Source organism: Lissotriton helveticus, chromosome 7, assembly GCF_964261635.1.
Source record: "Lissotriton helveticus chromosome 7, aLisHel1.1, whole genome shotgun sequence".
Lineage (NCBI taxonomy): Eukaryota > Metazoa > Chordata > Amphibia > Caudata > Salamandridae > Lissotriton > Lissotriton helveticus.
In genome coordinates, this window is record NC_136068.1 from 823,421,442 (window position 1) to 823,923,527 (window position 502,086).

At 46.4% G+C, this 502,086-nt stretch overlaps 1 protein-coding gene and 1 long non-coding RNA gene across 2 annotated transcripts; both read left to right on the forward strand.

Annotated features, from left to right (window-relative positions):
• Positions 1-153,797: 153,797 nt before the first annotated feature.
• On the forward strand, positions 153,798-437,617 carry LOC144767071 (uncharacterized). The gene is made up of 3 exons (XM_078650697.1): positions 153,798-153,873; positions 431,755-432,219; positions 436,846-437,617. The coding sequence occupies exons 2-3, from the start codon at positions 431,803-431,805 to the stop codon at positions 437,362-437,364; spliced, it is 936 nt and encodes a 311-aa protein (XP_078506823.1). The 5' UTR covers positions 153,798-153,873; positions 431,755-431,802; the 3' UTR covers positions 437,365-437,617.
• Positions 437,618-465,975: 28,358 nt separating this feature from the next.
• On the forward strand, positions 465,976-484,426 carry LOC144767072 (uncharacterized). Its single transcript, XR_013598050.1, has 2 exons — positions 465,976-466,294; positions 482,422-484,426. It is a non-coding gene; the product is annotated as an uncharacterized LOC144767072 (long non-coding RNA).
• Positions 484,427-502,086: the final 17,660 nt, after the last annotated feature.

Genomic DNA, 502,086 nt, shown 5'->3' on the forward strand with positions numbered 1-502,086 from the left:
CACGACGATGAGAGAGGTAAGTGAGTTTGGGTTAATTTTATAGGGGTGGGGGTCGTGCTGGGGTAGTGATTGTGTAGTGTAGTGTTGTGTTAGTGTAGTGTAGAGTTGTGGTGGTTGTTTAGTGTAGGGTCGTGCTGGGGGAAGTGTTATAGGGGTTAGGGTAGTGTTGTAGTGTTTGTGTAGTGTAGGGTCATTCTGGGGTGTAGTGTTTAGGGTTTTGGGTAGTGTTGTAGTGTAGGGTCATGCAGGGGTAGTGTTTTAGTGTTTAGGGTAGTGTTGTAGTGTTTGTGTAGTGTAGGGTCAAGCTGGGGTGTAGTGTTTTAGGGTTTAGGGTAGTGTTGTAGTGTTTGCGTAGTGTAGGGTCATGCTGGGTGTAGTGTTTTAGGGTTTAGGGTAGTGTTGTAGTGTTTGCGTAGTGTAGGGTCACGCTGGGGTGTAGTGTTTTAGGGTTTAGGGTAGTGTTGTAGTGTTTGTGTAGTGTAGGCTCATGCTGGGGTGTAGTGTTTTAGGGTGTAGGGGCATCTGCTTGTTGGGGGCATTTCCTGCAGACCGCAGGAGGTCTCACGGCCCGATAATCTTCACGGCTCTCCTCCGCCGCCGCTGCTCCTGACACCGCGGCCGCAGAGCGGGGAGAGTGGGGGCAAACTACATTACCCAGCGTCCCTTGGTGTTCCCAGAGACGCGAATTGACGCGTCAGGATCCCGCGCCCGGAGGCACTTATCAGACGGCTGCTGCTGCGGCCGAGCGGGGGCATCTGCTTGTTGGGGGCATTTCCTGAAGACCGCAGGAGGTCTCACGGCCCGATAATCTTCACGGCTCTCCTCCGCCGCCGCCGCTCCTGACACCGCGGCCGCAGAGCGGGGAGAGTGGGGGCAAACGACATTACCCAGCGTCCCTTGGTGTTCCCAGAGACGCGAATTGACGCGTCAGGATCCCGCGCCCGGAGGCGCTTATCAGACGGCTGCTGCTGCGGCCGAGCTGGGGCATCTGCTTGTTGGGGGCATTTCCTGAAGACCGCAGGAGGTCTCACAGCCCGATAATCTTCACGGCTCTCCTCCGCCGCCGCCACTCCTGACACCGCGGCCGCAGAGCGGGGAGAGTGGGGGCAAACTACATTACCCAGCGTCCCTTGGTGTTCCCAGAGACGCGAATTGACGCGTCAGGATCCCGCGCCCGGAGGCGCTTATCAGACGGCTGCTGCTCCCGCCTCGCGGGCTGCGCGCGGGCAACGCCGGGCCAAGCCCGGGCAAAGGGCGGGCCCTCTGTGGCCCTCAGAGGCCTGAGGAGGACGGGTCGGGCTACCCCACTTGGTTTCATCAAAAGAGGAGGTACAGAGACGTTTTATCCTTTGTCACCTTTACCGCTTGAACTGTCTGAACCTGTTACTGTTGTTTTTCGGGGTTTTGCTTCCAAACTAATATGTCCATCTGGGAAGAGCTGAATGCCCTGTGTGGCACAAATTATGTCCCGGATGCACCAACCCCCCCCATAGCGGGCAGAGACACTGATCAAACAATCTGTACGCCCCTGGATGTACCTTCATCTCCCGAAACAATCCTTCCTCAAGTGATTACTGATCAAATGTGCTGTAGCCCCTTATTATCCCCCCCAACCCAACCTCATTAGCGTCGGATAAGGCTGGGACTCGAGTAAATGATTCTGCATCCCCCCTCCAATCGACTCTACTAGCCCAAATCGAGCGATTGCTAAACGTTGCTTTATCACCGCTGGTTGCAAAAATCAATGAGCTGAGGGACAGGTTGATCAGGATTGGAAAAATTGTAATAAGGACCTATCCACCATCTGAAAATACTATTACATCCACACGCTCTATCGTTACTAACATCCACGAAAAGTCGATGAACAATGCTCCCAGGAAAGTTCAAGCTTCTGACTCCCCCTTTACAACACGCATTCCAAGTGGCCGTAATGCTACTTTTAATCCCGGACATACCCCTCACAGAGTTCCTAGGACTTCTCGAGAAAGAAGGCATCGAATTGATCTACCCCCCGAAGCCGCCCCATATGTCACCGTTCTCTCTGGGGTCCCTGCACTCAGTCCAGGCAAACGTGAATTTCACCAGGACCTGCTGAATAAAGCCATCTTCTGGCTCAAAAACAACAGACCGCTACCACCTGCCCTAGATGGCGGGATCCTGAGTGTAAGGAGGGTGGGGTGGCTAGGTTTGCTGCCCAAGGATATTCCGGGGGACTTGATACTAATTAAATTTAAACATAGGAACATTGCCACTTACTTACGATCTACCCAGCCCACAGTTGGAGACGGTCCCATCTGTATCTGGGACCTGTATGACTTTTATCCTGGCCCCCGAGCACCGAATCATAATTTAAAAAAGTGTTTTTTATAAATAGGAAAAGCTTAATATGTTCTTAATAATTGTATTTATGTATCTTGTCGTACATGTTATGTTATTTCTGTGTATTTTACGCATGATTTTATTCTTGTTGTAGCTTTTATGATTTTTTAACTCACAAATGTGGCGAAATTCCTCGGATGGGCGTGGGTGATTAGAACTAATTATATAAAAAATAACCAGTGCTAGGATTGCCTTTGTACTTTTAAATAGCAACTTTTTAATGCTGATTTTGATCTTCCTGGTTTCATATTGTTTTTAATCTATCGTTATGTACCCATTATAAGAATGTCTATATTAATTGATTTAATACTTATTAATGCAATAATTAATTATTGTTTTGTACCCATTATATGTATGTCGGTTACATTTGTTTTATATGTACTTGTTATTTTATTGTGTATTTTATTGTGTATGTTTGTCTTTTAAGATGAAATAATCGAATAAAGACTTCTTAAAATGGAAATGGAATGGTTCTAGTGTTTGTGTAGTGTAGGGTCATGCTGGGGTGTAGTGTTTTAGGGTGTAGGGTCGTGTTGTAGTGTTTGTGTAGTGTAGGGTCATGCTGGGGTGTAGTGGTTTAGGGTTTTGGGTAGTGTTGTAGTGTAGGGTCATGCTGGGGGTAGTGTTTTAGGGTTTTGGGTAGTGTTGTAGTGTAGGGTCATGCTGGGGGTAGTGTTTTAGGGTTTTGGGTAGTGTTGTAGTGTAGGGTCATGCTAGGGGAAGTGTTATAGGGTTTAGGGTAGTGTTGTAGTGTAGGGTCATGCAGGGGGTAGTGTTTTAAGGTTTAGGGTAGTGTTGTAGTGTTTGTGTAGTGTAGGGTCATGCTGAGGTGTAGTGTTTTAGGGTTTAGGGTAGTGTTGTAGTGTTTGCGTAGTGTAGGGTCATGCTGGGTGTAGTGTTTTAGGGTTTAGGGTAGTGTTGTAGTGTTTGCGTAGTGTAGGGTCATGCTGGGGTGTAATGTTTTAGGGTTTAGGGTAGTGTTGTAGTGTTTGTGTAGTGTAGGGTTATGCTGGGGGTAGTGTTTTAGGGTAGGTTTGTAGTGTTTGTGTAGTGTAGGGTCATGCTGGGGTGTAGTGTTTTAGGGTGTAGGGTAGTGTTGTAGTGTTTGTGTAGTGTAGGGTCATGCTGGGTGTAGTGGTTTAGGGTAGTATTGTAGTGTTTGTGTAGGGTCATGCTGGTTGTAGTGTATTAAGGTAGTGTTGTAGTGTTTGTGTAGGGAAGTAAAGTGCTTTATGGTAGTGTTGGTGGGTCGTGCTGGGTAGTGTAAATGTAGGTAATGGACTGTTTGTCAAGGGTGGGTGGTGCAGGGGTACTACATTAGAGTGTAGTGTAAGGTAGGGTAGGGTACTGTTACTTACTTTTACTACTTTTACAACAAGTATACCTTTAACATGCATGCCTTTTCGTTTTAAAGGCATGCGTGCTAAAGGTATATTCGTTTTAAAAGTTAGCGATCTCTTAGTTTTCGGACTAATAGTACTTGCGGGATTATTTTTGCGGGATGATGGTATGTGGGATGTTTTTATGCGGGCTAACGTCATATATTCGTTTTTAACACATGTTTTATATTTGCATGATTTTATCTTTTATGATCTGCTTTCGTGAGATCGAATAAAGACGATGAATTGAATTGACATATCACATACACAAAATGTTGTAACAGGCACACATGGTATTGTAGTTTCTATTTGGGATTCTGGAGCTAGCGCAGTACTTTTCCCTAATCTGTTTTGTTTGGTTCCATATTTTTCTGAAATTGCTTCACCTCTTTGTCTTTACAGTACTGCTTGACGCTCTTACACTCATATAAGACAAAACTGCTGATGTCATACACATCCCCCAGTACTCTTCCAGTCCACATCAATAAACAGCCCATCACCAATTGAACAGGCACAGGAAAACTGACTAGATCTGCCACATACCTCTGGCCAATAGACGACTCAACCAGTACAACAAAGCAGGTATCTGACTAGCAGCTTACTAAGGCCACTTCTTGGTATCTTGCAATGACAATCAGTTTTGGCATGACATTAATAAAGTCTATCTTAGTAGATCTCTCCACCACTTCCCCACTTCACCTATGCCTGCTCATGGCCATAAACTTAAACAAAATATCTCAGAATGGACAACTCAGTGCAGTAACCTGCTAAGTGGACTATAAACATTAGAAATACCCAAAAGGGACCTGCAATTGATAGTGTGAAATGGGAGTACTTATGTGCAGTCTTAGACGGGCTCGGTTTTGGACCTAACTTTGTGAGCTGGGTGAAGCTCCTTTACTACAAACCATTAGCAAGGGTGAGGGTTAACTCCGCGATGTCTCGAATATTCCACCTACAGAAAGGTGCGCGGCAGGGCTGCATACTGTCCCCGCTCCTGTTTGCTTAGGCTCTGGAGCCACTGGTTGCGTGGATACTGCAGAATCCCCTGATTTGAGGTATCCCAATTGGGGATGAATGGAAGGAACGCATTTCCCTTTACGCAGATGATGTTCTCCTATATGTTGAAAGACCCAGGCAATCAATAGATAGAATCCTACCACATCAACTGGGACAAGTTGGTGTTGTTTCCATTGGTGGGGGGTGTGCCTGCTCTCACTTCCAGATGTAAACTACCGGTGGAGACGTCCTGCTTTAAATACCTAGTGATATATATAACTAGGTACCCATGTGAGTTTTATCAGAAAAACACAGAGACCCAGTTAGCAAGATTCGTCATGGACGCCAAACGCTGGCACTCGCTTCCTCTTACATTAATGGGCTGTGCGGCGCTATTTAAGATCATGACACTCCCTTGGCTGTTATATACAATCCAGAACTCACCCTATGAGATTTCTAGGGTATTTTTTCAGAAAATAGACACAGAATTGAGGACGTGCATATGGAACGGAAGTGTGCCACGCTTAGCTCTACGTAAACTAAACAGAGGAGCATATGAGGAAGGACTGGCTATACCAGATATCAAGGCCTACTACTGCACCTCTCAAATGGTGTGTATCAACGACTGGGTCTTCACTGAAAAATCAGGTCCAGCATTCCGGGTAGATAGGGTAATGATGGGAACCAGGAGCTCTCCCTTCCTCATTTACAATAAATCAAAATTGAGAGATCTACCCCTGCACATGCTAACAGTGTTGAAAGCATGGCAAGCTTCTACTAGGTTCTTGGGATGGGACAGTAGGTTGACTGGGATGACCCCACTTTGGTAAAGTGACCAACTGGCAGAAGTGGGCTGCCTCAGGGATTTCGAAAAGTGGAAACTTTTGGGTCTAGACAGTTTGGGGGATGTTTGGAGAGGCTAGGCCTATATTACATCTAAATACTACAAAACGAATTTGAAAGGGGGCAAGGGGAGTGGTTCAGATACATTCAACAGGGACATGCCCTAAAGCACTATATTAGTGAAGGTGAGGTACTAGTGGACACCCCGCCGTTAGAAGATTGGCTACCCACTGATCCCTTGAATGATAAGGCCATTTCACTAATATACAAAAAATCCTTAACAATTCCCCTGACCCCTACGTGACCCTAATGACCGCCTGGGAAGGAGACATAGTGCAGCTTGACGGTGAAGAATGGACAGAAGCCCTTCAGAGCCCACTGGAAGTAGCAATCCGTGCCAGAGTTTGCCTAATCCAACCAAAAGTACTGCACCGAGTCTATTACCCCAGACCACTACTCCATAAGCTTGGCCGAGCAGACAATAGTCTCTGTCAGATGGGCTGAAGACACAAGGGGACTTTTATACATACAATGTGGGCATGCCCGTAGATACAAAACTACTGGGTAAAGATAGGAGATACCATGGCTGGGGTGATGGGAGAAGAGGTCCCACTGGAACCTAAGTGGTTCATGCTGACGATTTCTGGAGATGAGGAATGGCCCAGATATACGAGAATATGGTTGACCCTGGCATCTGTGGTTGCCAAGTGTAACATAGCAAAATATTGGAGAGCAATACAATCTCCCAAATTGTCAGAGTTGAAATCCGACTTGGATTGGTGCCAACAAGCAGAACAGACTATATATAAAGCTGGAGGTTGTCTGTGGAAATGGGAGAAAATATGGGGTCCTTGGAGGGTTTTCCAAGGACTGTAGGCGTGGGAGAGGGAGGGGGGGGGTTCCATCTGAATCACTGTTTTTGTGTATCTATTCAGATATTCTCCAGGTTTATTCATCCTCTTGTAACCAAAGGACTCAAACATTTTTTGAGCACAAAATAATAAAAATAATTTATTTGAAATAAGGGACCTGCCAGCTTACTGAAAACCATGAACTGCGCGCCTCTCTCTCACACTTCCTCAGCCACCACACTCCTAACACAATAACTGCACTTCGGTGGTTCTCACACACAACATGAAACATTTCCCACACATGATCAAAACACAGACAACACATATTCAACTAAACACTGCATGGTGCAGTGTACTACCCATGTAGACAAGCGCTTCCACCGCATATAGGGATAGTAAGCGCTATATAAATGGTGCAACACAATACAATTACGTCTGCAAGAATAAATAGGTTTCAGTGAGTCTTTTACTAAAATCATGATTTCTTGTAGGTATGAAAAATAGGCAACTCTACAGTGGTCGAAAACTCTACTACATGTGTACATGTGAAACCTGCATCATTTGCAAAATATAATTGTAGGAATATTACAGTTAAACTAAAATCATTATTTGAAGCATTATTTTGAATGATGAACGCTCAATTCGGGAAATGGCAATGTTTAGGTTAATCGGCTGATGGGGATTTTTGTGGTACCAATGCTGAACAACTCAAGAAACTGTGACGCTAAAAAGGAGGTGAGAGACAAAATGGCGTCAGTGTGACCAAACGTGTCAGCAAACGCTCCGTGAGTCCTGGTCGGTGCTATGGAAATCCTCCTGATTTGATGTAGTACCGGGTCAAGATTGCTAGCTACTGGCTATATGTCATACAGTCGATGGAGTACCGATGTACTTTTCCTGGGGGAAAAAACACCAAAGGGCCAGGAATTCTGAGACTTTTGAGATAGGAGTCGCGGCAGCTGAAGGACTCGCATGGTGCTAACGGGAGCGGCAGCAGTCAGCCTGGGACCACAGGGAAATGCACTGAGGTGATAGCGGAAGAACTGAGGTTTTCTTACTGGGAGCTATGTGCTGATGAGAGATAACTCCACGACTTTTGCCGTGTGCACTATCGACCTGGACACGGGCTCTGATCTGGGAGGCTTGGAGCAATGGATCAACGGAGAGTAACTGTGAGTACAGCATCCCGCATCACGCATTCCGCTGCATCCCGCTCTTCATCCCGCCTTACAGCCCAGCCCAGCCCAGCCCGAATCCCAGCTTGTCTCTCAGGCATCCCCGTGCACCAGCAACCATTCCCCGCTCCCTCCACCCTGGCCCGGACACCGCTCCTCACCTCCGATACACCAACCGGTCAAAATAAAACTCTCAAAAGCGCAATAGGTAAACGGCAGCGGCTACAGCCGGCGCTCAGCCGACGTTCAGCAGATGCTTAGTTGATCTACGGCTCGTTTTCCTCCGATCCACGCTGCCCTGCGCTGCCGGGGCTCAAATAAAGCACTGGGCCGGCTCCTCTCCAGGCTTACAAGCGTCATCTGCATACTCAAGACCCTGGCGAATAAAAGGGGCCCATAATGTCGGATATTTTCGAGGAGTTACAACTTAATCGCTGAAAGACCGCTGGAGAGCGGACCTAGTTCAGATTGTACAGACCGTCCAGAGCAACGGCAAGGTCGGATGGTTTGGTGGTGGTGGTGGCCTGACGGCGGAGAATAATAATCCGAGCTCAGCTAATACACGCTAATACAAGCTGAGAGTAGCCGAGATACTCTGAGCAATTAAACAACACGGGCATATAATCGCTGGGGGAAAAAAAGTCAGTGTGAGAGCTGGGGGGGTCAGCAAGGGCACCAACAACGGGCACTCGGGTGTCTGTCTCCGTGACGATCAAACCCCGGGCAGCCTGGACTAAAGCCTATGCTAAAGCTAAAGCCCAACCAGTCTCTAGCTACTGCTGCTGCTGGCGAGAACCGAACAAAAGAACTGCCATAAGAGCGCAGGCTGCTCAAGACTCGCAAACATACATGAAAACTACCGGATCTGCATCAGTGGCATCAGGGGCATCAGTGGCATTAAGGGCCCCAAGACTCTTTAAAATCTTTAAACTCCCCCTCATAGCTGCAACTACAACAGTAACGTCCTCAGCTACAGCACAAAGACGGACTCAGACACAGCTGAGTGGGCAAGCACAAGTCCAAGTTTTGGTTCAGATACAGATTCAGACATACAACATGGCTGACCTCGCGGGGGTGGGGGCAATCATCTGAGCAATTAAATGAACAGATAACCGAACCAACTAAACATCTAATGGACCCGGAAGCGCCTGAACAGTTTCCAAAAGTAGCCTTAGAGAAACAAAACTCTAACAATGTCCAGAAAGCAAAGGACTTACAGAGACGACCAGAAACTAGAGGGCCCAAGGCCAAAGAAAACAATGAAGAGAAAAACAGCGGCAACAGTTTTGACAAACCTAAAGGCAAGGACAAAAATAAAAACACTAAGAAAAACACAGATAAGACCTCGGACAAGAAGCTGGAAAAGGACGCGGATAAGGATAAAGACAAGGACAAAATAAAAGGCAAAGAGAAGGCAAATGAAAATGATTAAGTAGTGGGTACCGAAGAATACTATAATGACAACGATAACTTGGAGCTATTGGCCAAAAAAGCGAAGAGAATACAGACCATTAAAAACCTGAAAGCGGCTGCAAAAATCACGGGACAACAAGCAGATTCCCAGGCCCGGAAATTGAACATATTCACCCCAATACCCAAGGAAGGGCAGAGCAAACCAGCAAAAAATGTAAAAGAGAAAGAAAACGAAAACGCTACCTCAACTACAATCACACCCGGGGAAAACTAATTCTTGCCTACGCTCCCAATTAAACCCCTGAGAATCGAACACTCTCCTTCAATGGCACAAACATCCTTCCCGGGCAGAAACCACTTCCAGAGCCCAAAGTTTCCTCCGAGGAGTCTTACTCTGACATATATGAGACAGGAGTATCTATCTCTAGCGTGACAAGTGAGTCAAGTGAGGCAGGCGAGGAAGGTGAGCTAAGTGAAAGAAGCTCAAGCCATAAACTAGCAGTAACAACCTTGTAGGTCTCAGACATCATAGTTCCAGGGAAATCAGGGGCACCCTGTCAAAATACCACCCCAAAGAAAAGGCTGGAAAAAAAGACACAGAAGGCACCGCAAAACGTCATACGATGAAACCACAGATTCCGGGAGCAATGCCCACAAGCTAAAGAAATATATAACCACATACGGAACGGTTCAGCCTCAAAAAGTACTAGAGAATCGGAATTATACAGGCGCAGTATGGGGGATCCAGAAGAAAATACCCCACAGCAAAATGAAGATTGCGGCGGATTGGGAAATTTAATGGAGCCATCACTGAGCGAAGTAATAAACTCTGTCAAACTTTTTCACAAAGATGTTAAAATGGACAGCAACAGGAACCATGCTGCCATATAAAAACTTCAAGGCGCTGTTCAAAAAGTAGGCCAAACATGTTCTGAAATCTCTAATCGAATGGCTTCTGTGGAAACTCGCACAGAAAATCTCGAGTCCGACGTCACCAAGCTCCAAACTCAAGAAAAAGAATACGAAGGAATCCTTAAAGACCTGATGCAAAAAGTAGAAGATCTAGAAAAAGGCAGGAGAAACAACCTGCGTTTTCTCGGCATCCCCGAAGGCGTGGAGGGAACCGATCCAAGGGGATTTCATGGCCAATCTACTAAAAACAGCTTTTCCCGACCTTCAAACCTGGGACATGAACAGCGAAATCCAACGTGCGCATCGCTTCCCCTTGGTACTTCCTAATCGCTCTCATAAGACACCTCAATACCCAAGAGCCATCTTGGTCAACTTCGGGAATTTCATCTTAAGAGAGACAATCTACGACATTGCCAGACCCACAAATAAGAAAGAATTCAAAGGTTTGACCTTCTTCGCGCGTCCAGACTTCGCCCACGCCACAGTAGAACAGAGGTGGAAAATGAGGCAATTGTTCACCCCATTTGAGCAAATCAGTGCAACCGTGTTCTTACAAAATCCGGCACGTCTCAAAGTCATCTACAAGGGAACAACTAAAAGCTTTATAAGCGAAATCCAGGCTGAGTCCTTCCTGAAAGAAATCACAGAGATCGCCAAGCAAAACGCCGTAAAATAACAAAAAGGCTGTAAATAACAGAAAAATGATTAAGGGACAAAAACATAAAAAATTAACAATCCCGCCAGTGGACTTGATCTCGGGGGTACAAAAAGAAGGGATTAAACAGAGGGGGAAAGTACATCTTAATAACTGGGATGGTCTGATAGCAAAGAGGAATAGATTAGGTGAGGTGTGGCTCACTGGTTAGAGGCGGCAGACCTGTAAGCAGAGAACGGCCCGGGACCAGGGTTCAATTCCCGACGCGGCAGGGTCTTGAACCAGGGTCAACGAACTCGATAATTCTCGCCTCAGTGCCTACTCTAACCAGGGAACACACTCGGTAACTCTGGGCATTAAGCTTGCCTCATCTCTACAACGGCCCCCCACAGACGCCGGGGATGCCTGGTTTCACCCTGGAGATACCCAGAAAGGGGCTATCTCACAGGGAAAACCAGGACGGGTTCCCCAGCGGTCTACAGCGCCAGGACACTCGGGTAGAGTAACAGTGCGCTTTACAAGTATCCCACAAGTATCCCACATTATCTTTATCCTATCTACCCAAGATGTACCTACTGATGATCAGGCCACGGGGCAAACTGTAACGCACTGTCTTCACTGACGCCTACACCTGGGTGCCCTATGACCCAGGACGTCTCAATGGGAGGTGGGGGGTGGGGGGGCATCAGGGGAGGGCTGGGGTGGGTTGGCAAGGGAGGGGGGGGAGGGAGAGGGAGAAGGAGGGGTGGGCAATCCGGTCTACAAGAATCCTAGGAAAAAGGATAAGAAGTAGTTACACTATAGGCACATCACAACAGGCACATCACCTAAATCGGAAAAACGTCAAAGAAGGTAAAATAAGAAAAAAAAAAAAAAAACGATATGGCTAAGATAAAAATAGTTTCTATAAATATCTGTGGGATAAACGACTCACGGAAAAGACAGAATGTCGCAATAGGATTGAGATCGATGGGGGCTAACATCGTGTGTCTTCAAGAGACTCATATTGAAGGATCGCAACGCCACCTCCTACAAACGCTGGGATATAAACTCATCACAGCTACAACACAGGCAAATAAGACACGGGGGTAGCAATCCTGGCAAAAGGAGGGGGACTCCAATTTACTCGCTCCGCAGCAGATAAACACGGGAGATGGCCATTTACTGAATGCCAATAAAGCACGGGTAAGAGGTTAACCATTTGTTCAATCTACGGTTGTATCATGGATGATCCCGACCTACTGGAAATCGTATCTAGTGAACTATCACACTGGCCACTCCCAGTAGTAATCTCCAGCGATTTTAATATTAACCTACCCTCAGACTGGTCCTCCAGGCCAAATTTCAAATACCAGGGGAGGAAGCCCAAGGTCTTTAGGCCCTTTCAAGCATTATGTAATTCACATGGGCTCTCAGACTGTTGGCAATCTAAATACCCCCATAAATCAGGGTTTACGTTTTTCTCCCATCCTCATTTCAAATTTGCCAGACTAGATTAAATGCTCGTTTCCCACTCCCTTATTACCAAATGCCACATCGATAAATTACCTAGGGTCCTATCAGACCATTAATCTTAAGTATTGGCACCAACAAAATTGAAACAAATCAAAATAATTGGACATTTGAAAGGGCTCTATTAATGAACGAGCAAAACTGCCAACTTATTGAGAAATGGATACCTGAATTTCTGGCAGATAATTTGGGTAGCGCATCACTAGATGTAGTCTGGGACACATTAAAGGCTGGAATCAGGGGTGAAACGCTGCGTTTCCCAATACAGAATAACAAAGCTGCAAAACAAAAGATAACCGAATTACAGGGGAAACTGATAGACACTGAGGAAGATCTTGTAAGAGCAATCGAAGGACGTATAAATGTAGAAGCGGCATCACAAAAAGTTGCCATAGCAAAAAATAGATTAACAGGAATGTTTGCGGAAAAAGCAATATGTTAAGCCACAATTCAAAAAGAGAAAGTATATGAACTAAGCGAACAAATAGGGCTTCACCTAGCCATCCGCCCGAGACAAGAAAACACTGCAAATACAATCAAAGAGATTAAAGACCCCAACAATATCCTCAAGCAAGATACAGAAGAGATTAGGCTAGAATTCCAAAAATATTACCAAGAATTGTACAAAGAGACAAATAAGGACTAAGAGCTTATTAACGATTATTTAGAGCAGGTCACTACACCTCACCTGTCGCAAACTGACCAAGATAATTTAGCAACCAAACCGCAGTGGATGGAAATGTTGTTGTCCATCAACAGCTTAGCCCCGGGAAGGCAGCCGGACTGGATGGGATATCTGTTGAATTCTATGCCAGATTTCATAAGTCACTAAAAAATGTCTTAACCGATTTAATGACCCAAATCTTCCAAGGGGGAACCTACCAAAATCATGGGCACGGGCCAAAATCGTGGTCTTTCCAAAAAAAAACAAAGATCCAACAGAACTGGGATCCTATCGCCCGATCACGTTAATCAATTGCGATTCTAAAATCTACGCCAAATTATTAGCCAGCCGACTTGCTCCAATTATCCACAAGATCATATCGGCCCGACCACACGGATTCGTCCCCGGCAGATCCACGACGGATCATGTAGAAGGGGTCATTACACTCTTTGACATAGCGGAAGTCGCAGGAGACCCTGTGGCACTTATACTTTTGGACGCCGAAAAGGCTTTCGATAGGGTCTTGTGGCAATATTTATGGACGGCTATGTCAAAGAGTGGGATCAGGGAACGATTCATTAATGCTACACGCAGCTTGTATCATAACCCAGAAGCAGTCGGTATGATAAATGGGGGACTGTCAAATAGGATCGAATCGAGGTGACCAGAGGAACCAGGCAGGGGTGCCCTTGCTCCCCGTTATTGTTCACGATATTTATCGATCCATATATCCGCAAACTAGAGACTAATCAAGCTATATTGCCCATTAAGACTCACGTCAAAATGATGTAAAAAGAGGCTCGTTTTTTCGTCGAAATATCCGGGTATTAACTAAACCAGGGCAAGACGCAGATAATTATCAATAAAAAAACAAATTATAGACACGAAATGATTGTTGGAAACGCTGTATATCTAGGTGTTAAAATTACATCTAATCTAGATCAATTAGTCAAAATTAATATAAACCCACTACTGAAAGAAACAACAAGGAATCTTAGCAAACTACACAACTTACATCTAACCCTAATAGGCAGATGCAATATCATTAAAATTATTTATTTCCCAAAAGTTTTGTATTTTTTTCGCACTATCTGCCTAAATTTTGATCATCAAATATTCAAAGCAATAGACAATATATTCTCTCGGTTTATATGGGGCTATACAAGATCGCGTAGAGCTTATAGATATATATCGCCCCCGAGAGAAAAAGGGGGTCTCGCTGTCCCTAACTTCAAGGTATACTGGTGGGCCACACTCCTGAAATATAGTACGATCTTACTAACCCCAAATCAAAACCCTACACAAGCAGGGGAGGTTCCAACCCCGCAAGAACTCATCCTTGGAACCGAAGCGGGTGAACACCTGTAGCAACTTACCTTTGATTGCCACTACAAAAAGGTCTGTTTCAAAACATTAGCGGGCATATATAACGCGTGGAGAGGTATACACAAGCTTCTCGGAGTCGGCAGATATTCCTATTATACGAGCCTCTATCAGAACTACAATCTACTAAATATTTTTTCTGATAATTACATGAAAAGATGGGTGAACATCGGGATCACTCGATGTGGATGTTTTTTCACATCAACACGTTTTAAGTCATTCGAAGAATTAAAGAATCAGTTCGGCTTAGAACACAGAGATTTTTTTAAATTCCTTCAAATAAGAGACTTTTTAATAAAAAAAGGTGGTGGAAGTGCGGAGTTCCACAAAATTCAGACAATTGAAATCCTCAAAAGAAACACCGCAGCTAAAATAGGAGAAATATATAATAACTTAGTTTTGTCAGAGTCGGACAGGTGCCTACCTAGATTCAGCACGATGGAACTACATCTCCCAGAAGGCCATCCTTCTGGAAGGTATTTCGGTAATGTTATTTAATCCCGCGAGACGCAGGGTGCCTCGCACGTAATTCTGAGGAGCTGATGGCAAGTGGTTCTGCGGACGCCCTGTTCCCGCGGAGCCTTCGGAGTTCTTTGTATCTGTTAGTTTTCCTTGGGTAACACCGTGGCTGCCATGTTACGTCCTGTGCCTACTGTTGCGTGCTGCTCGGCCGAGCAGAACGCCTTCTGTGTACTTTTTCAAGTGTTTCCCGGAGATGGCAGGGAGACGCTGGATTGCCCCCTCCTAACCGTTGCGGGAAGGTCCTTGTGGTGTCGTTAGTTGGAGACGGCAGGGAGACGCTGGATTGCCCCCTCCTAACCGTTCCGGGAAGGTCCTTGTGGTGCCATTTGTTAGACACGGCTGGGAGACGCTGGATTTCCCCCTCCTGTGCCTTAGCGAGTTGGTTTGCTGACATCTACTCGACGGAGTAGAATTTTTGATCTTTCCCAGACATCTGTCAAGATTGCCAGCTCCGATGTTCCATTCAAGATGGCTGCCCCACACCGCGCATGCGCGAGGAGGTCAGGCAGCCATGTAGGCCTGACTTCCCTTAGGCGAGGCGCTTCGCGTTCTAGTGTCCGCGTCTACCGCGTCACTGCCGCTTCGCCGCGTCACCCTTTTCTATTTGCTTCCGGGAGAACTCGCGTCCCAAATCCTTGCTCCTCGAACCTGTCGGGGTTCTGATTTCCCCGTGACCCTTCTGGCCGCTCACGAGCTCCCTCCAACCTTGTGGAGCCTTGCTCGTACTTGGCGGCATTTCCCCGTTGTGGATTCGTTTTTGGTTTATTTCCCGCTCTATCCCTTACCTAAGACCCGCTATCCCTCTGGGTGTGCCTGTGGGCTGGCCGGGCTGTCCTCACTCGGTTCCGCTTGCCGGCCGGACTTGTTGTTCCGCTGGCCAGCCCGGCCTGGGCTGGGGCGGTTCCGTTGGCCTACTTGAGGCATTGTGGGAATTGTGGTCTTCACCCCTTACTTGACCCTATTCCCTTGTTTGGTTGCTTGTTTATCCCATCTTTGGACTCATTGGACACTTTGGTTTACTGGCAGTCGTTGCAGCTGTGTACATTAAGAAGAGCAGGTACAGGCGCTCAGTGCTATTTTTCTGTATTTGTAAGTGCAATATATAAGTATAGGAATAACATCCCTCATATATTACAGCTCTTGCAGGCTATTTGATATTACAGCTCTTGCAGGCTATTTGAAGGATATCAGGACTCCACCTACACCTGCTCGTTTATTAGGGTAAGCCACATGAAAATACTTGTCATAATCACTGCTAATTAGAGTAATTATTGATAGCCCTTTACATTCACAGGCGGCACAGTTATGCTCACTCAGATGTAGGGAGAACTACAGAAGAAGAAGGTTACATCTACATGCTGAGAGACCACAAGTATCCTCCTAGGTACAACATAGTAGAACAGTGTGTGTGTTGACTCATTTTATGCTTAATCTGTTTTTGACTGTAATATTCCTCTTTTCAGTAACAGTGTCCTGCCAGCCAGAAAACATCCTTCCAGTCCAAGGAGTCTCTCCCCTCCTTTCCTTGCTTTGTTCCCTCCTTTCCCTCCATCTCACCCTTGTGTTCTAGAGTTTGATAGACACAAGAGGTGTAGGGGGTACGGGCTTGGGCTTGTCATCAGTTCCGGGCACTCCTGCAGAAACACCACCTGGATGCTTACAGAACGCGAAGCCCACGTTGTTTTTCTGCCTGAGTGTCATGGAGCTGAATCAGGTCACACTGGCTGATTTAGCCAACATGTTAGGAAATTTACTATTAGAAACACAGTCTTTGGCAAGCCGAGTGGACGCCATACAAAGAGACAGAAGATCAGACCAGGATGTAGGAAGGGCTAGTTCAAGTGCTTCTCCCGTGATACATGTGTCAACTCCCCAGACCATTCCATTGGCCCCACCTGAACGTTTTTTAGGTGATACTTCTAGGTTCGCTGCCTTCATTAGCCAATGCCAACTGCACTTTATGTGCAAAGCCAGTTGTTTTCCCACGGACCAGGCAAAGGTTGCTTTTGTTATCTCATATTTGGGAGGGCCTGCAGCCAATTGGACGATCCCACTGATAGAGAGAAACAATCCCTTATTACAAGACTATTCCGCTTTTCGTAGAGAGTTGAAAAAGTTATTTGACAGACACACATTTACCCATTCAGCTGATACAGAATTGTTATCCTTGAAACAGGGCACTAAAGAACTTGCTACCTATATTACCACCTTCCACAGATTAGTAGTTGAGGCAAATTGGCCCGAAGAAAAGCGTAGCGCCTTGTTTTACAAGGGTTAAGGGATGACCTTAAAGACACTATCAGAAGTGGTTGATCCCCAGAAAGGTGTCCAGAACTCATTGATTTAGTGGTAAAATTAGATCACAGAATCCAGGAAAGAAAAAGAGAAAGAGGAAAAACTGATACCAAGGGATATGTCTTCCGGGAGAAAAAAATGGAGACAGAAAAACCAATTGACGCAGTAGAACCTATGCAAATAGGTAGTATTAGAGGCCCCTTGAGTTCCGAAGAGAGACAACGCAGAAGAGACAATACACCGTGTCTTTACTGTGGCAAATCCGGTCATTTTTTAAGAACTTGACCTACTAAACCCACACTAAGTAAGAAGGCGGAAAACTAGAGAGCCCGAGGCCCTGTGAGGCTGGGACCTCGGGTAATTCAGGTTTGAGTGTCTCATCCATAGAAACAAGTGGGGATCAATCTGGTCATTTTTCTGTATCTGCTCGTCTAGCCTGGGAAGACCAAGAATTGCCAATTTTCATCATGGTGGATTCAGGGGCCACCGGGAATTTTATGGACCAAGACTGGGCTCAAAGACGCACCATTACTTATAGACCTAAAGACACCTGGGAGAAGGTTACCACCATAGATGGCAGTATATTAAAATCAGGGCCTATAACACATCAGACTATTACCTTGCAATTAGATTTAAAACAAGGACACCGTGAATATCTACAGTTTGACCTCATTCAGTCACCTCAATTCCCTGTTTTATTAGGGCTACCTTGGCTCCGCACGCATAACCCTATGATAGACTGGGTGCATTCCACTTTAGAATTCAAGAAGGAGTGCTGCAGGGAGCATCTTGTGGGTACCCTTCAACCTATGAAACCCATAATGGAACCGCTTCTTTCTGATGACCAGGTGTTACCCACTCAATATCAAGAGTTCAAGAGCATCTTTGATGTAGAGCAGGCTACAAGTTTACCACCACACAGACGATATGATTGCCGTATAGACCTTCAAGCTGGTGCAAAGATACCCTGTAGTAGGGTTTATTCCCTTACTGAAAAAGAGAACCTCTATCTAAGAGAATATTTGGACAACATGCTTAACATCGGGTTTATCCGGCCCTCTAGATCTCCTGCCTCTTCTTCTCTTTTTTTTTATTCCTAAGAGAGAAGGAGGATTGAGGTGTTGTATCATTTATAGATCAGTGAACGACATCACGATAAAGAATCGATATCCTCTTCCATTGATTTCCTCCCTCCTTGACAGAGTAAAGAATGCCACCATATTTACGAAACTAGATCTACGCGGAGCATACCATCTTGTGCGTGTCAAGGAGGGGGACGAATGGAAGACGGCTTTTTGTACCAAATATGGTTTATTCGAGTGCCTCATTATGCCCTTTGGGCTTTGTAATGCCCCTGCGGCTTTTCAGTTTTTTATTAACGAGTACTGAAGGAATTACTGGATGAGTGCGTCATTGCATATATTGATGATCTGCTCATTTTCTCCTCTTCAGTGCAGGAGCATGAGGTTCATGTAAAGAAAGTCCTAGAACGGTTGCAGAGAAACACATTGTATTGTAAACTAGTAAAATGCTTGTTTCACGTACGGGAAGTAGCCTTTTTGGGGTTTATTGTGTCCCCTCGGGGATTAAGCATGGATCCACAAAAGATGGAGGCCATTCATAAGTGGCCTGCTCCAAGGAATGTCAAGGAAATCCAGAGCTTTCTGGGTTTCGCTAATTTTTATCGCCGATTCATTGGAGGATTTTCTAGACTGGCGAGCCCTATTACTGCATTATTGAAAAAAGGGGTGCGGTTCCAATGGTCAGCAGAGGCAGATATAGCTTTTCAAGCCCTGAAAGCAGCCTTCATACAAGCTCCTATATTACTTCACCCTAATCCTGCATATGCATTTTTGGTTGAAGCCGACGCCTCTCAAGTGGCAGTTGGGGGGGTTCTCTCACAAGCAGATCCTGATACAGGTATTTTCCATCCAGTGGCGTTCTTTTCACACAAATTGTCCCCTGCAGAAATAAACTACAGCATAGGAGATAAAGAACTTCTTGCGATAAAACAAGCGTTTGAGGAGTGGAGGCAATACTTAATGGGGGCTAATCATACGGTGACAGTGCTTACTGATCACCGTAATCTCCAGTTCTTAAAATCAGCCAGAGCCCTTTCTATGAGACAGTTACGGTGGACTCAATTCTTTAGTGAGTACAATTTCACAATCATGTATAGGGCAGGAAAAAAGAATGGGAAGGCAGATGCCTTATCTCGCTTGGGATAAGATCCAGTTGAAGAACAGAGTGATCCGCCCCATATAATAGAGCCCAACAGAGTCATAGGAAGGGTCCCTCCGAAAAAGAATTCCTGGATAAAGTCAAGATAGAGCAAAGCCAGTCAGATATGGAACACTTATTGCAGACTCAAGAGTCAGCTACTATGGATGGTTATGTCTATATCCAAGGTGGCCTTGTTCTTCCTACCCTCGATTTACAGACACAGGCTTTGGAATGGTGCCATTCATATACATTGGCTGGGCATCAAGGCTACATGACAACAATAGATACCTTGAAAAGACATTTCTGGTGGCCAAGCATGGGGAAGGACGCCAAACGGTTTATACAGACTTGTCACATTTGTGCTCAAAGCAAGTCATCCCATCAGAACCCTGCAGGGTTATTACAGCCACTGCCCACACCTTCCAGACTCTGGCATACTATCTCCCTAGACTTCATAGTAGAACTGCCACGCACCACCAAAGGACATAACACCTTACTCGTAGTAGTGGACACATTCACGAAGACAGCCCTTTTCATCCTTCTGACAGGTTTACCCACAGCAAAAACACTGGCAGCTGTCTTTCTGCAGCAAGTGGTTCATATACATGGTCTCCCTTCTGTCTTGATCTCAGATAGGGGAATTTGTGTCTAAGTTTTGGAAGGATTTATGTGCTCTATTATCTATGGACATCAGATTATCATCTAGCCATCACCCACAGACTGACGGGCAGACCGAAAGGGTTAATCAATGCTTTGAACAGTACATTTGAAGACAGGCCTTACATTCACTTACAGATTGGGACGACTTAGTCTGGTTGGCAGAAATTGCGTATAACAATAGCCTACATGCTTCAACTAAATACACTCCTTTCTACTGTTCATTTGGGTACCATCCTAGAACCATACCTAGCCCCTCTTTTTCCTCTTGTTCTACGCCTGCTGCAGCTGAGTTGATTCAAGAATTACAAAGAATACACAATATCACACAACACAACATAGAACAGGCTAAGATGCAGAATAAGAAGAGAGCAGATCAACATAGACGCCAAGAACCACCCTACAAGCAGGGAGACGAGGGATGGTTATCCTCCAAGAACTTGAATCTGAAGGGTGCCTGTAAATTCAGACCTAGATACATTGGTCCCTATAAGATTCTCAAGGTTGTGAATCCCGTAGCCATGAAACTCGAACTACCGGCTCCCCTCAAGATTCATCCTGTTTTCCATGTTTTCCTTTTGAAGCCTGTTGAGCCGGGTACGAGACTGCCGGTGTCCCCTCCTTCTGTTGTGATTGAGGACGAATCAGAATACGAAGTTGAAGCCATCATAGATTCATGCAGAGTTAGACGTCGTCTCCAATACCTCATTCATTGGAAGGGGTAGGCGATTGAAGAGCGTACTTGGGAACCGGCAAGTTAGGTACATGCTCCACGATTAGTACGGCTTTTCCATAGGAGACATCCCAACAAACCTAAACCTGTGGGGGGTACTGTAGGGGGGGTGTACTGTCAAGATTGCCAGCTCCGATGTTCCATCCAAGATGGCTGCCCAGCACCACGCATGCGCTAGGAGGTCAGGCAGCCATATAGGCCTGACTTCCCTTAGGCGAGGCGCTACGCGTTCTAGTGTCTGCGTCTACCGCGTCACTGCCGCTTCGCCGCGTCACCCTTTTCTATTTGCTTCCGGGAGAACTCACGTCCCGAATCCTTGCTCCTCGAACCTGTTGGGGTTCTGATTTCCCCGTGACCCTTCTGGCCGCTCACGAGCTCCCTCCAACCTTGTGAAGCCTTGCTCGTACTTAGCGGCATTTCCCCGCTGTGGATTCGTTTTTGGTTTATTTCCGCTCTATCCCTTACCTAAGACCCGCTATCCCTCTGGGTGTGCCTGTGGGCTGGCCGGGCTGTACTCACTCGGTTCCGCTTGCCGGCTGGACTTGTTGTTCCGCTGGCCAGCCCGACCTGGGCTGGGGCGGTTCCGTTGGCCCGCTTGAGGAATTGTGGGAATTGTGGTCTTCACCCCTAACTTGACACTATTCCCTTGTTTGGTTGCTTGTTTATCCCATCTTTGGACTCATTGGACACTTTGGTTTACTGGCAGTCATTGCAGCTGTGTACATTAAGAAGAGCAGGTACAGGCGCTCAGTGCTATTTTTCTGTATTTGTAAGTGCTATATATAAGTATAGGAATAACATCCCTCATATATTACAGCTCTTGCAGGCTATTTGAAGGATATCAGGACTCCACCTACACCTGCTCGTTTATTAGGGGAAGCCCCATGAAAATACTTGTCATAGCCACTGCTAATTAGAGTAATTATTGATAGCCCTTTACATTCACAGGCGGCACAGTTATGCTCACTCAGATGTAGGGAGAACTACAGAAGAAGAAGGTTACATCTACATGCTGAGAGACCACAAGTATCCTCCTAGGTACAACATAGTAGAACAGTGTGTGTGTTGACTCATTTCATGCTTAATGTGTTTTTGACTGTAATATTCCTCTTTTCAGTAACAGTGTCCTGTCAGCCAGAAAACGTCCTTCCAGTCCAAGGAGTCTCTCCCCTCCTTGCCTTGTTTTGTTCCCTCCTTTCCCTCCATCTCACCCTTGTGTTCTAGAGTTTGATAGACACAAGAGGTGTAGGGGGGCCGGGCTTGGGCTTGTCATCAGTTCCGGGCACTCCTGCAGAAACACCACCTGGATCCTTACAACATCAAGGCCAGTGGGGTAAGAGTATTCTCCTGCGAGGAGTGGATTACCTCAGTCTTGTTTATTCTTTTGGTTTTGCCCTTTTCCAGAGCGGAATAATATTTACAGCATCTGCAGTCAATCTTATGAGTTGTCAGAGGAAGCGTTCTTTCCGTACTTTTACGGACTAATTACCTCTATGACCATTCGGATGACTTAATCCATCGTGGCTGGTACTGGAGAAGTTACTTTTTGGATTTAAGGGTGGAGAATGGCTGGTATGTACGTTTTTGGTTTAAGAGAGATTTATGTGTGTGGAGAAAACGAACAAGGTCATTACTAGTGTATTCTGTAACCCATAGGAAGGACATACCTGCTGGTGATAGAAGATATCTCATCAAGGGGTACAATAGCCTACATGCTTCAACTAAATACACTCCTTTCTACTGTTCATTTGGGTACCATCCTAGAACCATACCTAGCCCCTCTTTTTCCTCTTGTTCTACGCCTGCTGCAGCTGAGTTGATTCAAGAATTACAAAGAATACACAATATCACACAACACAACATAGAACAGGCTAAGATGCAGAATAAGAAGAGAGCAGATCAACATAGACGCCAAGAACCACCCTACAAGCAGGGAGACGAGGTATGGTTATCCTCCAAGAACTTGAATCTGAAGGGTGCCTGTAAATTCAGACCTAGATACATTGGTCCCTATAAGATTCTCAAGGTTGTGAATCCCGTAGCCATGAAACTAGAACTACCGGCTCCCCTCAAGATTCATCCTGTTTTCCATGTTTTCCTTTTGAAGCCTGTTGAGCCGGGTACGAGACTGCCGGTGTCCCCTCCTTCTGTTGTGATTGAGGACGAATCAGAATACGAAGTTGAAGCCATCATAGATTCACGCAGAGTTAGACGTCGTCTCTAATACCTCATTCATTGGAAGGGGTAGGCGATTGAAGAGCGTACTTGGGAACCGGCAAGTCAGGTACATGCTCCACGATTAGTACGGCTTTTCCATAGGAGACATCCCAACAAACCTAAACCTGTGGGGGGTACTGTAGGGGGGGTGTACTGTCAAGATTGCCAGCTCCGATGTTCCATCCAAGATGGCTGCCCCGCACCGCGCATGCGCGAGGAGGTCAGGCAGCCATATAGGCCTGACTTCCCTTAGGCGAGGCGCTTCGCATTCTAGTGTCTGCGTCTACCGCGTCACTGCCGCTTCGCCGCGTCACCCTTTTCTATTTGCTTCCGGGAGAACTCACGTCCCGAATCCTTGCTCCTCGAACCTGTCGGGGTTCTGATTTCCCCGTGACCCTTCTGGCCGCTCACGAGCTCCCTCCAACCTTGTGGAGCCTTGCTCGTACTTGGCGGCATTTCCCCGCTGTGGATTCGTTTTTGGTTTATTTCCGCTCTATCCCCTACCTAAGACCCGCTATCCCTCTGGGTGTGCCTGTGGGCTGGCCGGGCTGTACTCACTCGGTTCCGCTTGCCGGCCGGACTTGTTGTTCCGCTGGCCAGCCCGACCTGGGCTGGGGCGGTTCCGTTGGCCCGCTTGAGGCGCTGTGGGAATTGTGGTCTTCACCCCTTACTTGACCCTATTCCCTTGTTTGGTTGCTTGTTTATCCCATCTTTGGACTCATTGGACACTTTGGTTTACTGGCAGTCATTGCAGCTGTGTACATTAAGAAGAGCAGGTACAGGCGCTCAGCGCTATTTTTCTGTATTTGTAAGTGCTATATATAAGTATAGGAATAACATCCCTCATATATTACAGCTCTTGCAGGCTATTTGAAGGATATGAGGACTCCACCTACACCTGCTCGTTTATTAGGGGAAGCCCCATGAAAATACTTGTCATAACCACTGCTAATTAGAGTAATTATTGATAGCCCTTTACATTCACAGGCGGCACAGTTATGCTCACTCAGATGTAGGGAGAACTACAGAAGAAGAAGGTTACATCTACATGCTGAGAGACCACAAGTATCCTCCTAGGTACAACATAGTAGAACAGTGTGTGTGTTGACTCATTTCATGCTTAATGTGTTTTTGACTGTAATATTCCTCTTTTCAGTAACAGTGTCCTGTCAGCCAGAAAACGTCCTTCCAGTCCAAGGAGTCTCTCCCCTCCTTTCCTTGTTTTGTTCCCTCCTTTCCCTCCATCTCACCCTTGTGTTCTAGAGTTTGATAGACACAAGAGGTGTAGGGGGGCCGGGCTTGGGCTTGTCATCAGTTCCGGGCACTCCTGCAGAAACACCACCTGGATCCTTACAACATCAAGGCCAGTGGGGTAAGAGTATTCTCCTGCGAGGAGTGGATTACCTCAGTCTTGTTTATTCTTTTGGTTTTGCCCTTTTCCAGAGCGGAATAATATTTACAGCATCTGCAGTCAATCTTATGAGTTGTCAGAGGAAGCGTTCTTTCCGTACTTTTACGGACTAATTACCTCTATGACCATTCGGATGACTTAATCCATCGTGGCTGGTACTGGAGAAGTTACTTTTTGGATTTAAGGGTGGAGAATGGCTGGTATGTACGTTTTTGGTTTAAGAGAGATTTATGTGTGTGGAGAAAACGAACAAGGTCATTACTAGTGTATTCTGTAACCCATAGGAAGGACATACCTGCTGGTGATAGAAGATATCTCATCAAGGGGAAAGGAAGGAAAGGGTCAACTCCTGAGAGATTATCAGGTATTGCTAAGCATCAAGCGAGCTTATATATTAGTGTAGCTAGGAGAGTACATGTACTAATGTGTGGTCTTTCATTACAGGTATCCTTCTTCCACTGCTGTTCACTCCCTTTTTATCCCTCACCTGCTTACTTCTGTGCTCCGTATACCTATTGTTAGTCGGAGTGCGGGGAAAGCTGGAGGTGGAATCCTATGAGCATCATCCTGATCCTGAGGAGCCGGCGGATCGTGACAACTTTCCCTGTTGCCAGACGATATGGATAAACATATCATCAAATGGAAAAATAAGCTAGATATGAATGAGGACTCAGTACAGCGTGTGTTTCAACTCTCCCAATCACTCCTAATGTCATACAAACTGCAAGTGCAATACTACAAAACTTTTTTCCAATTATATCATACACCATACAAAATAGCCAAATGGAGCACAGGTAAAGGCACCCAATGCCCTAGATGCTCGACACCAGAGGCCGACATAATTCATATATTTGCCACATGTGATACATTAGGACTCCTTCAACACAAAATATCAACATTCTTATCCAAAATCTGGAACTTAAACATAGAAATAACAACAGCTGAAATTATGCTAGGAATGGACGGGGATATGGGATGTATGACGTTACAACGCATACTTTTACATCGCATGCCTTTACAACGCGGTTTTTACATCGCATACCATTACAACGCATAGTGCTTTTAGGCGCTGGATAGTGATTTATTTAATTTACTATTCCAACTCCAGTCCCCGTGGATAGTAGAGAAGGTGTTGGATAGTATATTAAATACATTCCCTATCCTAGAGCGCCCCCCAGCGCTATGCGTTGTAATGGTTTGCGTAGTAAAAGTTGCGTCGTAAAGGCACTGCGTGGTAAAAGTTGCGTTGTAAAGGATGTTTCCCGGCCAAAAACAATGCAGGGGCTCATATTTGTCTCCATGGCTGTCTATAGAATTTGCTTAGCATCCAGTTGGCTGGATCCAAATCCACCGACTTTCTCACAATGGCGGGCAAGACTCCTAGCCTCATACGCTCTAGAGACAGCGATATATCAGAGGAAGGGAGCTAAAAGGAAAAAAAAGGGCTTAGAAATCTGGGACCCCCTTATACAGTGGATACGACGCCAAGAATTATGAAATAGAATGTCAGCTTATGAAATGTAGTTAATGTCACTACAACCCAATGTTCAACGTTGAGGTCAATGATAGATGTACATGTCTGTATGAGATATTTTTGGCCTCCTTTTTGATTTGATTTAATCTCCGTTTCTTTCTTTTATTTTTTTCTCTATCTTTCTTCTTTTTCTTTTTCTTTTTCTCAATTATCTATTAATCTGTGAAATGTAAACAGACGAGGGGGGGGGGCTTCGGGGCGGGCGGTACTTGTTGTTAAAAAAATAAAATCATAATAAAGAAATGTTTTTTTTTATTTTAAAAAGGGGCCCAGCTTGCCAGCAAACCACCGTTGTCGAACCCTGATTTGGATCCAGCATGCAACTTACACGGCTGACAACTTGTCGACAACCATTTTTTATCCAGAAACATTTCTAAGTCCGAAGACAGCTTTTTGACCAGGACCTTCCTGGGCCTCGTATTCGACCCCCACTCCATCGTGGTCAACCTTAAATCTTACTCATGTCCTGATTTAGTTGGTGCAGTGTTCTTTTAGGAGCTCAGGTTTAATTCAAATCTTAAAAATTCATAGATCTGGTTCCCCTTATTGGATTTTTGTTATTTTGTTCATTAAAACATTTTCTATTTAAAAAAAAAAAAGAAAAGAAACTGTGACGCTTTAATTCGAATGACTAAAATCGCCAAACTCACGTAGAAGCATGAGCCTCATTGAAATGTTATTTTGCCCAAAAGCAGACGTCAGAATAAATTGCTATGCGAATTCTAGCTAATTATCGAGGATGAACATGGTCATTCTGCCATAATGTAAAACGGGTACTTGGTAGAAAAATAAAACAGTAATAAATACAGGAAAACACGTTATGCAAAGTGCAGAGCACAGTAGATAGAACATGCCTCACTGCACCAAACTTGCTGTTTGAAATTGCTGTTCCCTACCTCTGTGCTATGTGTTCACTGTAGGTTTTTTCCGCAAAGCTCGCTGAAAGCTCCAGTCGTTTTAAAACGGTGCCAATTTTGTTTCTATTGCCGGAGAACGCAGAGGAGGAAATAAATGAATTCAATAAAGCAATGAAAAACGCCCGTCCTATAACCCCTCCGGCACCGTCTTCAAATGGTTCGAGATGATTAAGAATAGCTTTTAAGCTGGCCTTGTGTCAATGCAATGTTGTTTCTTTTTATTAGACATGTTTCTGCCAATGACGTTCATTGTTAGAGTGGTGAAGGCGCCCAGGTGGGACCCGCTATTTGATATATAGTTTCCTTAGAAAAGGCGCTTCATCATGCGTGAGTTACCGTTCAGGTCTTTTCCGTTCTTGTGTTACATTCAGGCCCTTTATAAACGTTTTTTTTTATTATTACTGTCAGCACGGTTTATTTAAAAACAGCAGTGCGGGTTGGTTCGGGAGTTTTCCCATCTTCCATCCACAGTGTCAATTTTCCAAACTGTATTCTTTTCAGGCTACTGTCAACCACCGATTATTAATTAATCAATCAGGTGCTGCTTTGAAGTGTCAGGAACCATTTCCCTGGAGGTTGTCTTTTACTCTCTCCTTCCCACTACCTCATATACATCCATCTATCAATGTCCCTGTCTGTTCAAGGATGACACACCTCTAATGCCTCTTATTTGGGAGAATCCTTGTGTACAGTGCAGTTCGATAGTTTATCCTTGTGGCAAAATGTGTAGGGCGATGGTTACTTCAGCAGGGTGGCTGGACAGGATGCCTGACTGTATAGTCCCAGCATGAAGTTCAACATGCATTTACAATACAATAGGACTCGCATTTGCGAGACTTTCAAGTATGGTGGGGCAGATTTATGTCGGACTTGCGCCACGTTTACACCGCCGTTGCGTCACGCAACAGCGCGGAAACGTGGCGCATCCCTGCGACCTATTTACAACGTGACGCATCTAGGCAGATGCGTCACGTTGTAAAGCCTTGCACCACATGAAACCTGCGCCAGGTTTCATGTGGGCGTTCTGTCGCAGGGTGGGCGTTCCCTTGTAGGAAAGCCCCGTAAAACTGACGCAGTGAAATCTACAAGATTTCACTGAGTCAGTTTTACGACGTTGCTGGGTCAAATCCTTACGCCTGCTTGAAGCAGGCGTAAGGAGTGACGCACCACGTTATGTATGGGTGGCCTCTGTACATTGCAGGAGTTGCGTCGCACTTGCGACGCTACTCCAGCAATGCGCCGCCCGTGCACCACAAGATGCGTCACGCATCTGCCCTTCCTTGCACCATGGTGCGCCGCATTGTAAATGCGGCGCATCTGTGGTGCCGCAAGGAGGAAATTGTGTGACGCATCAGTTCTGGCACATCCTTGCTGATTTGCAGAGATGCGCCAGAACTCATAAATCTGCCCCTTTATTTGTAAATATAAAAGCGCGCGCCGTGCAGCAACATAAAGTGTGCACCCATGTTGTTAATATAAAGGTGGGCGCCATGGTGAAACTTAAAGCGCAGCACCCATGCATATTTAAGTTAGTGCGGGGGCTGGGACAGGGATGGGGGCTGTGATGGGGGAGGAGGAACAAGATCGAGGAGTGCGGTTGCCATTGTTCAAGCTGAAGCGTGGTGAGCTGCCCTGTGTGAAGTGTGGAGATTTATATTGGGCGAGACACGCAAAAGAAAAGAAAGGTGCGGCCATCATTGTTGAACCTGAAGCGTGCTGAGGGAAAAAAACATAACAGAGCGCGGCTTAAAAAATAATAAAGCCCACTGTGCCGTGCTGCTTTAAAAAATATATACATGGTCAGTGACTGGCTGCCGCCCCCTCCCTATGACCACACCAACCCACGGACACATGAACATGAAACATGGTTATCTTTGGAAGGCGGGGGTCGCAAGACCCCCCGGCCGTATTTATTAAGATATAAAACAATAAATTTTTTAATTACATGATAATCAGTTTATACAAAAATTAGCAGGACATTAGATACATGATTGTCAACAGGTGTGAGAGACTATCCTTAACAAAACTCTAATACAGATTGTTTCCTAACCGAATCTAACATCCTCAACTGAATTTTTGTATACTAAGATTTCTGGCCATATGGCAAGGTCGCTAACCGGTGTCAGGTCCTACTAGCTGCGCCTCACCACAAGATGTGCGCATGCGCAGCCGGGCCCGGTAATTACCCGGTCCACGCCGTGAACTCCATTTACCCAATTAAGGAGGGCCCTTACTCAGCGCCATCTGTCGACGTCATAAGTATGCGCGCGCGGGGTGGCTACCAGCCTAAGGAAAGCGTGACTCCTCCAACCCGCGCCCCATTGAAGCACCAGTTACCTTGCCCCTGAAGTTCTAAGAGGGGCCAATGGCCCCTCCCCCTGGGCGGGAACCTCCATAGGATCATGCCCGCCCCCTCAGACCTTAAAATAGCTGCTCACCGGTCATGACCTTACCGCCACAGGCCAGCATTGTTAACCGACAATCTGGCCTCCCCCATCCTAGACCTAAACCAGAAGCGTGCTTACTTTGCAAATCCCTCTAACCAGGCCCAGAGATTATTAGACCACAGGACGTTCCCTGCCTCAGTCAAGTGTACCCCATCCCCAAGATAGAACTGCTTGCCCCAGATACACCCATGTGGAATCGTCTGCAACCGGGGGGCTCGAAATAGTTTGTCCAACTGTGTGTTGTTCCTCTTTACCGAGTGATTCAACGCCCTGACCGAGTCCCCCCCTCGCCACTGCCACCGAGGGATAAGTTGCGACCATACTACCGTGCAACCCGGGCAAGTCCTGGCCACCCACCCCACAGTGGAGATAATCTCCTCAATAAGGATGCGCCTCCCCCGTTTGGCCAAATCCTTCTCCCCAAGGTGAAGTATCACCACTGACGGGGGGGCGGGCTGCTGGGCTAAGAGTCCCTGGAAGAAGTTCCTAAACTGGCTGAGGCATAAACCCCCTTTCCCCTTTTTTCGCCGCCCTTTTCTTACGGTCTCCTGAAAGAAAAACATGTTCAGCACGCCTCACATAAGAGTGGCCCACAATCCAAGTCACCAATGTCCTGTGTTCTTCATGTCGCTTGTTAAGGAGGGCCCTGCTGCAATGGTGTAGATCGTTGACACCCAGTGGCGAGTTCCTCCCCTGCGTCACAGGTTTGAGAAACTGCAAAAACCAAAAACATACCAGGCGTGAGCACCATCCTGTCACAACATGTCAATTCGTACATATCGTTTGTAACATTTAGACGACCATCTCCCAATTCTCTTCACGTTCTCCATTGGGAGACCCCTTGACGCTGCTTCAGTTGCTGCCCCAATCCTAAAGGAGTGAGTGCCAAATTCCTTGGGATCAAAACCTGCCTGTCTGACCGTCAGCTCCAAGACTCGCCTAAACTGGTCCCTGGTCAATGGTGTACCATCGGCATGACACAACAGTGCACCCCCCGCCGTGCCCCCTCGCTGCCTGTGGAAGATCTCCACGTGAGAAACCGGGCAGCAATGGTTGGCCCGGGCCCGGTGGAGCACTATGGTGTGACCCCGAGATTCCTGGTCAGTTTTCGATCTCTGAATTGTCACCCACATAGTATCCTCTCTGATCTTTACACAGGTCCACTGTGATAAACACAAACCATTAGTGTTTCTGGCTTTCTGACGATAACCGCAGTACACGCGCTTGTCTTACATTGCCATCACATGCTACGTTTTAGATAAGATTAGCGCCAGATGTATCCCCATTAACACTTCCAACTGTAAGTGTTTAGCATAGCCCCAGTTTGTGTTCCATGTGGCGTGATTGGATGGTGTTACGGAGAGAGTGCCCTGTAGCACGACCTTCTTTAAAGAACAGTACCCAGTGTGAAGTGCAGTGCCACGGCACATTCATTGTTACTAAAATTCTGCTGTAGGCCAGGACATCACCTCCTATTCCTGGTTTTCTACCCATGTCTTTAGGCAATAGGATCCAAGTATGAAAAGGTACAGTCTGTTTGCCAGTGCAGCATCAAAGTCTTTATAGCACAGCCCAACTATGCCAGGCTGTAGAAATGGCCCAATCGCCTATTTTTGCTCCCCCTACCCCAGCCCCACTTTGGCTTCTGGTAAATACCATCCCAGCCAACCTGACATGAACACAAGCATCCCCTGACATGTGTTTCCCTCTTCTCAGGGAGGTATATCCTTGTCCACACCCGAGTGCCCACCGGGTTGAAGTCTAAACAAGACCCGATCAGAAAGATAATGCTGCATAACTATACGAGAAAACCAAAGCAGAAGACTCTGGATATTTCTTAAGTTTAAGTGGAACGCAGCTCCCGTATAAGGCACTGTATCACCCTGTGTTTTGGGCTCCCCTAATACTACATGAGACACGAGTCTTTTACATATCACTGCTTTTCCAAATTGAATACATTACTAGGCCCTCCACGGAATTATTTGTCTTCAGATTGAAATATTCCAGTCCCTTGTTTGATTTTCCGCTTTGAGTCACACGGAACGTGGACTTTTGGCAGTTGTAAACAGGTGGTACCAAAAAAGGGGGGGGGGGGTGGTGATGAACGGAGCATCTGAATCAATCAAACACTCACACCCAGTCTAAAGATCTGGGTTTATACCATCACCGTTCTTTAGCCCCACTCCGCCGCCCCAGTTCAGACATGGTCCTATGCAAATCCGTCTGACCCTGTATCCAGTTGCCAGTGCTGGCTACTTTCATGAAGTGTCATCAAAGAAGAGAAAGCATATTTCAGCTGCAAAAAGGGGGTGTGTGAGTACAAAACTCTGTCTGATATTGCGACTGCGCTGGGCTTCAGATTCGGATTCATGAGACCACCGCACATCCGTTAAATTTCATCAAAATAACAGTGCTTACACCCCAGCCTCATACTAACAATATTTCGGACTGGTACCTTACGAATTGTCTGTGTAATACCCGACATTACAGAGCAGAACGGAGCATCTGCCAGCAAGTGCCAGCACAGTAGACGGTGCTGTATTTAAAAACGCAACTTCTAAATAGCGGGAAGTGGATTAGCTACCACACTCAGGCAATACATACCCGATTTGTCCGCCTTTGTCAAAGAGCCACTTACCGACTGGTTATTTGCTAGTCTGGCGTGCCCCAACATGGTGGCCAAACGTAGACTTCCACCTTGTCCCTTTACAGGAACGAATACCATGGTGGAATGACTTTAAAAAATGTTAAAGTGGCTCCCACAATGTCTCGAGATATACCATATCAGACCCACTTAAGCTAGAGTCAAAGTAGTTGGCCATGCCTTAATAGCTTCTGAGATTATAAGCTGTCCGCTCTTGCAATACTGAGCATTGCACTGAAGACATGTAATTAGGTGTGGGCAAAAACTGTAATGACATCAGCGAAATCCCTGCTGTAACTAATGCACTCTGTGAGTGTGTCTCACAAAGGAGCGTGGCCAATGTAATTAAGGGCGTTATGGTGCGGCACACAAGTAGCATAATACAGCGACAACATATGCCTCAAATGGCCTTCTTGCCAGAGTAAAGAAAGCACCGAAACGGCAAAATGTAATTCTTCTGTGAGCCCTAAAATTCCTTGTACCAGAGCAAGGTCCACAGACTAGATTAGGACTCTCCCACAAAGGCGAAGACATGTATTTCATCTTGAATGGAGGAATGAGACTGTGACAATCTTTGTAAGCCTCGACGTCCAGGTCACAGAGTTCAGAGGCGAGAATCTGCCCGTGTCGAGCTCTGATCACAGAATCCTGCATCGTCTGAGCCAGCTGAGCCTTTACCGGGATGACGAAGAAATCAAACACCGATACCCCTCATTTTGAGTATGGGTGTTACGACTCCAGACATTGGACACATGCCTCATGCAAACTAGTTAAGCAGGTTACAGGGCAGGTGTGGGCTGTTGGAAGGGGTCATTGGCTATAGCAGAAAGAAAGCATCGTACTCCGCCGCCGTAAGAAACCAAACACCTTAACTCCCAGAGTAACCAACACGACCACTTTTAACGTGTGGCCCATACGTAGGCACTTCAGGTTTGTTCAACCGAAGAGACTGAGGCACAGAGAAATACAGAAAATTAGGTGTTCGAGACTGGAAGCTGAGAATAAAACCGGTGTAAGTTGTACAGTGGACAATTAAACCGCCTGGCTGCCTTTTACTAACGCCCAATCCATATATCCCTTCTGGGTGTGGGAGCTTTGGTGTCGCGTGCACACTAATCCAATAAGAACTACCTGCGATACTGTGACGCTTCCCTTTATGCAGCTAGAACCACATTTAATGTTACGAGCACCTCAGAACTTTTTGTCAACACACCACTTTCGCACTTTTTCAGTACTTCTGCCCATCAGAACTACCACCCGGACTTAACACCTGCACTTAGCCTTCCACCATCTGCTGAAGAACAAGGGCAGCTGCATCCTGAATGAACAGTCTGAGTGTGACCTGTGACCCTGATATAAATTGTGCCCATTAAGACCGTGAGCCCATCATTGGCAGATGAGTGACTTGCGTAACTTATATAGAGTAGTCGCCAGCATCTCTACCTGGACCGGAATGAATGTGGAAACTGGAATCAAATATGTCTGAGAAATAAACTCCTGTGCCGACCTAGACGAGGTTCTTGCCTTCGAGACACGCCTTCATAAACTCATGGTTCGTAAAAAAAGAATCAGCGCCAAAGGTGCATACCAACGTTTTAGTTAACTAATAAGAAACATTAAATAGACTCTGAAATACATTCCAGGCAAGACCATGTCAGCATCCGGAATGTTCTTTTTCGTTTGACTAATGCATTTAGGGCTTCGGACTGGAGTGCTTTATGTGTATTCTTATTTCCTAGAGAATTGTCCCCGAAGATTGTACATTGCAAGGTTAACTTCATGTCGCAAGGAAGGTCATACAGACGATCATGGTGAAGTTAATGTACTAAGACATCGAACTGCAGTCCCTTTCTAATTTGGTGTAAATAGATGCCACACCTACTTTCGTTTGCTTGTCACCAGCAGCTGATTTTCTGCAATACCATATTAAGATTTCACGAAATTATGCTTCTCTTTACCTTTTGTATTAAAAAAATGATAACACCGTCTTCGGGTTTATATATTACCACTCTGCCTCCCTGTGCGAGTTCAATTACTATCTTTGGCTCCTCAGACTATGCAGGCAGGCCTATGCAGGCATTTTAATGCCTGCAATAAACACATCTTAACTTAATTTCAGCGGAGCGATATCCGAGCGAAGCCAAGCGCTTACCAAGCAGTATGAGTGACAGGGCACACTATTTCGCCTCTCCATTTACAGTGGCTGCCTACTTAGCAATTACGCAGAAGTGAGACCATACTGGTCCGATGATTATGCAAGCACGTCAAACCCAATGCTCCACTCGTGACAACATCGCTTCATTCTCCACCAGATGAGCTACAACAAAGCGCTCCCCACGCCAAACATCGTATTTGCTTCCCCCACTTAACTTTTGTCCCAGTGCCGCTGTGTGCAGGGATGCCCTCGTGAGCCGTGATCCGTCCCGTGATACGGAGCTCTGCTTGACTCGAACAGGTTCTCACTCGCCGCCTTGCTCGCCCCGCCGGTCATGGCTGTTCCCAGGCCCGGACTGGCCGTTGTGGGCACCGGGCAATCCCCCGGTCGGCTGCAAGGGTGGGGGCCGGTTTTGGGCCCTGAGGGCCGTTTTTGTTGCAGAGCCGGTTTTGCAGCATAGCTGCAAAATCGGCCCTGTAACAAAATCGGCTGAAAAGCGGCCCTGGCAAAGCGCTCGCCCCCCCTCCCGCCCGGGGGGCGGGGGGGCCGGCCGAGCACTTTGCCAGGGCCGGTTTTGGTTCCCAGTCCGGCCCTGGCTGTTCCGTCTGCCGATTGCAAGTCTTCGACCACCGGAATGCTCCCTTTGCCGATTGCGAGTCTTTTTCCCCCCACAACACCGCTGGCTCGGTCCTCTCTGCTCATTTCTTCAGCCTGGAAAAACAAGAACAGAGTTAAGGAGCCTCCTCACGAGGCTGGCTGTGCCTGACTCCTTGGACTGCTCCTTCTACGACCGGACCCGCTGTCGCTTGCTCTTTGTGCCTCCGCTCGGCCAAGAAGCGCGCCCGTCGTGAGGACCGCCCGTGAACTCCTACAAGGACGAAAAACAACACAATTCGTTACAGCCTCCCTGGAGGGTTGAAGGGAAAAAATGATTCCGCCCCTTGCCGGGGGGCACGGAGGAAAATTAGAGGAAAAACAAGAAGCCCCGAGCGCGGGGCTCCACCGGTGTGGGGGAGCGTCCAGGCAACAAGGAGTCCCCTGGGCGCTCCCCGCTTCTTTATCCTCGAGGGGCCCGGGGGGGAAGCGGCACGCCCCCCCATCCCAGCCCCTCCTGCAGCCCGCCCCCCTGACCCGGATGTCGCTTAATGCCATCCGGGTCAGGGAGAGCGCCAACCAATCGGTGGTAGGGCGCGCCCCAGAGGACATGCCCCACCACCGAGAGGTACCGAGGGAGGGGAGCGGTCGCCGCACCGCCATGCGGGGGGGGGGGGCTAAGAGCCCCCCCTTTTCATAAGAGCGTGTTCAGCGTTAATAGAGCAGCCGTCATTCTTGAAGCAAAAACATAAGATAAGATAAAGTGGGGCGTGCCGCGCGGCTTAAAAAAAGACAATCCGTTGCAGGAGAGCATGCAGGGGCGGCTGGTGACATTTGAAAGTGGAGGGTGTAAACTAATTTGCATATTGCACCGCAGCGATCGAGCGCAGCGAGCGAGCCCTAACCACCTTGCATCCAGCCATGCATCATTAATGCATCCACCCACCTGTGGTAAATAAATAATTAATTACCGGTACTATTTTTGACTACAATAAATAAACGGTTTAGCTCAATAAATAAGAGTCAAGATACGAGGTAGCTAGAGTATACAGGCTTTAATCAAGCATAACGGGACAGGAACAGGACAGCCTGCATGGGAATGGGATGGCAGCTGCCGGGGGCAGGGACAAAGGAATGGTAACTTTTAATAACAGTGCACAAGTATATATAGTTAAACAAAATACATGGTATTCAATACAGTAGGCGTAGCAGTAGGCGGAGCTTTTAGCAGTCGCGAAAGATAAGGACTGAATGAGGTAACAAGAAGGCGTGAACAGGGCGTATACATAGACATGTGATGCAGACGTAACAGAATATGTCATAAACGGGGCGGAAACATGGAGGGGGCTACCTGAGGAGCTGGGACCTCTGACCTAGTGGTGCGCGCAAACTGGCAATGACGTGTTACCAGGAGGACTGGGGGCTATGACTTCTGCGCTAGAAGAAGAGACGAAAGTCTGGAGTGTCAGAGCGACATGTACCTAAAGCCTATCTAGTATCTAGTGTTTAGAGAACATGTTGATAGAATCCAGAAGTTATCAGGGCAAAGGCTAACAGACACTAAGACTGGTGCATACATTATTCTACATGTAGTGCGTGTTGAGGAATATTCTATGAATATTAATACAGTATTTCTCTTACATGGAGACATAAAGGCTAGACCATGACGGAAACTATTGATGTGATTCAGTAGCTTAGGAATGCAGAGAAGGAGGGCTGGACTGATAACTAGAATCATAACATACTCTTGGCAGACTGGCAGGCAGAGCCAGGCCGAGCCGGGCACTGCGAGGCAGGAAGTAAGTGAAGGGTCAGGGATGAGGGTGGGGGCTGTATCGCTCCTCGGAGAGGGTTCAGGAGACAGGAGCTGAATCTGAGTCCGGGCCCTTTTTGAGGCCTAGAAACGGGGACAATTCAATGAATTAATGTGCACACTGTAAAACGTGGCAACGTAGGTTCACATAGGCCTAATACTCGTAGCTTTCACGAGAACTGGAAACTGGCATACTAGAGATGGACACAACTGTAATTGCGTCTTTAATCGGTCATAGAGAATACATATGCATATTAATCATGCACATATAGCATAAGATGGGGAACACGTAGGGACACAGAACATGGCAAAATTTACTTTTCCACATTCCCTCCTTGACCCTACGTTTCCATCAGGAAACATCTATATTCATGATACCATCTATCATTTCATACAGTATCATTTGCTCGTCTCGAATTGTCTTGGAACGGGATTTAGAACGGGACTTAGGACTAGGAATACATGAGGTAGCACAAATGCCGCAAATCGCAGGGCCACATTGTATACAAAGGCAGCAACTGAATATGATCATTACTGCAATACCTAGGAATGACAATACTTTCCATCCCCAGGCAGATATGATACTCCAGAGCCAACCGGACCATGTCCAGGTGCCTGGATTCTGGTGTAACTGATGGGCAATTTTATGAAGTCTGGTTATAGCTGAATAAACAGACGGCGCGTTATTAGGAATGAAAATGCAGCAACTAGATCCGATGACTCTACATGCTCCTCCTCTATCGGCCAGTATGACGTCAAGAACGAGACGATTTTGGAGCACGACAAATCTCATAGCAGACTGCTCTTCGGTTAAGTTACCTAGAGCAGAAGTAATCTCATTCACTACTGCTTCAAGGGTTCTGGTTTTTTTTTTTTTTTTTTTTTTTTTTTTTTTTGAAAACCTTTATTGAACAATGGAAGCTCACAAATACTGGCCTACAACCCCACGGGCTGGCCAGAAACAGAATGGTCAAATAACCAGCATACAAAAGAAGATCTGCACAGGATTTAACATCAGGAGCACTGGTGAAGCAATAAAACAATCGAGCGTTCAGCAAGAGCAGGATAAGAAAGGTTAAGTTTTCTAGCACGGGGAGGGGACCAAAGGAATAACGGGCCGTATATGAGAATACAAGGGAGGGACCGCGGCAAGCCGCCATTTTATGAAGGGTTCTGGTTAACCTACGGATTAGCTTACTATTCTGGATAGGGCCTATAAAGAAGAAGAAACCTTTATTGAAATCTGTATACTGTTCTAGAGCAGTTTCAGTTTGATCGACAATTGGGGACTCGATCTCCCTTCTATGTCTAACGTGTACTAGATGTGTGTCTCTGTGATAATCTGATGGGGCTAGAAAAACTGGTGGCAGTAGGAAGGCAATGTAACATGTTCCATCCCAATCGAGGGGCAGACGAACATATGCGGTCTGACCACAAACAAAATAAGAATGACGTGAAGCTTTGAAAATAGATTTCCCACTGTCACTATACTCGACAGTAGTAGTACAATCACTATGTCCTACATGTATGGAACCATTATTTTTCGGACACATAATTCGCCTTTGACTGGTAGTACTGAAATAGCAGGTAAGTCTGGAGTAGTATCAGACTGAACATTCAGGACCATGAAATTCGAAGAATAGTTACCTAAATTATAAACTTCATTTTCTAGATCTAACCCTGTTCTATGGGGGAGACCTTGCTTGTCTGGAAAACATGTTCTATTCAGAAGGGACATATCATTTGAGGATGACGTTAACGTGGACCATGCTCCACACGAACCATTATGTGAAAAAGGATAAGGAAAGAGTGGCAGAACTCCCTTCGGTGTCTGGAAAGGGGGGAGTCGACCACACACCCAACAATTAGTAGCATTGCTGGTCTGGTGTGAATAGTGTAACATTCTGATGAATGTGTTATTACGCATAGCAAGACGATAGGATAACTCGTGAGGAGGCAGATCACTAAACGTGTGCTCTACTGTAACATTAGAAAACTTATTTACATGCGGAATTGGAAAACATAAATGAAATGCATAACTTGTGCAAGTAACCATCAAACTTAGAAACAATATAAAACTTAGAAAAACGATACATCTGATAGAGTTTTGACTAACTCTCTCACTATGGGGGTCTATCTCATACATGTCAGATACCTGTCTAACCGTTTCACCCGAGGGGGACTTAGACAATTAAACTGGCTGACTTATTTTACTAGACCGGAGTTTCAATCGATATTCCTGCTGCGGAGTTTTCTCCAACAGAGGAACTTTCAGTTCTGGAATTGAATGAATGTTTGATTTAGAGTCTGGTTTCAGGCAGTCTTTAGAATTGGAAATGTCTGTAGAAATGTCATTAAAAGTCTTGTTTCTGAGTCCGTGAAATTTCTTGACATGAGACAGATGGACCCAACCCTTACGGCCCTCCAACTTCACGGCCGTACGGGTGGTCAGAAGGACGAGTTTCGGTTCCTTCCAGCGAGGCTCCAGCGGACTTGAACGATCAAAATTCCTGATTAAAACCAGATCTCCGGGAAGGACCTCATGCGGTTTGACTTCAGTATTGTCTGGAAATGCAGCGGCAACCTGTGAACGACAAGAGTGTAGGGCAGACATCAAGGAAGCTAGGTAATCTGTCAACATATTACTGGAAACATCTGTAATACTGCGGGGTCTAGGTGTACCCCACATATTTGGGGGGCGGCCGAATACGACCTCATAAGGGGACAGACCTGATCTGGAGTGTGCAACCATCCGCATGAAGAATAGAGCAACTGGCAGGGCAACTAGCCAGTCTACACCTTTCTCTTTACAAACTTTGGCAATGCGGATTTTTAATGTCTGGTTATGTCTCTCTACGAGACCTGCTGCTTCAGGATGGCGCACACAATGGAACTTCCACTGGTACCCTAACAAAAGGGAAACATGCTTCATTAGCTCAGATGAGAATGGCTGGCCGTTATCAGAATACACGACCCTAGGGAGTCCATAACGGGGGAAGAATTCACGAACCAACTGCTTGGCAGTGGTCGCTGCTGTGTAATCTGGAACTGGATATGCTTCTGTCCACCTGGACAAAGCGCATACAACTACGAGGACATACTTGAAACCTCGACATCGCTCCATCTGAATATAATCCATCTGGAGGACTTCAAAAGGGTGGTCAGGGGGCTGGAATCCACCTTGTTCCACCGGGACACTTTTACCTGGATTGAATTGACAACATATCATACAAGTACGGACTTTCTGCTTGGCTGCAGCTCGTAAGTGCTTGTTGAACCAAAGGTTCTGGATACTGTCTAACATAGCTTTCTCTCCTAGATGTGCTGGACTATGTGCGGTATTAATAATGACTTGAACCATAGAGTCGGGGAGAAACCATGTGGCTTTTCCCTTCGTCAACCATCCCTGATCTGTCTGGACCCCTCCTTGTTCGGACCATTTCTTGATTTCTTCAGGAGTAGCATGTAACTGTATGTCTATGACATCTTGTGTAGGGTCCTTAACTGTCATACAAGTAGTCTGTTCTGGAGTGGATGTCTGTGTCTTGTTAACTGGAATGTCTGGAGTCTGAGCTGTAAGCTTGGCTGTTCGATCTGCTAGATCATTACCTTGGGAAATGATGTCAGTAACTTTAGTATGTGCCTTGCACTTCATGATAGCGATAGCTGTCGGTAAATGTATTGCATCTAACAGAGCTTGAATGAGGAGACCATGCTGAATCTTGGTTCCATGAGAAGTCATGAAACCTCTCTCCTGCCAGAGCACTCCAAAGTCGTGTACGACTCCGAATGCGTAACGTGAATCTGTATATACATTTACTTTCAGGTTCTTGGCACGTATGCAGGCTTGGGTCAGAGCGATAAGCTCTGCTGCTTGGGCAGACAGGGTGTCAATACGGTGTGTTTCAATAACTTCAGTTTCAGTAGTCACTGCATACGCGGCTACTAGTTCTCCTGTACTTGTTCTCATACATGAACCATCCACATAAAGTGTCAGGTCGGGATTAGGTAATGGAATGTCTGTCAGGTCTTGTCTTGGCTTAGTCATAGTGTTAACAACTTCCACACAGTCATGTGTGGCCGGATTTGAAGTAACTGACGGTAACAGTGTAGCAGGATTTAAAACGTTGCAGCGTCTGATTTCTATGTGTGGCTGGAACAGTGTCAGTTCATAACCTGTTAAACGTGCAATTGTCAAGTGCTGAGTCTGTGTTCGGTTTAAAAGAACTTCCACGGAGTGCGGAACTTGTACTGTCAGGGAGTGTCCTAATACTATGGAATCACTTTGTCTGATGGCTAGAGCTGTGGCTGCAACTGACTTGAGGCACGCAGGCAGAGCCTGGGCTACTGGATCTAACGTGCTTGAAAAATAAGCACAGGGCTTGTACTGTCCTGCTTGATCTTGTGTAAGAACAGATAATGCAGTACCATTACGTTCTGTGACAAAAAGTGTAAAAGGCTTACTGTAGTTCGGTGTAGCTAGAACAGGTGCTTGGCATAAGGCTTTCTTTAATTCATTAAAAGCAAGTGTATGTTCGGATGTCCAAGGGAGGACAGTCGATACGGCTGCCTCCTGTGTCGTTAACTGTATCAGTGGCTTGGCTAGAAATGCATACTGAGGAATCCATTGTCTGCAATAAGAAGTGAGGCCGATAAAAGCACGTACCTCCTTCTGTGTCTTGGGCTGTGGAAGACTCGCTATTAACTGGATACGGTCTGGTGTCAACTGCCTACCCCACTTGGACAGTAAGTGGCCTAAGTAGATCACTTGCTGGACACAGAACTGGAGCTTCGAAGGGGACACCTTGTGCCCCATCTCGGCTAGGAAATACAGAACTGTAAGTGACGCTCGCTCGCAAGCACGCTCAGAACGGGCTGTGATCAGTAGATCATCGACATACTGGAGCAGGGCAGTGTCAGTTGGCATGTGAATATTGTCTAGTTGTCTTTTAAGTGCTTGACTGTAAATGCTAGGACTTTCTGTGAAACCTTGAGGAGCCCGTGTGAATTTATAGCTCCTTCCATTTAAACAAAAACCGAAAAGGTACTGGCTATCTGGATGAATCGGGACACTGAAAAATGCATTCTTGAGGTCTATTACTGTACAAAATATAGCTTCAGAATCAATAGCTGTCAATAGAGATGAAATATCTGGGACTACTGGATACTGGGGTATGATACATTTATTAAGTTCTCGAAGGTCAATCACTAATCGATATACTGGAGGTGCATTTGGATCAGTACGTTTCATAACTGGAATGATAGGAGAATTACATACATTGGAGTCAGTTTCTACAACCACTCCTTGAGCAATGAGTTCGTCAATAATTTTGGATAAGGCTGCTACAGCCTCAGGTGGCAATCTGTACTGTCTGATCCGTGGCAGGACTACACCTTGCTTGAGGGTCACACGATGGGGTGTGATTCGCATAAAACCTACATCAGTTGGACCTTGCGCCCATAAATGCTGCGGTACATTAGACAATCTTGGATCAAAATCACGTAATACATAGTGACCTTTGAAGTCACGCAAAAACAAACGAACACCCTCTGGGGAACAGCAAATAACTGCACCTAATTCCTTCAATGTTTTAATGCCTAACAAATTTTCTGGACATGACTTCGTAAGTAACAAATCAGTAGTTCGGGACAATGGACCAACTTCTAGAGTAACTGGCTTTGATATCTCGTTTACAATAGGCTTTCCTGAAAATCCAAGGGAAACATTTCTAGAGCCTGAGAGCGGAGCCCCTGGAACCTCGTCATGACTGATAGTAGTCCTACTTGCCCCTGTATCAATCAGAAACTTTCTGTCTTTCCCTAATACTTGACTATGTACATAGGGACCCTCTTGATCTACAGGTATCTCGATGAGAGGCAAGCCTACCTCCCTCTCTAGGCTGTTTCATGAATATGGCTGATACTCTGGATACTCAGACTGGGCATACTGGTACATTTGCTGTGTAACATGCTGTGTTGCAGCGATAGGCTGCGGTGCTGGAATTGTCTGTTGTGCATTCTGTGGTGACTGAGAAGTCTGTGAGACTTGCTCTGGTCTAGGCGGACGTGGTCTTTCTTTAGTTTTACCAGTGGCTATGTTGTGTTTCAGAACTGCACACTCGTTTATAAAATGACCTGGCTGTTTACAATAATTGCATGTCCCTTTAACGGGAGCTGCAGGATGACTGGCTTGATTCGGACCCCTCTTCTGACTGTCTTGTGGAACAGATTGAGCAACTAGTACTTTCATTTTCGTGTCTTTCATACGTCTTTTCTCGTGTTCTTGTTCTTCTCTGATTCTATTCTGGTGATACTGGAGCATCTGGAGCATCTGTGACGGGATACTAGCTTGCCAAGTACTTTCGACTTTCAGAACTCGATTCTTAACTTGTGGGCTTGAATTCTCGACTAGTTTAGTAACAAAAAGATGAGGGTATGACTCGCTACCTGTCTTCAAACCACTGTTGATGATAAAGCATTTCTCGAATCTAGAATAAAAATCACTAGTATCTTCATCCTGTTTCTGTTTGCATGCTGAGATTGCATCCCAGTCTTCCTTTTTCGTGGCTAATAACCTAGGCAAAACCTGAATCAATAACTCTGGTAATTCTTTACATTTATCTCCAAGACCGGTACCTGGTACTCGTATCTTATCTTCAGCTTCTAGAACTGCCCAATCGATCTTTTTCTCTCCCACCTCCCATTCTTTTTCCTTGAGTTTCTCATATACCCCTGCGGGCAACAGGACCTTTAACATTTTAATAATATCTGGATACGTGTATTCTCCCATACGGAGCATGTCTTTTAATTCTCGATGGAACCCTGCTGGATCTTTGTCGTGACAGGGAATTAATTTCTTCATCTCTAAGAGTTCCATCTTTGTGATAGGGGTGTAAACAAATACTCGTTGCATTTCACCATCTGGTGTCCTAACTGGGTGTACTTCTCGTAACGGATGCTGTCTATCTATGTAGAACGGTTTACTTTCCGGAGGTGAGACGTGAACAAAATGCGGGTTCAGAAACGTTCTATACTTGTGGCGCTGTTCTAGAATGACACTAATTAAATCGGTACCTAAACCTTTCCATTTATACTGGAGTAACTCGTTCAGGACATCATGTAACGGACCTGGATCAGAATGTTGTCCCTCATACAATGTAATGAGGTGCTGGATCATATACATACCCACCAGTCGCTGCTTGGCTGGGGGTAGTTTCAGAAACATTTGTGCCACTATTTCGTCTGGAAAAGTGGTAGAATCAGTAATCCATCGGACTGCTGATCGGGCTAATTCTTGTTCATGCATGGTACTAAGTTCACTATAACCGATTCGTGATTTCAGAATATGATCGGTAGCTTGAAATACTTGTTCTAGAGAACCTTGTTCTGGTGCTGGATGGTGAAAGACTTTCTTGTGTTCTGGACATAAATGTCGGTCTGGATATCTAGATTTTCCTACATACGCTATTCTGGCGGTATTCTCGTCTTCTACTTCTTCAGTGTCTGAATTACTTTCTTTCTCGTTTACTAGTGCCTCTTTGCGTTGTTCGTGTAACCTTATTATTTCTTTGCGTATTTTCTTGTACATACTTTCTATGCTACTGATTGTCCTGTGTTTACCCTCGGCTATATTATCACTCCACCTTGTTAGAATTTTCATTTCGTTCGGATCTTTAGTCGGGGAATCTTGTTCCCTTATTAAACAATTGATTAGAAACTTTAATAACATAAGCTGGGTCTCAGCTTTCCTGAGAGACATGACTTCACCAATACTTTCTGGATCTTCTCCTGTACGGATGAAACGATACATTCTGTCTAGATCTTCTTTCATATTCGGTAGGGTGTCCAAATACCCGGTCACCCGTCTTACACGCAAGGAATATATAACCATATTATCCTCACCTGGGACTGGATCATAACAACATTCAGTAAGAGCTCGTCTGATATCTGCAACGGACTGGTATTTGGGCGTACGCTGTAACGCACGTTCATGTAACTCGACTAACCCTAGACGTTTATTTGGCGGCGGGGTACCTGGAGGACCTCCTCCCGCGGCCCCTAAACTGGAATCGTCGACTGATACTCTTCGTGCTGGCAGAGTGACCGAAGTAGCGGGAACTTGTACTGTGGGCTGGACCGGGGGTACCGTAACAGGTACTGCAACAGGTGCCCCGGTGTCTGGAGGAACAGGAATTACATTATTTACAGGAGCTGGCGGAGCAGGATTCGCATATTCTGGGACTGTGTCGTCCAAATAGGACGAGAGAAAAATATCAGCTGCGGTCGGTTTGTGACGTAGCTTAATCGGAACTAATGGCGGCGGGAAATTACATGGTGCTTCCGGGGTTGCTTTTGGCAAGCCCTCGGCAAGAAGAGGATACATACCCTTAATGAGGGCATTTCTCTGTCGGTCTGACTGTTCGGCTTTAACTCGTTCACCTACTTCGATTAATTCCCTTTCTTGGGCTCTTTCTAAGGATTCTCTACTTAATTCTGACTTTCTGATTTCTTTTTCTGTTCTCCTGTGAGATTCTTTGCGCCATAACTCGATGGCGTCTTTCTGGGACTGTCTGGCTTTCTTTTTCCATAATGCTTCTTCTACTCGCATGATGCACTCTGCATCCCACGTACCTGATACGGGCCATCTATACTTTTCCTCTAACTGTTTGGTGTACTCCACCCATAAATCTAAATACAATATGGCACTTATGCCATGCTTCTGATACATAAAATGACCTGGACTGTCCCTAGGCGGGACAGGAACTGCTTCTTCTAACAGACCTTTCCTAGTTTTTAACTGACGTAACTTGGAGAACAGAGGCATGGCTGAACTGGAGTCTAGACACAATACAATACACAATGAACACGATGATTACTGAAAAACAACACATTCATACCACGACATTGAAAACACATTGAAGAACATTTAAAATAACAGTTCGGACAAAATACTACCTGGAGTACTGAAAACAGAATACATGAATTTCTCGAGAACAGAACTTGACTTAGAACAGAAACTAGAAGGACTAGATGCACTGCTAAAACAGTACGAAACTTACCGGTCCCATAAAGAGACACGTCAGGACCCGCATCCACCTAAGTGGACACTTCGTGTTGGATCTGCGTACCCAAACCCGCGGACCAGAGACAAAATAATTGACCCTGTCTAGATACTACCCCAGCAACGGTACTCACCGGGTCAGCAAGAACGGAAGGCCTCGGACTGGACTAGACTGCTACGACGACGGACGGACGAACTTCGGACTTCTGTTACGGGTGGGCCTCCGGATACCTCGGACCTTGGACTCTCGGCTTGGGCTCTGGTCGGGACTCGCCGCGTTCCTCCACCGCCTCGTCTGGACGCTGGACCGCAACCTCCGTCTCCTCCGTGGGCCTGAGGGATACTTGAAGCAGAAATATCTGCACGTGCACGGTATGGTTCCGTCACGGCTGCAGAGGATCAGGGGGCCTGCGTGGCTTCTCCGGCGCGTGGGGAAAGGGCAAGTCCCTATTCGGGCGCCATTATGTGGTAAATAAATAATTAATTACCGGTACTATTTTTGACTACAATAAATAAACGGTTTAGCTCAATAAATAAGAGTCAAGATACGAGGTAGCTAGAGTATACAGGCTTTAATCAAGCATAACGGGACAGGAACAGGACAGCCTGCATGGGAATGGGATGGCAGCTGCCGGGGGCAGGGACAAAGGAATGGTAACTTTTAATAACAGTGCACAAGTATATATAGTTAAACAAAATACATGGTATTCAATACAGTAGGCGTAGCAGTAGGCGGAGCTTTTAGCAGTCGCGAAAGATAAGGACTGAATGAGGTAACAAGAAGGCGTGAACAGGGCGTATACATAGACATGTGATGCAAACGTAACAGAATATGTCATAAACGGGGCGGAAACATGGAGGGGGCTACCTGAGGAGCTGGGACCTCTGACCTAGTGGTGCGCGCAAACTGGCAATGACGTGTTACCAGGAGGACTGGGGGCTATGACTTCTGCGCTAGAAGAAGAGACGAAAGTCTGGAGTGTCAGAGCGACATGTACCTAAAGCCTATCTAGTATCTAGTGTTTAGAGAACATGTTGATAGACTCCAGAAGTTATCAGGGCAAAGGCTAACAGACACTAAGACTGGTGCATACATTATTCTACATGTAGTGCGTGTTGAGGAATATTCTATGAATATTAATACAGTATTTCTCTTACATGGAGACATAAAGGCTAGACCATGACGGAAACTATTGATGTGATTCAGTAGCTTAGGAATGCAGAGAAGGAGGGCTGGACTGATAACTAGAATCATAACATACTCTTGGCAGACTGGCAGGCAGAGCCAGGCCGAGCCGGGCACTGCGAGGCAGGAAGTAAGTGAAGGGTCAGGGATGCAGGTGGGGGCTGTATCGCTCCTCGGAGAGGGTTCAGGAGACAGGAGCTGAATCTGAGTCCGGGCCCTTTTTGAGGCCTAGAAACGGGGACAATTCAATGAATTAACGTGCACACTGTAAAACGTGGCAACGTAGGTTCACATAGGCCTAATACTCGTAGCTTTCACGAGAACTGGAAACTGGCATACTAGAGATGGACACAACTGTAATTGCGTCTTTAATCGGTCATAGAGAATACATATGCATATTAATCATGCACATATAGCATAAGATGGGGAACACGTAGGGACACAGAACATGGCAAAATTTACTTTTCCACACACCCACCCTGCATCCATACATTATTCATTCATGCATCCACCCATCCATCCATCATGCATCCACCCATCATGCATGCATCCATCCATACATCATTCATACATCCACCCATCCATCCACCCACCCATCCTGCATCCATACATCATTCATTCATGCACCCACCAATCCATCCATCCACCCATCGATCCATCATGCATCCACCCATCATGCATGCATCCATGCATGCATCCATCCATACATCATTCATGCATCCATCCATCCATCCACCCATCCATCCATCATGCATCCACCCATCATGCATGCATCCATGCATCCATCCATACATCCATACATCATCCATGCATCCACCCATCCATCCACCCATCCTGCATCCATACATCATTTATTCATGCATCCACCCATCCACCCACCCATCCATCCATCCTGCATCCATCATTCATGCATCCATCCACCCATCATGCATGCATCCATCCATGCACCCATCCACCCACCCATCCACCGAACAATCATTAATGCACCCACCCTGCATCAATCCATCATTCATGTATTTTTATGACCATATAAAAATAAATTATGGACTCTAACAAGCCTTTAGGATCAATGTTGAAGTATGTGCCACTTTACATAGTACATCACCCCTACCTTTTTATGCTGGAAACCTTCTACCGCCCATGTATTTGCCATCCTGTAAGCCCTAGGTATGTACTATACAAATTCACATAGAAACATACACCAACATGCATGCAATAATAAATGCATATATCATGCTATTCCGCCTCTACCGTTTGTTAACATTTTGAAATTTTATAACCTTAGTTCAAAGAGTACATTATATTTGTGGTGACAAAGTTGTTAACTCATTTTCTGGAAAATGTTTATAAAATGAAATCTGTTGAAGGTTGTTGTTGCAACTATCAAAATAGAAATTCTGAGAATTTTTACATTTCCAAAACCCCATGCCGTGAAATAAACGGGTGACCTGGAATAGACGCACACATTTCTGCAGCAGATGCTTTAACACACTGAACTATCTCAAGTCATTTGTGCAAGCTAGTTTACTGGAACACTGAAAAACACACACTCTTACCTTGCTGCCGGTCCCGGTCCGCACCACCTCTGGGCTCTGCTCCCCACACGTCACTGGCTCACAGCGCCCCTGGCCAATCCTGGTGCCAGGGGCACAGGTACCCTCTCGCCCGCAGCACGCCCATTAGGGCTCCTGATGGGCATGCGCAACGCCGCCAAAACACAAGTGCGCATGCGTGGGCACGGGTAAAAATTCACCCTCCGTCCCCACGCATGCGTACTTGTGTTGCCGCCTGTACAATCATATCAATGAATCAACATGACGCCCGCCCGGCGGTCTGACGTCATGTTGATTGAATCAACATGACGCCCGCCCGGCGGTCTGACGTCATGTTGATTCATTGACATGATTGTCATGAGGGAGCTGCGGGCGGCGTCGGCCAGGGGGGGCTACGCCCCCACGCCCCAATGGACGAACCGCGCCTGAGAGCATGTCATGCGAGCAATAGTCATTTAAGAAAATAGTGCTCACAGACTGTAAATAAAATATACAGAGTAACAACATGTTACAGGAGCAGTTCTCATAAGAGGTTACAAAAGGATAAAAGGAGGGACTAAGGAGGGACTACTAAGCCTATTCACAAATAAAAAGTCACCATTTACAAAGGACTGTGCAAGGAGTAAATTGAAAAGTTGGGAGGAGAATGTGTGGAGCTTCAACTCCATACCTGAAGATAGCATGTCGCGAAGAGCCAGCGCAAGCCCTGCCTAGGCGAGACCCAAAAAGGGTGCTCCTAGAAGGGGACTGGGTTTTACCCCTCGCTCCCCAACCTGTCACTGCAAAGGTAGTGGCTGCCATTTTTGGCGTCTCAATCAACTTGCCAGAGGGAATGGTCTTCTGCTCTTTCACTGACTTTTGTGGGGTGCAATGTTGTTGCCTACCCAAATTTTCTTCTGGAGTGTTTTTTTCCTGGGCTTTGTTCTGACAAAGGTTTGAAATGCAAAGTCTGTGCCCCTGGTCTTTTTTTTATTAAACCAAATCTGCCTTCTTATTAACTCTGCATCCTGTCTTGCTATTGAGGAACTGGTGCCAAGCTGCTTCCATTTCCCATTGCCTCAAGTCGAATGTCACTGTGTAGTGCTTACCCCATTTTTACTGTGTTGTCAGTACTCTTCCTGAGAGAGCTAAAAGGCCAGACTCTTTCTGGCCCATAGTCATAACAGATATATTCACATGCACAGTTCAGCACGAGTGAAAAGATAAAACCCTGTTTGAGGGCTCCATGTTCCCACAGGTGAAAAACCTCTCTGGCAAGCACACACAGCTGATCTGGTAGAATGGTAGAGATACTATGAAATTTGGAAATCTTGTTTGACCTTCAGCATTTTTTACTGTGGAAAAGTGAGTCAGATTAAATAAAAAAAAGCAAAACCTTTTTTAGGATATTTAATAAGGTCTATTGTACAACACTGAGCAGAACATTTTTAGGTCTCGCGCCTAGCATTGCAATGTGCAGCGGTGCTTCGCGCAGCGCGAGGCATTTAGTAATCGAAAAACGGGGTTTCAGCAGTCACCTAGGAATGGCACACGCTCGTGCCTGTGCGTTTCCTTTTCAGCTCCCCCATTGGCCTTTGCGTGCGTCTTATTGTAAAAGACTGCACGCAATTGGCCCGAAGCACGCGCATAGCTCCTCCCATGGCCTATTGGTGTCTATTACGCACACCAAGCGCGTAATCGAAACCAATAGGCTGTGGTAGGAGCTATGATTGTGCCCACAAAGGCGTGACGTGCGCGTCACTTGTGTGTGCAAAGCGTAGATCCGTATTTGTATGTGCGCTTCCGCAGCAGAAGTTTGCTGGAGGCTGCACTCACCCATTGTTTTAAAATGTATTTCCATTACAATTATTGGGAGAGATTTTGTGTACAGCTCCCATGTTTTCGCACCGGGTACGTTCTGTGTCAGGCTGCAGCCGGGGCGCGCGCCGCTGCCACTGCACCCCCTTCAGACAGGCAGGGGCTCGCGCTGCCGCGTCTCCCATACTCCCTCCGCCACGGCGTCCTCCGCAGCCTCCGGATCATGGCAGCGCTGCCTGGGATTAGCGGGAGTGTCCCCGCCGCCACCGCCAGGAGCACCATTAGCAGGAGGAGCTCGCGCCCGCTGCCGACACCGGCAGCCGGAGAGGGAAGATGGCGGAGAGGTGAGTGCGGTGCATCCGCCGAGGGTTGACTGCTGCAAAGCATGCATGTGCCATCCCCCCGTTTCCACCCGCTGTTGCTGCAGATGTGCGCGCCGCCTCCCCCGGACCCCCCCCCCCGGACCCTCTCCCCTCCGCTGCCACCAATGAGCGCGCTCGCGCTGCCCGGGGAGCCGCGCCTGACCCCGGGCACCGCTACCAGCCTCACCTGCAGGAGGGCGGTGCGAATGCCCCCCTCTCCCGGGGACCACAGCTGGTGCAGACCCCTCGAGCACTTGAACCCGAAACCCACCCCAGCGACCGAAATAGTGAAAATAGTGTCCCAGCAGCGAGCACCCGAATGCCACCTGCTGAGTTCGAGCAGCGATCAACAGCTGTCAACATTGCATGCTCTGGGGGACCAAAAAAAACACGTCACTGTCAACATCAGGACATGTCACCTCACAGGCCAATACCGGGCCGAGGACGCGGCAGTGTCCAGCCACTCAATATTACACCTCACTGTTACCATACATACTCAGGGGGCGGAGGGTACCTCACTTTCTACATTGCTCACAACAAGAGCGCCTCACAGCCAAAAACCACCCGCTAAACGGCAATATAATATAGGAGTGTGTTGGGGATCAGGAGTGAGAATGCAAAAGCACCTTATTGCTGCATATAGCACCTGCGGGGGTAGAGCAGCGATCAACAACTGTCACTATTACATGCTTGGAAAAACACCTGTCAGTCAGCATCACTCACTCAGACAAGAGCCCCACACGGCCGTATGCCCCCTGCCTGGAGGAGATCAGCCTCAACCACTGCTAATACCACATTATTTTGGGATGGGAGAGCACCTCACAGCTGAACAATACCTCATGAGGGGAGAATATCACAGCTGAATAACACCTGCTGAGAGCATCTTTCAGTCACTGTTAGTGTTACATGCAGAGGATGTAGGAGAGCACCTCACAGCGGATACCACATGCTTCAGCCACTATCAGTGCTACATGGGTGACCACCTAACAGCTGACCAGCCACATGCCCAGGGGAGAGCAGCTTTCACCCACTGACAACACCACATGCTCCGGTGGTGGTAGAGCACGCCCCAGCTGTGTTCCACCTGCTGAGGGGATAGTAGCTACAACCACTGTCAATATTCCTGCTCGGGGAATGGGAGAGTACCACACCTCTTAACACCACTTGCTGAGAGGAGAGCAGGTTGAGTCACTGCCAAGACCAAGTGCTCAGGGGGTTGGAGGGCACGTCACTGCTGTGCTCCACCTCCTGAGAGCAGAGCCGCTCAATCACTGCCAATACCACCTGTGCGCAGTGCTTGAAATGGAAAAATAGAAGTGCTAGTACTCTGTACCAGAGTACCTTGTTACTTCTGTTGTTATACCGCATGTCATATGTAGTCTGTAAGCATTATTTTCTTTAGTGAGTGTCTCCTACTGCAGGCACAACATGCTTTCCTGCACCATTCAGCGCGTCATGCACGCTTTCACTTTCAAAGCAGCCCGGGACAATGGCGGCTGCTTCTTTGAAGTGAAATAGGTCTTGCCTTTACAAGACTTTGAGCTATTGGCATTGTAAATTTCAATGCCTTTTATTTATGTGTTAATTATCAAAAGATTTAAAAGGCACTGTCATTTACAATACCATATCGCTTAAACTCTCGCAAATGAGAGACCTATTGCATTGCAAATGCTTGGTCTCAAGAATGTCTCCAATATCAAAACAGTGCGATAAACCGTTCAAAACAAACTACTCTTGTGGAAATTCCACTAGAGCAGTTTCAGAATTACTTTATAAGTATCTGGTTGTTGTCTTTGAGTTTTTGGTTAAAATGGGCTTACAAAAATTCTAAAGAAAAACAAAATCCATTGGGCATAATAAGACACAAGATCAAAGACAATCTTTCTCCAATTCCGCACCCACAATTTGGAACACCCACCCAATCCGTTTAAGAAGTGCCCGATATTGGAGGCGTGGCCAAGCAATATGGCCGACAGGACATTAGCTCTGGAGCTCCCGGGCCGGCCTGCCCAGTAATTATGCCTGATTATACAGTAAAGCGACTGCAACCAACGCTGAAATCTAACTTGCGGTGCGTGCGCACTTCGGGGCTTCATTGGAAGTTTAGTTGAGCCATGGCGGCCATTTGATAGCAACGATTTGCCTTAATGAGACCTGGGCCGCCCGGCGGTGGAGCAGCTGCTCGTTTCGTGGGTGGGAGTGGTTAGCTGGTGGTGTGAACAGATGCACTGGAGAGCTCGCCCCGATCCCACCCTGAATGCGGACCGGGCAGCGTGAACAGGAGTGTGGCCTGGAGAGCTGGGGGCAGCGTACTGCAGTGGCGTAGGTTGTGCCGGCGGCCCAGAGAGAGCTGAGCCCTGAGCCCTGTGATCCTGGCAGTCATGCTCCTCCCCCATCTTGTGGTGGCTGGGGCTGTTCACGTTGGGTTGTCGCGGAAGCCACAATTGAAGTCCAAGAGCCTTTGCAGGTGCACTGCGGCCCCGTCGCTGTATGCACCTGGGGACACAGAGGACCATCACAGCACGCAGGCATGGACTGGAGCCCTTGGCGGTGCAACAACGACGTGGGTGGCAGGTGATGAGCTGGGAGGGGAGAGCCACGGGTGCTGTCGGTTTCATCTTCCCTCCTTCATCCTTCCTCTGAGCAGACAGGTAGTGGCTGAGGAGGACGGCCCATAAAGTGGAGGACGGCAGTGGCGGGGGCTCTTGGGCTTTATTAGGGCTTTATTAGGTCCAAGCAAATACAGATAGAATAATGCATTAAAGTTAATACAGAGTTTGTAAATGAAGTGGAGGAAGGGAGGAGAGGGAAGGAATACACAATGTATGCACCTGGGGACACAGAGGACCATCACAGCACGCAGGCATGGACTGGAGCCCTTGGCGGTGCAACAACGACGTGGGTGGCAGGTGATGAGCTGGGAGGGGAGAGCCACGGGTGCTGTCTCTTTCCCCCTCCCTCCTTCACCATCCTCTGAGCAGACAGGTAGTGGCTGAGGAGGACGGCCCATAAAGTGGGGGACGGCAGTGGCGGGGGCTCTTGGGCTTTATCAGGGCTTTATTAGGTCCAAGCAAATACAGATAGAATAATGCATTAAAGTTAATACAGAGTTTGTAAATGAAGTGGAGGAGGGGAGGAGAGGGAAGGAATACACAATGTCATGATAAAAAATATACAAGATCTAATTTGAGTAGAGATATAGCTCTAGTAAAATACATGATCATAAATAAGTGAACCATTGTCAGATTACAATAATTAATACATTAGCTGTGAACACAATAAGTGAACATCAAAGGGGCTTAGAAATCTCATCCCTAATGGGGTAACAATAGAACGAAGACTTAGGATGACTATCTATAAAATTTGTGATGGAAGTCCATAAAATGAAACGCGTAAAGGCTCGCGAAATAGACTGAATATATGCTGTATCAAGTCTGTGGTTGTCATAAACCACATACCACCAGGGTTGGAAAGACAGTTTAGAAAAATCTTCCTAGTTTTTGGTGAATTTTTTAAATGCGTCTGATAATAGAAGGTCAATGATTTTTATTTGAGATGATACATGTTCCCAATCGGTAGATAAACTACCTAGGAAAATGTTAGTGAATCACAAGGATACAGAATTGTCAAAAATTGCATTGATTTTATTTCAAAGTTGTGTCCAGAAAGGATGGACAAGTGTACAAATGAAAAGCATGTGTTTGAGGTCTGCATGTAGTGATTGACATGCCCATCAAGTATCGAGGTGATCTGGGTAGATGTGATGCAAAGAAAGTGGAGAAAAGTGAAGTCTTCTGTAAATATAGAACAGAGTTTGAGTGGTATTGGCAACTCGGGAGGACTTGATTTTGTCCAAATTCGTATCCAAAAAGAAATAGTCCAAAACGTTCCCAAATCATTCTCCCACGCCAGCTCAGTATTTGATTTAGATCTATTAGTAGAAGGTTGGCTTAAGGCACAATATATGACAGAAGCTTTAGAGTTATTGTGTAAAAGATTGACTAACATAAAAGAAGGTGTGGAAGGTTCTACCGGGAAGGAGGTAAACTTAGCAAGAGCATCTAATATGGTGGTTTGCAAAAGGAGAAATGTAAGCTGAGAAGATGAGGTAAAATTAAAAAGTGATCGGGCCTGCCCAAGTTGTTTGAACCAGATTAGTCTATTATTCCTCCAAGTTTTCCGGTAAATGGAGCGATTCTTGTGCAATATGGAGGAATTGTACTGAATGGGGGAGTTAAGGAAAGAGGGAACATCAATTGGGTCAAAGAGCTTCACAGGTTGTAATAGATAGCAAAGGTGTTTAAAAATAGGAGAGTATAGATTCTGAGTTTTCTTTAGAGGCGGACAAATATTCACGAAAAGAGGGAGAAAAAAAGACTCCTCCAATTGTACACATACATGAGAGTTTTGTTTGGGATACTTGGATCCTGTGGACAGATTGTCTCCATAAGGAGGCTGAGTGATAGTTTTGAAAGTCAGGGAAGTTAACACCATCATCTCATTTAAGGCATTTTAGTTATGTTAGGGAGAGATGAGTTTTCTTCCTATTCCAAACAAAAGATGACAGTATGGAATTGTTTTGCTTAAAAAAAGTGTGGACTAGATAAGAGGATATTAGAAATGGTATAGAAAACAATAGGTACTATCATCATTTTAACTGTGTTTAAACGACCCCACCAGAATAGATTCAATGGATTCCAACGGTTGACCAGGGTATCTATTTTAAGTTTACACTCCTCTAGACTCCGATTAACAGAGGTTTTGAGCAAATGTGAGATCCATAAACCTAAGCATTTGAGTTTTGGAAGTATTCCAAGCAAAAGTCAGTTGCTGAACAATTATGCCTGAAAGTGTATTTATTTAAGGATAAGATTTCGCATTTGTCATGTTTAAGTTTATAACCAGCAATTAGAAAATTAGAGGAAACTTCTTGAAGGAAGGTAGGAAGTGAAGTATAAGGTTCAGATATGAACGAAAGAATATTGTGTAGCATATACTGCTGTCTTAATTTGTTGAGTATTCCATGAGAACCCTTGTAATATAGGATTATTTCTAATTCTAGAGAGTAAAGGTTCTAGAGCCATATTAAAGAGGAATGGGGAAAGAGGACAGCCTTGGGGAACACCCCTGCCCAAAGGGAAATAGGAAGAAGTATGCCATTTGCATAAATGGCCGCTTGGGGGGAGGAATAAACAAGAGAAATAGGAGAAATTATTTTAGGTCCAAAACCAATCCATTTTAAAGTATGGAAAATGAAAGACCAGTTATGCCTTCACTGCATCAAGGGTAATGGCTTCTAAAGGGTGAAGTGATTGCTAAGATTTTGCGAAAACATCAAAAAATAAACAAGTTTTGTCAGTTATATAACATCCCTTGACAAATCCAGATTGTTCTATTTCGAGCAAATTAGGTAAAAGGGATTCCATACAAAGAGCTAAAGTTTTAGAACATATTTTATAATCAATGTCGACAAGAGAAATTGGGTGGTCATTTTTACATTGATTAAATCTTTGCCTTCCTTTGGGATGATATATACCTCTAACAAATGGTTCAAGAGGCAAATTGCTTCAAATATACAATATAACACAAAAATATACAAATCTCAAACCAACAGTTATGCAAAAATAAGAAAAGTAGAAAAGAAAGAAGGAGCCCCTAATACAAGAAAATTATATATAAAAAAATATTATTTATTACATATAATAAAAACAGCTAGGACAATTACGCTCAAGACAAAATGCTGGTGTACAAACAACACATACCACAAACCAGACAAGTGGAAAACAAAGAAATACACGTTACAATAAAGGAACAACATATACAAAAATAATGTGTCCTTCTATAGTTTTTGGCCACATAAGCGTCGTCGACGGCGTTTCGACCACTGTACAATTACACGGTCATCATCAGGACTCTGATTTCCCTTGAGCGTCACAAGCAATTCTGTTTAAAGCCAATCCAACCGACTTCATTTAGGTTGGTCCACGAGAAATTTAAGGATTAAAATAGCGGCAAGTGTTGCTTCAAATCATTCAACTTCCCGGACTTTGCTAGCGGTATTACGTATAGATACGCCGACTGCTGGGCGGAAACATTTTGGTGATTTGTTCACCGTACTACTGAAATCTAGCCTCTGATGCAATGGATAGATGTAACTAATTGTAAACACTACATTGAGATGATTTTGAACAATACTTGCAGCTATTTAAATCCTACATTTTTTGTGGACCAACCTAAATGAAAGTCGGTTGGATTGGTTTTAAACAGAATTGCTTGTGACGATTGAAGATGTGGGACTGTATGAACTGAATTGGTGAGGTCCGAAATGTGTTGTTCTGCTTACGTCATCCTCTCTTCCAATCTTAACCGCTTGTCATCTAGACTTTGGAGTTTTGTATTGGTCTCCTCTATGCATGGGCATAGTAACCTAATCTCCTCCAAAAGACAATCTAAGAAAACTGAAGACGTAGATTTTGTAGGAGAAGGAGGGACTTTTTTAAAATCTTTAAGTCAAATCTTTTCCTGTTGCATGTGACAGAGTAACGCCTCCTGAAAATGTAGATGTGGAGGAACTTCAAGAGGTCAAGGCATTTGCTTCCTCTATCTCACTGTAGGTTGACCAAGAGGCTGATGAAGTAACAGGTGATTTAGAGAAGCCAGGTAATGCTTTAGAGCACTGGTTGAGGAAAAAGCAGTAGCACTTGCAACGACTGATAAACGATGAGTAGATACCCCTGTTATGGCCAGAGATCAAGACCAAACCCTCCCTGACAGGCACCGCATTACAGGCTTAATTTGAGCTGAATCAGTCAATCAATCAATCATTGTACTTATAAAGCACGCTACTTACCCGTGAGGGTCTCAAGGTGCTGAAGGGGGGAGGGTGCCGCTACTGCTCGAAGAGCCAGGTCTTGAGGAATCTTCTGAAGGTGAGCAGGTCTTGGGTCTGTCGTAGGTGGGTAGGGAGGGTGTTCCAAGTTTTGGCGGCGAGGAAGGAGAAGGATCTGCCGCCGGGGGTCGTTCGTTGGATGCGGGGGACGGCGGCAAGGGCGGAGCTGGCGGGTGGGGGTGTAGAAGCTAAGTCTGCTGTTGAGGTAGGCTGGTCCGGTGTTGTGGAGTGCTTTGTGAGCGTGGGTGAGCATCTTGAAGGTGATCCTCTTGTCGACGGGGAGCCAGTGTAGGTCTCTCAGGTGGGGGGGGTGATGTGGCTGCGGCGGGGGACGTTGAGGATCAGTCAGGCGGAGGCGTTTTCGATGCGTTGCAGTCGTCGCAGGTGTTTGGCCGGGGTTCCTGCGTAGAGTGCGTTGCCGTGGTCCAACCTGCTGCTGACGAGGGCCTGTGCCACTGTTCTTCTTGTCTTGGTGGGGATCCACTTGTAGATCCTGCGGAGCATGCGGAGGGTGTTGTAGCAGGACTAAGAGACGGCGTTGACCTGTCTCGACATGGAGAGGGTGGAGTCGAGGATGATTCCATGGTTGCGTGCATAGTCGGTGGGTGACGGTGCTGTTCCCAGTGTGGTCGGCTACCAGGAGTCGTCCCAGGCTACGGGGGTGGATCCGAGGATAAGGGCCTCTGTCTTGTCCGAGTTCAGCTTCAGTCGGCTACCTCTCATCCATTCGGCGACGGCCTTCATTCCCTTGTGGCGGTTAGTTTTGGCGGTGTGCGGGTCCTTGGTGAGGGAGAGGATGAGCTGGGTGTCGTCGGCGTAGGAGATGATGTTGAGGTCATGCTGGCGGGCGACGTGAGCGAGGGGGGCCATGTAGACGTTGAACAGCGTCGGGCTGAGGAATGAGCCCTGGGGTACGCCGCAGATGATGTTGGTGGCTTCAGAGCGGAAGGAGGGGAGGCGGACGCTCTGGGTTCTGCCGGAGAAGAAGGATGTGGTCCAGTCCAGGGCCTTCTCTTGGATTCCGGCTTCTTGGAGGCGTGATTTTAGTGTGCGCTGGCAGACCGTGTCGAAGGCGGCTGACAGGTCCAGGAGGATGAGGGCTGATGTTTCGCCGTTATCTAGTTGGATCCTGATGTCATCTGTGGCGGCGATGAGGGCTGTCTCGGTGCTGTGGTTTTTTCGGAATTCGGACTGGGATGGGTCTAGGATGTTCCTGTCCTCGAGGTAGCGGGTCAGTTGCGTGTTGACAATTTTCTCCATGACCTTCGCCGGAAACGGGAGCAGGGAGATGGGCCGGAAATTCTTGAGGTCCGCCTTGGGCTTCTTGAGAAGGGCGTTGATTTCGGCGTGCTTCCAGCTTTCCGGAAAAGTAGATGTCTCGAAGGAGATGTTGATTACTTTCCGTAGTTGGGGTGCGATGGCTGCATCTGCTTTGTTGAATATGTGGTGTGGGCAGGGGTCGGAAGGTGATCCTGAGTGGATGGATTTCATGATCTACCGTGTTTCGTCATTGTTGATGTTGGTCCAGGAGGTCAGGCGGTTGATGCGGGTGGTGTTCGCAGGGGGGGTGGAGTCTGACAATGTCGGTGGGTCATGGTGGTGTTGAAACTGTCGTGGATGTCAGCGATCTTGCGTGGAAGAAGGTGGCCATTGAGTCGCACAGTTCTTGTGAGGGCGGGATGTAGGTGGTGTTGGCGCTGGGGTTGGAGAGTTCTTTCACGATGCTGAAGAGCTCTGTGCTGTCGTGTGCATTGTTGTCCAGGCGGGCTTTGAAGGAGGATCTCTTGGCTAATCTGATGAGATGGTGATGTCTGCGGGTGGTGTCCTTGTGGGCTGCGTGGCTGTCCGGTGTTCGTTCGTGGAGCCATTTCTTCTCAAATTTCCAGCATATCCATTTGGAAGTCTGGAGTTCTTCGGTGAACCAGGTGGCTTTCTTGCTGGTTCGGCTGTTGGAGGGGTTCTTGAGCAGGGCGAGGGTGTTGGCGCAGTCCTTGATCCACTGTCTGAGGTTACGGACGGCGGCGTCTGGGTTGGTGAGGTCGGTGGGTGGGTTCTGGGCAAGGGTGGTAGTCAGCTGGTCTTCGGTGATTTTGTTCCAGCAACGGCGGGGCAGTTGTTGGGTGTGGTGCATGGTGGGTTTCTTCTAGGTGAAATGAATGCAGCGGTGATCCGTCCAGTGGAGTTCGGTGGTGCGGTCGAAGGAGACGTGGGTGCTTGTGGAGAAGATGGGGTCAAGCATGTGGCCGGCGGCGTGGGTGGGAGTGGTGATGAGTTGTCTGAGGCCGAGGTTGGCGAAGTTGTGGATCAGGGTGGCGGAGTTGGCATTGTTGTTGTTCTCGAGGTGGAAGTTCAGGTGCCCGAGGAGGATGTAGTCCGTGGAGGCGAGGGTGTCGTCTGAGTCGGTGGAGACCTTGAGGCTGGACTTGTGGACAATGGTTATTCCTCCTCCAGTTCCGTTGGTGCGGTCTCTGCGGGCGTACTTGTAGCCGTCCAGGACGGCTATGGCGATGTCGGGAGTCGTTCCACCAGGTCTCGGTCAGGAAGGCAACGTCTGGGGTGGAGGTGTTGAGTGGGTCCCAGAGCTCGACGGCGTGTTTGCGTGCAGAGCGTGTGTTTAGGAGTATGCAGCGGAGGTGGTTGAGTCCGGTCCTTGGTAGTTTGGTGGCTCTGTCGCAGGTGAAGCTGCAGGTGCGGCAGGAGAAGGTCCGGGGGCGCGTTTCGGGGTGGCCTGGAAGCAGCTGTGGTCTCGGCCGGTGTTGAGTGCGTGGAGGGTGTTGGCGTCGTATCGGAGTCTGGCGTCGTGGCATTCGCGGGGCCAGGGATTCTGGCACTGGGCGTGGTCCAGGCGCGGACGGGCGCGGACGGGCGCAGACGGGCTTGCCTTAGGCATGCCTTCGGCGCGCCAACGGCACGGTCGCGCAGCGTCCGGCATATATGGGGAGGTGGAAGGGAGGAGCATCTGGGAGGCGGGAGGCAGGAGCAGCGAGTGGGCAGGGGGCGGGGCCGCAGGGGGCACAGCGGCAGGGAGAACGAGTAGTACAGAAAGCAAAATGGGGCACAGAAGAGGGGAAAACAGAGGCACAGAGCAAAATAACGGGGCACTAAGCAGGGGGAAGAACGAGTGGCACAGGAAGCAGAGAAAAACGGGTCACAATGGAGAGGGAAAAATGAGTGACATGGAAGCAAAGAAAACAATGGATGGGCACACTTACCAATGCGTCTTAGCAGCGGCAGCAGGGCACACAGGCGGAGCTGCGTGGAGGGGGAGCGACTTACCAGGAGGGTCAGGGGTCGCCCTTAATGACAAGTTAATTCCTTATTATAAAGTTAATTCTGCCTTAATAATAGCATAGAAGAAGACAAAGAGGAGATAATAGTGAGAAGCACTGTATTACATCAGGATGAAACCTCCCCAAAAATTATATCAGAGGCCAAAGTCATCCCTACAATCATCCCTTTGCATTCAATTAAATGACATTCTTCATGTTATTAAAGTTAACGTGTCTCAAAATGGTGAGAGAGGAGGTGTTGTGGGGAGAAGACCTACTTGGAAATTCTTGAAAACATCGAGTGGAAGACTTTGTTAGCCGAAGTTGCAAGCAGGAACGGGCCCCTCACAAATATTCCATTGCTGCCTCTTCCAATCAGAAACGGGCACTGCAGCAGAGGAAATCGCGTTATGTAGAAGAATAAACAAGCGCAACCGAGAGAGGTCACGAAAGTCAGCCCAGGAATGCCTGCATGTCGCACATTATCTCCACAGCAAGAAACGGCTGGCGGTATGCAGGAAAACCACCTCCGTAGTGTAAATAGCACCCATCGCTCTGTTGAGAGCTAGCTGGAAGCCACCATCTTTGTGGGGCTCCAAGCCACGCCCCGTAAAACAACAGTTCTTAACCTGTTCTCCCCGACCACTGAGGGTAAGCAGTTGCTATTTAAGGGATATTCTGACCCATATGACCTCTAACCATTATTTTCATCCAAGATTCATAAGCATTTTGAGCAAAATAACTATTAGGTGGTTCCTCCTACAGTGATAATAGCTTTATCAAGTAACACTAATACTTACGGTCTACTTCAGTTTGTAAAATATTCATTAATACAATCAAAGATATGTTTAAAAAATCATATTAACCATTTTAAAAAGTTTTTTTAATCAGAAGCTCATTGCTAGTTTAAGACAGAGCATGTGTGAATGCACACATTCACTGTTGGTATTTAAACACTGTAAGAAAGTGAATTATTATTCGGGGAAAGTGGTCACCCACCTCAAGGAATAATGACACTAACTTGTCAGGGTGAACTCAAAAGTTACTAAATGAACCTGAGCTCAAGCCCCTGGTAGCTATGGCATAAAGCAGACAGGTTTAACTAAGGGCAACAGGTAAAGTATATGTGCAATATCAAAACAGTTATAAATTCAAAACACCAAACAATAAAATTCCCAAATCTCAAAATGTTTATGGAACTCAAAATTCTCCAGCGAGGCAAGACTGAAGATGTATCGGAAGAACGTGCATCAAATTAGACACCTTTGCTGCAACGTACCCCTGACGAAGTGCTTGGATGTCCAAAACATTTTAAGTACCAGTTTTTCAGGGTTTCGGCAGCAGCAACACTGGGCCACTTTTAAAGCTTCCTGGATCTCAGGGTCAACTGTTAAGGGCCAGGACTCACTCTAGCAGAGGCCACCAGCATGGTCTAGTACTGGTCAACTCATCACTTCAGTAAAAAGGCCTCTTACAGCTTGTTGTTTCCCTGTAGCCACATAGGAGGTCAGCCTACTGTCCCTTGTAGTCCATTTCTTTGTCCTTGGTACAAAAAGTAGCAGGTCCAATCTTTCGGGGTTCCTCTCAAGTTACAGCAAGCAGGGTGAAATTCTCTTACGATCTTCTCAGATCCAGAAAGTATTCTGCGTAGGATGCCTTAGGGTGCCAAATTTATGGTTGGCACCAGCCTGTCAGTGGGTGTGGCTCTTGGCTACTCACCAACCAATGGTGTAAATGTTCTCAGGTACAAACATACCTCTTTCTATTGAAGCAGGTCCTATTTGCCCTACTGCAAGCAATACCACAGTGCACATTACTTCTAAAATTCAAGATGGAGAAGTCCTTCCTCTCTTGTGCAGAGCCTGTTCTCCCACTCAGAGGTGTGGCCAAGGGAATGAACAGGCCCCTACTCTGTGATCAATCAAAACAAGTTCTGGTGGTAGCTCCCCATGTCTCACCTTATATTTTCCTGTGAAAGGGCAGGCCTCTTTACAACTTAATGAAATTCCTGTCTCCACCCTTTCTGGTCTTCCTGTAAGGGGAAGAAAACACCTCCACATACTCAGGCCATCTTTCCTGCCCTGCAGGCAGTTTTCATTACTGCCAAGTGCTGGCTGTGCAGATGTTGAAGGCATAATGCAAATTGGCCTCCAGGAGTTTTATGCAGTCACAAGGTAGTTTTTTTTACAGTTACTTTTCCTAAATGTTTAATAAAAATCTGACTTCATCAATAAATAGGACTTTTAATAAATATAAAAAATGGTCTATCGATGACTTTCGTTGCAGTTTTCTGTCAAACGTTTCAGATTAAAGTTTATAATCTCTATTTTTAAATTTTCTAGGATTCAGCCACAGCCCTATCACTGAAAATATATTTTAGGGGCTACTCACTGGAGGAACATGCCTATTTTACTTTTGCACATGTTCCTCTTTAAAATATCAGGCACATTATCCTCTGGGCAATAAGGTTTCTTAGGGGTGACTTAGTAATACTTAAAAACAGGGTTTCCAGTCTGTCAAAAAGGGTTATTTTTACAGGTTTTACAGCAGGCTTGTTAGCTACTGAAATCAGGCTACACATGGTATGCCTAAGGCCATGTTTTCTAGGCCTACTCTGTGGATGGCACAGTAGGTCCTGCGGTCCACAGGTAGCATTTAACTTCCGGGCCTTGGGCACATTTTCCGTACCATACACTAGTGACTTATAGGCAGGGCCACAGAATTTTTGCAATTTTGCAGTGACCACATTTTCAGCATAATTATGGAGCTGTCATATTTTCCATCATCGGCAGTATTATCTGCAGGTTTCAACAAAAAAAATTTTTTGTAGTAGTTCAATGCGTACAAAAAGGGATTAAAAATGTGATGGCATGTGTTAGCCCCTGCTCAAACTTCCTGTTGTTTATTATATTTTTTGTGTTTAACAAGTATGCCGAGTGCTAAGAAGCATAAAAATGACAAAATAATGAAATAATACTATCACAAAATGTACCTCATTGTGCCACATAATTAGCCTATTCTTGCAGGATATTTTAGTCAACCTGGCGCATAATTTGGTCCTCCACTGCAGCATAATTCCAGTAGCTGTACTTATAGGCATGTTAAATAAGTCAATTAGGGATAGGACAATTTAACCATGTTTAAAAAGAAAACACAGGCACTTTACTACTGTTTAGCAGGAGTAACATGCGCAGAGATCTAAGTCCACCAAAAATTGGGCCCTGAAAAGGTAAAAAAATCTGATGTGAACCATGCACAAAAAGGAGTGCTTTGATCTGCACTAGCACAGCTTCCGACTAACATCCTTTTGAAATGTGAATTTCTTACAATTTACTAGAAAATAATATGCTTCCACAAACTTAGAACCAGTGTTCTAACCTCTCCATTATCTGTGCAGTTATACACAGGTAGACTGCCCAAAAGACTGAGTTGCAGATTCTCCTACCCACTGCTTCACATTGACAGGGATTTACAGAGACTACATGCCCTCTTTTCACTTCCTGAATTGAATATGGGGCATGACTGCACATTTCAGCAGAGTTTACTTACTTCCAATGATATAGTACCATTCTCCTGCACTCAGTACTATGGTATAATGAGCACATGGTCATCTAGTTACTATGCAATCGTTGTCTTTTTTAACTTTCAATGACACAAAGACCCTGCGTGGGCTCCATTTTTTTCCATACCTGGATTGATTGCTGCTGTGTGACTGTCTGAAGCCAATGTCAATCGAGATACTACTTCTGCCCCATTACTACTGCTGAGAGCTGTGATTTTATATGATTATCCCTTTATTTGTGAACACAGCCTGGGTCTTATTCTCCTGGAAGTCTCTTTCATATTTAGACATTCAGTTGCCAAGGATGTGTTGAAATCATATGGTGTGTACCTGTTTTAGTATTTTTCGTGTATTATTGTTAAGGTATAAATTGTACGAATGATTTGGGGGTCCCTGGCTTCCAGTTGTGATTTAGTGTGGTCTGCAGAAATGAAAAAGTTAACAACCACTGTTGTAAAGGAGATGCCTTCTATGATTTGCCCTACGCTCCAGTGGAAGTACCTACCTCGCTAAGGGAGAAGCATCTTTGTGTTCCATGTGCTGCACTCTACCGAGCTAATTTAGGCCCGTATGTATCACTATTTTGGGCCGTTAAGAAATGCTAAATAGCCTTTCTATATGTAGAAAGCCAAAACCACAGTCGCAAAATGTGATTTCTACCCAGTAGAAATTGCATTGTGCGATTCACAAACTTGGAAATTGCAAATAGGTATTTCCTATTTGCGATTTCCTAACCCCATGTACATAGCATTTCCTAAACACGAAATGGGCATTTAGCAGATGCATTTAGCAGATGCATCGAATCCAATCCGATGATAACCATGTGCAATTTTAAAAAATTAAACTAAAATGCTTTTTTTCCAGTGCCACACTGCACTTGCCCCGAGGGGATTGGAGCGCTTTAAAGGAGCACCATTATTTTTTTCCTTACATTCAAGGGGGGGCCTTAGGCCCATTGGTAATAAAGCTTTTGCAGTTCTAAATTTGTGATTTCCCACCAAGAAATCGCTAATTTGGAAATACAAAACTATTAGTACCTATGGGCCTAAGGCATTTCTTACGATTGCGACTCCATAGAAATCACTACTAGGAAATCGAAAATTTAGTGCATTCCAATTTGCATTTCCTAAATAGCCATTTCTTAGGTTTCGCTATTTTTGAAATGCAAAATGGAAATTTCTTGCATATGGGCCTAACAGGTACATGCATCAATGTAGGATTTTGCGATTTCTTAATTGCGATTATTAAGGAATCGCAATTAAGGAATTGCAAAAGCCTATGCATGTAGGAATCGCTATAAAATTAGCGATTCTCAAACATTCTTTAATTGCGACTCGCAAATTGCGACTCGCAATTAAGGAATACCTGCCCATCCATTCCTATGGGCCTACAGGCCCATAGGAATGAATGGGAGATTTCATGAGCAATTTGCGAGTACCAATAGGTACTCGCAAATTGCGCATGCAATTTCAAGGGTGCAAGGGTGTCAAAAGGACACCCTGTTGCACCACTAAAATTTCTGTGCACACATGTTGCGCACACACATGCCCCAAGGGCATGTGTGTGTGTTACCTACAACTTTAGTGCATTTTTCAAAGTTTTTGCAAATTACCATCAAGTTTAACTTGATGGTAATTTGCGTCCCCTAGTAGCGAAATAGCTATTCCTAAGTGGTTCTTGCATTGCATTTAAGGAATCGCAAATTGCGATTCCTTAAATGCAACCACAATTTGAGAAATCACAATTAATTGCGATTTCTCAATTTGCGAGTGCCGTGAACATTGATGCATCGCAAATGCCCTTTTGCGAGCGCAAACGGCCGTTTTTTGCGAATCGCACCGTTTGCGCTCGCAAAAATGGTTGATGCATGTGCCTGTAAATTCTGTAAATGGTTTTCAATAAAACTAGTAACCTTAGCTGCAGGTTGTCCAAGTGGCCCATGTAACACAATGTTTTAGAAAGCTTAGCACCATTGCAGATGTGGAAGTTGACCATCAATGGGTGTTTTAGTCCGCATTGCGGAGAGATGGACTTTTTTGAATGAAAATGTGTAAAATTACCCTCAGCTTGCTGGCATTCGATAGCCATTGATGGAGCAAGGCGGAAACAAACATTTTTGCATACCCCTTGTGAAGTTACTTCTCCATAACAGTAATATGCATTAATCGTATGGTTTTGAAATTAGCCAACATAGCATAGAATGCACCTACACAAATACACGTGGGATACTAAATTGCATGTAATTGCAATTCGTAATCTACTAATTTGTAATGTTTTTTGTCCTAAAAAGTACGCATTTGTCATAATCTAATTGAAAATTGCTTGAATGTGCTTTCTGTCTGTTTATTTGTGGCCTAAATCATGAAGATTGGTAAGTAAACCACGCATATATGTTGCTTAAAGCTAGGTAACTACTAACTGGAATACTATTAGTCGGGGGAAGGTAAACAGAAGGGCTATTTCTCAAATTTATGTTTATTTGTGTTTGTTTCTATAATAGTTCCTAAAATGTGGCCTAAGTGGCCCATACAAAATGGAGGCTGATTGCGACTCCGAGTTTGCAAGGAAGTACGCGTACGCAAGTTTGTAAAGGGAGAGGAGCACGCAGCCTGTGCCTGTACAGAATGGGTCAAGGACAGTGTGGCCTGCATCATGGAATGGATGCCAACTTTTTCGAATGTCAGCATCTTGAACGTGGGAATGGGGCATCGAATAACAAATTAAAGACACAAGCGGAAGAGGCATGACATGAACAATGGGCTTACTATTTTTTTCAATTATAACGATGACTCTGGGGAAATTGAACAATAATGTGATGAGGTAATGCTCATCCACCCCTCAAGTGACCAATCACGGACAGTCAAAGACCCCAAAGTTAAGAATTTTAGAAAGATAAGTTAGTGAAAAAGGGTATAAAAGAGGACATTTGGAAAGATGAAGGGAGCTTGCTTTTCCGATTTTATCTTTGCACCCCGACATGCTGCCGGTCTGCGCAACGTTTCCTATGGCGCAGGGACTTTGAAATTTTTCTAAACTTTAACTTTTGAATGGGAGTGGAGTCCTATGAGAAGGGAACATCGAGAGAGATAGAGAGGTGTTCATTGGGAACTATTCTGTCCTTATGCTGATGTCTGCGTTTCCAAACTTTGGTAATATCAAAACTTTTCTTATTTCCTAAACTGTCATGCTAATAAATGACTTGTTTTGAATCTTAAACTTTTCTTATAGGTTATTGATGTTTAAAATACATTTTCTTTGAGAATAAAAGATAGAGGTCATGCTAGGAGATCTAGTCTCTGAATAAAAATTAATTAAATGGAGAATTAAGCTGGTCTTGTTGTCCTTTAGTTAACTTTTACTAGCTGATCCATTGACAAATAATGGTGGAGTGTTTTAAATGTTTTCCTGAAATTAAAACCATGGTACTAGAAGTTAAACTGCAGATGTAAATAATGTATAAAGTTTAATTTTAGACACTCCACTATAGTCCAGCAGCTCTCCTTTGGTTGTCACCGAATCCTCGGGCAGGGTAAATGTGTGTATGAATGATTTGCAGTGTTATGGGCCCACTGATGTGTAATTTGTGATTAGCTCCTTGGGTTAAGGTGATGGTTTTACAGAGAATTTCTGGAGCCGCGCTGCATCAGTTAATTATGTGGTAGCAGAGCATAGGTTGCTATAGGTTGACTAGGATATATTATGTATAGAATAGAGTATATAGAATTTTGATGTACAGAATTTATGACTAACATCTGTTAAGTCTGTATTGAGTTATATGTAGTCTGGAAAAGGCTTAAGGAAAGTGTGGGAAGCTGGTCACTCTGTCTGCAGGCAGAGGAAGTGTGGCAAGTGAAGTCGCACATCACATAGTCTGTTTCAAAGTGGTGACATCGTCGTATGTTACAAGTTTAGGGACCTTTACGTGTGAAAGTGGTGAATGCATAGCGAGGGCAACCTGTGAATTCTTAGGTTTGAGCATAGGGATCAATGCGTATTCTGTCTTAAAACTCTACCCGGAGAGAGTAATAAAGTTTGACCTAAGCTTGAGAGAAGGGTAAGGTAGAGGGAAGTGCTACTTTATCGGCGAAAGTAAAATTCTGTGGTAGAGAAGAGGTAAGCGCTATCTACTGGAAATACATAATACTTGTGTAATCGAGAAAACTATCACTTTGGTTTTAGCCAAACAGAAGAATGGAGTTGTTTTCTGTAGTTACTAACTGATTTTGCTGTATAAAAGTGTAAATACAGAGTACCGATAAATTTAGTAAAGGAGGGGTCAGTCGAAGCTGCAGAAGCTGGAACAGAGCTGACGTCAAAAGTGTCGCGCTGGGATTGGTCCCCGTGACCAAGACAGAGTAAGGGCTGATTGGTGCATCAGTGAAAGCAGCAAAATAATTGGTTGAGCACTAATGAAACGTATCATGTTCTAATTGGTGCGTTATTGTGAACCGCGCTGTGATTGGCTGGTGTTATGGAACAGTTTACGGAAGAGTGCGCAATCTTCTTAAAGACAGAACATTAATAGAATTACTATGGAGCAGAGAGAGAAACATCTTCATGGTTTCAAAAGTTGAAAAATGTGTTTAAAAAGGATAAAGTAATTGAGACAAGAGAGGTAAAATTGCTTCCTCTGCCTAAAACGCCTGCATCATACATGATGACAAAATATGACTACCATACAAGATATACCAAAAATGATGGTGCATTAACCTTTCCAGAAGTAGGATCTTTCAATCCTGCAGTATTAAGAAATGTGAGAGAAAAGATGAAGAAGCTTGAACCAAGACCTAGACCGACTCAGTTTGAAGCTTTAGCTGAATGGGAAGATGAAATGCATGATCAAAGAATAGATTTTGTGGATTTTGGAGAGAAACTCATGAGAATAGAATGCGGAGATGGAGAAATGCTAACATGTGTGATGGGATGTATCCGGTTAGAATGGTTGATGAAGGAGTAGGACGAAAATGTACTGAAAAAAGAAATAATGTAGAATCAGGAAGGAAAGGTTATTAGGATTGTGAATCAGAGGATACAGTGCTGGAGGAGATCTTAAATAGGAGACCACCACCATATCAACCAAGTTCTATAGGTACAACCCCAAATGCTCCACCAATGGAGGAAAGGTTTGCAGAAACTCCAAGACAATTTTCAAATTTTAGAGATCTTACGGAAAGAGTAGAAATGAGATACGATTCTGATGTTCCATTATTGGGAAATAGACTAACTGGTACACCTAAACGAAGTGATGAAACAAGGAAAAATGAGAACAGAATGGAGAAGCAAATTGAAGAACAACCAAGTACTTCTGAATATATACGTTCAACAAATGAGTTAACTGGAAAGATACAAGAACTTACTAAAAATAAAGAAGCTGTAACTGTTCCAGTAACAATAGGTCCTGTAATTCCCGTGTTTGAAAATCAGAAAATAAAAGAACCATCTTTAACTATTCCTTTGAATCAGAGTCTACAAAAATTGAAGGAAAAGGTTTACCCAGACTTGTCAGAAATTAAACGTACTAATCAAATGACACTGCCTGATTTAACTTGTAATCAAAGTCTTCCATATAAATTCCCAACAGGTGCGGAGTCTGGTTCTATGACTCCTGAGAAAAGTGTAGAGAAAATTGATTTAACACAAACTCCAGTAGGACCATCAGAGCAGAAACTAAGTGATTGGATTAAAACTTTGAAATTGAAAGAAAATGAACGGAAAACGTTAGATGTGGCTAGATTAAAAATTGATATGGAGGAACTAATAATTGGAACGATTGGGACAGATCGATTGAAAAGTTATCAAGATGATGAATTGATGTTTATGTGTAAAACTATTACATGGAAAACCAAAAATATGCATGATCGATTTGAAGGGTTGGGGAGTGAAATGGATGTAGATTTTACAAAATATAAAGCGCTGCAGAAACCTTATAGAGTGGGTTTTACAGAAAAGGATATAGAAAATATGAATACCGCAGAAAGAATAACTCAAATAAAAGAATTGATTGTGTTGTTGAGAAAATGGGGAGACATTGATTAGTGGAAAATAATATGGGCAAAGAAAAGAGAGGAAAACAATGACAAATCAACATTAGCTTTCCCAGTAAGAGAAAAAGAAGAAGTGGTAAATGAATTTCCTATGAGATAAATACCAGGAGGAGGATATGTACATGTGCCCTGGAGTAGACAGGAAATTATATCGTTTACGAATGACTTTCCTAGATTAAGATAGAAACCAGTAGAATGGTATAGACAAGTAGATTGATTTGTAAAAGTTTCAAAGGTTTTATTGGAAGATTTAGATGGACTGTTTGACATAGTGGTACCAGTAGATCTATGGTCAGAGTGTAAGATCACCGTGGAGTGGCCTAAAACTGAATATCCACGAGATAAAGTAGCAGGTGCTCCTGGACCTGAAGTAATGCGAAAATATGAGCAAGTAATAGTGTTTCTGTAAAATAAAATCCCACCAAAAGAGACAGATTGGGTAAAGATTGACAGAAAAATACAAGAAGCAAAAGAATCAGTTCCTGCATTTTATGAGAGACTGTTATTAGTGTTTAAACAATACAGTGGATATGAGGAGTTGAATGAAAAAGAGTCATTTTGTATATAGTTTTGTGTTTGGATTAAGATCAGAAATAGGGGACCTGATTAAGCATAATTTGATGGGGTGGTAGTCATGCTCAGTTGATGAGGTTTTGAGGCATGCAAAATACTGTAGTGATGAAATCGAAGTAAAACAAAGAAAGCTTAAAGAGAAAGCGATGTGGGCACAAGTGAAAGTTGCAGAACATCAAGAAGCACAAGTAGAGAATAAAAATGCAGAAGGAAATCAGAATAGAATAAAGGGACATTTTTGTAAACCAAAACTAACAGGAAATATAGAAGAACTAAAGAAGAAATATCCATGTCATAATTGTGGCAGGATAGGGTATTGGAGAAAAGAGTGTAAGTATCCACCGAAAGTTAACCCAGAAAATACATAATTGAATCCGCAGGTGCAGAATGAGGTAATTCAACAGCCATCGACACAGCAACAGGTAGTTAATCAACAGAGTCAGGTGCCACAATCTCCACTTCCTCACAGTATAAACCTACAGAGATACATTGCAGAGACAGGATTCTGCGCAGGAGATCAGGTAATAAGAAATCCAAGAGTGAATGTGAGTCCGCAGTATTGGCTGAAGGAAGACGGGAGTGAGTCGGATGGCAATTTCTGACGGTGCCTGAGAGAGGAAGAAGAGTGCGTACTTGGCGCTACTCTAGAGGTAGATCAATCTGGTCCTTATGTGAATGGAAAGGTGAATGATGTAGATGTGACTTTCCTAGTGGACACAGGTGCTACCCGTTCTACTGTTAGATCAGTAGAAGTTCAAAACCTTCCTTTCTCGGGAGAACATATACAAGTTGTAAGTGTAGCTAATAAACAGATTAAAACGTATTTTACAAAACCAGTTGAAATAGAAATTGGAAACATCAAAGACATGCATCGATTTGTGGTGTGTGACAGTAGTCCTGTTAATCTTCTTGGCAGGGACATACTGTGCAAAATGAACTGTGCCATTTACTGTTCGCCACATGGCATTGAGCTTCAAACCCCAGATGAGGATAGCTTGTATAAAATGACTATGTCACTGATAGAATCGGAGAAAAATAGTATGTTTCCTGTGTTTGATTGAGGGAAATACCTGATGAATTGAAGAAGGTAGTCAAAGAACAAGTGTGGGACTTTACAGGAGAAGATATTGGCTTGATGAGAAATGTAGATCCTGTGAAAGTTTCTGTGAAAAAAGGAGTAAATTACCCAAACATCCTTCAATACAAAATGACAGCTGAAATAATTGAAGGAATAACCCCAGTGATAAATAAAATGATTGAACAAGGAATCTTGAGAGAAATAGGAAGTAGTCCTTGTAATTCGCCTATAATGGGATTGAAAAAGCCTAATGGAACATTTAGAATAGTACAGGATTTGAGAAAGGTTAATACAATTGTTGTTCCATGTTGTCCAATTGTGCCAAACCCAGCAGTAATTCTATACCAAATTCCACATGATGCAGAATGGTATACAGTCATTGATTTATGTAATGCGTTCTTCACTGTTCCATTACTTTCTGAAATCCAGACAATTGTTGCGTTCCGGTTCGGAGACCGTATTTTGGCATGGTGCCGAATTCCTCAGGGGTATACCGAGAGTCCATCCATCTTTAATCAATTGCTAAAGAAATCATTAGAAAGTTTGAGTATGCCTGGAGAATCAGTTTTGGTGCAATACATTGATGATTTGCTAGTGGCATCAAAAACAAAAGATGAATGTGTTTCAGACACAGTTGCACTGCTATATCATTTAGCAGAAGAGGGACATAAAGTGCCTCCGTCAAAACTACAGTTTTGTCAGAAAGAAGTACAATATTTAGGCCTTAAGATTGCTAAAGGAATAAGGCAAGTTACCATAGAGAGTATCAATATGATACAAGGAATGAAACCTCCAAAAACTCAGAGACAGGTGAGAATGTTTCTTGGAATGGTAGGATATTGTCGACAATTGATTAGTGGATTCTCACTAATAGCTAAACCTTTACAAAGTTTGACAAAGGCAGATGTAAATAACACTGAACAAAGCAGAAATGGAAGCTTTTGAGCAGCTAAAAACAAGTCTATGCGAAGCACCCGCTTTAGGAATGCCAGATTATGAAAAAGAATTTGAGCTGTATTGCAGTAAGAGAGAAAGATGTGCATTGTCAAAGACATGGAAAACTGAGAAAGCCAATTGCATATTTTTCTGCTGTTTTGGATCCGATTGCAAGGGCATTACCGGGATGTTTAAACGCAGTAGCTGTTACAAGTATGAGTCTGGAACAAAGTGAAGGCATAGTGATGGGGTTTTCTTTAAGAGTATATGTACCTCATTCAGTGGAGATTCTCCTCACTAGAACAAAAACACAGTACCTTACTAATAACAGAATGACAACATATGAGAAAACAATTCTAGGTGCAGATAATGTGACAATTTCAAGATGTGTAAATGTAAATCCATCTGTTACCTGATGTTATGGATGTGGAAGTAAGAAATGAAGTTGATCACAAATGTTTGGATGTTCTTGAATACTGTACAAAACCAAGACCTGACATCAAAGATGAACCATTGCCTGAACCTGATTATGTGATGTTTGTTGATGGCTCATGCTTAAGAACAGATAAAGGAGCTCTGAGTGCTTCATATGCTGTATGTACAGTGGCAGATGTCCTAGAAGCATCTTGTCTGAAAGGAATTTGTTCTGCTCAAATTGCAGAATTGATTGCTTTGATTCGAGCATATGAACTGGGAAAAGAGATAAGGGTGACCATAGTGACTGACAGTCAGTATGGTTTTGGGGTTGTCCATGATTATGTTCAACTGTGGTCCCAAAGAGGTTATATGACATCGGCAGGATTCCCCATTAGAAATGCTGAATTTGTGAGAATGGTGATTGATGCAATTCAATTACCTGACAAGATTGCTGTCGTGAAATGTGCATCTCATAAGAAAGGAGATGACTACATTACCAGAAGTAATAGGTATGTCGATTCAATTGCGAAATATTGTGCCAAAAACATTGCATCTATAAATCGAGATAGACAAACTGAACATGTTTCAAGTCCTTTGATGCTAACCACAGTAGTTGAGACATGGCAGGAAGTGAGATAAATGCAAGAAGAAGCCAGTGAAGAGGAAAAAGATAACTGGTTAAAAGCAGGATGTAGACAGAGAGAAGCGGATGAAATTTGGGTTTACAAAGATGAAAGACCAGTAATGCCTGATAACATGATTTCAAATATGGCCCGAATGTATCATGGTCAAGCCCATATTGGGAGGGACGCTATGATCAGAATGTTTAGACAGACATGGTACAACCCCAAGTTTAGGATGATTGTTGAACGCTTGTGCCAAAGATGTCTTGTATGTCAGCAATTAAATCCAAGAAGAAAAACAGTTGTGAGTTTGGGAACCATAGGACGGGAGGGCGGTCAATTTACAAGAATGCAATTGGATTTCATTTAGCTTTCACCCTGTAACAGACTTCAGTATGTACTTGTGATCATTTGTCTGTTTTCACGGTGGGTTGAAGCCTTTCCAACCCGGAGAAATGATGGAGTGACTGTTGCAAAACTCCTGTGGCGTGAGATAATACCACGCTACGGTTTTCCAGTAACCATTGAAACAGACCGTGGAACACATTTTCATAATGAATTAATGCAAATGATTTGTGAAGCACTGGACATTCGTCAGAAGTTACACTGTGCTTACAGACCAGAAGCTTCTGGGGTAGTTGAACAATTAAATGGAACAATAAAAAACTGAATTGCAAAATTGTGTTTGGCCACAGGACTAAAATGGCCCGATACACTGCCACTTGTTCTAATGACCTTGAGGAGCATCCATACTAATATTATAAAGAGAGAGCCCAAACCTTGGAGGCGGGTAATCTCAGTAGGCACAGCACCAATCACAACACCCAATACAGTGTTGGAAAGGGCAGTTGCAGCAGAAGGACATAGGCTATGCAGACGGCCACCATATATTTTTTTTGCAGTTTTATATAGCGCAAACTTAACCCAAACTGAATCAGGTATCAGAGCACTTTACATAGCACCAGTTACGTTACATGAGGACACACATTCATTTTTGTTAGGCACGGGGAGATTAAGTTATTTGCCCAGAATCACAGGATGTTTGGCGTCGTTACCAAGACTCGAACCCAGATCCCCAGGTCCGAGGTCGAGCGCCTTAGCCATTAGGCCAACTCCTCTATACATTTAAAAGGTAAAAGAACCGTGCCAGCAAAGTAGTCCCTGTGCTGTGGGCGTGGGCTGGGGGCGTGACTAACGCTGGTGGCGTGTGGTTCGGCCATCACATCGTGGGCTGTGGGCGTGTGCTGGAGGCGTGACAAACGCTGGGGGCGTGTGTCCGCCCTTCATGCCATATGAGTCGTACATACAAGCGCCAATTATGTTGCTACGCAGCATCAAGGGGCATGCTGGGGGCGTGACACGCTGGGGGCGTGAGAAACGCTGGGGGCGTGTGTCCGGCCTTCATGCCACGTGAACGCAATTGCCCCGCATCAAGGGGCACGCTGGGGGCGTGTGCTACGTTCCGCCCTTCATGCCATGTGGGTCGTACATTAATCAGAAGATCGTCTGCTGTGGCCGTGTGCTGGGGGCGTGACAAACGCGTTCACCTGGAAGCCTGGTAAGTAACGTTACTGCAGCCTCTCCTGCGCGCTGTTACTGAACTCTCCCATTCAACGAAATTACACGCGCCTGCTACCATCAACCAGGGCTCTAGCCGGGCTCAGGCGGCGGATGAGTACACTAATTACACGCGCCTGATAACATCAACCAGGGCTGCAGCTGGGCCTCAAGCGGGGGAACACGCGCCTGCTAACATCAAACAGGCCTGCATCTGGGCCTCAAGCGGGGGAACACGCAAATGAGCGTGTCTGCAGGGACAATTACTGCAGCCTCTCCTACTCGCTGTCACTCAACTCTCATTAAACAGATTTACCTGCGGCTGATAACTCTCTCATTCAACGACATTACACGCGCCTGCTAACATCAACCAGGGCTGTAGCCGGGCTCAGGCGGCGTATCACTACACCAATTACACGCGCCTGCTAACATCAACCAGGGCTGCAGCTGGGCCTTCTCTGTCCCTATTCTAATGAAACAAAAAATGTTGTCTACCGCGATATTTTAAAATAAATTGCCCTTGCCAAATACACACATTACACACATTCTATTTCATACCCGGACAACGTCGGGATGGGCTGCTAGTATCTGATAAAAGGACAGGATTAAGTCCTCATGAGATTTTGATGGGAAGAGTAATGAGACAAGCATTTGTGCCAGTTGATAAACTGTTGACTATAAATGATGATATCATACTGGATTACTGCAAAAATCTGTCTGATGTGGTAACTTCTGTGTTCCATCAGGTGGGAACTGAGGCACAAACAAAAGAAAAACATCCAGCTCATGATCTAGTCCCTGGAGATTGGGTTCGGATAAAAGTTCACAGGAGAAGAAACTGTCTAGTACCTCGCTGGCAAAAGCCCAGACAAGTCATTCTGGTTAGCACCACTGCAGTTAAATGTGCTGGAGTCAAGAGATGGGTGCACGCTAGTCACACCATCCGTGTGCCTGAGCCTGAAAATCCACAGGAAGAGAGTGAAAGCACCACTGACTCGGACTCTGAGGGTGAACCAGAAACAGATCCAGATACTGAAGCTCGACCTGTTTGTCGACATCTGGAGATATCCGATACTATCTCTGCATCTGAAGGAGAAAGTGAAATTGTTGAAATACCAAATTTTGAAGATCGACCTGTAAGTCGAGATTTGGTAGAGACTGATACCAGTAAGGACACTGAGCTAAGTGAAAATAAGACTGGTAATCAAGGAAACACTGAAGGACAGTCTGAAAGCTCTGAAAGCTGGAACCGAAATCTCAAAACTGGTGAAAAGGAAATAACTCACGATGAGGATGAGCTTCCAAGTACTAGTTATGGAGAAATTCCTAACTGAGTGAAAGAACTGACCAAAGAGAAAATAAGCTCAGAAAAGGAATCAGATCCTATAAAGTTCATTATAAATAACACTGTAGAAAGATCTGAAACAGAGACTGATGACAGTGATGATGATACTCAATTAAGGAGAAGTCCAAGAAAAAGAGCTTGGAGAGTGGAACGAAACACTGTTGAACCTGAAATAAAAAGAGTTCGAAAAGGAGATAATTGGCCTAAAGAATCTGATGGACTGAAATTTAAACTGGTTAATAAATCAAAAGTACCAGAGGATCTAGTAAAATAAAGAACCAGTCAAAAAGAGTTGTTGGGAAAGAAAATAGAGATTGTGCAAAGGCCAAAAAAGGTGAGGACACCAAATCAAAAATATAAATCATCTGAGTGGACATATATACTATTGCCTCCAATAAGTGAAGTAAATAGCAGCCAAGAAAATTTGATTTGCCAAAGTGAAGAAAAAGAAAGTGAGTAAACTGTGACTCAAAGAAAGAAAAGAGATATTTAAAAGGTTTTGGGAAACTGTGAAAAGAAAAATATGAAACAAAATCTGGAATCTTGATTGAAAAAGAACATTGAAAGTGTAAAACAAAGGTAAAGAGAGACAATTTAAAGTTGAAAAGATTTTAGAAATCACTGTGTAAAGAAAAAAAAATGGCTACTAATGAAGTAACCCAATCTAAGTGTTCTATTTTTAGAAAATGGTGTAGAATGTGGTTAATATGCACTGGGTTATTAATGTTAGTATGGTTGATTCTTGCTATTATTATCCCTTTTAGACCAGATTTTGAAAAATTGAGAGCAAATGAGAGTATGAAAGAAAAGAATAGTAATCTGAAAAATGAAAAATTACATGTGTATAGACATGGAATACAGCAAGATAACTCCATTAGTGATTTCTCACATAATACCCTTTCAAGATTATTATCTGAGTATGTAAGGAAGACGGATGCCAGCAATTGTTATGTCTGAGTGAAATTGCCAGCATCTGTGTCCGAGGGTGTGACTTACCACCATTTACCATTAACATATGGAGTTACAAGTATTGTATTAACAAGTTTATTTTATAAGACAGGAAAATTAGAATATTATTATTCAGATTCTGATGATGTATTTGCCAAATTGAACATTGTTGCTGAACTAAATCAAATTAAGCCTGCTAAAGTTTTTGGAGCATATTTCTTAGGAACACAAGAATTGACACATGATTACGCCTTCAAACATAACTTGACTTGTAAAATGAGAAATGAAGAGAAAGTCTTTTTAAATATGGTTGAGGAAAGAAGGCAACAATATAAAAGGAGGGAAAAAGTGAAACAAACTAAATCTACAATGTGGACGTTTGCAGATGACAATATTGAGGGACATAATGTAAATGTGGCTATAAGCATAGATACACCGTTATTGGGAAAATTATGTATTCGAAGAGATAACACTGTGTATGACAATAATTTTGTGGGAGCAAGTCAATGTGAAGATAGCTATATCATAAAAGGGGGTTGGGGATTTAAAGGTGGTAATGACCCAGTTTTTCCAGATATTTATTTTTTATGTAGGAACAAAGCTTATTACAAACTACCAGACCATTGGTACGGTTCATGTTATATTGGCTTGGTCTTTCCTAAAATATTTCATGTGGATAGAGGTACTAATGGAATTCATGAAACAGGTAAACCTTTAAGTCGTAGAAGAAGAGAAAGTGTGTGTGATTGAAATAATGGGTGATGTTTTTGGAGCACTGATACCAGCAGTGGGTATATCCTTTAATGCAAACAGAATCAGAAAATTGTCAACAATAGTAGACCGACTGTCAACAGACACAGCTGGCAGATTTTTAATGGTAAACACTGAAATGTTCACTGTGAGAAGTATGGTGATGCAAAATCGACTTGCTTAGTGGATTGTGTATTGCAAGGATTGCTCCCTAGTCTTATGGGTTCCCAGTTAGAACCATGAACCCCCTTTTTGCCCCACATTAAGCCCGAAAGCCAGGATACCAAGGGTGCGGCTTAACGGCTAAGGCGGCCGACCTTGAAGCTGGGAAACCAGGTTCGAGTCTGGCGGAGGCTCAAACAACCTGTGATTATGGGCAAATCACTTAATCTCCCAGTGCCTAAAAGTTAATGTGTCCATCTGTATTGCAACTGGGGCTCATGTAAAGCACTCTGATACCTTCGGTACTAGTTCACGCTTTATCAAACTGCAAAAACAGAACAAACAAAAAAAACATTCCTTCACCTATATCGATCTCCAGAGTATGGCTCAATGCACAAACCCCCCTGGAAGCCCCCCTTTTAGCGTTACCTTCACCAGTTCTGGTCCCACTCTAGCTCTTTGAAAGGCGGGCACAGACTCGGGGACGCTGCGAGTATGGCAGTCGCACCGGTCCCCCACATCCGGGGGAGGCTGGGCGCGTCGCGCACAATAGTGACTTGGCGCCCCGGCCTCCCCTAGCTCACTGGTGATTGGCTGTTGCCCACGTGAACTGGAAGCACTTACTAGTGCTTCCAGCTCATGCAATCGGGCAACGTTGGCAAGCCAGTCGGAACCGGAAGCGTATAAAAGGCTGGGGAGCAGACCGGACGGTTTCTCTTTTCGCTGCTCCCTAGCCTGCAGTTGTGAACGACGGGTCAGGGCCTCAGTCGGAGGCCCCAACGATTCTTTTTCCTTTTTTCTGCTTCTCCCCCCTACAGATTTTGGCGCCGGGGGAATTTGAAGTGCTTTCTTTGCTTTTGGTGCCGTGGCAACGCGAGGAGCATTGGAACGCTCCGGTCGACCAGCGGCATTGCACAGAAGTGATCGGAGCTTTCGGGGGCGGTGAGCGAAGGGCCCCGATCTTCCCTACAATTCTCTGGTTTTGTTTCCAATTGCAGGGGCAGCCAACAGAGAAACAGAGCATCACTGGAGTGCTTCGGTAGCACCTTGTGCATATTTTGCTGCAGGGGCATCGCGGGAGCATCGGCAGAAATCAGAGCCTTCAGGAAGTGCTCCAGTGTTTTTCCCCGCACTTTTCCTTTTGTGTTACTTCCACTGCAGGGGCGGCACAGAAGGCCTCGCTGTATCAGAATGAGCAGATGATTACCGGGCAACAGTAATTGGAAGGGATCAACGCAATCCGGGCTCATTTCACGAAGTAAATTTTACTGTGAGCATTTGGAGGGCAGTACTTGCAGGCCTGCATTTCTTTTGCTGCCGGAGCCACCGGGTTCGAGAGTACTCACCCGACCCACTAGAGTAGCAGGTGGGCATGGCTCTGATTGTGTGGGTGCTGTGGCTGGCCGGTGGCTGCTACTACTACAAGGTAAGGGTCTGAGCAGTGTTCACGCATGGATACCTTTATGGAGACCATGATGAGAAAAATGGGGGCAGTGGACTCCATGATGAAGAAGATTGAAGACGGGCTAAGTTTTAGCTGAATTGATGGATAAGGATGTATGGACCAGAAGGGTCAGAGAGTAGGCCCAGGTGACCTGGGGTAGCCCCTAAGGCAGCTTTTTTCCCAGTGCCCAAGAGAAATAGACCTATGAAAGGTGGGGCACCTACACCTCATGGAGGTTGACGGGCATGACGGGACCACATCGCAAGCCCCGAGGGGGTGGTGTCTCAGGCGGTGGATCCTTTACTGGTCCCACATGCTACCGATGGGGTAGTCAACCTATTACAGGTGGGGGGAAATCAGCCAAGAGCAAATGAGGGGGCTGGGGGGCAGCCAGGTACACCGGGTCACATCCTCCCAGTGACTGGCAGCCAGGAGTGGGGGGGGACACCACAGGCCCCTCCTGTCCCTTTGACAGGGGACCCAACAGGGATCACACCAGGCCAACCTGACTTCGTCTCTAGTCTGGCAGCAGTACTCCCCTGGTTACAGAAAGTAGGAAACAGCAGGAGTGTTGGGTACCATGGAAGACGCATTGGAGAAGGCCAGACAGATAGTGACGAAACTGGATGGGGTTAAGACTAAAGAAGGGCCGGCAGCTCCGGCATGGGGGGCAGTGCCTGGGAGCACTGTGCCAACTGGGAGTCGAGGGCTCCCACCACCAGTACCACCACCTTTGGATGCAGGAACAACAAAACTGGCAAAGTCAGCAGCCACAGGTAAGTCACAGACCTTGCCACTCTTGGGTTTAGGTGAAATATGCTCACCCAGGGAACAATTAGGGTGGCATTTGTCTCAAGGAACACATTTGGAGGCACTTACGTGAATATGTTTTCCCTGTTACTAGATGAGGCAGAGAGGGAGGAGGCCAAAAAGAACAAGGAATGGACTCATCCAAGAGAGTGGGCTAATATGCTGTTGAAGTATAGGGTAGAGGTGACGTTGGTGAATTGGATCAAAGGCTTTACTATTTTCATGTCAAATATGTGTGAGCGTTACCCAGGTCTTACTCAGAGATGGCCCGTTATCAAAGGGCTAAGGCATCTGATCCGGCCCTTGGCTGAATCGGGTCGAGATGAGCATGCACCTGACACATCTAAGAGAAGGCCCCCTAGACACTTCCCAGGGTCAGGCTCAAGACACCTCTCGGGTCAGTCCTTTTGTTCAGACCCCCAGGTAATTTGGGGGCGGAGGAAAAAGTAAGGGGGTGTGCTGGGATTTCAATAGGCGCTCTTGTAATAGAGCGGCTGGCACATGTAAATTCAAACATGCATGTTCATTCTGAGGCAATTCCTCACACCCAGAGTCCAAATGCTTTAAGAAAACAGAGGATAGGGGAGGCAAGAAGCAGGAGCGAGAGTGTGTCCCTCAGTAAGGCTAGGTCTCCCATTATAACAAGCGCTTTGATACCATGGTTAAACAGTTACAATTGCCCTAAGTCTGCTAGAGTTTTACTAGAAAGTTTCAGGGACGGCTTCAGGGTCCCCGCACCTGGTTACATGGGGGTGTCTCATTGCCAGAATCAGCTATCGTTCAGGGCCAATGAGGGGGTTGCGGCCCATTTGATGATCTCCCAATGCAAGATTTTGTCTGCTCACCATTGGGAGTGGATCCCAAAAAAGAGCAAGGGGAATTTCGACTAATTCATAATCTTTCGGCCCCCAGAGGCCAATCACTGAAGGATGCCATTGATGACGACTTATGCAGTGTCAAGTACGCATCCTTTGATCAAGCAGTTGAGATGCTCAGGGGGTTGGGGGCAGGGCGCATTGTTGGCCAAATCAGATATTGAGTCCGCTTTCCGCTTACTGCCGGTGCACCCACTGGATTTTCATCTGTTGGGTTTCCAATTCAAGGGGAAGTATCACATGGACTAGTGTATGCCTATGGGATGTTCAGTTTCTTGTGCCTATTTTGAGAAATTTAGCTCTTTCTTGGAATGGATTTTTAGGCGAGTGACAGGGCACCAGTGGGTTTACACTATCTAGATGACTTCCTTTTCTTGGGAACACCAGGGTCCCAGGATTGCGAGTGGGCATTGCAGAAGTTTTGTACACTCTTGCGAGAGTTTCGGGTGCCAGTGGCACAAGGCAAGACAATTGGGCGAAGCGCTGAGTCTGAATTCCTGGGAATAGAGGTGGATTCTGTGCAGGGAGTATCACGGCTGCCTCTAGAAAAAATCACGGCTTTTGGGACTGCCGTACAACATTGCCTGATGAGGGAGAAAGCATGTGCCAAAGTCGGACAGAAACCACCACCCTACTCAGGATAAGGGAGTTACACTCCTGAAAAAAGCCTGCTCACCCACTTGGTAGCTTGGCACGAGCAGTCAGGATTAACTTACAGGCAGTGTGTAAAGCATTTGCACATAACCAATAGGAATACAGTGTACGCACTACAAAAGGACACCACACCAGTTTAGAAAAATATCCAATATTTTTATATACTTAAGACAAGACCAAAAACGATAAAAATCCACAATACAGTACTTTAAAATCTTCAGTTATCAAAATATGCTTGAAAAACAGTTCCTTGATGTCAATACCTCCGTCCAGGGCTATCGCAGCGGCATGAACAAATAAAATCCAAACAGTTCTGGCTGCCCGCAGCGTTGCGGGCCAGCTGCGGTGTCGGGAAGACCCGCACACATTACCTTTTAGAAATGCAGGGCGTCGGGCACCCTTGAAGTCACACGCATTGCAGATTGAACTCCACTCTGATGAAGTCAGGAGCGCTGGAGTCGGGAGGCATCGAGTGCTGCAGTGCGAAGTGCAGAGGTGCGGCGTGCAGTGCTTCCAGGTCGCGGTGCAAGCAGCAGTTCGGTGACGGGGTCCGATGGCGGCGCCGGTGAGACCAAGGTCGCAGTGTGAAGTGAATGCAGTGTTTGTCGTGGTGATGGCAGGTCGCAGTGCAAGCAGCTGCGTGGTCATTGCTGAAGCACTGTCGTCGGTTGACGAACTGGAGTCGATGGTGCCGGTGTCGGTAGGCCAACGCTGCTGTGCGGGATGAGGGCGTTGCGCCATGTAACTTCACTAGCAGTGCCCTTGAACCGCAGTGCATGCAGCGGCGTGGATTTCGGCGTGGAGCGGCATCGTCTGGGATACCAAGGCGTCGTCGTGAAGCGAGGCGTTGTAGAGTGCGGTGCCCACAGGTCGCGGTGCGAGCAGCGGCTCGGTTGCGGCGTCAGCAGGCATCGTCGGTGAGACCACGGTGCGGCGGCGTCTTCAGGACACGAAGCCGGCAGTGTAATCGTTGACGTCATCTAGGTGCTTTTCTTCTGTTGCAGCACAAAACCCACCTTCTCTGGTGTGACCTGGCAGGAGGTAGAGACAGCATTGTCAGAGGCAGACCAGGCCCTTTGAGGTGCGATGAAATCTCCTGCCCATTCCCCAATTGCATCCCAGGTCTATTCAGCCCTTCCCTGACCCACTTAGACTATCTGGAGTCACTCCTGCTCCCCAGCCTACTGTCATACAAAACCCAGACAGGCAATCCAGATTCCAGAAAAGGCAAACGGGATGACTGAGCAAGAAAATACCTACTTTCTAAAAGTGGTATTTTTAAACATAGAATGTGAAAATCACCTTAACTAAAAGATGCATCTTTAGATTCTGAGTTCGGGCATACTAAACTTTATTTTCCTACCTAGTTCCCAGGGCCAGTTATGTTTTTAGGATGTTATAAACAAATTCCCATTCAGTCCTATGGGGAACAGGTAGCCTTGCAATAGTAAAAAACTAAATTGGCAGTAATTCACTATCAGGACATGCCACACACACCAGGGCATGTCCTACCTTTCACATACACTGCACACCGCCCCCAGGGGTACCTTGGGCCTTCCTTAGGTGTGGCTGACGTGTATGAAAAGGGAAGGTTAGGGCCTGGCAAGTGGGTGCACTTGCCAAGTCAACATGGCTGTATCAGAGTGCGCACAGGCTCTGCAATGGCAGGCCAGAGTCACATTTACGGGCTGTTTGGGTAGGTGGCACAATCCAGCGCTGCAGCCCACCAACAGCATTTGATCTACAGGCCCTGGTACACGCAGTGCACTTTACTAGGGACTGACACATAAAACAAATATCCAATCATAGGAACACCAATCCATAACACAATTTACTACAGAAGCACCTGCACTTTACCACTGATCAGCAGTGCGAAAAGTGCGCAGAAACTCTATGCCAGTAAAAACAGAGTAAAAAACCGGGAGGTCCGAAAGCAAAAACTCTGGGGAAACACGCCAAAAGATGCCAAGTCTAACACATGTCCCCTCCAGCTGAAAGTAGGGAGAACTACCACCCTCTTGGGAGTTCTCTTCACTAAGGTGGAAGAACCTGGACAGACCATCTGCATTGGCGTATTCTGTGCCAGGACGGTGTTCCACAGTAAAGTCCATTCCCTGTAGGGAGATGGACCACCTCAGCACATTTGGGTTCTCCCCCCTCATTTGCATCAACCATCTGAGGGCCCTGTGGTCTGTCTGAAACCTAGCAGACAATCTACAGGCATGGAAGGACTCACAACCACCCTCAAGAGACCTGAGACCCCCCACTCAAAGGTAACCTGCGCCACCAGACACTGGCGCTCTGAATAGTCTACAGCAGTTACTTGGTGGAATGCCCCTGGGACTACCTGCTTCTCAGAGACCAGGTGACACCGGACTGGGGTCACACTGGCTCCAGTATCTCTGAGAGCCTCTACCCTTTTCCCATTGATGGTCACCCAGGTGCTGTATTTCTTTGTGTTAGGGGGCACCTGGTTTCCTGGGACCATCTCACTGTCCCCTAGTGAGACGAGGGTCATTTCTGAAGGAAACTCACCCTCCTGTGGGTACTCTTCCTCACCAAGTGCTACACTAGCCAACACCTTGAACTGCTCACCTGGGGTCCCCCTTCATGTGGCCCACCTGGTCACATGAAAAACACTTGCATGGGCCGGTCTCAGCAGGCTTTCCTGAAGAGACCCTTTGCTTCTTATCTCCGGGGGGTTGGGAACCTTTACCCTGGGTGTTATTTTGGGGCCATGTAGAGAACTCCCGTGCTTTACCCTTGTCCCCCCCACTTTTCTGCTGGGAACCCTGCCCACCTTTGGGTGAGTCTCCCTCAAACGCATTCTTGTGGACCCGGGTACTCACCCAGTGGTCCGCCTCCATAGCAAGCTTCCTGGGGTCAGTCAGCTTACTTTCGACTAGGCGCTGATGCAGATCTGCAAAACATAGACGAGACAAGTGCGCCCATGCAATTAAATTGTAAAGCCCCATATAATCCGTGTTAGAACTGGGGGTCTCTAGTTGGCATGGCTTGCACCGTTACATTTGTTCTTTGGTGTTATTATCACCTCTTGTGAGTCGATAATCTTAATTCCTGTTCAGTTCTTTACTAGGGAAGAAATGTTTTGCCGTTTCATCCACCAAGTCAAATTCCTAGTTCGGAGATAAAAAACGATGATGGCTTCTATGGAAAAAACGAGGCTCTAGATATTTACTTCTTTTTCATTTTCTTCAAGCTATCGTGATTATTTTGAAACACTAGTAAAGAACTGAACAGTAATTAAGATTATCGACTCACAAGAGGTGATAATAACACCAAAGAACAAATGTAACAAGCTGTCATAGGCAACCGAAAAGCCCGTTCCTATTAAGAACCCATCTAAAATAAGCGGAATACATTTTTGAAAAGAAACAAAATAACTGCCAAAAACGAAGGACAAGACAAATAAATATGCTAAATACAGGAGAAGTAGAGCTGAAGTATTTAGAATCAATACCTACAGAATCTGTGACTGAGGAAGGCGCAAGCCGAACCGCGCGTAGCCAGAACATAAACCGCCAGTTCCATCATTTCAAAAAGAGAAAAAAATGTATGTTTATAGATAAGAAGAGAGATGTTGTAGTATAAATATCATCAGACCAACATATGTATTAAGAAATGTGAGAAGAACAATTGGTATTAAAAGAATATGTACTAGGACAACCTGTTTTACACATAAAGGAAATGTTTATAATCAGAACAGATACTGGTCTGTATGGAAAGTGATTCTTGTTTTTTTATCATAATGTTATTATATTGAATATAAAAAGAGTTTGAAAAAAGAGAATAAGAAAAGAAACTTTTGATACAAGGTTGTCATGTGCTGAAAATGTATAACATATGGTCGTTTTAAGTAAATTGCTTGATGTATAAAATGTGTTGTTAAAAGTTTTCACTTCAAGTAATTGCTTCTTATGAGATGTGCCTGTGATATGCTTTTATCCACTTTGCCAAAGTGATTCTTTTGAGAAAAATATTCTCTGGTTCTTTTCCTTGGCAAAAGGTCTGTCTTCATGTCCAGAAGTGATCAAATGTTCTGGGGTCTGGGTCATCCTTTTTAAACACACAAATCATTTGTCTCTGAAGGCGGAGAGTGTCTCTACCTAGTCCAAACCAGTTCTGGGTGCATTCTGCCAGTGCACAACTTCTTCCTTTGTCAGTGTGGGCCAGGGTCATCAGACACACCACAGGAGGTGGAGCCAGCATTGTGGAAGGCAGGCACAGCCCTAATCAGGCCCAGGTGCTGCTCCTCCCACCCCACCCAATGCAGATCGGTCTATTCAACCTAGTGCTGACTCACCCTGCCTCCTGGAGCCCCTTCAGCCCCTGTCACTCACAAACCAGGCATGCAATACACAACCTAGCAGAGGCAGGCTGGATGGTTTAGGCCAGAAAATACCTTGTTTCTAAAAGTGGTATTTTCAAACACAGAATGTTAAAACCAACTTTACTAAAATATGTATTTTATCATTCTGAGTTCAGGCGTACTAAACTCATTTTTTTACCATGTTCCCTGGGTCAGTTAGGATTATAAGATGTTATAATCAAACTGCCCATTCTGGCCTATGGAGACAGGTAGCCTTGCAATAGTGAAAAAACGAAATTGGCTGTAATTCACTATCAGGACATGCTACATACAGCAGGGCATGTCCTACCTTTCACATGCAATGCACCCTGACCTAGGGTCCACCTTAGGGGTGGCTAACATGTAGAAAATGAAGGTTTAGGGACTGGTAAGTGGGTGCACTTACCAAGTCGATTAGGCTGTACTAGACTGCACACAGGCTCCGCATTGGCAGGCCTGAGATACACTTTACAAGCTGTTTCTGTGGGTGGTACAACCAGTGCTCCAAGCCCACTAGCAGCATTTGATCTACAGGCCCTGGGCACACATGGAGCACTGTACTAGTAACTCAAATAAGCCAATCATGGAGTCACTAATCCATTACAATAATTTACAATAGAGAGCACTTGCACTGTGGCACACATGTGTCCCACTAATAATGCCTCAGAAGGTCTGTCAAGTGGAAAGCACATTGGAGGTCTGAAGGAGTTAAAGCCCAAAGTGAAGCAAAAGGAGATTCAGGGAAAAAGTCTGAATTCAAAGACCTCGTTGTTGGAAGCCTAAGATAGTTGACAAGTGGATGATATGTTTCATTTTAAATCATTCAAGAAGGGTGCAATAACATTTGGAGGTTCTTCTGGACTACCAAGTATAGAGGTTGGGCTATATGGCCAGAACTGCAAAGATCAAGGGGTCTTATTTATGAAAACTGTCGCAACACTGAGTGAAAACAGCGATGCAACAGTTCTCACTGTGCCCTCCTTGCGACATGATTGATGCGTCATATTTACTGTATGACGCATCATGTCGCAAGAAATGACAGATACGTCAGTATTACTGTCGTATCTGTTGGAGCAAAACTGATGCATTGCTGAAGTTGTGTCAGAAGCGTGATTCAACTCCAGCAATGCAGGGGGGCTATGAATATAGCACTGTCTCAGTCTTATGCCTGCTGTGAGGAAGGCCTAAGATATTGACGCAATAGCGTCCTAGATGTTGCGCACTGGAATCTTATAGATTTCAATGGGCCACTTCTACGAGGCTTTGATGCGGGGGAACACCCACCCTGCATCCATTCTACCTGACGCAGGTATAATGTAGTGCAGGGGTTTACAAAGTGATGCATCTGCCTAGATGCATCACTTTGTAAATAGGGCACAACGTGGTGCATTTTTTCCGCCGCCGTTGCGTCAAAAAAAGTGACGCAACGGCAGCAGAAAAGAGTTGCAAGGCCTCATAAATAAGCCCCAGGATTTCTGGGGGTAACTTGACAGAGGTAGATGATGTAAAGTCCCGACCGCCATGCTTCATAAGGGAGGATGTCTTAAATGGTGACCCCAGAGATGAATCATTAAATAAAAAGGAAAATTAAAAGGAATAGTGTAAACGCACTTTTATTTAAAAGCCGAAGAGCCTGCAGAAGTTGCTGCCTGGCCCTTGAAAAAAACATAAAGCTAAAATAAAAATAATAAAAAAACTGGACTGAGCAGGAGTGAAAGGGGTAACGAAAGTGCAGGTGTGGGTTTTGAGGGAGAGAAAAGAAACACAAAGAAGGAAGCAGCAAGGAGGGAGGCAGAGACGCACTATGGAGAGAACAACATGGGGATGAAGAGAGAAGCACAAAGGCAAGCAAACAGTGCGCAGGGGAAGAGAAATCCACAAATAAGAGAGTAACAGAGCGTGGAAGGGGGAGAAGCAGACTGACAACAAAGGGCAAGACGGAGCATGGGGTGAGAGATTCAAACTAGGGAGAACGCTGGAAATGGAATGCTTAAGCAGAAAGAAAAAAGTAGTTCCTTAAAAGTGAACAATGGAAGGACACAGGTAAAGAGAATATGATCCAGGGGAGGGGCAAACACAAGATAGGCAGGTCATCAAATAAGAAGCAAGAAAATTAGACTGTTAATAAAGCCAACCAATGGCAATCGATGGGCGGGATGGAAGCCAACTTTAAATTCTTTGTAAACTGACAATTGTTCTTCTGCAACAATACCACTTGCGCGGAGTAGGCTCGATCTAAAAAGCAGATGCTGGCTGCAGGATCGGGAGGGTGTTTTGGTGGTTTGCTACACTCCATGTGACTTCGGAAGGGAAAATTCATGTGTTCTCCCAACCAACTCCTGAACAAAACTTTAGATGAGAAATCAAAGCGGGAGTGTGGTGGCATGGTCTCGCCTCCTAGTTGATAGTTTCAATTCTAAGGACAGATTTTTGGTAGGCACATAACTGTGGTAGGCAGAGAGTTGGATTTGGGCTACGATAGTTTTTTTACTAGTGTTTATTTTATTTTCTCTACTCCCCAGTGTTTCTCTTACGCCACTTTCGTTAGGTGCGACAGACAGTATTATATTTCTTTTAGATGCTTGTCACCACTGAATGATCTGCCTCCATTCAGCACAAGTGGTCTTTGGCTTGTACTGTGTTCTAGTGTGCCCTGATGTAGGGTGGCCACCTGTCCATATTTTTCATGGACTGTCCAATATTTTTGTGTCTTGTCTGTAAAGATCTGATTTATCTGTTACGACAACTATTAGACCGTAATTATAGCCTTTTTGTAAGAATAGTCGTCCTCCTCCCCAAAGGTTGACGTTAATGTCTGTAGGTCAAAAAACAGAACTGCAATAATGAAGATGTCCTTATCGAGATCACTGATCGAGCGCACACTATATTCATGCGGCTGCATCTTGCAGTGTGTTGCGTGGGCCTCCATTCTTGGATAAACCATCTTCCTAGTACAGTCTCTGAGTCCCTGTAGTGCATGTTGTTGAAAAGTTTACTTCCATTGCCCATTGGCTGTATGTAAAGTTCCTCATGATTTTGCTGTTGTCACTCATTTTTTTAATGTTCTGGCTTCACAGTGCACCTGTTGCCAGACAGTTATGTGAAAACCACCCGTTGAGGGGTCTTGGCTCTGCCCACATGTAAAAAGCCAGGAGTACATGTTTTGATTGGGCAGAAGTTGCATGCTTTCACAAAGAAAGTGCTAGCCTTTCACACAGGTGTGCACATTTTATTCATCCAGCTGCCTGAGCTTGAAGTTTCAGGGGCACACACCGGACAGTGTAATGATATTGAAGTGCCTTATATAACTAGATAATGTATGCTGTTTTTCTCTGACAGCAGCACAAATGGGAGAGGGGCAGACATTAATCTATATGGATATCAGATATAGACTTGATTGGTGTGTAGGGAAATGTTATCCCTGATGCATGTTTATTATGAAAAGTTATTATGAAACCAGTAGGCCTGGCTTATTTATTGTGAAAACCATGCAGTACTGTCAGTAGGCCTCTAACAGTGGATTTTTGCTACATTATGTTACAGGCCATAGAAAGGTATTTGGTTACATGTAGTCTCACAGACTGCCTAGGTAGGCAAGGATTATGGTGTTGGTCGGAGAAACATGGAGGCAGCAGGCTGACTGCCGTAGTGCTCCGCTCTGACCCGCTATGAGTGCCACAGCTTTCCTTTCGTGCTTGTTTGTTTCCTACTCATTCGCAAAGCAACGCTAAAGGAGAAATGGATCGCAACTTCGGCTAAAGGACCAAAGGACTAAAAACAACTTTCACCCGTCACCTGCACACTCGGTCGACGAGGCTTTTTGCTTCTTTACCGTCCTGCTCCGGCCCCGCCTCGATGTGTGTGAATCCCGGCGTAGAGGCGGAGAACTCCGAGGCTGATTGCGGGGAACGCCCAGTGAGAGAGCAGCGGGCGCCAGAGCTGCTGCACTGGAGTCAGGCCGCCCTGGAGCTCCGGAGGACCAGACACTTACGGAGTCTCCGCAGAGACTCCCACACGAGCCAAATTAGCGAGAGTGCATTAGTTTCTAGTGCTTGTGCTGGCTCCAGCGTTAGTCTCTTCAACACGGGGACAGACGCCAGACTACCAGCAAGTGGACGGCTGGCAGAGGTCGAGGCTGACAGCGTATCTGAGGTAAAGGGGAAGGAAGGTGGGAGTGAGACGATAGCTTTTGAATCTACCCCTTGGCATATGAAAGCGGCTGAGAACAGAAAAGCAAGCCAAAGCCAGAGCAAGGGTTCAGCTAAAGGTCTGGGAAAGGTAAAGTGCCCCCGTAAAAGGAGGGGCAAAGGTGGGGTGTTGTCTTTAGCGGAGAGATCTGTAAGGGAATCTGTAAGGGAAGAGTCAGAAACTTTAGTAGCTCCAGTTGGCACCGGGTCTGGGGTGCCCTTCCAAGTCTTCACTCAATTACCCTCTGACTTAAACTTAGAAAAAACATCATCGTATCTCTCGGTAGAGGTGAAGGCCAAGAGGGGTAGAAAGTGTAGCAAGGCCGCCAAAACTCCTACAGCTTCAACCTCAAAGATTACTCCCTCGCTGCGCTCCTACTTTAAAGCGCTCCCGCAGGTACTAGAAATAGGTCAAGACCGTCTGTCGAAGGACAATAATTCAATTGTGCCAATTACTGAGCACGGTGAAATGGCATCACTGGTGCAAAATCTGGAGCCAGACCTCCCCAGCAGATCTATGGGACAGTCTCTAGATGCAGACTCCGATGCTCTACTGCACCTCGGTGAGGGGGAAGGTCTACTAACTCCAACTGTCCCAGACATATTTAGCAGTCAAGAGGAAGCCCCAGGATCAGTTCATGAGGTTGATATACCAGGGGCTATGTCAACCAACGTTGTTGCCCAGACTCCCTTACTCACCCTAGTTGATAACAGGGGCAAAGGCCATCTAACAGCAACAGACATGGGGAATATCGAGTACAGTGTGGAAACTAACGTGTTACCACTCCCGGAGTCTCTTTCGGCCTCTAGTTCTGCTGTTGGTGGGGACTATCTTAGTTCTGGGGAAAGTGGGGGCTTGGATCCTAGCTCTACGTCCATTTCTGTAGCCTCATTGCAGCAGATGTTTGCAGCACTATCAGCTGAGATAAAGTGAGGCTTTGAGGAGTCTGCCTCCAATCAAAGAGATATAAGAAGTTTTTGCGAGTCCCTGGATGAAAAAATTGTTGGCCTCTCGACAAGAACTCAAGCCTTAGAAGAGACTGTGGGGCAAATCTCTATGCGTGCAGAGAGCGTCCAGGACGATATACTGAAACTGAAAAGAAAAGACTTGGCCTTATCGGAGAGAATGGAGGTGGTGGAGAACAATGCCAGACGATGCAATATCCGCATCCTAAATGTCCCGGAAGGTAGCAGATATTAAGGGTTTCATAATCTTGCTGTTAAAAGAGTCACTCAACCTGCATCATTCCAACGAAGATCTTGCAATGGATATACAACGCATCCACAGGGATCCATTCAGGCGAAATCTGCAGAGAACCAAGCCGAGAAAAATCCTCGTGAACTTTCACACGTACACTCTGAAAGAACAAATCTTGAACCTCGCCTTAAAACAAAAATCCTTAGTAGGCAAGGGATTCAACTTTCAGGTTCGCTCAGACTTGTCTAGATTCACCCTTGATAAACAGTGGGAGCTGGGCAGAAGAATGGAAGCTTTTCGAAGGTTGAGTGCTACGGTACAGATGGGTTTCCCAGCATCCCTTAAAATAATGCATGACAACAAAATGCATAATATACGATCAGTTCAGGCTGCAGACGAGCTATTACTGTCTTTAGGTAATAGGAAGGAGAAAGGGCCAGCTGACTAGGGCAATAGGATGAATCGTCCCAATAGGATTAATAAGTCCTCTCTTTAGTATCTTCAATTTCAATAGGCTTAGGCCTAGGAGGCTATGGAAAAAGTAACAAATAAATAACCATAAAAAAAAAAAAAAAAAGGAAAAAAAATGTGTAAACTTCTAGCTTAGGTTTGGAATGGAAATAAATCAAGAAACCATACCAAATGTTCTAGGATGCAACAGCAAAACAACAAACATGAAAAAAAAAGAGAAAGGGAGGAAAGGGTGGCGAACAAGTACACAATAACATAAAATTAGAGGCACTTATGGGGGGGCTTGGGAAGAGCTGGGGCACTTACTTCCGGATTTCCGGATAGTGAGTACAAGGGTTTCTCATGGGAGGGGGGGTGGTTTGGGAGGTCACTGGGGAGTGAAGGGACGGGACAAAAAGGGAAAAAAATATTTATTCTCGATAAGCTCCAATCAATGTACACCATGGAATTTATTTTTATTTTTTGGCAGATAAACAGGACATTATATAATCAGGCAGCATTTTCTACTAACATCTACTCCCAGAGCCATGAGTAAGCTTAAGATATTCTCTTGGAATGTCAATGGTCTCCGCACCAAACCTCGAGCAAATAAAATTTTGCAGTACTTGCGTGATGTTGATGCGGGAATCATTGTACTCCAGGAGACATACTTAATTGAGAGTGAAATGTTGGAGCTAGTCAAGAAGAATAGGTGGCTAGATACATCTGTCTCTACCTCTCAATCGCTGAACATAAGGGGTGTGTCTATCCTGTTCAAAAAATCACAGAACATGAAAATCGTACAGCGAAAGGCGGACACTGGAGGGAGATGGGCCATTGCAGTGGTCCAGATAGGAGGCACAGCCTTTACATTAGTCGGCTATTATGGGCCGAATCGTGACGACCCTACAGCATTAGAATCTTTATTTTTTCACCTCTTACAGTTTCCAGAACCAGTTATAATTACTGGTGACTTCAACATCGTGTTGAATCCTTCACTGGACAAGTCACCAACAAGTAGACAGCAGACTCTTTCAAAATCCAGAAATTGCTTACTTGGGTGTATGAACCAATATGGCTATGTTGATATATGGAGGGTTAGAGAAGGGCAGAGGCAAGGATTTTCGTTTAGAAATCTTAAGTATCGACATCAGTCGAGGATAGATTTTATCCTAATCAGCCGGGCCCTGGTCGATTCGGTTAAGAGTGTAGGCTATATCCCTTCACACCTCTCTGACCACTCTGCCATGAAGCTGGAACTCGAGTGGGGGGATAAGCCCGCTACTCGGTCGTGGTCTTTCAATAGATCTCTCTTTACCTCTTTGGAGGATATAGAGTTTATACAATCAGAAGCACGGGAGTTTTTCATAATCAACATTGGTTCAGCACCACTTGGTGTAGTCTGGGATGCCTTTAAGTGTTCATTAAGAGGGATAATAAAGAATAGGACCGTATACAGAAGAAGGCAGTATATGGAGGAGGTGTCCTCTATCGAAGCGAGTATGACAGCAGCTCAGATAGACATCGATAACTGTAGAGTAGACGATAGTCATGATTTAACCTTGAAACTTACAAAATTGGCAGAATTGAAAAATAAATTGTCATCTGTTCTAGACAAGCGCATTTTGCAGAGATGGGAGGCGAGCAAATTATCTCATTTTCAATACGGGGAGGGGCCTAGCAGGTTGTTAGCAAGGAAAATAAAATCCGACCGGGTACGAAATCACATTGACTCGGTTACAACAGATAGAGGCACTTTCACAAAATATGTAGACATTAGGGAAACCTTTAAGGATTTCTTCCAGGCAATATATCAGGAAGACCTCTGTGTCACATCTGAAAACATTACCAGCTGGCTAGAGGACATCTCTCTACCATCTCTGTCGGCTGCACAGAGCAATTTCTTAGAAAATGAAATAACTCAGACTGAGGTAGAGCAGGCCATAAGGGGAGCTAAGGGAGGTAAGGCTGCAGGAATTGACGGTTTACCGTCTGAAATGTATAAAAACTTGATATCAGAGGTGTCTCCCGTCCTGGTGACCTTGTTTAATCAGATATTGAGGGAAGGAGAGGCCCCTCCTGTCTCCTGGGATAGCGCCTCAATAACACTCATCTTGAAGCCAGGAAAGCCCCCATCTGACTGTGGTTCGTATCGACCAATATCAATTTTAAATGCCAATTACAAGATTCTGCCGACTATATTGGCCAAAAGGCTCAGTCAGGTAGCCCCGGAAATATTGCATCCCAACCAAAAAGGTTTTGCAAAGGGGAGGCAGCTATATGAGCTCATTTATGATCTTGTGGGCGCTATAGATGTGGCTACGAAGGAAGCTTTGCCCCTCTCGGTGCTCACGTTGGAAGCCACCAAGTCCTTCGACAGGGTAAATTGGCTGTACCTGTCGGAGGCCTTGCGAAAATTCAACGTGGGGGACAAATTTCGTAGAGTAATAAATCTGCTTTACGGAAGACCGTGAGCTTCAATTTTGATCAATGGGGGCCTATCCGAGCAATTCAGGGTAACGAGGGGTACGAGACAGGGTTGCCCCCTGTCTCCCCTGTTATTCGACTTATATGTTGAGCCATTCGCACAAAAACTGAGAGAAAACACACTAATAAAACCTTTTGTGTATTGCGATTGGGTCAAAAAAGTGGCACTCTACGCAGACGATATCATGATTTTTTCACCAGACGTCAATACTGCGTTCCCAGAGGTCATAGACTCAGCCCTGGAATTTGGAAGGGTTTCTGGATATGAGGTGAATGCCTCCAAAACCGAGTCAATGTCATGAAATGTCAACTTAAATAGCCATAAAGAAACATCAAGAGCTAACTTGCGGTACCTGCGGATCAATATAGTCAAAGACATAAATTTGATAGCCTCCTCAAACTTTGCTAAAGTAGCAGCGCAGTGCCCTAAATTGATGAGAACATGGGTACACCTCCCTCTTACCATCTTGGGGAAGGTGAATCTTGTAAAAATGTCTATTTTGCCAAAGGTTTCTTTCTTATTTAATTCAATTCCGCTGTTTTTTGACCCTAAATTAATTTCAAAGCTACAGAGTGAGATATCTTCTTTCATCTGGAATAATAAGAATCCAAGAATTGCTTGGAAAAAGATAAGGCGACGCAGGGAGAAAGGCGGGTTGGCGGGCCCTGATCTCCAGGCTTACGCATGGGCATTTCAGCTATCACATGCACGCATGCTTTTAAAAATTCCTACCGAGACTGGCGTGGGCCTTATGTTTTCCACCTTGCTGAACTGTGAGGGAGTTGGACAGGGCAGTTTCTTGTTTAAATTCGGAGACCCTAAATTTTTTTTAAAAGTAAAGCTGAAGGTGCTACAGGGGATGGCCAACACATGGTATAAAGTGAGGCAGCTGATCAAACTAGGCTATCACTCAAGCAGAGCTCCTATATGGGATCTACCCGCCCCCCCCCCCGGCCTGGGCTGAAGATCTATTAGCACTACCTTTGAAAGAGGCCGGAATTGTATCTTGGGGCGACTTGTTTATGGATGGATCTCTACTTCCATGGAACTACTTGGTTAATAAAGCTGGGCCTAGACTCTCAAGATTTAAATATCTACAAATCGCAAGTTGGGCTCAGGCATCCCGTACACAGTCTTCGCGGAACAGCAGCTTACCTATAGGGGGAGGAAGCGAGTTAGAGGCGTGTCTAATGGATAAACCCCCTGCAAAGAAGGAGATCTCGCTTTGGTACAATATGATTTTGGAGGAAGTAGATGGCAAATTTTGTCTCCCAACGCTACTGTGGGCTGAGTCATTCCCAGGAAAAGATGTGGAAGAACTTTGGACAACTTCATGTAGGATGTTGTGGGATTTGGTCAAACCAGCTTGGCTCCGAAGGAGCCACTTATTTACAATTCATAGGGCTTACTATTCCCCGCAGAGGCTGTCAAAATTTTCCCTGACAGGCCCGGTCTCTTGCCCAAGATGCGGATTGCGGGCGGCGTCCGACATTCATATGTTCTTTGAATGTCCGCAAATTACCCCCTTCTGGGATGCCATAAGTAGTAAACTATCTTCAATACTGGACTCTCGCATCTCTATAGATTTAGGCCTAGTCATCTTTGGTCTGAGCAGGAAGTCCCGCAGCGCTGCCTCCAACCTCGTGTTTTATTCCATACTGGCGGCGCGTAGGGAAATTTGCAGACATTGGAAAGACGCCTTGCCACCTACTTGCCAATCCTCCAGATTTCGAAACTCGATCTGGCAAGGGGAGGGAATCAGGGAAAGAGAGCCTTTTGGAGCCTACTGGTGTGCTAATGTTGGGCCTGGGTTTTTTTTTTTTTGGTTTTTTCCCCCAGGTCCAATGATTAATGCAGACATGGCTCACCTTCTGGTTCCGCGGCAGTACGCTGCGGTGCTTTTGGGGCCCTGGTATCTCGGGCACTATTGACCAACAAAAAATAGCCCTCAAGCCAGAGATTCATGGCTTGCCAGCATTCACTGTTGGGATTTGGTCGCCATCCTTCCTACGTTATCCCTGCCAGCTAACGCTGAGACAGTATTGAGGCATTGCCTGATCTTCTGCTCTGTGGCAGTTTTTGTTTTGATAGATTGGAGCCAAGAATGCAAATGAGGATAAAAAAAGAAAAAAAAAAGGATTATGGTGTTGGTCACCATCTCTGCCAAACCTTGGGAGTAGAATTACTCTGTGATTATTTTTGTGAGGTCCTGTTGAGACGGCCCATGCATCTTTTGGCAACTGTAAGTGTTTACATATTTGTAATTCTTTAAAGGTATTCCTGATGGTTGCCAGCTTCTCTGCATTTCTTTTACAGCTTCTGCTTGTTTCTGGAGTACTGGATTGTATACAATGTCAAGCTATTGGTGAAGGATAGAGGCCTTCACTGGAACTAGTTATGTCAGATTCCTTAGGTCTGATCTGTTTATATTGAAAAGTTACGATAAAGCAAGTAGGCTTTACTTACATATTGTGAAAAGTATGTGTTAAAGGTAAACAACTTTTAAGGGTGGATTGTTATTACAATGTCCTCAAGCCTGTAAGCAAGCATTTCGTTACATGGAATCTCCCAGATTACTGTAGTAAGCCAGGACTTTGGTGCTGGTGTAACACCTGAACAAACCATGGGGAGAGACGATTTGCACTATGGTAATCCTTATCAGGATCTTTTAGTAGGAATGTTATGTTGTTTTGACAACTGTATTTTGTACATATTTGTAATTTTATTACAACATACCTGAGGGTTGCCTTGTGAGAAGGCGTATGAACCAACACAGTAGGTCTGAGTTGCTTATGGTGACAAGCCACTATAAAGGTTATAGGCTTGATTGTTTCTAATAAAAATGTACGATAAAGGCAGTATGCCTAACATATTGATTGGTAAAAGGATGTGTTAAAGCCAGGTATGCCTGATGATTCCCTTATGGGAATGCTTCTTAGTACAGAAGGCTTCAGTTGATTATGGTGATAAGCCATTGATAAGGGCTACAGGCTGTTGGTCGACTCTGTTCAGCTATCGGTCTGAATATGTCATTTACACTCTGTTTCCATCCGTGAAAAGTTAACTGCCTGGGGCAAGGGTTCAGTCTGCATCAGTTATTGGCTCTTTTGACCTGTAAATGATGGAATTTTCTGATAAAGTGTGCATATCCACCTGAAAAAGAGTGTGCTTCAGTTTCAGACTGGTTGGCCATGCCTTCATTTTTAAAAGTTCTCCTTTTAAAGCTCCTCCTTTAATTTCCTTGCTTCTCCTCTTTTTATTTTAGTATTTCTTAAGAGAATACTACAGCTCTCCAGGCATTGCTGATGAGTTGCCTGCTTGCCGATGATTCTATTTGCAGTGTGCTGTATTCCACAGTGGCAGTTCCTCTAAACCAAGACATCATTTATGGAATGCTGTTGAAAAGTGTATCATTGCAATTGCTGGTCTTCCCCCACTACCAGGCCTGCAGATTGGTTATTGGAGGCCTCTCTTTTATTGGAGCACCTTCATTGCCAGTTCAGGATTCCTAAGAAACAAATTAAAAGTTAAAAAAGGCCAGGACATGAACAGTTGTGTCGTGATGATATAGTTCCCTCTAGTAACTATATCCAGAATGCCGAATGTGTGCATTCCACCTGCTGCTGATGACGTCTGCTGCTGATGACGTCTGCTGCTGATGATGTCTATCTCTGCATGTCTGTTAGCGTGCCCTTGTTGTAGAGAGGTGGCTGCTGTCCCCTGTAGTAGAGACAGTCAGGAGAGAACAGGAAACTGGCCAAGCGATTTGCAATGTTGTGGACATTACTGTATATAAACCTGCTGTTTGAGGTTGAAAGTATGAAGTGAGGGGTTTGTGGGTGGCTGACTATTCCATTGACAGCAATGGAAGAAGCATTATGTTTCTCAGGACACAGATAATAAATCTAATGCAGGTGATACAAAATAAGTAATGATGAGTTGATAGGTATATGTAACGAGGCTACAGCTACCTGCTCCACCAATATGTTAGTCTAACTTCACGAGTGATAATGGCATATAAACATGTACCTAACTGTGGCATTAATGTGTAGGCAATTGTGGCAAATAGGAATTAGGCACTATGTCCTCACCCACGTCGCCACTGTTTTAGTACCAAGAAACAATTTTTGGGGAGTTAAAATCTGCAGATAATTCAGCAGATGATGGATTATGTGGCAAATCCATAAGTGTGCAAAAAAAAGCTGCAGCCGCCGACTCGCATATTTCCAGTGTCCTGGTCTAGAACCTTTCCCTCTTTATTCCTCGTGCTCTCCTTCCATCCCTCATGTTCTATTCATGTTCTATTCACAAACTGCATTTTGCAGCACATAAAAAGTAAGTATTACTACTACTCGTACTACAAAATGCTATCCCTAAACCTATGTGTGGAGGTCTGTCTGCCTCTCCTCCTCAGATATTAACCTAACCCTTTGGTCTTAATTTTTGTCCTGAATTTTGATCCTTCCTCCTCATTTTTTACAGTTAATTACTGCCCAGAATTTGGCTCTGCGACAGGTGATCAGCCTACTGTGATTGTATGAATGTACGGCTTTATTATGGATTTACTACCATTTAGTACGATTGTTTTAGGTCCAGGTAATAAGCGGAATGGTCACTAGGTGGCAGCAAAGCACTGTGCTACTGTTACTACGAATTTATTGCCATGAAAAGCATGTACCGCGCTAACAAAGCAGGGTGGCTTTCGCAGATCTCCTGGGCCGCCAATCCAAGCCTGAAGGCCTGATCACGCCTGCCCGGTGACTAATGGCGCGACTGTTTTTGTAACTTTATAAAGCATACAGGAAACGAGGAGGGACCTTTACATTTGCTTACAGGGGTGTTTGGTGCGCCACGAAAAGCTAAACTTGCTGTAGCCACACCTATATCAAAAAAGTGATGTTACTTTTAAAGGTCTCTCTCTGACATAAATAACTTGGACTCAATTTCCCAAAAAATAAGTGAAACTTCAGTCTGAATTCCCAGTTCTGCCAATCAGTCACTATGAAGCCATTTTTCTGTTTCATGGAGCAGTTGGTTTCAACTGGGTACTGCCCATGGTGGTGTATCATGCATGGCTAAGGTGCTATTCCAGTGCAATCAAACAGCCAACACCACCACTGTGTATTTAATTCACTTACATTAGTCTGTGGAGCGGTATAGGCTTGAGCCCAGGTGCAGTATATTAAATTATATTTCGTTTAAAGTAATATGGCAATATTTGTATCCTGGTGATTATATAGAGCAGCTAAGCAGAAGATGACCGCATCAAACTGGACGGTCATAGTTTCTCTGGCATTTAAGTTAGGACTCCAAATATGTTTGTAGTGCTCAGAGTTAAATAACAGGTGAGTTAAGTATTTAAGTTTTCATTTATTTCTCTGCAGGCCGCTCTTCAAGGGTAATTTCCACAAATAGTGTTATTTTGTGAGAATGACGTGCATTACGCTACGTCATGAAGTACTCCACTTGCTCCTTCTTTGCAATTGCTTTCATTTAGCAGTAGGATGTCATGCACACCCAAATTGAAATACTTTAGTAGATCAGGGCTTTGTGTTAAATGTTATGGGTGTTTGTGATATTGCCACTTCCATACACCCCCACTGCAAAAATAGGGGGGTTGTTGTTCTACCCCAAAAAGTTATTTTGTGCTGTGCACTTGTCAGGTTTTTAGTGCAAATTATAATTTAATGAATTATGCCATCGCGTGGACTCCGGGCCCGATTCACAGAACTAACTTAAAAAAATATCCTAAACTTGCTACCATTTGGTAGAGAGAGAAAAAAAAACAAAGGTTACAAGGACGTTATAGTTAGGTTTAGATTTAACTCATACAAAACCAGAGAAATGTAGCTGTTATAGTTATCTAAGTTAACTATAACTTGTGCGCCCGCAATGCACTGCTTTGTTCGTTCTACGTTGGCAGGGTATGCCCAGACGTGGGTCCCTTGCTAACTTTGCCACTGGATTCAAGCTAGCACGGCTGATGAGGGGTGTTACCCTAAAACCGGTCACAGGATGCTTGTTTCTGGTTCAGGGAAGGCTTGGCATGGCAGTTCGGGCTGGACTGTTCCCATGAGGCACATGGTCAAGACATATTTGCATATAGCTGGGTCTGAACGAGGTAGCAAAGTGAGCTAAAGAACAATGATAGATTCAACCCAGATCTGTGACTGGGGGTGATTGTCTGAAAAGTGTCAGCACTCCGTCCATCATCTCCTTGTGTTTGCTTTGCTTTATGACCTCACATATGACATCACTGATGACATGGTCAATGACATCTCAAATGACATCACTCATGACATCAGTGAGGACATCATCCAGTAACTGAGTATTTATTAAAAGATTATGAGTGTTAAATATATATATCAAGGTGAAATGGTGAATCTGTGGGTGTATGAGTGACTGTATGGATGACTGAGTGAGTGTGTGAATGACTATATAAGTGAGTGATTTGGTGGCTCAGTGAATGTATGGGTGAGTGACTGGTTGTGTGAATGTGTGTATCTGTCTGTCAGTTGATGTCCAAGTGGGTATATGAGTGTGTTAGTGGGTGTGCGAATGGCTATATGGGTGATTGATTGGTTGTTTGCCTATCTCTATGGTTGTCTGGATGTTTGTGTGTGTGGAAGAGGAGGTGTGTGATAGCCTGTATGGATCAGTGAGTGGGTGAGTCGGTGGCTGTAGGGAGTAGTGAGTGCGTGTGTGAGAAGCTGTATGGGTGAGTGAGTGTCTGTATGGCTGTGTCGGTGATTCAGTGCTTGTGTCAGTATGGGCGAGTAACTGAGTATGTGAAAGGCAGTATAGGTGAGTGACTGGGTATATGAGCGAGTTAATGTGAGAGTGGCTATATGGATGAGTGCATGCTTCTGTCAGTGACTGTATAAATGAATGACTACATGTTCTATTTGTATGAGTAAGTAAGAGGGTGTGAATGTAACTGTTCGGGTGAGTAAGTGGTTGTGTGATTGACTGTATGGGTGAGTGTCTCGATGTGTGAATAGTTCTCTAGGTGATTCACTCAGTGTGTGAGTATTTGTATGGGTGTATGAGTGGATATGTCAATGACTGTATTAGTAAGAGTGTATAAGTGGCTGTATAGATGAGCGAATGGATGTGTGTTTAGATCTATGAATCAGTGAATGGGTGTGTAAGTACTGGTATGGCTCTGTGAATGGTTGTGTGGGAGTGGCAGTGGGTGTATAAAAGATTCTGTAGGGGTGTGAGAGGATCAGTGATGTCACTGACCATGTCATGAGTGATGTAATATGTGAGGTCATAAGAAGAGTATTGCTGGGGCGCGAGCTATAGCTCAGCTAACTATAATGGCTGAATTTCTCTGGTTTTGTATGAGTAAATCGGACCCTATCTATAATGTCCCTGTAATGTTTTTTTTGTGTGAATTTCTACGTTTTATTTTATTCAATTAGACTAACTATAACGTCTTTGTAACCTTTGGCTTTTTCAGTGAATTTCTAAGGTTTTTAAATGCTTATTCCTAACTGTAACGTCCCTGTAACCTTTGTTTGTTTTAGTGAATTTCTAAGGTTTTTTTAACTAGCAGTCACGTTTGCAGATGGATTGCTGAGTTCTGATAGCAGGCCATGCCACCTTTCTCCACCACTCTGCAAATGCTCCTCCTGGCGCACTCTTGGTTGGAGGATGAAGTCCCCATCACTGCTGAGGGTTCTTAGGGGCCAACTAGCACACCTGTTACCTCTAGTAAGCCCCACACACTGGGATTGCTGAGAGGTGGTAGCAGGCCACGCCCCTTTCTCCACCACTCTGCAAACGCGCCTCCTGGTGCACTACTATTTGGGAGATGAAGTCCCCCTGGGTCTTGAGGGTCCCCAGGGGCACACTAGCCCTCCTGTTACCTCCAGTAAGCCCCACACAGCTGGATTGCTGAGAAAGGGTCAGAGGCCACGCCCCCTTTCTCCACCAGTCTGCAAACACCCCTCTGGGCGCACTGCTGTTTGGGGGATGAAGTCCACTTTAGTCCTGAGGCCCACAGTCTTTACTTAATTTGGGCCCCGGGGAGGTGGTGGTAGCCTGGGGCTGCATGGGAGGGATTGAACCCCCCCACGCATGTTTTAATCTAGACCTAGGGAGATGTTGTTCCCTGGGTCAGCAGGGGACGCGGGGCCCCAAATAAATTTAATTAATTAGCCCCAGGGAGGTGGCAGTCCCTGGGGCAGCGTGGGGGTGCCAGGAGACCCCCACATATATTATAATACAATTAACCCTGGGGAGGTGGTGGTATCCAGGGCTGCAGAGACCCGCATGGCCCCCACATTATTATTTAAGATTGCCCCCGGGACCTAGCCCACCCGGGGGCCTAATTAAATGAAGCACAGGAGCCTGCAATTTGTTATTGTTTTGTTTTTTGGCTGGATTCGTGGATCCACTGCGAACCTACCTGAGCATGCCTAGGGGGGCCAGGGTGTTTCTACCCTGACCCCTTTTCTTGTTTTGTAACCTATTTTCTTGTGACTCAGTACAACCAAGTCACAAGATGGCTGCCAACACTTCCAGGTTTGAAGTGTTGGCAGCCAATCAGATCACAGGCTCAAGAGCGGAAGGGTTCACGGGTCTTCTGCTACTGCAGTTGAAATATTTACATTTCTTAGGATCTACTGAACAAACTTACACCCTTTAACAAAAAGAGTGCTTTATGGACCAAGAGCTACCTTTTTGCCAAATTTGGTGTAAATCCGTTCGCAGTTCGGGCTGTAGCCGTGTCTAAAGTTTTCTTTAGAAATGAACATGGAGAAAACGCGTTTTGGGACCCCCCCCCATTTTTCTCGGCCTGTGCTTGACGGATCACCACAAAACTTTCAACACAACAGGTGGAGTTAGTGGCCCATTAGATTAGAAAAATCCGCAAAAAATTCGTCAAACAGCAACAAAGTTATTGGTAAATCCAAAACGCTTTTCCTATGGAAACTAAAGTCCAGATGTACGATCATTCTAAATTGCGACTCGCAATTTGCGCTCGATTGCGAGTCGCAAATTGGGAGTTGCAATTTAGAATGTACAAGTGTCAGAGTCACTGATTGCGATTACCAATTGGGTTGCAAAATGCCAGGCTCATAAATATTAATGAGCCACTCGCAATTTACGACCCCATTTGGAATGGCTAGCCCTCCCATTAATGGTGGCCTGCTGGGCTCAGCAGACGTCCATGTCTGTGACTGTTTTTCAATAAAGCAGGTTTTTTTTTTAATGCAGCCCGTTTTCCTTAAAGGAAAACAGGATGCATTTAAAAAAGAAAAATGAAACGTATTCGTTTTAGTTTTTAAGGGCAGGCAGTGGTCCCTGGGTCACTGCCTACCCCTAAAAATATTTTCCCTTTCATTTACAAAGGGAAAGGAGTCCCTTGGAGACCCCTTCCCTTTTGCAAGTGCATTACCACCCTCTTGAAGAGGGTGGTCATTTGCAAGTGTTTTGCGACCGCAATTGTGGTCGCAAAACATTCATACATGGCTTTGGGGTAGCTATTAGGAAGTGAACACCCCTTCCTAATTGCGACTCGCAAAGCACTATTTTGCGAGTCCCAATTTATTTGCAACTCGCAAAATAGTATATATTTCATATATTTCCCTAACAATAATCCACCAATCACTTATAGAGGGGGGTTTCGAAGAGACCTATACCCGAGCAATTGCGAGCCGGGCAGCAACTAATAAAATTGAAGAGAGTCGCAAAAGTCCCTGATTCCCCTTCTTAAAGCCCAACATAATTTCTGTGCCTGCAGGAGCAGGATCGATCCCCAATTTCTGGTGAAAAACGTGGCCAATCTTTTGCCAGAAAGTACCCAATTCCAGACAAGTTACGAACATATGCAGTATGTTGGCTGCATACATACCACATTTAGGACATTTCATCCGATCTCCTTCCAAGCCCCACCTGAGCCCACTTTGAACATACTTCTATATGTCTCCCTCTTCTGACAATATGGTTTGTGCATACAGCTTTTGGTAATATATGGAGAACTGCTCTAAAATGATTTGTGGATATGTGTGCAAGGTTCCATTTGTCCCTTTTATGGCCCTTATCTGAGTTTTAGCCCTTTCATCTGCAGCCTTAAAAGCCAAGACCCTTCCTATTTGCTCTCCATATTCATATTGCGAGAGCCGATGCTTGTTGTATCTAACCGCAATTCTGTCCCTAATTGACTTCGCACCTTCCCCTGTCTGCTGCTGCTGCGCCGGGAGGGATTCTGCCATCATTTGCCGGTCCGTCACGGAAGGGACATTGTCAGTGGGATCAAGCCGCACGGGACTCCAGGGACCAGGAGCCCGTGCGTGCTTGCACCTGTGGGGAGGCCCACCCCCAGCTCACTGGGCGTAGAAAACTGCTAGCCGGGTCCCGCGTCCTGCATCGCACCTTCCCCTGTCTGCTGCTGCTGCGCCGGGAGGGATTCTGCCATCATTTGCCGGTCCGTCACGGAAGGGACATTGTCAGTGGGATCACGCCGCACGGGACTCCAGGGACCAGGAGCCCGTGCGTGCTTGCACCTGTGGGGAGGCCCGCCCCCAGCTCACTGGGCGTAGAAAACTGCTAGCCGGGTCCAACGTCGTGCATCGCACCTTCCCCTGTCTGCTGCTGCTGCGCCGCGCGGGATTCTGCCATCATTTGCCGGTCCGTCACGGAAGGGACATTGTCAGTGGGATCACGCCGCACGGGACTCCAGGGACCAGGAGCCCGTGCGTGCTTGCACCTGTGGGGAGGCCCGCCCCCAGCTCACTGGGCTACATCACAACATCCGGTTCCCGCAGCGCGGGACGCGCGCGGGACTAGCCGGACGAAGCCCGGGCAAAGGGCGGGCCCTCTGTGGCCCTCAGAGGCCTGAGGAGGACGGGACGGGCCACTTCCCTTGGCATCGGAATATTAGGAGGTAATGACTCGGACTATTTTATTCACAGACTTCCTAAACGGGTACTTTGACTTTGTGACCTCTGTTCATACCAGATCCTGCTGCTGTTTCCGGTACTCACTGTTGTTCAATTGACCTACATTATGATTCGCAAGGGGGCAACCAAAAATGCCATCCCCCAGAGGGATTCGGTGAACGGGACACTTGACCATTTTCTAAGCAGGACTATATCACCCATACCCCATGAAACAGAGAGATTAGAACTATTCCCGTTCATAGACAGTACACCCAACAAGCAATCTCCCTTACAGGTAGTAGACTCAGCACAAAATCTATCTTTACTGGGGGAACTAAATAATATATGTAAAACAAACTATGCTTCGCTGGAACCAAGAATAAAGCAAATTGGTGCATTTAACTACCACACAGCAAGCTCTAATCCCCAGACTAATACATCTGTTCACCAAAATGATAATCTGTCATGCACCCCCCACTTGCTATCTGTAAAAGATATTACCCCAAATATAGCACCCCCTCAGGATCCCCCGGCTGAAAGAAAGCAAAGTGGAATTCCAAATCAGGGAATCCAGGTGAAACAACTGAGATTGTGCTCAAGCCCCCCCTTGGCCATTACCACTTTTCCGCCAGCCCCAGTGGTCACCTCTAACTCAAACTTAAATTTGAACCTAAACAATTCAAATTTTTTGGCACCTTCCATCAATGACAAACTACTGGCCCAGATTGAGCATCTGGTTAAATCTATAATATCCCCAGTGATCGAAAAAATGAATATTCTAGGGGATAGGCTCACGGGATTAGAGGAAACAATCAAGGCCAGTTCGACACTCATAAAAAGCTTTACAAAATCTAACCCTCCCCTGTCTCTCGCTACCACAGAAGTGTCTAAACAATCTGCACAAATTACTAAAGTCCAAATACAACCAGTAGCCTCACCCACACCAGCGCCATATACCTCTGGAGTATCCATTAACCCTACACCAGTACAGTGCACTTCCGACAGAGTAGGACGGAGTAAAGATCCAACATTCCATAAGGGGTCAGTCTCTAACCACGGCAATATGTTAAGATCACTTAATCACATTCACGTACCACCGGAGGCCGCTCCATTTGTCTGCGTTCTCTCGGGTGTGCCAGCACTCACAAGTGGAAAAACCGAAAGGTATCAGGACCTATTAAATAAGGTTACTTTTTGGTTGACAAAAAATAGACCCCTGCCTCCCACCATAGATGGGAGAATCATGAGAGTTAGAAGGGTGGGCTGGCTAGGATCCCTCCCAAAAGATATTCCTGGTGATCTGGTTTTAGTAAAATTCAGGAACAAAAACGTTGTTCCATTTCTTCAGACTTGGCAGCCCCAAAAAGGAGATGGCCCTATATCCACCTGGGATCTATATGACTTTTATCCTACCATGCCATGTTTTCGCTTAACAAGATCAACTGCTAATCATAACCACCGGATGGACGGAAGCGTCCGGGCATTGAGTGGCTCTAATATCTCCACTTTTAACTGTTTTGAACCATTGTATAACAGCTACCCTTGATTTACATATGGAAAAGTCTCAACAGATCCACCCTGTCTGTGATTAATTGCTTTAATTTAAGGGACAATCCAGCTGTAACGGTATAGTTCCCAATGATGAATCTAATGAAATGACCATAATTAGACAGGAATTTGCATCTAAAGGATGAGGATCATATTTTAAACTTAATTTGTAGATATTTTGTGTTTTTGCATTGTATGTTTTATGAATGTTATGCTTTTATGATTTGAATCTTAAATCGAATAAAGCTGTTACTGACTGACTAACTTCTTCGTGTCTATTCTTGCATCTATTAGAGAAAGAAGCAGCTGATTCTGATCGCTAGTACCCTGCAGAACTGCCTCATCATGTTGTTTTTCAGTATCGTGTGATGCTTGAATGACAGCCTTGCCTGCAACTTTCCATTCTTTATTCTGCAGCCATATGTATTGTTGAGTTACCCCTTTTACAAATGCCTTCATTGTATCCCAGACAGTAAGCGGGGAGGCTGAACCCATATTCTCTTTAAAGAAAACCTCAAGCTGTTTGCTAATATTAACCAGATATCCACTATCCATAAGTAAATATCTGGGAAAAGAAAAAGATCTAATTGTCTTGCATTCAGCTGTGGTCCAAACAGATTATAAAAATAGGGTTATGATCAGAAGTAACCCAAGGGCACAATTTCATATCTGATGACAGTATTATGTTATCCGACACCCATACCATATCTATTCTGGAGTAAAGCCTATGTGGGGCAGAATAGTACGTGTAGCCAGAGACAGTTGGATTTAACACTCTTCATGCATCTCTTGTAGCCTGCAGCCACCCCATTTCTAATATTGCTGCACGCGTTCTCCGCATTCTAGGAATAGCTCCCAGCCTTGTTGAATCTTTGCTGTAGTACGTAATAAAGTTAAAATCACCCATAATCAATCGCTTCCCCTCCCAATTAAGCATCTCCATGTTCAATATGTCATAGATTACAGGGTCATCTATATTAGGTCCATATACTGAATTTCTTGCCTCTAATTTCTAATTGTGCAAGAGCCCATCTCCCCCTCTGATCAGCCAATGTCTTATGTATACCGCATGCAAACCTTTTATGCTTTAATATAGCAGTGCCCCTTATCAAAGTACTTTGTGTTGTACAAACTATTGTTTCATACCCCTAGTGCTTAAGGAGGCTACGGTCTTTGTACAAGAGATGCGTCCCTGTTAATAGAACTATCTGGGGCCTGTACATTTTTTAACTCCTCGCGTACTAGTTGCCGTTTATTTCCACTGTTGAGGCCTGCGAAATTCCATGCCACACACTTAAACCAATCCATAAGAAAGATTGTTTTCTTCAATCATATTACTGTTCCTCCTAGCACCTCTCTTTATTCTTATACATATATCCAAATTATACATTCTAGTTGCCATCCCACTTCCTACTCTCCTATGTGCCCCCTCGATCTTCCCACTAATGACCCACCCCACTCCCCCTACGGCCTTGTCGTCACCCCCCTCCCTGTATCGTAAAGGAGGAATCCTACCCTTTTACCAGCTGCTGTTGACTGGGCAGCTACTCGGAGACAGTACCACCACTGTAGCCCCCGCACCAAACCCCACATATATAATCAAACTGTGAATTCGCCAATCAAGAAAAGCCGAAAAGAAAATGAAGAGAAAGAAAAGAAAGAGAAGACTCAAGTGCCATAAAATGAAAAGTCAGAAAGATCGAAGACTATCTTCCCCCTTCCTTTTTACTTTGTGGCAACTAAAAGTCCAATATACAGCTCTCTTAAGTCTTATTCGCCGCCTCTGTTTGCCACTTGCAAATAGCTTTTTTGGTCTCTTGCTCAGTTGAAAAAAATAGGAGTGTCCTCCCTTCATAACCTTTAGCTGTGCATGCTCCTGTAGGAATACTTGTGCTCCTGCAGCTTTTAACGGGTCAATTAGTTGGCGTAACTTCCAGCGTCTATCCATTGTTGCCATACAGAGATCAGAATGCACAAAGTAAGAGAGTCAACTGTAACAGGGGAACTAGACGAGCCTTCAGAGATACAGCTTGTCTAAGTAAGAAATTTCCGAAAAAGATCAGGAAAGACCGCAGATATTGAGATCCTTGTTTATGTTGCACAAACGGGAGTCTATGAACTCTTTGTAACTGACAGTCCCAATCACCAAGTCAGGAAAAACCTTTTGGAATAGCTGGACCACATATGTTCTGGGGTCTGACCCCTCCTTTCCCTCCGGGACCCCGAATAGCCTTAAATTATGCCATTGCTGCTGGTTCTCTAAATCTTCTATCTTAACCTGCATAGCTAAGGGGGGTGTGGCTAGCCGCCTAAAATGGTGGACTTGTCCTGGTGAGGCTCCGGATCCCTGGGGGGAAAAATTTGATTAAACCACCAAAAACTAACTCTCACTCGTTATAATTAGCGGCATGTACCTGTGAGTACCTCCGACGCAGACTGCAGCGGTAGCGGATCCAGAGGTCTGCAGCGACGTGGAGGCATGGGCATCTGACGGCGGGTGCGGCCTGTCTTGGATGCGCTGCAGAGACCGGGAGGTCGATTTATATCCATCCGCATGGGACTGGGAGCCACGAGGCGGACCGAGTGCCTGGAGGATTGATGATCGCTTGTTGCTTCTGGAGCGCGGCCACGCAGTGAGCAGCCCCCGCAATACCCGAGGGGACCCCAGGCTGGACCGGAGCTGCATCGTACCAGGATTGGGTGGTGAGTGCGGCAAATCGGGTCGGGGCCTGGCGGGACTGTGGGCCCATCCCTTCGCCGCTGCGCTGCACTGCACCACTAACACGCAAAGGTCAGCACTGGACAATAATCCTGTGGGGGGCTGGGGCACACACTTAAAGACTTCCACGTTATACCAGCGCTCGGGACCTGATATGGGCCCCCCTTTGTTGCTGGACCCCCCCCCCCCCTCCCTGCGGAAACAGCGCCACTACACTCACGGGCCAAGTGGGGACCTGATTGATCCCGATTTTTGTAGGTACTAAATCTGCTAAGGGTACCAACACCGTAGCCCTAGACCACCCGCTGACACCTGGCTTGGCCGAGCTTGAAGGGTAAATCAACTGCGCACCACGTTGCAGATCGGAGGCCCAGATAGTACAAGCTTAATGCCCAGCTTCCCAGTGCCACACAACGACCGTGGGGGCCTGTTGATATGCGGAGAACAGTGCTGAGTCCTGCGGCGGGGTACTGCAGATCTGATCGCGTGGGGCGCCCATACACCAGGGGAAACAATGCACGCTCCAATTAGTTGTCAGCCCTCTGTCACAACACACCAGCCCAGCTATGGCCCTTGGCAACTGATTGTACCTGTGACATCCGGGAATCTACTCACCTCTCAAGGCTCAGCTTGGGAGTGCGGTGCTGGGGAGCTGGTCGTGTTGCGCTCGACGTGCATCCTGAAGTTGAGACCCTTCCCCCTCTTCCTTCATGCGTATTTGTGAGTGAGCACCATCATCAATCACAACCAGTGTACAACATGGGTAGACCTAAAGGGAAAATACTGGACGGCCACTCCAGTGTGAGTGGCCACTCTAACACACCTGGGACCTCCAGTAGGCCGCCATCACCAGGGGCCCCATCTTTGGAAACCGTGGAGAGCACCCCCTGCCAAACTGGACTTGATCCTAAAAGAAATATGTGAATCTCGGTCGGCACTCAAGCAACAAATCGGGACATTCCCTTCTGGCCTTACGCTGCTCAAAGCTGATCATGGAAAGCTGGCTGGGACGGTCAAGGAACATGACCGAGCTCTGAAAGACTTGGAAACCCAAATCACAGCAAACACAACGCAAATACATCACCTACGACAACCGATCACTAGCCTCCAGGATCGGGTGGAGGACGCCGAAGGCAGAAATAGACGCAATAATATACGCGTAATTGGCCTCCCAGAGCGTAGTGAAGGTTCCAGAGTGGCGAACTTCATGGAAACCTGGTCAAAGAACATGTGGCTCAGGACGGACTCTCACCATACTTTTGTGTAGAAAGAGCCCATTGGATACCAACAGGAGCACCAAAGGCGGGTGCGCCCCCAAGACCGCTAATCGTAAAAATTTTAAACTACAGAGCGCAACGTCCTCCTACAAAAAGCAAGGGAAAAAACACAGATCCAGTACGAAAATCACTGTATCCCATTGTAGTCAGACTACATTATACTAGTATAACGGCAAAGATCCTCTTATCGAGCTGTCAAGAAAAAATTTCAGGCGGCTCAACTGAAATATGCATTACTGTTCCCAGCCAGGTTAAAGGTCATCTATGACAAAAAAAAATACTTCTTTGATAGCCCGAATGATGCCGAGGAATGGCTGGAGATAATGAACCTTGAATCGAGCTAGAGTGGCCAATCAGATTTGCTGCCCCAGAGCCGCAACAGATCACAGAGACTGGAATATCGCCGACCACAGTTGAACAATCGGAGTAAAGACAGCACCGGCTCGACCCAAAAACAGCAGCAAATAGACAGGGAGGAGGCTCTAACTGTGGCAGGGTCATTCAGGGATGGCAGTTACAAGATCTCCACAGACTCTGAGGACAGCACACTACACTCGGACTCAAAACACAGTATCATTTTGTTCCCCTCTGTTACACCTGAGAATATAGATGATTTAGTAGATAGCTGAAGCTATAAAACCCCTGTATAATGGTCACACTTACATGAAAGGTCCGGTGTGTAAAATGATCCCTTCATGTAGGAAATACCACTGACCTATCAGTTGCAACTGTACCCTCTTTTATCGCAATAAGTCAACAGAGGTTAAGATGCCCGGAATTGTATGCATATGTTACTTGTTATTTTTTCCAGGTATACCTACACCCAGTCTGACTATCTGATTCTGTCCGTCTACCAGAGGGCATGCACAATTTATTCTGTTTGAATTTCACATGCAAACAATTGGTGATAGCCAAATAATAATTATATTATGTTCATAATCCAACCCGGGCTCCATCGAGCCGCCAGGACCCCGCGTTCACAAACTGTGCAGTATGAACGGTGATAGCGAACCCTCGCTGAGTGTATGCACCGTTATGTGTAAATTGTATGATGGAATTAGCGGTTGGGCCCAGCGCAGTTTGGGAGCTGAGCCACGTATTATTAGTTTTAAGGTAATGGGGAACTCCTGGTCTGCAATAGTTCACAGGCTCCGCAACATAAGGAGCTTCATCTATCATAGATTCTTATGCCTAGAGACTGCACCACCGTAGGCTCCTACAATCTACTAACCTGGAATGTGCGGGATCTAGGAACAGTACAAAAAAGGCACCGTGTCCCCACATATCTCCTTAGACACAAAGCCCACATAGTCTTCCTCCAAGAGTCAGACCTTACTGATAACAAGACCCAGAAGACCCGCAAGAAATGGCGGGCCATATTTATTCCACTAACTACTCAGCATTCGCTAGAGGAGCAACCATCTGGATCCGACATGGGGTCCCGTTCATGGAACTGGATCATCGCATAGACGCACAAGGGAGGTACATCCTATTGAAGGGCACCCTGGATGGCATAACCGTGGTCCTGGGGATATATATGCCCTGAAATTCGATCAGGACAAATTGTTTCAGCGGTTGGGCACAGTATTAGTTGGGTGGGATACAATTCCATGGATCTTAGGCGGGGACTGCAATGCGCTGTTAGATATGGCTCTGGATAGGTCGCACCCCCATTACACAGCGCTAGTGCCCGCAAATTAGCAGAGATGCTGAACACCTGGCTAGAGGGTTGGGCTCTATCGGATGAGTGGCGCCGTTTGCACCCCACACATAAGGAATACTCATTTTACTCACCAGTCCACCAGCTCCACACAAGGATAGATAGATTCCTCTGTTTCAATACCATAGCCACACAGATCCGTCAATCCACTTATTTAGCAAAAACCCTTCCAGATCACAACCCCCTCGAGCTTACAATCGCCTGGGATAGAGTTCCGACGCGAGTGCCCACCTGGAGATTGGGACCACAGTTACTGGAAGATGCCCCGTTCCGCACTACTCTATCCAATACCATCACTAATTATTTATCTTAAAACTGGAACACAGCTTCCTCCAACCTAATTGAATGGGCCCCACTCAAGGTGGTAGTGAGAGGGGCTGCAATCGGATAGATGGTGGGGGCCATACAGGAAATACATCAGAATTTGATGAGAGTGGAGACTTTAATGACCACCTTAGAGCAAGAAGCAGTGACAGACCCAGATAAAAGGGATTCATTACAGAGTGTTCGCATTAGTCACGCTGAAACACTCAAAACATTGCTGGTTATAGACCCCAGAGCCTTCATGCAACGGAAACACTCGGAAGCAGATGGAGCTGGGACATTATTAGCCCAAATAGTACTGGACAGACCTGAACCACCCATTATTACTCATATTCATACTCCGTCGGCAGATCAGCCCACACGCAACAAGAGATAAACGAAGCCTTTTGCACTTATCTCAGTAATGTTTATGCAGCCCCAGCACACGACACCTCTATAGATTACTTTTTACGAGATTTAACAATCCCTTCCTTACCGACAGATATACAGAAAGAAATAGCGGGCCCTATAACCCAACAAGAAATACGTATCGCGATTAAAGGACTAAATCGTAATAAGGCGCCTGGCCTAGACGGGCTGCCCATAGAATTTTATCAAACCTATTCAGACGCCCTGGTCCCCAAACTTGAATAAGTATATAAGGCAGCTCTAGATGCCGGCCACTTACCACAATCCACCATGCAAGCCTTGGTCACCTTCATACTTAAGCGGGGCCGTGATAGCACAGATATTACTTACTATAGGCCCCTATCTCTACTAGCAGTCGAATATAAAATTTAGAGCAAAGCACTCGAGAACTGTAAACAGCCCTATCTCAACACACTCATACACAGTGACCAATGTGGATTTCTACAGAATCGCAGCACGCCCCTTAATACTAGACGATTACACTATGTTATGAAGGCTACCCCGGCTGCTTATCCGGCTGCGGGTTGCCTGGCATTAGACCTACGCCAGGCCTTCAATTCCATAACCTGGGACTACATGTTCGCTACCCTACAACGCTTTGGTTTCCCTGATGACTATCTCAAATGGGTGCGCCTACTCTACACCTCCCCCACGGCGAGAGCTCACACCAGACAGCATATCTCTCGCGAGTACACGATCCACAGGGGTACACGGCAGGGATGCCCTCTGTGCCCCCTGTTGTTTGTACTCGCATTGGAACCCTTAACAACAGCCCTGAGACAATCAGCAGAACAGCTAGAAATACCCAACGATGGCACTGCCCACCTCACCTCCAAATACGCAGACGATATTCTTCTCTATCTTCGTGATTTGTCTGCCGAAGCCACACCCCTCCCCTCTATATTTGCGACTTGGGATAGATTTCAGGCCTCGTTATTAATTCAAGGAAATCACATGCCTTTTTATTCGGGACGGGCCCCGCCCAGATGAGGTACAATTCGGTACCTGTACTCTACCCGTAGCCCACACCACATTCAAATACTTAGGAATACAGGTATACAGATCACAGGCGGATCTGCTGGAAGGTAACCTCTTGAAGGCCATCACGGCACTACACTTGAGTGTGTCCTTTTGGACATCCTTGCACCTTTTCGGTGATGGAACGAATTGCCAACTCTAAGATGGTAGTACTCCCTCGGTTATTATATTTTTTCGTGAACCTGCCCATAGTGGTTCCTCAACCCATATTCCGCACTTTGAATACTATCTTGGTGGAGCTTATCTGGGGTGCGGGTCGCCTAAGAGTGAGCCTTCAGAAACTACAACTGGACTCTCGCAAGGGAGGTTTAGGGGTCCCCGGATTCAGGGCATACTACTATGCTTGTCAAGTCCAATGGCTGAGCTATTGGACAGCGGGGAGGAATTTACAAGAAATCGGCTTTACGTCGAGGGATATAGACCGGGGTATGCTACATTCCCTGATCCTGCCTAAAGCTAAAATTCACCTAGAGGGACCCCCTTTGCTGAAGACAGCACTACAATGCTGGAAGAAAGCGCTGCTGTATACATCAGACGTAACCCCTTACTCTGCCAATATCCTATTACTGGGTATTCCACCCCGGGGGTAGGCTCACGAAGGCTAGAATATGCGCCTGTTTAGAGGCGGGGTTGGAGGAGCTTGGTGCTTTCTTTGGCGATAGTAACCTTCTTGACCACAACACATTCGTTCAGATTACTGGGGCATCGGAACGCCAGTATCTACTACACGCAATCGTATCACATTACATCAGGAACACATGGGCACCACAACGCAGAGAGCCTCCCCAACATGATCTGGACCATTTAATATACTATATGGGGTCCGGAGGACACCTTATCGAATGGTTGTACACTGGTATCAGGGTGCATGCTGGCATCACACTCACAAATCTCAGGACAAAATGGACAGAGGAAGCTGGCTTAGAAATAACTGACAAGGCCTGGGCGAGCATGTGAGAACATCCCATAAGGGTATCTCGCAACGTTAAACTGAAATTAATCCAAACAATGGTCCTCATAGATTCTACCTCACCCCAAGGAGAATACATCGGATGTTCCAGGCGGCCCAACACTGCTGCCCCTGCTGCAAAGGCGACGAGGCATACTTTATCCATATGCTATGGAACTGCCCGCGTATACTAGATATTTGGAATGGCGTTCGGCGTTACCTAGGAGAAGTCACAAATATGACAGTTCAGGACAATGCCCTAGAGTGTCTTATGGGGCTCCGTAGACACAATAAAGCACAGAAAGTTCAACAACGTTTTCTGGACCTTGCCCTTTTACTAGCCATTAGGGCCCTCACTATGAAATGGAAATCCCCTAGATGCCCAACATTTTCTAGTTGGCAAGATGATATGATACAATGGGGTGGTGCTGAGAGCACGGCGCTTCGTAGAGAGGAGGCAAGGGAGCTGCAGAAACTGGCTATCTCCATGGAATGGGGCATTATGTTAGAGGACTTCAAACAGTTAGATCTAATTCCTGCACAACACACTCCCACCCAATGATCTACTTTTACTCTTTATGGAAACATAGCTAACCCCACACGGACCCCAGTCCACATACCACGGATCACAGACAGAGTAGGATACATGGTACCACATTAATACCCCTGCCAGGCGACCATATGTCTCGGGAACGGCAGACCAGGAGGGAGGGAGGGTCGGGAGGTGGGTGGGGACAGTTAGTAAGTTAACTTAGTCTAAACATAAACGTGCTTGGTATTATTGATCTTGATGTAATTGGCCGTTTATATGAAAGTACCTCTCATGCCGCTACAGTGGATAAATGACGAACTACATTTGTAACCAGAAGTTTTCTCATGGTCAAATATGTATTATGTATAAGATGGAAAGAACAAAAACAAAATACCTTATGTATCACAAATGATCCTACTTTTATGCTCACGAGGTGTTTCAATAAAGTATGTTTAAAAAAATAAACCTGCATAGCTAAGATCTGAGCATCATGTTTCTGCAGCGAGCTAGTTGTTAGAGTGGTGGCCTCTTCAGTGTCCGCAACCCTCTGCTGTAATTCCAAGATATCTTTTGTGAGTGTCTCGACTTAAAGTGTCACCTCTTTTAATGACTGCTGGATACTATGATTATCCACTCTAGCCTGCGCATAGTGCCCCTGAGCATCAAGACTTCGATTATTTAGGGCCTGAAAGATCAGGGAGAGTGATGGCTCATTTTAATCCTGAACCTTCTCACGTTGATGTATCTCCTTTGTCTGCCCCCCACATTAGTAGGGACCGATGTTGATGGCAAGCCTTTAGACCGCGGGCTAAGTGACTGCCCGATGGCTATCACTGACTCTAACTCTGGGTTGATGCCCGCTATTCCTCCTCCTTCCATACTACCGCCGTTGCCTCTCGAACTTGTGCTTCATAGTCGAGATACTATTGTCTTAACCCCTCCCCTTGCTTGGACCTATCCGGGGAGGGCTACTGCCAGAAGTATCTTTGGGATGCGAAGGCACAGTGTAATGTTGCTGGCTATCATAGCCATTGGGTGTTTTCTTCCCAGCTTTCATTACTTTGGCCTTTTCTTTTTTTCTTTTTGCCCTAGGATATGTTAGGTGAGTTACTCTCAGCCCTCGTACTCTCCGCTGCACTCTTGAGGGCTGCCGGTATGTCTCTATTTTTAATTAGCGGCTTGGGGCTCCAAGATTCCTGACGAGCACCTTGTGGCTCCCCTCTCCAACCCTCTGTCACCATCCCCAAACAATCCCTGAGTCGCCAGTTACGTGATTGTGTCCGTATCTGGGCTCGCTCTGGAAGAAGTTGTTGCTGTATCTGCATTACTCAAGACCTTAGATACTAAGTACGACCCTTCCAGTTTCTATGGGAGTTCCTGCTTGCTCGCTACTAACTTCCGTACCTCCTATAACATTGGCCCTGATCTCTAGTAACTCAATTGGGGATCAGAACACTTTGGGTGGGTACATTGTAGCGTTGTCCGAACTTGAAACATTCTCAAGCTGGTCCAGTGAGTTGGTTTTCTCTAGCCTGGAACCACCTGGACTGCTACTGCAGGCCTCATTATTATAATTGTAACACGCCGGAATTGCCTCTAATATAACTTCTGCAATTTTATTGCCAGCCATTTGCTCGTGAGGCACGCCTGCTGTAAAGAGGTCCGCTGCCTTTGATGGCAAAAGTCACAATAGCGGCTTATCTACTTTCGAGAGGCCTTTGGAGTTGTTCATTTCCTGCGTCGCGGGTCCCACCTCGGCAGTATCAGCCCCAAAGCTCCTGCTGCATTCGCTGGTGTTCACTGGTGTTCGTGCTGCCTGTGTATTTCTGGAAAAAATCCTAACTTTAAGACTTTCGGTATTCACAGAAAGCATTTAGGAGTCCTAAAGTTAGGACTCCTAACGTCTGTGAATACCAAAATGAGTAAGTGCCTTCTGTGAATTCCAAAATGAGTAAGTGCCTTCTGTGAATACCAAAATGGTAGTAAGTTTAGGATTTTGTCTTAAGTTAGTTCTGTGAATCGGCCCCATAGAAACTGAACAACACTAAATAAAACAAGTAACATAGCAAGTGAGGTTAAAAAATGTTTTGAAGCTCATATAGTTATGCAAACAAGGAACTAGTGGATTGGTTGTCAGAAGGCGTCTAAGTGTTATAAATGGACATATAACTCTTCATCGTTGTTCATGCCTGTGGGGAACATGCTACCGGCCAGCAAAATCAGTCTCGACTCAAGTCAGCATAAGGTCTGAACTCTGTTACCTCCTCTAGGATGTCTGGGGATAGTTGCTAGACCGAAGTATTTTCCCTTGGTCCAGTCACCCTCATGTACCTCATTAAAGTGTCTCGATGTGCTGTAACTGAAGTCGCGGTTGGTGACCGCCCTCCAGTGTTCCAGGATTATTTTTTTGACTGGAAATGTAGTCGATCCTACATACCACTTGCCACATGGACAGGTGATGGCAAAGTCAGTCCCACAAGTAATGGGTTTTGTAATCATCCATTTTCTTTTTGACCTCTGCAGGGTTACTTCTTTTACATTTTCACTATGGCTGCAGGTTTTGCATTTGCTGCATTTATAGAAGCCTCCCCTTTGTTCCAGCCAGGTTTTCTTGTTTGTCTGTAGGTGACTATTCACTAGAATATCCTTAAGGGATGAGGTTTTTCTGTATGTGACTGCTGGTGACTGCCCTAGTTTTACCACTAGTAGCGGATCCTGTGTGAGGATATGCCATCTTTTTTTTTGGATATTTCTCAGCTCATCTGCCTGTGTGCTGTAGGTAGTAATAAATCTGACTGGTGTGTCTGTATTGTCTGATTCGTTGTGAGTCTCGGGGGGTGCAAATAGGGCATCATTGTGGCTGATAGAGTCAGCTTTCGTGATGCCTCTATGTAGCATCTTGGTTGGGTATCCCCTATTCCTAAATCTCATGACCATGTCTTGTTTGTTACTCCCGTATGAGACTTCTGTGCTGCAGTTTCTTTTTGCTCTCAAGAACTCACTACACAGACCACTCCATCTGAAATTGGGCGGGTGGCAGCTAGATGAATGGAGGATGGAATTCCCTGCGGTCTTTTCCCTGTAAAGGTCTGTAGTCAGTTTACCTTCTTGTACAGTCAGCCTAATGTCAAGGAAGTCAATGCTTTGTTTGCTATGTTGCATTGTGAATTTCAAATTCACAGTATTACAATTCAGCAGGGAAGAGACGGCGGGCCTCCGTATGTACCCAATTGCCCGAGGGTGGGACACTACCCTGACTGCATACTATCAGGCTTGTACCCAGGCTGGTATTGCATGACCGCTTCGTTGCTGAGCGGTGATAGACCAGTCGCCCCCCACCCCGGCGTGCCGCTCCCCCCCCTACCCCCCCACCAGCCGTTGGGGTAACGCCCAACAAAGTCTACTTGCTATCATTCCCTCTTACCGCCATATGGCCACAGCAATCCTCAATCCACGGCCACCCCCACCCCCGCACAGTCCATATTTGGCGTCACACACGCCGTTAGGGTCACTGATACACTACTATACACGCTAACACTAGTCCGATTGTTGTTGAAGTGTTTTCCCTCCTATCTTCGTTATTTCCCCATTGTTTCTCTTGATTGGCAGTTAGCTTGTTTCTGCTGTACTCACGATGATGTTAACCTTCCCCGCCCCGTTTACCCTTTCTACAATGTTTCTTGAACACTGCCACGATCACAAGACTGTAGCCCTGTGGCTCATATGGCAATGTGGGATGTGATTCCTGTCTTTAACATCATCCGTGCCAACTAGGGAACACAGCCTAGAATAATCGCTGTTGGCTAACATAACCACCTTGGTCCTTCTGCAGTGCTGAACGCTGCAGGCACTGCAACCCAAGATTTCTCCTGGAACTGACAATTGCGGACTAATGCATCTTCCCTGGCTACTGTTTATTTTCACCTATATGTGACCAACATGTCGAAAATGTTACTGACTGGGTAATGATTGTCGTTTATATGACATTGTATGATCTACTGGCTTATTACTTGTGAAATTAAATAAAATCTGGGACCGTTGGTCTCAAAAAAAAAAAAAGAAATAGTATTACAATTCAGATGTTTCACAAATTCAAGGAGATCACATTCATTGCCTTCCCATACATCGTCTATAAATCTGAACCAAAGTCCGATGTTATTGTACCATGGCTCCAACTCCTCACTCCAGAGTACCTGCTTCTCCCACCAGCCCACCAGAAGATTGGCGTAGCTGGGGGCGAAGCAGGTACCCATAGAGGTGCCCTGTAATTGTTTGTACCACCTCCCATTAAACATGAATACATTTTCCGTTAGACATATTTCAATCATTTGCAGGAGCATGCGTGTGTGTTCTAAAAAGTAAATGTTCCTAGCTCTAAGGATGTGTTGGCATGCTTTGAGGCCATCTACGTGTCTAATGCTTATATAGAGACTTTCGACGTCTAGGCAGACCAACCAGTGTTTGTTTTCCCAGTGTAGATTTTGGATTTTCTGTAGAAAATCTTTGGTATCTCTTAAATAGGAGTTGAGATCTTTAACATATGGAAAGAGGAAACGGTCAACGTATTCAGATGTCTTTTCTAACAGGCTATTCTTGGAGGATACAATAGGTCGCCCAGGAGGATTTACCGGGTCATTATGTACCTTGGGTAACAGGTAGAAGGAGGGTGTGGTAGGGGTCTCGTTTATTAAAAACTTTCTTTCATCCCAGCTCAGAAGTTTCTGGTCAAACAATTCTTTGAGATAACCATGGTATCTGGTCTGTAATGTGTCTAGATATATTTTGTCCACCCTCTCATAGCACAAGGGGTTGCTCAGCTGTCTAAGGGTCCTTTGTATGTACTTCTCCCTGTCCATCACCACAATTTTTCCCCTCTTGTCTGATGACTTTAGGATTATTTTGTCATCTTTTTGTAAATTAGAGACTGCCTCCCAGTGTTCTTTACTCATGTTCTTGGGTCTGGGGCTGGGGTCAATGAGTTTCAGCAGGTCATGGCTGACTGTCTCGTGGAACAGATCAATGTTGTCCTTTGGTGTCTGGGGCACATATTTGGAAGGTGCTCTAAATGTAGTCAATATAAGTTTTATATATATATATATATATATATATATATATATATATATATATCTATATGTCCAACCAAATCCATGCACACAATTAATCTTCAAACTGCAACAGAGGAACGTACCACTCGTCGATTCAAGTTTCAAAGTGCTTTATTCAGGTTCCATTGAATTCCAAAATGTACCAGGCTACTTCCTTACGTCCACAACACGTTTCGACCGTTTCACCACGGTCTTGATCATATATATTATTCATTTGAGATGTCATCAGTGATGTCATCAGTGATGTCACTGACCATGTCATGAGTGATGTAATATGTGACGTCATCAGCAGTGCATTGCGGGTGCGCGAGTGATAGTTAGCTCAACTAACAATAACAGGAGAATTTCTCTGGTTTTATATGAGTCAAATGTCCAACTAACTATAACGTCCCTGAAACCTATGGTTTTATTAGTGAATTTCAAAGGTTTTTTAAATGCTAATTCCTAACTACAACGTCTGTAAAACCTATGATTTTTTCAGTGAATTTCGAATTTTTTTTAAATGTTAACTTCATATTTTAATATTTATAAAAGATATATTTTTTTGTGTAATATTTTGCTTTTTTTAACTTTAAAAATGATGTAATGTTTTATATCTTCAAAAAAAAATATGTATATCTTTTTTTTTCGGGTGGAGAAAACTGGAGTCCCGTACCGGTAGTGTACCAAGCTCCATCAGCACGCAAATCCTATCCGCCATATTGCTAAACTCGAAAATGATGTGCATTTCGTATCCAACGGGTTCGTGGCACCGCTTCCCGCGATACATCATATACATATGAGGTCGCGCCAGCTGCTACTTTGGAATGAGACGGGGACACAGTACCAAACCGCGCGTTACGTCATGTACGTATGGGGTCGCGCATGCGACGAGTGCACTCTACCAGGCCCTGTGTTACATCATAGACGTATGGTGTTGCCATGCCATGCCCACATTTTTTTTGATGTCTCAAAACTATTTCTAAATAAGTTTAAAGTGTATATGAGAGAAAGCGATAATCTAAAATATTTTAAACATTTATACATTTCTAACTGTAATAAACTTATATTATGGTAAATATATTTTCTCTAAATCGCGTCCGGTGCAGCCTCCTTCCGCGCTCGGTGAGCGATTGCCATGTGACCTTACAAAAAAGCATTTGATTGGTTCATAACATTTCCCATTGTAACAGTTGGAGGACCCCACTCATTTTAGTCATTCTCTCTACGGCGTTTGATAAGAGACACCTCTTCTGCTTAGAGAGCTTGTTTGAAAAGCTTTTTGCTGTGTACTCATATCTTACACTACACACAACATGCAACAATTATCTTGATCAATATTCACGGTCTGTACAGTAGCCATCCACGTGTGATGGCCATGCATCTGAAACGTTGCATCAAAAAACAAATGTGTGTTACACGATGCCCCTGATGTGTGTGTGTGTGCGCATTATTGTGCTGCCTTTCGGCCTGGGTATTGGTGGCTTGAAGGGCAGAGTGCACATCCTAGATCACATGTGACAAACAGTAAAGAGTAATGTGTAGATTTGTGTTGCAGTATGCTCTGTTGTCAGGCTTTACCAGTAAAGTAGTGTCATATGTGAGACTTTCAGATTCACATTTGACATGCATTGCTTGACTGTAATGAGCGTTATCACTGTGTATGACATAGCCTCCCTGCTGATCTTTCCCCCATCCGAGCACATTCACATGTGTATGCTTCGCGATAGCAACACTTTCAATAATACCGCACACCATTGACATGCATGTCTGCGCATATCCACAAGCTTGACAACGACATGTTAAGTTGGCCATTCAATGTTTTCGGACAGCATCTCATTAGTTATAGTTGCCGTCCTCTCGGTACATGCTACGTTAATGTAAATTGTGGATTGTGCGACGTCAAAACTGCAACAGGAACACACACATAAGTACACTTCCTTGCCAGGCAGGAACTGAACAAAGCCCAGATCCCCGGAATAATTATTCACACCCCTACACTGGCCTGGCGTACGCAAGCCCAGCCAACTTTCCGTACGTATAAATAGGATAATAATGACGCCACATGTCCCAGTTATTCCACACTGCCTCAGGTGATATGGCCGCATCCACCTCGCATATCACAATGCGCAATAAAAAAAAGGAATCCATGAGGTGTACATCATCCTGGCAATCACAACTCCATCTGAATTGTGAACACTGCTAGCCGTAGTGTTTGGACACACAACAATGACAGAAGGTGAACAGTGCGGCCTGGGTGAACAGGGGCTGCAATTGAAAGCAGTGCGGCAGGAAGGGTGGGGTGCATCAGCCTGGGTGAGAAGGTGCGAACAAGCAATGTCGCTGTGCGTAATGATGTGATCTCTGACCTCATTCAGTTACATCTCTGCCTCATTTTAAGGACCTGCTGGACCGTACTGTAGGCCTGAGCCAGCGGGCAGGGCTGCCCTACAGACACGTGGCATTGGCTTTTGGGGCACTGTAGTGAGCTGATTACTAAGTGTTCATGCACACAGGCTTCCGCCACTGCATTACACGCGCACATTACGCTTCTAGCATGTGCTCTGTTCCTTTGTATGTAAACGTTGGCATAACATATTATTATTTAACCTTCTATATTCTCGTGCACTCCAACTCCTCTTTGAACGACGATTACCACTAACAGTTGGTAGACCGTACTTCGAAAAGGAAGGATGCACACAACCAGTGTTCTCTATTAAGATTGAAATAAACCTTCATTTACCTCAAGACGTTTCCAGTATTATATTATTTCACCCTTTTCAGACACTGAGTTGGTTACACCAAAATGGGCAGAGCGGGTCCTCAGCCCGTGATCATGCCGTGGGCATTCTGACACCTTCCATCGTTGTATCAAGACACCGTCCCCAACCGGAGACCTTCTGTGCCACCCTGAGAGAGGCACCCCGGAGTCGGAGCTCGCACCGGCACGTCGTTGGAGACACCGGTGGTGGCAGGTGAGCAGTGAAGCCTCGGTACAAAGGAGGTGCAAGTGAGCACAGTGCGGGGGAAAGGGCTGGGGTGCAGCAGCCTGGGTGCACAGGTGCAGGCAAGCGATGTTGCCGTAGATAATAATGTAATCTCTGGCCTCATTCATATCTCTGTTTCATTTTAAGGACTTGCTGGACCACACTCTTTCTCACGGACCCCAGCGTCCTAGACACACAGGTGACAGGAGGTGAACAGTGAGGGCTGGGTGCAGTAGGCCAATGCTCTGTCTCCTCCTCCCTCTGTTCTTTTGACTCTCCCTCCCCTTCTCCCTTCCACCAACTCGCTCTCTATCCCACTCTCACTTTCTTCCTTTCATTCTGACTACCTTTTTTTTCCCTTGGACATGGCACACATACTTATGTTTCTTTTTTGTCTTGCAGGTTTTGTACGCTGCTTCTAGAGGAGTCCCACCCACTTATTTCATGTTATACTGTTGTTTGTTCGAATAAAGTTGCGTTTCCATTTATTTGTGTTGTTTTAATAAAGGTTATTGTTTTACCAATAAATAAGTGAGTGTATCGGTCTTCATTTTCTGACAACACTTGTCTGTAGTTTATTGTGAAAATTTGCAGTTGAAAGGAGATTATGAGGGAAAACATTTGTATTTTGCGGTGCACCTACCAAATATAAACCAACAGACTATCACATAAATGAAGCCTGGGTAATTCTACAACTGCAAAGGTTCTATGAGTGTATCACTTTATTACACCATGAGTACTGCCCGTGTGATTACAGAACCAACAAGGCACTGCCTAGGGCCACCAAGGCTTCAGGGACTGGCGAGGCTCATGCTACAAATTTAAGTAAAGTCCCGGAGGGTGGCGATCCCAGGACTTGAGTTGGCCTCGAAGCCCCCTGAACAATTAGTAAACACTACCCAGGGACGAGGCGTTCCCCTAGGCTGCAAAATGTCTCTGTGCCCTCCTGCGCCTAATTTACATGTGAGATTAAGTTCCCCAGTACTGCAGAGACCCTGCAATATAATAATAGGAATGGCCCAGAACATTACCCACCAGAGGATTCATTTAAATGAACGGGTGAGACCCTGCTTCCTTTTTTTTTTCTCATTTGTACCATCCAGATCCCTTTGACTAAAGCGATACGAGGTTTTCCTCCTCTTGCTTCAACGAGGCAAACATGCTATCGCAGGGTGGAAACCATGCTCCCGCCCTGTAACAGCAAACATAAATGTCCCGCGGATGGACACCTCAGGATATTGTATGAGCTGCGCGTGGGAGGTGGTGCTCCATAGGGCCATGATGCATTGGTTACTGCATAACTACAGAATTAGTTTAAACGCATACTATCACTACTCGCACACGTGTAGTACAGCGACCAAAGTGTAGTGAAGAGGCAGAGGAAGCCTAAAATCAAAAAATATAAATCCTACCAGAGGTCGGATGACATAGTTCGATGAGCCGACGACCCTGAGATGAATAGAAACAGTTTCACGAAGAAAATGGGTCTTCAGCAGAACGCAAGGAAGCTCAATATATTGTTGAGTGCTGCCTTTTTACCTTCTCCCGCTTGTCGACAAATTTATATAGTGAAGAGGCAGACAGCAGTGGATCCGATAAGTAGATTTATTGCAGGAAAACAAGACAGCTTAAACAGCCACCAACAGGACCAGACAGCAAGGCAACCTTCTCCTCCAGCACCCTATACAAACTCCCCAAGATTCCCCTCATGACAGCCCTACATTCTAACATTACATACTTACATTCTAGTAGCATTACATACTAACATTCTACTATGACTTACATTCGAATACTACACAGAGCACATGACTTTACAGAAATGACCTCATGGTTTCATCCACGAGTCTTGAGACCGGTAGAGGTGAATAGTTCGCTTCCCACTCCCTGTATTGTATAAACGCAAACTAACACTACTTCCACAGTTATGCTACAGCACCCAGATCACATCACTTTACAGCAATGAGCTCACGGCTTAGGCTCATGGTTTAATCCCCTGGTCTTCAGACCATTATGGGTGAGTAGTTCGCTTACCACTCCATGCATAAACGCATACTAACACTACTTACACAGTTATTTAACAGCGGCCAGTATGCTACAGTGCACAGAGCCCATCATTTTACAGCAATCAGCTCAGTTTGATCCCCAAGTCTTCACACCGGTAGGCGTGAGTACTTCGTTTCCCACTTCCACTTCCAGTATAGTATAAACGCACAGTAGGGGTCAGTAGTTCGCTTCCCACTCCCTGTATGGTATAAACGCCTACTAACACTACTTGTACACGTATACTACAAAGACCAGAACACATCACATTACAGCAATGAGCTCATGGTTTAGGCTCTCGGTTTCATACCCGAGTGTAGCAGCATCTCAGCACCATGTCACTCTGAGCAACACCGCACTTTCAGACCGATACAGGTGACTACTTCGCTTCGCACTCCCCAGAGAGGTTACAGTGCCCCTATCCTCCTGTTTCCTACTCTTTTCGCCATTTTTTCCCCTTACTCGTTTCAACAGAATCACAACATTGCTGCCAACACTTCCTAGTTGCAACAGCTCGCAGCCAATAAACAGCAATATCGTGCTTGTAACGCCTCAGTCACTCAGATGGCAGAATTCCCAAATATCAATATCTGTCAATTTTGATATTTCTCCAAAACTACTGAACGGATTTACACCAAATAAACAAAAGCGTGTTTTTTAGATCAAGACCCTTCTCCCTGCCAAATTTAGGGTAATTCCGTTCACCCGTTTGACCTGTAGCCTTGTCTAAAGCTTTCCATGGAAATTATATGGAGAAAACAAGTTTTTTTCCGCCCCCTTTGACAAATCACCCCCAAACTTTCAACATAGGAGCTGATATGAACAAGGAATTAGTTTGGAAAATGTCATGAAGATTCATCAAACGACGCCAAAGTTATAAGCAAAACAAAAAATGTTCTTCCTATGGAAACTTGGTCCTAACTATACCTGCGACTGCCAGTAGGTAATAAATATATATATATATATATATATCACATAATGTTCACGTATAAAAAGCCATGCTTGCCATTTCTGGTGTTTGACCATTACAATACGGATGTGAGTCAGGCAGCATGATGTCAAGCGAGACGGCATACATAAAATGAAGCCTCCCTTTAATGCGTGACTTTTTATACTTCAACATTATGTCTACTTGCAATATGCTACTAATCAAAACAAAAATTGATAGTGTACTTACACAGAATGTATTTACCTTTCAGGTGCAATATGGGAGTTGTATTTTCCGAACAGAAGGTCATGTGTTTAATGGGATTGAAGGCCTACATCACTCTGAACTATTACTCGGCTCACCTGTGAACAAGGCTGATCGTACAGCTAAAACGCGCCAGAGAAAGAAATGCTGCGAGTCTGATAGAATAAAATACAGTTAATCCTCAGATTAGGGCTTCGAGAAGTAATCTTCGTTGTGTGGTGATTTGAATGACAGGACACTCCTTACCGGTATTGATGAAGCCGCCCTGTAGGGATGGGGGCTCCCAGCAAAAGGAGATGTTTGTTTGGATATATATATAAATATATATATATATACACATATTCTGTGCACCTGAGCAATAAAAGCGTTACCAAAGGATTCCCCCTCAGGCCTCTGCTTTCTCTTTGGAGGGAGACGTGCAGCATATTATCAGCGCCAGCCCACGGCGCTGTACAGATAGCCCTGCCGCAACAAGTGACCCGGACTCAGCTGGCAACCGCACTGCTTGCAGTGCTTTTTTGTTTTCGAGGGATCGAATGGCCCAGTGTCCGCCATCACTCAAGGAACTGTACCAAACGCTATGAGGCATTCTGCTTCGAACAGGGCGTTGTGTGGCTACTCAGCTGCCCCAGTTTACTTACTCACCGTGTTGGATGGCTGCGGCGGAACGAGGGGACCCGAGTTGATGTTTGGAAACTCCGATGCCAGCGGGGGGGTCCTTTCGCCATACCTGCACCAAGCCAATACCATCAACAAACATTTTGAAAATCATCCTCCACATCGCCAACCCGGATGCATGACCATGTTGCATGCTGGGAGTTGGAGTTCGGCATTTACCCTAAACTACCAACAGGTGAGCTGCATTGACCAGTGGGAGGAGTGTATTGGCCTCAGTAACATTTAAACAGAGGGGCAGGACTATTGGATTAATTTGACTGGCTCCACACAGTGAAGGGCGCTGATGAAGGCACGAAGACCGCCGAAATGCCTTTGTCGCCACTGTTATTCTGTGCACCTGAGCAATAAAAGCGTTACCAAAGGATTCCCCCTCAGGCGTCTGCTTTCTCTTTGGAGGGAGACGTGCAGCATATATATATATATATATATATATATATATGCACTACTTTGTTTACACCTTGCAATATTTATATGCTTTTATGCTTTGGTACTGCTCAGTGTACCATGTAGGGTTAAACATATTGCACCTAGAGCACTATTTAAGTTAAACATGCATAATTTGGTGCACTCCATGTGTTAACTACACTGCATTTGGAGCACCCATGTATTTTTGTAATGTTTAGATTTTTAGAAACATTGGAATGTTTAAATGCTGTTAGTCCATGTTATGGTTCCAAGTACTGTTAAGCACATAGTGCTAAGAGCACTTTTTGTATTAAATATGTTGTGCTAGGTGCACGTGGTTTGCTAAATACGTTGCGTTCACTACATTCATGCATTTTCCGGGGGGGAGGAAGCATTGCAATGTTTACATAGTTAGGTATTGCGTACAGTCCCAAGTAGTGTTAAACATATTGCACCTAGGGCACTATTTGCATTAAACATGTAGGGCTTGATGCACTCTGTGTGTTAACCACACCTTGTTTAGTGCCCCTGTGTTTTTTCGTAATGTTTTGTTTTTTAGAAACATTGCAGTGTTTATATACCTTTGGTTCTGGTATCCGACCAAAGTAGTGTTAGAAATATAGCACTAAAAGCACTTTTGTGTCAAATATGTAGTGCTAGGTGCATATGGGGTATGAAGTACACCGCATTTTCTGCATCCGTTTTTTAAAATTAAATATTGTATAGCACTTGGTGCATTACATGTATTAACCATGCCGCTTTTTGCAATTTTGATCCCCAACAAAGGTTATGGGATCATCATCAGGACTGAACGATCAAGAGACACCTCGGTAGTTGACTTCCTGGAGTGTGGACGTCTGGATCCGTTTGCCCCTACTCAAAGAGAAAGTGTAGATACCAGCCGCTTCCATTCCCAAAACTCCCCGGTTTCTCCCAGGAGAATATTGCGCATTGCCGCAGGCACACCAAGACCAATCAGATGTTGCCCCATCTGTACCTCCGCTTATTCATGTGAGGTTTCTGATCCAGAGGCCAATCTAAATGTTTCTGGTTCCACTGCGGATTGCTTGGTTCATGCCCGGGCGCTCCCGCCGGAACCTCCAGCAAACTTCTCATCTCTTGATCGTTCAGTTCTGCTGATGATCCCATAACCTTTGTTGGGGATCGAAACATCGTCGACACCCACATCTTGACTCTTATATGTATTATTAATTCATGCGGAGCATAAGATGTCCTTGTGATTGTGACTATTTGATTGTTTATTCTTACCACTAAGTCATTTTTTACTTTATTTAATGCCTAAGGTAAGGAAATCTGCTGATTTCCGGTTACCCCGTCACATTCAGCTAACTTCATGTTCTTTGTATCATTTGTGTGTTTATCCTTGTTAATATATTTTTTAATATTTTCTGCATTGTACATATCTAGACCTAATCCTGATTTCAGCATTGTAGCTACACATTCCTATTCATTTCTGAAAGGGACCATTGTCTTTGATAACGTAATACTACCCTTGGTCCCATTCGACTATAAGGGTTCCCTTATTTGTTGTTGTTTGATAAGAACACTGGGCATCTCTGGATCTTGTACAGAATATGAAGCGGGATTAGTGTCTTTTCTCGCCTGTTCCATAACATACCCATAGCTCCGACAATCCTTGACTTATGAACATTGCAACAAATCGACGTAACACAATAATCTGTGTTATTAACAGTACAATGACTCAATTAGAACCATTTCAAATAGCCCAGTCAACATGTTGCACAAGCCGGAGGTGAACTCCCTCCAATTTGCTGTTACATTCTTGAACTATATCGTATGTAGCTTATGAATATATCGCTGCAGGCACCAACTCCTCAATGACAATCATTCCACTTGCAATAATTGGAAATTCAGTGTTCACTAATGCATCAGCAATATTTTGCTGAGTTAACATCTCCAAGTTCATCTTGTTCGATGTTGATGACCAGGATTTATCAAGTTGCATATGTATAAGTGTCACATTCTTTGACAGATTATTCAAAATAACTGTCAAAGACAATGTGCAGTTCTTGCTAGGTGCACACTAACTTTGATATCTGTAGAACTGTCTGAATGACCTCTCTGAAATTTTGTATGATTGAAATCTAGACCATTCACAATTGTGATATTGTCCCCAACACCAGCAGTTTTCAACGAGGATACCTTTTCGTATTGAAATTCTACAGGAGAAAAGATTTTTTGGAGCTCTTGTATGAATTTGTGCTTCACTGGTTTGGTTGCAGCATCTCCGTAAAATAATGTGTTTGTTGGAATCATGCGACAGTATTTTAAAAATAAATTCACCCCTTTATTTTGCTACTTCTATCTCTCTGTGTGCTTGCAAAAGTAGTTTTTTGTAACCAGTATTGTAGTGGCTGGTTGGATGAAATTCTTACTATGGCAATTAAAGCATGTAAGTTTAGCTTTAGTGATTAGGTCAAACAGATGTTTCTTCTGCAATATAACCCTCTCCTGCTTCAGTTCTATGTATAGTTTAAATCCATGCTCCAGTACATCTAGTAGACGTGTCTTTATATCGTTATCCACATTTTATTTGGTCATGAAGATGTGTAGTCACATAGGCTCAGTAATTTCAAAGGGGTTTCCTTTCTGCTGCATGAAATGAAGAAGGCTGTCACCATGTTTATTAAAACGTTCCCCTCTCTTTCCCACAAGTTCGTGGTGAGGAACAGTTTCACAACGGTCCATTCATTTTGAATTTGTCATCACTCTGAAAACATTGCAAGTAGAAAGGACTTCATGGTAAACTAGCTGCCATTGAGCAACATATTCACTTTTTTACGAGTCTGACCAACAATTCCCTTGGAGCTTTTCTGTGACCTCTGGATCGTCTGTTCCGGTTCCATATCTGGAGCCACAGCATTGAACCTTCCCACTCTGTCTTTCACCACAAAATGTCTTTGATTGATTTTTCTGTAGAGGCATGATTTTTCCACCTATAGCTGCTTCACTCTTTCCATATACCAGGACCCATATCTCAGGTAGTTTATGCAATCCAATTCACGAAACACAGTAATCAGTGACTCCATAGTCATCACGTGCAGCACCCAATCAGCTTCGCGATCAGCATGTATCAGGTTTTTCACTAGAGCTATCATGTGTAAAACATTTCCCTAGTACTTAAAAAATTCACATTTTTCTTCACATTCTTTGACAAACACTACGAACTTCGTTTTCTGATTTTGAAATGAGTGTATTAAACACTGCCTAGCTTTGAACTATGTCTTTTGAATGAAGTACACCCTGTGCCTTGTTCACTTCTGAGATAAGATATGCAACACCGAATTTGTCATTCTTGTTCCAGAAAGCATTCCAACGCAATGTTTCTATAGCCTCAGATATGACAAGCATACCTTGTAACAAACAAACATAATGTGTTCCGCTCAATACTGACTAGACAGTTTTCTTCTAAAGATTTCAGCCTCAATAAGTGCATTGTCTATGCCACATCTACTGAGATAACTTCCAGCACACTGTACTGCAACTTTTGAAAAATGCCCATCATTGGATAAAGATCATCAAATTCTTCTTGATTGCTCATAAAAAGGTCAGCTACAATACAGAAAAGACGTTTATCGCAGAAAATTGCCAGGAAAGGCTGGTCTTCAGGCTGAGTATCCACATTTTGGAAATTTCTTAGAGTTGTGTATACAGTTGCGTAGTTTGTGACTGGAGATGGTATTGCTGGTAAAAACCCAACCTTCTTCAGTGGGACGGTATTCTGGGAGATCAAAGCATGAATTCCAGCCCATGCAGGAACTGGCTTTTCTTCATCCTTCAGTCCGCACCAAATAAGCAATATGATAAATTCAGTGAAAATCAGTTTTGTGGACTACAACATCAGGTAGGAAAAGCTCCATGTCCTCGGCCACTTTGAAACTTTCTGGTAGACTAGTACGTGTTAATGGCTTGTACTGATTTTGCACATGTTGGCAAGGCAGTTGGTTTATAAGTTTGCAGCTTCATTTGTTTATGCTTACAGCTGACACAGCTTGTTTTCCAGCAGCTACTTCACTGGTACAGTCTTGAAAAAGCAGCATTGCAGTATCATGTGTGTTGGATGTTTCAGACAAAGAGGAGCTGCAATGTAAATCCTTTCCTGGTAAAGTGGCTTGGAAGTGGTGTGCTGTGGGATTCACAAGATTTTACAGCATGAGATGCTAACAAGTTCCTGCTCCGTACTATGTCATTATAACTAGTTGATTACCCAATCCTATTAATTGAAGTGATTAGCTCTCTACATTTGCACTTGTCATAGATTGCGTGGGCAGTCATGTGTAGCAGAGTTTTCTGTTTTGCTGTGATGTAATTCATAAAACATGATTTGGAAAAGATAGTACATTTGCACAGCATAGGCCTGTCGGTTCAGGGATTGTTTTCACTTCTTCAATTATATCTTCAAAGCCATCATCAAAGTTGTCGGCTTCTGTTCCGAACACAAGAACTTTAGTTTGTAACAGTTTTGCGTTGCTGATATTAAACAAGGATGTAAAAAATGTTAGGATACAATCAGGCATTCTTGTTGACTCCCATGATTTGCGGAGTTCTGGGGCATCACAAAATGTGTAATTAAGTCCAAAATCTAAATCTTTCAGGAGTTTTCTTAAAATGCTTCCTGCTGATTTTACTGCATCTAGTGATCTTATTTTGACAGCAAGAACTTCAGAAGTCTAATCAGCTGAGAACACTGTTTGTTAGACTGGCAAAAAGAAAATCTCTCATTGTATATTCTTACCAGAAAAATCTTAATTTCATTATTATAGATCAATACAGTTTCATCAATGTTGACCATTATTTCTCTGATCTCACGAAGTGTGAACCCGCAGCCAGCACTCAAGAGTGGCTTTAAAACTTCATTTGCTTTTTCAAAGAGTGCAACCCTAACTGAAGGCTGGCGATTACATTGCTGCTGGGAGCTCATTGTACATTCATATTTTTGAATATATGCAAGCATGCAGTTTGGGTGGGCATACAAATCTGCTGCAAATACATTCACCTCACTGTTTAGATCAGCTACTTGGCTGAAAACTTCATCTGTATTTTGTTCTTTCATCAGTCCCTTAGGCCCTTGTTCTGGCTAAACCGCAGATAACACATTGATCCTCTGCTTTTTGATGAGTTGTTCGAGGTAGACAAGCGATAGCCACCTATCTTCTAAGTGGATAGGCAGTGGGTTGGGTTGTCGTCTCTTTCTCAGAAGCAGCGGATTGTTGTTGTGATTCACTGCTTTTTGCTATTTTTTTACTAATTTTTTCGAAGCTTTTTTCCATTGTATACGACGTGTAGCACTTGTTGTTACAATGATAAAATATTTGATAATTTTCACCCATCAGTTTCAATCTTTTGTGAACTTCGTCTTGAAGTATTTATGCAGATTCTTGAACTCTCTTCTGTCCAGCCGCAATTGATGTACGCTTTTCTTTCAGAGTAGTTTGGCATATGAAACATTTTTCTTTGTTGAAGGAGTCCTCAGGTTTTGTAGTAAACAACACTCTGTCAGGAGGTAAAGATCGTCTGATACCACATGCTTCGCTCATGTTTATGAATTTGAATCAACGGAAAACCTGAAACAAAAACAGTATTAAAATAAATTACCAATATGATGGCTAAAACACATCATTATAGAGTCGCCATTTTGGAAAATGGCAGAAGGGTTTCTCAGAGGAGTAATTTTCTGTCTCTTTAAGACTACTTGACCTCCAAAACTTATGTTTTGAAACCAACATGAAGTATATAGGTCTCATGGTTCCTAAAATATTACATCATCACTGCAACAACACATCTGCTCTTTTTAAAAATCTCATCTAGAAACATTTGGCCCGGATTAGCAATGTCTACCGAAGCTAAATTACTTCTCTAATAATGCAAAAACACAAATCAAAAATGAAAATCTCTGGAAACCATTTTTTACAGAGGTATATCAAGGTGCCAGGACTATTGTATGGGTCATCTATTGCATCCTTTACCACGTAACCATTACAACGTGGTATGGTTACATTGTGGTTTTAACAACGCAAGTCGTTACCACGACTTCACTGGAGGGCACTCTAGACTGAGAAATAGTGTGAATTACTATTCCAACATTTTCCCTACTGTACGTAGACTGGAGTTGGAATAGTAATTCACACTATTCCTAAGTCCAGCGCCCTACAGCGCAAGTCGATGTAATGGCTTGCGTTGTTAAAACCGTGATGTAACATACCGCATTGTGATGGTATGCATTGTATCATCATACATCCATTATGTTCAGAATGGCTGTTTCCATGCTGCATCCGTTTCTGAAGCTCGATTGGTGAAGGTACCGGAGGTTGTTGTTTTTGATGTGTTGATCAAGTTGTGCGAGAACACATCTCTCTAGAATTTTGTCTAGGAAGGGGAGATTGGAAACTGGTCTGAAGTAAATTGAGGTAGTTCGGGTCTGCTATCGGTTTTTTAATTATTGGCGTGACTTGACTGAGTTTGAGACAGTCTGGCATCACTCGTTTTCAGGAAGCTGTTTATTATCTTGGTCCTGAGGGGTGTTAGAACATGATTTTGTTTCTTTGCCAGGGAGGCTGGGAGGGGGTCCTCAAGGTGTGAGCAGGGTTTGGACGTGGCCAGCAGAGAAGATATGTTCGCCTCCATGAGTGGGTTGAAAACCTTCCAGCTTCTTGGGCTTATATGGGATCCTGGAGTTTGAATGTACTCGATGTTGTCCTGTGGGGTGATCATTGCTAAGGAAATCATAGAATGAGGAAGGGGTTGTTATCTTCATTTTTGGGAGGGGCTTCCCCGTTGGAAGGCTAGTTGTGATTGAGGGAGAGCTCGAGCTTCGTGATCTTATCATTAAAGAAGGTGACACATTTTTTACATTGATCTTTGGATATCTGAAGGTTTTTTAGGGCTGGCTTAGAGGTTTGTTGATTGCTGATGTTGAAGAGCTCTTTTGGGTGGTGTTCTGCCCATAGCTAGAGTTTTGTACAAGAAGGAGGCCTTTTCATTCATGATGTATTTTTTATATTTTCTGTGTTCCCTCCTGAGCTGGTCCAGGTGGGCTGTGGATGGATTTGTTTGCCAGAGTCTGTTGGCTGCTCTAAGCTGTCTTCTTTCAGTGTTGAGGTCTTTATTGAACCAGGATCTCGAGGGAGTGTTTCTCATCTTTTTCAGTTCCCGCTGAGCTACTTGGTCCAGGATGGAGATCATTGTTGAGTTGTAGTGGGTGATGTGTTCAGTTGTTGAGAGGTTCTCTGATGAGGGGGTAGTAGAGATGCCATTGTTTCTTCAAGGTCCTGTTGAGGAACTTGTCTAAAGTTTCTCTATCATTGGAGGGATTTTTGCGTACGAGTTGGGAGGGGAGATACTTTGTTGATGTGAAATAAGATGATGTGTTGGTCCGACCAGTCAACAGGGAGGATGCTGTCAATGGTTAGTGTTTCTTCCTGATCTATAATAGCGTCCAGGGTTGAGTCTTTATTGTGGGTTTGATCTTTACAATGCTGGGATAGGTTGTTGCTGAGTAATAGGTTGTTTAGAGATTTGCTTAACGTGTTCACTTTAATATTCCAGGGAAGGTTGAGGTCACCTAGGTTGATGTTGTTGGTGTGAGACTGAGCAGTGTGCTCTCATATCTGCTAGGTGTTCGCCAAAAGATTGTGCATTACCCGGTGGGTGGTAGAGAAGTTGACAGTTCATCATTATGTTGTCTTTCATCCTTATGATGGTGCTGATATGTTCAAATGTATTGTAGGAGAAGGTGTCAGTTTCACCCATGTTGATGTTGTTCTTATTGATAATGGCGATGTCTCCACAATGGCGGTCCTTCCTGTCTTTCTAATGATTGAGAACCTTGTGGGACTAGAGTGTCCATGATCGGTTAGGAGGAATCACTTAGCCATGTTTCTGTAATGTACACAATATCAATGTTGTGATTCAAGATTTTCTCTGCTAGTTCTGTTGGATGCTTGGTTGTCAATCTGCAGTTTATGAGCATGCATTTGGTCCCTCTGCAGTTAATAAGATCTTGGGAGCAGAAAGCCAGGGGGATATTTATGAGGTGAGCGTCTGGTCTGGTTGTTAACGTTGGTGTGGGTCTCCCCCTAGTCCAGTAATAACCTGGAATTTTGAGGAGGGAATGGTGCCTATTATATGCCAGGCTGTAGGTATTGGCTAGCTTCGCCGCCTTCCTCAGAGACATCGTGGGGTGTTCTATTAGGCCTCTGAGCTTTGTTTTTAAAAGGTGTTGTGGTCTAGCTGCATGGTTGTGTCTCCGCTCGTCTTGGAGTTGTGTGCTGTTGCATGTGGGGAGGGTGAGGTTGATGGGTAGGATTTGAACATATGGTTTGGTTCTTTATGATATTGTTGAGACCCTGTAGTAGTTTTTCTAGTTGATTCTCTAAGCACATTAGTTGCTCCTTTAGCTTGGCGCAGTGTGCCGTATGTGTTAAACTCTCCGTGTTCAGTGAACACCGCTTCTTAACTATGTTTTGCTAACTGCCCCTGTGTTGTAAATACGCCATGCTCAGTGCACCTTGTATGTTCAACAATTTGCACCCACAACTGCCCCAGTGTCAAAAACACTGTGCTTGATGTACTCTATTTGTCAAACATGCAGCACTACCTACACCCTGTCTATTAACTTATAGCGCTCAGTGCACCTTGTGTGTTACATTCTTAGCGCTTAGACCACACAGTGAATTAAACCTGCTGAACTTAATGCACCCGTGGACTACATACTCAGTTTAGTGAACTCCATGTATAAGATGGCCTCACTTAATGCACCATTGTGCCCTTTCTCATGCGCACAATGTGACTGGATTCTCTCCAAATTGTAATCGGCTGCTCTATATCTACGAGCAAAAAATACCCTTTACACAACTGCGATGGTGTTGCCTTTTGAGGGGGTAATGTTTTTGCACTTTTCTTCCTTTTCTCCCCTCTAGCTACGCTATTGGTGTGCGCCACCTCTACCCCACCATCATCCCCCGCGCGTGTTTAACTTTTACAGACAAATGTCTATGTTGCAAATAAAAAGCTAGGGATGGGAGGAGCTTGCGGAATTCCGCAGAGTTATGTAAAAACTCAGTGAAATTCCACAGAGTTCTGCTGCCCCTAAAGCTGTGTATTTATCATGAAAGCCCTGCTAAAACATTCCATTGAGCCATTGCACAAAGAAAATTGTCGCATTCTTCCTGTCAATATTTTTAAACATGTGTTTTTCTCACTGAAAAGGTAACACAAGGCACTTTTCCTCATCACGAGAGCGACATTACCATCAATTGGAAATAAATTATTTCACTTCTTTAAATACAGCAATCCATGGGTAAAAGTAGGCAGGGAAGTGTGCCAAGCACAAGGAAGCATGTCAAATGTTGAACGCACTAAGTTCATTGCCGTAATTAAATAGCACTTATGTTATCGACTTTGGCAGCAATTGCATTAATCCTCGGAGCTCTCTTCCCCAGAAACCTGTATGCCAAGAACGTAGAAAGGAATAAACAAACACTCGGCAAATGTTTTAACGAGAGGAGTTTGACCATGCCCTCGCGGGGTGGGAAAGAGGGCACATACGTGCTGTCGTGAGGCGGGGGTCGAGTCCCTTCAGAATTTTTGTATTTATGCAGTTTTTTTTATACAATAACAGCGAGAGTTGCAACACTCACAACTGGAAGCTCATGACGGCAGTCAGTTCTCCTTTCTTTGTTGCTTGAGCAATGAGCTGCCTCATCCTACTAGACCTTTAAGCAGCATTTGACACAGTCTCCCACTGCACACTAATCGCCAGACTCCACAACGCCGGCATACAGGGAACTGCCCTAGTCTGGAATCACTCCTTCCTCACTGGCTGAACCCAAAGAATCTGACTCCCGCCTTTCCTCTACAAACCCACCGAGATCAGCTGCGGAGCACCCAAAGGATCCCCACTCAGCCCCACACTCTTCGACATCGAAATGGCCCCCCTCGCTACCATCATCAGAAAACACGGACTCAGCAATGTATTCTATGCCGACGACACCCAACTCATCCTCTCCCTCACCAAGGAACCCGACATCACCAGACACAGCTTCCAGGAAGGAATGAAAGACGTTGCATCCTGGATGAGCAGCAGCTGCCTTAAGCTCAACTCGGAGAAAACGGAAGTCCTCGTCCTTGGACCTACCCCCTCCGCATAGGATAACACCTAGTGACCCACTGCTCTCAGCAACCCTCCCATACCCATGGACCATGCCCGCAACCTCTGCATCATAGTCGACTCCTCCCTCACCATGAACTGACAGGTCAACGCTGTATCCTCCACATACTTCAACGCCCTCAGCAACACCTCCAAATGGATCCCTCAAATCCTGAAATATCGTCACCCACGCACTCATAACAAGCAGACTGGACTATGGGAATGTCCTCTACGCCGGAATCAACAAATCTCTACGCCTCAAACTCCAGACCATCCAGAACACCACAGCCAGACTCGTCATCGGCATCCCACAACAAGCCCACATCACCCAGCACCTACGAGACCTCCACTGACTTCTCGTCGAAAAGGGAGTGACCTTCCAGCTTCTCACTCATGCCTACAATTCCCACGACAACACCGGACCCCAATACCGCAACAAAAGTATCTCCTTCTACACACCGAAGAGATACCTCCACTTCGCCGACCTTGCCAAAATCCCACGCATTCGCAGAGCCGAGCTGGAGGAAAAGCGTTCTCCTACATCGCAGCCAAGACCTGGAACAAACTCCCCCATGCATCAGACGAACCCCCACACTGCAGCTTTCAGGAAGAGCCTCAAGACCTGGCTCTTCGGGTGCGATTGACCTGCGCAAACTCCCCTCCCCCCAGTGCCTTGAGACCCTCACGGTGAGTAGTGCACTTCACAAATTCCTGATTGATTGATTTATTAAATGAGCACACACCGAACGGTACAAAGCAGCAAACACAGATAGGCAAAAGGAGCGTGGACACAGCAATAACTTCCGAGAAACTAAGAAAGAAAACGTTTGGCAGAACCCACCCGATCTGTGCAAGTCAACCAACGAGGGTCAGTGCCTCGTCCGATGCCATATTGAGATTAGGCACTATTTGATCAAGATTATTTTAAAATAATTTATAGGTGGGTGCCGGAGAACTCCTTTATGCAACGGTGGAGGAGTTGGTGCCAAAAATGTACACTCCAAGCGGAGCGTGGAGTGACAAAACTCTGTGAACTCCGAAGGCGGAGCGGAGTTTCCCACCCAGCCCTATGCTGGTTAGAAGGACGATAACAATCTTTACAGCTTGGCAGAACTTGAAAGGATTCTGCCATCTCCCACCACTCCAGATTTCTTCATTTGCTAATTTACTGTTTTTGTGATCAAAACTTTTTAAAAGATGCTTACAAGGTTAATGTTGTATTTACAAGCCTTTAGGATATGTTTAACACGTCATGTTAGGACTCGACTTCTGTCAGGGGAAACCGCTTCCGGATCTCCCAATAGAAAAGGAATGTGGTTCTTAAGGATGGACCTTTTCAAAACAGGGAAGTTTACAACGTAAGGTTAATTGTCTGAAATAACAAAATGAGACGCGCACACATCAGGTCAGTAAAATCAAACAGGTGCAGTTCATGGCTTAAATAGCCTTTTTTGGTTTCTACTATTGTATAGGATTATGGATCATGGAGGATTACAGTCTATCGTTCACACCTACATTACATCCAGTCTTTTGGCTCAGTAGTTGATGGCAATGCATCATGGTAACAGTAGTACAAACAAATAGATAATGAGTGCAATTCCTGGTATGTATTTCTCTCTTTTCAGAGCTCCTCAGAGGAATGTCTCCCTGGGGTGGCTGCAGAACATTTCTACACCACAGGGAAATTGTGTAACTTAGCCTGAGAGCTTCAGTGGATGGTAGATAAGCTTTGAAGTTACTGTAAGCATGTGAGAGGAAAATGTAGGCTTTAGGCCTTGTCTCTGTTTGGACAAGTAGGGTGACATTAGTAAGGTTTCTCCTTCCCCGCCTCCAAAACTGACCACTCAGCTCCATCATGGACTTATCCTGGATGACAAAGCTTGTTATTGGGAGTAGTGGTGCTCCCAGTATTGCAAGAACTTTCTGGGCTTTTCTTAATTCCTACTATGTCTGATCTGTGCTGTTGGGATAAATGCCCTTGCATTATGCACACAGCTCTGCCATTGTGCCTTTGTTTCAACTTTCCTGCTGATCTTTTGCCCCCTGAGGAACTGACATGTACAGGTGCACTGAGGGTGCACCACCATGTTTTGCCATGTCATCAAATCAACAGAAGGTTCTCTGAAATGAAAGTGCAGGCAAAGTGTATCCTAACTCTTAGAAAGTGGCTACTGTCCTTGCACCAAGCTACAGAGAGACGGCGTTATCCCTTACAACCTGTTTTCTTCAATTAACCCTTTGGGTGTGGATTAACCCTATCAGTGCTGCCGTCGACCGCTGAACGTTCGGAGCACTACCTGGCTGGTGCTGTGGACTTTCAACGACTGACGCGGCCCCGCCCACTCTCTAGAACGCCCGCACTGCGCCAAAATAACGGCGCAGTAAATGGGTTAAGGTAGTGAATATATGTAAAATAGATGGATAATGTATAGGGTTTGTGTGGTGTTCTTGTCAAGGACCAATTATAATGAGCTACATTTTGTGGTTTTCTGCATCAAAGATAATGCCATTTTGGAGCATCTCCTTGGGCCTGCACTGTGGAGGTCGACCAGTATTTTCATAAATATCTGCTTTCTAGGCTACAGTCCACATGGAGTCCAGAAAGCCTCCATGCAGCAACACCACAATACAGCCAGTATTACTGTCGAAGCAGTTAAGGCTTACTTTCTCTTTTCTTTTCTTCACTTCACTCTCTTCACTGTGGGATGTCTCTTGGAGAAAGCCTGTGGAAATGCTCCTGGGCATACTTGTGACTGAGCACACGCTTCCCACCAGTACCCCGAATTTCCCTTAAGCCATGGATCTTGTAGCTATAACTTGTGATCAGTTTGGCTTCAGGAGGAGCATAGCGTGTCCCTCTCACCTGAGATCCTCACACCTCAGGAGAGGAATTCATTGGCGAGAATATGGCCATTGCAGTGCATTCATCTTTGTGACTACACCCAACAGCAAACTGAATACCCATTTAGACTGATTTGGTGAGGAGATAACTGCGATATATGGTAGCCTTCTTGGCTCTTGATTATTTGTGTGGACACCGTTGTTCAGTACAAATAAGGATGTCAGGATAACTTTTAAGATGTGGGTACGTATACTAGGTTTATCATCCAATTTGGTCACCTCACCACACCACAGTAATTGACCATATTCTCTTATTACACAAATACACAAACACTCTGACAAAACCCTCATGAGCTGAAGGGTGAGCAGATAACTTCATATCACTGGGACACATTTATATGTGCGTGGTAATGGTGCAGCCGACAAAGATTATCAGTGAATTATTCAAAATTCAATGCCTGAATTAATCTCAGCCACTGGTAATTACTCGGGCCGTATCCCAGTCCATCATTATTTTGCACACCATATCACATCAGTTTGTACCCAGCTAAATGCAAATCAGTCTCATCCCTGCTCCAATAGGAACAGTACACCAAAACTGTCAGGGGTTCTTCAACTGGGTGTAGCTTGGATCCAGTGGCACAGTGAGCCCAGGACCAATGATTTGAAATGCTACCCTGAGCCACTGCCTGTGGCCAGAAAAATTACAAGCATTCCTCCAGTCACCTACTGTCTGTATGATGTAATGTCCTTAGTGGACAAGGGTATGCCAAGACGTGGGCCTGTCTGCCCCTCTTTGCTCATTGGCGGATTGCTAAGACTTGAGTATTTTTTTAATCTACCAACTCGGATGTGTAAACAAAAAGAAATAAAGGTGCCTGCGTTGTTTTGTAGGTGTGAGCATTTGTGATGCGTGTGTCTACAAAATGATGCTGCACCATCATTCTGCCTTTTTTCCCCTCTCTAGCCATGCTGCACAGCAATACTAAACACCACTAGCAAAGACAACAAGTAAGTCTCAAAGGCAAGACTTATTCACTTTGCCAATGCTTGTTTCACTTTTCCTTGTACCGGATTCAAAAAGAAAAGTTCCAATTCTACACCTGTAGTGGTCCTGCTGTGACAAGGACCAACTTTACTACCTTTGGGAATTCACAAACATTCCCAGTAGCACACCTGGAAGCTGCATCAGGTGCTGGTTTCAAGGCATACTACTGGGTTTGTCATGTGATATATTACCCAACCTTCCATTCCCTCAAGGTGGAAATGTACACAAGATACAATTTCTCACTGGGAAACTGGGGAAATGCAGCATAATGTGCAAATGCACGTTTTTTTCCTTTTCCTTTTTTCTCCGTTAGGAATTTTTTTTCACAATGGAGAAAGCCCTTGCCATTTGCCCCCACCAAGTTTGTGAGTGGCTGGTAACCTACTGTGGAGGGGAGTTAAACCTTTGCCGGAGTAAAACTCTGACCATTTCCTGGGTAGAAAAGGGTTTGCAGGTGTTCACAAGTTTTCAAGGCAAACTACATATGACTGGCTCCCCACACTCCCTGCCGCTTGCATGGGGGTTACCTCCGTGAATTTCTACACATCTGAAAAAACCTGGGGGCATATTTACAAGCCCCTTGCACTGCCCGTGCGTCACTTTTTCCCATATGTACAAAAAATTAGCAGAGTGTGGACTTAGCCGACATGGCTTAACACCTCACTGTGCCACTTCAGAAACTCAAGGCTGCACCATATTTGCAAGAATATGGTGCAGCCTTGCATTTCCTCCTGCGCTGGTGCTACGCTTAGCAGCCTAGCGCCAACGCAGGCATCCTTGCACCATAGTGCAGGGGAAGATTGTTTATGTTCAGGAAGGTGTCCCTTCCTGCACATAAACAATCTTTAAATGCTGTTTTTGTCACGTCTATGTGTGCTGCTTAAAGCAGCACACATAGAAGTTACAAAATGTCATTGTTTTTAACCCCTTCCATGCTGATGACGAGCTCAGCTCGTCATCAGCCACGGTGCTCGTGTGCTGATGACGAGCTGAGCTCGTCATGGCCGTTAGAACGCTCACACGCGGGGATAATTCCCCCGCTGTGCTGAGCGTTCTAAGGAAACGGGTGTGGTCGTGACGATCTGAGCTCGTCATCAGCACCGGGGTGCTGTGCGTGCCCCGCAGCCAAGGGGTTAAAGAATGTTTATGTGCAGGAAGGGTCACCAATCCAAGGCGTTTCGCTTTTTCCATGTGTGCTGTGGTTTTCCCAGGTCTTAATTTTGGCACTGTCTCCTAATACGCCACCCTTGTAAATAGGGAGCAGGGTCAAAATCAATGGGTGTTGTGGTGGAGAGCCCACCACAACACCTATTTGCCCAACCCTTTCATGCTAAGCATAGAGTGAAAGAGGGCCTTATTTACAAGGCAGAGTTAAGCCACGTTAAGTGTCTTAACACTTACTCGTAAATAAGGCGAGGACCCATCGCCACAGGAACATCGGAAAAAGTGGCGTTCTCGTAGGGGCTTGTACATATGCCCATTTGTTTTATATTTCAGCTACCCATGAGCTCTAAATGCAGACAGTGAATAATATAAATGCCCTATCAAAAGCTACTTTCAATTTAAAATCATAAAGTAACAAAATAAGTTCCACAAAACAGTGAAATGTTAATACTGAAATGCAGGTCGAGAATAAAATCACTTGGAGTGGGTCATGGGTGACAGTTTGGGGCCTGGAGCAGGACTTACTTAACTTTATAACAGCTCTTTTAACACTGATCTCGTTATTAGAATGAATGCCTCTTCCAGCTCCCTCACCCACCGATCGGATTCACGCCCTTCTCATAGGGTGACCAACTGGCATTGGGGCAAATTCAGGACGGTGAGTGTAAAAATTCAGGACAAAGGGTCAACATTCAGGACACAAATTCAGGACAGGAGGTCAAAATTCAGTACAAAACCTCAGGACAATAGGTACATTTTACAGACACATCAGAGGTCGCGCAATAGTATATAAGTAAGCCCAGCCATTTCCAAACATATTCAACCATTTGCAAACCTATCCATCGTGTATCCTTCCATCTATCATTTCACTCATCCATCCCCTCATCCATCCTTTCACTCATCCTCCATTATTCATCCATCCATCCACCCTTTCACCCTATCCATCTGTACACTTATCCATCCTCTCTTCATCCCATCCATCCATTCACTCATCCATTCAGCCATTTACCCTTTCACCAATCCAGCCATCCTTTCACTTACTAATCCTTCCACCCATCCACTCTTTTAATCACCCATCCATCCTCCCTTTCTCTCTCCATTGACCCTTTCACTTAGCCATCCTTCCTTCCATCCATCCATCCACCCACCCATCCATCCATCTACTCATCCACTCATGAATCCATCCATTGACCCTATCATTCATCCATTTATCATTTCACTCCTTCACTCATCTATTCATCCTTTTGTCATCTACCCTCCCTTTCACTCACTCATCCATCCTTACATCCACCCTTTCACTCATATGTCCAGTCATTCACCCTTGCACTTATCAATCCATCCATCATTTCACTCATCCACCTACCCACCCATCATCCACTCAACCATCCACCCACCCACCATCCACCCACCCACTCATCCATCCTTTCACCCACCCACCATCCAATTCACTGATCCATCCTTTCACCCACCCACTCATCATCCATCCATCCTTTCACCCACCCACTCATCATCCATCCATCCTTCCTTTCACCCACCCACTCTCCATCCATCCATCCTTTCACCCACTCATCATCCATCCATCTATCCATCCATCCATCCGTCCTTCCCCTCATCATCCATCCATCCTTCCCCTCCTCATCCATCCATCCTTTTCCCTCATCATTCATCCATCCTTCTACCCACCCACTCATCATCCATCCATCCTTCCCCTCATCATCCATCCATCCTCTCTCATTATCCATTTATTCAATCTTTCATTCATCCATTCACCCTTTCACTAATTCATCCAGCCATTCACCCATCCCTTCACTTACTTACTCGCCCACCTTTCCATATTAATTTTGAGCTGAGCCCTTTTGAGAAGAGGCCCATCAAGAACTTCACCCTCGCTGCAGGGGCCGTCCCAGGACTGGGACAGAAGCCACCCAGGGCGTAGACAGGATCCACCACAGGGGGGGACAAGAGCCATCACAGTCGGGGGTGGACTTGAGCCACAACATGGGGGGACAGGAGCCATCACAGGCGGGGGGTGGACTGGAGCCATCACTGAGGGGAGGGCAGGAGCCATCACAGGAGAGGGAACAGGATCCACCAGGGTGGGCACAGGGGTGGGCATGCAGTATTATAGTATCATCTTGGGCTCCTCGCCCCCTCCTGCAGAAGACAACGAGAAGACAGGCTCTCTGTCCAAAATGCCATCCCCCACTGTGATGTACAGTACTTACAGGAGATACTCTAAGAGAACTGGGTAAGATGGCCGCTGGAGAAGGAGCACCTCCAGAGGCGCTCCTGGGGTAAGGGATCGCAATCTGCGTAAATCCCTGGCAACCTCCCCCATCGAGCCTAACAATCCATCGGGGCTATCTTTAAAGACTATTTGGAGAGATTGTCTTTTTTTTGTTTTTCTTACCTGAAGACTTGTGCGGCGAGTATTGCCCCCTCTCGAACTCCTAACTCGAGCCGTGGGGATCGCCCGCTGCTTGCCGGGGGCTCCGCTGCTGCCTCGCCTGATCTTCACCTCCTGGAGCCTGCCGCCGGCCTGAAACGGAGTGACCGCCAGCGCTTTCTGCGCCCGTCGAGTCCTGCCTGCGGAAGCCACCACCCCCCCGCTGAGGTTCCCGAAGTCTCTTCATGTGGACGTCTCGGCAAAAGCATTACAACGGAGTGACCACCAGTGCTTCCTTGCGCGACCAGTCCGCCTGCCGAAGTCCAGAGGCGTCCCGCCGGAGATCTCGACACGAGGATCAAGGTAAGGGTGGCCCCCTGCCCCCCCTCCCGCTCCCGAAAGACTGCCGTTTCTACAGACTTCCACTGCGACGGCCCGCATGACCCTCCCACCTCTCCCGTGGCCACCACCAGGAATAAGGGATCGAGGTGCAACTCACTCGTACCAGCCCGCCACCCTCTCTCCTTCACTGCACCACCACCGAGCCTAAGAGTGCTCTCAGATCCGTTGGCATCTCCGCTCAGCGCTCACTCCTGGGAGCAGCCGACAAACATATCTTGGTTTGTTTTCACCCTGACACTTCGTGTACGTTTTTTCTACTGGCTCAAAAGACCAATGGCTTAAACAAAGAAGTCAATCTTATTGGGTTGTCGACTTCACACTATCTTCAGCCAAGTGTAAATTGCCCGTTTTTCACCATGTTGCTGGCTTTCTTCTTGTAAGCACAACTTTAAGTCAATATGGCTTCCCCCTAATCAGTGCCCATAGAAAGAGGACGGCACCGATTAGGCAACCCCCCTCCTCAGAAAGAAACCTGCACAAATTCTGACTGCAGCTACAGCAACCGAAACTAAAAGAGGACTGTCTTGTCACTGCAACTGAAAGAGGACTACTCCTTTCTCTACCTCTGTGGTGGCCATTTTGCAGTGGCACTAACCCAACTTCCAGCCTCATACGACGACAGTCATTCTCACCTCTCCCTACCCACCACAACAGGAAAAAAAAAAAAAAATTACCGCTATCTACCTCTCCCTAATCTGAAAGTGGTCTCATCACTCTTATCTAATCATTAAGACTATTCTTAACACATAAATATTGTTTAACGATGACCCCTATGTCGGATGCCCACTGATCCAGTTTTCGCTTGTGCATACCCATCTCTGGCCATCATGGTTGGCCCTGCTTTAAACGCCTTCACACTGGTCTACCCTCCAAACATCCCCAAAAATGCCTTAAAAGCCTTAAAACACCGCACCCTGAAAAACCATCCAGAGACACTGATTGCGGACCTACGTCTCTGTGCGGACTTAGGCACTGTCACCAATGACTTGGTTTTTTACTCCAGAAGAATCCCTGCTTGGCTTAACACCTTCTCACTTTTCCTTAATGTCCACTCTTCCAGGTCCATTCCTTATGGCACTAAGCTCACAATAGCGCCTTCAACGACTTTTCGTGCTGACCTCACCATCACCCTCTACAAAAGCGGCATTGTACTGGCCCAAGCCTCACCTAAAAACCTTGACAAATTCTCATAGCTTTTCACTACTCTCCGAAACCATGTGCAAGACACAAGGTCGCCGACCAACACCCGGCCAAACCGTACACCTTCCCCCTTGCCCTATCCAGATCACCCGAAACCCATCATTACGCCTACAATCTTCCCTAACGCCATGGACCTGAGCCTTCCCCTCTACTCGAGTCCACCCCCAGACGCTTCCCACCCTGAATACACGGCCCCCATCACACTGCACCTTAACCCCATCAGACCGCCTTCTTCTACACCGAGCGAACCTAACACTGTACCTTTGACCCCCTCCCCCCGTCCTCCCCCTTCGATATCCAAGACTACTACCTCTACATCACCAATGACCTGGGCTACAGCAGGTCAAACCCGCCCCGCTAACACTCAAGCCACTCCCTCTATGAACCAACACACCATCCATCCTAGCCACCAAGCCCCGCACCCCTCAATGACTCCCACGGCACCACACACAATCCATCCTAGCCACACAGCCCCACACCCCTCAACGACTCCTACGGTACCAACTCAGGGCAACACCTCCAACACTCAAGCCACCTCTCCTACGACTCCCAGTTCAGTCCACCCGGGCCCTCCTACACCCCACTCCGCAGACATTTCTTCCATACACTCCAGAGCGTCCATAATAATCCAGAACATTCATTCCTCCTTCCTAGATCTTACAAAACTCCTCCACCTCGCTGAACTCTCCTTCGCAAAGCTCATGCCCCAGACTGCCTCCCTTCTTATTCCAGAGCTCCCAAAACGACCACTACCGACAACCTCCAGACATCGGCACCCTCACATGCTCACTAGCTACTTGTCCGAGGAGGAAACTCTTGACCTTGCCCTCTCTTACAACCCCTCCCCCACCACAACTAATCCACTAGATCTCACCGAAAAAGAAATCCAGGACCTCCTTTTGGACCTTAACACAGCCCCTACTTCCACCTGTCTACCTGTTGTGAGTGACGTGAGTGTCGCACACCCCATCCACACGGTAGCCATCGACCCACACAGACCAGCCCCCCCTAGCAACAGAAGAATGCTCAGAAGTAACCTCACACCAGTGCCCTTGGCCGTTCCGACCCTCGCCACCACCCGTCTCCCTGCCCTGACAGGCCTCTTAATCAACTGTCGCTCGGCAGTGAAGCATGCGGCTGATGTCGCCGCACTCATCCTGAACAACAACACCGACATAGCCATTCTTACAGAATCATGGCTTAATGATTCCTCATCCCCATGCCTCGACCTCTTAATCCCCCCTAACTTCAACATTGTCAGGCTCGACAGACCACCCAACAAAAAAGGAGGCGGAATTGCCTGCATCCATCGCGCTAACCTCCTTGTCACTGAGCTTGCAACGAATACTACTGACTCCTGCGAATATCTAGCCCTCTCAGTCTTCAGTAGCACCATCCACACATGTAACCTACACATCTTTTATCACCCCCCAGGCACAAACGAACTTTTTACCGACTACCTCATGGAAGTTATTACGGCTAAGAACTCCCCTAACTCCAAGGACATCTTCCTCGGCGACTTCAACTTGCACTGGAATGATCTTAAAGATCCCCATGTCAACGCCATTAAAGACCTCCTGGCCGATCTAGCCTTGACCCAAGCTTGCCCTCTCCCAACCCACTCGAAAGGAGCCACTCTTGACTGGATCATCTCCAAGGATACCACCGTCAAGCTCACCTCGATAGAGCCCTGCGACTGGTCTGACCACCATACCATCACCTTTCTGTTACCCAGCACACGCAAGACAAAGACACCACAACAGGTACTCCCAAAGCGCTGGGTCAGAGACACCAAAAACCTAGACATCAACATGCTTGAGATCCGCTGCAAAACAGACCTACCACCCCCCTCCCACATCACCTCGGTCAGTGACCTTAATGATCACTATTCGACTACCATGTCAAGCATCCTGGATGACCTAGCCCCTCTTAAACTAGAAAGAACTCAAGTCAAAGATAAAAACCCATGGTTCACTGGTTCCCTCAACAACGAGAGAAGAACCCTCCGACAGCATGAAAGAACCTGGAGACAGCACCCCTCAACAGACCACCTAAAACTCCTTCGCCAGGCCAGAAATATCTACAACAAGAACATCGCCAACTCTAAAAAAGAATTCTTCAGAGCGGAACCAGGAAACGCCCAGAATAGACCGCGCAAACTCTTTGAGATGGTTAAACTTCAATCGAACAAACTATCCAAAACAGTGAAAGAAAACCCCAAGTCTCTCATCTCCTCTGAGGCTTTCTCCACTTTTTTCACAAACAAAATCAAAACCTTAGATACTGAACTTAAGGCTGCCTCCTTCCCCCCCCCTGAACTTTGACCCTTTGCCTCTTCCCTCCTTGCCACCACGACTCTTACCAAAGAATTTAGCTCACTGGTCTGAGTTTGCATCCTATGACGAAATCTCTGTCGCGAAAATCCTGGCCTCCCTGAACCCTAACAACCACTTTAATGACCCGCTCCCTTCAAACTGTCTCGCGACCGTTACCAAATCCATCATCCGTAGCTGGACTGCAATCATTAATGCCTCCCTACGACAGGGCTCAATACCGACCTCGCTGAAAACAGGCCAAGTCATACCCATTCTGAAAAAACCGTCGCTGGACCCAGCCTCCCCAGACAACTTCAGACCAATTTCAAACATCCCGCTCCTGGCGAAAGTGCTGGAAAAGTGTGTTCAACTACAGCTTAGTCACCACATCAACAAATACCATCTACTGGACGACTGTCAATCAGGTTTCCGACCCGGTCACAGCACCGAAACCACCAAGCTCCACATCGTTGATGACGCTCTTCAAGCCCTTGACCAAGACAAAACCTGTCTCCTGATCCTCCTTGATCTTTCATCGGCCTTCGACACGGTCAACCATGCGATGCTACTCGAACGCCTCAAACTCAGGATGGGACTAGATGGCATAGTCCTCGACTGGTTCAAATCCTACCTCCAAAACCGATCTCAGAGTTTTTTAGTCAATGGCGAACTGTCCGCTCCTTCCGATGTCTCGGTGGGAGTCCCTCAGGGATCAACATTGTCCCCTACCCTCTTCAATCTCTATCTGGAACCCCTGGCCGAAGTCCTGCGCAATGCAAATATCTCCTTTCATATGTACGCTGATGACACTCAGATCTATATAAAAATCTCATCTCTGGCAGAGATCCTCACCCTGAATGAAACCCTGAAGCTGACTGTCAGATGGCTCTCCTCCAATCAACTAAAACTTAATGCCAAGAAAACTGAGTTCCTTCTAATCTCCCCACCCAAGAACAACCCTGACATCCAGACATGGATTAAAGCCATCACAGCCTTAAACTGTTCCCCGACCATTGTGAAATCTGCCAAATCTCTGGGAATCACCTTGGATTATAACCTAAACATGCGAGACCACATCAACACAATGCAAAATCTGCCAGATTCCACCTGAGCTACCTATGGAAATTGAAACCCTTTCTAGACGCTCCGGACCTCAAACTTGCTGTTCAATCATTAGTCATCTCTCGACTGGAATACGGTTGCTCCACCCTCTCTGGCTTACCTAAGATCTCGCTGGCTCCCTTAAAAGCCTGCCTCAACGCAGCCGCCAGACTACTTACAGGCTCAAAAAAATTCGATCACATCACTCCTCACTTGAAAGCGTTAAACTGGCTCCCCTTCGAGGCGAGGATCCACTTCAAACTGGCATGCATCACGCACAAGGCCCTTCACTCTAAATCCCCTGCGTATCTTGCTCAGAAGCTTGTGCTATCTGGTGGAAACAGACACTCAAGATCGACCAAGGCCCTCCTACTCCGGCCTGCACGCTTTAGGAAAAGAACAACCTACAATAGGGCTTTCACTGGAGCTGCACCAAGAATATGGAACTCCCTCCCTCCTGACATTAGAAAAATCCCTTCCTTTGCTCGCTTCAAAAAGGCGGCCAAGTCCTTTCTCATGGGTAAATTCCTTGGCTAAACTCATTCCGTCAGCCACCTGAGAGAATGTTGCCCTATCCTGCGCCATTGCACACCACTGTATTTGACTTTTTGTATTATTTGTATTATATTCATTGTACTTTACTTATCCTTGTTGTATAGCTTCTCACATCCCCCAGGTACAGTACCCTCTGCTACCCTGTCCCACCTTCATCCCTTGACTCTCTGTAAGCCCTCCTTTGTACCTTTTTCATCGTTTATCGTGTGATATGTCCCTGTATTATTCTACTGTATCTGTAAAGCGCTCTGATACCCTCACGGGTCATGTTCGCGCTCTATAAAACCTTAAAATAAATAATAAATAAATAAACTGATTGTCCTCCATACTTTGTTAATCAGTGTGGGTGCGATTGTGCCATTTCTTTATTGTATTACATTATAGACTGCATGTTTGAAGAACCGAGGTTTGCTTACAATTTAGTGACAGTAATTAAGCTCGGTGAAGAGAAGCACATGCTGCCTCGGTGTAATCAGGGGTGTAACCTGGCCGAGTCTAGGATGTTTGGGGCCCTGGGCAGAAATGGAATGTGTGAGCCCCCCTCTAAATAGCAGAGACGTGATGCATTCAGGGCTGTTTGCATGTGAATAGATGTCGCTGCTCCTGAACCTGCAGCCCCTCCCTCTCAGTCACCTTCGAAGCACCTCTTAACAGGTCATCAAGGGCTGGAGGTGTGAGGGTTGCCATCCCGCTGTGCCTCTCCAATGCTGCAGCATCGGAGTGAAGAAGGGAGGTGGGTGCAAGCTGTGCCGGCTTTAGGGTGAAGCAACCGGTGCCCTGTTAAAATGACGGACAAATGGCGTCCGTTAAAGAATCCTTCACGGATAACGGACAGACGGGCGAAATTACGGACTGTCCGTGAAATTTACGGACGGTTGGTCACCCTACCTTCTCACAATATGCCTTATATTAGAGCACAGCCTGCAGACTTACCAAAGGTGAATTAATTAGGTCCTCAATTTGCATTCTTTCCTCCGAGGTTCCGGGACCAGATGTAGTAATAAATTAGTATTGTTGCCAGAGTAGAACTGGGCAGCGGTGCTTACCGCTAGCAAGCCTTTGACTGATTTTATGCTAAAAGCAGAAATCTGAAATATCGCCTAAATGTTTGCAGCTCTCTATTCTGAAGGAAGAAAGAGCTTTGTGTACTCTTACATTTATTTATTGAGTGCTTTGTTTAAACAGCTGCCTATCCCTGTGCTCAGGTTAACTTTGACCCGGAACAAGACAGTCACGGCGAAAACCAACTTTTCACTTAACAAATTGCCTGTGGTTTATACACCAACGCTGTGTTGCCTTAAGAAGAAAGGATGCCTTTAATTGAACAATTTTTGAAAATGACTATCAAAGTAATAATGCTTCAAAAACTCTTCAACACTAATTGTTTTCCCGATAACTTAAGCCGCATGTCCGGTTGTTTGAACCTGCCTTATAAAAACGGCAAATCAAAGGCAAACAGATTTAACTGGTGATAAAACACGATGAAGAGGCAGGTATACTGTCAACTAATGGATCCCTGAGATTTTAAAGCAACGATTATGCTCCGAGGGGGCAGAAAACTTGGCAATGCTTTTGACTGGGCAAATAAAGCAGCGGAACGTCTCCTGCGAAGGTTGTAGATTAGTTTCAACATAATGTCTGGGGAGGAGTGTACTCGATATTTTGGGGCTGCCCGAGGCCTCCGTAGGGGGCCACTCAGGAGGGAGGCCCTCTAGAGCCATTGGCCTCCCCCCCACCCCCTTTTCTCCACCAAAGGGGGGTTGGCGAAGGGAGAAGTCTCCTCAAGGGTCGTGGGCGTGTTACGTCACGTCCGGTGCACCAGGCAGGGCGAGGGGTACATAAGTCCCCCTCGCCATTTTTTCTGCCCTTTGAAGCACAGGACGCACCGTGGACGCCTGGGGGGGTGGACACGCTGTCTCGTGGACCCGCTTCCTGTGCGTGGGATACCTCCGTTTTGGACTCGAGGTTAGTGTGTGCCCATGCCCACCCCAGCCAGGGGTCATTGTCGGGCCTAATTCAATTTTGGGCTTGGAGGCTGGGCGAGGGACGGTGGTTCGGTCGGGTGTTTGCCCTCTTTGGGCATCGCTTAAACCCTATGGTATCCATGTGCATTCCCTCCACTCCCCCGCGCAAGGCGATGCCTGATATCTGCCTGGGTCGGCGCGGGGGGGTGGATGCAGGCGTCGGGGCCTCCCAATTAGGGTCACAGTGTGGGTAGGTGCTGGCAGCTGCGGGGGATTGGGCCCAGTGGCCGTACGCCATCTTGTCTAGTGCCAGCCTTGCCCGGGCCTGCGGGAGGCGGGCTCGCCCGGGTGCATGCAGTGTTGTGCTCCCTCACCCCTTACTCAAACCCCCCGCAGCGCTACAACTGCCCAGATGTGTTTACGATTAGAGATGGCGGTCGCTTTCAAGCAAAGTGGCGCCCATACCTGCTCGGCTGTGGTGTAACCTGGGCTCGGGGTCCCTCTGTGGAGTCCGCGAAATGTGTGCGAGCTTCTTCGAGCCAGGCTGCTCCGCTGGGTCCCGGTGGACAGGGTTCCCTCCGGGCCCCTTCCTTGGTCCGGGGGTCCTCGAGGCCATGTCCCCCCCCCCGGCGCCCTGCTGCCCCATGCCGCTGTCCCCAGGCAGTTTTCATATAACATTCCTAGGCAATAATAACAATAAAATAGAAAAAATAGAAAAAAGGTTGCAATGAAGGAGGACATACAGATACACACTATTAAAAACTTGTATTTTAATGTACATTTAGGTCACAATTATGATTCATGAAAACAGAATACATACTAATAATTACACAATAAAGGTAAAAATCATTATAGTATAAAACAAAAATTAGACAAAAGAACAACTTAAAAGCATATGTGTCAGGAGGTGATCCCGGCGCCTACCTAGTAGTGGACTACATCTCCCAGCATAGAACTTAACTTATATAGGTCATCCTGGGCGCACCTCCTGTGCGCGTAATCCTGTCTTGTTTGGAAGTCTTGCTGGTTTGTTTCACCTCCTTCCACGTCGCCTTGGATTTGTTCCTGATTTCGTTTTTGGATTCTGTTTGGTTCTGTCCCTGTGTGCAGCCTTGCTGAGAGACGGTGTTGTTTGTTGCTGGAAGCGGCGTCTCGCTCATGCAGGCTGAATGGTAAAAGGCGCTAGGACTCTCGTTCCAGAGCCGCGCTGTTTGTATCTTCCTAGGACCCCTCCTGGTTCCTCTCACGCTGAAGGAAGCGTTTTGAGAGCGGAACCGACTCCCTGGGGTACTTGTTCTGGAAAGGAAACAAACATTGGTTTCCTGATCTTCTTTCCCGCATTCTGCTGCGTGGAGCCGAGAACGTCTGAGCAGTTACAAGCGCAGGTAGGCGCTATCTTCTTTTTCTAATGACTTTGACTATCGGATATGAGACAAGGGCTGTTTCATATCTTGGATTTATTTGAGGGATTAAATACTTGGATAACTCGCGCTATTGTCGGGCGCTGGGAGTATTTGCTCGTCTGAAGTCTAATGGACATTGAGTTTATTATTTTGTGACTTACGCTGGGTGAATCCTGGAATACTGCTATCCTATTTCTTCTGGGTTTCGTTCATACATATTCATGAAGATTCCTTAGTTTGTTTGGATTGATATCTTTGGTAGCAGTGAATGGTTGTTTATGGTATGTATGATATTCACTGAGGGTTGGTTGGTTGACCGGTATGCTCATGAGAGTAATGTGGTTTGTTCTCTTGTGTTATAGATTATCGTCTATTGATCTTGGAGAGAAGTATCTCCGGGAAGAATAGTCTTGGTTCTGGTCGGTTGCAGTACAGCCCCAGGTATTAGTATAGTACTAGCGAGACAATTTGAGTGTAGACTGTTTTACCTGTGTATTTACCCTGTGTTCTTCTTTTTAGGTATCCCTCCTCCCAACGGTTCCGGCTCATTCTCTTCTCTTTTTTCCCTCACCTGATTGCCTCCTTACTCTGTATATTCAGAGTGGGGGACGTCGGGAGGTGGACCCCTTTGTGCATCGCATCGAACCCAGGAAGCAAACGAGGATCTGACAGAATTACGCGCCCACGATACACCGCTTTGTGGGTTTAGTATGTGATGCACAAATGGCGTCTTTAGATGACGTTCTGCAGGCCTTAGTGTTAGTTCAACAGGCAGACCCCCCAGGATATCGCGGCATGAATTAGCAAATTTATCGGCACAAAAATGGAAATTTAGCGGCACAAATATGGAAATTTAGCGGCAATTTTGCGGCATTTTATGTGGCCATTTTTCCTACAACAAACACAAATATCTTACTTTTTTTGTTATTTAACAACATGAAGCACACGCACACACCCCCACACACATCTTCTACCATCTCTCTCCTTTCTACCCGCTCTCGTGCCCTCTTCTCTCTTCCCCTTCTGTTTCCTCACTCACTCATCTTCGACCGGTCTCTTCCTCTCTTTCTCCCTGAACTCTCTCTCCATTCTCTCTCCCACATTTCTGTCTGTCTCCCTCTTTCGCTTTTCTCTATCTCTTTCTTATCACCCTATTTCTCCCCTCCCTCCACACTCTCCTCCTCTCTCGCCCGCCTCTCTTTCCTTCATGTCCCCTTCCTATCACCCACACCTTCTCTTTGCTTCTTCGCTCTCCCCATTTTCCAACTCCTCTCTCCTCCTTATCCTCTTTCCTTCCCCTGCCTTACCTTCACCTCGGTTGTGCTTATCTCCTGCTTCTCTCTCACTGCTCTCCCACCTCTCTTTCCCAATTATCTCTCTCGCTTTCTCTCCCACTCCTTTTTTCTCTCTCTCCTTACCCTGTCCCTCACTGACCTCTCTCCTTCTCACTCTCACTGATCTTTCTCACTGCCCTTTCTTTCCCTCTCTCTCCCTCATTCACCTCTATCCCTCCCTCTCTTTCTCACATCACTCTCTCGCTCTCTGATTCTCTTTCCTCTCTTCCCTTCTTTCTCCTCACCCCGTCCTCCATATGTCGCACCCCATCTCCTTCTGTTTCTTTTTCCTTTCTCTCTCTCCCTCTCTCTGATTCCGTTTCCTCTTTCTCTCCCTCCACTCTCCCTTTCCTCACTACCCCCTAGCTCTGTATCTCTTACCCTCTCTCTCTCTTTCTCCTCGATTCCCCTTGTTCCCCTCACCCATCCTCTCCCTCCTCTCATTCTCACCCCCTCTCCCGCTCTCTCTGTTTCCCTTTCCTCTCTCCCTCCACTCTTTCCCCTCACTTCGCCCTCTCCCATTTTGTAGCTCATACCCTCTCTCTTTATCCTCGCTTCCTTCTCTTCCCCTCTCCCCTCCACACCCCGCTCTGTAACTCACCCCCTCTTCTTGTTTCTCTTTCCTGTGTCTCTCCCTCCATTCTCACTCCTCACCTCTCCCTGTTTTGTATCTCGTAACCACCCCCCCCCTTTCCATATGACAACTACTGCCTATCCCTCCCCCGGGTGCTACAAACTGCTTGCCAATGCTTAATGTTTCCCGCCTCATTTGCCACCCCTTACAAATGAGCTCCCAATATCACTCCTCCGATTGCCTCGCTTCTGAAATGGAAAAAAACCCAAAAGCAGATGTTCTGCCGTTCGAAGCCATCCTGGGTTTATTTAGGCGCTTCCATTACAACCTGGACGTAGACGCGCTGCTCGGAGCCGGAAGCTCGCCTGTTGGGCCAACAAAGGCTTTGTCTGCTCCCAGCAGGCGAGACGAGCAGCCGCGTTCATTATCACCCGCAGCATTATTAAGAATCCTCCATCAGGCCCCCTAATATCCGGCTGCAGAAGAGGGTGCAGTTAAAACCCTTGCTCACAGTTAAATCACTACCGTACCTCATGCCTGCCTGAGAGCCTGCCGTGGTGCACCACGCGATCATGTGATGCATCTTTGCGACCTAGTCAGACCCCCCTCGACCTCCTCGCTCCTTCTCGCTGCGAAATCTAAGGCGGAAACGGCAAATTTCGCAGGCTTTTGCCCAAATATCGCGGTACTTCCACAGATCGGCCGATTTCGCGATTTTTTTGCAAATCGCGAAATCGCGATAAGCTGGAGGGTCTGAACAGGAACTGGCTGCCTCTAAGGCAGAGACAGCAGCTCTTAGAGAAAGAGTAGATAGACAGTCACGTAACCCTTTCGATGCCTCACCTGCAACGTCTCAAATTCAAGTGAATGTACCACCTCCAATTCCTCTGGCTAGTCCGGAGCGGTTTTCAGGGGATCCTTTGAAGGTCCAAACTTTTCTAACGCAAATCCTGCTGCACTTTTCGTGTAAGCCAGCCTCTTTCCCCACTAATCATTCCAGGGTCGCTTTTGCGATATCATATATGATTGGCGATGCTGCCAATTGGGCGGTCCCGCTAGTCAAATATGACGACTCTCTTCTCACGGATTGGGACTCCTTTCGACGTGAGTTCGAAAGGGTTTTTGACAGGAGAGCCACAACGTTATCTGCTGATCGGGAATTGTTACAACTTAGACAGGGGAAACAGGATTTGGTGGCTTATCTAACCAAATTCAATCGCTTGATAGCTGAGACAGCATGGCCTGAAGACAAGAGGATGTCTTTATACTATCAACTCAACTCAAATAATCTTTATTTCGATCATAAAAGATCATAAAAGATGTACAAATTGATTTTCATCATTAAGCTGTTAAAAACATTATAGAATGTGCTATACTTTTTAAAAACAATTCCCCAAACTCATAGTTGGAGTCTGCTTACTAAAATAACACTTTACTTAAAAAGAGGACGAAACGATATCAAAACTAATGTGCAGGACAATTAGAAAAAGGTATTCACGCAGCTATGGTGTCCTTAATTATTTTTGTGCGTAATCGCCACATTGCCGTAAAAAATTTTGCCATTACAAACACTGTTGGTGCCGATAGGTCTGTCTTAAGCACTCTGTAAGCCGGAGCATATGTTCGGAAGCCCAAGTTCTTTAAATGAGGGACCAACCAATAACCCCTAATTCTGCTATAGGCTCTACAGAACAGGACCACGTGAAGATCACTTTCCAGTTTGTAGTTGCAGGCTGGACACACCCCTGAATCCAGATGACCGGCCCAGGATTTAGTAAGGGACCTCAAGGGGAGAGATCCATACCTCCATTGCATGTAGATCTTCCGTGCGAACACAGGTGTCATGCCATCTAGTACGTGTTCATGACTATATGAGTCTTTTACCTTGATGAATGTGTCGGTTAGGGATCCTTCCCGGGTGGAATTCAAAGATTTCTGGAGCATAACGCTATAGAATAAATTTGAAAGTGCTTTTCTAGAAAGCCTTGCAGACACAATTTCCGGCTCAGACCATAGCTCTGGGACTCCAAGGGTCGTGCACATGTCCCTGATGTACTTTATCCAGGGGATTTTGGTGGCGTAGGTTGATCTTAGAAGTTCCTGCAGTTCATTTCTGTAGTTTACCAGATCCTGACTACTCCACAAGTGCCTCCAGTAGGTCAGGGGTTTAAGGCCCAATTCCTCAGTAATTGGTCGTAATGCCAGGTCCATTCTTAGGGGGAGAAGCGGAGTACTCGGGGGAAGTGCAGCTAATTGTCTTATGAAGTTATTTTCTGCAACCTGTATGGTATATAACGGAATGTGTCCCCAGAGCTCACCCCCATACATAATGCCCCCCCGGGCTTGAACTTTGTAGATATGGATGGCAGGTACCAATGGACGAAGAGGAGATTTTTTAGCAATTCTTGTAATGGCGCCTGCCCTCTGAACTAATTTTGTGGTTGCTTTTGTTTTGTGTAGCAGCCATGTCAGGTTCTGGTTAAGGGTTATGCCAAGGTATTCTATTGCATAAACCCTTTCCAGGGTTGTAGTTCCTAAGCGAGCATTTGGGCAGTTTTTGGGTTTGGGGTTGAGAATCATGAATTTTGTTTTTGAGGGGTTTATTTCCAGACCCCTTTCGTTACAGAACCCCAAAAACCCATTCAGGACCCTCTGAAGCCCCATTGGCGTTTTTGACAGCAGCAGGGTGTCGTCCGCGAACATGATCGCTGGCACCCTGCTGCTGTTCAATTGTGGCGCATCGATATTAGGGATCCTGTTCAAGTACTCTGTCACCCCGTTCACAAATAGGCAAAACAGGGTCGGCGCCAATACGCAACCCTGCCTTACCCCTCTGCGAACGGGGAACCTGTCCGTCAGCCTGCCCCCCTTTCCATATCTAACTCTGGCATAGTTGTCAGTATGCAATCTGATTAAGATATGGAGAATATCTCCTGGGACACCCAACTCAGCCAGCACCTCCCACAGTTTGGCCCGCGGGACCAAATCGAAGGCGGCACGAAGGTCCACAAAGACCGCGTACAGTGTCCCGCCTTCGATAAGTACCGTCTTCCAGTAAATAATATTCAGTCTGAGTATTTGGTCGACTGTGGAGACTCCTTTTCTAAATCCCGCCTGGAGAGGGCTTAAGATATCAGTCTCCTCTATCCAACATTGCAGCCTGTTAAGTATTAATCTGCCAAATAACTTCTGGGAGACATCAATGAGGCTGATTGGGCGGTAATTGACTGGGAGCAGGGGCGACCCCTTTTTAAAAATCGGGACCACCTCCGCCCCCAGCCAAGTATCTGGTATTTTCATTCCCCCCAGCACCGCATTAAATAACACTAGGAGGTAGGGTGCCCAGATTCCTGGTTCCTGCTTGAATAGGTCGCCCGGCACCCCATCCAGGCCTGGTGCCTTTCCCGAGGACAGCCCTGCTATCGCCATCCTAATCTCTTTTACAGTAAAGGGATCAGAGGCCTGTTTATCAGAAATGATGGGTGGAGATGGTTCTGTCCCACCATCCTCTAACAAATATAACAGCTGGAAGTGTTTTTGCCAAACACTTGCGGCAATGTTTGGTTCAATTGCCGGGGGAAGATCTCCACAGCCGTGGTTAATTATTCTCCAGAATTTACGGGAGTCTCTTATTGCTAAGGACTCCGAAAGATTCTCCCAGTGCTGCACATCCCACTCTATCTTGGCGTTGGCTATAAGTATTTTATAAGCCCTCCTTCTGGTGCGGATCTCTTCCCTCGGGCCTCTGCTTTTATAATAGATAACTTGTCGCGTTTTGCATCTCGACATGAGGTGTTAAACCAAGTGCCTTTATGCGATCCCTGAGTTCTAGGAGGTCTGGTGCAGAAGAGGTCAGCCTCAAGCTTTTTAATTAGGTGCTCGTGTACCTGTGCAAGATCCTCGCTAATTTCCTTCGTGGAATCTGGGTTCCATGAGTCAAAAGCCTCCTCTAGGATTGGGATAATCCCAGCGTAGAGGGTAGCTATCTTATCTACGCTGGAAGCAAGGTTTTCCCATCTTATCCTCCTCCTATTGTTATCTAGGAGGTGTCCCTCTCTGGGCTTATGTTCGTTTGACACCCTCTCCTCCATACAGGGGATGTCATAGTCTAGTTCTAGAGCATTGTGATCACTGTCCTCTCTAGGTGTTACTCTGAAATCCACCACCCTTTTCCAGGCATGCAACTGTACCAGAAAGTAATCTAATCTAGATTCCCTCCTGATTTTATTGTACGTACATTTGCTCGGGATGTCAGACCCGATGCGACCGTTACAGGCTCTCAAACCGTAAGTGAGAGTTAGCGTGTTTATCTGTACGGCTAGTGGTGTCCATGCTCTGGGAGGGGGAGCCTCTGTTGGAGGAACCTGCCAACTTGCATCCTCCTCTAGGGAGGGTCCATCACGTAAGCCAGGTAGCGGTTCAAAATGCGAGTTAAAGTCTCCCCCTACTAGGTATGGTATGCCTTCTGGGATGGTTTCTAAGAGGCAAGACAGTGCCTCAATGGTTTTGGAGGTGGCAGCCATGGAAACTGGCCTGGAATAGACATTTATTACAAGTAATTTATGAGATCCCGGCCATTCGAGAAGAACAGCCAGTATGTCTTCCGAATCCACGGTATATTGTGAAGCTATACAGCCTGGATCCGAGGCCACCCAGATTGCCAAAACTATCAGGTTTTGAGCGATGAGATGAAAGATGTCCTTGCTCAGATTGATCCACAACCTACGACTTGTACGGATTTAATGAATCTCACGCTCCGCTTGGATCACAGGTTAGCAGAAAGGCGGGGGGAAAGGTCGTACGCTCCTACCGAAAGAACAGAGAAGGGAAACAAAGGTAGAGTTTCTTCATCGGAATCCCATTCAGAACCCATGGAGGTGGGTGCTATCAGGGCTCCTTTGTCTAGAACAGAGAGAGAAAATCGTAGAACCCTGGTTTTATGCATGTACTGTGGGAAGAAAGGCCACTACGTGAAGGACTGCCCCACGAAGCCCAAAAGAACTGGCAAGTTTGGTTTTATCAAGAAGGTAGCGGGTGCTACCGTGCCTATTTCGTTTCAAGACCCTAAGGAGTCGTTGGAACAACAGAGAAGACCCCCCTCTATTGGAATCTCTTCTCCAGGGTTGCAATTGCCGTCTTTGGCGGGAAGCACGGAAGCCACTGCGGTAACACATATAGTTCTTCCCATGCTTCTCCAGGACAGGTTCCAGACACATCAAGTGGGGGTTATGGTGGATTCTGGGGCCACGGGGAATTTCATCGACAGTGGGTTGGTTCAGAGATTGGAATTAAAGCGTATCCCCAGAGAAACACCAGAAATGGTACTGGCTGTGGATGGGAAACCCTTGAAATCAGGCCCTATCACGGAGATGACAGAGGAATTGGAGTTGATCAGACAGGGGGAACAGTCGAACCATGTTGAAAGACTCACATTGAATATCATAGAGACACCACAGTATGAAATTATCTTGGGTATGCCGTGGTTGTGGTATCATAATCCCACAGTTGATTGGAAGGAGAAGAGCGTATGTTTTGATTCTGAGACATGTAAGAACACATGCAATCAGTCGTCTGTTACACGTGCTTTGGCGTTGTCCCATAGTTATCAGATAGCGACTGCGGCTGAAAAAGACATAAAGTTTCCATCAGAGTATGTCCAGTTCAGTTAGGTGTTCAGTGAGAGTAAGGCGGAGTCTCTTCCACCACACCGCAGGTATGATTGTCAAATAGACCTCATACCTGGGGCGGTGTTGCCTTCCTGTCGGGTATATGCTCTCTCCGAACCTGAAACACAACATCTACAAGAATATTTAGAGCATTATGTTAGAATAGGGTTCATTCGACCATCCCGTTCTCCGGCGGCTTCCCCTTTATTTTTTATAAAGAAAGCCAATGGGGACTTGAGGACCTGTATTGACTTCAGAGTACTGAACAAGAACACTGTCAGAAACAGATACCCTCTTCCACTCATCCCTGTTTTGCTAGATCAGGTGCGGGAGGCAGTCATTTACACCTGACTTGACTTGAGAGGGGCCTACCACCTTGTAAGGATGAGAGAGGGGGATGAGTGGAAGACGGCTTTTAAAACACGCTACGGACTGTTTGAGTATCTTGTAATGCTGTTTAGGCTATGTAACGCCCCTGCGGCGTTTCAGTTTTTCGTGAATGACGTCCTGAAGGATTTTGTAGACAAATTCGTGGTTGTGTACATAGACGACATTCTGATTTACTCAAACAGTCCGGAAGTGCATGTTCGACATGTGTAACTCATATTACAAAGATTGCTGGAAAATGGTTTGTTTTGCAAACTGACCAAGTGTGAGTTTCATGTGCATGAGGTTGAATTTTTGGGTGTGATTCTAAGTCCATCAGGGTTGAGCATGTCTGACAGGAAGGTGTTGGCTGTACAGGAATGGCCGACCCCCAAGAATGTGAGGGATGTGCAGTGTTTCCTGGGGTTCTCTAATTACTACAGAAGATTCATTGCTCCCAGCTGGAATCTCCCTTAACACGGTTGTTGAGGAAAGGGAACCCTTTTTGTTGGACCGGGGAGGCCATGAACGCCTTCCTGTATCTCAAACGAGCCTTTACCACAGCACCCATACTGCATCATCCCCAAAGTGATGTGCCTTACATTGTAGAGGCGGATGCCTCTGACATAGCATTGGGGGCAGTTCTCTCTCAACGTGATCGTCACACAGGACAACTGCATCCCATAGCCTTTTTATCGAGGAAATTGAGTTCTGCTGAGCTCAATTACACGGTGGCGGAGAAAGAATTGTTGGCCATAAAAAAGGCGTTTCAGGAGTGGAGACATTATCTCTGGGGAGCAAGACACCCGATCACTGTGTACACCGATCATCGGAACCTGCTATATATGAAAACAGCCAGGCACCTCTCCCAACGTCAAATGAGATGGATGATGTTTTTTGCTGAGTTCGATTTTGTAGTCACGTTTAGACCAGGGTCTGATAATCGGAAAGCCGATTCTTTGTCAAGACAAGAAGACCTCCACGATGTCAAACAAAGCAATCCTGAAACCATCATTTCTCCTGAGAAAGTGTTATGTGGCATCACTATTGAGAACTTCTTGGACAAGGTTCAGAAGCATCAGGATGAGGACAGCTGGAAGACCTGGGCAAGCCAGGATCCTCACAGAACACTGAAGCATGGAATCCCTTTCTATCAAAACAGACTGTATTTGCCATCTTTGGCACTTCGTCTTCAGGCTTTCAATTGGTGTCATGACTCTGTTCTGGCCGGTCATTCGGGCTGTACCAAAACGCTCAGCCTGATACGAAGACAGTTCTGGTGGGAACATATGGATAAGGACGTTGGTCTCTGGATCAAACAATGTGAGGTATGTGCAAGAGCAAAGAATGAGCACATCAAAGCTAAAGGCAAATTGGTAACCATGCCAACTCCAGCACAGCCGTGGCACACCATAAGCATGGACTTTGTTGTGGGTCTACCCCAGGATCAGGGTTGTGATGCCATCATGGTTGTGGTAGACAGCCTCACCAAAATGGGCCATTTCGTCCCTTGCAAGAACCTTCCCACCGCTGGTCAGACCACACAACTATTGTTGACCCATGTGATCAGACTGCATGGACTCCCCAGGGTTATCATCTCGGACAGGGGACCGCAGTTCATCGCTCGTTTTTGGAAGTCCTGGTGCAGGCACTCAAGATCGAAGCAGCAACATCGACTAGCTTTCATCCGCAGACGGATGGTCAGACGGAGAGGCTGAATCAAACGCTAAAGTCCTATCTGAGGTGTTATGCGAAAGAGGCCAGTGAGTCCTGGGTTTCACTGTTATGGTTGGCTGAACTGTCGTATAACAACGCCTGGCACAGTTCTATCAAGGAGTCACCTTTCAGAGCCAATCATGGATACCATGCTCAGGTTCTGCCCTTGTCTATACCTGGTGATGTTATGGATCAACCTGCCGTAGCGTCCCGACTGAAAACTCTGTTGGAGGTGCATCGAAAGATTCGAGGGAATCTTGTCCGAGCTAAGATCCAGTATAAGACCTGGGCTGATCGCCGTCGTCAGGAGGGTCCCACTTATGCTGTGGGAGATCGAGTGTGGATGTCCACCAGGAACATTCGTTTTCGTTTTCGCAGCATGTTTCATCCCAGGTTCATTGGTCCTTATGAGGTGAGTCGTCCTGTGGGGTCTGTCGCCTACAAGCTGAAGTTGCCTGCTTCCCTGCGGATTCATCCGGTTTTCCACTGTAGCTTGTTGAAGCCGGCTGGGCGAACCAAGAGGGCGGCTGTGCCTCCGGTGGTTCGTGATGGTCAATTGGAGTTCGAGGTGAGGAGAATTCTGGACTCCAAATACCGGTGGGGAAAGTTGTGGTACCTCATTGCCTGGAAGGGCTATTCGGCGGAGGACGATTCCTGGGAGCTATCCGCAAATGTCCATGCTCCTCGGGCTGTGCGGGTGTTCCACGCTGCCCATCCGGATAAGCCTGGATCTAGGAGGCGCTTGGGAGGGGGACATACTGTCAGGAGGTGATCCCGGCGCCTACCTAGTAGTGGACTACATCTCCCAGCATGCTCAACATCATGGTAGGAGCTTAACTTATATAGGTCATCCTGGGCGCACCTCCTGTGCACGTAATCCTATCTTGTTTGGAAGTCTTGCTGGTTTGTTTCACCTACCTTCCACGTCGCCTTGGATTTGTTCCTGATTTTGTTTTTGGATTCTGTTTGGTTCTGTCCCTGTGTGCAGCCTTGCTGAGAGACTGTGTTGTTTGTTGCTGGAAGCGGCGTCTCGCTCATGCAGGCTGAATGGTAAACAGCGCTAGGACTCTCGTTCCAGAGCCGCGCTGTTTGTATCTTCCTAGGACCCCTCCTGGTGCCTCTCACGCTGAAGGAAGCGTTTTGAGAGCGGAACCGACTCCCTGGGGTACTTGTTCTGGAAAGGAAACAAACATTGGTTTCCTGATCTTCTTTCCTGCATTCTGCTGCGTGGAGCCGAGAACGTCTGAGCACTTACAAGCACAGGTAGGTGCTATCTTCTTTTTCTAATGACTTTGACTATCGGATATGAGACAAGGGCTGTTTCATATCTTGGATTTATTTGAGGGATTAAATACTTGGATAACTCGCGCTATTGTCGGGCGCTGGGAGTATTTGCTCGTCTGAAGTCTAATGGACATTGAGTTTATTATTTTGTGACTTACGCTGGGTGAAACCTGGAATACTGCTATCCTATTTCTTCTGGGTTTCGTTCATACATATTCATGAAGATTCCTTAGTTTGTTTGGATTGATATCTTTGGTAGCAGTGAATGGTTGTTTATGGTATGTATGATATTCACTGAGGGTTGGTTGGTTGACCGATATGCTCATGAGAGTAATGTGGTTTGTTCTCTTGTGTTATAGATTATCGTTTATTGATCTTGGAGAGAAGTATCTCCGGGAAGAATAGTCTTGGTTCTGGTCGGTTGCAGTACAGCCCCAGGTATTAGTATAGTACTAGCGAGATAATTTGAGTGTAGACTGTTTTACCTGTGTATTTACCCTGTGTTCTTCTTTTTAGGAATCCCTCCTCCCAACGGTTCCGGCTCATTCTCTTCCCTTTTTTCCCTCACCTGATTGACTCCTTACTCTGTATATTCCAGAGTGGGGGACGTCGGGAGGTGGACCCCTTTGTGCATCGCATCGAACCCAGGAAGCAAACGAGGATCTGACAATATAATTAATTTTTCAAAAAGTGGCAGTTAATAACTCGACCGCGTTTCGGTGTTAGAAAAACGCCTTCTTCAGGAGCCACAAACAGTTCTGAAATATAGAAAAAAATATAGAAAAACAAATAAAGCTTCATTCTCACAAATTATATTTAGCCAATTAAAAACAAATTACATTTCATAAATGTACATGTCCTTTAACTAAGAAACCACCTTAGTAGGCAACCTTTCCGTACATTTTTCTAATGCAGGTATATTATACATATGATCCAACAAAGGATATAACACCATATTGGAGCAGCCACATTACCAATTAATATAGTAGAAGGAGAAATATTAGTCCAAATACAAGTGGTCAGGGACTTACTTAAACAGAGTAACATTCTACATTTCCATTATACAGTCTGACAGTGTGAACAGAAAACCAATGGAAAACCTCAAAGATTAGAAAAAATACTATCAAGGTCCCTCAAGCAATTAACTACTCAAAAATGATGAACATTGGAAAAAACCATGTTTAAAATCGCCCTATAAACTTCTTGATTTTTTTATATATATAATTACAGGCCAACTGGAAATCTAACGATAATTATAAATCATGTGGTCTAATCTTGCTCAACAACAACACAAAGGTAAAGTAGGACCCGGGGTAATGTTTGAAGACCAAGCTCTGGGAACAGCCCCAAAGATACAGAACAACAAAAGAGTACCAGAGGGTCTGAAAAACAAAAGAGGGTTTGTGGTGTGCAAAACTCAAACAGACAACAAAAGGCCCCTGTACTAACCTATGACAACGGTATTCAGTGACATCCTGTTGGATAGGCCAGAGATACCCATCAGTCACCACTCGGAACCGCCCTTCATCATTTGGGAGTCTTCCAAAACCATCCACATAGATGTATTCTTTATCAAGCGGAAAGAGACCAAGATGTGGGATAGATCTCTTCTACTGAAAGAGCAGTAGTATGGTATACCACTTCTCAAAACCAATAAGTGGTGGAGTGCGGTGTGACTGGAGGAGTGCAGTGCAAAACAAGTGATGTGCAAAAAAACATATAAGCAAAGTGTATAAAATTGGATGAGGGAGTATAGAACAGTATTTATTCAAGTGATACTCACTCCGCCAATATTAAAAATCTTTTGTTCAGACAGTTTAAGAAATGCGCTGTCTAGAGGTGGAACCAGGTCAACATGTTTCAGCAATATATGGACAAAGGCGTCCTTGCTTTCTTCAGGACCTTACAACAAAGACATGCTACTGCATGTATAAAAGAAATAATAATAAGTGAAAGCTAAGAAACACAGTTCACAGACAAGTACTAAGGTCACCTGCAGTTCCTAGGTGAAGCTTCTTGTCTTGTTTCTTACAGCTATGTCGTTCACATGGCTTGTAAGAAGTGAAGACCTCACCCCACCTGGCAGCAGTTCAGGAGAAGAGTGAAGCGCCGCTCTATCCATCGGTGCTTCAAAGCCGGCACCCTGGCAGTCGAACCGTTGGCAATCAGGTTACGCCAGGAGGTTCTACACTGGGGCATCCCACTAGCGGGAGTCACGCATTGCGTCTCAATGTACGCAGATGATCTCCTCATCTATGTCCGGGATATCACAGCCGATCTCACCCCCATATGGACGGCACTCACCGAATTTGCGGATGCCTCGGGCCTCCGAGTGAATTGGGACAAGTCCACGATATACCCCTTCCACCCGGACCTACCACCCCGTGACACATGGCTGGGGACACAAAGGATCTCATGGTCCACAGTAGCTCCCCGATAGCTAGGGGTCCGCCTTTACCATTCTCCTGCTGACATCTTCGGGGGCAATCACTGCAGGGCACTTGCGAGCCTTCGACCGACGGTTGCTTTCTGGACCAAGCTTCCACTGGCCCCGATAGGGTGTATTGCGCTGGCTAAAATGATAATGCTCCCCCGGCTCCTATATCATATCATTTTACCAACCTGCCAGTGGTTCCACCTCGGTCTTTCTTTCAGGACCTCAACCCCCCTCTCGGCACCCTGATCTGGGGTTCGGGTCGGCACAGAGTGGCCCTGAAAACCCTCCAGCTCCCCACCACTCAGGGAGGCCTCGGAGTCCCTTCCTTTGAGTCCTACTTTCTGGCGGCGCAGCTCCAATGGTTGTCGTACTGGACCGCGGACCGATATACCCAAGAGGCATGCACCTCAACGGGTAAGACCACAACACCGGAGCTCACCCGACTCCTTCTCCCGGGCACTAAGCCACGGCGCACATATCCCCTACAAGTCACGGTAGCGCGTCAATGTATGCTCCGGGTTCACCGGCTTTCCCCCGGGACGACCCCATATTCCCCATTGCTCCCGCTGGTCGGCTGGCCCAGGTAGGATTCATACTTCCCAGCCTCCATGCTTGTTGAGTGGACGCAGTGCGGTATTACAGATATGGAGTCGCTCTTCGAGGAGGGTCAGATGAAATCATTCGACCGACTAATCGCCGAATTCGAACTCCCCTCGGGTCAATTCCTCCGATATCGCCAGCTCATCGAAGGTTTCCGTCCTTACCACAATCTCCAGACCGGCGAACCAGACACGCACCCGGTAATACACGAGAACCTACGCATGGGTGTAGGACGCCACTTGGTCACCTGGCTATACAAGGCGATACGAGAACTCTCGTATACTCCCCTGGTGTCCCTGCATGCCACATGGGAAGAAGACATCGGTCGCCCACTGCATGACTCGGAATGGGTCAAAGCGCTTGAAGCCCCAAAACGTACGTCTAGAAACGCCCGTTTAAAAAATATCCAATATTACATATTACACAGGGCGTATCTGACGCCAGCGCGGCTGCAGAAATTTTACCCCACTACACAATTCCTCTGCCCCAGATGCCACTCCCCAGATGCAGATTTCCGTCACATGTTCTGGAGCTGCCCGGACCTCCACCCCTGTGGCAGACGGTACACAACACACTGAAAGACCTCACGAGTTTCACAACCCTGGCCACCTGGGAATCCAGCGCATTGGGCTTTTTCCATATTCCGAAACAGTTCATGGCGCACAGGCGTTTCGTATCCCTAGTGTTATTGCTAGCAAAAAGGTGTATAGCTATGCACTGGCGATCATCAGAGGGCCCTCCCATAGCAGCATGGACAGGGGCAGTTTGCAAATGGGCGGCGGCGGAAGAAGACGCCCTGCGTAAAGAGGAGGCTAAAGGTGCCCGTAAACACCCCATTTCCATGGAATGGGCCATGCTACTACATCAATTCCAACAGTTAACGCGCAAAGATGACCCATCCACACCCACACCTCCATCTGCCCCCGCCCCTGCGAACCCATGATCCCTGACCAACGGCTAGCGCCGTACTTTGGCGCTCTACAGGCCCACACTACTACCTAGCTTCCGTGGCTCCCACCCTCTAGCAGCTTTGCCTCACTGTAAGCATGAGTCATGAACCCCTCTAACACGACCCCCCATCTCTCCTTGTTGTGCCCGTGCTTGCGCCCAGATGCTCCCTCCCTATGTTTTATCCCCCCAGTTACTTGGCAACACTGCTGTACGGACTCTGCAGATACCCATGATGGTGACTCACATGCTTGTGTTTGTATCCTTTCCCCGTGAACATTATCTCATGCACTCTTGCTTGTGTGTTTAATTACATGGTCTGTACTGTTCAGATAACGAAATGCCAATAAAAATAAGTTTTAAAAAAAATAAACGTGCAAGTTTACAGCCAGGACAATACCGTTCAGTTAACTATATTAAAAAGTGCATCTAAGTATTGGAAATAGCCACCGGACTAGTGGCTACTTTGCTCATAAAGAGCGATATTCAACATCAAGACATATGAATCAAATACGACAAGGTTCTAGATAACAACGCACCCTTCTATCGGTTACATATAGAAGTGCGTTCTAAATGTTAGAAACACTCACGAGGCTGGTGGCCGCTTGTCTCGTATAAAGGCGTCTAAACAGAGGATAACTGTTGACGGCTAACTGCTTACACGATGACCCATCTGATTAAAACTAAAATTAAAAAAGATACTTTTAAAAAAATGAAAGTGATTCGTAGACCACTCAAATAACGCCGTTAACTAAATAGAAACTCCAATAATAACTAAACCGGGTCGGTCCAGCCGAAGGAAACTCACCTTATTTACGGCGGATTGCAGCAGAAACCGGCATCCAAACAAAAGATAGTTGTTGGCGCCAAACGGCTAAGATGCGGATGTAACAAACGAGCACACATACGGTAAGATGTTTAAATAGCTGGTGCATACAAGTCACGTGAAAAGACACCTGAGTATTCTTAAAGGTGTAGCAACACGTAAGTAAGGTTGTTGCTGGATCATTCTCTGCTAACCTATAAAGCCTAACCGTCGGTTAGTATGAATAATGCGGACATATGAAAGGTATCAAGGCTAACACTATCATAGAAGAATGGACAAATTAAAAAGATAAAAAAGAATAATCGAATAAGCATGTCTATATGTTAGAGACATACTAGATACAAAACCAATACGTTGTCATTTAGGTTATGGACAAATAAACCATAATTGAAAACCATTGTAGATCATTAAGATAAACATAAAGTAAATTAATGGGTGATGCTATTGCCATAGCAAATGTCACAAAATCAACATGTAGGATAAAATAATTCCTATAATTTAAAAGTCAAACTTTTGAGGACCAATAAGTTCAACGACCTATAGAGAGTTCAAAAGAACGGCAAACGGGAGACCCAAAATTTCAGAGGCGATTAAAATATCGCATTCTCCCAAGGAATTTCGCTGTTCAGTCCTTGTTTAAAAGTGTTAAAAGCAAAAATCCAGTAAACTTCTCTTTTCGTGCGAATGGCGCAACCACCCTTACTATCAGGTGTCCTGATCTTTTCTAAAACGCGCCATTGGAAATCATCCGGTTTATGGTTCTTTTCCACAAAATGTTTCACCAACGGGGCTGTGAGCTTCCCTGTTCTCACGGCCGATCTGTGTTCTGTCAGGCGGACCTGAATGGATCTACAAGTCTCACCAACATAGCCAAGGCCACACGGGCATAAGATGAAATATACTACGTTGGCTGTCTTGCAATTCCAAATTTCACATGCTCTGGTGGAAAAGCCATTGTGTGAAAAGTGCTCACCTTCTAAAATGTTCACACAAGATTTACATGATGAGCATTTGACTGTTCCTCGAACTGGAAGGTTGCTCAAAAGGGATCTCTGACTGCATCCTAACAAAGCAGTTTTCTTTTCAAATCTAGAATGCACAATAAGATCCTTAATATTTTTGTTTCTTTTGTGTGCGAACAAAGGTTTTGCAAGATTGTTTTTAGAAGTGGGGTTGCAGTTAAGAATATGCCAATTGGCATTGATGATCTGTTTGACCCAATCATTGAGAGTCGAATGCCTAGTTATGCAAACCAGTTGTTCTTTCGTATTCGGTTCTTTTGATCTCAATAAAGCATCGCGGTCGTAAAAGCGTGCTCTTTTGTAAGAATCTCTGACTAATCTATGAGGGTAACCTCTATCCATAAATTTTTTCCTCATAATAGCAGCTTGTTTGTCATAATCACTGAGACTTGTGCAGTTCCTACGGACCCTTAGGAACTGCGAAAAGGGGATGCTTTGTCGTTGACTCCTAGGGTGAAAACTGCTAAAATGAAGCAATGTATTACGTGCCGTGGGTTTCACGTAAAGATCCACCTGCAATTTATTATTCTGATTTTTTTATCAAGAGATCCAAAAATTCAACATGATCTGTGCTATATTGTGCAGTAAACTTTAAATTTACATCAGTCAGGTTGATCCATTCAAGGAACTCAAGTAGAGAATCTTTCCCATTGGTCCAGATAAAAAAGATGTCATCAATGTATCTGGACCAATGGGAAATAGACTCAAAAAATGGGGCAATCTCATTGTCAATAAACTTACTTTCAAAAGCAGACATGTAAATATTCGCTATTGATGGTGCAACTGAGGCACCCATACTTACTCCTCTGATTTGACGATAAAGTAAATCTCCAAATTCAAAAATGTTTTCTGTTAAAACAATAAATAAACAATCTAAAAGGAATTTTTTTGGACAGCCAATGTTATGTTGGTCAATGAACCAATCGGTCGCTACAATTGCTTCATTTAAAGGGATATTACTATATAAGGATTCAATATCCATAGTAACTAGGATATCCCTGTTAGACACAAAATCCAGATTCTCAACTATATTGATCATATGACCAGTATCTTTAATATAAGATTTAATCTTAGGTATATGAGGTCTTAGGTGAAAATCAACAAATTTAGATAGAGGTTCCGTTATAGTCCCTATAGTTGACACAATTGGTCTATAAGGAGGATTAATACAATTTTTGTGTATCTTGGGTAAACCATAGATACAACCTGTCTTACCTTTATTTGAATTTAAAAAGTCATGTTCCTTTGAACTAATCAATCCATTTGACAAAGGTTCATTAGTCAAACATTGAATCCTTTTAAAAATGGTGGCGGAGGGATTGGAATTGATTCTAAGGTAGGTAGAATTGTCGTCTAACATAGCCATCATGTTCTGTTCATACTTATTAGAATCGACTACAACAATACCTCCACCTTTGTCACATACCTTGAATACAAGGCTTTTGTTATTGGAAAATGCTTTAAGAGCCAGTGATTCATCCTTACTAAGATTGTAGAGAGGTTTTGGAATAAATTTCAGTGTCTTTTCAAGTTTTTGAAGTACTGTTAGTTCAAAAGCAGCCACCTCGGGACCCAATTGGTCCAGAGATGGACTAAAAGTGGAAGGCAATGAAAGCTCACTTTGTCCATGGGAATCCCTATTCAGATTCTCATACATCTGAAAAAACTTTTTTAACCTGATCTTTCTGAAAAAGGAAATAATATCTTGGTGCAGTTCAAAAGTATCCACATGTGCATGAGGCACATATGAAAGACCCTTAGATAACAGGGTCTCACTATGGCAATCAAGAACAGTGGTTGACAAATTAAAAATAGGGATCACATCCCTCGACCCCAATATTGCCGATTGCGGGTCTCCCTGATAAACTGAGGTTCTGGTTGTTGATGTTGTTGATGCTGCTGATGTTGTTGATGTTGTTGATAATTCTTCTGAAAGTTCCCCCTGCCTGGACCCTGGAATCTTACTCTGGGGCGTCCTCGGCGAGGCCCTCGGTTGGATAAAAAAGGTTGTTGAGGTCGGGTACCCGAACAGGAATTAAAGGCTCCTTCTGATTCATAATAATTATTGGGGCCCTCTCCTTCAGAGTCTGATGTGTCAGAAAAAGTATTCACCCTCTGGGGGGCAGTCCTAGTCTCATCAACATAATGATTTTGCTGGTAAAAATCTTTATTTAAATAAGGATAGGCCATTTCTTCAGTATAAAACCTTTTTTCTTTAGCCAGTTTATCTGTTTTACGTTTGTTAAGGTAATTACTAAAGGATTCCAGTTCTTTATTAGACTCCTCTATTTTTTTCAGTGCTTCCTCAACCCCATTGATCTGTTTTAATCTTTCTTCTAGTTCGTCAACTTCGCTGTCCCCAGGCAGGCCGTGCAGTTGCGGGAAGAGAGGTTTGAGGGCGTGGAGGTTGGGGCAGGCCCGCCTCTGCCTCGATTGGCCCAGCCGGTCCGGCCCTACCCCCTTCTCGACCGCGGCAGGGTTGCTCCACCCGTGGTGCCCCCTTGGAATTTACCAGTTGCTAGGGCATAACCCCCCCTCCGCCTTTTTCTCTTGCTCCGAGAGAAATGGCCTAACGGCTAAGCCTGTCAACCTTGATGGTGTGGAACCGTATGCAAGCCTCCTAGGGAACGGTATTTATGCCTCTCTGGGACGCGCTCTGCATTCTGTGATTCTGGGCAAAATTCTTATCTTCTCGTGTTTCCGAGTTACCTTACGTGCATAGGGGGCGGGGGGATTCCCCTCCAGGGAGTTGGTGCTGGCTGTCGCCGGGCTGCAGGAGCTTGCCCGTGTTGCCCCCCCAGTTTTGCTTCCTTGAGGGCGGGGGCTCCTTTGCATGCTGCATTCCTCTGGCTTATTTTGGGATGCACGTGGTGTCTTCGCAGCAGGGGCTGCTGATGCACTCCGTCGTTCATTAGCAGAATGTTTCGTGTGGGGGCCCTGTTCACCCGGGTTATAGCGCTGCTGCGTTAGTGATGCTAGGCAGGTCAGAAAAATTGTGTGCTGCTGCTGGTCCCGGTGTACAGCCAGGTCACGTAGAGTCTTAAATCGGGAGATTTCCCAGCTCGAGCTCGTCCACGCTGCCCCAGGCGCGGGCACTTTATCATCCCTGGCACTTATACAGGTGCATGAGAAGTCACTGGTACTGTTAATGCCTACTTTGTGCCCAGTGCACCAGTTACCTACTGCAGGAGCGGGGGGTGACCCTAGGGCCATCGTCATGTGAGTACCTGCGCGGGGTAGGCAGGGAGGGTGGTTGGTTTCAACGGGGGTGCTGTAAGGAGTTGTCCGCAGGCGGTCTTCCGTCTTCCTAAGGTCAAGGGGGGGGCCCTGGATCCTAGGGTTCTCCTTGGGCCACCCTAAGCCTCTACCGTCTGCGGTCTTGCGAGGTGTCCTGGGTCCATGGCCTGCACATTGTTACTCTTAAGGTGCCGTTATCTCCCCCCCCATATGGTTGTCTGGTCGTTGGGTTGGGGCACCAGACTGCGGTTAGGAGGTTTAAGGGAGCTGGTCAGGCTGGGTCACGACCATCGTGCAGGGTCACCTGTTCAACATGTCTCGCCCTACCGATGCCGTGCGGCCTACCCTATGGCAAGCGGTGCGCATGCACGTTCCTGTACAAGTGGCGCGGCCCTCCCTGACGTTCACTATCACGTGGGCAGGAAGCCAGCCCCCCCCTCCTTCTCTAGGCGACTTAACCAAGCGGCCAGGCAGCCGTATTGGTTGCCGCCGGCGCTGGCAGTGCGTGACTACTGGTGCAGCATTACGCTTGTTTGGGAGACAAGATGGGGGCCTAGCATCCACCCAGGCAAGTTTGGAATTGCGAATCCTTTATTGAAGCCCGTCTCGACGTCTAGTGATTCGGGGTAAACCACTTATTTCCCCTACCAAATTCGATTCTTCCCTGGCAGTGCGTCCGATTTGCACCGCAATCGGGACTTAGTATTAACTTTCTCCAATCGGCATGACCGCGTTGGCGCTTGAAACATGCCAACAGTAAGCCCTCTGGGGGAACAGACCTGAGGCCTCTTTATGTACCTTGCCAGGTTTTCCCCTTTCCATGACGCCATCAGTCAGACTGTTACCCCATGTGGTTCTGAGATGGCACAGTGCTCTTAAACCAGAGGCACCCAGCTCAGAAGGAGGTATGTGTGGTGCCTGTCCCCACTTTGTCGCGCCTAATAGGTGTAACTCGAAGGTATATTCGCAAAGGTGGCATCATGGGACAGCGGGCGCGCACTGGAGCGGGGGTGCTCTGGGTAGTGAATTTGCGGAGGGCACAGACCATTGAGTTGGGTGCCTCCCCCCTGAGATTTTACATGTGGTTCTCTCCTCCCAGTAATTCAGCAAGTTTTCAGTCACATCAGACCTGTCAGGACCAACTAGTGCTGCTGGGAACGCGAACGGTAAAAGCAGTAGGTAGGGCGGCGCTGTCCATGCCTAAGGGGCAGAGTGTCGAGTTGGGACGGCACACCAGGGGTGGGTCTCCTTGTTACAGTCAGCTTGGTACGCCTACAGGGGGGCTATAGGGGTTGGATGACTGGACGAGTACCAACCTTGGTCCATGCCCGAATATTTAGGCATTATGTGGCGGTACTAAGTACCACCAAGCGGTCTGGTGGCACATTAAGATAGCTGCGCTGAATATGCAAGGTAACTGGAGCTCATGCTAGCGTTTCAATACCTTTGCATTCACATACATGTTACATCGGTATAATTAATATGTAATCCCCAATGCGTCAACGTCGGTACCAGAAATTGCCTAAATAAGGTAGAAGCTAAAGTGTAGTTATATTAAAACTGGGGGGTCGGGATTTCTATGTAATTTATTAGAGGGTTATACTTGTGGAAGCGGTAATACGAACCCCACATAAGGATTGCCTGTCACATATATAAAGCTTGATTCCGGCATATCTCGAGAAATGAAAGGTGGGCCAAGGTTGAGCCCCGAGTCAGTGGGAGGGGAGATGGTTCGTCTGCTAGAACGCCGACGTTGGTGCTGGAGACCAGGGTTCGAGCCTCGGGGTTGTTCCACCTCCTGTAACTCTAGAAAAATCATTTAGTCTCCTCGTGCCTGAATGTGTTTGTTAATACGGTTCGCATGCGAGGCGCTCCGTTACCTGCGTGTCGAGTTCGCACTATATAAATATGTTCCCGCTGCTGCTCTCCATTCTGAGTGTAATTATAATAGGGAATTTTAGCAGAGTCTCATGGGATTAATAACATTTCTTGAATGCATGTCAGAGAAATAAAAGCCCCATTGACTGATTGCAGGAATTATTGCATGTGCTCGGTGACATTGGTTTACTTCCAGGGTGTGTCTTGTTATAGCATTCACACATTTAAGGATTGGGCGGTGCACGCACTGGAACGTGACCAGGGTCCAACGACTACTACACAGCAGTGGTCAATGGGTCATTAATGTAGGGCTCGGCCCGGAGCGCATTAAAGAATTTGTCTATCTATTTGCAGGACGAAGAGTCAATCGCTATTGAGGCAAGGACGCAGGCGGAAATGCAAATAAAGGGATGAACAGCGGGGATTAGCAGCAGGTATGGGTCAGGGGTTGGCAGGCGGGGGGAGCAAGGAAGATAGCATCTGGCCCACAGTCAGGGTACCAGAAGCATAATGAGGAAGTATACTGATGGTTCAAGAACCACACACCATGGTTTCAGCAAAATATTTGTTTTCTCATCCTAGCCCCCTATCCATCCTCGCACGCAGAGGACTAACCACACTGATTTTCCCGCACTTGCACCCTACGTCCACTTATCCGACCACACGTTAAGTAAGTATAAGGGAAGGGGGGGTCGCGACTCGCGGAGCCTCTGCAACAACAGGAGACTTAGCGGTCCTCCCTAGGTGAACAACTCAGTGAATCCATTATGCTGATTCAAACATTTTCTCCTCAGATTGGTGTTCCCTGTGACGGCAGAGGTCAGCATGGACGGCCAGTGCCACCCTCCCTTTTTCCGGAGACGTCCCAGGTGGAGGACTCGATGCCGAGCACTTCACAAGAGGCGCAATGGGCGAATTTTCTTGCGATGGCCAAGGTTAAAGGCCTGGCATGGGCTAGCAGCATTATGGACGCCCCTGAACAGGAAGACTCTGGGATCGTCGGCGATTCATTCCCTCCAGAACAGCAGCCCAGCGCAGAGGCGGGCCCCTCTAGACCCAAGCGGGTCTGCAAGCCCACGATCAGGGATTTCACGCATGACCCGCTGCCTAGAAGCAGAACAGTTTTAACCCCCAAGGAGGTCACGGCACCGTCTGTTGTTCCCCCGCTCCTGGGGCCGCCCGCCCCGACAGACGGTCTCGCTGCCCAAGGCAACCACGCCACTAGAGACTATCTGGCTAAACTCTTGGACGCTATGAACAATTTCATGTCACAGTTACAAGCGGGCACTGTTGGCCCCAGCCCGGCGCATTTGGGCAACAGCATAAGGGTAAAGGTAGGGGCCACCTTAGCAGCAGCAAAGGTAGGGGCAGCAGGTGAGCCATTGGGACAGATGGGTTTCACTGCGGCTGTGGGTATTCCAGCATCTACTACTTCCCGGGGGCAAACCACTGTGACCGCACCTGTCTCGCTCCCCCCCAATCATCCAGCCAAGTTCACCCCCTATGAACATCAGTGCGGGGGTCACTTTAGTAATGTCCACCATTGTACCTGCTCCTTCACCCTCCATGGTCCTACAAGTTACCACCGGCCTGCTGCTGTCTGGGCGATGCTCACTGGCCTGGCAGGTGCCCCAGGTAGCCAAAGAGGGGATTTGGAGGAGGGATTTTATAGACATTTTTAGCCTGCTCATGTTGGGCCAAGAGGGCCTGGATGCCAGGAAGATAGGGGCGAACGAGGACGATAGAGAAGTAAAAGACCAGCCTTGACCAGTTAAGAACATTGCGAACTGGCTTGAGGCTTTTTCCATCCTAGCTTCAGTAACAATGGAGAAATTTCCAGAACAGGGCCCTGGGCTAATGCAGTATTCTATGTCAATACTCAATGAGGCTACGAAGTGGGGGGGATATGGCTGGCTGAACTATGATATGGAGTTCAGGAGGATGATGTCCCAGTGTCCGGGGATGGGTCGGGACCAAAAAGAGGTCCAGCTATGGAGGGACCACATGGGGGCCCGGGCACAGCAGAGTATGGGACCCCAGGTAAACACACAGGCAGGACAGGCTCTACCCAGGAGATCCTTTCATGCGGGTGCAAGGGGTATGTGGAAAAGTAAATTTTGCCATGTTCTGTGTCCCTACGCCTCATCCATCATATGTTATGTGTGCATGACCAATATGCATATGTTATTCCCCATGTCCGATTGATGACGCAATTACAGTTGTGTCCACCTCTGGTATGTCATTTTCCAGTCCTCGTGAATACTACGAATATCAGGCCTATGTAAAGTAATGTTGCCACGTTTCTCAGTGTGCACGTTATTCCATTATAAAGTCCCCGTTTCCAGGCCTCAAAAGGGCCCGGACATCAGATTCAGCTCCTGTCTCCTGAAAGCCTCGCTGAGGAGCGATACAGCCCCCACCTGTATCCTCGACCCTTCACTTACTTCCTGCCTCGCAGTGCCCGGTGCAGCCCGGCTCTGCCTCTGAGTCTGCCAAAAGTATGTTATAGTTCCAGTTATCAGTTCAGTCCTCCTTCTTTGCATTCCTAAGCTACTGAACTGCATCAATAGTTTCCGTCATTGTCTAGCCTATTCGGCTCCACGTAGAGAAATACTGTATTAATGGTCATTTAATATTCTTCATCACGCACTACATGTAGAATAATGCATGGTCCAGTCTTAGAGTCAAGTTAGCTTCTCCCCTCATGACTCCTAGTTTATATCAACATGTTCCCTAAACATCAGATACTAGATAGGGTTTAGGTACATGTCGCTCCGACCCTCCAGACTCTAGTCTCTGCTCCTAGCACAGAGTTCGTAGCCCCCAGCTTCTCCTAGTGATACGTCATTGCCAGTTTACGCGCACCATTAGGTTAGAGGTCCCGGCTCCTTAGGTAGCCCCCTCCAATGTTTCCGCCCATTCATGACATATTCTGTTACGTTTTCATCACATGCCTATGTATACTCCCAGTTACACCTACTTTTACTGTTATCTCTCGCGACTGCTACGCGTCACGCCTTCTGCTCCACCCACTGTTACGCCTACTGCAATGTAATGCTATGTGTTTGCGCTATGTATATAAGTCCATGTATTGTTATTAAAAGTTAGCGCGCTCATCCCAGATCAAGCCCCGGCAGCTGCTGGGCCCCAGTTGTCCTGCTGGGCCTTATTGTCCTATTCCTATGCAGGTTGTCCTGATCCTGTCCTTATGCTGTAATAAACCTGCAGAAACTCCTACTACCTCGAATCTTGACTCTTATTTTATTGAGCTATCTGTTATTCATTCATTCATTCAAAAATAGATCCGGTATTATTTATTTATATACCACATAATGGCGCCCGAATAGGGACTTGCCCTTTCCCCACGCGTCGGTGAAGCCACGCCGACCCCCTGACCCTCTGCAGTCGTGACGGAACCATACCGTGCACTGGCAGATATTTCTGCTCCAAGTATCCCTCAGGCCCACGGAGGAGACGGAGGAGGCGGTCCAGCATCCAAACGAGACGGTGGAGGAACGCGGCGAGTCCCGACCAGAGCCCAAGCCGAGAGTCCAAGGTCCGAGGTATCCGGAGGCCCACCTGTAACTGAAGTCCGAAGTTCGTCGTCCGTCGTCCAGTCCAGTCCGAGGCCTTCCGTTCCGTGCTGCCCGGTGAGTACCATTGCTGGGGTAGTATCTAGACAGGACCAATCTAAATTGACTCCTGGTCCGTGGGTTGGTGGTGCCCAGACTCACAAACGAAGTGTTCACCTAGGTGGATACGGGTCTTGATGCGTTCCTTTATGGGACCGGTATGTTCCGTACTGTTACAGCAGTGCATCCAGTAACTCTAGTCTGTTCCGTTCTCGAGAAATTCTGTTCTGTTTCTGTTCTCAGTATTTCAGGTAATATTCTGTTCGAACTGTTATTTATAATGTTCTTTATGTATTTTAATGTTGTGGTATGAGTGTGATGTGATTTCGTGTTTTTATTGTGTATTGTATTGTGTCCAGATTACAGTTCAGTCATGCCTATATTTTCCAAGTTACGTCAGTTAAAAACTAGAAAGGGTTTATTAGAAGAAGCAGTTCCTGTCCCACCTAGGGACAGTCCAGGTCACTTTATGTATCAGAAACATGGCATAAGCGCCATAATGTATCTAGATTTATGGGTAGAGTATACCAAACAGTTAGAAGAAAAGTATAGATGGCCCGTATCGGGTACATGGGATGCCGAATGTATCATGCGAGTAGAAGAAGCATTATGGAAAAAGAAAGCTAGACAGTCACAGAAAGATGCCATCGAGTTATGGCGTAAGGAAGCTCATAGAAGGACCGAGAAAGAAGTCAGAAAGTCAGAGTTAAGTAGAGAATCCCAGGAACGAGCCCAAGAAAGAGAATTAATCGAGATAGGTGAACGAGTCAAAACCGAACAGTCAGACAGACAGAGGCATGCCCTTATTAAGGGTATGTATCCTCTCCTTGCCGAAGGTTTGCCAAAAGCGACCCCAGAGGCATCCAGTAATTTCCCGCCACCATTAGTTCCGACCAAGCTACGTCATAAACCGACCGCAGCTGATATTTTTATTTCGTCCTACTTGGACGACACAGTCCCAGAATATGCAAATTCTGTTCGCGCTCCGCCAGTCCCTGTAAATCAGGCACTTCCCGCTCCTCCAGACACCGGGGTGCCCTTAACAGCTCCCCCGGTCCAGTCCGCCATACAAGTCCAGCCCACGTTACAACTACCGACCCTGTCAGCACGAAGAATGTCAATCGACGATTCCAGTTTAGGGGCCGCAGGAGGAGGTCTTCCTCAAACCCCGCCGCCACACAAGCGTTTAACATTACTCGAATTACATGCTCAAGCGTTACAGCGCACGCCCAAACATCAGTCTGTTACAGAAATCAGACAAACCCTTAACGAATGTGTCTATGATCCAGTTCCAGGCGAATATAATATGGTTTTATATTCCTTACGTGTAAGGAGAGTGACCGAGTATCTAGTCACCTTACCGAATATGAAAGAAGATCTAGACAGAATATATCGTTTCATCCGTACAGGGGATGATCCAGAAAGTATTGGCGAGATTATGTCTCAAAGGAAAGCCGAGATCCAGCTCATGATATTAAAGTTCCTGATCAATTGTCTAATAAGAGAACAAGATTACCCGTCTAAAGATCCCGCCGAAATGAGAATCCTGACAAGGTGGAGTGATAATATAGCCGAGGGTAAGCACAAGACCGTCGGTGCCATGGAGAGTATGTACAAGAAAATCCGTAAAGAAATAATAAAGATACACGAACAGCGTAAAGCAGCACAAGTAAGCGAGAAAGAAAGTATCTCTGATCCTGAAGAGGAAGAGAACGAGAATTCCGCCAGAATAGCGTATGTAGGAAAATCTAGATTTCCGGATCGCCATTTACGCCTAGAACCCAAGTCTATTTTTCATCATCCAGCACCAGAACAAGGTTCTCTAGAACAAGTATTTCAAGCTACCGATCACATTCTGAAATCACGAATCGGTTATAGTGAGTTAAGTACCATGCATGAACAAGAACTAGCCCGATCAGCAGTCCGATGGATTACTGATTCTACCACTTTTCCAGACGAAATAGTGGCACAAATGTTTCTGAAACTGCCCCCAGCCGAGCAACGACTGGTGGGTATGTATATGATCCAGCACCTCATTACTCTGTATGAGGGTCAACATTCTGATCCAGGCCCGTTACACGATGTCCTGAACGAGTTACTCCAGTATAGATGGAAAGGTCTAGGTACCGATTTAATTAGTGTCATTCTAGAACAGCGTCACAAATATAGAACGTTTTTGAACCCGCATTTTGTTCATGTCTCACCCCCAGAAAGTAAATCATTTTACATAGACAGACAGAATCCGTTACGAGAAGTCCACCCAGTCCAAGGGACGGGTGGCGAAATGCAACGAGTGTTTGTATACACTCCGATTTCAAAGATGGAACTTCTTGAAATGAAGAAATTAATTCCCTGTCATGACAAAGATCCAGCAGGGTTCCATAGAGAATTAAAAGACATGCTCCGTATGGGAGAATACACTTACCCAGATATCATTAAAATGTTAAAGGTCCTGTTACCCGCAGGGGTGTATGAAAAGTTAAAGGAAAAAGAATGGGAGGTGGGAGAGAAAAAGATCGATTGGGCAGCTCTAGAAGCTGAAGACAAGACACGAGTACCAGGTACCGGTCTTGGAGATAAATGTAAAGAATTACCAGAATTATTGATTCAAGTTTTACCCAGATTATTGACAACTAGGAAAGAAGACTGGGATGCAATCTCAGCCTGTAAACAGAAACAAGATGAAGATATTAGTGATTTTTATTCTAGATTTGAGAAATGTTTCAGTATCAATAGTGGTCTCAAGACAAGTAGTGAGTCATACCCTCACCTTTTCGTTACCAAATTAGTCGAGAATTCAAGTCCACAAATTAAAAACCGAGTTTTGAAAGTCGAAAGCACCTGGCAAGCTAATACCCCGTCCCAGATGCTCCAGATGCTCCAGTATCACCAGAATAGAATCAGGGAAGAGCAAGAACACGAAAGAAAACGTATGAAAGACACGAAAATGAAAGTGCTAGTTGCACAATCTGTTCCTCAAGACAGTCAGAAGAGGGGTCCGAATCAAGCCAGTCATCCTGCAGCTCCCGTTAAAGGGAACTGCAATTATTGTAAACAGCCAGGTCATTTTATAAACGAGTGTGCAGTTCTGAAACATAACATAGCTACTGGTAAGACTAAAGAAAGACCACGTCCGCCTAGACAAGAACAAGTTTCACAGATTCCTCAGTCACAGAATGCACAACAGACAGTTTCCGCACCGCAGCCTATTGCTGCAACACAGCACGTTACATCGCAGATGTACCAGTATGCACAGACAGAGTATCCAGAGTACCAGCCATATTCATGAAACAGCCTAGAGAGGGAGGTAGGCTTGCCTCTCATCGAGATACCTGTAGATCAAGAAGGTCCCTATGTTCATAGTCAAGTATTAGGGAAAGACAGAAAGTTTTTGATCGATACAGGGGCAAGTAGGACCACAATTAGTCATGCCGAAGTTCCAGGGGCTCCGCTCTCAGGCTCAAGAAATGTTTCCCTTGGATTTTCAGGAAAGCCAATAGTTAATGAGATTTCCAAGCCAGTTACTCTAGAAGTAGGTCCATTGTCCCGTACTACTGATCTGTTACTTACTAAGTCATGTCCAGAAAACCTATTAGGCATTAAGACACTGAAAGAGTTAGGTGCAGTTATTTGCTGTTCCCCAGAGGGAATACGTCTGTTCCTACGTGACTTTAAGGGTCACTATGTATTACGAGATTTTGATTCGAGATTGTCTAATGTCCCGCAGCATTTATGGGCGCAAGGTCCAACTGATGTAGGTTACATGCAAATCACACCCCATCGTGTGACTCTCAAACCAGGTGTAGTGTTACCCCGAATCAGACAGTACAGATTGCCACCTGAGGCTGTAGCAGCCTTATCCAAAATTATTGACGAGCTCATGGCTCAAGGAGTAGTTGTAGAAACTGACTCCAATGTATGCAATTCTCCGATCATTCCAGTCATGAAACGTACTGATCCAAATGCACCCCCAGTATATCGATTAGTGATTGATTTACGAGAGCTTAATAAATGTATTATTCCTCAGTACCCAGTTGTTCCAGACATTTCTTCCCTGTTAACAGCCATTGATTCCGAAGCCATGTTCTTCACTGTCATAGACCTTAAGAATGCATTTTTTAGTGTTCCAATTCATCCAGACAGCCAGTTTCTTTTCGGATTCTGTTTAAATGGAAGGAGCTATATGTTTACACGCGCTCCTCAAGGTTTCACAGAAAGTCCTAGTATTTACAGTCAAGCACTTAAGAGACAACTAGACAACATTCACATGCCAACTGACACTGCCCATCTCTAGTATGTCGGTGATCTATTGATCACAGCCCGTTCTGAACGTGACTGCGAGCGAGCGTCACTGACAGTTTTGTATTTCCTAGCCGAGATGGGGCACAAGGTGTCACCTTCGAAGCTTCAATTCTGTGTTCAGCAAGTGGTATACTTAGGACACTTGCTGTCCAAGAGGGGTAGGCAGTTGACACCAGACCGTATCCAGTTAATAGCGAGTCTTCCCCAGCCCAGAACCCAGAAGGAGGTACGTGCTTTTATCGGCCTTACTTCTTATTGTAGACAATGGATTCCCCAGTATGCATTTCTAGCCAAGCCACTGATACAGTTAACGACACAGGAGGCAGCTGTATCGACTGTCCTCCCTTGGACATCTGACCATACACTTAGTTTCAACGAGTTAAAGAAAGCCCTATGTCAAGCTCCAGTTCTAGCTACACCGAACTACAGTAAGCCTTTCACACTTTTCGTTACTGAACGCGAAGGTACAGCATTATCTGTTCTCACACAAGATCAAGCAGGACAGTACAAGCCCTGTGCTTATTTTTCGAGCACATTAGATCCAGTCGCCCAGGCGTTGCCTGCGTGCCTCAAGTCAGTTGCAGCCACAGCACTAGCAATCAGACAAAGTGATTCCATAGTTTTAGGACATTCCCTGACAGTACAAGTTCCACATTCAGTAGAAGTTCTTTTAAACCGAACACAAACTCAGCACTTGACAATTGCACGTTTAACAGGTTATGAATTGACACTGTTCCAGCCACACATAGAAATTAGACGCTGCAACGTCCTGAATCCTGCTACACTGTTACCATCAGTTAGTTTAAACCCTGACCCACATGACTGTGTGGAAGTTGTTAACATTACGACAAAGCCAAGACAAGACCTGACAGACATTCTGTTACCAGATCCCGACCTGACACTTTATGTGGATGGTTCATGTATGAGAACTAGTACAGGAGAACTAGTCGCCGCGTATGCAGTGACTACTGACACCGAAGTTATTGAAACCCACCGTATTGATACTCTGTCCGCTCAAGCAGCAGAGCTAGTTGCTCTGACACAAGCCTGTATACATGCCAAGAACCTGAAAGTTAATGTTTACACAGATTCACGTTACGCATTCGGAGTTGTACACGACTTCGGAGTGCTCTGGCAGGAGAGAGGTTTCATGACTTCTCATGGAACCAAGATTCAGCATGGTCTCCTTATTCAAGCCCTGTTAGATGCCATACATTTACCGACATCTATTGCCATCATGAAATGCAAAGCACATACGAAAGTTACTGACATTATTTCCCAAGGTAATGATCTAGCAGACCGTACAGCCAAGCTTACAGCACAGACTCTAGACACGCCAGTTAATCAGACACATACTCCAGATCCGACTACATGTATGACAGTTAAGGACCCTACTCAAGATGTCATAGATATCCAGTTACATGCTACTCCCGATGAAATCAAGAAATGGTCCGAACAAGGAGGGGTCCAGACAGATCAAGGATGGTTAACGAAGGGTAGAGCCACATGGTTTCTCCCCGATTCTATGGTTCAAGTCATTATCAATACCGCACATAGTCCAGCACATTTAGGAGAAAAAGCTATGTTAGACAGTATCCAGAACATTTGGTTCAACAAACATTTACGAGCTGCAGCCAAGCAGAAAGTCCGTACCTGTATGATATGTTGTCAGTTTAATCCAGGTAAAAGTGTCCCGGTGGAACAAGGTGGTTTCCAGCCCCCTGACCACCCTTTTGAGGTCCTCCAGATGGATTATATTCAGATGGAGCGATGTCGAGGTTTCAAGTATGTCCTTGTAGTTGTATGCGCTTTGTCCAGGTGGACAGAAGCATATCCAGTCCCAGATTACACAGCCGCGACCACTGCCAAGCAGTTGGTTCGTGAATTTTTCCCTAGATATGGACTCCCTAGAGTCGTATATTCTGATAACGGTCAGCCATTCTCCTCAGAGTTAATGAAGCACGTTTCCCTTTTGTTAGGGTACCAGTGGAAGTTCCATTGTGTACGCCATCCTGAAGCAGCCGGTCTAGTCGAGAGACATAATCAGACCCTGAAAATCCGCATAGCCAAAGTATGTAAAGACAAGGGTGTGGACTGGCTAGTAGCTCTGCCAGTCGCTTTGTTTTATATGCGCATGGTCGCACATTCCAGATCAGGTCTGTCCCCGTATGAGGTCGTATTCGGCCGCCCCCCTAACATGTGGGGTACTCCTAGACCCCGAAGTATTACCGATGTTTCATGTAATATGCTGACAGATTACCTAGCTTCCTTGATGTCTGCCCTCAACTCATGTCGTTCACAGGTTGCTGCCGCATTTCCAGACAATACCGAGGTGGCACCGCATGAAATCGTTCCAGGTTCCCTAGTGATGGTCCGAAATTTTGACAGATCAAGTCCGCTGGAACCTCGTTGGAAAGAGCCACGTCAGGTCCTCTTGACCACCCGTACCGCCGTCAAGTTGGAAGGCAGAAAAGGATGGGTCCATCTTTCTCATGTAAAACTTTTCAATGGATTGAAACCAGTTTCTAAAAACATTTCCCAGGATTCCCAGGATTTTAAAAACTGTCAAAACATTGTTTTAAAGGACTGTCCCGCAAAAGACATTATTACAACCCCTCCCTGGTTAGAGAAAACTCCGCAGCAGGAGTATAAGTTAAAGCTCAGGTCTAGTAAAATAAGTCAGTCAGTTTGATTGTATAAGTCCTCCCCTAGGTGAAACGGTTAGACTGTTTCTGACATGTATAAAATAGACCCCCATAGTGAGAGAGTCAGTCGAAGTTCAATTCAATGTATCGTTTTTCTGAGTTTCGTATTATTCATCAGCATTTTGATTTCCTGCACCAGCTATGCGTTCTATCTGTATTTTCCAGTTCCTCATGTAAATAAGTCTGCTAATGCTACAGTAGAGCACACGTTTAGTGATCTGCCTCCTCACGAATATTCATACCGCCTCGCTATGCGCAACAACTCATTTATCCGTATGTTACATTACTCACACCAGACCAGCAATGCCACTAATTGTTGGGTGTGTGGTCGACTCCCCCCTTTCCAGACACCGAAGGGAGTTCTGCCACTCTTTCCTTATCCATTCTCACACAATGGTTCGTGTGGAGCATGGTCCACGTTAACGTCATCCTCAACAGATATGTCTTTTCTTAACAGTACATGTTTCCCAGACAAGCAAGGTCTCCCCCACAGAACAGGTTTAGATCTAGAAAATGAAGTATATAATTTAGGTAATTATTCGTCGAATTTCATGGTCCTGAATGTTCAGTCTGATACTACTCCAGACTTACCTGCTATTTCAGTACTACCTGTAAAAGGCGAATTATGTGTCCGTAGTTATGGTTCCATACATGTAGGTCATAGTGAATGTACTACTGTTATCCAGTATAGTGACAGTGGGAAATCTGTTTTCAAAGCTTCACGTCATTCTTATTTTATTTGTGGTCAAACCGCATATGTTCGTCTGCCCCTCGATTGGGAGGGAACCTGTTACATCGCTTTCCTACTGCCACCTGTTTTCCTAGCCCCATCTGATTATCACAGAAACACACATCTAGTACACATTAGACATAGAAGGGAGTCCCCAATTGTCGATTATACTGAAACTACTCTAGAACAGTATACAGATTTCAATAAAGGTTTCTTCTTCTTTGTAGGACCTGTCCAGAATAGTAAACTGATCCGTAGGTTAACAAGAACCCTTGAAGCTGTAGTAAATGAGACTGCCTCTGCTCTAGGTAACTTAACCGAAGAACAATCTGCTATGAGATTTGTCGTTTTGCAAAATCGTCTCGTCCTTGACGTCATACTGGCCGATAGGGGCGGGGCCTGTAGAGTCATCGGATCTAGTTGCTGTATTTTCATTCCAAATAACGCGCCGTCTGTTTATTCAGCTATAACCAGACTCCATAAAATTGCCCATCTGTTACACCAAGATCCAGGCACCTGGACATGGTCCGGTTGGTTCTGGAATATAATTTCCACATGGGGATGGAAAGTCCTGTCCTTTTTAGGTATTGCAGTAGCGATCATATTTAGCTGCTGCCTCTGTATACAATGTGGCCCTGCGATTTGCAGCATGTGTGCTACCTCTTGTATTCCTAGTCCTAAGCCCCGTTCTAAATCCCGTTCCAAGACAATTCGAGACGAGCAAATGGTACTGTATGAAATGATAGATGGTATCATGAAAATTGATGTTTCCTGATGGAAACGTAGTGACAAGGAGGGAATGTGGAAAAGTAAATTTTGCCATGTTCTGTGTCCCTACGCCTCATCCATCATATGTTATGTGTGCATGACCAATATGCATATGTTATTCCCCATGTCCGATTGATGACGCAATTACAGTTGTGTCCACCTCTGGTATGTCATTTTCCAGTCCTCGTGAATACTACGAATATCAGGCCTATGTAAAGTAATGTTGCCACGTTTCTCAGTGTGCACGTTATTCCATTATAAAGTCCCCGTTTCCAGGCCTCAAAAGGGCCCGGACATCAGATTCAGCTCCTGTCTCCTGAAAGCCTCGCTGAGGAGCGATACAGCCCCCACCTGTATCCTCGACCCTTCACTTACTTCCTGCCTCGCAGTGCCCGGTGCAGCCCGGCTCTGCCTCTGAGTCTGCCAAAAGTATGTTATAGTTCCAGTTATCAGTTCAGTCCTCCTTCTTTGCATTCCTAAGCTACTGAACTGCATCAATAGTTTCCGTCATTGTCTAGCCTATTCGGCTCCACGTAGAGAAATACTGTATTATTGGTCATTTAATATTCTTCATCACGCACTACATGTAGAATAATGCATGGTCCAGTCTTAGAGTCAAGTTAGCTTCTCCCCTCATGACTCCTAGTTTATATCAACATGTTCCCTAAACATCAGATACTAGATAGGGTTTAGGTACATGTCGCTCCGACCCTCCAGACTCTAGTCTCTGCTCCTAGCACAGAGTTCGTAGCCCCCAGCTTCTCCTAGTGATACGTCATTGCCAGTTTACGCGCACCATTAGGTTAGAGGTCCCGGCTCCTTAGGTAGCCCCCTCCAATGTTTCCGCCCATTCATGACATATTCTGTTACGTTTTCATCACATGCCTATGTATACTCCCAGTTACACCTACTTTTACTGTTATCTCTCGCGACTGCTACGCGTCACGCCTTCTGCTCCACCCACTGTTACGCCTACTGCAATGTAATGCTATGTGTTTGCGCTATGTATATAAGTCCATGTATTGTTATTAAAAGTTAGCGCGCTCATCCCAGATCAAGCCCCGGCAGCTGCTGGGCCCCAGTTGTCCTGCTGGGCCTTATTGTCCTATTCCTATGCAGGTTGTCCTGATCCTGTCCTTATGCTGTAATAAACCTGCAGAAACTCCTACTACCTCGAATCTTGACTCTTATTTTATTGAGCTATCTGTTATTCATTCATTCATTCAAAAATAGATCCGGTATTATTTATTTATATACCACAGGTAAACAGGCATTTTGCGGCGCACGCAGGGGGGGGAGACAAAGAGTAGGTTTCAGGAGGTCCCGCCCAGGTACATGCTGCAGTTTCAACAATGGATCATGCCCCTGGGGTAGGACGTGCAAGTTCCAGCACGCATGTTACACATGTGGTGGGCCTCACCCTGCGATTTCCTGCCACACTAAGCAGGGCACTCAGCCAGCCGGAAAAGGCGGGCAACATAGTTAAGGCTGCATGATTACCAGTACCTCTAGTCCCCCCCCCCCCACCAATCGCCCGCTCTTGCCCAACATTTTGCCCTGGCGAGCGCCTCAGTCCTAGCAGGGTGCACAGGAGTGGCCCAACGCCTGGCGTAAGTGCGGCATCACTGCCTAGCTTACCGTCCCGGAGCTGCTCCCTGTTAGTGCACTCCACCTGTGGCCAGAGATCCTGTTAGACAGAAAGGTCCTGTTAGAACTGGGATTTCTGGTTGGCTAAGGCTTACGCCAAAGCCAGGCAGAAACCACCATCCTAGTCAGGGCAAGGGAGTCACACGCCAAGATAACCTCTGCTCACCCCCTTGGTAGCTTGGCACGAGCAGACAGGCTTATCCCGGAGGCAATGTGTAAAGCATTTGTGCATGCACACAACAGCACCAACATCCAAGGCACACCACAAAAGGAACTCCACACAAGGTTATATAAAAATAACTTTTGTATTGTCAAAACACATCAGATAGTAATCACACAAAAGACATTGTGCCAACTGGCACGGGCAATATTCCCAAGGGATTATTTACACCAGGACAGGGCCACGTGGGCCACTGTCAGAATCAGCACTTAGTAGAACTAGCACTTAGAATAACTGTCACACCAAATCACAATTATAGATCACAACCAGTAACTACTGGTAACAGGTAGGTACACACTACGCAATACTAATAACCATAGGCCTAGATCACGCATGGACACATAACCTCTCTAGTATAAACTATACTAGGCAAAGCAAACTTCTAAGCATGAGCACATTTAGAGGTATAACACAAGCATAAAGGCAAAGCACATTACGCATAATCACATTTAGGCCTAACCAGTAAATATACAGTAGGCAATCTCCTCACTAGTCTAAACACATTAGACACTGCCTCCTAAGAATAAATCACATTTAGGGGCGTAACTCACAGTGAAGTAAACTCTCACTGACATAAACCCACATCGGTAAAATAACTTCATAATCATAGTAACATCACATTGCGCAAGAATCAAATTAGGCAATTACCATTCTAAACATAGTAAAATCACATTGCGCAGAAATCACATTAGAGCCTTGCGCCATACCCACATACCAGCCCCCTGGCCAACTGGCCATCCAACAAGGGGACTCAAAAGCCCTGTGTCCAGCTGAGAACAATCCCAAGGGCCTAAACGCTGCAGCTGGCACTAAGTGCTGCGCAGCTGTGGATGGCCTGGCACCACTGTGCCGTCTCTGTACTTCCCAGGGACTCTCAAATTGCACCTAAACAGTGCAGCTGCCCACTAATTGCTGGGCAGCTGGAAGGAAAACTGCGGCATGGGCTCTCACTGGCCCTTAGACAAACTGCGCCGCAGGGGTTGGAGCCACACAGGCTCTAGAAATAAAACATGGGGGACGTTGGAGCCCTCTGGCTCTAAAGCTACACATGTCCCCTGGGGGACCACGGGCCTCTCAACAACTTTCCCCCTCGTTGGAGGCATCAACCAAATACTCACGGGCCCCTCGGGACCCCCCTGGGTCCTTTACACACATAGGGCCCAGTCAGAGCCCCACAGGCTCTCTAAACCACTGACAGTGCCCCCATAGGTGGGAGCAGCCCTCTGCCAACGGGGCTGCTCGGAACACTGGCACAGAAAACGGTGGGGCGGCCATCCGGGGCCGCCCTAAATGCCCCCGGATGCTGTGCCTACACAGGCACCGACCTGCATCCCCATGGAGCCCTGTAGGCTCTAAACCGAATGTACCAGTCCTGTTGGAGCGGCCCGCTGCCAAGTGGGGCCGCTCGAGAAACGACCAGTAACATGGAGCCCCCCCCCCCCAGCCCTCTCGGACACTCACCGGCTGGGGGGCGGCGGCAGGCCTCTGCTCCTTGGGCGGCGGTCATCTCTTGGCGACCCCGGGGCTCTCCACAGCTCACGGGAGCCCTGGGCAGCCATCACTCGGCCTGCTTCTCTCTTTACCCGGTCCCGCTCCCAGGGACCGGGTCTCGTTTACAAGCGGTGGGCGGGGCTCTCACGATCGCGGGGAACTGGCGGTAACTTCTCTGGTCTCGGGGGGCGCTAGGTGGCGCCGGACCAAGATGGCTGCACCGTAGCGAAGCTCTCGTCTAGCTGAGCCTTCATACATCCTTCAAGTCATCCTGACCAGCATAAACTCCTCGCTTGCAGCGTGCCCTGAACCGCCCTGCTGAGAAGCACACGCCGGTACCTGCATCTTTCCTGTGGCACATCGGAGGCCGGAAAAATCTGCCCCGTTTCCCGCGAGCGGCTCCTCGCGCTACCCTGCGGTCCCGTCCTGCCGGCTAAACCTGCTGAGTGAGTCCGGGGATCAGAGGCCTAGGCGGCGTCTCCCGCGTCCCGGAGGGCGGTGAAGCCTGAGTCCCCCTGTGGCTGCTGGACATACCGGGGCGGCCTGACGTGGAGGTAAGAGGCCCCCGGCAACACCGGACCTGTTAATCGGACCCCCCCCCCTCTGCTTGGGCGGCCTGTGTTGCTTGGAGACACCGGCTCCGAACCGGCGCTGCGCCGCCCTCGCGGCCGCCACTGCTGTCCTCCTCTGCATCGCCCGGCCCGCGCTGCTGCCACAGGGCCCTCGCGACGACGCCGAATCTGGGGCCCCGGGGAAGAACGGCAGAGAGATCACTTCCGCATGGCCGCCACAGCACGCATTGTGGCATAACACCCGGATTGCCCCTTTGTATGCCGAGTCCCATAGCCCGCTGCTTGACCACAGCACACTGACACAGGCTACTGCTGAAGGCGGGACCTCCATTCCACCCCCCCCCGGCGTGAGCGGGTCCGCCCTGGGTGTACCCCGTGCCGCCATCGCGGCCATCTTGTGGAGGGGCCTGATCTACTTTGCACTGCCGCAGCAAGGTCTGAGGTGGTAGGAGGCGCGGACTGGACGCCACGAACCTCCAACGAGATACACCCACCTCACCCCCGCTTCATCTATTGAGTGACGGCCCCCCTGCCGCTCCTTACATTTCTGCCTGCACTGTGGGTGCGTATTTGAGCCCGCTTTCCTTTACAACAACCAAGGTTGCTTGCAGTGCTGCCCTCGGACTCCTTCAGTTACAGCCTTCTCCAGCTCACGGGAGGTCGTCTGCGCACTACCCTTACCAACGCCACACTTCTGGATCCCCGAGGCCCTACTCAGCTAACCTAGTGTGGCCTTATATGTTGACCCGCTGCGGCCCGGCCAGAACGAGCATATTCACCAGCAGCATTGTAGACACTTCAGGGGCGCGATAATTCACTCTTACGTCCTACGCTGTACTGAGGGGGTCCGAATATTCACCTGCTAGATACTTTAGACGACGGGTGGACCACGCACGACCTCCTTCTACTTGCTGGGCCTGCGGCCTCCCCCCCCCACGCCCCCCCCCACGATCTTGACTGCCACAGATCTGGCAGAACCTACAGCCGTGGCACCGCGGACGCCGAGGCGTGTCATGGGCCGCGGAGACGCCAGGCAGTCCAAAATTCCGTTTGAGGCCAGAAAATCTTCCAAAACGACGCCGGGCCCAGAAGGGAGCCCTACTACATCGACCCCGCCGGAGGAGGACTGGAAATCCCTGCTTTTAGACATGAAACAAAGCCTCTCGACAATCGATGCCAAGATCGACACCATAAATGTCCGCATGGATGGAGTTGTGGGTAAACTGGATCAACATGATACCCGCATAAAGGAAGCAGAGGACAGGATCTCCGGACTGGAAGATGGAGCCACCTCTGCCAGCCGTCAGGTCACGCAAATGGACAGACTCATCAAGATCATTGCAGACAAAAACGAGGATTTGGAAGCTAGACCCCGCCGAAATAATGTCCGCATTTTAGGCCTGGCGGAATCTACAAATACAGGGAAAATGGAGCTCTTCGTGGAGACCCTGGTGATCGAGCTGTTTGGGAAAGAATCCTTCTCCCCACACCTCATAGTCAAGAGAGCTCATAGTTCCTCGCTGCCCGCCCTCCTCCGGGGGCTACACCTCGACCCATCGTGGCACATTTTTCGAACTATAGAGACCGCAACGCGGTACTGCGTCGTGCACGTGAGATTGGCACAGTGAGCTACGGCAACGCGACTTTGTCCTTTTTAGGTTTTGCCTCGCCAAAAAGATGCGCTCTGCGCATCTTTTTCGCGCAGGCGAAAACCTGATGAGAACTGTAGTGTGCTTTGGGTCGGCCCTCCTCATTCATTGGCTGGCTCCGTAAATGGAGCCTTGCCATTGGACGAGGGGCCTGTCCGTCAATGCCGGACCAGACACGGGGGCGTTCCCGATATTCTTTGGCTTTTGCCGACGTCACGCGACGCCGGGAACGCCCCCGATTCTGTTCCGGCATTGCCGGCACCTCCCTTGCTCCCCCTCCCTAATTCTGTGGCGGAGATTGCCAGAGTACCGTGCACGTATAGGCAGTCCGTGACGGAGATCGCCAGAGCCCCATGTACTACTAGACACACCAGCTCTAATGCACAGTGGCATAGATCGCCGGAGCACCGTGTACTCCTGGGAACTCTGTGACGGAACTCCTGGGAACTCTGTGACGGAGATTGCCAGAGCCCCGTGTACTGAGTGGGCCGCGGCTGACGGAGAGCGCAGAGCGCTCAGGCCCCCACCCCTCCCGTCCCCAGCCCCCCATCCTGAGCTCTAGAGACGGGTCCCCGGCCGCCCAAGAGCCACCGGTGACAGGTCTGAATGTTCTCTTGTCCGGCCCAGGATTGCATGAGCGGACGAGAGAAACAAACCACGTCCAAGGTCACCGTCAGACTAGAACAGCCACCGCGAGACGATTGTCATGAACCAACTCTGTCACGACACGATCGACACCGCTTTCTGTTACATACACATGTATGCACGCACACATGCACCCCCACATGTGTATCACGGATCCCTGCGTTTCTTGGTCACACACTGACACCGAAGGGTAGTGGTGCGTCATGGTGTCCCAGAACTGTCCTTTCAGGAGCACAGTGCAGAGTGGAGCTTCAGAGTGCAGAGTGGAGCTTCAGAGTGCAGAGTGGAGCTTCAGAGTGGAGCTTCAGAGTGCAGAGTGGAGCTTCAGAGTGGAGCTTCAGAGTGCAGAGTGGAGCTTCAGAGTGGAGCTTCAGAGTGCAGAGTGGAGCTTCAGAGTGGAGCTTCAGAGTGCAGAGTGGAGCTTCAGAGTGGAGCTTCAGAGTGCAGCTTCAGAGTGCAGAGTGGAGCTTCAGAGTGCAGAGTGGAGCTTCAGAGTGCAGAGTGGAGCTTCAGAGTGCAGAGTGGAGCTTCAGAGTGCAGAGTGGAGCTTCAGAGTGCAGAGTGGAGCTTCAGAGTGGAGCTTCAGAGTGGAGCTTCAGAGTGGAGCTTCAGAGTGGAGCTTCAGAGTGGAGCTTCAGAGTGGAGCTTCAGAGTGCAGCTTCAGAGTGGAGCTTCAGAGTGGAGCTTCAGAGTGGAGCTTCAGAGTGGAGCTTCAGAGTGGAGCTTCAGAGTGGAGCTTCAGAGTGCAGCTTCAGAGTGCAGCTTCAGAGTGGAGCTTCAGAGTGCAGAGTGGAGCTTCAGAGTGGAGCTTCAGAGTGGAGCTTCAGAGTGCAGAGTGGAGCTTCAGAGTGGAGCTTCAGAGTGCAGAGTGGAGCTTCAGAGTGGAGCTTCAGAGTGCAGAGTGGAGCTTCAGAGTGGAGCTTCAGAGTGCAGAGTGGAGCTTCAGAGTGGAGCTTCAGAGTGCAGAGTGGAGCTTCAGAGTGGAGCTTCAGAGTGGAGCTTCAGAGTGCAGAGTGGAGCTTCAGAGTGGAGCTTCAGAGTGCAGAGTGGAGCTTCAGAGTGGAGCTTCAGAGTGCAGAGTGGAGCTTCAGAGTGCAGAGTGGAGCTTCAGAGTGCAGAGTGGAGCTTCAGAGTGCAGAGTGGAGCTTCAGAGTGCAGAGTGGAGCTTCAGAGTGCAGCTTCAGAGTGCAGAGTGGAGCTTCAGAGTGCAGCTTCAGAGTGCAGAGTGGAGCTTCAGAGTGGAGCTTCAGAGTGCAGAGTGGAGCTTCAGAGTGCAGAGTGGAGCTTCAGAGTGGAGCTTCAGAGTGCAGAGTGGAGCTTCAGAGTGGAGCTTCAGAGTGCAGAGTGGAGCTTCAGAGTGGAGCTTCAGAGTGCAGAGTGGAGCTTCAGAGTGCAGAGTGGAGCTTCAGAGTGCAGAGTGGAGCTTCAGAGTGGAGCTTCAGAGTGGAGCTTCAGAGTGGAGCTTCAGAGTGGAGCTTCAGAGTGGAGCTTCAGAGTGGAGCTTCAGAGTGGAGCTTCAGAGTGCAGAGTGGAGCTTCAGAGTGCAGCTTCAGAGTGCAGAGTGGAGCTTCAGAGTGCAGCTTCAGAGTGCAGAGTGGAGCTTCAGAGTGGAGCTTCAGAGTGCAGAGTGGAGCTTCAGAGTGGAGCTTCAGAGTGCAGAGTGGAGCTTCAGAGTGCAGAGTGGAGCTTCAGAGTGCAGCTTCAGAGTGCAGAGTGGAGCTTCAGAGTGCAGCTTCAGAGTGCAGAGTGGAGCTTCAGAGTGGAGCTTCAGAGTGCAGAGTGGAGCTTCAGAGTGGAGCTTCAGAGTGCAGAGTGGAGCTTCAGAGTGGAGCTTCAGAGTGCAGAGTGGAGCTTCAGAGTGCAGAGTGGAGCTTCAGAGTGCAGAGTGGAGCTTCAGAGTGCAGAGTGGAGCTTCAGAGTGGAGCTTCAGAGTGGAGCTTCAGAGTGGAGCTTCAGAGTGGAGCTTCAGAGTGGAGCTTCAGAGTGGAGCTTCAGAGTGGAGCTTCAGAGTGGAGCTTCAGAGTGCAGAGTGGAGCTTCAGAGTGCAGAGTGGAGCTTCAGAGTGCAGAGTGGAGCTTCAGAGTGCAGCTTCAGAGTGCAGAGTGGAGCTTCAGAGTGGAGCTTCAGAGTGCAGAGTGGAGCTTCAGAGTGGAGCTTCAGAGTGCAGAGTGGAGCTTCAGAGTGGAGCTTCAGAGTGCAGAGTGGAGCTTCAGAGTGGAGCTTCAGAGTGGAGCTTCAGAGTGGAGCTTCAGAGTGGAGCTTCAGAGTGGAGCTTCAGATTCAGAGTGGAGCTTCAGATTCAGAGTGGAGCTGCAGATTCAGAGTGGAGCTTCAGAGTGGCGCTTCAGAGTGGCGCTTCAGAGTGGCGCTTCAGAGTGGCGCTTCAGAGTGGCGCTTCAGAGTGGCGCTTCAGAGTGGCGCTTCAGAGTGGCGCTTCAGAGTGGCGCTTCAGAGTGGCGCTTCAGAGTGGCGCTTCAGAGTGGCGCTTCAGAGTGGCGCTTCAGAGTGGAGCTTCAGAGTGGAGCTTCAGAGTGGAGCTTCAGAGTGGAGCTTCAGAGTGGAGCTTCAGAGTGGAGCTTCAGAGTGTCAAGAGCAATGCCAATAGCTCTAACTTTAACAAAGGCAAAACCATTGCATTGTAAATGCTTGTTCCCGGATTTTACCGCCTCGGTGCAGGAGGCACGGCGTAAATTCGTGGCAGTCAAAAAGAAGTTACAGGCTCAGGAGCTCCCCTATGCCATGCTCTACCCTGCGAAACTAAAGGTCTCCTACCAGGGCAAACACCACATCTTTGCAAATCCTCAACAGGTGGAAGACTTCCTCAGGCAACACAGGAAGGACCGTACTGGGGGAGATGCAGATGAACGCCGCTCCGGATCGCGCTCGCCAATGGAACAACAGGACTGATACTAGCTGGGCTCTCGCTTGGCCTACAGGACCCGTATGCCGAGTCATTGCTGATCACGAGGTGCTGTGTCTCGGGGGAGGTACTTTTACTGACTTACTATTCACTGGTCTGAGTGACACTGTGTGCTCGGCAACCCACCTCCGTCCCATAACGGACGTCTAGGTCACTGCCTGGTGTCCCGTCGGTGCGAGTGAGGAGGTGGGAGACAGGTCGGGTACCCCTAGATCCGATTCCCCAATGGGCGAACCCCTTTGCAACCTCTCCCTCCATAGGGTAGGGGCAAATGTAGACTGTTGTTTTATTTTTCTTTGGTTTTGGGTGGGGGGGTGGGTGTTCTATGTCCGGCGGGTTGGGGTTGCCGGTGTGGGAGGGTGGAAGTTTAGACACGCCACTGACATGGTTTTTACAATTTTAGTGCTGATGGGTGTTGGGATTGTCAGAATGAGATACGAGGTTTCTAGATGCACTGATGATGTTGGTTATTGTGTGAACTTTCATGTCATGCTTATATGTTGCACACTTCTATATTCGTTGGGATGGGAGACGTAACAGGCGCGCAACCTGCCCAACAACTACAACTGACCTCATGGAATGTACGGGGACTTAACAACCCGAGGAAAAAAAAGCAGATTTTGAGTTATCTAGATAGACAGGGAGTGTCCATTGCCATGCTTCAGGAAACACACTTGATGTCAGATAACCCCCCTTTATTTGCATCCCGATGGGCCTCCTGTAGAGTATTCTCGTCTTATTCGAATTACGCAAGGGGGGTCACGATCTTGGTCAGACGAGGGGTACACTTCACTCCGGCAGGGACTGATGCTGATGCGAGTGGCAGATATTGCATGGTATGGGGCAGACTCTACTCACACACAGTCCTATTTGCATGTTACTATGGGCCTAATACGGATGACCCGGCTGCACTCCTCACGCTTTGGGGTAAGATTCAATCGATGGGTATTGCTCATGTCATTCTGGGAGGGGATTTCAACACCGCACTCCGGCCAAATATGGACAGATCCCACCCACAGACCACACACTACACGCACACTCAGCGCACCCTATCGGACATTGTGGAAGACCACCGCCTGATTGATGCTTGGAGGCACACTCACCCCTCGCTCAAGCAAGGCACACACTTCTCTGCTATACACTCCACCTGGGCACGTCTGGACTACGTATTTTTAACGGCGGGCCTTTCTCCTTGGTTGGTCAGGGCCTCATACCTTGCCCGTACCTTCTCCGATCACTCACCAGTACTCGTGACACTACGCGCCCCTCTCGATGTCTCCCCCTACTTAAACTGGCGTCTTAACCCCGCACACCTAACCGATTCAGCCTTCAAGGCGGAACTAGAACAGGACATAAAATACTTTTTTGACCGCAACATATCATCAGTTTCCAGTCTCACAACAGTTTGGGAGGCCTTTAAGGTCACCGTTAGGGGGTGGTGTATTGCTAAGGAGGGTGGGGTCCTCAGGTCACTACGAGACGAGCTACATAAACTTGAATTAGAACTGCGACAATTAGAACATGATGTTGACCACAACGTGCGCGGTCACGCGGCCAAAGCTCAACTACGGGAGAAACTCAATGAATATGCAGAGCTATCAGAGAAAGAAAGCAAGTTCATAGGGAAGCCACACACCGCACGTAGGTATGGCGAGGGAGACAGGCCAGGCAGAGCGCTAGCGTCTACTGTTAACCCCCCTCGATATCACAACTATATCACATCCCTGCTAGACAAACATAATGTACCCCAGCTGAGCTTACCAGACCAACTCAGGGTCCTTACTGATCACTACTCTACACTTTATACTTCCCAGAGATCCACTCCAATTAATTTAAACACTTACTTAGACGATACTGCACTAGCGTGGCTGGGCCCGTCCCAAAAGAAATTCCTGCATCACAAGCTCGAATTATAGGAAATAACTGATGCCATAATGTCCATGAAATCAGGCAAGTCGCCAGGTTCGGATGGCCTACCGATTGATTTTTACAAGGCATACATACATGTTCCGGCCCCGATTTTAAAGCAAGTGTACTACGTGGCTCTCGAGGACGGTACTCTGCCGACCACACTGCGTGAAGCCCTTATAGCATCGCTGCTGAAGCCGGGCAAGCTGCCGGAGTCTTGTGACTCCTATAGACCTCTGTCCCTATTAAACTCGGACATCAAAATACTGGCAAAAGTACTTGCAATGCGCCTCAACCTGCTGATGGAACGGCTTGCACTACCAGACCAGGCTGGCTTTGTCCCAAACCGCGCGACTTCCCATAATCTGCGTACGCTTCAAGCAGTGATACAGGATATAAACCCCACTTGCGAAGCGGCCGCCATTTTCCTTGATGCCTCGAAGGCATTCGATTCACTGGAATGGGACTACCTACTGGCGTTATTGGAGAGGATGGGCTTTCCGTTTAGCTTCCTGGACTGGATTAGATTACTGTATTGCCAGCCCCAGGCCTCTGTACTGTTAAACGGTTCCCGCTCGGCCCCCTTTGCGATTCACCGTGGTACACGGCAGGGATGTCCATTATCCCCGGTTCTATTCGCCATAGCAATCGAACCCTTAGCGGCCAAACTACGTCAACACCACAACCACCGCTCTCTCATATACCCAGAGAGGCAATTGCTTATTGCATTGTATGCCGACGACATGATTTGATTTGATTTGATTTTATGTTTTCTAGAGCGCGCAGCTACCCTAAGGCATCCCGGCGCTAAAAAAGACCACGGTGCTGAGGGAAGGAAAGGTCAGAAGGTAAGCTCAGGGGAAAAGTAAGGTTTTTAGGCGTTTCCTAAACCTGAGGTGGTTGTGTTCTTGCCTCAGGGAAAGGGGAAGGGCGTTCCACAGTCTAGGAGCATTATAGGAGAACATGCGGCCGCCTGTTCTGGCCTTCCTAATTCTGGGGACATTGGCGAGGGAAAGAGAGTTGAATCTTAGTTGGCGACTTGACTGATGTTGAGTCACCAGTGTCCTGAGAATGGGAGGGCCTTCATTGTGCAAAATTCTGTGAGTAATGCATAGGGTCTTAAAATTGACCCTCTCCTTTACTGGCAGCCAGTGCAGACTTCTGAGAGCTGGTTTAGCCGAATTCCTCGTTGAAGTTCCTGTGAGGATTCTTGCAGCCGCGTTCTGTGCGCATTGAAGCCTATGGATCACCGAGGCTGGGGCTCCCAGGTACAGGACATTTCCGTAGTCCAGTCTGGAGTTCACAAGCCCCTGCAACAAGAGTTTCCTGGACTGGAGCGGAAGTAGATGTAAAATCTTTCGAGCCATTTTTATCAGGCCGAAGCAGGTTCCCGCCGTTTTTCTCGGCTGAGTTTTGAAACTTAGACCCTGGTCAAGCCATATCCCTAAGCTCTTAACTTCGGACTTGGGAAGGGGTGGTGTTCCCATGCACGGTGGCCAAGGAAGGGAAGTGGGAATTTTGTTGGAGGTTCCTACGAGGAGAATTTCCGATTTTTCCCCGTTTAGTTTTAGCCTTGATTCGCACATCCATTGATGCACCTCCTCTAGACATCTGCTCAGGTTGGACAGGGCGTTGTCGGCCTGGTTAAGGGAGACGATGAGCTGGGTGTCATCAGCATACATTATTGATTTAATGCCAAACGGCTTTACAACATCCTCAAGGGGAGCCATGACCCTTTATGTGCACAAACCTCAAGAGAATCTAAACCCCCTGTTGCGTGAGATCACCAAGTTTGGGGGTATCGCGGGAATACACATAAACTGGTCGAAATCAGCACTGTTTCCATTAACTGACAAAACTACGCAATTCCCCTTAGATTATCCCTTGATCTGGGAGGCAGATGAGATCAAATATCTAGGCATCAAAGTGACTAGAAACCGTGATACCCTCATCAGGGCCAACTACGGAACAGTTCTCGACAAACTGACTGATAACGTCACAAAGTGGATTCATCTTCCACTGTCAATGGCGGGACGTATCTCCCTGATTAAAATGGTAGTATTACCTAAGTTGCTGTATCTTTTCACTAATATCCCGTATAATCCGGGTGCCCACTTTTTCAGGGCCCTTAACTCGCAGATGTCACGACTCATTTGGGGTGGTAAACAAGCTCGGATTGGCATGGGGACACTAATGCTACCCTGTCACCAGGGTGGATTCGATGTACCCAACTTTCGGCGTTACTATGATTGTGCACAGGGCCACTTCGCCGCATATTGGCTTCATTCCCCCCCCATTCAAGGCGCATCTGGCGGTCGAAGACGGCTATATGAGGCCAATGCAACCGTCGGGATATCTCTACTCTAGCGCCATGATTGTGGACCGTGATCCCACCATGGTTGACTGTACAGTGCTCGCCTGGAGGTGCTTGGCCGAGGCCATGGGTACGCCGTTTCTCTACTCGCCACGCATGACCCTGGCGCATGACCCAAGACTCAGGGTAGCTTGTGAAGAAATTGGCCCTAGAATGCTCACGAGACTAGCACTACACACATGGGGCGACTTGTACCTTCAGGGTAACTTCCGCACACCGGCGCAATTCTTTGGAGATGGCACCCCCTCGGCCATGGATACGTTTCTATATGTCAAAGCGGTCACCCCCCACTTCCCGGATGAACCGGACACGGTTGCGCCCCTTCATGCCCGGCTCCAGTCAGATGCCCCGAAACATGTTGTCTCCATGCTTTACAAACATGCACAGGCCACCCCATCTCCCCCCTCTCTTCGAGCGAGACGGGACTGGGACAGTGATCTCGACGCCCCTATGTCGGATGAACAATGGGAAGAGAGTTGCGCGCATACTACTGCAGTGACAGGTAACACACGTCTCAGACTGGTACATTATAAATTTCTACACCGGCTCTATTATACCCCGGCCAAACTGCACCGATTTCAACTCCGGGATGATGACCGATGTTTGCGTTGCAGAGCTGAGGGAGCGGACTTTCTACACCTCGCATGGACATGTCGGGCCGTGACTGATTTCTAGGAGGAAGTGTTTGCGGCCCTGTCGGACATGGTTGGTACGACCGTATCACCCTGCCCAAAGATTGCTTTGTTGGGGCAAGCATGTCCTACGTTGAAGGCTCATCGTAAATTTTTCGCGCTGGGTCTCCTGCTGGCGAAACGACATGTGGCGTGCCGATGGGGACGCGGACGGGCGCCCAAATTTAAGACCTGGCTGACTACGATGTCCACATGGCAGGACCAACTGCATACTTATGCTGAGCTCTTGCCGCATAAATCACGGCCCAAGGACATATGGGGACCACTTACAGCGTACCTTCTCCGTCTTCAGGCTGAAGACGATGCAGCGCAACAGGGAGACACTCCTGCGTCACCAGGTCCTGCACTACCCTCCTAAACTCCGTCACCTGTGGAGCCCGCCTCCTTTCACGTGCCTTGCTCATCATATGTAACACTGCATTTGATACCACATATCGAAACTCCTGCACTATAATAAGTAGCATCCACTGTACACCTGTGATGTCGGAGATACACATCTTATGTCTACCACACTGGTCGTGTTAGCGACGAAATAGTCACACTCCTTGTTCCCTAGCTCTCTAGTTGCGGCCCCCTAACCCAAGGGATATACACTTAGCATGACTGTTGGACCCGGTCCTTTGGGCAGGGTTACCCCGAGACTTTTTGCTTTTTCCCAGCCTGTTTTTGGAACCTGGGTTGGTGATTTTTAGGCCTCTGCGCACTTTTTCACTGTGGTACAGTGTAAAGTGCGTGTGCTCTCTGTGTATGTGTGGTGAGTGACCTGCCCTCCCATAGGAATGAATGGGGAATATGTATGCCCATGGTAGATTCCTGATGCGTGGGGAGTGCAGGGTCGAGTTTGATATGTGTGAACTCGTGAGAAGGAATGCTGCAGAATGGTATATGCGGCATGGCTGTGTCTAGTCTAGAAGCGCCACTTTTAGAAGTTGGCATAATTGTGTAGTGAGTCTGCTGGCACGTGATTGGCTGATGAGCCTGGCCCAGGAGTGCCTGGGCCTGCTGGTGGATGGACTGTCTGTTTTGAGTAGGACGGGGTCTGCAGGGCCCCGGAGGAGGGGGTCTGAGTCAGCCGTAGATGAAAGGCCCCCATCTGCTGTCAGGGATGGGAGGAAAGAGCGTCTGGTGGAGCCAGGCTGTGCCTGTCAGCCCACCATGCTGGCTCTCCCTCCTGATGGCCCACTGTCACCTCTGGCCTGAGGCTGACAGGAGAGGGAAACCAGATACACTCAGGGCTTAGGGCTCGCTTACACAAAGACTTCAAAAGACTTCAAAGCCTTTTCTGTGTATAAGAAGGGGCTGTGTCCCCTTCCAAAATGTTCTTGTTCTTGCTCTTGAGGCTGACTTGAATCTACCAGGGGTGGGCGCTGCCCAGCCCCTGGATGCCTGGATTCCTGGACTCCTGGGGGACCCCTCTGCCCTGCCTGGGCTGATGGGGGGGACTTGGCTTTGCCCCCTGGGGAGCTCTGGGACCGTGGCAGCATGGAGGAGCTGCATTTTCCTGGGGAGAGCGCTGGAGCTGTATTCCTAGTGCCTGGAGGCGCTGAGCTTCCCCCTGAGCGCCTGGGAGCGCTCTGCCTGTGTTCTAGCGCTTAGGAGCTCTTCATTTCACCCAAGCGTGTGAGAGCGCTTTTTCTGGACTCTCTAGCGCTTAGGAGCGCTTTGTGCTCGGTGATAGCGCTGGACGCGCTGAGGTGTCTGGCCCGTATTTATTTAATTCACGAGAGCCCACCTCGCTTTATCATTCACTTTGATCGCCGCCCGCCTGCCTGTCTGGATCAGGCCGCCGCGCTGCCCGCGGCGACCCGGAAGTGATTGACCGGCCGGCCAATCCTGTCGCAGCCGGCCGGAAGTCCCGCCCCCGCAGTCCGCGGGAGGAGGAAAAAAAGGAGAAGGTGCGGGAGAGGGCGGCCGTTCGCGGGGCTCCTCTCGGCTGAGGGAGCCCCGAGGAGAAGATGGCGGCCGTTGCGGGGCTCCCGTGACCGAGAGGGAGCCCCGAGAGAAGGGGAAAAGCCTGGCTGCCTCGTCGCCGGTCTCCCGTGTGGAGAGGGAGACCGGACTTGCTAGGAGACGAGAGAGAGGTGCCGGCAGCCGGGAGGACGCCGCAGAGAGCGGCGCGACGATGGAGCCTCCCCGCAGCAGAGCCGGTGAGTGAAGGGCTGCGGGGGAGGAAGCTCCGTGCGGTGCCGGTCGAGGCACCGACTAAGGGCGGCCCCGAATGGCAGTGGGTCGCCCCACCGGGGTTACAGAGCCCGCGAGGGGCTCTTGAGGGCCCGCATTGCTGGATGTTGGTGCCGCTTCGGGGCACAGAGTCAGGGCGGCCCCGGTTGGCAGCGGGTCGCCCCAACGTAGTCTAGAGCCCAGAGAGGCTCCACCGAGGGCCCGTAGTTGTCTCAGAAGTCCCTGTGAGGGGCTTGGGGGCCATGCTTGTGTAGAGCCCTGAGAAGGTTCGGGCCATTCGTTTTAGGTAGGGGGGGCACCATTGTTTTCAAGAGCCTGTGTGGCTCCAACGTTGGGCACGTATAATGCCAGAGCCTGGGTGGCTCCAACGTGGACCTAGGTGTTTGTAGAGCCTGTTTGGCTCCAGCGTGGCGCCTGAGGGCCAGTGAGGGCCCCGGTGCAGTTTTTCTCCAGCTGCCCAGCAATTAGTGGGCAGCTGCACCGTTTAGGCGCAAGATGGAGAGTGAGTCCCTGAGAGGGATAGAGATGGCACAGAGGTGCCCGGCCAGTCACAGCTGCGCAGCACTTAGTGCCAGCTACAGCGTTTAGGCCCTTGTGAGTGTTCCCAGGTGCCCAGCAAGTAGTGGGCACCTGCATCGTTTAGGCCCCTGACATTGAGACTCAGGGCGTTCTAGCCCCAACAAGGCCAGTTGGCCTAGGGACTGCCACAGGTGGTGGCTTATGTGAGTTTTTGCGCAATTGTATGGTTATTGCACCTCTGAATGTATTTCCTTGCATCATGTTTTATTCCTGCACCTCTGAATGTTTTTAGACATCATGTGACTTTTGCGCTACTGTATTGTTATGGTACCTCTGAAGGTATTTTTATTGCATCATGTGCTTTATTCTTAACACCGCTGAATGTGTAGGTTTATACATTATGTGTTTCTCTTTACTACTCCTCTGAATGTATATTTATGCATCATGGGTAATGTGTTCTTTCTTAGACCCCTAAACGCTGTGTGATACTTAGGTGGTTCTTTTTAGTACAGGTGGTCCTAGCGAGGTCCTGGTCCCCTGCGTGACAGTCTCCTAGGGGGTTAGGGTTACGTAGGTGGTACTTACCTGTCCCCAGTAGTTACTGGATGTGATCTATAACTGTTACTTTGTGTTACAGTGATTTTATACATTTTTTTTTTTGTTTATTTCAAATCATTTTTATTGAAGTGATAAACAAAGAAAAGACATAACAATAATTCTTCCTTACAGACATTATCAGGTCAATTGTTGATGGACAATACAGAAGAAAAGCACGATGAAAGTAATAAAAATAAAACAACTCAGCTTGCACCTTCGTGTTACAGATACATACATACATAACACTCAGTAGGTAGAGGTATCAGCATGGGCTCTAGTGGGTTACAGCAGATGTGTTTCTCAGTACCACAGGACAAGTAACAGAATTACTTGTGACTCATTAAGGTGGTTCATAGTGAAATGATGATGCATCTAGTGAAGTCCATAGTTTCCTATTAGATGGTTTCCATGTAGCTGCCTGCAGCGCTGGGTTATTGGCACCTCTCAGGAATGACAGCCATTCCTGCCAAATTTTGAAGTTTACCTCCTTCGCACTTTTCCACTTGCATAGTACCACCTTACATGCCAGTGTCAACATTAAGTCCAAAAGCAGGCGGCCCTGGTCATTTGGCAGCTGTGGGTCCAATGCCCCCTAAATAACATAAGCAAAGTCCTGTACAGGTCTTATTTTGAATACGTGGTGAATGCATTCAAATATTTTCCCCCAGTATATGCTTAAAGAAGGACAGTTGAATAGCATGTGTGCGAGATCTCCCGTCCCTGAGTGGCAGATCCAGCATGTAGGCAAATCACTTAATTTACACTTGAAGAGCCTATCCGGAGTCCAAAATGCCCTATTTAGCAGCATGTACTTTGTTTGGAATAGAATGGGTGAGACTTTTTGGGTAAGAGCCGTCTTATGAATCAAGGCCCAGTCAAAGTGTATGCCTGTTAAATTCGGTTCAGCTTCCCACTTCAGTTCCACCTTCCTATGAGTTTTCCTGGGTAAGGGCAATAATAGTTTGTACACCCTAGAGACAAAGTGACCCGCACATATGAGACGCGGGATATGAGTCATTAGCCATGGCGTATAGGGAGAGAAATTGCGTGCAGTTAGTATTGCTTTAATTTTTAGGAAATCATAGAAGTCCATCGGAGTAAGGTCATGCTTCTGCTGCAAGCCTTGGGCTTGGCTGGGTTCCCCAGGGAGGGCCAGGTACAGCTCGACTTTACAATACCACAGGCCATGCTGGATGTCCTACGAGTTGTTGCCCACTCGCCCTTTAGGGCTTTCCTTTTTGGCAGTGGCATTCTGCTTTGCGCCTTCGGACCTCTCTGAGTAGTGAGCTAGTCGCAGGTCATAGGATGGAAAGTTCAGGGGACGCCTTGGGCATATCGGATATTGGTTTGGATGACAGGCGACCATCCACCTCAGGAAGTCTAAAACACACCAGGCAGGGAAGGGTTTGGAGTTGGTGTTAATGCCGTGGGGAGACCCCTGTTACTGCCCGGTCTGCGCGCTCAGTGGTACCGGGCCATTTATTGGTCCATTCAGGCAAGGGGCCTCTAACCAAGTATAAGATGGAACGTATAATGAGGGCGCGCGTACAGGGCTGGCCTTCACGTTATTTTCGCCCTTGAAGGCATCTGTGTTGTAGACTGTAGTTTTGCAGTGTGGTGTGCTAATAGGGTTTGCTGTGTTTTGCAGTGTTTGAGTGCTTGGATACAATGGCTTTGATTAATAAAAACACTGAGTTGAAAACGTGTCCGTTGTTTTAACGGGGTCCGAAGTGGGGATCATTGGGCATCCAGCTATCCCCAGGTTAGCCCGTTGGGCACCGATCAGGAACTGGGTGCGTGGATTCTCACAGACAAAATTTGAGTGGTTGGGTTACCCTGGAATGAGATGGAGCACTCGCTAGCTACACTGGGGGCAACTGTTTGGTATTACATTTGGGGGCAACGACCTCACTACCTCTGGGAGGACTTTACTATTGCAAGGGATGAAACATGACCTGGGGGACGTCAGCAAGCGCACAGGGCATTTTGAGCTCTGGTGACCAGAGATTGTACCACGGAGGGTTTAGTGGCATGGGGCGAAATCTTGCGAGGCGGTCGAGCTCTCCCAAGAGACGCGTGAACAGCTCCATGCGCAAATTCACTGAACAGAGGGGCCTGGGATTCATTAGAAACTAAATGAGCCAAGAGTGGGTCAAATGATATTTTGTAGCAGATGGGGTATACCTATCACCAGTAGGGATGGTTTAGTGGGGGGCCCTGGCAGCGACGGTGGCCGCCTCCAGGGCTGTGGATGAGTTACAGGGCGATCTGGAAGCATGTGGGTACAGAAGGGTACCTCAGCGCGGCACATAGGGGTGCCAGAGCCTAACCCCAGGGGCCTCATGGGAGGTTCTTGGAACCTGTATCGGCGACCCGTTAGTCCTTCGGGCGGTTGTGGGCCTGAGCAACCGGGGGCTTGCCTAGCTACGCTCTGCCCCGAAAAGGGCATGGGTATAAGGGACCAATGGTCATGTGATCCTGGAAGGGGATTACCAGAAGGTGCAGTACATTGGTGGTTCGCAATGGTGCTGCTTGGCTCATCAGGCGGGCAGGTGGCGAGAATGCTGCCTGCCCTTGGATCGCCTGTAAGCTAACCCACAAGATTACATAACGTTGTATGTAATAAACCTGCAGCAGTTTTTCCCAAGTTAATACTTGTGTCGCGTGCATTTATTTGCGGGATGCATGCTAAGATGGGAGGGGGTCCTGTTGCCATGATGGTACTATGCAAATGCACTAAATTTCCCAATGGGAGGGAGGGGTGCAGGCAAACACTACCACTTTTGTGTATGAAAGAGGCAGCTTTATTGAAACAGATGCACATCACAACATTTCCTGGCCAACCGCCTTGCAAAACTAAAACCTCGCTATACATCCAGAGAACTAGCCCCTATCCTACCCCTACCCATATGATCCCCACCAAACAACCCACCCTGCAGCTAACTCATTAACTGTATTGCATTTCAACATTTCCAAATATAATTCCCCAACAGCCTATGAGTATCTATATGAACCTATAAGTATCCAAATATCCTAGAATGAACCTTTAACTACCTGCCTACCCTCCCTTGCACATGGATCCCCAACTGGTAAAGCCAGGCAATGCCTGTAAACTCCTGTCAAACTTTTCATGCTCCCAACAGGCACCTGTTGCAAGAGACAGCGTACACAAAACCGGCCCCTGCAAACCTGTCTCAACTCATGGCCCCAAAATACCTAACCAAAATGTTCTTTGCCAGCACCCCCCCCCCCCAATCCCGATAGCCCTATTTAAAGGGACAGGAGTGAGGGACAAAGAAAACCACTGCCAAGGGATACCAACCAACATATCACCTGTACCTAAAATGGTGCTTGGTAGCCCAAATGCACCCCTAAAAAAATGTTGGGCTAGTCTATAGCTCAACACAAAATATCAGTCGTTAGACTGCACAACCCTCCCAATCTGCCCGGGGGGGCAGACTTCACTCTGGTCAGCTGCCTCCCATACCCCTCTTGGGAGGGAGGGGTGCATGCAAACACTGATCACTTTTGTGTGTGAAAAGGGCAGCTTTATTGAAACAGATGCACATCACAAAATTTCTTGGCCAACCACCTTACAAAACTAAAACCTCGCTATACATCCAACTAGCCCCTAGCCCACCACCAACCCTAAGATCCCCCACAAATATGCCCACCCTGCAGCTAACTCATTAACTGTACTGCATTTCAACTTTTCCAAATTGAATTACCCCAGCATCCTATCCTATTTGAACCTGACTGGTGAGATTTAGGGCTGTAGATCTCAGTAATGCAGCAAGTGCAGTGGGACCAGGGCCCAGGAGTGCAATAGGTCCTCTGGACCACAATTACAGTTGTATGTCCTTACTAAACTGTGGCTAGGGAGCAGCATTTGCCTTGTGTGCATGAGAGCCCAGGGCTCTCTTGCTACACCACTGGCTGTATGGCTGCTGTAGGATATAAATACACTGGCCTACATGAACACACAGTCGCATCAACACATACTAAGGCACACACAATTGGATTATTTCACTAGTTTTCTAGTATGAAGTTCCTACTGTTCCCACAGATGCTGGGACAGAGGAAACCCCCCAAAAAACACTCATGCCTTCGTATATGCATCCAAACATTTGACAGCACTTCACACAAAAAAAGCAGGTAGTGATGCTGTTATAATTTTCAGAGTGTGGATGCTGCCTTCAATGTTACATCATTGAAGTCATAGGGATTGTGAAAAATCCAAGAATGGCATAAAGAACATGAGAAGCAAACAAGCTATACCCTTTCAACAGCACAGTGGTAAGGATGTGGCATGTGGCCAGTGGATCATTTTGGGGCACACGTCACAAATGTATTACTAATGCATGGTGTGGTAGCGCATTGCCATTTACAAACAGCACGTTTCCAATTTAAATGACCACTATATTTTCACAGACATGGCCTGGCAAGCCAAGATGTTGGACGTGCCTTCTTGATCTCGCGGATGCCGATCCTGACTGCTCTGGATCCTGGGTGCTGAAACACGGCATCCACCCAATGGTCACCCTCCCGAGTCCCTGCACCCTGTGGAATATATCAGGAGCATCACCTTACACCTTTGGTGCCACAGTCCTGGTCCCACCGATGTAGTCTACCTCCCTCGTGGCATGCTATGGAGGGTGGGAGGCAGGGACTTTGGCTCACGCTCCTGGCGACTTGCTGGAAGCCTTATCCTGGACCTCTGCCTGAGGAGTGTGGGGGCAAGTGAACGCTGCCCCGTTTGTCCCGGAGAGGTGCCACACTCCCAAAGAACAAGGGGCGGCACTCCAGGTGGGTTACCTATGTCACTGGGCATGGAAGGCAGGGTGTGGCCTGCCGCTGTGGTGCCCGTGTGGCCTTCTCTCCCTTGCCGCAGTAGACCGTGAGAGTGGCCGTGTGAGGTCTCAGTGCCCCTTACACCAGTGAGGCACAAATTACCCTCCTGAAACCATGGGAGCAGCCTGTCGCCATCTCTGGTGGGTGGCCTGGGGGCAAAGTGCCTTCCTCGCATCAGACTGCCCTGTTGGACTGAGCCTTGGGAGAGGGAGCCCCTCCCCCTTTCGCACTTGCCTGTGTCGGAGCTCCCCCTTCTTTGGACCCTCCCCCCTTTCCAGTGTCTTAGCCGCTATTGAGGCTGATACATGGACCCCTCTGTCTGTCCACCCCTGGGGGCACTGACTGCTTGTACTGCCCTGGGAAGCTTTGCCGCTGGTTCAGCAGACCAGGGGGGGAGTTCTGTATTTTTAGAAGAGGGCACAATTGCGACCGCAGGCTCAAGCTCGCAGTCCTTAGAGGAGGATACGCTGACACCATCATGGGTCGAGACAAACCCACAGCATCACATACTCAGGCCAGGACCAACAAGTATACGCACCGACGACTGCACCCCAGGGGTCCTTGGAGGCAATGGCCAATCCAGTAATGCCAGTGAACCCCGACAACACAGACACTATCCTGCAAGCCATTCAAACCTCTCATATGGCCCTTGAGTCCAAAATCAGGAAAGTGGGTATTGGTCACTTTTTTACAACAGTACTTGCGCGGAGTGGCAGACAGGGTAACTGAGACAGACGGCTGAGTCTCCGAATCTGAAGAAATTATAAAGGAACTTAAATCAACAGTCTTGCGCCTCTTCCACACATCTAAGCTATTGAAAGCTTGCATTGAGGACACTTTGGGTAGAGCCAGCCGGTGCAAACTATGCTTCGTAGGGTTGCCTGAGGGAGCGTAGGGGAGTGCACCCGAACAATTTGGGTTGCCATCTGGATGCCACCTCGCTGCTCTTAACCTGTTTCCTGGTGAAAAGGGCCCATCGCTCCCTGATGCAGAGGCCCCTTCTGGGGCCCTCCTCGCTTGATGATTGCAAAGTTCCTGAACTATAGGGACAGAGACACAATAGTTAGAGAAGTTCGTAAGGCAGTGGTCCTCCGCCTCCAAGCCACTCGTATCTCGATTTTCCAGGACTACACACACTGAGTCCAGCATCTGCATCAGGCCTTTGAGTAGGTCAAACAACTCCCCAGGCCCAGGGCATCTAAAATATATGCTACTGTTACCTGTAAAACTAAAAGTAATGAACAAACTTTAAGGTGATTTCTTTGAGACCCCTGAGGAGGCCTGAACCTGAGCAACTGAACAGCGGCTCCTTGTCAGCAACCCACCGCCACCCTTTGAGTCGCCTGTCCCTCATAATAGCCAGGGACAACATCCATGGGGCTGCCATCGATCAATGAGGCAGAAACAATGGGGCTCCCCGACACAGCGGCCACCGCACTCTGAGGAGGACCACCCCGGGAACCCCTCCTCTGCCTCCTTGGACCTGCCACTGTAGTGTAGTTCCTATTATCCCAATAGGCTCTGCGCATTGGAATAATACCTTCAATAGTATAGGCCTAGAGCAGACGTTAACTAGGTCTTCTATTGTCGATATTAGACTTAAAGTTTTGGGTTTGCCAGCTAGCTCAGAGTTCACTAGAAACTTTCTCGAATAGGCAAGGAGGAGTTGAACCTCCCTGGATAGACAAGAAGGGATTTAGTTTCTGACAACCATAGAACATGACAACTTTGCTCTCCCCTAATCAAGAGTGTATCTCTAGAGTCGTGTGAAAACAAAAGACAACTTATTTTACTCAGTCAGTACGTGCATTCTTAGTCTCACCAGATTGTAGAGAAAAGGAAGAGACGGGCGTGTTCAATAAAAGATGTTATTTATTGATCAGTCTCTTTTCTCATACAAGAGAAATGGATCGATATTATCGCAATACTTATGGTTAAGTAAAGTGCATACAATAAAAGCAGAAGTATAAAATAATACTGTAAAAACATTTATATGGTTTCTAAGCCATATGAAGGTTTAAAATGGATAAAATAGATACATACATATATACATTTGACTAATCGTACTCAACTGGTGTTTCTAACTACGCCTACCCCAATGTACCTGACCTAAGCCTAATACGTGGGCGGGAATAGAAAGTAGCAGTTTAAGTTAAGTTTGTTTTGCCAAGTGACTGACTCAAGAATTCTCTGCAAGGGGTTATTCAGTTCTGTACCTGGAATCTAGGATGAATGAGGGATGGTATCTCTCGTCTCTGGTCTCGATATTCCAGGCTGCCTGCGAGGGCTGCTTGGAAGCGCCGGAGCTGGATTTCTCGGCAGGAGAAAGCAGCGTCTCGTTCTCAGCGCGTCAGGAAGGCGGGGCTGCGCCAGCGGGTTCTCCTCTGGGCTTCGGCAAGTCTGGCTGCTCCGATCTCGTCACCACCGCGTGTGTTTGCTTAAGGCAATACCGGTAATATTTATACCTGTAAGGTGCCGAGATTGACGTAAGGATGGACATAGATACGTCAATAAGGATGTCATACGAGCTGGTCGTTAGCACATTCTTTTGCTGAAGTTCTCGGTGAAATCAAAACAATGGCCGCAGGGTTTTTCCCAGGTTGTCATAGGTTTGATTTGTTTTGAGAACTCCGTATGCCTTATCAGGGGCTGGAGGAATATCGCTTGTCTAATTAGATGGCAAGCGTTATGACCTAATCAGATAACACGTTCCTGTGCCGTAGTGTGGCTTAATCAGATAACGGTTTCTGCATCATGGGATGGCTGCTAGTTAACTTGTTAACCAGAACAGGGTCAGGAATAGGGGGATCGATACAGAACCTATAGGAATACATCACACCCACTCCACGCTAACTATGGCCATATTTACGAATCTAGGCATAGTAAAATATACTGTAGAGTATCGTGTATACCTTACCACCCCAAAATACATAAAATGCATTTTGAAATTATCTAATATACGGACAAAACAGTAAAATGTATTATATGCACTCAAGCTGTAGAATAATGCTAAAGTAATCATGCATATCTATACATTATCACTAATTTGTATATGAGAATTTACTCATGAAATGGCTCTTAATACAGAAAAAAGGTTCGAGACCATTCCATCACAGAATAAAATAATTATGAACATACCAGCGGGCAGCTAATGTCTATAAAGTATCTAAAAATAGAAATTTTAGTTCTCTAAGAATAGTTCTTACTTTAAGCAGAAGATAAGTATCCGAAAAATCGTAAAAATATTTTGGGGCTGCTGAAAAAATTCGCTGTCCGTGACTGGAGGGGAAATTGTTCATGCTACTTTATTATTAAAGTTGAAGGCCAAATTCAGGGTGTTGGGAACGCCGTGTGCTAGCTAGCTCAAAAGACTCTATTTCTGCTCTGGTGAGAACATCATATCATTTAGACTGTCGAAAAAGCTGTCAACAGCTTCCTGGGAGAGTTCCACTAACTCGGAAAAAGGTGTAACCATGCATTCGTGCACATGATTGTCTCCATTGACGTTTTGATTAGTATTGCTGACAGAAGGTCGTACCTGATCGATGCTGCTTTCATCTTTAACTTCACTACCCCTCAATCGTAGTGGTGAAGTTTCCACGAATGCCGTCATCAGGATTGGTAGCCGTTGAGGGCAGCACAAAGCATGAGCCGTTATTGGACTCAACAATGTTTCTGCATCCATTGGCGCATCCGATTGCAGCGTCAGACAGGTGTCCAACACGCATTCTTCTCCGCACAGCAAGCACCTTAATACAGGTAAAACACATCGATGCCACATTGGTCGAAATGAAAGAAACCAAGTCATGTTCAGGTCTCTAAGCCGGGATAGTCCCAGGATTTTTGATATCCGGTCCCGGTATCCAATGGCTCGGATTGTTTCTTCCCTTGTCGCAGGTGTTTTGTCTGTGACACGGTTTGCCATAACGAAATATTAGGACCAAGAATAGGATTCCTGCAATTAGTCCCAAAATGAGGGGAAGTCCGCCAAAAATCGAATGGACGAAATCTGGAAAAATACCCAGTATGGCTTTGAATGGTGTTAATGCCATCGAAAATGCTGTCTTAAATACCTTTGAGACTCCACTGGTATCAGAAATATTTAAGATTTCATTCAGGATTTCTGCGAAATGTATGGGGGAATTAGTTGATAATAATGAGTGAATCTCTGCAGTCGTCCTTGCGACTAGGAGATCATACGTTTCTTTTGATGACGTGAGTCTGGTCGGCGTCTGAAGAAGCACTGTTTTCATTCTGCTTAAAGTATCTATTCGAATAGAAGTAATTTTCAAGTTAGGCCATGCCCTTGCCTCCCTGTCTGGAAAGGAGCTGGGGAACATTAAGCGTCCACAGCATTTGACCTTCGCAGTCGTAGTTACGAGATAAGGAGTCCCGGGCATAAGACTACAACATCTGCAGTCCACAATTAGAACGTAACTCCCATTATAGAGTCTTTGAAACTCAGCAACTCGCTGCAACCTTCTGGACGGAGCCTTTTAAAAACCCTTCACAACCTGCCTACCTCTCGCGGAACCCGCTCCGCGGGTCCCGCTTCGTGTGGGGTGCTTCCAGGATCTCCAAGGATTTTTTACCGGTGTCCCTGTGAAGGCGAGTGACAGGCGGGGCTGCGAGCGAGCGCAGGCGCTGGGCTGGGACTACTGTTCCCAGGAGCGCTTGCCAGCCCCAAGCCAGAACACCTGGGCCGCTCTCCCTGTCTGCTCCTCCCCTTCCCCTGCGCCTTAAGACTCCTGCACTCGTGGATTACTCTGGGACGCTAACTCAGCAACTCACTGCAACCTTCTGGACGGAGCCTTTTAAAAACCCTTCACAACCTGCCTACCTCCCCCGGAACCCGCTCCGCGGGTCCCGCTTCGTGTGGGGTGCTTCCAGGATCTCCAAGGATTTTTTACCGGTGTCCCTGTGAAGGCGAGTGACAGGCGGGGCTGCGAGCGAGCGCAGGCGCTGGGCTGGGACTAATGTTCCCAGGAGCGCTTGCCAGCCCCAAGCCAGAACACCTGGGCCGCTCTCCCTGTCTGCTCCTCCCCTTCCCCTGCTCCTTAAGACTCCTGCACTCGTGGATTACTCTGGGACGCTAACTCAGCAACTCGCTGCAACCTTCTGGACGGAGCCTTTTGAAAAACCTTCACAACCTGCCTACCTCTCGCGGAACCCGCTCCGAGGGTCCCGCTTCGTGTGGGGTGCTTCCAGGATCTCCAAGGATTTTTTACCGGTGTCCCTGTGAAGGCGAGTGACAGGCGGGGCTGCGAGCGAGCGCAGGCGCTGGGCTGGGACTACTGTTCCCAGGAGCGCTTGCCAGCCCCAAGCCAGAACACCTGGGCCGCTCTCCCTGTCTGCTCCTCCCCTTCCCCTGTGCCTTAAGACTCCTGCACTCGTGGATTACTCTGGGACGCTAACTCAGCAACTCGCTGCAACCTTCTGGACGGAGCCTTTTAAAAAACCTTCACAACCTGCCTACCTCTCGCGGAACCCGCTCCGCGGGTCCCGCTTCGTGTGGGGTGCTTCCAGGATCTCCAAGGATTTTTTACCGGTGTCCCTGTGAAGGCGAGTGACAGGCGGGGCTGCGAGCGAGCGCAGGCGCTGGGCTGGGACTACTGTTCCCAGGAGCGCTTGCCAGCCCCAAGCCAGAACACCTGGGCCGCTCTCCCTGTCTGCTCCTCCCCTTCCCCTGCGCCTTAAGACTCCTGCACTCGTGGATTACTCTGGGACGCTAACTCAGCAACTCGCTGCAACCTTCTGGACGGAGCCTTTTAAAAACCCTTCACAACCTGCCTACCTCTCGCGGAACCCGCTCCGCGGGTCCCGCTTCGTGTGGGGTGCTTCCAGGATCTCCAAGGATTTTTTACCGGTGTCCCTGTGAAGGCGAGTGACAGGCGGGGCTGCGAGCGAGCGCAGGCGCTGGGCTGGGACTACTGTTCCCAGGAGCGCTTGCCAGCCCCAAGCCAGAACACCTGGGCCGCTCTCCCTGTCTGCTCCTCCCCTTCCTCTACTAATAGATAAATAGAAACTGCCACCACCGCTGCGCGGAAGCGCGCGGGAGCGCCGGGAGAAGCCCGGGACAAGGGCGGGACCGTCCGTGGCCGTCAGGGGCCGGCAGAGGCTGGGCTGGGCCCCCCCTCTGATAAGTTTTGTTATATGGTGTGGCTCTTTATAGACTAAATTGAGAACCCTGTATTATATAAATTGCTTTCAGGGGTACACTGTGAAGTTTTATTATATTTGTCATATCTATTGGGTATTTTTAAAATATTGCTTTTATTTGTTTGATTCATATTTATTATTCATTTTAGGTGATACCCTATTAATTATTTTAGTAATGTCTAGCTCTGGTCCTAACCCTCCCCCTAATTGTGTAAATACATCTATCCTTGGTCCCATGGATACATTTTTTGCTAAGGCAACTAAAGACATTGATCGAGAGTTAGCTTTAGCTGAAAGGAGGGCGGAACGTCGTCTCTCAATTGAGTCCTTAAAGAAACAAGCTCCTCCTCCTAGTAAATTGACATCACCCAATATGATCACAGAACAATTGGAGTTGGATGCGGAGTTATTTAATACAGATAGTATACCTTTAATTTTCCAAGAAACCCCGCTATCACCAAAGGTTTTGGATGTAGCCGCGGATGGTGTCATTGACCTGTCCCAGGTAACATCCGATAACCTTATTGATCTCAATACACCTCTCCCGCATGAGATAGATTCCCATACTATTAGTAACATTTTACCTCCACCACTAAAGATACAAACTGAGGTTGTGACGTTGCGTGCTTCTCAGTCTAGTATCAAAAAAAGTAGAGCATGTGATAACTTAAACCCTAAAAGTGTGGTATCCTCGCCAGTTAGGAAAAGAAGGAGAAAGGGAGGGAAAAGTAATAATGGGTCTACAAATCCGTGGTTGCCCCAATGTGTAACAGCACCTAAAGAACTTGTACCACAGCAAGCTGGGAATAAAGGTATAGTTGAGGGAGAATTAAAACAAAGGGATGTAGATATTGGAAATAAAACTACACCTAACGATGAAATCTTGGAGGCTATTGAAAGTCTCTTAAAGGCTTTTGTTCTTCCCCTTGTTGAAAGACTTAAGAGGTTAGATGAAAAATTGGATCGCCTCTTACCAGATGTTATCTCCCCAACAAGTGAAAATATAAATAAAAGCCAAAACCAACCTGAAAATAATCTAAGAAGTCAACAAAATTCCTCCAAAAAAACGATCATTGATCCTGTTAATAAAGAACGTAGTGCTCCAGTGGGCCCAACTGTTGGGACAGTTTTGACAACACTAAATAAGGAAAAGGTCCCTTTGGTGTTGACAAAGACAGTCCCAAATAGGATTCCTGTCACTCAATCAAAATACCCTAATAGAAGTAGGCCCAATTATAAAAATACCGTAGATCTGCCGCCGGACTCCTTCAACTTTGTCATTGCCTTAACGGGCGTCCCTCCTGTTTCTGAGGGAGTAATCGAATCGAATACCAGCTTAAAAAATAAAGTGATTCACTGGTTAAGCATGAATAGACCACTACCACCACATTTGAATGGAGACATAGTCTCAGTTAGAAGATGTCACTGGGTGGGCATACGCCCTAAGGATATAGAAGGTGACCTGGTTATAGTCAATTTCCGGGATCACAGGGTAGTACCTTATATAAGTGACTGGTTTGTGAATAGCAGTAATGGGGGAGTGTCAACCCGGAATTTAACATATTTTTACCCACAAAATATGTTAGCCCCCCCGAAAGGACTCCGGAATTGCCCTGGGTTGGATATTGTCTCCCAATTGAAACACTTAAGGAAACAACCTATACTCAACAGAAACACTGACTTTTTTCCTCATACGGGCTATTGCGAGGCCTACCCCGGGCTAAATAACTATCCTCCTACAAACCCAAAGGAATTTTGGAATATTCCTTTATCAAATATGTTCCATCCACTGACCCCCATGAGCCTTAATGACTGACTGAATCCAATTTTACATCCAATAACATCAGATGGTGATAATAAATCCATCGTTATCCCCTTGGATCACGCGAAATGTATCTTTCAGCCGGATGGGGGTAGTGTGGAGGGTACATGTATATTTAAAGAGATAAATAAAGTCATAAATAATGATCAGGTAAAAGATGTAGGAGATGATGTTATACGAAATAAGCTAGCGGGGTGTGAACAAACCCATTCTATAACGGTAATAGAACAGGACAAAGCAGATAAACAAGAGGAGACTAGAGGTTTCTGTTTAATATCCTGGAATATAGCCGGCTATTCCCGTAGACTGGAGGACCCAGTGTGGTTGAATTATATTGACTCCTTTGATATAGTCTGCTTACAGGAGACATGGAGTATTGTAGATCAGAGTCTGGATGGGTTTCAAACATTCAATACTCCTGCTATACCATCACAATCAGGGAGAGCAAAGGGTGGGTTAATAACAGTGACGTCTGTAAAGCACAAATCAATGCGAGTGAGTAGAGTGTTGGAATCACCCTGGTACCAGCTAATTATGATTAAGGACTTCTTTCTGGTAAATGTTCTTCTAATTAATTGGTACTATAACATTTTTGACCCTAATGAAACTGGAATTATTGATAATCTACAAAAGGAAATAGCAAAATTGACAAACAGTGTTTTTCCTCTCGCAATTATATGGCTAGGTGACTTCAACTGTGAGTTATGTAAGTTTAGTGGGTCTAGGGTATGCGGCCTGTTGGATTTAGAGGACCAACCTATGGCCCATTTTAAACATTCTAAACAAGGGGAAGCTCTTAATAGTATTACTTTGAATAATGACCTATGCATCTTGGACATGTCCAATTTTTCATGTTTAGCTAGTATTCCCACCTTTCAAGGCACAGGCGGTAGAATGAGCACAATTGATTTTGTCATGGTCTCTAGGGAGTTTTCACGTTGTGTGAAAGATTTTAAAATTGAGGTGAACCCAGCTAGTGACCATAATCCCCTAATTTTGAGCTTTGATTTGGCTCCTGGGGAAAAACTGTGCCAAGAACAGCCAATAGAATATAACCAAAATAAGGGTGTTACTGTAAGGTGGGATAAAGTAAATGTAAAGCAGCTAGATATGGACATCTTTAAGGATAATATAGATCAAATAGAAGCTTGCCTGACACCTATAGCCGACCCAATTTACATAATAAAAAGTTTTGAGACACTGTTGAGAAAGGTTGCTTTATGTCTTGTGAAGACAGGGGGTAGTAACCGACATCAAGGCCCCAAATGGTTTGATGCCGAGTGTTCATCTGCTCAAACTTACTTAACAAAGGCCCTTCACCAAGATCCGCGTGACAAAGATATGGTTAGGTTGGCCAGAAAGAGATACAGTGATGCAATTAGAAAGAGGAAAAAACATCTGAGGACTAAGGCATGGGATGACCTAGATAAAGCTGCGGAACTAAAGGATAACAGGCTTTTTTGGGAAACAATTAATAGGCCTTTTCTAAAGACAGGGGATGAGAATACAATTCGAGTACATATCCCTGAAAATTCCTGGGTAGAGCATTATAACAAAATCTTTAACCCCAAAGAAATAACTCTGATTGCTACATTAGGAGATGGTGAACATGACGATTCTAATATAGAATCAGCAAAAATACTTAGTGATTCATTAACTCTTATGGAATTGGAGTCGGCTCTGACTAAGGGGGTGGCGTTAAAAGCCCCTGGGCCCGATGCAATCCCCCTAGATTTGTTTAAACATAACCCTAAGGTTTGGTGCCCATTACTCCTGAATGTTTTTAAGGCGGTAGTGCTCGGGCAGATACCGACCTCATGGACAGAGGCGGTTGTGGTGCCTATTTTTAAAAAAGGAGATAAGTCGAATCCATGCTGTTATAGGCCAATATCTCTAATAGATGCCTCCTGTAAATTAATGGGCAGAGTGATATTGGCCCGTTTGGAAACCTGGGCGGAATCATCGGGGATTATTGTAGAGTCCCAGTATGGGTTTAGAAGAGGGAAGGGCACTACTGAGCAGTGCTTGAACTTAGCACTGATTATGGGCAAATACATGGGTGCCAAAAAAAATCCTATTTGCTTGGCATTTATGGACTTGTCAAGCGCATTTGACACTGTATGCAGGGAGAAATTGTGGTGTATGATGGAGGCAATGGGGTTTGAGGAACCTCTGGTAACTTTGCTCCGCAGGTTGCATGCTGCTACAACAGTTAGGATTAGATATGGTCCTGGAGGTGAAAAAACTAGACACATTTGTTCCACCGAAGGTGTACGACAGGGATGTATATTAGCTCCCTTTTTATTTTTGGTTTATACAAATGGTTTAGAAAGCTTCTTGATCGAAACTGGTGCTGATTTCCCTAAGATTAATGGCAAAAAGATCCCAATGCTGTCATATGCAGATGATACTGTCCTAATGACCCTTACCCCCAATAGCATGCAGACTTGTCTGAATGCCTTTGATACTTTCATGGGAGATTTAGATCTTGGGGTCAATTTTACTAAATCCTTTGCCATGATGTGTGGTTTAAAGAATGTAAAAACCCGCAATTTTAAGGTAAGGGATTTTAGCATTGAGAAAGTTGATAACTTCAATTATCTGGGTAACCTATTTAACAAAAAACTGAATTGGGAACCGTTGTTGTTAAACCGAGTCCTAAAGGTTTCACAGTTAAATGAGGCTCTCTTTCGCTTTGCCAGTAAGTTAGGACAACGACGCATTTCTGAAATGATATCTTTGTACCAAGCCAAATGCGTTTCTGCTATAACATATGGTGCTGGTGTCTGGGGGTCACAGAATTGTGACAAAATACAGATTATGGAGAACAAATTTTTAAAACGTTTATTATGCGTTCCTTCGGGTACTTCACACTCTTTCTGTCATGGTGAGGTTGGAATTGAGTTTGTCCGTGATACTATTCATGTTGCACCCTTAGTACTATGGTCTAAAGTTTGGCAATCTGATGACTTGAAATTGACGAAAGATATTCTTACAGATTGTCTTAAACTTGAGCATTTTGGGGAAATCCCTTGGCTCCGATATGTCAGAGATACCTTTGATAAAATCGGGTTAGACATTATGTTTAAAGATCCTGATATTTTGAATAAGGATTCTAAGAGAATCATAAAAAAAGCATATAGCCAAAAAATGGGATCCTTGAAAACGAATGAACAGGTACTACGTGTTCAGGGAAGATTAGTGCGCCCATTTTACTTAACATACATCCTGAATACGCAAGGGCGTTTCTATCTCACTAGGTTTCGTCTTGGAACCTTACACTTCCTTTTTGCTTTCCCAAAGCAGGGGGGATGGAAAGTGACATTACCTTGTTGTCCCTGTAATAATAAGGTGTCACAGAATACCTTGCACCTTATTTTATTTTGTACCTTGTACAAGGATCCAAGAAATTCCTTCATTAGACCATTATTATTATCCTTTGGAACGCCTTATTATAAAGAAGCTTATGAATATTTGTTATCATTGTCAACCGAAAAAATCTGTAATGCTGTATTAAGTTTTATTAGATCGGCTCTTGCAATCAGAAACCGGTATTGATCTATCTTGTGTAAATCAGAATTATGTAATAATCTATGATGATTTTTTAGACTACTTAGTAATGTATTGTGATTTACTGTTGGTTTTTTCTCAAATATGTTGCATACTTTTATGATTTCCTTTGAGAAATCGAAATAAAGTTATTTGAACCGAACCGAACCGAGTCTTTGAAAGAATGGTTCTATCTCTGTTGCAGGTGTGCCTAGCTGGTGACATGAAAGGTTATTTGAGTTTCCTTCACAGGCTCCATGCAAACTAATTCCATTACACAGAAGTGTACCGCTTAGTGACATCGCACAATTATTGCCACTAAGAAACACTTTCTGTCCTTTATTACTGACACATGCATGTGAATAGGGCAAGTTCCATGTTGTCTTAATGTACCCTTTTCCCAATTTTTCGTACATGCCAGCCTGTATATATTTTTGGCAGTATTGAAACCTGAAGGTAGATATTGGAATATTAATTATCCCATGTATTATCCATTCACTGACAGGTCGTTCTGACATTGTCACTGGTAATCTCTCGAGTTTCTCAATGCTCAGGATTGTATAATCAGCACCCTTCTGTGCCATACTGATTTGTTTATCAGTAAGGTTAAAGATATTGAATAGTGACGTTGTGTTGATTAAACGCCAAGGCACATAGCCTGAACGCAGATTTTGTAACGTCCAGCCAAGCTGTACAATAGAACGCAATTGAGACTGACCGTGTTGTAACAACAGTAAGTCTTGCGATAATATGTCGATTGCTGAAGACACAATGCTGTCCAAAGAAAAAATTCTGGAGGACAGAGTCATTAACCCATTGTCCACTACAGAAAGTGATTTTTCCAAATTAATACGGTCAATTTCCCGTATACTTTCTGCTGTCTCAATTTGAGTCACCTTCCAGGCCTCGTTGTAAGCTGCATATACAGAGGCTGCTATGAAACGTTTTTGACGCTGTTTGCGCGGTCCCATAATGAAATCACGCAAGTCAGCACCATCAGTAAGTAAAGTTAGGTGTTGCTTAATTTCTGTCAGTGTGGAAGTTTGTAGCCATTGAAGGCATAATTTGCCCACACTGTAGGTGGTTATTATCCCTGGGTGTTGTCTTTGGGAATATCTAGGGTCTGGCCTGGTCAATGTGAACCCCTGTGTTTTGTTCAGGTATCTATCTTGACAGTTATTAGTATCTGTGGGCCAGATCAACCACTGTTTCCAATCAGGATGTGTTCTGTTTTGGTTTAATACATAGTTTACGTCTATCTCTTCATCTGTAGAGCTATTGCTGTTCATTGTTGGCTTTGGAATAGACGGTTTATTTAAGTCTTTGATTTTGGCTAGGCCAAGACAGGTAGTTTGTTGAACAGTGTCATTTAAAAATATAATTTGTTCTGGGATCATGCAGGCTCTAAACAATGATTCTATACCTTGTACTTGCCATTCTTTTGTACCCCAAAAACTTTTTACTTCAACATTTTTGTCCCAATAATCGAAACCAAAAGTATTCATTTGTTCAAAGAATGAGTCTGAATATATCAATTTCGTGTTTGTTATCATGGTCTTTGTCCCTGTCTTATTTGACAATTTGAAATAAAATGTTTCAGCATTACTTGTGTTGAAACCTGAAAAGTATGAATATTTGTCATAAAAGGTTCTTGAGCTTCCCTTTGGAGGGGTTGCACAATGTTCCCATTGATTATAATTTAAAACATTTCTAGGTTGTGCCGATTTATGTAGAAAATGGTTACCATAGTGGTTGTAACAGTACATACTATCATAATTAGTCGAACCCTGCAAATAATCATGTTTGGTAAATTTAGCAGACATCACTAAGTCAGACATCATATTATTAACGCTTTCAAAGTCCCAATCATCAGCAAATGAGCTTGTTTTTACAAAGTCACTCAACGAGATCTTGATTTGGTGTGGATATTTCAGGATTTCAACTGGACCATAAATTTCGTAGTCAGTGTTGTCCCATGCTACCCCACCCGGTATAGGATTGGCTGTGAAGTTGACTGATGTGTGTGGCTTGAGGATCAAGTTGATTTTCTGACTTGCTGTGTCCATTTTAGCATATTTTCCCTCAATGAAGCGTCCCAAAGTTAGTACCATGATGAGCCAAAGTATGAGGATAAATGCACCAAAGCCCACCCAAAATTCAATCCATGGAGAAATCAGATATGTTTCTTTCAGTTGTTTCAAAAGTTCTTTAGCTTTATCTTTAAAGGTTTTTTTTGATGGCTGTGTTTTTGATTCACTGAGGTCTTCAGAGGAATCATCGAAGTTTATGAAGTAGCCGGATGCAGTTCTGTCAATTGTTCCAATTGCTTCACGATTACTGTTTCTTGCATATTCGTTTGTTACTTCATTGTAGATTGGTGTCTCTCTGCTAAATGTTTTTATTTGGGTTTTCAGAGGTTTAAGTTCCATTGCATTGTTGCATAGTCCTTGTTGTTCTTCTGTAGGCGTTTCGAATGTGATTAGCCTCTTAGTTAGGACCTCTGTATTGGTAGCAAACCTTGGTGTTCTACTACTTATCGGGAGTCCACTTGGCCTACTGTTTGTTATCGGCCACATGATTGTGGTTTTACCAGGTCGATGGATACAACTCGGTTCTCCTTTTTACCAGCAAGCGGCGGTAGTACAACTGATCTTGTCCCGTTGATAGACAAGACAGGAACTGCTTTTCTGTAAGAAGGCCCAAATTCCTTCTTTACCGCGATCTTTTCTCTGACTAGATCCCCGACTTTTGGAATCCAGACAGGTCTTGCTGGGACAGGTGGTGGTTCTTCAGTGGTTGTTGGCTGCTGTTTCAACTTTATGTTGCTCAGGTCTTTTCTTGTTTTGTTTAAGTCCTGCAAAATAGCCAAACGATCTTTGATATCAAAGCTTTTTTCCTTCACCACTGAAGTCTGACTGTCAAGATCTAAGACTAACATCCTAGTTCCAAACAATAATTCGTACGGACTGAATCCCTTCAGAGAATTTCTTGGCAGGTTATTTAGACTACGTTGGACACTTATTAGATGTTTGACCCACCCAGCTCCCGAACCTAATACCTTTGCTGTTATAGATTGCTTTATGTCACGGTTTTTTCTTTCAACAATTCCGTTCCCCTCAGGGTGAAATGGACAAGAATACCGCAATGCAATGCCCATGCTGGTCATGGCCTCCTTATAAGCTCGAGAGCTAAAAGCAGGACCCTGGTCAGAATGCAGCATGCCAATTGCGTATGTGCCGATAAAGACTCGCAAATCTTTTATAACAGTTCTGGCGTCAGCCGATCGCTGGGGCCACATCCATATGAATCTCGTGCATGAGTCCACTGCGACCAGGATATATTTATAGTTACCATCCCTTTGTAAGGGACCACAGTGGTCCAGATAAACACAGGCTAATGGTTTATCTGAGATTAGAAGGGGCGCCTGTGCTGGTCGTCTCACCGTTGATACTTTCATTCTTTGACATATTTCACATTCTAAAACATAGTTCCTTGTTTGTCTTCTCATTTGTGGCCACCAGTATCTCTGTTTTAATAATGATACTGTGGCTGAGACGCCAGCATGTACAGAAGCAAGCCCTTCGTGTGCCGCTATTATCAGTCCTAACCTATGTTCCATGTTTGGAATTACCCTATCCCCCACTCCAGGGATTCGGGCAAAAGGAACATTGTTTGCATCAGTTATGTATGAGTATTTTACTGGAAAGCCTTTCGGGAGTGTTTCTATCGAATCCTTTTCTGTAGCGCTGACAGCCTGTAATATTTTGCTGTCTATTTTTGTTTTTGACCGTGTGATGGCAGCTACGGAAGCCGTTTGCACAGCTGCCTTCGCGGCCTCATCAGCCAATGAATTCCCTGCAACGTGAACGCCATCACGTTGATGACTCAGCGTATGTATCACGTGAGTCTTTGGTAGTTCTTTTTGTAATAGAACTACTTGTTCCCAGAGCATTTTATGCTTGATTGTGCCTCCTTTTGCATCCTTAAAACCATTCTGAAGCCAGATCTGCAAGTATTCATTGTAAGACTGAACGCAATAATACAAATCGCACACTATGAGTGTGGGGAATTCTCGATCGGTATTTTCAAGCGCCATCTTGAACGCCAGTAGTTCAGCTCGCTGAGCTGTACAATCTCCTAGAGATTGTGTTTTAGTGATAGCTGGTTTAAATTTCCCTTTGTGCCAGCGACCTTTAACAATCGCGCACGCAGCACTGTAAGCTTGTTTACCCCCTACTGCGGGTTGTGCTGATCCATCTGTATATATTATACAGCCGTAATGTTCTAGAGGCAGAATTTCGGTCGGCGGAGGACATTCGAATTCATATTGGAGAAATTCTTGTGTTTTTAAGTTAGGATCAAATTCGTGCGCCACGTCTGTTGCAGCAAGAGAATTAGCCCACTGTATCCACCTTGGATGTAGTGCTTTAGCATTCGGAATGCTTGCCTTTGTTACCGCCTCTAGGGCTGGTATCGGTGTCACGATTATTATTCGTTTACCTTGTGCCAGGGCTCGTTCTTTTGCTATAGCTGTCTGTGTTGCAGTTAGAATTTTTTCCGTTGGGCTAAATTTCATTTCAGCTTTAGTGTACAAGTGTGATTTGAATGCAATTGGTACCTTTTCTCCCTCATTAGAGGTCAGGTATGTGAATCCGCATCTTCCTGGGATGACTCAAATCACAATATTGCGTGTGTTATCACGTGTTTCTAATTTTGTTTTAATTAACATGTCAGTTTGTAAGGATCTCAGAATTTCTGTGTGTATTTGAGTCCAATTGGTTCTTTTAAAATCTGGTTTTAATAGATCATAAAGGGGTTTGACCCTTTTTTGCGTAATTTGCAATGTATGTTCTTCCGAAGTTTAGGAAGCCTAGAATTGACTGTAGGTTTTTTAGTGTTCTAGGTGCTTGGAGTACGGCACATTTCTCTAGGAAATTGTCGGCCAGGCTTTTGCCTTCACTTGATAATTCATATCCTAAGAACAGGACTGTTAGATGGGCAATTCTAGATTTTATAAAGTTGAATTTGTAACCCTCTGCTGCGAACCCAAGTATTATGGTGTTCACTCTCTTCAAGTGAGTATCCAAGTCATCATCTGTTAGGTATATGTCGTCGACATACGATAATGCTTCGTCATCATATGTTTGTAGTAATTCTGTTACTCTCGCTGAGAATACTCCTGGGCTGTTCTTGTACCCCTGGGCTAACCGACAGAATTGTTTTTGAGTGCCATTTATTGAGAACGCGGACAAATATCTGCTCTCTGGTGCTATATTTTGACAAAAGAATCCATTAGAGATGTCTAATGTTGTTTTGTATTTTTTGCGCACGATGTTATTCATTAGTGCAGCACTATGCGAGTTTTGCACTGCAAAAGTTTTGCAACATGAGTTAAGGTGTCTGTAATCCAAAACTAGACGATATGAATTGTCTGGTTTGGAGACCGGAAACAAAGGGTTGTTCATTTGTGAGGTGCAAGTTTCAATCACCCCCTGGTATTCTAGTTGATCTAGGATTTCTTTTACCTGTTTTTTAGCTTCTTGCTTAATTGGGTACTGTCTTTGTGCAGTAGGTTGTGATTTTAATTGGATTTTGTGAGGAGGAGAGTCCTCATCCCATCCTACATGATTTTTATATAAAGCAGGAGCTTGAGCTACTGCCCACTTTCTAGCAAGTGTGTATTTTTTATGAATTGGGATATGATTTGAGAAGGCAGGCATAATTATTTCTTCGCCATGAGGGCAGTCCCTGACAAACTCTGGTGGCCAGTCTTTTTCAGCTAGAAGGATGTCATAGCCCTTGGAGAGATTATCCCAAAATAGTCCCCTTATTTTTCTAGTCTTATCCCCTTCTATACGTAAAGTTATTTCATATATTTTGTGAGGTTTGCTAACTCTGGTGTCTACAGTTTCCACTTAAAGGTATTCATTCGTGTCCACTGTCTCCAGATGATTCATAAGGACTTTGCGAGCTATGCTCACTTCTGCTGCGCTGTCTAGCATTGTCTGAGCCCATTCTCAATTTTTCAGTTGTGTCCTCAGTATTCTCGGCATTGTTAACTACTTTAATACTGGCTACCTTCTTTTTTGGAAATTGTAATTTCTTTTTTAGATGAGCAGGTTCCTTGTCTTTGGACTTGACGTGCTCTTCTCTTTGTTCTGATCGTCCTCTTCTTTCCGATTTCTGCGAGGAAGTCTGAAAAGATTGAGAGGGGCGTGTATCAATTTCTTGATATCTATCAGGCTTCTTTATATTATCCCTATTTCTAAGGTTGTATTTTTTCCCAGAGGGCTCACTTTGGGGAGACCTGTGTCCTTGGTTTGGAGATCTTTCTCCCCGCCGAGAAGACCTTCCTCTGGACTGGAATTTCTTTTCTTTAGGATTGGATTGTTTGTTTCCATCCCAGCTCTTTTTTTGTGATGTTAAATTATTATTAAAAAATACTTTTTCAGGACTTTCAATCAGTTGTGGTTTTACTGGTATTCCACCTAAACTATCTCTACCTAGTTCCTCATAGGATTTTTCTATAATTCTGGCAATTTCAGCTGGTTGTTCGGCTATATCTATTTCTTTTAACCTCTGGCGGATCGCCACGTTTGCTGCTTCTCCCTTTATGTTGGCTAATAGTATTGCCGAGACCTGCTTAAAGTCTTTTAGTAATTTCATACCAAGAGTTAAAGCGGGTTCTGGACCGTACTCATCTTGAATTTGTTTTAGCACATCTGGTATTACCGAGATGGATGGAACGCCATGCGTTTTTGTGTAAATGGAAGCAAAGACTGTACCCCAAGTGTCACAGTCCTCCACGTGTGGCGCGATTCCCATTGGAAGACAGATAGTCAGAATCCTGTGTTTTTCTAACGGGGTGGTGTCTGGAAACACCGCCTCTATTTGGGTGATTTTTTGTGCTAACCAGAATGGTATTTGTTCCCGTTTAGCTGGTACTTTACCTAGGCAGGACTGTATGTTCTGTGGTGTAATTTTATTTGTGTTCCCCTGATGAGGGGTCAGCTGTGGAATTTTAATTGCTGGTTGGATTGTTGAAGTCCGCATTACATATTGGACTAATTGTCTATGTAATCTTATTAATTGTTTTAGTTGTATTAAAAGAGCTGCTGCAGACATCCCGTCGATGTCTGGATGTGGTGTGTATCCGGCTAGGACCGGCCACGTTGCTCCTGGTCTACCTAACGGACCGAGCCTGGTGATGTGATTATTATGTTTTAGGGCGCCATTAAACAAGAGCAGGTGCTCTTGGAATTTAAGTGGTACTTCCACCTCCTCGAAAGGAGTGTACTCTTCAGGAGGTTCCTCTGTTTTGTAATAGTGGAAGACCTTTGTTACAGTATTAGCTGCTGGAAAGTTTATCCATGAATAGAATACCTCTGTCTGCCGATATTCGTGTGCCTCTATTACGAATATGACTGTGCCACCTCTAGGTGTCAGTCCATTTTCTATAAGTTTTAAAGTTATAGATTTTCTTATGTTGACCGGGATGAGTATTATATCCGGGTCTGCTTCTTGTATAGCATTATCAGCTGCTACGAGTTCAGCTGCTATTCTAGCTGCCTCTCTTTCTCCTTCGCTTTCTGACATTGTACTGTCCAGAAGGTTATTCCGTTTGTTTGCAGATCAGGTTTCTTATGGAAACAAAGATTAGATGCACAATATTTTGGAACAGTGTATCCTTCAACGTTGACTAAACCAAGAACCATACATAGGAGTTTCCTCCTGCGAGGTTTGGCGGATATTACCTTTCACCCACTCCAGACGTCTTTGGAGTATTATGGGAAAAAGGGGTCTGAGTGAAAAAGCATGACTGAGTTACTCTAATGTCTTGCGTTAGTTTTATCGCCTTTCTGAACGTTTGGGCGCCATGTAGTGTAGTTCCTATTATCCCAATAGGCTCTGCGCTTGGAATAATACCTTCAATAGTATAGGCCTAGAGCAGACGTTAACTAGGTCTTCTATTGTCGATATTAGACTTAAAGTTTTGGGTTTGCCAGCTAGCTCAGAGTTCACTAGAAACTTTCTCGAATAGGCAAGGAGGAGTTGAACCTCCCTGGATAGACAAGAAGGGATTTAGTTTCTGACAACCATAGAACATGACAACTTTGCTCTCCCCTAATCAAGAGTGTATCTCTAGAGTCGTGTGAAAACAAAAGACAACTTATTTTACTCAGTCAGTACGTGCATTCTTAGTCTCACCAGATTGTAGAGAAAAGGAAGAGACGGGCGTGTTCAATAAAAGATGTTATTTATTGATCGGTCTCTTTTCTCATACAAGAGAAATGGATCGATATTATCGCAATACTTATGGTTAAGTAAAGTGCATACAATAAAAGCAGAAGTATAAAATAATACTGTAAAAACATTTATATGGTTTCTAAGCCATATGAAGGTTTAAAATGGATAAAATAGATACATACATATATACATTTGACTAATCGTACTCAACTGGTGTTTCTAACTACGCCTACCCCAATGTACCTGACCTAAGCCTAATACGTGGGCGGGAATAGAAAGTAGCAGTTTAAGTTAAGTTTGTTTTGCCAAGTGACTGACTCAAGAATTCTCTGCAAGGGGTTATTCAGTTCTGTACCTGGAATCTAGGATGAATGAGGGATGGTATCTCTCGTCTCTGGTCTCGATATTCCAGGCTGCCTGCGAGGGCTGCTTGGAAGCGCCGGAGCTGGATTTCTCGGCAGGAGAAAGCCGCGTCTCGTTCTCAGCGCTTCAGGAAGGCGGGGCTGCGCCAGCGGGGTCTGCTCTGCTCTGGGCTTCGGCAAGTCTGGCTGCTCCGATCTCGTCACCACCGCGTGTGTTCGCTTAAGGCAATACCGGTAATATTTATACCTGTAAGGTGCCGAGATTGACGTAAGGATGGACATAGATACGTCAATAAGGATGTCATACGAGCTGGTCGTTAGCACATTCTTTTGCTGAAGTTCTCGGTGAAATCAAAACAATGGCCGCAGGGTTTTTCCCAGGTTGTCATAGGTTTGATTTGTTTTGAGAACTCCGTATGCCTTATCAGGGGCTGGAGGAATATCGCTTGTCTAATTTGATGGCAAGCGTTATGACCTAATCAGATAACACGTTCCTGTGCCGTAGTGTGGCTTAATCAGATAACGGTTTCTGCATCATGGGATGGCTGCTAGTTAACTTGTTAACCAGAACAGGGTCAGGAATAGGGGGATCGATACAGAACCTATAGGAATACATCACACCACGGCCGGCGCCGCCTTCCTCATTGCCATGACTTCAGCTACACTGGTCCCCTTATACTATAATCTGAGCCTACCATTTGCTTCTCACTCATATGTCAGCACCACTATTTCCTTTTTCTTACTAGTTCAGGTCAGAATGGATGGGACCCTGGTTACTGTAGAACCACCTAGTTTTGGTTGAGAGAGGGCGACAGATGCTTTTAGGGTGGAAGTGTAGGATGGGGTGGGGTTATTGTTGGGGCTTTGAGATGTTGCAGTGGTTAGATTGTTGTTCTTGTTTAGTTGATGTTAGTCCTTTTGTGTTACTTATGCTACACTGCTCCTGCTCCCCTGCACATGTCGGCTACATGCTCCATACAAAGCCCCATGACAGATGCACCAGAACAGGTCACTTCCCTTTTATGGAATGTCAACAGTCTCAATAATAAAATTAAGAGGGGTGCGGTGTTCCAGTACCTTAAGCATTATTCCCTACCGTTGATGTTACTGCAGGAGTCAAGCCTCATTGGTATTAATTGTCCTTTCCTACAACGGGCAGGTACACCAGGATATACCATGCAGGATTTACTAACACATCTTGCTGGATGGCCATGCTCCTTCATAAGCGCCTTCCCCTTCAGGTCACTAAAACTCACTGCAATGCCCTAGGCTGCTATGTCATCCTTGAGGGGACATGGAGGGTGCGCACTGGACAATCAAATCCATATATGCTCCCCCCCACACTCATAATGAACACGCTACAGGCACTCACAACGGCTGTTTTGCAATTCCCCCAAAGGCCCAATGTTACTAGGTGTCGACTTTAACTCAGTCATGGACAACAGCTTGGACTCTAGTAACTCCTTGTCACATAAGATGATTGATCTGGCTGCCTGGGCCAGGTCCCTGGCCCTGTGCACCTGGCAGACCATGGAATCCACCTTCTACTCGTACTCCCACAGACCCTCCTCTCGCATAGATTACTTCATCCCACTTGTGGCACATGCCGTTGTTCTGGAGGATGCCCTAATCCTACTGCGCGTTCTGACTGGTCATGCCAGATTGCCTTTAAACTCAGATCATCCAAACAGAGACAACTGGAGTATTGGCGCCTGGTGACTCCTTGACACCACATTGAATGACTTCCTCTGACAAGAGATTATGAATTATTTTCCCACCAAGGGCATGATGGACTCGCCCACCACACTTTGGGAGGCCTTAAAGGCATCCCTGAGGGGATAAACCATATCCTATCAGGCTGCAGCTAAAGCCCATAGGCATAGAAACATCATTGAGCTGGAATAGGAAATAGGGGCTGCAGAGAAGGCCAACCCAACCGACCACTAGAATTAAAAAGGCTAGCGCTCAGACAGATACTACATGATAGGGCGACTCTGGCGCACCTCACTACACATTACAAGCTATACGAGATAAGACATGCAATCTCCTACTCCGACAAGCACATAGGAAAAACAAACACTGACTTGTTCCCAGTGTGTCTATGGACACAGGCTTGACATTTACGACAACCCACTGCATAGCCAGTGAATTTGCCAACTATTAATCTTGCCTCTATGTGGAACACCCCACACCTGTGGCTGAGCAAAACAACCCGATCATAGAGGACTTTATTTTCCGCAAGCTCAACGAAGAGGTTCTGCATTCCCTCGATGAAACATTTACTTCCATGGAAATTCTGGAGGCTATCCAGTCCAAACGACTTTCCATTGGAAATATATGAGAGGAACGCTTCACAGTTGGTTCCCTCTTTGTTAGACAAGTACAACAATGCTTTGCCATACAATCTAAGGGAGGGCCATGATTTCCGTGAATAAGAAACCTCACAGATTTGCAGTTTTACTGACAAAACTTTATAGCGAACAAATGATAATGTGGGGCAATCTGGTTTTGGCACATACTTTTCATTTGAGGATCACCAAGCAGTGTCTTGATTTGTTTTGATCCTATTCAAATCTTTGTTTCCGTCACACTTAATAACTACAAAAAATGCTTTTTTCGTGCTTTCTAACTGCTAATATATTTGAAAATACTTATATAGTTGTATTACTGATTTGTAGGTATTTAAGATCAGTTGTGCTTTAAGAAATTAATGAATGTCCTACAGCCTTTCCTTTCACACTCCATGTGCCCCAGAGAGATGGTTGCATAATTTACTTTACAGCATTCTCTCTCTTTGCAGTCAAAAAAAAGTTACAAGCACTCTCAGTGCTTGAGAGATCAGCCTTATGAATGCACTGTCAAACCAGACGTAAAAATCCATGTACGTAATGACTGCCCTTCTCTCATCTGTGCTGCTACCAGAGAACTCTTGTCAGCGCGGGGGACAGACCCGTGCGGTGTGGATGTGGAGATCCCCTGGTTTTCATTGGCAAGGATCATGTTATCGTGCTATCTTTATCCGACCCCGGCGGCCTCTTCTATATTGGGGGTTTAGAGCTGTCAGGCTCCTAAGCGATTCTAACACACGCCCATCGCCGGATTTAAGTATCTATTTTGCACATTCTGTCTTTTGGGTCGCCGAACATCCATCCCTACACTTCCTGGTCTAATTAATTAAAAATCCTCTGGCTGTCTGATTGTTCTTTGACTATTCAGACTTTTTTGAAAGTCCCTCGTGTATTCGATTCTGAACACTTCATCTGGCTAGGCGGTCCGTCTATTATTCCTTCGTTCCAGCCTACTGGGGACCTTTCTGACTGATATGCTTTTGCCTGCCCAGAAATTTTGAACGGGAACTTACCTGACTGACCTGGATACTTGGAACTCTGTGCCCTTCCTAAATTACTGAGATGAATTGCGCCCTGATGAAGGAATTCCCTATTGTGGCACTATTCCGAAACGCGCGTCGGCGCTTCTTCTGTCTGGTTGATGAGCGGGTTTAGTTGCTTGAGTTTATATGATTGGTCTGTGAGTGAGTATGTGTTTGGCAGTATGAGTGAGTGATGTATGTGCCTTATTTTATTGTTCTTCTCGTTCCTGGGCTGATGGTATATGAATTATATGCAGTCCTCATTCAATGAATTATGTATTTCTGTACTTTACACCTTTGACAGATTTTTCTATAAACATAAATGACAATAAAATAATTTAAATTCTATTAGCTGTTCTGTTGGCATTTTATATTTTTGGAACTATTTAGTTCTTTACATTATTGGGAACTGCCCTTTCATGTTGTTCTAATTAACTACTTCCCTGGTGGGTTGTTCCCCTTTATCCTTTTTAGGTTCAGGGTCCCTCTTATGTTCTTTACACTGCTACCAGAGAACAACACCATACATTATCTAAATATTTAAGACAATTTAATAGTATTACAATTGTCTAATTATTTAAGGCACTTTAATAGCATTACAACGGCATGTGTGTTGTGTTCCCTTGAATGTTCAAGCACAGGTACATTGATAAACAAACAAAATAATCACAGTTGTCAGGCAAGCACTTTTTTGTAGAAGCACACAACTTCTGCCCAACAAAGCATGTACTCCTGTCACCCAAAACGAGTGTGGAGCCAAAGTCCCTCACCTGGCGATTTTCACATAATTGTCTGGTGACAACTGTGCAATAAAGCCAGACCATAAAAACAATCTCCATGTTGAAAGAACAAACAGTAATTTGTCAGTAGACACAGCCATACATGTGACACAACATTTTATTGCTGAACTCCAGCATGGTTATTTTGGGGTTGCTGACCCCCCATCGTATCCATACTTCCAGCACCTATGAAAGCAAGCATCACCAACAACGCCCGACCCTTTCGCGGCATTTCAAAGCTGAAAAAATAACCAGCTGAGTGATCCAGCGTTAGTACAAACGTGCATGACAGACAGAGAGCAACACGGGGAGAGAACAATGAGAGGATAGAAAGAAAAGGATAGGGATAGACTGACAAAGTAGAGAAAGGCAGGCAGATATTGGAAGAGAGAGACAGAGGCAGAGAAAGGTAGGAGAAAGCGAGAGAGAAAGGCAATGATTTAAAGACAGCGAAAGACAGAAAAATCCAGAGATAGGTAAAATAAGAAATTGAAAGAGAGAAAAAAAAGAAATGGACAGACAGAATTGAAAAACAGAGATAACCATGCAGACAGAGATAGAGCGAGAGGTAGGAAAAAATTAGGGAGGAAGGAAACTAATGACAGGGAGGTACTGAGAAAGATGGAAGGATAGGAAGAGATGAGAAAAAAAAACAGGAACAGAGGAGTCAAAGTTAATGGGCGACACAGAAAGGGAGAGAAATAGGGTTAGAGAGAGAAATATGGATAAACAGAGCATGCCATAGATAGAGGAGGAAAAAGACAGAGAGAGACACGGAGGGGCAGCGGAATTATGAATACCAAAATAGAAAGAAAAAGATAGGAGAGAGACAGGAATGAAGGCAAGGAGAAAGAGGAACACAGGCAGATAAATAGAGGGAGAGCAAAAGAGATAGGGTGAAACAGAGACCAAAACAGACAGAGCGAGTGAGAGAAAGACAGATTAGGACAGGAAGATAGAAAGAGAAAGCCAGAAGACATGGAGAGATAGAGACTGGGAGAGGCAGGGATTAGGAGACAAAGAGATAGATGAGAGAGAAAAAGACAAGCGGAAATATAGTGACATGGAGTAACAGAAACACACAGAAAAGATAGGAGAAGAGAGAGGCACAGCACTCTGTGCTTTATCTATCTACCCACCTATCAACTTGCTTTGTCTATGCCTACTTATCTCTGTCGCTCTGTCATTATCGATCCATTATCTACCTATCTTTGCCTAGCCATTTCTCTCCTCTGTTGCTATTTTTGTCTGTCAGTTTATCACTGTGTCTCTTTCTTTTTTTCTCTGTATGTCTCTCTCTTCCTTTTTCTTAGTACACTCTTCATCCTCCTTCTGTCCCCTCATTTTGTCTCTCTACGGCTTCAATTACTTACGGAGTCCCAATTTTCCCTGATTTTCCTTGGTGTTAGGTGAGCTCAAGGGCAGCAGCTCTATTGCTCCTGATGTACTGCCTATTCCCAGGATATACTTTTTGCTTGGAAGGACAACTTGTTCTCTGATCAGAATGGTTTCCCCATCGTATCTCACTCATTTAGTCAATCAGACCATTTAATCTGCACACCGGGATAGATGCACACCCAAGCGCCCTTTTAGAAGTCTTAGCACTGCTGGAGAGAATGTTATGTCTCCCCACCGCAAAAAGACCTGTTCAGAGCTCTGCAGTAAGCAGGGCTAGTAGGGTCTCGCAGGGCTCTGGGCAACCCATTGTATATTCTGTGATCTGATGTAACATGAAGAATGCATTCAGTTCACTTATACTCATGCTTCGAAGAGGAAATGGGCCAACAGACACAAACCACCTCTGCGCCCTGCCTTCACTTACCCAATGCGAGAGTGTTATACCATCAGCATTCTGGACAAGAGAGAAGCCACTGGCTCTTACCATGTACCACAACTGGCAGAGAGGAAGAGTAGTGACAGATGACAACCGTGGGACACAAAGAAGACAAGTGCAGGTTGCTGAGCGAAGAGCCGGGCTAAGGCCTTGATGGTGCGTTGGCACACGGTTGCAATTTCAATGCAACAGACCTTTGTGGTTGGCAGAGGAAAAAGAGAGTTAGCATTTAACAAAACAGTTAAAATTAAGGTAACCTATTTAGCTACACAATAAGGACTAGGAATCAATAACTAAGGTCAAAGGGGTTTTACACATTAGTGATCAATTCAAATCAATGCAAATAAGCATTGTCCAGATACAGAATTTAAAAAAAGGCATTAGTCAACAAAGGAAATCAGTTTAATAGCATCGCAATATAACAAAACTACAGAAGGCAAAAGTTTAAAGTCACCTAACCAGAGCTCTAAGTTTGTTTTGAGGATAGTTGAGAATGGGAAATCTCTAGGAATTCAAGGAATAAGACGGTGAACTAGGAAGGTGTCAGCATAACCAGGAATTCAGCAGAAAACTTCTAAAAGTGTTTAGCATATAGCCATACACTTACAATAGGGCAAGCAGAGAGCTATGTACCTCTCAAAGTATAAAAAAGATCTCTCTCAAGCCTGACAAAATAAACATTAAAGTATACAGACACAGTCTCATAATCCAATAGTCAAGTCACCTTTCCGAGGACCAGTGGTGGTGACCCTTTTGTTACTTTAGCTACATTGGAGTTTTCTCCCATCTCACGAAGCCTAGGTGTTCCCACATCCTTGAGCACCTCAATTGTTGTAGATATATAATTAATAAACAGGTTCTACACAACTTTAGCTTCGCCACACTTTCTGCCTAGATTTTCTTCTCAGGCCCCCCTATCTTTAATACATAGTACTCCTTTATCTAACTAATGAAGCCTTGGGACTGCACCCGCAGAGAAGAGAACATGCAATGCCAGCAGAGAAATACATTTTGAAATTCACGCCTACTATGGTGAAGTTAAACAAGCTTCAGAGTACACTTCAGTTACATGAATATAGAGGCACATGCTATTTTAAAATGAATGTTAAACGAATATTAAAATCATTATTACACGTGTGATGCACTTTTCATTTGCGTGCAATGTAACTTGAAACATAAGAGTAAAATGTATAAAACTACATTCATTCACGATTAGACTAAATATTAATTGCACACATTTACGAATCTCTAGTTTCTACAGTGTATGCACAGTTTTATATTCGAGTGCACCACTTTCCCTTAATGACATTACAACACACAAAATAATTGATGCTAAGAACACGTATATATTGTGTAGTTATGGTGCGTAAAGGGGGAGCTAAAATTACGCTGCTCCAATCCCCCCTCTAATGGCAAATCAAGTCATCACCTATCAAGATCTATTATCAGATGGACAAGTGAGAACCTCATGGGTTTCATAAAGGCTCGTCTGGACTCCTCCCGATGTTTCATGTCATCAGAGTATCTACTCTGTCTCTCCTCTAGTTCGCACTCTACTCTAATTTCACCAAAAATGTCCTCTACTACTTTTCCAGAACTCGTTCCTCTTTGCGGTCCTGATGGTTGTTCTCACACAGGATCATCAAAATATTCCACATATTAAGTCTTTGGAAAGACTCTGCCTGCATAACATATACCATACCATCCTTTGGCAATCTAAAATATGCATGTGCTCCACAAACATAATAAACTAAAGGAATAGCAGGATATTTCCCTTCTAATAATGACTCCCAATGTCCTTTAGTTTCAAATGCATGTTCACACTCACTCTATCCCACAACGTTTGTGTCAATTGTGGACTTTCCTTTGGATATGTATAATTTCCATGTGTGTCTCCAATCTAAACTTAATGCTACTTGATACTCAATTTCTTCTCTAGTCCACTGGTATTGGCTTGATTCTGTCCCTTTATTTTTCTCCTCAACTGAATTTATAAAGCTCTTCTCTACATTGGTTAAGATAGAGGTCAAATCAAATCAATTACATTATTACGAGCTTTATTCGATTTTAAACATTAAAATCATAAAAGCAGACATGTAAAAGAGAATATATTGTCATGGTTTACATATAAAATTCATCAGTACACGTATCGCAAATACAAGTTGCTAAAAGTTCATGATATACATGTAAACAATTTGTAGATCCTGAGACAATCCATCTCACACTAAATGGTTCCAACCTATTGCATATCTTGCGGTTTAAATATTTAGACATTTTCTGGTCCTCAGTACACTCTTTAAAAAACCCACCATATGGCCAAGACAGTAACAATTTCCCAACATCTGTAGATGCACAAGGGCAGGGCGACATTGCCTCCATCCTCACTGTTTTAATAGGGGTATTATCCATCTTTGCCTTTCGTAGCTATAGAACTTACAAAATAGAATTACGTGTATTGTAGTTTGTGATGAGATATTGTCGCAAGGGCATCGACAAAGTTCCCTTGACCAATCATTAATAGCTGGGAGGGTGATCAGATGATGAAAAGTCCCAAATCTAAATCTTGTTAATAGATATCTATCAAATCCAGCCGTGACACATGACAGATGTGGTTGAATGTCACATGTAATGTTAATTATTTGATGTTTAACCACCATAGGTTTATTCATCTCAAGAGATAACCTGTTTTCTTCTAGGTGGGTCAAACAAACTTTTTTTAAATCCTTCCGATTAATAGAATTCATATTGTCAGGTGAGGTGAAATACTCCGGGTGTCCAATGTCCTGCATAACATTTTTAACATATTTAAGCCATAACATTGTGCGGCCATTATCTAGTCTCATAGCATCCATTAGTTTCCCCCTGTTAAGGCCAGTACTAACAGAAGTCCAAATTCTGTGCCACAGCAATACCGGTTGAGCCTTAATTAAATCAGAGATGTGTACAACACCTAACTCAGAATGACAGTTAAAAACTGGGGCGTTAGCTGGGACTGCTAAAATAAACCTTAAAAAGGCGTTTTCAATACGTTGAATTGATGTACATTCTTGAAAACCCCAAATGCTATTTTGCTAATTGCTAAATTGCTAATTTGCTATTTTGCTCTCCCCTGAGGCGGAAAGCCGGGGGAATCTTCCTATACCTGTAACTACTGCTAATTTCACATCTAGTCGCTGACTCACAAACGACGATTTTAAAAAGTGTAAAATATTTTTAAAAGTGCTTTTTTAACCTGACATTACCTCGTGGGTGAGATTACTTCACCAGACGTCTCCGTGCAGTTGCCAGGCAAAGCGCGCTGCTAGAAGGCGCCGTGACCTCATCTGACCCTCCCGAGGCGCCATCTTGGTGAGGGAAGGTCAGCGCTGCAGTGGATAGAACCCTCCCGCCCTCCCAGGTACTTAAGGCAGGGACAGGGTTGGTGAAGGTAATTTGCTATTTTGCTCTCCCCTGAGGCGGAAAGCCGGGGGAATCTTCCTATACCTGTAATTACTGCTAATTTCACATCTAGTCGCTGACTCACAAACGACGATTTTAAAAAGTGTAAAATATTTTAAAAAGTGCTTTTTTAACCTGACATTACCTCGTGGGTGAGATTACTTCACCAGAGGTCTCCGTGCAGTTGCCAGGCAAAGCGCGCTGCTAGAAGGCGCCCTGACCTCATCTGACCCTCCCGAGGCGCCATCTTGGTGAGGGATGGTCAGCGCTGCAGTGGATAGAACCCTCCCGCCCTCCCAGGTACTTAAGGCAGGGACAGGGTTGGTGAAGGTAATTTGCTATTTTGCTCTCCCCTGAGGCGGAAAGCCGGGGGAATCTTCCTATACCTGTAACTACTGCTAATTTCACATCTAGTCGCTGACTCACAAACGACGATTTTAAAAAGTGTAAAATATTTTAAAAAGTGCTTTTTTAACCTGACATTACCTCGTGGGTGAGATTACTTCACCAGAGGTCTCCGTGCAGTTGCCAGGCAAAGCGCGCTGCTAGAAGGCGCCCTGACCTCATCTGACCCTCCCGAGGCGCCATCTTGGTGAGGGAAGGTCAGCGCTGCAGTGGATAGAACCCTCCCGCCCTCCCAGGTACTTAAGGCAGGGACAGGGTTGGTGAAGGTAATTTGCTATTTTGCTCTCCCCTGAGGCGGAAAGCCGGGGGAATCTTCCTATACCTGTAATTACTGCTAATTTCACATCTAGTCGCTGACTCACAAACGACGATTTTAAAAAGTGTAAGTGGATAGAACCCTCCTCTGCATACCCAGCCCACTCGGGGTGAAAATTGCAAAAAACACAGTCCATCAACTGCTTGATTCCGGTCTGGGAAAGACATGGCTTGGTAGTTCGGACTGGACTGTTCCCATGAGGCACAGGGTCAGAGCTGATTTGCATATAGCCAGTATCTAACCCAGGGTGGTGTGGAGTGCAAAAAAACTATGGATTTAGGCCCAGATCCTTGTACTGGGGTGAATGTATGACATTGTTCTACATTCTGTCCATCAACTGTGTTTTTTGCAATTTTCACCCCGAGTGGGCTGGGTATGCTCAGACGTGAGTCCCAGGCTCTCCACACCACTGGAGTCAAGCTATCCAGGCTGATGAAGGCTGATAGCCAGAAACCGGTCCTTGGATGCTTGATTCCGGTCAGGGAAAGACATGGCTTGGTAGTTCGGACTGGACTGTTCCCATGAGGCACAGGGTCAGAGCTGATTTGCATATAGCCAGTGTCTAACCCAGGGTGGTGTGGAGTGCAAAGAAACGATGGATTTAGGCCCAGATCCTTGTACTGGGGTGAATGTATGACATTGTTCTACATTCTGTCCATCAACTGTGTTTTTTGCAATTTTCACCCCGAGTGGGCTGGTTATGCTCAGACGTGAGTCACAGGCTCTCCACACCACTGGAGTCAAGCTATCCAGGCTGATGAAGGCTGATAGCCAGACACCGGTCCTTGGATGCTTGATTCCGGTCTGGGAAAGACATGGCTTGGTAGGTCCGACTGGACTGTTCCCATGAGGCACAGGGTCAGAGCTGATTTGCATATAGCCAGTGTCTAACCCAGGGTGGTGTGGAGTGCAAAAAAATTATGGATTTAGGCCCAGATCCTTGTACTGGGGTGAATGTATGACATTGTTCTACATTCTGTCCATCAAGAGTGTTTTTTGCAATTTTCACCCCGAGTGGGCTGGGTATGCTCAGACGTGAGTCCCAGGCTCTCCACACCACTGGAGTCAAGCTATCCAGGCTGATGAAGGCTGATAGCCAGAAACCGGTCCTTGGATGCTTGATTCCGGTCTGGGAAAGACATGGCTTGGTAGTTCGGACTGGACTGTTCCCATGAGGCACAGGGTCAGAGCTGATTTGCATATAGCCAGTGTCTAACCCAGGGTGGTGTGGAGTGCAAAAAAACGATGGATTTAGGCCCAGATCCTTGTACTGGGGTGAATGTATGACATTGTTCTACATTCTGTCCATCAACTGTGTTTTTTGGAAAGAGAAATAGAGCAGAGGAAGAGGAAGAGGAAGAAGAGAAAGGACGACAGAGGAAGTGCGAAAGGGAGAGAAATGAATATATAGGAAAGGTGAAATTTGAGGAAAATACATGGAAACAAGGGTGAAAAAGCAAAGGAGTGAAGGGGAGAAAGTGAAAAGTGATTTTAAATTGGTGGTATTAGAATTAGTGTAATGTTTACTGTGTTGTTATGCTTTTATGGTTTTGTACATCCAAAATCGAAAACCGAATAAAGCTACATTTTGATTTGACTGTGAATCAAAATGTGAACTGATGTTTGTCAAAGAAAAAAAGAGATTCCTTGAGAACTAAAAGGTTAGGTAATGTTAGAAATAAAAATAAGAAAAATAAGAGAAGGAAGATGGAAGATGTGAATGAGGGAACTTTAAGCGGGGGACACAGATATTAGCAAAATGAAAGAATTCTATAGAAAGAGAGAGAAGATGAGGGCAAGAAAGAGAGGGAGAAAACCAAGAGCGTTAAAGAGAGGCAGAAACAGAGAGAAACAAAGGAATAAGAGGGCAGAGAAAGAAGACAGGAAAAGAATAAAAAGAAGAGAGTGGTGTTTTATGCAAACAAATTCAAAATAGTAGTGTCTTTAAAATATATGTAATTTGTTCCTCTGAGCGCAACTCCAACTCTGTACTGGTTTTCTGTCACTGAAGCTCCAAAATGCGTAAACCAAAAAAATATATACATGCCGCATTAATAATTATAGGTGAAAACTTCCACTTCCATTTTTTTATTCTGTTGAAAATGTGTGTCTTAATCTGAGAATGCTTTCTTTATTTCACATACACGTGTGTGGGCGCTTATTGTTGCCAATAGGCAACAATAAAAAAACAAGGTAAAAGTACCAACAACAGTCACAGAAATTGGAAATCCGGCCGCACAGGTATGAATAGTTTTATTAGCCAATTAGGTAAATGGTGTTTAGGGATCAAGAATACAGATATGAAATGTGATGTGGAAGGTGCCAGGTTTTTGTTATTCCAGTGAAGCACAGGGTAAACCCGACTCTCCTGTTATGATTTATTGTGCATGCTTAGTGCTGGCAATGTTTGAGAATAAAAACCGGAGAAGCGCTATTCATTTCTGTCATTTCAAGTTACCTCATACTGTTCTGGTGCGCTGAAGGCCCACTATATGCACATTTCATCCATGGCCACCAGTAATTCTCTTGGTCTTGGAGTGAAGGGTACAGCACACGTAGAAACGGTGGGTAGGAGGGGAAAGCAGTAACAAGGGCATACCAGTGAGGAGAGAGCAAAAACAAAGGGGCATATTCTCAAGGCGTTATCGCCGAGTTAATGGCACTTTATCGCAGCCAAAGTGGTGATAAATATATTGCCCTATTCACAAGCTGGTGCAAACAGCCCATATCATGTGGTTCTCCCACGAGACCGACGAGAAGCAGATCTTGCATACGCTGCGAAAACAACGGACAGAGGGTTCTCCGTACATGGGGACCGTTATCCTGACTAACTAATTAATCCTATGTGGATATTTGGACCGTATTGTATGTCATCATGATCCATGAGGCGTGATTCACAATAGGACGCTGAGTATTAACTGCGACCTTTGGAATAACTTTCAGACCATTGTAGATTCACGATCAGTGGAATTTGGAAGTATAACAGAGGAAGGGGAGCGATCAAACATATGAAGCTTTTTATCATAAACACAGAGGATGTCATATGAGGAGTCCTACCAGTGGACTTGTGCCTTGTAGTATTAATACAGAAGGCCCTCATCCCTTTAGGAAGCATCTAACACTGGGGAACAGTGGCCTCCAATTGGGACGTATCTAGTTTACCAATTTTAGATACATATGAATACAACTGTTGTTTTTGAAAGAGACAAGTTTCAGTTTTAGTCTTGACAAAGGTGGTGCATACTGAGCAAACACACCGAAACGCGTCAACGCCATTATTTGAGTTAAATTCGAAGAACAACTTTGCCAGGATTTATCGATGTGACTCTGACAGAGTTATAACAGATTCCAACGAATTAACGTTATTGATGATTTAATATAATATCACTGGTTTCAGTCTCTTGTCGTGTTTATTGTATATGTTCCTTAGTGCAAAGAATTTTGTGTTCGTTTTTTATGAAATGTTCAGATGTATAAAATGTACTGATGACATTTTTAATGTTTTTATAACATAATTGATAATAAATGTATATCTTTGGAAATATTTGGGTCTTTTCAGGATTATATTTGGGCTTGTATTGACAACTATGGGATTCCCTTTTTCGTGGCACTGAGTATGGATATGGTGTGAAGTGTGAGTGTGGATTAATTCAACTGCAAGGGAATTACGATTTTTTGGCATATCACCAGTTAACCTGCGATAGCAGCCTCATAAAACATCACCACAGATGACCCACGCAACTATCGCTAATGAGATGCAGAGTAGGCGTTCCCATGGCAAAAGCCACGACAACACTACTCCGCAACATTCTCTACGACCAGCCAGATCGACGATATCAAGACAGGCAATACGGCGTGTTAGCAGCAGGAAATTAACACCTGCTCTGACCTGGTGTAAAGTCGGACAACAGCCTGCACCAGAAAAGGGAGCCCAGCCCATAGCCACACCTGAAGGGCAACAGATGCCATGGAGCCAACGATCATGCAGCCGGGAGCCAGAACAGAGCCTCAACACGCACTGCCACCAACCCCAGGACCCACCCTCCCAGGGCAAAGGGCAAAGACATGCCACATCAACTGCACAAAACATGTATCCAATAGTCCGCCTGATGTGGCACAATCATATTTGGTGACATGCATGTGTCGTCACAAAAACGAGCATCACACATTCATCTTCGAATTAACAAACCAAAATGTTTTCAAATAAACACAGAATAGAAATATAGACACATGGCGGCTCTCCTCGGGACAATCTGTAGGTCACAGCCTGCAAGACAAAAATCCAGATGAGAAGGTGTGACTTGCGCTCATCAAAGGACAGAGAGAGATCAAAGGATAGAGAGAGATACAGAGAGAGCGAAAGATGGACAGAGGGGGGTAGAGAGAGAAAGACGGAGAGGGGGAGAGATAAAGACAGACAGAGAGGGGGAGAGAGAGAAAGACGGACAGAGAGGGGGAGAGAGAGAAAGACGGACAGAGAGGGAGAGAGAAAGATGGACAGAGAGGAGGAGAGAGAGAAAGACGGAAAGGGAGGGGCGAGAGAGACACCGATAACAGAAGAGATGGACAGGGAGAGAGAGTGCCGACACTGCACACCCAGGCCTCACTGCTCACCTGTCTCCAACCACGTGCCGGTATGTAGTGCAGTTCACCAGGTCCCACATAGGAAACAGATCCGTTACCTGAAAGAGATTCCAGATACATGAATGGCAAAGTACATACAATTGCACATGACATCATCGCCTCTCCGCCTCTGCGCACCCAGGCAGCAGCCCCCAGCCACTCCAGCCACTCCCGCCACCCACTGGTGCATGCCCACTCCTGCGCACCCAGGCAGCTGCACCCCTGCCCCTCCCGCCACCCAGCGGTGCATGCCTGCCCTTGCGCACCAAGGCCTCACCGCTCACCACCGGCGTGTCGCAATGAGGGCCCACCACGTGCCGGTGCAAGCCCCAAGCCCAGGGCCCACGAACATGGCACCCTCCACATCATGCAGCCCGCTCCGCAGGCCACCAGGTCTCACATTTGATTCTGGGCCTTTATTTTGCCATGGCAGAGGACATACCAGTGCACCCGGCATCATCGCAGGTGGCACACCCGCCCAGCCCTTGAGGCGCTACTAACTCTGTGATCGGGAGGCGATGGCCCTGGCCTACACTGCGGTTTATCTGGGCACACAAATCCTGAGTAGTCAGGACCATCGAGACGGGGCATCATCACAGGCTGCACACCCGCTCAGCACTTAAGGTGCCCCTACCTCAGTGCACCGAAAGTCACCGTCCCGTGGTGGTGTGCCTGGGCCGGCCGCAGTGTATCCGGTGCCATCAAGTCTGTGCCCCAAAAGTCAAGGACACTGTATGATTGGGTATTGTGGTGCGGACGCCATCATGTCACCTCCGGGCCGGGGGAAAGTGATGTTGCAGGGCCCTAGACCCTCATGCCTACATGAACACCACCCAGATAGAGAGAGGAAATGGCGTAGGCATGTGCGCCCGGCCCTTTTTAGTGGCAGGGTCACATGTCCTGTGAGGCGTGTGCTGAATAGGTGTAGTGTGAGTGTACACCAGCCGTGAGGGAGTGGCTGTGGCATGCTGACAACTAGACCCTGTGAGTGTAAGCGGAGTGGGCTGCCCTGGCGTATGCCACTCCAGCGTAAGGGTGTGAACAATGACCCCAGGGCTCTGGACGTGGTTCCGTACTGGGCTGGACAAGGAAGTAGCTAATGCGTGTGTTACCGTTGCTGTGTCTGCGCCACTCGGACCGCATTCGACAATGTGTCACCCTATGACCCAAGTTCTACGACATGAGCTACATGGACATAAGAGGAATTCACTGAGCCAACATTCATCCATACTTCCACACTTGAAAGACCATAGACATGACACATATGTGTGATTAGGAATGTTTAATGCACATTCAGTGGAGTGTTGCATCTGAAGCAGTACAGGGCCATGCAAAGCCCACACCACGATGGTGACCCGAGGAGGGCCAGCCAGACTCCTCCAGGAAGAGACAAGTCCAAAGGAAGAGTTCAGTCCGCAGTCTGATTGCTGTGTCATTGGCGATCAAACGGCACATGGCAATCCATGTCGAGGTCCAAGGTGAGGGTCGCAGAGTGCATCGGGGGACAGTGGAAGGTGATGATGCAGAGGTCAGGACCAAGCAGAAACCGGCCATATGGCGGAGAAAAATGCTACTGCGTCCTTCGTACCACAAAGGCAGGTTCATCCACATCTTCGTCCACTGCTGTTCCATGTGCCTCACGTGTGGGTGGTGGTGTTCTGTCTCCTGCACTGTGTGCAAGTGACACCTCAGGGGCTGGAGGTGGAATGTCTGCCGCACTGTGTGCCACTGACACTTCAGGGGGCAGATATGTGAAGGGAGTGGTAGCAGCAGCATGCCTCAGTGCTAGGCCTTGTGGCAGCAATGCCATGAGGATGGTCTTGAGGTCATTGAGGATCCCAGCTAAGACATGCTGGTGTGCAGCCGTGGCAGCTGCTCTTTCCACATTCGCCCGCTCCATGGTCTCCATTAAACTCCACATGTTTCCCAACTCCCGTGTGACATCGCTAGAGCCACTCTGACTGGACAGTTGTTTTATCCTCTGAGTCAGGGCTACAGCGATGTCAGCCATGATCCATTGGAGAGCATAGAGCGGACTGTGGGTGTCTGTTAGGGACAGTGAGGGGTCCCTGATGGGACTTAGACACCCACATATGGCATCTAGTTTGTCTGCCATGCGGTCGAAGCCCACCCGCACCTGTTCAGTCAGATTCTCCTGGCACCCCAACACATGGCTTTGGAAGGCCATGTGTTCTTCGTGGGGGTCCTGGGAGGCAGCCGTGGTGGTGGGTGCTGCCTGCTGTGTGGTCTGTGCAGGGGGTAGGGTCTCCTCGTAGCAGCTGGGCTGTTGTGCTCCTGGAGTGGGCTACGGAGGATGTCCACGAGCTGTTGGAGGGTGTCGGAGTCGAAGCTGTGGTGGTCCTCTTCATCATCAGAAAAGAGAGGTTCAGGCTGCTCTGCAGGAGGTGTTGATTCTCCCTCTGCAATGTGAAGGGGAGATGCAGTTTAACAATGTGTCCACATTTATGTTGTCGCATTGTACATGTTTTCATACAGACTGCATGACTGTGTTCATTGTGGCTGTTTCTGAGGTGCTGCCTATTTGATGGGGGACAGTGGACATTTCGACAAGATGACGTGTGTGTGTTTGTACTTGTACATTATCAACTCACATTTCCCTGCACTGCCAAATGTGATTGGCCAGTGTCTACACCGAGTCGGCACCAGTTGTGCCCTGTGTTCTGTTGTGGACGTGTTGCGGTTTGTACTACATTGTTGACAGTGTTGGTGTTCTCTGCATGTTATGTGTGTGTGCTGCTTTTCGGGGGAGTCGCTCCTACAGCTCTGATTTTGCAGCCCCTTCCCTACAGACGATTTTTCGATTCATAAACTTTATTCGATTCAAAATGATAGAATCACAAAAGTATACAGACCTTAGTTTAAAAAAAGAACATATTAACATCAATAAATCAGAATGATTCGTTTTACAGTTTACACATTTTAAAAACTAAGAATAAAAATTTCCAAAAGGAAGTTTATACAAATATTACAAATCATTTTTCAATTAATCACACCCTATACCAAAGGATAAAGTTGTAATTCATTTTATGCGGATAGCAGAGAAAGAAAGGTATTAACCAGACAAACTAACAGTACCGTTTCCTAAGTTGCAATGACAATCGTATGAAACTTAGCATGGCGGAACATACTCCAGGTGAGGATAATGACAACAAATAATCATAACCCTCTTTATAATTACATGGTTGCCGGTTTTTTAGAATAGGCTTAATAAACCTGAGTCTTGGTTCCTTATAAAGAGGACAAAAAAGAACAAAATGAATGGTATTTTGACTGGTTTTGTCGTCACAAGGACAAGGGGGTAGCCTCTCACACCATCCCCCTTGTTTTGGGATGGCAAAAAGAAAATGGAGTGTATTTAATCTAAATCTTGTCAAATAAAAGCACCATTGCACATGGGTAGTAAACGTTAAATAAAATTGGACTTTCGGTTTACCCAAGCAATCTGTAGGCAGGGCTAAATGTGACATATTTAAGCTTTTACGGTAACTCGATTTAATCAAACTTTTCATATCCCCCTGCATATTTTCGGGATTATCATACAAATGGCCCAGACCATTTTATGCAGAGTATCACTAACATATGAAAGCCATGGAATCTGCATTGCATGTTCAAGATTTTTACAATCCCGAAGGACAAAAGAGGTGGTTCTGCTTTAAATTTGCGGGCCGTACTGTGGAATATAAAGTGTTGCAAGATACTTGCCATATGTCTTCGGTCTGCTCCCCTGGCAAGCTCTTCTCCAACAGCTCTTTCGGCAGGTTAAAATCACCGTCCCTCAATTCCACTAACAGCCAGTATCCTTGTGCCACCTCTTTTTTCTGGTTTACTCCGGCTACCAAACACGATTCCAATTTGTTAGGCTGTCCTGCTCCTAGGCCCTCAGTGCGGCTCCAACTCAACATTTGAAGATACTTAAATCTTGATAATCGTCCATAAGTTAATATTTGGACCGCTTCCCATGATATTAAAACACCATTTTGCATCACCAGGCTCCAGGTAAGTATTCCAGCTTCTTTTAGTGGCTGCACCAGACTGTCCTTAGCCCATTCCTGGGATCCTGGTGAGTTAAAGATTGGTGCCAAACCGCTATAATAATTGATTTTTAATTCCCTTCTAACTTTGTACCAAGTTATAGCTAATCCCTGCAGACTTTTTAATCAAATTTTTTTAAAGCAGCGAGGGTCCCCGTATTTATGTATAAAGTCACAATCTCCTCCTTCTACGTCTTTTAACATTGCTTATACATTTTTCCAGTTTCCGACTCCTCTGGTGCTTTGAACAAACTTTTCCCTCCTTTTAGCAGGAACACCCAAGCATAGTAAAATAGATCCGGCAGCTTTAATCCTCCTTTCTCATATTGTCTTCTAAATTTCTTCCAGGAGATGCGCACTCCTTTAGAGGCCCATATGAAGCTGGTAATTTTGGACTGGGTCTTTTTCAGCCACTCTTCCTTAAAAGCCATCGGAATATGTTGGAATAGAAAAGTAATTTTTGGAAGGATGGTCATTTTGATAATATTGACTCTCCCATAAATAGATAATGGCAGATGTGACCATCCCAGCAGCAGTTTCCCGATTTCCATGTTGATCTTATGAAAATTGGTTTCAGGAATTTGTTCTATATTCTGCACTATTCTAATGCCCAAATATCTCCTTTCCTTTTTAACACATGCTACCTGTGTGTTGATGTTCCAAACCATTATAACCGTTTTACTCTGGTTTATTTCATATCCTGAAATCTTCCCAAAACCGGCCGCTAACTCATACAGTTGAGGATGCGGAGAGATTTTTAGAATCAATCTCAGGAGCAGGTTCAAGGTAGACACTGGAAAGGGGAAACAAACTTCAGCTCTGATATCTCCGAGAGCATAAATCGTTGAAAATGATAATCTTTTAGAAATACATTATAGGTAGAAGGGGCACAGCACTTAGTAAGAGTAAATCTCCTGAACGGGGGCCTCCTAAGGCTTATAGCCATTAAGGAAGAAGAGGAGGGTTTCCCAAGGGGAGGGGGGTGGGGCTCACGGGTTGTGTTCACTGCACGGGTGTGGGAGTATGAGGAAAAAAATTTTTTTCAAAGTTTGTCCTCTATATATATCGTAACCCAGGATGTAATAGAGTTAGTGAGAATAAAAGAGAAATGACAGGCAGCCAGAAGCCTCGTATAGAATTTCTGTCATGGAATGTAAATAGCCTTAGAGGATCTCATAGGCGGGAGAGGGCCCTGCAGTATTTAAAGGATGCGCCAGCTCAAATTTCTTGCTCCAAGAGACGCACTTAACTTGTAATGAGTTGAGAGAGCTGGTTGAGAAAAGGAAATGGGTGCAAAGTTTGATATGCACCGAACAGCAACTCACTATAAGAGGGGTGGGGATATTGATAAAAGCTAATGCTCAAGGTGAGGTAATGGAAAGTAGAGGGGATAAGACAGGTAGGTGGGCAATCGTGAAGATAAAAAGCCATAATCAGCTATACACAGTGGTTGGGTATTATGGGCCCAACATTGACGACCCTCTGCCGTTTGGTCAGTTGATCTCAGAACTATTAAATTTTCCCGACCAAGTCATAATGGCAGGAGATTTTAACGTGGTCTTAGATGGAAGTTTAGATCGATCTACTAAAAGTAGAAGCATGACGCATAATAAGTCGAGATGAGAAACAACCTTTACTACGCGCTCAAAACACAGCAGTGCCAACACAACGCAGATTTTACAACGCAAGTCGTTACCACGACTTGCACTGGAGGGCGCTCTAGACTAAGGAATAGTGTGATTTACTATTCCAACACCTTTACTACTGTATGTAGGCTGGAGTTGTAATAGTAAATCAAACTATTCCTAAGTCCAGCACCCTACAGCGCAAGTCGTGGTAACGACTTGCGTTGTAAAAGCTGCGTTGTGATGTACCGCGTTGTGATGTACCGCGTGGTAATGTCATACATCCGTCGAGATCATTCATAATAAATTCAATTAAAAGCCTAGGGTGGTGCGATATCTGGAGAGAAAAGAAGGGCTAGAGCGACTCCCTTGCTGTGCTGGACAGCAATAAAAACGGGTGTGGTCATGACGAGCTCAGCTCGTCATGAGCACAGGAGCACTGTGCTGCATGACGAGCTGAGCTTGTCATGCGCATGGAAGGGGTTAATAACAAAAAATATGGTCATCAGCCTAGAATAGACTTTTTTCTAGTGAATCAAAGTATAAAGTATCAAGTTGGAGATGTAAATCATGTTGGCGCGCATATGTCAGACCACTCTGCTATAACTTTGACTTTGTTCCCACCAAATACGGGACTACAACAGAGGTGGACTATGGATCGCATTATATTATTAGATGATGCCATAATGGAAAGACTAGGTCTGGAATCCCAGGAATTTTTTAATAACAACTTGGGAAGTGCCCCTATTGGAATAGTCTGGGACACATATAAACCCTTTTTAAGAGGTAAAATTACATCAGTACAGGCGTATAAAAACAGACAGGGGAAGGCGGAAATTCAAGATCTAGAAAAAAAGATGCAACGCTTGGAGCATAGGATACAAAACAACGAAATAGGTTGTGAGGAGGGACAATCTTGCATTCAGATCCATAAAACTTATCTGTTAGCAGTTGTAGAAAGGAGGTTACAAGAAAGATGGCATGCTGGTAAACTGGCACACTTCAACTATGGGGAGGGATGCGGCAAGTCACTTGCATGGAAGACAAAAAGTGATCAGGCTAAACTATGAGATAGCAGGTGGATAGAGGATACTATCCTAAAATATTTTGAGAACGTGTACACAGAAGATCTAAGTACAACAGGGGCCGTGATATCTGAATGGCTAGATCTGGAGCTCCCCCATAAAATAACAGAGTCTCAGAAGGAGCATATCAATGATGAGTTAACGGAGGAAAAAATAAAGAAGGCTATTAAATTAGGGAAATCGAGTAAGGCAGCAGGCCCGGATGGTCTCCCTATGGAAATATATAAATAATTAGAGATATATTAAAACCGGATAAACCATCAGACTGTTGTGATTCTTACAGGCCCATTTCGCTTTTAAATTCGGATTATAAGATCTACTCGAAAATATTAGCGGATAGGTTAAATGGGGTGGTGGGAGCACTCCTCCATGAGGACCAGAAAGGGTTTGTGAGAGGAAGGAGTATCAAAGATCTAACACATAGTCTTATAGGTGCTATCGACTTTGCCTCGGTAGATAAAGAGCCACTAGCAGTTATTACTGTTGATGCAACCAAGTCTTTTGATCGCGTTAATTGGCGTTATCTTCAGGAAGTCTTGATGTTATCTCATTTAGGGGGGAAATTCTGTAGGGCCATAACGCAATTATATAAAGCCCCTTCTGCAAAAATATTAATAAATGGAAGGCTATCTAAGAAATGTAATATCTGTATAGGGACCAGACAGGGGTGCCCATTATCCCGACTACTATGGAATCTCTATATTGAGCCTCTTGCGGAGAAGATCAGGAAACACAATAAAATAATTCCCTTTCAAGCAAAAGGCTGGGAAAAGAAAGTGGGATTATATGCCGATGATCTGGTGGTGTACACATCAAATCTGGACTCAGCATTACTAGTGGTGTATCAGTGGTGTATCAGTTGCTAAATATTGTTACAAAAAGCGTTCTGACTCTAACTACCATATTTCCCTTGCAGTACTTAATGACATTCTGAGTGAATTTGCATCTTTGTGCAAACTGTTCCAAAAGAGTTCCTTGACTACTGTTGAAGCTGTACAGTATGCAAGAGCAAAGAGTGGCCAAATTAAGGAACAGTATTTAGGGGACTGTTAGACCCGTCTGCTTCTGAGAGTCCCCTCACCACTATGATTTCTTTTGTTCCCCTGTACCTCCCAAAATTTGTCGCTTTTTATTTGTCTACCAGGACTTTTTATGTGTTGTCTCATGGGGTTAGATGTTCCTTGATGCCCAGTTGCTCACAAGGTTTGTGGCACCTATTTACAAGGCGCCTGGCCCAAACCTGTGGCATTACAAACTGGGGTTGTCAACCTGTATAAATGAACCTAAAATGGTGGACACCCTTTTTCCTCATGTGAAGTGACTCCCATTGGAGCCTTCATGAACCCTGGCCTTTTGAGGTTTTGGCGCCCTTTGTTTGGCGCGCATTTCTGACAGGAATTCCTTTGTTTTCCTCAGGTACACAAAATGGCTGCTCTAGAACCCCAGTACGGTGGCTGTGAGTGTCCTAAATACCCCTCAAGAGTGCCTTGTCATTGTCACAGCCAGAGAAGGTTCTAGAACCTTCTGGCTCGTGCCAGTACCCCCGGGCACTGGCTATATAAGGCCCAGTCCCTGGCGGCCATTTTAGATGAGAAGATGATGATGAAGATTGTTCAGACTAGAGAAGGAGATTAAGAGATTCCAGACTTGACACCAGATTGACACCTGCCCTGTTGACCCCTGAGGTGGCTGGTAGCGCAGGCAGTAGAGCAGCAAAGGGTTGCTGGCGTTGTGTCTGACTGGCGTTCCAGTCAGCTACGTGAGAAGTGATCTAGCGCCTACAGCGCCTGCCCAGCGAGTACCTCATTGCCCCCAAAAGACTGTGGCCAGATTCGTGTGCCTCCCCGCCCCCCCGGTGGTGAACTGTAATCGATTTATCGAGTCGCGAGGCGAGAGCAAGTTCGCCGCGACCGCGATTGTCAGCTGTGCCCCCTTCGCGACAGGTGCCTCTAGAAGGGAGCTCGGACGTCTCCGAGCCCCACCAGCGTAGAGCGCTTCCTGCGCAGATTGAAGGTGAGGTGGTGCGCCGGGGCGGGGAAAGGCCGGCCTTCGTTGGGCGGGACTAGCGTCTCTGCCACTCCCCAGTGACCCGGGAGCTGTAGCTGTGGGCGGGAACCACCCTGTATGCGGAAGTCGGAGGGAGGCCCGTGGAGCCCCTGAGAGCCCCGTCGCTGACGAGAGAAGTGCTGTGCCCGACTGAATCGTATTTTGATTGCAGCCGATGTGAGGTGGGCCCGTTTCTCCATAGTGAATGCAGCGTTGTGAAGGAACTGTGAACCGGCATTCATTTGACTGTGCGCGAAGGTTGTGTGACCTCTCCGGCAGCCCGTTCGTCAGTCTAAAGACTTTGAACTGGTGCCGCCTGTGCTCAAGTGGTGCTAAAGCCCGTAGGCGCGCATAGACTTCACCGGCAAAGCAGAGATCCTATCCCGGTGACCGCCGAGTGCAAATGATGTATTTACTGTGTTTCCTTGCCTTCTAGATATACGCGCATACGCCCTGAGTGATTATTAAAGAGTCCCAAACCTGATTTTGTGCTCAGAGAAGCCGTATACCCCGTCATTGAAAACAGCATAAACTGTAAGAGTTATCTTTCCCATTTGAAGCGTATTGCACATGTAATGATTCTAAAGTATTTAATTGGTGGCAGCGATACCAGAAGAAACATGTGGTTGTTTATTTAAATGAACCAATATTTATTCTGATATTTATTCTGATATTTATTCTGATATTTATTGTGATACTCATCCCTGAAGTTATTCTATTTATTTATACTATTTATTACCAGACCTGTATGACCAAAAGAAATGTATATGTGCTTTCCCAGTCAACCCTATTTACAACAAAGAACTTTTATATAAAGGAATCGTATTTTTCTACAGCAGTGGTGTGGTGTCCTTCTTTTTGGTGTGGATGTACAAGGAGTTATTATTGGGTCAGAGCCGGCTTAACACTACAGCCTTCACTTGCCTTGTCACTTGAGCCAAGCTACCCCCTTTGTGCTGGGCTTGCCCATCGCAGGTCCAACATAAAATTGGTGCTCAGCGGGTGGGATTGCGAGCCGTGCTTGTTTTGAACCCCATAATAATTCAGTGTGCACCACAGGTACACACCCGGAGTTTTCTACTAGCGGCCCTCCAATTCAACGTTTTGTTTTTTTCAAATTCTTTCCTGGAGGTGGGTGGAAGTGACCCTCAAAGTTCTTATCCTGGTCACCTACTTCGGGGTGGTTGTCCACACTTTTCACTGACAAGATGGAATTCGAAATGTCAGAGCTGGAGACCTATACTGTGGCACAGCTCAAGGATTTCTGTCAGGAGAGGGGAGTGTTTGTCAGGTGAGGGGCCAAAAGAGAGGAGCTCCGTACTAGTCTGCGAGCATGGGTGGAAGCACACACGGAGGGAACAGTGGAGGAGGAGGAATCGGACAGAGGTACTGTCATTGATAGGACTGCGGAATGTCCCCCGGGGGTGGGTGAGATGTCAATCAGCCCCAAGGCAACCTCACGGGAGGGCAGCAGTGTATCATCGAGAGGGTTGTCAGAAACCGAGTTAGCTGACAGGAGAGAGGAAAGACTGTTAACCCCTTCGACGCTCATGACGAGCTGGGCTCGTCATGAGGTAGCCTCCTCGCACGCTCATGACGAGCCCAGCTCGTCATGAAACATGGGAATGAGAAAATTTCAGCGTACGGGCGGAATTCCGCCCGCACGCATGCGGTTAAGGTGGGAAATAGCAAAAATGGAGTTGGAAGAAAGGAGGGAGGGGGAGGAGGTTGGAACATGAGTCCAAGCTGGAGATGGAAAGGAAAAGGATGGAACACGAGTTCAAGCTACGAGAACTCGAATTCCAGGCCCCTAACATCACTCCGAAGGGTGTCGAGTCAAAGGAATTTGCCAGGGAGCCCAGGCCCCATTTACCCAAGGACGTAGTCGCCAGTTATACCGCTGGAGATGACATAGCCAAGTGGCTGGCAGCCTATGAGGTCTCCTTAAGAGCCCATGGGATCCATGAGAAGCATTGGGGTGGTGGATTATACCGGTACATGCCTCCGACAGGTAGGGATGCCCTATTGGCCCTAGACCGGGAGGAACAGGTTAATTACCCCGCCATGAAGGTGGCGCTCATCAGGAAGTTTGGGTTGACCCCCGAGAAATACCGGCAAAGGTTCAGGGGCAGCCACAAGCTGAGCTCACAGAATTGGGTTAACTTCCTGGATTTTGCTAAGAAAGCCCTGGATGGGTGGGTACAAGGTAATGAGGTGGAGGACTATCGAGGGTTGTACGACCTGATACTCAAGGAACATCTCCTCGAGAAATGTCTTCCCGAGCTGAGGCAACACCTGGTAGACAGCAAACTTACTTGCCCCCGTAAGCTTGCTGAGGAGGCGGACATTTGGGCAAGTACCCGAGTGTCCACGAAGGGGACGGGAGGAGATTCTCAGAAGTCCGGACAGGGCGCTCCCCAGAAGAAAGAGGGGGGAGATAACAAGAAGCAGGAGTTCTCCAAAGGCCCCCAAAATACCTTTAAGGGGAAAAGTTTCTTCTCCACTTCTAAGGCTAACCCGCAGAAGAACCCTAATCCTGGCCAGAGTCAGCAGCCAAGGGTTATCCCTTGCTTTGAGTGCGGTGGTATTGGACATTATAAGGGAGACGTGAAATGCCCAAAGAGACCACCCCCTCCCACTGGAGGAAAGGCCCCGGGAGTCGCTAGTGTAGCGCTCGGGGAGGAGATGCCCTTAGTTAAGGGGGGGAGTGGGCGGGTGTCACCTTAGTGTCCCTGGGTGATCGGGAGGTGGTTCCAAAGATCCAGGTGCCCTCAAATACTACCAAGTATGGGCAATGGGTCACCATCAATGGCCATAGAAGGGAAGCTCTGAGAGATACAGGAGCCAGTATGACTATGGTAAGGAGTCATCTGGTGTCCTCAGAGCAGGTGATTCCAGGCGTACTTCATCCAGCCGCGATGGCTGACGGCAGAATGGGCCACTATCCTGTGGCCGAGGTTCCCTTTGAGTGGGGAGGGGTTGCAGGTTCACTTCGAGTTGCCGTAAGCCCCGCCGTGCCAGTCGATTGTCTGCTGGGCAATGATATGGAGCACAATGCTTGGAAGGAGGTGGAATACCGGACTCATACTGAGATGCTGGGTACACCTGATTGGGCCTGTGTGAGTACCAGGTCTGCGGCTGCTCGGGAGGAGAAGTCGCGTGGGTTGGAGCCTGGAACAATGGCCCACCCAGCTGCTGATGAGGGAACATTTCGAGGACAGGAGGAGCCTGCCTCGATGTCCATGCCCCGTGAGACGGATAGGCCACCTGTGGAGGTGGACCCGGAGTCCGCGGAGGAGGACATGGTTCCGTTGGAGGACTTGCCTATCCCCGCTGAGTGGCGAGTGGAAGGAGGACCATCCAGGGAGGAACTGAGCAAGGGACAAAGGGAATGTCCCACCCTCGAGGGTCTGAGGCAACAGGCTGAAGCCCAGGCAGCAGGTAACGAGTCTGGGAACTATCGTGTTTACTGGGAGGATGGTCTCCTCTACAGTGAACCCAGGGCGCCAGTGCACGGATTGTCACGGGCCCTGGTAGTCCCACAGTGTTACCGAGCCTTCCTATTAGAGTTGGCTCATGAGATTCCCTTGGCAGGACACTTGGGTCAGGACAAGACCTTTGCCCGGCTTGTCCCCCACTTTTATTGGCCTCGAATGAGGGTGGCGTCCGACACATACTGTCAGTCGTGCGTGTCATGCCAAGCCAGTGGGAAAACAGGGACGAAGCTGAAGGCTCCCCTGGAACCACTTCCTGCCGTTGGCACCCCCTTTGAAAGGGTGGGCATTGACATTGCTGGGCCCCTAGATCTACCTACATCATCCGGTCACAGGTTTATCCTGGTCTTGGTGGATCACGCCACAAGGTATCCAGAGGCAATTCCTCTGAGAACCATTACTGCACCAGTAGTGGCCAAGGCCCTGATGGGGATCTTTACCCGAGTGGGATTCCCCAAGGAAGTTGTGTCTGACAGGGGGACCAACTTCCTGTCAGCATATATGCGGGCCATGTGGAAGGAGTGTGGAGTGACTTACAGGTTCACCACTCCTTATCACCCACAGACCAATGGTCTTGTGGAAAGGTTCAACCAAACCTTGAAGGGTATGATCAGAAGTCTACCCGAAAGCCTGCGGAGGAAATGGGACGTCCTCCTACCCTGTTTGCTCTTTTCCTACAGGGAAGTGCCGCAAAAGGGAGTGGGCTTCAGCCCCTTCGAGCTTTTGTACGGGCACCCTGTACGTGGACCTCTCAGCCTGGTGAGGGACTCCTGGGAAAAGTCTCCCCGGAAAGTTCCCCAGGATGTGGTGAGCTACATGCTGGCCTTCCGAAGCCAAATGGCTAAGTTGTGGAAGCAAGCTTCTGACAACTTGGAAGCCAGTCAGGCAGTCATGAAAGCGTGGTATGACCACAACGCTCACCCAGTGGAGTTGGAGCCTGGCCAGAAGGTGTGGGTGATGGAGCCTGGAGAGCTGAGTGCCCTCCAGGACCGTTGGACAGGCCCCTATGAGGTATTGGAGAAGAAGGGCAAGTCTACCTATCTGGTGGACGTAAAGACCCCTCGGCATCCGCATCGGGTGTTACATGCCAATCGCCTCAAGCCCCACTACGAGAGGCCCGAAGTCATGTTGGTTATGGTGACTGACGGATCGGAGGAAGAGGACACGGAGCCTCTCCCCAACAATTTTGCGTCTCAAGAAAAGGATGGGTCAGTGGAGGGAGTGAAACTCTCGCCAACCCTGACTCCTGAGCAGCAGGAGGAATGTCGCCAGGTCTTGGGGTCTCCCTTGTCCCGGGTAAGACCCACCTGTGTACCCATGACGTGGACACAGGGGACAGCCCACCTGTAAAGTCAAAGTCTTACCGGCTGTCTGACAAGGTGAAGGCCAGTATCCAAAGCGAAGTAGCTAAGATGCTGGAGCTAGGAGTCATCGAACCTTCAAGTAGCCCTTGGTCTAGCCCGGTGGTGTTAGTTCCTAAAGCTGCCCCACCTGGCACCACACCAGAATTGAGATTCTGTGTGGACTACCGAGGACTAAATTCGGTAACCAAAACGGATGCTCATCCGATCCCTCGGGCGGATGAATTGATTGACCGGTTGGGAGCTGCCCAATATCTCAGTACCATTGACCTCACTGCAGGGTACTGGCAGATTCCCATGTCTAATGGAGCCAAGGAAAGGTCAGCCTTCTCCACACCTGATGGACTACCGAGGACTAAATTCGGTAACCAAAACGGATGCTCATCCGATCCCTCGGGCGGATGAATTGATTGACCGGTTGGGAGCTGCCCAATATATCAGTACCATTGACCTCACTGCAGGGTACTGGCAGATTCCCATGTCTAATGGAGCCAAGGAAAGGTCAGCCTTCTCCACACCTGATGGACACTACCAGTTTTGCGTCATGCCCTTTGGGCTCAAGAACGCTCCTGCCACTTTTCAGCGGCTGGTGAACACGATCCTCACCGGGATGGAGTCATTCTCTGCTGCTTACTTGGATGACATAGCTGTCTTCAGTAGCAGCTGGGAGGATCACTTGCAGCACTTGCAAGCCGTTCTCCAGGCCCTGGAACGGGCTGGTTTGACGATCAAGGCCAGCAAATGTCAGATTGGACAGGGGTCGGTAGTGTACTTAGGACACTTGGTGGGCCGGGGAACGGTGCAGCCCCTTCAGGCGAAGATTGAGGCAATCGTGGCCTGGAAACCCCCCAAGACCCAGACTGAGGTCCGAGCCTTCCTGGGCCTCACAGGTTACTACAGACGATTCGTGAAGGGGTATGGCACTATCGTGGCACCCCTTACAGAACTCACGGCCAAAAAGCAACCCAGGAGAGTCATTTGGACGGAGGCTTGCCAGCGAGCCTTCAACACTCTGAAACAAGCATTGTGTAAAGCTCCAGTCCTGAAGGCTCCAGATTTTTCAAAAGAGTTCATTGTCCAGACAGATGCATCCGACATTGGCATTGGGGCGGTGCTATCGCAACTCAATGAAGAGGGTCTGGATCAACCCGTGGTCTTTCTGTCACGGAGACTGCTTCCCCGGGAACAGAAGTGGAGTACCATCGAGCGGGAAGCCTTTGCGGTGGTCTGGGCACTGAAGAAGCTGCGACCATATTTGTTTGGTTCACACTTCCTTGTTCAGACAGACCACCGACCCCTTCGTTGGCTCATGCAAATGAAGGGGGAAAATCCCAAACTGTTGAGGTGGTCTATCTCCCTACAGGGAATGGACTTTCGGGTGGAACACCGGCCCGGAGTTGACCACGCCAATGCAGACGGTCTCTCCAGGTATTTCTGCCTTAGTGTTGAGGACTCCCAAGGGGTTGGGTAGCTCTCCCCACTTTCAGCTGGGGGGGACGCGTGTTAGACCCGTCTGCTTCTGAGAGTCCCCTCACCACTATGATTTCTTTTGTTCCCCTGAACCTCCCAAAATTTGTCGCTTTTTATTTGTCTACCAGGACTTTTTATGTGTTGTCTCATGGGATTAGATGTTCCTTGATGCCCAGTTGCTCACAAGGTTTGTGGCACCTATTTACAAGGTGCCTGGCCCAAACCTGTGGCATTACAAACTGGGGTTGTCAACCTGTATAAATAAACCTAAAATGGTGGACACCTTTTTTCCTCATGTGAAGTGACTCCCATTGGAGCCTTCATGAACCCTGGCCTTTTGAGGTTTTGGCGCCCTTTGTTTGGCGCGCATTTCTGACAGGAATTCCTTTGTTTTCCTCAGGTACACAAAATGGCTGCTCTAGAACCCCAGTACGGTGGCTGTGAGTGTCCTAAATACCCCTCAAGAGTGCCTTGTCATTGGGCGTGGCTTAGCAAGCGGCAATGGCGGTCGCAGCCTTCTAGAGCTCCCGCTCGCCCGCGACATACTTGTTCTTTTATCCTGATCCCCGAGCCTACTTCCATACCCAGAGTGCGGCGACAATTGCTGTAGGTGTTGGTATCCCCCCGGTGTGGTCGGCGGAGCCCTGTACGCCTTGAGCGCTGCGGGGTGACAGCGGAGGAGGAGCGGCCCAGCGCGCGGCTGGGAAGCCGGGGACTTGATTCGGCGCACCCGCAGTGGGACCTCCGGCGCGGTGTGACCGCCCTGTCGCTTGTCGGGCACCGGGGCGGCCCTGCGGGTCACCCGATTAATGAATATGCTGGCCCTGAGTGCGGAGCGGCGGGCGACTGAGATCCAGAGGGGCGTGAATCCGTCCTGCTGGCCGCTGCGGCCTGGTGACTCCTGCGAAGCCGGGGGCCTCGAGTTTCGCGACGCCCGCCTGGGGCTCGCGCTGGACCGCGGCCGCCTCCGGGGCCGGACGAGGCCTCGGCGCTGCATTTTTGGGAAGATCCCCTCCTGCTCCTGCACAGAGGACGGCCTGGGGCGTGGCGGGACGGCTGTCGGTGGGCCCGGTGGCGTAAGAAGAATCGTGAGTACCCGTGTTGGGGCCCCAATACGTCCGTGGTGGTGGCCGCTAAATTATCTATACCCGAGGGGTGCAACAAAGCTGGCAGCGTGGGAGTGGATCCTGAGGTCTGCTTTCGGCTTACTTGAGCCGTGCCACGAGTTCAGTGCCACGAGGGATAACACCAGGCAGAGGGAGAAGTCGACTGAGTGGGCCCTGGCTGGGCTGCATAGACGACATAGGAGACCCCTCATTGTTCTACCAGTGCTGATTCTAGGCGGCCAGTTGCTGTGGAGCCCGTGGATTGTGTGAAAGAGACGCTGCCTGGCCCACGGGGGGACTAGGGGCCTTAGACTGTTGGCAGGTGGAGGGCTGGTTTCGGGGCCTGCCTGGACCTTGCCTCGACACAGAACTTTACCACGGATGAGACTATCCGGGGCCCACTGAAGGAACAGTTGCTTTCACGCGGCCCTCCCCTGTTACACTTGGTGGAAGGGGATTGGGGTCCCTGAACGGCCATTTCGGTATACATTGTGGGCAATTTGCGAGGGACTTGCAGCCATGACCAGGGGAGGTGGCGGCCCCACCAAACAAGTGACGATCGACAAGTTCACCGGGCCCGGTGGGGGCCCTGGACCGTCAGGAGGTGGCCAGCAAGGAGGGGGGCCGGATAACGCGGCACTGATGGCGGCCATCACCCAATCAAGGGATATGCTAGATGCCAAGATAGGGGCAGTGGGCGCAGATGTCACCCTCTTGCGCCAAGACTTGCGGAATGCCGTGGCACGGATCACGGAGGCTGAATCCAGAGTGTCGGTGGTGGAGGACGATGTGGGCACACTCAAGAAGAAGATGGCGGCAATGGAAACTGCGCAACGGGGCCTGGCGCTTCGAGTGGAGGATGCTGAAGGGCGCGCACGCCGCAACAATCTCCGATTTATTGGCTTTCCGGAACGGTGTGAGAAGGGTAATATGGAACAATTCCTCACGCAGTGGCTGGGAACCTGGCTGCCCCCGGAGGCTCTATCTAATTGCTTCGTTATTGAACGCGCACACCGCGCCTTGTCACAAATGCCACCGGAGGGTGAACGGCCTAGGGCTGTAATTGCTAGACTTCTGAATTACCACGACCGGGATGTCATTCTGAGGGAAGCGAGAACCAAGGACGCCCTTCTTTATGAAAATCGTAAGATAATGATTTTCCCTGACTACACGAAGCTAGTACAGCAACAGCGCCAATCCTTCTTGGACGCCAAGGCGAAGCTGCGGGGTCTCAAACTCCAGTACTCCCTGTTGTACCCAGCGCGCCTGAGGGTGATATTCCAATCGCGGACACTGTTTTTCAATACTCCGGAGGGCCTCTTTAAATGGACCGACGAGACAGTTAGGGTCCGGCCAAATTCTCAGCCGGGGCTGAATCCGGGCCCTTCGAGGGGGGCATCACAAGAGCAGAGTGGTCAGACGACCAAGACCAAGAGGAACCGGAGATCTCGGTCACGCAAGCGGTCGGCCTCCTTCAGCGGCGCCCAGGCTAGTGGTAGGACCAAAGAATCTGACCAGTCTGAAATGGAGAATGGCCAAATCTGAAGATTCTGCGCCCCTCTATGCTCTTGTTACTACAGGCCCTGGCCTACGTGGTGCGGGCTCTTGAGGCCCGATGGACTGGTAGCATCATGACTGCCTCAGGATGGGTTTGTGGCTGACCGCTGACCATGGGGGGGATTGTGGGTGGGGGCTCGGGGACTACACATAAGGGGCTACTGCTCTCCTACGAATGTGGGAGGTTCTGGGAGAGGAGTGATGAGGTTGCTGTTTCCTGGGGAGTTGGGATCCATTGGCATGGCTGGCTCAGGGTCCTCTGTTCTGGACTCGGGGGCACCCATGCCGCGACAGGTACTTCATGGTTTTTTGAGGTATAGGGTGGGGGGAGGTGGGGTGCGAGTGGCCGGGGACAGGGTTACTGAGTTGGGACTGAAACATATTCAAGACTGTGATGACATTCAATTGATGGTTGGTTCTGGGGTTTGGGGTGGGACGAGAGTTGCTCGTCATGTTATCTTGGGGTTCTGGGGCGGGAGGGTGGGACTACACGTGTGTTTTGCTATAGTATTCATTACAGTGTGCGATGAGTGGCAATGGCGAGGACGTTCTGTTAGGTGGGTCCCACTTGATTATGGCTGACAAGACTCATAGACTTCCTGATGCGTCTCTGCGGGTGATCACGTGGAATGTCAGGGGGATGCTCGACAAAATCAAGCGTGGGGCAGTGTTGAGATGGGGGAAGAATGAGAGTGCTGACGTTTTCTTACTCCAGGAAACCCACATGATGGGCTCGAAAGTGCTGGGTCTACAGAGGTTTGGCTATCACCAGGTGTTTCATGCCGGATTTTCCCGGGGATCCAGGGGGGTGGCCATTTTAATACATCGCAGGGTGGCCTATGTCCATGAGAAACAGTGGGTTGACCCACAGGGTCGCTATATCTTTGTTAAAGGCATGGTGGGCACTGAATCTGTGGTCTTTGGGAGTGTCTATGCCCCCCCCCCTGCAATGGGCCCTAGCTGAGAAACTGTTCACAGTGTGGGAGGACATCCCCGAATCCCTGGCGGTGGTGGGCGGTGATTGGAATGATGTGATGGATGCGAGTGTGGATCGCTGGCGGCGCCGAGAAGTGGCTGAGACTACCCCTCCCCCCGCACACACCCGATTGCATGCTATGACTGAGGGACTGAGCTGGTCGGATGCCTGGAGACATATGCACCCTACCACACGCGAGTATACGTATGTCTCTGCTGTGCATGGCTCCTATTCAAGATTGGACTGCGTATTTGTGCCTGGCGACTGCTTGTGTAGAGTGAAGAGTGCTGACATCTTGCCTAGGGGTCTGTCCGATCACTCCCCGGTATCGATTAGGGTGGAACTCTGTCGACGACGCCAACCGTTTCGATGGAGGATGTCCTCGTGGCATCTCCAGCAGCCTGCCTATGTGACGCACTTGCGGGAAGCGTTAGACCTGTATTGGCGGGAAAATCTCGTGGGGGACATTGACGCCGGGGTGGTATGGGAGGCCATGAAGCCCACTATCCGGGGAGTAGACATAGCGTGGTGTGCCGCGGCCCGGCGCAAGCGGCGAGAAACGATCGTAGAAGCGGCAGCGCAGGTGGAAACCTTGGAAGAGCAGCACCGCATGGGGGGGGATGAAGCCGGGTTACGACTCCTTCTCCAGGCTCAGCAAACCTACGCATCTGCCCTACTCGATGATGCGAAACAGGCATGGCTAGCCACACGTAGCAGAATATACCAATGGGGGGATAAGTCATGTACGATGCTTCATAGACTCTGCCAGCGCCACCTCCAGCCGCTTACGCTGCCAGGACTCACGTCCGTTGACGGTGGGGTCCTCACTGACCCGGTTGAGCTAGCAGCGAGTTTTGCCGCATACTTTGCTACTCAGTACGCCCCATGCGATCGCCTATCGACTGATGAGGTAACCAAATTTATCGAGGACTTGCCCCCCAAGATGGTGTCGGATGAAACCAGGAAGGCACTCGATGCGCCCCTTACGGCTGAGGAGCTGGGCGATGCCCTGGGACAGCTTAATACCGGAAAGGTCCCTGGCCCAAGTGGCTACCCGAGTGAGTTTTATAAGAAGTTTCACGTACAGCTGGGGTCCCATTATCACCGGGCGCTTGAGACGGCGCGTGAGCGGGGCACTCTGCCCCGAGACTGGCGACATGCCGAAATTGTAGTCTTTCAGAAACCGGGTAGGCCTCCGGAGCGACATGACTCATATCGCCCCATCTCGTTACCCAATATTGAGGCTAAGGTCCTGGCTAGGGCTCTAGCGAATCGTCTGTCCCCGTATATAACAGACCTGATACATCCGGACCAGGCCGGGTTCATGCCTCATAGAGCGACGCGGCATAACATCCGGCGCGCGCAGGCGGCGATTGATGCCATGGGTGCCACAGGGGGGAGGGCGGCTCTGTTGCTAGCTGACATTAACAAAGCCTTTGATTCCGTCAGCTGGACTTACCTTTTTGCTCTTTTGCCCCGTCTCAATCTGGGCCCGGTCTTCCTGTCCTATATCAAACTACTGTACACGGATAATACGGCCTCGGTGCGGGTTGCGGGGGCGGTGTCGGAGACATTTCAAATTGGACGAGGGACCCGGCAGGGATGCCCGCTCTCCCCCTATCTGTTCGCTCTACTAATGGAACCGTTGGCTGCATGGGTGCCTATAGATGCGCAAATGCGGGGCTTTGTATGGAACGACAGCTTATCGGATAGGATCGCACTTTACGCGGACGATGTCCTTTTCTTTCTTACCGATCTGCAGCGCTCGGGACCGCGTGTACTGGAAATTATGCGAATCTTTGGGGAAGTCTCGGGCCTATATTTGAACCTGCGTAAATCTACCCTCTGGGTGCTGAATGGAGACACCGTGACAGATCCCTGGACGGTGGAACTACAGGTGGCTACGCATGGCATGAAATATCTGGGGGTGTTTCTGTCGAACTCAACCAACGTTGCCTGGGAGCGCAACATAGTGCCCGTTTGGGACCGAGTTCAGACGGATATCAAGACTTGGTCTCGAATGCCCCTCTCTATCTTTGGCAGATCCGCAATTTTTAAGATGGTTGCGCTCCCACGTCTCCTCTATCAATTGCAGAATCATCCCTATCCAATTGCACCCCGGTGGTTCCGACAGGTCAATTCGATCTTGGGCCGCTTTCTATGGGCTGGGGGGGCGGCCAGAGTAGCACTGCGTACGTGCTTCTTGTCCACCTATTGCGGAGGCCTGGCCACCTCGGATCTGCTGTCCTATTACCAGGCCGCTCATCTGCTTATCCTGAACGATTGGTGGTACGGTGACAGCGGGGATCCAGCATATGCCCTGGAACGCACATTGATGGGCGACAATACGCTCCACACAGTCCTCTACTCGGCCCGCTTGCGCCGGGGACTGCCGAGGGTCACGAGTCTCGTGTTTGCTGTCTGGCGGCAGGCCTTGCGCCGCATGGGCTGGTGGGGCCGACTGACTGCGGAGACGCCGCTGTGGCATAATGGCCTGTTACCCGAGTTGTCGGCCTTATCTGGTTTTGAGGGCTGGGATGCGATTGGGATTTCGCAGCTGGGTCATGTGATGTCCGGAACGGCGCTCAAGTCCTTTCAAGCACTAAGCACCGAATTTAATATGCCCCAGTCTCAATTTTTTCGATATTTACAACTCCGACACGCACTCATGCCCAGCATTGCCAACATGGTCTCGCTTCCCGACTTTAGTCCCGTTGAGGCAAAAGTCTTTATGGGTGATCTGGGGGATAAGAAAGTCTCTCGCATCTATCAGACATTGGTCACTCATTGTTCCTCCACCCTTCTTCTGTTAAAGACGACTTGGGAAGCTGATGTTGGCCCCCTCGATGAAGATGACTGGAGGGAGGCTCTGGAGTCCCCTAAGGGAGCAGCCATTGCCATACGATTTAGACTAATCCAATTCAAAATTCTCCATAGGGCTTATTTCACCCGTGAACGTCTGTGGAAGGCAGGCTTGATTGGATCCCCGGAATGTTTGCGCTGAGGAGCTGCAGTGGGCACTTTGCTCCACACGGTATGGTCGTGCCCTAGGCTGGTGGGCTTCTGGAAGGGTGTGTGGGGCTGCCTGTCTGAGGTACTGCATTGGACTCTTCCTCGCACTCATCGTCTGGGCTTACTCCACATCCTAGAGGGGGTTGGTGGAAACATTTATAAACGTCACCTGCTGCTCCTGGGACAGGTGGTGGCCAAAAGAGAGCTGGCCCGGGCTTGGAAGGATGTGAGAGCCCCCCCCCCTGTGTGCCTGGAGAGCCGGAGTGGACTTTTGTATGGGCCTGGAACGACCTATTTTTGAAGCACGTGGCTGCCCCCGCAAGCATTTCAAGATATGGAAGAGATGGGCTGAGTATAGGGGGTTGACACTAGACCCGCCAGCGGAACTGGAGGAAGATCTTTAGTCGCATGTTATTTGCAAGTCCTTGCATTACGCCACGAGTATCGTATCATGATTAGACATCGAAGCTATTTGTAAGCACGTGCACGGGGGTAGGGTGGGACACAGGGGTGGAGGTGGGAGGGTTGGGTAGTTGGGGTTCATAGGGGTAGGGGAGGGCATAGTTGTATTCCTTTTATGATTGCTTTTTCTTGACTACTTAGTCGGACGTTTAGTCCTATGCTGTACCTGTAACACAATGCTTGGTGGTGTTCTCCTGAATGTGGGGAGCCACACGTATTTCTTGCCCGATCCTACAAATAAAATTGTTGTGAAAAAAAAAAGAGTGCCTTGTCATTGTCACAGCCAGAGAAGGTTCTAGAACCTTCTGGCTCGTGCCAGTACCCCAGGGCACTGGCTATATAAGGCCCAGTCCCTGGCGGCCATTTTAGATGAGAAGATGATGATGAAGATTGTTCAGACTAGAGAAGGAGATTAAGAGATTCCAGACTTGACACCAGATTGACACCTGCCCTGTTGACTCCTGAGGTGGCTGGTAGCGCAGGCAGTAGAGCAGCAAAGGGTTGCTGGCGTTGTGTCTGACTGGCGTTCCAGTCAGCTACGTGAGAAGTGATCTAGCGCCTACAGCGCCTGCCCAGCGAGCACCTCATTGCCCCCAAAAGACTGTGGCCAGATTCGTGTGCCTCCCCGCCCCCCCGGTGGTGAACTGTGATCGATTTATCGAGTCGCGAGGCGAGAGCAAGTTCGCCGCGACCGCGATTGTCAGCTGTGCCCCCTTCGCGACAGGTGCCTCTAGAAGGGAGCTCGGACGTCTCCGAGCCCCACCAGCGTAGAGCGCTTCCTGCGCAGATTGAAGGTGAGGTGGTGCGCCGGGGCGGGGAAAGGCCGGCCTTCGTTGGGCGGGACTAGCGTCTCTGCCACTCCCCAGTGACCCGGGAGCTGTAGCTGTGGGCGGGAACCACCCTGTATGCGGAAGTCGGAGGGAGGTCCGTGGAGCCCCTGAGAGCCCCGTCGCTGACGAGAGAAGTGCTGTGCCCGACTGAATCGTATTTTGATTGCAGCCGATGTGAGGTGGGCCCGTTTCTTCATAGTGAATGCAGCGTTGTGAAGGAACTGTGAACCGGCATTCATTTGACTGTGCGCGAAGGTTGTGTGACCTCTCCGGCAGCCCGTTCGTCAGTCTAAAGACTTTGAACTGGTGCCGCCTGTGCTCAAGTGGTGCTAAAGCCCGTAGGCGCGCATAGACTTTACCGGCAAAGCAGAGATCCTATCCCGGTGACCGCCGAGTGCAAATGATGTATTTACTGTGTTTCCTTGCCTTCTAGATATACGCGCATACGCCCTGAGTGATTATTAAAGAGTCCCAAACCTGATTTTGTGCTCAGAGAAGCCGTATACCCGGTCATTGAAAACAGCATAAACTGTAAGAGTTATCTTTCCCATTTGAAGCGTATTGCACATGTAATGATTCTAAAGTATTTAATTGGTGGCAGCGATACCAGAAGAAACATGTGGTTGTTTATTTAAATGAACCAATATTTATTCTGATATTTATTCTGATATTTATTGTGATACTCATCCCCGAAGTTATTCTATTTATTTATACTATTTATTACCAGACCTGTATGACCAAAAGAAATGTATATGTGCTTTCCCAGTCAACCCTATTTACAACAAAGAACTTTTATATAAAGGAATCGTATTTTTCTACAGCAGTGGTGTGGTGTCCTTCTTTTTGGTGTGGATGTACAAGGAGTTATTATTGGGTCAGAGCCGGCTTAACACTACAGCCTTCACTTGCCTTGTCACTTGAGCCAAGCTACCCCCTTTGTGCTGGGCTTGCCCATCACAGGTACAACAGGGACACTGTCTTTTGGAGCAGCAATGTAAGAGATATGATGATATTGTACAAGGAAAGGCAAGAGTTTGACAGTGGGCCTATTTTGTCTTTTGTTTCCCTTCTTTGTGAGCACATGCAAAAAAGGTTCCCTGAAGATGAACTGAAAGAATGGGCACGTTTTGAAATCCAGGCAATAGCAACACAATCACATTTTGATTTTGGGACTGAGAATATACAAAGACTTGTTGAAAAGTATAAAAATGTCTTGGTCCTGGGTGATTGTGAAACACCAGAAGATGTTGTCCGACAATACAGAAACTATAAATATGTGGTGGCAGAACATGTAAAGGGTGGGTTATTTACCACCTTTCAAGACATGGTGAATTTCACTGTGCGCAATGCTGCTCATTATAGTGTGGTGTCTCAGCTTGTTGATGTCTATGCAACATTTCAAGCATCTAGTGCAGATTGTGAACGAGGACTCAGCCTTATGAATACTATCAAAAGTAAATTGAGGAATAGACTAGAGCAGAAGCATTTGGATGTGCTGATGAGGACAAAGGCCTACCTCCTGAATGGGAAAGTTGACCTTGATAGAGTTTATCAGCACTGGAAAAATGGCAAGGATCGCCGTGAGAAGCAACCCTGTCACCCATCTAGTGATGCCACTTGACGTGTCTGAACGGCCCTCTCCTACAATCCATGTTTGCCTGAATGTCAGAGTTTCACAAACTATCTCTAGTGGGATAGCCCAACATTACTCAGTAGCTTTCAGATCAAATTGTAAATATGTTATGTAATTGTGTAACTTATTGTGCATATGTGATATTGTATAGGCTCTCAACATTTCCCCACCCAATGAACAGTGCTCCAGTTAAGAATATTTAGTAAAAATCTTATGATTGTACCACCGTTGGAGTCTTGTGCGTTTCTAAACTTGAAGTGTACTTGCCTGTCTAACCAATTCATGGTTACACAGGCGTGTTTTATCCAATTTGCAAACCGGCCTTAAGACCCTTAACGTGGCTCTGTATGTGTGAAAATGCACCATCTTTTCACTTTTTTAAGTAAACGTTTAGAGTGACATTTGGCGTTGCACATGCGCGTGGTCTGGTTCCTGGCGCACATAGCCATGGTTGGAGCGCACAGAGATCCTCCACTGCCGCACATAGAGGAAAAAAAATAGAGGGAACATTGACTGTCATAGCCCATTTTTGGTTGCCAATGACACAGTGGAGGTGACGAACAGTTGTTGATGTTGTTCGACCACCTCAGTTATCAGGATCCTGTTTTCCTGCAGACTGAACCGCTTCTTCCTACTCTTCTTCTCCTTGGCCTTCCCTGGCCCCGAGGTCCCAGGCAGATCCTCCAGGGGGGCTTGTGGGGTTCTGGTTCTCCTCCGTACTTGCTCCGGCAACATCCATTGTGCTTCACTGTTGTTTGGCATTTGTCTGTTTTTTCTACTTTTATAGTGATTTTTCCCACCTGACGCGTGTGAATAGCATGCCTGTCGCTGGTTTTTGCTGATTTTTGTATCGCGATTGGCCTCATCGCAGCTTTTTTTGCGTTACTGTTTCGCATTTTTGTGGCGTCGTGTTGGTTTTAGCGCGGTCATTTGACACGTTATCGTGAGCCAATCGCATGATACCGCCGTGTTGTGAATACTTAGTGAACACGGCGTAATTTTCCCGCGATAGACTGTGATGTTGAAAGTTGCGTTAAGCTAATTTTGCGATAGTTATCACACGTTCTTGAGAACATCCCCCAAAGAGTAGTGCATTGAAACTAAAACATATGGCCAATAGTGAAATGATCGTTGTAGCAGGGGAGTCTGCAGGGCGGAACAAAGCAGCCAAAAGGCGGGATGAATGTATACTACTCACCAATGAAAACAAAGGAATTTGTAAAGGCAGACGAAAGAACCAATGGAAAGTGCTGGGTGTGTCCAAACTCCATAGAAGTGAATACTACATGTCATGAAAACAGCGCATGCCCTGCCTAGGCGAGACCTAATAAACGACTTCTTCACAACGCCAGCTTCTCCACACTTTCTGCCAAGATTTTCTTCTCAGGTCCCCTTATTTCTAATACATAGTACTCCTTTCTCTAACTAATGAAGCCAAGGGACTACACCTGCAGAGGAGAAAACATGCAATGCAAGCAGAAAAATACATTTCGAAATTCAGGCCTACTATGATCAAGTTGAACAGGCTTCAGAATGCACTTCAGTTACATGAATATTGGTGCACATACTATTTCCAAATAAATCTTAGATAAATATTAAAATCCTTATTACACATGCAATGCAAATTTTATTTGCATGAAATATAACTTGAAAGATAAGTGTAAAATGTATCAATCTACATTCATTCATTATTAAACTAAATATTAATATGCACACACTTATGAATCGCTAGTTTTTACAGTGTATGCACTTCAGTTTTATATTCGAGTGCACCACTTTACAATAATGGCATTAGAAGACACAAAATAATTGATGCTAAGAGCACATATATACATAGTTGTGACATGTAAAGGTGGAGTTAAAATTACGCTGCTCCAGCCTGTTCTTAGAATAGCTTTGTGAGAAGGACAGGTGCAGTTACACTTCATACCTCGGCCGATATTTCCTTGTCACTGTGGAATGTGGAATGGTGAGTAATGTCAACTGCATCCAAGTGGCCCAACCGGATTAGCTGCCACTTTCACAAAAGGACAGCAAATTAACTAGAATGTTTCAATACACTGCCTCAGCGCTGTTTGCTGGAGAATTATCAGAAGCACCTATTGTACAACGCTACTCTCTTCTTTGCCCCTCAATGGTGTCTAGTACTGCCACTATCGCTGCCAACCCTTGCCTGTGTCCCATGTCTCCCCTAATGTCATGTTCTGCCTCTGACTGTGAAGCCCCTTGCTCAAAGCTTCCTGCTCTTGTCTCTCACTCTCTGCCTGTCTCCTGTTCTGACCCTGCATGTCCCCACCTTGCTGTTCATTCCTGTTGCCTTCTCTCACACCTCCTGCATGTGTCCTGTTCAGCCCACAATTTCCCCTTTGCACCTCCCTGTGTCAACTCCCACTATGGTGCTCTGGTTCATTGCCTTTCCACCTTTTGCTGATCAGTTTGGCCCCCAGTGTCAAATTTTACAACTGCTTGCCCCAACCCCCAAAATGGGACTCAGTGTCATTGCTCTTCTGCACCTGCTGCCTAAGCCCTGTTGGACCCGGCTGCCAATAGCTTCCATGTTACTGCCCCCTACTGGTGTTCCATTCAGCAGCCCGCTCCCTCTGAGCCTGTGTCCTGTTTGACAACTTACCTGTGCCTCTCCCCTGCCATCCTGCTAAAGCCATATATTAGCCCACAATGGATAAGTATTAGCCTCAGGCACTTTGCTGGAAGTGCTTTCGGTACTCTTCTGTGCTGGCAGTCAAAGCCCTCACCGGTGTCACAGTCCAGACTTCCTCTGATGGAGCTCCATTTTGTTTGTTCTACCTAATTTTTCCTTGCAAATGGCTACAGTTGTGGAGTTGTATGACCTACACATGATCAAACATTATCACAATGTGGGAAAGCAGTTTTTAATCGCCCCCACCCTCGGAGGTTCCTGTTCAAGCATCCCCAGAACCCTTCACTGAAAAGTGCCAGCAAAACTGCATCAGGAGCAATGCATGGGGGCACTAGTATCTTTAATCTACACATACTGTTCAAGAAACTGGCACTCACGATCACCTAAGAGAATACCTACGCCCACTGCTGTTAGGAAACAGGCACCCTCTGAACCTCCAAAAATTTGAGTGTCACAAGCAACTACAAGAATTTATGGTGGTCCATCTCCTTCTGGAACCTGCAGACCTAACTCTCAAATTGTCCTTGACGCAGCGTAGAACATCGTCATTACCAAGAGCGACACCAGTTAAGTTACATGATCAGGCTCTTAAAGGGCCACCACGTGTACAGGAAAGAAGAGTTCTCTTTACCCAGTCCTGCATGTCTAAAAATAACCAGAAATAGGCATTTCAGAATGTACTATTGTTTGATGATGTCTGTTTGAGTATTTAGATATATTGTGTCATCATTCACAGGATGGCCTCTTAAACATTCTGCCTCTTCAACCACATTCTACTACCACACTTCAAGGACTGGGACACTCAAACTACTGCACCAACTCTCCAATATATAAGATAGTTTAGAAGTGATTTAGAACAGCTAGTAAATCATGCCTAGATAAAGGCATAATTTTACAAACTTTTACTGAAACGTTTGCTTGGACAATTAAGTTGTCCTTGAATCCTGACAGTCACAACATCTGAAACTTGAAAGTGAGAAAGGGTCAGCAATTTCATTTTTGCAACCATTAACACTTTTTTTCAGAAAACCACATATTGTGCCATAAGCACTGTAAAACAAATACCATCAATAACTATGGGGTGTATAGACATTGCGCTCACAATGTACTTAATACTTGGATTAAGACCAGCTGACTGACTAAAAGTGAAATGTAAGTGAAATGTAAAAGTAGTCCTATTCTTGCAGTTTGCGAAGTCCATGGATCAGAATTGGCGGAGGTTTCACCTACATTGCAGCTGTGAAGATGACTACTTGTGATTTCTTGGGGTGACTGGTCCACGTGGACATGAAGATGGCACCTCTATATTATTTTTTCGCATGCACTTAGAGCAGAGGTGTTCAAACTGTGGGGCGCGCCCCCCTGGGGGTCCATGGATGGATTCCAAGTGGGGCGCGAATGCCTCTGCAATTACATGTAAATGAAGGTGGCCTGGAACTGCAGCCTTATTTATCTGCTGCATTTCCTGGCTGTCTTCATTTACACACATCCTGAAGTGCTGTGAAGGAGGTCACCGAGTGTCAATAAGTTGCATAAAGGAAAAGACCTAACTAATCTGAGTATTTAGTTTCTTCGCAGTCAGCGAACTATATATGAAATAATGAGCAAACCGATTCCCTGAAAAATATAATCAAGTTGCATTACACACAGTCTATCATAGGCTGCTGCAAAATGACGCAGTGTTTGAAATAAAAACACTTTCCTACAAAATATAGCCTTAAGTCATTAGTGATCAGACTGTCCTAATGTAAGAATTTTCTGAAGTATAACACCCTTACAATACCTCTAAAAAAATAATTGTCACTTTGACGCATTAAGCAGGGCCATTGGAATTATGTGGCAAGAGAGGACCAACGTATGCAACACGGTTGATTAATTATGCAGGAAGAAAAGGTTAATTATGCAGCATAATCACATTTTTTCGTTAAAATCTGCAGATTATGCAGCAGATGATGGGTTATGTAGCAAATGTGGTAAATCCATAGCAATGCAGAAAACGCTTCTGCCTCAGAAAATGTATAATTCCAGGTGCCCTGGAATTAAGCGACTAATCAATTAACGGTTGGTAAGAGGATGTAGTGTAACTGCCATTCTGGCCAACCGTGAAGCTGGGGAACAGGGTGCGATGCTTGACGTAGTCTCAAGCAGCCTGTGACTCTGCAATGAAACTGGTGCTCATGTAAAGTGCTCTGATACCTTCGGGTCAGGTGCGCACTATATAAGTACAAAAAAAACCTTGTTTCTTCTTTAACTGTTTGCACTTCCACCCCACCCTTGCTTTCGAGCAGAGGTCCCTCAAAGTCAGCACTACCCATTCAGTGGCAGTTGTTTTTGTAAAAAATTAATCCAGGCGGTAGCAGGGAGGAAGTCAGCAGGGTCCTATTCAGATGCAAAGCTCTGGTCAACTTGACCCCTGGGACCTCAGAGTAATGGTCCAGGAAAAAGAGGAAAAGAGTGAGATTCATAAATATAGTCAACGAGATGGCCCAGAAGAGAAAGCACTGTGTGGGAGCTTCATTTTTATGGTTAAAAATGGCCAGAGACCGCTTCTTCAGAGAGATACCCCAAGGAAGAGGACAACCTAAGGGAGCCTTTTTTATATATAAAAAGGGCCATCCATTAGTGCAGCAGGTAATGCTGTCAGGTGTGTAAGTGACCACTGCTGCTCAATTATGGCCATCTTACATGAAGTGGAGTGGGTTCCCATTTTCCTTGATAGTATCAGAGCCCAGGTTACCCTTGCTGCTTTTTAACACAAAGGTGCAGAAAGAATCACTGGTACTGCAGGTGCAGTGGCACCAGGAGCCAGAGGTATGAGGAGCCAGCTAAACCTTAATTAGGGTTGTATACTATCCTTCCTTCTTTGCGTTGGGGCCCACTATACATGTGTCAGTGTTGATTTGGGCCTCAACGCAATAGCCCATAGGAGGGGAAAAATGTATGCGGTGGAGACACCTTTGTTTGGCCTCAGAGAGATGGCAGAGAAGGGTGTGTTGCTAGAGGGGAGTCCATGTTTTTAACAAACGGCTGAGGAGACTGCCCTCTTTGCCAGGCAGTAGCTAACATTAGTGAAGCAGGTTCAGCCGCACTGGGGCCCAGGGGTCAGAGGGGCTCACTTAAACACAATTATGACTGTTTCACTTTAAAAAAGGTGCATGGGAGTTTATTTTCTAACATTAGGACCAAGGGCACCATTGCAGATAAAGGAAGACTACATGTGGGAGCTCTTTTTTTCTGAAAGGCCTGTTTTAAGAATAGAGTGATGGTCCGTCATAGTGGTGAAGGGGTATAAGAGTCAGAGGAGATAGCCTGCTACTCAGGACTGAAGTCATCATTTGTGCAGCAAGTGTAGTTGCTTTGAGGTCCTGTAGTGCGAGGGGCTCACAACACCTCAATTATAGGGGGCAATATTTTGGGGTCAATAACTGTTTTTGTTTGATTCATTTGCTGTTTTTGAAGTTTCATAATTAGTGTGGTTCATGAGCTATCGAAAAAGTACTCCTGAAGTGATTTCATAATCCATGGCCCCTATTCTCAGCCCTTTCCCTCCCACTCATCCAATCTTTGCCGTAAGTTTTGGAGGGGGGCTTGACATTAAAACACTATGCTTAGGGGGGCTCAGAGCAAAAAGGTTTGAAGACCTCTGACTTAGATGGTCTGAAGGTGTAGGGCTGACCCTACAGCACAGAATGACATCAAAAAATAGGTGTAGTGGTGTCTCCTCTTGGATCTGAGGGCACTAAGCAAGTTCTAAAGAAGGAAGGCTCTGGGATGAGCTCTTGTCTGGACATTCTTCTGTCAATCGATTGTCTGGAATATTTAGCATCAACAGATCTAGAGGATGCTTACTTCACCTGGCCAAACACGGACGGCATCAAAAGTAGCTGCGATTTATGGTGGATGGTCGACACTACTAATTCAAAGTAGTTCCATTTGGCTATGGACAGGAGCTAAATGGACTGCACGGTAAAGTTCTCCTAACAAGTTGTGAACATTTAACTAGCCGTATACGAAGTCTGTGAGTCAAGTATATAGAGACAGACACATGAAGGTGCTGAGCAGCCTGTAGAGAAGAGACCTTTGAGGACCGGTGTGACAAGAAGCACACTACTACAAAACATTCATGAACGGGATTTAGGAGAGGGTTTTTCATGCACCAATCATGGATTGTTAGTTTCATATTACACCGGGTCAAATTTTCAGATCAAAATGGGTCTGCCTGTGAATATAATAATAATAATATATTTGACAGTTTATTGGGGGGAGTTTTGGGCTGATGCAGGCAAAAGCAGGAGAAGAGGGTGCAGTGGTCCTTGTGGTCCTGCACACCCTACATTTAGGGAAACAAGCTATGGTCAGTGTTTTGAATGGGCCGGTACTCACTGGTACTGGGTATTGGCACTTTTACATGTTCTTCCTTAGAGTACAGGAACCTCTCCTTGGCCAAAGAGAGTACCGGTACCTATGATGTTTGAGCAAGGGCCGGGACAGGTTCAAGGGACGGTGTGATGTAATTCTGATGATGAGGCTGAGGCAGCCTGAGTGTCAGTGAGCTAGGCCCCGGCTGAATTATTTAGCAGTGGCTCATTTCATTTGGTGACATGATGGGCCTTGCATCGCACTATGGTTAACAGCCCAGGGACCAATCAAATCCCCCGGTGTCAATCGCCCTGTACAAGTGATGTAGGGTGTGCCATCTTCTTTGCCACTCAGCACACAGGATATACTCCAAAGCAGTGTTCTTCAATCTGTGGGGCGCGCCCCCCAGGGGGGAGCGCCACCATCCCAGGGGGGGGGGGGCGCGCACTCCACCCGAAAGTCTCACCTTTGCTGTTTTGTTTTTCCTCCGTCTTGCAAGTTATCACCCATTTCAAATGGGGATTTTTGATTGGCTGCTGCTCCCGCTTTTTCAATCAGCATGCAGGAAAGGCACAAGTGATGTTTCACCAATGAGGGGGGCAACAGCTGTGATTCAAGGAAGTGCCGCGAAATTTGCAATAATAAAGCTCCTGCATTTCACTTTTGCTGCCTTTTCTCACTGGCTTACTATGAACGCTTTCCCACATTTTCCTATCATCTCGCTGTGAAGGTCTGTTGAAATCTAAACAGGTAACAGGGCTTTCTCGAAGGTGAGGGGGGTTGGTGGGCTGATATTCGGCCGTAACTGAGGTTTTGATTACATTGGCCGCCCAAAAGCATCCTCGCGCACAGCTCTTTATCTGCGCATTGCTGCACTGCCCGTAAGCAATCTAGCCTCAAAATGTAAGTTCCTCAAGACGTGGTTCCGCAGGGCAGGTGGGTGGGGGCACTTATTTCCTGGATGTTACAGGGTCGTCCTGCAACGTGGTGATTATTCACCGACCCAGGAACACTTCTGTGCTGTAATGTTTCAGTGCTGGCCTGCACTTTTTCAGTCGTATATAAATCACCTCGATAGCTACCATTTATGCGCCGAGTTCACTATGTTCCTGCTACCTTAACACTTCCCCCACTGCTGCAGATGATTCCCCCTTACGCTCACCACAGCCTTGAATTAGCATGTTGTGGTGTTGTGGATCATGTTACCATCAAGGGCAGAGTCTGAGCATTCGTCCTGCTGATTGGCTGCACTGGTTTATACTGGACCCAGGAAGATGTTCAGTCAGGGAGGAGACGGTCGACATGACAGAGAAATTCGACAATCTTGGGGAGCTGTAGCGGAATTGTATGGAGAAGTGTTTGAGGCTTGTTTTAAAATGTGAGCATGTTGTTGCTTGTAGTTAGATTTTGTAAGTGTGTAAATATCTTAACCGATATATTTCCTGAAAGGCTTACCATTAGTTTGGATTATCTCGTCGATAAAGTGCTCAACCACATTCTCACTCAAACCATTTACTTTAAATGTGTATTCTGTGCCTACAAGTGGGCCTAATTAGCTCCAATGGCATTTAATATTGACTCATGGCGCTCCACAGTTTTCATTTGCAGTGGGTCAGATTCCTCTCGCAGCTCGCACAAGTTTCTTGCCTACTCATTATATCAGCGTCTGAGGCGGAGACCACATGAATGTTACAGAAGGGAAGCTTTCTAGCCAGAACGTGGTCCCTGCAATGGTACCCCATACATTGCTTATTTCTAAACTTACATATGTCATCATCTCACAGTGCAGCCTTTGCAAACCAAAGCATGTATTTTTACTGTCAGCCATACAGCGCGCGTCTGGCATGTGATAGAAGCCTATTGTAGCACTTACAAGTCTCCTAGTCTTATTCCAGGTAAAAAGTAAGAGGGCTGAAGAACTTTTGAGATCAGTCCCATGTCCAGAGTGAGTACAGTGCTTGTGTGTTTCTCACAATCTGGTTTGTCTTTTCCAATTAAGTAGGAGGGACTACACATATCACTATGTAAACGATCACTATGTTTTACCTGAGTGTTCAACATGTCACAGATTTTTTTTTGTTTTTGAAAAATGTCCAATTCTGCATTCTTGGACTCTTAATTTCAATTTTAGCGTGGCAAGTATGGGCTAAAACTTAAAACTATATCCCCTAACTCCAATGCTTGCTGAAAAATCTGAGCTGGTTGAGAGTTTCGTTTTAATAGTAAATTAATGTCAGTCTCACAGTGGAAATGCTAACTGGAGACAGAATAACCATGAGAATTAGTGAAAGTGGGAATCCTCATTCGTGCAGAGTAGCCTTCATATTCAGTGTAATACAGCAGTAATATTTAGTGAAGGGTGACGGTAATAATTCTAAAGGAAAATCAGAGCAAACTGGGCTTCTTGATCAGTGGCTATTGAAATCAGTGCAGAGTGGGCAGCATGTGCAGTCTTATTAGGGGTACGGTCACAGTTCTCTGCCTCTCCCAGACTCAAAACAAAAAGTTGTTGTCCTTGTTGAAAGTCAATGCTGTGGGTTTCAACCCTGAATGTTCAAGATTTTGGTTCTTCATGAAGCCAGGTACCCAAACGGGTCTATGGGAAAAATAAAGTACTTTTTGCAGATTATGCTTCACAAAGGGGCTTGTAAACATATATGGTGGGAAAGCGCACATATCTGTGAAACTCATTAGGTGCAGGCTGTTCAAGAATCAAATACAAATTTGAAGTGCTTTTATTGTTTGATTTGGTAAGATTTTAGGACCACATCTAAGTCTCAATGAAACATGTGCTAAGTGCTTTACCTATTCATGAAGTATTGAGTCTTGTCGCACACTTTAGTTCAGTGACTTCTTAAGGGTTTCGCCTTGCTCAACTGGGTGTGATTTCTGATATTTATGTTTCTCTCATATTCTTTGCTTGATTTTGCTTGCAAGAAAGTGTCATAGTCGTTGAAATGTTACTCATAAGACACTAACATTATGAAAATGTTACACATAGCAATCTGAAACCTTGGCATCTCTGCACTTCTCAGGAGACCCGTTGACTTTAATAGTCCTACACGTAGAAATACCAAAAGATTTGAGGGCAATGTTGTGACATGTACAATGTGGAATGAGATGTTAGGGTACACTTAAGTCAGAGTTCTTCAATCTAGGGGGGAGCGCCACCATTCCAGGGGGATGTCTTCAGAGGACACTTTAGGGCAGCAGCCTCTGGGTCTGCACAGAGAAGCTATATTACACTATTTTAAACCTGTTTGTAAGCCTCTTTCATTAACCACACCCACTCACATACCTACAGTTCACTAAACTCCTATTGCGTTGATCATTATTTGCTGGATATGCCCCGGGATATGCAGGTGGCGGTTAATTATGTAGTGTGCCAGATTCCAGAAATTTCTGTAAGGTGGTGGGGGGGCTCGACGTTTTAAAAAATTCAGTTTGGGGGCTCAACCTACAAAAGTTTGAAGACCTCTGCTCCAAAGGAATGTTAGTTGGCTGAGAGCTTTTGTGCCAGTGTGCTGAATGCTGTGAGCGAGTGGGAGTGCGTGTCTGCCTGTGTGCATGTGGGAGTGCCAGTGTTGGTGTGCAAGTGTGCAAGAGTGTTGTGCTTGCTTTCCAACCCTGGTAATATTCTGAGAAAGGTCGAGAACATCGCAGCACTCAGTACCTGCCTCAAAATACAGAAGCACAGCATGCGAGAGTGCACACACTCACGGAGGTCTGCAGTTAGCATAAGGCCTTCATCTACGGGATCTTGCCATTAACAGCCATCCATAGTGTTAAGGAGCAGGTTAAATATTCCAGGGCCTCCACTCATTAAACCACCATATCAAGGGGGCAGGGGAAAGGAGGGAGAAGGGATGAACGTAGAGAATGAAAATGCAGGGGTTTGAGAGTAGAAGCAGAACAATCATTCCAAACCATCGGGCAGTGCACTCAGTGGGCAGATCGAAAAAAACTGCTCAGAGGGCCTGTCAGCATCCAAGCAGGCTTCATACACTAGACACATCAGCAGGAGCATCGAGCCAAGGGAGGGTGAGATCAGAGCCCACACACCCTGTATGTCCCACCCCTTAGTCTACCACTGACTCTGAGTGACCTGACAAAGGCTTCACAACCTCATGTATACACATCATGCCAATGGAGCTCTTACTCCACATGAGTGCCTGACTCAACCACTGACTCTGGGGGATACCTGAGCAGTGCTCATTCACTGCTGTGATTTAACTCCTACCTGAGTCACTTACCCTGGGTGACCTCAGGAAAGATCACTCACCATCCGGAGTATCCAACTCCCAACTCAAACATTGACTCCCTGGTTGACCCTAGGATTATATACTCACCACCAAAGTGCGCCTTACTCAGCCACTGACTCCTAATGGGTATTACACCCTACTGCTTTCAAAGATCACCAGACGCTGTGGATGCACACCTAGAAAATCTAAATCCCACTCAATGCCATTATCTTGTCCATGCTCTAAGCCCTGCCCTCAAACCTTACCCATAAGCTTCTCCCACGCCCTCCTCTGTGATGTCCTTGTGTGCTCACCCAACCTTGCCTTTTCATCCGTGACCTTCTCCTATCACCTCCCCGCTGTCTTCGCTCTCATCCATTTGCTCCCCTTTCTTTTCATTTGCTTCCCCCATTGGTGCTCCTTCCCCACGCACTCTTTGATGCTTTGCACCACCAAGTTGCTTCCACACCTCCTTCCTGTTGCTCCACCCATGTCCCTCCACGCACCCTGTTAATTCCCTTGTCCCTTTGTTGCTTCCCTACCTGTGCTTCTGTGTTTGTTTACAGATACAACTCGGACCGACAAACAAAAATAAAAAAGCTCAATCAACATTTTGTAGGTGTGTGCCTACAAAATGACGAGCCTGGCTGTGTGTTGCTGTTTTTCTCTTTTTAAAAAGACATGCTGCATAGTTTCAGGGATTATGTACTGCATGGCTAGACCCATTGATAAAGGTTCTCACAGGCAATACCTACTGGTTTTGCCAATGTTTGTTTAGATATTGCCTTTACTGTGCTTCTTGCTGATCACTCACCAATTTCTGATCTAGGCAGACAAGTCCTCAATGGTCCATTGTGGCAAGGTAGCCCTGGCAAGCTGGATGAAGGCGAGGTTGGAGTAATGACCAGGGAAAAGTGACAATGATGGCAGGAGAGTGGTTCGGCTCTCCTGAGGCAACTTTCATTGTAGTATACCTGAACCCCAGTGTGAGACCCACTCATCTACATTCATCTGCATATCTGGTTGGGAACCTCTATCCAGTGATACTCAAAGTACGGCCCGGGACCGCATGCGACCCTCCTGACCTTTACATGCGGCCCCCTGGGCAGCAGCAGCACTGGGCTGCTGTCTACTCAACTCAGCATTAACATGAAGAAAAATGTTAAATATACAGCAAGGACTTATTTAAAGGTTAATTGTAGTAGGGGAAAGGCAGCAACTAGGCCCTTAACTTTAGAAACACCTTCAATTTTAAAGACAGCAAATGTGTAAAAAACTCTTTCATCTTAGTAAATCAAATTATAGCAGTGCATTCATAAGTATTTTTCTTAAAGTGATGTTTTTCAAAGATGAATTTGGAAATGTTCATGCTGCCCCTCCCACCCTGACAACAATGCCATTAGTGATTACATCCAAGCACAGGAGAAGGTTTTGAACAGCACGAATCCTTAAGTCATGTATTTTAAGTTCGTCTTATATGATAATGAAGAAAAAGGTGGGAAATTAAAATAAAATAAATGCCCAGGATCACTCAATCTGGTCAAGTGGAGAAGCCGGGATTCATCCCAGGTTTTCTGGTTTCACATTGCGCAATTTCATTAAGCCACTAAATATACATGCTTTGCTTCCCCTACACTGACTATACAACCCCCGCTGCCATCAGTGCGGCCCTTGGTCACACCAACGACCAAACTTTGTGGCCCCCAGGAAAATGTTTGTGAGTACCCATGCTCTATACCTATGCTTGGTCAGTACCATAAACTTTAAACAAAATATCTCAGAATGGACAATCAAGTAAAGTAACCAGCTAAGCGGAGTATGATCATAAAAAATACCATAAAACTACCTACAGAGCTGCTCAAAGCTGGCAGCTTACTGAAATCATTTTTTTTTCTTTAGAGGTTTATATAGGGCGAACTAGACCCGAAGATACCGGGTAACAGAGCGCTTTACATGAGCACCAGTTTCATTACACAAGGACACATTCATTTTTGTTAGGCACGGAGAGATTAAGTGATTTGCCCAGATTCAAGGTTGACCACTCTAGCTGTAAGGCTACATCCTCTCCCCATCATTAAACTGTGCGCCTCCGTCTCACAATTCTTCATCCATCACACTGCTATGGGCTGCGACCATGACACGATAACCGTACCTCAGTGGTCATCACGCATGACACGGAAACACTTACTACATGGGATCAAAACAAAGACAACATACTTCCAGCCACACACCCCACATGGTGAATCGTGCTATCCTTCTAGGCAAGTGCATTAGCACCTCACATAAAGGCAGTAAGCGCTATATAATCATTACAGTACAATACTAAACTCTCTGGGTGCGCTAATGCAAGTTTCTTCCCTTATAGACTGGATTCAGGTTGCCTGCTGTAATTGGGCCACGCAGGAACCACCAACCACCTACACCATAAGCACACATGGACATAAGAAAATTCTGCTCTCATGGAACAAGGTTTCTTTTTCTCCAAGGCTGAAGACAAATCACTAAAAGATGAGGTAAGATCAGAGAGGCGAAGAGACTGTGGCTAAGACATACCAAGCCTAGTCAACTAGCCACCGGTAAATCTGCCGGGGGACACAGCAATACCGCGCAATATTATCCAGGGTGGGTTTATCGGCTGCCTCCGTTTCCTTTGTAAGAATGGGAAATGACATTTAAACATCACAAGAAGGCGGATTTGCTTTATCCGATCTGCACATCAAAACAAGTCTCCTTCCTTTGAGAAAAAAGATTCACCTATATACAAACTTCAAGCATTGGATATTGAGTGCCACCTTGGTGTAAAATGCTTATCCACCTCAATCATTAAAGACTGACCATCTGCCCACCAACAGTGTTGCAGAGCGTCACATCAACAAAGAACAAACCAAGCTCAAACCAAGGTGAGACTATGCTCTAAGCCCTATGCTACTATATTTCATTAAGCTATAAAAGAATATGCCATTTAAGGTTTTAAAAGATTGCTTCTAAAAAAATTTCTTTAAAAAAAATTCCCTTCACAGGATTGCTTAAAGTGACAAGATCGTACTCTAACCATCATAGCGTCAGATACATTGAAAATTTGGATGAGCTTGTTAAACATTTGCTTCGAATTGACAGCTATTGTTTTCTTTCTACACTTATGGTGTCTTTATTCTGCACAAGTGCAGGTGTGGCTTGTTTGAAAATAAGGTTATACTTGGGCCCGTATGGCTTAAGTGTTCACTTCTTAATTTCTTTATAGAGTTTGGCAGAATCACATGGTGGCTGTCCTTTCTTCAATGACATGCTTTACAACTGCAACCCAAAAAACAAAAAGAGTTGTTGTAAATAAAGCATTGGTAACAGCTTGGTTTCTGCTTACAGGTGTTTTGGTGGTCGGTTCGTAGTTTTTTACTATCATAGGATTGATAGTTGTGATTTTTAATTAATAATAATATTTAATGGAAAAAGTCCAGTCAAGAAGGTTACAATATGTCTTTTATGTACAATTTACAGCCTTGAGGAAGCCCGCAAAGGGCGAAACGCGCGCCGGCTGTGAGGCACTGTGTTTTGAAAGAAATAAAAACTACATTTTTTTCTACCCAACGCGACTCCCTTGGATTGAAAAGGAGTGGGCTTGCAAGAATATGAATTGGAGAGAAGTGCGGATTGCACAAGGATAAAAGTGACTGCTTGTGATGTGCACTGATGTATTTGTTCAATGGGAAATAACATGGCGCTTCTGCCTTCCTGACTGACAGAAGCAGGCAGTATGCCACTTTATGCTCTGTTTCTCTCAAATAAATTCCTCCGAGTGTTACCTGAAGGGAATTTTCGCAGGAACGCAAGCACAATCTCTCATAAACTCAACAAGCATTTACAATGCAATGGTTTTGCCTTTGTTAAAGTTAGAGCTATTGGCATTGCTCTTGACACTCTGAAGCTCCACTCTGAAGCTCCACTCTGAAGCTCCACTCTGAAGCTCCACTCTGCACTCTGAAGCTGCACTCTGAAGCTCCACTCTGCACTCTGAAGCTCCACTCTGAAGCTCCACTCTGAAGCTCCACTCTGCACTCTGAAGCTCCACTCTGCACTCTGAATCTGCACTCTGAAGCTCCACTCTGCACTCTGAAGCTCCACTCTGCACTCTGAAGCTCCACTCTGCACTCTGAAGCTCCACTCTGAAGCTCCACTCTGCACTCTGAAGCTCCACTCTGAAGCTCCACTCTGCACTCTGAAGCTCCACTCTGAAGCTCCACTCTGCACTCTGAAGCTCCACTCTGAAGCTCCACTCTGCACTCTGAAGCTCCACTCTGAAGCTCCACTCTGCACTCTGAAGCTCCACTCTGAAGCTCCACTCTGAAGCTCCACTCTGAAGCTCCACTCTGAAGCGCCACTCTGAAGCGCCACTCTGAAGCGCCACTCTGAAGCTCCACTCTGAAGCTCCACTCTGCAGCTCCACTCTGCAGCTCCACTCTGAATCTGCAGCTCCACTCTGAATCTGCAGCTCCACTCTGAATCTGCAGCTCCACTCTGCACTCTGAAGCTCCACTCTGCACTCTGAAGCTGCACTCTGAAGCTCCACTCTGCACTCTGAAGCTCCACTCTGCACTCTGAAGCTCCACTCTGCACTCTGAAGCTCCACTCTGAAGCTCCACTCTGAAGCTCCACTCTGAAGCTCCACTCTGCACTCTGAAGCTCCACTCTGAAGCTCCACTCTGCACTCTGAAGCTCCACTCTGAAGCTCCACTCTGCACTCTGAAGCTCCACTCTGAAGCTCCACTCTGCACTCTGAAGCTCCACTCTGCACTCTGAAGCTCCACTCTGCACTCTGAAGCTCCACTCTGCACTCTGAAGCTCCACTCTGAAGCTCCACTCTGCACTCTGAAGCTCCACTCTGAAGCTCCACTCTGCACTCTGAAGCTCCACTCTGAAGCTCCACTCTGCACTCTGAAGCTCCACTCTGAAGCTCCACTCTGCACTCTGAAGCTCCACTCTGCACTCTGAAGCTCCACTCTGAAGCTCCACTCTGAAGCTCCACTCTGAAGCGCCACTCTGCAGCTCCACTCTGCAGCTCCACTCTGCAGCTCCACTCTGCAGCTCCACTCTGCAGCTCCACTCTGCAGCTCCACTCTGAATCTGCAGCTCCACTCTGAATCTGCAGCTCCACTCTGCACTCTGAAGCTCCACTCTGAAGCTCCACTCTGAAGCTCCACTCTGCACTCTGAAGCTCCACTCTGCACTCTGAAGCTCCACTCTGCACTCTGAAGCTCCACTCTGAAGCTCCACTCTGCACTCTGAAGCTCCACTCTGAAGCTCCACTCTGCACTCTGAAGCTCCACTCTGAAGCTCCACTCTGCACTCTGAAGCTCCACTCTGAAGCTCCACTCTGCACTCTGAAGCTCCACTCTGAAGCTCCACTCTGAAGCTCCACTCTGAAGCGCCACTCTGAAGCTCCACTCTGAAGCTCCACTCTGCAGCTCCACTCTGAATCTGCAGCTCCACTCTGAATCTGCAGCTCCACTCTGAATCTGCAGCTCCACTCTGAATCTGCAGCTCCACTCTGCACTCTGAAGCTCCACTCTGAAGCTCCACTCTGAAGCTCCACTCTGCACTCTGAAGCTCCACTCTGCACTCTGAAGCTCCACTCTGCACTCTGAAGCTCCACTCTGCACTCTGAAGCTCCACTCTGAAGCTCCACTCTGCACTCTGAAGCTCCACTCTGAAGCTCCACTCTGCACTCTGAAGCTGCACTCTGAAGCTCCACTCTGCACTCTGAAGCTCCACTCTGCACTCTGAAGCTCCACTCTGCACTCTGAAGCTCCACTCTGCACTCTGAAGCTCCACTCTGAAGCTCCACTCTGAAGCTCCACTCTGAAGCTCCACTCTGAAGCTCCACTCTGAAGCTTCACTCTGAAGCTTCACTCTGAAGCTCCACTCTGAAGCTCCACTCTGAAGCTCCACTCTGAAGCTCCACTCTGAAGCTCCACTCTGCACTCTGAAGCTCCACTCTGAAGCTCCACTCTGCACTCTGAAGCTCCACTCTGAAGCTCCACTCTGCACTCTGAAGCTCCACTCTGAAGCTCCACTCTGAAGCTCCACTCTGAAGCTCCACTCTGAAGCTCCACTCTGAAGCGCCACTCTGAAGCTCCACTCTGCAGCTCCACTCAATCTGCAGCTCCACTCTGAATCTGCAGCTCCACTCTGCACTCTGAAGCTGCACTCTGAAGCTCCACTCTGAAGCTCCACTCTAAAGCTCCACTCTGAAGCTCCACTCTGCACTCTGAAGCTCCACTCTGCACTCTGAAGCTCCACTCTGCACTCTGAAGCTCCACTCTGCACTCTGAAGCTCCACTCTGAAGCTCCACTCTGCACTCTGAAGCTCCACTCTGAAGCTCCACTCTGCACTCTGAAGCTCCACTCTGAAGCTCCACTCTGAAGCTCCACTCTGCACTCTGAAGCTCCACTCTGAAGCTCCACTCTGAAGCTCCACTCTGAAGCTCCACTCTGAAGCGCCACTCTGAAGCTCCACTCTGCAGCTCCACTCTGCAGCTCCACTCTGAATCTGCAGCTCCACTCTGAATCTGAAGCTCCACTCTGAAGCTCCACTCTGAAGCTCCACTCTGAAGCTCCACTCTGAAGCTCCACTCTGCACTCTAAAGCTCCACTCTGCACTCTGAAGCTCCACTCTGAAGCTCCACTCTGCACTCTGAAGCTCCACTCTGAAGCTCCACTCTGCACTCTGAAGCTCCACTCTGAAGCTCCACTCTGCACTCTGAAGCTCCACTCTGAAGCTCCACTCTGCACTCTGAAGCTCCACTCTGAAGCTCCACTCTGCACTCTGAAGCTCCACTCTGAAGCTCCACTCTGCACTCTGAAGCTGCACTCTGAAGCTCCACTCTGCACTCTGAAGCTCCACTCTGCACTCTGAAGCTCCACTCTGCACTCTGAAGCTCCACTCTGCACTCTGAAGCTCCACTCTGCACTCTGAAGCTCCACTCTGAAGCTCCACTCTGAAGCTCCACTCTGAAGCTCCACTCTGAAGCTCCACTCTGAAGCTCCACTCTGAAGCTCCACTCTGCACTCTGAAGCTCCACTCTGCACTCTGAAGCTCCACTCTGCACTCTGAAGCTCCACTCTGAAGCTCCACTCTGCACTCTGAAGCTCCACTCTGAAGCTCCACTCTGCACTCTGAAGCTCCACTCTGAAGCTCCACTCTGCACTCTGAAGCTCCACTCTGAAGCTCCACTCTGCACTCTGAAGCTCCACTCTGAAGCTCCACTCTGCACTCTGAAGCTCCACTCTGAAGCTCCACTCTGAAGCTCCACTCTGAAGCTCCACTCTGAAGCTCCACTCTGAAGCGCCACTCTGCAGCTCCACTCTGAATCTGCAGCTCCACTCTGAATCTGCAGCTCCACTCTGAATCTGCAGCTCCACTCTGCACTCTGAAGCTCCACTCTGAAGCTCCACTCTGAAGCTCCACTCTGAAGCTCCACTCTGAAGCTCCACTCTGCACTCTGAAGCTCCACTCTGCACTCTGAAGCTCCACTCTGCACTCTGAAGCTCCACTCTGAAGCTCCACTCTGCACTCTGAAGCTCCACTCTGAAGCTCCACTCTGCACTCTGAAGCTCCACTCTGAAGCTCCACTCTGCACTCTGAAGCTCCACTCTGAAGCTCCACTCTGCACTCTGAAGCTGCACTCTGAAGCTCCACTCTGCACTCTGAAGCTCCACTCTGCACTCTGAAGCTCCACTCTGCACTCTGAAGCTCCACTCTGAAGCTCCACTCTGAAGCTCCACTCTGAAGCTCCACTCTGCACTCTGAAGCTCCACTCTGCACTCTGAAGCTCCACTCTGCACTCTGAAGCTCCACTCTGAAGCTCCACTCTGCACTCTGAAGCTCCACTCTGAAGCTCCACTCTGCACTCTGAAGCTCCACTCTGAAGCTCCACTCTGAAGCTCCACTCTGAAGCGCCACTCTGAAGCTCCACTCTGAAGCTCCACTCTGCAGCTCCACTCTGCAGCTCCACTCTGCAGCTCCACTCTGAATCTGCAGCTCCACTCTGAATCTGCAGCTCCACTCTGAATCTGAAGCTCCACTCTGAAGCTCCACTCTGAAGCTCCACTCTGAAGCTCCACTCTGCACTCTGAAGCTCCACTCTGCACTCTGAAGCTCCACTCTGAAGCTCCACTCTGCACTCTGAAGCTCCACTCTGAAGCTCCACTCTGCACTCTGAAGCTCCACTCTGAAGCTCCACTCTGCACTCTGAAGCTCCACTCTGAAGCTCCACTCTGCACTCTGAAGCTCCACTCTGAAGCTCCACTCTGCACTCTGAAGCTGCACTCTGAAGCTCCACTCTGCACTCTGAAGCTCCACTCTGCACTCTGAAGCTCCACTCTGCACTCTGAAGCTCCACTCTCCACTCTGAAGCTCCACTCTGAAGCTCCTCTCTGAAGCTCCTCTCTGAAGCTCCACTCTGAAGCTCCACTCTGAAGCTCCACTCTGAAGCTCCACTCTGAAGCTCCACTCTGAAGCTCCACTCTGAAGCTCCACTCTGCACTCTGAAGCTCCACTCTGCACTCTGAAGCTCCACTCTGAAGCTCCACTCTGCACTCTGAAGCTCCACTCTGCACTCTGAAGCTCCACTCTGAAGCTCCACTCTGCACTCTGAAGCTCCACTCTGAAGCTCCACTCTGCACTCTGAAGCTCCACTCTGAAGCTCCACTCTGAAGCTCCACTCTGCACTCTGAAGCTCCACTCTGAAGCTCCACTCTGAAGCTCCACTCTGAAGCTCCACTCTGAAGCTCCACTCTGAAGCGCCACTCTGCAGCTCCACTCTGAATCTGCAGCTCCACTCTGAATCTGCAGCTCCACTCTGAATCTGCAGCTCCACTCTGCACTCTGAAGCTCCACTCTGAAGCTCCACTCTGAAGCTCCACTCTGAAGCTCCACTCTGCACTCTGAAGCTCCACTCTGCACTCTGAAGCTCCACTCTGCACTCTGAAGCTCCACTCTGAAGCTCCACTCTGCACTCTGAAGCTCCACTCTGAAGCTCCACTCTGCACTCTGAAGCTCCACTCTGAAGCTCCACTCTGAAGCTCCACTCTGAAGCGCCACTCTGAAGCGCCACTCTGAAGCTCCACTCTGAAGCTCCACTCTGCAGCTCCACTCTGAATCTGCAGCTCCACTCTGAATCTGAAGCTCCACTCTGAAGCTCCACTCTGAAGCTCCACTCTGAAGCTCCACTCTGCACTCTGAAGCTCCACTCTGCACTCTGAAGCTCCACTCTGAAGCTCCACTCTGCACTCTGAAGCTCCACTCTGCACTCTGAAGCTCCACTCTGAAGCTCCACTCTGCACTCTGAAGCTCCACTCTGAAGCTCCACTCTGCACTCTGAAGCTGCACTCTGAAGCTCCACTCTGCACTCTGAAGCTCCACTCTGCACTCTGAAGCTCCACTCTCCACTCTGAAGCTCCACTCTGAAGCTCCTCTCTGAAGCTCCTCTGAAGCTCCTCTCTGAAGCTCCACTCTGAAGCTCCACTCTGAAGCTCCACTCTGAAGCTCCACTCTGAAGCTCCACTCTGCACTCTGAAGCTCCACTCTGCACTCTGAAGCTCCACTCTGCACTCTGAAGCTCCACTCTGCACTCTGAAGCTCCACTCTGGCTGAACATAACAGTCTGCAGTTTCACACGTTACATTTGTGTTAGCTGCATTACGTCATAATTTATTGTCAAAGGCTGGTTCAAATATGTTCTTTCAATGTTTCAAGCGGTTTTCAAGCGTTCACGCTTTAGTCAGCCCACTACCGAGCAGACTGACCCGGACCCAGCCCAGTCCATCCAGGGCTTTCAGTGGCATTCATCACAGTGTCTCACCGGAAGGCGGGCATCAGAGAGAAGCGGGAGGGGGCGGGAAAGGGGGAGGAGAGAGCTGACGACGGCCGGCCGGAGCAGAAGACGGGCACCAAAACAAGCGGGAGGGGGCGGGAAAGGGGGAGGAGAGACGCTGACGACGGCCGGCCGGAGCACGAAGGCGGGCACCAGGAAACAAGCGGGAGGGGGAGCAAGGGAGGTGCCGGCAATGCCGGAACAGAATCGGGGGCGTTCCCGGCGTCGCGTGACGTCGGCAAAAGCCAAAGAAACGCGGGAACGCCCCCGAATCTGGTCCGGCATTGACGGACAGGCCCCTCGTCCAATGGCTAGGCTCCATTTATGGAGCCAGCCAATGAATGACGAGGGCCGACCCAAAGCCACACTACAGAACTCATCAGGATTTCGCCTGCGCGAAAAAGATGCGCAGAGCGCATCTTTTCGCCAGGCAAAACCTAACAAGCATTTTCAATGCAATGGTTTCGCCTTTGGAAAAGTTTGAGCTATTGGCATTGTTAATGACAACATTTTTATTTATGTGTTGGTTTTGAAAACAGATAAATAAATGGCATTGTCACTTACATTGCTATTAGCTTAATCTCTGCAGTCTCTAGAACTCCATAGCACTCCCTAGTTACTCTACACTCCCTAGCACTCCCTAGCTTTCCTAGTCACTCCGCACCTCTTAGCATTGTGCACTCCCTAGCACTCTCTAGTCTTTTCCTAGCACTCCTTAGTCACTCCCTAGCACTCTGCACTCCCTAGTACTCAGCACTCTCTAGTCACTCTGCACTCCCTAGTCACTCTGCACTCCCTAGTCACTCTGCACTCCCTAGTCACTCTGCACTCCCTAGTCACTCTGCACTCCCTAGTCACTCTGCACTCCCTAGTCACTCTGCACTCCCTAGTCACACATGCACACTTAGAGCCACACCCCCCCCCAGAGCCACACACTCCTCCCAGAGCTACAAACACCTCCCCCCAGAGCCAAACACACACCATCCCAGAGCCACACACACATACACACTTTGAGCTACACATATATATCCAGAGCCACACACATACACAGATAGAATTAAAAACTGGACCCTGTTACATAAACTGAGCTGCGAGGAGCAATGTACTAAGTTCATAAGACACAGGGGTGTGCCCTATGCATTCGCTGCAATCATTTTATAAACATAGACCGCAACTTTATATATCCCAGGCACCAGCTTTGTGACAGTAGCTCAGTGCATCTGTATGCCGTAACACAACTGCACCCAGTTCAATGCTCTATTGCTACATGGAGATCACGTTCTATTTGTATAGCCTTTGAATAGGGTTTTTACAAATACCAGGTGTCACCTGTGAGACAGCTTCAAGGCGCGTTCATATGCAGTAACACGACAAAGCACCAGTGGCGCACTGACTTTGCACAGGATCATAAGTTGGAACCGATGAGGCAGTAATCATTATCTAAAATTAGATCTGTTCTTAATCATTTTAAAAATAAACTTGTACGCCCTGAACCTTTCGGGGTGTCTCAGAAGGACAGTCTGGACTCAGGCAAGAGCCAGCGGACGCATTTCATATGTGCCCATCCACCAACCTCATCATTTCATTGGTTGAGACAGTGCAAATTAAATAACACCATAGAAATGCGCCTCCTAGCTCAAGGACTACTACTTTAGTTCAATTACGGACTCGTCTCTCAATATTAGACTACACAGGCCAACGCTTCACTCAACAGCTTATAACTTCACATCGTCATTACCCGCTCCCTACATCATTAACGCAACACAAAAAAGTAACGTATGTCCTCAAACGTTGGCATCGCGAATCAGAGGCAAGACAGTGGCGTGAGACGTTGCAAGGATTCAGAGGTGCGTTTGCTGTCGAGTGATAAAATCAGCCGGAGTGAGACACGGAAGGAGAAGCGAGCTTTCAGTTTCGTAACATGACAGTGCAAAGCCGCTGCCCATGCCTAGGCCTGGGGCCTCAGCACACCTCCAGGCCCAAGGGCGCCCCCAATAACACCCACCCGCAACAGCACAACCTGGACAGCGGAGGAAACACGCAACCGTTACGACTAAAAAGCTTCAGAGTAACAAGTGCGCTGCACACACAGAACAGAGCCCTGAGCCGGATATGGGAGGGGTTATTGTCACACAGATCGGGCACCTTCATAAAAATAAATCCAATCTACAAAACACGGGCTTTAGCCAGATCAGATCGCACACTGTCAGCGGCTCCGTGGACAGGAGCCGGGAAGGGCTCGCACTCACCCAGCTCGTCCTGCGCTGTGGCGGCTGCTGCAGGGGCGGCCATGTTTGCCGGGTGGAGAACAGCAGCAGGCGGGGTTTCTGTTCGTTATTTTGATGGTTCTCCTCTGAAAGGCTGTCTGTTGTCTCCGCCGACTTCGGTCGAACAAGCGCGGATTTTTGTCCACCGTGAGTCTGCGTAATGCGGAAAGATGAGAGGAAAACGTCCCCCTTAGCCTCGGAGAGAGCCGGACTGCCAGGCGGCTGTAGCTGGTAAGAGAAACAGCCTTGACTCTGGCTGTGACTCCCTCTGCCTGCAGCCGGCCCTCCTTCCCCTACACTGGTATATTTAGAAAGAGCTGAGCCATCGCACGGGAACGGCACTGGGTTCTCCGGATTTTATACACAAATCTCACGTGAACTTCGCTGTAAATATTTTATTTCCATGTTACTTTCGTTTTTTAAATAAAACTGGAATTTGCCGTTCTTGTTTACACGCGGCTTGCCACGGGGAGTTTACACGTGCGTTTCTTTGACTGCACATTGTCCTGTGATTTTAGTTAGACGATGCGAAATAAATCGAAAACAAAAGTAAAGGTTTGGGGTTGCTTTCCATTGTGTCATTGGTGCTGCAGTTTAAATCAGTGGTGTATGCGGAAATTCATTCTGAAATATAAAGACACTGACCTGCGTCTATGTTGGTGTCCATGGCACACACCTTCCTCACTCACGTTGATGTCACAGATCTAAATTTCTCCCTCTATCTGCTCAGTTGTGTTGTAGCAGTCCAAAACAAGCCCAAGTCGTCAAAAAGCGAACAACAAGCACCTACGAGGACACAGGGGGCGGGAGAGGACACGGACGGCGGGAGGGGGGCGGGAGAGGACACGGACGGCGGGAGGGGGGCGGGAGAGGACACGGACGGCGGGAGGGGGGCGGGAGAGGACACGGACGGCGGGAGGGGGGCGGGAGAGGACACGGACGGCGGAAGAGGACACGGACGGGGAGGGGACACGGACGGCGGGAGGGAGGCGGGAAACGTGCACAGGACAGCGAGGGGGAGGCACAAGGAGGGGGCGAGAATGGACAGCGCATCTGAAATCACTTTCAGTGAAAGGGGAGGGAACGGGAAAAAACGTAACTCCGCCCAGGGAAAAAATCTCGGGAACGCCCCCGAATCTGGTCCGGCCTTGACGGACAGATCCGGCACCCAATGGCTAGCCTCCATTTATGGAGCTAGCCAATGAGAGCCGGGGGACGTTCCCGAAGTCCTTATTGTCAACAAAGGATTTCACCTGCGCCGAAAAGCTGCGCGGAGCGCAGCCTTCGGCAGGCGAAACCCAAAAAGGCATGCTTTGTAATGGCATGCTAAATAACATCACACAACGGCTCACCGCACTTTGTGCTTGCGCATTTGCACAAAAGTACTGGTGTTGACTTTTAAAACTCTTCTAATTGAAATATTTAATCACCAATACATTAATTACAGTAGTTTGCCAATCTGTTTTAAATCCCGGGCCTTAACACGAAACTAGACATAAGGCATGAAAAGCACCTTAAAAACACAATAGAAAGAATTACTAACGTTCAGCCAGCCGTCAAAACACTAACAAAAACAATCATACTTAACAATAGATGAATCCCTGGTCTGCCTTTGTTGTATTACCGCATATTGGCTGCAGCTCATTGGATGGACCCCAACCTCTCCTTCTTTGAAACTAGTCACCTACAACTCAATAATATCGAATCTCCTTGGGGCTGTCTGTTCTGTCGTCAGACTCTGGCATGAGCTCACACACCTTACACTAATGACCACACCTTAATGCTCTTGATTTAACACACCACATCAATCATTCATCCATTCACTCATCAGCCTGTCGGTCTTCCTCCAGCCGCGCATCCTTCCATCCCCGCACCCTCCCGGCCTCCGATTTCATCCCAGACCCGGAGCCTTGGACCCCTGGGCCCGTGTATCCGTCCGATGCTTGTATTTAGAAGAAAACGTGGCTTTATAGCGCTTGACGGGGATTGGTGTGCATATATTACTGAATATTTACAATATAATTTCATTTCAGAACCGTAGTGTTGGACCCCTGGGCTCGTGTATCCGTCCGATGCTTGTATTTACAAGAGCCTAGAAGAAAACGTGGCTTTATAGCGCTTGACAGGGAGTGGTGTGCATATATTACTGAATATATACAATATAATTTCATTTCAGACGCGAAGTGTTGGACCCCTGGCCTGAGCCCGTGTATCCGTCCGATGCTTGAGTCTACAAGAGCCTAGAAAACGTGGCTTTACAGCGCTTGACGGGGATCGGTGTGCTTTATATTACTGGATATTTAAAATTTAATTTCATTTCAGAACCGGAGTGTTGGACTCCTGAGCCCGTGTATCCGTCTAATGCTTGTATTTACAAGGGCCTAGAAAACGTGGCTTTATAGCGCTTTTCGGAGATCGGTGTGGTTATATTACTGGATATTTAAAATATAATTTCATTTCAGAACCGTAGTGTTGGACCCCTGAGCCCGTGTATCCGTCTAATGCTTGTATTTACAAGAGCCTAGAAAACATGGTTTTATAGCGCTTTACGGAGATCGGTGTGCTTATATTACTGAATATTTAAAATATAATTTCATCCCAGATCCAGAGTGTTGGATCCCTGAGCCCGTGTCCCCGTCTACAGGAGCCTAGAAAACGTGGCTTTACAGCGCTTTACGGAGATCGGTGTGCTTATATTACTGGATATTTAAAATATAATTTCATTTCAGAACCGTAGTGTTGGACCCCTGAGCCCTTGTATCCTTCTAATGCGTGTATTTACAAGAGCCTAGAAAACGTGGCTTTACAGCGCTTGACGGGGATCGGTGTGCTTATATTACTGAATATTTAAAATATAATTTCATTTCAGAACCGGAGTGTTGGACCCCTGAGCCCGTGTCCCCGTCTAATGCTTGTGTCTACAAGAGCCCAGAAAACGTGGCTTTATAGCGCTTTACGGAGATCGGTGTGCTTATATTACTGAATATTTAAAATATAATTATTTCAGAACCGGAGGAGGACCCCTGAGCCCGTGTATCTAATGGTTGTGTTTGCAAGAGCCCTGAAAACATGGTCTTATAGCGCTTTACAAAGATCTGTGTGCCTCGATTACTGAATATTTAAATCATAATTTTATATCAGAATCGGACGTAGGACTTCTAGGCTCGTGTGCTTGTGACTACAAGAGTGCAGAAAACATTATAGCGCTTTAGAAAGATCGGTGTGCTTATGTGGATGATTTTTTACATTATAGTTTCACACTAGAGCGTGTGCACATCTGAGGATTGTGTTTGCAAGAGCCCGGAGAACATGTCTTAAAAGCGCCTTATGGCTATGTGTGTGCTTATATTACTGAATACTTCAATTCTAATTATGCTGAAGAATCGGGTCTCTGAGCCCGTAATTATGGTTCATAATTCTGTTTACAAGTTCTCAGAAACAGGTTTTTGTAGCGCCTCGTGGGGGTTGGAGTGTTTATATTCCTGAATAATTAAATTACATTTACTTCCAGGATTGGAGCGCTGGACCCCCACCTCAGCTGTATGTTTGAGACTGTTTTTAAAGGAGTCTAAAAACACGTTATTAATAGCGCCTGGCGGAGGGTGGTGCGCTTTAATCATTGAATATTTACTGTCATTTCATAACAGGACCCAACCCTGCGTTTATGTCTAACCCTAGGGTTTACAAGAGCCCCGGGACATGTATTTTAACTATTTAAATGTAAATTGTATACCAGAATGGAAGAGATCGGACCCGGCCTTTTGAGTATGTATTCTTAGACGTATTTACGTTTTTTATTTTTTTTTACCTAGCGCCTAATGGCGATTGCTGTGGGTCTATATTACTGAATATCTACATCATTTCATACCAACACCGCAGCGTGGGATGCCAGATCCGTATGTGGGTCCGAAGCCTGCGATAACAAGGCACAAAGAAACGTTAATAGCGGCTGGTCAAAGCAGGCTGTTCATGTTATTGAATATTTACATTATAATTACATTCTAGAACCGGAGCTCTGGACATATCTCCCGTTTCCGTTTCTGAGTTTTGTGTTACACGAGCCGAACATTTTTTATAGCGCCTCAAGGACGTTGGTGCGCTTCCATTGTGGAATATTTAAATTATAGTTCGACCCCAGTGTCTATGTCCTAACATTTTTATAGCGCCTTGGCAGGCGATCGTGCTTATAATATGTAATTTATACATTATACTTCGACCCCAGCCCCGGAGAGCCGCCCCTTCGCCCCGTGTGAATGAGCGAGGCTTGTTGTGTATACAGGAGCCGGGCATATATGTACACCGCCTCTGGATGTTTCCATGGTTATATTGTGATATATTTAAATTCTAGCGGACCCCAGCACTGAAGCCTTGGACTCCAGGCTCCTATGTATGTCCGAGTCGTATGTACACAAGAACCACAACATCATGTTTTTTTTCAGCTGCGCTGTTGATGTTCTGATGTTATTCAATTTATAAAATATACAAGAACTGCAGCTTTTGTTCTCTGCCCCGTATGTACGCCAAAGGTTTGTTTCTAAAAGGAGACAAACATCATGGTTTTAATAGCGCCTAGAGGAGGGCGGTGCACGTTTATTTTTGAATATTTTATCTTATAACTAAATCCCCGATTCGGAGCCTTAGAGCTCAGCCCCTTTGTAACTGTCCAATGCTTGTGTACACAGGAGCCAAAATATACTTTCAAAGCGCCTTAGGAGATTGGTGTGCTTATATTTTACCGAAAAGTGACATTACTGAATATTTTAAATTATAATTTCACAGCAGAGCCGGAGCGTCTCGCCTGAACCCAAAAACACAGGGGGGGCGGGAGAGGACACGGACGGCGGGAGGGGGGCGGGAGAGGACACGGACGGCGGGAGGGGGGTGGGAGAGGACACGGACGGCGGGAGGGGGGCGGGAGAGGACACGGACGGCGGAAGAGGACACGGACGGCGGGAGGGAGGCGGGAAACGTGCACAGGACAGCGAGGGGGAGGCACAAGGAGGGGGCGGGAATGGACAGCGCATCTGAAATCACTTTCAGTGAAAGGGGAGGGAACGGGAAAAAACGTAACTCCGCCCTGGGAAAAAATCTCGGGAACGCCCCCGAATCTGGTCCGGCCTTGACGGACAGATCCGGCACTCAATGGCTAGCCTCCATTTATGGAGCTAGCCAATGAGAGCCGGGGGACGTTCCCGAAGTGCTTATTGGGGACATAGGATTTCACCTGCGCTGAAAGGCTGCGCAGCAGCCTTCGGCAGGCGAAACCCAAAAAGTAGAATAAATCCCAAACACGGTTTCTGCTCGTCTTGCTCGAGCGGGATGATTTTTAATGGAAGACTTTAGAACTAGCTGTCATGATGTCATGTCAAGATGTCATGTTGGAGTGAGTAAAAAAAAGGTAAAATGAGTATTTTTTTTAAATAAAAAAGGGTTGTGAATAAACGTCCCACGTGTCGATGACAAATCGGGAACTGAGCTGGAAAAGACCAAGACAGACCGGTGCAGTTGTGGAAATAAACTTGTGAAATTTTAAACAAGAATGTTAAGGCTTTTACGCCTCCGAATCGGTGCAAGTGTGTACTATCAGGCGTGACATCACTTCACCCCTCTGCCACCTTTGATACGTTTGCCTCATTCTATTAATCTCTCTACTCTTTAAATTTGGGAGTCTGCAATTGTGTGGCAAATGTCCCCGCCCCGGTCTGACACATCTAGAACGTAATCGGTCTCTTTGCCCTCCTTTGCACCTGGCCTCTTCTACAATTACTTACGAGGTCAAGCGGGGCTCCTTCCTGAGCCCCCAGTTATTCAAAGTCTGTCTTCACTCTAAATGCTGCAGCTACCCACAATATATAATTGCATCACAGTCAAACAGATATTGCAGATTTAAAAAGGCCGCCACGTTTATTATCCGCAGTGATCCCACGGAGCCGAGTCCCCACTTTATTGTAACAGTCCTGAACAGTGCTTCAATAATGAACTCTGAACTGACTTAATAATGTCTATGGATAAACCTTCAACAAACTACGCTGTTCGACAATAAACGCGTCCGCGCGCACACCCTGATAAATTCGTCATATTGCCTGTAACTTTCCCCTTCCGGGAGATTAGTTTTTCCTACCGGTTAAGGCGAGCCCCTCCCGCCTTCCTATTGTTTCTGCGGGATCGCTGCTGATGGCCCCGGAGCGTCAGCTAAAGGGCCTTCTTTTTCCACAAAGACCCAAAGTCACAGGTCAAAGGTGATAAAAGCCCGGCGCTTGCATAACTGGAAGGTGAAGGGGGGTAAACCGTCACGAAGTCAAAGGTGATAAAAGCCCGCTTGCATAACAGAGCGGTGAAGGCGGTAATCCCGTCTGCGAGTGAGCGACCCCCACCTGTGCTCATCAACAGAAGGTTCGCGGCCCCCTGACTGGAGACCCTCGGGCGGAGCACCCCCACCCCTCGCGAAATCTGCACCCTTTCTTTACAGACAATACACTCCCAGACTGACCCAGCCCGGCTGCTGCTGGCACGCGGCATTGCTCATTTCTCACTTCGCATTTTTAAACCAATTTATCTGCGCAGTGTGTGATGAATCACCTGGCGGTTTTGCTTACGCGCTAAAACGGCGCGACAGACTAACTGTAGGCCGAGCACTGTGACCCCAAACTACTATGTCGCAAGACACAAAAAACGCCCCTTCTGTTATTGTAACTATTTATATAGCAAAGATTCCGGTGAGTGTACACTTCCAGACGCCTACGTGTGGCGCTATTCAGAGGTTACTTAGCATCATTAAATCGATCGACCTTATTGTAGGTTTTACGCTGTGTGTATAATACTGGGGGTGGCTTTCCTCGTTATAGGGACTGAAGCACCAAGAAATATGACTAAGGGCCCGAGACGACAAGGGGAAGCTGAAACAAGATTTCAGGCCCATTACCCCGTTATAAAGTCTGCTACCTTCAAATCAATGTGACATTTAAAATCAACAATTTTACTACATTTAAAATCAACAATTTTACTGCAGAAAATACCATAGGCACAATGTGGGTGGTGAAGACAGTGTAAGCTGAAAGAAATAAAAGTAATGTGACCAATAAGTCGCACACAGAAGATGCTCATTGAATGTTTGAAAAGTTGTTCCTTTCCCTTATATGCTATATCATTAATTGTGCCTTCCTAGCACGCTATTTTAATTATATATGATCTGGCTGTATTCACTGGTTTTGTTGCAGCTTGTCTGCAGTGCTGGGAAGCAATGTGTTGGAAAGCCATGTGCTCTACACCCCAAAATCAAATCAGAGGGTGTCAGAAAACTGCTTCCACCCTTCCCCTGCCACTGTCAACAACAATTAGGGGGTCGTTTAAAGTATGTCTAAAGTTGTATGGAGAAAGCAGTAATATCGCAGTTCGAAAATTGAGCTATTCTAATGGGTAATCATGATAGTACACCAAATGTAGAATCAAATCTGGAATGCTTGCAGGTTTTTCTTCATTAGATAGTGCAATGTTTTGGTGGTGCTCGCAGGCGCAGACTTCCTGTGCAGTTAAACTGTATTATGTTATATAATCATATAGAGTGCAACTGTTACGCCTAAGGACCATCGTGGCACTGAGGATTACAAAATGCGTCGACTAGAAGACATTAACAAAAAAGCCAGGTTTTAATCTTCCTTAACTGGAAGACCGTTCCAGTGCATCGCCTCAATGTAGGAAAAGGTTCTGGACCACTTGATGGGAGGAATGTCAACCAAAGAGGAGGAGGCAGGCAGGAGAACACATTTAGGGTAATATGATTTAAATGTATGCCTTAAGTAGACAGGACATAAACTGAATAGGGATCTTTGCACACCGATGTCAAGATAGGAGATTATTCGATAGGCAGGCAGTCAGCTCTTGAAGATGTAATAACATCGAAGCTCAAAGAGGAAGTTTTGAAATGAGGCGTGCAGCTGTATTTTGAACAGTCTGCAGGTGGAGGTGAAGATCTTCAGGATGAACAGATTTAAGGAGTTATTGTAGCCCAGCCTCCAAGTGCTGAGTGCCTGGACAACGGTTTTGTGGAAAGCCAACCGAAGCAACCGTAGGTCTCGGGCAACGTTGGCAGGGGTAGGAATCGTAGCACGTGCAGGCGGCCACCGCGCAGGAGACCAAGGCATCAATAGCATTCTAAAGATAAAGACTTGAGCTTTGTCTGCACTTAGTTTAAGACCATTGTCTTTCAACAAAGTTGGATTGATAGTTATCAGAGATGGAACGAAGGATCTGGGTGTTGAACACATGCTGCACAATATCGAAGTCAAGGAAGCAAAATAAAGTGTTTAGGGCAAAACAGACATTGAATGACTTTGGGCTTAAGAAGGAGCCCTGTGTGACCCCATAAGTGTGGACAAGTTTGAGTGAAAAGGGGTTAAAGAGAGACCCACTGAGTTCTAATGTCAGAAAGGAAAGCAGATGTTAGCGCACACAGTTCCAGTCTCCAAGCTTAAAAAGTCTAGAGATAATAGAGTGAAGCATTTTGTCAAAGGTGGCAGATAGATCAAGCATGTCAAGGCCGTAGAGATGTCCTGACACAACACCATTCTGAGGTCATGAGTAAGATTTATAAGAGCTGTTTCAATACTACTCAAGAGGCAAATGCCGGATTGGGCTTAGTCAAGTAGCGAGTTTCATTCCAGAAATTCCAGAGTTGGAACCCTTCACAGAGTGCCTCAGTGATATCCTGGCCAACCAAAGGGGTGCTGAGAAGTTGGATTGGTTAATCATCCGCTTTTCTGCAAAGGCAGTGAAGACCCTCTTTTGGGAGCATGAGGTGAGGAAATTGTTTCATACATCAAGCCCAGGTTCACTGGCAGAACCATTTCTAGAAATCAAACCAAACTCCCTACTTGAGCAATATATGGACAGCATTGATCCACCCTTTACTAAAGCCCTATACGTAAGATTTAGGCTTGGCTTCTTTCCGCTATCCACATTAACGGCTAAGTGGTAAGGCCTAAAGTATGGGAACCAGCTATCCCCAGTGTGCAGCGAAGTAGACAAAACTGTAGAGCATCTTCTATTCTTCTGTGTGAGGTATTCTTGACAGTGCAAATGCTGGATTGCCCCCTCTCTACCACACCCTGGGTGCTTGTCAACACCAGTTTGCACTCAGAATCTGTAGGTCAGATACCACACCTTATATAGTATTCTCTATAGCCAAATACTATGGGCCAGATTTACCAAGGCAATCTGAGAAAAAAGTCTAACTTTATGACTTTTGGTATTCACAGAAGTAATTTATGCATCGTAGCTTTACATCCACAGTCGGGCCGGAATATCCAGCTTGGGCCGTACTCTACACACCCGAGCCATACTCTTCGGCTCAGGCCGGGTGACGTGTAATCAATGGGCCGGAAAGCAACTTTTACAAAAAGGAACTTTAGGAACGTGTGATAAATGGTAGAGGAGGTCATTGATATGAGTTTGGGCAGGGAATAGGGTGTGGCCGGACACATCATATTCCAGAAAAGTTTGCTCCTTTGCATCATGGTGCATGCAGTCCACAATTTGCGCTCCTCCTAGTGTTGACTGTAGTGTACAGTCAACACCAAGGGGACCGCAAATTGTAGACTGCATCTACCATGATGCAAAGGATGAAGTGTAATCAATGGGCCGCAATGCAATTTTTACAAAAAGGAATATTAGGAACTGTTCTGGAATAAGATGTAGTGCCCGGCCACACCCTTTTCCCTGCCCAAACTGATTTTGATGACCTCCTCTACCATTTATCACACGTTCCTAATGTTCCTTTTTTAAAAAATTGCTTTCCAACCCATTGATTACAATTCATCCTGCCCAATTCGGAAAGTATGGCCAGAGCCAGAGAGTGTAGCCCGGTGCGGAGAGTATGGCCCAAGACGGAGAATCTGGCCCGACTGTGGACGTAAAGATACAACTCGTAAATTACCTCTGTGAATACCAAAAGTCGTAAAGTTAGACTTTTGTCTCGGATTGCCCCCCACCCCAGACCCAATGTGATAGATGCTTTAAAACAACTTAATCAAAACAACCTAACCATGGATAGTGGTAGTGGAATCACATTAATATTGTAACAGTCATATTAATGTGCGCACTTTCTAAGCACTCCTGTTTTGAGATCATACTATGACCCTACAGGGAAAAACGGACTGGAATCAGTCCTTTCCCATTACCTTCTTTTAAAGGCGTTCCTAGATTTATCTTCTTAGTATGGTTAGCATGTTTGTACATATCAAAGTTTCAGCAAGCACAGTTTGTGCATATTATTGGTTAAATGAAATATCTATTTATACATATAATGTGACAAGTTACTCAACATGAATTTTGTACCTTTGACTTTTGGCATATTGTGCTAAGGTTTTTTGGGGAAGAGGGATTGATTAATACTTTTTTACATCACTTTCTTTCATGGGCATTGTCAGATTTATGCTTTTAATATTGTTAGCATTACTGCACATATCCATTTTTTAATCCACTTTATATGTTACATGAAAGTTTTATTTAGTTATGCACATAAACTGGCAAATCATTCGGCGTGAACTATGAGTTTCTGACGCTTTGCATATTGTGTTTATGTACAGGTTGAAATTACATTTCCCTGTTTAAAACTGTCAATTGTTTATTCTGTGCTTTTAAGGTCTTTGGCCGAAATAAAGTGTTTTGAATGAATTAATGATTCCAGAAATACAGATAACTGTTTGTTAATCACCCTTTTCAGTGTTTGGTTGAAAAGGGAAGCCGTTAGATGGGGCAATAATCACTCAAGAAGTTAGGATCAGCCATAGGATTTCTGTTCTCATTGGGAGAGCACCCTCTACATCAGGCTGTGAAAAGGTCCTTTCAGAATCAGTAACTTTCTATATAGAACACCCTTTAAAGCAACACCCTCCAACTATCAGAAGCTTTATATCCCTTCTACCATATTGTTGTCTCTGTAAGTGTACTAGTTCATAAAGTGCCCTCTGAGTCATAGTGCCAAATGCCCCTTCAGTACCAACAACTTTCTGTGCAGTGTCCTCTTGATTACAGTGCATGCCACTGTAGAAGCACCCTCATTGGCAATGTTTAGTCAGTACGAGAGACCTAGCAGGTGCTGCCTCCTCGGTCACAATGTGCCCTCAGCATCAGTACACCTCGAAAGGGGGCACCCTCATTAGCAATGTTTAGTCCGTTGACCCGGTTGTCATCTGGAATATCGAGTAGGGAATATCGTTATACCTTAATACCCAAGCCAAAATATAGAGTGCATAAATAGTGAAAGGCAAGTACTCATAGGGGAGTATAGATTTACTGTTATTAATTAACTCCATATCGCTGTGCATTTAAAATATATATAAAATATAGATATATGAAAAAGATCGTAGGATCGAAACGCATCTGTTTCTTTGCTAAATAAATACACCTGTTAACTAAAGACTGCATTGGTGTGGCTGTTTCCTCAACTAAACCGTCAAGCAGGATTACGTTTGGAACATATATATGACAAAGGCGGTAACATTGTTATTTGGCCTAAATCTGACTATACGAAAGAGGCTTCAAAACACTTGAATGATACGCTGTTACAAGAAAAGCAAGATACAGTCAGCCCAGTATACAATGATTTTTATTCAAAACGTGCAACATGGAAAAATTGCTCAGCATTGATAAATTAAAATTCTTAAGAAATGACCATCTAGTAATGCCGGTCATTTACTTTATTCCCAAGATTCATAAAAACCCTACAACACCATCAGGAAGGCCCATTATTTCGGCCAGAAACAGTCTCTTAAAGAATACCTGTCGCTACATCGATTTCTTTTTACAAAAGTATGTTCACAGTTTATTATTTTTTATCTAGGATACAGGGGACTTTTTAAAGCAACTTTACGATATTCCTTGGAACCAATATGACCTACTCATGACTCTAGACCAGCTTTACATTTATATATCTTTTTATTTTTCCATAGTGTCCATTCTTTCTGTTCATTAGGCACTTTATAGTACTTTGAGTACTTTATCAGTCTATTTAAGTGGGTACAGATCATGACACTGCCCACAAGGGCATCGTTTCTAGCTGTACTTTCAATTCATAGTTATATTAACGAGAGAGAACATTGGATATAGTTTGGTTATAACAGTAAGTGAGATAAAGCTCAATTGGTATTCTATGCCACTTAATTTTAGGCAACAAAAGGTAATGTTTGCCTAGAATCAAGGCAAAAATGTTTTTTGCACAATTTGTGATTTACTGTACCTGGTTGCGTATTTTGCACATTGGCATATTTTACACTCTATAATGTTATTCATTTGCATAGTTTGCACATTAGCATTTCTTGCACATTATAATGTTGTTGTGGAGCTATCCAACCATAAGGAGCTTTACATCCATCCAAACAGGGTATGTAACGTTTACAACAAAATTTTTACAACGCACTACCATCCCAACGCAGGCATTACCACGCATACCATTACAACGCATTGCGCTGGGGGGCGCTCTAGGATAGGGAATACGTTTAATTTTCTATCCAACACCTTCCCTAGTGTCCACGGGGACTGGAGTTGGAATAGAAAATTATACTTACCACTATCCAGCACCTCTAAGCGCTATGCGTTGTAATGGTATGCGTGGTAAAAACCACGTTGTAAAGGTATGCGTGGTAAAAGCATGCGTTGTAACGTCATACATCCATTCAAACAGACATTTTACTGTAAAGTTTGAATCAATTTGACTTAAACAAGTATTCATGATTTATCCCTCTCTACAACTCAGATGCATTAAGATATATGTGCGGGGCGTGGCTTGGTGCGTCAAGATGGCGGTCGCACTCTAAAAGTGCTCCGGACCACTACGTCATCCGCACCAAGTTCCACAAGCACCGGCAGCCATCCATTGCTCAACTCTGTAACCAAAGCCTTTCTGCCACTCATCCATAGCGTAAAATCCTCCTATTATCCCTGTATTGCGGTGTCACCCTCATCACTGCGGAGTACCGGCACCTCTGCTCAAAATAGCGACTCCCAATGTCTGTGCTGCAGCGCCCTAACCTACATCACCCCTGCGGGTCCGAAGCCAATATTCGCTCCATCAGAGGCCTTGGGCCAGTGCATAGATCTGTGCCCGGCCCGACAACACGGAGAGACAGCCGAGCACCGCAGGGCAGCCCTGTGACCCGTAGCAGATCAGCCAACCACGCGACCCGCAGAGAGTCCTCCTCCTTTGGCCTGGTGCATGGTGGGCCTCATTCAACGGCTGCCTGGTGTCTCCGCTGCTCACCGCGGAGCCGTCTGGGGTAGCCTGGCGTGGATGTATGTCTTTACAACGCATGCTTTTTCCACGCATGCCTTTACAATGCAGGTTTTAAAACGCAAGTCGTTACAACGACTTGCGTTGGGGGGCGCTGGATAGTGAATAGTTTAATTTACTATTCCAACTCCAGTCCCCAGTCCCCGTGGATAGTAGGGAAGGTGTTGGATAGTAAATTAAACTATTATCTATCCTACAGCGCCCCCAGCGCAATTCGTTGTAACAAATAGCGTTGTAAAAGTTGCGTGGTAAAGGTAGTGCGTGGTAAAAGTTGCGTTGTAAACGCTGTTTATCCCTGGCGTGGTGCCGGACGGGTCCGTCGACTCATTGGCCATTGCATTGGAGGAGGCTGTGGGTCTCTGGACCGCCCCTTGTCCCCTGAACACCTGAGGGGTAGCGTGTGGCCTGGAGAGTGGTGCCCCTGTGCTCGTGGTGAGGCCTGGTGCTGAATAGCTGCGGCTTCTGCCGCACAGTGACGTGACTACCTTTTTCAGCCGCCGTTTTGGGCGGCGGACGGAAGGAGAGTGGCAACCCTTCGGATCACCATTGGCTCCCCCCTCCCACTGACAGCGGCCTCCCAACAGCCCTGCTGGTCCCAAATCGAGATAGCCCACCTACAGTGCCCACGGTCTGGGGGCGTGACTCCAGCAGCCCGGACGGGGCCTGACAGCTCTTTACAACACCCAGTGAGTGGGGCACCCGCCTCGCCACTGACTTTGGCACTGGCTGGATAAGCCTGGCGTAGTACCTGAAGGGCCCCATGGCCCACTGACCATTGGAGGGGAAGAGGCTGTGGCCCGGGACCACCCCTGGTCCCCCTGAGGAACCGAGGAGTGGCGTTCGGCCGGTGCGCCCAGGAAGTGGCTCCCCTGCCCTCAACAGAGTCCCGTGATTGTTTTGGGGCCTGGCGCCGAGCAGGCTACACTGGGTCGCGACTGTTCTTCGACCGTCATTTCGGGCGGTGGAGGGTGGGTGAAAACCTTCTAAGACATCATCAGCTCCACCCATCCTGCTGGGGGCGGCCTTCTGACAGCCCTTCCAAACCCAGAACGAGACGGCCCATCTGTATTGCCCCCGATTCCAGCGGCCCGGACGGGGCCTGACAGCTTCTTGCAGCATGCAGTGAGTTTATTTATTTTATTTTATTTTAAAAGTTTTATATAGCGCTGGCTAGACCCAGAGGTATCAGAGCGCTTTACATTATCAGGATAGTATAAGGCAAACATGGTATAATAGCATAAAAACAAGGGTAAGGAAAAAGCTGTGTGAAATATCAAAGTAAAAAACAACATAATTACAAATCAAGAAGGAATAAAACAGGAGCTGGAGTAATACATTATAAGTAATTTAGGTAAAGTGCAGTACAGGAAGAGGGCCTTGGGGATTCCGTTGAGGATGGCGTTGCCATAGTCAATACGTGAAAGAACAAGTGATTGAACTGCAAGTTTAAAATCATCAATGGGTATGAATGGTTTGATTTTCTTGAGATGACGGTGAGGGAAGAGGGCTCCTTTGGCAGAGTTTTTGATGTGAACGTTAAGGGTGAGGGTGTTGTAGATAGTAATGCCAAGAGATTTGACGGAGTTGGACAGTGTAAGTGAGCTGTTGAGTGCATTAAGGTCTGATTGGAGAGGGAGAGGGTTCTTTTTAGGGGAGAAGAGAATGATTTTAGTTTTATTAGGGTTTAGTTTCAGATGATTTGCCTGGAACCAGGATTGGATCTTGTAAAGGGTGTTGTTCAGGTGTAAGATGTCAGCATGAGTTTTAATCTTGTAATAGGTTTGGGTGTCATCGGCGTATAGGTGGTAGTTGATGCCTGCTTGTTTAAGAATGAGAGTGAGGGGTTCCATAAAGAGGTGAAAGAGGGAAGGAGAGAGAAGAGATCCTTGGGGGACTCCAAGGGAGACAGGAGTGGGCTTAGAGAGACAATTTTGAATTTTGATTTGCTGAGTTCGGTGTTAAAGGTAATAGGTGAACCATTTGAAGGCGGTGCCATTAAGGCCGCAATGGGAACATTAAGTAGGGCTGAATTGTTGACTGTATTGAACGCTGCAAGAGATCAAGGAGGATAGGAAGGCAGGTCTCGCCATTATCAAGTGATTGATGGATGTCATTCATGGCATTGAGCATTGCCGTTTCGGTGCTGCAGCCGTTCCTGAAGCCAGACTGAAGGGGGTTGAGTAGGTTGAAGTTTTCGGTGTGTTTGTCAAGTTGTAGTAGGACGCATTTTTCAAGGACCTTTGAGAGAAGGGGGCGGTTGGCGATAGGGCGGAGATTGTTTAGGTCATTTGGGTCAGCATTAGGATTTTTAATTATGGGAGAGATTTGTCCAAGTTGAAGGGAGGTGGGGACACAGCCCGTGGAGAGAGAGGTGTTGATGATTTTGGTCCAGAATGGGGCGATAAGGTGCTTAAGGGTAGGGACAAGATTGGAGGATGCAGGGTCTTTTGTGTGGGAGGACGGTTTAAGATTGACAATTATTATGAGGACTTCTAGCTCAGTGACGGGGTGGAAGTTGAGCAAGGATGCATTGTTCTTTAGTTGTGAGTTAGGGGAGTTGGTAGCCGGTGAAGTGGTAGGAGGGAGGCCAGTGAAGTGGTTGGGGGAGGTAGAGAAGTGGGTGGGTGAGATGGGTTGTCAGGGAGCGGGTTGGAGGGTGGTTGTGTGGGAAGGAAGGATTGATCAATTTTGGCAATTTTTTCGAGAAGAAATGGACAATGTCGTCGCATCTGGCTGAGGAGGCTGTCATATTAGGAGATGCTGGGGAAGTTTGGTTACGAATGATATTGAAGAGTTCCCTGGGTCTGTTTTTGGCACGATCAAGTTGAGTGCTGAAGAAGGATGCCTTTTGCTTGAAGGTGTGTTTTTTGTACATGGATCTAGCACTTCTGAGACGTGCAAGATAGGAAGGTAAGGGCTGGTGTCTCCAGGTTCTCTCCGCTAGTCTGAGTACCCGTCTTTCATTATTTAACTCGGTAATAAACCAAGAGTTTTAGGGGGTGTTTCTTTGGTTTTTGAGTTTAGGCAGAGCCAGTTTGTCAAGAATACCAGTGACAGTATTATTGAAGAGTTCAGTGAGCTCATTTGCATTTTGTGAGTGGGGAATGAGAAGGAGTTGAGCTTGGAGTTTAGATTGGAGAGCGTCTGGGGGATACATTTTAGGTTCCTTGTCAATTTCTTAGGTCTGTTAACTTTAGAAGCGGGGAGGCTTGCTGAGGTATCGATGGTGAACAGTATAAGGTGATGGTCAGACCAGTCAATGGGGATGATATCGGTCACGGAGGTCAGATCTTTGTTAGACAGAATGACGTCAAGTATGGAACCTTTGGAGTGTGTTGCGGATAAGCAAAGTTGTTTGAGTTCACTGATCTCAAGGAGAGTAGTGAGGAGGGAAATAGTGGGGCCTATTATTGCTAGAATCCTTAATTTCAAGGACAGAGACGCCATCCTAAGTGGGGCCAGTAGCCGCAAGACTCTAACCTTCCAAGGGCACCCCATACTGATCTTCACAGACTACACGCCGGAAGTACAAACCCAGAGGCGCTCTTTCACTGAGGTGAAGCCAAACTGCGAGCCCTGAATCTCCAAAATAGGCCACTCTTCCTGGCCCGCCTCCGTGTGGTGTTTCAGGACAAAACCCACTTCTTGGAATCCCCTGAGATGACCTGGACTTGGCTGACCGAGGAGCGGCCCCTCAGGATGCTCAATTCAGATCCACGCCCAGAGGCCCAGGTGGGCAACACTTATAAAGGAACACCAAAACCACTCGGAAGGCGCACACAATCTTGCAGGAGACGTGGGACTCGCCGAACCAGATCGGGATCGCCCACCGAATCCGAGCTGCTTCTTTGGGACAGCGCACCCTTGTCCACCTCTCGCTCCCCGCGGCGGTTCCAGCTCCACGAGCCACATTGATCTGCAAGACACTTCATCAGAAAGCCTCCACATTGCCTCTGCGGACTCCGATCTCTCCTGCAGCCCAGCGCTCCTGAAGTGACTGCCCTCACTGGTGCTACGATTTCCTTGTCCACCTTCATAACCCGGAGGGCAAGGTTTCAATCACGATCAACTGATCACTCTGCCGAGACAATACGTATGGGAATCAAAGTGTCAGGATCCGTAACAAATATATATATATATACAGAGAGAGAGAGATAAGCTGCATATGTGAGGAGTATAGGTATAGAAAATCTATGTATACCTATGTGTCTATATTTTTGCACTAAATATTCTGGCTACAATATTAACATACAACACTATTCCATACTCGAGATTCACAACCTACGCCACAACCCCAGATGTGTAACTGCCTTAGTCACAATGCTTCGTCAGTGTCAGCACCCCTCTGTAGACTGCACCCTCGTTAACAATGCTCCATTTGTGTGCAGCCACGGCCCGTGGAGGGTGTTTCGGTGGGGCGGAGAGGCGGGGTGGGGGAGGGGCAGGGTGGGGGGTGCTAAAAACCGGAGTATGGATAATTGAAGGTAAGTAAACAATTTAATAAATAAAACGAATTTCGTAGCGCACCCTGCATCGCAAAATGTGATGCAGGGTGCGCTACGAAATTCGTTTTATTTATTAAATTGTTTACTTACCTTCAATTATCCATACTCCGGTTTTTAGCACCCCCCACCCTGCCCCTCCCCCGCCCCGCCTCTCCGCCCCACCGAAACACCTTCCACGGGCCGTGGCTGGCTTACACCTCCCTTGAGTGTCACCTCATTCACAAAGGTCCCTCAGCATCAGCATTGCTTATTCGATCACAGTGTTCTTTCTGAATCAGTGGACCTCCTAGTAGTATCGTTACACCAACTACGGTGGCTGCAGTCACTCCCTTGGAAGACCTCCTACTCCTCTAAATGTGTTCTCAATAGAGGGTTGTGTTATTGGAGTGCTTCAAGGTGTGGAGGGCACCCTGAGTCAAAATATCACCTCTTCACTTCTGCCACAGAGTTGCTATGGTGCCTTGTACCAATGTCCTCAGGAGTAGGGGTGGGCAAGCAAACAAATTAAGAGGGAGAACAGGGATGAGCCAGGCATCTGACTTGGCTCTAAGAACATGTGCACGAGCCGAGCCAAGAACATGTTTTGATATGTAAATTGTGCAACACACGCCACATAAAAATATAATAACGTCTCTTCAAAATTCTGAGTATATTGCTTCAATATGTTGAAGATTTTCACCTTAGTACATCAGAATATATCACTTAGTTGAGAGGCATTTATTAAAAGTGATAGGTTATAAATATGAACTCAGTTCACTAATGGCATTGTGTCCAGGGAGGGGTACGAATGTTTCTAAAAGGCACTCAGTTGTGATATGACCTAGATTTTTATACAATTGCAGCATTATAATATAATAAAACACAACACGTTTTTATGCAGGGCACATTTTGAGCTCAGGTATTTCAAGGTGCTCTCACATGCAATAATGAAGGAAAAGGATGTACAATGAAATAAAATATTTGCCAGCGATCAGACAATTTGACCTAGTGGGGAAGCTGGCATTAATCCCAGGTTTTCTGATTTAACATTATGTTATTCAGTCACTATGGGCCGGATTAACAAAGGTAAACTTACACTTTTCTGTACATTTACAATTGTTTGCTATTCACAAAAGTATTTTACTAGTAGCATCTTTGCGACTGTGGAGTGTCTGCACATAAAAAGATAGGACAGTCATATCCTTTTATATTCAGAGACTTCGCAGTCATAATGATACTACTAGTGAAATACCTTTGTAAATAGCAAACAATCGTAAACTTACATGTAAGTGTAAGTTTACCTTTGTGAATCAGGCCCCAAATGTGTAAGTATTTTTCTCCTGTTTTACATCAAGTGTTAATGTTTTGCCGCAAATGTATCAAAAGGTTGCATCAGTGCAAAGTGGCAAAAACTGGCACAATGTCTTGATATAGTATTTTCTTTCCAGCCGGAGCAGATGTTAAAAAAAAGGGTAAAGCAGCCCAGCATCCAAAGTTGCTGTGCTGAGTTGTGCTAGATGAAGAGTAGTGCAGTGCCATATCTACTGAGTTTTGGCATACCTGCTCTCTTGCCCCACGTTGGCACGCACTTTTTCACAGTAGTGCAAAGCTCTGTGCATAATATCTTGCCTAGGTTTTGTACTGGAAGGATAACTATCCAGTACAAGATACTATGCATAGGCAAATTGTTATACTTTGCAGACAGTGACTGTGTGCAGTACAGTGCAGCATATATTCAGGGTGTGAAAAGTTAAGAGAAATTAAAACACTTCTCCTACTCAGACCCTGCTTCAAGGGGGCATTATTTTGTGGTGAAAAGCTGTGCTTACCGATTTTAGTAGAGCTTTGCATCGAAAGCCATGAGCGGTAAATGGGAATGGCCAAGTTCCAAACATGGGATGGCTCTTGATGCAAAGTAGCGCAAATCAGCACAAATCAGTATTTGTATTACTTTAGGGACTACTTTCAGTACAAAACCTGTTCTGTTCTGGAAAGTAATTAGTATTCACTACTTTATCAAGACTTGGCTGGTCTGCGTCATTCTGCTCTGAAGAAAATCTTTGCTCATGAGATTAGAGCATGGGTGGCAGGCAGAAGCCACGTGAATGAATGAATGAATAAATGAGTGAATGACTAATACTTCTAAAGCGCACTATTACCCAAACATGGCGTGTCCTGACGCTAAAATCTCAATCATCCCAGTGAATCAGTTACAGTTGACAGAAAAGTCAGGTTTTCAGAGCCTTTTAAAAAATATATTTTTTTGAGTTTTATATAGCACAAACTAGACCAGAAGATATCGGGTATCAGAGCGCTTTACATAGCACCAGTTTCGTTACATGACGACACATTAATTTTTGTTAGGCACAGGGAGATTAACAGCCTGATTCATGAAGCTAAATTGCACTCGCAAAGGGCAAGATTCTCAGAATCTTGCCTTTTGCGAGTGCATTTTTGGCATTTGGGATTCACAATCCCAAATGCAAAAATCGCTAAAGAAGAATTAGCTAATATGCGAGGATTAGCATTTAAGGAATCTCTATTAGAGATTCCTTAAATGCTATTCATGACACTTTCAAAAATTGCGATTTTGCAAATTTGGGCCGCTATTTACCGAGAGGTCAGACCTCTTGGTAAATAGCAAAAACTTAGAAAAATGCTTTTAAAAGCATTTTTCTAAGTTGCATTTTGCACACACACATGTCCTTTGGACATGTGTGTGCGCAACACCTGTTCAAATGTGCATTTTAGGGGTGCTACAGGGTGTCCTTTGGACACCCCTGGCACCCTTAAAATCGCTATCTTATTTGCGAGTAGTAAATTGCTACTCGCAAATAAGGGATACTCCCCATTCATTCCTATGGGCCTTTTGGCCCATAGGAATGAATGGGGAGTTATTCCTTTTTTTGCGAGTAGGAAATTTCTACTCGCAAATAGAGAACATGTAGGAATCGCTATTTATTTAGCAATTCCTACATGAATACCGTTTTGCGTGTCCCCAATAGCGAGTCGCTATGATTCGCTATTAGGGCCACGCAAAACGGCCCGTACATGAATCAGGCTGCAAGTGATTTGCCTTGAATCACAGGATGTTGAGCGTCGCTACCAAGACTCGAACCTGGTTCCACAGCTTCAACGTCGACCGCTCTAGCCGTACGGCTACATCCTCTCCCATTACCCCTCTCTTTCTGTAGGAAGGGTAATCAGCTGCAGGTCTTAAAGTACAGGGTAAGGAATTACACATCATGGCAGAAGAAAGACCGGCCTCCTATGCGGCAGTGCTGAAAGTTGGGCACTTGCAAAAACATGGATGCTGGGCTCATTTTGGGCTCGCGGATCTAAGAGAATCTCGAGCCAAGCCAGGCATCTAGCTCCAGCTGAGCTTTCAGTGGCTCACACACCTCTGGTCAGGAGTGGCACCCGAGTGGAGGTGTTTGTTCGTGCCATCGTGAGCTTCAAACGTTGCTCTCACGTGCCCCCCTCACTGAGGCGATGCCTTGCTCAGCTGTGCCATCGGCTTCTAGAAGGCCCTTCTGAACATCTTGCAAAATTATAATGAAGGTTCCCGGTTTTCCGTTCATACTGATTTTTTCACATACATTCATACAGAAGACAATTCGTTTCTCGGTTTGTATTTATGTATAGAAACGGAATAAGACAGACTAGTGTGCCCTGACTGCCCACTCCATGTGTAGCTTTAATTCGAGCAGCTGGAGGCTGCAACAAGAGTAAAAGAGCAGGGGAATGCTCAGTGGAAGTGTGAGGAGCATTGCAAGGTAATTAATGGAGGTAATTAATGCTAATTGTAGGTGATGACCTCATCTGCATTTCTTTTCCTGAGCTGGCACCCCTTCCCTGCAGAGTGGAGGTCTGAGGCAAGATGGGGGCCCGAGTGTCTTTAGAGCACCAATGGGCAGATTTACAAGCCCCTTGCGCCACTTTTGCGTCACTTTTAACATGGGAAAAGTGACGCAAAAGTGGCACAAGGGGCTTGTAAATCTGCCCCCTAGTTTTGAAAGGGAAGAGACCTTCTGTAATTGGTGCTGTTAGTTCAGCATGGACACTTGGGAACACTTACTGCCCAGCCCCTCTGGCGTCTTTGCAACCTCTGATTAACATACAGCAGGCTGTGTAAAATGGGCGTGAGGGCTAGTCCAAACTGACATAAATGCAGAATATTTAAGGGCAGTTTCCAGGCAGTTTGGACAGTGAGAGTAAGACCCGTCTAAACGTATGTGTTGCAAAAGATCACCCAATTCCCACACACCACTTAGTGTGGATACCCTAGCCTAGACTGTAAAAAACACAAACACTGATTTTACAGACATTTCAAGCTCTGTTGTGACCCCGAGTTCACGCCATCTAAAACAATGCTGTTCATTTGTATTTAACCCTGTAAAGATAAAATGCATAGTCAGCCCCACTCGGCTATAACACGGTTTCTTGAAGGCGAGACGCTTATATTATCAGCACAAGCTAAGCCCACTAACCTGTCTTTCCAGATTCCAATGGGCGAGTGACTTCAGCACTTGCTCTTAAGGTCTGAGTTCTCTTTGCAGATAGGGAGTACCTAAAGCTGGGCAGACTTGACTTTTCCTCAGCTGAGGTCATTGCAATGAGTACTGTTGTGCTACACACCTGTTAGCCCAATATCACGCCTTTGGAACGAGCCATTTCATTCAGGTAAGTTGTTGTTTGAGCCGGTGTGCTCAGGAAGAAAGTAAACACGGATTTTAACAAAGTGGAGTAGTAGAATTTGCTTTAGTGTGGATTGCCGCGTAGGTGAACATTCATAAAATGTTTTTTGGTGCGATACGTTGGACGGCTGAGGTCTGTTTCTTATGGCATGTATAATTTCTCTGAAGGATAAAAAAAGACACTATGGATGTTGGTGGGGGTGCAACAGATAAGTAATACACGATATTGCACAAAGCTAGATCAGTGTTGTGACATGCGGGCATTTTCAGGGACAAGAATGGTCAAAATTGTGTAACCTGTTCTTGAATTTTTCCGATTACGTCATCATCATCATCATCGCCAAATACAGAGTGGGGTTTCAGTGGCTTTCGTTTGTTAACAAATCAGAAACAGTCTCAGTGTCTGCAAAGTCTCTTAAAGTGCACACATGCATGTAGTACTATGGCAAGTTTTCCAGATAAGCATCATGTTTCTTTAATTTTCTGTGCATATAAACATGTCTAACTCTGTAAGCAATCTAGTGCATTTTCAGTTTAAATAAACGAGGAAAATACCAGCTGCTTGTTTACCTCGACAAATATATAAACAAAAAACAGATAAAGTGACTAAAATATAAGTATGGCTCTATGCAAATGGAAACAAAAAAAATGCTTTAATGAACTATGTATAAAAAAATAAACACGTTGCATTAAATCTCTTTCTGCTGATCGCCATTCCATTTACTACTTTTTGTCATGTTTAATTTTGCACTGCAGATTCCACTTTGACAAAACACCTTTCAGAGTGCCACGTGCATGCAGGGGCTACTGGACCAAACCGTAGCCTTTTACTCCTGATGTCCTGGGACCGACCTACTATGGATTCTGAGCATCTGGGCCAAGTACGCCTTCTGCACTTGACTATAAAGACAGTATTTTATTTGAAAAGTTTTATATAGCGTAGACCCGGAGGTATCAGAGTGCTTTACATGAGGACGAACATTGTTTCAGAGTATTGTTACAAATTACATGAGTTACTGGAGCGAAGTTACATGCGTTAAAAACATAGATGTAAGGGAAAAAATCAGGCAAGGAGGAGCGATTCAGGGGAGAGAAGAAAGGAGCAGGGGAGGTAGACCAAGAATGAGAGAGGGAAAGAAGAGGGGGAGAGAGAAGGAAAACGCAACCGGGAGACGAGGAAAAACAGTGCCCGACGTCCCGTGTGCTTTGATCCCAGAGGAAGAGGTATCATTCTCACACTTTCGCTGTGTGTGGTTCCCTTTACGCTGTGGACTCTCTCAGACGGGTCTCTAAAACTCCAAGCCATAAATACTGGATCCCTCCCCAACAAGGGGTGAAGGAGTGTTTTGGCAAGAGGCGCCATTCCCACACCTCCGCTGTGTGTGGCTCCCTTGATGCAGTGGACTCTCTCAGGGGGGTCTCTGAGACTCCTGGGTATAAATACTGGATCCCACCCTAACAAGGGGAGAAGGAGTGCTTTGGTAAAGGGCACACACAATGGCGGTAAATTTAGGGATAATGATGTATTGCGTGGTATAACAGTTTTAGAATCCGCCCAAGGGGCATCGTCATTTTCAGTCCAGGCAGGAACAGTAGAGAACTGGTTTACCTTTATTTGTGTAGAGTTTGAATTAACATAGTTCTTTTTATATAAAAACAGGTATTTGACTGGACATTGAATTATTGTTCACACTTCTCGCATGTTGAGTTATGAATCATGTTCACTGATCTGTATCTGAGGTTCCCTCAAAGGAGCCTTGACTGCTTGAGCTACACTACCCAAGTGAGATTCAGGTGCAGAAGGAGGTGCTTGACCCAGGTAAACAGGATCCACAGGAGGGCAGGCCCGGGACATCGGTAATAAAAGGCCTCGAACACCTTGGTTGGGTTCAGTAGAGCCTCCATCCTCTAAGGCCCTCTGAACGGTGTTGTGACACATGCACACACAAACTTACAGAGGCACACACTCATATATATGCACAAGTGCATGATCATACTTGCACACAGATGAATAGATGCATGCACAGACTTACAGATGGATATTTGTAAGTGTAAGCATGGTCTGAGAAATGCAAGGCTTCCTCAAGGGGGAGGTGTGGAGACAGAGTAGTGAATATAGGTTCACAACTCAAAAGGTACGCAGCAGTAGCAATAAATCATTGTCAGACAAATATTCACTTTTTATGAAAAAAAAGGTATTTTATTTTCTACAACTACCAGCACAAAGGAGAAATACAACATTCACAAACAATTGCTTTCCCCCCTTGAGGTCAGACTCTAGTGCTTCTATGGCGATTCCCTGTCCCATTCCCTCCTCGCATTAGCGGTAGTGGTTATTCCCCATTTACTGTTGGAAACATCCAGGGTACCCCCATTAGTAGTCAGAGTCTCAAGAATCCCCCATAAATCTGATTTAAAGTCACTAGTGTTCCTGTGCTACCATGCTAACTTCAGGAACAAGTTCCCCCCGGGGTTGACAGGCCCGAAACCAGTCATACCCCCACCAGCAGGTGTCAAGCGTCTGAGGTTCCTGAGTGTGCCCAGTCTACAGCAGCTCACAAAAACTGCAGCTGAGTTCAGGTGAGTTAGCCGCACATGGCCCAATCGCTACACTCAGTGGGTGCAGATTCTCTCACTTGCAGTCGCACTCCTAAAGCTTTCTGTGGCTCCTCCTGAGGGGTAAGTATCTTGTTCTTGGGTCTCTCGTCTGGGTGATGGGGCGCAGTTCCTCCCGTGGTATCCTCACTTCTCCTGCAGGAGGAGGCAGATCAGGTTGCAGTTCTTGATGCTCCCGGTGACCCCATCTGGCATTCAGGTTCACCGTATCTCACAGCACATGGGCTCCTGCCCGATCGACACGGTGGAATCTTTGATGGCGGGATCTACTGGCATACGGAGTTGTCGACTTGGCACTAGGCAGGTCTCCGGCCCGATCAGTGCTGCATGGCACATGGCTCTATTGACAGCATCTCTCCTAGCATACGGGGCTCATAGATCCTGTCCTGCAAAAGGGCAATTACCCAATCAGGGAAGCAGTCATTTCCTCACATCTAGCACAGGGAGTCCACTAGACAGAGCTCCCCACTGCACCTCACTGTCACAGTTGGAGTGACTCCAAAGCTGATAGTCCTATAACACAGGTAATGGAAGTGTCTAGAGTTTACACCTGGATGTCAGCCACAGTTATATGTGCATGAAAAAATTAGCCTGTGACCATAGTCAAACTCTTTTTGATGCTCATAGCCTAATTATTTTCCTGAGATGTGCCCAGGCACCTTACTTGTGACCTCTCACTGAATCAAAGAGCACCCTATAAAGTGTAACGGGGAATCCTGGCTCTCCCCTCCCAGTGCTTGTCCCACCCATCTTACAGGAATGCAGCAATACACAAATCTGCCTGGGGGAAATGTTCTCCCTCCTTACCATGCTTCACCATGCAGGTCTGGGTCTCCTAAAATGGAACCCAGGGACCTCCATGTATTGTACAATCCACAGACACCCATGTTCCCAGTGCATGTATACAACACACAAAACTGCACAGTGCTGTATTATCCATGCACTCTAACACTCAGACACACATACATCCAGCACCTGCATTTAACATGCACACATTGAACAGCACGGTATTCTTCATGTACTTTACCAGTCACAGGCACACAGAAATCCAGCACATGCATTTAATATACACACACTGCACCCTTCATGCATTGTACCACCACTCATAGCTACTCCTACAACCAGTAAATGCATTTAACCTGCACACACTGCAAAGCACTACATCCTTCATGTACGGTACCACTCATAGGCATACATTTATCCAGTGCTTACATTGAATATGCATGCACTGCACAGTACTGCAGTATTCCTGTATTTTACCCTTCCCAGGCACACAAACATCCAGAGCTGATATACCAATCCTGTGCTGCGCAGCACTTCACACTAAACCGATGGAGGCCAGGGTGTTAAGCAAACAGCAGCGGAACTTAAACATTTGTGAACTTGTAGGACTCACTCCACTGACACCGGTTAATAAGGACTTGTTAATTCATACTGATCACTACAGAGTATGCTACCACCTGCGGACTTCTGCTACTTAACTGCTGGTGAAGGCAGTAGCCTTCCACAACTATGAGGATAGCGCTTTGGGCACCCCTCCCAGTAAAACTGTGGTATATAAATAAATAATACCGGATCTAGGTTTTACTGGACATAGCAATAACAGATAGCTCAATAAATAAGAGTCAAGATTCGAGGTAGTAGGAGTTTGCAGGTTTAATACAGCATATAGGACAGGAACAGGACAACCTGCACGGACAAGATCTGGGATGGCTAGCAACTTCTAATAACAGTACACAAGTATATATATTAAAACAGTTACATTACAATGCATACAATAGGCGGAGCAGTGGGTGTGGTCAATAGCAGTCGCGAAAGATAAGGGTGAAAGTGGGTGTAACAGGAGGCGTATACATAGACATGTGATGTAAACGTAACAGAATATGTCATAAATGGGGCGGAAACATGGAGGGGGCTACCTAAGGAGCCGGGACCTCTAACCTAATGGTGCGCGCAAACTGACAATGACGTGTTACTAGGAGAAGCTGGGGGCTATGAACTCTGTGCTAGGAGTAGAGACTGAAGTCTGGAGAGTCAGGGCGACATGTACCTAAACCCTATCTAGTATCTGATGTTTAGAGAACATGTTGATATAAACTAAGAGTCGGGAGGGAAAAGGCTAACAGACTCTAAGACTGGAGCATGCATTTATTCTACATGTAGTGCGTGATGAAGAATATTAAATGACCATTAATACAGTATTTCTCTTACATGGAGACGCAAAGGCTAGACAATGACGGAAACTATTGATGCGATTCAGTAGCTTAGGAATGCAGAGAAGGAGGGCTGGACTGATAACTAGAATCATAACATACTCTTGGCAGACTCATAGGCAGAGCCAGGCTGAACCGGGCACTGTGAGGCAGGAAGTAAGTGAAGGGTCAGGAATACAGGTGGGGGCTGTATCGCTCCTCAGCGAGGCTCAGGAGATAGGAGCTGAATCTGGTGTCCGGGCCCTTTTGAGGCCTAGAAACGGGAACTTTTCAATGAAATAACGTGCACACTGAGAAACGTGGCAACGCAACTTTACATAGGCCTAATACTCGTAGCTTTCACGAGAACTGGAAACTGGCATACTAGGGATGGACACAACTGTAATTGCGTCTTTAATCAAACATGGGGAATACATATGCATATTAATCATGCACACATAACATAAGATGGAGGACACGTAGGGACACAGAACATGGCAAAATTTACTTTTCCACATTCCCTCCTTGTCACTACGTTTCCATCAGGAAACATCAATATTCATGATACCATCTATCATTTCATACAGTATCATTTGCTCGTCTCGAATTGTCTTGGAACTGGATTTAGAACGGGACTTGGGACTAGGAATACAAGATGTAGCACAAATGCCGCAAATCGCAGGGCCACATTGTAAACAGAGGCAGCAACTGAATATGATCGCTACTGCAATACCTAGAAAGGACAAAACTTTCCATCCCCAGGCGGAAATTATATTCCAGAACCAACCGGACCATGTCCAGGTGCCTGGATTCTGGTGTAACATATGGGCAATATTATGGAGTCTGGTTATAGCTGAATAAACAGACGGCGCGTTATTAGGAATGAAAATGCAGCAACTAGATCCGATGACTCTACATGCCCCGCCCCTATCGGCCAGTATGACGTCAAGGACGAGACGATTCTGGAGCACGACAATTCTCATAAAGGATTGCTCTTCGGTTAAGTTACCTAGAGCAGAAGTAGTCTCAATCACTACTGCTTCAAGTGTTCTGGTTAATCTACGTATCAGTTTACTATTTACAACAGTACCTTAGTAGGGGAAGACACCTTTATTGATATCTATGTATTGTTCTAGAGCAGTTTCAGTATAATCGACAATCGGGAGATTTCTCTTGTGTCTAGTATGTACTAGGTGGGAATTCCTATGATAGTCAGGTGGGGCTAGGAAAACTGGTGGCAGTAGGAAGGCAATGTAACAGGTTCCCTCCCAATCGAGGGGCAGACGAACATATGCGGTCTGACCACAAACAAAATAAGAATGACGTGAAGCTTTGAAAATAGATTTCCCACTGTCACTATACTTGACAATAGTAGTACAATCACTATGGCCTACATGTATGGAACCATTATTTCGGACACATAATTCACCTTTGACTGGTAATACTGACATAGCAGGTAAGTCTGGAGTAGAATCAGACTGAACATTCAGGACCATAAAATTCGAAGAATAATTACCCAAATTATAAACTTCATTTTCTAGATCTAACCCTGTTCTGTGGGGAAGACCTTGCTTGTCTGGAAAACATGTACTGTTAAGAAAAGACATATCTGTTGAGGATGACGTTAACGTGGACCATGCTCCACACGAACCATTATGTGAAAATGGATAAGGAAAGAGTGGCAGAACTCCCTTCGGGGTCTGGAAAGGGGGGAGTCGACCACACACCCAACAATTAGTGGCATTGCTGGTCTGGTGTGAATAATGTAACATGCGGATAAAGGAATTATTACGCATAGCAAGACGATAAGAGAGTTCATGAGGAGGCAGATCACTAAACGTGTGCTCTACTGTAACATTAGCAGACTTATTTACATGAGAAATCGGAAGATACAAATAAAATGCATAACTGGTGCAGGAAATCATAATGCTGAAATATAGCAGAAAACATAAAATAATAGTGCAACTTTTAGAGTTCTCACTAACTCTCTCTCTGTGGGGGTCTATTATATACATGTCAGAAACCGGTCTAACCGTTTCACCTAGGGGAGGACTTAGACAATCAAACTGGCTGACTTATTTTACTAGACCTTAATTTAAGCTTATACTCCTGTTGCGGAGTTTTCTCTAACAGGGAAGGGTTCGTATCAGAGTCTTTTGCGGGACAGTCCTTAAGATTAGTACTTTGACAGTTTTTAGAATCCTCGGGAATGTTCTTTGAAACTGGTTTCAGTCCATAAAACTTCTTTAAATGCGACAGATGCACCCAGCCTTTTCTCCCCTCCAACTTCACGGCTGTACGGGTGGTTAGGAGGACCAGTCGGGGTTCCTTCCAGCGAGGCTCCAGCGGACTTGAACGATCAAAGTTCCTGACAAAAACCATGGATCCGGGAACGATTTCATGCGGTGCCACCTCGGTATTGTCTGGAAATGCGGCGGCAACCTGTGAACGACAAGAGTGTAGGGCAGACATCAAGGAAGCTAGGTAATCTGTCAGCATATTACTTGAAACATCGGTAATACTTCGGGGTCTAGGTGTACCCCACATGTTAGGGGGGCGGCCGAATACGACCTCGTACGGGGACAGACCTGATCTGGAATGTGCGACCATGCGCATATAAAATAAAGCAACTGGCAGAGCTACTAGCCAGTCCACACCTTTCTCTTTACATACTTTTGCAATGCGGATTTTCAGGGTCTGATTATGTCTCTCTACGAGACCGGCTGCTTCAGGATGGCGTACGCAATGGAACTTCCACTGGTACCCTAACAAAAGGGAAATATGTCACTCGACTACGCCTACAGAATCAAGTGGCTTAGATACGTCAGAAACTTTTTCACCGACCTTGGCCTCGAAAAACACTACCTCCAGCCAGAATTACTGGTAGCTCTCCCAAAAAAGGAACTCAAGGAACTCGCACTACGGCACTTGGAAACACTAAGACTGTCATCCGAGTCAGCAAAAGCTTCAGTGGTTCACGCAAACACGGTCCAGCAAACGTTTGGCATTCAACCGTATCTTACTCTCGACACTAAAACATTCGAGAGGATGTTACTTACCAGGCTCAGACTGAACCTCTTTCACAGACTGGTCGCCTTTCCATTAAACAAAGCCTGGGACCTGCCTCCGTGCCCTTGCGACGCGATATCAACCCAATCCAATATCCACGTCATTTTATTCTGTAAATTTTATCATCCCCACAGAAAATATTGGATACTTCCGCTGTGCAGGCGATGGGGCCTCAGACAATGTCGACCAGCCTTTCTAAGACTGCAAACCTTAGAGTCGGAAGAAGTCTGTTACCTGGTTTTAAACTTCTTAAAATGCATTTTGAACCACAGAAAAAACCTTTAGCAAATTGCACTAAGGAAAAAGTAAAAGAAAACTATTTAATGACCGAAGACTCTCTGAAACAAAATTACCTTTTTCCCTTTTGCTTAAAGGCACAAATGTTTTTTTTTTATATATGAAATGGTTTTCTTTTTAATCGATGTATGTATGAATTCCTTATGTTACTTGTTTCTTTTATGGTTTCTCTTTGTGATTAACCGAATAAAGAATTATTATTATTATTATTATTAAAAGGGAAATATGTTTCATAAGCTCAGATGAGAATGGCTGACCGTTGTCAGAATATACGACTCTAGGGAGTCCATAACGGGGGAAGAATTCACGAACCAACTGCTTGGCAGTGGTCGCGGCTGTGTAATCTGGGACTGGATATGCCTCTGTCCACCTGGACAAAGCGCATACAACTACAAGGACATACTTGAAACCTCGGCATCGCTCCATCTGAATATAATCCATCTGGAGGACTTCAAAAGGGTGGTCAGGGGGCTGGAATCCACCTTGTTCCACCGGGTCACTTTTACCTGGATTAAACTGGCAACATATCATACAGGTACGGACTTTCTGCTTGGCTGCAGCTCGTAAATGCTTGTTGGACCAAATGTTCTGGATACTATCTAACATAGCTTTTTCTCCTAAGTGTGCTGGACTATGTGCGGTATTGATAATGACTTGAACCATAGAGTCGGGGAGAAACCATGTGGCTTTTCCCTTCGTTACCCATCCCTGATCTGTCTGGACCCCTCCTTGTTCGGACCATTTCTTGATTTCATCGGGAGTAGCATGTAACTGGATATCTATGACATCTTGAGTAGGGTCCTTAACTGTCATACAGGTAGTTGGATCTGGAGTGTGTGTCGGTGTCTTATTAACTGGACTGTCTGGTGTCTGAGCTGTAAGCTTGGCTGTGCGATCTGCTAGATCATTACCTTGAGAAATGATGTCAGTAACTTTCGTATGTGCTTTGCATTTCATGACGGCAATAGATGTCGGTAAGAGTATGGCATCTAACAGAGCTTGAATAAGGAGACCATGCTGAATCTTGGTTCCATGAGAAGTCATGAAACCTCTCTCCTGCCAGAGCACTCCAAAGTCGTGTACGACTCCAAATGCGTAGCGTGAATCTGTGTAAACATTAACATTAATTTTCAGGTTCCTGGCGTGTATGCAGGCTTGTGTCAGAGCAACTAGCTCTGCTGCTTGAGCGGACAGAGTGTCAATACGGTGTGTTTCAATAACTTCAGTGTCAGTAGTCACTGCATACGCGGCTACTAGTTCTCCTGTACTTGTTCTCATACATGAACCATCCACATAAAGTGTCAGGTCGGGATCTGGTAATGGAATATCTGTCAGATCTTGTCTTGGCTTTGTCATGGTGTTAACTACTTCCACACAGTCATGTGTGGCAGGTTTTGAAATAACTGATGGTAACAGTGTAGCAGGATTTAAAACGTTGCAGCGTCTGATTTCTATGTGTGGCTGGAACAGTGTCAGTTCATAACCTGTTAAACGTGCAATTGTCAAGTGCTGAGTCTGTGTTCGGTTTAAAAGAACTTCCACAGAGTGTGGAACTTGTACTGTTAAGGAATGTCCTAATACTATGGAATCACTTTGTCTGATAGCTAGTGCTGTGGCTGCAACTGACTTGAGGCACGCAGGCAGAGCCTGGGCTACTGGATCTAATGTGCTCGAAAAATAAGCACAGGGCTTGTATTGTCCTGCTTGATCTTGTGTGAGAACAGATAATGCTGTACCTTCACGTTCAGTGACGAAAAGTGTAAAAGGCTTACTGTAGTTCGGTGTAGCTAGAACTGGAGCTTGGCATAGAGCTTTCTTTAATTCATTAAAACTAAGTGTATGTTCAGATGTCCAAGGGAGGACAGTCGATACGGCTGCCTCCTGTGTCGTTAACTGTATCAGTGGCTTGGCTAGAAATGCATACTGAGGAATCCATTGTCTGCAGTAAGAAGTGAGGCCGATAAAAGCACGTACCTCCTTCTGGGTCTTGGGCTGAGGAAGACTCGCTATTAACTGGATACGGTCAGGTGTCAACTGCCTACCCCTCTTGGACAGTAAGTGGCCTAAATAGATCACTTGCTGGACACAGAATTGAAGCTTCGAAGGGGACACCTTGTGCCCCATCTCGGCAAGGAAATACAAGACTGTAAGGGATGCTCGCTCGCAAGCACGTTCAGAACGGGCTGTGATCAGTAGATCATCGACATACTGGAGCAGGGCAGTGTCAGTTGGCATGTGAATGTTGTCTAGTTGTCTCTTAAGTGCTTGACTGTAAATACTTGGACTTTCTGTGAAACCTTGAGGAGCGCGTGTGAACATATAGCTCCTTCCATTTAAACAAAATCCGAAAAGAAACTGGCTGTCTGGATGAATGGGGACACTGAAAAACGCGTTCTTGAGGTCTATGACTGTGAAAAATGTGGCTTCTGAATCAATGGCTGTCAATAGGGAAGAGATATCTGGGACAACTGGGTACTGGGGAATAATACATTTATTGAGTTCTCGAAGGTCAATCACTAATCGATATACTGGAGGTGCATTTGGATCAGTACGTTTCATGACGGGAATGATCGGAGAATTACATACATTGGAGTCAGTTTCTACAACTACTCCTTGAGCCATGAGCTCGTCAATAATTTTGGATAAGGCTGCTACAGCCTCAGGTGGCAATCTGTACTGTCTGATTCGTGGTAACACTACACCTGGCTTGAGAGTCACACGATGGGGTGTGATTTGCATATAACCAACATCAGTTGGACCTTGCGCCCATAGATGCTGCGGAACATTAGACAATCTCGGATCAAAATCTCGTAATACATAGTGACCCTTGAAGTCACGTAAGAACAATCGTATTCCCTCGGGGGAGCAGCAAATAACTGCACCTAATTCTTTCAGTGTTTTAATACCTAACAGATTTTCTGGACACGACTTCGTAAGTAACAGATCAGTAGTGCGGGACAATGGACCTACTTCTAGAGTAACTGGCTTTGATATCTCGTTTATAATAGGCTTTCCTGAAAATCCAAGGGAAACATTTCTAGAGCCTGAGAGCGGAGCCCCTGGAACTTCGGCGTGACTGATGGTGGTCCTACTTGCCCCTGTATCAATCAAAAACTTTCTGTCTTTCCCTAATACTTGACTGTGAACATAGGGACCCTCTTTATCTACAGGTATCTCGATGAGAGGCAAGCCTACCTCCCTCTCTAGGCTGTTTCATGAATATGGCTGATACTCTGGATACTCGGACTGTGCATACTGGTACATCTGCTGTGTAACATGCTGTGTTGCAGCAATAGGCTGCGGTGCTGTAACTGTCTGTTGTGCATTCTGTGGCTGAGAAGTCTGTGAAACTTGTTCTTGTCTAGGCGGACGTGGTCTTTCTTTAGTCTTACCGGTAGCTATGTTGTGTTTCAGAACTGCACACTCGTTTATAAAATGACCTGGCTGTTTACAATAATTGCATGTCCCTTTAACGGGAGCTGCAGGATGACTGGCTTGATTCGGACCCCTCTTCTGACTGTCTTGAGGAACAGATTGTGCAACTAGTACTTTCATTTTTGTGTCTTTCATGCGTTTCCTTTCATGATCTTGCTCTTCTCTGATTCTATTCTGGTGATACTGAAGCATCTGTAACATTTGGGACGGGGTATTAGCTTGCCAGGTACTTTCGACTTTCAAAACTCGATTCTTAACTTGTGGACTTGAATTCTCGACTAATTTAGTAACAAAGAGATGAGGGTATGACTCGCTACTTGTCTTGAGGCCACTGTTGATACTAAAGCATTTCTCAAATCTAGAATAAAAATCACTAGTGTCTTCATCTTGTTTCTGTTTACAGGCTGAGATTGCATCCCAGTCTTCCTTTTTAGTGGCTAATAATCTTGGCAAAACTTGTATTAACAATTCTGGTAATTCTTTACATTTCTCTCCTAGACCGGTACCTGGTACACGTGAATTTTCTTCAGCTTCTAGAACTGCCCAATCGATCTTTTTCTCTCCCACCTCCCATTCTTTTTCCTTGAGTTTCTCATATACCCCTGCGGGCAACAGGACCTTTAACATTTTAATAATATCTGGATACGTGTATTCTCCCATACGGAGCATGTCCTTTAATTCTCGGTGGAACCCTGCTGGATCTTTGTCATGACAGGGAATTAATTTCTTCATCTCTAAGAGTTCCATCTTTGTAATCGGAGTGTAAACAAACACTCGTTGCATTTCACCATCTGTTGTCCTGACTGGGTGTACTTCTCGTAACGGATTCTGTCTGTCTATATAAAACGGTTTACTTTCTGGGGGTGAGACATGAACAAAATGCGGGTTCAAAAACATACTATATTTGTGGCGCTGTTCTAGAATGATACTAATTAAATCGGTACCTAGACCTTTCCATCTATACTGGAGTAACTCGTTCAGGACATCATGTAACGGACCAGGATCAGAATGTTGACCCTCATACAGAGTAATGAGGTGTTGGATCATATACATACCCACCAGTCGCTGCTCGGCTGGGGGCAGTTTCAGAAACATTTGTGCCACTATTTCGTCTGGAAAAGTGGTAGAATCAGTAATCCATCGGACTGCTGATCGGGCTAGTTCTTGTTCATGCATAGTACTTAATTCACTGTAACCGATTCGTGATTTCAGAATGTGATCGGTAGCTTGAAATACTTGTTCTAGAGAACCTTGTTCTGGTGCTGGATGAGGAACAGTTTTCTTGTAATCTACACGTGAATGTCGGTCGGAAAGTCTAGTTCTACCTACATACGCTATTCTAGCGGGATTCTCGTCCTCTACCTCTTCAGTAGAGTCATTTTCTTTCTCGCTTACTTGTGCTGCTTTACGTTGTTCGTGTAACTTTAGTATTTCCTTACGAATTTTCTTGTACATACTCTCTATACTACTGATAGTCTTGTGCTTACCCTCGGCTATATTATCACTCCACCTTGTCAGGATTCTCATTTCGGTCGGATCTTTAGTCGGGTAATCTTGTTCTCTTATTAGACAATTAATCAGAAACTTTAATATCATGAGCTGGATCTCAGCTTTCCTTTGAGACATGGCTTCGCCAATACTTTCTGGATCATTCCCTGTACGGATGAAACGATATATTCTGTCTAGATCTTCTTTCATGTCTGGTAGGGTGTCCAAATACCCGGTCACCCGTCTTACACGGATGGAATATATTACTGTACTATCATCACCTGCAACTGGATCATAGCGGCATTCAGTAAGAGCTCGTCGGATTTCTGCAACGGACTTATATTTGGGCGTACGCTGTAACGCACATTCATGTAACTCGGCCAACGTTCTACGTTGGTGTGGTGACGGGGTACCAGGAGGACCTCCTCCTGCGGCCCCTAAACTAGAATCATCGACTGACATTCTTCGTGCTGGCAGAGTGGGAAATTGTAATGTTGGCTGGACCGGGCGTACCGTAGCAGGTACTGCAAAAGGTGCCCCGGTGTCTGGAGGAGCTGGATTTACATTATTTACAGGGACTGGCGGAACAGGATTTGCATATTCTGGGACTGTGTCGTCCAAATAGGACGAAATAAAAATATCAGCTGCGGTCGGTTTGTGACGTAGCTTGGTCGGAACTAATGGTGGCGGAAAATTACTGGATGCCTCCGGGGTCGCTTTTGGCAAGCCCTCGGCAAGAAGAGGGTACATACCCTTAATGAGGGCATTCCTCTGTCTGTCTGATTGTTCGGTTTTAACTCGTTCACCTATCTCGATTAATTCCTTTTCTTGGGCTCGTTCTAAGGATTCTCTACTTAGTTCTGACTTTCTGATTTCTTTTTCGGTTCTTTTATGAGATTCTTTGCGCCATAACTCGATGGCATCTTTCTGTGACTGTCTGGCTTTCTTTTTCCATAATGCTTCTTCTACTCTCATGATGCACTCGGCATCCCACGTACCTGATACGGGCCATCTATACTTTTCCTCTAACTCTTTGGTATACTCTACCCATAAATCTAGATATAATATGGCACTTATGCCATGCTTCTGATACATAAAATGACCTGGACTGTCCCTAGGCGGGACAGGAACTGCTGCTTCTAACAGACCTTTTCTGGTTTTTAACTGACGTAATTTAGAAAATAAGGGCATGACTGAACTGTAATCTAGACACAATACAATACACAATGAACACGATAATTACTCCACATTCATACCACGACATTAAAATACATGAATAACATTTAAAATAACAGTTCGAACAGAATACTACCTGGAATACTGAAAACAGAATACATGAATCTTCTCGAGAACAGAACTGACTAGAACAGAAACTAGATGCACTGCTGAAACAGTACGAAACTTACCGGTCTCATAAAGAGACACGTCAGGACCCGCATCCACCAAAGTGGACACTTCGTTTTGGGTTTGTGTACCACCAAAACCCACGGACCAGAGACAATTAAATTGACCCTGTCTAGATACTACCCCAGCAACGGTACTCACCGGGCAGCAAGAACGGAAGGCCTCGGACTGGACTGGACTGCTTCGACGCCGGACGGACGAACTTCGGACTTCTGTTACGGGTGGGCCTCCGGATACCTCGGACCTTGGACTCTCGGCTTGGGCTCTGGTCGGGACTCGCCGCGTTCCTCCACCGCCTCGTCTGGATGCTGGACCGCCACCTCCGTCTCCTCCGTGGGCCTGAGGGATACTTGAAGCAGAAATATCTGCACGTGCACGGTATGGTTCCGTCACGGCTGCAGAGGGTCAGGGGGCCGGCGTGGCTTCACCGGCGCGTGGGGAAAGGGCAAGTCCCTATTCGGGCGCCATTATGTGGTATATAAATAAATAATACCGGATCTAGGTTTTACTGGACATAGCAATAACAGATAGCTCAATAAATAAGAGTCAAGATTCGAGGTAGTAGGAGTTTGCAGGTTTAATACAGCATATAGGACAGGAACAGGACAACCTGCACGGACAAGATCTGGGATGGCTAGCAACTTCTAATAACAGTACACAAGTATATATATTAAAACAGTTACATTACAATGCATACAATAGGCGGAGCAGTGGGTGTGGTCAATAGCAGTCGCGAAAGATAAGGGTGAAAGTGGGTGTAACAGGAGGCGTATACATAGACATGTGATGTAAACGTAACAGAATATGTCATAAATGGGGCGGAAACATGGAGGGGGCTACCTAAGGAGCCGGGACCTCTAACCTAATGGTGCGCGCAAACTGACAATGACGTGTTACTAGGAGAAGCTGGGGGCTATGAACTCTGTGCTAGGAGTAGAGACTGAAGTCTGGAGAGTCAGGGCGACATGTACCTAAACCCTATCTAGTATCTGATGTTTAGAGAACATGTTGATATAAACTAAGAGTCGGGAGGGAAAAGGCTAACAGACTCTAAGACTGGAGCATGCATTTATTCTACATGTAGTGCGTGATGAAGAATATTAAATGACCATTAATACAGTATTTCTCTTACATGGAGACGCAAAGGCTAGACAATGACGGAAACTATTGATGCGATTCAGTAGCTTAGGAATGCAGAGAAGGAGGGCTGGACTGATAACTAGAATCATAACATACTCTTGGCAGACTCATAGGCAGAGCCAGGCTGAACCGGGCACTGTGAGGCAGGAAGTAAGTGAAGGGTCAGGAATACAGGTGGGGGCTGTATCGCTCCTCAGCGAGGCTCAGGAGATAGGAGCTGAATCTGGTGTCCGGGCCCTTTTGAGGCCTAGAAACGGGAACTTTTCAATGAAATAACGTGCACACTGAGAAACGTGGCAACGCAACTTTACATAGGCCTAATACTCGTAGCTTTCACGAGAACTGGAAACTGGCATACTAGGGATGGACACAACTGTAATTGCGTCTTTAATCAAACATGGGGAATACATATGCATATTAATCATGCACACATAACATAAGATGGAGGACACGTAGGGACACAGAACATGGCAAAATTTACTTTTCCACAAAACAAGAATGCAAACCATGAGACAGACCTATGTCAGGGCACATACACATGATCCGTGTTTGCCTATGGCAACAAAAATCAGCATTAGGGCTCTAGACATCAGTACAGTTTGGTACTCAGGGGAGGGGTACACTCCCATTACTATGCAAACAGCTTTTCCATCCCAACAACACATTTATTATTTATATCTGTAATCATACTATTTCTTTTTAAGTGATCTAGAAAGACCTCCAAGAGGTAAGATGTTTTTGTGGAGAGTGATGGTTATGATCTTGAATTTTAATTAGTAATATACCCTCAGCCTTACATTGAAAGAATATTGCAAGTCACTACGGATTCCATGCCTCCATAAAAGAACATGGCCTCCTTCCTCTATCATTGGCCTTCAAACTTTTTAATGCCACACTCCAGTGGTGTAAAACATGGAATTGGAGCCGCCATAAGGCAAATATATTTTTTTCGAAGTATTCTTTAAAAAAACTTGCATTTATATTAATTTATCCCTTGTAAAAAGGCATATGAGGGCATCTTGGCCTCCACAAATGTAAAGGTATCCACAGATTGATTGTTAATCAACAACGAGGAAGCAAATTTGAGGGAATTTTGGAGGTCCCTTTGATACTGTTGGACATGGCCCTTTCTGCAGGGTCACCACAGATGTTTACCTTGCGTTGCTGAACCTGTTTTTGTTTGCTCTGAGGACTGTGTGTACAATTCCCTGCAAAAAAGTTAAGCGCTTGTGCTCTCCCATGACAACATGATAAAATTGACCTACACCTGGTTGTCACATTTAGTTTACTTTCAAGTACCTAGTATATGATACTACATGTAACCACAGCCTGTAAATTAAATGCTGGTGGTGGGCAGCAGCAATCATTGTGCCACACCCTAATGTAGCCTTTTCAAACATGTCTTAGGCCTGCCAAAGCAGCCCATAGTGCAGTTACATTGCCGTTTTGACCTGGCAAAATAAAGCTTTTGTTAGTCGTAAATTATTCATTTCAATACTTATAAAGCACTCCTATTGTTACCCCTAAGGGCTCAATGGGCAGGGTCCATGGTATTGTAAAAGTAGGATATGTGTGCTTAAGTTTTACATGCCCTCACAGTGAAAGTCTCCTAAATTTATTTTTCACTACAGAAAGCTTGTCTCTCTCATGGAATAACACTGGGTTGTCCTATTACGCTTAATAAGTGCTAACTTCAGTTTGGGACAGGATAAAGATATGCTGATTACACTCAAAAGAATTCACTGGCCGCATTATACTGAACAGAAATGAAGAATCAGCCTAAAGCCAAGTATGCCTGTCTAACTGTGCTTCAACAAGCGCTTACCGCTCTCAAGCTGACTAAAGCACGGGGCCTAAAAATCATCTTACCAGCATTCAAAAAAATCGCCAATAAATCAGCAAAACTACAAGCTTTGTCATCTGGTAAAGCCGTGATGCTGAGAAAAAAAACACGGATGGATGGTTCAACAATCATACAGGAACTGGGACCCACAGCCGTCTCTCGTAAGTCACACATCTCCATCAACACAGCATTCTCTCCTTCTCATCCAATTTGGAGCTTTTTCCTCAAAGGATCCGGTTCCACCGTGGAAACAAACCTCGCCGAAGAATCTTTGTTGACTATGTGGAGGTGCCGAAGAGATAGTTCAACATTTCGTGTGCATCTGTTCCGCTGTCAATCAATTGAGACGACAACTACTATTACCAGCCCTACGGTCACTCCAGATCAGATCTTGCCGACCCGCTATGATGAAACTTCTGAACAGCCAGTTGCTGCAGCTCTCTTGTAGGACAACAAAGTTTCTCCAACAAGTAAACAAATAGTTACAAACGCAGCAGGGGTAGAGCGGTAGAGTGTGAGGACCGAGAGAGGTAGCTCAGCGCTCGGAAGAAAAACTCTAATTACCATCATATAATCACATAACCAGTCTGCACACGGTACAAAACAACCTGGAAGTGTATCTAACAAAGAGTAGTCTGAGAGTCCTACCGAGTCTCGAGGAAACATTCTGCCTGAGCTTGGTTCACCAGCAAGTACCCCACTGCAAGCCCAGTCGTCAATGGTGGTGATTTCCTTAAATTTTGCGAGACACCTTCACTCATGTCAAGAATGGTCGGCACTCAGCATTTTCTCTGTGCCCCGTCACAGAGGCAAACGCTGATTTTGCTAATATAGAGAATTGTTTTCAGTCTAAAGTTGTCAGATCAATCTAACAGTTATGCACAAGCACTTGGATGGTATTTCTTATGGTTTTTATTTTTTATCCAGGACACGTTTAATGGTTTAATAGACATATCACCGAAGGGTCTCGACGAATGAAAAGTGTACTGAGCAGACATCCTACAATCGTACTATTAATTTTCAATTTTAATAATAAATGGATAGCACTTCCTTTATCATTATTGGGCCGCATATCGTTATTGAAGATGATAGTCCTTTCCCGACTGTTATTCCTTTTCAGTAACATTCCAATGGTGCTGTCGAGGACGTTCTTCCGAGAACTTCATGCTTTGGTGCTGCGTCTGGTTTGGGCTGGGAAACAGCCCAGGGTAGCATGGGACATTCTGATTCGCCCCTATGAGGAGGGGGGTTTGAACGCTACGGATTTTGAGCTCTATTATCGCGCGGCTCAGGGCGCACACGCGTATGGCTGGATGCACGGCCCAGCGGATGCGCCGCATCTGAAGACCGACGCCACTACCGGCATACTCACTCGTCCTAGAGACCGGCGAACGGGCATATTGGATTCACTAAACTCTGTGACACATGCCTGGTACCACCTCATGGATGCCCAGGCTTGCTCACTGCTGTACGCCCCGGAGGCGAAATTGGCTCGGTGTGCATGGATTAGCCCCTGTAGGGACAGAGGTGTCATAGCAGCGCTTGCTAAATTAAATCTCACCACTATGGGCGACCTCTTTGACAATGTCACAGCTTGCACCTGGGAGGATTTAGCAACGGACGACAACTCAGGCGCTCTAGCCCTCCCTCGTTTTCAGTTTCACAGGCGCCTTGCGGAAATTGTTGGGAGAGGATATGACGGAACCGCAAGTGGTGTTGCCTTATGACTATATAGTCACCGCCAAAACATCAACCCAACTAATTTCGCGGCTTTATCGAATCTCGCTTGCAGAGCGGACAACGCACTATGCAAAACCTCGGTTAGCGTGGCAAGCGGATCTAAACACTGATCTTCCGGTAGACAAATGGAGATACTATTGTGCTAGTGCAAAGAGAGTATCGCTAAATGGCCACCACCGTCTATTGCACTTTAAATTCCTCAACAGGGTCTACTATACCCCTGAGTGGCTGTTTAGATACGGCTTACGGGAGAGTCCTTGCTGTGGGAGATGTAGAGCACAATCAGCAGACTTTCTGCATTTGGCCTGGTTATGCCCGAAAGTGGCAGACTTCTGGCTGGCAGTGTACAACGAGGTGAATGACATAACTGGTCTGTCATTGACCCCCTCTCCGCTATTGGCCATATTGGGGTATTCTAAGGACATTGCGCCAGCCTTGCGGAGATTAATGGATATGCCTTTTTTAATTGCCAAGAGGTGCGTTGCGCTTACTTGGATGCGAGGCCCGACCCCGACGTTGGCTAGATGGACAAACGACATGGTCTACTGCTGTACACAAATGGGGCTATACAGCGAACTACTCCCTCCGCGTAACCGACCTAAAATTTACTGGGCACTGTACCTGGAGAAGAGACATGTTCAAGGGGATGGCGACTCGAGTGACACACACTCCATCATAGACACAGCAAGCACAAGGGAAGCTACATTACATCACTTTGAAGTAGAAGCCTCACCCTAGACGATTAGTATTGTATCCGTGATACAGGCAACGTGATGGAAGGAGTGCGCACTGACAATCTCTATGAAGTTGTGAGGGTGGTGGGGTACTATATATGTCTTGACAGTTCGAATTTGGAAATGTGGTGGTATTGTTGCCTTAGCTAAATGAATCCGTGTCATGTAGTTATTGTAATGATCTTAATTGATACGTGCCAAATTTATGTTATCTGATTGTATATTGTTGAAATGCCAATAAACAAATTAAAAAAATAATAATAATAATTTCAATTTTAATATGGTCAAATTTTAATTTTTATAACTTGAGCATCGTCCCTACTCATGTAAAACGCTTTAAAAAGTTGGCTAATATGCACAATGTTTTAAAAAAATGGTAATGGTTTTGATTAACGAACAATAAAGATATCTATCTATCACTCAAATGAATTGTAATTTAAAATCCGTTTTAATGGTAAAGTCAGATTTTAAGTTACTATTCTGAAAAGGGCACTTTTAGAAAGTTCTCCTTGAGGGCACTTTACTCGCGCACCCATCTGTCGCACTGCACAATATTGAATAATTCTTCACAGTGAACCACTTCCTTTTGGGTTATCTAATTGTTTTACATTATATGCCAATAGTAATACCAATCCTTGTATCATGAATCTTCTTGCTTGTGTAATCACTGCGGAGACAGCATGATTGCATTATGATTCTTTATTCAACAGTTTCAGATGCCTTCTGGTGCCCATCCAGGCTTTCAACAGCAGCGCGTGAGGTCAATCATACTGCAGTGGGCATATTTAATGAAATACACCCAATGCATAGATGATAGCAGTGGTAAACTTCCATTACTACGCGGCCACTACTTCGAATTACCACTTATACGGCTCTTTTACTTCGCAGTTACCATTAGAACGCATGCTTTTACTACGCATTTAACATTTTAACGTATGCTTTTACTACGCATGCTTTTACTTCTTAAATACCGTTACTTTGCAACTGTAATTAAACTAAAAAGTGCAGGTAATTAAAGTTTTAAAAATACTACAGTATTAATTTAGTAATAAAATAATAGGATCAGAAATATTCCGTTGTGCAGAAACTGTTCGCATTATGCAGGGGGCCCCAATCCCATTCGTCACTTCTGGTCTTGCCGAGACCTCTACCCAGTCACTACTTATTAATTACTGACAATGTGAGAAGTACACCTACCTCTGAGACCTCAGGCAATCAGGCAATCGGACAGTCAGAGCTCAGCAGGCGCTTCCTCATCTCCAAGCAGGGAACAAAAGCGTATTCTCACGTTGACCGCGCACTTCTTCTTCATGACGCACCCAGGGCCCGAGAGCTCTCCAGCAGCGCCACAGATCTCTGGAAATGTAGCAGATCCTCCACGGGGTAAGCTCTCACGGCTGCATTGGTGTTTATCTGCACTTGGCATCCAGACCCGGCCAGACCACATATGTCACTCCCTTCGCATATGCCTCAAGGTTCATACCAAGGACGGAATCCTCATGAGCCCTTCAGGGGATAATCCGATACTATTTCTAATTAACATTTGTAGGCAATGGTTTGTCCTATTTCAATTTTAAGTAAAAAGAAGAATGTAGATGCAAAAACTGAATTACGTTATTTGTTGATTCAACACGCTATGGAGGGGAAACGTAGAAGACCGCTGTACAGTTAAGATATTTAAAATGATTACTTTTTTTGTTTGTAGAGGAACTTGTTAATAGAAGGAGAGTGGAGGGAGGATAGTTGGAATACTCAAGTAATAATTTATTAACCGCAAATTAACACACTCCCCTACCCAAAACTTATATTTCCCTGGCATCCCGTACCAGGGGATAGGTCACGAAAAGCATTAATTTATTAATAAAAACGATCCTAAAATGCATTGTATTTGTATGCGTGATATTTTATTGCGTAGTAAAAGCATTTTTAATACATTTAAAACCAGTTGCGAAATTAAAGCATGCGCACTAAAAACGTTACTAGTAACGGTATTTACAAAGTAATAACTTCGTAGTAAAAGCTTTCAAAGTAATGGTTTGCATATTAACGACTCATATTCGATAGCAGTTGATAACAGTTGTAATGCATTGCAATCACAGCCTCTAAAAGGCATCACAGGTAAAATCACAGGATTACGCAAATACAGCCAGACACGCAACGTAACCCCATTTGGCTTATGACATCACCTTACAAAGGTACTTCTGACATCACCTTACACAGGTACTTCACATAACACATGACTTTCAGTCCCTCTAAAAGAAACAACATTAGTAAATGCAGTTCAGGCGCAATTACACCTCTTCACCTCCAGGGGATGCCTTTCTCCAGACATCCCCAACTCTACCCTTCCTACCTTGAGGCAGTCCCTAAGGCACCCCCCCCCCCAGCTGCAGAAACAAAGTTCCAGCCATGGGGATGCTGATAATGCCTGGCCGAGCCCTTGAGGGATTGTTCTTTGTAAGTCCCCAGAGACTTAGGGAGGGACTTTTCTTCTTCATGCTGCGTTTCTCCTGCAGCTCCCCCTGCGCCTCTGCACTCACTTGGTGGTGACCCCGTCGTCCTGGGGCCAACACAGACTAAGAAAAAGCTGTTTGCCCTTGCAGGCTGGTCCAGGCCTGCTAGGCATTATGGGGCGCTTCCTTTTTTTTTTTTAAAGTTCTGTTTATAAGTTTCCAGTAACAAAACAACATCCACATAGCACTTACAGTCATGTGCATTTCACTATCAGAATGGACCCGCCTCCCCGGCAGCCAGCTTAAGCAACCTCATCTTATATCACTGCTTGAGCGTTTGTAATCGCACCCAGTATGTCAGGGGTCAGAATTCACATACATGTTCAAAATACAGTGAGCCTACCTAATACACAGTGACCTATTAACCAAAGGGAATCACGCTATCACTTCCGTTCTGCCATGATGTTTAGTGTCCAATCATTCACAAACTTAGCACATCGTCCACCAGTGGACCATATAAAACCGTCCATCTCTCCCCGCCTCCCTCCTGTTCAGCCAAAAAGATACCAACTTGACCACCTGTGTGTCGACATTGTCAGTGTGCAGCGTATTGTCGCATAGTCCGTTCACGTCTCCTGTGGGTGTGTCAATAAGTACCACGTTAGCGGGGCCCATATATCTCTGGGTCTGGACGCACTTGGTAAAATCTCAGCGTACGTCGCCAATTGTTCCTGACACTTCACCAGGTCAGTAATCCAATCTTTGAATTTCGGTGCTCTTCCGCTGCCCCAGTGGCAGGCCACCCGCCTCTTAGCGAGTAGCAAGGCAAGGGCAACATATTTTCGGTGTGCCGCCTGCACTGGCTGGACATAGCTACGCAGGGCAATCGGAGGTGTGGGTTCTAGATGAGTGTCAATGCCTCAAACACTTGTATCCAGTATTCACCCACTCCTGGACACTCCCAAAACAAATGGAAGAAGTCTGCCCCGGTGCTCGACATCTGTCACATCTGTCTGACTCCCTCAGGTGGTGTCTATGCATCCTAGCTAGTGTATACTATAGCCTATGTAAGAATTTGTAATGTAGTATTCGAAGCCTGCTACTAGATGACACTCTTTCCATCTGTAAGCAACAGTATGTTCACTGATCGTCTGTTAATTCGAAGCCTAGTTCCTCCCCCCATTGTGCGCGAGCCGGCGCATCCGGCAATTACCTCTGTGTGTGACCTGACCGGTAGAGCATGGAAACAAGGCTCTTAGCTGTGTCGTGCTTGAGCATCAGTTGCAGTGGCGCTAGTTCCTGTGGCTCGTTTGGGAAGTCAGGGGTAAGGGATTTGATGCCCTGCCGAAGCCTGATATATAAAAAAACGCCCATCGGGGTCCGTTCCAGTCCCTGAAATACATGTTTCAGTGCGCGGAACTGACCCTCATGATATAAGTCTCCCCAAGTGCAGATATGCATACGTTTTCTGAACTCATGAAATAGCAATTCTTGGAGAAGAGGCATGTTAGGGTGGTATGTGAGGGGAAGGCAGGAGGAGTACATCAGGGGGTCGGCAGCATTCGTCCTATATGATGCCACGCCGCCACCGTGCATGTGATGGTAGTAGGTGTCTTTTCCCTAGGGCTAATTGGATCATGAATCACTCTGTCCAGTGGGATGGGGTGTGCAAGCCAGTGCTCCACCGCAACCTGTGGCATATACTTCGGCTGTTTCACCCAGAACCATGCATAGTGTGCTTGTGCACTGAAGTAATATAGTTCAAAGTGTGGTATCCCAAACCCACCCTGAGCATATGGCCTCGTAAGAATATTCCATCGTAACCTCAGCTGTTTCCCTCCCCAGACTAGGCGTATCATTTCAGACCTGAGCGTCTTGAAAAAGAATTTTCCAGGGTGGTATAGAATATTTAAAAACAGACACAGTAGCTGTGGGAGGACCACCATTTTTATCAACGAGGCTCGGCCCGCCATGGATAGGGTCAGAGCAATCCAATGGGTCACAGAGTCCGCTATACGCGTCATTGCAGTACCATAATTCAAGCGCATGAGTTCCTCTCTGTCTCTGGTCACTCTTATTCCTAAATAGCGCAGTTCGTCCTCACACCACTCCAAGGGGTAGTCCAGCAGGAATCTCCCCGTGGATGCCGTCAATGGAAAAATGCAAGACTTTCCCCAATTAATTTGAATCCCCGATAGCCTCCCACACACTATGAATTCACGAAGAACCGGGTTAAGATTGACTTGCGGATCTCGGATATAGAGCGTGATATCGTCCGCATAAAGGGACACAAGTATCTGCCGCAAATTGCACCTCAGGGCTTTATCATTGTGACGCTATCGCAATTTCGCTGCCAAGGGTTCGACTGCTAAAGCAAAAAGCTGAGGGGAAAGTGGGCACCCCTGCCACGTACCCCGAGTAATAGAGAACGTCTGGGACGTCCGCCCATTAACCGACACCGTGGCAACTGGCATATTATACAGCAACCTGATCCATAAATAGAGGAGGGAAGCCCATTCTCAACAGCACCCCGAATATGTAGTCCCATTCAATAGAATCGAAGGCCTTAGTGGCATCTAGAAAAATAGCAGCCATTGGTAGATCGGCCGATACATTATTAAGTGCGGCAAAAAGGGGGTCCTCAAATTATGGGACGTGGCCCTACCAGGTACAAAGCCCGATTGGTCTGGGAGGATCAGGTTCTCCATCAGGAGACTCAGAAGAGTAGCGATTAGTTTAGCCAGTACTTTGGCGTCGCAATTGAGAAGCGAGAGTGGCCTGTAGGAGTCACAATGCTGAGGCGTCTTCCCTGGCTTGAATAATGAAATGATTAAAGCTTCTCTCATAGATGCTGGGAGGCAGCCTACCTCCAGAGATTCCACATACACTTCTCGCAGGATGGGGGCCATGAGGTCAATATATGTTTTATAGAATTCTATCGGGAACCCATCCGTTCCCGTAGCCTTCCCTGACTGCAAACTCATAATGGCGTCCTCTACCTCATCTAGCTCGAAGGGGGCGCACAGGAATGTGCGCTGTACGTCACTGAGCCATCCCAGGGTCACATCCCCAGATAACCTTATAAGTCCAAATCATCCCCCCTATTTGTCGAGTAGAGGCGTTGGTAATGCTGCATAAAAGTAGTGAGGTATACTGTGCCCTCTACATCTTCTATTTCCAACACACAATTAGCATGGCAAGGGTTCCTGACCATCTGAGCCAAAACCTTGCCTGGACGCTCCCCCTCCCCGAGGCAGCGGGACACCCAGTGTCTGCCCCTGAACCTCATTTCCCTCTGAGCTGCGTCCATATATTCTGTCAGCGTCTCCCTAAATTTAACCTGAGCGGATGCAGTGGGCTCCTCAGCTCCTCAGCCAGTCTTGCCTCTAGCAACTTGAGATCCCTCTCGAGCTTCGCTATTTGGGTGAGTATATCCTTAAGTACTCCTGCCCCCTTCGCTATGCAAAACCCACAAATCGTGACCTTAAATGCCTCCCATATACACTCTACAGTATTCACCGACCCCTTATTTCGGGCAAAGAAATCTTGTATTTCCTCCCTCAGCTCTTCCTGGAAGACCACGTCCAGCAAGTTAAGGGAATGTAGCCTCCAGGGTCCACGTGGCACCTCCAGGTCAGAAGAGCGCAGCGTAAGCTTTACAGGGGCATGGTCCGAATAAGTTCTGGCAAGATGCTGTATGCAATCTAAAGCAGGGCCCAGACCACGGGACAAGAGCCAAAAATCTAGTCTCGCCCAAGACGCAGCTTGTGCTGTGAATTGCGTTCCTTCCCTTGTGTGCGGATGAATATGGCGCCAGGCGTCAATCAGTTGACATTCAGATATTATGTCACATAGGGTCATGTGTGCCTTGGTGTAATGATGAGGGGCAGGATGTGACCTATCCACGCCAGGGCCAAGCGTTACATTAAAGTCGCCACCCCAAATAATATTATTGGACCCTACTTCAAATATCTTGGCCCAGAGCGCAGTGTAAAAGCGCGGGTCGTCCACATTGGCTCCATAACAACAGGCCAATGTGACAGACTCAGACCCCAGCCTACCCCATGCCAAACAGTAGAGGCCCCACTGATCACATGACGCCCCTGCTAAGTGAAACGGTACCTGCTTTTTAACGAGTATTGCTGTCCCCCTCGCATACGAGGAATAGGATGAAAAGATTCTGTGTGAGGCCCATTTGCTCGCAAATGTGCTAGGTCGTTGTGGTGCAAAGTGTGTTTCCTGCAACATGGCGATGTGTATCCTGTGTCTCTCCAAATACGCCAGTATATGTTGTTTCTTTCTGGCGTCTCCCAATCCCCTGACATTCCATTTAAGGATATTCAGCTTCCCTCCATCTCGGTCAGCCATTCTCCTGAGCCCTTGTAATCGCACCGCTGACTAACCAAAGAAGGCCATCCCCTCCATATACCTCAACCCAGGATATTGTTGTTGTGCATTGTGGATGCATACCTTCTAACACAAGTGCTAACTCCTCCTTACCAAGAAAGGTCACATGGCCCCTGAGAGTTAGCGTAAGAACAAGCAAACATGGCAAAAATAGCAACAAAAAAAAACACCCCGCCACTGAAGAAACCCAAACTTGCCAGTACCACATTCCCGCCCGCCCCACCCCCACCCCCATCTCCCCCCCAACATGATCAACTCCACAATCCCTACAGGCAGCCTGCAGCGGACAAGCCCGGGGTTATTCCCTTCTGGGGCCAGGACCAGGTGGCGACACTACTACCCTGCGCCCAGGAGGCCAAATGCGGTTAAGACTTGGGCTGCTTCCTTGTCTTCAGTGACTATCATAGTAGCGGCTTCCCCGCTGCTTCAGGGAGAGCCAAGATTGGACCGCTGATGGCTCATCCTTGGGGGGCCCGGTCCCACCCGGACCCCCATGGCATGTATCGCAACTTGGGGAGCCCACCCCAGGCTGCTGCCCTTGCCGCGGTGAGTGTTTCCTGCGGCTTGTAGAGCCGTACCCCGGCCGCTCTTCTTCTTGCGGGGGCCCGGTCCCACCCGGGCCCCCACATTGGCAATTCGTTGGAGGGCAGTCCGGGGAGCCCACCACAGCTACCCTCGCCGGCTCCCGCCTTGCCAGCACCCTTGTGTGCTGCCGCGGGAGCCGGCACTCCAAGGCAGGTCTGTCCGCTCCTATGGGCAGACGCAAGGTGATCCCCTCTGCAGCGGGTCTTCGGGAGAGTGCGACTGCACTACTTCCGCCTCCCCGCTACTGCGGGGGAGTGCGGCAGTACTCCCTCCTCCTCCTCTACTCTTCAGGGCCATCTTCACCACTCCCCGGCTTAGCTCCTCCTCCGCGGGCCAGGGTGGACTCCCGGAGTTGGGATCCTGTGCCCCCGTGTCTTCTGCGCGGGGGCGCGGCGGTGCTCCCCGCCTCCTCTCCACCACACGGGGGCCCGTAGTTGTGGATCCCGGGCCCCCCTTGGAACCTCTTCACGGGGAGCACGATGGCGCTCCCTGGCTTCCGCTATCGCCGGGGACCAGGGTGGGCTCCTGGCACCCCTTTGGGGACACTTCACGGGGAGCACGACGGCGCTCCAGGACTTTGCTTCGAGAGGGGGCAGCTCCTGGGACCTGACCCACCCCGGGGGCATCTTGGAGAACGGCGGCGGAGCCCCACAGGCTTTGTCGTCAGTCCAGCCAGAGGTCAACGGTCTCCTACCTTCTGGGGCGCCATATATCAGCCCCAGGGGTCTGATCTGCACCATTCTGGCCTCCTCTCACTCCTGATGGCCCGCTCTACCCATCTGGAGAACGTTTCACCGCCCTCCTCGCCTCCAAGAGAGTGAACTTCAGCAGGGAGCTGTTTTCACTGGCTCCCTGCGCCAGCCTGTCACCTGGCTCTCCTCCTGGGCCTCTCTTCTCCTTGCACAGAGGCCCAGGCTTCTGCTTACTGGTCCTGGTCTCCCCTTTTGGCACAAGTCAGGATCCTGGCCAGTCTGGAGGTTCTTCCTTCCAGCTTCTCATGGTTCCAGGCTCCAGCACCAGTTGTCTTCAGCAGACCACACCCCTGAGAGAGCTCCACTTCCTGTGCAGACTCTTTTAAAAGAATGGGGAGGGAGCTGGCAGGAAGTCTCTGTTTGCCCTACCACACATCGACACATCACCTCTCTGCCCCTGCTCCCTCCTTCCTGCCCAGTCCTCTGTGTTTGTTGAAAATGGCGTCATCCAGGGGTTCATATGCCACATGGTCTCTGAGAGCCCCTTCCCCCCCTCGCTGCCTTCTCTGAAGAGCAGCTTGGTGCCTGGCACCAGGAGTCAGCTGGTGATGGATGAACCTGTAGCTCCACCCATCTTCTCTTCTTGGAGTGGAGGCCTTCGCCCTTGGAATGCTACAGCTTGGGGGAGGAAGGTCATTAATTCAGCCTGGCAGGGTCAGCCCCAGCCAGGCCCTGGTTATGAGCTTGCTCAGAGAAATATGACATTTCTGGATGGCCCAAAAGCAGCACATATATGACTTTGGACTCTGCATAATACTTCTTCTCACATAAGTTACAGTGGACTTTAGTGCGTGTCTGGAATTTGTAGGCCCTTGGAAAGTAAAACTAGCCCATGTGCTCCCCATTCTCATAGGAGAATAACGGAATAAAAACAGTAAAGCACACTGAGTTCCCCTCAAATGTTTCTTCCCATGTAGAAAAGCCTATTCCATGTCACCACCCAGTACTGCATACGTCCTGCTACACCATTCAATTTGTAGCTGCTCCTGGGTTGCGCAAGCTAGGAATCTCCCCTGTGCCGCCCTTACACTTGTGCACACACATGTACACATGTCTGCATGTAACCAGCCCAGTGCCACTTATGGCTGCAGCGACGCGCCCTACTCACGCCAGGGGGATCACCGGTAAAATACACATGCAGTCTCTTTCATCATTAATTCCTGTTGGTGAGTCCCAACTTATGAGGCTCTCGCCCAGTAAAAGCTCAACAAATAGGTGTTCAAAAAGCGAAACATTGGGGCGGCTCAGATGGTCAGAACCACCTTCTAACAGGGTAGGTTAGAGATTTCCCTACACAAAGGCTGCCACCAGGTATAAAAGTGGGAACTTCAGAACCTCTCATCAAAACACCCCTGGACCTGTTGAAATTTCCAAAAAAGGACTGTCTTGCTGTCTCAGGAAACTGCCCTGCTGACTCAAGAAGGACTGGTACTGCTTGCCTTGAACCCAGGCTACCCAGAGTGTCACCAAGGGTCAGTTGGCTGACCTTCTATGTGAGATATTGAAACTCAACAAGACTGCAGAGGCCTCCCTGCAACTACCCAGCTGACCAGCACCAACTGGACCTGACTATGCCCTCAGGTTGGCCTCTGCTGGATTGAGTCTTTATCCCCTAGAGGTGCCCCCCCCCCCGAGACCTGGATCCTTGGTATGCATCAGTGTGAACTCTTCAAGAAAAAGCAAAGGTACACACGATTAAGGTTCCTCGCAACGTGACATCTTCGCACTGGGAATTGACCGCATGCAACGATTGTCCACGGAAATACCCAGTGGGAGGTGCCGACAGCGACCCTCTGTGCCGACTGGCAAGACCTGTACTTCGCTGCAATAGTCACAGTTTACAACGATCGCCAACGCGAAGTTCCACTGATGATCGTCCCATTGTACTACATAGATGACCATCCGTGATGCTCCACCTGCTCCTAGCATCGACAATGACCTTCTCATGGCCTCCCCATGAACGGGACTCATCCCGAACGAAACTGTTCAGCAGCACTAACCTGGTCCCTGTATTTGACCTGTGCTCCACCGCGGTTGGAATGAACTTGTAATTTTACCCCTTTCTAGATTGATGTCAAGGACCTAAGTGAACTCTTACCACAACTTGCACAGGAACAGGTAGCTCCTTAATCCCAACTCCACCTCAAAGATACTCAGAGTCCGCTACGAGAGAACTTGACTGTCAAGGATTCCCAACGGGGAGAGGGGAAGTGGATAAAATAACAAACGATAGAAGAGACTGCTCTGGAACTGTTCATTCAGCTTCTCTTTCCCTCCTGGTTAGCAGGTTGTAATCTTAGAAGTCCTGACACACCAAAAGAAAGAGAGATTAAGCATACGTCCTACTCTTTCCTACTAAGACTATTATTATCCTTATTAACTTCTTACCTAATTTCCCAGAGACCAAGCTTCTCTTCTCTTCTTTATCTCTATTCTCTTCTAGGCTACTTCTTAAGACTGTTATCTGTAAATACACATTCATTAACTTCTGATGTTCTCTAGTGGAGTCACAACTATTCTTTACCTTCTCGCTACTCTTAGCTCTTGTAGAACTAAGTAGCACTTAACTAAACTCTTCATGTGAAATATTTTCCTTTTTAATAGTTTTGTCACTCTAATTTTTATCAAGTATTTGTCTTTCTATTTTCAGAATTGTACTCCAGTGCGAGGATTCTCTGCTCAGGTAAGTATTATTCTATTAACGGATTTTTACTCTGGTAGGTATTGTTCTATGAACCTTTTAAGTAACTCTGTAATTTCTTCTTACTTTAATTCTTAATTCTTTATGCTTTTAAGCTCTCTCTTTAATGAACATTGACTCTCATCTTTACACAATACTGTTTCACTTATCTGTCTCCTTTTTTGAAGGTTGTTTCGATTCTGGACGCTGTTTATACCACTCTTTATCCTGACAGGAAGCGTTGAGGAGATTCTGGAGAGCGGAGTTCTTAATTGACTCTGCTTCTGTCTTCGGACGCATATATATTCTTTAAGGAAGGGGGAAATGAAGGGTAGGAAGAAGTCCGACTAAAGGCGGACAGATAATCAGGGAAACGCGACGCAAATGGCCAGGGATAAATGGATAAGGGACACGAGCTCAAAATCTTCAGTTTGCCTCTTCTCGAATCTCCGGTGAAGTGCGCATTCAAACTCAAGCGCACGCCTCATCAAGAGACCGGCACCTGAGAGATTACTCAACAACTAGACTGCCGACTCCTCTCTTCCAGTCGGCAGCCATCTTGGAATTCCGCTCGTGAACCAGGCGGTTCCAAGTTGTATCTTTATTGTTCAACCAGTGGAATTTTGATTTCAAAGCGCAAACAGTGTGGGATTGTTCAGTCCAAGATTTGGAAGGTCTGACAAGCGACCAGATAACCACATGTGGTGCTTTGTCACTATTCTCACCTGAAACTTTAAAATCAATATATCTGGGTCTGCTGATTGGATTTTTGTTGTTCTAGCATCATTTTATTTATTAACATTTACTCTATGTTTCTAAATTTGTTTTGGGTTGTTTATGATGTATTTTCACTTTATTGCTAATTCAGTGCTACATACATTCTTTACACAGTTCTTCTAAATTAAGCCTGACTGCTTTTGGGGCAAGTTACCAGAGGGTTAAGCACATGTTAATTTAGTGACTTTTGTGGTTCACTCTGACACAGATTTCGTTTATTATTTGTGTGGGGCTTCCACTCTTAACTCATAGCCCAAGTTCTTACATTGGAGTTTGGTGGTTGGAACCAGTAATTGTCTTTGGTTCCACTCAGTGATTTGTGCAAAGCTTAAAACCCCTTATAAATAATCTGACATAAAAATTGACTTGTTTTTAATTCAACTTGATTGGCTACTGTTTCTTTTTTTTCAAACTCATTCCAGCCTCACAATTGTGCACCTGTAACTCTTGCTTGCAAAGAAGGAGGTGGATCTCAACAACCTTGGAAGCCACAGTTTGGCAGAGTGAAGAAGGTGTGAAGGAAAGGGGGACTACACTGGTCAAGGGATCTCCAAAGTCTGAGTACCAGATAGCACTCTGAGCCTGGGAGGAAGTCAGCAGAATGCAAGCTGTAACACTGGAGCAGGATGGTGATGAGGAAGAGGATGAAATTGAAGGAGGGGGATAACTTGCACCAACCCTAGAGCTAAAAAGAGAGGCAACCTTCCTCTCCTTGCCCCAGAACCAGAGGACAGAGGGGGACCCACAGGAGTGAGATCCCCTGCTGGATCCAGAGCAGGCAGCAGTGTGACCTCCCTGAACCCGTCTCTCCAGAACCAGAGGACAGGAAGGCAGAAAGACTTTAAACTGCAGCTGGCCCAGCTGGAATTAACTGCAAAAAAGAAAAGGGCTGAGGCTGAGATAGCCCTTGCCGTTGAGTAGAGAAAGCTAGTTCTGGAGGAATATAATCTTTTATTGACTCATGAGGTGAGAACAAGAAATAAAACTAAAGAAGCCTACAGAATAGTGGAGTTGAGTGGTGGAGAGTACAGAGGCGCAGAGTACAGCTGCACAGAGTAGAATGGCGAAGCGTAGAATAGGGTGGCATAGAGTGCTCTGACATAGAGTGGTGTAGGTTAGAGTACAGTGATGCAGAGTGCAGGGGTGCAAAGTAGTTGGCGTAGACTGCATTGGTTTTGAGTAAAGTGGTACTGAGTGCATTGGAGTAGAGAAGTGGTCTTCAATCTGTGCGGCGCGCCACCCTGGGGGGGGCGCAACACCATCTCGGGGTCGGCGTGCACCCCACCGTAAAATATCACCTTTGTTTACCACTGTCCAACGTCGCAAGTACATTAGCTTCCGGTATTTCTTCACCCATTTCAAATGGGGCTTTTGGATTGGAGAACAGCAGCTAATCAGCGCATAGGAACGTCACCACTTACGTTCAACCAATGAAAGGGACAGCATTATAGATGGCAGGAAGTGCTGGGAAATTTTGCGTCCATAAAGCTCCTACATACTACTACCTTTTGGTAGTGTGGCACTTCTTCACTCCTGGTCTTTGCCTCGTGCTTGCTGCCTTTTCTTCTTTGGTTGCTGTCGTTTGCCTGCCGCCTCGCTGTGAAGGATCTCGCCTCAGAACATTTTAAATTACCAACAGGTAAGTGAAAGCTAACAGACAGTCCTTCTTCCCAGGGCGTCTGCTTACCTAAAAACTGTCTGTTTACTTTCGGTTTCACAGCACAGGAGACTCCGAGCTGAGGCCTTTCGAGGGGCGGGGGGAGTATAGCTAATACAATTAACTTTATTAAAAATCAGATGCAAGTATCTTATTTAAACTGCTTTTTGCATGTGTATATTGTTTGCCCACGAATCACACATCACGTCCTGTGACATCATGGGGTTTTGCTGATGCTATTTAGCCTCCCCACTATTTGTTTCAGGGCCTGGCCCGACAGTTCTAGAAGTTAATTGGACCTGACAATATTATACAATAAATGCACTACTGAAAATAGCTCTCAGATGGGGCACAGTACAAAGGGGAGCTCTTATAGATCCTGAACTGTGTGCGGCGAGCCGAGGACTGCTCTCGGGTGATGCAGTCTGTTGAGGACAGACGCTGCACTCCTGGAAATGTGTGCACAGAGATGGTGCGGGCTGTTGAGGGCAAGCGCTGCACTCCTGGAATTGTGTGCACAGAGATGGTGCGGGCTGTTGAGGGCAGGCGCTGCACTCCTGGAGTCGTGTGTAGAGAGTCGAGGGCAGCTCCCTAAGCTTTTGGGTGGTGCAGGCTGTTGAGGACAGCTGCTATACTCCTCGAGTTGTGTGTACAGAGCTGGGTCAGGCTGTTGAGGACAGCTGCTGCACTATGCTTCATGCCTTGTCTTTCCATACTTACATTTTTTATACAGCCAGTGTGAAGACGACTACTGCAGCTGCTTACCGACCTGCTAGAAAGCTCTGTTTTTCTCTGGATTTTCTTTAATAAGATGAAAACTTTAGGTTCTCTGATCCTTCAGAATTGAAGGTCACATACCTCTGTGTCAGCATCAAGAATTGCATTCCCTTTCCTGGCTCTTCCCCAATGTGTAAACCCACTGTATGTCTTCCTGCTGCCTACCCTGAATCCGAGGAAGCGTCTTGCACTCTCCAGTTTAAGTCTGCTCGGTGGTAGTGTAAGGGGATTTATAAAAAAAAATAAGAGACCAAACTTGTACCGATCACTGGTTGCATGTCTGCATATCCAGTGCTTTTCCAGTCACACAACTGAGGTCTTCCCAAATGCCTTGGCTTCAGAATTACAAAATGTAAATGTGCTTCACTTTTTTCCTACTGCTGAAGATGTACATTATGTAATGGACAATTTGGTGTGCATTTAAAAAAAGACATCCTCCTGCCTTTCATTTGACACCCACTGTACCCAAAATAGATTGACTACAAAGTGAGAAGAGTTTGTAAACTCCAATTCCCAGGTCATAAAATTAAGCAGAAATTTGACAATAAACACAGCCGGACATTTGGTCTCGGTCTTTGAAGCGCAGCAAATGAAACAAGATAAATACAGTTCAAGGCATCTTTATTTATTGCTTGGACTTTCGGCCCACCAGTGCATCACCACCCATAATTCAGGAAACACTGGTTTCAAAACGGCCACCAAGATTTTAAAATCTCGTGCAATATTTTATAATGGTTTGCAATGGGCCGAATGTTAGTCTATGTAAAATTCCAAACAATCATTGCTACTTTTTCATAATGATAACAAAAAACTCAATCATGGCAATACCTGAAATTCCTATGTCGATGTCTGGGGCAGTTCACTCCGTGATTTCATGGAAGCCAGCCTCCACAATTATACATTAAGTCAAGTCAAGTCAAGTCATAAAATTTATATAGCGCACTACATACCCAGAGGGTTTCAAGGCGCTTAGGAGGGGGAGGAGGATTATTTGTCAAATATCCACGTTTTAAGCTGCTTTCTGAACGCTAGGTGATTCTGGGTGAGGCGAAGGTAAGCGGGGAGTGAGTTCCATGTTTTGGCAGCCAGGTATGAGAAGGATCTGCCTCCCATGGTGGTCTTGTTGATGCGAGGTACAGTGGCGAAGGCTTGGCTGGAAGAGCGAAGTTGGCGGGAGGGGGTGTAGAAGGACAGTCGAGAGTTGAGGCAATCTGGTCCGATGTCGTAGAGTGATTTGTGTGCGTGGGTAAGCAGACGAAAAGTAATCCTCTTATTGACGGGTAGCCAGTGGAGGTCTTTAAGGTGACCAGAGATGTGTTCGTTGCGTGGGATGTCTAATATGAGCCTGGCTGAGGCGTTTTGGATTCGTTGTAGTTTCTTCTGGAGTTTAGCGGTGGTACCTGCGTAGAGGGTGTTTCCATAGTCCAGTCGGCTCGTGACTAGAGCGTGGGTGACCGTTTTCCTTGTTTCGGAGGGGATCCAGCGAAATGTTTTTCTGAGCATGCGAAGAATGTTAAAGCAGGAAGAGGATACGGCGCTGACTTGTCTGTTCATTGAGAGTGAAGAATCCAGGATGACGCCAAGGTTCCGTGCGTGGTCTGTCGGGATGGGTGCATTTCCGAGGGCTTCCGGCCACCAGGAGTCGTCCCATGCAGAGGGGGATTTACCTAAGATGAGGACTTCTGTTTTGTCTGAGTTCAGTTTCAGACGGCTTTGTTTCATCCATTCGGCGACTTCTTTCATTCCTTCGTGTAGGTTAGTTTTGGCGGTGCTGGGGTCCTTGGTGAGAGATAGGATCAGTTGAGTGTCATCCGCGTAAGAGATGATGTTGAGGTTGTGTTGGCGGGCGATGGCCGCGAGGGGGCTCATGTATACGTTGAAGAGGGTGGGACTGAGTGAGGATCCTTGTGGTACGCCGCAGATGATTTCAGAGGCCTCGGACTTGAATGGTGGGAGGCGGACTCTCTGGGTTCTTCCGGTGAGGAACGAGGTGATCCATTCCAGTGCCTTTCCTTGGATTCCGATGTTTCTGAGGCGTTGTAAAAGGGTGCTGTGGCAGACTGTGTCGAAGGCTGCAGAGAGGTCGAGGAGGATGAGGGCGACTGTGTCTCCATTGTCCAGTAGAGTTCGAATGTCGTCTGTTGCTGCGATGAGGGCGGTCTCAGTGCTGTGTTTGGCTCGGAAGCCAGATTGTGAGGGGTCGAGTGATTTGTTGGCTTCGAGGAAGGCGGCGAGCTGGTTGTTGACAGCTTTTTCGATGACTTTGGCCGGGAATGGAAGAAGCGAGATGGGGCGGTAGTTTTTGAGTTCGGTGGGGTCTGCTGTTGGTTTTTTCAGAAGGGCGGTGAGTTCAGCGTGTTTCCAGTCTTCTGGGAAGGTAGCGGAATGGAAGGAGCAGTTGATGACGTCTCGGAGGTGCGGAGCTATGACGGAGTCTGCTTTGTTGAAGATGTGGTGAGGGCATGGGTCAGTGGGGGATCCAGAGTGGATGGAATTCATCAGGCGGATGGTGTCCTCAGTGGAGATTGGGTTCCAGGCTATAAGGGTGTTAACAGGGGGAAGATGGTCAGCTGATGGTAGGGTGGGTTGGCTTCCGGGTTGGTTGTCAAAGCTGTTGTGGATGTCAGCAATCTTGTTGTGGAAAAAAGAGGCTAGGGAATCGCAGAGGGTTTGAGAGGGGGTGATGTCGTTGGAGTTGGCCGAGGGGTTGGAAAATTCCTTGACGATGTTGAAAAGTTCCTTGCTGTTGTGGGCGTTGTTGTCAAGTCGATCCTTGAATGCTGTTTTCTTGGCTTTTCGGATCAGTTGGTGGTGAGTACGGATGGCGCTTTTGAAGGCGTCCTTGGTGCTGGTGGATGGGTCTTTTTTCCAGGCCTTTTCAAGGGAGCGGCAGAGTTTCTTGGACTTCTTGAGGTCATCGTTGAACCATGAGGCCTTCTTGATGCCAAGTTTATGTTGACGTTTTTTCAGTGGTGCTAAGGTGTCGGCGGTGTTGGATAACCATAGGGTGAGGTTGGAGGCGGCTTCGTTGGCGTTAGAAGAGAGGGCTGGGGAGGTTAGAAGGAGCGATGTGGAGATCTGCTCCGTGGTGATTTTGTTCCAGTTTCTTTGTAGAGTTGGTTGGAGGTGGATGATGGGTTTCGGCTTGTTGTAGGTGAAGTGAACGCAGCTGTGGTCAGTCCAGAGGAGATCCGTAGTGTGGCTGAAAGAGACATGGTTGCTGGAGGTGAAGATGGGGTCGAGTGTGTGACCTGCGATGTGGGTGGGGGAGGTGACCAGTTGTTTAAGTCCGAGGTTGTCCGAGAGGGTGGCGGTGTTGCGGTCGTTGATCTTTTCAAGGTGGAAGTTGAGGTCTCCCAGAAGGATGTAGTCTTTGGAGGGGAGCGCGTGTGGGGTGATGAAGTCTGTGATGTCTTCACTGAATTTTGCGCGGGGTCCTGGTGGTCTGTAGAGGAGGGTGCCTCGGAGTGTGGTTTTGGGGTCGATGTGGATCTGGAAGTGAAGGTGTTCGGAGTTAGCGAGGTTGGTGTCAGAGCTTGTTGAGATGCGGATTGATTTCTTATGGACGATAGCGATTCCTCCTCCTGTATGGTCGGTGCGGTCTTTGCGTGTGATCTTATAGTCTTCAGGGATAGCGATGGCGATGTCAGGGGCGGAGGAAGCGTTCATCCATGTTTCCGTTAGGAAGGCGACGTCAGGAGAGATGGTGTCTAGTAGGTTCCAAAGGTCAATGGCGTGCCTGTGGACCGAGCGGGTGTTGAGAAGGATGCATTCTAGGTGGTTGGGGTCGGTTGGGGTCGGTGTTGTGGTCGTAGCGGAGATGTTGTCGGTGCCGCTGAATTTGCAGGAGTAGCATGAGAAAGGTCCATGGGTGCGTCCAGGAGCGGCTTGGACGCAGTTGGGGGCGCGACCGGGGTTAAGGGCTAGGAGGGTGGCGGCATCGTAGGTGACGCGGGGGGGCTGGGTAGCGCGAGGGGCAGGGGGTCTGGCGCTGGGCGCGGTCCAGGCGCGGACGGGCGTAGACGGGCTTACCTTTGGCGCACCTTCGGCGCGGATTGGGCGCGGTCGCTGCGCGTGGACGCTGCGCGCGGGAGCTACTGTCATATATGGCTAGTTGAGGGGGAGGGGCGAGGGCGGCTCAGCTGGGAGGCGTGGCGGGCTCAAGGGACGGAGCACAACAACAACAAGCTCAAAATGGAGGGGAGGGCAGAGCAGGGCGCCGGGGGATCTTACAAACAATGCGCAGGTCGGGTTAAAATGAGCAAGATATGAAAAACGGACTGCACACGCTCTTAAAATGGCAAACTAGTCACAGTGCAGCTTTGAGATAATCACGATATGATAAACTAAATGCACGCGCTCTCAAATCGCCAGAATTGGACACAGTGCCGCATGGAAATAATCAAGTAATGAGAACTGAATGCACACGCTCTTAAGACGCAAAGCTGAGTAGCAGAGCAGCTTAGAAGTAACGATACCACGTTGTAGAGGGAGCGCAGGCAGGGGAGCGATCACTCGAGCCAGAAGCGAGGAGTGAATCACAGCGCTGCGTGGTCTGAGGACGCGCTTTATCGCTAGTGGGAGGGCGGCTCAGCTGGGAGGCGTGGCGGGCTCAAGGGACGGAGCACAACAACAACAAGCTCAAAATGGAGGGGAGGGCAGAGCAGGGCGCCGGGGGATCTTACAAACAATGCGCAGGTCGGGTTAAAATGAGCAAGATATGAAAAACGGAATGCACACGCTCTTAAAATGGCAAACTAGTCACAGTGCAGCTTTGAGATAATCACGATATGATAAACTAAATGCACGCGCTCTCAAATCAGATCAAATCATTAACAGACCTTTGATGTAATTGTGACCAAATGAAAAACGGGAACAGGATGTTGGCAATTCCTGAGCCATTCCAGAACCTCTGCACAATCCTCCTCTAGACTTCTGCACTTTTTGTTCTTGAAATCGAGCAACTTGCAGAGGATGGAGAAAAGAGTGGGATACTAGAAACCAAGCTAAATATTTCAGCACAGATTGAATCTGGCTGGATAGTGCCACCAGTTGCAGTGATTAAGTAGTCCTGCTCATAGAGCCTGGGATTGCAGAAAGCACAGGAAGTCTCTGCACCGGACATGCCTGAAGGTAAAGAAGGGCTGTGGATACTCTTCCAGTCTCATTGACAGTACCCCAGGTTCTGAAACTTGCACAGACGATCCTGAGAACAGCTTGGTAGGACATCTATGCAAAGATGGCAGCTCACGAGTAACAGAAAGGTGATAAATCTTAGCACATACCTAGTCTTGTATCCGTATATTGAAAGGTTTGTAGTGCCCCCGTCTCATGTTTGATTAGTTTGTTATGTACATGATGTGTGTATTATATGTTGTCCTGTAAAATGTGCAGTTGAAGGAATGTATTTAATGTAAAGATGTGTTAATTATATTAAAATATATATATTTTCATGTTGGGTTATATGTTGGCACAGTGAGTTGCTTACTTTTGTTATATGCACGTAACACACATAATCTATTTTATCTCTATCATATCAGCCATGCATATTAGACTGTTTGAAACACACTTCTTGGCCGTTTTGTTATGTTACTATATGCAAAATGATCAGTACCAAGTCATTCACCTACATATGACACTTAGAAGTATCAAATATCACATGCCCTGCCATGCATGCTGCGGCAATGGATCACCAACTCCTGACCTTCAAGTCAGGCGTAGGTTTCTCTTTGCCATCCTAAGTGAATGGGAGAGTGACATTGCTTTAACCTCGAGTGAACAGTTTACGGGTCCTACGCAACTATGTATAAAATTGATTAAAATGTTTTTTCTTTTAAACCTGAGCCTCTGGTGTTGATGGCAAAACCCCAAAGAAACTTGTGTGCAAATATGTTTTTTTGTTAATAATAATCAAGCCTGACTCAATTTCTTCAAATATTTATGTAAGTTTCTAAGTGCCAAAAGCTATAAAGAACAGTTTTTTCCAGTTTTTGTGACTGCTGGTGCCACATAGGCAACTGCATCGCCTGCTTTTGCAGCTATACTCCCCTACGCACTGTGCTCTCTGACCCCATATTTTAGGGTTCCTGTTATCAGTGAGCAGGTCTTTTAGGTAGCACATGGGTTAAAGTATCCCTTGGCTTGACTTTGGGCATTGTAGTTTTTTTGGGAAAAGGGCAAATTGGAGATTATACCTGATGAATACTTTGGCAGTACAACGCACCATGTAAAACCATTTTCTTTCATTATGTATTAAGTTTTTTTCAAAATTTATGCTGTACAATGCATCGATTGAACTAATTTTTTTCATAAGCTAATCACACTTATCAAACCCAACCCTCTTTTAGATGGCGCTCATCCACTGTGCTAGTTCGCATGCTGTACTTGGATTGATGCTTTCTGCCCAATCACTTTTACCACAAGTTTGTTAGGCAGTTTCACAGGTGGGAGAAGGGTAACCGAGCCTATGTAAATAGGTACTAAGTACTAAGTCGGTACATTTCCAATTGTATTTGTTAAGTTTGCTTAAAATACACCAGAGCTGCTGATATGCCAGATATGCCTGGGATATGGGGATGGCGGTCGATTATGTAGTGTACCAGGTTCCAGACATTTTTGTCAGATGGTGGGGGGCCCGCATTTAAAAAAATTAAGCTGGGGGGGCTCAACCTAAAAAAGTTTGAGGACCTCTGGAGTACAGTGAAGTGGTTTAGAGTAGAGTCGCATAGTGGGCAGTAGCGAAGAGTAGAATGATGCAGAGTAGAGTGGCATTCAGTGGTGCAGCACACAGTGCAGTAGTGCAGTAGTGCAGGGTTCAGTGGCGCAGAGTGAAGTAGAGTGCAGAGGCACAAAGTGGAGTGGTGTAGAGTTGAGTTGTGCATGGTAGAGCAGGGTAGAGTGCACTGGCATTGAGAAGAGTGGTGTAGCGTAGAGAGGCAGATAGTGAAGTACTGTAGAGTGAAGTGTCAGAGTGCAGTGGTGCACAGTAGATTAGAGTAGAATAGAGTACAGTAGAGTGGAGTACAGTGGTGCAGAGTACAGGGCAGAGGCATATATTGAAGTGGTGCAGAGGAGAGTGGTGCAGAGTAGAGTGGCGGAGAGTAGAGTGGCAGAGTTTAGTAGTGGAAAGCAAAGTGTTGTAGAGTAGAGTGTTGTCAAGTGCAATGGTGTAGAGTGAAGTGGCATAGAGTCCATTGGTATAGAGTGCAGTAGTGTAGAGTGGTGCAAAGTAAAGTGACATTGAGTGAAATGTTGTGGCAGTGGCATAGAGTGCAGTGGCGTAGAGTATTTCAGAGTAGACTAAAGTGGTGTTCAGCGCAGTGTCGCAGAGTGGGTTAGTGTAGCCCGAAGTGGCATAGAGTGTATTGGTTATAAGAGCACTGAGGTAAAGTGCAGTGGTGTAGAGTGAGTGGCACAGACTAGAGTGGCACAGAGTGGAGTACAGTGGTGTGAAGTGGGGTGATGTAGAGCATAGTGGCTAAGGGTGTAGTGGTATTGAGTGGCATAGAGTAGAGTGGCTCAGAGTAGAGTGCAGTGGTTTTGACTGCACTGTTGAAGAGTAGGCTATCATAGAGTGCAGTGGTGTATTGTAGAGTGGCTTAGAGTAGATTCGTGTAGACCGGAGAGTGTAGTGGCATAGAGTGCAGTGACGCAGAGTAGAGTGGTGTAGCGAATGATAGCGAACAGTGCATTGGCGTAGAGTGCAGCAGAGTGAGGTCGAGAAGAGTGCAGTGGTGCAGAGAACAGTGGCGGAGGGTTTGGTAGAGGAAAGTTCAATGGCAGAGAGTGTAGTCTTGCAGAGCAGCAGGGAGTGGTGCAGAGTGGAGGGCAATGGCATAGAGTGCAGTGGCATAGACTGCAGTGTTGCAGAGTAGACTGTCGCAGAGTGCAGTGGTGTATAGTAGAGTGGCTTAGATTGTAGAGTGTAGTGGCATAGAGGGAAGCAATGCAGAGTAGAGTGCCATGGAGAATGATGGCGTACAGTGCATTGGCATAAAGTGCAGCAAAGTGAGGTAGAGTAGAGTACTGTGGAATAGAGTGCAGTGGTGCAGAGTAGAGTGGCAGAGAGTAGAGTGGCAAAGTTCAGAGGAGTGTGCTGTGTTGCACAGAGAAGAGAGTTGAAGAAGTGGTATAGAGTGCATTGGTATAGAGTGCAGTAGTGTAGAGTGGTGCTGAGTAAAGTGACATAGAGTGACGGTGTACAGCAGCGTAGAGTGCAGTGGCGTAGAGTAGAGTGTTTCAGAGTAAACTAAAGTGGTGTACAGCGGAGTGCTGCAGAGTGGGTTGGTGTAGACTGAAGTGGCACAGAGTATATTGGTTATGAGTGAACTGAGGTAAAGTGCAGTGGCATAGAATAGAGATGCCTGGAGTGGAGTGGTGCATGGTAGATTGCAGTGGAGAGGTGTAGCATAGAGTGGAATGGTGCAGAGTGGAATCGAGTGTTGTAGCAAATTAGAGAGGCTTAGACTGGTTGGCTTAGAGTGCAGTGGCATAGAGAATTGTGTCATAAAGTGCAGCAGACTGGGGTGAGTGGAGTGGTGTAGAGTAGAGTGCAGTGAAGCAGAGTGGCAGAGTTCAGAGGAGGAGAGTGCTGTATTGCAGAGTAGAGAGTTGTAGAAGTGGTATAGAGTGCATTGGTATAGAGTGCAGTAGTGCAGAGTGGTGCTGAGTAAAGTGACATAGAGTGACGGTGTAGAGCAGCGTAGAGTGCAGTGGCGTAGAGTAGAGTGTGTCAGAGTAAACTAAAGTGGTGTACAACGCAATGCTGCAGAGTGGGTTGGTGTAGACTGAAGTGGCACAGAGTGTATTGGTTATGAGTGAACTGAGGTAAAGTGCAGTGGCATAGAGTAAGCGGCATAGAATAGAGATGCCTGGAGTGGAGTGGTGCACGGTAGATCGCAGTGGAGAGGTGTGGCATAGAGTGGAATGGTGCAGAGTGGAATTGAGTGTTGTAGCATAGAATCGATAGTCTCAGAGTAGAGTGCAGTGGTGCACAGCAAATTAGAGAGGCTTAGCGTGGATTGGCTTAGAGTGCAGTGGCATACAGTGGAGCGGTGCAGAATAGAGTGGCATAGAGAATTGTGTCATAAAGTGCAGCAGACTGGGGTGAGTAGAGTGGTGTAGAGTAGAGTGCAGTGGTGTAGAGAAGAGTGGCGGAGAGTGCAGTGTTGCAGAGAACAGTGGTGTAGAGTGGAGTACAGTGGCATAGAGGGGAGTGATGCACAGCATAGTGGCTTAGGGTGTAGTTGCATAGAGTGACAGAGTACATTGGCTCAGAGTAAAGTGCAATGGTATAGAGTGCAGTTGCGTAGACTGCCGTGTTGCAGAGTAGACTGTAGCAGAGTGCAAGGGTGTATAGTAGAGTGGCTTAGTGTAGATTGGCGTAGACCAAAGAGTGTAGTGGCAATGAGTGCAGTGACGCAGAGTAGAGTGGCGCAGAGAATGATAGTGTACAGCACACTGGCGTAGAGTGCAGCAGAGTGAGGTAGAGTAGAGTGCAGTGGTGCAGAGAAGAGTGACAGAGAGTTTGGTGGAGGAAAGTTCAATAGCAGAGAGTGTAGTTTTGTAGTGAAGTGGTGCGGAGTTGAGTACAGCGGTGTAGATTGGAGTGATGCAGAATGTAGTGGGGCAGAATGTAGTTGCCTAGAGTGGCGTAGAGTGGCTCAGAGTAGAGTACAATGACAGAGTGCAGTGGTGTAGACTGCAGTGTTGCAGAGTAGACTGTCGCAGAGTAGACTGTCGCAGAGTGTAGAGTAGAGTGGCTTAGAGTAGATTGGCGTAGAGTGTAGTGGCGTAGAGTGCAGCAATGCAGAGTAAAGTGGCATAGAGAATGATGGTGTACAGTGCATTGGCATAAAGTGCAGTAGAGTGAGGTAGAGTAGAGTGCCGTGGCATAGAGTGCAGTGGTGCAGAGTAGAGTGGCGGAGAGTAGAGTGGCAGAGTTCAGTGGCGGAGAGTGCTTTGCCGCAGAGAAGGGTGTTGTAGAGTGCAATGGTATAGAGTGCCATAGTGTAGGGTAGTGCAGAGTAAAGTTCACACAGTGAAATGGTGTAGAGGGGTGTAGAATAGAGTATTTCAGAGTAGACTAAAGTGGTGTACAGCACAGTGCTGCAGGTTTGGTGTAGAGTGTATTGGGTTTGAGTGCACTGAGGTAAAGTGCAGTGTCACAGAGTGAGTGGTTTAGATTGAGTGGCATAGAATAGAGTGGCCAGCAGTGAAGTTGTGTGGCATAGAGTGGAAAGGTGCAGAGTGGAACAGAGTGTGGTAGCGTAGAATAGATTGTTTCAGAGTAGAGTCCAATGTCGTAGAGTGCAGTGGCTTAGAGCAGATTAGAGTTGCTTACAGTGGATAGGCTTAGAGTGCAGTGGCATAGAGCGGAATGATGCAGAGTAGAGTGGCATAGAAAATAGTGTTGTAAAGTGCAGCGGATTGGGGTAGAGTAGAGTTGTGTAGAGTAGAGTGCAGTGGCATAGAGTGTAGAGAACAGTGGCAGATAGTGCAGTGTTGCAGAGTAGAGTGGTGCAGAGTGCAGTGGCATAGAGTGGGGTACAGTGGCATAGAGTGGAGTGATGCAGTGCGTAGTGGCTTAGCGTGTAGTGGCATAGAGTAGAGTGGCTCAGAGTAGAGTGTAATGGCATAGAGTGCAGTGGGGTAGACTGCAGTGTTGCAGAGTAGACTGTCAGAGAGTAAATTGGGGTATAATAGAATAGTTTAGAGTAGATTGGCATAGACCGCAGAGGGTAGTGGCGTAGAGTGAGGCAATGCAGAGTAGAGTGGCATAGAGAATGATGGCGCACAGTGCATTGGCGTAGAGTGCAGCAGAGTGAGGTAGAGAAGAGTACCTTGGCATAGAGTGCAGTAGTGTAGAGAAGAGTGGCGGAGAGTTAAGTGGAGGAAAGTTTGTTGGCAGAGTGTAGTCTTGCAGAGTGCCTTGTTGCAGAGCAGAATGTCAAAGAGTGCAGTGGTGTATAGTAAAGTGTAGTCAAGTCCATTGGTGTGGAGTGCTGTGGCATCGAGAGGAGCAAACACAAGAAGATGATGAACGGAGTGCTAAAACCTTTCAGACACTCACCCCCAGGCACAGATCTGGGTTGAATCCATCATCATTCTTTAGCTCACTTTGCCACCTCAGTTCAGACCCAGTTATATGCAAATCAGTCTTGACCCAGTGCCTCATGGGAACAGTCCAGCCCGAAGTGCCAAGCCAGGTCTTCCCTGAACCCGAAACAAGCATCCTGGGACCGGTTTCTGGGTAACACCCTTCATCAGCCAGGCTAGCTTGAGTCCAGTGCCAAAGTGAGCAAGGGACCCACGTCTGGGCATACCCTGCCAACTTAAGCCAGGGCTTCCCTGAACCGGAAACAAGCCTCCGGGGACTGGTTTCTGGGTAACACCCATCATCAGCCAGGCTAGCTTGAGTCCATTGGCAAAGTGAGCAAGGGACCCATGTCTGGGCATAACCTGCCAACTTAGGGCAAACACAAGGAGATGATGGACGGAGTGCTGAAGCTTTTTAGACACTCACCCCCAGTCACAGATCTGGGTTGAATCCATCATCATTCTTTAGCTCACTTCGCCACCTCAGTTCAGACCCAGCTATATGCAAATCAGTCTTGACTCTGTGCCTCATGGGAACAGTCCAGCCCGAACTGCCAAGCCAGGTCTTCCCTGAACCGGAAACAGGCATCCAGGGACCGGTTTCTGGGCAACACCCTTCATAAGCCAGGCTAGCTTGAGTCCAGTGGCAAAGTGAGCAAGGGGCCCACGTCTGGGCATACCCTGCCAACTTAGGGTGAACAAAGCGAACACAAGGAGAAGATGGACAGAGTGCTGAAACGTTTTAGACACTCACCCCCGTCACAGATCTGTGTTGAATCCATCATCATTCTTTAGCTCACTTGGCCACCTCAGTTCAGACCCAGCTATATGCAAATAAGTCTTGACCCTGTGCCTCATGGGAACAGTCCAGCCCGAACTGCCAATCCAGGTCTTCCCTGAACCAGAAACAAGCATCCTGGGACCAGTTTCAGGGTAACACCCTTCATCAGCCAGGCTAGCTTGAGTCCAGTGCCAAAATGAGCAAGAGACCCACGTCTGGGTATACCCTGCCAACTTAGGGCGAATAAAGCAAGTTGAAAGTTGAAAGTGCGTAATAAAGCGCACTGCGACCAAGCGGCTTCCTGGCGCTGGAGCTTTGACAAAGAAACACAGAAGAAAGGCGTAGGGAAGGTTAACAAGGATACGCAAACACAAGGAGATGATGGACGGAGTGCTGAAACTTTTCAGACACTCACCCCCAGTCACAGATCTGGATTGAATCCATCATCATTCTTTGGCTCACTTCGCCACCTCAGTTCAGACCCAGCTATATGCAAATCAGTCTTGACCTTGTGCCTCATGGGAACAGTCCAGACCGAACTGCCAAGCCAGGTCTTCCCTGCACCGGAAACAAGCATCCTGGCACCAGTTTCTGGGTAACACCCTTCATCAGCCAGGCTAGCTTGTGTTCAGTGGCAAAGTGAGAAAGGGACCCTCGTCTGGGGATAACCTGCAAACTTAGGGCAAACATAGCAAACATGGAGAGGTGCAGAATAGAGTGGCATAGAGAGCAGCAGCGTTAAGTACAGTGGTGCAGAGTAGACTAGAGTGCCGTAGAGTGCAGTGATGTAGAGTACAATGGTATAAAGTAGTGTAGAGTGCATTAACATAAAGTGCAGTAGCTTAGAGTAGAGTGGAGCGGCGCAGAGTATAGTGGAGTGGGGCAGAGTACAGTGGCACAGAGGGGAGTGGCATAGCTTTATCTATTTAATCTAAATTGTATACACTATATACATCTGCAGTTTATTAGATCTTACCGTGGTTTTACTCTTAAGAAACATTAAAACACCCCACTGTTTGGTCAATGGATCCGCTAATAAAAGTTAACTAATGGACAACAAGACCAGCTTAATTCTCCATGTATTTAATTTTATTTTTAAGATGTTATCTCCTAGCATGACCTTATTTTATTTAACCTTTTAATTCGAACACCATTAAAACATTAAATTCACCTAAAGAAAAAGAAAGTTAAATTTAAACAGTTTACATTTATTGGCAGAATAGTTCAGAAAAATAAGTCAAAGACATATTACCAATGATATCGACAATGGAAATCAGAGTTAGTGTAGAATGTTTCCAAAAAACAGCCTCTCTATTCTTTCTTGATGTTCACCTCCCACTAGGACTCCGTCCCCATCAAAAGTCAAGAAGATTTCAAATCTTTGCCCCATGGAAAAATCAATCAGTCCGACAGCATGTTGTGGTGCGAAAAATAAATTCAAAAGCACGCTCTTTTCTTTCCTCCAAACGACCTCTTTTATACCCCTTTTCCCTAACTATCTATCTAAAATGTGAAACTTTTAGGGTCCACACTCAATTCTTATTGGTCCATTCAAGGGTGGATGAGGATCACCTCATCTCTTTATTGTCCATATTTCCGCTTAGTCATGGCTTCCTTGCATAATAAGGATTCGATTGTTTGTTATTACAGTTTTTCACTCGTGTCCTTTAACTTGTCACTTCACCAAACTTTCCCAGGCTCATGACTCGAACATCTCAATCTTGTCACCATTCTGCTCTTCAGGCCACGCTGACCTTGTGTCACACTTACCGTGAGCGAGGCGTGCGGCGAGTGTGAAGAACAGCGTACGTCCGCAATGAAGGGGGGAAAAACAACATTTCCCATGATTCCTATTTCCGGGTAGGCGCATGAGCATCTTGATGACGCGCTTACCCAGAATGCTTGTAAGCGGAGCAGTCGCGGCAATCGGTGCTGTGAATTCCGTGTGTTGGGTCATCCGAGCCTGAGTAACCACGCTTGGATAATCTTCTTAGTTACAGGACATTTGGCTGAAGGGGGGTAAGGGTGACTAAGTCACCGCTCAGGGGAGCATACTTGAATCTTCAAGCAGTAGCGATTTGGAAACGTGTTTGCTTATATTAAAGTGGGCCTAGTGACTATTATAACTTTCAGCTTTACCTAGTCTCCTGCCCTAAACTTTGAGATAGATGTTCTATCTCCTACGGACATTGATTTTGGTGCTTCACTTGGCACATACCTGAATTGTGGATTATGTGTGGGTTTCGTAGCTGTGATGAAACAGCTGAAAAACTTCTTGGCATGAAGTTAATGCCGGTATCAATTGACACATTGTGATGTTGGGTATCCCTAACTACATTATATGCTTTTGTGGTTTCTCTTCCTAGCAGGGGTTTGGTGTAAGTATTCTACCCCCACTGTGATGCAAGTATCTACAAGCATTGTGGTGGGTAAGGTGTGAGTGATTAGTGTGTGTGTTGTGTATTCACCTCGTGTTAGACCCTGGTCATTGATTGTTGTTTCCTTATCTTTTATGAAGACATCATATTCAATATCCTCATCATGAAACTTGTTACCAGAATGCACGTATCTTTATTTTCCTTTACAGGTAGTTATTCCTCAGAATAGTATATATGTTTTCTGTTTGTACATTTAAGAGGTAGAACAGGTCATTGATTGTGTTTACCTCTGTGTATTGTAGAACTTCCTCCCCGCTGCCCCCATCCTTTGCTCGCCTACCCTCTGGGCTGTTTTAGCATCAGAGGGTGGAGCGATTGAAAGGTGGAACCATTTGAGCAACGCATCGATCCTGGGAGTTTGGAATAAAGACTTTGACAGAATTCGCAACCCAAGAATTTATTCTCTCCTGATCGGTGTTTAGTTGATGATGGACACCTTATGATGTTATGGCGGCCTTGGTTATAGTTCAACAGGAATTAGCTACCTCTAAGGCAGAGACTGCTGCTTTACAGAATCGTGTTGAGAAGTTATAAATGAACCTGTTTGATATGGGTGCAGTTAGAGGTAGTGGTGCCACGTGGTCCTCAGCTTCCTTTCCAGGAGTGACACCTCCATTATCGGTGGACTTTCTCACTCCCATACCTTTGGCGGCTCCTGAAAGGTTTACAGAAGATGAGAGCAAGGTACAGATTTTTATGACACAAGTGTTGTTGCACTTTACCTGCAAACCTAAGCCATTTCCTACCAATCAAGCGAGAGTGGCTTTCCTTATTTCATATTTGGCCGGAGATTCTGCTTTGTGGGCAGTCCCGTTGGTTCGAGGTGATGACCCGCTCTTATATGATTGGGATGGTTTTAGAAAAGAGTTTAAGAATATTTCTGATAGACGGGCTCATAGTCTCACTGCAGACAGGAAGTTGCTAGAACTGAGGCAGGGCAATAAAGATTTAATAGTGTATTTGAATACATTTCAGCGATTAATTTCAGAGACTGGATGGCCTGAGGATAAGAGAGCAGCTTTGTTTCATCAAGGATTACTGGATGAGCTCAAGGATTTGATAGCCCAGGTAGAGCCTCAACCATCCACGTGCACTGATCTTATTAAGTTGACCCTGAGGTTAGACAGTAGGATGAATGATGGTAACAACAGTAGGAGAAGAACGGACAGGGGTTTTTCTAGATACGAGAGACCAAGGTTCTCGAAACCAAGCACGGTCGGAGGGCCTGAACGTATGGAGATAAGTACAGTGTAGCGATTCTGAGCAAATGGCATAAGGAGGGGCGTCGAAGACGCTGTAAAACTACAAGTCCCAGAAAGCCCTGGGCTCTAGCAGTCCGGAACCGGCGACAGGGAGATGGGTATAAAAGCACCTCCCAGGAAGTAGGAGGTGCTTGTCAATCTTCCCGGATTCCGAGCCTGTACCCGACCACATCCCGCTATCTGGATTCTGTCAGCTGAACCCGCGGACGCTTTCCTTCCCGCTACTTGGATTCTGTCAGCTGAACCCGCGGACGCTTTCCTTCCCGCTATCTGGATTCTGTCAGCTGAACCCGCGGAGGCTTTCCTTCCCGCTACTTGGATTCTGTCAGCTGAACCCGCGGACGCTTTCCTTCCCGCTATCTGAGTGGAGGTAAGACCTAGCACGGCCGTGCAAACAACCTTGTGTAACTATCATTGTTTCCCATTTGAACCTTTATGTTTACGTAGCACCGGAGTGACTCTCCCGGTCTGCCATCCCCGACTTGCTAGTAACTGTGTGTTGACGAACAAACAGCATGCACAGTGACGCCTAGTGGGTTCCTCCTGAACTTCGGTGCTTTTCTCAGAGTCCTGTGCGGTAACAGCCTGAGGAGCATCAACAGAGTTCCTGACCCTTTCCATGCAAAGACCCGACCTCGAACGCTGTGGGGCATACAGTGAGTGGTTCCCCATGTACCCTTCTAAATTGTTGTCTAGCCTTTTCCTCTGAACGTAGTAACGGTGTCCTTTATTTTCCTAGTTTCAGAGAACCACGCTAGACCAGACCAAGAGGGTGCCCCCCAGGAAATAACCCTTCCCTCTTCCCCCGGAGTGCTATCTGTCTCCAGTGTGTCTACCGCATTGGAAGGGTTGGCATTTAAGGGAATTGGGAGGTATCTCTTCAGACTGTGGTCCCCGCGGGCAAGAAAAGACAGGTTATTGGTAACTCCGAACGTATTGGGGTGCCTAACCGTCTGGACCCTGACAGATTGACAAGCCCACGACAGTCGCCCTGCCCGGACCATGGATACCGGCGCAGTACTTGCCTCTTTACTCGAAAGCTTTAACGTGCTACAGCAAGAGGTGCACGCCTCTAGAGTAGAAAATCAAGAGATGAAAAGGGACATGAACACCATGCGCAGGGAATTCGCAGGTCTAGCGCGCAAAGGCCCTGGAACAGGGTCCTACATTAGGGAGGCCACACTCCCTCCACCGGGACACCCCACACCCCCTCCCTCTTCCCAGGGAGCTGCAGGGGGTGGATTCTTTACTTCCACCGCAGGTCCCTCGACCTCCACGGACCAAACCCCTACGGTCCATGTCATACAAAACCAGGGTATTCCGCTAGCCCCTCCCGAACGGTTTTATGGTGATCCCAAGAAGTTCGAGACCTTCCTGAACCAGTGCAGGCTCCATTATCTTTGTAAACCCACTGTGTTTAGGGACGATGCGGTGAAAACCGCATTCATGATGTCCTATATGGGTGGGAATGCAGCCAGCTGGACCATCCCTCTAATGGAAAGAAACGATCCTGTGTTACACCAATTCGTTGACTTCTGTACCGTCTTAAGGAAACTGTTTGATCGCAAGTCCCACATGTTGACCCTGGATAAGGAACTGCTACACTGCGACAAGGATCACAGGACTTGTTATCCTACATAACTTACTTCAATCGCCTCGTGGTTGAAACAGACTGGCCACAGGAAAAAAGAACCTCCTTGTTCTACCAAGGTCTAAGAGGAGAATTGAAAGATGTACTATCCCAGGTGGTTCAGCTACCCGCCACCTGTGAGGAGTTGATCGATCTTACGGTACAGTTGGACCATCGGTTGGTGGAAAGACGAGGGGATCGGAACAAGGGCGAGATAAGGGGCTGGTATCCCAAACCAAAACCCCTTACGGACGAAAACCCCAAGTCTACCGAAGGTACCGAGCCTATGCAGATCGGGGGTATTCGTGGCCCTCTTACTACTGAAGAACGTGAACGCAGGAGGAAAATGAAGCTTTGTTTATACTGCGGCAAGAGCGGGCACTTCATAAGAGAGTGCAAGGCCAGGGCCCAACAACCAGACAGAAATCCAGCGCCACGTCGAACCGCTGCTCTGGGAACGAAAGAGACATCGGAAAACTGAAGAGTCCGAACCAGATCGAGATCACTGGGTTGGACGCAAGAAACACACCGATCTCCTCGTTACTCGCTAATACGTTGATGCCAGCTGTGGCCCACCTCAACTTGGCAGTCTCCTTGTGGGTGACAGACGAAGAAGTCATCAAGGTGGATGCCCTGTTGGATTCCGGGGCTACCGGTAACTATATGGATATCGAGTACGCACGCTCCTTGGGGATCTCATGGGAAATGAAAAAAGAAGCTGAGTACGTGAAAGCGGTGGACGGCTCCACGTTATCCTCTGGACCCGTAGTAAGGCATACTCGGCCGCTGCGAATGTACGTCCAGACAGAACATTCTGAGCACATCCAGTTTGACCTCATCGCTGCTCCTCAGTTCCGTCTCATCCTTGGGATGCCATGGCTGACTTTGCATAACCCCACCGTGAGCTGGGCTGCACGCACGGTATCCCTGGACTCGGCTTATTGCTGGGAACATTGCCGTCATCCTCTCCCCTTTTCCTCAGTGGCAAGGGACGGAGAATCCTCTTGTGCACAATTCCTGGCAGTAGCATGCGCAACAGAACTGACGTGTAGTGCCACCACCCTGCCAGATGTCTATGAGGAGTTCCGACCTCTGTTTGATAAACAGAAATCCACTCGTTTACCACCTCATCGGGTCTATGACTGTTGTATAGACCTGCTACCTGGTGCGGCCATTCCCTGCAGTAGAGTCTATGCCCTCACTGAAAATGAAAACACATATTTACGAAACTACATAGACGACAACCTGGCCTCTGGTTTCATTCGTCACTCCACGTCCCCGGCTTCTTCGCCCCTGTTTTTCATTCCGAAGAAGGATTGTGCGGAACTAAGAACCTGTATTGACTACAGGGCCCTGAATAACATCACGGTTAAAAACAGGTATCCCCTACCGCTTATCTCGGTACTGATGGACCAATTACACGGCGCACGTTACTTCACTAAGCTGGACTTAAGAGGGGCCTACCATTTGGTCAGAGTCAAAAGAGGAGACGAATGGAAGACGGCCTTCCGGACCAAGTATGGCCTTTTTGAGTACAGAGTCATGCCGTTTGGGCTTTGCAATGCCCCGGCAGCCTTCCAGTATTTCATGGACGAAGTGCTGAGAGGACTGCTAGATACCATCTGCATGGTGTATATTGACGATATCCTCGTCTACTCTCGTACCTTACGGGAACATGAGGAACACGTCAGGGAAGTACTGGGTCGGTTGCAGCAGCATAACTTGTATGCCAAACTTGAGAAATGCATCCTTCATACCCAGGAAGTGTCCTTTCTGGGATATGTGATCAATGCTAACGGCTTTCAGATGGAGGATGGTAAGGTAGAAGCCATCACAAAATGGAAAACCCCTCGGTGTGTCAAATCCATACAAAGCTTCCTGGGGTTTGCTAATTATTACCGGAGATTCATCCAAAATTTCTCCAAGATCATCCATCCCTTGTCCAAATTGCTGAGGAAAAACATACCCTTCCACTGGGGCGAAGAAGCCGAACAATCATTCCGGTACTTGAAAGACAGATTCACGCAGGCACCGATTCTGAGACATCCAGATGCTCGTCTCCCGTACATACTGAAAACTGATGCGTCCCAATACGCGTTGGGAAGGGTCCTTTCACAAAGACATCCCACGACAGGGCAGATCCACCCAGTGGTGTTTTACTCGAAAAAACTCAGCCCTAGCGAACACAATTAATCGATCACAGACAAAGAATTACTGGCTATAAAGAGGGGGTGCGAAGAGTGGAGGCATTACTTGTTGGGGGCCCGTCACCCCTTCGAAATCTACACGGACCATCGGAACCTATTGTTCCTCAAAACAGCCAAGGCATTGACACCGCGACAACTCCGCTGGACTCTCTTTTTCTCGGACTATGATTTCGTCATCAAGTACCGCCCGGGGCCACAAAATGGGAAGGCCGACGCTCTCTCTAGGAGTCCAGACATCCATCCACAACAGCCGACTGTAGACCAGGAGCCGCCATCCATCTTGTCCGAAAAAGCCTTTCCAGAACCCACAATAGCCTTGCTCACGTCCTCTGATTTCCTCGAGGATCTCAAGGTGTCAGTGGCGGAGATTGACGACAACGCCTGGCTACAAGAAGACCCCCAGTGGCGATCAGTGAAAAACGGCCTCCTGTACTATCGTCATGCCATGTACGTACCTGACCCAGGGTTACAGATTCAAGTGCTAACTTGGGCTCATGACTCCATGTTAGGAGGCCACTGGGGGGTGTACAAAACCGTCTCCACCATAGAACGCTCTTTCTGATGGCCATCTCTGAGGGACGACACCAAGAAATACATCAGGAACTGTGCAGTGTGTGTTCAGGGTAAAGCGCAACATAGCAGGCCGACGGGGCTCCTCCGTTCCATACCCATTCCCCCCAAACCATGGCATACCGTCTCCATGGACTTCATAGTTGAGATGCCCTTGTGTCAAGGAAAAACAGTGATTTTGGTTCTGGTAGACCACTTGACCAAAATGGGACATTTCATACCGTTAGACAAGATACCAACCTCAGCTGACCATGCCCTGGTGCTGCTACAACATCTAGTCCGGGTCCACGGGGTACCGAGTGTCTTCATAACCGACAGAGGGGCGCAATTCACTTCCCGATTCTGGAAGGCCCTCTGTGAAACTATGCACATCGACGCCAGGCTATCCACAAGTTACCATCCGCAAACCAACGGCAAAACAGAACGCCTCAACCAAACGTGGAACAGTACCTGCGTTGTTTCTCCTTACAAAACACAACAGATTGGGTTACGCTCTTATGGCTGGCTGAATTCACTTACAACAACTCAAATCATTCGACCCTGGGTTGTTCACCTTTCTTCTGTCTGTTGGGCTACCACCCCAACATCCTTCCCTTCGAATGGCCTGTTACCGTCAATCTTCCTAGTATCCAGGAACATCATGCACACATTCAAGCGGTCCGCCTTGATGCCGTCCGCCATTTATCTGCTGCTCAAGAGACACAGAAACGATTCACAGACAAGAAACGCAGTCCAGAACCAGAATATCACGTTGGTGACAAGGTGTGGCTATCGACCAAAAGCATTCACCTGAAAGGCATCAACAAGCTAAAACCGAAATACATTGGACCTTATAGCGTGGTGGAAATCATCAATCCTGTGGCGCTGAGACTTGCCATCCCTCTTTCCTGGCACATCCATCCTGTTTTCCATGTGTCTTTGCTCCAACCCTGTCCCTTAGACACTAGACTAGCCATCCACCCACCGCCTGTGCTGGTAGAAGGGTTAGAGGAGTATGAAGTGCAGGAATTGTTGGATTCTAGGATATATCGGGGAAGAGTCCATTACCTTGTGAGTTGGAAGGGGTTTGGAGTCGAGGACAGGTCCTGGGAGCCAGAGCAGAACCTTCATTGCCCAGAGTTATTGTACCATCAGGCCCATCCAGGCAAGCCAGGTCGACCGCCGAGTCGGCAGTCCTCGAGAGGGGGTTCTGTAGCGATTCTGAGCAAATGGCATAAGGAGGGGCGTCGAAGACGCTGTAAAACTACAAGTCCCAGAAAGCCCTGGGCTCTAGCAGTCCGGAACAGGCGACAGGGAGATGGGTATAAAAGCACCTCCCAGGAAGTAGGAGTTGCTTGTCAATCTTCCCGGATTCCGAGCCTGTACCCGACCACATCCCGCTATCTGGATTCTGTCAGCTGAACCCGCGGACGCTTTCCTTCCCGCTACTTGGATTCTGTCAGCTGAACCCGCGGACGCTTTCCTTCCCGCTATCTGGATTCTGTCAGCTGAACCCGCGGACGCTTTCCTTCCCGCTACTTGGATTCTGTCAGCTGAACCCGCGGACGCTTTCCTTCCCGCTATCTGAGTGGAGGTAAGACCTAGCACGGCCGTGCAAAACAACCTTGTGTGACTATCATTGTTACCCGTTTGAACCTTTATGTTTACGTAGCACCGGAGTGACTCTCCCGGTCTGCCATCCCCGACTTGCTAGTAACTGTGTGTTGACGAACAAACAGCATGCACAGTGACGCCTAGTGGGTTCCTCCTGAACTTCGGTGCTTTTCTCAGAGTCCTGTGCGGTAACAGCCTGAGGAGCATCGACAGAGTTCCTGACCCTTTCCATGCAAAGACCCGACCTCGAACGCTGTGGGGCATACAGTGAGTGGTTCCCCATGTACCCTTCTAAATTGTTGTCTAGCCTTTTCCTCTGAACGTAGTAACGGTGTCCTTTATTTTCCTAGTTTCAAAGAACCACGCTAGACCAGACCAAGAGGGTGCCCCCCAGGAAATAACCCTTCCCTCTTCCCCCGGAGTGCTATCTGTCTCCAGTGTGTCTACCGCATTGGAAGGGTTGGCATTTAAGGGAATTGGGAGGTATCTCTTCAGACTGTGGTCCCCGCGGGCAAGAAAAGACAGGTTAGTGGTAACTCCGAACGTATTGGGGTGCCTAACCGTCTGGACCCTGACAGTACAGTTAGTGCTTCTTTATAGGAGGAGAGGGATCAAAGATGCAAGAATGGGTTATGTTTGTATTGTGGCAAGAAAGGCCACTTTGTGAGAGATTGTCTAGCCAAACCAGAGAATAAAGCCGGGTTTGGTCATCTGAATGTATCTATGTCCTCTAAGTCTGAAAACTAGAATGCTCAAAGGTAACGGGGGGGGGGGGGACTTTTTGAGCAACTTAGTAATCCCTTCAACTCAAGAGATACAAACTATTAAATCTAAACATTTTCGAATTCCCATTAGTATCCAATTGCATAATGGGTGGAGAGACCTGGAAGCCATGATAGACTCAGGGGCTACTGGGTTGTTTATGGATAGATCTTTAGCAGTCAAATTAGGTTTGTCCTTGGTTAAGAAAGAGGTACCTGAAATTGTCTTGGCAATAGATGGAAGAGAGCTGATCACAGGGCCCATCAGTTTCTCCATCAGAACATTATCCGTACGTAGTGCGCCTCAACATGTAGAATCATTAACCTTTAACATCATACAGGCACCACAGTATGGTATTATTCTGGGGTTACCTTGGTTGACAAACACAAACCTTCCATAGATTGGGTTGCCAGGATGGTACTTTTTAACAGTCCAGAATGCAAGGAACATGGGGATCCAGAACATAGTGATCATCCAGTTAAAGCTTTAGCCGCCCTTCTGCACATTGCTACCACAACAGTGACCACTGTGCCTTTAACTAGGCCGGGTCACCCCTCCTGCTGCCATCACCTTCCTGCCTGCTGCCGCTGTACCGAGCAACCCAGCCGCCGCTGAGCCGCCCGGCTGTGCCGATTTCCCGCCGCTGCCTCCCTGCGGCCCCGCCCACCACCAGCCCATTGGACGCCCCGCTCCCGCCTCCCAGCTGACCCGCCCTCCCGGCTCCAGATTTATGACGCCCCCAGAGCGACCGCGCAGCGGACGCGCGCAGCGGGAGCACCGATTGTGCGCCAAAGGTAAGCCCGTCTGCGCCCGTCCGCGCCTGGCCCGCGCCCAGCGCCAGGACCCCTGGCCCCCACCGACGAAAGCCGACCCGACGGACCTACGACGCCGCCGAACTCAACGCACTCAACACCGGCCGTACCCCGGGTTGCTACCGAGCCACACCGAGACGCACCCACGGACCCTTCAGCTGCCACTCCTGCAAGTTCACCTGCAACCGGACCCACGCCACACCAGCAGCCGGACCCACCAAGCCGAACACCAACAGCACCCACCTGAAGTGCATCCTGCTCAACACCCGCTCCCTCCACAGACACGCCGTCGAGCTCTGGAACCTGCTCGACACCACAGCCCCAGACGTCGCCTTCCTCACGGAAACCTGGATGAACGCCTCCTCAGCGCCCGCCATCGCCATTCCGGACGGCTACAAGATCATCCGGAGGGACCGCGTCAACTAGACAGGAGGAGGCATCGCCATCATCCACAGGAACACCATCCGCATCACGACCAACGCCGACGACACCCTCGCACCCACCGAACACCTGCACTTCCAGATCCACATCAACCCCAAGACCACCCTCAGAGGCACCCTCATCTACAGACCCCCGGGACCTTCGCACACAAATCAGCGAGGACATCGCCGACTTCATCAGCCCGCACGCCCTCCTCTCCGCTGACTACATCCTCCTCGGGGACCTCAACTTCCACCTGGAGAACAACAACGACCGCAACACCACCACCCTGCTGGACAACCTCGCCAACCTCGGACTCAAGCAACTGGTGACCTCCCCCACCCACTACGCCGGACACACACTCGACCCGGTCTTCTCTTCCAGCAAGGACATCGCCTTCAGCCACGCCACGAGACTCCACTGGACGGACCACAGCTGCGTCCACTTCAGCTTCAGAAGGACCACGCTCCACCATCACCAGCAACAGGTTCCCCGCAGAAGCTGGAACAAGATCACTGCAGACCAGCTCGCTACTTCCCTGAGCAAGAACCCTCCCACCAGCACAACGAACCCCAGCCAAGCGGCCACCAACCTCACGAAATGGATCAGCGACTGCGCAGACGACCTCGCCCCTCTGAAGACCCCGCCGAGCAGACCCGGCAGCAAGAAAGCCCCATGGTTTAACGACGAACTCAAGAGCTCCAAGAAGAACTGCAGAGCACTCGAGAAAACCTGGCGCAGAGACCCAACACCGGACAACATGACTGCCCTCAAGCTCGCCACCCGAAAACACCACCAACTGATCCACGCCACCAAGAAAACCGCATTCAAGGAACGACTGGACAACAACGCACACAACAGCAAGGAACTCTTCAACATCGTGAAAGAGCTCTCCAACCCCAACGCCGGTAACAACGACATCACCCCTTCGCAAGACCTCTGCAACTCCCTCGCCTCCTACTTCCACAACAAGATCGCGGACTTCCACAACAGCTTCAGCACTCAACCGACGCACGCCACGACCGAACCACCGCCCCCCACCACCACCCTCCGCGCCTGGACCCCGGTCAGCACCGAAGACACCATCCGCACGATGAACTCCATCCACTCCGGATCTCCGACAGACCCCTGCCCTCACCACGTCTTCAACAAGGCCGACGCTGTCATCGCACCCCACCTGCGGGACATCAACACCTCCTTCGACATCGCCACCTTCCCGGAGAGCTGGAAGCACGCCGAACTCAGCGCTCTACTCAAGAAACCATCAGCCGACCCCACCGACCTCAAGAACTACCGCCCCATCTCGCTGCTCCCGTTCCCGGCAAAAGTCATCGAGAAGACCGTCAACAAGCAACTGGCCGCCTTCCTCGAGACGAACGGTTCCCTCGACCTCTCGCAGTCTGGCTTCCGGGCCAACCACAGCACCGAGACCGCCCTGATCGCAGCTACCGATGACATCCGAGCCCTGCTCGACAACGGAGAAACAGCGGCCCTCATCCTCCTGGACCTCTCCGCGGCCTTCGACACTGTCTGCCCCCGTACCCTAGTACAGCGCCTCAGCAACGTCGGAATCCAGGAGAAGGCACTGGAGTGGATCATCTCCTTCCTCGCCGGAAGGACACAGAGAGTCCGCCTCCCCCCGTTCAGATCGGAGGCCACCGAAGTCATCTGCGGCGTTCCTCAAGGCTCCTCGCTCAGCCCAACACTCTTCAACGTCTACATGAGCCCCCTCGCAGCCATCGCACGCCAGCACAACCTCAACATCATCTCCTACGCCGACGACACCCAGCTGATCCTCTCCCTCACCAACGACCCCACCACCACCAGAGCCAACCGGCACGAAGGGATGACAGACGTAGCCAAATGGATGTCGAACAGCCGTCTGAAACTGAACTCGGACAAGACGGAAGTCCTCATCCTAGGATCCTCACCCTCCGCCTGAGACGACTCCTGGTGGCCCCCCGCCCTGGGCAGCGCACCCAAACCAACAGACCACGCACGCAACCTGGGCTTCATCCTGGACTCCTCCCTCTCCATGACCAGACAAGTCAACGCCGTCTCCTCGTCGTGCTTCAACATCCTACGCATGCTACGCAAGATCTTCCGATGGATCCCCTCCGAGACCAGGAAGACGGTCACCCAGGCCCTCGTCACCAGCCGTCTGGACTACGGCTACTCCCTCTACGCCGGAACCACCGCCAAACTCCAGAAGAGACTCCAGCGGATCCAGAACACCTCAGCACGACTCATCCTGGACATCCCCCGCCGCAGCCACATCTCCGGACACCTGAGAGACCTGCACTGGCTCCCGGTCAACAAGAGAATCACCTTCCGGCTCCTCACCCACGTACACAAAGCCCTACACAACCAAGGCCCAGGATACCTCAACAGCCGCCTCAACTTCTACGCTCCCAAACGCCAGCTTCGATCGACCAGCCACGCCCTCGCCGCCGTCCCCCGCATCCGAAGAGCCACCACAGGAGGAAGGTCCTTCTCCTACCTGGCCGCCAAAACTTGGAACCCCCATCCGACCCACCTCCGCCTGACCCAAGACCACCTCGCCTTCAGGAAGCAGCTCAAGACCTGGCTGTTCGAGCAGTAGCGGACCCCCTCCCCCAGCGCCTTGAGACCCTCCGGGTGAGTAGTGCGCTATATAAATGCTTTGATTGATTGATTGATTGAACAGAGAAAGACATTACCTTACCAATGGAATATGAGCCATACGAAGAAGTATTCAATGAACAACAAGCCAATGTGTTACCCCGCATAGATCTTAAGATTGTCAAATAGACCTAGTACCTGGGGTGCAGTAGTACCAATTAGCAAGATCTATGTTCTCACGGATACGGAAAACGAACATCTGAAGTCATACTTAGATTAATATTTAGCGAATGGCTTCATAAGACCCTATAAGTCTCCTGCAGCTTCCCCTTTGTTTTTCATACTGAAAGCAAATGGGGAAAAATGTGCGTGCATCGATTATAGAGCCTTGAACCACATCACCATCAAGAACAGGTACCCCCTACCCCTCATTAATGTTCTATTAGATCAGGTAGAAACAGCTCAAATGTATACCCGTTTGGACCTAAAGGGAGCTTATCACTTAGTCAGGGTAAGAAAGGGCGATGAGTGGAAGACTGCTTTTTGCACTCGTTTTGGGTTATTTGAATACGCAGTGATGCCCTTTGGGCTATGTAATGCTCCTGCTGCTTTTCAGGTTTTTTTTATGATGTGTTGCGGGAGTACCTAGATGTTTTCACTGTCGTATACATTGACGATATTTTGATTTATTCTGATTTTGTGGACCAGCACTACCAGCATGTGTGTTTGATACTGCAAGCCTTGAGTGACAATGGGTTATTTTGCAAGCTGAGTAAATGCGAATTCCATGTTCAGAGGGTGGAGTTTTTAGGAGTAATCATTTCACCTCAAGGATTGGAAATGTCTGATCGCAAGATAAAAGCTATAAAGGACTGGCCTCAACCAGTCAACGTAAAGGAAATACAATGCGTTTTGGGCTTTGCAAATTTTTACTGAAGTTTCATCCCACAATTCTCTAAAATGGTAACACCAATAACAAAACTGTTGAGAAAAAATGTTCCATTTGTATGGACGAAAGAAACCGAATCCTCCTTTTCACAGTTGAAGGGAGCCTTTACTTCAGCCCCAATCTTAGCCCATCCAGATCCGGATAAGCCATTCGTAGTGGAAGCAGATGCTTCAGACCTCGCAGTGGGTGCAATCTTGTCACAAAGGAATGCGAAGACAGGACAGCTACACCCTGTAGCATACATGTCTCGCAAACTTAACGAGGCTGAAACAAGATACACCATCGCAGAAAAAGAATTAATGGGCATCAAGGATGCCTTTTCTACATGGAGACATCATTTGATGGCGGCCAAGCATGTGTTTACTGTATACACGGACCATCGAAACCTACAGTTTATGACGTCAGCCAGCCTATTATCCCCCAGGCAAACGCGCTGGATGCTGTTTTTCTCAGAATTCGATTATATTGTTACCTACAGACCAGGCGCGGAGAATGGGAAAGCCGATGCTCTAGCCAGACGAGAAGCAGTGAGTGGGCAGGAGAATAAATCAACACTTCTAAGGCTTAAAGGGTTACCTATATCATGAATTCCATTAGTTCCTCTATCTACATGGAAAATTTGAGGAAAGACCAAACCTACATAACAGGACCCGGACCAATGATCAGGCAATCTATAATAAGCTTTGTTCCCACATAGGAAATATATGTCAGGGAAAACTTGATCATCACCTCCTTTAAATCCCCATCCCCCTTTTATAATATATGTATCTTCACATTTACTTGCTCCCACAAAATAATTATCATACACAGTGTTGTCTCTTCGAATACATAATTTCCCTAATAATGGTGTATCTACATTTATAGCCACATTCACATTATGTCCCTCTATATTATCGTCCTCAATCATTTGATGGCGGCCAAGCATGTGGTTACTGTATACACGGACCATCGAAAACTACAGTTTATGACGTCAGCCAGCTTATTATCCCCCAGGCAAACACGCTAGATGCTGTTTTTCTCAGAATTTGATTATATTGTTACCTACAGACCAGGCGCGGAGAACGGGAAAGCCGATGCTCTAGCCAGACGAGAAGCAGTGAGTGGGCAGGAGAATAAATCAACACTTCTAAGACTTAAAGGGTTACCTATATCATGGATTCCATTAGTTCCTCTATCTACATGGAAAATTTGAGGAAAGACCAAACCTACATAACAGGACCCGTACCAATGATCAGGCAATCTATAATAAGCTTTGTTCCCACATAGGAAATATATGTCAGGGAAAACTGGATCATCACCTACTTTAAATCCCCATCCCACTTTTATAATTTATGTATCTTCACATTTACTTGCTCCCACAAAATAATTATCATACACAGTGTTGTCTCTTCGAATACATAAGTTCCCAAATAATGGTGTATCTACATTTATAGCCACATTCACATTATGTCCCTCTATATTATCGTCCTCAAATGTCCACATTGTAGATTTAGATTTCCTTGCTTTTTCCTTCCTCGTATATTGATTCCTTCTTTCTTCTACCATATCTAAAAAGGCTTTCTCCTCATATCTCATTTTACAAGTCAAATTATGTTTGAACGCATAGTCAGGGGTCAGTTCTTGTGTTTCCCAAAAATATTCTCCAAAAACCTTTGCAGGTTTGATTTGATTCAATTCAGCCACAACTTTCAATTTTGCAAAAACATCATCAGAATTTGAATAATAATACTCTAATTTACCTGTTCTGTAAAACAAACTTGCTAATACACTACATGTAACCCCATACGTTAATGGAAGGTGGTGGTACTTCACACCCTCTGATACAGATGCTGGTAATTTCACACAGACGTAGCAATCACTAACGTCCATTGTTCTCACATATTCAGATAATAACTTCAAAAATATATTCTTGGAGTAATCACTAATCGAATTATCTTTATGTACTTCAGGTCTATACACATGCATTATTTCACCCTTTGACTCATAGGCCTTTTCTCTGATACTCTCATTTGCCTTTGCCTTTTCAAAATTTGGCCTAAAAGGAATTACAATAGCCAATATCAACCATACCAACATCAACAGCCCTGTACATATTAACCACATTCTACACCATTTTCTAAAAATAGTACATTTCAATCTTGTTACATCATCAGTAGCCATTTCTTTTTTTTACACAGCGCTTTCCACAATCTTTTCTGCCTTTATATTGTCTCTTTCAAATCTCTTTTGCACTTAATAGTGTCCTTACCATCAATAAATTCAACAACCTTGTTCCTTCACCTTTCCTTCTCTTTGGTTTCCCAGTTTAGGTACTCCTTTTTCCCTCTTTTGAGTTTCAGTTCACTCACTTTCTTTTTCTCCACTCTGATAATTCAAATTTTCTTGACTGCTATTTACTTCCTTTATTGGATGCAAAGCAAGGTACGACCATTCAGGTGACTTGTATTTTTGATTTGGTCTTCTTACTCTTTTTGACCTTTGCACAATTTCTATCTTTTCTCCCAACAACTCCTTTTGACTGGTTATTTCATTTACTTGATCTTCTTGGATTTTTGCTCTATTGACCAGTTTGAATCTCAGACCAGCATTTTCCTTAGGCTAATTATTTACCTTATGAGATTTCTTGGTTTCAGGTTCAACAGTGTTACGTTCTACTCTCCAAGCTCTCTTTCTTGAGCTTCTCCTCAATTGAGGTTCATCCTCACTGTCATCAGACTCAGTTTCAGATCTTGCATCAGTTTCCTTTATGGTGAACTTTATAATGTCTGTTTTCTTCACTGAATCTGTTTTCTCTTTGGTCAGTTCTTTCACTCTGTTAGGAACTTCCCCATAGCTGGTACTTGGAAGCTCATCCTTATTGAGAGTTATTTCCTTTTCACCAATTTCAAGATTTCTGTTCCTGCTTTCAGACTGTCCTTCAGTACTTATCTGACTATCAGTTTTGTCTTCACTTTGGTCAGTGTCCACACTGGTATCAGACCTTACCAAATGTCGACTTTTAGGTTGATTTTCAGAATTTGGTATTTTGATGACTTCACTTTCTCCTTCAGACGCAGAGCTTGCATCTGATATTTCCAGATGTCGACGAACAAGTCGAGCTTCAGTATCTGGATTTTTATCTGGTTCACCTTCAGAATCTGAGTCAGTTGTGCTTTCTGCTTCGTCCTGTGGATTTTCAGGCTCAGACACAGGGATGGTAAGGCTGGCATGTACCCATCTCTTTACACCAGCACATTCAACGGCAGTCATGCTAACCAGAATGACTTTTCTGGGCTTCTGCTAACTAGGTACTATGCAGTTTCTTCTCCTGTGTACCTTTCTCCGAACCCAATCTCCAGGGACTAGATCATGAGCTGGATGTTTCTCTTTCGAGTTTGCCTCAGTTCCCACCTAATGGAACACAGAAGTTACCACGTCAGACAGGTTTTTGCAGTAATCCAGTATGATATCATCATTAACCCCTTCCATGCTCAGCTCGTCATGCAGTACAGTGCTCCTGTGCTCATGACGAGCTGAGCTCATCATGACCACACCCGTTTTTATTGCTGTCCAGCACAGCAGCAGAATCGTTCTAGCAGCGATGCGGTTAATAGTCAATAGTTTATCAACTGGCACAAATGCTTGTCTCATTACTCTTCCCATCAGAATCTCATGTGGACTCAATCCTGTATTTTTATCAGGTATGCTCCTTATGGTCATCAGAACAAGTGGCAAAGCATTTATTTATTTATTTTTATTTTTACCATTTGTTAAGCGCACTGTTACCGGGCGGTGTCCTGGCGCTGAAACGATACATTTTCTCCAAGAGGCAGAGGAATCCCTAGAGGTTAAAAAGCCATGTTTTGATGTTTTTCCTAAAGGTCATTAGGTCATTGCTTTGTTTTAGGGAGAGGGGCATTTCATTCCAGATGGTGGATGCTCCATGGAAGAAACTGCGTCCTCCCCATCGGACTTTCCTAATACGGTCAGTCATAACCAGGCTTTTATTAGCAGATCTTAATTTTCGACCTGGTTTGTACAGTTGAAAGTGTTGTTGCAGGAAGGACGGACCCATTCCATTCACTGCCTTGAATACCATACAAAGAGCTTTAAACATGATACGTTTCCGTATTGGGAGCCAGTGTAAATTTCTTAGTTCCTGAGTGACCGATGTAAACTTAGGTAGACCAGTAATCAGTCGGGCAGCAGCATTTTGTAGCATCTGCATTTTGTTCAAAACTCCTTGCTGGGCTTGCAGAAACAGACTGTTACAGTAGTGAAGGCGGGACAGCACAAGTGCTGTCACCACCATTTTCCTGCTATTGCTGGAAAGAAAAGGAAGAATTTTCCTAATGGTTTTTATAATCCAGTGAATGGAGGAAGATAGGGCATTAGCTTGTGATTTAAAAGAGAGTTGTTTGTCAATAATCACCCCCAGGTTTTTTACTGTTGTGGCTGGAATGGGTGGGGCTCCCATTTCATGAGGCCACCAGTTGGGGGTCCAAAGATTGGTCACATTCCCCAAAAGAAGAACCTCTGTTTTCGAGGAATTCAATTTAAGGCAGTTCCTAGCCATCCATGAGCTTACTGCAGTCATGCAGTCCCGGAATCTTGCCGCTATTCCTTCCTCTCGCCCCGGGAGCAGAGATACCACAATTTGAGTATCATCTGCATAAGATGTCAATTCAAAGCCAAAAGAGCGAATCACCGGGGCGAGGGAGGTGACATAAACATTGAATAGGGTAGGACTCAGGGAAGAGCCCTGAGGAACCCCTCCTGGGAGTATAAAAGGGCTAGATTCAAAGTCTCCCATGGCCACCACCTGGACCCTGTCTGATAGAAAGGATTTCAGTATGCTCAGTGCAACTCCTCGGATTACGCAGCCTTCAAGACGGTCCAACAAGATGTTATGATGGACCGTATCGAAGGCCGCAGACAAGTCCAAGAGCACCAGGACCGCCCGTCCTCCTGCGTCCATTGCCTTCCTGATTTCCTCCGTGGACTTTATAAGGGCGGTCTCGGTGCTATGACCTTCCCTAAACCCGTGTTGAGCAGCGTCCAAACAACAAGAGGATCGGAGGAAGTCACAAAGCTGAGCATTCATGACCCTCTCAATGAGTTTGGCCGGTAGTGGAAGTCTAGATATAGGCCGATAGCTACTAGGGTCTAAAATGTCTAAATTTGGTTTTTTGAGCAAAGGTGCTATTGAGACATGTTTCCAGCATAGTGGATATTCTCCCTCTTTAAAAATCTTGTTGAATAAATCTGCTAGCATGACAGATATAGGGGTGGCTGCCAATTGGGCCACTGAGACTGGGCAAGGATCCCGGGGGGAACCAGATTTGGTTCTCAGTAATAGCTTTTTTATTTCTTCTACAGTTACTGGACGGAACTCCCCAAGTTCCATATTTTGTGGGTTCATTTGCATAGTCTTATGTGATCCCTCGATGAGAGTCAGCCCCACTTGAGGTTCTAGGGCTGTAAAGATTTGCTCCACTTTGTTTAGGAAGAACTTAGCGAGAATCTCGCAAAGCTCCAGACTGGGAGGGATAACGACTGAATTTGGAGTGGACAGGTTGGTCACTGTCTGAAAAAGTTCTTTGGAGGAGTTCTTTGCTCCCTCAATTCTGGCAGAGAAATATGCACTTTTTGCTTTTTTAATCATTTCTTTATATGTCTTTTGGCTGGCTTTAAGTTTTTGTTTATCTGCCTGTGAGTATTCAGTGCGCCATTGGCGCTCGAGTTTTTTACAAGACACCTTGTAGTCTCTTAGTTCCTGGGTAAACCAGGGGGCCGATGGTACTGTGCGCGTTGGGCGAGATAATTTGGGCTTGACAAGAGAGGTGCATGCATCATTTATCCAGTTAGTGTATCTTTCAGCAGCCTCATTTACCTCTGCCGATGGGGTAAAAGTAGAGGCTACAAGACAGTCCTCCAATGCTTTACCCTCCAGTTCCTTCCATGGCATGTAAAGCTTGGCAGGTTTCCTGTCCTTCCTCACTCTAATTAACTCGGGTGGTTGAATTTTAAAAAGGACCACTGAGTGGTCTGTCCAAGCCAAAGGCTCCGAGTGGCTGAACTGAAGGTCTGGGTTATTTGTAAAAATACCGTCTAGAGTATGTCCCTTTACATGTGTGGTACCCCTTACCACCTGAGTTAGTCCTGCCGCCAGCATGGCGTCTATTAAAATTGCCGTCTGAGGCATCAGGCCATTTCAGTCCAGTGGCCAAACCCATTTTTGCAATTCTGTTCTTTATGGTTCAGTTTACTTGCTCAACTACCCCAGAAGCCTCTGGTCTGTAAGCACAATGTAATTTCTGACGAATGTCCAGTGCTTCACAAATCATCTGCATTAACTAATTGTGAAAATGTGTTCCACGGTCAGGCTCAATTGTTACTGGGAAACCAAAATGCAGAATGATTTCTCTTAACAATAGTTTTGCAACAGTCACTCCATCATTCCGTCTGGTAGGGAAGGCCTCCACCCACCGAGAAAATAGCCAAATGATCACAAATACATATCGAAGCCGATTACAGGGTGGCAACTCAACAAAATCAAATTGCATTCGTGTAAATGGACCTTCCTCCTGTCCTATGGTTCCCAAACTCACAACTGTTTTTCTTCTTGGGTTCAACTGCTGACAAACAAGACATAACTGACAAAGGCTCTCAGCGATCCTCCTGAACTTGGGATTATACCATGTCTGTCTAAACATCCTGATCATGGCATCCCTCCCAATATGGGCTTGACCCTGGTACATTCGGGCCATATTAGAGATCATGCTATCAGGCATTACTGGTCTTTTATCTTTATAAACCCAAATGTCATCCTCTTCTCTTTGTCTACATCCTGATTTTAACCAAATGTACTTCTCTTCCTCACTTGCTTCCTCCTGCATCTGTTTTACTTCCTGCCAAGTCTCAACTATTGTGGTTAGCATTAAAGGGCTTGAAACATGTTCAGCTTTTCTGTCCCGATTTATAGATGCAAGATTTTTAGCACAGTACTTAGCAATAGAGTCAACAAAATGGTTGCCTCTGGTGACATAATCATCTCCTTTTTTGTGAGCTGCACATTTTACAACAGCAATTTTCTCAGGTAACTGGTTAGCATCAATCAGCATTTTCACAAATTCAGCATTTCTGATGGGGGAATCTTGCAGAAGTTAAATAACCTCTTTGGGACCACAGTTGACCATAATCATGGACAACCCCAAAACCATACTGACTGTCAGTCACTATGGTGACTCTTATTTCTTTTCCCAGTTCACATGCTTGAATTAAAGTAATCAACTCTGCTATTTGAGCAGAACCAATTCCTTTCAGACAAAATGCTTCTAGAACGTCTGCCACTGTACATACAGCATATGCAGCACTCAGAGCACCCTCATCTGTTCTCAAACATGAACCATCTACAAATATTACATAATCGGATTCAGGCAATGGCTCATCTTTAATGTCAGGTCTCGGTTTGGTACAATACTCAAGAAGATCCAGATACTTATGATCAACTTCATTTCTCACCTCCACATCCATGTCATCAGGTAACAAAGTAGATGGATGTACATTTATACATCGGGCTATTGTCACATTATCTGCGCCCAGAATTACTTTTTCATACTTTGTCATCCTGTTATTGGTAAGGAACTGTGTTATGGTCCTAGTGAGGATAATATCCACTGAATGAGGTACATATACCCTCAACGGATATCCCATCACTGTACCTTCACTCTGTTCCAAACTCACACTTGTAGCAGCTACCGCTTTCAAACATCCTGGCAATGGTTTGGCAACTGGATTCAAGACAGCTGAGAAATATGCAATTGGCTTTCTCAGTTTTCCATGTCTTTGAATTAGAACTGATAATGCACATCCCTCTCATTCACTGCAATAAAGGTCAAACTCTTTCTCATAATCTAGTTTTTAGTCGTTCAAAAGCCTCCATTTCTGTTTTATTCAGCGCTATGGGGTCTCTTTCATCTGCTCTTGACAACCCCTTTAATGGTTTTGCTATCAGGGAAAATCCACTGATCCATTGTCGACAGTAACCTACCACTCCTAGGAACATTCTCACCTGTTTCAGAATTTTAGGAGGTTTCATTCCCCGTATCATTCTGATTCTTTCTATGGTAACTTGTCTGACTCCTTGGGTAATCTTGTGACCTAGATACTGTACTTCTTTCTGACAGAACTGTAACTTTGATGGTGACACCTTATGTCCTCCTTCTGCCAAATGAATCAGTTATGCAATGGTATCTGAATACATGCATCCTTGGTTCTTGATGCCACCAACAGGTCATCAATATATTGAACCAGTACTGAATTTCCAGGCATGTTCAAACTCTCCAATGACTTCTTTAGCAGCTGATTAAAGATGGAGGGACTCACAGAATACCCCTGAGGAATTTGGCACCATGCCAAAATACGGTCTCCAAACCGGAAACCAAATATTGGCTGGCTATCAGGGTGTAATGGAACTGTGAAGAATCCATTACATAGGTCAATTACTGTATACCACTCTGCATCACGTGGAATTTGGTACAGGATCACTGCTGGATTTGGCACAACAGGACAGCATGGGACAACAATTTTATTAATACTTCGTAAATCCTGCACCATCCTAAATGTTCCATTAGGCTTCTTCAATCCCATTATAGGTGAATTACATGGACTACCTATTATTTCTCTTAAAATTCCTTGTTCAATCATTTTATTTATCACTGGAGTTATTCCTTCCATTATTTCTGCTGTCAATTTATATTGGGGAATATTTGGGTAGCTCACTCCTTCCTTTACAGAAACGTTCACAGGATCCACACCTTTCATTAATCCAATATCCTCTCCTGTGAAATCCCACACTTTTTCTTTGACTGACTCTTTTAACTCACCAGGTATCTTTTCTTTGTCAAATACAGGAAACATGCTATTTTGTTCTGAGTCGATCAGTGACATGGTAATTTTATACAATCTATCTTCATCTGGAGTTTGGAGTTCAATGCCATCTGGTGAACAGTAAATGGCACAGTTCATTTTACACAGTATGTCCCTTCCAAGAAGGTTAACAGGACTACTGTCACATACTACAAATCGATGCATATCTTTGACATTTCCAATTTCCACTTCAACTGGTTCTGTCAGGGATATTTTAATCTGTCTATTTGTTACGCCTACTACTTGGATGCTGTCTCCTGAAAGAGCAAGATTTTGAACTTCTACTGATCTAACAGTAGAATGGGTAGCACCTGTGTCCACTAGGAAAGTCACATTTACACCATTCACCTTTCCATTCACAAAAGGACCAGATTGATTTAACTCTAGAGTTGCGCCAAGTATGCACTCTTCTCCCTCTCCTAGGCACCGTCAGTAGCTATCATCAGACTCACTCCCATCTTCCTTCAGCCAATACTGTGGACTCACATTCACTCTAGGTGATCTTGTTACCTGTTCTCCTCCAAAGAATCCTGTCTCTGCACTGTATTTCTGTAGATTTACACTGTGTGGAAGTGGTGGTTGTGGCACCTGACTCTGTAGGGTAACTACCTGTTGTTGTGGCGATGACTGCTGAATTACCTCATTCTGCACCTGCGGAGTCAATGATGTATTTTCAGGATTAACTCTGGTGGCAAATTACACTCGTTCTTCCAATGCCACAAACTGCCGCAATTGTGACATGAAAACTTTTTCTTTGCCTCTTCCAAATTACCCATTCCTTTTCCTTTATTTAAATTTCCCTTAATTTTCACCTGACCTCCTTCAGGACTTTTATTCTCTAATTGAGCTACTTGATGTTCGGCCACTTTCACCTGTGCCCACATGGCTTTCTCTTTAAGCTTTCTTTGCTTGACCTCAATCTCATCACTGCAATATTTCGCATGCCTCAATACTTCGTCGACAGAACATGACTGCCAACCCATCAAGTGATGCTTGATCATATCTCATATCTCTGGTCTTAATCAAAAGACCAAATGACTCATGTCCTTTTCACTCAATTCCTAATATCCACTGTATTGCTTAAACACTAGCAATAATCTCTCATAAAATGAATACTGATTCTTGCAATGTCCTGTCAATCTTTACCCAATCTGTTTCTTTCGGAGGGATTTTATTCTTCAAGAATACTATTACCTGTTCATACTTCCGTATCACCTCAGGTCCAGTAGCACCGGTTTTAGGATGTCTTGGATACTCGGCTTTTGGCCAGTCCACAGTTATCTTACATTCAGACCATAGGTCTGCTGGTACTACTATGTCAAACAACCCATCTAATTCTTCCCAAAATACTTTTGAGACTTTTACAAAACGATCGACTTGTCGGTACCATTCCACTGGTTTCTCTCGCCACCTAGGGAAATCGTTTGTAAATGACAATATATCCTGTCTAGTCCAAGGAACATGCACATACCCTCCTCCTGGTATTTCTCTGATAGGAAATTCATTTGCTACAGGCTCTTTTTCTCTAACTGGAAACGCTAATGATGTTTTATCATTGCTTTCTTCCCTTTTCTTTGTCCATTTATTCTTCCACCGTTCTACATCTCCTCACGTCCTCAACAACACAATCGATTCCTATATCTGGGTGAATCTTCTGGCAGCATTCATATTGTCAATATCTTTTTCAGTAAAATCCACTCTGTAAGGCTTTTGTAATATTTTAGTCTTTGCAAAGTCTATATTGAGTTCATTTGCCAATCCTTATAGTCGATCATGCAGGTTTTTAGCTCTCCATGTTATGCTTTTACTCATGAACATTAATTCATCATCCTGGTATGCCTTTAACCTATCTGTTTCAATTGTTCGAATTATTAATTCTTCCATGTCAATTTTCAATCTGACCATGTCTAACTGTTTCGGTACTTGATCCTTTACCTTTAGTGTTTTAAGCCAATCACCTAATTCCTGTTCTGTTGGTCCTACAGGAGTTTGTGACAAATCAATGTTCTCTATACTTCTTTCAGGTGTTGCAGAATCTTATTCCGCACCCGTTGGAAACTTATATGGGAGACTTTGATTAAAGGTCAAGTCAGGCGGAGTCATCTGACTGGTATGCCTAACTTCAGATAAGTCTGGATAAACCTTTTCTCTTACTTTTTGCAAACTTTGATTGAAAGGGATAGTTAACGATGGTTCTTTTATTTTCTGGAATCACAGGACCTATTGTTACTGGGACAGTCACAGCTTCTATATTTTTAGTGAGTTCCTGTATCTTTTCAGTCAATTTATTAGTAGACCGGACATATTCTGACATACTTGGGTTTCCTTCAAATCTCATCTCTGCTCTATCCATGCTACCTCTAATTTCACAGTTTTGTCTGGAAGTACCAGTAAGTCTGGTTTCCATTAATGAGGCATTAGAATCATATCTCATTTCCTTTCTCTCTGTACTGTCTTTAATTTCAGAAGATCGTCTTGGGGTACCAGTAAATCTGGTCTCCATTGGTGGAGCATTTGGAGTCACTGTTACAGAACTCGGTTGATATGGAGGGGGTCTTCTATTTAATATCTCCTCCAGCACCTCATCCTCTGTCTCACAATCCCCATAACTCTTCCTTTCTGGTTCCACATTATTTCTTTTTTCCATACACTTCTGTCCTACCATTTCATCAATTGTCCTTACCGGATACATTCCAGGACACATATCTACTAAGATAACGACCACTTTAACTAAAAGAAGTAAGACAGAATTATGCATCACTATATATAAAACTGGAATAGTGCTGATTCAAGCAACCAACAGAGAACTCGAGAAATTTGAGTCAACTTTCCAAAACTTAAAGGAATACATAGAAGGACCAAACCAACAACAAAACTTGACACTACCAGATATCACACCTGAAAACATCGACCCCAAGACTAGAGACACCAATCAATCGGACGGCCAGAATAACCAAACCTTTAACACCGCAGATTTAACTGAAAACGCGATGTTAACGCCAGAAACTGAGGGAGAAAGGATAGGAATGTCCACCAACCTAGGAAACAAAGAGAAGAATCAGGTCCCAAGGGAAGAGCCGTGGCCGCTAACGCACAACCTCACTGCACCTGAAGAGTGTACCCCAGCTCCAAGTGAATCCCTCTATGAAGCTAACGAAGTGAGCAAGGTAGATCATACCGACCTTCCTTGCCCTCCCCCGAACATGAGACCGGAATCCTACAGATCCCTATCCACAAAAACACCCCTTACCAAGAAAAGATGGATGGTAACGAGATCAGATCAGCCGCAGAGAAGAGCAAACTGCAACGCTCAACCAGCCAGTTCTACCGCACACAAGAATTCATCCCGAACACAGAAAGAAGTTAAGGAACTCCAGAAACTCGTAGGTAACCTGGCGCAAATGTCGATGAAAGTCTCACAGACAATTGGAAAAATCTGGGAGACGACGATAAGCACGCACACTAAGGTTTCTCACATCCAGAATCTGGTACTTAGACCTAACAGACCTAATAGGACCAAGCCCCTGTCAAATGAAGAAACTCTAGCCTTACTCAGGTCTTATGAACATCCTGCCCGTAGTAAAGAGGAGAATATCAAAACAGTTCCTATCGACTCTGGTAGAACGTCCAGAAAGAACGACAGGAAAGCAATACACCATAATCTACAACATATTCAGCTAATTGCATCCGAATCGGATAACGGAAAACTCGTTAAATCACAGAAACCCCTGAACTGCCTTCTACTTAACTGTCGTTCGGCAACTAAACATGCAGCAGACATAGCCGCCCTCATCATCAATAAGGAAATTGATCTGGCCATCCTCACGGAAACATGGCTCAATGATTCATCATCTCCTACCATGGATCTCTTAGTACCTCCACAATATAACATTGTCAGGCTAGACAGACCAAGGAATGCGGGAGGAGGCATAGCTTGCATTCACCGGTCCGAGATCGAGGTCTGCCAATTCCAATCTGACCCCTTAGAATCCTGTGAATACCTTGGTATTAACGTGAGAACACCAAAGAATCAATGCTGCAAACTGCATGCATTCTACCACCCACCAGGAGAGAACGCAAAGTTCACAGAACAATTGATGGAGATCATAACGACCAACTCTAACTCAGACGCCAATAATATATTCCTAGGCGACTTTAACCTCCATTGGAATGACGGCAATGATAAACTGGTCAACTCGCTTAAAGACTTCCTCAATGAGCTAAAACTGGTACAAACTTGCAACCAACCAACCCACTCACTCACAAGGAGCGACCTTAGACTGGATTATCTCAAGAAAGAATGAGGCATCTATCCTTGCCATAGACCCATGTGACTGGTCCGACCATCACACCATAACATTCACGATACCGACAATGACTAAGGGCAGGACCGTGCAACCACCCAAGCTCAAGAAACTGATCCGAGACACAAAAGAGGCTAATACTGAACTACTGGTTGAAAGATGTGAGAAGGACCTGAAGCCACCCAACAATAAACAAAATGTTAATGAGCTGACTGATCACTACATAACCTCGATCGGCAATATCGTCAATGACACCATGCCCCTAAAACTGAAAAAAGTATCAGAGAAACCAAAAAATCCTTGGTTTAATGAATCATTGAATGAGGACAGGCGCAAACTGAGAATGGCCGAAAGGAGGTGGAGACAACATCCCTCCTCACCGGAGCTGAAAACACTCAGGAAAACAAGAAAAGAATACAACAAAAAAATAATCAACACCAAAAAAGAATTTATCAGAGCTGAATTGGACAGTGCCATAAACAGACCACGAAAACTCTTCGAGATGTTAAAACAGCAGTCAAATAAACTAGCCAAAACGGTCCTAGAGAATACAAAAACTCCCATAAGCTGCGAGGAATTCTCCTCATTTTTCACGGAAAAATCTAAAGTGCTTGAAGCTGAACTCACAATTGCAGCCACTAACCTTAGGACACTGCCTCCACCTAATAATGAGGCCAATATCTCACCAGAGAGTCTCCAAACTAAAAACAAGGCAAATTGGGACGCATTTGAACTATACGATCAAGAAAAGATCGCCAGAATGCTGGCGGAGATTAGACCGAACAACCACTATCAAGACCCTCTACCAGGAAAGTGTGTAAGAGAAATCAGCCACACTCTAGTGCCAATCTGGACCGAGATAATAAACGCCTCACTTGCACAAGGAACCCTCCCTGACTGCCTAAAAACAGGGCAGGTGATGCCCATCCTCAAAAAACCGACAGCTGATGCATCAGACCCGAACAACTATCGACCAGTGACCAACATCCCCCTACTGGCTAAACTCATTGAGAAATGCGTGCAGAGCCAACTAAGTCAACACATCGCTAAATTCTCGCTACTGGACGATTGCCAATCAGGATTCAGAACAGGGCACAGCACTGAAACTGCGATCCTGCATATTGTTGATGACGCCCTACAAGCCCTAGACCGAAATCAAACTTGCCTACTGATCCTACTAGACCTATCATCAGCCTTTGACACGGTAAAGCTTGAAGTGCTAATGACCAGATTACAAGACAGGATGGGTTTGTCTGGAAATGTGCTGAAATGGTTCAATTCTTTCCTACAAAACAGGACTCAGCGATTCTTGGTTAACCAAGCAATCTCTTCCCCGAGCCCCAACGCAATCGGGGTCCCACAAGGCTCAACGCTATCTCCGGATCTATTCAACTTGTATGTAGAACCCCTCACGGAGATCCTTCAAGAATCTCAAGTATTCTATCATATGTATGCAGACGACACGCAACTATACATAAAGATCGCCTCCCTTGAGGACATTGACTTAATGAACAAGACACTAAGGAGAGCGTTGCAATGGTTAACAATGAACCATCTGAAACTAAACGCCCAGAAAACAGAATTCCTGCTAATTTCACCGACAAGGAGCCAATCTGAAGTTAAAGAGTGGACTAAATTGGTGACAGCGCTAAACTGCACCCCGACTCTAGTTAACTCAGCCAAATCACTAGGAATTACACTAGATGAAAACCTCGACATGAAAAACCATATTAGCTTAATGGCCAAGAGCGCCCGCTTCCACCTGAATTACTTAAGAAAACTGAAACCCTATATCTCTGAGACAGATCTAAAACTGGCTATTCAATCACTAGTCGTATCGAGGATCGAATACGGCTGCACCACTTTAGCGGGCCTACCGAAAACATCCACAGCACCACTAAAAGCCTGCCTCAACGCAGCGGCGAGACTCATTACGGGAACGAAGAAATTCGATCACATATCTCCTCACCTGAAAGCACTAAACTGGCTACCATACGAGGCGAGAATTCAAATGAAGATGGCCTGTATTACGCACAAAGCGGTTCACTACAACACGCCTAGATACCTAGCCAAGAAACTTAAGCTCTCAGGAGGTAATAGAACAACTAGAAGCGCAAAAGATTTGCTACTACGACCAGCCTTTTTCCACAAGAGAAAGACCTACAACCGAGCATTCTCCGGAGCTGCCCCCAGAATCTGGAACTCACTACCTCCAAACATCAGGAAGATTCAAAATATAATAACATTCAAACGAGAACTGAAGAGCCTCTTGATGAGTAAATACTCTACTTAGAGAAACCTATGGATCACTGGGATGATCACTTTCGCTAACTGAGGGCTGTCCTCTCCATGGAAAATGGAAAGATCTGTATCTGAGAATGAACTGATGCCGGGCTCAAGCCGAGACTTGACACATTATTGCTACCTCATATACGTGTGAACTTTTAACTATATCTCACGGTCAGACTATATAACTTCTACCTCACTTGATTTATTTATCCATATAAGTGTGAATTTATAACTATAGCTCTTATAACTATAGCTCTTAGTCATTCTATATAACTTCTACCTCACTTGATTTATTTATACATATTATCCTTTGATATGCACTGGAACGCATTATAACCCTACCTCAATGATCATGGTTTGTTTAGCATGACACAAGCCAAGCCGTGCTCGCCATGTAACGCTAATCGCACAGTCTTTATGAATATATATATCTAATTTCATCCATGCAGTATATTGCCTTCTACCTCATTATTCTTTTGTGATTAGTACTACTATTATAATGTCCATATGCAATTCTGTCCTGTTAAGCGCTCTGATACCCACGGGTCTTGTCCGCGCTATACAAAACACTATAAATAAATAAATAAATAAATAAATAAACATATCAGCGTTTCTCCATCTCCGCATTCTACTCTCATGAGTCGTTCCCCATAAACCTCGCAATCTACTCCTAGGTCCTCTGAACTCCTCAAACCTTTCTCGCTCCAATTCATGCATCTCATCTTCCCACTCAGTCAATGCCTCAAATTGAGTTGATCTAGGTTTCGGTTCAAGCTTAGTCATCTTTTCTCTGAAATTTTGTAGTAAAGCAGTGCTAAAATAACCTACTTCTGGAAATGCTAATACGCCGTCATTCTTAGTGTATCTAGCCCACTTTTCTAACCATATATATGTATGATATCCATATTTTGTCATCATGTATGATGCAGGCGTTTAAGGTGGAGGAAGCAATTTTCCCTCTCATCACTATTTCCTTATGCTTCTTAAACACATTCTTTAATTTCTTAAACCATGTAAAACTCAATTTTTCGACGTTTTCCTGACAATTACGCACTCTTCCGCAGACTGCTTCGCTGCACCAACCTATCACAGCACGGTTTACACTAACGCACCAATCAGAATAGAATGCGTTCCAATCGCTCTCAACCAATGCTTACAACGACTTTGCTAGCGCACCAATCAGCGCTCACTCCGTTCTAGTCACATGGACTGTAAAAAGGGGGAGACTACCAACCAGAATATAAGATCCTTAAGTATTGCCCGGCGGTGTCGCCTCTTGAACCCACAAAGAAGTTAAACTATTGAAGAGGCAGGCGCTGGAGACTGGAAGGCAGGAAACAAGGTTTTTATTTTCTCCGGAGGAGAAGACAGCAAAACGGACAGCAGGTATCGTTCTGAGGTGCTCTGTCTGCATCTCTGAGGCCTGGCCTCTTATACACAAGTTAATCACATTATTGCATGAAACACATTCTCGTTAATCCTTTGATGTACGGAAAGACATCCTCGGAACCTCCCCTTCAGGCCCGTTCCCACACATAGTTACAGTTGAAGTCCCCACCCCGGTCACAACAGGTGATGATCATCGCGCAGCTGGATATTCCGCCGATTCACGGAATGTGTGGGGTTCGATCGGATCTCGTAGGGTGGGGGCTTTGATTGACCCGAGGGTCCTTTAATGGGAGGAAGCTTCCTACTGTACTGGGGGCAATAAACGGTATCCGCAGAGCCAGGTGGTGGCCTGGGAACGAGGAAGACAAACGGGCACACAGGGAAAAGGGGGTTTGTATCAAAGGACCTGGGACCATGAAAGGAATGAAGGGAGGTGTCGTGCTGGGAACAGGATGGGATTCCGAGGCAGAGCTGCGCTGAAGAGGGGTTTATGACCCGAGGCGTGTGAGGGCGAGGGGGTTGTCGGCATGCTGGGGGATGCCTGCGAGGCTAGGAGAGGGAGAGAGAGATGCGCTGGCTGTCAGCAAAGGGCAGGGAAGCCATGGTGTTCAAAATAGCGGCTGTTTACGTGCGTGAAAGGGTTCGAGAAGAGCAAGAGGGCGCCGATAATGTTGACGGTTTCAGCCTAACTTTCAACAGTCCTCCCTTTTCAACATATCTAGCCAACTTGCTTACTCAATGTCAATTTTCATCAAATTCCTAACCTCGACATCATACAACGCTCTCATGTGTTCGTTTCCGAAGTCCACAGTTTTGGGGAAAATACAACTTGCACATAAAGAACACAGAGGTGGCAGACATTGAATTCCTAAGCATAAACCACATATTACAACTACAGGAACCAGGATAATGGTGAGCAGTCTCCAGCCCCAGTTCTTAACGGTGTCCCAGAACCAACCACCGAGTGACCATTCTTCTTGTTCTTGGCGGACTTCTGAAGAGAGTCTGTGAAGATGTTCGATGGCTTTGTACACTGAGGGTGAGTTGTCCGGTATGTATGTACAACAGCTGGACCCAATAATGCGGCATGCTCCTCCACGGTCCGCCAGAACCACATCTAGAACAAGGCGGTTCTGAAGAGCCACCAGACGGACCGCTTGGAGCTCAGCAGTGTTGTTAGCAAAGATACCAGCTGTGATGTTCATGGTTGTCTCAACTGCCTGAGTCAGATGTCGAATGGCACGGCTGTGTGCCATCGGGCCCCAGAGGGGGACGAGTCCTTTCATAGCATCGAGGAACTGCGCTCCCGTTGAGTCGGCTTGCTCAATGTCTCTGGCTTGTTTTTGTCTATGGTGATTCGCTGGTGCCACATAAGTCGGGGGAAGGACGAAGGAGATGAAACAAGTGCCCCCCCAGCCTTTGGGGAGCCAGGTGTAGGCTTTTGTGCCGCAGACGAAATACATGTTTGGGGACGACACAAAGGAAGGTGGGTCCGTGGAATCCAAAGTTCTGGTAAAGCGGCAAGCGCTGCGGCCCACCAGCTGCGTCCCAAGTCCTTCTACACACATGTGGCCTGTGACGTTGATGACCGATAGGGCCACAGTCAGAGTGGCAGCCGTTCGTTTCCGCAGATAGGAGAAGGTGGGTCTGGTTGGATTGTTGAACACCTGCATTTCAATTCGTTCTTTTTCAGGGATGTCCATGTGGATTGAGTCGCTGGGGGTCAGCGGGCAGAAGTGTGTCTTTGTCTTGTTTCGCCCGACCCCGTGAGAAGAATGTGCTGCAGTTCTGCTTGGAGGTGGCATTGTCCTTATAGCTCTCTTGCAGGAGGATCAGCCAAGCAAGGCAGGAGCCGTGGACAGAGAAGGGTGAAGGGATGAATGGTATTGAATGTCCAGTGGCATGGGGTAGCAACCCACAGATCCAGCAGTTGGTGGTATTGGTGGCAAGATTGTGCTGGTGAAGTAGCTGCACGAAAGAGTTGTTCCAAAACTCCTTTCGCCTCTCTCTTAGTTGAGGAGAGAGCGAAATCAGATAATGTTCCTTCATGGTGGTAGGTTGAGCAGTGGTTAGGAATGTTTCGTGAGCAGGTGCATGTTCTTCCATAATCCAGAGCGTGGTCATGAGGAGAAAACAGAAGAGGATTGTGATGAAGAGTGCAATTGTCTTTGAGCGATGAAGTCTGTCTGTTCTCGGATTCCTGTAGTGGGTATTTCCTGCTGTCTCCGTCGGCTTCTTATTTGGCGCTTCCATCATCTTCTTATCTGGCGCTTCCATCATCTTCGTTTTCAAGGTGCTCGGTAGTGGGCAGGACCACAGACTTAGTTTAGCTTCTCTCCAGGTAACCCTTGGTAGTTTGGGTCACCGTTCTGAGATCCTTTAACCTAGTCCGTGGCCTACTTAGCCGAAGCTCCCTCCTTTCGACGCAGGAAATACCCTTCTCGAGATGGTACAGTGGGGTCAGGATGTTTTGAAAGTTCAAGTGTCTCTGTGTCAGGATAGCAATTCAACGATGGTCGGTCCTGGTTCAGGAGCTCTTCTTGGGTGTTGACGGTGTCTGTCGTGGCCAGGGCTGGGGAGACCTTTTTGCAGTGATGGGCGTGCAGCCAGTGCTTCTTCCCCTCCACTCGAAGTGCGGTCCGAGTGGTGATCAGCACTTGCCAGGGGCCCGTCCACCGGGGTTCCAAACTCTTTGATCGCTGAAAATTTCGGATCAGCACGAAGTCCCCCGGCTGGATGGCGTGACCCGGACCCCTAGAAGCATCGGGGATGGCCTGCTGCACCTGCTGATGAATGACAGACAGAGTTTCAGTCAATTTATACAGATAATCAGACATTAGGACGTCCGGAACGTCATGAATGGAAGTTGGTTTCGGGGCAGACCAGACGCTCATGGGTCGACCGAAGACAACTTCATAAGGAGTTAAGTGATGTCGGGTGGGGGTAGAGCGCATCGATAGCAATGCCAGTGGGAGGGCGTCTGGCCATTTCAGGCCCGTGGTAGCCACTATTTTGGCCAGTTTAAGCTTTAGTGTGGCATTGTGTCGTTCGACAAGTCCAGCAGATTGGGGGTGGAAGACTGCGTGGAATTTCTGTTTAATACCCAACCCATTTAGGATGAGCTGGATAACTTTGGCTATGAAGTGGGGTCCATTATCACTCCATAAAACACGACAGAGGCCATAACGGGGGAAAAACTCCTTTAACAGAACCTTTGCAGTGGCCACAGCGGTGTTGTCACGGGTTGGATATGCTTCCACCCACTTGCTAAATGCGCACACCACAACAAGTACATATTTCAGGCCTTGGCATCTGTCTAGCTGGATGTAGTCCATCTGCAGGACTTCAAATGGGTGGTTTGGGACCCCAAATCCCCCCCGGGGTACTACAGTTCCTTTCCCGGGGTTGTGTTGCAGGCATATTAAGCATTGTTGGACCAGGCGTTTGGCGGAATCTGGGATCTTATCATTGTGCCAAACCCTGGAGACAAGTTCGATCATGGGGGCTGATCCTATGTGGGCAGGGGAGTGTGCCATGGTCAATATGGGAATCAAGTATGAATCAGGTAGCAACCATTTGTTCGTGTCTTTTGTCCGCCAGCAGCCTTCATCGTCTTTCAATCCCACCCGTGTCCATTCAGTCAACTCGTGTTGTGTGCTAGCCGTTTGAATGTCCCTGATAGTGTCTCTAACGTCAGTCCATTTTTCCGCTTGTGATCTGGTCACGTACATATGTGTTGTCGTCCTATTTTCAGCTGTCGTTCGGGCGGTGATGTCGGCTAGTGCATTTCCCTGTCCAATAATGTCTGTCACCTTCTTGTGTGCCTGGCATTTGATGACGGCAAGCTTGTTGGGGAGGAGGACAGCTTCGATTAAGGCGGAGACTAGATCCCCGTGCAAAATGGGTGTGCCGTGTGAGGTCAAGAATCCCCTTTCCCTCCAAAGGAGCCCAAAATGGTGAACCACCCCGAAGGCATACTGGCTGTCGGTGTAAATGTTCGCTGTGGTTCCTGTTGCCAGGATGCAGGCTCGTGTCAAAGCAATCAGTTCCGCTGCCTGGGCAGATCGCTGGGTGATGCGGGCTGTTTCTACTACGGTTCGAGCCGTGGTGACTGCATAGGCAGCGGAAGTGGTACCATCGGAGAGTTTGATGCAAGAGCCGTCCACCCACAGCTCCCCGTCGGGGTCAGGGAAAGCCGTGTCTCTGAGATCGACCCTACTCCTGGTCTGTTCGTCCGTAAGAGTCACGCAGTCATGCACGGGGTGCACATTGGGATTGTTCTCTGGCAAGGGTAACAGAGTTGCCGGGTTCAGTGTGGTGCATCTTTTCAGGGTGATATGGGGGGCAAGCAAGGTCAGTTCGTATCCAGTCAGTCGTGCACTCGTCAGATGTTGCGTCTTGGTTTGGTTCAGGAGGGTGTCGACTGCATGGGGTACCAGTACCGTGAGGGAATTCGAGAGTACAATCCCCTCACTCTGTCGGATAGAGATTGCAGTAGCAGCTACAGCTCGAAGGCAGGCAGGCAAGGCTCTGGCGACAGGGTCAAGAGTGGCAGAGAAGTAAGCGCACGGCCGTTGTTTAGGGCCGATGGCCTGGGTCAGGACAGATAAAGCGCACCCCTCCCTTTCGTGAGTGTAAAGGGAGAAGGGCTTTTTGTAATCAGGGGTACCTAGGACAGGGGCTGAGCAAAGGGCATCTCGCAGTTCCGTGAAGGAAGTTTGACACTCAGGGGTCCACGGGAGTGGGAAAGGGACGTCTTTGTTTAGCAGAGAAAGCAGTGGTTTTACAACGAGGCTGAAGTTTGGTAACCATTGTCGGCAGAAGGAGGTGAGGCCTAATAGGGAGCGAACCTGCTTCTGGGTCTTAGGGACAGGGGTATCTAGAATGGTTTGGATTCGATCAGGAGTGAGTTTTCTTCCATCTTTGGACAAAAGGTGGCCTAGGTAAGTGACCTGGGGTAGGCAGAATTGCAACTTCTTCTTGGAGACCTTGTGGCCATTTTCCGCAAGGAAGTGCAAGAGTTGAATGGTGGCGGTAACCGCTAGAGGGGTGGTGTCGGCGGCCAAAAGGATGTCATCGACATATTGTACCAACACCACTCCGTTAGGTAACTGGACTTGGTCTAGTTGTCTTTTGAGGGCCTGGCTGTAGATGCTAGGGCTTTCCGTGTAGCCTTGAGGCGCTCGGCAAAACCTATATGAGCGGGCTTTTAGGGTAAAGCCGAAGAGATATCGGCTGTCTGGGTGGATGGGGATGGAGAAGAATGCGTTCTTGAGGTCGATGACGGTAAAGGTGGTGGCAGTGGATGGAATCAAGGTCCGGATGGTGGTGATGTCTGAGACCACAGGGTACTGGGGTACCACCACTTTGTTGATCTCTCGGAGGTCGATGATAAAGCGGTATGCTTTCTCATCTCCCTCTCCCTGCTTCTTGATAATGGGCAAGATAGGGCTGTTGCAAATGTTGCTAACCACTTCCTCTACCACTCCTGCGTCTATCAGTGACTGGATAATCATTACCAATGCCTTCTCGCCCTCTGGCGATATCCGATATTGGGGGAGTTTTGGGAGTGTTACGTCTGGTCGGACAGTAATGTGTACTGGGTCAATTAACATACGCCCTACGTCCGAATCCGCTTTGGCCCACAGATACGGAGGCAGAGTGTCAAGCAGGGATGAGTCAACGTCGGTGATGGAAAACATGTGTCGGGGAGAGCAATGTCTAAGCAGAACGGGGTTGTCGTAAAGAAACACTCGAACTCCATCTTGAGAACACCTGATCGTCGCTCGGAAGTGTTTCAGTAAGTCAAGTCCCATAATGGCGTCAGGGCTATTGGAGGAGAGCAAGAACGTGGTGTCGGTGGTGTTGTTTTCTACGTCAAAGAGAATCGGGGCAGACAAAGGGTTGGTGGAGGGCGTTCCATCGAAACCTGTCGATGTTATGAGTGAGCCAGACAAGGGTGCCCTTGGAATCAGTCGTTTAGATAACGCACTACGTGTTGCGCCAGTGTCTACCAGAAATGGTGACTTGGTACCCAGGACCTTAGCAGTGACGTAAGGGCCCTGCTGGTCAACATAGAGCTCGACTGGATCCCTCCCTTGCCCTTGGCTGTCCTATGCGAAGTTGTGGGTGTCTTCATAGTCAGATTGTTGATATTGGTTCTGCCTGGGTCGATCGAACGTATTTGGTCTGCCTGATCTGTCGTTAGTCGCGTCATTTGGGGGCCCTCGCTGTTGTCCCTTAGGTCTCGGTCCGTTTGCTACGTCCCTGGGGTCTTTGTTTCTGATCATTTCCAGAAGAACTGGGCACTGGGATTTCCAATGGCCAGTCCCTTTGCAGAAAGCGCACTGGTTCTCTCTAAGGTCTGTGCGTCCACTGTAGGAAGTCAGAGTGCGGTCTTGGGGAAATGTAGTCTTGGGGACGTTCGTCTGGTAGTTTCCCCGGTATTGGTCTCGTCCTATAGTCACCCCTTGTAGTTTGGCAATCATCACCCTCTCTTTCAAGTCCTTCTTCTTTTTCTCTGTTGCCCTATCGTTTTCATTTTTCTGATGTTCATAATATTGGGCCATTTGGAGAATCGCTGTAGGTTTGGAGGCTGCCCAACTGCTCTCGCTGGCCTGTAGTTTCTGGGAGATCTCCGATGACAGGCCCTTAACATAATTCTGGACAAACAGATGGTGTCCGGTTGCAGTGGTCATGTCCTGGCCGCTGTAATCGGAGAACACCGTTTCAAACCGGGAGAAGTATTCTGATACATCCTCCTGGGGTTTCTGGCGACAGGCTGTTACTATCGACCAGTCCACTTTCTTTTCTGGGATCAGGGTTTTTAATTTCTCTACGATTTTATCCGGAAGGTCTAGAATGGATTTCAAAGGCTTTTGTCCTGGTCCCCATTGTTTATCCAGGTCATTGAGTTGTGACCAGGTTTGTCCAAACAGCTCAAGGTGGTCGACTTTCCGGATTTGCTTCCACACATCAGCTGGTAGACATAACCCGAAGAACAAGTCGATGTCAGCCAGGGTCATAATCGTTGAGCCCAGGGCTGTACCCAATTCAGTATAGAAGGCAGTGGGGTTTTTACGTAGGTCGGGTAGAGATTTCCGGAATGTCAGTATCTCTTGCCGGTCCCATGGCTGGTAGACCCAGTTGTACACTACCCTTCCCTTCGCATCTTGGTTGTTTGCATCATCGTGAGTCCCTGTACCTCGGGGAGGAACCCAGTAAGGGGCAGCCTCTCGTATCGGCATCATGGTGTTAGATTGCTCGGTTGGTGGTTTGGTCACTACGGAGGTCGCGGATTTAGCTCCCGGCTCTCGTTCAGTGAGGTGGCGGAAAACCTCAAGCGTACGCGTAAGGAGGTCCGACACATCACACTCGCCCTCATCCCCGATATCGACCTTCCGGTACAGAGTCGTTAGGCTCTCGGGACCGTTGTCTCGATATCGGTCCTCGTATGCATTCAAGACATGATAACACAGTCGTACGGTAAAATGTCGTCTGTGACTCCCTGTATACGAGCTGAACATATCTGTGATGTACTCTTCATCATCCTTCCTTTCTACCAGTGTCCTTGCTATTTTGTCGATCCCCGCTCGCTCATCTTTGCTTAGTCTGCTTGTTCTTGCAGGGCCAGCCCCTCGAGTCTCATGGTCGTCTAACGTTGTTGTTGATGCGGTTTTTAATACAAGGGGTTCGGCTGGCACAGAGGCCATTGGGGCCGAAGCTGTGGCGGTACCTTCGTTTGTACCTGGGGGTGGCGCATGCTGCGCCAAGGGTTGGGAAGGGGCATATGGAGGGGGCATGTAGATGATAGGAGGACCTAACAGCAGATCCTCGTTGGCTCGTTGTTTCGAGGGTAAATCAGGGTAGAGCATGGAGGGAGTTCTAACCGGACACTGGCTTGGTGTTTCCATTTCTAGTTTCTGTTTAGCTTTCTCTCTTTCCTTTATCTCTTTTTCTAGTTTCTGGGCAGCTAGGTGGGCTGCTTTTCGCAGCTCTTTTTCCAACCTACTCTCAGTTTTCTTTTTACGTTGTTCAGTTTCTTTTCGCCACATGCCGAAACTGTCAAGCATAGTGGGTGTTGTCTTGTTTTTACCCAGGGCAGTTTCTAGCGTTTTTATTTTATCATCATCGAAGGATCCTATCAGGGGCCACTGACTTTCTTGACCCTTTTTCGTATATTTATGCCATAGTTTACTATAGGCTATAGCGGTCAATCCATGCTTCATGAACATGTCCTTATTAGGGGTGCCTTCCAGCGGGGCTGGATGGTCCATCTCTAATAAGCGGTCCGGGCTAAACAGGCTACTAATCAGTGGGGAGAAGACAGACATGACGGCTCGTAACGAGGGACTAAAAAGTCAGCACTGCCTATCTTATCACTAGGTGCAAAGACTGGACAGAATATTTCTATTCTACGTTGTTTGCAGGCAGTGAATACCTCATGGATCAAAATAACAAAAAGACCAATAAATATTCAATGGGGAGAATGAGTAGGTCCGCAAAGATCTGCGTTACCTACCCTTTTCACTATCTGCAAAAAGGGTGGTCTCTTCCCTGTTTGCAGACAGAGAATCTCCAGAAAACAATAGTTTTGCGAACAACAGTTCAGTTTCAAGTAATTATTGAGTGGGGGAGAAAAAAATAAGCACGGCTGCTGCCCTACCTATCCTCCACTGCTTGCAAAGAGAGAGCCCGTTGTTTCTCCGTTTGCAGACAGTGAATCTCCAAATAAATAAAAAGAGCAATACTAGTATTTTTTTAAACAATCAAGCAATCATTTCGCAACTTGTCGTGATTACACGACCTTACCCGGACCGCATGGACAGTTTCTTGTCTTCCGAATCCAGCGCCCGATCGTCCTCTCTTCCCCGTTATCCTCGCGGCACTCCTGATGGTTCCCAGTCAGGACCGTAGATCACTCGAGAGAGGTCTGTTCGGAACCAGTGAAGTTCGGATGATCGGCTGTCAGACGAGGGTCTATCGGACAGACGCGTTCCCGATCGTTGCAGTCGTTCACTCTGTCATCAGGACCTCTCCCACTGGATCCACGGGTCGCTGATGGGCCCCACGCTTGGGACGCCAATTGTAAAAAGGGGGAGACTACCAACCAGAATATAAGATCCTTAAGTATTGCCCGGCGGTGTCGCCTCTTGAACCCACAAAGAAGTTAAACTATTGAAGAGGCAGGCGCTGGAGACTGGAAGGCAGGAAACAAGGTTTTTATTTTCTCCGGAGGAGAAGACAGCAAAACGGACAGCAGGTATCGTTCTGAGGTGCTCTGTCTGCATCTCTGAGGCCTGGCCTCTTATACACAAGTTAATCACTTTATTGCATGAAACACATTCTCGTTAATCCTTTGATGTACGGAAAGACATCCTCGGAACCTCCCCTTCAGGCCCGTTCCCACACATAGTTACAGTTGAAGTCCCCACCCCGGTCACAACAGGTGATGATCATCGCGCAGCTGGATATTCCGCCGATTCACGGAATGTGTGGGGTTCGATCGGATCTCGTAGGGTGGGGGCTTTGATTGACCCGAGGGTCCTTTAATGGGAGGAAGCTTCCTACTGTACTGGGGGCAATAAACGGTATCCGCAGAGCCAGGTGGTGGCCTGGGAACGAGGAAGACAAACGGGCACACAGGGAAAAGGGGGTTTGTATCAAAGGACCTGGGACCATGAAAGGAATGAAGGGAGGTGTCGTGCTGGGAACAGGATGGGATTCCGAGGCAGAGCTGCGCTGAAGAGGGGTTTATGACCCGAGGCGTGTGAGGGCGAGGGGGTTGTCGGCATGCTGGGGGATGCCTGCGAGGCTAGGAGAGGGAGAGAGAGATGCGCTGGCTATCAGCAAAGGGCAGGGAAGCCATGGTGTTCAAAATGGCGGCTGTTTACGTGCGTGAAAGGGTTCGAGAAGAGCAAGAGGGCGCCGATAATGTTGACGGTTTCAGCCTAACTTTCAACAGGACCAATCCCAGCGCGACACTTCTGACATACGCCCTGCTCTGGCTTCGCTGACCCCTCATTTATCAATTTTATCGGCACACTGTATTCACACCTTTATACAACTAAAACCAGTTAGTAACCACATAAAAGATCTCCATTCGTCTGTTTTGCTAAAACCAAAGTGATAGTTTCCGCAAACTCACAAGTATTCTGTATTCCCAGTAGACAGCGCTTACCTCTTCTCTACCACAGAATTTTAGTTTCGCCGATAAAGTAGCACTTCCCTCTACCTTACCCTTCTCTCAAGCTCCGGTATCAACTCTGTTACTCTCTTAGGCCTAAGTTTTATGCAGAGTACATTTGACTCCTGTGCTTAGAGCCAAGATTTTACAGGTGTCTTACTTCAACTATTTAATCTAAATTTTTTACACTATATACATCTGCAGTTTATTAGATCTTACCATGGTTTTACTCTTAAGAAACATTAAAACACCCCACTGTTTGGTCAATGGATCAGCTAGTAAAAGTTAACTAATGGACAACAAGACCAGCTTAATTCCCCATTTATTTAATTTATATTTAAGATTTAATCTCCTAGCATGACCTTAGTTTTTTTAACCTTTTAATTCGAACACCATTAAAACATTAAATTCACCTACAGAAAAAGAAAGTTAAATTCAAACAGTTTACATTTATTAGCAGAATAGTTCATAAAAATAAGTCAAAGTCATATTACCAATGATATCGACAATGGAAATCAGGGTTAGCGTAGAATGGTTTCCAAAAACAGCCTCTCTATTCTTTCTTGGTGTTCACCTCCCATCAGGAATCCGTCCCCATCAAAAGTTAAAGTCAAGAAAATTTCAAAGTCTTTGCACCATGGAAATATCAATCAGTCTGACAGCATGTCGTTCTGCGAAAAATAAATTCAAAAGCACGCTCTTTACTTTCCTCCAAACGACCTCTTTTATACCCTTTTTCCCTAACTATCTATCTAAAATTTGAAACTGTTAGGGTCCACACAAAATTCTTATTGGTCCATTCAAGGGGTGGATGAGGATCACCTCATCTCCTTATTGTCCATATTTCCGCTTAGTCATGGCTTCATGCATAATAAGGTTTTGATTGTTTGTTATTAAATTTTTTCACTCATGTCCTTTAACTTGTCACTTCACCAAACTTTCCCAGGCTCATGACTCGGACATCTCAATCTTGGCACCATTCTGCTCTTCAGGCCACGCTGACCTTGACCCACGCTGCACAGGCACAGACTGCTTGCACATCTCTCGAGCATAGTCGCGCATGCGTAGAAAGTCATTATCTTGGAGTCTCGCAAACCCTCCATTTTTATTTAGGCGGCATGGGCCATAACGGGAACTATTATAGAAATAAACACAATTAAACATTAGATTTCGACGTATAGCCCTTCTGTTTACCTCCCCCCATTCTAAGATGACCCTGTTAGTTATTATCTAGCTTTAAAGCTACACATATGCATTATTTTCTTACCTTTTTCCATAATTTCTGCCATAAATATACATTTAGTAAGCATACATGCATAGCTTTTCCTTAGATTATGGCATTTCCACACTATGGGGCTCATTAGGATGGCGGACGGGCTTGCGTCCCTCCGCCACCCTAGAGGAGGAGGGACCGTCCGCAGGGGCCGCGGCGGTCCCTCCAGTGCAATTAGGATGTGACCGCCAGGGTGGCGGTCACATCCTCTATCTTTAACATTGCGGCGGGTGCAGCTTCAAGCTGCACCCGCCGCAATGTTAAAAAAGCATGCACCGCATTTGCGTGCACAAAGCGGCAGTCACCGCGCGGTGCCTGCTGCTTTGTTCACGCATATGCAGGGGGGTACCATAGGTACCCCCCTTGTGCACCCCCCACCCCCCCTTCACCCAGGGGGCCCGCAACGGGCCCCCGAAGTGAAGGTCTGTATGCTTTTCCACAGCGGAAAAGCCGCCGCGGAAAAGCATACATTTTACACCATCCTAATATGGCTGGCGGTGTCTGATAGACACCGCCAGCCATGTTAGAGCTTTTCCGCCGCGGTTGTAAGCCAACCGCAGCGGAAAAGCGGCGGACTGAAACCAGGACCCACCAGCCATCCTAATTTGGCGGTGGGTCTTTGGTGGGTCCGCAGAGGATTTTCCGCATCCGCCGGGCCGGCGGTGGCTTCCGCCGGCCCGGAGGATGCGGAAAATCCTCCATCCTAATGAGCCCCTATATTAGTAAGACAACTTCACATTTATTTATTTATTTATTTGAGGGTTTGTAACGCGCCGGAATCACACCCGAAGGTGTATCTCCGCGCAGTGCTGTAGAGGAACAGGTCTGAGCAGGCGCTAATACTGGAATAAGGTTGTCTTAAGGCTTTTCCTGAAGGCTGGGTGGCTAGAGCACTGTCTAAGGGAGAGGGGGAGGTTGTTCCACAGACGGGGACCCATAACAGAAAGAGCACGTCCTCCCTGTCTGGTCTTGTTATGTCGGGGAATCTGTAGTAACAGCTGATTGCTGGACCGTAGATTGCGGGGGGGGTGATGATGGACAAATTTTTCGGCCAGATAGGGCGGCCCTAAGTTGTGGAGACTCTTGTGCACCACACAGCAGGTCTTAAATTCCACCCGTTTCCGGATAGGAAGCCAGTGGAGCAATTTGAGAAGGGGCTTAGATGGTGTTCTGGGGGGGGCATTTGTCACCAGGCGTGCCGCGGTGTTCTGCACCACTTGAAGCTTGTTAAGCACTCCTTCATTGGCCGCTAAAAGTAGACCATTGCAATAGTCGAGGCGACTCAATACGAGGGCCTGGACCAAGGTCTTCCTTGTGCTGTCAGGGAGAAGGGGGAACACTTTCCGGAGGAGGCTGATGATATGGAAACAAGACCCCACCGTGGTGTTGGCATGATGTACAAGATTGAGGTCTTGGTCCAGACGGACCCCCAGATTTTTCACCACCTGTTGGGGGGAAGGGGCCGCACCCAGACTTGTAGGCCACCAATCAGGGGTCCACATGATTTTTGCTTCCCCGAACAACATGACTTCCGACTTCCCCACATTGCACTGGAGAAAGTTCCTGGCCATCCAGCCGGCGACCGCAGTCATGCCATTCGAGAACGCTTGCCTTATCTCCGGGGTAAAGGTTTTAAAGGTAAACAGTAGCTGTGTATGATCAGCGTATGAGATGGGTAAAAACCCAAAAGACCTCATAATACCAGCTAAGGAGGAGACATAAACGTTAAACAACGTAGGGCTGAGACAAGAGCCCTGCGGGACTCCTCTGGTGATTTTGGTGGAGGTGGAACTGAAGGTGCCCATGTTGACCTGCTGGGTACGATCTGCAAGAAAGCTGGAGAACCACGCCAGGGCAGATTTCTCTATGCCGATCTCCCTTAATCTTGTTAGGAGGATGGTATGAGATATGGTGTCGAATTAATGGATTACGTTTGCAACACAAGTATATTAGTATCCCACGTGTATTTGTGTGTGTGCTTTCTATTCTACGTTGGTTCATTTTAAAACCACACGATTAATACATATTACAGTTATGGGAAGCCAACATTGTTGTTTTCACCCTCGCTCCATCAAGAGCAATAGTTCCGACTGCAGTGGGATAGACTAGATTGTTTCAGAGTAGAGTGGAGTGGTGCATGGTAGAGTAGAGTGGTGTAGAGTTCAGAGTAGATTAGAGGGATTTAGAGTGGGTTGGCATACAGTGCACTGGCATAGACTGGAGTGGTACACAGTACATAGTACACTGGCATGGAGTGCAGTGTTGCAGAGTGGAAGTGGAGTCCCTATCTTTGTTGGTGTGAACAAGATACTCATTTACCCAATACTCAGAGCACTCTACAGAATTGAGGTGTGGAAATACATGATAGTGTATCGGAATTCTCATTAATATAAAAGCGTTCTGCTGATATTTGTTTGTGACTTGCAAGTCACCTTTTCAAATATTTGTAGTGATGAACTCAGCCTTTCACCTTTACGAGGTCGATAAACTGAGTGTCAGTGAGTAGGATAATTAATTGTAGCACCTTGCATTTTCAGTCATTTGTGGAATATGTTCAACCACAAAAGACACACTACAAACTCACACCCTCACAACCAAGTTGAGATGATTAAATATACATGTATTGTCTTATTTCAAGAACATATGCCTATCATCCGTGATGCTTTTGGGCCGTGCCCTTTGTCAGGGAGCATAATTAGTGAATACAAAGTGAACACCAGAAACACGAAATCAAATACATTTCGTAAGGGTTGGATACAGTACACAAAAATCACCTAAAATTATTTCTTCTTTTTGTACACAAGACATAAATAAAGACCAGCTGATCATTAAAGGTATTACAATTAAAAAGAACAAGTTAGCACAGAAAGATGAAGACAATAAATCATTATCATACACTTACATCAACTACAGACCAACAGCTTACCAAACAAGGTTAACATTGACTAAAAAAAAATCCCGCGCTGTTTCACCAAACATTAAAAAAAATTCATGTGCTGCATAAGATTATATTCTTGCTGAATTTGTTATCTCTCTATTTACTGCAACATCATATGGGTTTAAGAGTAAGTACCCTTTCTCTGTGTTCAGAAAATACTCCCATAACTAGGTGCCTTAACTAGCAGCACTATGTTTAGATCACCAGTACACAAATGCAACGTCTTTTAATATACTCCTTCACAGTGCACAAAGACATTTGTAAAAGGTGTCGGTTCAGAAAATGAATTAGCATGTTCCATGAAGGGATCTCTGAGAACTATGAAGCAGGTTCTTATGTCGGCTAGGGCACACAGAGCCTCCAGCAATATTAAAGCAGTGTAAAAGTTGTTTGTTCAATGAGACAGCTACACAGATGTCTACGCACAAAGAAATAGAGGAGTTTTAGGCAATATGCGCTTAATCTCGTTGTCTACACTGGCCGTTTTACAAAGTGTGATGTAGTATAATACACACACAGATTAGTGTGTGTATCCCCTGAGGCGGAAGCCGGGGGTTAGGTTGCTTGTGATTTTAACATTGCACGATTCAGGTGCTTTTAAAAAATACCTACTTGTGATTTTAAACACTGCATGATTCGGGTGCTTTTAAAAAGCACTTACTTTGTTTTTTAACGAAAGCCACCCTCGTTTCTCGCCGCATTGTACCCTGCTCCCTGTCAGACGATTAGGTTCTGATACGGCCGGAGACAGGGCGGGCCGCCATCTTAGGGGAAAAACAGGTGAGCGCTCCAGTTGTTGGGTTGCCTCCCGCCCGCTCAAGTATTTAATCACGTCAAAACGCACAGGCTCAGATTAGTGTGTGTATCCCCTGAGGCGGAAGCCGGGGGTTAGGTTGCTTGTGATTTTAACATTGCACGATTCAGGTGCTTTTAAAAAATACTTACTTGTGATTTTAAACACTGCATCATTCAGGTGCTTTCAAAAAACACTTACTTTGTTTTTTAACGAAAGCCACCCTCGTTTCTCGCCCCATTGTACCCTGCTCCCCGTCAGACGATTAGGTTCTGACACGGCCAGAGACAGGGCGGGCCGCCATCTTAGGGGAAAAACAGGTGAGCGCTCCAGTTGTTTGGCTGCCTCCCACCCTCTCACGCCCCTATAAAATGAACTCTGGTTTCCGTCCGCGCAGCGGGCGGGCGCAGCGGGCGCGCCAAAGGCGCGCCAAAGGCAAGCCCGTCTGCGGCAGGACGGGGCCAGGGGCCACGACCCCTGCCCCTTCAGGGATTCAAAGGAGGTACTACAGTCCTGACTCTCTCCAAAAACATCGGACCTCTGCACTAACTGGCTGCTGTCACTCCTTCCATCCTCTGGAGCTACCCCAGATTTGTCCCCATTGTAATATTGAGCTCACCACCCCGCAAAGCAAGGATGTTTTGTGGGCTTTTAAAATGTTCTTGCTAAACTGTAGGTCCTTACCTAAACACAGGCTGGAAATTTCATTATTACTGGACGAACATACCCCTGACGCAGTCTTTTGGACTGAAACATGGCTACCGATAGACTCTGAGCCCGACGTGGTGCAAGCCCTTCCACCAGGCTATCAGATCGTTCGTACAGATCGTACTCATGGGAAAGGTGGCGGGCTTGCAATAATTTTTAAAGACCAATTTATGTGTCGCTGTTCTCCTGAGACCATTGCGACTGTGAGAGTATGTCCTTTGCTATTGAATTTTCTCCTAATGATAGCTTCACAGGCATTCTCATCTACCGCCCTCGGGTCCACTCAAACAGTTCCATACAGCCCTACCCTCGTTAGCAGCAGACTTGGTGATGTCCCCCTCCAATTTCACGCTGCTTGGCGACCTTAACATACATTTTGACAACCCTTCTGATAATGTCGCTGTAGAACCTGGCCGCAGTTCAGTTGGAACAACTTGTTCTATCCCCCACTCATAACAAAGGCCATCTTTTGGACCCTATATTCAGTAATTGCTCGCATCTTAAAGTGAGCGCCATTAATTGTCTGCCTTGGACTGACCATTCCCTGATCTCTTTTACCTGGACCGTACCTAAATCTCTACCCTGTCCCCTCACTCTGCGGAAAATGAGAAACTGGTCCAGACTCTCCCTGAACCAGTGGACCAATACCCTCGCATCCTCCAGACCTTCATTCACCGGGGATTCTTCCCTAGACAACAAGGAGTATGACAAATGGATTTTGGACTCACTTGACTCTACACTCCCCTTTCACAACATCAATCCTAAAAGACAGCAGAAAACTGCTCCCTGGTACTCGGAAAAGCTCAAAGAGAAAAAGCGCTTCTGTAGAAAGCTGGAGAGAAAGTGGCGTTTGGGATTCGCGGCTGCGGATAAAGCCACATACAGGGAAGCTATTAAAGCCTATAAACTAGAAATAAAAGCCACTCAGTCGACCTACTATAGTGAAAAAATCATGTCGGCTAGGTCCCAACCTAGGGAAATGTTTCAAATAGTAAAGAGGTTGACTAGGCTCCAACCCTCCCTGGCTGCCAGTTACAACCCGCTCTCTCGATGTAACGACTTAGCGGAATTCTTTTACCAAAAAATAAATAATATTTACTTATCTTTTCCAGACTTGGACTCAGACCCTACCATTCAGGACCCACATCTCCCCATAGAAGCTAATCAATTTGGTCAAAATATCCTAGAACACTTCCCCTTGTTAGACTTGGAAACATTGGAGCCGTTGTTACGCCAGGTGAAGTCAGGCTCCCCACACGATCCTGCACCACCTCGCACTCTGGCTTTAGTCAGTCAGATTATCCTACCTACGATTATGGAACAGTTGAACTCTTCCATAGTGACGAGCACTGTACTTTCTACCTGGAAACAAGCCATGGTTCAAGCACTCCTTAAGAAGCCTACCCTTGACCCCAGCAACCTTAACAACTACCGCCCAATTTCTCTGCTTCCCTGGGTGAGCAAAATCCTCGAGAAGCACATTAACATCTGCCTCACGAGGTTTCTCGAGAGCAACCATCTGTTGGATGTCACCCAGAAGGGCTTCCGCCCAAAGCATGGGACAGAAACGGCTCTGCTGGCGGTCACAGAAGAAGCTAGGCGGATCTTGAATCGGGGAGGAACAGTGGCAGTGATCCTCCTTGATCTAAGTGCCGCTTTAGATACGGTGAATCATAAAACTCTATTACGCCGGCTCCACAGGTTGGGAGTGTCAGGAGAAGCTCTGGCCTGGCTTAAGTCCTTCTTAAGCGATAGGACTTTTCAAGTCTTTGAGGGATCTCATGTCTCCTTAAGCAAGCCCTTGGGCTGTGGGGTACCGCAGGGCTCATCCTTGAGCCCGGCGCTATTCAATGCATACATGAGACCGCTGGCTGAGATCGTCCGTCCATATGGCATTAAGATCATTACATATGCGGACGATACTCAGCTAGTGGTCTCTCTTGCGCAGAGGAACTGCCAGTACCCCCAGACTGACTTAACAACCTGCCTGGAACAGGTTAAGAGCTGGATGACGATGTCGAACCTTAAGCTCAATGGTGATAAAACCGAGCTTATGCTTCTCGGCCCCGCAGCCCTGCCCACCATAGATTTGTTGTGGCCCACTAGTATGAGCGTGCCGCCTACACCCAGAGACAACATAAAAAGTCTTGGGGAATGGATGGATAAAACCTTGACCTTTAACACCCAGGCAACTAAACTGTCAGGGACTTGCTTTGGACTTATCCGGATGTTGAAGAAGATCTTCCCACTTTTACCCTTTGAAGCCGAGCAAGTTGTTATGCAGGGCTTAATTCAATCTCGCCTCGACTTTAGTAACGCCTTGTACTTAGGGGCGCCTGAATACTGTCTGCAAAAATTGCAGCGGATCCAGAACTGCGCAGCACGAACAGTGCTTAGCCTCCCACGCAGAGCCTCGGCGGAGCCTGAACTGAGAACTCTGCACTGGCTACCTGTTAGGGAGAGAGTCAAATTTAAGTCCATGTGCATCTCCCATCAATCGTACTGGAAAACTGGCCCTAAAATCAGCCACTCTTTGATCACTCCCCATTGCTCAAACAAACAGCTTCGCTCCGACCATGCTTTTTTGGCGACAGTTCTCCGTATTAGAAGATCTAGAGCTGGTGGCTGATCCTTTTCCCATAATGCTGCTAAGTTATGGAACTAACTCCCCCTCCATTTAATATCTAACTCCAACCTGACGACTTTCCGCAAACAGCTCAAAACCTTTTTGTTTAACACTGCAGACTAGCCCCTAGGTTACTACCTGGAGAGGTTCCAATCTAATCCTCAGCACCTGGACGCCTCAGGGCAGCAGCCGTGCTTAATAAAAACTCTTTTCATTTCATTTCATTTCATCCCATAAATAAAGTATATTTCTTCTTTATTATCAACCCCTCTGCATCTTGACAGCAGCATCAGCTCCCAGCATAGTAATTCCCACCATTCCATGTACACAATGGTATACATGGAAGTAAGAATACTTATCTATGACCGAATACATTTTACATGGAATACTACAGCATATTTATGTAATTACTACCAAATGGCAAATCTACTACACAATCCCTCCTCTTTTTTTAAACATGCTATGACCAACCTATTAACATAGCCCTACAAAAGCTAATAGTCCCCCAAATAAGTAACTGCATTGAAAATTACTCACATACAAATTCATCAAATTTTAACTAAATATTTACATGCGTAAGAAAAATACATGGGAACTTAATCACACATAAATTCATCAAACTTCCTTGGTTTCCATACAACCCTTCCTCGAGTATTTCTTAATTCCAACATGAACATTGAGGACTATCCTGGGTCTGTTCACTTTCCTCGTCTTGCCTAAACGTGTTTAACTCAGTGAAACACTTTTTATCCAAGTTAAACTCTAACCTTGCAGGAACCACTCTTCTCATGCACCTTTGAGCTTGGCCCACTAACACCTAACCAGTAGTCGCTGTATGGTTTATCAACTTCTTTCCCACTCCTACCACTTTCACATGTTAATGCAAGTTGACTCATGTGTCATACTTCACCATTATGTAACACAGCAGTGTTGTTTCTCACGTGTCTGGCTCTTCTTGGCTCACTGAATTTATTCTCGCCTTTGGCAACCTTTCTTGCACTCTTCACACATACCCATTGACCTAAATGTAAATGTACTTGTCTGGCACCGTGTTTAACATCATAGTGTAGCTTTTTTATCATTTGGTAATTTGTAATATTCCTCCTCACTTCTTTCAGATCGCATTCCATCATGCCACTTCCTCTCAGCCCTCCTGGGTTGATCTTTGAGAAAGGAACCCATTCCTTAAGGAAAATTGACTTTTCACACCGGAGCCATGACAAGTTACTCTATATGCCCATACTATTTTTTAAGTTAGCTTTCCATGAAACATCGCTTTACCAGGAAGCTACAAAATACCTTTTATTACTCTATTTATTCTCTCCACAACGCCATTTCGACTAGGATGATAAAGAGCAGTATATTTTTGCTTAATACCAGAAGTTTTAAGATATTCAATCATTTCTTTGGATTTGAATTGCACCCTATTGTCGATGAGAATCAATGCAGAAAATCACAAGCTGTCATGACCCATAGCCTGTGTTCACATGTGTATGCCAGGCAGGCATAGAGGGCAAGCTTCAGCTGAACTTCAGGGGTGCTCAAGACTGCCAATGTGGAGGAGATCAGCAGTACACCCAGAGTGTAAGCACCACTTGATGTGAGGCTTCATGGCAGTCAAGCCTGCACTACACGAAACATGCAAGTGAAATCAAGAGCAACTACTTTTCCCAGAGTGACAAATGAATCTCTTGCAATGGTGGGGGCCAAGTTAGCTCTACTAAATATAAGTGGTTCAAAGCATTCTTTGTTATAAAATTGCGATACATATCTGCAGCCAGAATCGTGTTGCCAGTAGATTGGAATTCCTTGCGCTATCATTGAGAGTTGTCAAAGCCCTTGATCACAGAGTATTCTGGATAAACATTAGAAACCAAGGATTTAGAGTTTGATTAGCACTTTAGTACTGGATTCTTCCTTTTAAGGATTACAACTTCTATACACTAAGGTCATGCTTTTTAGGATTACAAACTCTATTGATGCTATTCATCTCTATATTTTACAGTGTGCTTATATAACTTCAATCATGTATGGTAGAATCGGGGAAATGAAGGAATACTGCCCAGAATGAAAGCATGCAACTAATGAGTACATTATATTGCAGCTGCAATGTGTATTGAGAATCACTCAGTTCACAGACTTGATTTCTAACTTGACTGTAGTTACAGATATAAGAATATGTATCACAGACCAAAACATCCTATTCGTTATTTACCAAAGTTATTTATATCTCTCAGCTTGGGTATTTATAAAGGTATCTGCAATCACAGTGAGTTGGTTACACAAAGATTGCTACAAAGTGTAGCCGGTGTCGTAGTAGAAATAGTGAACCGTCATATCATTGACCAAATACTACATTATCTATTATTGTAGATATCAATACTCCTGCAGTGCATGCTGAGTCTAGCAGTACAAACAGGCGAGGTGAAGCTATTCAGTGTCTCCCGGTATAGATATTCTTTGCATGTTCATCAATGGTTTCAGGAAATGTGAATAGTAGCATCACTGGAGCTGGATTTGATTGCCAGGTTAGTGCAACCACAACAGATTCCCAGCCCATCGATGGATTTAGAAATTACTCTGTCTCAAACCCTAGACATAGATGTCACTTTACAACATAAAGTTAGTGTAATGAAATCAGAGAATAAGACCTTACCATCTGAGTTATTACAATTAAAAAAAGAATTAGGTCTTTTATTGAAGCCAGAGAGTAAACACACAAGTAAGATTCAGTTGCGTACGGAAACTAAGGCCTTTAGTTTTTAGACAGTACCTTACTCAGCCAAGGAGTTGAAGTCTTATGTGCAATCCTGGCCAGAAATATAACCTGTAAATATCATTAGTACCCCATGAGAGATTGTCAGTGATTTTGAAAAGTTTGCATTTTTTCTTCATTTGTGTCAGTTGCATTTTATATGTGCACCTGTGACATTTACTAATGATCAAACAAGAGTAGGCTTTGTTCTATCGTATTTGGGTGGGAATGCTGTCAATTACAATATTCCATTAACTGAGGTGAGCACAAGGACAACTGCTTTATAATATTTCGGCACTCTGTGAGCAACAGGGAAATCACATACTCTTTCGGTAGATAGTGAATTACTGAATTTAAAATGGGGTCATCAAGATTTAATACGTTATTTCACTACCTGTAATCATCTGGTAATTTAGACTGGTTGACCAGAATAACAGATGACTACTCTCTTTTATCAAAGGTTACAAAATGAATAAAAAAATCTATTAGCAGAAGTTGTCAATCCCCTTACAAAATGTGCTGAGTTCATAGATTTAGTGGTACAGTTAAATCAGCGTTAGCTGAGCCATGCTCAGAGAAAAATAGTATTACAACCAAGGTTTTCATAGTTATTTACAGTAGAAAAACATAAAAGTTTAGATGGTTCTGAACTCATGCAGTTAGGAATGGTGAAGGGTTATTTGTCAAAGGGAGAAAAGGAAAGACAACATGTGAAAATATTGTATATATACTGTGGTAAATCTCTACATTAAGCAAAATATTTTCTGAATAAATCTAGGAATTCTTACACTCAAATACCACTAACAACAGATATAGAAGTTACAGTTAGTAGAAAACTGTCTTCTTCAACAATAAATGGAATTGTCTGTCAAATAAAGAAAATCAGCCAGTTCTAAAATGGTTAGTAAATACTATGCAGTCACTGGTTTCTTCAGTAGTTCCTATGAAAATGTCTTTGCCCAATGTACACGATAAAATGGTTTCCAGACAGACCTGGCACACATTCAGGTGCTTTAGAGAAATATATGGATATTACATTTGTGCATTCTTTACAGATACCTTTGATGAAGAAGAATGTTCCTGAAGAGGTTAGGGCAGCAGATGATTCAGCATTAACTTAAGGGTTTGTGAGTCTGAACACACACATAATTCCTTTGGTAGGCTTTTTGCAGTCATTATGAAAAAAACTTATTTTGATCTGATTGACACCCTCTATTTAAGGTGATAGTGGGTATGCCTTGGATAACCCTGCATGATCCTAATATTGATTTCACTACAAGTACAAATGATTTCTAATGATTTTATCATTATTATTCGATAAATAAAGAAAAGGTTAACAGTCAGCATTTAAAGGCTTAAATTGGAATAATCTCAACTCTGGTTACAGGTTGCAGTGTTACTTTACTTTATTAATACTGTAAGTGTTTTCACAATATATTTGATAAGAACACAGCACGTGTTTTGTTTTACTATCAAAGTTCCGATTGCAAGATTGATTTGGAACCTAAGGCATCTAAACTATGGTATAGTGTATTTGCACTTACTGAATAACTACCACATTATTTTAGGCACATATTAGCCAGTCGGCTTATTAGACCGTCAGTAATTCAAAGATTTATGATCATGTCAATTTTCTTTTTAGTCTTTGTGTTCCTTATATAAACAAAACATTCTATCAAAATGACAGACGAATTTGTGTACACTGTATTTCTGTTTTGTCCATTTATCAGAGAACACTCAATGCGCTGTCAAGTGCAATCAAATTCGTAATTATAGAGATATGTGTAGACCTTCTGCACTTATATTAGTAGACAATTAAACGAGGCAAAAAAACTAGGATGGTCGGTGTTCCAGGCATAAGCCGGAATTTTCAGTCAGGTTGTGACGTCCTCAATGAAAAGGATTTCAAAGTTCAAGTTCAGAAATTCACCATGACAAGCAATAACAATGATAGCCCAATAGTAAAAGGGGAAGCATGAGGGAAAGCAGAAGAAAGTCTCTTTTTGAAGCACGTTGCCCATCGAGAACTAGAAAATATCTAGATTTATGTTGCTGAAACCAGGGAGCACTGAAAATGAAGGAGAATGTAGGACCATCTATTAAACCAAAGATGATTAGGTGAATACCTCTCGAAAGCCACTGGAAGTTTGATGGTTTGATCAGTCACCGCACAAGAAGAAAGAAGTTTATCATCTACTGTACAACTGCTTCCTCAGACTTTTTTAATAGATGGAATCATGCATTTCTGAGCAAAGCCACTTCCCATAAAAAGTTCTGCAGTGCTACAATCTTTTTACACCCCAACCTTAATGAACTCTTGTGGAAGAGCTGCAGAAATCTAAATGAAGAAATAAGCCTTATCTTCAGCAGGCTCAAACTTGAGGGCACTCAGAATTTACTTGCTGTTCAAGGGAAAGTGTGATATTTTCCCGCTACTTGACGAAGATTGCCAAGAAAGTGACCCAACTGAGCACCGTACATTCATAAATCTTCTTTTCATCTCCATTCTCTCTAACTTCGAGTTACCTTAGGCCAAACGGTTCCTTTTTACATTGACTCTTCAGGGGTACTAGTCACTTGACTATATTCCGTATTTTGAGCTGCTGTACATTCTCATCTTCGATGTACTTATCCCCTCTCCTGCATTTTTGTAGTTAGCTGTTGTTCAATCTGTAATGCTTGATCATCAAGGCTTTGGCACTATTTACTACAATGGAGATCGTGAAATCTTCCCTTAGAATTGGCTAAAATGTTGCCACCAAAGCCTTATCTGTGCAACTAGCTTCTGCATTAAGCCCTTGAAAATAGGTAATATAAGACTCCAACTCCTGGCTCCATGACAAAGTATTAATAAGCCTGCATGGGCTTCCTGCACTTAATGTTTCTTTTCAAAACTATCCTGGAAACTGGAAATAAAAGTGTTGGATTGATGTATCAAAATACTCTGCTGGTAGATAAGGACAGTGGCCCAAGTTAAAACATCCTTTGTGAGACGTAACAGTATAAAGGTAACCTTTGACACATCAATGTGAATTGATGTGGATGGCTAAGAAAGTGAAACCGATACTAACCCAGAAAGGAGGCAAAGGGTTTAGGGTCTCTCCATAAACTTCTCAGGGGTCATCATCACTAAAACAGGAGTCATACCTAGAGGAGAATTGGCCAACAAAGGATGGCTCAATGCATGACCTTCAAGGTATGTGTGCCCCGATCACTACTTGTGTCCTTCTTACTGGCTCTTCTGGTTGATAATAAAGATAGACAGATTGTTTCTAAATTAATTTCAATCCATGTATTTTATTCATACATTATGTATATCTTCATCTCATATTTTTGTGTAGCTCATAGTATATGGACTATGACAGCCAATGCATTTCGGGTATCATTACCCTTCATCAGGGATTAGTCCTACAATAAACATAATATCCGGAGGGACTAAGCACATATGCTTTAACCAACATCGTATCCATCAATTGTTTTATATTATTCATTTTGTTATGGTACAACATGTTGGATACGGTTCGTGGATAAACCAGTGTTTGATTTGTCAATGTTGTTAGAGCATGGTGAACGGTCAAATTAACTTGGTGTTTGCAGGGTTGTCGGCGGGTTCCATGTTGTTTTCGTTAGAAACGAGTGAGGTGCCGTGAATTAAACTAGTATGCGACTAGAGCATACGTTATGGTGCAAGGTTAATTTAATTAAAAGTGAAGGAAAAAACATGGTGCCGGTATAGCGTGATAAATCCGGTTTGTGAACTAACCAGTGTTTGATTTAAATCATTTAAATCGGTGCGAAAAAACACATTGGTGGTGAACGGTCAAATTAACTTGGTGTTTGCTGGTAGTCGGCTTGTTCCGCGTTGTTTAGTTAAAACGATAAAAGCGGCGTGAATTAAACTAATATGCGATTCAAGCATTGAATCTGCGCCATGCAGGACATTGTTTACATACCTGGCTGCTCGTAGTTAGTTTCATCTATCGCTCCGTCGGGTGTGTGGTGTGTTAGTTCCCGGTACTAATGTGATTTAAAAACTTAATATTTATGGTGATAGAGAAAGGACTCATGTAATGTGAATATGGTGGCCATTTTTGAATGTGGTGTAGCACAGGTATGTGAATAATAAGAAAGCGTGATACAGTTGAACAATGAAAATGAACATATAAAACAATATGAACTGTAGACAAATACTGAAGTACATTATAGATAGCATGCCAGTTCTATGCGTTCGTTCATTCCGAATGGATGTATGCTGTCCAACTTTTTTATCCAATAGTTTTCTCGCTGAAGGAGATATTTTTTGTTATCACAACCTTCTTTTTTCATTACCACTTCCAGGATTAAGAATTTAAGTTGGCTGATGTTGTGATTATTTTGGTGGAAATGATTAGCCACGACTGATTTGAGGTTCTTGGTGCGTATATTGGATTTATGTTCATTGATTCTAATCTTAATTTTCCTTTCGGTTTTGCCGACATAGACTTTGCCGCATGGGCATTTCAGCAGGTAAACTGAGTTCATGGTGTCACATCTAGCCATGACTGCTAGTTTGATGTTTTGACCTTTTCTTGGATGTGTTATGATTGCACCTGTTATAATGTTATTGCAATTATGGCAAGCCATGTTTCCTTTATAAGTACTTTTGTTGTCTGTCATGGTATGTTTGAGCATTTCCCCCAAGTTTTTATTCCTAGTATATGAGAAGGTGGATGGTTCTTTAAATAAATCCTTGAAGTCTGGTTCCAATGTTAACATTGACCAATGTCGTTCTATAACGCGTTTCATTTTTTGGCTAGCTGTGGAAAATTTAGACACCATCACTATACAATTATTTTTGATAGGTGTTGATTTTTGTAATAGTTTGTTTCTATTTTTGAGTTGCCATCTGTGTTTGGCTTCATCTAGTAATTTGTTTGGGTAACCTCTTTGTATGAAGCGTTCAGACATTTCATGGAGCCGTGTTGTTGCTGTTTGTGGGTTGGATACAATACGTTTAACTCGCAACATTTGTGAATAGGGTAAATGTTGTTTCAATAACTCTTGGTGGAAACTAGCGTAGTGCAGTGTGTTGTTCCAATCAGTCGGTTTCCTGTATATGTCTGTTTCGAATGTGTTGTTGGTAAAAGTTATTTGAACATCCAAGAATGTTATTTTTTCTCTTTGTACATCATGTGTTAATTGTATTCTGTCATTGATGTGGTTTAGTTTGTCCAATGCTTCGGCTAGTGTGAATTCTGGACAATTCCATAATATGAACATATCATCTATGTAACGCAAGAATAATTTGCAATGTTTGTTCCATGGGTCCTTAGTTAAGATGTTGTCTTGTTCAAAACTTATCCATGAACAAATTAGCGTACACCGGCGCTGCGCAATTGCCCATGGAAGTGCCTGTCATTTGCAGGAACCACTGGTTCTTCCATTTGAAATAGCTTCACATCTCTCGGCAGTGGACAAATCCTCACAGACCATCACAGTCTCCAGTCTCCTCTCCATTATTTTTTATACCATAAAAGGAGGGTGAACTAAAAACCAGTTTTGACTACAGGAGACTCAAAAGGACTACAGTCAAGATAGGTATCCATTAATCGTGGCTGGTACAGGTAAGAGCGGTGGGGAGTCAACATATAACAGGATAGGGAAAATAAACAAATAAATAAAACCACTTACCTTGCACTTGCTACATCGCTGATTTGGTGATGTGGCGAGCGCAAGGTAAGTGGTTTATTTATTTATTTTATTTTACCTATCCAATCGTATGTCGACTTCCACCCCACCCTGCCCCACCACTCTTATCTGTACCGGCCGCGCCTGGTATACATTACCAATTATATCTGTTCTTTTGAATCAAATCAAACAATCAACCATTTTTATCATGCTTGACTTCAGAGGAGCATATCATGCGGTTCGAGGTCAAGAGGGTGATGAATAGAAAACTGCATTTCACATTAAGTTTGGCTTGTTTAAATATCAAGTTATGCCATTTGGACTCTGTAATGCCCCGCCTTCTTTTAAGTTTTGTATTGCTGAAGAGTTGGGAACTTTTTGGGACATCTGTTGCATTGTGTTGTATTGTAATGTATTGTAACATTTGTAAAGCACTGAGTATCCCCAGGTGGAGCTCTGAATTACTTACCTGCACAGAATGCAAACTAAACCGTGTAGTGTATGGGGCTGGGGAAGTGTAAGCTTATGGAGGCTGTTAGCGTTCCTTAGATCCCTCCCATTAAGGCAGCCATAGAATAGGTTGTTGCTAAAAATACACTTTATTGTAGATAAAGGTTACAGGGGATATACAGTTTGCCAGGTTTAAGGATTGTAGCGCCTATGTCCCACCTCATCCAGATCTGTCTTCTGAGTCATCCTGGGGGTGGGGGGGAGGGAGGAATTCACTTTTCCCGGTGGGCGTCAAAGGAGTGATCAAAACGATGAACAGAAAAAGAAAACACAAGAAAATAAAAATTAGGCCGTTGGCCTGTAATATTAAAGAAAAGAAACAAGGGGGGGGGGGCGTTTGTGCACGCCTTCACCCGTGTCCTGACTGTGAGGTGCCTAGGGTGAGAGCCAGCCAATTGACTGTTTAAGTGCCGCTTTTTAATCCTGTCCACCAGCCCTTGAAAGAAAAGACATGTGCTAATGGCACTTGCCTGTAACCACGACCCTCCGGGGCCGTGGTGAAGGGAGATCCAGCCTCCTCACTCCCCTCTGGAGTACTGATCTCAATTGCAGTGCTCTGGGAGCGCCCTTCCGGACAGTTGGTGGTTTCTTCCTCCTTCCACTTTCCTAGGGCCGATTGCTCTCCGACGGCGCTGTTCTTCAACTCGCTGCTCCTTCTGTTCTCCGCCTCACTGCTCTCTCTGTTCTCCGCCTCGTTGCTTCCTCCTTCTTCCGACTGGCTGCTTCCTCCTTCTTCTGACTTCCTTCGCCGAACCCCTGAGACCTTATTTGGCGTTTCTTTATCCTCCCACTCGCCAGCCGCGTCCTCCTTGGGGTGCGCGTCAGCGACTAGAACTCTGCCCTAGCTTCCGGTTTAATCGAGCGCCGCCGCCATGTTGGTAGTCCCGGGTTTGGCGGTGGCTTTCTCACAGGGAGTGTTGGTTTTGTTTTGAGCCGCTGTGGGTAAGTGTTATCATGTTCTGCATGATGACCACTGAGGTTTGGTTATCCCATGATACAGCCATGAAGGTGTGATGAGTGAGGGGATGTGAGAGACAGATGTACAAATCATAATGTAATAAGATCTAACCAGCTAGGCCACAGGGGCAGTAGGATGCTATGTGCCCATGCAACAGAAATGGGGATAATCAGAGAAGGCTTGTAATCCATACGGGGCTATGCCATGCTGAGATGTTGTTGAATGAGTAAAAGGATACCAAAAGGGCAAGAATATGAATTAGTGAAATAAGCAGTAGCCATGCACCATTTTATTTTATTTCATGTTTTTATATTGTCTACGTCTAAACAAATACACCCCATGAAGGAGGAAGGATGTGGAAGAGCAATCAGGCTGGCAGCCTGAGTAGAAACTACACAAACTTTACAAAGGCCCAGAGTCTACCTATTCTGACAAGTCCAAAGGAACTCATAATTTGACAAGCACCAGTCGAGTGAGCCCTGATTGGATCGTAGCGCAGACCCCAGCTAGACGGGCACCCTGCATTTGCAGGGTGAGATATATAGGATTTGGCAGGTTGCTGCCCTGACAGCACAAGAATGAATATGCTTGCCATGTGTTAATCAGCTGTCCTTACCCCTCAATGTGTGCCCAATTCATTAATCTATCCCAGAGTCCCTTGTTCTTTCTAGTTTACATAATGAGGCATATTCCTGACTTTCTAGAATCTCTTCCCAGAACAACTTGCACTTTCACTAATACAGTGAAAAATAAAAAAAAGGTAAAAAAGAAACCATGTAGTGAAGGGGGACTTACTCTGCTTCCATTGTTGTGGCTAAAATAGCAGCATGGTACTGATTTGGTGGTTCTCAATTTGACTAGTCTTAGCTCAGCTCTTCTCTGACCTGTGAGCATTGTGAAACCCACTATTTATACAAGCCTCAATAAGGTAACTTCCCTTTCAAATTCCTTTATCTGGTCTGTTCCTCTCTAGATCTCCCCCCCACCCATTAACTTTGCTCTCACCTCTAAACATTGGCCTTAGAATTAAAACAATAGTAACCAATAGGTGTAATTTCCTGTTCTGGTAACTCTTAATTCAAGCCCTCTGACTGCTGACTCCAGCCAGCAGAGTCTGTTGTTTGAGTCTATTGGATAGTGCTGCTTTGTTCTGTTCTGGGTGAGTAGAGCCTTTGCCTACTTTGCTCATTCAGGCACTTCACTCTGGGCCATGCAGGAACACTGCCGGGAAAAATTATACTACCCTTTACTATTTATTGTTGGTCACTATATCACATGCTTGTCTTTCTGATTCCTGTGTGCTTGGCCCCACCCTACTGACCTTTCATATTGCAGGGAAATGATCCGAAATCTGCTTTAATCAGCATTTGAAGATGCAATTATGCAGAGCCCTGCCAGTGCACCCACCACATTATGCCTGATACAATGTGTCGGACTAGCAATGCTGAATCCTAGGAACCTGGTACAATCCTGCAGCCCCCTCTCATTGTGAACATATGAGTGGAATTCAGACTTTATGAACATTAGAAGACGAAAGTGTGCTGAGTCCTGGCAGCCAGGATGTATATTTTGATTACATTTTGGTTCTATTGACGCATGCAATGCTTGTGTACAAAGCGCTATATAAATACAGTATATACTACAAGTTAAGGCAGAATTACAGAGATTAAGACACCATCACCTTTTAGCTAAATGTGAGTGTGTATTTCATACTTTAGCAGTGGAATCTTTAGGGTAGACAATTACCCTAGAGGAAGTGAAGATGGATGACTAGAAAGTTTCAGCAGTCCTGCTTGACCCACACCCACTTCTTTAAAAGCCATTTAGAGCTTCATAGACTTTGTAAACTATTATAGGCTATTTATTCATCAAGTCTGAGATAGTCAGATTTCTTACCAAATTACTTGATCAGAGAGTTACTTTCATATGGTCTAAAGAAACTGACACAGCCTTTTGTTTTATAAATAAATGCTTTTCTAGCACCCCTGTTTTGCCTCTTCCCAATGTTGAACTTCCATTTATGGTGGGGGCAAATGGTTGATATCATGCAAAGAAAGGAGTACTGTCTCAGAAAAATGTAATCAATGGGCAGGTGCACCCTTTGGCATATTTTTCCTAGACTTTTTTTTACCAGCAGAGTTAAATTACACCATTGCAGACAAAGAACGTCTAACAAATAAGAAATCTTTTGAACAATTGAGACATTAGTAAGATGGATATTGTTTATTTTACTGCTTATGACTTTGTGAGCAATTATAAACCTGGTCCCTTCAACAGTAAGGCAGATGCCTTATCTAAAAAATAATTAATATGAACATTGGAAAAAACATTGTTAGTGTGCCTCCATTGATTTTGAAGTAGGAATTCAGAACAGTCATTCTTTAGCCTTGATCAATGTAGATGTCTTTCTAACGATAGTACTTACAGAAATACAATGGGTTGATAAAGAAGCATGGATAAGAGTGAAGGAAGGTAGAAGGGAGAGAGATGGGTTGTTGTCTGAAATGGAAAATTTGCATTTTCCTTTAAAACAACCTATATTTTAGCTTCATTTTCCTAAAATGGCTGTTCATCCTGGTATTAATAATACAGAGGCAGCAGTTAAAAGGTCTTTTTGGGGGTCCATATTACCCCCAAATTTTAAACAGTAGATTTTTTGTTGTATGCAGTGGCCTTTTAAAACTAATACCTGTTGCTGCCAGACCATTCCATACTATAACCATGGGCGTTATTGGTGAATTCCCCTGACGTCAAAATTGTACTCTTATTTTTGTGGTTGTTGATCTTTTGACTAAAATGGGACATTTTATTTCTTATACAAATAGCAAAGCTGGGGGGTAATGTGCTTGTGCAAAATTGTGTGTTCTCAAATGCCCAGCTGAGCACAAGTCTCACAGGTGCTCAAAGGAGAGAACGTAGCCACAAATCCCTTCGTTTAGGAGACGCTGTTCCCCACATCAATTATGTACACTCCTGCGCACCAAAGTTCAAGAAAACACTTTTTCTAGTCTTGGCATATCTAAATTACACAATGATCTTTCTATTCAGTTCATAAATCATCCATATGCATCCAAACAGGTTCTGGAAGATTTCAGTAACTAACACCGGTTTTGTTGTTGTGGTTACAATCACCACTGACTACCTCAGGGCAACAAATAAACAGAACAAATCATCTATGACCAAATCATATCATAATAATATGGACACCCATCACCATATCCTTGGTGTCACAGCGCTATAGTACCATATTATTGATATACATCGTCATTGCACAAATGACAGGATGAAGCTGTGTAACCGGAAGCCTGACTCTAACATCATGCATAATATTTCGTAAAACAAGTCGCGAGCAATTGTGCAAACCTAAAAATCGTGGTTGAACTCAAGAGACCACCGCGACCATTAACAAATATACCAAGTAGACTACTTATCTGTGCCAGAAAGAGAATCAAGATGTTAAAAAAACCCTAGCTTGTATATAATCAAGTGTTAGGGTGAACCACGATATGAAAAACAAGTGAAAGGGATAAAGAGCCCCATATATGATATTCACCCTTACTAGTCTTTTTTCCACTTCCTGTTAAGTCTTACCTAGGAATAGTATTTTATAGAATCAAGAGTGTTGTCAATAAATTAAGTGTAAAAAAATCAAATCTGCAAGCACATAAGTAGAAAGGATCACCCATATCACATAACCAAAGTCTTCACACCTTACCTATTCGGAGTTGGGTAACCAGTACATCACGTTCATTTGAGTCCATATTGAAATGTGTTATCTGTATGGGATAATAAATTCACCTTAAATTGCACATCCACCTAACATGTGTTTACAATGTTAAAATATTAATGTTGTAGACTCTGTCTTCCAAATCCAGACCAGTAAAGTCTATATCAGACAGCCGAGACTGGAAAAAAGTTTTTCTTTAACTTTGGTGCTCAGGAGTCTACATTTTATTTCTTACCTGGGTTACCCAGGTCCAAAATGTTAGCACAAAGTTTTGCACATAATATCATTATATGGGGTGCATCACATCTTGAAAACAGATAGTGGTTCACAATTTAATTAATAATTTTGGTCTGTATTGTTTAATGAGTTAGATATGTCCACTAGCGAACATCCTCAAACAGATAGTCAGACCGAACAATTGAATCCGTTCATTGAACAATATCTGAGCTTTCAAACATTACTGAAAGAAGAGGATTGGAGTAAGATGGTATATTTATCAGAATTAACCTATAATAATGCTGAGCAATCTGCTATAGGTATGTCATATTCTTTCCGTGTGTATGGAGATCAACCTAGAGTGCTGCCATTAGATCCATATTATTCTGCATCAGTTCCTTTAGTACAAGAAAATTTAATTGAACTTCAGAGATTCCAGATGTGTGCACAAGAGTCTTTAGAATCTCTAGAGAAAGCCAAGATTACTTATAAGCGTTATACTGTAGGTGAAAAGTATGGTTAGTCACAAAGAACTTGCATTTGAAAAAAGCATCCAAATTTCGTGGTCCATTTACTATTGAGAAATTGTGAATACTGTGACTGTGCAGTTAAATTACCACTATATATTGAGATTTATCCTGTGTTTCATGTATTTTTAGTAAAACCTTGTTCCGCAAAGACACAGCCAGCTCCAGATCCTCTTTCTATTCAGATGAAGGCTCAGAATGAATATGAATTACATTGCAAATAAGATGGTACGGCCTTGAGGAGTGATTTTAGGAGCCGGCCTCTAATTTGCATGCTTCACATTAATTAAGAGAAATCTATAGAGATCATCCAGATAAGCCTGGAACCATGCCACCCAGATGTCCAACCTTGATGGGGTACACTGTCAAGATCCATGGCCACGCTCACCTGTGTTGGACAGGCACAGAGACATGCCCCTACAAATCTGAATGGTGCTCAAGTCTTCCGCTGAAGAGGAGGTCACCCAGACTGTAGGCACCATTTGGTTTCAGGTTTCACAGCTGTGATACCTGCACTACATGAAACATACAAGTGGAATCAGAGTGCCACAGAACCTTCTTTAATCCATTGAGTATGAGTTCTGCGTGGTTCTGAGCATACCTTGTGATACTTTGTTGCCCCAGTGGGAATCTTATGCCAGAAGATTGGAATTAATTGTGCTTGCTTCAGGAGTTTTCAAGGACCTTGTTCTCAGAGAGGTATTCTGTATAAACATTAGAACCCAAGGATTTATATTTTGATTAGTATTTTAGTACTTGAGGCATCCTTTTAAGGATTATGAGCTCTATACACCAGAATAACTCTTTCTAATATTGCAAACTGTATTACACCTATTCATGGGAAGAGCTAGTGAATCCTTTATATTAAACAGATTTTATTTATATCATTTGAACCATGTATGCTATTAAGATATTGCCAATGGCTGGGAATTTAATGAATATTGCCAGGAGTGCAAGCATAATACTAATAAATATGCATTATGCTACAACTGATGAACTATGTGTATTGAGAATCATTCAATTCACATACTTAATTTTTAAGTCATAGAAGGGAGTAGAAGGGAGTTATAGAAATAAGAACATGTATTACAGTTCAGGATATTCCATGAAATATTTACAAAGGTTAATTATATATTTCAGTTCATAACGGTCATGAAGTTATCAGCAACCACAATTAACAAGTTATACAGAGATTGCCGCAGCATATGAAATGATACAGTAGAAAAAGTGAACTGTAATATCACTGACTAACTACTAAAATAATTAATTTTGTTGTGGATATCAAGACCCCTGCTGTGCAGGTTATGTCCAGCAATGAGAACAGATCATTTAAAGATATCCAGAGTCTCTACTTTTCCCTTTCCCTAGTCTCATTCCTCTTTCCTTAGTCTACTGTTGACTGGCATAGATATTCCTTGCAGGGTTGTTAGTGGGTTCAGGGAAGTGTGGATACTAGAATCACTCATGTTGAATCTACATTGCTGAGTTAGTGCATCCATGACCAAAGCTAACATTGTGCTGTCTGCTCATTTAGCTTTTTGCAGAGCCTTCAAGCATTAAAAATTCACTTAGTACTGTTGCAAAGCCATTTATGACTTTTGGGGAATTTGCAAATGCCTTTTTGCGTCAAGGTCAGTCACTCTTAACTTCCCTCTTATCTCCACAGGGAGGAACTGTATCGAGCAAATGGTTGTGGTGATTGGAGCATGCGTGTATAATGTATTCAGAAGATAGGCTGCTAAGCAACTGTGGAATGAATATGGTGCATGCTCTGAGCTGGAACATGAGTATACCAAGCTAAGTCCTGTTTATATCAACAAGACTGGGCAGGATGAGAGTAATTGCTGCTCAGACCAGTTAGTGAACATCTAGAAACAGCAGTATCATCTTTAGAAATGTAATTACTAAAAGATGGTGCATGAGAGTTGATTAGGGTTCATGGGGGATGGTGACAAAGGAATTCAAGCCACTGGAGTACTTTCTAGTTGCCATTATTTTGGTATTTTCAAGGTAGAGTTTGGACTTGTAAAAATATGAAATGTGACCATCCATAAATATTGAGATTCCAATGTAAGACAATTGGGCCTTCATTATAAGTTGGGCAGAGTGTTATCCATGGTGGGGGCTGTGGGGGGGAGGGGGGATACTGCACTGCGAAGTTACAATTTGTACCAAGTACATGATCATGCTTGGTAAAACCAAAAACTTTACTGTTGACATTTTTGGCCCGGTAAAAGCAAGCTGAAATTATCCACGGAAAAGTCCCCAGAAGCAGGAACCACACGTGACAAAAAAAACACAGTATTTCCAGGTTGCCAAGTTATTCATCAATCCAGGCCAAAAAAAAGTGACACTCACAACTGGAGAGATGGACAAGGGGCTGCATCCCCTGATCAGAAGGTGCTGATGACAGTTGCAGGCCAGCATTGACTCGCCATGGTCAACGGTGGCCGCATCATTCAAATGTTTGCAGGTTTAGTTTCCTGCGTGAGGCAACAATTGGTTGCCAGGGGGGCAGCGGGGTTGCCTGGTCAGTCAACAGGGGTGGCAGGACAGCTTAAAAGGGATTCAAGATGTTATTGTTTTTGTTTTTTTAATAACCCGGGACAGGGATGCCTCGATCACTAGTGAAGGGCTGTGGACATCCTCTACCTCAATTGTCCATAGCCCAATGGAGCCACATATGCCTCTTGAGGTGGTGGGGGGATGGGGGCTCCGCCAGGGTACCAAGGTATGGACCGGTTGCATAGGCTCTTCCTCCCAATTGGGTGCCAGGGGGTTTCCCTTTATTGGATTGCTCTTGCATTGTTCTTTTGGTGAGCCAGCTGCTTTGCTGGCCTTAGCTCCATCTATCTTAAGTCAACGGAGACCCTGTGTTGTAAACAACAAATGGTTGAGGCACCCAAAAAATTACCCACCCCAAGTCAATTGAATCATGCGATGCCACTACGAACTGAGGAGTGTCAATCATGACTCTTAATGAAATGTTAGAATATGTTGGCAGGAGATTGATTGTATTAATCAGAAGACAATATCAATTGTGTATATAATCAAAAATATCTCTCAACATGAAGATAACAGCTGAATTTTGATATTGTGATTATGAACTGTAATAAATACGGCCAGATGATGTGAACATTCTCTAAAGCAAGAATGGTGGCTGTTATTGCATCATTTGTGGAGTACCGCCAGGTTTGCTTTGCTTTAGGGAGGGCAATCATAGTTTTCTTTCCCAGCCAACAGGTCTCACGACGGTCCTTCAAATCATTTATTTATAACTCCTAATGATTGTTTTCAAATACAAAGCCAAAGCTAATGCCTCCTGTGAACGTTTAAAAAACATAAAAACTACTCAGAACAGCTACCATTTCGGACAGAATTGACTTTAGACAAATGCTGCTAAGACATGTTTGCATCTCTAAATGATTGTGGCAGAGAAGTACAAGATTAGTCAGATAACTCTGACTTGATGCTCTCACAATCCTTCTAATTTTCCGGAATAGATCTCTAGTACGGGTCTTAATAGGAAAAACTTGCAAACCCATTTACATTGTATAAGTCTGGGACAAGGAACTGTTAAAAAATCATGATGTTCCTACAGTACATCAATAACTGTGCTGACTTTTTAGCTGTAACATAACTCTAACCCAGCTTACTTTAAATAAAACTATGTGGTTTCTTTTAGCTGGAATCTATTTATGTGTGACGCGGGGGACCCGGACACGGGTCCCCCTGGCCTACCTTTTCATGTCTCTCCTCTGTTGTTTCAGCATGCCGACGCCTGGAAGACCGCGGATGTGGTCAGCTGTCTGCCGGTGATGGAATGCGAGGAACCCTGTACCTTTAAATGGGCGGCAGCAGAGCAGGAATCTGTCCAAAACCACTCCTTAAATACCGGCCCGGCCCCTGGACAGGTGTGTGTTACACCTGGCGGCGGAGAGTGGAGACTGGAGAGCGAGGACGGAGCGGAGTGGCGAAGGAGAGAAGACGGAGAAGAGTGGTGGCGGATCGACGAAGGAGACGGGAGGAAGCCGAGCCTGGACGGAGGAGAGTGGAAGAGACCCGAGGACGGGGCTGAGAAAGGAAGAAACACCGACCCAAGCGGGACGAGGCGAGACCCGGACGGACCCAGAGCAAGGACAGGAGGAGACCACCTAGACTGCAGCGACACGCCAGGAGGCCACCGAGAAGGCGCATCGCCCAGCCACGCTTCCCGAGAAGTGTGGCTAGGACAGGTACGGTCCCGCTTCCTGGGTTGGGCTGGACGGACTCTGGGCAAACCTCCGTGACCCTAGGGGACAGCGTTAACATCTTTCCCCCTCTGGACTGTTTCTTGGTTCCCTCACCATCCCACACTTACCGAGGGGTAGTTAACTACACGTGTGTTTCCCTCACATCCCCTTCCTCACACTAAATGTGCTGGGACACCTGAGTAACGCTGCTTTCCTTTCCTTTGCTGCACGTCGGGCGGAGCCCCACCCGACATCATCCTGACCACGGCGGAAGCTCGGACTACAACGCCCAGCAGGCACCGGGAGACAAGGAGGCGGAGCGGAGAGCGAGAGGCGGCAGAAGAAGCAGCAAACCCCCTACCGTTTTACCGAATACCTGTTGTTAAAAGGAGACTGTACATCGGAATAAAACCCGCTCTTCCCAAATCCCCGATCTCTCTTGATTTATTCGACGATCCCACCCACAGGCAAGCTGAAACCCCACAAGTGGTGGAGAATGCGGGCATAATCGAAGAGCCCATCCAGGAAACAAAGATGGAGGACATGCTACAAGCCTTGGTGAAAGGTCAAGAGCAGTTAGGTTGGGTGGTGGAACAACAGCTGGCCGCAGCCCAACTGGACAGAGAGACCTTCAGAACGACGGTTGTCAGCCAACTCGAGGGGGTGCGCGGTGCCGCCAGTGCCACAGGAGCCCCGGGGAGGGAGAGTCGACCCCCTGCGACCCCAGCCGGTATATCATTGCAAAAATATGTGGCCGGTGAGGATCCTGACGCTTTCCTTACGAATTTTGAGCGGGTGGCCCTGGCGTGCGGATGGCCCGTGGAGAAATGGCCGTTCTTTCTGGCGCCCTTATTGAGCGGAGAGGCCCAGGCAGCCTACCAGGTCGCTAACGGAGACGGACAGACCCCGTATGGACAAATCAAGGCGCTCATCCTAGACCAATTGGGGTTGGACGCAGAGGCGTACCGGGTGCGCTTCCGCAAGGAACGGGGGCAGCCAGGAGACAACCCGAAAACCCTATTCTTTCGATTGAAGACTGCCGCCGACAAGTGGCTCACACCAACCACAAGCTCCAAGGAAGCTATTATGGACAAAATATATCTTGAGCAGTATCTGGAGGCTCTCCCCTACGGGACACAGAGGTGGCTCCGACAACACTCCGGGTTGTCCACCTTACAGGCAATGGAAATGGCTACTACCTATGCGCGTGCACAACCCCGCCTACACCCGTCGGAACCAGAGAAACCGATCCGGCCTGTACCCCGGCCGGAACGTCGCATTCGTCCTCCTCCGGGACTACCGCCTCCCAGAACATCCCCCGCTGAAGCGCCCTTTCGGGGCCCGCAGTGCTTCGACTGCGGGATGTGGGGACATATCGCCCGCCTTTGTCCCCAAAAACGCACCCAGGAGGAGCCCATGGACATTAACTTCCTACCCAAGGCCGTCATGTATTCAGCTGAACTAGGTGGAGCCTATCACGTAAGTGTTACCGTCAACGGGACGATGGTCAAGGCTCTCCTAGACTCGGGATGCAAGCAGTCAGTGATACAGGGAGAGTACGTGAGGCCCCACCAGGTAATGCCGGAGGGATCTGTGTATATCAAGTGTGTACACGGGGACGTGAAGGGGTATCCGGTAGCTTTTATTCCCATAGTGGTACAGGGAAAAGACGCTCTAGTGGTAAAGGTTGGGGTAATGGATGCCCTTCCAGAGTCCCTCATTCTCGGGACGGACAACCCCCACTTCCTGGACCTCTTCGCGAACTGCCTACATCCAAAGACAGAGAAACGCATCAAGGCTGTCCCAGCTCTTACATCCACTGATCCCTGGGAGGGCGATAGGAGCTTTCGTTTCGCGCAGGCTAATGATGCTGGCTTACTCAATGCCTGGGAGCAGGCACATCAAGAACAGAACAACTCGCACCCCACCTACCCAAGGTTTCTGATTAAAGAGGACCTCCTATACCGTCAAGCCAAACCCGAGGACCCCCTGCAACTGCTGGTACCGACATGCTTTAGAGAACAAGTGATGTTCTATGCACATACGCACTTACTCGCTGGGCATATCGGGAGCGAAAAAACCTCCCAAAACGTTCTGCGCAGTTTCTACTGGCCTGGTATTTATAATGACATCAAAACCCACTGCCAGACCTGTGACCTGTGTCAAAGGAAGAATACCCAAAGACCCGCTGCGGTGCCCCTACAACCTCTTCCCATAATCGGAACCCCGTTCGAAAGGGTTGGGATGGACCTGATTGGCCCCCTGCCACCGACACGCAAAGGATACAGATATGCACTCGTAATCGTTGATTACGCGACACGTTTCCCGGAAGCGTTCCCTTTGAAAAACCCCACGTCGCGGATCATCGCGGATAAGTTCATGGAACTGTTTTCCCGGGTCGGATTCCCGAAAGAGATCCTGACGGATCAGGGGACTCCCTTCATGTCCAGGGTCATGAAGGAAGTATGCCGTATCCTGGGCCTACACCAGATAAAAACGTCGGTGTATCATCCCCAAACAGACGGCCTGGTGGAGCGCTATAACGGGACCCTTAAGACAGTGCTCAAGAAGATGCTGACGGTGAACGACAGGGATTGGGACCTGCTTCTTCCCCTGGCCCTGTACGTGATCCGCGGACAGAAGCAGAGCAGCTTAGGATGCTCATCTTTCGAGATGTTGTACGGACGCCAACCCCGAAGCCTCCTGGACATGACCCGTGAGGTGTGGGAAACAGAGCCCGGGAGGGAGACCAAAACGCTACTAGAATACAGCCAGAATCTAAAGAACCAGTTGGGCAAGATACGAGAGCTGGCGTTTGCCCACCTGGAAGGCAGCCAAAGGAAGCAGCAGGCCCATTATGACCGAGGAAAAAAATGGAGACAATTACAGAAGGGCGACTGGGCCCTGGTGCTCTTACCGTCCACTTCAAAAAGATTCCAGAACGAGTGGCAAGGACCCCACGAAGTCCTGGAGACCATAGGAAGAACCACCTATCGTCTGCGCCTACAGAGAAACAAAACACAGATCTTCCATATTAACCTTTTAAAGAAGTGGCTGGGACCAGCCCCTGTGTCTACCCATCTGGCAGAAGCGGTGCCTACCCATCCTGATACCACGCTGGAGGACCTGGTGATCAACGAGGACTTGTACGAGAAGGAAAAAGAAGGACTGAATGCTGTTCTCCGACCTTTCGGGTCTCTGTTCTCGGACCTTCCAGGCCTAACTCACATGGCGGAACACCGGATAGACACCCCTCCCGGCGTCACCGTGAAGCGAAGGCCCTATCGCATCCCTGAAGCAAAAAGAGTCGCTATACGAAGGGAAGTCAAGGAAATGATCCGGTTGGGGGTGATACGACCCTCTCGAAGCGAGTGGTCCTCGCCCTTTGTGATGGTGCCGAAGCCGGACGGCAGCAGCCGTTTTTGTATGGACTTTCGAGCTCTCAACGCGGTATCGTCCTTCGACGCATATCCCATCCCCAGGATCGACGAACTTATCGAGAAACTGGGTGATTCCCGATACATCAGCACGCTAGACCTAACCAAGGGGTACTGGCAGGTGCCCCTTCGGGAAGGGGACAGAAAGAAGACAGCCTTTTCAACACCCGACGGGTTATACGAGTTCAACGTCCTCCCTTTTGGACTGCATGGTGCCCCGGCCACCTTTCAAAGACTAATGAATGAGGTGTTACGGGGACACCAGGAATACAGCTCGGCATATCTTGATGATATTATCATCTTTAGCCCCTCCTGGGAGAGACACCTACAACACCTACGGAGCATTCTACAACTATTGAAAAATGCAGGGCTTCACGTCAACTCCCGAAAATCCAGGATTGGGTATCATAAGGTGAAATACCTCGGATATCTGCTGGGACACGGGGTCATAGAACCACAGATCGAGAAGATAAGAGCCATCGCGGATACGCCGTTTCCCAAAAGCCCGAAAGAGATGAGAGCCTTCCTAGGACTGGTGGGCTACTATCGGAGATTCATTCCCTCCTTTTCGAACATCGCTGCCCCTTTGACGGACACCTTGCAGAAAAATCCGAAGGGCTGCGACCTCCAGAATCCGACACCAGACATGTGGAAGGCCTTCCAAACCTTGAAGCGGGCGATCACTACCAGCCCGGTACTGGCCTCCCCGGACTTTACAAAACCGTTCATCTTACAGACTGACGCCTCCGATTTCGGTATCGGGGCTGTGTTGTCACAAGACTCAGGTGAAGGAGTGGAGTGTCCCATACTGTACATCAGCCGGAAGCTTTTTCCTAGGGAGATAAAATACCCCACAATCGAGAAGGAGTGTCTCGCTATCAGATGGGCTATAGACAAACTCCGGTATTACCTGGAGGGGCGTCAGTTCGTACTGTACACTGACCATGCGCCCCTGTTATGGATGAGCAGAAACGTGTCCAACAACCCAAGGGTGATGAGATGGTTCCTAGCGCTCCAACCCTTCCGCTTCCAGGTCCGCCACAGGAAGGGCTGTGACAATACCATTGCAGATTATCTGTCCCGGTTTCCTCTCCCCGATCGGGAGAATCCTAGGGGGGAGGTGTGTGACGCGGGGGACCCGGACACGGGTCCCCCTGGCCTACCTTTTCATGTCTCTCCTCTGTTGTTTCAGCATGCCGACGCCTGGAAGACCGCGGATGTGGTCAGCTGTCTGCCGGTGATGGAATGCGAGGAACCCTGTACCTTTAAATGGGCGGCAGCAGAGCAGGAATCTGTCCAAAACCACTCCTTAAATACCGGCCCGGCCCCTGGACAGGTGTGTGTTACACCTGGCGGCGGAGAGTGGAGACTGGAGAGCGAGGACGGAGCGGAGTGGCGAAGGAGAGAAGACGGAGAAGAGTGGTGGCGGATCGACGAAGGAGACGGGAGGAAGCCGAGCCTGGACGGAGGAGAGTGGAAGAGACCCGAGGACGGGGCTGAGAAAGGAAGAAACACCGACCCAAGCGGGACGAGGCGAGACCCGGACGGACCCAGAGCAAGGACAGGAGGAGACCACCTAGACTGCAGCGACACGCCAGGAGGCCACCGAGAAGGCGCATCGCCCAGCCACGCTTCCCGAGAAGTGTGGCTAGGACAGGTACGGTCCCGCTTCCTGGGTTGGGCTGGACGGACTCTGGGCAAACCTCCGTGACCCTAGGGGACAGCGTTAACATCTTTCCCCCTCTGGACTGTTTCTTGGTTCCCTCACCATCCCACACTTACCGAGGGGTAGTTAACTACACGTGTGTTTCCCTCACATCCCCTTCCTCACACTAAATGTGCTGGGACACCTGAGTAACGCTGCTTTCCTTTCCTTTGCTGCACGTCGGGCGGAGCCCCACCCGACATCATCCTGACCACGGCGGAAGCTCGGACTACAACGCCCAGCAGGCACCGGGAGACAAGGAGGCGGAGCGGAGAGCGAGAGGCGGCAGAAGAAGCAGCAAACCCCCTACCGTTTTACCGAATACCTGTTGTTAAAAGGAGACTGTACATCGGAATAAAACCCGCTCTTCCCAAATCCCCGATCTCTCTTGATTTATTCGACGATCCCACCCACAGGCAAGCTGAAACCCCACATTATGCTAAATGCATTTTCTATTGAATTTAAATTACATTCTGTATTTTTCTTAAACACGGACTGGCTTCCTTCCCCCCCCCCCACCAGCCCTCCCCCCCCCCCGATATGGGTAGGTCCACCTATGGGCAGCACTAAGAAGTTCCATAAAACAAGCTCCACCTATTGTGGTTTCACCCACAGTGATTACATTTTGTAAAAATAAAATATATTGTGCCTCAGCAGTTAATTTAGGTTTTTTCAGCCCTAATTCTAGACGCAGTCCTTGTACTACAGTGCAAGATGGAAGAACAAAATGTATTTTTACCAGGTTCCCCTCAAACTTGTTAAAATGATAAAGTTTATGTAGAGTAGCCACTGAGTGACCACAATATTTGCCCTGTATGCTCTCAGGACAGGAATCACTGAATAAGTCCCATACAAAACGTTAAAGTTTATCAAACCACCAAGGCGGTTCGGTTTTTGCTCATCACTGCTTCCCGGCGGGATTGCCACATAAGGCATCCAAAAAAATGACACCCGACATTTGTATTTATAAATGTTTCTATGTTCTCACTAAGTAGATAACACCTGGCATGCACCCTTGAATTCCTAAAATGAGTATTTGGGTTTTCAAGTAATGCTTTTCAATTTGTTAATGACACAATGCCGAATTAACAGATCCACCTGATGCAGTAAACCTAGTTTGATCCTACTGAGAAAAAAACATATCACCAGCATATAATAGAACTGTGATAAGCATTGATCTGACTTTTGGTACACAACTATGCTTGTTACTTAAAGTGTGGGTTAGATCATATACAAACAATGGAACAAGAGGCAATGACAATACTTTTAGAGTTAAAATGAAGGTGCTTCTTTAGTCACTGATGGGTTTAGGCACTCAGTAAGTTAGAGCACTTGAATTCATTCTTGCTTTCATGCGTTTGTTTTTTCACCAACTTGCCCATCCACAATAAAACACAAACTCGACAAGCTCATGCAAGATAAATTAAAAGAAGAAAAACTGAAGAAAAAATGCTGCTGCCCGAAAACAGCAGGCATATGCTCGCATTAAAAAGAAGCTTGTTTTCCAATATTGTTGCCACGTTTAGAACCAACAGTCTAACCATCTTGGATCTGTAATTCCTTAGTAAACATCATCCTGGGCAGCCACCTTTAAATGTTATTGGACATACTGTTCCGTTGTATCGATCCTAGCCATGCTAGCCTGTTCTGAGATCCTTGTTCTCAGAACAGTAAAACAATGGTTCACTCTGGACAATGCCATTCCACGTTAGCTACTCAGTTCTGTAGTCTATTACGCCCTCCATTTCTGACCATGCCTGCTTATTTTATTCTTGCTTTTTCTCCTTAAACTTTTTATAGAGCCAATATAGCTTTCTAAAATGCCCCAGATCCCTCTAAATGTGAGTACACTAATGCTATGTAGTGTTTCTGAAGACATACATTTTTATTTAAACACTAAATATGGAACTATGAAGAAACATTTTTTTTTGTTTAAAAATCAAGCTCTGACGTTAAGGAAGAATACATGGAAAGCAAATATTGACTTTGTAAGTTATGCCCTGGCCCACAAGGATAGTGTGAAGTCCTCGGGAATGGATGACAGAATACTGCAGTGCGTTTCTGTAATTTATTGTAAACAGGAGATAAGCATATATGCTGCTTCAACAAGCATGAGCTAACCGTCTTTCTGTGGAATCTGGACCACACATTTTGTGTTCCAGATTCCACCCAAGAATAGAAGGATGCCACACATCCCCCTTCATCACAAAACAATCACAAGAAATGATAAATAAAGATGAGTAATATGTAATCATGAAACACCAATTACAGTAGAACAAAGCATAAGAGAAAAAAAACTTACACATTCATGTGATAATCTTTGCACCATATGGGGGCCTGTCTCTGTCTCACATTATCATGTCTTTTCCCATAGCTGGGACGTGGTTGAACACTTTTCCGACAGTTCAGGTTTTCACACAATGCCTTGTGATCACGCAAAAGCTGGGACCTAGAGTTAACATCAACCGGAGAAAGCCAACTTGGAACTTTCACAACTTTGGAAAAACTCCAAACAATTCCATCAGTCAACTCCACCACTTGTCTTCAAACCCTGACAACCTTCATGGGAGCAGAAAACCTACTCGCCTCTCCTCACCATTCTACCTTTTTTCACACTCACCCAATCATTGTCTCGCAAAGGGGAGGGGGACATTTTGTCTGTAACACTAGACTGATCTACCATGAGTCTCCTTACTACATCTTTTTTGCAGACTACATCCCTCATCCATATCTGACTCCAATTGCATAAACTCTTCCTACCTCTCATTTTTTCAAAGGGAGATAAATTCCCTTCGCTTCTGAGCGTGTTTCTGTAATTCCAGAGTAATTTTTGATAGCATCATGGCAATTCTTCCCATTGCTGATTGCAAGCTGCAACCCTTCTTTCAATACTCGTATCCATCTTTCTACAATTTCATTGCTTTGGGGATAGTAAACTGAAGAACGCTTGTGTGTAATACCATGACCTTCAAGAAATGTCTTCATTTCAATAGAAGTTAATTGCACACCATTGTCCATATGTATCGATTCAGGAAAACCCTCCTTCTCAAATAGCTCATTTAGAAATTGTATAACAACTCTGGAGGTAACCTGTGAAACCAGTTTAACTTCAGGCCACTGTGAAAGTTGGTTGATTAAAACAATGGCATATAAAGGAATATGTCCCAAACATTTTGGTCCAGCTATGTCGATTGACACGCATTCCCACACTCAGATGGGTCTAGAAACAGGTGAGTGATGGCAAACAAGGGTTTTTTGTGACTTGTCACTAATATTACATTCAATACAAGATCGACAGCAGGCCACCAAAATTCATTCCTAATCCTCCTCTTCATTCTGGTCATACCAGGATGTCCTTCGTGTGCCATATCTGAGACAATTTGTATAAGGTCACTAGGCACAACTGATTGTAAACTCATCATCAAAATGTCATCCTGAATGGACAATTCTGGTGCAACATGAAGAAAAGCTAAGAGGCTTTGAGGCAAATCAGCTTTCTTGGACCAGGATGACCTCACCAAAGACATCACTTTGTTGATATCCTCATCATTATAACAGGCCGTTCTCCACTGATCTTCTTTTATGCACCCTTAAGATACTTCACAGATGGACACAAATTTTTCAAGTTCACAATCATCCATGATGACACTATCATCTTTCACAGGCAATCTTGACAGTCAGCTCCTACATTTTTTACACCAGGAATATATTCTACCTTAAAATGAAAATCTTGTAATTTGTAATGCCATCTAGCAATTCTAGGCGTCACTTTCCCACAACCTTTAGTTGTAAACTAGCAGCCCGTCCCGACGTTGTCCGGGTATGAAATATAATGTAATGTGTGTATTCAGATGCGGTCATTCGCGTGTTCCCCCGCTTGAGGCCCAGCTGCATCCCTGGTTGATGTTAGAAGGCGCGTGTCCCCCCGCTTGAGGCCCAGCTGCAGCCCTGGTTTATGTTAGCAGGCGCATGTAATTAGTGTAGTGATCCGCCGCCTGAGCCCGGCTACAGCCCTGGCTGATGTTAGCAGGCGCGTGTAATTTGGTTTAATGTGATAGTTCAGTAACAGTGCGCATGAGAGGCTGCAGTTATTGTCCCCGCAGACACCCTCAGTCGCATGTGCCCCCGCTTGAGGGCTAGCGGCGACCGTCTAACAATTAGAATTGTGTGAGTCTTGAATGATTGTTTCCCACTGTTCTTACTTTTGTATGACCCACACCGACGCTCTTCGGCCCGGAGTGCTTTTTTGGCGCATCCAGGCCAAGGCACACACTGCATTCGGCACCCCCAGTATGTGTGAGACAACGGGCGGTCCCCCAAGGGAGTCTTGCGAATGGTTACTTACCACGCCAGGGAGGCGGATCTTTCCACTTCTTGGCCTCCTCCCTGTGGAATTCTCTGCCACTGACGCTAAGGCTTCATGAAGATCTGTTAGCCTTTAGACAGGCTTTTAAAACCTGGCTCTTTAAGCAAGCTTATCCTTAGTCAACCTCGTTTCTTTCTGTTACATGTTATGTTTTGCCAGTTTTCCACAGCGCCATGAAGCCTACGGGCGTACGTGCGCTTAATAAGTTTAATTTAACATAACATAACATAACGCTTCGAGGTGAACGCCTTTGTGACGCCCCCAGCACACGGCCACAGCAGACGATCTGATTAATGTACGACCCAGATGACATGAAGTGCGGAACGTAGCACACGCCCCCAGCGTTTGTCACGCCCCTAGCGTGCCCCTTGATGCGGCGCAATTGACGCTTCACATGGCATGAAGGGCGGACACACGCCCACAGCACGGACACACGCACACAGCGTTTGTCACGGCCCCAGCGTGTCACGCCCCCAGCGTGCCCCTTGATGCGGCGCAATTACGACTCACATGGCATGAACGGCGGAACGTACCACACGCCCCCAGCGCTTGTCAGCCCCCCAGCACACGCCCACAGCAGAACGCAGACACGCCCACAAGGGACTACTTTGCTGGCACGGTTCTTTTACCTTTTAAATGTATATGGTGGCCGTCTGCATAGCCTATGTCCTTCTGCTGCAACTGCCCTTTCCAACGCTGTATTGGGTGTTGTGATTGGTGCTGTGGTTACTGAATGAATGAATGAATGAAAGTTCATTTATATTGCTCGAACTTAGCCCAGCGGGCATCAAGGCGCAGTGCACACATAAACATTCATACAGATGCAAGATACTTTAATGATAGGCCTGAGAGAAGAGCCAAGTCTTCAAAAGCTTCCGAAAAATAGCCAGAGAGGGTTGGTTGGAGAGTTCGGGAGGGAGATTGTTCCACAGTTTGGGAGCTAGAGTGGAAAAGGCTCTTCCACCCCATCTAGCCTTTTTGAATCTAGGGACGACGATCAGATTTCGTGAGGATGACCGTAGGGATCTTTTGGGAAAATAAAGACTAACAGAGTCTTTATACCTTCGGGGGCAGATCCGAACACAGCCCTGTGGGTCAAACAGATGAGTTTGAAGGAAATCCTGGCATGCATGGGAGGCCAATGGAGATCTTTCCTGGCTTGTGTTGCAGATGTAAGCCTAGGCAGCATTAGGACCATCCTAGCAGCAGAGTTTTGAACCATCTGAAGACGATGTAGGGATTTCTTGTTTATGCCCCCATATAACGCATTACAGTAGTCGAGCCTGGAAGATATCAGGGCGACTGTTGCCTGCTTACGGGCGTCAGATGACAGATAGGGGGCGATCTTTTTCAGCATGCGGATGGTATTGCAGCAGGTGGATACTGTTCTGTTGATCTGAAGGTCGAAGGAGAGGGCCGAGTCTATGAGGACACCAAGGTTTCTGGCCGAGTTGGAAGGTTTTGGGCAGTCTCCCAGAGAGGGGGGCCACCAGTCTTCGGACCAGATGTCGTGGTTTCCTCCAAAGACTAGGACCTCCGTTTTCTCCCCATTGAGCTTTAAGTAGTTACGCACCATCCATTGCGAAACTGCCTCCGTACAAGATCGGAATTTGGAGGCAGCCGCTATGGCCGGTGAGGTGGTGGAAATGATAATCTGCGTATCATCTGCATAGGACAGTATTTGATACCCAAAAGATCTTATTACCTCAGCAAGTGGGGTTACGTAGATGTTGAATAACAGGGTGCTCAGAGAAGAACCCTGAGGATTTTAAATTGCACGGCCTCAGAGGGGGAAAGGAAGCTACCAAGCTGGACCCTTTGTTGTCTCTGAGAGAAAAGAAGATAGAAGGCTCAAAGCAGTTCCCCCTACTCCTGTCCCCTTCTGCCGGTCTATCAGGATGGAAGGGGATAGGGTATCAAATGCTGCTGTAAGGTCAAGTAGCACCAGTAGTGCGGTCTGCCCTCTGTCCACTTCGAAGCGGATGTTGTTAGCTACGACAATGAGAGCAGACTCGGTGCTATGGGCCGCACGAAACCCGTGCTGGGAGATGTCTAGAAGCCCCATCGTCTCCAGATAGGTAGTGAGATGAAAATTGAGGTGGGCCTCGAGTATCTTTGCCGGGGCAGGAAGCAAAGATATTGGCCAGAAATATTTTAGGATTTCAGGATTTAGGGAAGGTTTCTTTAAAAGGGGCTTAACAACCGCTGATTTCCAGGGGGTTGGAAAGGACCCATCATCTATGGCCATGTTCATAACTTGCAGGAGAGAAGGGAGAACCGTCTCCCTGCAGGACTTCATTACCTTTAAAGGACATGGATCAAGAGGCGAAGATGATTTGATGGAATCAAGGAGGCGATTTAGATCGTCCTGTGTCAGATGTGGAAATTTAGAAAAATTAGACGGGGGGCCCAATTCAGGGGTTTCATTGTGTGAAGAAGGAGAGGGAAGGGACAGGAGTGCACAATTGGCATCCAGTTCAATGTTGAGGGGAGTTAAAGAGACATGAATATCAGAGATTTTGGTAAGGAAGAAGCTTGCGATGTCATTGCAAAGCTCCTGGGACTCGTTCACTGATTCAATAGCTTTAGGTGCTGAAAGAGAATCAATGACTTTAAAAAGCTCTCTGGATGATTTAAGTGAGGTGGTAATCTTGCTGAAGTAGTTCTTTTTTTCTTCAGCTATGGCCTTTTTATATTCTCTCAGGGCTGATTTATGTAGATTTTTCCCTAGAAGGTCAGGACATGCATACCAGGCTCTCTCCTTCTGTCTACATTTCTGCCGTAATAATCTAAAATGTTCCGAGAACCAGGGTGACGAGGGACGTTTACGAGCAGAGTAATGTTTTTTAGAGGGTGCTAGCAAGTCCACAGCGTTAAAGAGCAGCCGACAGGCCTAGGGCAGCTTCATTTGCATCGGGTAGAAAAAGAGGGTGAAAATCAGTCAGGAAGTGTAGTGTTAGAGATTATGTTGTAATTTCGTCTGTTCTCCCATCCTTTCCTATTGGCTTGGTCAGGACCAGAGGAAGTCATCTTGAGAAAGAGAGGAATTGCTCTATGGTCAGACCAGGACAGGGGGATAGGAGATCCGATCGTCAGTCTAAAGTCATTTGAAAAGACACCATCCAAGGTATGTCGAGCAGTATGGGTGGGGCCTCCGACAAGTTGGTTTAGCCCACAGGAGGCAAGTCCCTCAAGAAGAGCTTTGGTATTATTATCCTCGAGTGATTCCAAATAAAAGTTGAAGTCACGGAGGAGAGTGAAATTGGACCTACTAATGAACGGTTCTAACAATGTGAATAAATTGTGACAAAAGTTAGTCCTAGGGCCAGAGGGCCTGTAACAGAGAATACCAACAGAGGAGGCAGAAGGATCTAACTGTATGGTAAAGTGCAGTGCCTCATAGTTCTCCGTGGAGGATGAGAGGGGGTCAATACGACAAGTAAAGCCATCCCTACACAAAATTCCAAGTCCTCCGCCCCTGCACCTAGTACGGTCCATTCTGGTCAGGGCATATCCATCAGGAATAGCCTCGACCAGATCAGGGACAGATGAAACCGAGCCCCAGGTCTCTGTTATAAAAACCCAAGAAGGCTGCCTCTGTGTTACAAATTCATTGAATGCTGTCTTGTTTTTAATCAGCGATCTGGCGTTGATGAGAAAGCCAGCAAAATTTGCCGGAGGTTCGGTGGACCTAGCCTTAGTCTGACGTTACCTAGATGGTCTAGGATGTACAGATGGGGAGGAATAACAACCACATTTGTGGAGAGGTAAGCCTTCTGGCGGGATGGTATGATGACACGGCAAGGGAGGAGGTAGTTGTGAGAGCAGGGTGGTATATATATCCGACTCCTGAATAGTGGGTAAGTGGTGTAGACCGTTCTGCAGCCCGTCCTCAGCGCGGACGGGCGCAGACGGGCTGGACTCTGGCGTGACTCCGGCGATGATCCGGCGCGCCCGCAATGCGCGGAGGCATTGCCGTTTCTTTTATGGGCTCGGCGACTAGAGCGCTGCAGGGGGAATCCTCCCACCCACCTAAGATGGCCGCCGCTAATCAGGAAGTTCGTGTGCCTCAGCCCTAAATCGGCTGGGCACCAGCAGTGAGGATCGATGGATTAGCGGTTTAGGCAGCTGGCAGGTCAATAGCAGGGCAGGTCGGTAAGTGGCATTCCGAAATCGTTTTTAAAGTAAATCTTAAAAACACAAACAATTTTAAAGTATTGGCTTTCCAGTCAGGCACATAAAAGATAAAAGCCGAGAAGGCTCAGCATTCACCACACCACCTCCTGGCTTCCGCCTCAGGAGGGAACAAACACTGAGATTACCCGCCTCAAAGTTTTGGGCTCTCTCTTTATAATATTAGTATGGATAATTCTATTAAAGGACGATGATCAGTCCTAACTTTAAACACAGTACCATACACATACTTGCGGAAATATTCAATGCCCCACCAACAAGCAAGGGTTGCTTTTCCAAGAGTGGAATTCTTAACTTCAGCACCTCTGAGAGGCCTTGAAGCAAATGCAATGGTGACAAGATGTCCTTTTTGATTTTGAATAAGCACTGCCCCAATGCCAACGTTTCTGGCATCAGAAACGATAACAGATTCACATGCAGTATCAAAAGGAGCCAATGCAGGAGCTGAGACTATGCATTTTTTAACCACATGAGCGCTAGCGAAATTCCGCTCCTGTGCTCATGTTTTAAAAAACCCATTATTCATGACGAGCTGGGCTCGTCATGAGCGTGCGAGGAGGCTACCTCATGACGAGCCCAGCTCGTCATGAGCGTCGAAGGGGTTAAGATGAGAAAATTCATCGGTACAATAGAGATCCCATACAAACATTTGGTGCTTTTTCATTCGATTTCTCATGTTAACTGTCCTGTCTGCGAATGTAGGAATACAATACAAAAGATCTCAACTGATCCTTATTTTGGGGTTCGGGGGCTTCTTCAATCGCTTTAACTAAATTTCGTTTAGGAGAAATGCCATTCTTACTGATGGAATGACCCAGATAATCAAAAGAGTCTACCCCAAATTTGCATTTCTCCTTAGTTAAAGTTAAGCCATTGTCCTGGAGAATATACAAAATGTTGTGTAAGATCTCAGTGTGTTCTTGGGTATTCTTTCCAAAAACAAGAATATCGTCTTGAAAGTACAAAACACTATTAATATCCTTGAAAAAATTATGCATGACCCTTTGAAATATGAAGGAATCCTGTAATTAGCACAAAAGGCATCCTTTTGTATCTAAAGGCACCTTTAGACGTGATGAAAGAAGTATACTGTTTGCTATCTTCATGTAAGGCTATCTGATGATATGCGTTTGATAAATCTAGAGTAGAAAATATTGTGGCCCCTTTAAGTATGGCAAACATATCCCCAATATTTGGCACGGGATATCTATCCACCCATACGTTAACATTCAGATCTCTTAAGTCTACACATAACCTAACCTTTTCATTAGCTTTGTGTGCGACAACAGGCGAAAACCATTCAATAGATTCAATTTTTTCTATGACATCTAACTGACACAATCTTTCTAATTCCTTCTTTACAGCATCTCTCAAAAGTAAAGTAATATTCCTGACTTTATGAACTCTGGGAATTGCATAGTGTTCTAAAATGATCTTATGCACAAAATGTTAGTAATCCCAACTGAGGGGAAACATTTTTTCCCATTCAAGTCAAAATAACCCAGCACCTGATCAGGATGATTGGGGTCTAATGTGATCATTAAGTCTCTCTGCTGTGGCCAACCTAAAAGACAAGATCCCTCTTTGGCCACATAAATTTTAGCACTTATGGTTTTACCTTTAAAACTCAGATCGGAAGAGAAAAACTCCAAAAATGCAATCTTTTTTGCTGTATCCCACCAATTTGATGTCAGGAGGAAGCAGGTGTACATCAGGGAACTCCTTTAGCCACTCGTCACCAATTAGAGTGTGCCTTGCACCTGAATCAGCCATGACTTTTACTTCCTTATTGCCTATTAGTACCGTACTGAATTGCGCATCTTTCTCATGATCGTTAATTTCATATACAGCTAACAGAAATTCAGATTCATCAATGTCACTATTAACTTCTTTAACATATTCTGATCTAGGGTTCCTGACAACCATTTTTAAATTTGGTCCTGTTTCTGCACATCCTAGCGTAATGTCCCTTAAAATATCTGCATACTTGACATATTGCGGGACATCTTTTTTCAGTGGCCAAATGTCCCGGAATTACACATTTGAAACAAATATATTCTTTTTTTCTAAATTATAGCTAGAAGAAGTTGGTTTGCTTAGAGATTTATTGTTGGTGTTTTCATTAGCGTTTTTCTTCTTTACTATATGCCCCTCAGCTGTGGTATTTTTCTTCTCTGACAGTTCTTTCATGCTTAATTTCATGTCTTCAAAGCGATGGGCAATGTCAAGAGCTTTGGAAAGAGATAACTCATCACCCGAAAGTAATTTTTCTTGCAACTTAGCATCAGCTACATTATGTACCATCTGGTCACATACCATCTCATCATGGAAAGTAGAATTGTTGCATTTGGCAGCCAAAATTCTTAGGTTGTTTACAAAAACGTCAATAGGTTCATTGGCTAACTGTTGTCTGCTTAGAAACTTGTGTCGCGCAACAACCTCATTAATTTTCTTCATAGATTGTGTGTCAAGTTTATTGATGGCATTATCAAAAACATCAACATTGTCGTCACTGGAATGGTCTGTAGGTATGGGGGGTAAATGGCTCAATACTCGTCTTCCTTCAGAGCCTAAACAGTGTTTTAATATAGCAAGTTTGTGTTTGTCAGTGTAATCATCCCCCCAATCGCCTTGATGTAGGCTTCTAAGCCTTCTTTCCACTGTTTCCACTCCAAAGGAAGTTCTCCTTGAGTAGCTAAAAATTGGGGGCGGTGCACCAATGCCCTCCATGTATAAAAATGACACTCCAAATAATAAATGTGTGTGCCAGCGAGTTGCAGCCTTTGAGAAGCAGTTTAGATTGACTCACAGAACTTTAAACATTAATAATAATAATTTGAGCTGTGTGTTTGTTATAAATTACTTGTTGCCATTTATCTTCCCTAGCTTTGTCTTCCCTACTGCTCAGCCAGGATGAGTGCTGGAATGTGTGATGATGTCACGGAATGCTTGGGTGCCTGCGTTGATATGCGAAGGTAGAGCCATGAAGTCAGCAGCGTTCTCCTCTTTGTTGACGAGTGCATCATACTGTGCAGCGTGTATGTGCCCGGAGCCTCTCGAGACGTGTTTCCGACGTGCTGCCATCTATTGGTCACAATGGGGTGAGAGCAAGCATTCTTCACAGACCGGAGTCTTAAACTACGATAGCTGCATCAGCATCTTGATGAGCAGCAGGGAGGGGCCAGTAGAGGGTGTCAGCACTTTGTTTCAACGCCTTCTCACCCATACCCATTTTTTTTGTTTAAATATCCTTTATTAGTGGTATAGGAGAAGTAAAGCATGAAAGGTACAATACATACTTTATTACATCTCGATGATGTCTGTCATGAATACGGGGCATAGCACCCAATACACTGGTTATCTTGCTTCGTACAACACGGCTACAATTCCCAGCACAAACGTTTCAAACCATGTTTGTGTAACAAGGATACAAATTTCGAATTAAACATCAAGGATAGGAGGGGGGGACAAGGAACTGGGGACATAAGGGGAAAATCAGGAGGGGGTGGATATGGTCGGCTAATGCTGGAGCAAGTTGTGTGCGTCTTTGTTTGGGGTGTGGCGTCATGGGGAGCGTGGGTGACACTCAGAAGTGACTAACGAAGTGGGCATGACCCAGGGGGAGGGAGCACGTCCGTCACCTCGTATAGCAGGCATGAGGGGAAAGGTGTGACGGCGGGGGTGTCAGCGGATGTGTCCGTGTGGAGTGTGCATAGGGGGTGCATCGTCGGTGCTGGCCAGGTGGGCAACTCCGGTCGTGGATTGTGTGAGAAGGCATTCCTCGTGGAAGGAGGTGAGCATTGTGTCCCAGAATTGCGCAATCGGGAACTGACGGAGGCCTGCCGTTTCCTCGTTGTGGAGGGCGGTGCTTTCCGCTTTTGCCCAGGTGTCTAGGGATGCGCGCCAGTGTTCTGGTAACGGCGGGGTAGCTCTCTTCCAGTGTTTTGTGAGCAATCTTTTTGCTGTGAGGAGGGCAAGATCCCAGAATCGAGAGGGGGCTTTGTTTAATGGAGTGCGCTTATACAGGCCAAGTAAGCATGCCTCCCACGTGTGCGGGATCTTCATGTCTGTGCATTTGTCAAGTGTCGTCAGTATCGCCCCCCAATACGTCTGAATCCGTGGGCACTGCCAGAGCATGTGTAGTAAATCTGCCTCATCCAGCGCACATCTCGGGCACTTGGCCTCCGCTTCTGGGAAATAGCGATTAATCTTATTGGGTGAGAGGTACGCTCTGTGTAGAATGTAGAACTGTATTAGTTTAAAGCGCGCGTTCCGTGGCACGTGTCTGGGGCCTAATAGGATCATCTTCCACTCCTTATCTGTCCATTCCCTCCCTCTGTCTGTGGTCCAGTGGTCGCGCAATGGTTGCAGTGAATGTTGTGTGTGCGACAATAGTGCTTGATGTAGCCAGTGCACCACGTGTGTGCCATCACCCATGACATGTAGGCTCTGTATCAATTGGTGTGTTGGCAGTTCGTCAGTGATGTTGCCCCACTGCTGTGTGAATGCGAAAAGTATTGAGGCGTGTTGTAAAAATTGACCCGCCGGGAGACCTGTGTCTGCCGCTAGCGTTGCAAACGGTATCAAGACACCATCAGCATATAGGTCTGCCATGGTGTCTACTCCGGTGCGCGTCCAGGGTTCCAGTGTTGTTTCTGTGACTACAGAGGTGGACTTGGGGGTGCCTAGGAGTGGTAGCGCCGGGGCATATGGTTTGGTCGTCTTCGTGAGCCTTAGGCTTCTGACATAGCAACGTATCGCCACTGCGACGTGTAGTTGATTGGATTTCCGTGGGTGTGTCAGGGGGTGAAATATTGTATGTATTTGCGTGGAGGAACACATGTCTGTATTCGTGGCAGTGTCTCCCAGGTGGTTTCCCGCTAGCCAGGCGGTGACCCATTGCAACTGGGCTGCCAGATAATAAAGTTCGAGGTTCGGTACCGCAAGGCCTCCCTCATCGACTGGGGCATATAGTTTTCGGAGGGCTACTCTAGGCCGGCCCGTATTCCATATCAGGTCTCTAACCATGGAGGCCAGTTCTCTAAAGGTGCGCGCCTGTACGTATACTGGCAGGTTGGCGAAGTAGTATAAGAGTCTGGGGAGTATAATCATTTTTGTCAGTGTCACTCTGCTCGGGACATTGAGTGGTAGGGATTTCCAAAAGGCAATTTGGGATTTTATAGACGTGATGGCGCGTGTCAGGTTACCGTCCAGTACATCTTGTGGTGTTCTGTAGATAAATATTCCTAGGTATTTGAACGTCGTGTGGTGCCATGGCAGCCTTTCCCCATTGATCGTGACTCCGGGGTCAGGGATGTCAGGGTTGAACGAGTATGCACCCGACTTGGCCCAATTGACCTTGAGGCCGGACATGGTCTCAAAGGATTGAAAGATCTCCGAAAGGCTTCGAGGTATGCAGGTGAGGTCCCTGATGTATAAAAGGAGATCGTCCGCATACAGCGAAACCGCGTGTGTGCCATCTGCGAGTGGGATCCCCCAGTGCATGCCCTCTGCGCGTAGTAGCGCAGCAAGGGGTTCTATGGCCAATGAGAAAAGTAGCGGGGATAGCGGGCATCCCTGCCTGGTGCCGCGTTGCACTCTAATGGCGTCAGAGAGTAGCCTGCCCGTGCGGACTCGCACCACCGGGCGTCTATACAGCAATCCCACTAGCTCGATAAAGTCATCTCCAAGGTCGAATCTGCGTAGCACTGCCAGCAAATAGGGCCATTCTAGCGAATCGAACGCCTTCTCCAGGTCCAGGACTAGACATCCCGACCTGGGCCAGTCTTGAATTGCATACTGTTGTACCCTGAATAGTCTACGGATGTTTTGGGAAGTGCATCTGGAGGGTACAAAGCCATTCTGGTCATTATGTATCAGGCCGGGCACCAGTCCAGCCAGTCGTCGGGCGAGAGTCGAGGCCAGTACCTTGTAATCAGTGTTTAGCAGCGCCAGGGGCCTATAGGAGCCAAGCAGTGTTTCATCTCTACCCGGCTTAGGGAGGGACACTAATGTTGCCTCATTCATGGACGGGGGTAGATCCAAGTCCTCCAGTGCCGCGGCAAACACCCTCAAGAGCTCCGGAGTTAGGATGTCCGAGCATGCTTTATAGTACTCCGCTGGCAACCCATCAGGGCCTGGCGCCTTGCCGTTCGAGAGGGCAAAGATGGCGTCGCGGAGTTCCTCAGCAATCAGCGGTGACCGCAGGTCCTCTCGCTGTTCGTCCGTTAGGGTAGGCAGCATGATGTCCTCCAGGTACGTGGCTATTACTGATGGTGCAGTCAGCAGTCGGGATTTGTACAACGCGCTGTAATGGGCCACAAAGGCCTCGTGTATCCGCGTCTGCGTGTACACCACCGAGCCTGCTATTGACTGCACCGCTGACACTGGTGTGACACGCTGTTCGCGCTGAATCAGCCACACCAACAACTTGCCTGGTTTGTCGCCAGAATGGTGAGTGCGGGCTGCGTGGGCTTTGTAATTGACTTTTTTTAATCTGTCAATCAGGGTGTCATGCTCTGCCCGCGTTCGTAGTAATTCCGCGGTGGGGCCACCAGGCGCAGACTGCTCCAATCGCAGCAGGTCAGATTCAATGCGCCTGAGATCTGCTTCTAAGTGTCGCCGGGAGTGCGCTTGGGTGCCTAGACATTGTCCCCTAAGGACCACCTTGAACGCATCCCATTCAATCTGAGGTGTCGATGCCGAGCCTGTGTTGTCGTCAAAATATTGAGCCGTCTGTGCGCTGATGGAACCCCTAAACGTGGCGTCTAGTAAGAGATCGGGTTGCAGCCGCCATGTGGGTATTGGTGGTCGAGGGTGATCCCACATCAGGTCTAGGAGGTGCGGGTTGTGGTCGGAGTGCGTGCGTCCCATGTAACATGTGTCCGTGATAATGGGCAAGAGTTCACTAGAGACCATGAAGCGGTCAAGGCGGACATGCAGGGTGTGCGCCCCCGAATAATATGAGTAGACCCTGGAGTGCGGATTGCGAGACCGCCACGCATCTTGCAAGCCCCATTGCACGGACCACGCCTGTAGCCCCTTCGTGGTGGCCTGAGCTTGTGAGTTGGGTAGTGCAGGATGAGAACGGTCAAGTGTCAAGTCCAGCGAACTATTGTAGTCCCCGCCTATGACCCAAGGGACCCCATGCCAGGGGGCTAGTGTGCGTGACAAGCCTGCAAGAAAATCTGCCAACCCCGTGTTAGGCGCGTATATTGAAGTGATTATCATTGGGTTACCATCCAGTTTACCGTGGATAGCCACGTATCTGCCCTCGGGGTCTATATGTACTTCCTGTGTGGTCCAAGGAATGCCCGGTCTGACCCAGATCAGTGTACCCCGGGCGTATGATGAGAACCCTGTGGCATAAAGTTGTCCGCGCCACCTGCGCCGCAGCGTAGCAATTTCTGTGTTATTTAGGTGTGTTTCTTGTAGGAGGGCAATTTGAATGTGGTGGCGTTTGAGGTATGAGTAGATTTGGTATCGTCGGGATGGTGTGTGTATACCTCTCACGTTCCACGTGCATATCTTAATGGGGAACATCACAATAAGTTAACCAACCTCCCAACCGTCCCTGCCACCACCCCTCAATGCACACTCGCTCTTCGTCGTGGAATCGGCCCCCGCCACCCCATAAGCATTTGTCGTGACGCTCCAGTGTTCTGTGACCATGGGAAGGGGAAAAAAACATGGCTATCGAAACAAGAAACCATTCAACAATACGAACTTGCAAAATACCAAAAGGTCGGATGCAAAACGTGCTCCCGTCCATACTCTCTAGGAGAGCAACAATGTTCAAGTCTAAGGGGGTGGTTGTGCTACGTGCACAGGAACAAACGGATTATGTCAGTAAGTTTGTGAAGTGAAGGCTTGTTGCCTTCCCGGGGGGGGTGTGTCAGGCAGTGCCGCCCACGTATGGAATGAGCCCATCACATATATGCGTAAGTTGCCATACATTACGTGTTCCAGTCGGGCCATCACCAGGCAGGGCAGAGTGTCTCCGCAGCTGGGCTTCATCGGGCGCGGGCTCTCGTCGCCAGCGCCTGGGATCATGTCCATCAGTGCGTCCCTCGGTGCATGTGTCCCAAGCGTGTGGTGTGGAGGGCGAGAGGGCATTCCGCCGTTATGCACAGGGGTCATTGTGGGTGTGGATTCGTAGGCCCGCCATGCTGGTCACTAGCATTCGTTTCCGTGGGGAGTTGCATCCGGTGCTTGATCAGCTGATGTAGTCCGCTGTTTGGGGGGTGACATCAGGTCGGACATCCGAAGTCGGGGAGTCTGGCACTCCATATATGGCTTCATCGTCGCTCTGGAGGTCTCGTGTGCCGCCACTAGCCACCTCGCTCTGTACGGGGGAGCCGCTGAGTTCCATTACGAGGCGGAGGGCATCTCGCTGCTCCTGTCGTCTGGCATCCGCGGGAGGGGATGGCCGAGTCGCCGCATGTGTAGTTGGCTGAGAATTCCGGCGGGGTCGTCGCCTCCGCTTGTGATTGCCGGATTGTCGTCGTGACGAAGGACCCGTCGCCGTTTTGGGTTCCGTGTCGACTCCGCTGTCTAGCCAGGCTTCCACTTCCATGGGGTCCGTGAAGAAATGAGTCCGCTCTCCCGCCACCACTCTTAGCTTCGCAGGAAAGAGGAAGGAGTACTGGAGGCCCACCTGTCGCAGTCGCTTTTTCACTGCGAGAAAGTCATGTCTCTGCCGCTGGACCTGTACAGTGTAGTCCGGAAAGAACATCACCAATGCGTTCTCTATTCGGACCTCCTGTAGCTTGCGGGTTTCCCGTAGTATGGCGTCCCTGTCACGGTAGTTCATAATACGGATTAGCATGGGCCTTGGGTTGGAGCCTGTCGTCAGGGGCTTGGTGGGGACCCTGTGAGCCCGTTCAATCACGAAGTGTGGGGAGAGCGATCCTTCCGGCAGGAGGCCTCGTAGCCATTGCTCCATGTGAACTTCTGGGGACCTCCCCTCCCATTTCTCCGGAACTCCGACCAGGCACACGTTGTTTCTGCGGGTCCTACCTTCCGCATCCTCGGCCCTGTCTTCCAAGAACTCCACCCTGTTCAGCAAGTCCTGGATGTGTTTATGCGACTGGTCCGCACGGGGTTGAAGTGTCTGCAGCGTGTCCTCCAAGGTGGTGGTGCGTTCCGCCAGCTTTTTGTGATCTGCTCTTAGGTGTGTGATATCGATAACTACACTGTCGATTTTGGTGGCCAGGGAAGTGCGGGTTAGGCTCAATGACTCCTCAAGTCTTTCCATTGCTGCTAGCATAGTTTCCAGCTTGGCCGCCATCTGGTCCGAGTCGGTGTGCTTCCCGGCTTTGTCCATCTTGGCCTTCTGGTTAGCGTTGCTGGCGCCGGTTCTCGTTTTGGGCCCGTTCGACATCTGCGTCACTCCCTCGGGTTCGGCCGAGCAGGCCACGTCGTCCTCAGAATGCAGGGTCGTGCAGTCAGCAATCCGACCGCTGGGCAGGCGCGTGCTGTATAGCGTAGACCGGTCCCCGCGGCGACACAACCCCCGGTTGTGATCCGTGGCGTTTGGCGGGCCGGTGTTATCTGGCCAGTGCGTGGTAGAGGGCAGGTGCACGGCCCGTCGCGGAGGATCAGACACCACTGCAGGTAATGGGGGATCTCAGCAGCACCTCCAAGGCGCACGTGGACACGTGGCCGGTACTTGGGCTGGGCCGGGGGTATTTTCGCGGCCTTACCGGCACTGGCCGCCACGTGGGTGCGCCCCGCAGATCCTGTCGTCGGGTCTCCGTGCTCGCCGTGCCACGCTGACGTCGCCTACCCCACAATGGATCGGGGTGGCCGGGCCGCGGTGTGTCTCAGTGGCCGGTGAGTCGGGCCGCACCAGCCGCCGCCTGGTCGCGTGTGGCAGGGTGGCGTCGCTCTGTCCCGCGTAGCTGCACAGCCGGCGGGGTACTCTGGTGATTAACGTCCTGTTGGTATGGCTACTGTGCAGAGCTGGTCTGGTGCAATAGACAGAGCACGCTTCCCACCCAGCGTCTCTCGGCCTGTGCGTCTGCTGGCCGACCTCTGGGCCTGCTTCCTCAGGTGCAGCCCCGGTCTGTCCTGCGCGTCCCCCGGGTTAGGGACCGAGGAAGGCGGCAGCAGCCCAGCGAATCTGCCGGTGCGTCCTGGATGCACCAATTGTTCCCAAAGTCGGCCGGCAGGCCGGCGGTGATGTCCGGCGGCGGCGCTGATGTTTTTCGCCGTCCGCAGGCGGCGATTATTCGGATAATTGCCCCGGGAAGGCAAGCCTGGCGCGGAGCTTCACTCCAAGGCGGCCATTCCCGTTGCGTGCGTAGCCACGCCCCCCTCACCCATACCCATAAGGGTAAGGTCTGACCTGAGCACCTTTTCGGATAATGGTATGCCTTGGTATGGAACGACCCAGACAGGTGGAGGAGTAAAGCACGGTCGCAATCTGGAACACTGTGCAACAGCGTGTAGGCCTGAAATCTTTCATCTGCTGCCGTAAAGCTGAACTTGTTCGAATACTACTGGGCTCGGGTGAGACATCGCTCATCAGGCCTGCTTCAGTAATTATGCTGGACTATGATTTTTAGCTTTTATTTTGTGATGTGTTTTTGCAATTCAAACTTAGTATGTGCTGGCATGTTGTGTTACGCCTTGCTAGTTTTAATTGTCATGTTATTATTTGCCAATCATATGTTTTCTGTTGTGTGCTGAGTGCGTAATACTGACTTTGTGATGGCGAGTGCCATACCCCAGTTCTGTTTTTCAGGGTGGTGGGTACCCTGTCACTGTGAGATTGTGGGATGGTGAGTTCCGTACCCCAGTTCTGTTTTTGCAGGGTGGTGTGTACCCTGTCACTGTGAGGTTGTGGGGTGGTGATTGCCCCAGTTCTGTTCCTAGGGTAGTGAGTACCCTTTTGCGGTGAGGTTGTGGGGTGGTGAGTGTCGTACCCCAGTTCTGTTTTATAGGGTGGTGTGTACCCTACTACGGTGAGGTTTGTGTGAGCTGAGGGCCCCAGTTCTGTTCTCAAGGGTGTTTTGTACCCTATTGTGGTGAGGTTGTGGGGCGGTTTGTGCCCTAGTTCTGTTTTTAGGGATGTGTGTACCCTATTATGTTGAGGTTGTGGGTGGTTAGTACCCAATACTCTGAGGCATAGGCTTGCTTGTGTTCTAAGCCATGCACTCACAATGCTCTTTTCCTTTATTTTCCCTAGGGAAGGGGATGGGCGTGTTTCATGCATGTATATTTGGAATGGGAGTGTGTAATGCTATATGTAAATTTCATGCATGTATAGCTTGAAGTGTTACTTTTCATGCATGTATGTTTTGGAATGCTCCTACCATCTTTTCTGATGTACGACTTACTTACCTTCGGTAACGATGTATCTGGTAGAGACGATTCTAGCCGCAGATTTCTTCACGTAGAATTATCCCCAGGCGTAAGACTGGATCCGGAAACATTTTGCCACAGCATCCCTGCACGCCGGAGGCAGGGCGACATCACTCGACTCCGCCCAGGCGTTATCCGCATATGTGACGTCAGCGAGGTCACATAAGACCCGTCCGGGGCGCCCAGGTCAGTTTTCTTCAGAGGACTTTTCCGCACCACAACACGGAACCACTAGATAAAAAACTGTGGAGGCATGGGAACAGTGTGCAAAGAGCAGGAAAAAAGTGGAATGAAACGGTGACGAGCATCACCACCAGAGTAATGTCAACACCCCAGAACTCAGAGGCAGGGAATGAAGAAAGAGGAAAGAACAAGCAGAACCCTGCGCAGTCACCCTGCCAGCACATAAGACAGCCTCCCATCCCTGTGCCACGGAGGCAAGAACATGTGTAAAAGTCATGGCACACGTAGTAAACCTACCACCCCCATCCCGAGCAAGGAATGGGACGAGTCCCAAGACAGACAGGGACAACAAACCTCCAAGCCACCCCAACATAGAGGGCAATCACCCACAAGGGACATGGGCAAGACAAGGCCAGATGACCCTTAATCAGAGGAAGCAATAGAAGGAAGGGAGGGGAGGGAGGACAGGGATATAAGCAATCCCCCCCCAACCTGGAGGAGCCAGAGCAGCAGGGCACCGGAACCCCATCCTCCAAAGAACCAAGGAGGAATGAACCGCCTCCAGACGGAGCCACCCGTCAAGAAGAGGAAGGCACTCACAGGGGACACAGCCCCCTACCGGTAGGCGAGTACTAAAGACCAACCCAAGGGTCCTCGCAGAATAGGGGAGGAAGGGCGGACCGTGAAGGAATCTGCGGCTAGAATCGTCTCTACCAGATACATCGTTACCGAAGGTAAGTAACTCGTACATCTAATAGAGAAAACTAGCCGCAGATTCCTTCACATAGAATAGATACCCTAGCAATACCCTTTGGGAGGGAGGGTCTGCGAAAGGACCCCACCAGCCAACACAGAACAGAGATCCCCACAGGGGACCAGAACAGTGGACCAGGTAGAACCTCGCCCCTGCCTGGCAAGGGAATCCCCACAAGCCGAACCCCACCTACCCCAAGGGGATGTAGGAGGGAAAAAAAGGCTGAAGAGGCTTGCACACTCACAGCAGAGGAACCAAGGGCAAGGCTGGAGAGGCCGAAGCACCCCACTCCCCCACAAGGCAACATAGCTTCCGCCCAATGCCAGGACAGGAAAAGCAGAAGAAGCCTAGAGGGCCCAAGGAAACGCGGGAAAAGAAGGCAAATCCACTCCAGATGGAGAGCAGCCTGCCAGCTAGAACAGCAAAAACAACAGTTGATGGACAGAATGCAGAACAATGTCATACATTCACCCCAGTACAGCGATCTGGGCCTAAATCCATCGTTTTGTTGCACTCCACACCACCCCAGTTCAGACATGGCCATATGCAAATCAGCCTTGGCCCTGTGCCTCATGGGACCAGTCCAGCCCGAACTGCCAAGCCATGTCTTTCCTGGATCGGAATCAAGCATCCTAGGACCGGTTTCTGGCTATCAGCCGTCTTCAGCCAGGATAGCTTGCCTCCAGTGGTGTGGAGAGCATGGGACTCACGTCTGAGCATACCCATCCCACTCGGGTGACAAATGCAAAACAAGCATTGAAAATGCAATAGGTCTCGCAATAACGCGAGTCTGAACTATTAGCATTGTAAATGATTATGCCCTTTATTTTTGCGTTGTGGTTTTTGGAACATAAATAAAAGGCTTTGCCATTTACAAGGCCTATAGCTTAAATTTGCGTTAAAACGAGACCTATTGCATTGCAATGGTGGTGGTGCTGCTGACTTTTCTCTGAATCTGCACCCACAATCTGCACCCACAATGTGTGAGTGGCGTTGCGTGTGTGAGTGGCGTTGCCTGTGTGAGTGGCGTTGCCTGTGTGAGTGGCGTTGCCTGTGTGAGTGGCGTTGCCTGTGTGAGTGGCGTTGCGTGTGTCAGTGGCGTTGCGTGTGTCAGTGGCGTTGCGTGTGTCAGTGGCGTTGCGTGTGCGAGTGGCGTTGCGTGTGCGAGTGGCGTTGCGTGTGCGAGTGGCGTTGCGTGTGCGAGTGGCGTTGCGCGTGCGAGTGGCGTTGCGCGTGTGAGTGGCGTTGCGCGTGCGAGTGGCGTTGCGCGTGCGAGTGGCGTTGTGCGTGCGAGTGGCGTTGCGCGTGTGAGTGGCGTTGCGCGTGTGAGTGGCGTTGCGCGTGTGAGTGGTGTTGCGCGTGTGAGTGGCGTTGCGCGTGTGAGTGGCGTTGCGCGTGTGAGTGGCGTTGCGCGTGTGAGTGGCGTTGCGCGTGTGAGTGGAGTTGCGAGTGTGAGTGGAGTTGCGCGTGTGAGTGGCGTTGCGAGTGGCGTTGCGCGTGTGAGTGGCGTTGCGCGTGTGAGTGGCGTTGCGCGTGTGAGTGGCGTTGCGCGTGTGAGTGGCGTTGCGCGTGTGAGTGGCGTTGCGCGTGTGAGTGGCGTTGCGCGTGTGAGTGGAGTTGCGCGTGTGAGTGGAGTTGCGCGTGTGAGTGGCGTTGCGCGTGTGAGTGGCGTTGCGCGTGTGAGTGGCGTTGCGCGTGTGAGTGGCGTTGCGCGTGTGAGTGGCGTTGCGCGTGTGAGTCGCGTTGTGCGTGTGAGTCGCGTTGCGCGTGTGAGTGGCGTTGCGTGCGTGAGTGGCGTTGCGTGCGTGAGTGGCGTTGCGTGCGTGAGTGGCGTTGCGTGTGTGAGTGGCGTTGCGCGTGTGAGTGGCGTTGCGTGTGTGAGTGGCGTTGCGCGTGTGAGTGGTGTTGCGCGTGTGAGTGGCGTTGCGCGTGAGTGGCGTTGCGCATGAGTGGCGTTGCGCGTGTGAGTCGCGGTGGGCGTGTGAGAGGCGTTGCGTGTGTGAGTGGCGTTGCGCGTGTGAGTGGTGTTGCGCGTGTGAGTGGCGTTGCGTGTGTGAGTGGCGTTGCGTGGGTGAGTGGCGTTGCGTGAGTGAGTGGCGTTGCGTGAGTGAGTGGCGTTGCGTGGGTGAGTGGTGTTGCGTGGGTGAGTGGTGTTGCGTGGGTGAGTGGTGTTGCGTGTGTGAGTGGCGTTGCGTGGATGAGTGGCGTTGCGTGGATGAGTGGCGTTGCGTGGATGAGTGAGGTTGCGTGGGTGAGTGGTGTTGCATGTGTGAGTGGCGTTGCGTGGATGAGTGGCGTTGCGCGTGTGAGTGGCGTTGCGTGTGTGAGTGGCGTTGCGTGTGTGAGTGGCGTTGCGTGTGTGAGTGGTGTTGCGTGTGTGAGTGGCGTTGCGTGGGTGAGTGGCGTTGCGTGAGTGAGTGGCGTTGCGTGAGTGAGTGGCGTTGCGTGGGTGAGTGGTGTTGCGTGGGTGAGTGGTGTTGCGTGGGTGAGTGGCGTTGCATGTGTGAGTGGCGTTGCGTGGATGAGTGGCGTTGCGTGGATGAGTGGCGTTGCGTGGATGAGTGGGGTTGCGTGGGTGAGTGGCGTTGCATGTGTGAGTGGCGTTGCGTGGATGAGTGGCGTTGCGCGTGTGAGTGGCATTGCGTGTGTGAGTGGCGTTGCGTGTGTGAGTGGCGTTGCGTGTGTGAGTGGCGTTGCGTGGGTGAGTGGCGTTGCGTGGGTGAGTGGCGTTGCGTGAGTGAGTGGCGTTGCATGGGTGAGTGGCGTTGCGTGGGTGAGTGGTGTTGCGTGGGTGAGTGGCGTTGCGTGGGTGAGTGGCGTTGCGTGTGTGAGTGGCGTTGCGTGGATGAGTGGCATTGCGTGGATGAGTGGCGTTGCATGGATGAGTGGGGTTGCGTGGGTGAGTGGTGTTGCATGTGTGAGTGGCGTTGCGTGGATGAGTGGCGTTGCGTGGATGAGTGGCGTTGCGTGGATGAGTGGGGTTGCGTGGATGAGTGGCGTTGCGTGGGTGAGTGGCGTTGCGTGGGTGAGTGGCGTTGCGTGGGTGAGTGGCGTTGCGTGGGTGAGTGGCGTTGCGTGGGTGAGTGGCGTTGCATGGGTGAGTGGCGTTGCGTGGGTGAGTGGTGTTGCGTGGGTGAGTGGTGTTGCGTGGGTGAGTGGCGTTGCGTGTGTGAGTGGCGTTGCGTGGATGAGTGGCGTTGCGTGGATGAGTGGGGTTGCGTGGGTGAGTGGTGTTGCAAGTGTGAGCGGCGTTGCGTGGATGAGTGGCGTTGCGTGGATGAGTGGCGTTGCGTGGATGAGTGGGGTTGTGTGGATGAGTGGCGTTGCGTGGATGAGTGGGGTTGCGTGGATGAGTGGGGTTGCGTGGATGAGTGGTGTTGCGTGGATGAGTGGGGTTGCATGGATGAGTGGGGTTGCGTGTGTGAGTGGTGTTGCTTGGGTGAGTGGCGTTGCGTGGGTGAGTGTGGTGTTGCGTGGATGATAGTGGGCTTGCGTGGGTGTGAGTGGCGTTGCGTGTCTGTAAGTGTTGCTGTGTGGGTGAAAGTGGCACAGAGTCTTTGATGTGGCCTGGCGCAGGAGAAATGCTGCTGCTGCTAATTAAATACAAGAGCGGCCGGGAAGCGGCCAGGAAACACAAGTACGGCCGGCCACATAATTAGGGGAGGAGAAGCCGCACAGCACACGCTGGGAGAAGCCCTTTGATGTGCTGTGCGGCCGCGATGCGCGCTCTGTGCTGGGGGAGGGCCATTAGCCTGAACTCGCGGAACAGGAACAGATGGCCATGAAAGTGTATGGGCCAAAAGCGCGTGCCTGTACGTGCACTCGAAGAAAACGCCACGAAAAAAAGCGGTGGTTTGACAATCAGTTTGAGCACTTGAATTCTCCCCATTTCCCATTCCTTCGGAATGGTAAAGGACGAGACCTAAACAACAGTTGATGGACCGAATGCAGAACAATGTCATACATTCACCCCAGTACAGGTATCTGGGCCTAAATCAATCGTTTTTTTGCACTCCACACCGAACAGCGCCGGCAGCCCAAAAACCGCCAGAAGCAAGAGGAACAGACCGAGGCCCCAGGAAGACCGAAAAGGCGGCACCTGGCAAGGGAGAACACAGGATCATCCCAGACCTCAGGACAGGAGTAGGGAGAGGAGGAGATGCCAGGGCACACCACTAGGAGTGGCCACGCACACGACCTCAAGAAGCAAAAGCAAACCACCGAAATGCCATGGAGAAACAGGCACCGAAGGCGACCAGACCCCCCTAGCAGAGCGCAAGCCATATGACAGCTACCATTACCCCACATAGGGAACGTTAAGTCCCAAGATATGGGAACCCTCTTTTGAAGAACTTCCGCAGCAGATGAGAGAACAAAAGAGCCACGGGGAAAAAACACCCCCGCAGAAGGCTTGACAAGCAGCCCAAGCAAAGCAGAAGGCCTAATCTCAGAGCCAAGTCTGCGTAACAACTCCTGCAGAACACACACACAATCAACAAAAGGGCCGTCCAGCAGCCAACAAAGCCAAAGTCCCAAGAAGGACACAACGGCTAGAAAATACACTCCACAGCCAGAACAACCGGCCTAAGAAGGTCCAGAATCAACCCAACTCAGGAGTCACTGAGGAGGGGACGGAGGAGGCGGAGGAGAAGGCGGAGGAGGAGGAGGACGGAGCCCAGCCAAAAGCCTCTGGATGGCAGAGTCGGACGGGGCATGGCCTCCAGGCTGCCATCAAACGGAAGGTCGATGAGTCGCTCCTGAATATAGTCAGGGAATACTACGTCCCGAAGCCAAGTGTGGCGACGGAGAGTGGCTGAAGAGGCCATCGCCTAGCCCAGCACCTCAGAGATGTCCAGAGCGGAGAATAAACGCCGCAAGTTCCCGGCCATTCAAAGCATGATGCCGCAAGTCCACCGACCGGACGCCTGGGATGCCGCGGATCCCAGAGACTCAGCTGAGTCCCACAAACAGGAGGAGGCCATAGCCAGCACACACAAGGTGTTAAGGGCCCGGAGGGCAGCGCTGGTCGAGGCTAACATTTTGCGCCCCCAAGCGTCCAGCCAGCGGGACTCTCAGGACGGCGGGGTCAACAGTGGCGGCAGGGAGGGAAAAGCAGTCCGCAAAAGTGGGCTGGCGGCCGAGGGGTGCAGGGAAAGACACGCTGGGTCATGGGGCGCCGGGAGGTGCCGGTGCAAAAGATGTTGAGGCAGGACGCCTTCAAGCCCCAGTCAAGGAAGAAAGGGGTGAACCTTCAAAGGGAAGTAAGATTTCCCTCCCACCAGAGCCCTGGTGGAGGACCTCCAATAAATGGTCCACCAGAAAGGGAGCCACCGGATCACCCATACGCTGGATGCCCACAGCCGAGGACACCGCGTGTGCAAAGGCCGCACCCGCCTCCGTAGGGCCCCGCGGTGGAGAAAGCAGTTCCTCCATGGGCGACGGCTGCAAACGAAGGCGACCATCCCCGATGCCAAGCGGGATGGGCAAGGGCCAGACCTGGAAGTCAGAAGGAGCCGAAGAATGAGGGACCTGCTGCTCTTCCGACAAACACCTCTGCCTAAGGAAGGGTGGACGCTGGTGAAAAAGACACCACACGGCGACCAGTCTCCGTTGAGGACGACACCAATATACAGCCTGCCTCTGGAGAAGGAGGAGGGTCCAAAGACGAATCCGCGGTAAGACCCCTGTGAGGAGCCATAGAGTCTGCTGCCTGAGGCAGGACGTCGGCACCATCCGGCGTCACTGGACAAGGCTCCTCCAAGTCACCCCGCACCGGAGACTGGAGCAAAGACCGAAGTGGGGCTGGAGCCGCACCGGTCCCGGGACGTCGCTGGAACGATGCCGACCCTACCCCTGCTGAGGCACCCACCAGCGTGGGATCGAGACGGGCCTGGGGAGTGATACGAAGCCCTCCGCCAGCCGTGGTCCAGAATGAGGCGTAGATCGCTTGGCAACCCATGAGGTGGTGCCAGGGACGATTCAATCTCCAACTCGCCCTCCGACGAGGCAACTGCCTGTGGGGAGGGACGAGAGGGGCCCGAAGAGGGACAAGGGGTCCTCCCCCGACCCGGGAGGGGGAGGGTCCACCGACCCACATGCTCCAGCTTCTGCCGGCGCCGTAGCAGCGTTACCTCGGCCTTAGACAGGACCACCTTGTCAAAGGACCAAGAGGGGCTCGGGGATGCGACCCGAGCCCGGGCGACCTCCCGCGACACCACAGGGACTACTGCGGGAGTTTGTGGTGAAGCAGAGACGCCGTGGCCTGAAGGAGGTGCCCTGGAGGAGCCGCACCCCAACAGCACCACATCCTCCAAGCCTGGATCTGAATCAGTAGGCGCCGGGGCAGTAGCCGGTGGCAGCGCCGCAGAGGGCCCTGCGCAGGGTGAGGGATCCGCTGACGCCCCAGGAGGGGAAGGAGGAGGAGACGCCAGCGAGGCCTGCAAAGCTGTCACGTATGTCTCCATTTGGACTCTCGACACCCCACACCGGGAAACGTGGATAGGATGACACACGGGCCACATCACCCGCAGAGTCTACGCCCCCGGCATGCCGGAAACCAGCCCCCGGGACAAACTGCGACACTTACCTACCGGGGAGCGACGCTCACGGGACATCGGAGAAGGGCGAGGGCGACGACCTTGGCCGTAACTGAAGCAGTCCGCCGAAGCGGACCGAGGGGAGGTCGTCAACCTGGAGAGACGCGCCGATAGAAGTTTCATCCGGCGCTCCCGCTGGGACTTCGGCTTCAACTCTTGGCCCGCCACGCAATCAGTGGTGCCGTGATCCTACCCCAAACACCACATACAAATGAGGTGGGAGTCCACGCCGACATGAGATGCCCACATAACGTGTTTTGAAGCCCGAAGGCATTCGCACACTGTTCCACCAAAAGAAATGGAAGAAAAGGGGGCCCTAAACAGGCCCGTAGCAAGGATCGGATCCGCGGTGCATGCAGAAAAGGAAAAAACTAATGTGGGTGCGCCGGGGCGGGTCTTATATGACTTCGCCGACATCACGTACGCGGACAACGCCTGGGCGGAGTCGCGTGATGTCGTCCCGCCTGGGGATAATTCTACGTGATGGAATCTGCGGCTAGTAGTCTCTATCAGATGTTATGTTTATAATGATGTTTCCACTCTCGTGCTTAATTTTTGCTTTTAGTTTCGCTAAGGAAATGTGAAATGTGTTATAAATTACTTGTTGCCATTTCTCTTCCCTAGCTTTGTCTTCCCTAATGCTCAGCCAGGATGAGTGCTGGAATGTGTGATGATGTCACAGAATGCTTGGGTGCCTGCTCATGTGTAGAGTGTCAGTTGGTGGATGCAGGCTGAGCAGCAGGGAGACTGCTCCTGGTGGGGCAATTCTACTATCTACTTATCTTCTTCTACCAAACTTACTCTGGAACTAAGCCTGAATAAAGCTATCCTGTTTTGTATACCTGGCTCATGGACTTTCTATTTACAACAGTGTGTCAGTCAGAACTTGAAAACACGGTGACACACGATGTTGAAATAATGATCTTAGAGCTGTGTGTGTGTCAGCGAGAATTAAAAATGCGGTGACACACGATGTGGGAATGAAGCTCAGCAAGCGCAGAAGTTGCTAGGCAACGCCATTTGTGACTTGTCTAGATTGGAGCTTGGCAACATCAGGCATGCAAATAAGTTGACGTCATACGTTGAGCGTCACAATCAGGAAGATCGCGCTGGAAATGCACTTAGAAGGAAGCACACTACTCATTTGAAGAATGCCAGCACAAGCGTGAAAGCGCAAGACAAACACAGGTAGATGCCGGCAAATCTTCAAAGCGCGAGGCAAAGCAATTAGCACATAAAAATGCATGAAATTGCACAAAGTCTCACCACGGACATCAATGAGGACGGGGTCATGGTTAACTCGATTAACAACGAGGATATGAAGTGGACGAATTCCGGAAGGAAATTCTGTCAGCTGACAGTCAACAGACTCACGATCTGCTTCAGATGCTAGGCTGCAGGCTTGAAAGTCTTCGGAGTTCATGTTCAAGTCGTCGCCAGTGTGAAGTCCTCGGGAATGGATGACAGGATACTGCGGTAAGTTTCTGTAATTTATTGTAAACAGGAGATAAGCATATATGCTGCTTCAACAAGCCTGAGCTAACCATCCTTCTGCGGAATCTGGACCACACATTCTGTGTTCTAGATTCCACCCAAGAATTGAAGGATGCCACAGATAGATACTGAAACTTCCTTGATCTAATTAGCAGAGACTTGTTATCCTACACGATGGGGAACAGCTTTATTTATATGGCAGCAGGAGAAACCCATCAAGCGATGGAAGCCGAAATGAGCAATGATAAGTGAAGAGCTGCCAATCTCCTTTCCTCAGGCTCTTGGTCAGATCAAGGGTTCAATTTAGGTGTTCTCCTGATGTCCAAGTTTAGAAAGGCATTATACATAAAGATGCATGGTACATTTAAATCTATGAAAATGGTTGGGGGATATGCCTGTTTATCAGTGTCAATGATTGTGTTTTGGCACTTAAAAAAAATTGCAACAATTTTGTGCACAAGTGTGGCATTAGGCTTTAAATATGATGGATTTATGTGGCTTTGTAAACTTCAAATAAACTACCAGACATACCTTTTACCAGTCAATGAATGTCATATTTCAGTGTCACTTACAGTCATCCCCTCTTCATTGAAAATGCTGCAGAAACCGAGGATTCAGGTTTTCAAGAGCTAGATGTATTAACTATTAACTCAATACAAGTCCTTGTTGACAATGCACATTTCATCCTTGATGATTCTGGTGTGAGTTTTTCAGACGTTTATGGAGAAAGATGTTTCCTCAATAAAGAAACTTCAAAATGTACGTCAGTGTTTTCTCTAACAGATCTTGTTGAATTTAGAAGGTACATCATGGAGTCTACAAACGTCCTGGCTCTAATTTTGCTTCCAGGGGGCTAGCGGGCATAGCTCCCAGAGGCTGGTTTACCTTCTTGGTTACTACCACTGTTGGTGTTTAGAACATTTCCCAAATAAATAGAACTAATGGTGTAGCTATGCTAATCAGAATCTAAGAATGGGTGTCATTTGTGTTTGAAGCTGTTGGCAACTTCAGAGAAGTATCTTCAACACGGCTGACAAACTAAAATATTACATGTGCTGTTTGCGACGAGTAAACAGCACAAGGTGGAACAAGAAGTAAGTTCTGTCGAAGTGAAAAATGGGCCCGTTTCTGTACTTAAGTTTGGTGTGAATGCCAGTGGTAATGTACAATATGTTTATCTGCTTACAGTCATTGTATGTTTCATGTTTCTCTATATATATATCCACAGATATCTTTAAGGCGGCTATTCACTGGATATAGCTGTCGTTTGAAGATTAGCTTGCCTTTGTTCAGTCTTTTTGGACAGTTCTCTGAAATTTGAGTACTCCCAAAATGGTTGCTTGCCTCTTTCTAATTCAATAAAATGATAAGTGCATTGGCATGGCCCTCTAATGCAGAGAAGTAAAATAATGTAATCTTCAGAAGATTCCTCCCCAGAAACTGATGAAGAGTTTCTCATTGCACCTCACGATCAACCCTTGGATGCATTTGCATTGTGGTAAACCAGGTGGCTATATAAACACAGCTCACTCATGCGTGCTGCAGTAGGCAAGGCTGCAATACAACAAGCATAGTAAGAAGGCTTAGGAGTGAGGATAGAGAAGGGTGAACCACGGTCAGGGGCAGCCCTTGCACAGCTAGCGCCCAGGTGAAATAAACCGATGCCCGCCCTACTTCTTGTGAACAAAATGAGGCAGCAGAGGGGCCATGTTGTTTTCACATGTCAGTCGCTGGGTAACTATATCAAACCAGTGACTGGCCTCTGAATACAAACATCTCAGCACCTCCCCTAACTAGTCTGATTCCCTCACAGCTTAGCTCCATCACCCTGGTGCCAAGTTGTTAGTGTAGCAGACGGTCTTGTTGGTGTGGTGTTGTGGATGCCCAGCGGCAGTGGGCGAGACGGAAATGGGAGGGGAAGGAAGGTGGTTAATGACATGTTTCAAATGGCACCTGCAGCAAATAAAAAAAATAGTTAAAGCCAGCGCGCAAGTCGGGGTTACATGCGTGTGGACCGTTTCCAACCACTATTTTCACAGAGTTGACACCATACACCCTGCCAAGAAGTTAGGCTTCACTAACATATGCTGAATTGGTCCCAGTGTAGGTTTCCGAAACGGGGACACTTTCAACATAGTTATAATTGACCGGTTATCGGCTGCAGGGGTGCAGGCCATAGCCTGGACCCTCCTGAAATCTTTTCTGGCTGACAGAATTCAGACTGTGGACTTGGGTAGACATAGTTCAAAGCCATTTTCTCTTCCTTGCGGGGTTCCGCAGGACTCTTCCCTCAGTCCCACGCTTTTTAATATCTACGTGGGTCTGCTGGCAGCACTAATAAGATCTTATGGGCTCCAGTTAGCATCTTATACGGACGATACACAAATTGTGTTGTCCCTACAGCGAGGCAAGGAACTGGAAACTGGCCTAAAATGCTGCGAATGCATGAAAGCTATTGCCGACTGGATGTCCTCAAATTGCCTATAACTTAATACAGGCAAGATGGAGGTCATCATTTTCGGCAATAACCCAAACATTTGAACCCCTGATTGGTGGTCTGAAGAAATGGGAATGCCCCCGGTCCCTATTAGGAAAGCTAAGAACTTAGGGGTGATTATGGATAATAAATGAACTTTTGGAGAACAGGTTAGGGGAGTTGTTTCAACAAGCTTCTATCTTCTACTGAGGAAAATAAAATTCTTTCTACCGGAGGAAAGCTTTAGGAGGCAGTCACAGTGCTCACTTTGTCTCGGCTGGACTATTGTAATAGTCTGTATGTGAACATTCACAAGAAACATCTAAATAGACTCCAGCTAGTGCAAAATGCAGCAGCCAGGTTGCTTACCAGTACGCCTAGGTTTGTCTCTGTTAGGAAGGAACTTAAGCAGCTTGACTGGCTTCCAGTGAAACAGCGTTCTCAATTCAAAGTACTTTGCACATTGTTTAAATCGCTGACAGGCAGGGGCCCTGAATATTGGAGGAAACATCTTCAATGGTATGTCCCCGGGAGAACATTGCCCTTCACTGGAGAAACACACAGCATCCCAGCAGGTAAGGAACAGCATGTGTGTGTGTGTGTCTGACTGCAGCTGCTCGCTCTTTCTGAGCTCCTGCTGAGTCTGAACAAAAGAGGAGGTCATGAAGCTACAGAGAGAAGTTTGCTAGTTACATTAACCACTGTATATGTTGTTATTGTTTCGGGTAATACTCAGTGCACTAAATCCCACAGCTGTTAATGCTTATTCATACCACTTAATAGCTGTGGCTTTAATGCATTGCCCTTTGAGAAGGGGTGCGTGGGGATGTGCTGACTACAGCTGCCTGCGATCCCAGTCAGGGCACAGCATCTCCTCCTCGATTTTGAATTAGCACGTCGAATAATTTTAAATTATGTTTGTGCGAGGAATCATATACAAAGAGTTTGACAACTGCTTTATATATTGGTTGCATGGAAGCTAAAAGGCAAAAATACCGCTGACATTACATTAGCACTTTAAATGATGAGCTCTTCTGTATTGGTGCTCGTAGAATATTGAGTGTGTAATTAAAGCATGAGTTATGAATAAGCTGTGGGGTTTTAGGTTTAACCCTATAATAACTGATAAAACCCCACTGAAAGAAAAATAGCCCTCATCAGTGAAAACATATAAACACTGAAAAAACACCAGCACAACCACAAACTAAAGGAAAAAGAGTGAGTGATTTTTTTCTTCCTGAAGGGGCCAATACAATGTAACTTTGTTATACAAAGACTGGGCTAACATTAGAGAATCAGGAAATATCAAAATCATATTTGATATTTCGACAGCGTTTGATTCTTTCACTAATAGGTAAAATGGCTGGTTTCATAAGAAGCTTTACTAAAATGTGTCATCACATTTACCCAAAGAGAATGGGTAAAAACCCTTAATACAACAGCCCCCAGTTTCTAGTGAGTCAGTATTCATAGTAGGTGAATTGCCAACGCCTCAGGCTTTAAACATTCAATGCAAGGTATAGTGACAAGTATATGCAAAAAGAGTGCTATCACCAAGCATCTGGGATAGTGGTGAAAACATGACACCAGACTTTTGAAAAACATGAAACGCAGTGTCACTTGGAATGCTCTGCAAAAAAAGTTCTTTCCAAGTTCAACAAACATTGGAGTGATATTGTTTGTATTTGCAGCGATTCAGCTATGTATATGAAAAAGTTGTGTGATGACCTGTCAAAATTGATACCTGAGCTGAAGTGATTCCCTATAAGAGATCCTTGCCACTTGTTAGATGGTATGCTGAAAGCATCTTTACAATCTTCAGAGTTAATGAGGGATGCTAATGACTTTTTAGTCCATTCTGGCGCACTGTTTTCTTATGCACATGAACTAAAACGCAAATATTTAAAATGTTGTGCTTTGTGTGGCATCAAAGAAAGTGTCAACACAACTGTGTCCCTTAGCTGATGCTACTCAGTCCAAGGGGCTATGAATGCTATATTATCCATATGGCAACCAATTACAGAATTTTTGCTGGGTGATGATGCCAAAGGCCAGAAATGTGAGGATCTTTGGATGCATATTGATAGGGATGTGAAAAAAGTACACTCTACTGCATGTTTAGATTTTTACAGGATAACATAACTGCTGTAGTGGACATAATAAAAAAACTAGAGTCTGAAAAACCCTTGTCAGACAAATGTTAAGCATAATTGGTGTAGATGTGAAACATCTCCTTGAGAGTAGACTGGGTGACACCTTTAGTGACTTTGGCACTGCAACATGTTCCATGTCAGAGTGCTTGCCACTTGGTAAGCAAAGCAATATTGAAGAGCAATTCAGGAACGTTTATTTTACAATGTATGTTATGTTATGTTATGTTACTATTTTTTTTATATAGCGCGCAGCGACTCAAAAAGAGTATCCTGGCGCTTTCACAGCGAGACCTACAGAAAGTAACACAACACGACAATAAAACAGCAAGAAATAAAATAAACCAAAAGGGGACCTATAAAGTAAACAACCACGTCTTGAGACCCTTCCTGAAGGCCAACAGACTAGTAGCGCCACGAAGTGACAGCGGCAAGGCGTTCCACAACTGGGGGGCGCGCAAACCAAAGGAGCGGCCTCCGATGCGAGCTTTTTGGACGCGCGGCACAACAGCCAGAAACTGTGATTCAGATCTGAGCGCCCGGGCCGGGTGATAAAAGGACAATCTCCTTTGGAGATACTTCGCCCCTCCAGAGTGTAAGGCCTTGAAGGTCAAAGTCAGCGTCTTAAAAATAATGCGGTTGCGAATAGGCAGCCAGTGCAGGTCCTGCAAGAGGGCCGACACCCTAGCTCGCCTATTTAAGCCAAAGATGGCTCTCGCCGCCGCATTCTGCGTCACCTGAAGGCGCTGTAACAGGTACTCCGGCAGGCCCAGGTAGAGGACGTTGGCATAGTCCAGCCTGGACCCAATCAGAGCCTGCACAGTCAGCTTCCGATGCTCTTCCGATAACAAGGGAAGGAACTTTCTAAGAGTCTTCAGAAGACCAAAGCAGGAACCCGTCACTCCCAGGATCTGGGCTCTCATTGACAAACCCTTGTCCATTTTTACCCCAAGATTTTTGGCAACTAAAGAGGGGGAAGAGGGCGGAAACATATCAATGGGCCACCAGCCATGCCAGTCAGGGTCAGACGCACACCCAAAGAAGAGCACCTCCGATTTCTCTGGATTGCACTTGAGGCCACTCGAATGAAACCATCCGAAAACAGCCCCAAGGCAATCCCGGATGCTCTCCCCGTTAAAATCTCCTCCCCTCTCACAGGAGAAGAGGAGCTGAGTGTCGTCTGCATAGGACACGATCCGGGCCCCGAAAGACTCCGCCAGAGCCGCCAAAGGGGTCATAAAGATGTTAAAAAGGGTCGGGCTCAAAATAGAGCCCTGAGGGACCCCGACACCCAATGGCGGCATCACAGCAGAATCCGGCGGGGTCCAGACCGTTTGTCGGCGGTCGACTAGAAATGACACAAACCAGCTGAGAGATGGCTTGCAATGATGCATAGAAATGTCCCTTCACCACCAATGGCATTTTAAGTCAATGAAACCTAACTGTGGTACTCTGTACAAGTTCTAGATTCCCTTCAGTAAAAGGAAATTTCCAAAAGTGCTGCTTATTTTTGACTGCTTTAATAACTCTGAGGGCATAAGCACCCAGCTCAACGCAAATGTTGCAGAACCTGCCCTGAGAATCGCAATCTTCAAGTGCACCAGTATTGGCATGGAAAGCTATGTCAGTGGCCAGAGTTAACAAATTGTGTACTGGCTGTTTTGGCATTGCCCGTCCCAAGTGCCAATGTTAGGAGGGCCTTTCCACAGATGTTTACATGGGAAAGAAAGAGCGAGCGCGCGCGCATGACCAAAGACTCACTGAAGAAGTATTGTATGGTGTATAACAATAAGTTTGATTTGCAAAAAACTATTTGGACCTAATATACTATATATGTACACTGTCTATATAACATGTGCAATCAGCACAGAAAGCAGGTAATAATAAAAGCAAAACTTTCCATAAACACCGGAAAAACACTTTTTCCGTTGTTTTTTGTGGCACGAAAACGTGTAACCACTGAAAACAATTTTTTAAGGTATTGAAATCACTTGAAAACACTGAAAAAAACCCACCAGAATTTACCAAAAATAGAAACTGAAAATAGGAAAGCCTAGTTATGTTCTACAGCAGCACCTGCCACCCGTCCCTTTATAAGTTAAACATCCACACAAGCCACACTTTCTTCTGGCACTGACAACTTGCTCTCAGCGAGGTGTCTCGTAAAAAGGACAGTCGCATATTCTCAGAATGGAAGGGTAAAGAGCGCAGCCTAATGGGAATGGCACACGAGCAATGAGACGTGCTCTCTTCCCGGATTGCTGGGGTTGAGCTTTCAAGTGTAGGGTGGGTAGAACTCTGCGGAATATTGTGGAATTTTTATGTTATTCTGCAGAATTATGTGGAGTCAAACTCTGCAAGTTCTGCCCACCTTTCATAAACGTATGTCTGAGGTGTTCAGATTTGACGTCACTTCCCTTGAGGTTATGGTTTGTAATGACACCTCCTGCGATGTCACATGCTGTGATATCATGTGTCATGATATCACTTGCATAGTGCCAAACTTGGTTAGTCCCTCCACTTCTTATTTTAGAACTTCTGCCCTGGTTAAAGCAGTTCAATCTGAGTCATTGGAGCCAAGTGTGAGGGCCGCTGCGTTTGCATGACCTTAATGCAGACAGTTTCATGCTCCCTTCAGAGTTAGCACCCTGGGCCCCGCTCACCCTATACTGCCTGCTACTCACAACAGCAGCATCCTCGGGGGCAGGGAGGTTGTAGCTCTGTTGCCAAGCCTACACTATCTGACACTGTCAAACTGATTGTAAAAAACCAGACCATCACATTGACGATGGCCAGAATGTTTAATCTTTAGGGGGATAATGCATTAGGAATAAATGTTTGAAGAGACATGCAATTCTCTATAAAGATATGATTCCGCACACAATTGGACTGGCACACCCAATCACATGCTCAGGACATCTGAACTGTTCAGAACATATTGTGTTTGACACTTCGAATATATATGTTGAGTTTGTGATGTGAAAGTTATGAGTCTCCAATTTCTGGAAATAGCCTTTGTTTGGATTGTTTCAGTGGCGAAAACGCAGTGGTCTTCAAACGGTGGTACAATCCCACCTTGGAAAGGTCTTCGGCAAAATTTAGGAGTGAGTCTAAGTTAACCAATTTACCTATTCTTGCTAAACTCAACATTGTTGTGATAATGTTTGGATGGTAAAATATTTTACTCTGAGAATATAAAATGTCTTAAAAGGCAGCCATTCAGAGCACCACACTAATGTGTGTATAGCTAGCATTGTGTTACAATTGACCTTTTCAATTTGAGAAATTAAAAAGGCACCACATCATATTATTGCTGTATATGCCCCTACTAAAATGTCTGAGCTCACTTTCAAAGCTATCTCATAACAAGTGAAATTTGATACACTGATTACTAAAAAAAAGAGGTGACTTTTTTGTGATGGACGCAGCCCTGCAGATATACCTATGTGTAGTCAAAGTGGGTCTTAGCGTCAAAAGTGTAAAGATCACTGTGGTAGCAGCTTCTTCACATACAGTTAGATGGGAAGACTCAACCACAGCTTGGTTAGAGCACAATCATGGCCGACTACATCTAATCAATATTGTTGATTATTGCAATGCTAGTGCCTTCCAATACCCATTCCAGGGATTTTGTAATAAAATTGGCATTTTCAAATGAAAGAAATATTCAGTTTGTAGCTGAAGGCATATGGTAAAGTAGTAGCCATGTAGTGCTGCACTCCCAATCCAAATGTCCTTCGCCCCACCTTCACCACAAAATAGGACTTATCTGTATGCAATTCCCCAACATAAGAATTATCTCAAAGATGCTCATGTGATATTATAATAAAATATGTGAGGCTACTCACAAGGTAACTTTCATTTGTGAGTGAGTTATACATGTAAGTTTACTGGTACACTTTTGAGTAACTTTACTACTTTTGGCTATTCACCGTTAATTAATTTAAATGTACTCAAAAGTGTAAACTTACAAGTCTCCAAACCCTGAAACAGGGGTGCGGAGCCAAATTTATGAGTGTAAGTTAACTACTACCAAAAAGGAGCAGTAGTAAGTTCAGCACCACAGAAGGCTAACTACCACTGTTGCAGCACTATCTCACAGAAAACAAAAGAAATAGGGACTTACAATAGAATACCATAGGAAACATTACATTAATTTATCTCAACTACATAGGGAAAAGTCAAAAAGTTTATTAAACCTGAAAAAATAGTACAAATATTTTAATGTAAATTAATGTTATAAAGTTTTCTACATGTAGTACAAAATGAAAGTTACAGCAATAAACTTCATTTTGAATTAAATATTTAGTTAATTTGAATATATTGAATTAAACAAAAATTACTTTTCTAAAGTTAAAATTTAAAAAATCCCAACTAAGGAAACAAAAAAATATTTTTATATGTTAATAATTATGAAAAGTGATTCACTTAATTGATTACACTGAATTTAATTATATTTTAATAACAAAAGTTACATTCATTTTAAATTCAAAACCAAGAGATCAAGAGATCTTGTACTCGTTTTATAGGGGATGTCAATGGCAAAATGCTGACGTGTTGCCTGGAGGGAATTTTTAGAAGTACCCAAGACTATTACTGAAGTATCCATGACAAATTACTGGCACTGCCATGTTGTATGTACTCCTTGGCACAAAGGGCTCACCCATGGAAAAAATACTGACCTTGGCATAGTGGAAGTAACTTCTGACTTATGATTTTTGAAAAAATGGTATCTACTCCTGGGAAAGGCCAGGGTTCCCTGGTGCACCAGGAAAGCACTGGAACATTCATGAATGTCCTTTAAGGGTACATGGCGTTTTAGGAAATTTGACCCCATAAAAACCCAAAAGTTAAAATTAATTTTAAAGGTAGAAGCCTACTCTCTCTGAAACCACTCTGAGAAGCCGTATTACATTTTGCTCACTGGAATTGGGGGGGGGATATCGCACCCCGGCACCTACATAGAGCTTTAGCCTGCACTACTGAGCAGAGTGTGCAGGATGTAGAGGGGGAAATTAAGTGTACAGTGCGCACTGTCTCTGCAGAAACAACAGGAGAGAAATTTTGCAATGAAATAACAGCATTGTCTAATCATAAAATGGAAAGAATTGCTATCATTTAAAAAGTGACTATGTCTGTCACTCTCCTGATCAATCTATAATATTTCCAGATTTAAAGTCAAAATAGAGCTATGTGATCCAGCGTATCCCAGTAACTAGGAATCTGGCTCCCATGGCTTTAGAGAGCTGTGTGTGTGCAAGAGGCTGCAGTTGGGGAGGGTAAACAGACAGTGCATTGATGTGGCAGGAAGGATCAGCATGAGGCATGTTAGGGCTGCAGCAAGATGCATTTCCGTTGAAGGGCAAGACCAATGAAATGGCAAAACCAATTGCTTATTCTCCAAAGCACAAATGTAAAAGGGGGAAGAAAAAAATCTTGCACAGATGTCTTTATAGAATTAATGTGGATGACACAGACATTTTGAATTAGGGAATATCCTTATTAAAAAGTTCTACTCGCCTATAGGATTAGCCTATCAATAAAAACATGGTCCACAGTGTAGTTAATGCACACAGTGAACATGTCATGACGCTTTGGGAATATTATTAGCCAATACTATTACCACATTGTAAAGAAGTCTTCCCATTGCACATTGCCACATCATTACGTTTTTTTAGGTGACTGAACTCCCCTCAGGAGCCAACAAGTGTATGACAAGCACTGTTTCTCAAAGGCAGCACACATGTTCTGCCCAATCAAATATTGTACTCCAGGTAACCAACATGTGGGCGAAGACAAAGCCTCTGTCTTAGGTGGGCTTCTTAAAGCTGTTTTTGTATTGAGCACATATGGTCATGTGACTGCTGCGATGTACAGCCAGACCTAAAGTAAAACTCGGAATGTCAGAAGTTTGAAACACATCTGTCAACTATGGTGTTTAAAAAAAAGTGCATCACAACAACAGTTTCATGCTCCCTTCAGGGTTAGCACCCTGGGCCCCGCTCACCCTATACTGCCTGCTACTCACAACAGCAGCATGCTCGGGGGCAGGGAGGTTGTAGCTCTGTTGCCAAGCCTACAATATCTGACACTGTCAAACTGATTGTAAAAAACCAGACCATCACATTGACGATGGCCAGAATGTTTTTTCTTTAGGGGGATAATGCATTAGGAATAAATGCATTATCCCCCTAAATTTTAAAGTTTCCAGACTGATGCATTAAGTTATGCCAATGGTTGGTTGCAGAGTATGAGTCATTATCCAGGGCAGTCCAGTGACTTTATAACATGATTTTCATTTATTGGCAATAATCTTGCACTGGTCCTGTCTGCCCACATTTTGCCTTTTACTCATTAAACTCTTAGTAGATAACAGTGACCACAAAGGGGCTAATTATTGGACAGTGGTCCTGTCCTGTCGGAATGTGTATCCTTTCTAGTCGAACATACTCATGCAACATTACATTTTCCTAAATTAATATGTACTCTTTTATGGTATGTTCACTCACATGTTTAGTAGACTCTTTTAAATGTGTCTTTGCATGGATACTAAACTGATGCATATTTGTTTCTCAGTGTGTAATCATCAAACTAAATATTTATTCATTCCAAAAATTGTCCATGTCTATACACAACACACCAACAGGAAAAGCCACTGCTCAACATGAAAGTGGTGAGCAGCATGGATGTTTAACTTTTTTTTTTTACTTCTGAAGAACCCAGGAGTAGTTAGTAGAAAACCTGACTGGAACCAGGAATACCATGAGACCCGATGCCTGCCTTACATCAGGGCAAATTGCCCTATGTCCTGGAAAACTGACCTTTGGCATTAACAGTAGACAGAGGTCAAGAGACCTTCACATGAGACAGGAACTCTAATAAGGAAGAGCTGATGACCGGCCTAAAGGGCACAAAAACAGACCTGCTAGCGTCATTGACAAAAAAGGGTCCTTCAACCGCAGCGATGCCTTGGCAGCTCAGTTGAAGGCCTCACCACTTGTCATTGCTGTGTACCTGGCACACCTGCATTCCTTCCGATCATCCAAATAATTTTAGAACATCTGCTTCCCTCTGCATTGCTCAATCATTAATTAATCACAATTCCAGCATTACTGTCCAGTGTACTACAATACAAATCATGAAAACAACCACAGTTACTCACCTTTAGCCATGTAATCATAAAGGACTTCCTCAAGGCTGCAAAAGATTGTAGGCCAGCACGATCACCGGCAGACCCATGTCCTTCTCATATATGCAAGAATATCCTCACTAAAAGCACTGTAGCTAATCCAGCCAGAAATATCAACAACTCTTTGGCTAAAGGTCTATTTCCAAATTAACGCCCTAAAACAAGGAGGCCTTCAAACAAATGCTGGCCAATTATTGTTTCTAGGCAAAAAAGGCTGAAAGATCAGCTTCAAAACAAATATCTACATTCATCGAAGAAAGTAACCTTCTCTCAGATTACCAAAACAGATTCTGGTATGACAGTGACATAAAAGCAGCACTTACTTCCACATGGGATGATTTAAACACCGCAATGGATTTGAATGGAGAACCAAAACGTCTATCCTTGACTTTTAATCTTTCCATCTCTACAGGGAATTGGACAAATCTTCCTAAACAAATAATTTTGCATTTGTATTCTAGTTAGACAGCTACCATTGAGGCTGGCACCTCTGCCCATTATACTCTCTACTTTTTTTGTCAGCTCCGCAATAACAGCCTGGTGCATTCCTGCAAGGACGTCGCTCAATATGCTACAAACACAGGAACTGCTCAATGTGGCATGGTAACAAGAAGTATTGGATTTTTATCCAGTGTAGCACAGGTGTGTGGCAGTGCATCTACAGGCAGCAATATTACCAACTCATTGCACAATTAACTCAGAAAGAAAGAATGGTATTTTGGGAATTGAATCTATATGGCTTACCAGCTTATACACCCCAACGTAACATGTGGTAACCCACTAAGCAGTGCTAGATTTGCAAAATAATAAATGTAGGGCCCAAAGTCTTACTCAGGAGCCAGTACCCGGCAATGTCAAATGTCGTGAGACCTAGACTACCTAGATGTGATTCTGCCATGTGCCACTTTCATCCACCACCACCTCCTTGCCCTTTTATCTCACTCTTGAAGATTATTTCTCATTTTTGCTTTCTTCCTTTGTCACCATTTTGCCATCTCTTTTTTCCTTCTGTCTTCCTTTTGTGTTTTTCAATCTTGTCCTGTAACAAATTGATTCGAATATCATTTTTGCAAAAATGACTAACCGCTTTTTGTTGTGTTGATATGACCATTTTTTATAAGGAATATTAGTTCCTGCTGTTGTACATTATAAGGATATTGCAAGTTACCTCAGAGTTCCATGAACTTATAAAGGAACACAGCTTTCAGCCTCAATGTGGTCATGAAACTGCTGGTTGATTAGCAATATCCTTATAATGTACAGTAGGGGAACGTTTATCTCACATATTATTTTTATCATTCGATGGCTTGGGGCTATAAAGTTCAGAAGTACACTAAAACACTTAGCCATTGTTCCATGTGTCCGAGACATAACAAACATCATGTTTACAGAGTAATGATACTTTTACGGTTTCTTAGATCACATTTTAAATTACCTCAGTTCTCATTTGCAAGTACATTTGATTAGTTAATGGCTACAGTCAGAAGAGAGAGAAGTGGAACTGAACACACTACTTAAGTTCGAATCTGGCATTTACAAAAACACTTAGATTTATATTGCAACACAACCAGTAGCCAAGGGAGCTCCATTACATAAACAATCTATTACCAAACACCTACTTCTTCTCTAGTGTTTACATACTACACAACTCTGAAAATATTTAATAATTTTTCATCCTTAAGCATAACATTTGTTTGTTTGTGAATGCATCTTGGGGGCAGCAGTTCTTATGCTTGAGCCTCGAATATCGACCAGTACCACGTGTAATTGTGTGCATAGCAATTTAACTGGCAGTGTTAGGTAGACCTGATTTAATTGTAAGTTTACTGGTAATTCAGACCAAGTGGACCCTTTCAAAGTAAATATCACATCGGAAAGACCAGGAACAGCATGGCTTAGCAGTGATCTCATGGTACTTAAGGGGACAGGGTGTACACTGCTGAGAAATTGGCAGAAATGAGGTCTAACAGCCAACAAACAACAGCAACATTAACTCGAGGTTCAATAAACAGGCATTAAATGTGCTAAAATACAATTGTTCATAAACAGAACATTAGTTGCAAGTAACAGTGGCACAGGTCTTTTTAAAACAACACTGGACGTCTTAATTTTCCTGATATGTCTCTTTGTAGTTGACATCACAATTCCCTGTATATAGGTATCTCAGGCATTTTATTGAAATGATCCTGTTTTCTGTTTGAGACTTCTTAATGACAATAAATATTGTGGTGCTGCTCCTTGAATTTAGAATATTAGTAATTGGCTTATAATTTATTGCTTTGGCACTGAAATGCAAAGCATTTTTGCTGACTCAAAAGGTTTGATAAAGCTTTATCTCTGACAATTATATAAGTGTTCAAAGCACAACTCACGCTTGCCCTTTACGGTACATGACCATTTCAAAATTATTTTGGGGGGGAAAGTCCTGGAAAAAGAAAAACGCCTCCCTATATTCCTCTTTTGAGTTTTGATTTTGCAAGCCATTTGTGCTGCACACAAATGACGCATTTTAGCCATGCACAAAACTGCAGGCCTTATTTAGGTTTTTGCAAAAAGAACAATTGATGGACAGAATGCAGAACAATGTCATACATTCACTCCAGTACAGAGATCTGGACCAAAATCCATCGTTTTTTTGCTCACCATGCCATTCCAGTTTGGACCCAGCCATATGCAAATCAGTCTTGACCCTGCGCCCAATGGGAACAGTCCAGCTTAACTGCCAGGCCTGGTCCTCCCAGGACTGGAAACAAGCATCCTTTGACCGGTTTCGGGCTTTCAGCCCTCATCAGCCAGGATAGCTGGACTCCAGTGGCATGGAGAGCATGGGACCCACGTCTGGGCATACCCGTCCCACTCGAGGTGACAAATGCAAAAAGAACGATGGATTTAACCCAGATTTTTTGACTGGGGGAGAATGTTTGCATTGTCAGCTTTCCGTCCATCATTTGTTTGCTGTAACACTTATTTAGATCTTGACGGAACTACTGACGTCCATCTGTGGCGGAGTTTACAAGTCCTTCACCAAGCTGACAGAATCTCGCCCGCCCTATTTACATATGTGCTGCATGAACCAATGTCTGCGTCAACCGAGTGTAAAGGATTCACCGCTGTCGGCGCGGTAGACTCCTCTGCTGGCAAACATTAATCCATTGCCATCATAGTTGAGGGATTGCAGAGAGCCTATTTGGATTTGATAGTTGTGCTGGTGGTATTCTAGTGGCGAGTTGCTGACGGAGTGATTCCATCATGGGACGCAGTCAACATTGGACTATTCCTGTGGCTGTAGGATGGATGCTAGCATCACACACCTGATGTGTTTTGCCTGTTTGCAGCTGCATACAAACCTATAAAACACACTCCATTTCAGATCATGATCCTTTTCCTTTCTAGGCCATCACAACATTTGCCTGGACAACGTTTTTCAGAGTATTCTGGGTTTCTTTTTTGCTTCCTCTGTTTCTTGTGCATTTTATTTTACTTGTGGGTTCCAAAATTCATTTAATTTAATTACATTATAATGGCAGGAAGGAGAAATCCCCGTTTTGCAGAGTGAGAATTGTCAGAAATTGTGGATAAAATCATTGGAGAAGAGCCACAATTGTTTGCAATAACATATTTCATATATGTGTTTCATATTCTATTTCACTAGGTATAGTTACAACTTACAATTTTGCAACTGTTGTGCATGTTTAAATGAAATGACTACAACTACCACGATGCCTTGTTTTTGTTAAGCAAAAATATTATAGCAAAGTAATTTTGTTCTTTCTCTCCTTTCTGTCAAATTATCACATATGTTGAAGTGTTATATAGTTTATCAATCTCTATTTCGTGCTATGTATTTAAATGTGTATGTATTTAATGTTGTATTTTTTACTATCCTTGGTATCTTATTGAATTGATGGTATTTGTTTCACAAATCAAAGTTTTCTAAATTACAAATGTGAAGGTATTGAATTTTTAACACATTATTTTTTTAAATAAACGTACTCTGTAATGTTTATATTATGAGTAAGGCCATGTATCCTCCTAAGTTGTTTAATTGTCGGAATTGTTGCCTGCTAGGCCTTGGAATGGTTTCTGTCACATTTCTCTTTTCTACAGTGTTGTGTAGAATCTTTGGTATATCTTATGTATACTTTCAATTTGTTTTCATTTCAAGGCATCTTTTTACCTGCTATTTTGAAGTTGTTTTGTATGTAATTTAAACTGTTTTTGTAATTTATTACAACACCACTGAAAGATACATTCAGTATATTAACGTTTCCCTTTTATTCTTCTTAATTTTTAGCTTGAAACTCATTTGACGCATAATCCAGGCTTTTACAACTTTTTGAAAAATGAATTATAGATCCAACACCCAGAGTACGTAGCCAGCACTCTACCACTGAGGATACCTCCACTCCGGACCAGGAACGGCCCTTTGGGGATGACGCCCTCCACGAAAGTCCAGATGACGAGGAGAAGCCTACACCTCCCACCCCAGCTGTTACCACCCCTCAGCCTATGGATACCTCAACTTCCCTGTTCAAACCAACATAACCCAAATCTTGTGCCTCCAGCGCTGCCTTCTGTTGATATACCACCACCACCTCCAGTTCAGCCAGGAACCAGTGGGATAAGGCACACTAAGTCAAGGGCACAGGATAGTGGGGGTAGGGGTCGTATGAGAGAAGCTATGGGCCAGCAAAGTGAGGTTGCTGGGTTAACTGTCACCTAGGCCACCATCAACTAAGTCTTGGTTTCCCTCCATCAGTCCCAAAACATGATGGGCCAGGTACTTACAGAGCTCCAGGAGATAAAGCAGTTGCCGAGTGAGCACAATGTACAGATGGACAATCTTAAATCCCATTTGGACTTTTACTGGGGTGCTGCATGACATTTACACCCATATATGCAGGGCTATTCCAGCACCATCTTCGTCTTTCTGTGGTCCAACAACACCTGGGCCAACTACATATGCTATAACAAAAGACGGTTCAAAGCCGGAGGGTCCTAGGGAAGATTTTAAGACCGTACAGGATTTATTACCCAATAATAGAACAATCAACAGTACGAAATCCTGAGGTCTATAATAGTATTTGAAAAGTGTGGAAAAACCACTACTAGCTGATTTAGTAAAAATGAAAATTATAATGTGAAACAGAACCATTGACTACCCCCAACAGAACTAGCTTTGGGCAGTTCCCTTTTCAGGATGAAATCCCTCACTCACCATAGGTTGCATGCCTCATTATTTGGGATTCTCCTCCCAGAGGAAAAACCTAGTTCCTCTGGGGGCTACAACCCCCTCTCTAAGAGGGAGGAGCTCAGGGATGTTTTGTGTGTTAAAACGGATATTCTAAATCCACAAATGAAGAGCTAACAGTATTATATTATATCTTTGATTAATCTCTATTTCTTATTGACAGAAAAGGAATATGGAACAATAACCCCTCCTGTCTGTCGCAATCGAAAACCGCGATTACATTTTTTGCATCTCAATAATAAGCACTGCGATCAGAGGCGGAATAAGATCGAATATTAATCTAGTAAGTAGAAATAGAGGTTTTTGAATATCCTTTTTGATACAATGTAAACATCATAGACATGGGTTTATCTTTTGGACCCCTTCTCTCTATTACAGCCTTACTGATCATCTTATGTGACCTGCAAAATTCCAATCATTGCCTTTTTGCACATTCTTGAGTTCTTTGAAGTGAGTATTTTTTAGACATGTCAATATATATATGCAAGTTATCACGTCAATAGTTGAGGTTAGATTGGAATCCACATAGTTTCAGTTAATACCTGGTTTTTAATCATTATGAGCACCGAAGTAAACTATTTGTATAGACTTTATTAGTTTCAGAAATCTACCTTGTCCATTAATGGGAGAATATAAAATTTCTGTGTTTCCTTATAAATGAGTCCTGAAATTTTAAAAAAAATGTTTTTCTCTATAAATTACAGTACTCAGATAACTATTTATAGTGTTAAATCAAGTATGACTCAAATAAAGGTATTATTTATATCATATATTTTTTTTAGGTGTCTAGTGGCTACTCCTGAAGAAGGCGCTGGTTCGCCGAAACGCGCGTTAAATTAATTATTGTGCCACATTTATTGTTTTTTTGCTTTGTATTTGTTTTATGCTCTTCCTTTCTCTATTCTGTTTTATTTTAGTAATATCATGTTTGGAATTGTTGTACATTGTATGTTGATACAATTTTTAATTTGAATTATGTATAAAATGTGTTTTAATGAAACTCAAACAAATTTAAATAATAAAGACAGTACTCGTTTTTTGGAATTGTTAATTCTCCCATTTATTATTGCATAGACAAGAAGTTATAATTGCCTAGGTGTGTTTTTTCCTACAAAAATTTACACCCATATATGCAGGGCTATTCCAGCGCCATCTTCGTCTTTCTGTGGTCCAACAACACCTGGGCCAACTACATATGCTATAGATTCAAGATTCAAGATTCAAAATTACTTTATTCGGTTAAAAAAAGCAACATAACCATGAAAGTAGCATGACAAATACAGTTTACAAGAGGTGAAGTAAGCTTATTATAAGAACACCAAAAGAAAAGAAAACATCAAAGTATAATTCATATATACAATAAAAAACAATCAATCCGTTTGAATTGATTTACGGCACTTAAAAACCAGTTTTAAAAATTCTGCAATTGAAGCAACCATAAAAACAGTTTCCATTTTCTGGCATTCTGTAAACGCTAGGCGACATCTATATACATTTAGATCCTTGAGGATAGGGATGATAAGATTCTTTCGAGGAAGAGTATAAAATTTACAAAAAAATAATATGTGTATATCTGATTGATGGGATACTTCATCGCATGGACAAAGACATAAATCCTTCGACCAACAATTCATCAAGGGGAACGATAGTGTCCTAAAAACAATATTCAGTCTAAAACGGGTCAAAAGGTAGCGTTCATGGTTAGGCATATACAATGAGAGATATGGCTGCAATTTTTCTCCACATAGAATGTCCTGGTGGGCAGAAACAGTCTTTTTTCTCACCTCTTCCGTATATCTCATTTCCTTGAGGTGCACCATACATAGATTTTTCAAATCCCTTCTAGATATATATTCCATGGATTGAGGGTCCTCAAAGTATTGGGGACAATTTATTTTCCCAAGAAATTCTTTGACGAAGCCTATCCATTTAAAGTTGCTAATATTGTCCAAAACCATGATGTCCTTTAAAATGGCCCGATTGACAGCACATTCCTCTTTTGTCCAGACCCTATGCCAAAGAAGAACTGGCTGAATTTTAATAGTATCTGTAATATAGGGTATACCCAATTCAACATGGCATATCATCGTTGCCGTACTTTGGGGTACGGACAGAATGTGACATAAGAACTTGTTTTCCATGGTTTGAATCACACTAACATTTGAATACCCCCATAATCCAGCACCATAAGTAGCTACAGATATACAGGTTGCATTATAAACAGTTAAAATCTCCTTTATGGGTTTTTTTCCTATTTTTTTCATAAAGCATTTTAGGGCCATAATAGTTTTAGAAAATAGCAGAGACCTTGCGTGAATTGCTGTAGTCCAAGAGCCACCTTCATGGAACAGTATCCCTAGATACGGGAAGGTAGGGGTCCTTTCTAAGGGATTAGTATTTATAAAGATTGGCTTCAAATGCTTGCTTGTTCTGGACCCACAGAACATAGATAAAGTTTTAGAACAATTAATTTTCAAATCTAAACCAAGCATGAAGGTGTTAAAGGCTGTCACCAAAGTTTGTAAAGCCATTGGTGTGCGTGCCATCAGAACGGCATCATCGGCGTACATTAATGCCGGGACAGGCCTACCTCTCACCATAGGCATGTCTCGGCCCTCCTGCACGAGATGCTTCTCCATTCCATTTATATATAACAAGAATAAAAAGGGGGCTAAAACGCACCCTTGGCGCACACCCCGGCCAATCCCAAATTGTCTGCTACATTCACCACTATTTCCGTATCTTACACTAGCAGTGGCCCCAGAATAAAGCTCTCTCAAAAAACATATAATGGCATTGTCTACCCCCAACTCGGCCATAATTGACCATAGTTTGGTGTGTGACACACAGTCAAAAGCTGATGTTAAATCAACAAAAGTGAGGTATAGACGTTGTTTTTTAACCTTTATATATTTTTGTTGCAAGGTGAAGAGATTCAAACCTTGCTCAATGGTCCCCAGACCCTTTTGGAACCCAAATTGGAAATCACTTAGCACCCCATTATCCTCAGCCCAACTCTGTAGTTTTGCTAAAATCACTCTCCCCAAAATTTTTATAGAGGAGTCCAATAAGGAGATTGGCCTATAGCAAGTGCAACTAAGCCTGTCCCCTTTCTTAAAAATTGGGACTATTACCGATGTAAACCAGGTAGGAATTGGGCTATTTGCCAAGGCGGCATTAAAAAGCTGAACCAGCAGTGGCCCCCATAGTTCAATGTTAGCTTTATAGAGGTCAGCTGGTATGCCGTCTGGCCCAGCTGCCTTGCCCCCCTTAGTCGCCTTCAAACTAGCTATAACTTCTGGAAGGGTTATAGTCAAGGTACTAGTAGTGACTAACCTTAACATCCCCGCGTCCTGACCTGTGTCAGGAGTTGGTTCCACAGCCTTATAAAGGGACGAAAAATGATCCACCCACTCATCTTCTGTGACAGCAATTTCTAGGCGTGCTTTTTGTTCATATAAAAGGGGGGTATTAATAACCCTCCAGAAAGCTGTCGGATCATTTGATTTTGAGGCAGCGCATAAATTATCCCAAGCCTCCCTTTTTATCGAGGCCTTCCTATCCTTCAGTGCTAAGTTATAGTCCTTCCTAGCAATTCTAATTGAGATTACATCCCGTGGTCTTTTATGAATTGCAAGTCTAAGCTTTGTTAAGGCTCGAGTGCAGTTCCTATCGAACCATTTCCTATTGGACTTTAAGAAGTTTTTCCTTACAACCCACAGAGCTTCCTTAATTGTACTAGAGATGGTATTAAAATGGGTTATTATATCACCGTGCTCTGCGTATTCGTCTAAACAAACCAAGAAACTACTCATGCATTTCCTCAATATTTTATACAGAAAGTCATCCGGAACCAATCTGCTCCATTTAAGGTTATAACCATTTTGAGCACCCAACCTCACGTCCTGGACCATTTGGTCCGGACCTTCTCTAGTATCAGCTGCAACAAATAAGTTCTCCATTTTTAATACCTGTGGCAGGTGATCACTCAATGGTAAATCCATGATATTTGCTTTGATCAATCTACTCGCAGAGCTCAGTGTACATAAATTAAAATCAATAGTAGATGAGGCACCCCGCCCCACAAATGTTGGAGCAAATGGCGTTGTATAGTGTGCTAGCTCATTAGAAAACCCAAAATTAAAGTTAAAAATCATCTCATTTAATGAATCGCCTAGTAGGGTATGTTCAAAATGCGTCAGGTTTACATCTTGTTCCAGCATTAGGCCACAAATACCCTTTTGGCCCTTTTTGCAGAGAGTACAATTAAAATCACCCCCCCATAATAACATAACTTCAGCCCTCTTGCTCTTATCGAGTTCGTTTTGCATTTCTGTAGTTAATGTGCCAAGTACATCCTTAATCATGCTATCTGGACAATTATTATAAAAATTAAGAAGGACCATCTTTGGACCCTTCCTAGTGTAGATTACTATTTTTTGATAATAGCTGGATCCAGGGGAGAAGGAGATTTTATCGTATACTAGAAGATTAGATATATATACAATCAACCCCCCCTTAGGTCTCCCATGTATACTACCCACCGCCGGGGTGAAGTATGTTTTATAGCCATTAAGGTGTATCGGGGTAATAGCCCAAGTTTCTTGGAGGGCTAATATTCCCACGTCGGTAATGGCCTCATCCCAGGTTGGGTTAGTAATCTTTTGTTTTAACCCAGCCACGTTCCAAAAAAGCACCTTACAGTAATCTTTTTCAGTAGGTGGAATATCTGCACTGGCCCCTAGTCTACTGACCAGGTCCCCATGTATAGACTGATCCCCCACCTGTGTTTCTAAGGTTTCCTCAGACCCTAGACAGCTTATAGGACCCAAGCCCAATGCGTTGTTTGGCAACAAGTCATCTTCCTTGGTCTCGGGGAGTCAATCCACTCCTTCTAAGCAATCATACCGGTTGTAACACGGGAAAAACGAAGGGAATTGCGGGATGCCTGTGCACCCTAAATCATAACCTTGAGGACCAGAGTAAGGGGGCCTCCCTTTATATTTCACCGTGTTCCAACCATCTTCATGCCTCCCAGACCACTGTATGTTATGGTGGTTATTGTCAAAAGCCTGGCCGCTATTACCACCATGGTATCGTTTGTCCCTGGTCCAGCTCCATTTATTGTCCGGTTGTTCACCCTCAGGGTAAAAATAGGATAATGACCTAGCCACAATAGACAAACCATAATTTCTTGGGGGCCTCGATGTAATGAATTTGGCGGTGCGGGGATTCTCGAAGGTTATCACCACGCAGTCACCGTGTATCCTTTTTTTATTATTATTATTGTAGCCCACCCAAGGAGCCCTTTCAACCATGAGGATATTACTTTTAAAGGCTGGTGGCAAGGGGTAATTATCGTTTAGCCAATGTATTGTTTTATTTATAAGTCCCCCATTATTTTCATATAATTGATTATCAGGTTGTGGGACTCCAGTAAGAACCACCACGTATGGAAATGCTTCCGGTGGTAGATGTATATTTCTACGTGTCTCCCTTTTTTCAACATTAGTTTTATCCTTGGGAGTTTGCCTGGGTGACGCTACTTTATTAATTGTGGTTGGATTTTTGGGTATAGGTGTAGATTTTGGAAGTGGATTATTAATGGGTTTTGGAGGTGGAATGATGGTAGGATTTGATGGTAAATTAATCGTGACATCATTTTTTCCAACTGTGGGTGGTCTATTCATATTTGGTTTTTGTTGTGGAGCTTTATTGTTCACATTAAAGCTAGGGGCACTAATATCTTTATGGATGTTAGTCAATATTCTTTCCAGACATCGTAGCCTTACCTCAATAGGTTCTAAAAGAGTTTTTAGCATAGCAAAGATGTTATTATTAGCCATGCTTAGGCTACTACAGTCCTCTCCCCCTCCCGCTTGGTTCTCAACTACCCCACTTTGGTCCAAAATTCCCTCCAAACTACTATCCAGTATAGTTTCATCTGGCAGGCTTAATGTTATACCCATGCTTACCCGAGGTCCCCCTACGGTGTCATTAATATTACTGGCAACATCTAAGTTAGTATTCTCATTCGACAATGTTTGACCCAGCTGAATTGTGTCGTGGATTTTGGTAGTCTGGGGTTTATTACCTTTTCGAGTGGTCGTCTTAGTGGGCTTTTGTTTAGGGATTGCCCCCTCCTTCCTCCCCCTTTCAATTAGGGTACTATCTGATGTATCATTTTCAATTGCCGCAGGGCCATTTTCCAGCAGCAAGGAAAGATTTGGTGTTGCCTCCAGGCCTTCCTGTGAGGCTGATAAATCAGAACCCTGATCCTTGTGTACCATTACTAGTATTTTTGGAGCGGATATATTTTTAGGTGTGCAAGCTTGAGCAATATGGCCCAGAGAGGAACGTTTTGCTATGGCTAAGTCTTGGGACACCCTTCTGTCCATCAGTATGATCCCTTCATCGATAAGGGCGTTTGTGCGTACTATAAAGTCATCTAGGGTACCGGTTAATTTCTTTGCCCCAGCGGCTGCCCTACTTCTGGTCTCTGGGTGATTCATATCGGGTCACACAAATGACCCACTATACAACAGGAAAGAATTATGAGCAAAGACCAGTCCCTGGTTCAATACAGCAGGTTCTCAGATATTCACACTAATATATGGCACCAACTTATTATTTTTTAGCCAACTTACAGTTTTGCAGTCTCGATGTCCTTTGGCTATTTACAAACGGGCAGGGTATCTAGCCCAGGTCAGGCTCCTCAGGCCTCTGAGGGCCTAAGAGGGCCCGCCCTTTGCCCGGGCTTAGCCCCGGGCGTCCCGCTCGCGTCCCGCGACGCGGGATTTGCCGTTCTTTAAGCCCACGTTGGCGCTCTCTGGGCGCGAGGCGCGTCACTCTGCACGTGCCGCCGCGTTGCCTGCCGGGATTTGTGGTCTCCCGGAGCGGCGGCGCGGAGTCCGGTGCCTTGGGACTCTTGGCGGTGGCGGCGATGGCTATTGGAGCTCCCTGGTGCTCCCTGCAACTGATTCCAACTGACTCTCGGCGGTGGCGGCAAAGGTAAGTGTGTCCCCCCGCTCTGCCGGATTTGCCGTTCTTTAAGCCCACGTTGGCGCTCTCTGGGCGCGAGGCGCGTCACTCTGCACGCGCCGCCGCGTTGCCTGCCGGGATTTGTGGTCTCCCGGAGCGGCGGCGCGGAGTCCGGTGCCTTGGGACTCTTGGCGGTGGCGGCAATGGCTATTGGAGCTACCTGGTGCTCCCTGCAACTGATTCCAACTGACTCTCGGCGGTGGCGGCAAAGGTAAGTGTGTCCCCCCGCTCTGCCGGATTTGCCGTTCTTTAAGCCCACGTTGGCGCTCTCTGGGCGCGAGGCGCGTCACTCTGCACGCGCCGCCGCGTTGCCTGCCGGGATTTGTGGTCTCCCGGAGCGGCGGCGCGGAGTCCGGTGCCTTGGGACTCTTGGCGGTGGCGGCGATGGCTATTGGAGCTCCCTGGTGCTCCCTGCAACTGATTCCAACTGACTCTCGGCGGTGGCGGCAAAGGTAAGTGTACATATGCTATAACAAAAGAAGGTTCAAAGCCGGAGGGTCCTAGGGAAGATTTTAAGACCGCACAGGATTTATTACCCAATAATAGAACAATCAACAGTACGAAATCCTGAGGTCTATAATAGTATTTGAAAAGTGTGGAAAAACCACTACTAGCTGATTTAGTAAAAATGAAAATTATAATGTGAAACAGAACCAGTGACTACCCCCCAACAGAACTAGCTTTGGGCAATTCCCTTTTCAGGACGAATTCCCTCACTCACCAAAGGTTGCATGCCTCATTATTTGGGATTCTCCTCCCAAAGGAAAAACCTAGTTCCTCTGGGAGCTACAACCCCCTCTCTAAGAGGGAGGAGCTCAGGGATGTTTTGTATGTTGAAATGGATATTCTAAATCCACAAATGAAGAGCTAAAAGTATGAGTGAGGGCGCAGCGCAAAAGAAATCAAAAGTGTGCGGAAAGTGAGGTTAAAACTAGCTCAAGAACGCCAAAAAATCTTTAATGTGAGACTTTCTTCGCCAGGATTAAAAATACAGTGCAACAGCGGTCTATATTACAAACCGCGATGGTGAAGTAAGACTAATCGGTCAACATGTTTTAGCCTTGTAGCTATAAGTAGGCTAGGCTTTCATCAGGACCTATGATGCTGCTGCGAAAAAGTGTGTGAGTGAAATAACACAAAAGGGTACAGGAACAAAATGTTTTCACAATGTGCCTGTTCTGAAGGACATTACCTACAATCAAACAGAGAAACATCATCAATATAATGATCATGGGTAAATCAAGAAACTAGTTGTGTTTCACAAGAAAAAACCAACAGGTAAACTCACCCGTAGTTACTGGGCAAGTCACCACACCACTACCTGGCAACCGCTCAGGAAAGGGGCACCGCTCTGTAACAGTTTTTAAACAAAACATGTCTTATCAAAATCAAAAAAGAGTTTACCAAAGTGTCAATACCCTTGATAAGCACATATGTAAGGAGCCAAACTAAGAAAGAGGGAGACTAAAACGGGGAGTGGAGGAGAGGACTGGTTAAGCCACAATGTTATGTAGGCTGAAATCATGCAATTCATTAATGAAAAAAACACCTCCTACGATATTGTGATGAGTCAGTACTTATATATCACCCAGTCACTTCATTACTAGTAGTCAGCTTAAGATGAGTGTTGACCAGCTCCAAAATCGACTTTGGCTGTCTCGGGAAGAATAATAGCCTCAGGGTCACATGTAAATCAAGTGCATCTGAACTACGATGTTCAAAAAGGCACTGGGATAATTTCCAAAAGATGTAAAAGACGTCTCAAATCCAGACAGCAATGTTAGTAATGAACAAGAGACGGACCAAAAATGATAACTCTAGGGTCACATATAAAATAAGTACATCTTACATGTAAACCACGGCCGTCTGAACTTGATGTACATGGACAGAGTCCCAAAAGGGAAGACAAAGTCTCCAAACTATCAATGTTAGCCTCAGCCACGGAAAGGAGGGATCATCTGCACCTACCTTGGTCCCTGCAACTGTGGATCCACCAGCCCCACCAAGAGCACACGTTCATCCAGACAACCAGGATAGGATGGCAAGATTACCACCAGTAAAAGACGCTGAATCTAATTTCCTCTAGTGTGTGACTACCATTCACTCTGTGGACTATTCTCGCAACACATTTACCTTTCTGGTGCCAACTGTATTTAGGACATTGGATCACAAACATTTGTCGCTCTTTAATAGTTTAATTCACCATGATTGACTTTTATCATTTTTGTTAGCCTTTTTTGCTTACATTGTGTTTGGTTTATTTAAGGTAAAGACTGCTGTTGTATTTTGTTTCTCAATTTATTTGTCATTTTTTTCCTTCCATCACATTTATTAAAAGGTAAATAATAAAATGATTATGTATTCTGTAGGCATGTAGCTAATGTGTCTCACTAGCTCCAAAACATGACCAATAAGAACAAATAGCACAAACCCAAATGATGTAATTTCATTGTTAGAAAGAAATGTTTGTCATAGTTTTTAAAAAACATTACAACCAACGCTTAATTCAAATCCTCATCAGTGCCATTTTAACATTTACAGTCCCATTTATTTTATTTATTTATTTATTTGTTTGTATAGCGCTAGAATCGACCCCCGAAGGGGTATCTCTGCGCTTAAGCAGACTGTGAGAAGAAGCAGCGGTTACTAGCAGGTTTAGCAGACACCGAATAAGAAGGTTTTAAGCAATTTCCTGAATTTCAGATGTTCTGTGCACTGTCTTAGAGAGAGAGGCAGCTCATTCCAGAGGCGAGGCCAAGGTAGGAGAGGGCTTTTCCTCCTAATCTAGCCTTTTGTGACGAGGGGAGTCAAACCAGAACCGATACAAGCGTGTCTACTTCACCGGAGTGTATGAATTACCCCCTCTCCCCTCTCTCTCTGCAGCAGCCTGAAACCTGGAAAAACGTAGACTCCACTGTATATACAAGAAGAGGAGACAGGTCCTTGTTTCTTTAACTGGGCCGAGTTTTAACCAAGCCCCGCCCCCTCAGAAGACGGCGGACGCGTAAAATCAGGAAGTGGATGGACTCCTGTGTGTTCTACACCTGGAGGAGAAGAGTGCGAGAGCGGAGAGAGTACAGTGACGACTAGCGAGAAGGAAGGAACGGACGGATAGTCGAGCCGAGGTCCAACCCGATGTCTACCGGAGCCAGGAGGCCAACGACACTGCGAATTGCCCAGCCACGCTTCTGGAGAAGCGTGGCTCACACAGGTACGATCGCGAATCTCGGGTTGGGCGGGAAGGAAGGGTTTTAAACCACCATAACTAACGTGATTCGAAAACCCAACACTCCCTTTCCTGAGCACAGCCGTCACCTAGCACCATCAACTTACACCGAGTGACTCCTCACTATCCTTCCCTTTCACTTTGTAAATATTGGGCACCCGACTGAGTCCAGTCTCTCTTTTGTTTTTTTTCCCAATACTCCGGACACCGGTGAGCGACTACCCCGTCATCCTGAAGTGGAAGAGACGCGGAAAAGGTTTCCCGAGAGGGCGCATTTCCCCTGAGAAGGAATCCGAAGCACCCCATCCCTACTACAGACTTACTGTTCGCAGGAAACTTATACTAAAACCAATAAAAACTACATTAACGCCCTATAGTGCCGTTGCGATTTCCTCTAGTCCGCCACACCTTTCTTACACGAGGTACCACCAGAAGGTGTTTAACGCTAGAACGAAGAAATCTTGGGGGTACATAGGGTAGAAATTTCTCCGAGTTAGGAAGGGCCCAAATCCTGCAATGCTTTGTGGATAGTGCAGCAAGTTTTAAATTTCATTCGTTGGCGGATAGGAAGCCAATGAAGCTTTACAAGGAGGGGGTGGGAGGGAGTCCTGGGTGGAACATTCAGGACCAGCCTTGCTGCTGTGTTCTGAACTACCTGCAGTCTGCTGAGTAAGTTATCATTGGCCGAGATCAGCAGGCCATATTTATTCCAGACATTGCTACTAGTGATATAATCCCAAAAAAGCATTCAATAGGCAAATTATCATTGATTTATGCAATCAGCAGGAGTCTGAGCTTCTGGCTCAGAATAGTAATCCCACATCAATAACATCAATAGTGAAAATCCTGGCATTACTCCATTTTGCCACAGGCTAATCCCAAGACATTGTTGCAGGATCTGGTGCAATGTGACAACCAACTTTAAGTGGTGTGATACAAAAGTTCTGTCTACAATGATGACACACATCAACAGATTCATACACTTAGCACAAAATGAGGATTTAGCCAATGTGAAGGGAGATTAGTATGCTTTAGATTGAAACCACATACATGTGGTAAGAGCAATTTAAGTTGCACATCTTGGCTTGTTTGCCCCATTCAACAGAAAACAAGTATACTGCAATCTTAATAACTTCAAATCAATAACTGTGCAAGTTGTCTTTGTACAAGATATGTACACCCAAAGTGTGGGTCTTTCACAGGATTATTTTTTTATTGCCATTTTATTCAACAAACATTAAATCAACACAATCAGTTGGTTCTTGTGTGTATACATGTATACAGCCTTATACCACATGCCATTTCAAATCTTCGCAGGCAAATAACATCACACGTCCTGGTCGATTTGGCAAAACACATTTTTTATCTGGGCTTTGTGGCCGGAAACTGGGATCTGGGACTCCGTAACATATGGGGGGGGGGGGTCAATCTGCTATCCATATGCCAGACCGGTAGCCTCATCTCCCAAACTCTAAAAATGCCCTGGCCCCTTTAGTGTAAGTTCCCCAAAAAACAATGATCACTCATTAGGTGTAGTCTGGGTTCCTGGATTGTCTTCCTCCACCTCGCCCTGGGACACTGCTCACGTCAAGAAGGGGTCCCATATATCTTTTGGTCTAGATTAGGGCGGCATCAACACCCAGAATGTGGAGAGCTGTGTATGGCAAAATAATACGTCCCACAGCCAATCCTCGATTTTGGGAACCTCCCTTCTACCCCAATGTATGGCTACTCTGCGCTTGTCGAAAAGCAGAAGCATAGCAAGCAGTTTGCGGGTTGCTACCCGTATGTCCCTCATGTAGCCCAGCAAGCCAATATGTGGTTCTGGGTCCACTGATGTGCCTATTATCCTATGAATTGTGGTAAAATTCGATGTACAAAATGACATCACCGGGGGGCATTTCCACACTAGATCCATGAAATCTGCCGGATCGTAACCGCATCTCCAACATCCTCCATCTGTCTTTATTCCCATTGTATGTATTTGCACCGGGGTTCTATAGAATAGGTGTATGTATTTGAAGTGGATCAGATGTAATTTGGAATTGGGCGAAATAACTGCCAATTGGCGGCAGCAGTATAACCACTGTAACTCTGTCAGAGGAGCAGGCAATTCAGAGTTCCAAGCCTGGAACGCTTTAGGCGTGGCTATAGGAGCAGTGTTTTGCATCTGAGTATAGAGTCTAGTTATCTGCGGGCAGGCTGTCTGAATGGTAGTGCCTGTAGTGTTGGTAGAGGGGTAGGAAATGACTCGTGGATTTGCTTGCAGGATGCCCTGAGTTTATAGTAAAAAAAAAGTTCTGAAAAATTCTTCTGCTTTCCCTCGACTGAAACAATTGGCGCTAAGAATTTATCTGCCGGATATATACTGGCAAAGGGACACAAACCTAGCTTCCTGGCCAGAAATATATTAGCCCCCTCAGCCTTGGCAGGGATCATGGGGTTATGCGCCTGCGGGATGGACTGGCCATAAAGGATCGCCAAATTGGCTCAATCTCAGAGTTTTCCCCACGCCCACCTCAGGGTCTCGACTGTGTCAATACCATCGCGTGGCCGTCTGTGTGGCTTGTATACTGCTACCTGAAGGGGAGTTGGTGCTGCAACACCCATCTCCAGCGGGACGTGCGGCTGGAATGGGGTAGGGTGCATCCAGAAATTGTGCCTGAGCGGCGAAGGCATATAACTAGAGATCAGGCGCACCTAGTCCCCCCTGAGTTCCCAAGATACCCAAGCTTGTCTGCCTGCCCAAACCAAGGAAATCAGTAGAGCACGGAGTTTACAAAAAAAAAGCCTGAGTGAGGAGAATCGAAATGTTGACAAATAAGTATAGGAATTTTGGCAGAATTAAAATTTTGGCAAGTGCTATCCTACCAGCAAGGGAGAGGGGAGGCTTAGCCCAGGCATTTATCTTTGTTTCAAGCCACGTGACAGCCTTCCCGAAGTTCAGGGCCCATAGTTCCTGCTCATCCCTACTGAGCCATATACCTAAATATTTTACTGGTCCGTTAGCCCACTGAAGTGGATAGTCAGTAGAGTGGTAGCTTCCGTAAGTGGAAAGAGTATGAATTTCACCAAGTTTATGGAGATACCCGATAACAAGCCGAACATTATTAATTCACAGAGAATGGGGGCAGTGTTTCCCACAGGATCACTTATGTACAACGTGAAGTCAACAGCGTAGAGTGAAATTAACAGGCCCCTTGTACTGAAGCCCAACCCTCTCTCAGTGTGGTGCTGCCTGATCCTTGCCACTAAAGGCTCCATCGCTATAGCAAAGAGGGGACAGGGGACAACCCTGCCTCGTCCCGCGTGTAATTTGGAAGGGACCCAATAACATGCCGTTTAACCTGATTCGAGCGGAGGGCGCTGTGTATAACAGGCCTATAAGACCCAGAAAGAGGGGGCTGAAGCACACTGTGGCCAAAATGCTAACCAAATAGGTCCACTCCAAAGAATCGAACACCTTCGTAGCATCCACAAATATGGCTACTGCCTGTGTGTCAGGATGTAATAGTGTACTAGAGTGAAAAAAGTACGGAGATTATGTGCTGTTGAACGTTCAGGGATAAAGCCTGACTGATCAGGTTGTGCAATTAGTGGAAGCAGAGGTTGCAGTCTCTGTGCAATTAGTTTTGCCAAGATTTGAAGTCCACATTGATCAGAGAGAGTGGTCTATACGAGTCCACCTCATTGCTTGGTTTCCCAGGCTAGAGCAAAGTTATAATAATGGCTTCACGCATTGAGGGTAGAAAGATACCAGAGGTCTGAGCCTCTTTAAATACAGAGATAAGGTGCGGGGCCAGCTCTGTCGCGTAGTTTTTATAGAATGTTGTGGTGAGACCGTCTGATGCGGGCGCTTTATCTGATGGAAGTCCATGGATTACCTGGGACTCGTCCTCAACAGTGAATGGGGTATCCAGATACTCTCTATGCCCCCTACCCAACCATAATAGCTCCAGAAAAGGTTGTAGGGAATCAGGTATCTTGGAGTGAGTGGAAGTGTATAAGTCAGTCTAAAAACTGCATAAATCTGTCTAGAATTTTTGGTGGGTCTCTGATCTACGTCTAGTGTTCCCCTTTAACCTCAGTTACAAATGTGGTAGAACATGATGCGCGGAGCATGTTTGCGAGTGTTTTACCTGGTCTATCCTCTTCCCCAAAGCGCCGAGCCAGCGTGTACTTGCACAGAAACTTAACTTTGCGCTGCACCTCCTCCTCAAATTCCAGCAGATCTGTCTTTAGTTTAGCTAGCAAGCCAGGGTCCCCCATAGTATAGAATTGAGTCTTTGTCTCCCTGATGCGGGCCTCCAGTAAAGCTAGTGTGGTCCTGATCAACCGCAACACCCCGCCTGCCCCTGATGACCACTTTAAATGCCTCCCACAAGGATGCCTGTGACGTGACCAATCCAGTGTTTAAGTCAAAGAACTCAGAAATATCACCCCGTATTTCCTCTCTAAAGGCCTCATCTAAGAGGGCATTAGGGGGCAGCCTCCAGGTGAACATTGTTTTTGGTGTATTGGGAAGAGACAGGCGCAGTATGCAAGGAGCATGGTCCGACAGCGTCCTGGGGAGATGGGGAGCCTCTTGTGCCCACAATGCTGCATCCCTGGACAACAGCCAGTAGTCCAACCTGGACCAGGTCCTATGGTGTTCTGATATACATGTTGCCTCAAGTGCCTCAAGTGTGTTTTTGTTATGATTTCTCTAAATGTCAATCATGTTGCCGTCTGATATGATAAAATTAAAAACAGTGCTTGAATTGGGGTGGAGGGTTCGGGACGGGCCCCTCCTGGCCAAAGCTTCGTCTAGCACAGCGTTAAAATCCCCTCTCCAGACCACCGTGCCGTATCCCAGGGATCTGATCTTTGCCCATACCGTTTGAAAAAATGCCGACCTATCAGTGTTTGGACCATAGATCGCAGTTAATGTTACCAAAGCACCTCTATAGGACCCCAGCAATATTACAAATCTCCCCTCTGGATCAATGATCGACTCACACAACTTCCATTCAATGCCCTGTCGCACCATGATTGTCACCCCCCTTGAATAGTTAAGAGTATATTGCAGAGTATATGTGACCCCCCCCGCTTATGTTTAAGCCTAGTGGAGGGGACGCAATTCAGGTGTGTCTCTTGTAAAAAGCAGATGTCAACATTGTGTCTAAGTAAAAAGGCATGGACCAACCTGGTCTTTCTATAATCAAAAAGTCCACTAATGTTCCATGTGAGTAAATTTAGTGTCGACATTGCTGGCCATAGGTTATCAGCCCGGGTCCAGTGGCATAGCTAACTGCCTCCACAACCCCCCAGATAAATATCAGATGAGCAATGAGTATGCAATTTGCCTCCCTTGCGCCCGCAGTCCATGCTTATCAACAAATGTGCTGATGACATGCTTGTCTAAATGCATATTAGAATGTACAGTACTGACTGTGAAAACAATAATAGCAACCATACCCCTCAACCCCGCACCCACATCAACCCCCCAATCAGGATGTGACATACCTACCCTCCCTAAACATTGACCCAACATCTTGTTCGAAGTATGGTACCTGAGCAGTAAATGGGAACTATCCCTGGAGGGCATGGTGTTAACCGGGTTCTGTGCTGCCCAAAGGTAGGGTCTTTATTACAGAGACAGGGGTCCTTAGACAAAGAAACACTTAAGGAGAATGGATATAGACCAAATGGAACTATATTTTTGGGGGGAATGTCCAGCCGGACAATTTATTACCCTAATACAAAATAGTCATAGAACAATAAAACACTGCGTGTGATAGAAGCGGGACACCAGCCGATCTCCGATTAACACACTAGGAAAACATAAACAGGAAGGAAGTAGTAGGCAATAGCAGGTCATCTGATTATTGTGAATCATATAACAGACAATCTAGAACATACACATATGCATGAAAGGTATAAATCAACTATGCATTTAGTGCATTTGTGTCGACGACGTTTCGAACCACAAACAGTATTGGTTCATCCTCAGGACAGAGGATAATTGCCTTAAGAGTATACATTTGTAGTAGTCTCACAATTGAGTAAGACTAAACAATGGGAAGGGTTTTTTACCCACGAAGCAATATTCGACAATACTCATGGAGGGTTTCCAAACGGCAAGTCCACAGTGGGAGTTCTTGCGGGCACGAAAATTCAGCGCCCGCAAGAACTCCCACTGTGGACTTGCCGTTTGCATTGCCAGACCCTGATATCGAGGGCATCTTCCCTTGGATCTAAGTCACCCCTTGGAAACCCTCCATGAGGATGAACCAATACTGTTTGTGGTTCGAAACGTCGTCGACACAAATGCACTAAATGCATAGTTGATTTATACCTTTCATGCATATGTGTATGTTCTAGATTGTCTGTTATATGATTCACAATAATCAGATGACCTGCTATTGCCTACTACTTCCTTCCTGTTTATGTTTTCCTAGTGTGTTAGTCGGACATCGGCTGGTGTCCCGCTTCTATCACACGCAGTGTTTTATTGTTCTATGACTATTTTGTATTAGGGTAATAAATTGTCCGGCTGGACATTCCCCCCAAAAATATAGTTCCATTTGGTCTATATCCATTCTCCTTAAGTGTTTCTTTGTCCAAGGACCCCTGTCTCTGTAATAAAGTACCTACCCATGGTCCTTAGCATATTGCGCCTTGGGTTCCCTTGTCTTGGTTTAATAAGCCCAAAGGTAGGGTGGCCAAACTCAAGGAGGAGTGCCAGCATGTTACAGCATAATAGCAGAGAGTGTCGCCTTCTCAAAGGAGCCTCTCAATAACCGTTATCCATAACAGCCTACCCGAGCACAGCACAGTGCAATTTAGTGTAAAATACAATGCAAATTTAAAGGGACAAAATCAAGGGGAAGAAATACCTGTATGGGTTCAGTCATTATCGCTCAGACCAGCGTCAGAAGCAGGACCCGTACTCTTCTTCCCTCCCACATGCTTTGCATACTTCAAAGCAGATTGGGCGTCTGTGGAAAAATGGACCTCACCCTTGTGTGTCACTTTTAGTCTGGCTGGGTAAAGTAGGGGGTATGAGATCTTGGCCTGTAGCAAAATGCATTTAGCGGGTAGGAACTCCGTGCGGGCAGCCTGGACCGCAGGGGTGGAGTCTGGATAGAAGGAGATGTTATTACCTTTGTAATTGAGAGACTTGCACTCCCTAGCCAGCATCAACACCACGTCTCTGTCCTGGTAGTTTAAAATGCAAGCTAATATCCGTCAGGGTGTTGTCCCAATTGGCGGCTTGGAGTCTGGCATTCGATGAGCCCTCTCAACTGCGAACACTGTTGAAAGCCCCGGGCCAAAAAACTCAATCAGTAGATCATCCACATAGGACTCCATCTTTGAAATGGTTGTGGTCTATGGAATGCCTGTAATACAAAGGTTATTCCGCCTAGATCAGCCTTACAAATATGCGCTTTTCGCTCTGATCAGGCCCAGCACCTTATCCATTTGCAGGAGCTGCTGCTTCGTTTTGACTTGGAACTCGTGGTGATCTGTACTATCAATCAGTCAATCAATCAATCAGGTCATTTGTAGAGCGCACTACTCACCCGTAGGGTCTCAAGGCGCTGGGAGGGGGGGGGGTGCCGCTACTGCTCGAACAGCCAGGTCTTGAGCTTCTTCCTGAAGGAGAGGTGGTCTTGGGTCAGGCGCAGATTGGTGGGAAGTGAGTTCCAGGTCTTGGCGGCCAGGTAGGAGAAGGACCTTCCTCCTGTTGTCGCTCTTCGGATGCGGGGGACGGCGGCGAGGGCGTGGTTGGTTGATCTGAGGAGGCGCTTGGGAGTGTAGAAGTTGATCCGGTTGTTGAGGTATCTCGGGCCTTGGTCGTGTAGGGCTTTGTGTGCGTGGGTGAGGAGACGGAAGGTGATTCTCTTGTTGACCGGGAGCCAGTGCAGATCTCTCAGGTGTCCGGAGATGTGGCTGCGTCGGGGGATGTCGAGGATGAGTCTCGCCGAGGCGTTCTGGATCCGCTGGAGTCTCTTCTGGAGTTTGGCAGTGGTTCCGGCGTAGAGGGCGTTGCCGTAGTCCAGTCGGCTGGTGACGAGGGCTTGGGTGACCGTCTTCCTCGTCTCGGTGGGGATCCACCGGAAGATCTTACGTAGCATGCGCAGGATGTTGAAGCATGACGAGGAGACGGCGTTGACTTGTCTGGTCATGGAGAGGGAGGAGTCCAGGATGAAGCCCAGGTTGCGTGCGTGGTCCGTCGGTTTGGGCGCGGTGCCCAGGGCGGGGGGCCACCAGGAGTCGTCCCAGGCGGAGGGCGTGGAGCCCAGGATGAGGACCTCCGTCTTGTCTGAGTTCAGTTTCAGGCGGCTGGTCGTCATCCATTCGGCTACGTCTCTCATCCCTTCGTGCAGGTTGGCTCTGGCGGTGGCGGGGTCGTTGGTCAGGGAGAGGATCAGCTGGGTGTCGTCAGCGTAGGAGAT

What these genes read in the sequence shown, in the direction of transcription:
- LOC144767071 (XM_078650697.1), top strand. Translation starts at nt 431,803, where the DNA reads ATGGAATGCGAGGAACCCTGTACCTTTAAATGGGCGGCAGCAGAGCAG. An exon ending in GAGAAGTGTGGCTAGGACAG is followed by an intron (nt 432,220 to 436,845) that starts GTACGGTCCCGC and finishes CTGTTGTTTCAG; the next exon opens with CATGCCGACGCCTGGAAGAC.